Consider the following 499,936-nt stretch of genomic DNA (forward strand, 5'->3'; position numbering starts at 1 on the left):
AAATGAATAATGTGCATGACTTTTGTTTTCAATCATAAGAATCTTTAAAAAGTAACTGCAAAAAACAGTATCTTATAAATCTATCCTGAAAAAAGAGAGGCATAAATGGATTGAAAAGAATGTTTTACCTCTGGTTGAATATTCTTATTATATATATATAATGTTTTCCAGAGACCTATGAGATTTGGCTGTGTCTTCTAATTTTTTTTTCATATTTAGAGAATGTGTAAAAACTGGTTTAATTTCATCAAATCAAACATTCAATGAAAGCTAAGGCGTTAGCTCTGAAATAAGACATCAGTTTTGCAGGGCTATACATCCTTTGAACTTAGATGACATTGTCTCAGAGGACAAGATGTTTGATGAGTTTTATACTTTAAAGCCTCTAGTAGGAAAAATTAGTCTGGAATCTGTTTCTGTAGAATGGGGGGAAATCATTCAGTCTTCAAAAGATCAGGAAAAAAAGTCATTTTCTTTTTCCCTTAAGTATCTTTCTTTCAAATGCTTATATTGGAAGAGGTTCAACAGTCATTAATTTAGGGGCTTATTTTCCCAGTGATTCAGGGGGGATTTATGTGCACCCTGCCTTGAATATTAAGGAGAGGGAAAAAAATCTTTAGAATGGAAAGATAAAGGGATTTATTAAGTTGATCTCATAAAATCACTGCTGACTATTTTTAATCTATTCATATAATATAAAGAACGTAATACCATATTTAAAATTTCAGTAAGCATGTAATACATATGCTAGATCTGATGGGAGGTACTGTTTTGTAGTGAGTGAGCCATAACATTATGAAGCAGTGGTAGACACTGCGTGGTTTTAAGGATTACTTTGCATTCTGGCACATGCAGGAGCACCATTGCAAGGTGCTTCTGCATGTGCATAACAACATGAATATTCACATGCATAAGGTTATGCACGTGCTGAAGTACCTTGATGAACTGGGACCTAAAAGCCCAGTTTTCCCCCAAACTCAAAGTGCTCTATTAAAAAAAGATGGCCTGTCTCCTTTAAGGGTAGTGGGGACCTTCTTCTAAGTCATGGCCCCTTTAAGAACATGTAGCTCTGAGGAAGAGCACCAGACCAAATTAGGAAAGGGGGCCCAGGTGCCTGCGTTGTAACTACTGGCTAAAGTTATAAAGGGGTGCTCTTCGCTCAGTCAAGAAATAGGGAAGGAATGTCTAGAGTTGGGGGGGACCTGCAGGGAGGCTCTCCTTTGGAAGAATAAAAATGACAGTAGGCTGGGGAAGCCTGCCAGGATTCATGCACAGCCCCAAGAAAAAGAGTTATGGAGACCCTGTCCCAAGGAAAGAAGGATTTTGAGTTGAAGTTCTAGGAAGAAATCTTGTGATAGCTCTCTCCAAAGAGGCCTGGGGTCCATGGTGGGACTGACAGAGAGCTCCTTTGCTCTGAGGGACCTGAAAAGCCAATAGAAATGGTGCCTCTAGTCCTGAAATATGGGTAGAGGCCATGAGGGAGGAAGGGTTTGAATCTGGAAGGGCCAAAGGAGCTATCTGTTTATTTTGTGAGGGCTTAATACATTTCATTCCTAGAGAGGGACCGTTATGTTAACACTCCTGGTTGTGGGCATTGACAGGGGATCTGAGGCATGGTGACTGCAGTGCCAAACCATGAAACAGCATGTTCTGGACTGTACCTTTCATCCTCTCTCTTCTCTCCCTGAAAACGTGCTTGCCACCTCTGATCCCACAGTAGTTTGTCTGGAAAGTTTGGTAAAAGTTAGACATGGGTCCAGATCTACTGCTCTGAATGAGGGGCACACAGCACAGGGGAATGAGGATGCTTTAATTTATGGCAACAGCCTCTAGGAAATCAGCATGGTATATAGTCCTGGCCATGTTCCCTATCCTGCCCCCTATACTGGTAGCAGAGAAGGTGTAAGAGCTGCTATCCTGGCTCTTTAACATTAAAAGAACCCCTTACACTGGTGTGATCCTCCCATGACCATTTACACCATCTTTAGGTTCAGAATATGCCAGCAGCATCGTGGCGGTTTGTGATACGTCACTCTAAATTTGACAAGGAAGGGGTTAACTAGGGGCTCGTTAAAAAGGGTTATAAAGGAAGAAACAAGGGGAATGCTGAAGGAGGAGCCCTGATGGGGAAAAGGAAGAAGCAATGTTTTCTTGGCCAGGCCACTGGGTCAGGAAACAAGGAGAAGATGAGAAACTAGAGGACTGTCAAGCTTAAAAGCTGTAAGGTAGGAGCTGTTAGGTTTTTATTTTTCCCTGGTGGAAGCAAGCTTAAGTTATCTGTAGTTTGCTTGGGGGGTTGGACGTGTCTGAAAAGAATATGATTCCCAGTATGTTTGGCCACAGTGAAAAAATGCTCTCTACAACAACAGTTTAATTTAAAGTGGCTGGCTGAATATTTGTGCAGAGCTGTTTTCACGGCTACACAGGGCAAGTTCAAAAATTATTTGTAAATATTTATAAATGTAGATTGACATGGATATGGGGATGTAGGAAATAGGGGCAAATGTAGCAGGGAAGAATTCTGAGAGGGCACATATTGAGGGTGAAGACTAGGATGGCGTGGACTATTGGTTGGGGGTCTGGGTGGCTTGTAGTTGTGCTAGCAGGCCTTTGAATTAAAGTCAATGGAACTATGCCCATTTACTCCAGCCGAGGATCTGGCTCATGGTATTTAGAGGTGTGACACTATGGTCTGCTGTAAAAACAACCATATACTAGGAGAAGTTTTTCCAAACTTCTCTGTATACAAAGGAGACAATAAGGGTGAGGCTAGAATTTGAGAGGAAAGAAGTTCTTTTCTCTTGTGGTTAGGTGATCCTGGCTCAGTTCCACAAGGTCTCTGTGTGATCTTATATGAGCCACTTAATCTCTTCCTCCCCTTTTGTAAACTGGGGATCCTTCTTTTGTCTTGTCTATTTAGACTGTAATTCTTTGGGGCAGGGATGGTCTCTCTTATTATATGTATAGCCTCTAGCACAATGAGGCCCTAATCTCAGTGGTGCCCACATTTTTTACTGTGGTAATGCACAAATAAATAATATTTGTTTTGCTAAAGTAAAAGACCCTTTAGCTCAGACTAGCAGAGATTAGTATATTGGCTTTAATTTCCTTTCTTAGGTTCATTACATTTTGCGGGGAGGGAACAGGTCTCCCCTGACTTCTATCAACTGCTTGTTGGCTTCTCAATATCTTAGTTTCTCTCACTATGGGGGCCTTCTCCACACTGCAGAGGGAACTAAAAATCTTGGGGACACAGCAGGAAGGGAACAGCTTGGGTAATATTATTTTTAATGGAAATGTTAATAGTTTCCACTTAGCAATCATGAAACTATTTCATATGGACCCTCCAAATAAAGGGTAATATTTCTAAAGGTAGTTCTCCAGGGAAGAAGAAAGTATAGACATATCCTTTTATTGTCTGATCAAGTAAAAAAATCACAGAAGATAACGGGGATGGACATCCTGGATCATCTTCTAATCCAACTACCTGCTTCAAGCAGGAAGGACCCTGTATTACTTTTTTTCACAAACTTGGTGCTGAATCCACTAATTAAGTATAATCACAGTCTTTAGCAAGCTGCCCTGTCCTCCTCCTCCTCTTCTCAGTTCAGCTGGAGCAGCACAGCCTCTTCTGGGAGCTGCTCCAGCTTTTGGAAATGAAGAAAGCAAACCACCCTGTCTCCATAGAGAAGTTTCACGTACTCTTTCTTACTTTCCCTTTGTTTCTTTGTCTTTTTCCTGGAGGTGGCATCCAACCAGTTCAGACGCCACGTGTCGTGGTGTGGGCAGGAACAAGGACTACAGAGGGACTACAACATAGGTAAATACTTTACAAGTAATAGCCCCCAAGTGATACAAATAGTTGGCATTGCTGCCAGGTGTGGTATGAACTGCATTAACTCTTTATGTGCCTTGCAGCACAGTGTATCTATACTTATTGGGTCTGTCTATAGCATTTGATACTTTGATCACTCAATATTCCTGTCCTTCAAGAGGCTGCAGGAATAAACAGGAACATCCTGAAACATATCATATCTTTCCTCTCAAAAAGAACCAAGTGGCAACTGGTCCTTATCATTGGAGTCCTACAAGGCTCAGCCTTCTCCCTCATGTTATTCAGCATCCATATGAAGCCATTGAGATAGTGGTAGAAACAGCATGGGCTGAAGTGCCAGAAGTACTATAATTTCTATACTGTCTTTATGTCAAATATAAATGGCAGCATATCCCAGCTTTCTCAACACCTAGCTGCAATGATCACTTGTATGGAGAGTAGCTGGTCACAATTCATCCCAGCTAATGCTGGTAAGAAGAGAAGTGCTTTGAAGAAGGCTTTTAATTGAACCTGGCTGCAACCTTCACTGTGGAGCCATATATTAAAGTATGGTGAAACAATCTGTCTTTTTTTTTTTTTTAAAGTCCTTTACTCTGTGATGTCAAGTTACCTTTTTTTGGACACTCCCGTACTCCTTCTCTAGCACTTTTAGTATACAAAGGTCTAACATCACAGAAATGTTTGCAATGCATTTGAAGTTTGCATGCTGCTAAACCCAGTCAAATAGTCTTTAAATAATGCATCAACATATATTTGTTTTTCCTTTTTTTGTTTTTAGTACAGTTTTACTTATAAAGATGTTTGGTGTCTTTTTGTCTCCTAATTATCAAAGATGTGACACTGACCTTTAAAATATCTGACAGTAGCCCAAAGAAGCTGGGATTAATATAACATTTTATTTTATACACAGGCAAATTTCATTAACGTTGGCTTCATCATTTCTAATATAGGTATATAAAAAGATTAAAAATCAGATTTGTTTGGGCTGGGGAAATATGGAGTGTAAGAATAGTGTAATATACCTTGTAAATAGGTTGAGATTGAGAAGTATACACTGGAGGAAGAGCTGAAATTTATTCTTTACTCTTCTTTATATAACTGAGAGCCAACAAAAGAGACTGATCCAGTAAGATATAAAGTTTTCATATAACTCCGCTCTAAACATCTAGACACTTTGTAAGGTACAGCTGTATCCATAGCTTTTGTCTGATACGGAAATAAGCACCAAGAGATGCTCTAATTTTAGCCCAAGGTAACTTTTCACCAAGAAGGTGAGTGTCACCTCTTACAGTGTACATTTATGACCTTAAGTCACTCCAAAATTTAGATCTTCATTGTGCCATGCATTGAACTGTTGCAACTGCTGTTGAGGAGAGGCATTTTATGCCATACATAATTTCTGAAGAATTAAGATTATTTTTAAACACTTATCACACCTTTTTGCACTTTAAGCTAAAGGTATGATATAAATGGGACTTTGCATGTAATTTTAAGAATATGATGATTTCCTATTGTGAGTCATGCCACAGTTCAGGGCAACTGCACCTGTATTCCCCTTCCTTTGTCCAGCAAAGGCACCCACTCTAGGCTCCTGGCTCCTCTCTTCTGCAGAGGCCCACCTCTCTCTCCTTCCTGACCAGGATTTTTCTAGGCTGCACAGTTCCCTGCCTACACTGAGAGTTCCCCAGTAAGTCAGACTACCTAAGCCGGTCTCTATCTGGGCTTTGCTTTATCATCAGAGGCTATAAATGTCATAATTTCCCACAGTTATAAGTTACCATACAGCCCTTTCTAAGCAAGCACATTTATTCTTATGACGAAAGCATTACAGAGAAAACATTAAAAACATAAAAGAACCTACACACATGCTAACAGGCCTACCAAAGATTCCCCCTCTTCCCCCTCACAAAACCAACAAGGGCCCTGGTAGGTGAACACAGGTTTTTCTGTGATTACAAGTTTCTAACAGTTGTTAGCTTAGAACATGCACCCCCATGCATAGGTTAGCTTTTCCTTTATGCAGCTTATGTCCTTGATCTTCAGAGACCTTTAATAGTTAGTCAATCAGAAAATGGTTCTCTTCTCAGGGCACAGCTTCAGAAGGTTGGGTTCAGAGGTGGGAACTTAATTCAATACAATCACCCAAAGATCCTGGAGGAAATTGACATATCTGTCACAAGTAGCATGCGTTGTTCAGTGGAAATGTAGCTTTTTACATGGACAGCATGCTATGGCTAGCAATAAATTGTTGTGTATATGCATGTAAATACTGGAGACTGCTCTATTTTATGAAGGTCAGCATGGTACAGAGGAATGAACTGCTGACTTGCTGAGTAGCCTTGTGCAGGTCACTTCACTTCTCTGCCTCTGTAAAATGGGGATAATACAGTCCAAGAAGTGTTGCTATAGGGACTAATGAGTTTAAATTTTCACAGCATTTTTAGCATATGAAGCGTCATATGAGCATTAAGTCATAATAGGTATAGTGTAGGCAACATCAGCCAGAGCTTTTCTCCACTACTTGCCATCCCATTGCCTTGGAGGGATAGCTGCTATGGGCAACAGGATGACTTATTTTCCACATTGATACAGTCCTTGGCTTCTCTGCTTTCTAAAGAGTGTTAAAAAATCTGGAAAATGTTAACCAATTTATGATAAATGTGGGCAAAACTTAGCGTTAAATATTGCTTCTTGAATTTCACAAAGTCTTTTAGAAATTATTTTATTTTTTCAGTGAAATTCTTGCAAAGCAAAACCTTGGAGCATTCTCCCTCTCTGTCATCACAAATTTCTTTTAATCTAAAATCAACTGACCATCCGAAAAGTTCTTTTTGGAGCTAGCTGGCTTAGTGTGACATATAACCATTCACCTCTAGGCGTCTGCTTAGCTCCTGCCAAGATTGGGGTGAATGAAAGCTGTTAACTTCCTGACTGATACTCAATTCCCTATGTGAAATTAGTTGTTCCAGTTCCTAATGTTCATATCACAAGTCACACTATACTTAGCATGGCTTCACTTCCTTGTTCGCTGTTTTAGCAGAGACCAAGGACTGAATAGACAAAAAGTCTTAAGTACCTTCTCACCCTTAGAAATTGTCAGCCCATAAGAGGGCTCAGGCAGTGTCCAAAAACATGAGGAATCTTGTGTTCCTGCTGCCTTTGTTTATTACTTGTCATGCAGGCAAATATTAGACTTCAGTTTGTAAGGATACCGATTGCCTGAGAGTTCTTAATAGACTGTTTTTAGTCTATATAGTTTGTAACAATATCTCTTCTGCTTTCAACTGTGGTTTGTGTACATTCAGATACCTACCACCTGGCTCAAACAGCATATGTATAATCAGCAATGGCTGTGGCTATGAAATGAAGACTAACCAAACTGATTTTTCAAACGCCAGGTACTAGAGGTCAGGACAGGAGCAGAACAACATTTGTGTACCCTTGCTTTCACCTGCCTAAATAGTCATACATGAGTAGAGCTCTGAGCAGTGACCTGTTTCAAGTAATGCCTCTGTGTTTTTTGTTTCCTGTTTAGCTTACTTAGGATTTTAGAGCTTTCACATTCTGACTAAACTGGTCTTATGTGCACGTCTAGCATATTTTCAGAGATCACACAGGAAGCTCATACTGCATAAGTTTAAGCGATATGCAAAACTACCATCTTTTTATAGTATTTTGGCAATACTGCCAACTGGATGCTAGGGAAATTAGGAGGAAGTAATGTAGCAAACTGCAATTCTGCCTTTCACTGTACATTTAACATTTTCAAATCATTTTCACTAAAGAATGGCATTTCTTCTGGTTATTTAGGTTTTGGATATGATAGAGTTTACTGAAATTTTTATAAGATTTCTGATACTTGGCTCACATTTTAGTAATAAAGTAAATGTAACTATTCTATTTTTTTAGTCATGCATCATTAGTCCACCGATATGTACTATATAAAGCTGATGAAAATAGCTTCTGTTGTAGAAAAATCTGAGAAAATTCATACAGTTTCATGGGATGTGCCCATGAATATTTTCCTAACATTTTCTAGATATCACAAAATAGTTTAAAAATGTCATTATTCCTAAACCAGCTATCTATAAATTACAAAAGATTAGTGTTTTGCTGCTGAATTTTCAGTCTCTCTCCAATTTTGGGGCATTCACAGGTAAAAAGTTCAGATACTTTATAAGAAACAAATAGAAATCAGTGAGAGCTATAGATTCCTCCTATTTTTCGCTGTGACCCCCATAAAACCCCCCATGTTACCTGTGAGTTTGTACAAAACGTCATATTTTTTGCTAATCAGTTCACCTCCTCAGGGTGAAAATGGTTGAAATTCTTCCCCGGGCAAAATCAAGTGGAGATTCCATCCTCTTGCAGCAAATGCTAGCATTCTGCCTGGAACCCTGCGCGGCACCAATGTAGAGTTATGGAGTGCGACCAGATGGGAATGGCAGTGGGTATTGCAGGGCAGGACAGGAGCAGGATTAAATATAGTCTCACGCAGGGCTCTACTGTTATTCATTGTAACCATAGTAATTTCCTCATCATCACCTTTAAAGCCTTGTGCAGTTCCACTCCTGCCTCCATCTCTGCCCTCGCCTCCTAATACATCTCCACCCAAGCCTTTATGCTTGGCCTTAATGAATACTTCATCACCTCACCATTTTTCATGCTGCCTCATATGCTCAGTACAGCCTCCTTCTTCCAGTGTGACAAGTCACTCAGGGGTGACTTGTCAATAATAATAATAATAATAATAATATTATTATTATTATTATTATAGGGGTGGCTGGTCATTGCAGCCTTGCAGAAAGGTCAAACATCCAGCAGACCTTCAGGGGGTTCCCTTGCAGTTTCTCTTCCTGGGAACTCTGGGCAGCTGTGCCACAGAGTAGACAAACTGTCTCTCCATCTGCTCCCCTGTGACATCCAAGCTGCCAAAGTTCTCTGATGACAAGGCGAAGAGTCTGGAAGAGGGAGGAGGACAGAAAATGAAGACCAGGGTGGGTGACAATGGTTGAAAGGTGGGGATGGCTGGGGAGGGAGAGGATGGGAGGGAGAGACAGAAGAAAGGAGACTAATAGGGATGGTGGATCAATGGGAAGGATGTTCCAGTATCTTGTAACCCATCCCTTGTCCCCCTCCATCCGGTTCCCTCTCCAGGCCACTCCACAAACCCCAGTAACCACACTCTCTTCTCAGGGTGCTCCAGGCTCTCTCCAGCTCTTAAGAGTCCCTGCACTCCTCCAACCCCTCCCCCAGATCTCCCAAACCACCACCACACTTTCTTTTTATCTCCCAACCCCTTACTTGCTTTTGAGGACTTGGGGGTGGGTCCTCTAGAGCAGTGGTTCTCAAAGCCGGTCCGCCGCTTGTTCAGGGAAAGCCCCAGGCGGGCCGGTCCGGTTTGTTTACCTGCTGCATCCGCAGGTTCGGCTGATCGCGGCTCCCACTGGCCGCGATGGAGCAAAGGCCAAGGGATGTGCTGGCCGCCCTTCCCGCAGCCTCCATTGGCCTGGAGCGGCGAACCGCGGCCAGTGGGAGCCACGATCAGCCGAACCTGTGGACACGGCAGGTAAACAAACCGGCCCGGCCCACCAGGGGCTTTCCCTGAACAAGCGGCGGACCGGCTTTGAGAACTACTGCTCTAGACTCCCTCCACCTGTTTCTGATGCACTAGAATTTTACTCACAGTCATCAGGTGATCTTTGAGCATGTGATATGTCAGGAGAATAGCTGGGAGCTAACCTTTCAGTGGCTGAAGCCAAAAAACCACAATATTGTAACCATTCTGCCAGGTGGAGCCAGCAGCAACCAGGGCCAAGTTCAATATCTAGGGGTTCCTTGTCAACAATATGACACAGAACTAGCTTGAGCCCACCCACCCCCCAGTAACCTGGGAAAATTACACATCACCCCGGATGCCTCTGAGAGGTGATACTTCCCCACTCACAAGCACAGAGTCTGAGTGTAGAAAAGAAACGTTTAATGAAAGGAAGGACGTCACCTGACATGAATTAGAGAAAATGCCACAAGCAGGATTCATAAACATAATACTGTGAGCAGGACACCCAGCCCAGAGTGCATGGAGCAGTGTCTTCAGCCTCATGTTCTTGAGTTCCACAACCAAAAGTTCCTTTACTGTGCCCCTCTGACCTCACACCATACCCCACTCTCAGTGGTTGGCCTTGGTCAGTGAGTCCCCAGGGTTCAGACATACAGCTGTGTGAGTTCACCTCCCATCCAGGGAAGAAGGTACCTGGCTTGCTCTGCCATCTGAGCACTTGCTCTGGCTGGTCGCCTGGCCACCCTGCCAGCCGCACCCACTGGCCGCCCATCAGTCACCTTCTGCTGCAACCTGCCTTTCTGCTCTGACCCCTGTAGGTCAGTCTCTCAGTGATCGTCAGCTCTTAGAGCTTTTCAGCTCTTAGCCGGCTGGATAGAAATGCTGTACCACCACAAGTGATCTCAGCTCCTAGTAAATTAGTAAAGGACTTAATGTGACAAAAGACTCCCAGTGTAGCCTATTTAGCTCTATCTTTGAACATTGGGGAGAAACAGGTTAAACCAGACCAGAGACCCTTAGGGAGAGTCTACGTCTCCTGGCTGGGACACCTGTTGCCACCCCTCTTACTTTCATAGGGGTCTGGCATTCAAGTCCCTGGCTGAACAAAGTCCTTTCAGCTAAGGGTGACCTCCTTATTTGGGACAATTTGGTGACCTCCTTATTTGGGACAATTTGGTGACCTCCTTATTTGGGACAGGTTAAGAATAGTTTTGCTCCCCTTTATTCATACAATAAAGACAACAACATTGATAACACCACTTCACTGCCCCTGCATTCAGTACTAAAGTGATTTGTAACCCAGCACCAGCCAAAGCTGATCACTTGGAGCTACACAGCTCCTGTCTACTGGATACCTACGCAGAGTAGGTGTGTTCATGTAAATACAGTTTGCTCCTAAAGTCTCTTCCCCCTCCCCAACTAGCTATCGGGGAGAGTTCATTCAGACCCTACTTACAATATCCTACCAAGAGCATTAATAGAGGGTTTTGCAGGCTGTCCTGCATTGTCTGAAAGGGCCAGACTTTGCAATGATTTTGATGACCTTTTATAGCCAGTCAGCCAGGAAATAAGCATTGATAGCGCAATGGAAGAAGTCTCATCCTTCCCTACTGAACAGAGGAAAGTAATTTGTGATGGAAAGTATGGAAGCTATTTATGGAGGTATAAAGTAGTGAAGTGGGCTTTTGTGGAGCTCTTAAGATATAAATTGTCCAAATTTCAGTTCCTTAGATTCACCCTGTCTGGGTGAGGAAATAGTGTTGAGACTAACTATAGGAAGTAATCCAGACAAGCAGATGTGCTTGCTTAGTTTTCTAAGAACTGGCACATAGGGATATGTTAAAACAGAATATTAAAGAAACAGAAATGTTTATCAATGTGGGTTTAACCTGCCCGAAGTTGAAACAGATGTAACTTCACTAGTAAACCTTCTGAGTACTTACTATGGTTGGAATTATTGTTTTATAGACTCCAAGTAACTGCATGGTAAGCAACATGTTTACTAAACCTCCATTTAAAAAATGCACGAGTAGATTTGTTGCAAGCTTTTTATTTTAGCACTCAAAGCATTTACAGAAGGTAAGAAAAGGGAAGTTGTCTCAGGGCTTAGCAGCACAATTCCTCACAGCATTTCCTCTTAAACCGCATATTTACCTTCTGCAAAAAGTTAATGCTATTCTCTACGTTTATAGTAATTTTAGCTGAAAAATCTGTTTTTGTGCTGCCTGTTATCCAAGACACAAGGTTTTCTTCTATAGACTTAGATGCAAGTGACTTATTGGTACGGTGGTTAGCTCCTGCTTTGCAGGAAGTGGTTTTATTTTACTTTTTTCCCCTTGCTTTCTTTCTCTTTATAAGCTGAGGGAGATTAAACCAATTGCATCCTTTAGACATGTGACCTAGATGGTTTCCGTTTTTAGAAATAGTTAAACAGTTGCAAGTTGATGGCAGTTTGAGATAAGAAGAAGACGTCCATGATTCTGTAGGTAAGGAACCTTACATTAACCTTAATGCAATTCATGAAGCCTGTTGTTAAAGATGCGTGATAAAAGGTACATTTATATATCCTTTCACAGAGACAATTTTAGGCACAAATTTTAATATTGAAATGATAATTTTATTCCTCTTGGCATTATTTGTTAACTTTAGTACTATAAGCATATGGTATAAGCAACTGTGAAGGGTGCACAAAAGTATATAGCCAGTAAAGGGCCAACATCAGCCCTCAGTTACATTCACACAGCTGTGTAATTTAGGGCAGAGTTTGGAACTTTATTGTTTAGGGCTAAACTGTTCCGAAAAGGGAGGAGGGAGAGTATAAATAGCCTTCTCCTCCCTGTGAAAGCTATTGCGCTTATTACATGATGGGGTCATGTAGCTCCATGGACGCCAGGAGCTATTGTTACACTCTTTGTACTGCAGTGCAAGGACGAGAGAAAACTGCAGTCCCTGCAGTCTAATGAGCCAAGTGACTACTCTCTCCTTGTAACACCTCATGCGCAAACCATCCCAAAGGGGATGAGAAAGAGGCAAGGCCATAACTATGGTCTCCCCTGTGCTGGCTGGAAAGGGAGAGAGGAGAACATTGCACCATTACAAGACCACACTAGCGTATTTTAGGAAATCTCCCACTGTTAAATTATCCCCATTGCACCAGCACCTATGATAGCAACAGTGGGAGTGCTAATGCACATGGAAGACAAGTGTTTTTAGGTCTACATAATAGGGTGGTAAAACATTTGTGCCCCATCTGCACTAATGTTCCTATTATTATCATAATAATAGAGCTGCTGTGGGATACTTCCTGGAAGACGCTAATGTAGACAAGGCCGATTGGGTGATGCATTATACACGTTCTTTCTGTACTTTGATCTGCTTAGAGAAGGGCTGTACTTCCTGAATCACAGTCTCTCCCAGAGCTTCCCTTTGGGCAATATTGCTCTTTATTGGCCTTAGCATGGTGCTGTGTATAAATCTCACAATCTGGCCCATAATCTTATTCAGAGAAATAACTAATCAGCAAGAGGTACAAATGACACAATGTTATGTTTTAATGATGGTCAGCATTCTAAGATTTCATGTTGTGGGACAATATAATAAAGGTTTATTTTTGGTTACTTTGCATATTATGCAAAACTCAGTCACGTTTGTAATTGACTGTCTTATCACAAAAAATAGCTTGGTTATTTTCTGGAAATTTGGGTCATAGCTGAGAGAAATCATACATGGTTTGAAGTTCCCTTTTTCAATTTGGATTGCAAACTGTTTTGTGTTTGGAGGGCAGGCTTTTTATTACTGTGATGACAACCCAAAGTTTCTGAACTTTTCAGAGACAAAAGCATTCTGTGTATACTAAAGCACGCAAAGACAAGGAATATCGTTTATATAAAAAGAGTCTGTATTTGTCTGTTTGATACTTTTAATGTTTACTGTTGCAATGTGCTGTTGGTCATTTGAAATTCACTTTTTTGGAGAGTTGCAAAAATTGTCTGAATTCACAAACTTCTTTTTTTCTTTCTTTCTTTCCCCTGTAATTTAACCCACTTTTCCCAAAGGTAATTCAACTTAAAAACATGGGGGTTTTTTTTCAGAAAAAAAGAGGTCTGTGCTCGGTTTTCCAGATGGAGGGTCCCCATCCACCCAATTACACCCTAACCCTATGCTGGTACATCTGGGTGCTTATATGATACGTTATAGATCATTCTCTGCCACGTGTATAAACAGTATCCACATTATCTTCCTATACTTAGAAGCTACTACCGTACCGTGATCGCTAAAGTGTGGCAAATGTTGAGTTTGTGATGGTGTCTTCTGCGTATCTTAACACAGGGCAAAATCATAGCCTCTGTGAGGCTGCTACTCCGCTTGCACTCAGGTGAATGGAGAATGGGTGGGTAAGTGGGAACTGACAGGTACCTTTGTCTGTGCCCCACTCTTTCCCCACAGTGCTGGCCAATGCAGGTAAACTGGTGTGAGGAGAGAAGTAACCAAGTAATGAGCTGGTGTAGATTATTTCCACTCTGGAGCAAAAAAGGAAGTAGGAGCCAAATTGTGATTCTGGCCTTCTCCTAGATAAGCATTATTATGAGTTACCCCCTACTTAGCACAACAGCCACAATCTAACCCACATTGATTTTATACAGTTATACAGAAGAGCTATGTCTGATGCCAAGATTTGTTACTTGTCCCCAGCTATGAATACTAGAGAGAGAGAGAGAGAGAGAGCTCCCAGCCAAACTTTCAGGCAGTATGCAGCCTGATAAATTCACAGCGCCTCACCCCTTTACTAGTTCTTCCAAATGATGTGTTGGGTACACTCTGCATAGATTTTGGAGTTTGATTCAGAGGTGGGGAAGGCCTCTGGATTATTGGAATCACAGGCACCTGATGGACTATCTCCTGTTGGCTGGTCGAATGCAATGTCCTCTGGGTTCTTTGAGGCTGACCACTTGCAATTCTGATCTTTTCCCATCTTTCTATAAGCAAGTGTTATGGCTGTGCCTCAGCCAGGGAAGACTGCTAACTGTTCTTAAACTTGCAGAGGTCTATCCCCTCCTCCAGAAACCTTCTCTTGATGCTGGAGTGCTTGGCTCCAGTCATGCACAGAAGAAAGCAGACAATCTGTGAGAATGGACATATATGTTATCAATGAGAGATTTGAAATGTGGCACCTCTTAAGCTCTCTTGGCTATTCAGCATATATATAATGCCTTTTGGGGTGATCATTTAAAAAGACAATTTTGTTAGAATGCTGGTGTAATTATGGAGGCACTGGTTGCAGTTCCTTTAAGGCTGTGTTCCTGTTTGCACTTAAATGGCTTTCTTTTGTATGGAAAGTACAGTGTATTCTCCCCAAACTTACAGGACTTATTCTTTGAGTTGAGAACGTAGAGTTGTGTATCTCTCAGCCTGGTCTCAGTAGTGCATTCTCTTCACTGCTGGTATCATTTCCTGGATGCATCAGAACCTACAATTTTGTTACTGGTGGAAGTTGTCTATATGAAGCAGCTTTGGTCTTCTTTAAGGTTTTTCTTCTTAAGGAGGGTTAGTTCAGAGGCAGTAAGCCAGGTTAAGGATCTCAGCCTAACTTCTGGCCATGCTTCTTCCATGGTATGCCAACTGCCCTACATAGTACAAAAGTGATTTTTCTAGTTGCATAATTTGCCCAAATCTGTGCCCTTATTTGTCCTGTGATGACCTTGCAACAGCAGCAGATGCTGTTGTGACTATGAGGCCTAATTATAGTAATACCCTCTTAGCGAGGCTCACAGCAGGGGTCTCCATTACTTCCAGCTTGTTTAGAATGCAGCATCACATATGCTCTTTGTCTGAGCAATTGTGAACATGTTATAGCTGCCTTGACTTCTTTAAGTTAGGGGCAGGTTGACTCCAAGTTGACACTGCCAGCTTTGAATGCCCTTATCAATATAGCCCCGGGCTATACTGGGGAGCTCCCTGAACCTCAGTTTGATAGATATCTACATTCACAAAATATCCACTTTTTAGAGATGCCACTATCATGTATTAGGTCAACAGGTGATTGTGCCTTTGCTGCATTGGGCACTAGAGTGTGGAACTTGCGCTCTCCCCCACACACACCTTGAAGCCCATCTTGGTCCATCTCTCCCTGATTTTGACAAGCATCTCAATGGTTTTTTTTCCAAAGGTGTAAATATTCTTTTCCCAATGGTGTATTTTAGAATGAACACTGTTAGTCTCCCATTTCTCTCCCCAACCCTCATTATTATATTAGACCCTCTCATTTGCTAGTCGATTTGAATTTTAAGAATGTGGTTTTTAAATATGTTTTAGTGTCATGTAGGCCCAAATTGTCAATGCATCTCCTGTTCCAATTAAAGTCAATAGAGACTGCAAGTGCCCAGAACATCTGACTCAGGTCAGCAACCCAAATTAGTATTCTTTGGAAAATGTAGATTTTTAGCCTGTCTGTATCAGTTTTCCCACTTTTACAGCAGGCTTTACTCAGCTGGGTTGTTGTTAAAATTAAAGGGCTACATAACAGATATTGGTATTATCTAACTGACCTTCTAAGATTTTTTTAGGCTCACAAATTACTAGGCAAAATATTAACTAAGGGAGCATATAGGTCCTTTAAAAAGACTTTAAAAAAAAAAACACCTTAAGCAAGCTCAGGTCATTTGAGATTTTAGAGAAAGTGATTAATGGTTAGTTAAGACATTGACTTATTGTGGTAAAGTAATACAATTTTCCCAACAGAATGGTCTCCCATTTGAGATGGAAGGGTATTAAATACCTGAGCTTTTTATAGTGTTACTTGCAGATACCCTAAATATATCTGAAAATATTTTATTTTTATTGTGGTGGTTCCCAGGGGCTTATGTCAAACTCAGCATCTTATTGTACTAACTAGGCACTTAACAAATGTATAAGATGACACTGTCCCTGTCCCATAGACCTTAAAGTACTCCTGGAGTTGGGCCTGGCTCTGGTCTAACATATCTGTTTTCAGCACTACTGCAATATCATAAGAAGAAAAAAAGATATAAGGCAGACAAACGAAAAGAGAGCAAGCCGAAAAATGCATTTTAAGTCTGTGCTTGCTCTTGTTCTTGTAATTTCCTTCCCCACCCCACCCGAAGCAAAGCTTTGACATGTGGTGCATTCTGTTGCTGAATCAGATATCTCACACACAAATTTGTCGTCATGTTGCACACAGACACTTAGCACCTATAGCTGTTTGCCAGCTAGCCAGCCTGCTGCTAAACTCTTTCTTTCTCGGCAGCGGAGAGGGAACTATCACCCATAGTTATAGTGAAAAGAGTGGTCCATGACTATTGCCGCTAATAATAATAATCCCAAACAACACAATCAGTACTTGAATCAAAGCCATTATTCTGTCTCTGGCACTAGTAAAATAATAATTCCATATAGTAGACTGAGTGTTTGAGCCAAAACCACCATTCTTATGGCTCCTCTTGACTGTGAGTAACTCTCACGTGGGCCACCTGTTTTTTTGGATCTGGGTGAGAGGTTGTTTGAGCTTGAATTAGGCCAGCCTTCCATCAGCAGATGTTATATTTTAGTTATTTTGAAAGAAAAAGAGGAGGAAGTGACAATACTCTTATGACTGCTCTTCTTACAATGTCAGGCAGCACTGACCCTATGGCTGTTCAGAGCCAGCCCAAAGGATCTGGGAACAGTACAACTATTAGTACATAGCACCCCCTTCCTTGTGGTAGTCCCTTGGCCTCAATCAAGTAAGATGTGGGAAGGGTGAGGAAGGTAACTGGTCCCCTCCTTCAGTTGATTCTTGCTTTTATCTGAGTTTCTCTAGTGCTCCAGTGATACTGGTTTGAGTAGCATGCAGGGATGTTAGTTGAAGAACCAGAAGGTCCCGCAGAGATAGAAGTCAATAAGAGTGGACGACTTTCTCCCTGATTTTTATAATCCTTTGGATCTTTGTAACACAGTCACTTCCTGAAGGGCAGCAGGATGAGGAGGTGGCATTTCACTAAGGCTATGTCTACACTATCGCAGTAAGTCAACCTATGCTACACAACTCCACGTAGCTGGAGTCAACATAGCGGTCGAGTTACTGCAGGGTCTAAACCATGGGTGGTCGATGGGAGAAACTCTCCTGTCGACTTACCTTACTCTTCTCATTGGGGGTAGAGTACAGGGGTCGACTGGAGAGCGATCTGCTGTCGATTTGGCGGGTCTTCACTAGACCCACTAAATCAACCGCCGGTGGATCAATCTCAGAGTGTCAATCCCGGCTGCAGTGTAGATGTAGCCTAAGATGTGGAATACAAAATAATACATTAATCGAAGTGAAAATAATACATAAATACAAAGTGATTAAAAAAATGAAAAGGTTTCTTACACTAGCTATATTATGTGTTGTGGTGTAGATACTCAGTGATATGCTGTTACATACAAACGGGAAGTTGTTTTATTGTTCTTGGCAAATATGGTGTCTTTGGATATGCCTGTAACAGTAAAGTAGGACTGTGTATGCATTATGGTCCAGTGATTAGGATGCTAACCTGAGACTTGAGAGACACAAGTTCCATTCCTTAGTCTGCCACAGACTTCCTGTGTTGTCTTGGGCAAGTTTCTTAGTCTCTCTGTGCCTCAGTTCCCCATCTGTAAAATGGAGGTAATAAAAACTTCATCCTCACAGGGATGTTTTGAGGATAAATAAATTAAGACTGAAGTGCTGTAAGATCTACTGATGGAAAGCACTATATAAGAATGAGGTGTTATTATTTCTTGGGTTCTTCACTTTGTGCTAAGCATGCACACGATTAAAGAATATTTAATATTTTAAACATAATCCTCCTTTAAAAATAACTTAAGGTACCACAGGTATTTCTCCCTTATTGACAACCAGGTGCTTAAGTCATAGCTAGTGATGTCAGGTAAATCGAGGCAAAAGAGACTAAACCTCACCAATTAAATCCCCTCCGTTGGACAAATCCCCTTTGGGGCAGATGCCTTTCTTTTCTGACCTTCTCTCCAGCAGCATAATGGAGAGAAGTTCAAGGGGTGGGGGAGAAGAGTGCTGTGAGGGAAGAAAGGGCTGCCAGCTTGTAGCCCATTCAGTGCATCATTAGAATGTAATCTGGGGATGGCTGGCAGTGCCCAGTTCCTTCACTGTGGCAGATCCATGGAGTGCAGAAGAGACAGGGACAGGGCTGGCTCAGCTTTTTTGCCGCCCCAAGCGGTGAAGGAAAAATAAAAAGGAAAAAGTTGATCGGCGGCACTTCGGCGGCAGCTCAATCGTGCCGCTTCATTCTTCTGCGGCAATTCAGCGGCAGCTCAAAGAGGAAGAGAGGGACTGAGGGACCTGCCGCCGAATTGCCGCCAAAGACCTGGACGTCCCTTTCCATTGGCCGCCCCAAGCACCTGCTTCCTTCACTGGTGCCTAAAGCCGGCCCTGGACAGGGAGAGACCAGAGGGGCTTGCTGGCTTCTACCAATAAGGCTGCCTTTACAGTTGCTTCTGGGGCTTAAAAAAGTTTGCCCCGAAGAGTGAAAAGGTGCAGCCCCATTGCAGAGTACTGCCCTCACTTCAGGAACCACACCAGAGGCCCAATGGGGAAAAGCTGAAGCAGGATTGAGGAGCTGGCCAGCTTGTGATTTCAAGGAAACAGTAGGCAGGGGACTGTAACTGGAAAAAAGGGAAGCAGGAGAAGGCTGTGACCAGGCAAGGAGTGAGGAATGTAGGAAATACATCAGTTAGACTACTGTTGCTTTTTTCAGGTGGGAAGTGGGAGGCAGGGAGCCTGCTCATTTTCAAGAGGAGTAGGAGAGCTGTTCTAGGAGTTATGACATAGGAGCTATTGTAGGCAAGGTGGGGTAGGAAGAACTCCAGGTGGGTTAGTTGATTGGTGTATTTTATTTGAGAGATCAAAAATAATTTTCTGTGTGCATAGGGGGGATATTTGGGGTGTATCTAGCTGGCCAAATCCCTACCATTTATTCTGGACACCAACTGCAACTGGTCATCGCATCAGAAAGAAAAAGCCTTTGGTTGCATAACCATTTTAAACATTTTTATCACGTTTTTAAATACTTGGGAAAGTTTGTTCTTTTGCCTTTCCCGTTCAATAAACTTGGAGCCACCAATCTTACAGACCTTGTCTTCACCGGGAAAATGAGTTTTTAACTTGATTTAACTAACCTGCTTTGAAGACAGGGCAGTTACAGTTATGGTTTTAACCTGTGTTAAACCTCCCCCCTTTGGCTTTTCCTCACCCAGTTAACAGGTGAAAACTACAGTTGCCTTGTATTCACTTGGATTTTAACAGGGATTAGTTTAACATGGGTTAAAAATACACCCTTTTATCTAGTGAGGGCACAGCTATAGTCAAAATGAAAGTGAAATTTGTGCTAGCACAGTTGTGAAGTCAGAACTTGTATGACACAGGATGGTCTTCTTGAGTCAATGGAATAAGTTTTTCAGGCTTTTTCAAATTCTTTAACGGAAGGCTCAGTCTGTTGCATAATTCTGACTGCTTCACTCATTTGAAGTGCTTTGGTGCTAGATGTAGAATTGTGCCAAAATTCTCATAATCAGGTGCCTGGTTCATGTAAGTATCTATAGTTTGGGTGCTTATCTGAATCTTGCCCAGATAAGTTTTGCAAAATGGGGCTGGAAATATTTCAAACCGGTTTTCTGTGAGATTTCTAGCACTTCTGCTTCTTGTTGCCACTGAAAATGTTGCAAAAACAACCTTTCTCATGGTATTTCATTGGCTCTGATCAGGTCTGGTAGCATGAAGGAAACAACACTTTTTTGAACAATTTAGAATCTCAAAAAAGGTACAGTTCAACCTGGGTCTAAAAACTGGTGAAAATTCAGGATTTTTCGTAGTGAAAACGTTTCTTATACACAATGAAAAATTCTCATTTTGCAGTATTCTGGAACAACATTAATAAGCATTATATCCATGAGTTAGAGTGAAACTTTTGTATTTAGATTTAGTCAGTCTTATATACGCTGGTTAGAATTTCGTAATTTTATTTTTGTATTGATAGAGGGTTTTTCTTTCCCTTTGCTACACATAGCTGGGAATATAGTTGGCCTGTAGTAAGTAGCTCAAACGCTATTGCCCAAGTTGAGCAGTGATAGGAACACATCGATCAGCTTTTCTCTAGCTCTGTCTGGTCTAGCATTAAACTAATTGGATCAATGTGATCCTAGCTCTGCTGCTGACAGCAATTGTTACTGTCACCAGCATAATGGACAAACAATTTCTAGTTTGTTGAACATCAGCTGATATTTTTCCAGCTGTTTTTTGGCACTGAAAGAGAGTCAATATTCAACATATCTGGAGTATACTTTATGTAGTTTACGCAACCTAATAATGGAAATCACCTTGGTTATGAGTCAATTATATTAAGGTAAGACATTAAATATGTTGCAAACAGGAAGGACTGTAAGTAGCAGTTTGCATGGGGAGGGTTCTTTTTTTGCAATAGTTCATATTCACTTGGATTCTTTCTATTGCTTGTTATGTTTTTGTAACCTAGGTAAGCCACAAAAGTAATGTAACCCATATAGTACACTTTGAGCTTTGTGTTCTGTTTAAAAAACTGAAATATTAAGACCACACATCCCATAGACCATTTTCAGTAAACGGGGAAAAAAGTAAAGCCTCAATGATTTTGTCACATAACGTGTTTTTGGACATTAGAAAAACTGTAAAACGCCTGATGCTTTAAAATAACCCTCATATGATGCAACTCAGAACCAAGTGACATGTGTGCACTGATTTATGCAGTAGTCACTTATAGACATTAAAGTTCTCTCTGACCCCATACTCTATAATGTTCCCTTTGTGCTATATACTAGTCCTCTCCCCACTAAGCAAGTGTTATGCAGTCCCACAGGGATTGGTGGGGAGGGAAATGGAATCTTTACTTGCCAGGTCACAGAATGCCAGAAAAGAGCCTGAAGTCAATAAAAGTATGTTTGTGGGGTTGAACATTAGATCTGCTTAATTATTGGACTATTTGCGCATCACTGAGTCAACCACAGTTGGCTTGGTCCCTCAAACATTTTCCATGCTATTGTGGAAGAAGCATCATAGAGCACAGCTCTGTGGAAGGCACAGCATAGACCCTTCCTAATGAGTCTGTCTCTCTGAGTATGTCTACACTGCAGCTGGGAGCAGGCCTTCTAGCCAGGGTACACAGAGTTGCGCTCTGTCTGCTCCAGGTAGCATGTTAACAATAGCAGTGTGGACACTGTGGCATGGGTGGCAGCTCGAGCTAGCCATGTGAGCTTGAATCCAAGGGTCACGTTGGCTTAGACTTGAGAGATTAGTCCAAGCTGCTGCCCTTGCCGTAATGTCCACATTGCTATTTTTAGCATGCTAGCTGGAGCAGATCTAGCATGACTCTGTGTAGCTGGGCTGGTAGGCATGTTTCCAACTGCAGTGTAGAAATACACTCTGTGGCTTGCTCCCCTGATTCTGCTTCTTTTAGGGGCCTATGCGCACATACATGAGGCAGGCTTTAGAGTTTTGTAGCTGCTACTGCAGTCATAATACAGGCAAGATTCCAGAGTAGCACAAAGCTGCCCTAATGCAGGACAAGATCTGGGCCTTAGTCCTCTATTTACACCTAGCAAGGGCAGCTAGCACCAACATCCTATTATAGGACTACTGTTCACATCTCTCACCCTGTCCACAGTGTACCCTCTCTATTTCTCTTCCTTCACATCTCCTTTCACCTAATCTGGAGACAAACTGAACTACAGCTTTTGTAAATACACAGATCTTTTACTGAATTTTCATATTTTTATCAAAACATGTAACAAGAATAAAAAAGGTGGGCACATGCCACCTACCTATCTTTGTCTAAATGTAAAGCAAAGGACAGCAACAAAGCAGTCATTTGGTTTATTGTTCTTTTGTCTTAATTTTCTGGCCTCTTAAGATACTGTAAATGAACCACTAAAACAAATATGTGAATAACAAGCTACAACCAAACTATTCCGGGCAACAAACCACACCTAACATATTTTTAATACTATTGTTACCACACAGGAAATCACTGAATTGAAGAATAACAGTTTGCAAATTATATTTTTGTGTACATTTTAAAATATAGAGTATGTTGGCACCTACTCTGTGGAACCATAGAAAAGGCGTGGATGTAAGCTATGTTCCAGATTGGTGCTACAAGTCTCAAGTATGTAGGATGAAATATTGTGCTTCTCTTAAACTTTAGTACATATAAATAGAATTGTAGATGGTAGAGTTGGAAGTAGAAAAGAAGCAGACCAAAATCTTACTCAAAATACTGTAACAGGCAGATAGTTTGACAATGATAGATATATGCACATATGACATTGCCATCTTTGTCTTCGTAGCCTTGTGGAGGAATGGATGGTTTGTTTTTTCTCTCAAGAAATGTGGTGAGTCAGTGCTTAAGTCTGATCTAACTTCACCGCAGTTGTCTGCTATTGTAACTCCATTGACTTAGGTGGATTCAGTGGTGAGATCAGAATCAAGAAAAGGGTACTTGACTTCTGTAGTCATAATGTATTTTGAACAGATTATAAGGAAATTGTTAAATGGCAACAGAATCCCATAAGAACTACAATGTTTTTATTCCAAGTGTGAACCATTAAGGATTTTTCCTGTACTTGCTTATCATGATTGAAAATTTGTATATTTACTTGCCTTGGTCTAACTAGTCTTTATCCTGAAAAAATATATAATGTTTAAAAACTGCAAGAGAGAGAGAATGAAAGAAGTTGAAAATAGCCTTCCTATATACTAGATCAGTTCAGAACCTCACAGAATACAGGATTTGGTAGTTTGGGATCTTAAGGCTGCTTAAGGAGAGTGTGGTATGAAAACATTTTATTATTTGTATTACAGTAGTGACTATGGGCCACCAGTCAGGATTGGGGCCTCATTGTGCTAGGAACTGTGTAAATATATTCTAAAACATGGTCCCTACCATATTCTGCATGGATTTGTTCTTGGCCCAATGCTGTTCAATATCTTTAAGAGTAATCTGGAAGAAAATATAAAATTATTGCTTTTAAAAGTTGCAGATGATTCACATTGATGGAGTAGTAAATAACTATGGGAACAGATCAATTATACAGATCCAGCTGTATTGCCTGGCAGGCTGGGCTCATTTGAACAACATATGTTTTAATATAGTTACATTTTAATATGGCTAAATGTCAGTCACACTTACGAGATGGGAGACCGTATTCTAGAATGCACTGGCACAGAAAAGGGCTACCCGTTGAATATGAATTCCCAGTGTGATACTGTAACAAAAAGGGCAAATGTGATTCTTGTATAAACAGGAGAATATCAAGAGGAGTCAGGAGGTAATATTACATCTGTATATACCAACAGGGAGACCATTACTGGAATATTCTGTCCAGTTGTGGTGTCAAAACTTCAAAAAGGATGTTGGCAAATTAGAAAGAGGTCAGAAAAGAACTACAATGATGTTTCAAGGTCTGGAAAAGATAATGAGAGACTAAAGAAGCTCAATCTATATAGTTTATCCAAGAGAAAGTCAAGAGGTCACTTGATCATGATCTACAAATACCTATATGGAAAAAAAAGATGGGTGATAGATGGCTCTTTAATCTGGCATAAAAAGACATAAAGAGATCCAATTGTTGGAAGCTGAAGAAAGACCAATTAAAACGAGAAGGAAGGCATATATTTTAACAGTGGGGGTCATTAATTGTTGGAACAAATTGTGAGTTTATAATAAAAAAGGGAAAAACAAGACAAACTTTAGATTATTACTTTCTCTAGTTTTCCCAGTGCATCCTGTCAGCTCATTATCATTTCTTAGATAGTAAGCTCCTTAGGGCAAGAACTATATTTAGCTGTGTCTTTGTAAGAGATATAAGGCTAGTTTCTGAACACTTTAATGAATTTGTCTCCACCTGTAGCAGACTATAAAAAACAAACTTGACTGCTGATTTGCATAAACAAGGTGCTAGAGTGGCTGCTGTTTTCTGATTTTACTACTTTTTGGTTTTAATTTTAAAGGGTTTTTATACAGGTTGTTTTTCTTTAGTTTGACCTGGGCTTTGTATTTGGTGGAATGTGTTATTGCCTGTTGGTCAACCTAACTTTAAAAGGAATGGAAGAAGACAGAGTCCTTCAAGTGACCAGTAAAGAAGACAGTCCTATGAGGAGGATTGATGCTGATTTTCTTTGCTCACAATATTGGAAGAAAACTGCTTGGCAAAGAAGATATGGTAATCCATAACTTGGTGTATCCCAGGAGGAGCCAGACGATACTACAGATAAAATTTTCAAAAGGGCCTAAGCGACTTACGAACCTACGTTCTATTGAAAGTGATTGGAACTTAGGCTCTTAATCACTTAGGTAATTTTACCGTACATCTATCTGGAGTGAAGGTACTTTGTTGGCAAAACTTTTGTCATTCAGGGTGTTAAAAAAACACACCCCGAATGACAAAAGTTTTACTGACAAAAAGCGCCAATGTGAACAGCGCTTTGTCGGCAGGAGCACTCTCCTGCCGACAAAGCTGCTGCTGCTCATTGGGGGTGGAAGTTTTTTGTCGGCGGGAGACCTCTCTCCCGCCGACAAACGGCAGCTACACTGTGCGCCTTTTAGCGGCACGGCAGTAGCGGCACAACTGTGTCAGTAAAAGCTGGGTAGTGTAGACAAAGCCTAAGTTATGGCAAGCTGCCTATGGATTGCAACGCTGCCCAGAGTCTCTTCAGGGCTGCCTTGCAACATAGCAACATTTGCTTCTCCCACCCACAGCCTCTCCTTACCCCTGAGCTTGTGAGGGAGTCCCCAGAAGAGAGAGTTATGGCTGTCTTCCACTAAGCCTATGCTGGAGGAATCGTCCCTTGGGTGGATAGGGGGCCTTTACACCACTCTGGACCTTTTCTTTTTCATACAGGGGTTAGAGCAAGGATGAGAATCTCACCCAGAAGCACTGTGTAGAGTAGTTCTTGATCATAGTTCCTGATCTGTTGTGGCTGACGTGCTCAGCGTGACTCAGGGGAGGGCTTAAATGCTCCTCTAAATTAAACTGGCTGCAAATGATCCCAGGCCACAATGGCATTCCTTTCCCTCTGCACTAGGAAAACAAGAATTCCATTTTGAAAAAAGTCGGAGGTTTTAAAACTTATTTCCCTTCCTCGTTGTAACAAAAATCATACCTTTCAGAATTTTGTTTTTTAAAAGTCACACTCCTGATGTTAGGACACTCACCTGGGATGGGGTTAAGGCCCTGTTCTGAATCAGACAAAGCAAAGACCTGGTTTCCTACATCCCAGATGAGTGCTATGACCCATGGGCTACTGGCTGTTCTGGGGGGTACCATACGTGCTCTCTTTAGGGTGACCAGATAGCAAGTGTAAAAAGTCAGGATGGGGTGGAGGGTAATAGGTGCCTATATAAGAAAAAGCCCCCAAAATCGGGACTGTCCCTATAAAATACAGTCCCGATTTTGGGGGCATCTGGTCACCCTAGCTCTCTTTCTCTGGTTTTGGTCAGAAATTCCAACTTGGACCTGAGAAACAAAACAGATATGTTTCTGTGAAAAGCTTTGGTTTAAACAAATTGGCTTTTCTGACCAAAATACCCAAAGTTGTGTTTTATAAGATATATTGGTGTAAGGACAGTTTTGGCTGCCAGCATGGCACACAACGTCCCCAAGACAGCTGAGAATCGGGGCCATAATATTTTTACATTGCCTCTGCAATTGGTGTGGTTCAAATATATTTGTCTTGCTCTAAATATTTGTGAGAGTGTATCCATGTATTTCCACAGTGACTTCAAGATAGAAATAATTGCTGTTTTGGGGTAATTGGGCAGAGGTGATGCATGGGGGTGGGGATTCAGGATCATGTGCCCCCCAAGTTTTCTGTCAGGGTTTATATTTTGATTTTTATTTCTTTTGCGGACAGGGGGTTCAAAATATGTGCTCCCTCACTATCAACAGTTACATGTTGTCTCTGTAATTGGGCCACCAATGCCGTCTGCTCTCTCATAACATGTTGCAACATGAGCTGTCACCTTCCAGGAGGGAAAATATCTACCAGAGTTGTGCTCCACTTCTTGGTTTAGGGGGGATGGGGCAAGTGACTACAGGGAACAGGAGAGGCCATATGAGCCCTGTTCCCCAGCAAGCCTCTGACCTTCAAACACCATTAGTCAGATGCTATTAATATGGCCTCCCTATGACTTGCTGTTTCTGTCCATCTCTTCAGCTCTCTAGCTGAGCTTCAATCTCTGCTGTGGAAGAAGGTCATGTTTGGGTAGTCATGATAGAACAGGCTGATAGGGGAGCCTAGCCAAAGTGAAAGAAGGAGGGGAGGGCAGGTGAGAGGTACTCCGGACAGTGAAAAAGTAACTGGATGTGTGCCTCCTATCCCTTCAGTCATTTAATTTGTATTTGGTTTGTCTATCTTATCCACTCATTGTAAGCTCCAAGGAGCAGAGTGTGTCATCCTATGTGTTTGCTCAGCACCCAGCATGCTTTGAGTCCTACTTTAATACAAATAATATTAACAGTAATCTTGTACAGCATGGAGGACACTGAGAGCACAAAACTGAAAATAACCAGCAAAAATGTCAGAACAGGTCTATGAATCAACGTCCTTCTCCTTTTTCTAGAATAGATGACTCTGAGCCATTGAGTTATGTGTTGTTTTGTTTTGCTTTTCCTGTGGAGTTGACTAGGGCAGGCAGGATTTTGTAATTCTCATTTCCTGTACAGATAGCACCTTCAACTTTTATAGTTTGTTTTTTGTCTCAGTCACAGGCCTTGGCTTTTGTTTTGGTTGGTTTAATGGTGAATGTGGGATAATGAAAGGAGTGTTTGACCTTTTTAGTTCTGTAATACTTGGTCAAGGTAATACTTGGTACACTGTTGATGTACAATATCCCATTAACCCTGGAGACAGAGTAGCAGATGAAGATCTGAACCTGTGAAAACTGTGACAAGGTCCATTTCCCCCCCCTTTGCAATGTCTCAATTTTCTTATATTTGGCATTTTCATGGCCGCTATTCATTATCCTTTCTATTTACGGAAGTAGTCTGGGGAAATTAGACTTAATAGAGGTGCAAAAATCACAAGGAGGAAAGAAGAGAAAAGTACGTTGGAAGGAAACTAAAATTAAAAGGTTATTTTGGTAACTGACACCTACAATTAGAGTGCAAGATAATTGTCATCTTGTCATGAAAAATAAACACAAATGGCAATGGTCCTTGAGTTACCACAGCCACAATTTTTTTTCCAGTGGGAGAAATGACTTACAATACCACAACTCGCTGCATATTCTTGCTATGAGATAGTGATGAATTATGTCTGCACTGTATATTGTGTTGTCATATGATCAAATAAAATGCATGCAAACCAAAGTTTAGAAATTATGCTATCCTCCCCTCAGAATCATCTTTCTGCTTTGTGGTAAGGCTGTGGCCTGACTTTATGGAATCAATGCAAGTAGTTATAAATAATGTATGAAAACTCCTACAAATTAAAAGTACCAGCACAGCACCATATAACAGAGAAAACATTGTGGTATTGTGTACTGCTCTGTAGAAAAATGCATAAATGGATTAACCCAGGTAGACCTTGGTGCCTGAGTAGAGCCCCAGTGGCAGTCTTTCTGAGACATAATCACAGTTAAACCAAAATGTAATGATGGTAATGGGTAGAGCTGGGCAAAAAAATAACTTTCATGAAAAAATTAAATATTTAAAATTAAAATTAAATTAATTAAAGAGAATTAATTTTTTTGTTTGATTTCAGTGGGGGAAAACCCCACTTTCTCTCACTTCTCTCCATCCTTTTTCCCCATTGCTGGAGATTTAAAAGAATGAAAGTGGGAGTTTTCCAACCACAAGTAAATGAGAAATTATGCCAAATGCATCATTTTGAATTTTCATCAAACAGGGAATTTCCAAGAAATCAAAAGGCTTTGTGTGAGACACTATGATTCAATTGAAACACCATTTTTGGATAATTTTTTGTTTGGTTAAAAGTGTTTTGTGTTTGGTTGAATAGTGGGACAGCAGGCAGGATTGGTCTGACTTTGTGGGACAGCAGGCAGGATTGAGGACAAAACCTTGATTTTTTTCAGTACAGCTTCTGTGTTCCAGAGGGTCCTTCTATAATTGTTTTGCCTGGTGTGGCTGTGAGAACCCTCTGTTTCTGGATGAGCTCAGCAACATGCCTCTCTGATGCTTTTAAATGTGAACAGCTTTGGACATGAAATTACCTGTGTTCGTTTTCCACCCAGAGTTCCAAAGACAGATTCTTACCTCCTGCAGTTCCCGAGTGCATGTTCCGAAGTTAGGGTTGGGAAAATGCAGCCTCTGCCAAGTGTCATGCCTTTGTCACATGAAGGTACAGAAAGTTTCCCTTGCCCATTGCTGCAGCCCCTTCAGGTATTCAGCAGGGCTCTGGGAATGCCCTGGGGTTTGGGCTGCTGTGTTTTGAACCTGGTTCTCCCACATCCTGGGAAAGTGCTCTTGTGATGGGGAGAGGCACCTCATTTTTATTTATTTATTTATTGTGAGAAAAGGGTTGGTCTGATGTATGCACCTAATTCCAGCAGAGGTTTCACACCTATGAATCCCAAGTGCAGACGGGTACCTGGCTTTTATGGTTCCCATTCTTAGCACCTAACAGTCCCCATACATTGTATAGGACCCTGAGCCTGCTGAATGGGCAGCCAGGCATCCTCTCTGCCCCCCTTCTTTGGGGGCTGTCTGCTCCTATTGCCATTCCCAGATGTGTGGATGGAACTGCAGAGAGGTGGCTGTGATGGAGGTCAGCACCCAAGCAGGGAAGATGAGGGACTGTGGATAAAGAAAACCAGGGGCTGGTGGGGTAGACAACAGTTGTGTTGGGAGTGAGGGAGGGAAAGAAGCTACTGGAAGGAACTAAAAAGGAGCAGGAGCTAAGGGAGGAGCAAGAGATATGAAAACGGGGTATGGAAAATGACAGGATTAATAGAAGGACTGGGTGATGCAACCCATAGCAACCTCCTCCATCCTCCAGTTTCTTTCCTGTCCAACAATGCCCCCCACAACACTCCTGTAGCTGCCCCTAACTCCCTCCATGCTGCTTCTGGCTCCCCGCAAGTCCTTAGCCCTCTCCAGAGAGATTTGGGCAATAAGGTCTTGCCTCTCTATGCCTGTTCCCATTGCTCTAGGGAATGCTGTAAGGCAAATTCAGACTCAATTCAACGCCTTTCACCAGCACTAAATCCATGCAGAGTCTTCAAATGTGATATTTATTTGTAAATATGCAAATTAGTTAATTAAATCATTAGCATAAAATGCCCCACCTGGGTTTGGACAAAATATCTTGCCAGCCTTAGAAAATGAGGCCTCAACTTGATCTTAGGCATTACCAGTAACTCTTGCTAAGTCTGGATGCATCCAAACAAAGGTGTGAGTTTCCCACATTGGCCTTTGCAATCTTCTCTTTCCTGGTTCCAAAGAAGAGAACTGCTACAGAATTCATGTATAAAAGGGGCATATGCCTTTACACTGTGCATGTAGGTAATATAAAGTGAGTAAACTTCTGGCATACAAAAATATGTAGTATTGTTTGAAAATTTACAAGCATAATAAAATTATTGTTATGCATTGCAAAAGGCTTCCTGACTGCAGCACTTTAAAGTAGCAACTGCAGTAGAATACTTGGTTTCCTTGAGATTCTGCAAGTTCTCACTATGCTGTAATGGTACCTTTTTTTAAAAGTATTATCTGACCTCTTTTCTGTGGCGCTGATTACTGTATCTCAGTCCCTCACAAACATTACTGAATAACATCTCTCTGAGACAGCAGAGTATTATTATTTCAATTTTACAAGGGGGAACTAAGGCACAAGGAGACCAAGGCCAAAATCTGTATTAACTTTGTGCATCTCAAGTGTTTGTGCTCCAACCTTATGTACCTGACCTGATTTTCTCATAGTATGTAGCATTTTTATAGCAGTTTGTGTTCAAATAACACATTATCTGATTAGTCCTCCCAACACCTGTGATGTAGGTGAGTGAGTATGGGTATTCCCATTTTGCAGATGGATGCATGTAGACGGAAAGCCAGTGACTTGTCCAAGGTCAGACAATTACTTAGTCATTCAGGCACCAGAAACTAGATCCACAAAGGAAACTAAGGCTTAGTGTTGCAAAGGCTAACTTTAGGCATCCTGTCGCCTTGTGGAATCCAAAGCCCCAAATCAGGTGTTCAGGGTCCTATACAATGTATGGGGACAGTTAGGTGCTAGGAATGGGAACCACAGAAGTCAAGTACCAGTGTCCACTTGGGATTCATAGGTGTGAAACCTTTGCTGGAGTTAGGTGCATACATCAGACCATTCCTTTTCTCTAAATAAATAAGAGGTGCCCCTCATAGCAAGAGAACTTGCCCAGAATATGGGAGGACCTGGTTCAAAGCCCCATTGTACCTGAGAGGAGCAGGAGTTGAACTCAGGTCTTGTGTGTCCTAGATGAGTGCACTAGCTACTTGGCTCCAGGGTTGTGGTACTAGGGGGGCACTGTGACTCTCAGCTTCGCCTGTTAAAGCTGTTCCACTCTGTATAAAATATTCATGGGGTCAAAGCGCAACCAAGAATGATTCTCTATCTCAGTGGTTAGTGCACTCTCCTGGGATGGGGGAGAGTCAAGTTGCACAGGCGACCTCCAATCTGGCATTTCCTAGCTTTTGAATGCCTGACTTTGCAATCTGAATAATATTTTTTCGACATAGTTTTTGTATGTAACTTCCTATATTTTTTTAAAGAAAAACTAATTCTACTATATACCAACCTCCCATGATGCATCAAGATCTGTATTTGAACCTTGGATCTTCACCACTGAAACAGACTTTTACCACTTGAACTAACAGACTAGCTGTCATGAGGAGAGGGCTGTTAGGCTCTGTGGACAAGCCCCTTAAGAAGGGCACTTAACAAACTGTTCTTCTGTCACCTTCAAGTGCTCTGTGTTCTGTAATATCTGCATACTGTGTGTTAACCCCTTCTCCCAACTTTGTGTCCCCTTGTTCCTCCCATGCTCTGTCTCTCTCTGGGGGTTCTGTATCTGTTTTCCCCATACCTATGCTTTCGCCCATGTTGCTGTGCCCCCCACTGTTCTGTGAGCTGTTGTAACCCCTCCTCTGTGTTCTGCATCCTCCAGATCATCTGTTTTCTCTGTGTCTTATAGAAGGTTCAGCTCTTTGTGGAATTCTTTAGTGAGGCTTGTGGGCAGGGCATATGTGCAGACATTATGTGTAGCCTTATGATTAGTTTGGGTGCAAAATGCACTTGTTACTAATAGCAGGTTCCCCATGCACTGCAGTTAAGGAACTCTGGCCAAATAAAGAGTTAGACAGTTTATCACAAGATGTATATTGCTAAATCTTCTGACCACGACTAATGCTAACTTTTATTAGACCTAATGTGTCCTTATGCTCACTATTATTACTACTAGGCCTCAAGGTAAATACTAGGTTTTAGGCTTACTGCAAAGCCCATTTTAAAATTATCATTTTCCTTTGCTTATCCCTACCTATATTATAGTTTGTTTCATTTGCACTAATTTAGCAAGATATAAATGGTTATTTACCTGATCGTCTGAGCTCAAGTTATGGGTCAAAGATCAACAGAAGCTTCAGGGTTTTTGGGGGTGCTGTCAGAAAAAGCTTTGTTCCCTGAAAACACACGCAGGAATTGGTGACTTTCAGCCAAATCTTAATGACTTTACATGTCTCTGGCCCCAAAGTAATCTATCTGTCTGATTTCAACGAACTACTGCAAACAGTGATGGTGGTGGTGGAGCTATTAACAAAAAAAAGGTGTCAATGAAAAGTATTAAGCAACTAAATATGTGGATTGCTACCACCCCCTCCTTCTGCTCCCCAGTATAACATATCACTTCACCCAATTTTGAAATATACGACTTGTGGGTGGAAATACAGCAAGTGTTTAATGGGAAGTTTAGCACAGGAAATGCAAAGTATCTAACCAATGGAAAATGTATGAGGAATTTAGACAGAATATAATGACTAGAATTCCATTGTGACCAGGACACTAAGTTTAGTACCCATTCTATTGGATGATCCATGGGAATTTTTTCATAACTGCAAGGCCAGAAGGGACCATTCTGATCACCTAGTATGTCCTCCAGCATCACCTAGTATGTCCTCCTGCGTAACCATAGAGCTTCCCCAGAATATTTCTCGAGCATAGCTTTTAGAAGAACATCCAGTCTTGATTTTTTACTTTACATAACAAGAAGTCAGAACCATGGCTTCGTATTTCATTTAAAAGATGGCCCCTCCATAGTCACAGTGCCCCTTAGCATCATAGAGGTGCACATGTAAGTTATTTATACCACATCATTAGTACTACTTCCTGCAGGACTTGTGCATTCCATATAGGTTTCCCACCAAAGTACTAACCAGGCCTGACCCTCCTTAGTGTATGGGATCTCATGTGCTCAGGCTATAGATGAAATGATTGAAGCTAAGAAAGGTTCAACAGATCTGTGCTTGAGAAGACCATGCTAACAGGGCTCCAGCATAGTTTTCTAACGTGCCTGTAACGTGGATTTTAAAGTACTGTAGTGTAGAAGTCAGACAGGTTAATTACTTTCAAACCATGTCACTTTCCTTCATGTGGTCTAAAAATGTATAGCGTGAACAGGGCCAAAGACAAAGTTTGATGGCTGCCAGTTGGATGTGATAGAAGGTTACAGAGAGATTACACCATAGAGGAGAATGGCATTTGAGATAAGGATAATCTTTTACATAAACTTAACTCTTCCAAGAGACAAGATGGGTGAGATAATATCTTTTATTGGATGGACTTCTTGAAGTTGGTCCAATAAAATATATTACCTCACTTGCCTTGTCTCTGTATTATCCTGGGACTGACATGGCTACAAAAACACTGCATTAACTCTTCCAAGTCAGTTTGGATGTATGAGTGATTAGTACAGTAATCAACTGCTGGTTACCCGAGTGTTCAAAGATCACCATGATTTCCTGAACTGGTTCAGCCTGTGTCTGCTACTGACGGCAGTGAAATACAATATGCACTGATATGTTTTTAGTAAAGAGCACATGTATCTAGAATAACTTTACTGTTCTGTGTTTTTCAGGACAACACAGTAACCATGCAAGGACTTCCAGCTTCTGATACCTCCTCTGAAAAACTGAATCCCACCCACCAAAATATAGGAGCTGTTCAAATGAGGATCAAAAATGCCAACAGCCACCATGACAGGCATAGCCAAAGTAAATCAATGATCCTTTCTGAGACTGTGAAGGTCAAAGAACCTGTAAGTAAAATTCCACGAGTGTTTCCTGGTCTGATTTTTGTAAAACCAAATTATTATCTTCAGGCTTATTATTAATTCTTCTAGAAACCCTTGCAAGTAGGAACCCATACAGGCAGTAAGAAATGTCACTTTTTTCAAATAGCATCACCAGTTATTAAAGTAAAACTGTTTAATCCAAAGAAATATCGTGGATTTGGTGCTAGCACCTTTAATGACTAATCAGGATCTCCACTCTCATGCTTCAGCGTAATAAAAAATGAAGCTGTGCAGGTGTATAGTGCTTACGTTTCCTAACATTTTTTTTATCACTTCTAAAAGCCAGAGGCTAAAATCAGACAAAAGGAGTAAAACAGACATTAAAACTCTTTGAACAAAGGGAAACTTTGCAACCCACACACCTAAAATAGTCTTGCTGTAGGAATCACTGTTTTGCAGAGCTCTGATACTGAACTTATCTTAATATGTTAACTGTGAACAGAGTTGAGACATTTTTATCCATTAAAATGATTTAAAATAAAATAGTTAGTGATGAACTTTATTGCCAATTATGTCCCTGCCCCTGTACTCATTCTGAGCTACTAAACAGACTGATTGGTATGAGTCTCCCCTGGTTAATTTTCTTCTGTAATGGTGGCAACTTGCAGCTGAGGCCATATGATGTTACAAAATTATTTATGCAATGTTAGCTACTTTTTTGGACTCCAGATCCATTTTGTTCTCAGTGAATGCGAACGAGTTAGGTTAGCTGGGGACAGACCCCCAAGACTCAGTCAGTCTTCACAGCCATTCATTGCTGTTCTGTTAGAGAGCTGAATATTTCATAGGAATCCATTATACTAACCGAGTTATTAAATGGAATAAGCTTGCTATAGAAATTGTATTTTTCCTGCATTATTCACCCCGAGTTCAAAGGCAAAATTAACCCACAACACTTTCATCAAGGTAGTTTGAAAAGTATATGATTTTAATCATTCTTTTTATTTATTTACTTACATGAATTTAGCTCAGGGAAGCAAATCATCATATTTCTGTACTGAAAACATTGCTTTAGATCATGGCAACTGATGAGAGATTCATTTCTGTATGTTTACTTTCCAATTTAAAAGTATCATTTGCCTCAGACACATTGCACATATTGCTTTGTTTTTATCCTAAGTGAAATGTTCCTCAGTTATGAACTTGAAACAGTGTTTACAGTAATTTATTGGAAATACTATAATGCATTATCAGTAAGAACTGTACCTTTGAAAAAGTTTAAAAGTTAAGTATATTTAATGATGCCTAACATATTTTATTGGCTGTGTTTAACAAACGGCACTAGGCTGCAGTTGTTTTTGACAAGCATGAAAACATCACAGCATGAGACTGCAAAAGGAATTATGTAGAGAAATTACAAGTGATCCATCTCTCAATGAATTATCCACCTCAATAGCCTGCAGAACTCAGCTACCAATTAACACCTACTTTATTACATGTTGGGATGTACTTAATAACTTTCATGTGTTTATGCACTATTACCTTGACTGATGCCTCTTGTACAATTAGGCATAATTGGCATATCAATATGCAAAAGTTAAAAGGATTAACCCTCTTAAAACTAATGAGCATTTCTGTATCCAGCTGCTAAATGAGACAAAATTAGCATTTTTCACTTTTGGGCAGGATTTTATCATGCAGTTTCTCATTGTTGATATTACCTTGTTACATAACTTTAGTTTTGGGGGTAGTATGCTGGACTGTTACAGAGCAAGGGTTCTAAAAAGTTAAATTAGACATAAATATTCACTGCTGCATTCCCATAACCATAGCAGGTAGAATGTATGTTCATTAGTAGGGAGCTGAAAAGTTGCTTTGTGTTACATTTGTTTAGTAGCTAATTATAAGAAGTGGTATTTTGCTCAGTATATGTCATTTTACCAAGCAAACTTGGCTCCAATATCATAGATTGAAAGCTTTTCATGCTACTGATTTCCTTTCTGTTTCTCTTTTTGCCACGCAGAATTTTCTGACTAGATATTGACATACTGAAAAGTATTTTGGCATATTTACTCATATAAGCCTGTTAAAGTCGTTTGCTAAAGCCAAACTAAAACCACAATTCTTAAACAAGAATTATTGAAATATATTTTTAAAGTGTAGTGTTATTTTAATGTAAAAAATTTACCAAAATATGTGTATCACTTTCATGTTGACATATCAGATCCTCCATGCCTGATTAGTAAAGGATTTTGGGGGAGGACATGAAAGGGAGAAGATATAACCTTTGTCTGTGAAGTGCCTTGAAAAAGTGAAGAGTTCTTTATTCTGGTTGTTTTGAGTAATGTATTCTTGTTTTGTAGTTTCTGGGCACTTAAGTAAACAACCTTCAGTTTTTCATCCAAAGGAGTATAGATCAGAGCTTAAAGGTACATATACCAACATATCAATTGAATCTTATTACACTGTGTTGCAGGGCAAAAAAGGACTTATGCTGTTTTATATCAGTTGAGAATCTGATTCTCTGTTAAGATACTTGGTGTGTGTGGGTGTGTATGTCATTGGTTGGGCTTATCAAATGTTTGGAAACATTTTGTATTGGTTTCACATAAACTGTATTTCTTTGTTTTCAAATGTTAGTTTGAACTCATAAGAAGCTCCATGTTACTAAATTACTTCAATTATGGAAATGCATTAGGAATATCTACTGATCTCTGATCTGTTAATAAATACATTTCTCTTTCTATTGATCCTGGGCCAAATCTTCCTTGCCTAACTCATGCAAAACCCATTCACTTCAGCTGGAGTTTTGTGTAAGTTGAGGCAATTCAGGATTTGGTGCATTTTGAACAGTTAGAAAATTATTACTAAAATATGTTTGGAAAAAAATAAAACACATTTATGAAGGACCTCTAGTAGTGATTTGTAGCGAAGAGACTACATAATTTTGTCTAAGTGATTTGTGGCATTCTACAGTATTCAGTGCTGTGTTGTGTGCACACCTTGGGCTCTCCTTTTGAAGATGAACAGATTATTTTCTATAGTGTGACAATGGAGGATATGCAGCGTACGTCAGTAAGGCCATATGAACTGTGCATTTTGTAGTAGTAAAGATGTTGAATGTGTAATAGAGAAGCTAGCTGATGCGAAAGCTTAGATGCTCATGTCTTTTAGTTTGCGATATTTACAATGGAAATGCTCGAGTATTCTACAGAGGTTGGAACTGATATTAATGTAGAATTTAAAGAGCACAAATCTTGAAGCTGGACACAGACTGTAGTACACAAGAGCTCTTTCAGTGTTTAATATTAGTATCTCAACCACCAATGTACATCAGTATTTCTATCTTTTAAACCCAGATAAATGCATTTTGTTTCATTCAGAGCAAATTCACCAATGAAATGTCTTTTTTTATTGGTGTTTAGATTAAGAATTAGCGTCTATCTTAGACATTCCAAAATGCTAATGTATTAGAGTTCTTTTTGATTAAACAGACTTTGTTGGTTTATTTAGCTCTCTGATACATTATCAGGGAAGCAGGAAGCAATTTTCTTTTGTTTCTTACTCCAGTCCTGTGATCATAGAATACTTGCCAAAGTTATGACTAGCCAAAAAAACAGAAATAAAATAGCTAAAAATACAAGCCTTCTGTTTAGCAGAGTTTTTGAGCCATGTTATGAGATTGCAGGGCTTCTATATGTTTATTTCAAATCAATCTTATAGTCAAGTTTGAGGCTTTGTATAGATTGTCCTGAAGTAGATCCTGATATTTAATTAAAATGACACTAAATCACATTGAATTGATAAGACTTGGCATCTCAAACAAAGGTAATTGCCCGTATTGGTTTTGTACAAAAATAGAGCTGCTTGGAAAATGTGCAGCCAACACAGACTGTCAACTCCATTTATAGATCAATATGTGAAAACCATTGATCAGGCAGGCATGTGTAACAGTAACACTTTGCATTTATTTGTTGTTTTTATAGCATGTTAAGACTTACAGGATTATCGGCTTCCAAAATATTTTGACTTCCTCATAAATATGTTATCTGTTTAATGTTCATTAAAAGACAGACTGCATCCTTTCTAAAAATGTTTTTAGTTTCATGATATTTCTCTTGTTGCTGTAGGAAGTTTTAGCTGAAAATGGATTATTTCCTTCTCTGTAAGATCATTGGCGCTCATTTTTAAAATAGTATATTAGTGGAAGTTTTTGAAGATTTGTTTTTCCTTGTACTTTCTTCTTTTTTTTTCCTGGAGAAGAACAGGCATTGACAAAAATGTTCTCTCAACAAGTAATTGCTTAATTCATTAAGACATTCTCCTCATTCACAATACTATAAATTATAAAAAATAAAATCTATTTATTTTGTTCTAAAAAGGTCTGTTCACACTTGACTCTCTTCAGACTTATGTCTCATAGATATCTATCTATCTATCTATAAAGAGAGAGAGAGAGAGAGAGAGAGAAATATCTACATCAATATTGATATATACACATACACACCTAAAGATATACATAGACATTTTTTTCTTTGGCTATCAATAAAAAATATGGTAAACACCATTAAAAGGGAACGGTTTTGACTCCTGAGTATCTGAGGTAATTCAGTTGTTGCGTGTTCAAAAAATAGTACTAGAATATTAGGGATAGAAATATGAATGTACCTCAGATGACACAATGTGATAACTGTTAGTAAATGCTTACTTTTTAATGGCAACCACTTTAATTTCACCAAGCATGTAAGTATTATATATAAAATAAGTAGATTTGCGTTAAAGCAGTGACTTGTATGAAAGTAATTCCAGTCCTGTTTCTCCAGCAAGATTGTTCGTGGAATCATAGAAGTTAGAAATGGAAAAGATATGTTATATAACCCATTCTTTTTCCTACCATTGAAGGAAAATAAAACAGAATTTTCAGATACCTCATCTCTATGTTCTACTCTGTGTAGTTCAAATATATTTTATGTCATCAAATCAAAATGGCATTTTACCTCTATTCTCTGTTGTACAGTAGAATATTGTACATATAAAATGTTCACAAATTATAAGTAAAGTCATAATTCCTTAGGCTCCAATTCTTCAACTACTTTTACATATGTTAACTTTAAGTATGTGACTAGTCAACTGAAGTCAATAAGCATTTGTAGGAGTAGGACCTAAGGCCTGATCTACACTGGGGGGGGGGGGGATCGATCTAAGTTATGCAACTTCAGCTACGTGAATAACGTAGCTGAAGTTGACGTACTTAGATCTACTTACCGTGGTGTCTTCACTGCGGTAAGTTGTCGGCTGACGCTCTCCCGTCAACTTCGCCTGCGCCTCTCGCCCGGGTGGAGTACCAGAGTCGACGGGAGAGTGTTCGGTGGTCGATTTATCATGTCTAGACTCAATCGCTGCCCGTCGATCCAGCAGGTAATGTAGACAAGCCCTGAGTCTTTACTTCAGCAAAATTGCATTGAAACCAACTGCACTTCATAGTGCTGGACTGGGCCCACATATTGGTTTAGAAGGAAAAACTAAGGTTTTGAGAAATTAGAGTCAAGATTAAAAGGTAGATTGAACAATATAATTTTCTCTACTGCCATTTTAGATGACCCACTGATTTTTTATCAAACTATTTTTTGTCAGTTATATTTTCATTTTTTTTCACATGTGGAAAGCAAGGCTTAGGAAGGCACCTTTGTTTTCTAAAATAGAATTTTTGAATGTCTTTTGTTTGTGTATTTTGTTACTGTGTGTGTGTGTGTGTTGTCTGTATATGTGTATTTTATATTTATATTGTAGGTACCAGAACTGAATTGATCTTGGCTAAAAAGGTGCATGTTAATTTTATTGTTAAAATCTCCATCTGTCTATATTCAAAGCAATTTCAGTATAACATTTCAGCTGCATAACTTGAGAGACAACATCATAAGATCTTGCAGAAAAAGAAATAAGCAGTACCTATTTCTTTTTGAAAAACGGACTAAATTCATTTCAGCTCTGCTGCGGAAGTGGTGAATGTAACCAGTTTGTGGTGTTTGCTAAATCAAACTGAAGTTCAGACAAGATATTATATGAATTGGAATTGCTGATTTTTGACTTTTACTCATTGTGACACATGGATAGGAAAAAGGTTCAGAAACCTCCAGTGTGGTTGGTTTTTTCCTTCAATCATACATTGTCTCATGCTGTGAAAATCTTCACCCTATTTACTATGTACAAATTGGTCTTGCCAAAGGTTCTGAAAGTTTACTACTTCCGTTTAGATACTAACACTTCAAAGAAAGATGCAACTCTACAAATTAGTGTATGTGTATAGACTATTTTAACCTGAACCTAAATAAATTCATTTATACTTTACTACTGATTGAAAAGTGCCATAAAGGTACATTGGATACATTTTTTTAAAAGTTAGTGCTCTGATTACTAATTTGAATCAAAAATGCTAACCTTGTTAGCATCTGGACTTATTTCCATAATAACAACCCCTTCAGAACCTACAAAGTAATGAATAATTGACAACAAATGAAATGTTTTGATAGTTGTCGGCACAAAGCATGTTTAATGTTTTGTGTTGCTTCCTAGCTAATTATGTAGATGACACATTTGTCAGACCTTGACTGCCATTAGAAACGTGTTTCCAGAGGGGAGAAAAACAGGCTATTCATAGAGTAATTAACTAGAATGCTCAATGACCTGTGAGAGATTCAAATGGCTGCCAGTTCAGACATTGTTTTGTTACAGAAGCAGAGGGGTAATTAAAATTCCAAATTACAGTGCTATGATGAAGCATTTGTTTGTTGACAGTATACTCTTACTCTAGTTTGTTAATTCTTTTTTAAATTGCTTCTAATCCATTTTATAGCTTTAGGAGTTCCGTCTTTGAATTTACTGACAACTAATATTATGGTAAATTGTTCTTCAGTGGAGTACTGCAGGCTTGGCAGTTTCATGGGAGCACAAGGTGGGTGGGATAGAATAGCTTTTCTTTCTCTAAACTGACATACCATGTGCTGTCATTGAAACGAACTAACACAGCACATCTTGTGAAATGATATGTTCATAATTCTACATTAAGAAAGATGTCTAGTTATAGGAGGAAATGATTCAGATAAAGTAATAATAATCAAACAAATTGACTAAGGTGTCCTAAAACATTACAGCAGAGCTCTAATATTCTTTAAATGACGATGATCATTTAAGCAAACATTTTGGGAAGCTGAGATCTAGTTGAAAACAGAGGATCATAAGGCAATGGTCTGCATGAAGAAACCTAACACATAGCATGAAGAATGGTATATGTCATAAGAGAAGATTATATCTTTGCCAACAACCTTCCTAGGCAATAATGGATATGACAGCATGAGATGTCTTTTTAGTAAATATGAGGATTGTTTGCAAATCCAAAGTGGTAAAGTTTGCTAAACAATGAATTAAATGCAAGCCCAAGTGAAATATGTATTTACTTTGCCAAAAGTGAGAATATGGCTTTGTTAAAAAGATCTGACAGAAGTAACATGGTGTTTGATGCAGGGGAGCTGACAGCGGCATGGAGTGAGCGCTGATTATCCTGAAGACACTGTCAGCTAGGATTGATTTCCACTTTCTCCGTTTATGTAACGGTTCCTGTAATACAGCTGACCCCGAATCACGTTACCTTGTCATTTCTCTGCATGGATCAAGAAGAGATGAGCTGAAAATAGCTAGGCACTGACCTTGAACTTGCTAGAAAAGTGAGAAGTGACAGTGGTGGTTTTTGTGTGTGTAGTTCATGTACAAAGATTAAGCTCAACTGTTATTCAGTTGAGTTCACTGCAGCAGCACAAGGGGGCAGAGCAGTACTAGAGATTACAGGTAAAGTAGATACTTTAGTTGCATTTGATTTTTACAGAAGTTCAAGTCTGTGCCAAACAGCTCTCTTGTTTTTAAATTTGGGAGATGCTCTAAAGAAGAATAATTGATTAATCAAAATCCTTATATTTCCATAATCTGTAATTTTAAAGCATAATTAATTATAAGGGTTACTGAATACTGATATACCTTTTTAATGAATAATTTAAAAAGTTTTCCATCACAGTATGTTCCACATAAAGATTTCCCCTCCAGTTCCTCCAATATTTAGTGAGAGAATAAGGTGTTTGTACTGCTATAGTAGTAGATCCATCTTAGCCTTTTGGAACATTTATCAAATGTGAATTTATTCCTCAAAAAATATACAAGTCATCTATGGTTTCAAAGGAAACAATTTAGCTGAAATATGTTCATTACAAAAGTACAAGTTGGTAGAAGGCACACAAATAAGGAGGACATGTAGTTGAGTGGGGCGGTGGTGTCCCAGGTATGATTGTTCTTGCTTTGTGTATCTGCTGGACTTAACCATGCCTTAGGGGAAAAAATTGAAAAGTAGGTTATAAATATTATCAGCATCTACCAAAATGACTGTGTAAAAACAAAAACAAACCCTTCACTTATTTTGTTTTACGTTTTCTTTGTTTAATTCTTATCAACTTCTTTGCACTAGTACCCAGGCCCTAACCTATGGAGTTCCATGTGTGGAATGCTGTTTCAGAATTCCCCACCGTGGAAAATATTCAGGAGCTGACACTTGTAAAAGGATCTGTCTGTTGTTGGTTCTCTTACTTCGGTCACTAGAGCTTCAGGCAGGAAAACACACACACCACATAAGATGTCTGGCTGCAGTTCCCCTCTTGATTTGGTGAGCAGGCTTTTGGCAACATCAAGGCATACATGCCTGCTGAAAAGTCTGTGACCCCCAGTCATCATCTAAATCCTTAAATCCTATTCTGAGGCATTGGCTTGAGCATACATGCTCTGGGCTTGACACACATGCCTTCTGACTTACAGCTCCTGAGGACTCACATGGTTTCTCTCAAGTACTACTTTGTTCTTCTCCTTATCAATTTTGGGGTGGAGCTACAGCACTCTGGACCTTAAAGCACAAAGATTTCCCTAAAGGGATTATTAGATACCACTCTGGAGGTACAACCTGGTTCAAAGGTGTTGGCTGCAGAAATCCTTCCCCAGAGTTTTTCCTCCTTTGATCGTGCAATGCTTTTAATAAGGGACCCTATTCCCTGACATCCCAAAATTCATTTTATTCTTACCATCTATTTAATTGCCCTCTCAGGTTTCTGTAGCGAAACAGGGAAGTGTTTTATCCTTCCTTAGAATCCCTCACTTATTTGAGAGTGGGTAAAGTATACATCAGTTTTCAAAGAGTATATTAAAAATTGACAAACAGCAGCATCTCTGAACAGTAAAACTCATGGAAAAACATTATTTTTGAGATTAATGCTAGTTGTTCAAGATTAGGAAATGTAGTGCTGCACTAGCAAGTTAACAATATTCATGCATTACCCCCTCTTAAATTATTGAATTTTGCTATTACATATAATTAAATGGTGCCTTGCAAAATTTCCATTATGGGAGTAGGTGCATAGGATATGCACGAGGGTCATATTGACTAAATTTGTCCCAGGTAAGATTATGGAATAGTTACTGTTTAATCATTTTGTTGTAGGTGACCTATGGTTAGAGCTGTACAACCTGTGTGTGATGAATCCACAACTCCATTAAACTTGTCTATTTTCATTACAAACTCAAAACTCAGACCAGGTTTATTGAAAGACTCTGTAAGGGTTGCAAATCTTTCAAATAAACCCAGTCCCAGTTTTGAGTGAAAAAGGCTGATTTATGGCTTTCTGTGAAAATTCTGTAAAATTTGTGTTTTTGATGTGAAACCAGGTGAAGTTTAACTGTTCCAGCTGAGTTTCTCTTTTCTCAAACCTAAACAATCTAAAACTCAGGAGGGGTCAATGCAAATGCAGGAAGCTCAGAACCTGCTTAACATAAACCTTTGCAAAGTGAAGTCATTCAGCTGTCACAGTTAAGAAACGGAATAGTCTGAGAGATTAAACCTAAGATTTTAAATAAATAGTAAACCTCTAATTATATTATTTCTTGTAGTTTAATATCTAACTCAAATTGAAATGGTGCCAGTGCTTTTGTGTCAACTTCACTGCTTAATAGGCCATTTGAAACAGCACATGCTTTGTGTGTGTGTGTGAGAGAGAGAGAGAGAGAGAGAGAGAGAGAGAAGTTTTTCTGCATCTGTTGTGAATATGCTGCTCTTTAAATATTCATTTTTTGTTCTCTGTCATGTGCTGGCTCCCAGCTAGCATGTATGGAGACATACTACTGGCACTGCATTCTGTATGCTGGAACTAAAATGTTACCAAGAAATACAAAACTAAAGCTTTTGGCCCCATTGCTGGAATGGGGATGTAAAGAAACAACATATCTGGCATTAGAGAGTGCACTTAATATTACATAAGTAGTATTTCAGTTGGATTCTATGCTCTTCATTTCTCCTCCTCTGGTGTGGCCTAGTAAAGAGGGCACTGGGCTAGCACTCGGGGGTCCTGGATTTTGTTCCTGGCTTTGCCACTGGCCTGATAGGTGAATTGGGGCAAGTCTCTTCACCTCGCTCTGTCTCAATTTTCCTATCTGTCAGATTGGGATGATGATGCTGTAAAGTGCTTTGAAATTTTCAGATGGAAAGCACTATATAGGAGCTAGATGCAATCTTACCCTTCAACCATGCTCACTCTCATAATGGTAAGTACATTAATGTAAAGTGGAATTACTCTACATTTACATTGGTATGTCTTGGAGTAGAATTTTGACCCATGTCTTTAAGTTGCCTTCATGTGCTGTTCTCCTATATCAGTATTTCACTACTCCAGATTTTTTTTTTTTTTTTTTTTTTAGTAAAAAAGAAAGGGTTTTGCTTTCTTTCCATCCACTTGACTTCAGTGCAAATGGGCCTTCCAGCTGTATCACTTTTTCCCCATGGCTTTCCACTTTCATAGTATATATTTGGAAATTATACTCCAACAATAATTTTATTTACAAGAGTTTTCCTTTGCAATATGTTAAAATAGATGCAAGGAGTGCAAATGACATGGAATGATTTTCCTTCCGCATTATTTTTGCTTAATCATTTACTGCAGCTAAATTGTGGTATCTAATACACTTCCTTTCAAAATGCCATTAGATTAGAAATACATAGGTACTGAAACTGAGATAATTATGTCAAACTTCCTACAGCTAGTTGTGGGCACCTGACCTGCTTTGTTTCCCACAGGGGAAAAGTAATCTCTGTTTCTTTAAATTTCCAATGAGAAGGGACATGTGTCTTCTTGCATTGAGTTACATTACATCACACCATGTGATACAAAGTGACCCAACACAACATGACAGGAGAGGTAAAGAAACAGTTTTGTTTTTTTATACTACAGTAGTGAAATAATTGTAATACTGAAATAATGAAACAATATTGAATTATTCTGGTCTGTCTTCAATATATGCACAACAAAGAGACACAGCTACCAGATGTTATTATTTAATATACAGAGAAAAGATTTAAAAACAGAAATTAGAATGCCCTTGTTAGACAAACAAATAACAGGAGAATCCTTCTGTCCTAAATCAGACAAAATTCCTTCTGAAGTCAGTGTCTTTTTTGCCTGAGTAAGAAGTGCAGGCCCAGGCCTAATAATATTAACATGATTTATAATATTTTTCATGATATTTGATGATCCTTTGTCCACTCATTAAGTGCTGAAAGAAATCCTTAGTCATCTGTGACTACACAGTTGTTACTGCGCTACACACTATGGTTCCTTTCCATTTCACATCCTGGGGTAGGGAGAGTGGAATTCAGATCCTCCTGTTCAAAGAACCCAGGCCTCCTACAAATGGAGTTGAAGGAGAATCTGAATTGTTAACAGTATAGAGCCTATGATACACATCTGAATAATTTTCTTCTATCTAGCAGAGGGCAGTGCTACATGTACACACTAGCTACTTCATGACAGTGCGGAGTATGGCTAAGATTTGGTGACAATTACCTCTAATTTTTTCATGATGAATGGTTACCTGACATATTTTGATATGAATTTGATGTGAATTTTGATTCAGTTAAGGTTCAAATAAACAGTTCTGTTATCCTTAAAAGCTCATTGTTCTTTGTGGTGAAGTCAGATTTCTACTTTATAATCTCACTGAAAAAAAAAAGTTTAAGAATTCAAGTGCCAGGTGGTTATTCTTTTCAGTAGCTGCTTCAACTTTGAGTTTTCCATTTTTATCAGCAAAAGATAAATTGGAAGTTCCTAGTGTTCCCAGTTTAGATCTTTTTTTAAATGAAAATGTAAATCTTGAATGGCTACCTGTAAACACTAGAACCTGAAGACATTTGGACATGAGTTAAACAAATGTTTAAAATGCAACCTGGTTGTAAAAGATCCAAAATAAGAGGTTATTCATTCCTGATTAAAAAAAAAAAATCCAGCAGTTGGGGTGGGGGAGAATAAGTGGCAGCTGGTTGTGGTAGACCAGTGGTTCTCAACCTATTTACCATTGTGGCCCACGTCCAATACTACCAGTATGACCCTGAGGATGTCACATGGGCCGCAGCTGTGTGCTGATTGGGCCACAGGTTGAGAACCACTGTGGTAGACTGATGAAGGGGAGAAAAGGTGAATAAGTGTTAGGGTAGGGTGCAGTGTAGGAAAGGTAGGCAAAGGAGTGATTTGGTAGGCAGATGGATCCAAAGAAGCTGTGTAGGAATAGGCCAGTTAGCTGCACAGGGGAACTGCAGCTATGTGTAGTTGAGAGGCTGTCTCACAGCTGGTGGAGAGGCTGAAGAGGCAGAATACAGGCATCTGGAAGGGCTAAAGACTTGGCTCAGGAGAGCTGGCTCTTCTGTACAAAGGTTCACATCAAGCTGGGAATGTTGAAACCCTTAGGGATTTTACACCAGTTATGTAAATTAAAGTAGCTCCTTATCTGCTCTAGCTTAGGTAGCCACCAGGTAGGTGCATCTGGCTCCCTGACACACCCTACCCCTCCTGTACCAAACAGCTCTTTGCCTTAAGGAAGATGCTACTCCTACATATATAATGATTTATACCATATCTACAACAGGACAGCACCTGTCCCAGGCTCCGGGCATCATTGATGATCTTAAATGAAATAAACTTACCAGTATATAGGTATATGTGTGAATGAAATACATCTACATGCATGTGTGCACGCACACACACATGCTGTTAGTTCATTAGAAGCTGTAATCAGTTTTCAGGAATCTGTTTTGTTTTTATTTGTCTTGGTGTATTTCTTGCATGACTGTATGGCGGATGAGCCTTGGTGCATTGAAATCTACCTTTAAAACACTTCTCATTTATCACACAGTTCCTCTACCTAGAAATTCCCAGTGCAACTACTGCTAATGTTTGATAAGATTTGTACCTGGTAGATTCTAAATTACATTAATGCATAAAGCCAGCAATGCCAGGCTCCCTATTGTTACAGTTATTAAAGCTGTAACTGAAATGATATCTTTCATATTGATCTTCACCGAGCAGCTCTTATCCACAAGCTTTGTTTCACATTAAAGACACTAATGACTGTCTCCACAAAATGAGCTGCTTAATAGTCAGAAAAAGTTAAATGGGGAAAAAAAAAAACTTTGATAGCCACCTTTGATAGCTCTTCATTCCAACATCTCTCATAGCCACAAAGTGCAAGCTAAGCTAAGTTGCACCTTTTAATAAAATGTCTTAAAAGGAATCAATGGGATTTCTCACAAAGCTTAATTTCCAGCGAGATATATTATTTAAATGTTTGTATTCCTTTCCTTGAGAGCTGATGTCCTTGTGTCACAGCCAATGTTTTCCTGTAATTTTCAAGATACCTTTTTTCCTTCTGTTTTTAAAGCCCTAGTTTGGTTTATTACAATATTGGAATGTATATTAAAAATATGGGTCTGTTTCTCTTCTTATGTTTGACCTGGTTTCCTCTGGCACAACCCGGGCTGTAGTTACCAGAAGTGGGTGTCCAATGGCACCATTGTATTCTGTATGTGGACAGAACACCAACCAACACTCTCCCAATAGTAGATGGGGAGGGACAGACCAGTTGGAAAATGCACCTCTTCAAGGCAAGCTTTTGCCACTGAGATTATTATGAAGCCATGGATAGATTTTAAAATGTCCTCATCATTGGAACCCTTGTGGGAGAGTGGCTGCCTGGCCTTTCATGTGTGGATATCCCCTACTAATACAAGTGGCCTCCCCAGATGCAGAATTTGGCAAATGCATCTGAAGGCCTACATCTTTACACTAGCTTTTGAGAAGGTAAGCCTCTGACAAGGGCCAAGGTTTGTGGGGGGGTTGGACTTGGTTTTATTATGATTGGGGTTTGGGATTTTTGTTAGTTTGCTGGTTGGATTTTTTGTTTTGTTTTTGGGGTGGAAAGCAGTTTCTGGCTTTCCTTCTGGATTTGATTATTTGTTTTTTAATTTTTGCAAAGGCACCTAGAAACCAAGATGAGTATATTCATTACAAAACTAACAAACTAAACTTCTTTGTTTTACCTGAACCAGCCTACTGTAAGACATTTGACATATGATATCTATTTAAAGAACAGGATAACAAAAATGCAAACAAATTCTCAGGCTGGCCAATAGCAGATTCTCATGGAAAAAGTAGACCATTAAGTTTTAATGACTCCTTTATACATACAAAATGTTCAGTTCATAGGAAAGAAAGTAATGATATTTTGGAATAGATCAAGCTACTTCATATTAGATATAAAATCGTAAGAACATAAGAACAGCCATACTGGGTTAGACCAATGGTCCATCAAGTTCAGTATCCTGTCTTCTGACAGTGGCCAATAATTGATTATTATTCATTCTACTGCAAACTATAATAATGCAATAGAAACTTCTCCTACATGACCAGTTCAGAAGATGGGTCCCGGCAGGAGGAAGGAGACTAGTAGGTAAAGGCAGGGAGAAGAAGAGGAATTCATATTGACAGAGAAGCAGGGGAGAGCCCTGGGGGCAGGAGGCAGTGCAGAGATATAGGCATGGTCTACACTACAGAGTTAGGTCGAAGGAAGCCACCTTAAGTTGACCTGTTAATGTATGTGTCTACACTACCGGGTCCTTTACTCCGACCTAAGTCACCTCTAATGTCGACTTCTGTAATTCACCTCTGCGAGAGCCGAAGCGCTTAATTTATTTTCATGGGTCGACTGCGAGGTAGTGCAGATACATTATGCAATTTGACTTAATTGGCCTCCAGGTGGTGTCCCACAATGCTCATCTGTGACCGCTCTGGAGATCATTCTCAACTCTGCAGCACTGCAGCCAGGTACACAGGAAATAGTCCTTCCCCTGCTAAAGATCCAGGAATTTTTGATTTCCCATTTCCTGTTTGATCAGAATTGGAAGTGTGCCAGCTTGAGCACAGCTGATCATGGAGACTACACGCCCCAAACATGCTCCAGTCTGGTCTGCACAGGAGTGGTGGATCTCATCCTGTGTGGGGAGAAGAGTCTGTGCAGGCAGAGCTCCGATCCAGCAGAAGAAACGCTGACATCTATGCAAATTCACTCGTGGAATGGGGGAGAAGGGCTACACGAGGGACACACAGCAGTGCCATGTGAAAATAAAAGAACTTCGCCGAGCATACCAGAAGGCAAGGCTGAACCCCACACATGCCGGTTCTACAATGAGTTGCATGTGATTCTCGGGGGTGACCCTACCAGTACCCCCACAACCAACGTGGACACCTCACAGGTGTGTGAGTCTAGGAACAACAGGGAGAACAATATGGTGGATGAGGAAGAGGAGGAGGAGGAGAATGGGAGACAGGCAAGTAGTGGATCCATTCTCCCTGAGAGCTAGGAAATATTTTTAACCCTGGAGCTCTGAGGTTCACAGGACATCATCGTGGCCAACTGTGATGCCAGGGAAGGCACCTCTGGTGAGTATACAGTTACAATCAAAGTCCAGCTAAACTTTAGCGGGCACACACATTTGGTGGTATTGCATGTTTACTGTGAAGAAAAAGCAAGGTGCCGTGGCTCTCTGCTTACAAGAGGCTGCTCCAGATACGCAGAGGATGGCCTCTGGAAAAGAGTGTTTATGTATTGGGATAGCCCGGAAATCCTCCATGGATATTTCTAGGAAACTTTCATGGAGGTACTCTGCAATCCTTTGCAGACATTTTCTTGGCAGGGCAGTCTTATTTCTTCCATCATTGTAGGACACTTTCCCACACAACTCCTGAATTAATTCTGCTGGCATCATTGCAGTACAAAGCATAGCAGCATAAGGACCAGATCTGTTCCCAGACGATTGCAGCATCTCCTTCCTTTCTGCCTCTGTTGCCCTCAGGAGACTGATATCACATAAGGTCACCTAGAGGAAAGGGGGAAGTTCTCATTAAAAGTGCTCTTACAAGGGGAAAAAAAGAGCATGTAGCAGCCACTAATGTGCCTTTACTGTGCTCGGCATGGCTTGGCAAGTAGTTTAAGTGGCTGATAGGGGACTGGGGCCCCACATGTGAGATTCTGCAATTTGGGAGTGAAAACATCCCCTTCCCCCCCCCCCGCCACCCCATCCATAAACAGCTTCCCGTGGTGCTACGGGGAGGGGCGGTTGTTCGACTAGCTACCTCTGCTCCCAACATGAGTCTGCCATAAACTTAATTAAAAGTGTGGTCACCCATGACTCGGGGGGTGCGAGGGTAGGGTAATCACCATGGCTGGAACAGCAAAATGGTGCAATGAACGGTTATGGATTCTGATTGTTATGGCTTGCACCTAGTGTAATAAGAGTTGTTTTTTTTTGTTTTTTGTTTTTATGAAAACAGCCTTGCTATGGAAATATTTTATGCATGTACAATGGTCCCTTTCTTTTTATCCATGACTGACAGCTGGAAAAGTGTCTTTCGGTGTGTCATCAACACCTGAAAGCAGACTTTCGCTGATTAGAAGGAGGAGAAAGAGAATGCAGGAGGACATGTTCACCGAGATAATGAACGCCTCCTGGACAGCTTTGCAGGCAGCTATAACCATGGGGATGTTCCCTTCACTAAAGTCCAACCTTGTCAGTAAACTTCTCCAGCGCCCTTTTAAACAACCAAAGACACATTCAATCACCATTCTGCACTTGCTGAGCCCATAGTTGAGCCGTTCCTTACTGCTGTCCAGACAACCGGTGTATGGCTTCATGAGCCATGGGTGCAACGGGTAGGCTGGGTCACCCAGGATACCTATAGGCATCTCAACATTGTCAATCTTCATTTTGTGGTCTGGAAAGAAAGTCACGGATTTCAGCTTTTAGAACAGACCCGAGTTCCTAAAGATGCATGCGTCATGAACCTTTCATGACCATCCTACACTGATGATCCACCAGCACTTGCAACACCATTGAAAAGTATCCCTTTCGTTTATGTACTCTTTGGCAAGGTGGTCTGGTACCAAGATGGGGATATGCGTGCAATCTATCACCCCACTGCAATTAGGGAATCCCATCGTGGCAAAAACATCCACTATGTCCTGCACATTTCCCAGACTCACTACCCTTCATAGCAGAAGTCGATTAATGGCCCTGCACACTTGGAGCACAGCAGCTCCCACGGTTGATTTATCTACTCCAAATTGATTCCCCACTGACCGGTAACTGTCTGGCATTGGAAGCTTCCAAATAGCAATCGCCACTTGCTTCTCCACCGTCAAAGCAACTCTCATTTTTGTGTTGCTGAATTGCAGGGCACGGGAAAGCTCTTCACAAAGTTCCTGGAAGGTGGCCTTCCCCATTTGAAAGTTCTGCAGCCACTGCTCGTCATCCCATGCCCGCAAAATGATGCGGTCCCACCAGTCAGTGCTTAGGACCAGAAACGGCTCTCAACAGAGTGCAGCTGCTCTGTGACTGTCAGCAGCAACTGTGAATTGTTTTTTTCAATGGCTTGCAGGAGGGCTGCTTGCAGGACATCACTATGTTCCATGCAGTGGACCCTACTTCGGCTCTGGAAATACTGCAGAAGAAGGTGCGAGGTGTTTGAGATGCTCACAGCAAGAGTGCACAAGTGAGCAGGCTCCATGCTTCTGGGGTTATGGAGTACGCATGGCAGGTTTAAGGCATGAAAACCACTGGGTTGTTTGCTGTTGATATGAGGGAGGGAGGACAGTGCATCATGGGATGCCGACGCAATGTTCCCATTCTCCCCTGCGACAATGTTTTGTTCCCATGAGGCATTGCACAAACTTCCCAAAACACACTGCGGCAAGTTGCACTTTGGGATAGTTACCCATGATGCACTGCTTTGTGCATTGATCCAGGCACTACTAGTGAGGACACACTCTATCGAGACAATGAGCATGGTGTGGCCACGCACAATTGACTTAATTAATTTGGTGGCTCGAAGTTGAATTAGATAAAGTCAACTTAATTTTGTAGTGTAGACAAGCCCATAGTCACCATGTAGCCTTTGCCCCATTTCCCAAGATCCACACGGATCTTACTTCTGCCATTTGAGCAAACTCCAATGGAAGGAGTTGGATGAAAGTCTGTGAAGGGATATGTTCTGGCTGCTCATTATTTATTACAGTTTTAGTTTTAGGTTTCAGAAACAATAAAGGAAACTGCTAAATATGAAAATAACCTTAATTAACAAGTAATTAGAATTATCTGCTTCACATTATTCAAAACACAAATTGTGTTGACACTTGTACCCAGAAATGATAACTTAATAAACAAAGTCAAGATGCCTCATAAATAAAATGCTGCTCTTTGCTGGTTATATTCATTCAGTCTGAGCTACTCACACCAGAGACATCAAGGAAATTATCTTTATTAAACTCACAGTTACAACAGAAAGACTAGGTCCCAAATCTCCAGTGAATGATGCATTCCAAACAACAAAAATGTAGGAGAATTAAAGTGGTGAAATATCTGATCAAAAAACACTCCTAGTAGCAAAAAAAGTCAATATATAAGGTTACCAAACTGATTTCCAATAATCCCAGATCAGCTCTTTAATGAGATTTTATTACTCAGGAACGATGGCCTCAGGTTGCACAAAGTACTGTATTATCTCATAAATTAATGCAAAATAACCCAAATAGATCACCTACCAACTCACTGTTAGTCAAGTATCTGGGATCGAGCCAAATCACTAATGGCACCCATGCAAATATCTGTCATATAAGTGTTCTTATATTTTCTAGGGAGCTACCAGTTTTTGAGAGGTACAGGAGGAGGATTATACCTGATTGTTGGAGGGAGATTCATATGGGAAAGAGACCTTGAAGATCATGGGGCACAATCTAGTGCACAGCGATTATATATGATGATGATATTTAAAACAGATTGGGCCTGTGTTTACTGATCATCACTGTCTGTTTTCCAGGACTCTTGCCTTCTTAAAAACCATACACATTCCCCACTGTTCCCAAAAGGCTCATATCACTAGGTAAATAAGTGTCAACAGCTATAGAGTTAGTATTAAATCCAAGGCCTTGATTTTATGCAATTAAAGTCAATACCTTTGCCATTGACTTCAGTGAGCATAGGATCGAGCCCTACATGCAGTGGCTTTTTTAAACATAGGCTGAAAATGTCTTAAATTGTTTACAAAAATAAAAATATTCTTAACAGAAAGTCATTCAAGAAAATTACTTTATAAAGAAAAGTAAAGGGTAACATTTTCAAAAGCACCTAAATGACTTCTGAACCTAATGACTATTTTCAAAAGAGATGTAGGTACTTAAAGATGATTGCCAATCCCTACTGATAGGGATGTTTTGTTGTGGACCTTAATGGAGCCAGGATTTCACGCTAAGAGTCTACGACCATGTCTACACTAGGCACTTTTGCCACTGTAGCTATATTGGTTAGGGGTATGGATTTTTTACAACATTTTTATACTGGGAAAAAAAGCTCTAGTGTAGATGCAGTTATATCAGCTAAACAAGTGCTTTTGATGGTATAGTTATTTTGTTCAGGTGGCAAGTATAAGTTATACCAGCAAAATCACTCTTTTGATAATATAAACTGTTTCCACATTAGGAGGGTTTGCTGGTATAGACTAGGCATGTCACTTTTTAAACAGGGACTAAGTGTTAATCACTTAGGCACTTTTGAAAATCTTAACCTAAACCTTACACAATAAGGTGTTAAGGAAAGGGAGGGAGAAAGGTGGGAGAGGGCACCCCTGTATCAGCACTAGTGCTAATGATGCAGGTAACACAGGACCATTTTCTACTGTTGTTTCTCTTTCAAAGTGCAACTTTACTGCTATCAAAATGTAGCTTTTCTTTTTAACTGAACTTTCTTTTAACATCAATGTTATGTCTTTTCAGCCTTAGCTCCAGGTGATTGTTTGCTGCTTTAGTTATACTCAGTTGGCCAGAGTTTCAAAAAAGCTCAGCAGAAAACTGTTCCCACTGAGAACAGTACGTGTGTTTAATCTAATTTCCCTATTCTGGATTGTCTGGAATATTTTCCAAATGACATGTAAGCAGGACTGTAATGCATACTACAAGGTCTGCAGCGCTCATCATCTCTAGGGTAGCTCCTCATTTTTAAATTTCAGTGGATGTAGAAAGTACAAGCCGTCTTTGCACGTGTATAACTGTCCTGTTCACTTTGGCAGACAGCACCAACACAGACCACAACATTTACCTCAGAGATGCTGTCATTCTTCTCTAATTCGTGTTGTGTTGATGAGCTGCAGAAACTTGCAAAATCAATAAAAATAGAAACTTCAGAATAGAGTTTGTAACCATTAACTTCTCTTGTGTGATTTTTTCCCCTCCGTTTTCACTCTTTGACATTGAGACTGAGCTTTGTGCCTGACTTTTAGCCCTTGGCAGTATAGTGTGGAGTTGAGATATCACTGAGATGTAGAGCACACATCATAAGAGAAAATGTGTAAAAACTGAAATGACATGGCAGCTGAAGTAGCTTGTTGCTCAGCTTGGTTGCATGTTTGAGTAGGGAATGAGAGGAAAATTGTGATATGTAAGAGAATAACACTCGACAGGATGTATGGTTGTAAGGTATACGGATGCTCAATCATGTTGTGAGGCAGAAGGCTAAAGGACAAATGCCTTCAGTGTCCTCACAGCCTAAATATATCCACCATCAAAGCAGATAGTGTTAGACCCCATACAAAAATCACTTATAAAGCATATGTAAGCAATTTTAAGACTAGAAGAGAGTCCAAAGTATAATCAGAATGCTTTTAGTACCTATTATACTTTCAAACATTATTTTAAATGTAACAACATACATTTTCAGAAAAGCACACACAAATTGTGCACCTGTTTTGCATGCACACGTACCATAGATATATTCATTCTCGTGGGTTGAATACAAAATAACCAGGGGGCGAGAAGCAGGGGGGTCGGATAGGGGGCGGGGTGGGGCCGGGCCACGCCTGGCTGTTTGGGGAGGCATCGCCTCCCCTAACCGGCCCTCCATACAATTTCCAAAACCTGATGTGGCCCTCGGGCCAAAAATTTTGCCCACCCCGATCTAAACTGTGGCTGAAATGGCCCTTTGAATACCCCACAGAAACGCATTTTTAAAAAATGTATTCAGAGATCTATTTAACTTTGATAATTAGTTCCATGTAGAAAATAGTTTTGGAGGCACTTTCTATTGCAATGTATAGTAAATCACTGAAGGAATTAGGATCCATTGAGCCTTAAGTCTTCCATTGTTTTCAAATGGGTTTAAGTATATAAGATTAGAGAGATGACACAGTGGGCCTGATTCTCCACTACTGTGCTACTTATGTTGTGTTTGCCCGTACAAAGTGACTGTAAAATGCTGCTTGTCTGATTTGACAGCATTTTGCACATCTGTAAATGACCATATGAGGTGCAAGGCTTTGGAAAAATCAGGCTCTTTAATTTTTTCCATGCTGTTTTCTTTACTTTTTAAATAAAACAGGTATATTGAAATAGCAGTTCTGTATCTTACTGATATAGAGTATGACACAACATAGTTCAGAACAGTTATACTTTACTGCTGAGGAGAAGTCAATGGTCAGTAAAATGCTTGACCACAGTGGTTTTATATATACGATGAAGCTTGCCAGACTCAAGCTTTGATGAACTCTCAGTGCAAGAGTCCAGATTCATGGGCCTGCCATCCACCCTTTCTCTAATCCTGAAGAATTCAGCCTCAGCAACATGTAGGAAGATCAGACCAGCAAATTGTAACTGTCTTGATGGGAAGTAGAAGATAGGTGATCTCTCAAATAACTAGGACCTAGACATTTTAAGGCATTGTAGGTTCTAACTGATACCTTGAATTGAGGTCAGAAGCAAATAGCTAACCAATGCAGAGCATAGCACGTTGGTGAGATATGCTCATTGTGGCTTGCCCAACTCAAAAGATTGGTCACCCCAGATGAAGCTCCTTTTTGCTTTTCAAAGGTTACCACAAGGGAAGTTCATTGCATTAATCTACCTTTAAGATTATGAAGGTATTGATTACCATTGTGAGGTCTTTATCAGGGAGGAACCGTCACAGACTGGGCCAGCTATCAGTCAGAAAAAGACACTTCATCTCATTGCTGTCATCTGGATTTTAAGTGTGGCAATAGATCAATGTGACTGTAACTCCAAGCAGAGGTTGGACATACACCTCTAATAGAAGGCCTGCTCCTAGACCAAGTACAATCCATTAGATATTTCTCCATTTCTATTCTGTGCCATATAATACTGTGCCATTCTGCTCTCATTCATGTTGCTCTCTCATTCTGCTCTCATTCATTCAATAAAGATTGGAAAAACAAGGAGAAAACTGTATCAAGATGCTGTTTTGAAGCCTTCATTGGACATGAGAGAGACATCAACACACTTGTAAATAACCAGTTTCTCATACAAGTTTTGTCCCCTCCCACAAATATGTATCTATACTTCTTGTGACTTTGCTGTCAATGCAATGGCAGTGTACTGAAATGTGTTCGAAGTACTGTATTGCATTTATACACTGCAGAATTTTCTAACAGCAACAGATGTTTCTTTATTTTTTTATTACTTGTAAGTTGGTTGACTTTTCTATCATCGCAGTGTAAAGAAAATCAAATCAGTGGCAATTTCCAGTCTGTTTAGATGCTTCAGAAGTTTCAAACAGAATAATTCCATTTCTTCTTTTCTTTATCTACTATATTAAGGATATGTGCCTTTTACTGTCAGTGTCATGCAGCAAGCAGAAAATCAGATGAGTCCAAACAGTTTATATGCATGGACTACTTTTCTGGAATCAGGACATTAAACAGAATGTATTGTATATTTTGAAACATATTCTTATTTGCTTACCTAACTTAGCACAAATAGTGCACAAAGACAACACAAGTGTTTTGCAGTCATGCCTCTCAGCCTTTCAAATAACAAACAGGAGACAGTGGCCTCTTTAACATGTAAGACAGAGACACAAAATAAAGGACACTAAATAGCTGGCAAATTGCTTGAAATAATTTTGTGACTTTTTAAAGCATTTTTCTAAATTCCATTTCATTATTTAGCATTTAGGTTGTGCATTTATGCCATGTTGCAGCCTTTCCACGGCCAGGAAACAGCCCATCTGTTCAAAGGCAATGTCTTTCACCTTCAAGGTGTGCTCATAAGTATAGTACCAGGGGTCTCAGTTTGTTTATTGTTTTTGGTAGGAATTTCTGCACCTCTTGGGCATCGAACCTCACACCTAGACTTCTGACCACCCTAGTACAACAATCAGGCAAAGAGAGTCAATCGGGTCCTGGAGCAGTACTTACGCTGATTCCTAAATTACCACCAGGACAATTGGCTGGTGCTCATTCCCCATACAGAATGCTCCTAAAATAAGTCCATACATGCCACCAACCAGTAGAACTCTTTCTTCGTGAATTATGGTTTCCACCCTTAGTATCACCCCAAAATCCCCCTTGACTCGCCAGTGCCCATCATTACTAACTGTTGTGACTGCACACATCCACCAAGTATGTCAAGAACTCAAGCACCAGTTAGAAGAGGCTAAAACAGCATACATATGTCATGCCAACCGATACCATCAGCTGACCCCCAATCTCAACTTAGGGGATAAGGTTGGGCTCTTTGAGGAGGGCATCTTGGGTGGAAAAAAAAACACTGGAAAGGGTGACCCTAAGGTTGTGTTGGCCTGGTGTCAACAAGGAATTGTAGGACTATTGTGCTTCATGCCCTGAATCTCAACGGATGAGCCTGAGGAAGATTCCTAAGGTCCTGCTAGATTCCCTCCCTCTGCTAGGGATGGATTTAATAGGCCAGCTTGAAAAAAACATAGCACAGACCCAATATATCTTAGTGATCATGTACTATGCCACATGCTACCCCAAGGGGGTACCCCTTTGCTCCACAAATGCTGCAGTCATCACCACCAAATTGATGAAAATATTTACCCGGGTAAGGATCCCTAAAGAGATAATCACTGACCAGTGAACAAATTTTATTTCACAGCTAATGAAGGTGATGGGCAACTCGCTAAAGATGAAAGATCTAACATCCGTCTGTCACCCACAGACCGATGGGTTGGTTTGGCAGACAACCCCAGGGAATGTTAGATCTGATTCATGAAACTTGGGAGGGACAGGAGTTAAGATCCACCAGCGATGATGGATTAGCCCCTGGGCAAAAAAGGTCTGTGCCCATGGGCCCGGCCAGTTGGGGGGCCCTGGAAAAATGGGCACCCTCATTCCTGACCCCGCTCCCCCATGACGGCCCTGTGCTCCTTCTAGGGAGTGGGGTTGGGGCACAGGGGCTTGCCCCATTCTGGCCACTTGCCCGGTGCTCCTGCCAGGCAGTGGGGGAAGCCCTGCTCCCCAACAGGAGCACCGGACAGCCCCATTTCTCCATCAGGAGTGCTGGGGGAGGGGGGGGGGACTGCAGGTGGAAGGGGAAGGGAGGGGCCCACACTTGCTCTGGCCCAGGGCCCCAAAACACTGTAATCCACCTCTGCCCACCAGCTCAGTACAGTATATATTACTACTAAAAGAAAATCTAAAGTCCATGGGAACATTTGCAAAGGAGAACTTACTGAAGGCGCAACAAGACCAAGCAACAAGGTGCCTGTGTCTGAGAATTACAACAGGGAACCAAGTGTTACTCTTGCTACCTACATCCGAATCCAAGCTGTTGACATGTTGGAAAGGGGCCCTTTGAAATAGTGAGATGGGTTGACACGGTAAATTCTGAAGCTTGCCAACCCAAGAAGAAAAGAGCCACCCAAATATATCATGTCAACCTACGGAAAGCATGGAAAGACTGCATCACTCCATTCCTCGTGAGCCCAAACCCAGCCCCTTTGCTACAACAGCTCCCTATCCGAAGACAATGTCAGTTGGGAAAAGACTTACAGCCCAAACAGGAACAGAAGATACACAGGCTCATCAGTGCATTCCTCTCTACGTTTTCAGTGACCCCAGGCCAGACTCACCTAGTGTTCCACTGTATAGAGACCGAACCTGGACAGAAAGTGTGAGACCACTATCCTGAAAATGAGAGACTGTGCAGCAAGAGCTACATGTTAACCATGTGGGTCATCAAAGAGCCACACAATGAGTGGCAGAGTCCAATAATACTTGTGCCCAAACCAGATGGCTCAACACAGTTCTGCACAGACTTTCAAAAAGTTTATGCAGTTTCCAAATTCGATGCCAATCCTAAGCCATGAATCGAAGAATTGCTGAAGAGGCTGGGGGCTGCCAGGTACATATCCATCCTTGACCTAACCAAGGAATATTGGCAGATTCCCCCTCACCCCTGAATATAGACTGAAGATGGCCTTCTATACATGCTTAGGCTCATTTCAGTTTAGAACCATGCCATTTGGTCTGAATAGGACCACCACAATGTTTCAGCAGTTAGTGAACAAGATATTGTGCCCATATAGTCAACACGCAGCTACTCACACTGATGATATTGTCATCTAGAACAGGACCTGGGACAACCACGTAAAACAGCTCACAGCATATTTACAGGTATTTCAGGAAGCTGGGCTGACAGTCAATACATCTAGATGTCGATTAGTCAACTGGAAAGTGAACTACGTGGGATACACTGTGAGAGCGCAATGGTTACACCGATTAGTAGAACAGGTAAAGGCCTTGTCAGAATGCCTGATCCCCGCTACAAAGAAACAGGTACACTGCTTGCTGGGGCTACCAGACTACTGTAGGTGGTTCATCCCTGACTTGGCCACAATAGCTAGCCCCTTAACAGACCTAGAAAAGAATGACTCACCCAGGATGATCTGCTGGACCAAGACCTGCAGTAAGGCCTTCCAGGCACTAAAAACACTAAAAAACTGTTTTATTTCACACTAACTTTCAAAACTTTTTCTTTTACAAATATGTGTGGGGCACCAACTCAGAGTCATACTGGAGCAAGAAGTAGAGGGAGAGCATCCTGTCCTATATCTTAGCAAGAAGCTGTTTCCTCAATGTAAGTGGGGGAATGGTCCCACTATTGTGGGGAACTTTCCTGGCTTATACATTACCCCAGTAGAATGGGCTAGCGAAAGGATCTGAGTCCTCGCTCCCACTCTCTTTACTCAGCGGCCCTACTCTCCTTTGTGGCAGAGTCCTCGTAACCCCGACAAGGCTGGGTCAAGGATTCCTGGGGGGCTCAACCCCCAATCTTGTTGTGGTCACTTAGGACAGGGGCTAAGGAGTCTCCACTCTGGAATACTCTCTCCTCAATGGATGCTTCCCTGATCCATAGGGTTGCCAGGCATCTGGTTTTTGACCAGGACGCCTGGTCGAAAAGGGACCCTGGCTGACCAGGCCTTTAAAAGTTCAGTCGATGGCGCAACGGGGCTAAGGCAGGCTTCCTTGGCGCCGTGCAGCTCCCGGAAGTGGCCGGCAAGTCCCTGTGGCCCCTAGGCACAGGGGCAATCAGGGAAGCTCTGTGTGCTGGCCTCACCCCCAGCGCTGGCTCTGCAGCCACCTTTGGCCAGGAACCACAGCCAATGGGAGCTGTGGGGCCAGCACCTGCAGGTGCAGGCACCGCGCAGAACCACCTGGCCACGCCTTTGCCTAGGGACCGGACATGCTGGCTGTTTCCGGGAGCAGCGCCTTAGCCCCGTTGCGCCACCGACTGGGAGCTGCCTGAGGTAAGTGCCACCTGGCAAGAGCCAACGCCACAACCCCCCTGCCCCAGGTCGGAACCCCCACCCCACACCCAAACTGCCTCACAGAACCCGCACCCCACCCACACATCAACCCCTTGCCCCAGGTCAGAGCCCCATCCAGCATCCAAATTCCCTCCCAGAGCCTGCACCCCGCACTCCCTCCCACACTGCCATCCCCTTCCTCAGCCCTGATCCCCCTCCTGCACTCCAAACCCCTCATCCCTAGCTCCATCCCAGAGCCTGCACCCCCAGCCGAAGCCCTCCCCTTCACCCCCTCCCACACTCCAAACCCCTGCCCCAGCCCAGTGAAAGTGAGTGAGGGTGGGGGAGGGGGAGCGATGGAGGGAGGGGGACTGGCGGGAGGGAGGGGCCTCAGAGAAGGGGCCGGGCAGCTGTCAGGCCTCGGGGAAGGGGTGGGACAGGGGGTGGGGCAAGGGTGTTCAGTTTTGTGCAATTAGAAAGTTGGCAACCGTACTGATCCACTAATTACATATAGTTCAAAGCAAATATAATTTATTAAACAGCAACCAATTAAAAAAATAAGGAAAAAATGGGAAAAGCTAAAGGAAAACATGTAACCGCACTCTGTGGTCATGAGGAAACCACAAACAGCAGTTTCTGGAATGTAAAGTTCACAGTCTGTTCCTCACATGTCCTAGGCTTCTTTCCAGGCCCTGGCTGTGCTGCAGGATACAGCAGGTTGGACATGTGCTCTGGTGGTGGCCACATGCCCTCAGGCTCTAGGTGGCAGGACCCTTCTTCCAAGCATCAGCCCTCCCATCGGGGTTATGATTCCCCTCCAAGTCCAGCCTGCAAGACGTCTTGGCTGGGGGCGTCTCCCTGCGCTGGGCTCTCTGTCCAGGGCTCCCTCGCTCTCTCTAGCTGCTCAGCGCTGCTGCTGCTCTGCCTCCAGCTCAGCTCCCTGGGCTCTCTGGCCCCAGTGGTTCTGACTGCTGTGGCTCTGCTCAGCAGTTCAGGCTGCGTCTCTGGTACTCTCTGGCTCTGGCTGGCGCAGTTCTGCTCCCCAGCTCAGGAATAGACTGCTGGCTTGTAAAGTCTCTCTGCTAATTTCCAAAAGATTGGAAGGTCCTCAGTCCATAGTTCAAGATGCTCCTTTTGGTTGCAAATCCACAGTCCAGGGAATCAGAGCAGGAAAGAGGCAACATGGAGATGTTTCAGGTGTCTTTTTATATCCTTGCCATGTGCATGGAAATTTACTGTCACAAACAAAGCCCACAGTCCCTGTCTGTGGAAAGTTACTGGCCCAGATGGAGTCCAGGGTCACATGAGAATATCACATGCCCCTACATATTTTGCTGAATCACCGTGGGTGGCCACTAACTCCTTGCTTTCTGAGGCATCCTCAGGAATTGCTATCTGGACAGGATGAGTTTCTTCAATGGCCCATAGTGAGAGTGGAGTGTCCATGATAGGCCATCAACACATAGCTGTCTAGCCCTAATGTAAATTCTATCTGATGTGTTGTATTCTGGGTGACACCCAGGTTTAAGATACAAGTACATAGCCAACATTCATAATTCAGATACAAAGATGATACATGCATATAAACAGGGTAATCATACTTAGTAAATCATAACTTTTCCATTGACACCTTACATGATATGCTTTGTACAAGATTTATGGTACTTGTATAACAGAGGTAATATCAATTATATAAATAGTCATCTTTAATCAAACTGCATGGCAGTAATATCCCAGTGTAGGCCAGCCCTAAGTTAGCCACAGTCTTCCACTGCTTTCTGACTGCATCTAGAGTCCCAGTCCAGGATGCAGATCCAGCCATGACTGTATTTCTTATGTCTCTGTTCCATCTGCCAACAAGCATTTGTAATCTTTGGAACTGGTGATTGGTGCATAGTGCAAAAAATATTCACAAACACTAATTAGAATCAATACGTGAATATGCTATCATGATATTTGCAATCCATTTAATTGTTTTTCCATTTATTATTGTGTGTGATATTTTGTTTTCAAGAATGCTGTCTGAAAGCAAGAGTCTTAGAATATTCATTTGAAAATATCCTCCTTTTGAAATCACTTCCTCCTGTTTTTTAAAAGTTTCAGTCATCTAGTCAGGGAACAGAAAAAATACAATGTGACTTTGGTGACTAATCTTGCACAACAAATAACAATTAGGTGAAAATATAGTTGTTGTGAATATTTGCAAATCGGCCCTGGGCTGAAATATATTTGCATAAAGTGTTTGCTATTGAAATTATTTGACTAATATATTTGTAAAAAATTAAAGTCTGTGTGGATAATTCACAAACAGGAAAAGGTTTTATTTGCCAAATAAACTATTTGCTACATTAAAGTCATAAACTCCTACTACGTGTTAATCTATTATAAACGAACGTCTGTCTTTGAGAAGAAAATTATGTTTTATTGTTAATAGTATTGCTTTTTACTATAACATCTACAGTCAGGTTTTTTCTCAGCCCTAAAGAACATGGACAAAATCCCTTGCTATGTGTTGCCCTTGTAAAAGGACAACACACAGTTTGTTATTTATTAGGGTTTATTTGGGTTTATTCTATTGCTGCAGGTTTTTGACTTTGCAAAGAAGTAGGTGCAATTTAAAATGCAAGCTCTATTGAACTGGCTTCTTTACTGGTCACTTTTATTAGTACCATTGTTTTCTGTGAGACTGCTTTTTTTGCAGTACAGTAAAATTGGCTATGTACCTGTGTTAAAAATCTTTTGACAGTCCCAATGCAGTTGGATAGCCAAGGTAGTGGTTTCAGCACAACCTGTCAATCTCTGAGAAGAGTCTTTGTGATCTCTCTGCATCTTCCTGTCTTTTCCTTTTTCAGTAGCCCTTGTTATGTTTTTTTGGCACATAAATGTCCACAGGTGTGATTAAGCGTAGGGTAGCATGTGGTATCCATGCTGCAGTGCTATAACAGAGGAAGGACTTCCTACAGGGAAAAAAAAAAGATCACTTGCAGTATTTTTCAGGCTGCCCATCTAAGCCCATCATTGCCTGGCACCTACACACTAAGGGCAAGGATCCAGCGAACTTGTGAATGGGCACCATGCCATCTGAACAGATGGGCATGGAAGTAGGCAGCCAGTAGACCATGTATGTGCATCGACTGTGGGTGTTGAGGGCAAGATTCCCAGTGGAGAATGTCCAAACAGCTGTCTGGCCTGAGCCAACATGCCTACGACCAAGGAAAAGTGCCATCCCTAAATCCTGCTGAGTTGGATTAACCTTCAAAAATAAAAATTGCTTCTGCAGTAGCATAAGGTGAGCTTTTGGCTTGTCTAACTCTGGGAGAATGAATTAGGTGGGCAAGATAAAGAGATACATTAACAAAGCATCTACTAGAAAGGTGTATGTTTGTAGGTCTTGTATTAAGAATCCTTCTTATACAGAGATATATATGAGTATATAGTACTTGCAGATCTATAGCACTGTGACATTATTATTAACTGTTTTTCTTCCAATAAGGCGATGCTTACAGAAATTACATTAAAGCACTATTGTAATGCATTCAGTTTGTAGTGCAACTGTTATGTAATTGGTTTTTGTACATGTAGCTTTCAATTTTTAAGGACTCTGTCTGCCCATCTGCCTTGAGGCTACCATTTTGGAGAGCAACTTCAGTTTAGAATAGCTGATATAATGAATTAAACATATTGGGTTCTTTCATGGAGACCATACATTTCTTCTTTTTCTACTTTGTTGTTTTAATTCAAATAAAGTATACAGGAAGTATACAATTGCTTTTTGTTTTTAACAACTCACGTGAGCTGCTGCTCTTATGGAAATAACATCAAGAAATGCAGAGCTACACACGTGACAGGTGAAGGCAAGGTGTATCAAACTACTGTGAGGACTCTATTCCCTTGGTGATTCTCCTGTTGCTTCTGTTTCATATCCAGTTTCACTAAAGTACCATCCAACCCAAAACACCTGCAATATTTAAGAACAGCATGGTATCTCCTACTACTGCAGTACTAACCAAAGGTATTAGGGATGTTATGAACAATAGAAAGGCAAGCTGAAGAGGGCTGATTTATGGATACATGTGTATTATTAATGTATTTTGACTTGTTTTCACTAGAGGAATATAATTTATTGACGTGTATAAAGATTACAGTATATAATACAGGGAAAAAATGGATATCAAAACATAAAAAGCCCCCCTTACCTCTCAGGTCACTTATTGGTTCACTGATTGAAATGGTCACCTGTGCAACCAACTTGTATTATATTTAATGTAGATTTAGATCTTGACCTTTGGGTCCACTTGAGAGGCACAGGGTGAAGAAAATAGGGGACAGCGGGAAATATGGCTGTACCATCTATATGCTTCTTCAACCCCCGGGGCTGACAGGAGCCAAAATAGCCCTGACATAAATTAGAGCAGCCTTAGGGGTTCTCTACCTTACATGGACTGGTAACAGCCCTTGGGGACTGTGCCTTCTTCACCATGCATGATCTGGACATGGTTCCTAAACCAGAGGGGGCTAGAAAAGCGTGAATTAAATGGGGAGATGGGGACTCCCTCGGGGCAGGGAAATTGTCACTTTCCCAACTGGGCCAGCTTTAACCTTTGCACTGCCAGAGAGGTGCAAAAGGATCATAGTCTGGGCTGGGATTTGAATAATGCCTGATATAGGAAGAAGAGGAGTTCTTGAAATAATTCTAAGAGACAAAAATATCAATTAGATAGTCCAGCAAGAACTTTGGGGAGAAATATGGCACAGTTTCAGTGAACCCCATGTTTTGGAATAGAACCCATAATTACTGCTCTTATTGTCATCCAGTACACCTTAAGGATTGACCCAAATTTAACCTAGGATCTGAACATTTTTGTATTCTTACTCCTGTTGACCAAAGCAGCTGAATAAATGTGGTTACATTAGGAGTAAATTAACTGTTAGGATGCTTATCCAGACTAAGCCCTGATCCTGTAGAGTACTTTCTTTTCTATTATATTGCCTTGATATAAAATACGTACCTTTATAAACCTGAATATGAAGGAGGACCCTCTCAGTGTGGAAAAGGTTTATAGGACTCTGATTTATAAGTAATCAAGAGGTCAAGGGAAACAAAATCATTATCATCTTAGTCACTTCCATGGCACCGTACCTCTACTTCCTATGAATCCTGTGCAGCCTCTTTCGTGGGAGAGGGGAAGGCTAGAAACAGCATGGGGAGAGGTGAGGGCAAGATTCAGGTGACATATATCATTCTTCCCTCTTCCCGTGAATCCACATGGAAAAGGCAGGACGAAAAGTTAATCCAGCCTTATGTTGCATTTTGATTTCCATCACCCTCTCTACCTGGGGGAAGTCCCCTCTCCTTTTTACAGGGAGACCCTAGAGCAGCAAGTGCTGGGGATAGTCCTGACAGGGTGACTCCAATGGAGTTCTCTTGGAGTTATGCTATGAGGAAATCTGGCAGTGCTACAAGGGCTATGGAGCTGGTGCTGAAGTTATCAGACCCTGGGGACTTGCTGATTCTGGGGAGAGTGCAGGAGCCATCTCTTAATAGTGTGGGTCATCCTCATCTGATGGAATGATTAGGGATGGAATCCTGCTGAAATGTTCCAGATGACTACGAGGGGGCAGAAAATGCCATAAAGGATCCCTTCACAGAGGTGGTGGTTTGTCCCATAACCCCTAAGAATGGGTCTTAAATGTTAAAAATATATTTTATTTGGAACCCAGTAGTAAATTTAAATGCTACAGTGTTTAACATTTGTCCACAGATGGTGCTATTAAGAAATTGACTGTAAATTACCGTACCTCCCTGTCTAGGATCTGCCCATCTCTGTGGTATCTGAGTGACTGGAGATGAAATGAATACACACATCATTGAATCAGTATTACCTGCCCTTCCTTTGTTCTATGAAGGGAATTACAGAAGTTTATGTGGCTAGTTTTGTATTTGTACAGCAAATATAAGCTGCAGCTGGAAAGCTCAATCCTGCAATGCACTGAACGTTCTGACCCTGATCCAGCAAAGCACTTAAGCACATGCCTATGTGCGTTCCTGGATCAGGGCCAGAGAGCTTACCAAGTGCAGTCTCCAATTTGAGGTGTTTACAAGGGATTCTCCATTATGGAAGTTACAATTTTAGTTTGATGCAGTAAAATAATAGACATACCCCTGGAGAAGTCCCTTAAAAGGGAGGTCAAAACTTGGAGAGAGTGAAAATATCCTTGCAGAAAACTTACTAAAACATCCATAAACATTTTTCTTGGTGGTGTGAGACAAGCATTTTTGAGGAAATTATAGAGGCAAATCATCTTAACTCTGTTAACCAAATCAGCATTTTATACTTGGGAAATCCTAGCGGTCTGCAGGCTGAGATTCTGGCAGTATGCTACAAGGTAGAGCTTGTTGGGTGAATAATTCACAGTGAATAATTTATTCAACAAATGTAATCTCTTTTTCTGTTTGTGAATTATCCACAAACCTCTTGCCATTATCTGGAATTTGCTTGTTCATAATTATTCAGCAGATAATTCCAGGTAATAATTCTTTGTAGATTGTGCTTGAGCAGTTTGTTAGGAGGAGTCCATATTTGAAATCCCTGCTGTCTTGGTTAGTTTTGGTTAGACACAAAAATCAGAGTATGTTTCTGTTCATTGCCAAGATGAGTCATTAGAATCAGATTTCTAGTGTGAATGCTGAGTCCCAAGGTCCTTTTTTAGGATCTGGGTCCTGCTGTGATAAGAGAATAACTAGCAACGAGCTGCATTTTGCTAGGATTGGTTTATCGGCACACAGTCAGAGTGAACCCCCAAAGCTAAGCATATTATTTTTAGAAAACATCTTGAGAACAAATGGGAGCACAGAAGGAAATTAAATTAGAGATCAAGTCATTGTAAAAGTTCACAGGTATTTTATTTACATTAAATTAATTATGTTAAAATAGTAGTTGTAAGGGAGTTATCAGTTCCTCCTGGGATAGCAGGCATATTTTACGGAGGCTTTGTGTGTTTGCAGAAAGTATGACACTGGATCAGTTCTTGGATGCTAGAATAACTCCAGTAGTAGAGGGATACCCTTTAGCTAACTGGGGGGAGGAGGGGAGAAGAAGTTGCTGAGGCTGAATTTAACAAAACCAGACTTGCCCACGGACTTGCGGGCGCTCTCTGAGTGGATTTTTAATGCTGCAGGTGACATTGTTGCTGACTGAAGAATGTTCATCAAATCAGAAAACTGCTGATAAGATGACTTTCCTTGAGATTCCTTTTTAGAACTACTCTTATAAATCTCTGCCTTTCATAACACACTATGGGATGAGATAGAGGTGTTATGACAGATACTATTTAGGTTCAGTTTGACTTTATTAAGATAATGGGGTGCGTGGTATTGGGATGGTGAAATCCTAAATCATGCCCCTTATTGTTTACCTATAAAACAAGAATATCTTGGAACCAAATTAATGGAGTGAATCCTTCTCTAGGTGCATGTGCACAACTCTTATAATATGCCCCATACAGTTGTTAGTAATCACCTAGATTTTCAGTATTTTACATAAAGCAAAATTGGGGATTTATTTGTAAATTTTGTTTCCAAAGCAGCCCTGTGTCAATCAAGCGGTCCTGTTTAGAACAGATTCCTACTGACTATAAGTATATTTGGGAAGCAGCGCTGTAATGTGACCAATAAACTGCTTTAATAGATGGGATATTTACAAAATATAAATATTTATGTTCTGATGAGTTTTTAGACAAATCTCCACAGTATGCCTTTACTTCTGTTGGGAGTTTCTGTCAAGATGCTTTGATTCAATTTATGGAGATCTGAATGAAAGGATGTCACTATCCCTAAACCAAATGCTCACTATGAATTACAAAGAATAGAAAAAACTTTGTTTAAAGTTTTCTTTCATTTCATTTGAGAGCCAGATGTTTGGGGAGATTTCTAATGAAAGTGTTGGTTTGTCTTGATTCACTGTAGAGATAGGCCACAGGTTCAAAGTCTAGATCTAGATTCAGTTTTGGGGGCTGAAGGAGGTTTTTGTCTGAGTTACATTGGAATCCACCATTAGTGCTTGACATGATTTCATATTTTCTACTTTTACAGAAACTTGGGTATCATTTCCACAAAACTACTAATATATCAATCATTTAATAAATAACTAGTAAGAGTCCTGTTCTCTCTCAACACACATGCTGTTTCCATTAATGTTTCTGGTGCTGCATGCACAATGAAGATTTTTAATGAATATAAAAATGGGACAAGGGAGTCATCTATATCTGGAATTGGTAATTGTTGTGTTGCTTTCTGGAAATCTTTTGAATGCAGTATCTTCTGTCAGTCTGTTTGCCTGTCTTCACTGCAGAGAATGTGTGGGAGATACCCACATCAGAGCTATCCTTTTGGGCGACAAATCTGAAGTACTATCCCATATTGATGTATCAGTAGAAGAGGTTTTAGAACAAATTGATAAATGTAATAGTAATAAGTCACCAGGATTAGATGGTACTCACCAAGTTCTGAAGGAACTCAAATATGAAATAGCAAGACTACTAACTATAGTATGTAACCTGCTGCTGAAAAAAGCCTCTGTACCAGATGACTGGAGGGTAGATAGACTGAAAAATACAATGCCATACCTTGTGTGCAGTTCTTGTCACTCCATCTCAAAAAGGATAGAGTGGAATTGGAAAAGGTTCAGAGAAGTGTAACAAAGAAGATCAATGCTATGGAATGGCTTCCATACAAGGAGAGACTAAAAACATCAGTGCTGTTTGGCTTAGAAAAGAGTGGACTAAGCGGGGATATGATAGAGGTCTATACAATCATGAATGATGTGAAAAAAGTTAATAAGGAAGTATTATTTACTCCTTCACATAACACAAGAACCTGAGGTCACCTGATGAAATGAATAGGCAGCATGTTTAATACAAACAAGAGAGAGTACTTTTTGACACAATGCACAATTAGCCTGTGTAACTCATTGTCATGGTGACAGGTTTCAGAGTGGTAGCCATGTTAGTCTGTATCAGCAAAAACGAGGAGTCCTTGTGGCATCTTAGAGACTAACAAATTTATTTGGGCATAAGCTTTCATGGGCTAAAACCCACTTCATCAGATGCATGGAGTGAAAAAAAACAATAAGTAGAATACATATTATAGCAAATGAAAAGATGGGAGTTCATCTGCACATCTACCAATGTGATATATGCCATCATGTGCCAGCAATGCCCCTCTGCCATGTACATTGGCCAAACCGGACAGTCTCCATGTAAAAGAATAAATGGACACAAATCAGACATCAAGAATTGTAACATTCAAAAACCAATAGGAGAACACTTCAATCTCTCTGGACACTCAATAACAGACTTAAAAGTGGCATTCTTCAACAAAAAAACTTCAAAAACAGATTCCAACGAGAAACTGCAGAACTTGAATTAATTTACAAACTGGACAACATCAAATTAGGCCTGAATAAAGACTGGGAGTGGATGGGTCACTACAAAAAGTAATTTTCCCTCTGCTCATACTCACACCTAAATTTCAACTGTTGGAAATGGGCCACCTCGACTGCATTGGCCTTGTTAGCACTACAAAAGTAATTTTCCCTCCCTTGGTATTCACCCCTTCTTGTCAACTGTTGAGAATAGGCCACTTCTACCTTAATTGAATTGGCTCGTTAGCACTGACCCCCACTTGGTAAAGCAACTACCATCTTTTCACATGCTACAATATATATTCTGCTTACTGTTTTTTTCACTCCATGCATCTAATGATGTGGGTTTTAGCCCACAAAAGCTTATGCCCAAATAAATGTGTTAGTCTCTAAGATGCCACAAGGACTCCTTGTTGTTTTTTCATTGTCATGGGATGTTGTGAAGACCAAAAATATAACTAGGTTCAAAAAAGAACTGGATGAGTTCATGGAGAAATTCATCAATGGCTATTAGCCAAGCTGGTCACGGACCCAATCTCATGCTTAGTGCGACCCTAAGCCTCTGCCTGTCAGAAGCCAGAAGAGGAATGATGGGATGAATCACTCAAACTGCTCTGTTCTGTCCACTCCCCTTGAAGCTCTAGTATGAGCCATTGTTGGAGACAGGTGTGTAGATGGGCAATTAGTCTGACCCACCATGGCAGTTCTTATGTTCTTTCTCTCTCCTTCCCACATCCCATTCCCCACATGCCAATCATGGCTTATGGGAAGAAACTGAAGGACGCTTCTCCCCTCTCTTTCTCTGTCCATTCATTCTTCCTTATTTCTGGCTGCTTCAAGGTATATCAGAGTGGATCTTGTCCATTCTCTTTAGAGTGTGTCAGGCAGCATAGAGAGCATTCCCCTTATCATTGCTCTGGCCATAGTTCCCAAGTCCAGAGCAAAAGAAGGTTTCAGATCAGTCCAGTGGATGTCCCAAGAGTGGTATGCAGGGCCACAAAAAGCCACATTTTGATTCTTGAGCCACCCATTGAATATTGCTTAGCTATAAAATAGACCTTAGGGAATAGCAGTGTGTCATTTTATGTAATTTGGCCAAGAGAAAATAATATTTTAAAAAACATCATTTAGCAATATGCCTTGTTATATGTAAAAAAAATAATTAGGTGTGGAGGTCTGTAAGAGAGAATTATATGATCTAGACCTGAATAGTTTAGTTATATCTCTTGTGCAGTATATCGTCTCCAGATTTGTAATGCTGAAGATAAGAAAAAAAGATAAATTGAATTAATTTATTTTGAATTTATACACTTGCCTCTGTTTGCATTAATATTAAGTTCAATCCAAAATCTAAATAGAAAGAACACAGTCTTAGAAGTTCTCTCAATAGCATCAGCAAATCATTCTTGTTTACCCTACATGCTAATAAAACAGGAACATGACACTCCTGAAAACAAGATTGCAAAATACAGAAAATGTGGTCTGACATATTTTTCTCCCCAAAGGAGCGACTGCCACTAACTAAAGTATTTCTTATGAAGGCTCGATTGCTTAAGATGCAGAATATTAAGAGAGAAAAACACTTTAGGACACAGCCATGTCACCAGCGGTTACTCACCCCTAATGAAATTGTTAAGTGATATTCTTTATAAATAGGTCAGAGAAACTTTTGAATTGTGAAGAATGTTTATCTCTTTATCTGAAATGTTTGTATTAAATTTATAACTGGTAATTCATTAAACTCATTAGCTCTGACTAGGACAGCAGAGCTCTATCTAGGATATAGATTTCAGGGCTTAAAATGTTAGTGGTTACATATAAACATGAAGGCAAAGTGTGCAGAAATATATGGGATCATAATATGGTTAACTGTTTTTTAAGGGAGGCCCTACGGATTAATTAAGAACAGTTGGTAGATTCAGATATTTAAATGTAAACACAATACATTATGGCTTTTTGTTAACTGTGTTTTAGTAGGTAATAAGAGAATGGATTATGGGGAGTAAAATTCAGTCCAAATTAGATTTTTTTTCTTGTTTTGGTTCCAACTCCCAACTGTAAATCACCCTCTTTTGTGTTTAAAACTCAATTAAAGCACAACCAACTTTTACAAAAAGACCTGGCATATCTTTGGGTAATCTGCCTGAGTTTCAGGTTTGTAGGAAAACCTGAATGCAGGTGAGTTTTAGGTTCATTGTGAAAGATTCATGTAGCTCTGATAATTTCCTAGGGTCATGTGTAATGCTTGTGTCAATTACAGTTTTGTACACTTTTCTCCTGGAAAAAAGAGGGGACTGAAAGAAATTACGGCCCCAATCCGAGCAGCAGAATCAGGACCAAAATATTTAGGTAGCCTTCTAGTCATGGAAGGTTTGGGGATAGCCATTACAATTTCTGGAACATAATAGATACATTAGGTTCTTTTCCCAGTTCTAGTCTATCTCCTATTTCTCTCACTGACTTGCAATGTGGCCTTGGGCTCATCATTAACTTCTCTGTGCTTCAATTTCCCTATCTGTAAAATGGGGATAATACTACCCATCTTTTAAAACTGCTTTGAGATCCTGTGAATGAAATGTTCTAGATAAGCTCAGAAGGCTTATTTATATGCCAGTTGATTTTAGCTTAATTTGCCAGAGTTGCATTGCAAACATTAGGATTAGGAATGATCCTAAAGTCTGTTCATGCTCAGTGGGAACCAGGTTTTCAAAAACTTCATTTTTATTTAATATATAAAGTACACATATACATATACACACACTGCACATGTCCTGTCAACAGATTGTTTCCGTCTATCCTTACATGTAAACCTTGTTTGATTTGGTACAATTATATCAAGCTGATTCTAAGTTGTAAATGAATATATTTTCAGATATCTCGTCATAGAAGGAATCATTCCCAACATAACTTAATACTCACAGACATCATTAGCCCAAAGGAACAAACGGTAAGCAATCCTATTACAGAATCTATGTATTGCTTTGCTTATTTACTTTAAATGTTTTTAATGGAAATATAGTATGTGTTGTATTAAAGATGAACACTTGACGCTCTGGATGCTTTAATATGTTAAGGGGGTAGAAAGAAGTAAAGATGTGTGGAAAGTTTGTTACTTAATGGAAATTATAATGTTAGAAACGACAAAGCATTTTAGTTAATGATATACAATTTGAATTTGCTATTGAATCAGTAGCACTAGGCTGACATTTCAGCAATACTAATAGTTGGATGTTAATTAACTGCTTATATTTCTTTTCCAAAAATTATTAGTTTGGATTTGCAGAATAAGCAAAATTAAGGGAACATACTAGGTGTGAATTTGTTTTTAGTAATGTTTGAGATTTAGTGAAGAGAAAAATATATATTGAGAAGAGTGAAGCCAGTTTTCTGCCTTTGCCCATGCTACTGTGTTTTAATTTAATTTTTTGTACATAATTAGTTACCTGTAGAATTTTACTGGAGAAAAGTGGGGGCAAATTAAAAGATTATATTTTTTAAAAGAACATTAACATGAAAATTCAGAATCTAGATAATGACATTGACTTCAAGGAGACTTTTGTCTGATTAAAGTCTTCAGAATTTGGCCCAGTTCCCGTATATAATTCAGTTCAGGAAAGCTATAGAAACCATAGCTGAGATAGTATTAATTATATTTTCTGATACTATTTTCCAATAACACTAGCAGATCACCTCACTCTTTCATATATTAATACACACAAATATGTGAGTGTACATCCCTGTCTGTGATAGCTACACACAATTATACACACTACACAGACACACACAAGTGTATATATATAATTTTCATATTTAATACTTTCTTTAAGTACAGAAAGAAGCAGTCCTAGGCTTCCAGTATCTTATTTTTATGCTAATTCTTTCAGGGTATTTTAGATTATTCTCTCAACCTTTCCTCAGCTGGAAAGGTGCAGGAAGGTCAACAACTCGAAAACAAATGATGGCTATTCACCGAGGCAGAAAGAAAAGAGAGTACTATAAGGACATTGCATGATTTTGTAACCCCATGTCATCCATCAGATGAAGGACTGGAAGAATAAACTGAATTGTCCTAGAAGGATTTCTGTGAAATCACATAAGACAAGAAAAGGGACATTAGCAGATGTACTGTGCAATACATGTGCATATATTGCTTTATATAGTATATGTACATAGAAAGAGTGGTACCTTTAAAACCTTTTCAATTGCCTTGGTAACTAAAAAATGTTACTGCAGTATTCCCTTGGTATTCCCTGTACTAATTATGGGGAATATCAATGAATACTGGGATAACATCAAGTTATCAAAGACAACTGTAACATTTTTAAAGGCAATCATTGTACTTATTAAATCAGAATAATATATAAGCAACTACCATATATCGAAATAAGGAGCCTTCTGAATATTACCTGGAGGATTTCTAGTGCCAGGATAAACCATGAGATTGGAATACTAGTTTTTGAAATATCTAAGATAGAACTAGACATCTAAGTTAAAACAAGAGATGGGTTTCAGCTGTGCAGTTTGGATTTGAATTCCCTAGATCCCTCAGTTTTGGTGGTGTATTCATTTGCTGTTCCAGTTCAGGATTGTTATAGAGAGGGGTCTGAGCAGCAACTTTCTAATCTGGAAATGAATCTTAAATCCCCCAAATTTCAGGATAGGGATTGTTCAGACTGAGTATTGAAATTCAACGTTGCTTCTATTTGTGTTTGAATATAATACCAATCTAGATATAGTGATGGGCAAACCTTGAAATGATCAAAATTTGGATCTGGTTTGGAGAAGGGATCAACAACTTGTTGATTAGTAAAAGCTCCTCCCAACTGCCATTTCCAGGTGGATGGAAAATTTGGAGAATAACCTTCTCATCTGACATTTAACACCTCTGGCCCTGACTACACACCAGAAGTATAAAGCAACAAAAATTGAAGGATGAGAAGGGATGGAAAATGATCCAAGGGGTTGTTAAAAGTAGGTTGAAAAGTAGGAGGATATTGGGGTTAGTTCTTTATCTGAAATTATTCCCCCTTCTCTAGCTAGATGGAGCGATGATATGATTCTGGCGAACAATGCCTGTGGTCCTAAATGTTTTTTTCTCTACACTCCATGTTGACACCCAGGGATTCGCATGGAACATCTGACAAGGGCTGTGGTGAATTTTTAAATCAATATTGGATGTTTTTCTAAAATACATGCTCTAGGAATTATTTTGGGGAAGTTCTATGGCCTGTGCTATACAGAAGGTCAGGCCAGGTGATCCCAATGGACCCTTCTGGCCTTGGCATCTATGAATGGAATTAGTGCAAGTTGTAGAAAAGGCACACACACATTCCTATATGTTCAGATGAGGATGTCACCCAAAATGTTGTCTGTAAGCGTACAGATTTTCAGTATGCATGTACAAACATGTATGTATATGAAGTGTACACAGTATTGTATATTCCAAACTAAAACTCTCATGAGAAACTGAAGTACCCTTTGGGTACATCTATATAAACACCATTCTGTTTATATAGTCATATTTGTGTAGAGTAAGAACAGACTTGTATATTTGATTATATAATCCTCCCCTATATATAAAGCAAGTTTTCTATTGCTATATATAACCCCGCAGAAGGCTAACACCTATGACAGTTTTTAGGAAATCATCTGCTCCACCCTGAGCTGTGATGACTCAGCAGAGACTATATGAAGTTACCAGCATCCTCCTGGGACATTAGTTCATAAATGACTGAAGTGAAGACAGTCATCTTCTAAATCACCAGTCTCCCTTCCTGCACCATTTAGGTGTTCCTTTAATGCTCTTTTCCAAGTACACCTCTACCCCGATATAATGCTGTCCTCGGGAGCCAAAAAATCTTACCGCGTTTTAGGTGAAACCGTGTTGTATCGAACTTGCTTTGATCCACCGGAGTGCACAGCCCCGCCCCCCCCCCCCCCCCCGGAGCACTGCTTTACCGCGTTATATCTGAATTCGTGTTATATCGGGTCGCGTTATATTGGAGTAGAGGTGTACTAACCTGATTTGATCCTGTTTAGCTAATGCAATCTGATGGGTTCACAGGTCATGGTGATTTAGCTGAAGGCCAAAATAAAAGTTTCTTCAACATACACTAAAACAATGCCCAACTCCTTCAATAAGGTGTGGTTACTTTTTGTTGCACTGCCATCATAATCTGGCCATAAAGTTGGTGAAACCAACCCCTCAATTTCCCGAGTATAAGGACGATCATCTAGTGCCATTGATCTGACATAGGAATTCTTACGCTACTGAATTTCCTTGCTGCTGGTTTAACAAATAAAAGAGTGTGTGTGGGGGGGGGGGGGGAGGGGGGTTCAAAGAAAGGAGTGAGCCAGGATACCCCTGTGCTCTGCCAATCCTCAACTGCAATTTTGGCCCCCTTTGAGTGTTGCAGCCTACTATAATTTAGAGCAATCCTTAGACTGCTTTAACACTGCACAGGGAGAACTGGCTTTCACAGAGCAGCACTAGGATTGGGGAACTACAAAGGTGAGGTTCAAATCACATCTACACACACACACACACACACACACACACACACACACACACATTTGTGCTCTGGCCAGTTTGGCCTCACCAGATGTTCTGGCCCAGGTTTGGTAGATACACACAAGTTGTGGTGTTTTCATTTGTAATTCCAACTCAAGATTGTGGTGGCAGCGATGAGCTACTCACAGTGTGCTTTCCCTAGGTTATATCACTAGAACATTTTGGTGCAATTGTAAATTTAAGGACAAATGCTGCCCTCATATGAACATAAACAATTCCCATTTGAGTGTGACCTTTTAATGGCTGCAAGAGGTGAGGGCCTTTGTATTACATCTCATCGGAAAGACAGTACCACTAAAAGCATAATGCCTTTTTGCACCTTACAACGGTCTTGATTTAGTACTGACTCAAAGGGAAAAGTGCCACCTATAGATGTGCACCTACATTAGATAATCTTTGGAGGTCTGTCATTTATATACCTGACCCTAGGTAGCTTATAAGAGCTAAAAATTTCACAGCAGAGGGTGCTATGGCTCTAGGATAATATATGTTCTACATAGCTTATAAGCAAACATAAAACTCCTATAGACATTTCATATAACTGAAGATGTATTAGTGAACCAATATGATACATTTTAGCCAATGTTTCACTCATAACCAGAAACTTTACTTGCACTTAAACAGGTTTTTTTCAGATGTAATGTTCAGAGTTTCTTTTCCATTTCATTACTATATATTTGATTGACATTAAAGATAATTTGCCAGCACTTGAAAGGAACTGACCATAGATAACTAAAATAAGAATAAGTGATAAAGTGCTATGACACTAGACATTCCTATATACAGAGTCTTGTAGCATGTACTAAATAAATTGGTTCATATTAATAAAAGCTAGGGTTATGATATAAATATTCTTTCTTGCAGGTAGTGGAAAAAGAAGGATATCTTCTAAAAGCTAAAATTGCAGATGGAGGCAAGAAGTTAAGGTATTGTGCATTTTATGTTGTGTCAATGATATAAAATTTAATCAGAAGTCATATGGGCCATATCATGAATATCAGAAGTGGCCAATGTCTGGCGTATGAACCAAATGCAATCCACAGTTTTACTATTCTGCACATGGGTGCTCTCATGTTTAATATGTTGTTGTAGCTTGCTGAGGCTACAGCTCTCAGAATATAGTTGATATGAGCTGCCAGGCTATATCATATGATATGACCATGAGCCCTGCTTCCATATTAAAAATGGGGACAGCTGCAATTCTGTTCCATTTTATGCACATTAGGTGCAGCCTTTGGGCTCCAGGCAAATAGATAATGCAGCTTTCAGCTGGACAACGTTTGGGCACAGCTGGTGTGGACTTCAGGGGTATGATCTGGACACCTGTATAATTGCTGCTTCCATATAGGCACCTAGGGTAAGACTTTTAAAAGCTGTCAGAGCTGACCAGTCTCTGCTGCTGTTGAAGTCAAAGGGAGTTTCACTATTGATTTCAGTGGGTGCAGAGTTAGGATTTTCCTCGGCTCTCAGTATTTACCGATCTCTATAGGTACCTGAATGGCAGCAGAACTGACACAATTCATTCTACCTTAAGAATTACTGACTAATTGATATGATATATTATAAAATTCTATCTGAAGAAAGATCTACATTTTAAAGTTCCTAACTGTCTACATAGTAATAAACCACGTGGGTCTTTTGGGTCAGTGACCCAGGGTGTTTGAAAGCAAATACTCTTTTGCCCTTATATATTGCCAAGATCATGTTGTATGACCCCTCATCATCTCTGAGGCATTATATTTTTTCTGGTAGCAAAATCCTATATACAAAGTAAATTTAATCAAAAAACAAATTGCTATACAGAAATTATCAGAACTGACCAAAACAGAGACATTCACAAGTAAACCGAAGGTCTCATTGAGCTTTCCCTTAAAGCTTTATAAAGATGGAGTAAGACCACTGAAGTGTCTGTCTTTGTCATTCTCTGTTGTCACTCCTTGGTTTTGGTTTTTGACTGAAGACTTTTGCAAAATGTAGAGTCTCAGTAATGAGCTCTAGAAAGGGCCAAACTTGGGCTAAGTCTTATCTTCTCCAGTGGCTGTTTCACAAGGGGGGTTCCTCAATAGAGCATGCCTTACCTCCCTTCTATAAGCTTGTCAGAGACATTGTTCTGTGGGCTGTCTTGTTAGGTTGAGAATGAAGAGTGGGGTGTGATGTAGCTAGTACCCAACCCATAGAGGGCCTAAGGGATGAAAACCACAGCCTTGAATTGACACCAAAAGCAAACTGGGAGCCCTGGAAAGTGCAGATATTGCTCAGGATGGCGCTGATGTTTTAATAACTGGACTTGTTGTATCTTTTCTTCCTTCAACACCAGATATGGTGTTACAGTAGTCCAATCTGGAGATGACAAACACATGGCTAGATCCTAGTTTGAGAAGCAGCAGCATAGTTTCCTGGCAAACTTGGACTGGAAGAATGCATTCATTTCTTGCAACTGTTATGCAGTATTAGTGATGAGTTGAGTCAGCCTCAAGGTCTCATTCTGTGTTGATGACCTAAGTTCAAAGGAGTATCAGTTGAAACTTTGAATTAATTTGCTTTTTTGGGATTTTCTATCAGACATTTAACATTACTTAAACAAAGGGTATGTATGAGTAAGAAGTGGGGCTTTGCATGTGTTAATGCCATGTAGTATTCAGAACAGAAAAGCATGCAGAATATGTTTGTTTCCAACTCATATGGTTACACATGGAACATTCAGAATATTATTATTGCATTTATAAACATGGCATTGTCCATTCAGATTTTAAAAGCACTACTGTATTAAGAGACGGAGCAATTGTGAACAGTGTTGGTGTTATAATGTGCTGCCATCAGGTGTCCATTTGATAGAATGCAAATACTGCTGCTGCTGCAAGGCTGATGTATTAAGTGTATTGCTTCATTTTACAATATGAAAATGTCAGATTTCACACTTTGGTGACTCTGCCACCATTTTTTAAACTTTATATAAAACAATTTTATTGATTCAAAAAGATGATTTTATGCAATATACTTTTTGGTTTTCATTTTGGATCTTTCTGCATGCTGATATTGAGGGCTATCTGTCTCTCTTTGTGGATGAAAAACAGACAAAGATAACTTTTTTTTTTTTGGTCTACGTATACTTTATCCATCTTCTCCCTCTCTTTATTTAGCCCTTACTGCTCATTCACTGGGAGTGAATTTTTCAAAGCTATGGAATATGCATCTGGAAAAGCCTACAGTCACTGCTGAATTGACTTTCCCAAAGGGCTTGAAAACCTTGCCCACACTTTTACATGTCCAGTGAAATTCTATATATGAATGTCCATCTGTAGAAAAACCAGTCAACCCCCAAAACTATATTGGACCTTATTAAGGTCTGTCTAAGCACTTCATAAACAAAAACTGCTTTTGTGAACTAAAAATTAAAGGTAAATAAGTAGAAACCATGAAGTTTTGATTTAAAGATAATTTTGAATTTAAGGAGAATGGTAGGGAAAAAACCCATCTTGTCCTGAAGCCATACTCAAATATGATATAGTCATTGTCTTGTCAGATTCTGATTCTGCTACACAGTATCCTGCAAGAACACTCTGAATCTTCATGTGTCATAAGGGGTTGAATCAACCTTTTCCCCTAAAAAAGAGAATTCAAAGTTCACTAACACTGCTTGTTGCCACATGGCACTAAAGTCTTGATGCAGAATGCTTTGAAATTACTGTATCTGAGACATGGTCTCACCTCAGTATTCCATAACACTAACAATCCATGCTTACATGCAATATATAGATGCAGTGATTGTTAGCTAACCGCATACATGCATCATCAGGAACATACCTCCAATTACAGTTCTTGTGAAGCTTAGTTCTTTCACTTCTCAAGGGATCCTTCAAAATTATTTTTCAGTTTTCCTCTGTTTTTCTTCCACACTGTGGCAGGGTGACGACTCACTGGCGTGGCGCCTCCTGCTGTCCATCTCGGGAATTAGCTCTTTCCAGCCCAGTGTGCCCTCTACAGGCCGGTGTCTCACACACCGCTGGCCCCCCATGTCTCTTCTGGGCCCCGGTGCCCCTCTACTTCAGGGTTCTGCCCCCAGCAGCAACCCACTGTCTCTGGGTCTCCCCTCCCAGGGGAGCCCCCAACCCTCTATCCCCACCTTGCCTCAGTGGCTACTGCCAGTCATCATCTAGCCCCCACTCCCTGGGGCGGACTGCAGTCGGTAAACCACTCATCATCGGCAAGGGGGTTAGGACCTGCTGCCTTTGCTTATCTCTGGGCTGCCTCCCTGCAGCCCCTTTCGTAGGTCCTTTACCAAGGCCTGCAGCCTGGGATTTTGCTAAGCTGGAACTCCTCAGCTTCCTCTGCTCTTGTCCAGCACTGTTTACCCTAACAAGGCCTGCAGCCTAGGGTTTTGCTAGGCTGGAGCTCCCCAGCTCCCTCTGCCCTTCCCCAGCACTGCTCCACCCTAAGTACCCTTCTCAGCTCCCAGGCAGCCAGGTCCTTGTCTCTCAAAAAACTAGAGAGAGAATTTTTTCCAGTCTCTGGCCCTCAGCCCTCTTATAGGGCCAGCTGTGGCCTGATTGGGGCATGGCCCCACCTGTGGCTGCTTTCCCCCAATCAGCCTAGCTTTTCCCCCACCCCAGCCCTCTCCCAGGGCTGTTTTAAGCCCTTCAGGGCATGAGCGGGGTGACCATCCCGCTACACACACCCTTTAGCTTCACCCTGGATTTCAGGATGAGATGAACCCTAAAACTCAAAGTGAAACTCAGGGTGCGTCTGGACTTCAATCACAGAGTCAGACAGTTGCTCATGTAGACATACCTGAGCTAGCTTTAATCTAGCTAGCTTGGGTAACAGAGCAGTGATTCTGCAGCAGCACAGACTTCGGTGTGGGCTAGCCCTGCCAGTAATTACCCACAGGCTTCAGGGTTCAGCCCACCCTGAAGCCCGTGCTGCCTTGGCTTTGCTGATATAGTACCTGATTAAAGCTAGCTCCAGTAGGACTACACAAGCTGCAACCCCACTCTGTGATTGCAGAGTAGACATACGCTCAGTCAAAACAACAGTCTTACGTGGCTTTGTGCAAAAGCAAATTTCACATCTTCAGTGCAAAATTGTAAATAGCTCCAGGTTCTCTTGAAGCTGGGCCCAAGTTAACAGGAAAGGTTGCACACCTTAGGGAACCTTCTGATGAATCTGATCTGAGTTCTGAGTTTGTAAGGAGACTTGAAATTCAGTAGGTTTTGAGTATCGTTTGAGTATGTCTTTTCTTGTGACTCCCAGCACCCACAACACAGGTTTTATGTTGATGAATCAAATAAAACCAATTTATGTACTCTTGAGCAAGTCTGATTATATGTCTACTAGAGGGGGGGCTCTGGTACACATGTATGCAAATCTCTTGCATACTGGCCCCTATCTTAGTTCTCCACTAGCTTTGCCTGAGTAGACTAGGGCCAGCAAGTGCTTTCAACTTGAGGTCTACTGCTAATTTATGTGTGGATTAATTATGAAACACATACTGGATTGACACAGGCTAGGTCAAATAACCCGCCCGGTATTGCCTCAGATGTCCTTGCTGGGAATGTAAAATACTAGGGACGTCAACCAAAATCATTGATCATTGCACACTGGTCTGATAGCAGGGGCAGTAGAAAGGACACTCTCACTGAAGAGCCTTCAGAAAAAAAGGAACTGCAGGTAAGGTTTGGCTGGAGAACCCTTTCCCTTGGTTTTTACTGGTAGCCATTTTTGAAACCCAGATAATAACAGATAGTTATAATACTACCTCATAAGGATATTGTGAGGATTAGTTAGCAGAGCTGGTTGAAGTGTTTATTGCAAATAATGGTCCGTATCTTCAGCTATTGTGAATCAGCATAGTTTATATCAGCTGAGGATCTGGCCCAGTTATTCACTGTGAATTTGAGAGGGAGTCTCCTAAATCAAAGTTCTATTGACTTTCAGTGGAACCTGTGTTACTTGGGTACTTTGGAAAATCCCACCCTTAGCCTTCTTTTTTGGTTAGCAAGTCTTCACAAATGGATCCACATTTTCTTCAAATGTGTTTGCTTTTGGTAAATATTCACCAAATAAACTGGGTGAATAATTTTCAGCTTCTGGGTTGTTCATGGATTGTTGCCTTCAGATATTTGGTTTTGCTGCTCATTATTTATTTAGGCTGGGTGGTCACTAATATGCCTGAGGTCAAATCCTGGCCGCGTTAATGTCAGTCAGAGTTTTGTCTTTGATTTCAATGGGGCCAGGATTTCACCCAAGGTATTATTTCTGCTCCTTGATAGAATGACTGAAATATATTAAATAGGAGAGTAATCAATAGTGAATTGTGATTAATTATCACTTCTGGTGCACGTTTTGGAATGAATAATGGTTTCTGCAAAAATTTACAACACTTTTAGGATTTGCAGTATTTTTGTCTGTGGTGTGTCTAAATTCTTGGGGATGACAATTTGACCCCATAAATCACAGAGAATGAAACTTAAAATTTTTATTTGCAAATATATTTTTTCCTGTGTGACTAGTTCTGTTAATTAGGTAATGATAGTGCCATGCTTTTGAACAAGCGTCCATTAGAGTGATGAATATTATAATCTACTGTGTGGTTTGTAATTACCTTTTTTTTGTGGTTCTCTCCAGTGTGCTGCTAGCAACCTTGAAAGCATGTTTTTGTCTCTTCTATACCTCTCCACAGAAGTTGTTTCTGTTTGTGTTTGACAAATTAAGAACTTCTATATGTCGTTACACTTTCTTGTAACTTACATAAAATACTACTACTGTGTACCTTGATCTCCTGGAAACCTCTCTTGTTTGATTCTGTTTTTTTTATTATGGACAGGGAGAAAATGTATTGATCTTTAAATATAGGTTCTATGCACAGCTCAGTATGCCTCACACTGATATTATGACATCTTTGCTATTCCTGTCCTGGGCCTATCTTAAATATCGATCTCCAAATGGTGCCCAATCATACAGACCCTGATGTAGTAAAATATTTAAGCACATGTGAACTTCAAGAATGTGAATAGTGCCATTGATTTCAATTGGACTCTTCATTTGGTTAAAGTTGTGCATGTGCTTAAGTGCTTTGATGGATAAGAGCGATGCTGGGCTTTAAATGTGAATTCAGGGAATTGGCCCATCAAACCCATGGAGCAAAACTCAGACATGGTGTGAACAGGTGCAACTCCGTTAACATCAACAATAGTGCACTTGTTGACACAGAGTGTGAATTTGGACCATTTTCATTTCTGAAAAAGGGTTGGAACCCAGGTCTTCAAATATGAAGTGTTATTGGCTTAATCCATGGTATTATCTTCCTCAACCAAGATAGCTCATGCTTACTTGATCCATTAATTTTATTTTATTTTATTTTTTTAAGGAAAAACTGGTCTACTTCTTGGATCGTTCTTGCTGGTGGGAAAATAGAATTCTACAAAGAATCCAAACAGCCAGCATTGGCCAATCTGGTAGGCAGTTATCTATCTTGTGCTCATCTTTTCAGAAAGAATGTTACTAAATAGAAAGTTTGGCATCATCAAAATAAATAAATAAATACAATCAAACTAAGTACACAACCATAAGACATCTGAGAACAGCTGTAAGAAAATGATTCAAACTTTTAATCAGGTGGAGGGTGGGGGAAGGAATACAACTTAACGTGTCTTTTATTAAGAGGTGCATTTTGAGAATAATTGCAAAGTGAGATGGATGGTGAACGACTATCCGGTAATGTGAAGGTAACACTTTAAATGAAGGTGCCAGTTACAAATGCTTTATTCTTATTTATGAAATGATCACTAAATGCAGCTACTTCCTCAAATAATGTATTATAAAGCATGTTATAAAATGCATTAGTAATAAATGCTTAACAGATGATGCGATGAGAATCTGTTGCAAAGGATATTATAAGACGTAAATTGTATTAAACCAAGTGTGTGCATCTTTAATACATGAATTTTAGTTGTTATCCAGCATGCTATAAAGTGGCTTATGCATTAATAAATAATAATTAACTATTTATAAATGGCACCTTAATAAAGGGTGTTACCAAAGGGAAAAACACTGCAAGTTAGCAAAGTGATTTTTCATCTTAGTATAGATGTGACACCTACCATATCCAGCTAACCTTCCAGAACATTTCTTATGACTCCTTCTAATACAGTTAATGCAATTTCTGAAGCTGTAGTTACTACAAAGTGAAATTTGCGGTACCTTTTTATTGTGCCCCAAGGAGAGGCCACTGATCTTAGTTTTCAGAGATGTGACAGTTACACTGCACAAGCAATAGTGGCATGTATCCCTTCAGTGCTAGTTAGTGTGGAGTCTGAGCCTACAAACCTTCGTATGGGCTCCAGAAAGAGAAGTCAGTAAGTGTATGACACTGTGGACAGAACAGGAATGGTTTGACAGAGCCCTATTGTGAAAGGTTCCCAAGGCTTCATCAAACCTGCCATACCTTATTGAAGTGATGGGTGGCCAAGAAGGTGCATTTTTTGGCAGGAGTCACAAACAATAAACTAATTTATATGTGGCAGGTGATGAAAAGTTTTTTAGTTCTATGCTCTTAAACCACCAATATTGTTTGCCATAACCTCTTCTCTAAATGGGTACCCTTCCCTGGCCCTCCTTGCCCCCATGTGCAAAGGGTTGTTTGTTAAAAAAAAATAGTAAAAAAGGCTATTTTTGATCATTTCAATATCTTTTTATACTGAAATGGCTGGATGATGTCATGTTTCAGAAGCTATGCAGACAAACATTATGTATAAATTAAAATTGATTTGGAATTCTGTGTATAGAATCATGTTGAGTTATAGGCTAGAAAATTATATTGGCTTAATTAAAGTGATCTGATTTAAAAATGTATTCTGTTAGCATGTGCTTTTGGGCTGGTATCTCAGACCTGCACCTGTTGGATAACTGTCCATATCAATCCCACAACTAGCACCAACTGATACCCTTCATAGGAATCTCAACAGAGTGGTCAAAGACTAAATGAGCAGCTGTCTCACACCTGCAGATCATCCCTCCATGTCACAGTTACAACTCCCTGTGCTGGACCAGATAGTGGCTGTCAGCTTGATACCTTTCACAAGCAATACAATCTCCTAAAATAACTTGATATAAAATAAATAATAGAGAACCTAAGGCAAATCCAGGTTTAAAGATCAAAAGCCACCAGTTCCCGTTGGGAACCTCAGCTTCTGATGGTTCCACCACAACTTCATATGGACCTGCTAACCCAGAGCCTCCTTATATTGGCTCTGTCAGTATGAGCAGACAGAACCCTGAGCACTCCAGGGAGAATAAAGAGATACATCTTTGTTCCACCAGAGAACATCTTTTGTTCCCCCAAGTCTGTATTCTCCTCTGTTGACAGGACCATCCCTTACTAGGGTGATGTATCCCCTGGTGGGGTCAAAAGGCTACAGGATAAGTCTCTTCCATCCTGTCTACTAGCTGCAACTTTTTTCCCACAGAGCTATTGGCACCACCGATTGAACCGGATCTGGTCTTTTTTGTCATCAGGAGACTCAGAGCTACTGGAGGAACTGTCATTACCTCCTCCAAGAGAGATCCATCCAGACAGGACATTGAGAACCTCCTGAAACCAACCTGCACCCAGAATGTCCCCTTGGGACTGACTGTACCCATGCCTTGGGGACCTCCGCAACCCAACTTCAAACACTCCTACTGGCCCTACTGAGGCCCATGGGACCCATACATATGATTCCCAGGGTCAGTGCTATCTAACATGGAGTCATTCCACCCCTCCCCTCTAAGACAGCAACCAGAGCTTCCTCCTGACCCTGCAGAGTAGGAAAACTATGAACTGGATCTGGCGGTTCCACCGGCACCTGCAACACTATCTTCCTCATCTCTGAATGAAGCAGTCACTCCAGCTGTGCCGTCCCCTATGGATGACTGTAGTGAGGCCGAGTGGCCGCCATCTGAGCGGGAGAGTGCGGGGCCATTACACTCCCCTTGGTGGGCAGAGCCTAGTCTGCCTCGCCCCCCTCGCCAGAAGTGCCAGGGCGGGGCCGGAAGTATAAGAGGAAGGCCCTGCAGCCTGGTTGGGGTGGAATCCCCGGAGGAGAAGACGCTCCTGCTGTACTGCCGTGCCCAGGAGGGGAACCTACCCCCGGCTGTCCAATAGCCACAGAAGTGGGAGACCCCGACGAGGAGTGGCCTGGACTACCAGCCGTGGTGTACCCTGAGGAGCCTGAGGAGCCCTGAAATCGAGAGGTACCAAACCCCAGGGAAGCAGGAAGTGGCCCAAGAGCAGCCACGGAGCAGCCGGCTGTGGAGCCAGGTGTGGCTCAGTTGGTATGTTGCGGCTGGATCCCCGCCGACGCAGGGGCAGCCAATCCTGCCTCTGCCAGGGCCCTGGGCTGGGATGCGGTGGAGTGGGGTGAGCCCACATCCCCCTGCCCCCTTACCCCGGAGTGGCCAGCTCCCTACACTGTGCAGGGAAGCTCCCACCCTCAAGAAGGAGCCTCCCTTACCAGCTCCCTTATAGACTGTTGCTTTGCTGGCTGCCTGAGCCCCGCCCCAGCTAAAGTCACCCTTGAGGCTGTTTGTTTGCTGGCAGCCTGAACCTCTTCAAGCAGAGGCCTGCACCAGCTCCATGGACTGTGATTGTCTTGCTGGCAGCTGGAGCCCCGCCCCAGATGAAGCCAGCCCCCTGTAGCCAGTATTTAATTGCTGGCAGCTTGAGCCTCCCCAACCCTAAGCTAAAGCCCGGCCATGACTGTCTGATGCCCAACCCTATTGTGGGGCTGGGAACTAGAGGACATGGGGGGGCCTTGCTCCACCTCGGGGGGAGACAAGGGCCCTAGACTGTTCTGCAGCTTCATGCCTTGGCCAGACAAGCCTGAAGGCAACCTGAACAAGTGGTCTCCCTTCGAGTGGGAGAGCGAGGGTCCACTGCAATGACCACAGCAATTTCAAGAACTGCCACACAGGGTGTTGAAAGAGCTCCACATCTCCCTAGAGGAGGCCCAGGATACACAACACAAGCTTTTAGATATCCTGCAACCCATAGGGTCCAGCCAGATAATACTCCTGGTGAAGGAAGCCATACTGGAAACAGCAAGAGCCTTACGGCATACACCAGCAACATGTGCCCTTACCCCCAAGAGGGATGAGAAATGTTACTTTGTCCTGACTAAGGGAATGGAGTTTCTTTCTGTTCACCATCCTGCACCAAACTCCCTAGTTGTTCAGGCTGCTGTTGTCTATGTCTGATTTTCTGAATTATTCAAAATTTTTAGATTTTAAAGAAAAATTAGCTCAGCAAGACAGAGGTCAATTTCTGGCACTTAGCGATGAAGGCAAACTCTTGGCCAGACCTGCATTACAATCTGCAATTGATGTGACAGACGCTACTACGAGGGCAGTGGCAACTGCATTATGTTGCACCCTTACCCAGTTCCAAGACTCAGGGCAACCCTTACCCAGTTCCTTGGGCTCATGGTGTAATCTTCTGTGGGTTTGGAGGGCCTTTTACCAGTGAAAGAGCCTTACACGGTAATATCCTTAACCTCTATTTATTAACAGGTGCCAAAACAGAATACACACGCTAAGCCAGGGGTCGGCAACCTCTGGCACGTGGCTCGCCAGGGTAAGCACCCTGGCGGGCTGGGCCAGTTTGTTTACCTGCCGCGTCGGCAGGTTCGGCCGATCGCGACTCCCACTGGCCGCGGTTCGCCGTCCCAGGCCAATGGGGGTGGCGGGAAGCCACGGCCAGCACATCCCTCGCCTGTGCCGTTTACCGCCGCCCCCATTGGCCTGGGACGGCGAACTGCGGCCAGTGGGAGCTGCGATTGGCCGAACCTGCCGACGCGGCAGGTAAGCAAACTGGCCCGGCCCGCCAGGGAGCTTACCCTGGTGAGCCGCGTGCCAAAGGTTGCCGACTCCTGCGCTGAGCATACAATGCTCACCTCTCCCAATAACTGTTCTTGATGGCCAGTCAAGATTAGATCATCTGGGGCTCCAGCTTCTGCACAGTGAGGTCGGCACGATGTTGAGGTCTGGCAGCTCTGATCTTGGTCTGTGACCTGAAGTTAGATTCCAAAGGACTTCCTTTTGAACCCCAGATTATATAGTTAAACTTGAGTCCTGATTAGCTATACCTTAACCAATAATTTTAAAATAACATACTACAATACAGTATCTTTCACCAATTCTAGCCCATTATGAACAATTCTTTAACCAATCATACCTCACCACCTTAATTGATTTAAATCTTGCAAAATTAGTTATGCAACAGACAGAAACCATCCAGATAAACAATAGAGAAGTAGAGACCGTAAAGGCAAAACAATAAAGAAGTATACATTTCACAATCACAACTGTTGATAAGTGATTCCTTGCCAGATAGAATGCCATCAAACAAAGTTTTCTTTAAAGGTCTTAAGATCTGTTTCTTTATCTGGTAATGGTGGGTCCTATTAGGACAGAAGTGCCTCCTAAACAGCCCTATATTACATTGTTTTGATGCAGAAAAAGGCCTCAGACCGCAAAGCAGGTCACTTGGGAATTATCCACCACTGTTGGTGTCACCTTCACCCAATCCTCACATACCTATTGGGGGCCCTCTAGCACTCTTTACCCACAATCGGACTGCAATAAGGCCTGGTTTTGCTCTGCACCAATTCAGTGTTTTTATTCTCAAACTAAAATTATGTGATGTTAAATTGGCCTCAATAATACCATCCCTGGAAAAGAACACATGGTCCACAGCTCTCGATATCAAAGATGGATACTTTCACATGGACAATCACTTTGTCCACAGAAAATTCCCTTAGTATTATGGTGGGTCCAGACCACTATCAATACAGGTGCTTCCATTTGGTCTAGCAACTGCACCCACAATCTTCACCAAAGTGTTTCTAGTAGTAGCAGCACAGTTCAGATGAAGTGGCTTCACAGTCTTTCCATACTTAGACAACTGACTTCTCATTATCAGGACACATCTAGAAGCCCTTGCATCAGCTTAATCACTGCTTCAGCTTCTTTCAGACCTAGGAGTCTGTGTGAATTTGGAAAAGTCTATTCTAACCGTGATGCAAACTACAGAATTCATAGGAGGGACCTTAGACTCAGTCAGGTTGAGGGCTTATCTCCTCATGGAGAGATTTCACACCATGAGCAACTTGATAGACCAAATTATGTACAACCCTCAAACATCTTTCCAGTCTTGCCTTTCTCTCTTGGAGCACATCGCGTCATGTACTTACCTCATTCCATTCATCAGACTCCACCTCCAAACCTCCAATGAATGGCATCCCATCCGCCAATTAGCATCTTGTCCTTTCTCAATCTCTTGATTCAGCAGTATGGTAGAGTCAAGAACCCCAGCCATGAAGCACTTGGTCTCGTGGCTTGGTATTTGGATGGGCATCAAGCCTAGAATGTTCTTGATCTAAAGCTCTGCAAACAATTCTTAATAATAGCAGAAAGGATTCCATCAGAAATTGTTACCTAGCCAAGTTGAAACATTTCTCTATCTGGGTGCAGAAAAAACATATATCTCCAGAGGCAGCAGATGTTTCTTACTCTCAAGACAACAGCTCTTTCCCTTAGCTCGCTACAGATTTGCCTGGCGGCAATCAGTGCATGTAAGCCACTATTGGACAGTTACTCGATCTTTATTCACCCAGTAACCACCAGATTCTTGAAAATTCTTGAAAGGTCTGATCAGAAAATTTCCACCAGTAAAGAAACCTACTCCTCCCTGGAACCTTAACTTAGTATTTTCGGCACTCACTCAGTCACCTGTTAAACCGTTAACTACATGTTCCACGTCTCAGCCATCAATAAAGGCTACCTTCCTCGTTGCCAACACCTCACCCAGAAAGGTAGGTGAACTCAGGGCACTAATGACTGATCTGCCATATACAATATTCCATAAGGACAAAGTCTCTATGAGTACACCCGAAATTCACTCGTATGATAGTTTTAAAATATCACATAAACTAGTCAATTCACTTACCTTTTTTTTTTTTCCAAAGCCCATGTTCTGGTGAAGAGAGGAGACTCCATTCCCTTGATGTAAGATGAGCATTGGCATTTTACCTGCAGAGAATAAAACTGATCAGAAAGGCAGCTAGACTGTTTATTGCCATAGCAGAACAACTCTGAAGTCAAGCTATAGCCTCTCAGAGGATCTATAAGTGGATCACTGGCTGAATCCTACTCTATCAGTTGACACAGCTCCCTGCCCCACATGGATAAGGACTTACCCTACAAGGGTATTGAGGATGCTCAGCTGCTTGCAGGAAGGACTCCACACCTTGTAGATTCAGGTTCCAAATACTTAATCTTGCACTCACTCTAGTTAAAATTCCATTGAATTAATTTGGTACAGGGTCAGGCCTGAAATCCCAAAGGGGAAAATTCATCTTTGGGTTTGCCAGGCATGTAAAACTAGACCAGAAAAGTTCACCTGTTAGTTGTGGATTCCATGAAGGTCATGAGCTGCACTGAACCCACACATGGCACAGCTTAGGCAGGGGAAGGAAAGGTGGCTGTATGCTGCCTTTTCATCTTCCAGGATGTGAGGCCAGACAGGGTGCTAAGCCAGCCCTAGCAAAATGTAGAGCCCCCCCCCGAGGGCTACTCTAACTTGCACTAGGAGTGAGGACCATTCCACCAGCTGAGGTTTGTTAGGCTACGGCTTCACTACAGGGGGGGGGTCGATTTAAGATACGCAAATTCAGCTACGCGAATAGCGTAGCTGAATTCGACGTATCACAGCCGACTTACCTCGCTGTAAGGACGGTGGCAAAATCGACCTCCGCAGCTTCCTGTCGACGGCTCTTACTCCCACCTTCGCTGGTGGAGTAAGAGCGTCGATTCGGGGATCGATTGTCGCGTCCCGACGGGACGCGATAAATCGATCCCCAAGAGGTCGATTTCTACCCGCCAATTCAGGCGGGTAGTGTAGACCTAGCCTTAGAGTGTGATATATATACTCCAAACCCAGCCCCACTTTCTCCAATCCCTGTCACATCTCCTCCAGGCCCTCTGCAGTCTTCTTGCCTCCCTGTATGACAGGAGACTTAGAGGCTTGAGTAAAAGCAACATAGTCTGGTTTATGTCAGTCGAAGATTCCCCCACACTGGAAGAATTTTCATCAGCCCCTTTAGGACTGGTTTAATGAGTGGTGCAAATGGGCCTTACCAGAGAATAAGGATATGGTCCAAATCTAAATCTAACTCTGTTTAAACGTGAAATAAGTAAGTACATGTTATGAAACAGCAGTTCATTCCAAGCCAACATCCTGCCCTGAAAATGCACTTCTTCAGCAGTGCTCAGGGTCAGTGAAATAATATTCACATCCTTGTATCTTTATCTTACTTTTTTTTTTTTAATAAAAGGTCAAATTTAGCAGAACAACCATTATGTGCACATGATTAAACTGAGAAACCATTTGCAGTAACTTTCGAGGTCCTGGCCCAATCCTCTCCTTTCTCTTTGCTGGCCTTCCTCATTTTGTCACATCTCATGTCATGACACATAGACTGCACATTTCAGCGTTTGTTCCCTCTGATCTGACCATAGCCCCATACACCTCCCCTCACTCAGATTAGCCTTCCTCTCCCAGAAATGTTCTTTTAGGTGGTGGGGCTATGGCAGCAGTATCTACCTGAAACAAAATTACAGGCATGAATTAATGTTGCTGTATGTTTGTGTATTTTGGGGACAAAACAAAAATGAGCTAGACTTTGGCTTTTGGGGTATTAGTCTGAAAGTTCAGAAATAAATCAAAAATTGGGACTGCAGGTTTGAACTTTTTTTTTTTTTCTTTTTGCTATATTGTCAAATATTTTACATAAAACATGAAGAAACTGTAGATGACTATCACTGCTAATTATGTCATAATCCAACATGTCAAACCCAAACCTAACGCATCAGAGAAGTTCCTGCTCAAACTAGCTAAATCCAGGCAAGTTGATTCTATCTGATGCATCTAATGCAATGTTTGTTTGTTTTTTTAAACCCATTCACCCTGCTATAATTTTGATAGCTGAAAAGGAATAATATAATAAACTTCATTAAGAATCATTTGTTTACTGATTTTTTTTTTCAAATATTGTTTATTTCGGCAAAGGGGGAACTCAACCATTAATTAAATAATGCAATAAAGTCAATGTTCATTCATTGTAGTATGAATTTAATAACAGCAATTTTATTTATAACAGGAAAATGATGTGATTTAACAAAAAGATAAATACTGCTTTGGATTATAAGGTTATTAATTCATTAATTCTTAAGTACTGTATATAAAGTGAAAATTTAAAATAACGATGAATCATTATAAAAAGAACAATACTTCACTGTAAAGTCACTCAGGCAACATGAGGGCGGAAATGAAATCACATACACATAATCCCTCTCTTATTGCTGAAGAAGTAATGTTTATTGGCGATTTAAATATATATTTACCATAGTTTTTAATAATATTCTAATACACAGAATTGATTATACCTATAGCCACACAGTTTACTGTGTTATTCCTTGTTTTTGTATCCCTATTGTAGATATAGGACCTGATCCCAGATAAGCTAGTAATAAAATTGTTGTTGACTTCAATGAGAGAAGGATCAGGCCCATAATTCTTTTCAGCTTAGCACTGCCATGTGGCCTCATCATTAGTATTAATTAGAAAAAATGTTACTGTAAAGCATAGAAGGAGAGCTTGAGAGATGTTTGCTTAAAAAACTGTTAAAATATTAATAAAATTACAAAGGAAATGTAATGGTTTGATGAATTTGTATTTTTTGCTCCTGGTTTGATCATTCCTAGTCAAAAATCTGTATTTCATACCACTTTATAGAAGTCACAAAACCTGTTGAACTCCTATTTTTTTTGTATTTTAAATTGATAACATGATCAAAAAGGATCATAGTTCCATTCCTAGCTTCTGCTTGTATCGGGCTGTCAAGAATTCCCTACGTAAAATTCTGTTTTCAAAGATTTGTAATTTTGACCAAGAGAAGGATGAGTGCAGTTTTTTCTGGAGAGTTTATTGAACAGAGGATATTTAACACATATTCAAACTGCCTTGTAAATGCCTCCTAAATCCATATTCATGCAGAGGAAGATTTCATTGTAACAGACACTTATATCATTTTACAGTATAACCCCCACCAACAACACTGATATAAGATAAATGGTCTGACTGAAAAGCACAAAGCAAGGACATTAAGTATTAGGTCTCTCATGGTAGCCTTAACTCATCAATTATAGGATGTGTTAGTTATGCCTACATGCTTATGAAGCAGATTGTGGATCGTACAGCACGTAGGACAACACAAGGCCATGTTGTACTTTCAGATATGTTCATGGACTTCCTGTAGATTTAAATAGGGGCCACATGTGTACACCGGAGATCCATTTTGGTAATAATGATACCTAGCTCTGATATAGTGAATTTCATGCAGAGATCTCAAAGCACTTTTCAGAGGAGGTCAGTATCATTGTTTCCATTTTACAGGTGGGAAAACTGAGGCACTGTGGGATGTGGAAACTGATGGGATGGGGAAACTGAGGGAGCACTGTGTCCAATTCTGGGTCCCATACTTAGGAAAGATGTGGCCAAATAGGACAGAGTCCACCAGAGAGCAACAAAAGTGAGAAAAGGTTTAGTAAACCTGACCTATGAGGAAAGGTTAAAAAAACTAGGCATAATTAGACTTGAGAAAAGAAGACCGAGGGGGGACCTAATAACAGGCTTCAAGTATATTAAAGTATATAAAGAGGATAGTGATCAGTTGTTCTCCATGTCCACTGGAGGTAGGATAAGAAGTAAATGTGCTTAATCTGCAGCAAGGAAGTGTTATGTCAGATATTAGGGAAAACTTTCTAACTATCAGGGTAGTTAAGCTTTGGCATAGGCTTGCAAGGGAGGTTGTGGAAACCCTATCTTTGGAGGATTTTAAGAACAGATCTACATTTACATGGTTCTGCCTCAGTGCAGGGGAGTGTACTTGATGACCTTTTTAGGTCGCTTCCAGCCCTACGTATCTCTGATTCTGTGATCTCACTGTCAAGGCACTTTATCCTGATCTCATCCTAAATTTTACTTTCTTCCTTTTTTTCTTATGTTCTTCCAAGATTTTCTCTCCTTTATTGGTGTTTACACCTTCCAAATTTTGGTTGAGTGGGTAGTCTTTTCCTTCACCCCAGGTGTGTAAGTATTTGCAGGCACAGCCAATAACTTTGTGATTTTACCAAAGAGAGGAAGCAATCAAATTTGTCTGACAAAATCTGCACCAGTCCCCCAGGGAACTGCACATGGCTATTCTGTGGGAGTGCAAACCCCACTTCTTGATAGAGCATTGTGGATGGAATCCTTGACAGGTGCTTCATAGATATTCCTGTCTCTGAGCCCCTGCTATAGATTTTACAATTGGAGTGATTGATCTGTCCCATGAATATGGTGCATATATATAAAAAGTTGTGCAGTACTGAATTTTGTAACTTGTACATTTCTATTAAAATATTTTGCTTGTAATAATAACACTGCTCTACAGCCAAAATGCTTCTGAAATAAATGTAGTCAAACTTTACTAATTCTGGGTCACTGAGAACGAAAATGATGCTTAAAATTGTTGATTGGCTCTAGTTTTCAAGATATGCTATTGGGTCAGTATATACGACCCTTGACTTGGGAATGGCGGAGGATAAGTGAGTTATAAAGGGAAGGGATCTCAATTTAAACCAGAAATGACTAAAATACATCTTTGACTGGATCTATGAATAAATCTATGACTGGGTTTGGACAGTACTTGCTTTTTAGGCAAAACAATGAATGATGCAATCTGAAGCTGGTATTGCATCATACATGATATGAATTGCATCATGTTATTCCTAGAAGTCATGGATGATGCAATCATAATGAAGCTTACATCACTCTGCTGAACAAATTGCCCTATATCAGCTCTAGAAATCATACAGTGTTGTGCTCTCTTATTTGTCAGTGTTTGATTTTGCAAAGGGACACATTTCTGTTTAGCCAAAGTGAGCAGAGATGCCTCGTACTTGTGTGAACAGTGCAGATAACTTCTGCTATGTTTGTGGTGAAGTGACTTTTGCATCACAAAAGCGCAGTATAAGCACTATGGTTAAGAAAGCCTATCACCTTTCTTTTGGCTGCAAAATTGGAGATCAGGACAAGAGGTGGGCCCCACACATATGCTGCAAAACTTGTGCAACAAATCTTCGCCAGTGGTTGAACAGGAAAAGGAAATCTATGCCTTTTGCAGTGCCAATGATTTGGAAAGAGCCAACAGATCATACCAGCAATTGTTACTTCTGCATGGTGCCTCCAGTTGGGAAAGGTGTGTCAAAGAAGAAAAAGTGGACTGTGCATTATCCAAACATTCCATCAGCTATACGCCCAGTACCCCACGGAGAAGGACTGCCGGTTCCTGATGCACCAGAATCATTCTCACTTGAGTCAGACGAGGAAGAGGAAGAGGATGAAACTTCTGGTCCTGAACCACAAATGTCACAGGACCCACATTTTCTCCCATCCTCCTCCTCTGAACCACACCTCATAACACAAGGTGAACTGAATGACCTTGTCAGGGATTTGGAACTACCCAAGAGTAAGGCAGAGCTGTTGGGCTCCAGACTACAGCAGTGGAATCTCCTGGCAGGTGATGTTAGGGTTTCCATGTTCCGTGACCGTCAAATGGATCTTGTCCCATTCTTCTTCATGGAAGGTGATCTTGTAGCCTGCAACAACATTGATGGTGTGATGGCAGCCCTCAACATCGTTCACGATCCAGATGAGTGGAGACTGTTCATTGATTCATCGAAGACGACTCTTAAAGCTGTTTTACTGCATAATGGCAATGTTTTGCCATCAATTCCAGTTGGTCATGCAGTCCATATGAAGGAAACCTATGACAACATGAAACAACTTTTGAGGTGCATAAACTATGACCAACATCAGTGGCAGCTTTGTGGCGATTTGAAGGTTGTTGCTCTCTTGCTTGGTCTGCAGACTGGATACACAAAGTACTGCTGTTTTCTCTGCGAATGGGATAGCCGTGCAAGAGATTCCCACTACATCAAGAAAGATTGGCCACTCCGACAGTCATTGGAGCCTGGGAGGAAAAGTGTTCAGCATCCACCACTTGTTGAATCAAGGAAGATTTTGTTACAACCCTTACACATCAAGCTGGGTCTGATGAAGAACTTTGTCAAGGCCATTGACAAAACACAAGCAGCTTTCAAGTACCTCCGTGGAAAATTTCCAAGGTTAAGTGAAGCTAAGATAAAGGAAGGTGTCTTTGTTGGTCCTCAGATTCGTGAACTTCTTTGAGATGATGCATTTGACCATGCACTGCGTGGCAAGGAAAAGACGGCATGGAAAGCCTTCCAGTTAGTGGCAATAAATTTTCTCGAAACAACAAGGCAGACAACTACAGGTTATTGGTGGAAAACCTCCTCAAGGCATACAAAAGCCTTGGTTGCAACATGTGACTAAAGATACATTTTTGGCACTCTCATCTAGATTTTTTTCCACCGAACTGCAGAGCAGTGAGCGACGAGCACGGCGAGCGATTTCACCAGGACATTGCAACAATGGAGAAACGCTATCAGGGCAAATGGAGCCCATCAATGCTTGCAGATTATTGCTGGACAGTGACAAGAGATGCTCCATTGAATGAATACAAGAGACAAGCCAAGAAGCGCCGAGTAGACACTGAATAGGACTAAACTATGTACAGAATAGTTTTTTGCCTTTTGTTTCATAATAAATTTTATTTATATAACCCTTTTGCTGATTTTTAAAGTGTTACATAAACAGGACAGGTGAAATATTATCATGTAAAGCAACCATAAACACATGAAAAGACCTAGGTTTACAATTTATGATTAAAACTCTACTATCTACACAATATACATAGACATAAAATGTAAAAACTTAAATATCTTAGCAACAGTAGCCAATCAGTTGTTTTAATGGTCATATTTGAATTCAGCACATCAAAATACATAATAAATAGCACATTTTATCTCTGAAGCAGACGACTTCTCAAAAATTGTAGACCAGTGTAATTTGCCCTTCAAAATCTTCTATCTGGAGATCTCAAAGTGCTTAAAAAAATTAATTAAGCTTCACAACATCCTTGTGAAATTAAGTATCAATATTACCATTTTGCAGATGGAGAAATTGAGGTTTAGGGAGGTTAAGCTGCTTGTCAAAAGCTAAACAGGAAGTCTGTGGCAGAGTTAGATATGGAACCTGTTAATTTCATAGCATACACACTGAGAAATTAGATAAACACATAAATACTCATACTGGAAAGTTGCAACGTAACACTGCTTTATTTTTAGAATCCAGAATTTTAACAAACAAGAACCCAAAAACAGAGAAAGAGAAAACAGGCTACTCCTTATGGCAGACAGGCACAACTCAACCCACATTGCTTTTATGCTGGCTTTTGCAGAGTGAATGTGAGTGCACTGCACAAATTCCTGCAGAGCCCCTGAGCCTGCAAGCAGAACCAGGAACCCTCCCTTCCACACTCTTAAAGTGACAATCCTCAATACCCCACAGAATGCACCTGTTTCTTCCAGCCTAGTGCTTTAGTTGCAAGAACATCCTTCTCTTTTGAATAACATATCTTTTATTTCCATTTGGAAACAAGGAACAAAGACCTATTATAGAGCCTGTTACTGCCAAGGGTCCTGAGACACGGAGGTATTGTGGTTTGGCAAATTAGGAGTATAGTTATAACTCCAGTCCTGAGAAATGCTAGGTTCCATGACTGCAAAGCTTTTGACTAGGATTTTTTACTGTGGTTCTCTCAACACAAATTGATCCTTTTTTTTTTTTTTTTACTCAATTCAAAGCAACTCTGTAAATACATGGGTTTTAGCCATTAATAACATCAGAGAAATTTAGTGAGCATTTTTAGGAAACCGAAAAGTGTGATTGTGCTGGAATCGCCATGGTGTCTGCTGGTGTCTTTACAACCAATGTCACCCTTAAAGTTAGAGTGGTTTAAAGTAGCCGTATGGCCTAGTGGATAGAGGACTCAGGAGACCCGAGTTGTATTCCCATTTATGTCTCTTCCCCGCTCCATGCCTCAGTTTCCCCATCTGAAAGGGCAAAATTATACTGTCCTCGTTTGTGAAGTGCTTTGCGATCAACTGATGACAAACATTATATAACTAGTTGTAGTAGTAGTAAAAATGAGGGACAAAAAAGATGAGTCAAGGTGATATTAACATCACTCAGCTATTGCCCCGATGAAACGCAAAAGGAACTTTATGGAACTAATTTGTTTTAAATATTATTGTCTGGGATGTGTAGTGGCCTGTAAGGCATTGAGTAGCTCCTGAGAGATACTTAGTGCATCCCAAACCTGTTGACTTTGGTGGAACTCACGGATGTGGGCATCTCATGGGATTGAGACCCTGGTAACTTGGTCAGATAAAAAGATGGCCTACCGTAGAGCTGAGGTACACCTTCTTCTACAGTCTCAGTTCTCTCCAGCTGTATCAGTCAGAACTAATCTATTCTGCACAAGCATTTTTCAGGTTCAGTGGTGCAAAGTAAGCATTAAAAAAAACAGGAAATATTTAGTCATTTTTTTTCTTTTGCTTTAATTAGGAAATAGCCTAATGAATTTTTAAAATAACACGCACACGCACACACACACGTAATTCCCACGGAGATCCCTGAAAAAGGGATATATACTGTATTAAAGGGAGGATTAATAGGCCCTTCAGAGTGGTGCTAGCAACAATGCTAGAATAATCTGCCAGTTGAACTTGATCCACTCTCTTTTTATCTGGCAACTGTCCCCATTTCTGTACGTTCAATTTATACTTCCTTTTTAATTTTTATTTGTAGAAAGCAGGATATAAACCAGAATGGGTGGATTTGTGTGGAGCTAACATTGAATGGACTACAGAGAAATCTAGTAGAAAGAATGTCTTTCAGGTAAGAGACAATTTGTTCATTCCATTCTCCCTTTAAGCCTTTAAGGTTAAGATCTAGGTTTTAGTTCCATGTTTAGATATTTTAGTAATTACAGATTGATCTAATACTACACTTGTTTCTTAAACAAATTTAAAAGCATAACATTTTATCCAGCCTCAGTTTACTATTTTTTTCTAGGCTAAAGAGTCCTGATGATTGAATCTACTAAAAACACTTGAGAACCTGTTGATTTATTGATTAATGTTCCAACATTCAATTTGTTTTTAAAACTTAGCAGGTAATTGCTTTGGGTTTAAGCCTGGAATCCTTGACCTAAAGAACTTCCATAAACAGAACTTTCTCAAATTGCTTACTTAAGCTCTGATCCAACTGAGTGTGGTTACTCTGTTTATTTGTATTGCTGCTCACGGCTGTGATGACCCAGGTTCATTCCTGAGTGGAGAGGGCTGGAAGGAGAAGAACCTGGCAGCCATCAGAGCCAATTCAGAAGTTTATATATTTCTCATGTGCTGATCATTTTATTTCATCGAAAACAATGTCACTTAATTTTTTTTCATCCACATGCCATTTAATTGAATGGCAAGATAAATGCCTTTCAAGGATGAGAAAGGCATTATTCTAGGGTTGAAATTCCAGGATCTGGATGCTAAAAAAAGGTTGTTACAACACTTCCACTATAGGGGCCCAGTCCAACACCCATTGAAATCAATGTCATTGAAAGGCTTTTGTTGATGTCATGGGAGTTGAATCAAGCGCTATAATGAGATGTTTTCTATCCGAGGATTTGGAATTTTATATAGGGCTTCAGTAGTGAGGATCTAACAATGAGAACTTTCCTTTCTTCAACTGTTATTTATATATTAAATTGATTGATTTTAGTAAGGCGACTAGTGTACCTCTAGTTCATACCCTGGTTTTACAGTAAGGTAAAGTTTATACAGTGTGAGTTTGGTAAATATGGGAGTCAGTTAACATTAGCCTTACAAAAGAGATGACTGTATATTTAGCTGGTAAGAGGGTATAAAATTGTGCTTAATAGTATTTTATTTCACCAAATTGATCACTATCTGAACCTGAAACTTAGATCTTGTCTACACACCAAAGGCACTCATGACTTTTTTGCCATGTTTTCCCATTTATGCTTCTGGAGTGGGGGAAGAACAAGCAGAGAGGGGAGCAAAGAGTAGTAGAAGAAGAGAAATGTAACAAAATTATTTCAACTCTCAAAATAAGGTCTGAATTTTGGGTAAGGACTTAGGTCTTATTGTCATCAAACTTATTCACCCTTCCTTGTTCTCTTACTTAGAGGTTCATTATCCCTTCAGTCATCTCCCCTGGATCTCTGTCCTGCTCCTCATGTCATCCATGCAGAGCTGTATGTGCTGGATTTGTGCCCCACAACATCTAGGACAGAAGAGGAGGGGAGGGTGTATTTTCAGGACATATAACTCCTGCCAGATAGAGTAAAAAATGGGCATGTCAATTAACCAGGTTGCACGTGGCATCACTAGCAGTTACTGAATTGCTTCCAAGGCAGGAGCAGGTATGGATTACATGCTGGGGAGAAGTAAGAGTAAACACTGCTTAATATGCTGATGCCAAGACCTTTGAAGACTGGACTATATTGGAATTTAGATCTTTACAACAGTGAAGCAGTGATGCCTCCACAGGTCCGCTCCAAAGCAGTGATGCTTCCATAGGTGAGCCTCAATGATCTCTACTGGATTAGAATCATCTCAAGAAATGGGCCATTCTGCTTCTAGCCCTGCCCTGTAGGCGAGGCCCTTTTTTAGAACTGGTGTAGTAGGCTCCATGCCATCTATCCTACAGCTACTAGTGTGACAGAATATCGAGTGGGGCTGGGACATGGCTGGCATGTGCTGAGCTCTGGGTATCTTCAGCTGGTTCAAATTTCCTTAGGGACTGTTGCCAGGTTGAAAGTGTTAGAGTAGTCACCAGGCGGCTTTTACATGCAGCGGTGACTGGGGTGAGACAAAGAATCAGGGACTGTAACTGTCTTCCTGAAAGGGCTCATCCCTTACCTGCCAACTGTTGGTGCAACAGATAACTTGGACCCATTTGATCTAAAAATATAAGGGGAATATTTTTTTAAAGCACCTAAAGGATTTAAGACCATTGAAAATCAATAGGACATGTGCATCTAACTCCCTTAGGTGCTTTTGCAACTATCCTCTTAAAATCTGACAGTGATTTATAAAATATGAGGTTTGACAATTCTTGGGTAATCCGTAGAGCATATTGGTAGGGTGAACAACTCAGTTTTGCTCCCATTCTTCGGTTTTGTCTCCCTAAAAGTCATAAAATATAACTTTAGCTAAATTCCGCAAACCCTTACACATTAGCAGAGCTAATGGAGATCACTGAACTATTTGAGTCTGAGTATAGAGAAGAATTAGGCTCAGTTCTCTTCCCAAACCATTAAATCATTTGTTCATAAGACTAATAACTGAGTGGGAGAGAAATCAGAGATATAAACCTAAAAGGGTGGAGCAGTGTTTAGATGGATCATGGAGATATATTAGAAGTCTGTGCCAGATGGTAAGAATTGTTTGGTACCAACAGTGGTGGCATTTTGGGAAAGGACTGAAAGGAAGGATTGATGCTAGATGAATGGAAACAGTAGGAAGGGGAGTAAAGCGAGAGTCCAGGCAGAGTTTTAAAACCAAGGAAGGTGGCTTATACTTGGATACTGAATGTGCTGGAAACACTCTTGATGTTTTATTTACTTATTTATTTAGCCATCCTTTGACTATCTACCTATTCATAGTTCTGTTGGAATGGAAAGAATCCGAAAGGCTTTGCTGGAAAACTAAATCTAGATGACTTGCATTGCTATCTGATTAGCTACATTAGCTGGCCTAACTCTGAAATTATCAGAATAAATATGATTGTATGTTCAAAGCACGGCAACAAAGCATGATCGGTGGATTTTTGTTTCATTACAAACTGAATAATAAAGCATTCATTCTTGAGTAAAACAGAGCAATGTTGGTTTCCGTTCATGCGTTGTATCAGAACTGGCTACAGAATTCTGAGTTTGATTTACCCTGGATACTCAGTCTGAGACCAAGAATTATAGTTTACAAATAGAAAATGACTATTGAGATTTTGTGTTAAAGAAAATCGAACAGCCAAAGTTGCAGGAAATGTGGAATTTGAGTTCTAACTAAGACCGGTACATGGCTTAGTAAATGCATGCCAACAAAGAGATGGACTATACATAATTAATTAATATGGAATATATTATTTGGGTGGAAAAATATATAAAACTACAGCAAATGAAATTCAGGCAGGAAGGTTTGGGGTTGGATTCTGATCTTGCACATGTTTAACTTCACTGTTTTTAATGGAGTTATTCCTTTTCTAAACTAAGGTATGTCTGATCAGAACAAGCTCTAATTAATTTAAAATGTGCGCACATTATCTATTTCTGTGCATTTTAAACACTCCAGTTTCATCAAATAGTGCATAGCAGTGTCCTGCAGCATGACTTACCTTTGTTTATTCTGTTGATGATATAGCGCCAGTAAACAGAACTACTTTGAAGCAGTTTCAACAAAATCTGAGCAAACAGAGCAATTTGCAGTGAGATACTGTAGTGTTCTCTATGGCTAACTGATGTGATGCACTAGGTCTTCATCAGAGACGTGGTGAATAAAAGAAGATTTATGTTCAAATCACATGCTTTAAACATTTCTGCTAAGTGCTAGTTTGCTCTTTGGTATTTAGCCTGAAATTTAAAGCACTGAGGATTAAAAGGATTACAACATAATCTTAAATAATCCTAAGTGTCATTTACAGAGAGATGGTTGTAATAACTAAATAAAACCATGTTAAGGGATGGCGGTATTGTCAATCAGCAACTGGAACAGAAAGAGTGCCTCTGTCATCCCGTCTTTCTCCTTTCTCTCTTTTACTTAGTTCACTTTTGCATCAGATAGGTACATCTTGATGTGAGCTATAGCTGAAGAAAATAACAACATGATGGAATGCTTTGCAGCCAGCACTAATATGGTAACTGAGGCATTAGTAACTAGATTAGTTGAAAAATGTTCTCGATGCTCAATGTTGTGTGCTTGTGGAGAACTTTTCAGAATAGGGTTTATCCACGTCTCCTGCTTCGCTCATGCTCTTCCTCCTCATGTGTAAGCCAAACCACCCTTTGTGAGTTTAAAATTATGACAAGACTCTTGGGAGGAAGTTGCAGTGTTCATTTGACCTTAATATACCTGTGGCTCCACAATGCTAAGGTTTCATTAATACGAAATCCTGCAGCAATGGAATGACTTGTAGGGAGGTTTCTTTTTGGTTCATTAAAAAAAAAAGTCAGTGTTAAAAAGTCGCTATTCAGCATATGCATGAATTAGTAAGCAGCTTCATTCCCCTAATAGCTTCATTCATTTAACAAACAGAGTCATTATTTTATTTCATTGGTGTTTCTGTTCATTTTCCAAGTTCATTTGTTTATAAAGGTTTTGTTACATAAATTACAGAGACTGATACACAGGCTTTTGCCACAGCCTTAATGTGATATTGACTTTAATTTCAAAAGGCTGCAGCTCTGTCAGTTTACTCATATTCATAAAATTCTAACATGTAAAAGCCTAGAAAACAAGGCAAGAAATGTAGTGAAATTACTAGAAAGTTCTGTATTTTGGTTGAAAATATAGTTGCACCTAGACCCTATGTAAAAGAGATTGTCCTACAGCTAGTAAGCGTATAACATGCCTGATTCTGATCTCAGTTATACTGGTGTAAATCCAGAGCAACTTCATTATCTTCAGTGGAGTTATTCCAGATTTACACCAAGATCAGAATCTGACCCATACATTTTCTGTTCTCTTCTGTACAATACAGGTTCTTAAATAGCCCTCATCACCATAATACCTGAGCATCTTCCAGTAGTGCATTAAGTGACATGACTGACGTCTGTCACATGTGGTTTATTTTCTCTCCCTCATACTCTCTCCGGGGCGAGAATTGTGTGCATGGTATAATGTTTTCTTTTGGTAGAGTTTGGGAGCTTGGTTTTGTTTGTTTTAAATGTATGCACTGCTGTGTGTTTGTTTTAGAGAAGGCAGGTCAAAGATTGCACTTGGAAATGTAGATGGTGAGGTTTGTGATGATCCTTGGTTCCTTTCGGAGTTTGTTCCACAGTCTCTGATGGGCCCACAAGAAAGCTCGGTCTTCTGCATTAACTTTAGATCCACAGAAAGCTTTTGTCTGTAACACATATGGTCAGTGTACTAACTTTTCCTGGCATTATGTTTTATAAATAGTGGATGGATCTGGCCCTGTTTTAGATACCTTTATGTTAATGTATCCACGTGTGGAAGTTGCATTTATTTTTTGTGGGTTTAACTGATATCCCAGAGATCTGAATTTATCCTAATCTAATTTCATATCTTTAAATAATTGGCTACATATATAATGTTATGACAATGTCAGTAGTTTAATAACCTGCAATTATTATCTAGAAAGTAATAGGAAATTGGATCAAAAGAAAAAGGCTTGAACAGGGGCTGGTAGAGAGGATTCCTGAGGTGTTTTTTCCCCCTCCCACCCAGGAATGATATAAATAACTCCCATTGAAGTCAGTGAGAGTTACTTGTATGTTGCAGTGGGAGAAGAGGGCTGCTGGATTGTATTTCTAGTTGTCCCATTGACTTTAATATATGGAGATATCCTATCTCCTAAAACTGGAAGGGACCCTGAAAGGTCATTGAGTCCAGCCCCCTGCCTTCACTAGCAGGACCAAGTACTGATTTTGCCCTAGATCCCTAAGTGGCCCCCTCAAGGATTGAACTCACAACCCTGTGTTTAGCAGGCCAAGGCTCAAGCCACTGAGCTATTCCTCCCCCTGGGATTTGCTACCTAACACTACTGGGTGAGTCGCATAGACTCGGATTTTTAAAGACGTACATGCAAAAGTGTACACAGAACATCTACGGGATATGGGAAAGCTGGGATGGGCACCTGGGAAATTATGTGCCTGTGCAAATTCCTGCTTCATGAACACATCAGGCACTTTGCTTGTGCAATTTGGGTGCAAGGCAGAAGTGCACACACTCTATTGTGGGGGACTTAATCTCTGTGGGGTTTATTTTTCCATTTCTAAAATTAGTATAATACTGTATCTTACAGAGATGTGGATGTAAAATACAGTGAGAACTTTGGATAGCAGGTGCTTTATAAGTACAAATTCTGATATCAGAATTAATGGAGCTGATTCTCCTCTCTTACCACTTTTACACTGGTGCAATTCCATTGACATCACTGGAGTTACTCTTGATTTACCCCGAATTGAGAATTATTTATTAATCATTTCTTAATTATGTTATTATCTTTTTACTTAAAGTAGCATTAAAAATAAGCCCATGCTTTTACCAGTTTTCTGCCTCACTCTTTTGATACCTGCAGTTACCATAAGCATCAAAGGCAGAAAATTCAGACACACATTACATCTCAACTTTTGCTTTAGAAATTTTAGATCTCAACTTTTGCTTTAGAAAGTACTGCTACAGTAGAACACTGTGTCACACAAAACCAGACGGAAGCATATGCAAGTAATGCCAGGTAGAGCTGTGTTTTCACTGTGTGCATGGCTGCAGAATATTTTAACAATGAAAAGCAGGAAAGCTAGTAACTGTGGTTATATAGCTGGTTTTAGGAGAACTGAACACATTTGTACAGAATGTGTAACTGTGTGTGTGTGTGTGTGTGTGTGTGTGTGTGTGTGTGTGTGTGTAATGCACACTGCAAACATTATAAGGTTGAAAAGTCAACTCCATTCTAAGGGCTAATGCCTGTCTGAGCGAGGGCCATGCTGGGAGACAAGAGAAGCACTTCCTGAACTGGGGCCTTTGGGTGTAAGGTGGAGGAACTGTCATAATGCCCTGGTGGCGTATGGAGCAGGGTGTGAGGCATTCGTTGTGCCCGCTCTCCCCTGGAAAAAGGATACCAGAGACATGGACAGTGAGAAGGCAGGTTCATTGCCTTTTTGCCTCAGCCAGTGAATGGAGTGTGGACAACACAATCTGCTCCATCCATTCATAGGTGCTGGAACTAGGGGTGCTGCCGCACCATTTGGCTTGAAGTTGTTTCCATCATATACAGGGTTTACAGTTTGGTTCAATGGCTCTCAGGACCCCCACTATACAAATTGTTCCAGCCCCCCTGCATCCATTACCTCCCCTGCAGATTGTGGCAGAACTCTCTGGGGCTCCTCCCGAAGTAGCACAGCTCATTACTGCCCCCTACCTAGGACAGTGACACAAATGCCACTGACTGTCTTTATTTCATGACTTAAAAACAGCCCAACAATGCTTATTTTACCAGACTATCGGACAGTCTTAGGAAATCAGTGAGTTTCACTGGGCTAGTGAGGATCCAGTTTAGCCCTATGTTTGTTGTGCTTACCAGAAAGGGACAATTTTGGCCAGAAGTTTGTGCGGTATACATGACATGTATGACCAGCAAATGGTTTCATATTGTCCACCTTGCCCATCGGGCTACCACTACGAGAAAATGAAATAAAACTCAGGTTGCTTTTGATAGACTAGGCTCACAGGCTGATAAATGATTGATGAAATTCAGTTTTGAGAGATGCAAGGTAATGAGACTGGGGCAAGAAAAAAAAGGAAAGGGAATATATGCTCAGTGGTTCTGTGATACAAATCAGTGATCAGAATACGGGGGTAGTGGTGGATAAAACTCTCAAATCTTTTTCTCTCTGCTTAATGGCAGGAAAAAGAAAACAAGGCCTTGAATTGCATACATAAGAGCAATAAAGAGAAGTTGAAATTATACAGGTACTTTATAGAGACTGAGAGAGAGCCCCTGTACTGTGCACAGTATTCATCATGTTATTTCAAACAGTATATGGAAAAACAGAGAAGATCTGGTAGAGAGAAGCTGGATTGAGGCCGAGACTTGAGGATTTTATATATATAAAGAGTTTGGGAAACAAAGTCATAGAATCGTAGAACTTTTCTTTCAACTTTTCTTTATCCTTTCTAAAAGAGAAGGTTGAAGGAGCATCTACTTGTTCATGAGCTGGCAATGTAAGCAGATGATGAAACAGTTGCTACAAAAGTTTAGGCAGAATTTCTTCCCCTTATTCGTCTATTGAAGTTTTTACATTTAGTGTCCGAGCATCTACCTGGAGCCTGATTCTGTAGCCATGCCACATACAGAACATAAAGAACTCTCATTGGGTTCAAGGGAGGTTTGCATGTTTCATGACTACAAATTTGGGACTGTAGAGAGCCTTTAACTCTCTGCCAGTAGTGACTTGCTTTTCTTTTCGCTAAAAAAATCCAAACCCCCAAGTTATTGATAGTGGGAAACCTACACTAACAGCCACCTCCAGTAGGCAATCTCCTGGAATTATAGAATCATAGAAGATTAGGGTTGGAAGAGACCTCAGGAGGTCATCTAGTCCAACCCCCTGCTCAAAGCAGGACCAACCCCAACTAAATCATCCCAGCCAGGGCTTTGTCAAGCTGGGCCTTAAAAACCTCTAAGGATGGAGATTCCACCACTTGCTTAGGTAACCCATTCCAGTGCTTCACCACCCTCCTAGTGAAATAGTTTTTCCTAATATCCAACCTAGACCTCCAACACTGCAACTTGAGATCATTGCTCCTTGTTCTGTTATCTGCCACCATTGAGAACAGCCTAGCTCCATCCTCTTTGGAACTCCCCTTCAGGTAGTTGAAGGCGGCTATCAAATCACCCCTCACTCTTCTCTTCTGCAGACTAAATAAGCCCAGTTCCCTCACCCTCTCCTCATAAGTCATGTGCTCCAGCCCCCAATCATTTTTGTTGCCCTCCGCTGGACTCTCTCCAATTTGTCCCAATTCTTTCTGTAGTGGGGGGGCCCCCAAAACTGGACGCAATATTCCAGATGTGACCTCACCAGTGCCGAATAGAGGCGAATAATCACTTCCCTCGATCTGCTGGCAATGCTCCTACTAATGCAGCTCAATATGCTGTTAGCCTTCTTGGCAACAAGGGCACACTGTTGAGTCATATCCAGCTTCTCGTCCACTGTAATCCCCAGGTCCTTTTCTGCAGAACTGCTGCTTAGCCAGTCGGTCCCCAGCCTGTAGCAGTCCTTGTTGAACCTCATCAGATTTCTTTTGGCCCAATCCTCCAATTTTTCTAGGTCACTCTGGACTCTATCCCTACCCTCCAGTGTATCTACCTCTCCCCCCAGCTTAGTGTCATCCATGAACTTGCTGAGTGTGCAGTCCATCCCATCATCCAGATCCTTAATGAAGATGTTGAACAAAACCACTCTAAGTGGCCACTCTAAAATATACCCAACGTTTCCGGTGCAAATGCGGTAGATTTTTAGTAACAGCTTCTCGGATGGACAGTCCCCTTTTTCTAGTCCACTGAAGATGGCTTTCACTGTGTCTGGAATAACCTCTTGAGAACTGCAGTTCCCACACACTACTTTAAAAGGAGATAGATAAGGCTATGGAGGAAGATTATTTTGTTGGTGTGTGAGGGGGTGATACTGACAGGAAAGGCTGAAAGGCTTCTTGCCTCCTTCCTTTTTTTTTTTTTTTTTTTTTAAATGGAGATATCCTATCTCCTAGAACTGGAAGGGACCTTGAAAGGTCATCGAGTCCAGCCCCCTGCCTTCACTAGCAGGACCAAGTACTGATTTTTGCCCCAGATCCCTAAGTGGCCCCCTCAAGGATTGAACTCACAACCCTGGGTTTAGGAGGCCAATGCTCATTCCTTGCTAGGCCATGTGATGGGCAAATAGCCCTTACCTCTTTCCTGGCTGTTTCACCTTGTCACAGTGGGCACAGCTGCTAACTGAAATATGGGGACAGGACTGTGAACCTCCTGGTCTTTTTGTGTACTGAAATCTCCTATGTTTACACACGGTGAGCCAGAAACAGCCTGGCCTAAATGGACATAGTTCCACTGAAGACCGCGAGTGGAATTCTGCTCTCATTTGTAAGGGTGTATATCTGATTCCAATGAAGCCAGTGTGTGAATGAGAGACGGATTTGCCTCCCTGGGCTTGATCCTCCTCTGTGTTGCCCCTTAGGAAAATCATTTACATGTGTGGAAAGTGCATGTAAAATGCTACAAGTGGAAATGGTGTCATTTTACACTCACTGAGCCAAATCCTCAGTTTGTGTAACCCAACATAGCTCCGTCTGGCTCACTGTATACAGATATAAATGAGTATGTCAGGTACAGAAGCAGTGGATAATCAAGTCTCATATTATTGCCCGCACTTACACTGGGGCTGAATTTGGCCCTATGTGATTTAGTAAATCCTTGCTACTCACAAATGAAAATCTAGTCAAAGGTTGCTGTGAAGAATGATTTGACTGATTTTTTTTTTAAACTATAACTTTAACCAGACAATAGACATTTAATTTCAGTCGGCTGAAATGATGATGATAATAAAAAGAATTGCTTGAAAGTAGTTTTTAAGTGACCCTATCTAGGTAGGGATGTAACTTTTGATATGTCTCTATCTGCAAAGGGGGTGGGTATAGATACACGTGTGCTTCTCAAGAAATTATGTGACTCACTTAGCTTTTGACAGCTACACTGCAGCTTTCATAACTGCAGATGTTATTTGTCCATCAGAAAGAAAAATATTTATTTCAAGCCACGGGCATTTTCTGTGTTACAAGAATAAAATGTAACATCAGTTAATGCTTAATGTGCATGTGAAGTAATTTTGGTGGAGCAGAACAACTGAAGAACGTAAGGGCCCAAATAGATGGTTACAGAGTAGGGAAAGCAATAGCAGCATTGATTTCCACTATATACAGTGAAAGAGCAATCTCAGCTAGTCAGCCATAACCAACTTTATGAATGCAAAGCTGTTTATTTTTCTTTACTTTTTGGCTGAATTCATTTTGGTTTGTTCATATCTAAAGAAGTAACTATTGTTTTATAATTTAAATGTGAAATGGAAGTGCACAATGTTACTGCATTATTCATAAAACACATTGCTGCCATCCGGTGGACAGTATGTGTATCAACACTGGCTTGATTTTATTGTTGCTAGGTTAACAGTTAAAATGTGGAATGCTTTCTAAGAGAGGGGTTTTGTATGATGTTGTTGTTCCAGTGAAACAACTTACAGAGACATAAAATAATTTTATCTGATCTTGTACTTTCATTGACATTCTTGGGTCATCTCGCATGGATTAGACTGTTAATTGATCTTTGAACAGGAGGGATTTTTTTTTCCAAAGGGAATGTTTTACAGGTGTAACAAATAGTAGTCATTTGCAACTGATATTTGAAGCAAGTTTTAAAATTCTTACCAAGGAAATAGTTTCTTACCGGTCCTGCTCTTTCAAGCTGATTATTAAATGAGGTAATGTCTTATTTAGAAGGAAATATTGCTATTACAAACCTGTAATAACTAGTTTATACGTGCAAAAATATTTTTATATTTTAAAACAGTGAATGACTATGGAGCATTTGATCAGCCGTAGTAAAACTGGGTGGACACTTTGTAGTGGTAAATAACTTATACAGGATGATGTCTTGGTTAAAGCACAGGGTAAGGAAGGATATCCTGCATGTGACCTTGGAAAAGTCACTGAAACTCTCTAGGATCTGGCCCTGCTTCAGTTTGTCCAGCTGTGAAGTGGGGATATTATTAATATTTTTTCAGCCTCAGAGGGAACTTGTGAGACTTGATTCAGTGTTGTTTTTACAGCATTTTGAGATCAGCAGGCGAAAGGCACTGAAGAAGTGGAAAGTATGTAAATGTTTCTAAGGGCAGACTTCGGTATGTCATTTAAATGGTTTGGGATCCTTCTGAACAAAAGCTGCTAAATTAATGTAAGTTTGTGCTAAAAAAATTAATGAATATAATATATATATATTTGTCTTTATATGTACCCAAACATTGCACATTTCTTTAATGTATCAAACTTATGCAAAGCAGAGACATGAATCGCAAATGAACTCACTCAGAGATAATCAAATCTGACTTGTTTACATGTTTGGAGCTGGTATTTCTGTATTCAGCCACTACATTTTCTAAAAACTTGGCTAAGTCACTTTACTCCATTTTTCTGTTTCTCTTTAATGAGTGAGGCAGATATTTTGATGTTGGCTGTGCAAGCAGAGCCTTGGCTCTCCTCTCTTTGAAAGACAGCACCTCACATTTGCACACAAATGTGTGCCAGATTATGGTAGAGAGTCACATATTTTCTGTGTGAGTGGTTTACATAGCAAAAATCCTGTTGGGGAAAGACAGTCCTGGTAGGTGTTTCAAAAGGATGCATGGGGCAGTAGAGGGCAATTTGGTTTTAACAGTCACACAAGTAACACCCTCCATACCTCTTAGAAAATGTACCTCTCCATTTCATGTAGAGCAGTAGTTTTCAAATTGTGATTCACAGACCTCTAGTGGACTGCAGAGCCTTGTTTGGTGTCATAATGCAATAACTGTAGTCAGCAGAAGTGCTTGAGCTAGAGTATCTCTTGGCAGAAAACAAGCTGGAGCTGCCAGTGAGACACTTTCCATATGGGGTCCTCAATTATGGAGCCAACTCCCTGAGTTTCTTGACCTTAAAGATGCACTTCAAAATCATCTCATTTACCTTGTCTGTTGCGGGGGAAAGGGGCTTCTTATAGGCTTGTATTTGTGTGTAAAGCCGAACTACACAGGGGCATCAGCAGCAGGGATCAAAGCTGAGACCTCTGGAGCTAAAGGTATGAGCCTCTACTGCATGAACTAAAAGACATGTCTCTTAGCCAAGGCTGTAGTAGGTTCAACAATCTCTAGTTGGTCTAGCCACCACTAGAGGAGGACAGAGTGCCATGTCAAGCCAGCCTGGGTTACATGTGGATGGGGATATTGATTGAGTTTGGATTCTATTTCTTGTCTGTTATTTTTCTGTTTTGGAGTGAAGAGCAGCTGCTTTAAGTTTCTGATGTGGTTGTATTTTTAACTGATGACATAAAGGGCTAGAACCCCCGGTAGAAGCCTTTTAATATATATTATACAATGAAATAAATAAAAGTAAATAAATAAATGATTATTTAAATTTATTGATAAAAAAGAAGCAATAGCTGTAAGAAAACGGCTGATACAAGGACAGTGTGGACACAGGAATAGTATTTTGATGCAGATTAGGAGGAATCATGAGCAGACCTTTTCCTTCACAAGTTGTTCCAAAGAAGTGATATGCCCTCCCTCCTCCTTCTCTTACCTCATCTCACAAAAAGTGCAGTATACATTAACATCTCTTTAATTTAGTTAACACCGTAAAAATGTTTACAAAAGTGTGAAGTCGCCATGATATACATATGCAACAACAACTTAAGTTACTAGATGATTTTATCACTGTGGTCCCCAGTCCTCTTAATCAGCCTATCCCTTGTCTGACCTTTTTATTCTTAAACCCCAACCCTGCAAACTTAACTTTATTTACAGATTCATGCTTAACTTCCAGTATGTGTGTAGTGTCACAGGTCATAGTCTGCAGGTTTATGATTTAGATTGGCAGTTCTTCAGGACAGGAACCATACATTTTTTATAGATATGGGAGGCAGCTAGCACATATTTAGATTCTATGCAATAAGAGACAGTAATCCTCTTTCTTGCTATCTGTATAAATTTACCATGAGCTGGAGATGGAGCTTAAATATTCTAGGGAGCATGTCATCTAAGAGAGGCAGCGTTGGAAGTGACTTAATATTGCATAGCTCCTTGAAGAGCAGAGAAATGTTTAACTTGTCACTTGAATGATCAGAAATAACCTATTTTGCCACAGACTTTGTGTCAGAGTTCCCAGGTGGCCGGTAGAGACAGGAGCAGATGCAGACTGGAATAGGTGCTCGCTAGCATGTAAACAGGCATGACTGGAGCACCTATTGAGTTCTGGTAGCGGGTGGGTGCAAGCCCACCTGTGTCTAAAGGCTCTTCCACCAGCCTATGTGGAGGAACTACTGAGCCTAGAGTTCAAATGAGATTAGGGGACACCAAATGAAAAAAAGCAGAAACCAGTATGAGGGTCACAGGATCATAAGTAGGAAACCAGAGAAGGACACCAAGCAGAGAACACCGGACAGCACCCACTGCTCCTCAAATATCTCTAGGGAGACATAGGCCAGAGGAACTCTGCCCAGATGCGTGATTGGAGGTAGGACCAGAAATAGGCCCCATAGTCACAGAGAACCTCCCAGTCCGGCATCCTCCTCCTGGTATGATGGATGGCCATTTTGGCCAGTGCCAGGAGGAGATTGACAAGGAGGTCTCGCAACTTAGTGGGATCGTGGATAGGGTGTATAAACCAGGAGGTGTGTGGAAAAGTGCAGCCAGAACCTTAGGAGAAGGTTCTGAAGGAGCCAGAAAAGGTGACTTGTATGGTGTGGGGCCTGTCACTGGAGATAAATGTGTGCCAGGGTCTCATGCTGTAAAAAGGGCAGGTGAGGGGGATGGGGGTGAACCACGCCAGGTACATGCCTGTGCTTACGGCTCCATGAAGGAGCCATCAACTGATATCCCTGGCGGGCCGTGGGACCAAGGTGGAATACAGACTGGCCCACCGGAATTCCTCACCCTTCTCAGATGGCAGAAGGTCCCGCCGCTTGGTGTCAGGGTGGGACATGAGGGTGAGGAAATGAAAAGTATGGAGCATGAGCATGTACAGATGTGTCCTTGGCGTGGTTCAGAAATGAACTGGCTCCAGGTCATGCAGCTATCTCAGGTTATGCAGGGGAAAGGACGGGGGTGGGGGAGGGGGGACTCATGTAGCAGGGCCTGATGAGAAGGTCCAGAGGGCCAGGGATGAGGGGCAGGCAGGAAGCACCCTCCTGCAGGACCTGCTCAAGGAAGGCCGAGAGGCAGGCAGTAAGGCTGCCCTCACCACCTGGAGTACATGCCGGGTGGTATGAAGGGTGGAGAGCCCCATGCACTAGCCAAGTGCCAGGGGATCCACCCAGTCCTCCCAGTCATAGTCCAAGAGGTCTCCGATTCAGGTGGTTCTTGCCAGGGCCAGCCTCTTGTGCATTAAGGGGCACCTTGCCACCAAGTTGAGAGTTGTGTAGCAGGGGGTCCGCGAGGAGATCTGCCCCTTTTGTGGTCTCCATGGATCTGGTTGCCAAAACCAGCTTCCAGGTCCAGCGAAGGTCCTGGTAGGCATGGCTGGAGCAGGAGCAATGGCAGTCTGTTGAAATTATTGGCAATGGGAATGCTCCCAGCCAGGTAGTGACACTGAACAGACTAGAGAGACTGCTTCCCTTAAGAGATCTTGGTCCTCTCCTGTGGATTGTCCAAACCCTGGTCGTATGGTGTGGGGCCTATCACAAGACCTGCAGATAATTGCCTCTGATGACTCATTAGATTCTCTCGCTCAGGGATGACTCGTCAGGCTTAAGCAGGCTGAGGCTCAGAGGTAATTCAAGCTGAGGCAGGCTCAGAGGTGACTCCTCATACTTCAGGACTCCCAACTCAAATAAACAAATACAATACTCATGCCTCAGCCACTCTTAATGCATTAAAAGGCTCTGAATAACTTGCACAAATACGTCTGATATTCTCTAGTAGATCGTATTGCGTCCTCCATTTATTTTTTCATGTTTAAGAACAATGCCATAGTTCATGGTTGGTAGGCTAAGAGGAGCAATAAAGCAAGTGTCCTGGAACATCCCAGAGAGGTGTGCCTCAGTCTAATTTAGCACAGTATATTACCCTGTATTAAATCAATTAAGAATGGGTTTATATTGTAGCTTGCTTTTATGTTTCATTTTGCATTGAGGTATCCTCTTCTGTGCATAGTCCACATTTGCATTCCTGTGTGTTGTGCAGCTATGTGTGGTAGACAGTAGGGGGTATATTCTCAGCTAGTGCAATTTGACTTAACTCCATTAAGTCAGTTGAGCTATTTCAATTTACACCAGCTGAAGATTTGTCCCACTAGTCTATTTATATATTGTGCAGCACGTATGCTTCCCAGAGAAAGTGCCTTATAGTGTATCTAGGTTGATTAAAGGCAGAGAAAAGTTTTTAGTGTAAAGGAATATGTAGAAAAATATATACTTTATTCAGAAAAATGTTTCCCAGTCTTTCTGGGTGAGGCACAGACTATGGGCCAGGTTCTGTGCTGAGTGTCCTGAGAAGGGTAGGGACATGACAAAGTTGATATTGAGCCACCTTTGTGCATCACAGATTCTGGGTTGTTCTTGGGACTGGTGTGGCCATTGTACAGCAGCCTCCTCACATTCATCAAGGGCTGCTTCTTAGCTCAGAATTACCAGAGTGCTCTGGCCACTCCCCCTCCCATTTGGGGTATGCCCCTCCTAGCACTCTCTTTGGTCCTAGCTAGTATGCCCTCACTCTTAGGGTCTACATAGCAGCTGGGAGCCTGCTTTCCAGCGCATGTAGGCAGACATAAGCTAGCTCTGCTCAAGCGGTTAAAGGCAGTGTCTCAGGCTAGCCACCCAAGTCCAAGCTTGCATGACACCCTGGGTCCAAGGTTGGGCGGCTAGCCCGAGCCCCTCCCCATGCTGTTACGGACACACTGCTATTTTTAGCATACAGCTTGAGCATAGCTAGTGCATGTCTGTCTACCTGGTGGGGAAGCATGCTCCCTAAGGGCAGTGTAGGACAACATATGCTGGCCTAGGTACCCCTGCCCTAGGAGTGTTCCTCGTTTTACTCCCTTTATGGCCTGTGTACAGCTGGAATGGCGAAAGGGGCTGTAGTGAAGCTGGAAGTTTGTCTCTGCATTTTTTAAATGATTTGGGATCATATTTTCAAAGATTGTATTCACAAGCTGAAGTTACAGGATATTGTGTAGTGCTAACAGAATCAACAGCTAGTGTCCAAGAAAGAGGACTAGCAATTCTGCAGCATGTAGAAATAATCTTATCAATGTTTCCATGTGCACGGGTTATAGTTTTGTCTTGACTCACAAGATGTTAATTCTCAGTTCTGATTTTTCTGTTTTCAAGTGAGTTGGCTTTTGTGGAAATAAGGCTGTTGAACAACAGTCCCAGCAATCCAAGCCGCTGTTACCGCCTACTTATGGGAAATTCTGTAGTGGTATGTTACTGGCATTTGAAAAATTCACACCTTCTGAGAAAAGGCAGGAAAATTCTGTCAAACAGTTAAACTGATGGGAATTCCCAGGTTTGGAAAAACAAGTCCTCTGTTGGAAAAGAATGACAGTGAGGTATATATAAGGATGTGAGTGGGAGTAAAGAAAAGACTGTACTTTTGACCTTGTGTAGTTCTATTTTCCTTTCCCCTTGGTTTTTGGAAACAAATATGGTACTTAGCATGAAGTTGCAAACTAAGGAATAAGAGTTAATAAGTTGAATGTATTGGACCATAACATAGGATGGACATTAGGCTTTATTAGTTACAGAAAAAAACCCTGGAGGAAGATGGTAAAATAGAATGTAAACAAGGAAACGAGGATATGAACAGGGAAGAGCGTGAAGAATTGTGTGCAGGTCATAGAAAGAACAATGAAATAATAGTGGATCAAAGGGATGGAAGCCAGTTTTTTCAAATATAAGGATAATAACTTAGTTGCAGTAAGGGAAAGGATCAGAGAAGAGGGTCAGAATTATCAGAGATGGGAAAGGGGAACATAGAGAAAGGAGGGTAAGAGATTTTTTTAAGGCTCAATTTTCCCATCTCTTGATATTTTGAGACTCTTTTATAACTATTATTATTATTATTACTATTGAGCACATGCTCTCTTCCCTCCCCCCTCCCCACCAGCACTTTTCCACTTGCACAGATTTGAGGGAGTAGTACTGTCTCAGGGATTCTCCATAAGATGTTAGTTTCCCACTGCAGAAAGTGGCGTTGCCAGGATTCTTTAGGGGTCTCTGCCAGTTATCCTTAGAATCTCTAAGAGGAGTGGGAGAAGATTTGCATACTTCCGACATAAGGCCGGATTCTGACCTCCTTGTCATGCTCAGTAGTATCTAACTGAGCAAATAATACCACTGAAAATAATGGAGCTTCTTGCAGAGTAAGATGCTATTCATTATCTCAAAGTATCAGAATTGGGCCTTTTCACTCCAGCTTTTTCATGATGCTACTTTTTCCATTCAAATGAGATTTTGTTCCTACCTAGATCTTTCCTTCTAATCTTGCCTGTCCCTACTCTTGCTCCATTTTTCATTACTCTGTATTTACACTTTTGTATTTTAATAACATTTAAAAAAAATCGTTTTTCTCTTGTTTGCTGTGTGACGACAACATGTCCTGATGGAAAGATAATAATGCCCAAGGAGATTTTCTTTTATGATTTCTGCTAGTGGTACTTTCACATGCACAAATATATCATCTTGATTTCTAGCTGTGGGTCATTTCATTGCTCTTGTATGTCTTGCTAGGAGATGTTTCCTGTAATTAAAAGATTAGGTTAAATAGATTATTTGTGCTGCCCTGTCTACATAAATGTTCTGTTTCTATGCTCGGAGACACTAGCGTTTGTGTTTTAAGGCATTGCCATGTTATATTGAGTTGCATTCTGTCTCCTTTGTCTTTAAAATGCTGACTTATTGGTAACACAACAAACAAGTTAGACATTTACTGCCTTAGTTCTGTGGGGTCAATGAATAAACAGATGCCAATAACACAAGTTTTAAATAAGTCTTTTAACTGCTTTTAAACTATTTAATTAATGGAGTTGTATGTGGAGTGGTGACTGAGCAGAGACATGATATTTTTAAATGTTTCTTAAAAGTTTTATTAGGAATGTACCTAGGGAACTCATTCTCATTTTCATTTAAAGTGTTTGCTTGTGTAAAGCGAGAGATGGAGTCAAAAGACCTAGTCGGATGTTAATCAGTGATGGGCTGAGATCTAAGAGTATGTCTACACTGCACTGTAAACCTGGGTCTGTGGGACCTGGGCTTATTGACTCAGTGTTTCCAAGCGCACGCTTGAGCGTCCACACTGTATTGTGAACATGGGCTTACAATTGTAGGACCTGGGTGTCTCAGGCATGCTAACGTGTCATATTGCACTATGCAGATCTTGTGAGTCAGGTCTGCAGCAGAGCTGCATCCACACTGCACAATGACAGGACTTGGACCTGTCCTATACCCCTAGCATGCTCAGATGCCTCCCCAGCATGGTCCTAGGTCCTGAGTGCATGCTGACCCACATCGGACTGATTTGTGTGTGGACAGAAGGGGATCTTGGGCTCAAACCTGAGTCCGAACCCAGGCTCAGTGTGCAATGCAGACAAACCCAAAGGATGCGTTTACACTGCAGTGCAAGACCCATGGCACAGCTGTGGCTGGGCCAGGTCAGCTAACTTGGGCTCGAAGGGTTGGGGTTGCAGGGCTCAGGCTATTTTAGTCAGTTGCCCTATGCTCTGAGACTCGCTGCCATGGGTTTTTTATTGAATTCTAGATGTACCCTAAGGGTCCAGGGTGTGGATGCCTATGCAAAGCTTACATATGCCTACTGTGCTGTTCTTGCCCTCATGCCCTGTATTGTTTAGTAAGCATTCCTGGGTCAGGTTTATCAGGAGAGATGGCAGAGCACTTTTTATTAACTGCACAAATGCACAGCTCACTTCAAGTCTGCCCAAATTTCTAAAAATATTTAGTTCCCACTCAACATGCTTACAGGCTTAACAATAATATAACCATATCATACTAATATTGCATAATCCATTATTCTCTACTAGCCGCTGATCACGAGACACTTCTTAGTCTGTGGACTTTTGCTTCACACCTGAGGACTTATTCCTTTAGCTCAAGTGTTAGAGGTCCATGTGTTTAGACCCTGATCTAGCAAAGGACCTAAGCACATGCTTAACTTTAAGCACTTGATTTCAATAAGATTACTTACATGCTTAAAGTTATGCATGTGCTTAGATACTCTGATGGATCAGGCCTTAGTGATGAAGGTCCTGGATTCAAACTCCATTGTTGGCCTGGGCAACATCAGCTACAGTTGCATCATTTCCTTTGAATGTTGTACCTGTCCTTACAATCTCTATCTACTTATTCCCCTCCCAATATAGATATGCCGTGTTCCTTCCAGGTCAACAAAATTCTTCCACAAAATCCATGCTCCCTTCCTGTCAGTCCTATCAATCCTTGATCCTCCCTGTAAAAATAAAATAATAATAATAATTAATAATAACAACAATAATAAATCTGTTCTGTACGTTCTGGCCCTGTTAATTCCATTTTTTATTCCTCCTATGCCACTTTTTCTTCCAGTACCTCTCTTTTCTTCTCTCCCTTTTTGAGAAGATCACAGCTCTCTCATTGGATATACAAAACTTACCTGAGTGGATCAGAACTTTACAAAACATTTGCCTTTGGGACGAGTTTCAGGCTTACCTGTTATTTATTAAACTAATTCACTTAACGTCCCTGCTGTTACCTGCAAGAGTGCCAATGGATGTATACTTTACATGCCTGTTATATACAAGTCCTGTGGATTGGAGACTGTTTCCTTGCTGTTCTGTAGGCAGCACTATTGAAATTAATAAAAGCAGAGTACTGGACTTGTGCAAGGAACAAAAGGAGTTCAGGGTGAAAAATCAGTAAGATTGGTAAGGCTCATTCAGTTTTTAGTAAACTACATATTTCCTTCGGTTTCTCCCAATTCTCCTTAGTTAGCTGTGACTAAGTAAGTTATCTCAGCCCTGACTATCTTTAAAGACCGAAGTGTTAAAGTGCAAAGCTGTCTTCAATAACTGGTTCGTTTCCCCAGCCAGGAGAGTGCTACATTAATTTTCATTGTTGCAGTAGGACTGGCTGTTCCATGGCACCACTCATCTGTATTTCATTAAGCCACATTCTGTGGTGTAATGTTCCAAGTTTGGAAATACAGAAACAGTTCAAGAAATTGATTCTATTTGTTGTTTCAGTTCAATAGACCTTTGATCTGAAATGTTCAAATGTGCCAGACTGTTCCACTTGAGCCACTTTTTGCCATTGTTAGCATAGTAATAACCTTGTTATCAAGTTATATGAATTAATTCCATCACATTAGGAGGAGGAAGTCACAATATCGCAATACCAAGAAACACAATATTAACTGCCTTGGATAACTTGCCAGTGGATTCACTAACCATACTACATTCAAACTATTCAAACTGCATGATTTTGTTATTTCATAATGTTGCTTTCACTTCAAAATGGCATAATAATAGAATAGTAAAAATGTATTTAGATGGTGCCCAGGCCTGCGGGCCTCTTGGCGCCTCACAAAATATAACTAAAAACATTGCCCAGTAAATTCCTGATTTAACAAATGGAAAGACGGGGGAACCCCCCTCGCCCCTCCAACTTATAGTGAGTAAAATAGCAACCCACAACCTAAAAAGGAAACAAAATGTTTGCTTTCATCTAGTTATCTCTGTGTGATTTAAGAAAGCAAAACATGTACAGATTGATCCTATATTAGTTAAAGTATTACCTATATAGTAGACAGTGGAGATAGCACAGTCGAGTAACAGAGAGTGCAAGATATATAGCAGATAAAGAACTGAACTCCTTGTAGAAGTACATTAGACCATATGAGGTTCTCACTTCTGCCCCACTTTTCAATCTCTGACTTAATTTCACCTATTTTTATTCCCTTTCCCTTTCTCAAATTTTGGATTAGGACTCCGTTATGTATCCAGTTTGGGTCCTCTCTACGGAGGAAGGATGGTTTTATGATTAATGCACTAGATTGGGGTTGAAGTGACCTATATTCTGTCTCCAGTTGTACCACAATTGTAGAAAGTTATTACAGTCAGTCAAGGCGAGTGATTTGGAAATGGAACTAATAACATAGACATGATGAATGTAGTTTGTGCATAATAATTGTGTTTTTTCTGCTTAGCAGTGTGAGTGTGTACCAGCACTGTAGTGTATAGCAGCACTTGGTTTGGAGCTGATAATATAGAGATACTGCAAATGTGAATTTAAATACTTACTGCATACTTTAAAATACACATCTACCTATTTAAAATGAAGTTTGGGGGGTTTCTAAAAGACAATAACTGTAGCAATTTGAGTTAGTTATGTACTACCTTAGTTTGGATTAATTCTCATTTTGCTATTTTTTGTTGATAAATGCAGTTAACAAGTTTATTTGTACTTCTTTGAATGTTAATTGATGTAAACAAAGTTTGCATTATATCTAATCCCACTGAAGCTTGTTAAAATTAGAGATGTGCCAAATTATTCCAAAGCAGGTTGAAAACTAAGTGAACCATTGGATCCACTGGTTCATAAATAGCACAGACAATGTGTGATCTGTTTGTTTGTTTTTCAGGATTTGTTTGTGACAGAACTTTCAAATAGCAGTTTTTGAATATTTAATATATTATTCTGTTAACATCTGCAGTTAAAAGTATTTTACAAGCAACAGGGTTGAGAATAGGGTTGAAAGTGTTTCTGGAAATATACAGTAATATGCCTACAATTTTACCTCAGCGTCCACTTACTACATTTTATATTTAACAACTTCTTTTCAGAGAGATCAGATTTTATAGGTACATACTTTCTCTTTGCAAGCATTGTGTTTTGAAAAAAATAGTTATTGTGTCACTTTCCAATGTGTTATGTTGTTAATCTCAATAATCTAATTGATAGAGTACCACTCCGCCTTCTGGCAAAGCACTTGAGGCACTGAACACATAACGTTTAAGATTCATATTATATGAAGACACAATCAAATACTAAAGAACCAAAGTTCTGCCATTAAAAAAGACCTATACAATGGCATAAAGCTCAGAACCAACACTTCATCCTCATTCTCCTTGACCTGTCAGCTGCCTTTAACATTGTCAACTATGCTTCTCTTGAAATTTTACCCTCCCTTGGCTTCCATGATTCTGTCCTTCCCTGGTTCTTCTCCCACCTTTCTAATAATTCATTACAGGTGTCTTTCGGAGGGTCTTTCTCCAACATTCTTTGGGGGTTCAACTGACAGTGTCCTGGGTCCCCATTTCTTCTCCCTCTATATCTTATCTCTGTGAGTTCAAGTGACATAGCAACTAGCAACTCACTGGAGGCACTACCAAGTAGCTTTATTCTTCAGAACACCAGGAGGAGTCGGGCACCTACCTGGTTTGGTTCCTGCCTCTGACCCAGACTTCCTTCTTGGGCAAGTCACTTAGTCTCTCTTTGCCTCAGTTCTCCCTCTGTAAAATGGGTATAATTGTACTTCTCTACCTTACAGAGGTGTTGTGAGTACAAAACAGATGAAAGATTGTGAGGTGCTTAGATACTGTGATGATAAGTACCTGAGCTGGGTGGAATCAGAATTATTCATATGTGTGTCACAGGCCATTTAATGTTAACAACTAAAGGAGATATTCCTTTTGTTTAATGGATAGGGTCTTTTCTTTCAGTTAACGAGTAGGGTGAGCCACCATATTATCTGGAGGACTTTGGATGCTGTGCTGATGGATGTTATAAGAAACAGTATCTATATATACAGATCAATCTCTTTCTTTTATCTTTATTTCTCTGTTTCTCTAGCTCCTATCACCAGAGGATCTAATCTCTCTAGCAAACAGGTGGCTCTTTCGGCATGCTCTTAAAATCAGTCAGACTTTGGCTCAGTCTAATTTGCTTAATCATATTAATTAATGACTTTTGTAAATGTCAGAAAAGATCAGTGCACATTTTACTATCCTACAGATTTTCCATTGAAGAGCTCTTTGGTAAATATATAACTTTTTAAAATCTTCAGTATTCTAACATAAACTTCAGAACAGAACCAATCGAACTATTCATTTCAAATAAATTATCTGACTTCTTAGGTCCTTTTTGCTCTTTGTTATTTGTATGTGACTAGACTTTGATTTTTATGAATGTATTTGCTATTGCTCAATCATTTGAGACCAATGAATTTCAAACTATGCCTTTTTTGAGAACTATTCTCATCAGTTATCTATTAGTCATGGCCTGTGATTGGATACCTACATCATAGATGGTTTTTTTCGAGTCCCTGATTGGAGGATTAAAACATTTTAAGTAGGAGAATGGTGGATAGGAAATAAAGAATAGGCGTATTCTTGTTCATGCATAAATCCCTTGTTTGTTGGTGGATATTGGTATTTGAATGAAGAACGATCATTCCCCAAACATTAATGTCCACAACACCCCATTTGTGCATAGTGAATAAAAACGGGTAAGAGCATAGCTGAAGTGGAATTCAGATTGATGTTTGTGAGCACTGGTTTTGCTGAATTTGGCCAGCTTTGCTGCAGAAGGCAGTACTCACTGACCAAAATGGTGATTTCACCCTTGACCTAATTAACAAGCTTTGTGGGAAGATGCGAACATTCACAATACATAGAATGATAGCTTCCCACAGCTCTGCTTTTCTGTCCTCCTGGTGAGACTGTGTGTGTTTAATTTGCAGTTGTCTAGTAAGGAGTTGGGAGAGGGGTCAATGTTTTGGAAGTGGCTGAAATGACTGTGCTTCCAAAAATGAAAGCAATGGGAATTTGAAGAACTCCACCCTGACCATTTTGTAGTCAGGGCCAGGTGCAGGGAAGAAGAACGAATGTTCTGAAGCCTTGGGGCTACAAATAAAGAATAATTGACTAACAAATCTACAAATGGTGCATTGCCTTATTTATGACCATTTTGTGTGCTTATGCACACATTACGATTTCTTCCCAGTAACACTTTTTTTTTTTTCTGACTAATGACATCTGATGTCCTCAACCTGCACAGCACATCAGGGTTTAGGCAGAGTGCTCCAGATGTACACTGTAAGATCACTATTCTGCAGCACAAAGTCCTTCTGTTCCTATCTGTAATAATATTTAATTTTTAACAGACCGGTACTCATTGCTCTGAATTTATTTATATCTTCTCTGATCTTTAACATTAGTAGTGAAGTGTAAAACTCCCACAAAATAATTTGAGAAGCTGGCAAAATGTGTTTTATATGTTTTCAATATGATGACATATTGCAGTTCATTTTGTTTTTAATTCCCCACCTATTTCAGAATCAAACTGATAGCAAGTAGCTGATATACATAAAATGCTTCTCACCCTTAAATATCTCTTATATGTTACCATGGAATGTGTCCTGCCACTGAAAACAATATGACCTAGCTCTGATGCATGCTGTACATTTAAAGAAAAACAATATTTATTCCAGTTTGGTACACATTGTTAACAAGTCAATGTTTAACAGTCACATGGTAACAAATATCTGGTAGCAAAGAATTGGGAGTGTGGAATGGAGTTAATTTATATTGTTAACTATATATTTTTCTTTTTTGATTGTTGGGGTCACTGTGTGGCACTGTGACAGTGAAACAAAAGAAGGTGAAACCTAGAAGTTGTCCAGGTTCACTTTAATGTTCACTGAGTTTTGCCAACTTTTCAGTGAACCTGGGCTAAGTTTTAAATGATGACATGCCAGATAAACTAGGGCTGATGTTGTGAGGTCCTGGGCCAGATGATGGTTTTGGGCAGGAACTCTATAAAACACAGTGGTTTTGCCTGTTTTCCATGTGAAGCTAGTTATAACTTGACAGTTCACTAAATTGCCCTTTGATATTTTGGGTCTGTTGGAACCGAAACTCAGAGCAGATTCAATGCATGCAGACCCACGTGACCCAAAACTGAAGAATATTCTTCACATGCAGCCCTGCAAGCTCAAGCTCCTGAATTTCATAACGTTCTGATGTTAGTCTTATTCCTCCAACACTTTTGGAATATGTGTTATGATTACAATGGATGTACTCATGTAAACTAGTTATTTTAATAATCTTTTCAACTGGAATACAATTACTCACTCCAATTAGCTTTTTAAAATGTTGACTAAAGGGAATATGACATCCTGACCCCTCACAAGGTTATGGTCAAAAGTTACAAGTTTATCAGAGAGGCAAGATGTATGCAGATGAAATAGAGTGTAAACAAAGGCTATGAATACTCCATCTACATCAATAATATTTGAAAAAATGTAATCAGCATAATACTTCTCAACATAGAACAGTGCAAGCTGAACTTCTACTTTCAACTCAACAATATAATGGCAATTTAAAGAAATTGGACTTATCATCTGATCATACTTGATTGTCCTTACAAGCTGCAAAGGACATTATTCAGACATGAGGAAACGAGGAAGGAAAAAGTAATCTAACAATGTATACGACTGATCAGAACTTCCCAGCCAAGCCAATAGAGCTACCAGCATAAAAGTGAATATGCTTTGCTGGCTGTAGTTGCATCAAGCAACTGACCAGGGACCTGATGCAAAACCCATTGAAGTCAATGCAGAGACTCCCATGGAATGCAATGGGCTTTGGATCGGGCCCTAACTGCATTACTTTTGTTTTTATGGTGCTGCCTGGAAATATTATTAGTTCTTTGTTTTTTCACACTATGGTGAATTCTTTGGAATGGGTCTGTTCCACAATATGATGCTGTTTGCTTTCTCTGGAAACCAATATTTTAATAGATCGCAATTGGAAACTGTGTAGGAAGACTTTCAGAATTCTCCTGACTGCTGTATCAGTATGTATGGACACATTATTTAGTTAGGTTAGTATAATCCAGACTAATGAGGAAAGTTAGTTTCTTTCTAGAAATTAAGTGGAAAAAATGACTTATTGAGCTAATATTACAGCTTGAGTTCATAACATATCACACCTGCAAAGGACAAATAACTAATGGAATTTAAGAAATCTTTTAAGTGTGAGAACCATTTACAGTGGAATTCTCTAATAGGGCCAAATTTCAACCTTGTTTTACATGTAACATTAGTCCCTTTATTATTGTGCATGCCACTCTGCTCCAGCCTGGCCAGTCCTCAGGCCAATGTGGAAGGGGTAGCTACAGAGGTGTTTTGCACCTGTTCTGTGCTGGGGCCTGCAGAGCTGCTGCAGGGATAGGACCTCATAAGTACATTTCTCTCACCATTGTGTAATTATTTTGGGTGGTGTGTATAGCTGGATAGTGTTCTGAAGTGTAAGAGTCTACTGTCTGCTGAATGGAGATCCGATTTTGTGTTCAGCACAGGTGTAGACAGGAAACACACTGTAATTTATTATGGGGACCTTACCTTGTTCTTTCTTGTTTTGTTGCTTTCCCTTAATCTAAAATTAATGTAATCTAGAGTAATTTAGTATTTTTTTAGATTATTTCAAATGCTTTTTTTCATATGAAAAACTTATCTTCAGGCATTTATAATAGTTCTTACCCCAAAGATATGGTATGCAAAATTTTGCAGTGTAAATCAATGGCTTAGGTAAATCAAAAGTGTCAGCAATATTTTCAGAGCAAAAATATTTTAGACAAAGAGGGGAGAAAAAGAGAATAAAAGTAGGACCCCTAAAGATGTGAATTAGTCAGGAGTCTGATAAGTTTTTTGCTAATCTAAATAACGACTAAATATCTTGGCAATCCTTATATTCTTTTCTATATGTATCCAGTCATTCCTACTTAAACACCAATGATAAATAGCCATTACAAAAAGATGCCTTGTTCACACATTTCATTTGAAAAGACTTTCTGGGAAATAATTTTAAAATAAGGTCTTTAGACAGAAGCAGAAGATTCACATTTCAGGTGGCAAAGAACCAGCAATTCCTCCCCCGGAAGATAAAACCCATATAGGGAGCCATTTTAAGAGAGACTGTAATAGGAAGAGAGGCAGAATGAGAGAGCGAGGTTTGGCTCAGTCTTAGACACAAACCATACACTACAGGTACTGTTCTGCTCTGACAGTAACACACCTGGCTTTTATGGTATTTAGACTGAACATCTCCCGCTGCATTTAATTAGCTGCCAGCTTGTAGTGTCTTCCTGGGGTGCCTTTGAACACTGGATGAATATTAACTTCTGAAACCCAGGGTTTTGGCTGGCTTGGGGTGTCCTTTTTACTATCCATTGTAATAGGGCAGGGTGTAGCAGGGCTTCACAGTCTTAGAAATGTACTTGGCTAGAGTTGTTCTCAGCTCTCTTTGAATATACTGATATTTTAATAAGATTTCTGCTCAGCACATCCCACTTGTCCCTGGGCAGACTATATTGCTTCCTCCAGCCTTGTCATCTTCTGGTAGATCCTGCAAACAAAATATTAAAATCCTTTCTCTGTAATCCTAGTCTTTTCCCAAGGCCCAAATACAGCACTGTGACTTTAACACAGAATCCAGTCAGAAAAGGCAGTGAGCCCCAGGAAGCATACACTTGTTTAATCACAAAAAGCTTCAGTAATTTGCAAATATGTGGCCACAGTCTGGCAGACATTGTGTATCAGTGTATGCCAGAACCCCCATGTTGTTACAAAAAAAAAAAAAAAAACATGTGGAAAGGCCAAAACATCAACAAGCCTTCCACAAAAGGAACATGGAGAGCATTCTGGGGTAGGTCCTAGGGATCTGGGATAATGGTCCACATGGATTTGCATGTATGCCCAGTGCACTAAGCAATGGCCCATGGACAGCCTCTCCCATCACACAGCACATTTGTGCTTCTGGCAGGAATAATTTGTCCCAGGGACAGTATTGACTAAGCATGCAGCTGCTGCCAGAATCTGGGGGCACGATGTTACTTTTCTACTGATGGCCAGTCTCCACCATTCCAGATTTTGGTGCATCATGAGAACAAACATGTCAAAAGCAAAATTATATATTTGTAAACTGATCTGCATACAGTTTTCTATAGTATGAAAGTTGTTTTTGACATTTTAACCATTCTCCATGACCATAATTTCAGAGGAATTAACACATCTCTATAGTTTAAACAACATGTATTAACATTCGTCTTATGTTTAGGTTTATAGCTTATACTCTGGTAAAAGATAGGTACTAACATGTACTACCTTTCATCCAAGTATACTTTGCAGTCATTCCTGGTATTCAGGGCAGCAACCAACCAGTAAATTGAACATTCACAGCAGTGTTGGGGGAGAGGGAATCATGACAAGTGACATCATGGCAAACCCTAAAGTGTCATGAAGTTTTTATTAATGAGACAACACCAACAGCTCATCATTTTTATTAAGTAAATACAGTGAAATGCAATTCCCTCCCAAAATGTGTGCTTTTCAATGTATTGACCTTTGAAAGACAAAGGCCTGTCATGACCCTCTAAGAATTTCAACCTATCATTCTAGGGAGTCCAAATAATTTAAACCTGACCTTAGATTTCTTCCAGCTACCTAGTACTGTGTCTGTCTAGCATGTTAGCTTTAAAATTATTTTATTGCTTCCTACTGCTATGCTACTAGACCCTTTGGAATCATGCTTACGCTACACATTCCTTCACACTTCATAAGGCTCTGTACTATCATTAATTAGAAGACATTTCCTCCTGAAAGTCCCCTCTGCTGGCACATGAAGAGCTATATCTACTCCACACCAAATTACTCATTACTTCACATTGGTGATTAAAAGCGTGGAACAATGAAATCTGTCCTGATGCCTTGGAATATGGTAAAGTACTGTGCACTTACACTGACTGCATTGTGCCCTCCTGTGCACTGTCTGAGTTTAGTTCAGGTGCAGTGTATGTGCTCAGCCAAACCCTGGCTTCGTACTACTACCAATCTCTGTAACACTCCCTGTTTCATTCTGAGCCAACCGTAATAGCTACACTCATGGTTATGTATAATAAATCCATGACAGCAGCCAATAAAGCATATTTATATTTTTAAATGATTAATCCAAGTTCTTATTTTTTCAGATTTAACTTCATGTGGTACAAACAACACTGGATGATTTACATGATTAAGACTTTCTTTCGCAGTTTGGAAAAAGATGCCGGGACTAAGGGTTATGCTCATGTAAAACCCTCACCTTTCTCTTTCTAAACCTTGGAGACATTTATCTATGTTATCTATATTTGGACCCAAAGGGATCCTTTCTTCTATTTCTCCCTCTGGACATTATGGGACAATTTTCTATGTATGTCTTAGTACGATTGTTCAGGATTGTCCATTCCAGCTACCTTCGACTTCACCTGAAAGGCAAAATCCCTAAGGTCTTGATACAATACTGATAAATACGTGGAATTATTAAAGTTGCCATCTCAGCAGAAAAGAATTGCTGCTGCCTTTGTTCTCATGGGAATACATATTTCACCCACTAGCAAGACACCCAACTATTGCTACAATCAGAACTCTCTGAAATGCCTTTAAGCTAATCATCTTTGAACATAAGCCTTTGTTCTTGAATCAGGGACCTTCTAGATGCAAGGCATAGAAACCTTTTTTTGTTTTTTATCCACCTTGCACAAAACAGCTTTAAGCCTGTCACTGCTGACAGTAAGGTTCAGTGATCTGTCAACATTCACCCCTGATAAAGACAGTGAGAGAAATCCATGGCTCTGGAGAGTTCAGTAGAGACCAAACTGTATGTTTGCAAAAGAGCATTTTTATATGTTTTCTTGTGACAGCACTAGTTTAACAGAAAATAGTTGGAGTGTGCAAAAAAAAAAAAAAAAAAAAGTAGTAGTAAGTTAGGCTAGCATGACATGATGGATCTGGGCTATGACAAACAGAATTGGAAAAAAACTTCCCTGGGGACCAACTATACCAGGTTTGCTGAATTGTATTTCTTGATTTCTTACTGTGCAACAGTGCTTTTTAGTGTTAGATTGACTAGGCTTCAGAATATTTTTAAAATTGTACAAATCAAAATCCATGTAGCTTAAAAATGAAAGATGTAAAAGGTTTAGGAGTTTGATGTATTGAAAGGCATTCTGTATTCCCTCATGTGAGTATTAAATGTACACTTTGTCTGTCTGATGAATTTTAAATCTTTGTTGAATGCAACATGCACTACAGCAGTTTAGGGGGCATAAAGCCTGGGTCTGAAGCAGAGTTTATAAGCTGCGCAATGTTCAGATTTAAGGCTAAAGCCACTCTTTATCCACCCAGTTGAGCCTAGGTGTTGCAACACACACAGATTCTAAAATTGCATAGCTTTTAGAGTGCTAGTCATGATGGCCAGGAGGGGGTGTTCCTGAAAATGTTTGCCTTAAGCCACCTAAAAAGAGGCCATATCAATGTAGAGGGTTTTTTTTTTTTTTTTTTGGCTAGATTTTGTTCTTTTGTATGCAATGCTATGTGAAAAAGCAAGGAAACAAAATATAAGAAGGGGTGAAAGGAAAGAAAAAATTGCCAATGGGATACATGGCTTATTCAGACCTACTATCATGTCAAATAAGGGTCTAACTCAGTAACAAAACAGCATGAGGACAGGATGCTTCAGGGGGTTTGAGTAATAGGATTAGATGACATTCATCTCAAGATTGCTGGTCTCTAGGTAACTTAACAACTGAGCATGTTGAGATGGCAGGCTGGGATAGCAAGCAGTGTTTCCAGCATAGCTAGTCAGTCCTGGTAAACAACCCAATTTGGCCCTGTCTTCCAGTGACCAAAATGCCTGCCTCCTCCAGTTCCCTACAACAGCCCTATATTAAAACACCCTCAGATACCAGGTGATAGGCATGATACAAAAATCCTAAACAAAATATGTTGCCAGTGTTAATGGCTATGGTGTATATTTAAATGCAGCCGAGAAAGAAGTGTCAATCGTTAGGGATAAATCAGTATCAATCAGATGAAAAACCAGTATGACCTTTCTTCCGAAGGTTGGGACTGGTTCAGATAAGTACTCCTCTCCTTTTCATTCACCCCCAAAGCTCCCCTCTCTGCTTCTATATTGAAACATTTGTCCCAAGGTCTGAGCAGAGCTGTTTTTTTGAACCCTCTGGGCAGGGAGAGGTGTTAGGGGAGTCATCAGGCAAAACCCATGAGCTTAGAGAGAGCTGAGTATGTGAGAGGAAGGGAGCACAGCTGAGAATCAAGTAAGGAGAATCAGGGAGAAGGAGAAGGATTAACTGTAAAGGCAAAGGAACTAGCTGGGTGAGGAGAAGAGAAGGAAATTGGTGAAATAAGGATATGTTGAGGTAGGGCACAACAGAGAGCGCCCCTGCCAAATGAAATAATTAAAAACAGTCATACACTAATATAATGCTTTTCATCTCAAAGTGCAATTATAAACATTAACTGATTAATCCTCGCAGCAGCCATCTGAGGTAGAAAGCTTTCTATCTTCTTTTACACTTGGAGAAACAGAAACTGACATTAAGGCCCAAATTTTCACAACTAGTCTCAAAATTTGTGTGTCTCGATTTTGGGGTGCCCAGCTTTAGACACCAAAGATCTAATTTTTTCGGAGGTTCTCATTACTTGCATCTCCAGGTGAAGTCAGTGGGAGTTATGGCTGCACAACACCTCTGAAAATAAAGCCCTAAACTTGGCACCCACTAATTTAGGCACCAAAAATTAGAACCGCTTTTGAAAATTTGCTCTCTAAATCATTTGTCCACGGCCCCAAATAAAGTAAGTGTTAGAGCTGGTTTTATTTCTCAAAAGTTCCTGCCCCCAGTGCTGTTTTCAGACAACAAGACTACATCTTTCTCTAAGCAGTTAGACTTTTGTAGGCTTATTCCAAAATGTCTAAGACTTATCTGCACTAATAAAAGGGTGATATACAACTCACGAGCAGTGACTTACAATCTCTCAGGTGTCCTTTGATGACTTATGCTGGCAGGTAATTAAAGGGAATAGAACTTTACATTGCTTATAAGTAAATTCTGAACTCTGGGAGGGCGCATAGCTGTGCTGCCAATTGCTTTGACTTGCATTGTCCGTCATGGTGCTGCCAATCACTGTGCTGATGCTTGTCAGATTTCTGTTTCTGCCAAGCATAGTGTGAAATTAATAAGGAATGTCTCTGTGACTATCAGTGCTGTAAGGCACCCTCTGCCTTTTTGGTGCAGCAGACACCTGTGGGTCCCAGGGACAAAAAACATATCTCAAACACTCAAACACTGCTTACATGTCATGGTTTTTTTTTTGTTTTTTTTAAACACACACGAATACATGGCGGTACTCACCCACATACTTTGATCCTAATGATAAAATTAATATTTTCCCAGATAGAGGTAATGTCCAGTGGTTGAGTAGTGCTTGTCACTGGTAGGTGAAATAAAATTAAAACAGGGCCAGATTTTTATAACAGCGGTAGAAACTTTTAGTTCAGTATTCCAAGGAGTTTTTGTTTTTGTCTTTACCTTATCAGAATATAGCTAGCATACAGATTGTTTTATTATATTAACTTGACATTGTGGGCTAGATTTCAGCGGGCTACAAGATGTGCTTATCCACCTGTTCCCATGTATACTCATTTGTGTGTACAAAATGAACAGCCCAAATTGGTTAGCCCTTTTCCACAGGGCCAGAGAGGAACAGAGGTCTCCCTTTCTTGCAGTCTTTCAGCACACTGGGCTCAGCCAACCCAATCTCCTGTCTCTTTCTTATGCCCCTTAGCTGATGGGCTCATTGGTTCATGAGCCCTCACAGCCTTTTCAGCTAATTAGCTTACACATCCCCAGTATGCTCAGTGGCCTCCTGGAATCCATGAGATGCTCCTTGGTCACCGAGGACACACTCTTGATCTCGGTCAAAGGCAAGATCACAATGCATGTCAGTGACCCCTAATTCCCAGGTCATAACTTCATGGAATGACAGAGCTTGGCAGAGCAAATTTAAGTTCACTCCTAAGGATAAGGATTCTAAGAGGATGGACTTGATGAGTAGAAATATCTACATCTCCTCTTACCTGAAAATGCAGATTGTGAGCTAGCAGGCATTGTTGTCCAAATATGACTTTGTGAATTGGACAGCTATGTCTAAATTTGTAAGCCAGCTGCCTGAAGCTTCCAGGGTGGAATTTCGAGCATTCATCACGAAGGCTGCTTGGCGGCTAGGACATTGTTACAGTCCATGCTGGATGTTGCGGACACTTCGGCCAGAGTGATGGCCTCAGCAGTGCCCAAGAGAAGAGTGTCCTGACAGCAGGATTTGGGCATTGCTCCAAATGTGTAGCATGCTATAGAGGATTTTCCCTTCAGTGGCTGGGTGCTCTTTTCAGATGAAACGGATGAGACTCTGCACTCCTTCAAGGATTCTAGGGCTACCCTGCATTCCTTGGGGGTGTATACCCCATCACTGCAAAGCTGTCATTATGGTGGTCAATAACTGCAGCAGCAACAATACCACCTGCAACACACCTTTGGCAGCCTTTCCTTCCCCTGAGACAGTAGGATTACTGAGAAAGGGGCATAGGTCCCAGAGAAGGAGGCATTTGGATCTGAGGTTCAGCCAGTTGACACATTCACCCCAAAGAAACCAGTCTCTTTGCCCCTTGGGCAGATTGGTCCCTCTCCTTCAACTGGTCCTGGACTCCTTGCAGTGATGAATGCTTCACGAGAATGTATGTCAGAGTATTCCCGTCACCCATCCCTCACCAACCAGGTCTTTTGTCACCAATGCCTCCCGGATGGGCATTTGGGGCCACTGAAACTTCAGGGGCTGTGACTGGGACAGGAACCCTCACTCCATATCAATGTGCTGAAGCTTCGGGCCTTTCTGGAATGCACTGGGGTTCAGTGGTTTACATAATTGCTGACTATACCACCACAATGTCTTATGTGAACAGGCAAGGGGGAATACACTCCCAATAAGCAATCCGTTTGTGATACTTTTTTCCAATGCCATGGTAGCAAAATCTACTTGAAGAAGAAGAAACAGTTACTGTAACTGTGGTTCTTTGAGATGTGATGCAAACATGTATTCCACAACCCACTCTCTGTCCCCTCTGTATCAGAGTCAGCAGCGGCTCCAGGCACCAGCACTCCAAGTGTGTGCCTGGGGCGGCAAGCCGCAGGGGGCGCCCTGCCGGTCCCTGCGAGGGCGGCAGTCAGGCTGCCTTCGGCAGCTTGCCTGCGGGAGGTCCACCGGTCCCGTGGATTCGGCGGCAATTCGGCGGCAGGTACGCCGAAGCCGCGGGACCAGCGGACCTCCCACAGGCATGCCGCCAAAGGCAGCCTGCCTGCCGTGCTTGGGGAGGCAAAAAAGCTAGAGCCGCCCCGATCAGAGTCTAGTCACTGGATGTTCAGTGCAAATCGTGGGAGGATGAGGAGGTGCTGCCTCATATAGCCAGGGGAGGGGCTATGAGCCTGAGGTGCATTCACTGCCTCCTATGGGTACTGCTGGGCAAAATTCTCCAGCTCTGGTGCACTGCACACACAGACACCTAAGTGGAATACATGGCTGCATCAGATCTCAAAGAACCACAGTTGCAGTAAGAAACCTTTTCTTCTCTGGCTCTCCTACTTCGAACCCTTTCTCTAGCTTCCTCAGTGGCTCAATTCTTATCTGCTCTGGACCCCGAATGCCAGCTTTCTTCCCATATAAGAAGGTTCTCCAGTCTATCCCTAACACCACTGGATGGGGCAACCTATCCATAATCCAGAGCTGGCTCCAGGCACCAGCGAAGGAAGTAGGTGGTTGGGGCGGCCAATGGAAAGGAGCGGCACGTCCGGGTCTTCAGCGGCAATTCGGCGGCGGGTCCTTCAGTTCCTCTCGGAAGAATGAAGCGGTGCGGTAGAGCTGCTGCCGAAGTGCTGCCGATCACAGCTTTATCTTTTTTTTTTTTTTTTTTTTTTTCCCCCCCCCTGCTTCGCCACTTGAGGCGGCAAAAAAGCTGGAGCCGGCCCTGCCATAACCCTAGACCATTTCCACCCGAACTTTCCTTGGACCTCTAGGAGTATCTTGGCCATTGGGCAGAGTTTTCTTACCCATAGATACACGCCTCTGGCAGGAGACAGTGTGGCGTTATCACATCTTTACTAGCCAGTGAATACTCTTTCTCCCATTTCTTCCCTGCTTTGTCAGGGATTGGGGCCTGCAGCAGCATCAGTCTCCTGGCAACCCAATAAGCACAGCTGGTCTGCACCAGGCTAACTGATGGACTGCACCACCAGATTGGTCAGGAAGGGCTGCTAGCTTCTCAGTGTGTACCATGTCTGCAGCTGTGCTTGCTCTAGTCCCTGCTTCAGCTCTGTTTCAGGCCCGGATTTTCTGTTACTGATCCTCAGCTCTGCCTCTGGCTTATGACTTTGGTTACCCTCTGGCTCTGGCATTCAGCTTCTGTCCTTTCAGTACTGACGCTTGGCTCACTCCTGAACTCTGCCCACCCTGGACTCAGCTCTAATTGGTAGGCCAAACTCTTGCTTTAACTAGACAAGACCACCCACAACCCAGTTTCTAATGCACTTTTAAAGCAATAGGTGGCATTTTTCTCCACCACAACCCCAAGTTCTCAGCCCAACTGCAAAATTCAGCCAGCCAACAGTTCATATAGGGACTGTCAGTTCTTATGTCCCAGTCTCCCATGTTGGTAGCAGGTAATTTCCTGACTCGTCAAAGGAGTTCCTCTGGACACATCCCTTTTCTTCTCTGAAGGCTTTATCCCTGCCAATTCTCTAATCTTCTTTCCCAGCTCTGAACTGTTAAATAGACGCACCCCATTTTGGGGGAAATTAGCTTCCTCATACTCCTCTGTGAGTATGGCCACCACTTCCCATTGTGTGGGTTGATGCCTCCTAATTCATACATGGGTGTTCTCAGGGAGGCCTTGTAGAAATTGCTCCAGAATTATGGAGTCCATAATTTCCACCACTCTGTGTATCCGGCTTTAATCAGTCGGTAGTGCTACTTGTTAATCTTCAGGCAAATGCCCTTCGCCATACATCTCCAGCCCATCTAGCAGCCCAAAACTGCTGCTGGTACTTGCCAGTGGACAGGCACATTTATTCTGATATGCCTGCCTTCACAATATCATAGTCACAGGCCTGTTTGTCACTCAGGGTCATATAGGCTGCTTAAGTCACCCCCACTAAATAGGGTGCTAACTGGAGGGTCCACATTCCACTGCCCCAGCCAGTTCCAACCACTACCCTTTCAAATGTAAATAGAAAAGCATCAGGGTCATCTGCAGGCCCCATTTTACACAGGCCAACCCCCTGTGTCCGATTGTTGTTCCCTGTATGGGGACTCACCAGTTTCTGAAGGAACTGCTGCCCACTCACGCTTGCTCCCTGGTAAATTCCTGCAGGCTCTTCTGCTGTTCCGCCTGGCATGCCAGCAGGGATTGGCTTTCCAGTTGGTGTGACTGTTGGAAGGACTGCATAATCTTTTTGTAGCTCCTTCTGCTGCTCCATCACCCAGAGGCCGAATCCTCACAGTGGCTTAATTTGTCTAGTTTCTCTATCACTGTAGCTGGGGGAGTCAGATCCCAGACAAGCCCCCATGTGTAATGGGTCATGCTCCATCCCTTTCCTCAAGTGCCTCAGGAACCTTTCAGAATCTGTCCAGTAAGTAGCATGTTCATGTGATTTATTTACATTCCCATCACCAACACAGTTCCATGCAGCAAATTACTTACAGTGCTTCTCCACCTTTAGCCCTTTCCCACAAGGCCAGAGAGGAACGGAGGTCTCCCTTCTTTGAGATCTCTCAACTGGCCAAGTCCTGTCTCCTCCACTTGCTTCCTGTCTCTTTCTTATAGCCTTCAGCTGATGGGCTAATCAGTTCATCAGCCCGCCCAGCCCGATCGGCTCATTAGCTTGCATATCCCCAGTCATTCTTCTCTGGGGGAGCTGATTGATGCTTAAATGACCAGAATGCTGGCTCACTTGCTAGCTCTCAGCACTCAGTCACAGCCCAAAATCACTTTGACATTGTAAGCTGACACCATATCTTCTATAGAAAAGAGAAGTCTCATAAATGCATGGAAGCAGAGTCAATAGCTTGTGTTGCTGTGCAGAATTATATCATTAAATATGGAAGCTTTTGAGGAAGCTATAAATATGAGGTTAATATATCAGACTAATAAATTCTATATAATTGAGATTCCCAAATATAGAAACTATAGAATATGATTCTAAATACACCACAGTGACATCAATTTATTTAATCTTAACATTGTTACATTGTCTTATGAACTTCCACTGGTGTCACTGTGAGATTATTGTGACAGCGCCATTAAACCCCATTCAAAGGAATGGGGAATTAGTGTCATTAAGGAAACCGCTGCAGCTAATAGCTACTCTCCATGATCTGTAGTTATTTTTTAAAAGTTTAATATTTTGCTATTCAAATACATAGATTTTCCTACATATATAGTTATAGAATTCTGTGTATTGACCCATTATTCATTATCAGGCAACGTGATAGAAAAACAAAAGCTGAAGCAAATGCCCAAATAATTTGTCCAACAAATCCAAACAGATTTCTAGCCTCCCAGCTCTGCTAATAATAACTTCCCAGCAGGATACAAAGTTAAATCAGACAGGTGTGTCACCAACTCCTAAAGACTGCCACTTGGTAGCTTGCAAGAAGGGAGAGAATTCCAGAATCAAAGTCCTCCATTCAGACAGTCCTGGCATCCCCATCTTCCTCAGATGACAGATGCTAGAAGTATTTCAGTCAGTCACAGCAGCCATGACAGGGCACAGAAGCGTGGGAGGAGATCATATTGGTGACATATAAATTGACACTAATGACTATGCGTCCAGTATTCTGAGTTCCCCCTGGAGGCGCTGAATGCCCCCAACTGCCATCGTTGACCTTAAAACACCCCTTTCCCACCCCACCCATGTTATAGCAATACTCAGTTGGATTAGCATTTCCATTTTAAATACTGATTTCCCAGCATTACGTATCACTCAGTTGCCAAGAATATTGGACTGAAGTATGCAATAATTAGTTCAAATGGTCATAATATATGTTTTCCTTACACTTATATATAGATTTATATGTCTAAATAAATGTAAAGAAAACATGAAAATACAAAGAATATATATATATTAGAGCACCAGAGTATGTCATTCACAGTTTAAAATGTGAGGGTCTCAGCACATTACAGGATCCGTCCTTAACTCTATAGAAAGTTTAATTCATCAAGCTTTATAAAGGCATATTGTAACTAATATTTTTGTGTTTCAGTCCAATACCATATGATTGGAAAGAGTGGGATTCTAATGTTGAAAGCAATAGGACGAGTTGTCGGGGAGTGATTGTTTTGCAATCCATATTGTTTTGCTGTACGGTTGCAAGTAACTTCTTGAGGGAAGCCACACACGTATGGATTTTTTTATGGCATTTAGGACGAATAATTGTTTTTTGTGCCCAACAAAGATTTCAGCTGTTACAAAAGAGTTGGATTCAGTTGCTACTGTAAATAGGTTCTGAGTTTGCCTTCAGGGAATCAAAACATTATAATGGTATAGTAAAATGACAAGAAATAGTTATACTGTAAAACATTTTTTTCCATTGTCCAAGTGGCATAACCTGTCATTCATCACCTGCACATATCCTTTCTCACAGACTCTAACCTGCTACAACATTTCTGAGACCTGAACTTCAGATAGTTCGGATTGTTGAAACTTGGGAGGTCAATCCATTCATTACTGCTGTTTCTTTTGGCATTTTAATGGTCGCTGTGCTCCTAGGAGAAAAACAGTAATGTGAGACATACAGTAATATCCTTGAGCCTTTGGGAACAACGGCTCTTCTGTACAAATGGAACGGAGCAACTGTTGTAAACAAATTAAGTACAGTTTTAAAAAATACAAATATTACTAAGTGCCAAGATTATGCCAATCAAACAGAACCAGTTGGTGCTATAATGTACAGTACAATATATGTTCTAAATAGGTACATGGTGCATCTCATATAAATATTCTTTGATGAAAAGGCAGTTTGTTGGGGATACCTAGATTGAATTTCTTCTAGGGCAGCTGTTTTGGGGGATATAAGATATTTTTTCAACCACCTGTTTCCTTTTATTGTCTCAGTGTTCAAGTTTGTAGGGCCAGCCCATGAGAAGAGATAAGGCAGGATTTCTATATTCTGTTTATAAGGGCATTCTTGTTCATGCACTTTAATATTAGTTATAGGCCTTCAGTGTGGTAACCCCAAATGGATTGGACGAAGCAGCTGCTTTTGTTGTGAACTTCAGCTCCTTGTGTTTTTTGTGTCTTAGCACACTGCTGTAATCTTTCCTTGCTTTGCCATAAGAAAAGAGTTAAATTAATTCTTCGTCCTCAAACAGCTGCATGTCGAGATACAGCTAAAAACACTAAAAATAATATAGGAATATTGAGCTACAGTCGTCTAGTTACACCATTAACCTTACAAAGAGCAAGGACCTGATTTTCCATTGCCTCATAACTCGTAGTCACTTGCACCAGTGTAATATGGGTGTAAATTACTATTATTCTGATTTTGTAGCAGTTTAACCCCACCTTGCAGTGGTGCAAATGATTACACATAGTGCATAACAAGAGAGAAGCAAGGGCCAAATATCGAATGATGACTCTAAGAGTGCGCAGAGATATTATTTTTGGGCATTGAACCCATGAGGATCCAAAATAGAATGCGATGTAAAAGAGGTTCAAATATTTGTTTAGTTGTAAGTAGCATTTGTTATGTTTAATCAATTTAAACTTATTTATAAATGTCAGGCTTTGAGAATTAGCACAAGATTGTGTGGCAAAGAAGTAATTAAACATTATCTCTTTTCTTTATACAAATATTAAGAATATATCATAGGTGAAATGTGCAATCATGACTTCTCAGGGAAGGGATTGCTAGCAATAAAATAATGGGCCGACTCCAGTAAAAATGGCCCTACATATTTACAGTGTTTACACATAAGGAAAATTAAATGTTAGCTATTTGTTAATATGTCACTCTTCCAAATTTACCAAAAATGATGGTGTATTGGAAATCAGGTGTATAAAGTTTTAAAGCTTCAGCTTCATCATGTTTGCCTTTACAATGATATAATTGGTCTCTGGCATCATTACTGTCTATTGACATAGCTAGCGATGGCTTCAGGACAGATTCATTTTCACTACCTATCTTTTAGAAAAAACAGTATTTTTTCTGTCAAGCCATTTTTAATGCTTCAAACAAATCCCGTGCTCACTTTATTGCTTATGATTCTTGATAAAATCATGCAAACCCAGCCAGTTTGATGATGTTTTTTTGTTTACAGTAATGCTATGTTGTTTTGGTTAACAGAATGAAAAACAGCATAGTTAGTCAACAAGTAAAAATGTTTTATTCTTAGTTTGTTTCATCAATAAAAGCTGACATTTTTGCAAGAAAGATGTTATACTATTGGAATTAACTCTTAGTCAATTGTAAATAATTGTATTATATTGGTATGTTATCATGAAGATTAGAAATCATTTTCTACAGAATCATGTTCTTGCTTTCTCAGCACTGTTTCAATTGAAAGGAATTTGAATGAAGTGCATCTCATTACTAATATAAAGTAGATGGAGCTTGAATAATTTTTATATTTATTTTCCATAGATGGCTATTACATTTCTTATCCTATCTATCCAAATTTTATAAAATAAATTGTTTTAATCCATTCTTTGGAGAGAAGCAATGAATTTGTTTTTGCAAAAGCAATGCATCTGAATATATTGTAATATGCATAAAAATCTGTTAACACAGTTATTTATACAAAAAGTGTAGCTGCCTTACCTTTGATTTAATTTACATACTTTATTTTCCTTCTGACAAGTTCTTCTCTTGCCTTTTTTTATTTACGTGCCAAAAATATGTCTTTTCAGATAAGTCAACTAAAACTTTAATGTATTGTATATTTTTAAAACTACATAAAATGTTTTATGTTTTCACTAGGTTTTTTTTCCCCCCACAAGCATTTGTTAAAGGTGATGCTATATCAAGATTAGACAAGTTTTACCACTGATAACAGCATAATGACATTGTATTTCTTAAACATTATGATGTGTTCTATTTTAAAGGCTAATCTGACATTTAGGCTGAATTATCAAGCATAAAATACAGAATCTTTATGACTAGAAGGTTAAAAGTTTGGCAGTCTTTGTTTCTTAAAGGTAGACATCCAGGCCCACACCCTGAGAAAGAATCTGATGCATTAATTTTAAGTATGTAAAAGATGTGAGCAACATAATTATTTTTCCATTCAAATGTGGAAAACAGTAAAAGTTTCCCGTATGTAGTTCATAGGTTGCACCTCATATCACTCATCAGTAAAGTAATAAACAATAGTCTACAAAGGAGTCAACTCCGAAGATGTCAATTTAACCCTTGCCTTCCTTTTTCTGCACTTTGCTACTGTAAACACAATATGAATTTAGATAACCCACTATTCATATTCTTGTGAGTTCACAATATAAATAATGCAGGAAAATCTCATTTACTTCTCCCAATTATGCTAGTCATTATAGATGATTCATATAAGTATTAATCTCTTAGATGTGGCACAAAAATAAGGTGACAAAACTACGTATCATATCCTTTGCAGTTAAGAATATGCTGCATATCTTTAAGCTTTATTTAAAGTGCTTATAGTAATGGGGTATGGGTGGTTTAGCTCTGCTAAAGCCAAACAGCAATATGGGCTTCTATGGGGCTTTTTGCTTTGTTTTTTAATGTGACAGAAAATAAAATCTGTGAAATCTGCTAAAGTCACAAGACTCCTTCAGTCATAACCCAGACCTGCTGCTTGGAAATAGCAGCATGAGTTCTCTATAGTATTACGAGGTTGAGGGAATGTGTGTGTCCACCTGTTTCACTACACTTAAGGCCTGGTCTACACTAGGAGTTTATATCGAATTTAGCGCCGTTACATCGAATTAACCCCGCACCCGTCCACACCACGAAGCTATTTAATTCGACATAGAGCTGTCTTAAATTCGACTTCTGTACTCCTCGAAAACGAGAGGAGTAGCGCTAAATTCGAAATGGCAATATCGAATTAGGCTAGGTGTGGATGGAAATCGACGGTAATAGCTCCGGGAGCTATCCCACAGTGCACCACTCTGTTGACGCTCTGGACAGCACTTCGAGCTCGGATGCTCTGACCAGCCACACAGGAAAAGCCCCGGGAAAATTTGAATTCCTTTTCCTGTCTGGGCAGTTTGAATCTCATTTTCTGTTTGGACAGCGTGGAGAGCTCAGCAGCACTGGCAACGATGCAGAGCTCTCCAGCAGAGATGGCCGTGCAATCTAATAGAAAGAGGGCCCCAGCATGGACTGATCGGGAAGTCTTGGATCTCATCGCTGTGTGGGGCGATGAGTCCGTGCTTTCAGAGCTGCGCTCCAAAAGAAGGAATGCAAAGATCTACGAGAAGATCTCTAAAGCCATGGCAGAGAGAGGATACAGCCGGGATGCAACGCAGTGCCGCGTGAAAATCAAGGAGCTGAGACAAGGCTACCAAAAAACCAAAGAGGCAAACCGACGCTCCGGATCCCAGCCCCACACATCACGTTTCTACGAGGCACTGCATTCCATCCTAGGTGCGGCCGCCACCACTACCCCACCAGTGACCGTGGACTCAGAGGATGGGATACTGTCCACGGCCGGTTCCTCGTCGGAAATGTTAGCGGACGGGGAAGATGAGGAAGGAGATGAGGAGGACGAGGCAGTCGACAGCGCTTGCACCACTGATTTCCGCGACAGCCAGGAGCTCTTCATCACCCTTACCGAGATCCCCTACCAACCATCCACAGCCGTTACCCCGGACACCGAATCAGGGGAAGGATCAAGCAGTGAGTGCTTTAAACATCTAAACATGTAATTTTAACATAACTGGTCCACCGTGGTAACACACGTTCCCACGCCATGAGTCCAGTAAGTAGTCTGGGATCATGGCACGGCACAGCATGGCGGCATACGGCCCTGGCCTCTGCATGGTCTCCCGAAGCATTCTTCCCCTCTCGCTCTCCGAGATCCTCATTAGAGTTATATCGCACATGACGCCCTGCTTTAAATTAGGGAGGGGAATGTTAGTATTGGGACTGCTTTACAGCCACGCGGTGGAGGCGGCAGAGGGGCAGCATACAGTGATCTTTCCCGGGGACAGCCGCGAGGTGGTGGGACAGGGGCAGAGCTCATGCTTCCCTGATTGCTGCCAGCAGAGAGTGGCCTTGCATTCAGTGCGAAAGGAGCCCAGTGCTACTATTACATTTTTAAGCTGCCACAAGTCTACGGCTTACCATGTTTTCCTGCAACAAAAGTAGAGGTGTCCTGCCACGCTTCTCTGATCGCAACTGCAAGACCCCAGGCACTGAAGGCGAGGGCCGAAAATTCGACCTTGTCCTGTGTGCGCATGTGAAAGGTCCAGTGCATGGTGTTGTTCACAGAGAAAGACTATGTTCTTTGTTAGCAACTTCATTTATCTGTCTCAGGAATTTACTCCCTTTTTCCCATTCCCACAGACACATCTGCGACTGTCTCCCAACCCAGCCTGGCATCACACTCCCAGAGGCTAGCGCAGATTAGGAGAAGGAAGAGAAAGACGCGTGAAGACATGTTTTATGAACTTATGGAGTGCTCACGAGAGCAGGCAGCCCAGACGACACAGTGGAGGGAGAACTTGTCACAAATGCACAGAGCAGTCATGGAACGGGAGGAGAGGTGGCGCCAGGAGGACCAGCAGGCTACTCGAACCCTGCTTGGACTAATGAGGGAGCAAACGGAGACGCTCCGGCGCCTAGTGGATGTTCTGCAAGACCGGAGGCAGGAGGACAGAGCCCTGCTGCTGTCTATCTCTAACCGCCCTCCCCCGCCACCAAGTCCCACACCCCCCTCACCAAAAGTCCAAAGAAGGAGGGGCGGCAAGGGCCGTTAAAACTTTCAGTCGGCCCCTGCACACTGCTGCAGCAATGGAAGGCTCTCGTTCCAAAGTTTGAAAAGCCCTTTCCTACCCATCTCACAATAGCCCACGTCCAAGTTTCCTCCCCCCCTTTTCATGTGCGGTTCATAATAAAACATCTGTTTCTGTTAAGTACTGTTTCCGAGAGTGTCTTTTAGAGGGGATTCTGTCTGAAGGGGGGGAAGGGGTTTGTTACTTGGACAGGACAGTCACCTGTAGCAGGCTACAGAGGCGGGGGCAGGTCCAGCATCAGGACACATACACAGTACAGTCACCAGTTACCCTGGTCAGTCTGGGAGGCGGTTTTCATGTTCTGGGGTGCGAGGGGGTTGATCTGTGACTTTGTGGCGGGGGAGGGCAGTTACAGATCTTCTGCCGCGGTCCTTATCCTGGATCACAGAGCCACGCAGCAGGGGATCTGTTACCCTCCGCCCCCTGCCAGAAAGTCACTTGGCCGACACATACATGCAGTCCCGCCCAGGACTGCTGGCAGGCTGCGTTGAAACAACCAATCCAGCACTGCGGAGCCTGTCATTCCCGGAGTTTAGAAGCATCATTTGCATCAAAACAATAAACCAGCCCCCCGCCACAGTCTGCGTCCCCGGTTTAAAACATTCCCGCGAAAACAGTAAGAAAGAGAACCTTGTTCAGTAACAAAACGGAACAGATTTTATTTGTTGGGAAGGTGGGGAAGGGGGTATGTAACTTGGAAGGATAGTCAACAGTAACTGGGTAAAGAAACGGGGGCAGGTTCAGTATCTGTGTCCACAAAGTGAACAGTCACTGGAGACCCTGCTCAGTCAGGAACCTGGCTTTCAAAGCCTCCCTGATGCACAGCGCGTCCCGCTGGGATCTTCTAATCGCCCGGCTGTCTGGCTGGACGTAATCAGAAGCCAGGCTATTTGCCTCAAGCTCCCACCCCGCCATAAAGGTCTCCCCCTTGCTCTCACACAAATTGTGGAGCACACAGCAAGCAGCTATCACAATGGGGATATTGGTCTCGCTGAGATCACAGCGAGTGAGTAGGCTTCTCCATCTCCCCTTGAGACGGCCAAAAGCACACTCCACCACCATTCTGCACTTGCTGAGCCGGTAGTTGAATAGTTCTTTCCCTGAGTCCAGTGCGCCAGTGTAGGGCTTCATGAGCCAGGGCATTAGCGGGTATGCAGGGTCCCCGAGGATGACTGTAGGCATCTCCACATCCCCAACAGTTACTTTGTGGTCCGGGAAGTAAAGACCTTCCTGCAGCCGTCTATACAGACCAGAGTTCCTGAACACCCTAGCGTCATGAACCTTGCCAGGCCATCCAACGTAGATATTGGTAAAACGTCCCCGATGGTCCACCAGTGCTTGCAGCACCATGGAAAAGTACCCCTTTCTGTTGATGTACTGGCTGGCCTGTTGGTCCGGTGCCAGGATAGGGATGTGAGTCCCATCTATAGCCCCACCGCAGTTTGGGAATCCCATCTCGGCAAAGCCATCTCTGATGAGCTCCACGTTTCCCAGGGTCACTACCTTAGATAGCAGTAGCTTGACGATTGCCCTGGCTACTTGCATAACAGCAACCCCCACGGTAGACTTGCCCACACCAAAGTGGTTAGCGACGGACCGGTAGCTGTCTGGCGTTGCGAGCTTCCAGAGGGCTATGGCCACTCGCTTCTGGACAGTCAGGGCTGCCCGCATCCGGGTGTCCTTTCGCTTCAGGGCAGGGGACAGCAACTCACACAGTTCGAGGAAAGTCCCCTTCCGCATGCGAAAGTTGCGCAGCCACTGGGATTCATCCCAGACCTGCAGCACTATGTGGTCCCACCATTCTGTGCTTGTTTCACGGGCCCAGAATCGCCGTTCAACAGTATCAACAAGACCCAGTGACAGCGAGATGTCCTGGGCGCTGGGTCTCATGTTCTCAGAGAGGTCGGAGCTAGTGTCCGACTTCATGCCGTCACGGTGGTGCCGTAGCCTCCTCTCATGATTGATCTGCAGCTGCCTCTGGTACAGGTGGAGGAGAAGCTGCGAGGCGTTGAGAACTGCCACAACTGCAGCGATGGTCGCAGCGGGATCCATGCTCGCACTGCTGTGGCGTCCGCGCTGTCAGTAATCAGAAAAGCGCGCGAACTGATTCCCACCGGCGCTTTCAGGGAGGGAGGGAGGGAGGGCGTGAGTGACGGACGGATGACGACAGGCGCCCAAAAGCACCCTCGACACATTTTTTTACCCAGAAGGCATTTGGGGCTCGACCCAGAATTCCAATGGGCAGCGGGGACTGCGGGAACTGTGGGATAGCTGCCCACAGTGCACCGCTTCCAATGTCGACGCTTGCCCCGTTAGTGTGGACTCACAAAGTCTCACAAAGTCGAATTACTGTCCTTAGTGTGGACACACACGTTCGACTTAGTAATATCGATTCCACATAGTCGAATTAACTAAAATCGAAGTACTCTCGTAGTGTAGACAAGGCCTTAGTCACTTTTCCATTTCCTCTCTTCAGAAGAGCTTATTAGTTGCACCAGGGTAGAGTGATGAGGGGGTGGATTTCAAATCGGTCGAACAGTGCTGAATCACTGAATCCTATAAGGATTCTAATGTAAAAGCTATTGCAACTGTCAGGAGGCCGAGCTTAGGAGTGCTGGTTAGTACGTACCTTATCTAGATATTAATCTATCTAAACACCTATGCAAAAGAGACTCAAAGGCTGTAGTGATTAGATTCTGAACACATTATAATTGGTAGGAAATACATCAGTGGGTTCACTACTGAAACCTGAGCAGTTTCTATACCATTCCAAAACTTCACTCTGCTGTCTCACTCACCCGTTTCTCCTTTCACACATACTCGGTCCTCTCCTGACCTTTCTGCATACCTCCCAGCCGAAGACGGACTGGAAACAAAATGCTGGCTCTAAAACACCTTTGACTTTAGGTAAATTCGGATCTTTATCCGAACTTCACAGGTCATGCCCATCTCTACTCTGAGTCTCCTTGTGCTCCTGGACATAGGCATCCTCGCAGTGAGGAATAACAAAGGAGACTGTCTATGGAAATAATCAACCCAATGAAGGACCTTCTTTTTCTTACTTTGATATCCCCTTCTGCTCTCTCCCTTTCCTTAATCTCCTTCCATCCACCTCCCTGCTCCCATCTTTCTTCAGATGAACTAGCTTCCTCACTTGCAGCAGTAGGTCTCTTCTAGGCAGTCCCAGGAATCTTTTCTGTGGGAAGAATTTCACAGAAAGTATCACTCAGTCAGCTGGTGGTGAGTGTGTGGACAGCCCCAGGTTGGGTAAATTCTTCTAGCTCTATGGAAGGAAGAGTATGAGGTGACTGAGATGACCATAGCGGTGGTAGGAGCTGTGGGTTAAGGCCACTCATTGACATTGCTGGGGAGGGTTCTTGTAGCCACATTAGACCCATGATAAGAGAGACAAGGCAGGTGAAGTAACATCTTTTATTAGACCAGTGATTCCTAAACTTGTTCCGCCACTTGTGCAGGGAAAGCCCCTGGTAGGCCGGCCCGGTTTGTTTACCTGCTACATCCGCAGGTTCGGCCGATCGCGGCTCCCAGTGGCTGCGGTTCGCTGCTCCAGGCCAATCGGAGCTGCTGGAAGCGGCGGCCAGTACGTCCCTCGGCCCACGCCGCTTCCAGCAGCCCCCATTGGCCTGGAGCAACAAACCGCAGCCACTGGGAGCCGCGATCGGCTGAACCTGCGGACGCGGCAGGTAAACAAACCAGCCTTGCCCGCCAGGGCTTTCCCTGCATAAGCGGCGGAACAAGTTTGGGAACCACTGTATTAGACCAACTTCTGTTGGTGGAAGGGACAAGCTTTTGAGCTTCACAGTGTTGAGGAAGAGATCGAAAGCCTATCCCTTCCACCAACCAAAGTTCCAATAAAAGATATTACCTCCCCTACCTTGTCTCTCACATGGTTAGGGAGACTACACCAGATGGCAGAGGAAGAGATGCCTATAAAGCTGACTCTGGAGTTGGAGTATGAGGAGCAGGCAGCCAGCTCAGGAATTTGTTAACAGGAGAACATATACAAATAGCCAGGTGACTGGTAAGAAGCAGAGCTTATGTGGAACAGTGTAGAGCTGTGGTTCCCATACTTGTTCCGCCACTTGTGCAGGGAAAGCAATTCAAAGCACAAGACCATTGGAGAAGGGGACCTTTTATGTAGGCAATGCATTGCAGCCATGAACTACATACACTAGGGGTCAGACTTTTACATCTGACATTCATTAATAGTTGATGATACTGTACTACAAAGTTAAAAGGGGATTCTGGTGGGTAATCTACTCCCAAAATTTAGATTTTAAAAATTAGGTACTATTTTTTTGAAAAATCGGTTTGTTTTCTGTCTTACTGTCCTATACAAAGTCTTACAGTGGCATACAAGCTACTTGCCTCCTAGGTATTAACAGGGATGTAGGATGCCTGAGAAATATGATAGTTGCCATTTAAAAAAAAAACAGTAATTTCTCAGTTATCTCACAATCGTTTCTATGGTAAAGATTATATCCTGTTCTGTTTCAAACAGTGTGTGTGTTAACTGGGGAAATGTTTACTTCTAGCTAAAGAAGAAAGAACAGGAAAGTGTGTGTGTGGGGGGGACTATTTCCAAAAATAAATCTGTCATACATATTTCTGTGGATAGCCTCATAAATATTCAGGCCTATGAGTAAGATGGATAGTTTGTAGTCTGTGCCACCACTTACAAAAGAGACCCATGACATATCCATTGCTCCAAGTACATGTTATAGTTCAGATGGTCCACAGGTTTTATAGACTCTCTTCAGACTGACATAAGAACTGAGCATTTAAATGCCCACATCCTGAATGTAAAAGCATTTGGATATGCCTTTAATGTAAAAGTAGAGTAAAGGTACTAGTATTCATTTTTAATCAAGCCATTTGAAAGCATTTTCTTGTAACATATTCAGATTTTGGTTTTAAAGTTCTGTAATTTAATTGCAAGAGGGTTGTAGCTCAATTTTCTGGATTGTGTGGCACTCTGCACTATGAAGTTCTAAAAGATACAAAAGAAAAAAATCTTGTTCAAATGTAAAAGTTATTTTTGCAGTAACGTATGTCATGATTTTTAAACATTCAGGCCTTTAAACTTTTTTTTTTATAGTGTATGTTCTTGCCAATCCCAGCAGAGTTCTACAAAGTAAAATATTTGGCAGTGAATTCATATTAACAGATGGAACAAGAAATTAACACGTTTTTGCTTTGCTAATTCACAGTTCTTTTAATACGCTAATTCTAAATCACCTGTTCTGACTTTGACAGGCTACAGACACCTGTTTGGGGTAATATTCCACAGCTAATTATTACATGAGAAATTCAGTTTCCAACAAAAGGGTTTCTGTGTGAAATTGTCATAGTTAACAAATTAGTAATATCAGGTTTATACAAAAATAGCTTGCAGTTTTAATGTAAATGTATTTAATCTTACCTAGAGAAATAGAAATGGTGAGATTCCATTTTATGGGCAGCACTCTGGACTATGTGATGGAATGCCTGTGTTCACTAGACAGTTTAATGGTGAAGTTCCTGGTGTAAGTCTTGTACCTACTGGACGAGTCAGTGTTTTCTTTGTAGTATCAAAAGTTTTTACAGTGCTGTACTTGGAAAGCCAAGGAAGATGAAACAAAAGTTTCTTCTAGTAACCCCAGCTGGACAGATTCAGTTCTGAAGAATTCTGTTAATGCAGTTCAGAGGCATGCAATAAAGAAATTCAAAAAGGGACAACATCTTTCCTAAATAATGACCATACTGCAACCCAAAGGAGTCACATTCATGCTACAGGTATACATGTTTTTTGTTTTTCCTGTGTGCTTCTGCACACCATACTTAGCAATTCAGTGGTGAACTTCTATGCAGCATGTTTAAATATTGCCCCAGAAGCTGATAGTAAAATAGTCTCATCATACATTATTGAGAGCATTTAACTTTATATTTTATGTCTCCCTGTCCATTGCAAAAAATACATGTTTTGTGGTTGTTTTTATTACACTTCTGTCACTACGTTCATGATATGAGCCATGACCTGCCCAGCACCCCCTTTGGGGTGCTGCACAGCCCCAGGGAAGTTGGGAGGGAGCAGTCACTGTGTTTCTGCGAATTGAGGCACTGGAATCCTGCTTGGCTTTAATGTGTGCTATGCAGGGATTGAAGTAAAGTTCCTTGCCCTCTCCCTTAGCTGTGAACCCACCTCTGTACACCCACCTCCCAGCCTCGTGTTAGTGAGGCTCATGTTAGCATGCTAAAAATAGCTGCATGGACGTTGGCGCACTGACAGAGGCTTGGGCTAACCACCAGAGCTTAAGCCCACTGTACCAGCCTCTGCCAGTGCCACGACATCCATACAGCTATTTTTAGTGTGCTAGCTTGAGCCTGCTAGCACAAGTCTGTCTACCTGGGTTGGGAGGCTCCCTCACAGGTGCAGTGTAGACATACCCAAACAGACTCTGAACCTGACTCTGAAACAAATGTGTTTTCAAGGTGAAAGAAGTATATCTAGAAATGATTCCTGAGGAGGGATTTAAAGAAGAGTGAGTTTTCTTGGCACACAGGATTAGTAATAATATTCTAGATGTGAGTGGTGGCATGGGTAGAGGCTGGAGAAGAACTTGTCAAGAACAAATCATGTCAAACCAACCTAATAGCCTTTTTGGACAGGGTAACCAGCCTTGTGGCTGGGAGGAAGCAGTAGATATGGTATATCTTGACTTTAGTAAGGCTTTTGATACTGTCTCGCATGACCTTCAATTAAACTAGGGAAATACAACCTAGATGGAGCTACTATAAGGTGGGTGCATAACTGGTTGGAAAACCATTCCCGGAGAGTAATTATCAGTGGTCCACAGTCATGCTGGAAGGGTTTATCGAGTGGGGTCCCGCAGGGATCAGTTCTGGGTCTGGTTCTGTTCAATATCTTCATCAATGATTTAGGTAATGACAGAGAGAGTACACTTATAAAGTGTGTGGATGATAGCAAGTTGGGAGGGGTTGCAAGTGCTTTGGAGGGTAGAATTAAAATTCAAAATGATCTGGACAAACTGGAGAAATGGTCTGAATTAAATAGGATGAAATTCAATAAGGACAAATGCAAAGTACTCCACTTAGAAAGGAATAATCAGTTGCACACATTGGGGGGATAATCGATCTAAGTTACGCAACTTCAGCTATGTGAATATTGTAGCTGAAGTTGACGTACTTAGATCTACTCACTGCGTTGTCTTCACTGCGGTGAGTTGACTGCTGCCGCTCCCCCGTTGACTCTGCCTGCGTCTCTCGTGGCGGTGGAGTACAGGAGTCAATGGGAGAGCGCTCAGGGGTTGATTTATCGTGTCTAGACTAGACTTGATAAATCGACCCCCGCTGCATCGATCGCTGCCCGCCTATCTGGTGGGTAGTATATACATACCCTATGCAAAATGGGAAATGACTGCCTAGAAAAAGGATCTGGGGTCATAGTGGATCACAGACTAAATAAGAGTCAGCAGTGTAACACTGTTCCCAGAATGATGTTTACTTTTTTTGGATGTATTAGCAGGAGTGTTGTAAGCAAGACATGAGATATAATTATTCCTCTCTACTCTGTGCTGATTAGGCATCAACTGGAGTATTGTATCCAGTTCTGGGTGCCACATTTTAGGAATTGGAGGAAGTCCAGAGAAGAGCAACAGAAACGATTATAGGTCTAGAAAACATGACCTATAAGGGAAGATTGAAAAAATTGGGTTTGTTTAGTCTGGAGAAGAGAAGACTGAGAGTTTCAAGTACATTAAAGGTTGTTACAAGAAGGAGGGAGAAAAATTTAATCTCTGAGGATAGGACAAGAAGCAAGGTGCTTAAACTGCAGCAAGGGAGGTTTAGGTTGGACATTAGAAAAAACATCTTAACTGTCAGGGTAATTAAGCACTGGAATAAATTGCCTAGGGAGGTTGTGGAATCTCGATCATTGGAGATTTTTAAGAGCAGGTTAGACAAACACCTGTCAGGGATGATCTAGATAATATTTACGCCTGCCTTGAGTGCATGGGACTGTACTAGATGACCTCTCAAGGTCTCTCACTTCCAGTCCTAGAATTCTGTGATTCTATTTTAGTAATAAAAAAATTATTTCAAGCTACAGCAGCTTTCAACCCATTCCTGGAATAGCATGATATGTGCTGCTCTGCTCTTTCTCATTAGTTCTGACCCATCTCTTCTTCAGTCCTTTTTTCTTCCTTTTTTGCTCATTCTCTAACTCTTGTCTTATGAACAGCTCAGTGATGGTGGTGATATTTTTCTTAGTTGAGTTTTCAAGGAAAAAATCAATTACCCATTCCTTTGGTTTCCTCCACGTTTGACTCCTCCGCACTTATCTCCTTTTTTATCTTTTCCTTCCACCTTTTGCCCTCTTTCCTCCTACAGTTCTTAAAATTTGTCCATCTTCTTCTTTTTTTAATTTATAAAGTACCGTGTTCCAGATAATTTTGTTAACATGCTTATCTAACATAAACTGTAATTCAGATCACATCACTCTACCAAATACGATCACAACTATAGATGTAATGAAAATTATATGGGAAGCTTCTGAGATGTTGCGTGATCACTAGCTAGCTCCTATGAACCAGATATGTTATCTTCAGGAATTTCTGCAGGCCAAAGATGGACAAGGTCAGTCTCAACACAGAAAATATTTGAACAGACAGCAAATTCATGAATAGAAGAATATTTCACTGCCTACACAGGCTGAGGAGAGGCTTCTTTTCACTTCCCCTTATATTTTTGCCTTGAGTAGCATGGGTATATAGCACTCTCTCTTTTCCCCAAAAATTTCCTGAAGTCATTTTTGTCCTCTTTTACGGAGGTTGTTCACAAGGGATGCAGATTCATTTGATGATTGATGAGCCAAGGAAGGGAAAGAACTTCTTGTGTGTCAAAGTCATGCACTTTGATCAGACATGCAAAATCTCTCAACTTTCTTATGTGGGAGTATTTGAACTATCTAACACCTAACTTCTTAATAGCCTGAATGGCAGCCAGAGAGGTGATGACGCTTACAGCCAAAGAACCTCTGATATGGATAGACCCTGGAGCCCAAAACAGAAGTCTGCATAGATTCAGGGGTTCTCAAACTGTGGGTGGGACAGCAAAATGAGTTGCAACCCTGTTTTAATGGGATTGCCAGGGCTGGCTTAGACTTGCTGGAGCCAGGGGCTAAAGCCAAAGCCCAAGCCCCACGGCCTGGGACTGAAGCCCAAGCCCCACGGTCTGGGACTGAAGCCCAAGCCCTGGGCAGTGGGGCTCAGGTTACAGGCCCTCTGCCTGGGGCTGAAGACTTTTGGCTTCGGCTTTGGATCCCACCACCACCAGGGGCAATGGGGCTCAGGCTTTGGCTTTGGACCCCTCTGTCAGAAGGGGGTCAAGGTGCAATGAAGTTTGAGAACCTCTGGATTACATGATTCTTACACCTGGCATGAATGGAGAAGGGTATATCTCAACTGATAACCAAAACTTCCCCAGTGGCCCAAGTGCAGCTGGAAGATCCCTCCTCTTCTGTCAAGTCCCCCCCCCAACCCCCCCACGGAACACAGCTGTGATTAAAAGCAAAAGTTCAGCTGCTAATGTCTCTTTTTGCCCTCATACTCAAAGATGAAGCAATTCCAGCTCTTATCTCTAAAACAATCAGAAAGGTTTGCCTGCCACTTAGATTTTCTCCAAAAAACATTTTCCTACTGCTATGGGAATAGTTAAGGGACTATTGAGAGGAACACCTTCAGTCAGCTCCTTGGCCAAAGTGACTTACTCTGCTCAGACCAGTGTTTAGTTTGTCCCCATCACTCTTGTTCTTTAGAGCCTTGTTTTGAATAGAGCCTCCTGTTAAACTGGACTATGCATATATTTTATACTGATATAGTTATTTCAGTTAGAGGGGTGATTTTATACCAAACTAGCTATTCCTAATATTCTTTTCCAGTACAATTCATAATATGGACTAGCATAAAGGTGCCTTATACTGATATAGCTTGTTCCCCTTCCCATACAGGAATAGCTATAAAAGTGATATAACTTTTGTGTTTAGAAAAGCTCTGAGAATCTTTACCTGTAGGCTAAATGCATTGTTGCATAGTGTTTGTCACCCCTGGACTCCATAAAGGAAATTCCTTTAAAGTTTTTAACACGTTAACACTTTAAATACTTTGTTTTTGGTAGCAGTTTTCTCCTTGTTTGCCTGCTATCTGAGATGGTAGCCCTAGTTTACAACCTCTCCTTCCAATTTTCCATAAGGAAAAAGCTGTCCTACTTACTGTGCCATTCTTTGTCATAAGACCTGTCCAATTTTCAGCAGAATCAAGAGATAGTCCTTCCTTATGTTTTATTGCTTGTTACTGGTAAGTGATTCTCAATCAGGGGTACATGTATCACTGGAGATACACAGATGTCTTCCAGGAGGTACATTATCTCATCTAGATATTTGCATAGTTCAGTGTTTCTCAACCTGGGAGTCACAGTCCCCAGGGGGGTCACGCGACGGGTTATGGGGAGTCACAAGTGCAGGGCCACCATTAGAGGGTGGCAAGCAGGGCAATTGCTAAGTTCCATGCTTCAGTCTTGGGTGGTGAGGCTCGGATTTTGGCTTCAGCTCGGGCTTCAGGTACACTGACATGTAAGTACAATATTTATATTCCAATCAATTTATTTTATAAGTATATGGTAAAAATGAGAAAGTAAGCAGTTTTTCAGAAATAGTGTGTGGTATTTTTATGACTGATTTTGTAAGCAAGTAGTTTTTAAGTGAGGTGAAACTTGGGGTACACAAGACAAATCAGACTCTTGAAAGGGGTACAGTAGTCTGGGAAGATTGAGAAACACTGTGTTAATGTATTTATTTGTCTAGCACCAACAATGTGCTTGGTTCTGTACAAATGGAGATATCAGGACTAAACCTGCACCGAGGAACTTTCGTTTTTTTTAATTTAGCATTACTAGTGTTGTTTGCTTACTAATGCCCTTGTTCTGAAATGTATTTCTTGAGGATAGGCTCTGACAGTGGTTTATAGTTTGTACTTTCTGGATAAATGTTTTTCACTTTAAACTTTAATAAGATTCCTTCATTTTCTTTAACCAATTTTATTCCAGCCAAATGTCTCAGATCCTCAACATGTATATCTCTTTATAGTAAGCATTATGGCATTCATGCTGGGTAAGCTAACGGGAGTCTCAGAATAATATGATTTGGTATTGGGGCTCAGACGTCTCTGAATTTTCGTTGGTGCACATGAATGTTCATGTCTTTCTCTTTTCTTGGGTTATTCATGCCTGACTTAAGCAAACCTAATCTAGTTAGAGCCTGGTAAGAGAAACTGTCTCTTCTGTTTACAGTCGATTTCACAGGTATTCTCATAAATGACAACCAACAAATCTTACCTGCTGTTGCCTCCTTACCTCTACTTGATTAGGAAGCACTGTGTTTCATATAAGAAATTAAACAGAAAAAACTGAGTTGCAATGAGCAGCAGTACTTAAATGCTTCTTTTACCTGCTGTGTCTGGGAAAGAGCTACCAAGGTGATTATTACACACAATATCACACAAAGATTGATAACCTTTCCATTTATTGATGTATGATAGATAGTGAAAATAACATTAAAACATTGAAGAAATGATTTTAATTGGAAGATTTTCAGCAGATGTCTTATTAGTTGGAAACCACCAATAGTACGTGCATTTATAGGTATGCCATCTGAACCGTTTGACTTGCCAGATGCATGTTGTTTAACAGCATTTTGTACCTCATTTAAAGAAAATAGTTCAGGAATATTTGCTTTTAGTATGTGCTGTTCCATTTTTTGAAACATTTTTTCTTATTGTTAGGTTGTCTGTTGAGGACACTGCTCAGATATTAGGCTCAGCATCTGAGAATAATTTTTCAGTCAGTGAAAGTACTAGTCATGCAGTTTGATCACTGGGTAAAACAGAAAATCTGTGGGATATTGGCCCATAAACCTCTTCAGTGGTACAGAAGAAGGTTGTAATGTTGTACTGTTTTACTTGCTACTATTCCCTTTTTCAGCATCTGCTACCACTTGTTATGAATTTATCTCTGTTTTCATTGTACAATATTTCTCCTTTTGTATTGTTCTTTTTGATTGGCAATTTTCTGTTTTTTTATTTATAAATGGTGCTTTATTTGATAACATGTTTTAATTATTGTTAGTTTGTTATCTTCAACATTGCCATACCTTTTTAGAGTGTTTACTTTATCTACAGTGTTTCAATCCTCTCCATTTGACTATTAGGATATTTTGAGCATTTTGTTGTTCATCTTCACTTATGGTGTAATATGGACCTATGAAAGCCTATCTGACAAGATAAGTGATATCTTATTTTGTATAATTAACTCAGACCATGATATTTTCCAATTAATATAGGATTTATTGAAGTCAAGTACAGCTACACATTAATTAATGATGATACTAGAATTTTTACTTTGCTGATTTTACTTTGATTGGCCATGGACATCTTTATTGAGTGACATAATACATGAGGTCATCTAGTGTTACATGTGACTGAAATCAAGTATACTTCCAGTATTCATGGTGTATCATTCACAGTATATCATGGTGTCATATAGCCATGCTTTTTCTGCCATTAGAAAATATATTTTGAATGCCAGTTCATGTGCAATTGTCTTGTTGAACAAGAAAAAAGAGCACCTAGTTTTGGCAAATGAGGCTTATGTCTGGGATTCATCTTATTTGGTTTTGACTACCAGCCAACACACTAAACCATGGGTATGTGCAAAAGTATTAATCAGAGCCTTAAAAGATGCTTAATAAAGACCTTAGATGCTTAAATACTTAATAAAGACCAACTAAGTCATCCATATTTAGGAAGAAGCTGATATAGGAGCAGATGTAAATTATAAAAAATGACTTTCAGATGAGACAGTTTAACAAAAGGGAGGTTCCCCATTGGTTCACCTGAGGAAACTATTGTCTATGAACCACAAAAGTCCAGTTTGAGTCTCAGATATAATATTCTGCAGGGCACACATTCTGCAATTCCTGCCACCAGATGATAGATTCTGCTTATTGGTAAAGTCTGCTCTGGTGTCTGGTCACCAGTTGGCAGAAACAGTAAAATTACATCGCCTCAGAAACACGAAGCACCCTATTAATCATATGAGATTTTATATAAGTACACACCTTAACACATAATTTCTATTTAAAAAGAATCCCTGTCAATATTACACATCTATAATATCCTGAAATATAGGTTAAGAAGGAAAGTATGTATTTTATTAAACTGCCTATTATGTAACTGGGAATTAGCAAGAGCCAGTTGGTGTAAAAATGAATGAACTAGAGTTTCAGAGCTTCAGTGCTCCAACCTGCCTTACGTTACCAATAAAATTCATTTGGGAACCTGAACATAGTCCTTTGGAGGCATTTGTCCACCTCACCAGATGATCACACAATTGAACACATTCTAGCAACAGTGCCATTATTTTCTGTATTTTGCATTTTCATTTAATTGAGCAGAAACAAAACAAACTGATAAAAAGTGATTGTTTACGTTTATAGTGTGCACTCTATTCAAAGTTGCTAAGATTCTGTATGTGTGTTTGTGCGTGTGTGTATGTGCGTACCCACACAGATGTTTGTTTCAGCAGATTTCCAAAAGTTTAAAATAGTCATTGCAGAATAATTAGACCAGTTCTGAATGACTTTGTATCTATTAAGGTAGGAAACATAAAAGACAGCTGAAAGCTTAAAGCTTTGCTAAAAAAGAGGAAAAGCATCTGTCAGAAATACTTTGCACAGATTACATTCAGTCCACTTACTAATTAAGTAGTCTAACATTGTTACTTTCAATAAAATGGAGCGTATGTTATTCATACTCCAACCAGAGGTACATATTTCCACCTGTGCAAAGTGGCTGTACACCATGTTCTTATTGTGAAGGCTAGGAGCCAAAGAATGTTCATGCACATTGGCATGGTACTTACTGAGCCACAAAAATTAAGTTTTAAGGTCATGGCCACTGGGATTTTACTTTACCCAACAAGGAAAACCAAACTCTGCCATTAGAAATTAACCTATTCAGTTGTCTCTGACAGAGTGCTAGCTCTAGCACCCTGCACACTTAGGTAATATCCTAACAGAGAAGATTATGGGATTAATTGGAATTAATTACATGGTTTTGGTGGGGACTGTTGACACTTGGGAGCAATGGTTGGGCTAATGAGGTAATCATCTCAATAAGGGGAAGATGTATAATTGACAGGACTAGGAAATAAGTGGGGATTGCAGAGAGTGAGTTGGATGTGATGGAGAACGCTATGTGGAAGACACCTCCCAATACATGCTTGTGCTATATTTTTGCAATGGTTGGAATCTAAAGATTAAAGGTATATGTGGGGAAAAGAAATGGACAGTTGTGTATGTTGTGAATAAGAGACCATGCGAATGGGCCTGGCAGCATGGCTCACCAGCTAGCTGAGGGAGTACCTGTGACAGTCTCCAATTCAAATGCCAACTAGGAATTATTTCAACATTATTGGTTAGTGGCAGTACTGCCAATATATATGAGGCTGAATTAGTAAATTTGGTCATACTGATGTACAATGGAAGCTTCTTATAGCTGTCTTTATTTACACTGAAGGTGCAATTCACTATAATTAGAATTTCAATTTGCATATATCACTCTAAATGGACTTTTGTTATATCCAGGTTCATCATAAAGTGGTTACATGACATCTTGTTTGTAGTGTTGTTGTAGCTGTGTTGGTCCCAGGATCTGAGATACACAAAGTGAGTGGGGTAATATCTCTTATTAGACCACCTACTGTTAGTGGAAGGGACAAAAGGTGGCTGGGCTCTGAAGTGGGGGGAAGGAGAAGAGAATGGAAAATGGGGAAGAATATCAACTGTCACAAAATAATCACCAATGTCATTTAAGTCAAAGGGATCCTATCCACTGATTTCACTAGGCTTCAGAGCAGGCCCCAATTGCCAAAGTGACACCAGCCTGTATGCCCTTCTGGCTGGTAATGTATTCAGATGGGAACTATCTAGTGGAATGCTTTTGGCTTCTACGAGGAAGATTGTGACCCTTCACACACAATATATAAATGGGTGACTGAAAGCCAGGGAAACTCACTCACTGTATGCTATATTATTTCTCAGATTAGGAGTGGATCTCCTTTATTTCCCCATTCTCACCCACATCCAACTGAGGATGAGGGCTTGACACAGCTCACTGTGGTTCCCCCTGACATTGCTTTGAGCCTTATGAAGTATTGTTTGCCTCCCCTACCTTCATCCACCTGGCTTAAAGACCAACATGGGAACAATTTGCTGCCAGCTGACCGTATTTGGACTATTTTTTCTTAGTGAATTAGTTTTTGGTTATGGTCTTTTTTGGTTTTTGTTTTTGTTTTGAGTGAATATTAGTACTCATTAATTTATATAATGAACTGATAGTACTTGCAACTAACAGGCTTAGCTGTAGGCAAGCTTCCTTATGACTTTGCCAATAGAACTTGTTTCTGGCTTTCAGTAACCCCCTGTTATATCTCATACAGAATTGTGCTATTTTGTATGGTAGTTTATTTATATGGACATATTAGATCTATCAGCAGGCCAAAGGCTGAAAGTGCCAAATATAAATTCCTGATAAATCAGCGATGGAGAAGCCTTGAAAGATTTGAAAGTTTGGGGCCTGAGTCAAGGCCTTTAGTTTAGTCCCTTGTTTTAGAGAAATAACATACCAAACTTCAGGAAATCTTATGAGAAAAAAACCTTTGTGGGTTCTGGTACTTTCTCCTGCAGTCGGGGTAAACTACCTTGATAATGGTCTTTCTTGTGATAAATTGCCTTTTCTGTATTTTCTTAAGGATTTTTCCATTCTGTTGGGCAGAATCACATGAAACTGAACAACATATATGTTTGAAGTTAATTGAAAAAAATATATAATTTAATTTGGGTTTTTGTTGGTCAGTCCTTATTTTGGCTAAATTGTCATATTCATGTCTAGGATTAAATCCAGATTTGATCCATGTCTCAAGATGTGTAAAGCTGGGTTATAATAAATGTATATGGGCAGGAAGTGGGTAGAGATTTGGTTTCGTCCGCCACAATGTACTGACAAGTGCAGTTGAACAAGTACGTAGAGGAAGTAACCTGCCAGGAATAGGGCCAGTGCAATTTACTTACCCCTGGGCCAAATGGGGAAACCAGAGGCCACATTACGACTCTGAGACACAGTATAGTCCATGGTGTGCTCCTATGTGCTGCCCTTTATTCAGAACTTGAGATAAAACTGCAATTTCGCCATTAGGCCCCAATCTTGCAATGACCCCTGCACGTGCACAGAGCTCATTTGTGCAGCCTGTTCCTTGTGAGTGTGGACTCTTACCCCCAATAAAACTCCTACAGACATCAATAGGGCTCAATATGTGTGCAAGGTAAGTTGCATATGGCAGCTTGCAGGATCAGAGGCTTACTCTCCTTGTTGTTGTAGGTGTTTTAGGACACTTAAACTTTGATTTTATACCTATTTCAGACAAGAAATATGCTAGAATAATTTATCTCTATTATTTGATCCAACTATATTAAATTATACATTTTGATATATTCCATTCAAAACAAAATATATGGATATAACATTTGTATTCGTTAAAAATATAACAGCTCCACAAGATGATGAGGGTGATAGAAATGGAATAGGAAACTGAGAATAGAAAAGGTAACAAGCAAATTTATTGATTTATCTGGCGCATCCTCTTGCACTTTTTTTCCCAATTCAAATTATATGGATCCCTAAGATACATTCATACAGTATCCTGATTCTCCTTTTAGTGTATGTACCGATACATTGTATAAACATGAGACTTAAAGCCATTTAGTGCTCCACCAGAGTAGCAGGGCATTAGGTTTTCATTCATCCATCTGAAAATAATTAGGAGAAAATGCCACTTATCTTAAATAGTATTTGTCAGAATTTCTTCATCAAACTTGGTAAATACAGATCTTCTGACATTTTGATGTATTATCATCAATCTGTGGTAAACGTAAGTGACTGGGCTTTGGCCCGTGAATGGCTTTTGTTTCTCTGTGACATTAAAATGTTTTTTTAAACCCATGATAATAATGAATATTCAAAATTAGAGTCATTCTCCAGCATACTTACGGTAGGTCAGATGTCATAAGATCATGAGACTATTTACTGTGTAACCTAGAGGTTTTATAACTGCCTCTGAATCAAATTTTGCACATGGTATATTCTGTGGCACTAGTGTGCCTGAAAATCATCATTTAATTCATGCCAAAGTCTGCTTAAATAGACAAATAATTAAAAACTGGGTATATTTCAGTAGTTCTATACTGTCTTTGGTCAAAGATTCTTGACTTTCACATCCCCAAGCCAAATGAAAATCAGTCAAAAAGATTCATCTTGGGTCAGAACATTTTCTTGAAATCTTCCTACATTTGACATTGGTTCCAACAGAATTACAGTTCTTCAAGTCTAAATCTTTTGTATACTCTAGAGTCCAGTCTTAAATAAAACATTAAATTTTACCGCTAAGAAATATGTGTCCATCACTAAATGAGGATAATAAATGAAATATTATTTGGACTATTATTTATCAGTTTTGGTCTTCCAAAACACAAAGTACATTCCCAGAGACTTCTCTCTAGTGGCTTTATTTGTAGTATCTAACAAGGGTTAGAAGAAATCTAGGAGATGAGTTTCCCGCAGTATCTTACATTGATTTTTATGGTAGTCTGTTTTGCAATTCTTTTTTTCTGATCTGATTCGATAATGTGTCTGTGGTTTTGTGAGACCAGCCCATGGAAAGTGGAATCTGTAATGCGACTTTCCTGTTCAGGTGGTTTCAACCTTCCAACAACTATGTTCTAATACCTTAAAACAACAGTGGGACCACCTCAGTTTAAACTAAGGGAGAAAAAGTATAGAAAAAAATGTGTGGTGAGCAAAACCATATGTGCTATTTTGAAAGTATGTTAAATAAAAAGGTGAAATTTTTTGAAACGCAAGTGTTATTTTGGTGCTTCCAAAGAATAACATCCACAATATTTAATTATTTGTAGATGTGAGATTATTTTTGGCATTTTTTTTTTGTATCCTTACCTCTTCTTTCTTCCTTCCCCCACATTGGCAAATTCTGTCTCACTTTCACCCTGTGCAACCCATTGTGGGCTACACAGGGTATAAAATAAGAATTTTGCCCCCCAAAGTGTTTTTGATGTTCATTTCTTCCTGTCTCAGGTCCTCTCTTCCTCCCTGTCTCCTAGTAGCCACAGTGCCCTTAGTTTCACGTCACATGCTCATACAAATGTCTACCCTTGGAAGATTATGACGGTTTTACTTCTCTTTCCAGAAACTTTGCTGTGTCTTTTAAAATTTATATTTCATACTGGCAGGATAGCTACTTTTTAAAAAAACACCTTCCTTTTGAAGTAACAGTTCATTGCCAGTTAATATAGGTATGGAAATTATGAAGTCTTGAATTTTAATTCTGCTCTTACATTGACTTTCTTTTGGACTTTGGCCAAGTCTCTCAAGCTCTCTGTTCCAGTCTCTGTATCTGTAGAATGTGGATAGTTCTACTTACTTACCTGAATAAATAGTGTGAAGAGGACTATTTATTTAATGGGTTTCATTCATCTCTGCCAGAAGAGTGTTTTTCAGACTGAACACCTTGCACTAGCAGAGCCATTCACTCATGACTATTTGAACTACTGCCATCTGTGGGATTCCATTTTGGGGAAAGGAGCTTTCATTTGCAGCTGGAGCTCCATAGGAGCCCTGCTGGAGGAGGCTTCCAGTGCATGCACTGAAATAAGGCATCCCTCAGTGTCCTGGCCCCACACAACCCATCTCCAGCCAGCAGCCCTGAGTTTCTCAGGCTCCTCTGGGTGTCTGTTTTCCTTCAGTGCTACAGTGCCCTCCAAGCAGATTTTCTATTGGTGCATACCATGGATTGATTCAGACCCAGTGTTTGTGAAGTGCACTGCACATGAAAAGTATTATAAACATGCTAAGCCTTATTATTGTTGTTATTACTATTATTACTACCGAGCAAATAACAGAGAATGTTCACATGTTAAGGGTCCGTTCACCTGAATAAATTGGCAAAGTGGATATTTAATGCAACTCTATCTAAAGTTGGAAACTCCAAGCTAAATTCCCTCAATGTTTTTCTGTAGTTTAGTTTGTATTACGTAAGTGTTGTGCAAAGGAGTCATTTGTGTAGCCCTGTAGTTAAATATACAATTGAAAACTAAGTGTTTTTTTTTTTTTTTTTAATCTGTAGTAATGATACTGGATGCAAACAGAATAAGAGCAGGAAGGGTTTAAGGGCCTGATCCCACATTCTTTACTTGGGCACAACTGGCAGTGAATTCAGTGAGAGTTCTGCTTGAATAGGTGTTTCAGGATCATACCTCAGGTTTGTGGCAGCAATGGTAAATATTGCCAACTGTAATAATGGTGGGAGCTCCAGATTTGCTGATGGCAAAGGGATTAATATAGTTTCTGGAATCTGACCTCAGGTTTAAATTGTGATTCTAATGTTAATCATTATGAGACATAGCTTCACACCTCATAAATTCAAAGTCAGCCTATTTCTACCATCCAGTGCAGTGTTTAAATAAAGAGCAGCTTCACACAAGCATACATCACTATAGATTCCCTTTTTGCACTTCTTTTTTCAAATTATATTGCTGGTTTATACAAACCACCTTTCATGAGCTGTCTGCCAGAAAGCTCTAAAAATAATAGCACAGACGCTTGCATCAACAAATTGGCTACCTCACTTTCGATGAATCTAATGTTCAAATGAAAAGGTTTCTGCTTCCAAGTATTTGAGGCATACCTTGAATATGCTATCAGGCTAATAGGCACTGCTCATAAAGAAATGGAAGATAAAGGATTTGTTTACATGCATTACAGTTTCTGCTTTTTAAAATAAGAGATACTGAAACAAGTGAAGGGTAAAGAGGAAAAAAGAAGTAGTAATAATTTGACATTGTTAGCTATCTCCAATAGCTATAGCCTGCAAAAAAGGGTAGATGTTCCTATTGTCTTGATCATGAGATGTAAATCTGCTGCTGTGAAATGTTATTATATGTGAATTTGTATTTAGCAATCTTATTTGAGAAAATATTTAGTTGTTCTATATTGCAGTCTGGTATTTTATACTTTATACTAATAAGCTCATGCAGAAATTTAAAACCAGATTGTGCAACCTGGACTTATGTAGGTGATTGCTTACTCACACAAGTAGCCCCAGTGAAGTCAAACATTTGTGTTAGTAAATGCTCACCAATACAAATATTGCCGAATATGGCCCCTGGAGAATCTGAGCAAAAAAATGAACATCTTTTCATAAATACTTTTTTTGTTTTCAGATGATCTGTCCAAACTTATGAAAGCATCCAAGTTCATATGGCTTTTTTTTTTACTTATGGATAGTTCATTCAGATATCAAATACCTTCAAGTGGGATATGACAACACAGGTATTCATGAGATCATTTTTCATAATCTTTTCACCTATGCTTACAAGTTATACAGCTTGCTTTCCTCTGGGATGTTAAAAAAGACCAGCAGAGGAGTAATCCCAACTATACAACCTTTTTTAAATATCCATTTCTTAAACTGAATTCGTATAGTTTCATCCAAACTTCCTGGGGCAGTTTCTTCCCACTCTTCATAACATAAGTGATAAATGCAAATGTCAAACACTATTAGTTCTGTAGTACATGTACTAATTTTTGTTTCTGCTATGCAGTATATATGGGAAGATCTGGAACATTTCCAGTCATCTTCACTATCATTTAGTCCTTAAAACCCAGAACAGACATTTAAACTGGAAAACATTATATCTCGTCTGCAGATGCACATGCAGTACCATCAGAAGATGAATAGTTGTAGTCTTGAACTGGCGTCTCTATCAGATAGACTCTGTATAATTAAATAAGAAAGCATTTTAACAAAAAATTACAACATCTTGGGCATTCCTTTGTGAATAAAGGAGCAAGCTACAGAGAGAGAGAGAAAAGTCCACAAGTGATTAGCGGTTGATTTTCATGAGAAATTTCCAACACCTCTAATTTGATTTTTTTATCTTTAATGAATACTTTCCTCAGTGATGTTGTTTGTTGTTTTAGATGCAGCTCAGCATCATTTTTAATGTCATTACCATATGCAGGCTCTGCAGTTTGGCGAACTTAAAATACCAAACAGCTCATAAAAAAACTGTGGTTCTTATGGCACCGCAGATAGCAGCTTCTTATTAGATCTGTGCTACTTTAATGCCATCCTTTCTGTATCTCAAGGCTGTTTCATGCAAATGTTGAAGCTAGGTATTCCCACAAACAAGCAGCCATAACATTTTCAGTAACTTTCTTTTAAAAGAGAGACTTTTGAACATGCAGGAAATATTAGTACATCAAACAAAGTGAAAGACAAGGTAGTTTAACTTGTTGGTTTGTTTGCTGAAACTCTAAAGTAAATATACTGTAGCTAAAAGTGTTCCATTTTTATCTGCCTGCTGCAGTAATGGCTGTGTTACTTCAGGGCTTACACTTCAATAATTGATCAGGGTTTGTATAGCACCGGCTAAGAGCAAAAATAAGAGTGTTGCTTTGAACAAACTGCTGCAGTGTTATAGCATTAGGCACAGAAACAAGATTCTGGAAATATAGATATATAAAAAACAGGAAAAGATGGATAAGTTGGAGTGGTAAATACTGCTTCAGGCTAGAAAGTAATGAGAATTTTTCCATAGAGAGTTTTGACCTGCTATTCAAAAATTGTTTCTTGTCTTAATAAATCCTAAAAGTGTAATTTACTTGCAAAAGGGAAAGAACAAAGGCACCAAAATTCTTTTGATAACAACACTTGTTAAAGTTGATAAGTTGGGTTTCAAATGTGTGAAGAAAAATGTGTGACAGTTTGTTTTAAGGTGACAACCTAAGTGTTCAGATACTTCCATCTTATGCTGTTTTATAAAGCTGTACACTACTAAAGGGTTTACACATGTACACTAGAAATGGAAACCTTAGATAACATATCTTCCCATCAAATTTTACAAACTCATTTGTATCTGTTTACAAGATTGGAAAATTGTGTCTGCCCATTAAAAAGTTACAAATAAGATATGGATTGTTTCTTAATGTCCCACAACAAATGTTAGAAATAATCCTTTCTTGACAAATCACACGAGCTTTTGAAAATTATATCTAATACTTTTTTCTCCTCTGTTTTGATTATTTTTGTGGTCACCCCTTTACAACTCTCAGAGCATTTTCATAGTAATTTCATAATTATTGTTTCAGCTACTTAACTGATGCGTCTCCTTTCCGTCACATAAAACAAGAATTGAAAATAATGTTAAAATTAATATCAGACCAACAAAACACAAACAATTCTCAATAAAAGCTGCATTACCATCATTAACACCCTCAGTTCTTGCAGTAGGGTTTGCAGGAGCCTCCAGACAGGGGGAGATTTTATATAACATATGTGCTGTGCTACCTAGTAAAAATGTGGATTAAATATATAGTTTAAATTTCATATCTAAGTGTGATTATAAATAAGATCCTTAGTATTATGTTAGTATATTTCATTTAGATATGGGATGATTTCAGTTCTCAAACTGTGGCTAACTCTGACTAAATGCATGGGCTTTGTACATATATACACAAAATTCAGATGTCACAGAATCTCATAGGCAAAAGCCATGAGCTTTTGTGCTGCCATTTTGTACAGTAGTTGAAATCCACAAATTAGTTTCCAGGGCACTCCCAAATAAATCATGTTGCAGTAATCTAATGCATATATTTCTCAAGGTAAGGAGAAGGGAACAGTGTGGTTACAAACTCCTCCTTCTCCCTACATGTATCAAGCAGTAAATCAGAAGCTATTAACTGGTTTCCAAACAGTATAGACAGGGCTGCATGACATATGGCAGTTTGTTGTTTTTGAGTAACTTACAATATTAGATGGATATCAGCTTGAAACTGCTGCCATGTACCAAAAAAATATATAGTTCATGAATTTGTTGTTGTCTGTCCACAGTAATTCATTGGTGTGACATCCCATTGGGGAGATTTTCAGGCAGTGGTGCCTTAAACTGAAGTCACTGCAGTGCCATGTTAAAAACCAAACCAAACAAAACCTTCTCTAGTGTTGTTTTGAAGTGAAGCCACTTCAGTGGCATTTAGCAAAAAACCTGCTCAGATGGCAAGGAAGTTGCTCCAGCGGAATTTGGTAAAAAGCCAGCCAACTATACAGTATTAAGCCACATTCCTATTGAGAACGTGTGTTGAAAATATATTACTTTTTAAAAGAATACTTTTTTACCAAAAAATCCCAGAGGAACTTAATCCGAGTATTCAGATTTTTATTCAACACCAATTTCTATCACTTTCTGTCTGAATGTATTTGAAATTGCTTATCTTCACCTAATTTTTCTATCCTTGTTCATCTAATGAAATAGTCAGTCTAGGCACATTTTAAGCCGTGTTGTGTTTAAAAACTAAAATTCCTTGAAAAAATTGAGGCTTGATCCTTGTTCTGTGGCTCTGTGCAATATCTTGTTGAGTCTGCTACTGTGCTGCTGCCCTGAGAGTAATTGTATCCTCTCTAACATTACACGGTATATATGGTTACAAACAGGGAAGGATCCAATGTGAAAGATTCAGATCCAGATTCAAGTGCAGATGTAAAGTACAGCCAAATTTCAAAATATTTGGATCCAAGTTTTTGGTTTGGACCCATTTCTATTTATATTCAGGTTATCTTTTTTAATAGTGTCAGGGCTCAAACTGGGCCAGGAGCCAAGCTTCACCTCCTGGAGATGCCAAAATGAGATGACACCACTTGCAACAGACAATGCAGATATTCAAAATATGATCACATGTGCTCTTCTGGCCTTCTCAGGCTTGGCTCACTCTGTGAGGTTCAGATAACCTATATGCACAATAGGTACATGCCTAGGGCATCAGCTCCCAGAATCATGTGATGGTGTCATAATCTCAGCTTTCTAGCCTTCATGGTTGTGAAGAAAAGCTTGAAAACACGAACTGAGTGTAAGTGACGTGATTATGTCTACTTGAGTTTGCAGAAAGCCTGCAGCAGAGGGAAGAGCAGCAGCCATTAGAGCCAGGGAGGAAGCTGCCCAACATCTACCCCCAGTGCAGACCTGGTTCTCACTGGTTGGTACAGAGATGAGGGCGCTGTCTGGTCAGTAGGACTCGGATGCTCTTTTGGGCCCCAATAGAAAGAAACAGTGTTATCTTCCATATACCACTCGCTCATGTCATCAAAACGAGATGCTACTCATAGTAAATTGTACACAGTAGATCCTCCATCTCCTTTTTTAATTGCTATGATGCTAGACAAATAGTTAATAATTTTGGCATTTAAATAATCATCATTGGACATCTAAGTTGCCCATCATAGGACATGAAGAGGAATGGAGCACTTGGCACCTCTCAGAGCTATTGTTTCAGGGTCTCTCTAGACTCAGGTAGATATTGCACCATTGGTTGATGCATGTTTCTCATTTTCAAAGTTTTCTTCACAATCATAACGGTTAGAAACTTTTTTTATTTTAATGAAAGATGCTGAGATTCTACAGAACAAGATGGCAGCCATAAAATAGTGCTGCATCACTGACCTGGGCCAATTTGAGACCTAAAAATTATCTTCAATAAAAGTCACTGTTTATTTACTGCTTCTGGCATCATACCTAAAACTCAAGGTCCTATAAAAGCCTGTATTATATTAGGCTGCATTAATAGATGCATTAATAGATTAATAATAGCCACATAATAGATCTCTCTCTCTCTCAAACTATATAACATTTATAAGGCATACATACACATCAGATAGAGTACACAAGCGTTTATGTACAATGCAATATTCAATACTATATAATATGTTTTGACATTTAATTTTGAGGCCAGAAGAAGATGAAGTTAAACTTTTGATTTCACATAGTAAAGATAAGGGATCTGATTGCATAATACAATTTGACTATATTTTTTCAATCTGCTGTTAAAACTTTATAGAATTAGAACAAAACATAAGACTAGAAACTATGATTAATACTGCAAACATCCATAACTGAAGTGTTTTGCTTTTGCTGTGATCCATTACACTCACAGCTACGTTGTACAGCATGTGAGCAAAGCATGAGGAGCAGGTGGTAAATGTTGCAAATGGCAAGTAATGTTTTTAAATGGACTCTCTTAGAACAACATACTGTAAGCTATCAATTAAAAAAGGTAAATTGACCAAATGATACTACTCTCCTACTGTCTCAATAGCTATCATAGCTAAATTAGTCAGGGGGAGGGGTACGGGGGGAGAGGTCTTGTCATAAAAGCACAGAGCACATAGCTAATACTTTCATATACAATATATGCAGCAAATACAAATAAAGTGATTATTGTTACTATGTATTTGTTTATATGGTAATAGCAGCCAAGATATACTAGGCACTTCCTAAACACATATACGGAGACCAGAGTCATTCTCTGCCCTGAAGAGGTTACATACCGTCTTCAATGGTAGGGGTGGAGGAACTAGGCCGGCAAAGGGTAAGGGAAATGAAATACACATAAAAGAAAATGAAAGGGAAAAGTCATATTAGTTACAAGTTTTTTGGTTTTATTTATCTTTGTTATAGAGTACAGGTAAGGCAAGGGAAATGGACAAAGGTGGTAAGTTAACAGGAAGAAAGGAAAAGGAAAGAAGGGGAATAGAGACATTGTAAGGGAGGAGAAAAAGGGAGATGTTACCTCAAAACATGATGTAGAGATAATACTTTTAGACACCCTTAATACTTCTAGACATCCTTATTCTTGGAGCAGCTAGTCCAGGAACCCACAAGGGGAGAGGTGAGTCTTGATTTAGTCCTAACTGGTGTACTGGATCTCATCCAAGAGGTGAATATAGCTAAACCACTTGGTAATAGTGACCATAATGTAATTAACTTTAACATTTGGGGAGAGGGGAGGTACCAAAGAAACCCAGCATAGTAGCACATTTAACTTCAAAAAATGAAACCACACAAAAACGAGAAGGCTAGTTAAACGAAAATTAAAAGGAACAGTCACAAGAGTGATATGCCTTCAAATTGCATGGAAACTTTTTAAAAACACTATCAGAGAGGCTCAGACTCTATGTATACCTCAAATTAAAAAAAAAAACACTAAGAGGACCAAAAAATGCCACCATGGCTAAAGAGTATAAAAAAAGATGGTTAAAGACAAAAAGTCATCCTTTAAATATTGGAAATATGAGGAAAATCAAAAGGAGCATAAAGTCTGGCAACTTAAGTGTAAAAGTTTAATAAGGCAGGCCAAAAAGGAATCTAAAGAGCAACTAGCAAAAGACACAAACACTAGAAGCAATTTTTTTAAGTACATCAGAAGCAGGAAACCTGCAAAAGAATGAGTGGGATGATCAAGGTGCTAAAGAAGCATTCAAGGAAGACAAAGCCATTGCAGAGAAGCTAAATGAACTCTTTGCATTGCTCTTCACTGCAGAGGATGTGAGGGAGATTGCCACATCTGAGCCATTCTTTTTAGGTGACAAATCTGAGGAACTGTCCCAGTCTGAGGTGTGAATAGAAGAGGTTTTAGAACAAACTGATAAATTAAACAAAATAAACCAGGACCAGATGGTATTCACCCAAGAGTTCTGACAGAACTCAAATATGAAATTGCAGACCTACTAACTGTGGTATGTAACTTATTACTTAAATCAGCTTCTGTACCAGATGACTGATGGATAGCTAATGTGATGCCAATTTTTAAAAAAAGGCCCCAGAGTCAATCTTGGCAATTACTGGCCACTAAGCCTAACTTCAGTACCAGGCAAATTGCTTGAAACTGTAGTAAAAACAGAATTACCAGATACATAGATGAACATGACATTTTGGATGAGAGTCAACGTGGCTCATAAGCAAAGTAAGGAGTCATGGGATACAAGGGGTTAGTAACTGCTTAAAAGCTAGGAAACAAAGGGTAGGAATAAACAGTCAGTTTTCACAGTGGAGAGAGGGACATAGTGGGGTCCCCCAAGGATCTGAACTGGGACTAGTGCTGTTAACATATTCGTAAATGATCTGAAAAAAGGGGTAAACAGTCAGGTGGCAAAGTTTTCAGATGATACAAAATTACTCAAGATAGAGAAGTCTAAAGCAGACTTCAAAGAGTTGCAAAGGGATCTCACAAAACTGGGTGACTGAATGACAAAATGGCAGATGAAATTCAATGTTGATAAATGTAAAGTAATGCACCTTGGAAGACATAATCCCAACTATACTTATAAAATGAAGAACATAAGAATGGCCGTACTGGGTCAGACCAAATGTCCATCCAGCCCAGTATCCTGTCTGCCGACAGTGGCCAATGACAGGTGCCCCAGAGGGAGTGAACCTAACAGGTAATCAAGTGATCTCTCTCCTGCCATCCATCTCCACCCTCTGACAAACAGAGGCTAGGGACTCCATTCCTTACCCATCCTGGCTAATAGCCATTAATGGACTTAACCTCCATGAATTTATCTAGTTCTCTTTTAAACCCTGTTATAGTCCTAGCCTTCACAACCTCCCCAGGCAAGAAGTTCCACTGGTTGACTGTACACTGTGGGAAGAAAAAGATGAGGTCTAAATTAGTTGTTGCCACTCAAGAAATCTTGGACTAATCGTGGATAGTTCTCTGAAAACATCTGCTCAGTGTGCAGTGACACTCAAAAAAGCTAACAGAAAGTAAGGAACCATTAGGAAAAGGATAGAAAATAAGGCAGAAATTATCATAATACCACTAGATAAATCTATGGTATGCCCACACCTTGAATGATGCCTGCAGTTCTGGTTGCTCCTTCTCAAAAAAGATGTATTAGAATTGGAAAAAGTACAGAGAAGGGCCACAAAAGTGATTAGGGGTATGGAAAAGCTTTCATATGAGGAGACATAAAAAGACTGGGACTGTTTGGCTTTGAACAGAGATGACCAAGGGGGATATGATAGACATGTATAAAATTGTGAAAGGTGTGGAGAAAGTGGATAAGGAAGTGTTATTTACCCCTTCACATAACACACAAAACAGGGATCGTCCAATGAAATTAATAGGCAGCAGGTTTAAAAGAAACATAAGGAAGTGCTTCTTCACACAATGTACAGTCATTGCCAGGGGATGTTGTGAAGGCCAAAATATAACTGGGTTCAAAAAAGAATTACCTATATTCATGGAGGATAGGTCCATCAATGGCTATTAGCCAAGATGGTCATGGACACAACCCCATGCTCTGGGTGTCCCTAAGCCTGTGACTGCTTGAAGCTGGGACTGGACAACTGGGGATAGATCACTCAATAGATCGACCTGTTCTCATCACTCCCTCTGAAGCATATGGCTTTGTCCACTGTCATAAGACAAAATACTTGGCTAGATGGACTTTTGACCTGATCCACTATGGCCATTCTTATGATCTTCTAACTTTAGCAGACTTCAACTATTTGGGCTGGTATTTTCCATGCCAGGTGTCAGCCTCAGGCTGAATTCTTCTGGAAAATTTCAGCCAAAATAGTTCATACATTTCTGAGAATGAAACTAGGGGAAAATATGTTGTTTTGCCTATGTCAAAACATTCTTGAAACTTTTCTTGGAACAGCTCTATTGCCTGTATACTTTGGAGCAAGGACTTGAAATGTGGCAAGGGGTGGCTTTTGTGTCAGAGATGTGCTTTTTGCTGTCCCTGTGGAAATCCACCCAAATTCGCTGAAACTATAAGTCTTGGAAAAATTGCAGTTTGCACATACTCAGTAGAGACTTCTTCAATTTGAATAGTTAAAATATCGAAAGATTCCATCTTTACTGAGCATGTGCAAGTCTCCCTCAGCTTGTAGTGCTGACCATACTGCACATGCACCATCCATTCAGAGGCTGGGACTGGGAGCCAGGAGTGAGACTGCGAGCTGGTGAAGGAAACTGGAAGGGGGACGGGGAGCCAGTTGACTGGGGGGGGAAACACTTTGTTTGGACAAGGAGTTGGGAGAATTGGGACGGGGGTAGACTGGGATTGGACAAGGAGTTTGGGACTAGGAATTAGTATGAAACACAGTGAGTGGGAGGAGAGAGAGAACTGAAAAAGAGCTAAGGGATAGGGATTGAACTGAGACTGGCTTGGCAAAGATATAAGGATAGAATTGGATAGAATCCATTTCTGCAGGGCAGCATGCAAGAGCCTTAACCATGAGCCCATCCTTTTTCTTCTTACAGTTTCCTGCCTCATTCTACTCTAACAAATGAGGCAAGGGTCTGGCAGGCTGCTGCCTTTTCTGCATAGCCTTGGTTTATCCTCAGAGCAGGTCCACCTTGTGCACAGAATAAGACAGGAATCCTGTGGAAAAAATAGTATGTGATCACATAATTAGAGACTGCATCATAATGCATATGCACAAGGAGAGCAGATTAAGTTGCATAGGCAACCATAATTCCAGGGCCGCCCAGAGGATTCAGGGGGCTTCGGCGGCGGGGCCCGGTGCGGAAGGACCCCCCGTCGCAGGTTTTCAGGGCACTTCGGCGGCGGGGGTCCCAGGGCGGAAGGACCCCCCTGCTGCCGAATTGCCGCCGAAGACCTGGAGCGGAAGAAGCTCCGGGGGCCCGGGCCCCACGAGAGTTTTCCGGGGCCCCCGGAGCGAGTGAAGGACCCCGCTCCAGGGGCCCTGAAAAACTCTCGTGGGGGCCCCTGCGGGGCCCGGGGCCTGGGGCAAATTGCCCCACTTGCCCCCCCCCCTCTGGGCAGCCCTGCATAATTCTGGCATTTCCTAACATTTGAGTGCTTGAATTTGTAACCTCAAAAATGTTCTTTTAATGTAGTTTGTGTATGTGTGATTTATATTATAGTATAATTATAGTAATTATTAAGCACACATTCCTGCTCGAGTTTTTTGGTGGTAGGGATGTGAAGGGAATTTGGAATTTCTACACTTAGTTACCACAAATTTGTTTAGGCCTTTTCTACTCTTTTTGCATCAGTGTAGCTGCACCAGTATAGCTACACCGGTGTAGCAGCATCCATGTAAATTCGTAGTATAGATTTACTGCACTAGTGTGAAAAGTGACATGCTGTAGTTTAAATCTGTGGTGAGGTGCAAGCCACTGTTTACACTGGTGCAGAATGTCTATATTAGGGCTATCCATCAGTGCAACTACATCAGTTTAGCTCTACTGGTGCAAATGTCCCACATTTTTTAGTTTTAAAAAGAAAATACAATTATGAATATGTCATATTTGGGAGAAGGGAAGTAATAATGGGGAGTTGTAATACATCAGTTTCCTGGCTTACAGTTTCCTGGCTTCCTGGCTTACCAGTTTCAGGGCTTACCACCAAAAACTCTATGCAATGTATCAAGTACATATTGTAAAAACCTGGCCTTTTCTTTTGCTTTGTAAATAATTATGGACACAATTATGTATAACTATCTGGCTGTGCTCACAGATCAGTTAGTTAGTTATCTAGATCACTATTTGCACCTGCAAGTCATTGTGTTTGGGAAAATTATGACTACATCTAGCTGTGGGCACAAACGGGAAGTTGGGTCAAAGCTGCTTTAAAACTCAAGCCCTTTATATAAAATAAGTATAAAAATACTTTGCATCACCTGCATTCAAAACCTCATCATGAAAGGGGGTAAAGTAACTCCTGGACTCCCGAAGTGGTTGCTAGCATGTAGAATACCTCCACCCAAACCTCCTTCTCTATTTTGTGTGCTCTGTAGATAGAAGCTGGTAGGAGGAGGAAGGGGACAAGCACAGAATAACCCTGTATATCTCTGGGCTGGATTGGGTCCTAAGTGTAATGTTAATTTTGAGTATTTCCTGTCACAATTTTAGCACTGTGTTGCTGTTGGGAAAAGCAGCAAAAAAGAAGTGTCTGCTTTTTGACTGAACAATGCTCCCTGAGAATTGTGCATGTTCATCGTGCGAGAGACCCTTCTTTGAGTGGAAAGAGAGCATTGACTCAGATCCCAAGCATTTATTCTTGCCTAAGCCTCATCCCTGTACCTTGGGCATTTTCCTTTTCAATCATGCTTGTGAAATCTGTTTCCCATTCTAGCATAAAAATGTGGAAATAGAGCAAGCTAACTTTGAGCAAGCTGCATTTTTCATGAATCAGGTTTTAAAGTTCACTGCCACAGAGGAGACATGTTTTTGTAAAATTCAGGATTTAAAAGAAAACGTTATCTTAAGATGGATAGAATGAGATGTCAGACTTACAATTATATTTTCCTGTTAACATAAAAGGGTTAGAAATATCATTCTGAACTGTTCAAAATACTTTTTAAATAGCCAACAAGAAATGATATTTACCATTTTATAAACACTATAAATACTTCATTGTCTGAGTAACTTCCATGCACTCCAGTAAATTTAAATTGGATATTTGCTGTCCAAACTGTGCGTGATTAAGCCCAAAATAAGAGCAGTATCCTTTAAATTTTAGTGGTCATGTTATATTGCCAACATTATGTTATGTTGCATCAGGGCAGTCACCACAGACCACAGTTTTGATAGATATAAAGCAGATCAAAATGGGTATAGTGATTTTGAAGTTAGGACTATCTGTTTGTGACAATAGAGCCTTCAATATTTGCATGTCTACTAAAGAGACTTTGCATTATTTTAGATAGACAAGGTGGGTGAGGTAATATCTTTTATTGGACCAACGTCTGTTAGTGAAAGAGACGATCTTTCAAGCAAAACTGGTCTGGGAAAGGTTTGCATTATTTTGTCAGTTTGTTTCAATTGAAGGGGTATTCAAAATTGATATTCATTCTTTGATATAAGCGTTAAATTGTACAATTTAAGAAAACTGTCTGAAAAAGATAAATTAAATGGGTAGAAATATTTTCAAATCAAAGAACAACTGACATATATAAAAATGATGTATGTTTCTTACATAGTCCATAGGGAGAATTCTGCAGGCTTGCTATGATCTCTACAATTTGCCTCCGGGCAAACGAGGCTTTGGGATATTCTATTATCCCTTTGGTCTATTTATCATGGAAACTGATGTACAAATCGAAGGTTCTTTTGGACCCTTCCTTTATATTTTCTAGAACCGATAAGAATGCACTTATCACCTGCCCTCACCTCCAGTGAAGTGCTTTGGAGAAGGTTCAGTGACCAATAATCAATTATTATTGAGAAGCAATCAATTGCTAATCTCCATAATTATGCACATCTAAACACTATGAACAAGAAAGAGAAACAAAGCTGCACTCCAAGCATTGCCTTGTTAGCAGTATTTTGTTAACACAGGCTCTAAAAAAAGCTGCCGCAGCTGGTACCACAAATGTGTTTCCAGTATTCAGGCCATCAACGTGATTCGTCGCTAAATGTATAGAATCAGCTTCTTGCTAAAAACTACAATTACAGGTGATATACAGATTGAAATCACAGGGCTGGTTTGTCGAAGAAAATTGTCCTAATGATGGGTTTTCGGATCGGGAATGCAGCTCTTTTCTTCCTCTGTGATGGGTACTGAAGGCAGCTGCACCTGCCTCTGTGCTGTATTCTGCCGCACTTAATGATATCTGATGATATCATTAGGCAAAGTGTTCATAAACAGATGTTGAGCCTGTGCCTAAATGCTGTCAGATGAGCGGTTGCTGGCCTGAAACAGTATTATTTATATAGAACATTTACGTTTGTTATGTTAATAACCCCACTATTAGCTCTCTGGATGTTGCGATAGGAATGTAAATGTAGTTAATATGAATAACAACCTCTTTACTCTTTGTGCTGCAGTTGAGTATAACTTTTAGGCTTTTAGAGAGAAACAAAGATCCCCCCACCAAGTCCTTTTGACTTCATGATTTTTTTTGGCACCATTTGAATTTTTGATCAGCAGATAAATGGTAAGAATCCGTAGGACAGATGTTAAAGACTGGAATTTGTTTCTCTTAACACTTAATGTTTTAAAGAAATTCTAGTATTTATGTGTTTTCTTGTAATTCCCGGACCCAGTTCATTACCCTAATATGTCAGAGTTGTGATCGTAGACACCAAATTAAGAATAAAAATAAAAAGTACTATAGCAACTGCAGAATTGTGATCCGTATTTCTAAAGATTATCTTCTATCAATTTATTTCCACACAATAACTAAATGTTGGGAAGCTCACCCCGCACAACATTCATTTTTTGGTCGGTGGTTTGGTCTTCTATTATTCTAGCAATGCCTGAAATACTGCTTTACAATTGCTGTGGGTTTATTTAGCCAAAGTTGCATTTTATACCTCATACTTAATTCATGTAGAGTAAGTTATGTAAATTTTGACAGTCATCAAAATGTGCAGTGTTTCTCTGAAATACAGCTTACTAGCAATAGCTGTTATAAAAAATATCATCAGTGCCTTTATAATTTTATTTGATATTTTAACTCTTTCTGAATACAATTTGGGAGTGGAGATGGATATTGTAAATGGATTTTTCTTGTTTGTTTAAAATAGCTGAGGATATAAAGCATTATTAGCCTATGTCACTGTAACTATACATAGGGACTATAGTGGTTTTTGAAATGTTAAACTCATCTGCATTAATAATTTTACAAGATTTCTTATGGATGAAAATGTTAAAGATAGCAGTGTAAATGCATGTCTGTAGCATGAGGGAAATTTGTTTTTTCCTCTGGGTCCTCTTATGTCAAGGTTAAGCTTCCTTTGTAATTTGTGATGTTCTGAGGAATGGTGGTGGTAGGTCTTATTGGAGAAGAGGCCCTGTGACCGACTACCATCTTCTCCTCATCCAACATCTGATCTTCTCTTCCAGGGACAACCACGTGTCTGATTGCCCCCACAAGACAAAATAGATGGAGAAGGCCTAATGGTATGCCACCTGGTAGTGTCAATGAAAAGGGCAGGCAAACCCAAATGGATTAAGGGGAGTAGGCTGCCAGGAAAACTCTTGAAGACATTTGGGGATGGATGTGAGGGTGTGGTGGAAGCAGCTACTTGATTGTCCCAAACAAGAAGGCGTGGGAACTAGACTGAAGTAGTATGCCACCAGATCTTCCCCCATAAGTGCCCTGCCACCAGATCAGAGGACAGTAGAGAGGGCATTTGGCACCCTCTTATCTCCCCCTGGGATGGAAAGGAAACACTTCCAATCTGAACATTTCAGAACCTTAATAAAAGGTTCAGATTTGAATGGTGAAGGGTCAGGGGTTCTTATTTTTTCCCGAACTGCTTTTTATTAGGTCTACAACAAGATGAACAACACAACCTTCCTCTGGCAAACAATCCCGTCTAAAAACACCAGCTGTGAAAGGGCTAAATCCTGCCTCATCTACTTACTGCAGTTGGGAGTAACTCAGATCTTACTGTGATGAGTGTGGGATAAATTAATAAGTAAATAAAAAAGGACAAGGAACAGTGCCAGGCCAACCACGTGACATTTACCAGAGCTACAGTACTATTTTGGGCAGGATTGCTCAAGAATGGCTTGGGGAGGAACTCTGTGGGGTCAACTTGCTGTTCCTTTAAAATGGCTTATTTTGCTAGGGTGTTAATGAGAATCAAAAGGACTAAATCAAGCCCATATTTGCTGAACTGTGTGCATGAGCTAAGATTTATCAGGAAGGGAGAGAATATAGACATAGCCCCGGTTCCTGCTGTTCTCATGCACACTCCCAACTAGTCAATGGGAGTTGAGAGTGAATATTAAGATTCAAGAATCACACACTTTAAAAAAGATGAATCATATAATAGTTTTACATTATAATTTGTGATTAATCAGCAATCCAAGAGTAAGACTTAGAACGCACAATAGATATTTAATTGCATCTTTTTTCCTGTAGAGATTTAATATTATAAGTTGTATTATTGTTGATGTGACCTTAGTAAGAAAGCCTTAAAACTGTCAAAACAGGAAATCAACATCTTTACTTTTTATCTTCTCTAGTTTATCAAATTGTATGTAGGTTTGGCCTTGATTGGGATGCCAAAGCTGAATTTCCTTGGATTTTGTAGAACTTCAGATCTGGATTTGGATCTGAAATTTGTGGCTTAGGCTAGGTCTACACTACAGCGGGGGGTCGACCTAAGATACGCAACTTCAGCTACGTGAATAGCGTAGCTGAAGTGGCGTATTTTAGGTCGACTTACCTGGCTGTGAGGACGGCGGCAAGTCGACCGCTGCTGCGCCGCCGTCGACTCCGCTACCGCCTCTTGCCGCGGTGGATTTCCGAAGTCAACGGCAGAGCCATCAGGGATCGATTTTATCGCGTCTTCACTAGACGCGATAAGTCGATCCCCGATAGACCGATTGCTACCCGCCGATCCGGCGGGTAGTGAAGACGTGCCCTTAGACTTAATTTCAGTTGACAAATAGGATGTGGTAAAACACTATAAAAAGGCTGTTTTAACACATTCAAATATTTGGGGTCTATAGAAGAGACATGGTTGTGTTGCGAAGGTACATCTTTATACAGACCCCAAACATCTGGGTGCCTGGAGAAAGGTTGTCTATATAAAGAAAGAAAAGTATAGTGCTGGCATGCATTAATTATGATGTTAATATGTCACACTATGAGTTCTTGCAGTGATGAAAACTGTTATGAGATCTTGGCAGAAATCACATATCATGTCACAAAATGTGCAAGATTACAGAGGTCGGCAGCTTATTTTTGAACAATTTGTAGTTTTCTCCATTTTATTTTTGAAGGCTTGGAAACCCTCTGAGTATTTTGGGTTTTTTTTGTTTTTTGTTGTGTTCGATTTTTCATCTCTACCACACAGCAACCAGCAGAGATTGCACTGTACTGTCTGTATTCTCTATGGACAATGCAGAGATTTTTCATTTTGTACATCATTCTAAACTTGCTGCAGTGGTTACAAAAGAACACATAACTTCATTGGACACTCATATTAATAAAATATATGTATGTTCTTTTTTGTTGTAAATTTTAAGGTCCAATAATTTTAGGTATATAAAGTGAATATATTGATTACAAACTTTTTGATACATTGGGCCAAATCCATTATTGAACACTGGTGTAAAACCAGTGCAATTCTATTGACTACAAAGGAGTTTTATCAGTGAAAATAAGGGTGGAGATGGACCATTACAAGAAATCTACAACGGTGTAATCTTGTTCTCCTTTTTCATAGGGCACCACTGTTTATCCAGTATACTATATGATTACACAGTGTAATAGACAGGAATTTCATTTCTTTACCAACACAACTATGTCATTGCAATTTGCATACTTGGTGGTATGACATCTCCAGTTTGAAGCACACCTGAGTGACATCTCCAGTTTGAAGCACACTACTTTGAGCAACAAGTTTACCACAATATAGAAGGTTAAACTATAAACATGAAAATTAATAGCTGGAGAGGCTGCTAGGGGTCCCACAGCTATACACAAGTTTCTGTGACATCAACCATTAAAGCACAAATGAAGTTTCTGACATTGTATATGCCTCTACTGTTGCTTCTTTGCTAATAGGAAACAGTTCAACAAAATAGCACTTCCTGAAGTCAGTGCTCCGTTTCAGCATAAAAGAACAGTGATATTATTAATTAACACCTATAGCCCAATTTCAGTTTTGCCTCTTCCACTGAACAAACCATAAATGGCTACAGTTTGTTTGCAGTGATTAATAATATTAATAACAAATTATAGCATGTGTTAGACCTGGAAATTCTAATTCAGTCCTCATGTAAGCAGATACAATTCCCATTGGAGTCAATAGGAGTTACTATCATTCCTGGACTCAGGTTTGTCCGGACACTAAGCAAATAAATGTAGAGCATCTGATAATGAATCATTGTTGGATATGTGTGATTGTAGTGTCTTTAGTTCAAGCAGTGAGCTTATTAGAGAGGGTTTATATCAGAAATGTAGAAAAAATATTCTTTCTTTCTGTCTCTGGGTCATTGACTTCTCTCTTCATATTTGAAATGGCCTGGAGCTTAATTTCCTATAGAGAAAGAGCAGAGGTGGCTTCTTTTATGTTCTCCACCCTTCATATGCCTGTTTCTCTCCTCCATAGCTGCTGCAGTGAAATTGGGCTTTGTACATCTGGGAGAAGGAAGGATAAAAACTGTGGAAAACAGCTACCTAGCTTGGTGGTTGTTTGGCCATCAAGCTAGTGGACTGCTGGCTATTTGCATCACAGGTCTGTACAAGATGGATGGGCACAGAAGAAGAGGCTATGATAAGAGGGAAAATTTGTGCAGAGGCTGAGATAAGTGAGCTGCACCCATAGTATTAAAGCACATCTGCAGCCTACACTGGAAATCCTGGGCACAATCCCTCCTGCTTGATACAGCTGTTGGGAAGCTGATACCTAGTGGGCAAAATGATGGATGACTGGTTCTTAAGGAGACATATTTCTGAAGCAATCTTGGCTCCCTTCTTTATTGTTTTGAGCATGAAGGGGGTTACGCTGTTCTGTTTCTGCAACACCTATGGTTTACCAAACCAAACTTGACTCCTGATGACTAACCAGCAAATACAAATGAAATATTCCTGTGCTGCATATGCAGCTCTCATATTGATCCACATGGAGAGCACACTACATGAGTTTCTTTACTAAAAGGGTTTTGAGAAGATAATAATTAGAAGCCTAGGCAATTGGTGATTACGGTTAGAAGGGTTTCAACACCTCTCCCCTCCTCCCCCCATGACAAATCTTTCAATGCCTTAGGGACATAGCCAAGGGTGTGCGAATTAGCAGGCAGGCCCATGCAAGTCAGAGCACCAGGCACAATGCTTTCAGTAAGGGGCTGTGACAGGAAGTTGCAGCTCCAGAAAAAAACTCTTTGCATTAGGTTGCTGAGGGGCACAGCCTTTTAGTAAAGCTGCTGCTGACTCATACTGCTCTTCACAGGCTCTGACTCCATCCCATACTACCCAGTTCCAGTTACTGTGTCGCCATTGGCTGATTGTTTGGAAGGTGAGAGCCAATCAGGTGCTGATCAGCAGGTAAGGCTAAGGTACACCCTCACCAGCTGGGAGGCAGTAACCAGAACAGTGCCCCGTCCCTGCTAGCCTGACGGAGGGGTGACTGGGCCAGATTTGAGTGGCGCTGCAACCCCCACATAGGGGCTTCTGCTTCCAGTCTTGGGCTCCTCCCCATATACGTCCATGGGGGATGCAGAGACTGGGAACAGCAGAACCCCTAGTACCAGGTCACAAGATGGCTCAAATTTGGTCCAGCCACTCCTCCATCATCCCAGCAGGGAAGGGGCTCTGCTGTTACACCTCCCAGCTCTGGTTATTGCTTTCCCATTGACAGATGCACCCTGACCCACCCAGGTTTGGGGGAAGGGGCTGGCTACACTCAGATTGGCTGTGGGATCTTTGAGCCAATGGAAAGGCAGTAACCAGAGCTGGGTGGCATGGGACAGAGCCCCTCCCCTGTGTGAGCGACGGCAAGGTGGTTGGGTCAATGACTGGTATTGTGATGTAGTCCATGGGCTCCTGCTTCCAGTCCTGGGCTCTGCTCCACTCCCCATTGACAAAGGCCATGTCTGCACTTGAGCTAGGAGGTGTGATTCCCAGCTCGCAGAGTCATACCTATGCTAGCTGAAGCAGAGCTAGTGCATTAAAAATAGCAGTGTAGCCAGAATAGCACAGGTGGCAGCTCGGGCTAGCCACTCAAGTATGTATTCTGGGAATACGGGCAGTTACATATTTGGAGAGCTAGCCTGAGTCATCAGCCAGGCTACCCTGACTGAACTGCTATTTTTAATGTGCTAGCTCAAGCAGAGCTAGCATGGGTAGCTCAAATGTAGAAGTAGCCACAGGCTCTGGCTCAGTCCCATGCCACCCAGCTCTGATAACTTCATCCCCACTGGCAAAGGTGTGCCTTGCCCCTGTCCACTGCTGGCAGGTGAGGGATTGTCCGAAACCTGATTGGCTCTCACATAGGCACTGAGTTTTACTTTTCCCCAGGGGGTGCTCCACCCCCGCTCTGCATTGAGGCCCCACTCCCACTCCACCCTTCCCCATGCCCCGCCCTCACTCTGCCTCTTCCTGCCCCACTCGGCCCCTTTCCCCAAGGCCCCACCCTTGCTTTGCCTCTTCCCACCCCCACTCCGCCCCCCTCCCTGAAGCCCCCGCCATGCACTGCTCTCTGCTCTCCCCCAAGCCCCTCCCCAAGCTGCCGATCAGCTGATTGGGGGCACCACCAAACAGCTGTGGTGATGGCTGCTGAGCACCCACTATTTTTTTTCCATGGGTGCTCCAGGGGTGTGGTGCACCCACAGTGTTGGCGCCTATGGGCTCTTAGTTCCTAACCAATCAGCTAATGGGGTGGCAGTATCAGGAGCTGGATAGAGTGGGGCAGAGTTGTAGCCTGTGTTGATGGGGAAGCAGAGCCCAGTGAAGTGGTACGAGGCAGCAGCAGCTTTGCTAAAAAATACTGGTTCAATCTTAATTTTTTTCCTGGGGCCGCATCCCGCCACTCCCCTCACTTTAAGCACTGTGCCTGGTGCTCAGATTTCGGTGGGCCTTGGTGTTAATTGGGTGGGCCATGGCCCAGCCATGGCTACACCCCTGCTCGACCTCTCCAAAGATTATTTTCACCAGCTGCCTATGGTAAGAAGTCAAATGCACAGTCCAGTATATTCTTAAGTAACAATGTGAAATGACTGCTTTGATTGGATCTGATCCTGTAGTGCTCATGTTGGCAGAACTCTCATTGGTTGAGTGGGAGTGTGTTATCACATATACTGCAGGATCAGTAATTCCTAAGGGTTTTCTTTAAGCCTTTTCCCAGACTACAATTCCTGGGCTTATGTCAGTGTTTCCAAAAATTGTGAACATTGATCTTTGAAGAAGTATTGTAGTACATTCAGGGGGCTTTTCCTAAGCTTTCCCACCTTTAATGTGTATTCTAGTAGGGGGGAATTTATGGTATGTTTATATTTATTAATTGGAATTACATTTCCAGATCCCTATTTTATAAAAAGTAAGACAAGTGAATTATGTACCATAATACTGCAAGTATCCCACATACTATATTCAGAGTTAGTAACATTTTTGGATAGTGTCCTAACATGTCACCATTTTATTACATTTGCCCTCTCTATTTTCTCTTATTTCATTTTGAAATGCCATGTTTTAGTCAAATAAAATGAAATTTTAAAACATCCACTTGGATACCGTATGTGCAGCCTTATGTGAGTTTTAAAACGTGCTATACTACCAATTGAGTTATAGAGTATTTTATTTTAGAGATATTGGCGGAAGGAAGGGTCTTAGAAGGGTAGACAGTTTCCTTAGTCATAATTATGGTGCCACATGTTTTTGAGCTGAAAATCTTGGTCACGTTGTTATTATGTTCAGATTTAGTGATCAAATATTAAAATAATTCTTTCAGGCTTTTAAATAAGGATGACTTCAGAAAAAAATTGTTTTGAAAACACCAAATGAATCATCATTCCCTTTTGTGAACAAAATGGCTTCTTAAAATATTGTTTTTTAATTAGAAAGCTAAGGCTGCCCAACTGATGATATATGGTGTTTAGATATGCCCATAATAATAATGCCCATAGTGTCACAGGTGGTAATAGGATATTTAACAAGAAAATCACCTTTGTTAAGGTAGAAATTTGTGTGCTCTAGTGTTTTCCTCTTTAAATGTCCTCAGTGCCTCCAAAATTCTAAATGATAAACAAAATCACAAGAGAGAGGGAAAGGCCTGTAGGTGATGATGCAGTCTAGGGTGGGGCTTTTTAACGCCATGTAAGCAAGACAATATTTTGTCATCAATTCATTCAGTCTAGTTCTATGTAAAACAAATGATGCAGGATACAGCCCTCAAGCCATTGTCACAAACTGAGCCTGAATCCAATTTAATATCAAATCAAGGGGACAAATGTAGGCTTTCCATGGATATGCCTTAAAATGGGCACAGATTGATGCTGCAGAAAGCAGTATTAAAATGTGCTTGCATTCTGATAGCAAGCCTCCCCCCATACTGATTTTGACTGAATAATTTGCGTGTGGCCATTCCTACAGCAGGGGTGAATGTGCAAAAGCAAGTTGACCATTCTCCCTCACTCTGAGGCTTCATTCTGTAAATGGCTTCTTGTATGCTTCCTGTTTGCTGAAAGGCTACTCAAGGGGTTTTGGGGGAGGCATGATTAGGGCCAAAAACCTGTAGGGCCCGTGATTCACCTATTCAATATAGATTCTGTGGCTTTTTTCTCTGCCTAGACCCTTGCAAAGATATAGTCTAAGATACCAAAAAGCATCTGAAGGCAGGTATAGGACACTGATGATAGTGAGCAAAGACTGAATCTATAACTAACTGTCATGTATAATTCTGTCCCCTTCTCTCATTTAGATCTGAATCTTGCATTTGTTACACAGTTCTTATGTAGACAAAACTCCTAACAACATTGATTATATTTTTTGCCTGCATAAGGGTGGCAGAGCGACTGGAGGATTTCCTGGTTACTGACCTAGATGCTGATCTAGACTATTTATATCAATATCACATCTATGAAGGTATACACATATAAAAATACGAAAAAGTATTTTTGCTCCATGTTCACCACTAAGAACATATAAACTGAGGAATTCCCTTAACTGATTTTGTAACAGGAAATTGTTGATGATTGCAGGTTTTTACCTAACAGCGGGAGAGATTTAATAGCTAAATAGACATAACTTTAATTATTGAGTTCTCAGTTCATGAGGTCTTACACACCTCTGTTGACTGACTAGAAAGGATGAAAGATTCTTAGTATTGTGTTGCTATCCTCTAGAATTAACTGAAGGCTGGACTGAAATTATAGCCAATCAGTTCTTAAGTATTGATACTAAAAATGATCATGGGATTTTCATCACTTAAAAATCTGCCAGCCCTTTAAGGATGGTTATGTATTACTTCACTGATTTAAAAAGAAGAGAACCAAACAATTACAGTAGATTAAAGATGGCAAATGAAGTTCTGTGCAGTTAAACTGAAGTGATGTACCCATCTGTCTTATCAATATTTTCCTCAAACCAAAATAACTGGTTTGCCTGACCTGCTATAGAATATGTTAACCTGTTTACAGTCCTCCAGGCCTGATTGCTTAGCAGTGGTGCCCCACCAGAAGTTACAGTTCTCCACAGGAATTCAATGCAAGTTTGAATTTCTTTATACTGAAAGGCAGAGCTGGAGGGCAGAGCAGGCTTTCTACTAAGTACTTGGAGTGCTAAACCAGCCACCTCCCCTGAGCCCTTGATCTGTCTTTTCCTTCCTTATAGGGGGAACACTACGGCCTGCAACACAAGAATAGATATATCAGTAGAAACAAGTTGCTAGTTGAAAACAACACCACAAAATCAATGCCATAGAAATTACCCCCTCCCAAAAATACAATTAAAAGTCATATTGACAAAATGGGCTAGATCCTCAACTGGTGTAAATCAGTGTAGCTCCATTGATTTTAAGGGAACTATACTCATTTACATCGGTTGAAAATCTGTCCCATAATTCCTGAAGAAAAATAAATGTTTAACTCTTTAGTAGGCATTCAGAGATCACAGAAATGGGTGTGGGTTGAGAACCTGAATAGAATGGAATAGAGTAGTAATAACAGGTGTACTAGCAAACAGTAAACAAAACATGCCTCAACTGGTTTAGTAATCCTGGAATCTGAAGGCACCAGTTTAATGAGATCTCTTCATCCTGAAATTAAAGTGCAAGAGAACAGGATTCAGTAACAAAATATTAAATGATAAACACAGATTGCTTAAAATCAGATGGACCATTTTAAGAAAAAGCATTTTAGCTCATCATGATATGTAGCACCTTATTTAAATTAGGAGGTGTTAATTCTTAGCTTGAATAATATATTAATATAATATGTAAAGTGAATGGCATTGTTAATCACAGTCGCGCCTGGAACGACTTTGCTTCTGTGCACTGAATGTTAATTTTGCAAAACATTAATTTCAAAGATTTTGCAGCAGTGCTTTTGTAATTAAATATTAATGTCACATGTTATTGCAGTAGCATGTTTATGAAAGCCGGCAACACTTCAAGTCAACTCATTTGTTTTTATATTTATTCTTGTACATCTGCAATCCTTTCCATTTCACAATTTCAAAGTGAAGGCCATTTTGAATAGTCAATATGTGAACATTTGTCATTGTAAGCGTTTTTTAACATCCAACAGGGTAAATATTTAATGTTGTGTTTTTAGCTAGTATAATTTTTCAGAAAATTGGCTATAACTTTTAACAACTCAAAGGTACCTAAACTGTCTACATTTTTGGCTTAAGTGATCTGAAAATAAAATAGCAATAAATGAGATGAAGCTGTGCAAAAATATTTAAAAATTAGAAGCCTCTTTATGAAAGTTTGAGTTCCAGAACTTGTAATTTTCTACCTAAGTGCATTCACACAGTCATGATTTTGTTTCCTGCAGTGTTGTGACTTGGCATTCACTTATGTCATTTTTAGCAGGTATAGGATTGACTTTTGATTAACTTTTTTCAAGTTATATAATTGCTTTTGTGCTGGAGAATTCTTGTTCTGCAGTGTTTTGCTTAATGATTGTTACTAAATATTTTAAAGTAGACATTTTCTGTTCATGCCCTAAGCAATGTCTGATGTCGCGGGGACAATTCAAATTCAGACATTTTCTGGTGGGAACAAGTGCCTTTGTAAGGATGAATAAGTTTAATGTCAGCCCCCCTTAACTGACGTATATACTATATATATGTCACCGTATTGGTTTGCCCATAACTGTTTTGACCAAATTACTACATTTGACAGTCTTGCCCTTGGCACTTCAAACCTGTGAATTACATTAGTCTAAAAAGAAAGTAATTTCCATTTTAGCATGTTGGCAATAAGAAATCCGTTTGAGGTATCACATTTTAAACCCTTCCCCTCCTCCCAATGTCTTTTAGTAAAGACCTCCATTATATGGCAAAACAATTTAGCAGAGCAAATTGTGAATTATCAAATACATTATTTATTCTACCACAAAATATATGAACAATCAAGATGCATTGTGTTTGGTTATGGGCACATTTAATAGTTAAAAATTATATCTGCACCTGATGTTGCATGTTAACAGCTAATACCATTTGACAGTGATGAAATTAAAGGATGAAGAAGAGATACAAACTACATTTTACAAGCATGATGGGTCTCCAACAATGCCATTTAAATATTATTTGTCACTATTTAAAATGAACCTTTCCCCTTTAAGCTATGCCATTATGCTCATTTGTCCTGTCACTGCTGACAGGCTCTATGACTCACACACAAAAATGGTCATTAGGTACTGCATCTTCATCTTATTTAAAAAAATAGAAAGCATTCTGATGCCTCTAAAAGCCTGTAATTATTTTCATCCGAGGAGATAGTGTTGCTTGGAAGGTAATTTAATAACCTTTTGCCTGTACCTGGGGAATGCCTCTCTAGGGAACCAAGGTGCCGACATGCCATTCAGTCGTCAAAACATGACCTTTAATGGTTGCTTGGAGAGAAGTTAGCATGGAATGTTGTACACAGTGCAATGCTAATTCTGCTTTCTAATGTATGCAAAATTTAGTTCTTGAGCAATGATCTTTGTAAGATGAATTAATATAGGTACTGCTCCAGGAAACAAAAGAAATTGTTATATAAGAGCTTTTCCCCCACCATCATCCTCATTTTGAAGTAGCTTACAATCTACATGATTTGAGGGAGACAACAACAGCAACAAAACAGAACAAAAAACAAGCAAACAAAAAAACTACCCAACAGTATTTCCCATAATTTATATTTTCCACACCTTGTTTTATGATGCATGCACTGTGTTTCTCACTTGGAAATCTAGACTATAATCATGTGGATTTATGTTAGATTTGGATGGTAATACTATAAGATACTTTAAAACTACACTCAGAAAGTAAAATAAAAGCTTATATTTAAATAATCCTTCCTCATATTACAACACACTGAAGAATGGCTTTGGAAAATTACTAATGCAGTTATGGGGTTAAAAGAGAAAGTGAGGATTTTTGTGTTGCAATACAATATGCCAAGCTCCTGCAGGATGTACTAAATGAGGCACAGAGTGTGTCCTGTGACATCAAGGTCCAGAAACTCTTTATTTTGGTACACTGATATTAGATCCCACCCTAGTTAGAAATGCTGGGATTTCAACTCATACTCTGACATGCCATCCGTCAATTTATTAGCACGCTGGTGCAGTAAGCCACTGAACAGGCTATATCAATTCGTTTAGGTTTTTTTTTTTTTCTTTAAAATGTCTGTAATCCTCAGCTCTGCTCTCTCAACCGGCCAACATTAAAGATTTATGTTGCACTTTTTTTTTTTCATTGCCACACCTGAATATGGATTACTTAAATGGGCTGTAAATAATTCATATCTGGGAATAAGTTTCCATTACAGACCAATGTTGTAATTTAATATACTGTATTATGGGTTATACAATTTTAGATTGTTTTCTGTGTGCATTCAGCAGTTGGGCAGACAACAGTTTAACTAAAAAGGGTAAGATGTTTATTCAGCTTATTTTCATGTTCAGTGCTGAGCTGCAGAGAGCAAAAAAGCTAGTTACAACTGCCTTTTTTGGAGCTGTACATGAAGATAAAAATCTTGACCTGAATCAACATAAAGAAAATTGAATAAATATGGGAAATAGTGTTAATCTAGTTTTACGTTCACCAGGCAGATGTCAAGATTTTAATGTACAATACAGATTTTTTTTATTCAACAAGACAAAACCTTTACCAACAATTTGTTTTTGTTTTTAATATAGCACTGGTGGCTTTCCCATGTGGTGCCTGGTTATTCTGTCTAAGGTACCTCTAATAGAAAAGAACATATCTGATAAGAAGTTTTTGAATAATGTTATGAACTACAAACAGAAATGCTCCAAATGTTAAAGAGCAGAGTATTTCTAAAAGCTGTCCATGTACCAGTGTTTAAACTTAACAGAGATTTAAACAATTTAAGGTTAAGTTGAATATAGTAAAAAATTAATAATAGATTAATACATGAAAATCTATGAAGACACATAAGATAATGATTTAAAAGGGAATAATTTAAAAAGATGAATTAAAAAGTAGAATCAGAAAAGAAGGCCAACATAAACTAGGGAAAAACATGCTGTGAATAAAGTCTGTTAGATCTTGAAATGGGAGAACTGCTAAATAATGCATAGTTTTATTTTTCTATAATTTGCATAAACCTTAAGAGAGTATTTATTTGTGTAAAACTTGATGTATCGAGTAAGGAGAATAAAAAAATGGCATTCATTTTGTTTTCATTTTGGTATTTAGGAAAAATATTCTGTTACATATGGACTACTTAGACGTAATCATCTGACTGAATGTGATGTGTTTCTTGAGCCAGGTTGGAAAGGGCTGGATTGAGAACAGTGCCCTGGTCTTGCTGCAGGCTATGCAGGTTGGCCCAAACTCTGCTGGGGAGCAGATGGTGAGCCAATGCTTGTAGTCACACTTACCTTCCTTGATAAATCCATAATCCCTCACTGGACACGCAGCCAAGGCAGGCTTTGGAGGCAGAAAGGAGGTTACAATCTGGACTTGGGTATTGACTGCCAGAACTGAGAAAACAGCTCAGAAATTTCAAATGCTTAACAAGTTATCTGTCTTGTCCCTAAGCCAGAGCAGCATTTTTAAAAGTAATTAAGACATGATTGAAAATGTGTATGCCATCTAAATACAAAAATCTTCAAAAATAATCAAAACCAATAATTAAAAGCCACATTTAATATACTAGTTTGAAAAAAAGACTTATTTTAAATGAACTTTCATTTGTTTTGATTGCAAGATGTAGATTTTTTTTTTAAAGGCTGCTTACATTTCATGTTGGGAAAGAAAATAGCTTTCTTTTTATAAGCTCCTGTATGTAAGGCGATTTTATATATTTATATAGACTTTTAGCTCATAGCATGATTATGATTAATTTAATGAATCACTTAATTAACTTCAAACTGAGTGAACATTAGTCTTACTACTATATATTAAAAGGTATATATATATATAATGTTCAAATACAGAAAAAATAATCATTGCATATAATAAACACAGCATGACCCATCTCTCTCTCTTGCTAAATATCTGGTCTATTCTAAACCAAGATATTGTACCTCCAAAGCATATAATCTCAAAAAATACTGTGCAAACATCCAAATCCTCTTCAGCTATAATAAAGGGGAAATGGATGTTCCATCTGTTTAATGCAAATATCTGATATAAAAGGCTGCCACACATAAAAAGTTACAGCAATATAGTGATTGTGTATTAAGGGGGGGGGGGGTGAGAGAGAGAGAGAGCAAAGCATTCAAGCATTTACTTAACTTTACATATATGCATAGTTCCACTGAACTACAGCACCTTGAAAGACTAGAGACTGTGCATTTTCTTATTTTGAAAATAAAAAATATATATATATTTAAATATCATTTAAGGTTGCATCAGGTCTTATTTATCAGATCACATAGAAATCTAAAATAATAAAATAAAAGAAATGAATGGTTAAGGACATAATAAATTTTACAATCTGCACATAATAAAATATGTTATCAAGTATAAAGAAATTCATATTTTATGATAACATTACAACCTTAACTCTGGCCCATGGGCTATAGGGCTTTTGTTATAAAGTATTTTTGCTATTTTTAAATCAGTATCTAAATATATTCTTCTAAGGGATACTGTTAAGTGGGAAATGTCAATTAATATATTAATTGCATAGTTAAAATTGCTTAATTTTGAGCATAATGTTTAATATATCGGTTAGTAATGGACGTATATACTATTGCTGATTTACAATATAGTAAAATTGTGTATATATGTGGATTAATGTCGGAGATTGGTCTGTCTGTGTCACTAATGGCTATACACATGATTTTAAAATTTCTTTTTCAAAAGGGATTTCTACTGTGGGATATGAAATTATTGATACAGAATAGGGCAGAGTTAAGACAGTTGTATTTTAATGAGCCAATGTGTATATTAATAAAAAAGTGGGCCAGATTCTCAGCTGGTGTGAATTAGTATAGTAGGTGTTTATGTAAGATTTATGAATGTCCTTTAAGTGCTTAGGTTTGTTAATGATACAATAACAATTATATTATTTTAATTTAGCTCCTTAACTAGTTTATGAAACGAAGGCTTTTTGTTTTAGAATTTTCCAAGTTTTTCTTTTGAAATGTTTTATTTCTTTGAAGATGAAGGAAGATATTGTTTTTGAATATTTGTAATAAATGGATGAACAGTGCTAACTAAACCCTGCTTGCCTTTCTGTGTGAGTAATCCCATTAAGAATAATGTGACTACTTGAAAACGGTAGGCATGATTTGATCCTTCTTCACCCATCTCTTACTTTCAGTGTTTGCTGAAGGCAAATTTGCTTGTCTGTAGTTTCCTGGGAGTTTCATAGATCTATGCTTAAATGTATAATAGCCACTCTTATGTTTATCTTTCTCCAGGCCATTGGTAACTCTGATGTTTCCAAAAGACTCTGTAGTGGCTAATGTTAATTGCTTCCCATTATGGGTTAATTTCTTCCCTTAGATGCATTCAAGTAGCTCCCCTTCACTCAGTGGGAACTGTCCATGCACATAAGTGTTCAGAATTTGGCCCTATATCTTTATTTGAATTTTCCTTTCCAAAAAGCCTTTTAAGCATATCCTAAGAAAGCTTTTATTTTTATGCACCACTGTCTTCAGAAACCTGTCTTTCTCATAGTGTTATCAGCCTATAGACAATCACCTATTATATAGTGATCTTAATTTCCTTCATTGTGTCATTTTCTTCCCTTGGGAAATGGACAATATGTCTGTTTCTGCTGTGTTGCCCCCAAACTACTTTGTGAACAGTAAGGGAAGTATTCAATTTTTGTTATCAATGTCTACCTCTGCTGCCAATGAATTACCATGCCATCTCTTAGAGGATCTTCTGTCTCCTTCACTGACCTCTTGGACTATACGTACTTGAAAAATGTATTTTTATTTATCTTTATCATCTTGAGCAATCTTCCTTTCATTCTCCACCTTTGCTTTTCTTATCATTTTTTACACTTGTGACTTCATTCTGTCATCTTTCCATTCCCTTCTGTATCTGATATTATATACCTCACATACGTCTCTCTTGATCATTCTGCACATCCTTGCTCATCCTAATTGGCCTCCTTTAACTGCTGGTATATTCATTACTGGATGGATAGAACACATTGTCTTTATTTGTATCTTAATTTATCTTTGAGAAGACTTTCCTTTTGTCCTCCACATCCTTTCCCTCCATTTCTTTAGCTCATTCAGACCCACTGATGGGGGGGGGGGGCAAAGGGGACAATTGCCAAGGAGCCTGGGCAATTTAAAAGGGCCCTTTTAAATCATCTGGGCGGGCCACAGGGCGCCTAAGCATGTGATACCACTCAGGGCCCCGCGCTTTGGGGTGCCCTGCAGGCTGGCGTGGGTGGTCCCAGAAGTGACAGATTCATCATTTCTGCCCTGGGCCCCGCTCCCCCAGGGACGGCCCTGGCCCTGGGGCCCAGAATTTCTGTTGGCGGGCCTGAGCTCATTCATTCCTATTCTACATTTCCAGTGTTTTTCCAAAAATGCAATGATTGTGTTTTCTTTGTTGAGATCTCATTTTGTTAGTTGCAAGCCCAATTGTGTGATGGTCACTGTTTTATCCTAGTGGCTATAGGCTCCCATCTTGACTACTATGCCCTTTGCGTTACTCAAAAGAAAGGGTAAAATTTGAGGTCTGATTCTCCTGTCACTTATACCAGTGTAAACACCAACTATGGAGAAGTTAAACTATGTGAGTCCCAGGAGGCTTTCTACATCAAAATGTCCAGGGGATTCCTTTGTGTAAATTCTCCCACACCATCACAATAGAGCCACAGAAAAGTTTTCAGCACATATCCTTAAACCTGCTAGCTCCCCAGGGATCTGTGGGATTCTAGGTCCATCTGTAGAGTGACCCTGTGTGTCTCCATGCACCCCCCTTTAGTGCTGTCTGTAGCAATACAGCCAGGCTAAGAGAGACTTCTGTCAGCAGTGGTCCCTGGGATCCATGAGGGACTACATGGAAAAGGTCATGGGATGAAATTGAGAAAAGGAAATTTTAGGCTGAGAAAACATCCCAACAGTGAGATTTAGTGGGCTGTGCGAGAATCAGATAATTATATCCTTGCTATAGAATTCTACGGCAGTAGTTCTCAACCAGGGGTATGCATACTCCTGGGGGTACGCAGAGATCTTCCAGGGGGTACATCAACTCATCTAGATATTTGCCTAGTTTTACAACAGGCTACATAAAAACACTTGCAAAGTCAGTACAAACTAAAATTTCATACAGACAATGACTTGTTTATACTGCTCTATATACTGAAATGTAAGTACCGTATTCAAATTTGAATTTATATTCAAATTGACTTATTTTATAATTATATGGTAAAAATGAGAAAGTAAGCAATATTTCAGTTCTGGTGCCCTGTGACACTTTTGTGTTTTTATGTCTGATTTTGTAAGCAAGTAATTTTTAAGTGAGGTGAAACTTGGAGGTACGAAAGACAAATCAGACCCTTGAAAGGGGTACAGTAGTCTGGAAAGGCTGAGAACCACTGTTCTACAGAATGGTTAAAACCTCCAAACTGTTAAAAGATATCCATTCTCTGTTAAATGTATAGACTCTTGGAATTCTATAATATTTCTATAGCACCCTATGGGTTTCATCCCTCTTAAATTCTATAGGACTTTCCCATAGTCAAGCAGTGTGGGAATCAATACATTGGTCTCTAACTGGAGTCAGGGTTTGATCACTTTATTCTCTTCTTCCTGGCTGTCATTGGGATGAAGTACTTTCTTCTCTCCTTTCTCTTTTCCCCAGAGGAGAGAGAGCCTGAGTGTTCAGCTGACTCTTATACGTATAAGAGTATACTCTCTATATGTGGGTGTGGGTGTGGGGGTGAGTGAGGAGAACAGCTAACATTCTCAGTAATATATGCATCCCTGTGAAGCCCATCTTAACCTGAACCTTACTGCTGCCACAGGTTTTCCAGCTTATCAGAAGGGCCCTGCCTTTCCAGCTGCCTTATATAAAGAGGTAATCCTACATTTCACGTCAAAGAATAGATCCCTTTACTTATAACATAAATATAGCGAGTCCCAGTTTTTACCTCCCTTTGCCAGTTAGTTTGTAGTTCCCTCAATTCCCTCAATCGTGATGTTTAAAGTTGTTTTGATAAATACCTACTTTATCCTCTTTCATCATGACATTATCCCAACAATTCCTCCAAGGTAGCTTGCTCCTGTTCTTTTTTTTTTTTTCAAATCTTCTTTCTTATTATATAAAAGTGTTCTCTGACAACTTCTCTTACCTGCCTTCTTTCTAAAGGACCTATATCTCATTGCTTTTCCCGTGCTGTACCTAAATCTGTTTTGATTACACCTATGATGTCATAATTGTTTATGTACACAACATAATCAATCCAAATGGTACTGGGAATGGTTAACCAGTTCCTTACAGTGGGAATGTCTCTTCTAAAACCAACAGCCCTTTGTGTGGATTACAGTTACTAAGGATTACTAGAGAATAATGCAATCTACATCTCTCTACATGTGTTGAGAACTATACCTTTGTGATGTGCACAAAATCCCCAGTTGTCTAAAGTAAAAATATCCAATGGTTAGATTTGGCTTGAAGTCAAGTTATTGGGTTATACAGCAGGCTCCATTTACTTATCTGCTATTTCTATGTTTTAAAACATTTTGGCATGATTTGCATATTGTGATTCTTGCATACCACACAGGCTTTGATTCCCCCTGAAGAGATGTAAGAAGAGGTCTTGTTCAATCTTGGAAGTTGAGTTTTTGTCTGATTGTTCTTTTGTAAAAGAGTGGGAGAAAGTTTGGGAAGGATTTTTAAGTTTGATTGACATAGTGAGTTCCTAAAAGTGAGATATCAGCACAAGACTCAGTAAACCAGGACACGTGCTGCTAACAAAGAAATGGTTTTATATATTATTCACCAATCTCCAGGGGTTCCATGCCACTCAGAGTTGGCATACTTCCCATATATATTATTTAATGTTTTACAGTTCAACATGCATACAAAGGGAGTATGTGATGTGATACATACATTTCTGACTATACATATGTAATAACTTAAAATTTAACTATTCAGAGACAGTGTAGCACATCGGTCCTATATAGATACACACACAAACACACACACAGATAGATAGAGCTTGTTGAGATCAGACAAGAATACAGGTTATTAGAAATCCAATCTCAACCCTTGATTAACTTTTCCTAGAGGCTTTCCCTTTACCAGGTATAAATACATTTTCTGGTAACACTAAAACCTGGCTGTGTTAATAAAGTTCAGCATACCTCTTGTAGTAAAATAAATAAATCCAAGAGAATACAGGAAAGTGACAAATATTCAAAAGACCTGCTCATTTGTTTTTGAGGTTTATACCCTTTATTGAATTTTAAGTCCAATAAAAGTATATAGATACTTCCTTTTTTTTATTGGGGTCTTCAGCTTAGGATACAGGATCTCTGAAAGGTCCTAATCCTGTTCAAACTGATGATGATAGGAATTTTGACAACAAGATCAATCCCATAGTCTATAAAAAATTTGGTTAGTAGTGCAGCATTATTTAACATCAGTTTACTCTACCTTATGAAAATGATAGCAAATTGGTACATATTGGAAAACTACGAAGGTCACCACTTGTTTCATTTTTAGTTGAATGCTATTTTTTGTTTTTGTTTGTTTGCTGACAGTGTATGACAGAAAAAGTAGATCTGCAAATCAGAAAATGTTATATAATGCCAGTTTTACTGTCAAGGCACTTTATAAGTTTTAGGTCTTCCTGAAATGAGGGCAGATATTGAACCTTTTTACATTACAATACAAGAGAAAAGAATCTATGTCTGGTGGTAGGTTGGAAAGGATGTGTGTAATTTTTGTATTTCGTGTAACTCCCTGGATTGCTCTCTGAAGTACTTTTGAATTGGCCACTGACAGGTAGCTTTTTTTGAGTTTTTTTATAAGTCCAAACAGATATCAATTCCAGAGGTTACATATGGGGAAGGGGATGGTGAGAAAAATGATCCAATTAATGACATTGAGTGATATTTCTTCACATTCAGTTAGCAAAGAGTGTGATGCAAAATAATGACATAATGCAATATAATCGATTAAATGCAATCCAGTGCCTATAAAGGAACAAACATGTATAAAAAGGGCACTTATATTTACCTATTTTCAAATGAGAATATTGCTACAAAAATCTGAAAAGTAAGGCAGATTTTTTTCAGTGATAAAAGTAAGAATATCGCTTTTAATTTAAAAATGAATTTGTATTTATAAAACAAAATATACAAACATTAAAATGTCAGTTAAATCAATGTATTTGTAGCATCTAATGATAAATATATTGCAGGTTGTGCCTTGCAATACTAAGTGGATAGTGATATTTACGGCAGTTTACTATTACTTACGCTGTTCCTCTCAATGCTTTTGTTTTAGGAATATAGAGTTCACCGTGCTGGCCTTTGGTCTCTCTGCTCTCCTTATTCACTAAGTAAACAATCTAACAAACACAGACATCTTAATTTTAATGGCAATGGGATTACTCACATGCTTAAAATTGTACACATGATTGTATTTGCATTCTCAGGGCCTTTGGTAGGTATATAATCTATTCCAATATTTGCCACTCTGTCTACCTTCTCACGTTTTAATCCAAATAAAGTTTCAACCCTGCAATGGGGTTCATATTGGTGGATCCTGATTTTAGTGGGAGTCCATATGGTTGAGTTTGCCCATTCTGATCCCATTGCAGAATCAGGGTCTCTCTCTCCCTGCAATTTAATGTCGACTGTGTACATAAAACCCGCCTTCTTCCTACCCCACTTTAACATTGTGGACATTGTGGGATTGGCCCATATAATATATTTTCTAAATTTCCTTTTCTGAGAGTTTCCAATAGTATCGAATGTCTTTTTTATGTATATTATCAAAAAAATATGAGTACATTTAATGTAATGTAAAACGTTTTTTAGGAGAAGAGTGATGTAATCACATAAAATATCCTCATTAGGGATCCCTTACTGACATGAATAGGGCCATTGACTATCTGAGCAAAGATTAGTCACATTAGTAAGATTATCAGGAATGGACCCTCACATGACCATATTTGAGACTCTGTTATTGTCATTTAACAGATTAAATATACTGATTTTTTAAAACAGCCATAATTGTGCTGAAATATTTCTTTGTAGTATTGGACTACGCCAATATCTTTTCTAACATGCTTGTGGAATCAATTCACTTGAAGTCTACACCTTGAGCTCTCTTATGCTTCAAAGTTTTATCTATTTGATTTATTTTGATTTATAGGTCATTGATAAAGCACTTATCCCATGATATAGGTATATATTTTATAGCATTACATAGAATATAATGGATATACAAATTCAGCAGCTTAGCACTCCCTTCCCTCCCACAACTCAACAAAATAATCAACCAACCAATTTAAGTAAAAATGTCCCATTTTCCCCGAGCATACAAACCCTCCCTCCCTCCCCAAATCCTTTGAAAATAGTTGAGCCTTGCCATATGCCCTTAAAGTCAACACATTTGTACTATTTCAGACTAGAAGCGGAGTGAACTCCAAACCGGAGGAAGCTCCAGTTCATGCGCCTCCACTGGTCACAACGGAGACAGATTTCAAACCATTTAGGGTTTTTTAGGTCAAAACCAGCACACTGATTCCACCTGGAAACCAGCTGGGACCCAGGGAAGACCATGGGATGCAGTTGTAATATGATTATGGTGGGATACACCCTTTAAGTAGCAGAATATGCTTCAGTAGCCTTGTGTTCAGGTGACAGAGGCGTAGAATGGAACATAGTGGCAAAGTCTATATCCAAAAGACTCAGTGACAATATCCTGCCTTGAGGCAAATTATAAAATGCTATCTAGGTTGTAGTAACAGTAGCCACTTTGTTCAGTGGATACCTCCCAGGTGATGGTGTGTAACCACCTCTAATACCCCTGACATATGTCAAATGATTTAACCCAGGGAATAAAGGTCAGTCTCTTACCAGAACTCCTGTATTTCCTCCTTTTATTACATCCTCGGCTGCTACCTGATCACTCAGCAGCAGCTATGGATCCAATTACACCCTCTTCCCCTCAATCAAATGGGCAGATATAATCTTTGTTGTATATGTTGTATCTTCTGATTGCTTTACCCAGCCCATCAACATCACTTCATTCTTACCCAGACTGTCATAGCTAGTTAGCTCTCTAATCTCTGCCCTCCACATGCTCTGAATCAGGCCCTAAAATGCAATGGAAACACCACCAGGAGACTAGTCAGTGGATTCTCTATGCCACAGAGTGCCATAATGCTGAACTCTGCAGCAGCTGTGTGCTGCTCTGTATGAATAGATTTGGGGGAAGTTATGGATCATGGCTAACGAGCCTATGAATAACATCTATTCGCTGGGCAAAACAGCATACCCTATGTGATGAGGAGGAGCAGTAGGCTATGACCACCATCCCCCACATTCATATTCAGCAGTAGTGTAGCAGCTGTGGTCTGACTGTGGGATACCAAGATCCCTACTTAACAACTGGGCATGAAGGAATCTGTTACCCGCATCTTCCATGTTGTTCTCGTGGGCAAAATGGGTATACTAGAGTTGGCCTTTGCCCATTTGACCTGGCTTAAGCCCCATGACAATAACATAAATAATTCAAAGTAAGTTGCAGTACTGGCACGACGATTGATAATGCTGCTGTTGATGGATGTCACTTTCTCTAACTACAAACTTCATACTCCTTGTATGTGACCAGGAAATACATTAAAGTATTTTACTCTATCTGCACATAAAACATTGTAAAGGTTTTATGTCTTGGCTTATGTATAGTTTAAAAGTACAATCAATGTAAAAGCATTGTGTGTAGTAGGTCTGGAAGGGTGGAAGGCAGCTTTGTGTTACTTAATGAATCCCACACAGAACTAATAAACTTACCAAGATTTTGTAAAGAATAAGTGAGTATGGACTATTTATAGAGTTTCATTCTAGATATAAAGACAGCACAAATAAGCATGCACAAATTAAATGTTATATTGATTTTAAGCAAATGAATTTTGTGCTTCAAGTTAAAATATGTTTTTTTAGCTGTTCAGCAGAAAATGTACTGTGTTTTACCAAAAAATGATCATTCCAGCCAGTTATCCCAACTAATGATAGGTACCAAACCTTGTTTGCATCCCTCAGGCAGCCTGAAATGGAGTTTTAAAAAATTGGATAACGACTCTCTGAATAAATGTATTACCGGAAGAACATTTCTTATAGAAAGTGAAGCAAAGAGGTGGAAACCCGTTAGAAAATACAAAGTAGTTTTAAGGTACTTTCTTTTCTATCTGGGATTAAAAAAAAGAACAGACAGGAGCACACCAAGGAGAACAGCAGAGTGACACCAGTAACACAAAAGACAGATTTTGTTTGCAGTCTTGACTTGAAAAAATAATTTGGAAACCCTAGCTCATGATGCATAAAGAAACTGGCATGACCTAGAAATGAGCACCAAAGAGATGTGACACTTAGGTGTTGCTTAAGCAGTAAGACACAATACGGCTGGGAGATCCATATGGAGCATGCATCATGAAGCAAAAGATAGACCCAAGTGCCTTCCTCTGCTTTAAGTATACTTTGATTATAATATGACGGGGGACTGAATGTTTATTGTAATACTAAACTATATTAGCTTTTAAAGAGTTCAGCGATTGCAATTTTTACTAACCTAGCTATTAGTTGAGCACCTTGGGACAGTTTGACCTTTGTCCTAGCAAGGAATTTCAAGGAGCATCCCCTCCCCATGCAGACCCGTGGATAATTGAAGTCACTATGCTCGGGGGAACGCACACTCCCTACATGTGCCTGTAGGAGTGCAAATAGCCCCAAAAGGTAAGGAGGGCCCAGAAGGAGGCCGGGGTGTAGCAATGATGCATTTTACACACTGGTGGATTCAAGAAGGGATTGTGTCTCCCTCCCTGAGTTTGCAACAATGGCTTTGCATCACCTCCTCTCCTGTAGGGCTGTGGCTATATGCCAAAGATCAGTCTGTTATTTTCAATGGAGTGGCAGCATGTGCATTAGTAACATACACAGGATTATTTTAATGTATGTATGTTCCATTTGTGGTGATATCCTTAAGAGATTAAAACTCTGTATCCTCTAGTTTTAGCAGGATTTTCAGAAAAGTTTCAGTGCATGTTCTCAACATGTTTTTTCCTCTCTGTTTCCTTGCCTTTCCCTTAATCATATTGGCCAGTTGGTGTCTTTTATTAAATTGTCTTGATCCTGATTTTTCCACCTGTAGTTGGTTTCTCAGTTGGTTTTGATTCCTGTGCACCTCAATGGACATTTGTGTGGCAAATGAGCAAAGAAGTTGGCAGTTCTTGTCAGGGTTAACGTAGAAAAATAATTCTCAAGTACTGCCAATGTGGATTTACTTCTTACTCTTAATAGCACCAACAGATGCTTGCGGAATCCTACACTTCCTGAACACTTCCATTTTTACAGCTGGCGTTGCTTGACTAGTTCTTGACTTTGGGGGAAGTGTTCATGTGTTGTATATTTACACTTTGATTTACGGACACCTCTGTCTCTCTGGACTGGGACTGTCCCCGCCCCTCTATCTACAGCCATCTGCAACATCCTAACCATTCCCCCTTCTGTCCTCAAATGATTCTTTGTGTCTACACTTAAGATCCAGCGCAAAGGCCCCCAGCCTTTTTTTTTTCCAGAGCATAGAAACCATCTTAATGTATTGTCTTGTGCACTACTTGCGCTCCCATTTGCTTTTGTGTGGATCACCTCCTCTCACACTGGCAATCCAAATCACATAATTAGCAACAGCAGTTACTACATGAAAAGTTAATATTAGGAAGGCCTGTAATATAGCTACCTTTCAATGAAAGTTAGCAGGTGAAAGGAGGAGAAGCCGGCACCATGTGATCAACTAGTTGTCTGTGCACCACCAGCAAAGCTATATGAGTCAGTCATGGGCCACAGCTGACATTTTCTGAACCATTGATAAAGAAAATCTTTCCATTTCTGTGGCAGGACCTTTGCCTTATTTTACTTTCCACTTTGGTGAGAGAATTTTCTTTTTTTCCAGGGAATCCATTCACTCATAGCTACATTTTAGAAGCCTACTGCTCTGGAGAATGGTGGCTTTGTGTCTTGTTTTGTTTTTAGGAGTAGCCCTCAGTGGCACTAGATATAACAACTAACAACAGCATGCTCCTCACACCTGATACTTCAGGCAATGGTGACAGCTTTTAGCAATTTGGAATATCCCATGGGACCCAGAGTGCCACTGGCTGCTGTCTTCTTTGTTTGCATTTTACTTTTCTGCATTGTCAACTTGTTCTGTGAGTTGTAATAGAAAAGAGAAAAAGAGATCCAGACTTAACCAAAGATAAAAAGTAATGCCCCACTTACACTCTTTAAAAGAATCTCCTCTGCAAGAAACCTTTTAACTGATAAAATCTTTAACAAAATATATGTTTGAAACTATGGAATTAAAAGTAAAGAAAGGAAGATGGCGATAACCAGTATTGCTTGGAAGAAATAAGAACATCAGAATGGCCATACTGGGTCAGACCAAAGGTCCATCTAGCCCAGTATGCTGTCTTCCGACAGTGGCCAATGCTAGGTGCCCCGGAGGGAATGAACAGAACAGATAATCATCAAGTGATCCATTCTCTGTCTCCTATTCCCAGCTTCTGGCAAACAGAGGCAAGGGACACCATCCCTGCCCGTCCTGGCTAATAGCCATTGATAGACCTATCCTTCATGAATGTATCTGATTCTTTTTTGAACCCTGTTATAGTCTTGGCCTTCACAACATCCTCTGGCAAGGAGTTCCACAGGTTGACTGTGCATTGTGTTAAAATGAACCAGGTAACACAGTCACTCAAAAATATTTTGTCCCTTCCTTTTAACTTAGAGTGCTGAAGGCACCGTTCAAGGGCTTCAAAAGGAAGTTGTTATGCGTCTCTCACACATGCTCTTCAACAGCCTCTTTACAACTATCTACCTACCTAACTACAATAAGCTTTCCCCATACCTTATGCTATCTTGTTTAAGGGCCTGTCATAATCACAATCCTTGCACTTATCTGTATAAGGTCTGCACATGTTAAGCTGTGTGATCCATGGTAAAAGAGGGAAGGAGGCAGCACTATGGACCTGCCTTCTCCACATGGGCCAGCAGAGCTGGCTAGCCACAGAAGTGGATATATATTGTGCCCCTCTAGAGGAAATGTTGGGGGCATTGTGTACCACCCCCTACATAGGGTAGCGCCTAAAAGGCGTGGCAGAGCCCACACTATTGCAAGTTATCTACAGGGTTTTTTTAGGATATTCGTCTTCTGATGAACTGAGTGTTAAATCTAATGTTAATTTAACCCTTCTGCCAGGTGAAGCCAGCAGCAACCAGGGTCGGGTTCAATATCTAGGGGGTCCTGTCCATCAACACAACACAAAACTGGCTTGAGCCCCCACCCAGTAACGTGGGAAAATTACACACCATCCCTGGGCACCTCTGAGAGACAATACTTCCTCACTTGCAAGCACAGAGTTTGAGTGTAGAAAATAAACTTTTAATGAAAGAAGGGAAGTCACCCTACATTAATTAGAGAAAATGCCACAAGAGGGATTCATAATCATAAAACTGTGAGCAGGACACCCACCCCAGAATGTGTGTGGCAGTGCCTTCTGCCTCATGTTCTTGAGTTCCACATCCAGAAGTTCCATTTCTGTGCCCCTTTCTGCTCCCTCCTCATGCCCCACTCACAGTGGTTGTCCTTGGTCAGAGAGGACCCAGGGTTCAGAGGCATATCTGTGTGAGTTCACCTCCAACCTGGGGAAGAAGGCACCTTGCTTGCTCCTACATCTGAGCACTTGCTTTGGCTGGCCTCCCAGCCAGCCGCTTCTCCTTTCTGCTGGCCTCCCAGCCAGCTGCTGCTCCTCTTTGCTGGCCATCCCGCCAGCTGCTGCTCCAATGCGCTGTGTGTCCAGCCAGCCACTCATTCGCCAGCTGACTATCAGTCACCTTCTGCTACCACCTGCCTCTCTGCTGTGACCTCTGCACATCAGTCTCAGTAATTTTCAGCTCTTTGCAGGCTGGGCAGAAACACTAACCCACCACAACTGATTTTAACTCTGATTCAGCGTTTAAAATAACAAAGAGGCTGCTAATGAAGCCTATTTAGCTCTTTCTTTGAACACTGGGGAGGAACAAGTTAAACCAGTCTGAGGAGAACCCTTGGGGAGAGTCCACACCTCCTGGCTGAAACACCTGTGCCCACCCCTCTTACTTTCACAGGGCTCTGGCATTCAAGCCCCTGGCTTAACAAGGTCCTTTCAGCCCTCATTTGGGCCAGGTTAAGCACAGTTCTGCTCCCCTTTATTCATACAATAATGACAACATTGCTAACAGCATTTCACTACCCCTGCATTCAGTACTAAAGTGATTTGTAACCCAACAGCAGCCAAAGTTGATTAATTTGAGCAACACACCACTCTATCTGCTGGATATCTAAGCAGAGTAGGTGTGTTCATGTAAATACAGTTTGCTCTTGAAGTCTCTCCCCATCCCAGCTAGCTGTCAGGGAAGAATTTATTCAGACCCTGCTTACATTAAGAAATGTAAAATAATTAGTTTATGATGAAGACAGAACCTAAGAACTAGAGAGACAGGGCCAGATCCTGAAACCCTTACAAGAATAGTCTTTGGGCTAGTTCCATGGATTGTTCTCCTCAGTTCTCCCAGCCAGTTCTGTGGTTTGGTGCAGAGGGGTCTGAGATATGGCCTTGCCTATTCCCTACTCCTCCCTGTGGGACATTGTACACACAAAGGGGTAAATAAGGAAAAGGTCCATCTTCTGTCCCAAGTGCAAGGCCTACAATGGCTAGAGCCCCTGGCACCCCATGCAGTGGATTGGTTAGGTCCTTATGTGCCCCCACTCCTATGGACTCATGTAATGACCAGTCACAACATAGCTCTTAAAGGGATTGCAGCCTGAAAAAAGCTTTATCTGGCAGAACTCTGAGAGGATGTTGCCAGCCAGTGGGATGAAAGGCAGCTATAGTACAATACACTGAAGTTCTAGCTGGGGAAAGACACAGCTATGTCCCAGTTAAGTACAGAGTGTTGGTCCACCTCCAAGAAGTGGAAGACTTGTTAGGAGGATCTCTAGTCTAGGACTAGAAAACCCTGGGCTGTTTGCCCTGGGTGGCAGCTTCCAGGCATAGAGAGTTGCCAAGTGTGGGAGGTGAGGATGTTATGTGCCCAATCTCTCCTCTTCCTTAGCAGCTATGCAGTTTCCTACCCTGGAGCTGGAAGACTTGGATTTTGTTTTCCCTTCTGCTGCAGGCTGACCTTTTCCACTAGATAAATCTCTGAGAACTTAAAAAAGAGATAGGGAGAAAAAAACCCACATGCAAATGGTCTAAGTTAGAACTGCATGTCCCATCTGCTTAGTTCATTTTTAGAATACGGTTTTCATACCTTGTACTTTTAAAAATTGTTGTTCTATAATGCAACATTGTAACATTGGCGAGCTCAGTGCTATAGACAAACTAAATGAACTATCCTGAGAATAGGAAAGCTAAAATTTTAACAGGTAAAGGAAACAAATTTAATTCTGCCAGAAAGGTCTTTTTGTCTCAGTGTTTGAATGATGCTGATAATAAATAATCATAGAACTGTAGGACCGGAAGGGACCTGAAGAGGTCATCTAGTCCACGCCCCTGTGCTGAGATATGATTAAGTATATCTAGGGCAGGGGTCAGCAACCTGCGTCACGCGAGCTGATTTTTAGTGGCACTCTGCTGCCAGCCGGGGTCCCGGCCCCGCTCAGCCCGCTGCCGGCCTGGATGGACAGAACCCTGGGCTGGCAGCGTGTTGAGCGGGGCGGCAACCGGAACCCCAGCTGGCAGCGGGGGGGCGGCCGGAACCCCAGACCGACAGCGAGCTGTGCGGCTCAGCCTGCTGATGGCCTGGGGTCCCGGCCGCTGGCCCCTGTAAATATTAAATGTATTACTGGCATGCGAAACCTTAAATTACAGTAAATAAATGAAGACTTGGCACAGCACTTCTCAAAGGTTGCCGACCCCTGATCTACGGTTTCTAAACGTCCTGTCCTAAAATGTTGTGTAAGAGAGCTGTTCATTATTATACAGTTGGAGAGGCTTGCCACAGAGGTAGGTAGGTGTACTGGACACTATATATAGTTTTACTGTCCAGTTTATAATTTATACAATCAGTTAATAAAATTTGTTCATCATAGGGGGATTCATCCCTGATTACAGGTATTGTGTAAAGGATTGTTACCGTTATTTCAAATTAATTCATACATTACTTATACAGTAGCAGCCATTCTAGTGGATAGCTAGCTGGATTATTAATCATACATTTCAAATTCTGATGTTAATCATGTCAAGCTAATTTGGCTGAAAGTTGGTATATAGTTTGTTACCTTAATGGGACTATCTCAGAACAACTTCTATTGTTTTAGCCACAATGAGGTTTTTCATTAGTTCCCTTGACAGAGCAGCTGCCTCTGGGAAAGGATCTCATCTTGAGTGTTAAGTGAAATGGTGTGCACTTGCACTGAATAAAATCAGGTTCTGGGTTAATATATGCAACAGTTGGTATTGTGGGTAAGAGAGGCTCCTTCATGCAGTCCTGAAAAGGGCAGGATAGAAGGTAAAATAATCTTCCAGCTGAAGAAAAGGTTCAGTACAGCCAGAAGGAGGCCCTTATATCAATACTAGGTGTTGTGTAGTACTTTTTCTTTCTGAGCCCTCCCCGCCCCCCCAACATGCTATAAAAACTCCACAGTCCACCTGTACCGCAAGAACTGGTTTTCTGCATATAAAAGCCAGGCCTAGTGTTAGGGGGTAGCAAGCAGGGCAGTTGCCTGGGTCCTCATGCCACAGGGGCCCCCAGGAAGCTACATTGCCCAGGCTTCAGCTTCAGCCCCGGATGGCAGGGCTCAGGGACCTGGGCTTCAGCCCCATGCGGTGATGCTTCGGCTTTCTGCCCTGGGCCCCAATGAGTCTAATGCTGGCCCCGCTTGGAGGCCCCCCTGAAGCCTGCTCTGGGCCCCTAGGGGACCCCGGACACCTGGTTGAAAACTACTGGTGTAGTAAACACAATTGGACTGAGTTAAAGATGGTATTGTAGCGCTAATTCCAGAATTTCTTTTTGTTATGGGTTTTTGGGTATCAAACATCAAATATTTTAGCAACTTGTTTTATCTAACAATAGTAAATTTTCTTAATAAACTAAGGAATCAGTCAAAATTAGCCTTTGGTATTTGAGATAGATAGTATATGCCCTTATTACAGCATATTTTTATAAAAAAGCTTACTATGTTTGATTACAAACAATTACCTGAATGTATTCATGATGAGTCTCCATGGTTTTTCTGGGGAGTGGAGTTTTAGTGGGGTTTTTTCATGTTGAAGTCACAGGATTCTCAGCACTAGAGTTACCGTCACTGTGTGAGGAAAAATAGGTGCACGGTCATGTGATAACTTCAAAACTGTGAGATTCTCAAACTTCAGTAATAGAGCTGAGAAGCTAGTGTGCTTTTAATTCTTCAGCCAGAGCCAATTATTTGTAGCAGGTATAACGAACTAATCAAGCAAACTGTTTTTGGCCTGGGGACTATAAAAGTCCTCATGCAAATACTGAGCTGTATTTTATATACACACACACACACACACACAATCTCATCCTTTCAATATCTCTGTTAATGCTAATAGACCTGCAGTCAGGATCAGTATAAAGAATCAATTCAGTAGCAAACAGAACCCCTGCATACATCTTTGACAGTTTAACACAATCTTAGTGCTTTGAGCCACATAAGTATATATTTCCTGCCCATTCATTTCTTGGACTCCTTAATGCTTTTGTTTAGCTAAGCTCATTTTCATAGTCCAGTTTATAACTTAGCATAAAAATAAATGGTTTCCTTAAAACATACAAGCTGTAATTCACATCATCGATGAAGAGATGAGTTATACTTGAGCTGCATTTCATTCGCTAAAAAAAGGTCTTTGGAACCACTGAGCTCCCTGTATGTGGGTTGAAGCTACATCTGAGCATTGACATGCTAGACAGTTTTAAATCGAAACAAGATGAAGTTTAGTATATTTGAGTTTAAATTTCTCTTTTTCTGCATAGAATATTACAAATTAATTCATACATTTTTTGTAAAAAATCTGTATTAATTCTGGCTTCAATAAAATAATATGATACAAACACTTTCTCTTAGGGAATTCCAATAATAAACAGCTTTCTGGTTACTTCTTGCTATGTAGTTGGCAGCATGAAATACAATGAAACGAAGTGCAAGGTCCAGATTTTTCATACCCAGGAGCAACTTTTGTGCCTGATGCAGAGTAAAATAAGCCATAGGCTTGTGTAGCATAGTTATTATACTAAGATAAAAAGGCAATGTTGCTGAGGAAGGAGCAATTCTCTGAATGTTACTGTGACAAGATTCAGACAGATGATGGAGGGCTGAAAGGGTCAAGACAAGAACAGACAGAGACTTGTCTTTGGCCATTTTAATGCTTAACTTTTGCCTTTTTTCAGAAAGGGTAGCAGGGAAAGCTAAACACTGCAAATTTTGCAGTTGGTGAACTGGCAAGTTTTTTTATTATTGTTTTTCACATGATGATAAAATTATTCTACTAGTTTATTGTAATTCTCACTTTGTAAACTTGTAGCTTGTAAGCTCTTCAGGACAGGGACAACATCTCTTTGTGTATTTGTGAGGTCTGAGCTTTTTAAAGCTACCACAATACAGATAATAAATAATAGTAATTTGTGCACACATAACCCTCCTAAAGAGCTTCAAAATGATTGAGGGGTCTCATCAGTGGTTGGAGCAGTAGGGCTCCTAGGTTCTCCCATCATTCTGGCCATTGTGAAATCTTTAAAAGTGAATTGGGCCCAGACATTCAAAAGTGCTCAGCATGCAGTAGCTCCTATTCAGACACCTAAATAAGTGGCCAGGTTTTCAAAAGAACTCAGTGCCCAGCAGGTTTTCAATAGGAGCTACTGGAACAGAGCATTTCTGAAAATCCAGCCTTTAACGTCTCTGTGCCTCAGTTAATCTATCTATAAAATGGGTATGTTGATAATCACCTACCACACAGGAGTACTGTGTAATAAATGAGTTATGTTTGTCCTTTGATAATGAACACTGGTAAATATGTTCTCTTTCTTAAGTGCTGAGATTCAGCTAGGTAACTGACATAAACACTAATGAATATTAGACAAGTAATTCCCAACATGTCTTCAAGAGAACAGACCCTTCTATATAGCCCACATATCATCTTATGCCCAGAGTTTGACAGGAACATGCAGAAACCTCTTTGAGCTCTCCCTGGAATACAATAAGAAGGAACATGAAGGGAATATGTGATGCAATAACCAGTGAGGGAAACTGAGGGAACACAAATGAGGCAAAATTGTACATCATGTCAATGCTTTTATTAGGTTTTGGAGTCTTTCACCTCTAGTTCACCAGTTTGAATTTAGCCTGTTTTACTGATGCTCAAAAGTCATGACCATTTGACCCCTATTAAATGACAAGCTGGTTTCACTTCAGTTTCCAGTGGACAGGTGTCCACATAATGAAAGTCATCATTACAATTGGCACCCTTGTTTGCAGTCTTAATACAGAGACCAAGGATCCAGTGTGATGGCGACAGAATTAACCTCTCAACCTTATAGGTGATCTCTCTAGGTCAGAGTTGAGGCACTTTGTAGAGTAGTATGGGGAAGCTTGCACTGTCACTGCCTTTTCTGTACTTTATTTAATGGATAAACAGAGGAATTTAGTCTACAAGGGTGTCAGTCTAGGACTGTATTTGAATACTGCTTTTTTACATGCATTAACTGATTTGCGATTTTAATTTTAACTTTTTTTAAATGTAAAGCCATGTTTTACAATCTTTCTAAAAAAGCAAAGTGCATTTTACTATTTTTCATTTTGCCTTGTAAAATATTTCTTCAGAATTCATAGTAACTTCAATCACACTCCATCACTCTGTTTAGTTGTTCCTTTTAGATGAGCACATGTTACTGTATCCAAGTGCATTACTAACAAGCCACAGGTCGGCACCAGATGGGCAGGTGAAAATGTGATTCTGAGGTGTGTGATGACGGTTCTGTATCCATAATACATTCATCCCAAGGTTCACTTGTGCATCTGTTATGTATGCAGTTTTTCTTTTTTTATTAGTACCCTTTAGAGATATTTAAGCAGGTGATTTTCTATAACTAAAAGACTATAAAAGAGGAAAAAGTGAACAGGGGTCTTTAAGGTGGCACCACAAAGAGAGTGAGACATGCACATTGCTAGTAAATGTCTCTGTCTCATATAACATTCAGAAGAATATAACAGTATAATTATTCTCTTTAGTCCATTTTGGATTGATATTTGTTTGCATATTAATACTGATTACGAAGTCTTGTATTTATGAGGTTATAGCTAAACTAGCTGTTGCTGTATGTAGAAAGACATGAGATGGGGAGCACGACCTTGCTTTCTCACTAGTTTACAAAAGACTCAGAGGGCTAGCAAGCCCAGACCCGATCCAGGTGTTTGAATTCCCTAAATATTCATTTGTGCCTAAACTTTCAAATGTCATGGGTGTGGAAAGGACATTTAACTCCTCAAACCAGACATTGTTCAGGTTTTTAAACAGAAATATTTTTGATTTAAAACGTTGCCATTAAACTGTTCCCAACCAGCAGTTTTATGTAAGTTTCCTTTTGTTATTTTCCTATATCTGTTGTTTTTCTATTATTATAAAAAAAACAAGTTTTCAAAATCTTTTGTGCTCCCTTTGTTTAGTGCCATTGCAAAAGGGGTTTAATGCAATTGAAATCATTTTCATTTTAAAACAGGAAGATTATATATGCAAATTCTTTATTGAAAATAGAAAAAAGCAGTAAGGTATCCTTGGTTAACTTTTTAGTTATTTAAAAGTAGCCTGTTGGAGATTGAATATTTCTATGTTTCACCAGAGCCTTTAAATATAAAAGAGATATGAGACTATATCTGACACCATCAGGCATATTATATTAAAATTTATGAACAACTTCATCAAAAACCACTTTCCCTCTCCTGCATAGAGACAGATTTGTTCTGACATAAACGTTACATGGCTGGTTGCAGCCTCAGATTAATGCGAAGACCCTGGCGATTCCTTTTAGACGTTATTTTATGAAATAATACCTGTCAGCTGCTGCCTGATCCCAGAAAAGGGGGCAGGTTTTCCAGGTCATCCTGCCATCTGTCAACTAAAGCTCATCTGTCCCTCCACATTACCACCTGATCTGTGCTAACAGGCCTCACAGGGAGGCCTGCTTCATTGGCCCAGTGGGAGCCAGGCAAAGAGACTATGTGAGGACATCACCTGTGATTCCGAGATTTAATTATCACTGAAGTGATGAAGATGTGCACACAGATTGAAATGCTTTTGAATAAATTCATGGCTCTGGATAGGCTTCTCCCCCCCTCTTCCACCCAGTTTGCTTTACCAGTTCCAACAAAAGCCTTCTGATTCCATCCTATTTGGGTTCTACTAAAAGCACTGTAAAAAAATCCAAATTGGTGTGTTTAATAATCAAAGTCAATGTAAATGTTACTACAACTGGGGTGCATACACTCCCAGGAAAATTACCTCTGTCTCATACATGGCCTTTTACAGAAAACATTATTATTTTCTGTAAAGGTTCCTTGTTAGCAAATTCCTAAGCTGTACTGATTGTTGCTAGCTGAAAAATCAGGTTTCATTGTAATTCCAGCCTTTTACCTATGGTTTTATACACAGCCTATGTTAGCAGTAGTGCAGAGTTACCTGGAATATCCTGTGGAGAGTTAATATGAGGGTTCATAGTAGTGTTAGAAGTGCTACAGAATGTAAGAGGTAAAGGAGGGCATAGAAATCCACTGGAAACCCCAATGACTGCAGGCTCTCTCTCTCTCCCTGAATCAATATACTGTACAAAAGTTATTACAGGTCTAGGCCTTTTTACTTCAAAGCTGCTTAGGCAGTATGTGGCATTAATTCCCTCCTGTACAAAAATGTAGTTGATAATCACCAGGCTGAGGAAAGGATTTAGGACTAGAACAGCAGATTTCCTCACAGATTACAGACTAAAACCTAGTTTCTTGGGATAAATCAGGATAATTAACTGTAGTGAAATATGTTACCCTTGTTGATTCATACCCTTCTGATACTTTTCTTAGGTGCAACTGCAGAGAAACATTTATGCCATTATGTGAGGGAAGATCTTATTTCCTCCTGGTGCCATAGCATGCTACGTTTCACAAAACAGATTTCTTTATCTTGGTTGTCAAATGTGTGCCTTCAGTTTCACAGTAAATTACAGTATCGGGCAAGCATTCAGCAGGTATTGAAACCTTTAGTCTTGTGGCTGCAACTATAAAGGCATAAATGAAAATGGTATGTTAGCCACATAGAGACCACCCTTGCTACAAAAATGTATTTGACAGTCAATACTCTCCTAGAGTTGGCTGTGTTCACCTATAATTCCAGTGCTGTGTGGGCAACATTATTATCAGAAACCACATAAGCATTGTATTAAATTAATTCTTTAAAAAATCTTTTTAGTTATGGATCCAGGACTCTTGTTTTTGCCAGTATGTTCCTGTCACTAAAATCTTGTTCTTATGTTACTTCATGTTGGGAATAAATGAGAATGCTGAATTTCTCTTCACATTCAATCCATAACCACCAAGCAGATTCCTGGAGTGAATGTGTGATCTTTCCTTTTTTTTTTTTTTACATTAGTGACAGGACTGTGGCCTTGTCTACACCCAGCTGCTAGTTCGGCGGCTGGGAATCGAAGTTCCGGGTTCGATTTATCGCGTCTGGTCTGGACGTGATAAATCGATCCCGGAAGCGCTCGCCGTCGATTGCGGTACTCCAGCTCGGCGAGAGGAGTACCGCGGAGTCGACGGGGAGCCTGCCTGCCGCGTGTGGACCGCGTCTGAACCGCGGTAAGTTCGAACTAAGGTATGTCGACTTCAGCTACGTTATTCACGTAGCTGAAGTTGCGTACCTTAGTTCGAAGTTGGGGGTTAGTGTAGACCAGGCCTGTGTTAGGACTCAGTTTAGAAAGAAGCCCCAGTTAATTGAAACTAGATCTTTGAACAATCAGTTCAAAGATCTTTAAAGAATAGAATAAAGTGTGGTATGATGTAGTGATCAAAGCACAGAACTGGGAGCCAGGATCTCCTCTGTCCTAATCTTGGCTCTGCCACTGACTCATTTGACCTGGGGCAAAAAATTTGGGACTGGACTGTGGCTGACCCCTGTATGGTCACACAAACATAAAGGAGTGCAAAGCGCTTCACTCGTCATAGAGGGACCAGTCAAAAATATAGTTCTTGTGCTCTTCTGAGTTCAAGGACTGTTCCTGAATAACTCCCTCAATAGGGACAAGGATAAGGTGGGGTCATTGTCTCATTCGACTCTTATCAGCCAGAAAAAACTGGCCAGCCACAGAAGGGACTGCATGTGTAACTCCCATAGGTGTTGTGCAGCAGCCATGCTTTCCCTGCAGTACTGGAGTTCTTCTGGTGGTGCAGCTCCATACCTCCCATCATGCTAGGCTGTGGCTTAATGCCACAGTTTAGATCATAACATATCAGCCTCAGTTTCCCCAACTGTGAAATGGTGTTAATAATACTTATCTACCTCCCTTGGATGCTCTGAGGATTAGTCAGTGTTTGTCTAGAGCCCTGAAGATGAAAAGCAATTTATATCATTTTCAAAGGGAGAAGAGTTACAGCATATTGTGAAATCGTACGCGCAGTTGCAATGTGCTTTGGAAAGACAACTTTTCATTGTTGTTGTTCAAGAGGTTGCCTCCTGTTCTCCGAGAGATGGTGTAGATATTTATGAGGCTGCCATTTTGCTCTAATCCCAAAGTAAAGTTCACATACCAACACAGAAAATGTACTTGCCCGGAACTCCAGATGTCTTTGTGTCAACCAATCCTCTGTTCCCCACAGAGATAGCATTCTATTGATGCCCTTTTATTTGCAGTAGTAAGGAGGGTTTATTTATTTATTTATTTTTGAACTATATTAATTTTAAAATAATGGAGCCATAATATGGGACCTTTTAGTTTTGCACTTATTTACTTCAAAACAAATGGAGAAAGCCAGTTTGTTTATTTCCAACAAACTGATATTTGATTATAAAATAATGTGGAATTTGAAGTTCACAATATGTTTTAACATGTATACTTCAAGAAGTGTTTTATGGTGTCAGGGTAGAGATGGGATAAGCAGAGGCAATCTGGGTTCTGGAGTTTCTTGTGTTTAGGTCTGAATACTAATTTAGATTAGTACACAAATTTTATGCTTGGTGGTTTTACTTGCTCACATCTCAAAACCACAATCTACTGCTCTTCAGCATCGGCTTGTACAAACCCAGGGACATGATATTTAGGTTGTTGGAGGTCATAGTTAAGGGTCCTTGACATCTGCCATTGTTCTATTTGGTGTTAGCCATGCCTAACAGATGTCTGGGTCATAAGAACTAAAAATTGTCAATCTTAGCATGTTTATCATAAAAAATAACAGAAAAGTCTGCAGTGAATCATAGGCATGCCAGGATAGAGGAGACTGATAGAGAGTCCCTTTGATAGCTCCGTGATCTTTTTATCTGGTTATTTGTTTGTGTGTCATTGCTTTTGTGTGTGGTGGTGGGAGGGGTTCCATAAACTTCTGTGCTGATCCTCTCCTAGCTACATGTGTTCCCTGAACCGATTGTCATTTCCATGCCTATTGGGCTCCTTTACTCTGTTGATTGCCAGTTCACAGCTATTATCAAATTGACTGATTACTGCTTGCACATTGATCTGCTTTCACCACATTGATTGTCATTTACCTGTTTGTTGATCTGTTTTACCTTATTGAGTTACTATATTGAAAGAAATACTGTCTTCCATTGTATTGGATATATTGTATATTGTATATTGATCTGCTGTTGCCGTATTGACTGACATTTTTCTATACATTGTTTTGCCATAACAGTTCCACCAAATTACTGATCTTATTACTATATTGAGTGCCATCTATTTGCTTATTGATTTATTTCTATCATATTCTTTTTTATTTATCGTCATAATTCACCTACTGTTACTGTGTTGATTGCTATATTTCTATTTGCCTTAAGACTGACTCCTATTGCTTTGATTGTTTCATGTTTTCTGTCACCCATTTTAACTGCTGAATATTTATTCATCTCAGTTTTTCTCCTCTCCTCCCACCTGCCTCTTACTCATTTTTTCCCCTCTCTTATGCTTGCACTTTTTGCAGCTGTTTTACCTCCCCCTTAGCATTTTAGGAAATACTCAGATACATGGTGATGAGTGCATACTGCATAGAAAACTGGACAAATAGAAGTACCTTCCTTGCCAACATACATGTAGTGCTCACTTTCACTTCCTTCTCTTTCTCCCCATCCCTGCAGTTGGTGGCACCTTCCTAATCAAATCCCCCTCTTCACTACCACGATGTTCTTTATTCCTTTCCTTGTGCCAATCTAACATCTTTTTAAGCCCTCATTTTACTTGATCTATCTACTCCTTTAATGCCATTGATTATCCCCTCCACCCTTCCCCCCGCCCTGAATTCCCATCATTGTGTACTCTACTGGTTCTAATGTTGTACAACTAACTATGTCTTCATTTTCTTTTCTATGGATTCCTCTTCCTCTACTTTGCCTCTTTGTTAGAATCCCCCTGGGCTTTATTCTGGTGTACCCTTTCTATCCCCTCCCTAGTTATCTCATTTGTTAACATGGGTTGAGCAATCATTTCAATTTGGAAGTTTCCCAAATCTGTCTTTTCAGCCTCCCACCTTCATCCCTGTCTTTCTGATTTCCCTTCTTGGATGTCTCACTATCATTTCAAGCTGAAAATATCTAAAACTGGTCTTCCTGGTTTCCCCATAAACCTTCTCTATTACCTTCTTGTGTTATTGCTGTTGCCTACCCCAGTGGTGGCTCACATAGACTGCAAAAAACTGGGGTTGGAGGGGGCAGCAGGTTGGGAAGAAACCATCAGAAGACACAATTATGCCAGTAGAAATTTGCCACTGCAGCTAGTCACTCCAACACTGGAGGTCGAGCAAGGCATGGTGCGGAGCAGCCCAGGCACTGCTGCACTTTCAGCAGATGGAAAAGGGAAGCAATGAGATGAGCGGCTCAGGCAACTCTTGGGATGAGAAGTAGCAGGGACTAGAACACTTCAGACACTTTATTTTATTTTTTTTAGAATGGGAGGGAAGATGAAGCTGAGTGGTCGGAGCTGCTACACACATTACAGGACAGGTAGAGGGAGCTGGAAATAAGGTGCCTCCGAGGCTACATCTACACTACAGCACTTACAGCAGTGCAGCTACGCCTCTGTAGCGCTTGTGGTGGAGACACTCTAAGCCGACAGGGGTGAGCTCTCCTGAGAGGCAGTAGCTACGTCCATGAGAGGCAGTAGCTACGTCTGCGGAAGAAGCTTTCTCACCAACATAGCACTATCTACACCTAGGTCGGTATAATTTATATCTGTCAAGTATGTGGATTATTTAAACCTGCTGCTCCTTTCATAGGAAGGACTGTGGTGTGAGGAACAGAGGCCCTAGAGAGGGACCGGGTTTAGTGATGAACATTCATTTCATAAAGAGATCTGCTTTAGTAAATGGCTTACTTATTATACTGACATTTCTTTTTCATCTCTCTTTGTCTTTCCCGTTTTCACCTTGTGTGACTCTTAGGCCATATCCGCTGGGTGTATGCTTGTGTGAAGCTGAAGTGTAATCAGTATTAAAAGCTTGCATTTACTTGAAGCTCTGGCATTTCACACCCTTTTCTGAATAAAGACTACAGATCAGCTATATTCAGACACATTTGTGACTCAATCCCTAAGAATCTAGTAATTTAACCCTTGATGTGACTTCCTGGGATCCATTCCCTTGTACAGGAGAACCACACCAGTTCTACTACCTTGTGGATTTCCATGGTTGTGATGGTGAGAGCTTGATTTGCCACTTAGTGCACAAAGTAGATGACAGGATCTTTGGCTGCTTGTGGTACAAAATACATTTTTATCACAATAATATTGTAATATTTGTGTTTCTACAAACCAAGTTTGAGGCACCACAGACTGCTATAAAACCCACTTTGTATTATAGTAGGTAGCTGACTGATACTGGGAATTTGGGATGTGCACAGCCAATTCAGTTTATATTTCACGATATGGAAAGAAAATCTGGGTTGCTGAATTTTTCTGGTTCATAAAAATGCAAAATAGCAAAACTAATAAGTTGGGGTTTATGTGTAGTTTGGCCATGAAACAAACTTTTCTGAGATATTTAATGAAAAGTGACATCACTCTCATCACTATCCTGTTTTAAATTTAAACTGTTCTGCCTTGCATAATCAATTACTGACAGAAAATTGTAAAACCCTTAAAATTCTGAAATGGTTTCTGATGTTTAATTATATAAGATTTTTGACCTGGCTAGGCAGATAATGTTAACACAGCTTTAATACTAAACAAGACTGAACATGTGTGTGCTTGACTTTTATTAAACTCCTACTGAAGAAACAGATTAATTGGAGGCTGATTCACTGATGAACAGGCGTTAAAGACAGAAGGACCTTCTCACATTTTGTTCTGTTACCCAGGCTTATGCCATCTCAGGTTGGCAAGGAGATCCCAACTGTAGTGTTTTGAAATGTAACTGAAAGAAATTTTAGAATAACAGGTGCAAAAAAAAAAAAAAAAAAAAAAGCAGCGAGCCATTTACAAAATGTTGATCTGATTCCTTTTTATTCTCTCTTGCCAATTGACCACCTGACACTTTATTGACACAGGTACTGCCCAGATAGGGTTTCACATAATAACGTTAAAGTGTAAATAGGATCATGGGAACCAGCATCTGTCATAATGACTTCTTACACGATTATTACTTCTGCCCCCCCCCATAACAATTTTTAAGAAGATGTGTACAAGCTGTGATTAAACCACTTCAGATTAAACTCAGAGTAAATTGGAAAAAGTCCTTCTTAAAGCTCTAATTTAACAGTGCTTTACATCCATCTGTAAAAGCAGAGCTTTGCTTCAAACATTCTTTGAATAGCCCACTTCCCACAAGGTAACAGAGGTTAAAAATACAAATAAAATAGAGAGAAATCCAGGCCAAAGCATGTGTGAGATTAAAAGGGTGAAAGTACTGTAGTGGATAACTGTTTTCTTCTGTCTGAGCTTCTCATTCTGTTACACGGCACTGGAATAACTAAATCTAACATTGACACTTTTGTGCAAATCAATATGTTATATATAACCATGTTCAAATCCTAATTTAGTTCTTTTTCCTTTCAATTATTTACTTCTATTCAGTTATTACTCTAGTTTCTTATCAGAATGGCCAGTGAAGCTATTGTTTGTAAATATATTTTGGCTTAACTAGAGTTGTGTGAAATGTTCACAACAAAACCCAAAATTATGTACAGTTTGCTTGCTTTTGAGTTGTATTTGTAGGAACTCGACGTTCAGATCAGGTCTACTGAAAGATTTAGCAGTGCTTACCAACCCATTTGAGCAAATGTTGGTCCAGTTTCAGGGGAAGATGGGTTGATGTGTAGGCGTGTATTCAGACCATGAGAAATTCATAGTTTTGTCTGGTTCTTGTGTGAAACTAGGAGTAACCATTTTAACACTGCATTTTTTATTTCATTCAGACCTGAAAATCAAAGTCAAAATTGGTATGTGTGGGTGTGGAAGTAGAGAATGGGGAATGAAATCATGCAGATGAAAAACAAGGAAAATGTTTTCAAAAACAATGAAAACTGAAATCTCTGAGTTTCCTAATGCTCAAAGTTTTAAATCATACAATCTTAGGTCTTCCTTTCATTGAATGTTAAAATTAGTGGGCCAAAGTTCATCCCTGCTGCAATATACGTAGAGTTGCATACACCATACATGGCCCATTTTATGTTATGATTTGGCCCATTTTATTTTCTGATTATTTAAAACCCCAAACATTAGAAATTAATATCATAATTGAAATCATGAGCTAATTACATTTTCTTTTATATTTAATTATGATTTTCTGCTTATTACTGTTCAAAAATAGCAAATAATATTGGAATTATTGTTACAGTTGTGCCCAGGATTAGGGGTACAGTACCTGATTTTCACAAATCAGTTACTAGCTCTTTATTGTTGGCATTTTTCAGGTAAAAAAAAAAAAAAAAAACCACCAACCCCTGAATTGTGCAGGAGAGCTTCTGACCTTCTGAAAAAGAAAAATTACAATCAAAGGAAATAATTTAAAATAAGAATCTTATCAAATTTTTATGTCCTGACATACTTTCTGTCTTGCTAAATTTAAATTATGAACTGACTGTCCAGGTGTGCACACTTAACCCCTGAACAAGATTACAAGAATTTAACATAAAATACAATATATGCACAGAGAGTTTTTAAAAAGTATTTCAATAGGTATATAATATAGTAAACTTTCTGCCTGTGTTTGCAGCAGCTGATTGCTGATTTACTAATGCAGAACGAAAGTACAAGAGCTGAAAGGTGAACTTTTTTATATTTCCACATTCCAAGCCTGGAAAAACTGTTCCGCTTGCTACATGATGTTATAAATATCAAGATTAGTTTCTTCTAAAATTACCAGTGCCAGCTGCATTCCTTTTCCCATGTAATATAGTATTCTGTTACCAATGTTCACAGTTTAACAAGAAGGGTTTTTTTCAATAAAATTGATAACAAAAATTAAATTTTAAAAATGTTTATATATATATATATATATATATATATATATATATATATATATATATATATATATATATATATATATATAAATAGGGATTAGTTGACTGAGTTAAGCAAATGGGTATATAATATAATATAATTATAATAATAAACCCATTTGCTTAGTCAGTTGAGTAGTCCCATTATTATCACTGGACCTCGTGGTGTAAGTAAAAGGAGCAAAATTTAGCTCAAGGTGCTATCAGTAGTCACTTTAATTCCTTTTCTAGTCCTGATTGTTAGAGATGCTGAGCACCTACAATATTTCAGCAGCCTGTGAAATGCCTTTAAGCATTACCTGTGTGTGTGTGTGTCAGTGTGTGTGTGTGTCACACACCCACACAAGTGTACACACACACACTATGCACACAGATATATAGAATCTATTGTACTGCATTTTAACTTCAGTGGTACTGCTCACATTTTTAAAGTTATGTGTGTGCTTAAGTACCTTGTTGAATCAGGGCCTTTATTAGTACTGTACCAGAAAGCAGCAATTTCTACACCCATGAAGTCCTTGTAAAATCTTGCTTTGAACCCATGTATATAGGTTTTTCTACTGGAATCATTTCAGTTTGGGAATATGACATACGGCCACTAATCCAGGATTAATTGGAACTTATGTGCAGTACAAAACATTCTTTATATATTGACAAATATTTCTAAAAAATGGATTGGTATTTTTGTTGTTAATTGTTTCATTACTGACCTTTACCTCTGTAGACATATGCAGTTTTCATTTTTTTGGGTGAGACTTTCAAAATATTTTTTTTTAAAGTGTCCAATGCTCAATGTTAGCAGTGACATTTTTACAGTGTGTTTAGAGGCTTATACTTCACTATTTTGTATTCCATTTCTTTCTATTTATTTAAACCAACTCAGCATTTAAAATTCTGCAGATTTAAATGACAGTGATGATGTACAATATGCATAACATGAGCTAGTCCGTACCCATGGTGTGTATTGCTAAAGACTCCATTGCAATATTTACAGTTAAACTAAACTTTTTTAGATGAAGCAAAATTGCATTTGTTTTGCAGATTTGCTCATCATTAAATGTGAAACATTTCACATTTGTCTTTTTGAGTAATTGGCTTTTTAAAATGATAAGGTGCTCTGAACACTTGTTATGTGGATAGGTCTGACGTTGTATCCCAGAAATCCATATGCCATACAGACAGAACAGAAGAAAGATATTCACAAGCATGTCACAGATTGGACTAAAGCAAGCCAAAAACCAAAGTGCCATGGCATTAACAATAGCACCAGATTTACTGTCACGATTGCAATCTGTGCTGTATCACAGACAGAAGGAGAACTTTTGATAGGTAACACCTCAGTGTTTTTTAAATCTTTTTGGCAAATTATCATTTTCATTATATTTTTGCCTGCCATATAATATTATTATAATGCTATTAAAAAAACCATATACACACACACAAAATAAGTTTCCTAAGGCCCCCAACAAAAGGGCTGGTTTGTGAGACATGCTAAGTAGTCAACAATAAAAAATAAGATATTTTCTTGTTTCCATGGAGGTTAATATACATTTTAAGAAACCAGCTCTGAAAGTAACAATGGTTTGTAGCATTTATTAGGTTAATCAAATCATTGTCTTAGTAATACATGTAAAGCGATAAAACAATGAGCACAATACAAGAGTTGAAAGCTCTGAAGTTTCCAAACTTCAGATCCCTTTATAGGCATGGTATTAAAGGGAGGTATCTTTGTCCTGGGTTCAATCATAACTGACTATATTTTCCAATTGAAATTATGTAGACATTTCTTTTTTGACCATAAAATTATACATTTTCTTTTAGTGTAAAAAAAGCTGCATACAGCAGATTTGGCAATACCATAATTCATGTTGAGCTCTGATAAGTGCTGAAAAAGATTTACAAACTCACAGCTTGACACTGAGCCCGCATGTTGGGCAGAATGAAGGAAAAGCTCTATCAATACTACATAGAGATTCCTGGCAGCAAATAGAGAAACATCAGTCAATTGTTTTTCTTAATTGAAGGCTACCTTGGGACCTTGATGAAAATAACGTATCTGCCTATCTTTTTTGCTGTTTAAATTACCTGGCTACAGGAGTTGTCCAGGGGCCATCCTCAAATGGGCTTCTTTGTCAGAAGAAAAATACTGAAATTAACAGTTTTTCCTTATAGAAACTAAAGATGTAAAACTGTAGTATTACAGCTAAGAAATGAGAATGATGACAACAAAGAAAAACCTGACTAAGCAAGATCCTGGAATTCCTTAGCTTCATGACTGGAAAACATTTCCTCTATTTCTACGGAATACCAATTACACAAGTAATCCTTGATGTCCTGAAATTAATGGGACTTCTCAAATGAGTAATGATTATTTGCATAAAAAAAATCTTTCTGCATCAGACTCAAAATTAAAATAGTACACAGTATTCTTCAGTAATGATTCAAACCACTACAGTTTTCAGTTATGTTGTTGGTGCGTTGTATTGTAGTATTGTTGGAAATATTTAATTGAAATATCACCAAAAAGGCTTCTCTTATAGCAATCCACTCCCGTGAAAACCAGGAATTACTGGACATTTTTTGCCCACGGCAAGCCAGACAATACCCCCGCCTTCCCTCCCACTTGAGGTGTGGTGCAGTCATTTGTAGAAGTCATTTGACTTTTTTTTTTAAGTCAAGCAAAGACTCTAGTCCTTAGCAAGGTCTAGGTCTACACCAAGTTTCCTGCTTCAAGCAACTGGTAATTTTTGTATAATACCTTTGTCTTATAAAATGTGGTTAGAAATTTTTAAAATAGGAAAAGTACATTTTCCCCATTCTTGGCAAATTCAAGTAGGCTGAAGGGATTTTCCTCATTTTTTTCTTTCAGAAACAAAACTAGAAATCATCTTCTTGCAGTGATCAAGCAATGAATGATTTCAGCACAGAAGTTGAAAGTTTCTGATATTTAGGAGCATGGGAAAGGGGTTTATGCTCAAAAATTTTTTCAACCTTCACCATATGAGGTTCTATTACTATAAATGTGGGAACATAGAAATACATCTAGATAAATAAAGCAATCCAATTGTGTACAGCAGTGTAAAGAAAATACCATGCAAGAAGATTAAAACTTGTATCCCTATATGTTCTATACTGTAGCTCAGAGTGTAAGTAGTAGTCTGCTTCACTGAGTAAGATATACTGATTGCCATTTAACACTGCAGCTTTTCACAGTGGCTCAGCACAAAGTTATTTAGCACAGGTGTTTTTGTAATTCTGATACATTGGGAAAATTCTCAAGGTTGAATGGCTTCTTAACGCACGTTGCCACCAGTGAACCTGGAATTGTGGTGTAATAATTTACTGTTCCTATACTGGTCTGTAATACAAAAGAGAACCTATAGGAAATTAGATGGTCCCCAAATTAACTTACTTGTATTTAACTAATTAATTCATTAACTTATTTGTTTATTTTACAACTATTGTTAATTTATCTAGATTTATTTCCTTGTTTCTAAATTGTTATATAACACATTGTAATATGGAAAAAATCAGAATCACAGATGTGAATGACAGCATGATCAAATAGAAGCAATGTAAACTCTGGAATCTGCTGTCTTTTGGATGAGATGTAAAACTGGGTTCCTGTTCTCTTGTAATATTTAAAAGATCGCCTGGCATCTTGTCAGCCCTGGCATCTTGGCTAAATAGTGACTTTGGTAATTACTATTTGCATACCTTAATGTCTCCACAGTTTGAGTTAGATAAGGTATTTGTTATATATTTTGTTAATGTGGTTCAGCCCAGATGTAGCTGCATTTCAGTGGTAGCTGAAGTGATACATTTGTTAATTTCAAAATGGGCTCCAGTCACACCCATGCCGAGACAGCAGCAAAGATTATATTTATTTTGACCCCCACAATATGTCACTCAATTATTTCATTTTTCTAGGGGCTGTCATACCATGTCCTCGAGATATTTTCACTGATCCACTTAACTAGTTTCCCCTCTCATAAGGCCAGGTGCAAAGGAAAGCAACCTCTTCTCCTCTCAGATATGAGCAAGTGTCTTGTAGAGCTAGTCAGAATATTTTGTTAAACACAAAATTTCCTTGAAAACTATTTGCTATTTTTCCCTCCAGTTCTCTAACAGATCTAGTAGTTTGTGTTTCGACTCTGGCTCATCTTATCCAAAGCTAGAGGGAAACTACATTAATTTTCCATTTCAGTGGTCTGCAAGTGGACAGAGTGTTAGGTTGTTTGAGTTTTCTCACATAAGTGAAGTCACGTGATAGCTTTTCTGTTTTTCTAGTGAGCTAACCTCACTCCATAGTCTCAGAAGGGTTATCAGAGACTGTTGTCACTTGCTTTCCTAGGGATGTACGGTAGAATAAAACCCAAACCCAAATCATCTTGCCTCATCCTGTCTCTAGTTTGTTGTATTTGGCTACTTCTTTACTCAAAATAATAATCTACACAAGAATGGGTAGGAGTGACCTCAAATGCTTTCAGTTCTTATTTCTTTAGTTTTATATAGTGTACCTACGATCTGTCACTGAAATGTGCTTTATTCTCTAATATCTGTGGTACCCTTCTGTTTCAACAAGGTCAGCGTTGCTGCTATTGCTGCTCCTGCCTCATAATACTAAATGTTTTATTTGCTAATCTTAAGTCTTGCCGCTGAAGACAATGGGACTGCTCATGCACTGAAAGTTATGAATGTGCTTAAGGGCCTTGCTGCATCAGGGCCAACACCAGGAAGATGAAAGAAGAACAAATAAGATGATGTATTGGCAGGGTCTACTTTGAAAGTTTTCCCTTTAATTCAAGGTTTCAGCTTATTAGCAATAGTGGGACATGATTTTGCAGAGCAAACAATTTTTAGCATTATTGTGAAGCTGATCAAAATGTTAATTTCATTGGTATTGTTTACAGTGCAAAATCGTTCACATATCTCCAGTCTTGAGCACATCTCCAATCATCCGCATGATTAAAGGGAGAGAATCAGCTTTTCCAGCTCTTGTCCTATAAGCCAGTATCCCACATCAACAGGAAGTAACTTCTCAATTTAACTTGTCTGCCTCAAGAATCCGTTAACATACCTAATTATTTTAGTGGCAAGGAAACAAAAATTCAGGATTTAGGGCATGGGTGGGATTGTAATGTGGTGTAACATAAAACCTTAGCAAGTAAGCTCAAAAATTCCAGTTTTCTTAAGAGTTTTTGTTTTGTTTGGCAGTTTTTAAGGTTTAAAATATATCTGTCTGACCTGATGTTGCTTTCTAGTGTCACTCACTACTTTATGATATCTGTAATAGTGTGATAGGAATGAGGGGATGTGAGAGTCAGGGGTCCATAAAATAGTGCTCTGGTAATGGACATTCTATCTTTGTAGTTTGTGTTGTGGGATAAGTCTGGGTCTCCAGTCACCTAAATTGTACTTGAATAAATATGCATTGTAACATCATTGGAAGAAGAGGCCATAACAATTTTCATATGCTTTATTTGTTCTCCCATTGTATGTACTGTATGTTTGCTAATGACAGGAAACGGAGTGACTGTCATGGAGCTATAAAATCCAACTAAAATCTCATAGCTAATGAACTAAAAAGCTAAATAGCTTGCCATTTCCAATTTTTTATTTTCAGATTCTCATGTTTTGTCTCTTAAGTGATTGCAGGAAATGCCACCCCAAAACCATGTAGAAACACTGCCTCATCCCAACTCTTCCTTTAGTAATGTACAAAGAATATTAAGCTTTAAGACACATCATATTTAGAAAAGAGGGAGAGCCTGCCAAATCCAAGGAACCACTTCCTAATTCTACTCATAAATAGCAGGAAATTACTTATCAGTCAGTAATTCAACCACAAAAGTTATTGATTACCCAACCTCAGTCATCAGTGTTGATGGCCAAATATTTTGCAAGCGTTCTCTGTTTAAAACTAGGAGATGTGATTTCATTTCTGGGAACCAGAGTTTTTCAAATTTTTTGCATGCTATATCACATTGTGGCACATCCCTGCAGATTGTCCAGTTACTGTGAATTGTGTGAGAGTCTGAAACTTGACTGACAGTGTTTTGTAAGGAAACTATAGTATTTCAAAATTTCAGACACTAGTAGGGTTGCCAATTCTGGTTGGACATATTCCTGGAGGTTTCATCACATGACATAATCTTTAATTAAAGGTTAATCTATATGTGTGAGTACTTGCTCACTAATCTGAGTAAGGGTTTCGCAATTTGGCCCATAAATAGTAGCTTTTCACAGCCAAATATCACTTTAGTTATGTTCCTGCATTCTAATTTTTAGCTCCATCTGAAACCAAAAATTATTATAATTTCTCACTTGTCCCAGACAACAGTGTCACTGAGAATGAGTTGATAAATTTCAACCCACTGAAGTATCTTGGATTTCAATTTGGTTGGAAACTGTGGGAAAATTTCCATTAATCTCCATCCTATGATTGCACCTTATGCTAATCATAACCATATCACTGTTATTGTGTGCTCCCCTCATCTGTTTGTGGTACCCACCAGTTATCTTTTCTCTTATATTCAAATAGCGAGCTCTTTGCGATCGGAGCCCTCTCTTCACTGTGTGTGTGTGTGTGTGTGTGTGCGTGCGTGCGTGCAGTGCCTAGCATAATGGGACCCCAGTGCTGAGTGGGCCTTCTCGGTGCTACCACACTACAAATTATAATAATTCATTTCTGAGTCCATTCTCATCACCTTGAGAGAAGTCACTAAAAGACAATCATCATGTCTTGTTTAATGGTGGTATCCCATGTGTTCTTTCTTTAACTGGACTGGCTAGAGTTTAAGAGAATAGTCTGCCTGGTTCATTAAAATTCTCCATTTTCAGACTTTCAACTTTAATCAATGTTTCCACTTGTCCAACACAATATTCTGAATTTTTTTTTGTATGGGGGGTGGTCAGGAAAGTAGTTCGAGTTCTGGTTAGAGTTAATACTTGCAGAGCCTGTATCATTCTTTTTCAATCATATTTTGTGACAGGTTGGTCTGTTCTACATCTCTAATGTACATAAAGCAAATAACATCATGACATGGTTTCAGAAAGTTGTGAGGGTGATTTCTCAATATGTCTCCTATACAACCTGAGGTGAGGTTAACTCACTCAGTAAATCCTGGCTCACCGGGGAACTTGGTGGCCCCATGGATATGTCAGGAGTTTTAAAAGCTGCACTTTTAGGATGAAATTCACTGGAGGCATGGAGGCCTTGCACAAAACATCAAAGTAGTGCTGCACTGACAGATACAGCACCATGAAAGGGATCTCTACAGATGGCCTCTCCGTTCTGGCTCTGAATAGGCTGAGGCATAGGGAGGGTATGTCAAGGTCTGGACCACTGAATCTACATTTATTAGCTCCAGTAGCCCCAAACCCTGCTATAATTTGCAGGACAGTGGAAGATGTTGGGGAGGGGGGCCTGCAGTGCAGGTTTGTGGGTGGTTTATGGCTGGTAGGAGGTATTGAAATTAATTTCTCACAACTCCCATAAAGATTGCTGAAGTTTTGTAAAGGGTGAATTTCAGCATTAGTGCATTTATAATGAGTTACATGTTGTTTTCTGCCTTTCCCTATAAGAGCTACCCTGAGACACCTATTTTCAAATGACAGAAATTTTGATTGTTTGATATTGTGAAATAATATTTTGGGCTATTAAGTTATGGCATTGCTACACTACTACTTAGAATGCCATGTGTATTGTAGCAAACCCAGGGCAAACAGCTACGGGGGGGGGGGGTAGTAATCAGTCCCAGGGGGTTAAAAAGGCCTCTCCCAAGCCACTGAGGAGAGAGAACCATGGGGAAATAAGGTTCAGCTGGACAAGGGGTTACCAGGGAACTAATTAGGTTCAGCTGGCTCCAACTGCTTGGGACCTTTTTAAACCCTCCCCGGCGTGGAAGGGCGGGGAGAGAGGGAGAGAACCAGGGAAGCTGCCAGTAAGTTAGGAGCAGCAAGGTTCTGAACCCTTCCTGCAAGGAAGGCCGCACTCTGTCCCCAGAAGGGAAGCTAACCAAGCACAAGGGGCTGACTGAGAAAAGGAATAGCCAAACCCTGTGCTACCTGTGAGGTTTTGCCTTGCCCAAGCCTGTGTCTCCAAGGCTAAAATGGACTGAGCCTGCTGAGGAGAAGAAGGTACTTTGCCACATGTGGTGTCAGTAGTGGGATGGAGTGAGGCGTTGTGGCAAGCCATCTCAGGGCAAGGTAAATCGCACACACACACACACACACACACACACACACAAAAATGGAGGACGTAGTGAAGGCGTTGATTCAGGCCACTGCGGCCCAACAAGAGGCTACCAGAGTACAGATGACAGCCCAGCAAGAGTCAGTACGTGTCCAACAGGAGACAAACCAATTGCTGATGAACCAGGCGGCCCAAGATCGAGTAACCCTGAATGAAGTAGTGAACCAGTTGAAAGCCCTGACCACGCTGACGCACGGGCCCCAGGGGACCCGGCCGCTACGCGCAAGCAACTATTTACAGAAGATGACAACGGATGACGATATAGAGGCGTATCTCCTTGCATTCGAGAGGACGGCACTGCGGGAGGCTTGGCCCCAAGATCAGTGGGCAGGCCTCCTGGCTCCATTTCTGTGTGGGGAGGCTCAGAAGGCCTATTTCGATATGACCATAGAAGCAGCTATGGATTACCCCCAGCTGAAGGCGGAAATCCTGGCGAGGTCAGGGGTGACGCCGGCCATAAGGGCCCAGCGCTTCCACGAGTGGAAGTACTGGGACGACAAAGCGCCGAGGTCCCAGCTATTTGACTTGATCCACCTCGCCCGGAAGTGGCTCTGCCCTGAGACCCATGGGCCAGAGAAGGTGGTGGAAATCCTGGTGTTGGACAGGTACATGAGGGGGTTGCCGCTGGGCGTATGAGGGTGGGTCCGCCAAAATGATCCCTCCTCGTATGATGAACTAGTTGCCCTCGTAGAGAGACACTTAGCAGCCCAAGAACTTTCTCGGACCCCCGGGGACGGAAGGCACCAGAATCGGAGACCAGTCTCTGCACCGAGGCCCTGGTTTGCCCTAGCGCCAGGCCGGACAATGGAGGGGAGGAAGGAGGCAGAAGAGCAGCCAGTGGTCCCGGAGAGACTTGAGGACTGGGGGAGAAAGACTCGAGAGATAAAGCCCAGCAGCCCGAAAAATAGGGGGCTGCCCCGAGCGGGGTACCGATGTTATGCCTGTGGCGAAATGGGGCATATCGCTGCCCAATGCCCGAATCTAGGAGAGCCTATGCAATGCGAACTGGGAGATATAGGGGGACCATATGATCTAATAAGTCTAGTCGGGGTTGCGATGGTCCCTCATAGATACTCTAGGCCAGTTAAGATGAATGGTATAAAGACCACAGCCTTAGTAGACTCGGGAAGTGCAATCACGTTAGTCTCGGGGAAGCTGGTCGGGCAAGACCAACTATCCCGGGCCAAACGCTCGGGGATATCCTGTGTGCATGGGGATGTCAACTATTATCCAACCATCCCCGTAAAAATAGAAGTTCTCAGAAACCCCACTAGGTTGACGGTGGGAGTAGTTCCAAAACTCCCCTACCCTGTCCTTATCGGACGAGACTTCCCAGGGTTTGATAGCCTACTCCCCGGGGAGGAGGTGGAAGAAAATAATGACCCTGGGACCCAGGGTGTGGTCCAGATCATTAACCCTCCCCCGGCCTTCCATGAATTTAGTCAGGATTTGTTCTCCCCGCTGGGGAAGTCCAGGAAGACTAGGAGGGAACGGAGGGCGGAGAAAAGGAGGGGGGATGGGGGTCCTGTCCCAGGGCCAGAAGTCTACCCTTGTAGGGGAAAGAAGGGGCTCGACTGACAGTGGGACTGGGTCGGCGATCAACAACCCTATCGCCGGACCTGGTTCCCCAGGGGCTTTCCCCGAGGGGGAGACGGAGGTAGACCCCCCCCCCCGAGTTTAGACAAATGGGGACCGCACGCGGGAATTTTGGTCAGGATCAGGCCAATGATCCCATATACCACAATATTCTCAAAGAAGTAGTCGAGGTAAATGGGGTACCCGTGGAGGGGAGAGTTAAGGGCGTGGGGCCATATTATATGATTAAGAATGGCCTGCTATGCAGAGTAGTCCGGGTCCAAGAGCAAGTCATACAACAACTCTTGGTGCCACGGAAGCATCAAAGAGCCGTAATGGAGCTGGCCCACAGCCATCTGTTCAGGGGCCATCTAGGGGTAGATAAGACCCTGGATCGAATTCTACAGAGGTTTTTTTGGCCTGGCGTTTATGCAGCGGTCCGGCGATATTGCACATCCTGTCCGGAATGCCAGATACATGGGCCCCGACCACACTTAAGGGCCCCTCTGGTACCTCTGCCAATTGTTGAGGTCCCATTTGAGCGTAAAGCTATGGACATAGTAGGGCCATTGGAAAAGTCAGCCCGGGGCCATCAATACATTCTGGTAGTACTAGATTATGCCACCCGGTACCCCGAGGCCGTACCCCTACGGAATACCACATCCAAGACCATAGCCAAAGAACTAGTCCAGATTTTTTCCAGAGTAGGAATACCTAAGGAGATCCTGACGGACCAAGGGACCCCCTTTGTGTCTAAGCTGATGAAGGACCTGTGTACAGTGCTCCACATATGGACCTTTAGAACATCGGTCTACCATCCCCAGACCGATGGCCTGGTCGAACGCTTTAATAGGACATTGAAGAACCTGTTACGGAAAGTGGTTAGTCGTGACGGGAAAGACTGGGACGCCCTGCTGCCTTACTTGCTGTTTGCCGTACGGGAGGTTCCTCAGGCTTCCACTGGATTCTCCCCCTTTGAGCTGTTATACGGTCGCCACCCCAGGGGCATACTGGACCTGGCTAAAGAAGACTGGGAAGAACAGCCGAACCCTGGGAGAAACGTTGTTGAACATGTGTTGCAGATGAAAGACAGAATAGCCCAAGTTGCCCCCCTTGTGCGCGAACACATGGAGAAGGCCCAAGGGGTGCAACGGACAAACTATGATCGCCGAGCAACGACCCGGAAGTTCCAGGTGGGGGACCGGGTGATGGTGCTCATACCCACGGCTGAGAGCAAGCTCCTGCCCAGGTGGCAGGGGCCGTACGAGGTAAAAGAAGCGATAGGAGAAGTCGACTATAAGGTCCGACAGCCGGGCCGCCGGAAGCTGGAGCAGATCTACCATATAAATCTGCTGAAACCTTGGCAGGATAGAGAAGCTCCGGTGGCTGCACTGGGGGCGCCATCCCCTAAAACCAACCAGCCCGACCGGGTGGGGATATCCCCGGAGTTGACTCCGGAACAACGATCAGAAGTGATCAGCCTGATCAAACGCAACCAGGATGTGTTCTCCAAAAAGCAGGGCAGGACTACGGAGATTCACCATCACATCCTCACGGAGCCTGGAGTGAAGGTGAGCGTTAAGCCATACCGGATCCCAGAGGCCAAGAGAGAAGAGATTAGGACGGAGGTCAGGAAAATGCTGGCCTTAGGAGTCATTGAAGAATCTCATAGCCAATGGTCCAGTCCCATGGTTTTAGTGCCTAAGCCGAACGGCAGTATGAGGTTCTGCAATGACTTCCGCAAACTCAATGAGGTGTCCCAATTTGATGCCTACCCTATACCAGGATAGATGAGCTGATTGACAGATTGGGAAAGGCACAGTTTATGTCTACCCTTGACCTTACCAAGGGCTATTGGCAGATCCCCCTGGCCAAGGCCGACAAGGAGAAGACAGCCTTTGCAACTCCAGAAGGTCTATATCAGTACACTGTTCTCCCCTTTGGGTTGCATGGGGCCCCCGCTACTTTCCAACGGCTAATGGACAAGCTGTTGCGACCCCATGGAAAGTAAGCGGCAGCCTATCTCGATGACGTCATCATATATAGCCCCGACTGGGAGACCCACGTGGAGAAGGTGGAAGCAGTCCTGGACACCCTGAGGAAGGCAGGGCTGACTGCCAATCCCTCCAAATGTTCGATTGGGTTAGCTGAGGCCAAGTACCTTGGGTATATAGTGGGGAGGGGCGTGGTGAAGCCCCAGCTCAACAAGTTAGAAGCTATACAGAAGTGGCCCCGACCACTCCGGAAGAAACAGGTCAGAGCATTCCTGGGACTAGTGGGGTACTATAGGCGGTTCATTCCCCACTTCGCCACCAGGGCATGCCCATTAACGGACCTAACAAAAGCTCGGGGCCCTGACATAGTAAAATGGTCTGCTGCAGCCGAGGGCGCTTTTGTGGATCTGAGGACGGCCCTCTGCACAGACCCCGTACTAGTAGCCCCAGACTGGGGGAAGGAGTTTATCCTACAAACCGACGCCTCTGAAGTAGGGCTGGGAGCGGTGTTTTCCCAAATGGTCGGAGATGATGAACACCCTGTCCTCTTCCTCAGTAGGAAGCTCCTACCTAGGGAACGGAAATACGCCGTGGTGGAGAAGGAATGCCTGGCGGTGAAATGGGCCACAGAGAGCCTCCACTACTATCTACTTGGACGGAGGTTTACCCTTGTCACAGACCATGCCCCTTTGCAGTGGATGCACCAAAACAAGGACAAAAACGCGAGAGTAACAAGATGGTTCCTGTCGCTTCAACCCTTCCACTTCACAGTACGTCATAGGTCTGGGACCCAACATGGCAATGCGGATGGCCTGTCGAGAGTGCACTGCTTTCCGACCCAAGTAGCCCAACCCTGTAGTGTTGAGCAGGGCGGGGGGATATGTAGCAAACCCAGGGCAAACAGCTACAAAGGGGAGGGTAGTAATCAGTCCCGGGGGTTAAAAAGGCCTCTCCCAAGCCACTGAGGAGAGAGAACCATGGGGAAATAAGATTCAGCTGGACAAGGGGTTACCAGGGAACTAATTAGGTTCAGCTGGCTCCAACTGCTTGGGACCTTTTTAAACCCTCCCCGGCGTGGAAGGAGGGGGGAGAGAGAGTGAGAGAACCAGGGAAGCTGCCAGTAAGCTAGGAGCAGCAAGGCTCTGAACCCTTCCTGCAAGGAAGGCTGCACTCTGTCCCCAGAAGGAAAGCTAACCAAGCACAAGGGACTGACTGAGAAGAGGAATAGCCAAACCCTGCGCTACCTGTGAGGTTTTGCCTTGCCCAAGCCTGTGTCTCCAAGGCTAAAAAGGACTGAGCCTGCTGAGGAGAAGAAGGTACTTTGCCACAGTATGTATGGGCCAATGCTAGTCCACAGCTCTCAATGCGGTTCCAGAGTCAAGAAAAAGTAGAATCCTATGATCCTCTAATTGTTTCCAATCTTGAAATCTAGGGATTGCAACATCACCAGTCCTGGGATTTTGAGATGCAAAAGTCCATTCTGTGGATCCCTAGACTAGCAAATTTACATACCGAATGGCAGCTGGTGTTCTTTGAAAGAAACCCATGCTCCAGATTATTCAGTGATCCTGAATTTCTTATCAAGTAACATTGATTCCAGATCCTCAGGATTGAATAATTGTTCCAGGATCGTGTCCCCTCATTTAGTGTCTTTGGTCTTTATGAAGTACAGCATGGATATCTGTGCCCTTGGATACCTACTAGATGTAGTATAAATATCATTACTTGTGTGCGTATTGTCTAGCAAAATAGTTAATCTTTAAACTACACAGCTCATTTAGATCCTAACAATATAATTACATTTTTAGTAAATATCAACAACATAATTTTAAATTTAAAATGTTAAATAACTAAATACAAACATTTTGATGAATATATTTTGCAGTTAATGGAAAGAAAATACAACTTTACAGGAAATATTTTCCTAAATGAATGAATGAAGCAGTCTTATTTCACACAATCTATAGTCAGCTGTAACTTTTCTTAGTATTTATGTGCTGATGAGGATGGAAAGGCGAAGACGAAAGCACAGATTTTGTGTATATGTTGCCCAGTTGCTCTGTGCAAGAAAAATAAAGATAACCATCATACATTCCTGCCTGCTAAGCTTAAGAACTTGACACAGCTGGCGCAATACATGTTCCTATCATGGACCAGCTTTGATGTTTCGTACCATTGTTAAATAGAGTCCCAAAAGCCAGCTAGCCTGGTTCTGGAGTGGCACAATGTTACACTATCATTCAGCAGACCTGGTTTGAGGGAAGAGACCTTTTGCTTCCCTTGCCCTTGGCCAGATGAGAAAAGTTCCATAGCAGAGAATGGTGCTTGGGTCTCTAGCTTTAGAAGGATTCTTGAATTTTTCTATTGCATTGTCTAATGACAAATGAATAAAGTAGCGTGAACAACTCTTTTGGAGGACTGACTACACATGCTCCATTTCCATTATGTGGAAGGAGTCTCATTAGAGAAAAAGGAGAAAAACACTTCATGCAAAGGAGGCAGCAAAAATAAGAATGAGAAAAATACATATTCAGTACCACTATTTCATCCTTATGAACTACCTCTCTCAGCAGTGGGTACTTCTCCCCACAAGTAAGAAATACACATCTGCTATCAGTACTTTTCAGGTACACCTTTGTTCACTGCTAACAGAATTAGCGTCACTATTATAATTCAGCAGATTTCTGTTTTTCACTCAAACCTGGATTAGCACTGACTTGGGCTGGAGGGCATTCAAGCTGCTGTTCCTCTTTTAGCTATATTTCTCTGTAAACATCTAATTGTTTCAAAAGCAATGTATAGTGTGCAAAAACCTGAATTCAATGCAAATAAGTCTGTGCAGCTCTAAAGTTAACAGGTGTTCTCATTAGTATAAGTAGACAAGGAACGATTCTTGAATGTTTTATAAACACTTATAATCATGGCCAAATACGTTACTATAAGTATAAAGATACTTATAGCAATGTCTCTTTTTCCTGTTGTGTAATCTCAGAACTTATTAATAGGAGATGTGTGTGAGTAAATGAAATACCCACAGCAGTACCTGCTTTTGTCTTCAAGCAGTGTAGTTGTAAAAATTCTCTGCTACAGTTGAATAAATCTACAGTGTCAACAAAACAAAATCTACACGCATGTAGTATTTAAAACAAACAAACAAACATGTACATCCTTTAGACCGATTGTACTGAAAACATAGCACACATCATCCTTTTGATGTTGTTTGGTACAGTGACTTATCATGTTGAGTTTCATTCGCATATATCATAATGTGTGATAACGTGCATATAAAATTGGACAGCAGGACTATTAATCACAATGTCTTGTCCCGCTGGTAAAGCTAAGAAAGATGGGGTTTCTCAAAGAAACCACTGCCAATAAGTGTGGTGTATGTGTAATATATAGATACAGATTGTGAAGGCAATAGCAGGAAAATATTGCCCCAAGGGAAAAAGTATCTTGTAGAAGGTTGTGTTATATTACCCTCTGTCTTAAATCTTTGAACAATATGCACAATTTTCTTTGCCCTTGATTCCCCATTTAGTCAAACAGTATTGTTAAATTGTGTCTTGATTGTTATCTCTCTTGCTTCTCCTTCTTGAATAATTTGTTGTGTGTGTCTCTATCTTCCTTCCTACTTCCCTTGTCTTTGTCTCCCTCTCCCCCTTCTTATCTTCCTAATGCTTTCTGCTTTGAAACCATTATGCCTTGATGGTTGCCATCCCCAGCTCCCTTGCCTGAATGACTGACAGAAGTCTAATGTGCCCCACTCCATTACATCATTTGTAGCTGGGAGAGCCAGAAGTGTTTCATCAGTTCCACTGTCAGGGGCAAGCACCAGCAACCCAGCTCAATGGTTAGAACCAGGCTGAGGGGGGCAGGAAGTGTAACAGGGGGCCAAGAGGTGCTCAATCCTAACATGCACTAACTAGCTCTTTTGGGGAGTGCATCACTGGTGCTTGATGCTGGGTCTTAGTAGTGATGGGCAGGGTTGGCTGCTGTTTGCAAGAGAGCACGTTCAATGTCGTGACGTCCAGCATGGTCTGTTTCTGTGTTCATTGTACATTTCCATCTTCCCTGAAGGAAGAGAAGAAGAAGAGAGAGAGAGAGAGAAAGAAAACGTATTATACTTGTCAGTGGAAAAACACAATTTCAATGGCCAAGACATGATCATGTCATTAAAAATAGTTTGACAATACTGACATCCAAGCTGGCCAGTAGTGTTTTGCTGAGAAAAAGACTGGCCAGACATTGACTGAACAGGATTTCTGGAGTTAATCATTTGTGCTCTATGGGAGTAAAATGTGGCATTGATTGGATAATAGTGCTCTCAGCTTGTAACTTTGGGCCTTATTTATAATCCTCCATCAGTTACTTCTTCAATCAGAAGAGCAATAATATTTTTTAATTGAAGACTATCATGGAAAACTGTTGCTTGTGAGCTGAAAAAAAATGACTAGAAATAATTATAACTTAAATTATAATGGTGAAAATTCAACTTTATTCAATTTGATATGCAATGGGCGGATTGTCTATCTCAAATTACAGTCTGGATTTACTAACCTGTAACAGTCCTTTTATTTCAAACACAAATCCCGTTCTCAGCTCCCAATCTGAGTAGCCAAGCTTGGCATTAAGGTGTTCTGCACAATCTAAGGGGGAGGAGTCCTCTATACCTACAGTTCTCTGCATGTTAGCCTCTAAGACAGGCTATGAGAGCTTTCTCATCTCTGGCTATTCTCACACAGGGGACAATAGCTGACTTATTCATGGAGCATAGGATCTACAGCTCCAGCCCATTTCTTCCGTGCCTTTCTGCCTGTGCTCCTGCTGCTCAGGAGGTCTGTTTCCCCTTCAGGAGTTTCCCAAATACCATCCATCTGCCTTGGAATTGGAATCAGATCCAATCTACTGCCTCAGGGATCCTTCATAGACCAGGAAGAAGGGAAAGAATTTGTCCTGTAATGCAGATAGAGGACCCGATTCTCTCCTCAGTAATGCTGGTGTTATTCAGGAGTAACTGGTGCAATTAACTGGTAAGGGGTAAGTGAAAGAGAAAATAATTAGACCCAGAGACAGATCTTCTCTTTTGAACAATCCAAACTTTGAGTATATATGATTTTATTATGCTGAACAAGTGTCTGTTCTAAGAACTCGCAGGGCAAAATTGTTTGGGGGTATCAAAGAGACATCTCAATTTCAATTAAGAAAGCACTCTTCCTTGTAAGTTTGACCTCAAACCAGTAGAACTTTGTATCCACTTGAAAACCACTCTTTTTTGTAGCCCAAACATTTGTTTTTTCCCCCCATTAAATAACAAATTACTTACTTGAGCAGTTTGTTTTGCTCTGATGACGCTACTGATGTTTCCACCAAATGTACATGCAAATCAATCATACCCAAACACACTGAAAACATATCCCATAAACTTCTGGAATAAAACGGGCTCACAATTGTTAACACTGGGGAAGTTGTAAAAATGCAGGAGTTTTTTGTTGCCTCTTTTATTTAGCAATGTTTGGATTTAGTAACAATTTTTTGAAGAGTCAAAAGAATCAGGGTAATTATAACATAAGGTTCAACATTGTTAGATATGTAGAACATTTGCTGTTGCTCAAAACAAATATTCCCAAAGAAAGTATAAAACATTTTTTTGACTTGCAAAGTTTTTGCAGTCTATCATTTAAATTACTTAAATAAAGGGAGCTTTACTACTCCCAAAAGCTGAGAATATAACACCCTCCATGCATATTAGCTTGATCTTTTTGACAGACCAGAAAAGTGTTTGTGTGTGCCAATTAAAACAAAAATGGATCCCCAGTGGCTTGTTCCTCACACAACTTCTGAAGACTGCCATCATTGTTTGCTGGGGTAACCTTGGATAAGGCGGCTATCCAAAGTAAACAAACTTTTTTAAACTTTCATGACAGATGGGGGTTACAAATGAATTTGAATAAGAGAGTTGTCAAAGTAACTTTTTTGCAATCAGTATATATTTACTTAACATCTAGCAACATTGGGAACACAAGACAAATACTTTCTCACAAAATGTTTTAACAAGAAACATTTTTTTGGAGCACTGGTAGAAGACCTTTTTCTTCAAATTGATATTTCACCCTCATTTTTATATTAACTTTGCTTGACATGTCAGAAGGACTATTAGAGGTTAGTCAAGCCAGACTGTAATTTGAGATAGACAATCTGCCTGATAATGTAATTTCCGTGGTGGTCATAAACACCTTTGAGTCCACTAAGTAATTTAACTATTAGCATAACCATGACAATGTTAGCTTGATAGGCGATATCATAGCATGAGTCTGTGATGCAAGGTGAATGAAATGCAGTAGAATACTGATTGTTTGTTTGCTTTTGTTCGTTTTGTTCATTGTTGCATACTTACCTCATTATAGTGGAGCACAAGTAAGTATTTTATATATTCTTCTTTTTACTGCTTACTCATTCAGCACAAACATAGCAAGAGACTGGATTATCAAAGAGAAAATAATTTAGATCAACTTCTAGCAGTGAAATACACTTTTGACGTGTTTTAAAGAACTACAGATCTCTGTTTCTGTTTAATTTAATTCAAACACAATTCATACCAGATTAATTAAACCACTAAGAAGTGCCAAATGTCTCCAAACTTTATTTTAATTAAATTCTACTTCTGCGTAGTTTGGGTGTGGATAAACCCATGAATATCTACTGCATTCTGTACCAAAGTTATGCTATACTCTAATGATAAATGTAAAGAAAAGGGGGGGGGACCTAAAAAAAAATTTACTTTTTTTTCCTGGGTGAAATTCAGGCATTTGCAGGCCCAGACATGTGTCAATGGGGCAGTGCACTGCTGTATAATTACATGAGGAGAAAATCATAACCCCCAGATCTGTGCATGGAGGGAACCCTCTGCACAGGGATAGCCGCTCTCCCATGTGAAAAGGTGGGAGGTCAGCCACCTCCAAGCACCATTTCTTTCCCAAGCATGGTGACTGGCTGGGCTGGAGATGGAGAATCTGGTGGCGCTATGTGGGGCAGAGGGACTCCATGCTTGGCTCTCCAAAATGTCTGAGGAAAATAAACAGCATGGGGCTTTGTTATCTTTTCGGTGCCCCCTCTCCATGATAGGAATCAGGATGGCTAGCAATGACTGAAGGGCAGCCTTGGAAACATGGTACAATAGACACACATTTCCAGACATCAAGGGTTGGGGAGCATGTAAATTGGGTCAGAACTGTTTCAGAGACACAGGATCTCCCACCACCTATCTCACAGGGGAGTAAACCCTATGCCCTAGGTCAGTGTTTCCCAAACTTGGGACGCTGCTTGTGTAGGGAAAGCCTCTGGCGGACCAGACTGGTTTGTTTACCTGCCATGGTTCGCTGCTCCAGGCCAATGGGAGCTGCTGGAAGCGGCGCGGGCCGAGGGACGTACTAGCCGCTGCTTCCAGCAGCTCCCAGTGGCCTGAAGCAGCGAACCGCGGCCAGTGGGAGCCGCGATCGGCCAGACCTGCGGATGTGGCAGGTACACAAACTGGCCCGGCCCGCCAGGGGCTTTACCTACACAAGTGGCATCCCAAGTTTGGGAAACACTGACCTATGGCAATGATCTCATATCTTGTGCATATTGTGATTGGAAGGATGCTTTTGTGACTTAAGCTCAGGCCTGGGTTCTGGACTTAGGTTTTATTCTTGGCTATGAATTTGGGGAAGTCACTTAATGTTGCGGTGCCTCAATTTCACAACCTGTACATTGGGGTTAATATTACCTGTCTCTCAGGATTGCTGTCAGGCTTAATTCATTCATGTTTGTAAAGTGCTTTGAGATCCTCAGAATTGAAAGTGCTATATAAGGGCAAATTACCTTCCCTTGATGGGGGACAGCTTTGTGTTCTACTGAGAGCTCCAGAGAAATGGTGATAGCTGCAGCAAGGATTCATTGAATGGCCACATTCCCCATGGGCCCTGGTCATATCACCAACTATCACATTGATTTCTGGGCTGCTCCTTCCAGCCTCTCCAGTTTCTGATGAGAGGTTGATCCATCTTTTGCTGCCACTTCTTCCCACCATTCACCCCCAGTGGACTTTTCACTTCACTGCTGGGTGCCTTGTATCAAGGTTTGCTCTACACTGTCTGAAATTAGCCTATCACTAAAAACAGGCCTTAAATATGTAAGAGATGAACATGTGCACTTTGATATAAGTGCACTTATAAGTTTTTGTCTTTTTGTTCTCTCATATGAATTTCTCTCCTAACCTCCCTGGAGTTTCCAAGGCTCTTATATATATTGTATGTCAATAGCATCTTTAAAATTGCTTCTACCTTATTAAATGTGGCTAAAGCAAATGTAGGAAGTAAAGCAATCTGCGTATAGAAATGTGTATGCGTATAGAAATACAGATATTTCAAGGAATATCTTGGAGGTCATGTAAAAATGCCTTTGTGGATGTCTTGAACTAGTACAATGGTTACCAAACTAAGGTCCAGACCTGTGGAAAGCTGGTTAATAATACCATGCTGGCTCCTCCCCTTTGATTCCACCTTCAAAATTGCACTAAAGATAGTTAAGAATAATTTCCACGTAAGCAATTGATGCAGTTGCCACAAGAATGTTACTCAATGACCAATGGAAGTGAAGGTGGTCTATGGGATACTCTCTTCAGCTGTGATCCATGCTCTGAAAAGGTTTGGGAAGCCCTGAAGTGGTGCATTCGTACACACTGCATAACTTGTGCAAGTAATACAAGTCAGGTAAAATACTATTAGAAGGGGGTACTGCTGGAGTGTAGTGCATTCATTCTAGGGAGCACCTATGCATTGGTATCATTGTAATGGTAGTCATAATTAGCCTCCTCACATGGCTTTACAGGGCAGCACCTAATAGCAATCCCTAAGCAGCCCAGGACTAACATGTAGGAGTGTTCCATACCCTTGTTTTCCTACTGTGCTGGCATCATGAAGGGTATGTTAACTCTAGTCCTTATGTTAGGATGATCCTCACTTGGCTAGTTAAACTGACTTTATAGCCAGACTATGCTGGTGTGAAATGCAAAACAGCCACACGACACAAGAGGATCTTGTACTTTGTGATTTTCCCACGGTGACATAGCAAGTCAATTACAGAGCCAGAAAGAGAACCCAGGAGTCCTGATTCCTAGTCATCTGTTCTAACCACTGGATGACACTCACTCCCCAAACAACAGAGCGCTATACAAGTTATTTATTCCTTTTAGGTTTCTAGTACGTATTGACAATATCAGCAATTTTTTAAAGGTACATCAACACATAGTTGCCAGAATACATGCCTTGAAAACATGATATGCAGAGAGAAGGGATTTCAGGAGATATTTAAATTAGTGGAGTAATAGGCAAAATGGAGTCTGGCAGCTCTAGCTAGAGCTCTTCGTACTTTTGCAGAGTTGTTTCATTTTTGTCTAGTCCCTATATTTATTTCAGCTATGCCCGATACAGAGATGGCATGTTAGCATGCCTTAATATTGAACCATTTACACTTGTTAGTTATACAGCATTTAGGGCAGTGATCATAAATTGTTCAATCACAAGGTTTAGTCAAAGCTAGCATTCTTTACTGATGTCTTGTCCCTAGGGTGTTGGAAATTCGATTGTTCAAAGTGCAAGTATGGTTTAGCAATCCTTTCCAAGAACCATTTATCAGAAATCCTAAGGAGGTAATATATAAAAGTGGGATAGGAAACCTACACATTAAATGGGATTTACCAGCCAAAGCCTTTGGAACTGCTTTCCTGTGAATGACTGGAATGGAGCAGAACAAAGTCAATTACTGACTGTAATTAAGAAGTGGATGCATTTAAACTGTAGAGAGCAGTAGCAGTCTTCTTGAAATTGCCTAGTTACTCTGAAGATTAGTATGAAGAAAGAGAGAAACGGACTTGAACAATATCTTATAGAGAGTATATTTTGAATGAAATCTCTTCCTGCAATTCTGTGATCTATTTTACTGATTTATTCATAAATCACTGTTTATATATGATTATTACAATAACACATTCAGACACAGAAACTTTCAAACTGTATTTTGCTTTTGTCTTGTTAGCAATGAAGTATCTCTTTTGCATATCATATGGTACAATGTTTATGCAATGCAGAAATACTTGTATTTTAATAAAGCCTGAAGTTACTGAACGGAAGACTGAACTATGTTGTGTCCTTCTTAAGCCTTCAAAATACAGTAAATCTAATAATGTATGTTGCTCTTACTTTGAAAATGTTATTTCTTTTTATAATTTTAATAATGATTTGTTTATACTGAAAGAGATGTATTAGATTAGATCGTCCTCTGTGTTTGGCCTAATTCATTTCTGCACGTGTATGTTAATAAATTGTGATGTTATGTAATACATTTATAACCCAAAAGCTTTCAGTGTAAACCAGGGAAAGAATCAGAGATCTGGTTACCTTAAGTTGGATTTTGAATTTGTACTGTTGCTAAAAAAAGAGAGGGTTTTTTTTACCTTTTTAGTTCACAAGCAGGATAACAACACTGGCTTTGGAAATCAAGTATATGAGATTTACACAATAGTGATTATGCTAGGGGTTAATATAATCAGCTATGGGCTGATTGGCTCCTTTATGGAAGGGGCTCGGAATTTTCCCCAGTCATTCTGAAAGTCTGTCGTCTTCTTCCTGCTCACAATGGAATGGGTATCACGTCCACCACTTCCAGTGCCCAGGAATCCCAGTGGATCTGCAGGAATCTGCAGGTGTACACCTGCACAGAAGCCCTGTGATTTGAAGCTAGGTCCTGGACCTTGTCCCACCTTCCCTAGCTCTCTGACAGGATGACTTCATGGAGCTATGCTGCCAGGAGTCTCCTTTAGCTGCTGCTGATTCTGGAACCACTTCTCAGAGGGGTTTCCTCAAATCAGAGAGAGTCACAGAACAGTTAGTAAAGCCTTAGGCCGCATTTCCTTTTGCCACCTTTTCTGGTGTCATGGCAGGGAAGAAGAGATGGGGAAATGATGTGTGCTGATATCAGTGGGACTTGTGGTCATAAGGGTCCATGCTTGTGGATATCACTCCAGGATGAGGGTTTGACTAGCAATTAAGCACTCCAAGGTGTGGTCAAATTAATAGCATAGCAGCTTAGGTGGTAATGACACTTGGCCTTTGCACCTTGATGCCTTAAAATGAATTCCAGGTGTAGTGAGACTAGACAGTAACCCCACACCATATCATGTCTCTCTGTTTAAATGAACATCAAAGTCCAAATCTTGCCAACCTTACATTTGTCCTCATTACTTTCTTGGACAAAAATTTCAGTGAGATTCTTGCTTGCAAAAGACCTGAGTAAGAGCCTCAGGATCTGATCCCCAGTTATAAAGTTTGGAGCACGTCTGAATGAATGGCCAAATTTATAGACACTTGTACATCCCCTATACTCTGAATCTTTCATGCACAGTCCCTCTATGTGAAGACATGGGCATTCTCTGTTTCTCTTTCTCCAAATATGAATAATTCCTATAACACTTCAGAAAAAAGTTCAGACTGAGAGAAAGAAAATGTGTGCATATTTACACCAAATATTGCCAGCTACATTAGACTGTGGAGCTGCATGTCAGGGGAATTAATATTCTTTTGGTAAATATTCCCAGTGTGGGGGTCAAAAATGTAAATTGACTTGTATTCAAATAGACTATTTTTCTTGGTAAATGGGCTCCTAATGACTTTGCTATAGATATATCTGTATTTAAAAAAAAAAAAAAAGAACACTAATGTTAATTTGACTGAAGTGTTTAGAAAGAGGCATGCTGGGGTCTTAGGTAAATATATTTATAACCTCCAATATAGAGAAATCAAATGTAAAAAAAAAAATGCTAGCAGAGTTGAAACAGAAACCTAAAATGATAGGAAATTCACAATTAATTCTAACACACGCATGTGCATTTTTTTCCAGAGTGGCTTGACTTAGATTTGAACCGTCTGTCTTAACTCTGAATTCCCTGGCTTTTCTTAGCTTGTGTCACATTAACATTATTTAAGTATTCTTTGTATTTAATAGTTATATTACTGAGACAATAAGTCATTTGTTGTGACATAGACTAACAGTTTTCAGAGAGAGGTTCAAAACTGCTTGGTAACTCCCAGTTCTCTAAGAGATAATTACTGGCACAAAAAGAAAGCATTTTAGTGTGTGAGAGAGTATATATTACTAAAATAAAATAAAATAAAATGATCTATCTTGTGTGGTTTGCTTACCTGTCATTTCTTCCCCCCTTCCCCCAACCAGATCACAACGATATCAGGAAATGAGTTCCTCCTTCAGTCAGATATTGACTTCATCATATTGGATTGGTTCCACGCTATCAAAAATGCAATTGACAGATTGGTATGTATTTGTTTTGGCTGTTACCTTTATTAATTAAGATGTAGTAATTTAAACTTCATTTGCTTAGCCATCTATAGAGGTTTTAGACAGGCAGAAAGCTAGCTAACTAGAGAGACTTTCCTTTATTTGAAGGATATATAAATATGTATGTATGTATATCTTGTAAAAAAAAAATTCAGATAAACAAGGTTGTTGAACTAAAAAGTCATTTGATTCCTGTCTTAAAACAGAATGCTGCATTTATTTCTCTGGAATAACAAGGGCATTGGTTTACTGTGGGTTGTAAAAGCACACAAGCGCTTAATAACTAATGAATTTTTACATTTTCTGTTTATGCAGCCTACAGTATATAATCTTCAATAGAACTATTAATACATTTGAGCCTTTTATGCATTTTCATATTACTTATTCACAAGAATAGCACTAGCAAATAATATTCCTTTGTAACTGATTGCTGTTATTCTCCCAGGAAGGCTGGGGTTTTTCTTCTAGAAATAAGCAGGGCTGTATTTTCTGAAAACCATTTTTAATTACCCAACCCAATTCAGCCATCGTTTTTTTTTCTTTTTGCTATATTCAGTATAAATCCCAAATCCCTTTTTTCTATCTATGCCTGATCCAAGAACAGATTTATTTTTATAGGACATTGACCCCTCTTGATTACTGCAAAATGTAGTAAGAAAAGTTATCTCTATTTGCTGAATTTTCCAGGGGATTTTGCTGAAACTGAGTTGATAGCACCTGAAACTGGTATCTGTGAACGTGGTCTATGTGACATGTCCAAAAGGGTTAATTTGTATATGGCTACAGCTTCTTTAAAGAGCTATAAGCAATGCAATACTTGCAAGCTATAATCAGCCAAGGGAAGTTTGATCTGAGGATGTATGTCTTCATACATTGTATTTCATTGGTCAAATGTACTGTCACTTGATATCCTACTGGAGAGTTTTGGGTGGAGTTTCTGTGGAAGCTCTTTCTTGCTTATGTTGTTCAGATAAGCTCCCATAAATTCAGTTGCTGTTTTTGTTTGTTTGTTTGTTTGTTTGTTTTGTTTGTTTGTTTGTTTGTTTGTTTGTTTGTTTGTTTGTTTGTTTTTAACGTGCCTCTAAGGGTGAAATCCTGGCTTTAAGGGGCTGAACCTCTTTGGAGGGGAGTACAAAGAAACACAAAAAGGTAGATGCTCAGCTGATGTAAATTATCATCATCAGTGGAGATATGACAGTTTATACCAGATGAGTGTCTGCCCTATGTTATCCATGCAGGACAGTGGCATGTGCATGTTATCAAGTCAGTGTGGACTGGGAATTATACACATATGCAGCAATTGCTATAACTATCATCTTCTTAGTGTATGTGCAATGTACCTCAGGTGGCACATGACCAGGATTCATCACCAAATTTGGTCTGCTGGTTAGATCATTAGCTTCCCTAGTTTGGGCCGGGTACTGACGGGGAGGGCAACGTGAACGCTGATCCGTGCCCCCCATTATAACTATGAAAAGGTTTAACATGCGTTTCTCTTTAAAAATTCATCTGAGCTTGTGGGCACCAGAGTGATTACATGTCCATTTTGCCTGGTCATACCCAGCTACAGTAGTACTGCCCCTCTTGTTGTAAGAGACCAGTCCCGTTCTGGTTGCCTTCCATGTGGATGAAGTAGGACAAGAGGGAATCGTTGAGTCCTCTCCTTCTCTCCAGCTCCAAAATGCATTCAAACTGAATCCAATCCCACATTAGTGGTACTTGAAACTCAACGATTACTGTAATTTCCAAGATAGGAAGCCAGACTATTTTAAACAAACTTCCTCTTTGCAATAATTCAGAAACACCCTTTGGACACACATGCAGTGGGGAAATCATTTCAGTCACCAACGTAAAAAATTAGGCCTTTTGTTTTTCAATTTAGCATCTGAAATTTATTTGAGAAATTAAAACCAACTGTAAGGGTTATAAAACAGCAGTCTTATGGTGAACAGGTTTTGTATTACACTTTCCTTAACTTAAATATTCATTATATCATCTGGTAAAAGTGTCTATCCGTTTCTGATTCTATGAATGTTCTGTAATTTTGTACTTCATTGTTCCATATAATATATATATTTTTTTAAATCATTATTTCCAGCCAAAAGAACAGAGTTGTACACCAAGAAATCTGGAGTTCAAACTTCAAAGATCCTCTAGCAGTGAATTACTGAGCAGCTTAAGTACTGAGTCCAAAGAACCAAAGTCTGAACACAGAAAATCTCTAAGTAAGTTTTTTAAACTAAATAACTGTTTGTATAAGATAATTTGTATATGTATAAAATGTAATGAAACTAGGAACTTAATATTAGGCCCTATTTTTGCCCTTGTTGGATAAATAACTTACATCTAAGCAAAGGACAATTTTTATCTGCAAGTATCTGAGTTGGGGGGACATTGTCTTCTAACCTAAATAAATTCCACAGGAAGCAAAGACATGTATCCAAGGTGTTTATTTCAAAAGTAAGAGACCTGGATCCGATCCTAACATTTTATTATAATGACTTTTTTTCTATTTCAGAAAAATAACTAATTTTGATAGAGTAATTTTATCTGATAGATGTTTGTGCTCTTGAGTTGTGTACAGGAAAAGGCAGATCTTTTGCTTCAGACAACCAGAAACATTACTATAATTTTATGAAAAAAACTAAATTCCAAAAGTCTGAAGTTTTACTTTATTAGCCTAGGATGATTATAACAGAAAATTCTCTGAAACCATTAATGATTTATTCTACTCCAGATAATCTTTCTTTTTGAAATTGTGTTGAGATGTTGAAGATTTTGTGAGGACAAAAGGCAGAGAACTTTTTCATGGCTTCCTGATGCCATACACACCATTAAAATTAGAATTGTTTCCCCTTTTCGATATGAGATGCACTTACTGATTCTAGGATAAACTCAGCTTCCCATGTGCCTTGAAATGCACACAAGTCGGGGAGCTCTGTGCAGGCAAAGGGAATTTGCCTATGCACAACTCTCTGAAGGATCGGGGTATTAAATACTAAGGTGATACAAGCCTTAGAAATACCACAGCTAGATGGATGGATGATTTATTCTCATTGATAAATGGATGTAAGTATAGGTAACAACAGTGAGAACTACATATGTAAATACAAAAGTAAATTCAGTGAACTCCCTCATTTTGAAACCTATAGCCATATTTGGTTTCTGTAGCTTGTCCAGTTGAATAGATTTGTTTTTCTCTTTTTAATAGCCTGTAAAGCAGTTTTGATTGTAGCATGTAAAAAATGTTCTTATATATCTTTGTATTGTGTTATTACATTGTATTTTTTGCTATATATTTTAAAAAAAGCTCAACAAGCGGTGAAACAGTCTAAGGGCCTGATTCTGTTTCAAGTAAAATTAATGGCAAAGTGCCTTGCAACTGTCTCACCGTTTGCTGACCTTTTTTGTTTTCATGGTATCATAATTCTTATATTTCACTCAACAATGATTTAGGAGACAGAACAGAAGAAACTGATCACCACCAATGACATAAACTTAGTCTACATTTCTTCTTTAGACCTTAGAGAGCTGTGAGTGGCCTCTTTCTTGTTAGAGGATGTTTAAACACGTTAAAAATTTGAAAGTTTCGGGTGTGAAATCTCACCAAACTGAAGCTTATATTTAAATACTGTAGATTGTATTGCTTAAAAATATGTATCTGGATTTTTTTTGCCCCATGAGATTAAGTAATTATGTGGAATTAGAAAAATCATAGTATTCACTTACTTATTAGCAGTCCAAGCACAAACTGTATTGTCAGTTTTCTGCCTTTGGCTTTCTGTGCCCTTAATGTTCACACAAGTATCGTCGCCAGAATTATTGGCAGCTAGAGCCAAAATTGCTTTAAAAAGGCATGAGAACTGATAATGACACATTGTTAGCAGTTAACAGGTGGTCGTTTCATTGTCCAGTTTGACTGCAGAGCACAGAGAAGATATGTGCAGTATCTGCAGTAAGTGCACTTATAAAGTTATTATAAAATTTAAACAATCATCTTTCTGTTACTTCCATTTTATTGATGACTGTCAGCAAAGCCAATTTTTTAAAAAAAAGGGATTTTTAAAGTATGTTTATTTCTCAGCCTGACAGAAACCAAGAAAGTCAAAGCTTAGGCAGACTTTTTGTGGGGAAGAAAGGCAACTGGTGTGAGTTAAAGAGCTACTGATACCTCCTGGAAAACTTTAATTACTATTCAGAGACAGTTCATATTAATCTGTAATTTTTTCTTTACATTTTAAATGTAATGCTGGTAAAAAAGTGTCAAAGGTCTGGCACAAGATATTGAAAGTTTCTGCTTATTGATTGAGCAAGTATCGTGGGGACAACACCTATCCCAGGTTTCAGCCCAAACTGTCCCACCAGCGTATGCCTCAGTTCAGACCTGAGGAGACCTCTAGGTGACGAGGAGTGAGAGTTAGGTTTCTATGCTCATTTAATCCTTAGTGCCTCTGCGGAAATTCCCAGAAATGATGGCAATTAGCACCACTAGTGATGATGGTTTTTGAGACAATTTGGAAAACCAGCAAACTCAGTTTATACAGGCCCCAGAACATCGATCAGCTCAATCATACAAACTTTCAGTCACCACTGACCTGGTCTGGATTAAATCCAATGAACTAGTATCTACTTTTCTTCTTAAATTGATAGTTTGCAAAGTTTCCCTGTGTTGGTATGGTTGTATTGATTAGAATGACCAGATGTCCTGTTTTTAAAGGGACAGTCCCGTATTTAGGTTCTCCTGCAGGTGTTCCGACTTTTTCTTAAAAATGGGCAGATTGTCCCGTATTTTCTGTCTCTCCCCCCCACACACACACAACATCAGGACTGGCGGGTCCTGCTGCTGGCTGGATTCCTGCTTGCCAGCCACCTGCCCACCAGCAGCGAGAGGGTGTGTGCAGTGGCTGCCGATGGCGGTGGGTGTGCAAGGGCTGGTGGCGGGGCGAAGATGCAGCGTGCGGGTCCGGCCACACACACACCCCCCGCTCCTCTGTCAGTGCAGCCCCTGCTGCGTGCCGGCTCTCAGCCAGCAGGGTCCAAGCCCCCGTCCCGTTTCCAGCTGGCGCTGGCTGCAAGCTGCGGTGGCTGATGATTGTGGACAGGTGCCAGGCGGTGGCCGGTTATGTGTCGCCTCTGCTGCCCACCCATTGGCCCTTTATGTGCTCCCCCTCTCACTGTCCTCTCCCTGCTTTGCCCCTTCACCTCCCCAGCTCCACTGCTCCTCCATATCCCCCTGGCGGGGCATGTCCCACTCCCAGCGCTGTGCGGAGAACCAGCCCCTGGTCGGAGTCCTCAGCTCACCAGCAGATTGGCTGGCAGGATCCTTCCTTCCCCGACTGCCTCTGGCTGGGCCAGCGCCCTGGGAAAGCCAAGACCCTGTGGCCCGGGGCGCGGGCCAGGAGGATCTGAGCCCTGCATGTGCCAAAGCTGCACACAGCACAGGCATGTGGAAGCCTCTCCGCCCCTCAGCTAAGCTCTGGAATGGTGGTGGTTGGGGAAGCAATTTCCAGCCTGTTCATGCCCTGAAACTTCAGGCTCCACAGCAGCCCCAAGGGTGGGGCTTAGCACCCTCTTCACCCGACCCCCAACCCTAGGTCCTGCCCCTGGGAGCGTGGGGCTGCTCTGTCCCCTAGGCACCCTCCCCTGCTGAGCCACCTCTCTGACTGGTTCGCTAAAGCCCCTGCAGTCAGGTTCCCTGGGCCCTGGTGCACAATGCATCCTTAGGGCTTAACCCCTTCCTGCCTGCACTGTAGCTGAGGGACAGGAGGTGGCTGGGTTATGTCAGTGGCCAGCAGCAGCCTGGAGGTGTTAGCTGCCTTTTGACACTGTGGGGGCAGGAAAGGACAAGCTGCTTCCAGCCACATAGGGGGTGGGGGGTGGGAGAGTAGAGAAGTGATGAGTTCTGCAAAGACACTGGCCAGGTCATCTCCCCCCCACCCCACCCGCCACCCCTGCAGCTGGAAGCAGCTCCCATCCCTTCCCTCTTGCATAGTGCCAAAAGGCTGCTGCTGGACATATTCTGGTGTGAACCCTGGCAGAAATCTGGAAAGTAGGGGCATGAGATCCTGTGCCCCACCCCCCATGTGTTGCCTTGGGAAGATGCAGCGCCAGGTACTAGGAGAGGCTGGTCCGTCAGGCATGGAGGGCGGAGAGCACCAGACAGGGAGTGTCGTGTTGGTCAGTCACTCTCTCTATGTGAGAGAGGTGTACGGGAGTGTGTGTGTGTGGGGCGGGGGGTAGAGTTGTGTGTCATGTGAACCCTAAAGCCTCAAATATAAGAAGGTAAATAAAAATAATCCAGCTACGCAGTATTTCTTTTTAACAGGGGCTCAGTCAACTTGATTTTAATTTGAATGTTTGTACTGCATAGTTCTGCTTGATTGCTGTTGAACTCGCTTGAATACGAGTAATTTTACCAGGTGTCCCATATTCAGCATAGGGAAATATGGTCACCCTAGTATTCATAAACATTATCATTACAATCTAAGACCTCAGTCCTGCCCTCAGATATGCAGGGATCCATTACCTTGTATTTTACAACAGTAGCCACTGCACAGCTTTAATTTATACAGCTACTACTTATGCGGTAGGGTAGCCTCTTGTCCTGTGTCAATGGTGCTCAGCCCAGTTGGAACACTTTTTGCATTAAAACAGAATCGTGCACTCTGGGAGCCTGTACCTTTGGTGCAAGAAATTTGGCTAGCAACACCAGCACTCTTCAGTCAACGGCCCAGGTACAAACCCAGCCAGATTTTTTTTTTAAATTAATGGGAATATTTCATAATCTGTACATGATCATTCAGACCTTAGCCTTTTTCCTGAGACTGCCAACAGTTGTGCTAATTAGTGCCAGCTATAATGGTGCTTTCTGTGGTGTAGACACCTGTTCACTGAGGAAATGGCCTGTGATCAGCAGGTTCATTTTACACTGGCACTGAACAGCCGTTTTATGGTAACCATTTAAATTCACCACTAATCTGGGTTGGATTTGAACTGCTGATGCTTTAGATACCCCTATAGATAGATCTATAGATAGATACCCCTATAGATAAATACCCCTATAGATAGATCTATAACTCATTACTATTCTCCTAAATAATCAAGTTCTCTAGAAAGTAGACTTTGTTTTGTGTGTTGTCAATTATAAATACTAACTTTTTGTCCACAGCCAAAAATCAAACTTTTTGCTCTGTAATAGGTTTAACATTTTTTGTGTTGCATATGGAGGTGGTGATTTTTGCATTTTGATCCTTATCTCATGCTTTTTTCCCCCCACTCATTAGTGACCTCTTGTGAATGAGACAGGGCTGGAGTAGCTAGACGCTTCTCTATTGATTGTAGGCTGGAATCCATTTTTTCTTCCCTTTTCCAAATGGAAACAAACGGCTTCTCAGTAGGAAGAGTGCCCTTTGGCTACTCTATCAATCTGAGGGCTGCTCTTGTCAAAATGCACAGTCACAAGCTTGATAATGCAGTACATTCCAAAAGCACTATATTTCCAACCTGTTCTCCATCATTTCCTTATGGCGTCACATTTACTCAGTTCATCACATACTTATTAATATTTTACATTTCCTTGAAAGTGATGGAACTCTATTTTTATTACAAAAGCAACAAGAATAAATACTAATTGTTGTCAGTTATTTCCTTATGCAGTGGGAACAGTAATCTGTTCCTCAGTTTTAGGTTGCCAAGGCAAAATAATTAAATATTTTAGAAATTAAAAAAAACCCTGTGATATGAGAAAAACCCAATTTGATCTCCTTGTTTGCTGTATACTGTATACAAGCTAGAGCTGACTGAAATGACTGCATTATGTTTATTGTTTCTACTTGTAATTTTCCCTTATCTTTAAAAATGTCCTTTTTCTGTAAAGCATCCTGTACCTTCCTTAAAATCTAGGAGTTACTCATGCAATCACTCTGGATATTTAACATTTTCCTCTATATATGGGTGTTATATTTGGAAGCCAATCCCACTTATAAAGGCATACAAGTTCCAAAGGAGTTGTAAAAATGAAAGTCAAGAAGATTGCTGGTGCATTATTATTAGTATTGTTATTTATTATTACTGTCATGCAAATGTGTAGGGCCATTAATCATCTCCTCCTGTGCAGGCCATAGTGGATGGATTTGCAGCAATGGGGTACTCAAATTGCAGTGGGGTAATAGATAGTAGTCATATCCATATTTTGGTACCAGCCCACCTTGCCATTGGCAATATTGAAATGTAATAGTGATTCTGGGGGATGTAGCCTACTCCTTGCTCCCCTGGCTCATGAAGCTGTACACTGGCCATTTTGACATCTCCAGGAAAAGATTAATCTATCAGCTCAGAAAGTGCAGAATGATTGCTAAATGTGCTTTTGGCAGATTGAAGGGATGATGGCGGTGTTTACTCACTAAATTGGATCTCAGTGAGAAACATATCGGTGTTTATGTTGTTTCCTGCATAGTATGTGTGAGACAAAGGGAGAAAAGTAGTTGCCAGAGTGCAGGACAGAGGGGGAGTAACTATCTGCTGATTTTGAGCAGCCAGACTCAAGGACTATTATAAGAGCCTAATATGGAGCTATGTGGTTGAGGGACGCTTTGAAAGAACACTTTAACAGTCATCCATCCAGTAGTGTTCTGTTCTGGAATGTTCTCTGGTCCTGCAGCTTTGGATGCTGCTAGGAATTGTTGCTGTTCATTTATAAATAAGTCTGGATGTTTTCCTGAACCTATGTGCTTGGTGTACGTTTACAAGTATTGTTTGCTTTGATTACCACTATGCAGTCTGCAGAATTTATCCTGAACTAATACATTTTATTCTCCAAAACGAGAAATTTATTGAGCAGGGGAAAAAAATGCAGAAATTCAATGTGCAAAAACCTCACAGGCAATGTTATACAAATTTTTAACATAACTTAATGGGGGTAATTTAAAAGTAGAAGGATGTAAATATTTCTGTCTATTTGAATGTAGTCCTTTGTGGGTATATCTATACCCACTGTCATTCTCACAAGTCAGTGTATGTGAAGCTGTGGTTCTCCTTGCAGAGTGGTAGGGGTAACGATGCGCCCTGTGATGCCATGTAGTATGTTGTGGGGTTTGAGAACAGCTATCATGGAATTCTCCAAGGTCTGCAGTATTTTGGTTTGCTGCCTGAGAAGACCCATTATGTCCTGGTTAATTTCCTGCTCATTGTCCTGCTGGGAGTCCTGGATCTTTTTCCTGTCCTCTGTCTTTCTCCATGATGTCAGTCATGTTGGCCTGCAGGATCTTGCTGAACTTATCCTCCCTAGTCCACTTCTTTTTCCTCCTCCTCTGGGTCAGGACTTCTGCATCCGTGGAGGAGGCACCCTTCAAAGGACGCCATGCCAAAAACTGATGATAAAGACAAACAGATGTATCATTGGTTTACAGACACAAGGGAGAGAGAAAGATAAGTTTCAAAACTCCCTTCTCTTATTCTCTTAAATATTTTTAATAAGAAATACTTATTGGCACTTCAGCTTGGGAGTGCCTCAGCCAAGCACCACTCTCCAGTCCCAGCCATGGTAAATATCACGCAAATAGGGACGGTGGGGAAGAATTTTTTTGTTGATTGGAGTGATACAATTTCAATCCCTATTCCATCAGTATGAGTACAGGGCAATGACACTGAATATTGACACTATTTTCCACAGGTAGTGGTGATATTAGCTGATATCTTGCTCCTGAGGGTCACAAAGGCACAGTGAGCACAACTGCTACTTGTGTCCCACCCGGGCCTGTGTACCGCTAGGCCGTTTACTGCAATGGTGCCAGCCAAATTCATCACCGAATGGTGTGGAAAAGTGTCCTACTGCAGAAGAAGAAATAAGGCAGCCATCCCTGGAAACCTTCAGGAGAGAATTGCAAAGTATCTCCATGAAAGTTTTGTCACAATATCTCAGTAGGATAAAAGGGGCATCCCTATGAATATAAACAAACTGCTCCAGATGGTTCCCCCCGACCCAGCTGCCACCTAACCCGATGGCTCTACTTCTGTTTGTTGTACCTTTAACTCTTCTTGTATGAGTAAAACAATAAAAAGTTGATACTTTTTGCTTGGCGATGGGCCTTGCACCATCTTTACATTTAAGGATTACAAGGAAAAATCTATGCACACACTTAACCGGAGTCCCTTCCCCTTCATCATCTCATCGGTGCTCTGCTGGTGGGAATGGCTAGACTATGGTGGAGTCTCAAATAGGTCTTGGCTTATGACATGGCTGGAGTCCCCTGCCAAGTCTCCCCTCTTGTCCTTGTCCTCATCTTCCTCTTTACTATTCATAACAGAGGTCTTTTTCCTCAGCTTCACCAAGGTATCCACCGTGGTCTGCAGAGTGCTTTTGCAGTCTCCACCAACTATGGCATGCAGTGCTTGTAAAAGTGCCAGGTCTGCAGCATAGCACCACATCTATTGTTGGCCTCCCCAGGCTTGCGGTATCTCTGGCAATGTTTCTTTGTTTTCACACATCACTGCTGTTGATCTCTGCCGTACCCCTTTGCCTGCAGCCCCCATGCAATCTGCTCATACATGTCCACATTTCTGTGGTTAGTCTGCAGCTGTGTTTGCACAACTTATTCTCCACACAGGCCCAGGAGATCCAATATTTCCTGTTTACTCCAAGCAGGAGCATGTCTAGTGCATGGAGCTGGCATGGGCAGTTGGGCAGTTGCACAGAACAAGGGAGAGTTGCTAGGTGTGTTTGCAAGGTGGGCAAGCAGGAAAAGGTGTTTCAAAAACACGTTTGGCAGGGGAGATTAAAGGGGTGCATGGTTTCTGGTCTCTGTGAAGCCAGAGCAGTGAAGTTTAACAGTCATACATCACTGATTACTGACCTCTGACCAGATTTGACTGTGGTCTGAGGATCTGTACTTTGCTGATGAGGCTGCTGCAAATTGGGTTGGCAAGCTCCACATCTGATAAGAAGAAATGGAATTTAAAATAGTGACAAGTGCAGTCACTATTTCAGGGAATGGGGCATTGTGGGACAACTGTTGGAGGACTCTCAGAGTCGACACAAGTCATGCAGTGTCTACGCTTACTGCGTCAACCTCAGTAGGTCAACCATGGTTCTACTCCATTTTGGGGAGGTGGTTTTACTGTGTTGTTGTCTAAAAGCAATAGATGTTCCTTGAATGAATGTTCTGCTGCTTTTTAATATGTCATTTTATTATTATTATTGCATCAGGTCATTTATTGCATAATGATTTGTATTTACTTTTCTAAATCCTTCCAGAATTTATTATTTGGGTTTAATAGCATATTTTTAAATTGGGCATAACCAACTTCCATGTAAAAGTTTGGCAGAGAATTGCTGCATGTTCACTTAATTCATTTTTATTGAACCAAGTCCAGATTTTAAGTCAGGAAGAAGTTAGATATTAATCATATTTGAACAGGATCATTAAATTTTCCTTTACCTACTAGAACAGCAGGGTCATTATAGAACCATGAAAAGTTAGCTCACTTATTAATCTTTACAATTACATAAAAGTGATGATTTTCATAGTACTTAAGAGTAGCTATTGCCCATTATTTGAAGAGTATGTGGGTATATTACAATATAATATAATATAATATATTATTATAGATGTGACCTGTGACTCATTGGTCTATTCACTGACACACAGCTCACTGTGAAGTTATTTGTTTGAGCTTGGATAATCTTTAATTGTTTCATGCTTCTCATGCTCATTTGTGGGGCATACCAGTGAATAGCAAGATAGTGAGGTATTAATTACCTCATTATTACTTAATTATCATTATTGCATACTTAATTTTATGGAGAATTATAGCATAAAGGAAGACATATTATACTGCCCACTACTTGAATGACAGTGATAGCTAATGTAAGTTAAAGAAAATCAATCAGAAATCTTCACTATAGATTATTATCTGGGGTTTTTCTTCTTCCTTCTCCTGCAACCACTTCTCATATTTGACTTTGAAACCCAACGGTTTAAACTGGGTTCTTGTTTCAGTGGACTAATCCCCTTTCATAAATCATGTTCAAGTGCTGAAATAATTTGCACATCATTTAAAGTGTATTTGCTTTGAAACATTCACCTCAAGCCCTTTTGTATATCCTTTCTCTCTAAAGATTTGTAGTATTTGTTTTGTTCTCTGAGGTATAAAAGACCTGGGTAAACTTTATTCCTGTTGTTTCAAGATTAGTGAAATAAAATACATATTTATTCAACTGGGACTGAAAGAAGCTTTAGTAAAGACGATCATACATATGACCCTTGGGAATGTTATAATATAAAATGTCTGTCTTAAAATCTCTTTAGATTTGTTGAAAACAGTAACGAAAGACTTAAGTTAAAAAAACCAGCCACACATGCATTTTTTACAAACATTTCTTTGTTGCAAAGAAGAGAGCTGCCATATATTTTTGTTAACAAAATAAATTCCTATTGATAGAGGAACAAAATTCATACAAGGGCAAGAAGCTATCAGGCATTGAACAAATAGTCTATCTTTGCATCCACTGAACTAAAATATACACTGTAATGATACTGTTTTTATAGGATGCTACATTTTGAAAAACCTATAGAGCTAATTTAGCATAACTATATAATGTCTCCAGGAGAACCATGAAGAAATTATGAACAACATTTCAGAAATGTAAGTATTAGTAGAGGCAATTATGTTCCAAGACTTTCTATATTCTCAATGAAAGATTACCTTTTTTGTAGCTGGGTAAAAGTATTTGCTTCTACTAGACTGCTTTCAAACCCCATTATCAAACATTGGTTGCTCCAACTTGGTGCAGTCTTTGCATGCCTCACAAAGTGAACTCTGATGCATTTTCCAAGGTGGACCTTGATTTCTTTTTGCATACTATGGTGGATCATAATATTTTGTGGTACCTTCCAGAAACACTTCATCCCTCTCAGCCATACATCGTCACTTGTATCATTTTCTATTTCCATTCCCCAGAATGAAAGAACATATTTTCATTCTTTTACTTGTAGGTGCTAAAATGAGCCATGAATTTTCACTACTACCAGAGATATCTTCCACTACTGAAACTTTGTCTTCCCCACCCATTCAGTCACAACTGAGAAAACTGAGAGCTGGAATGAAAGGATGTGACTTATTGAACTTTGTTTTGTGAAAAGGCACCAGTAATGGTAGTCTGTCACCACTTCTGTTTGCAGTAATTCTGAAATCTCTTGTAATGATTATTAAAATGACTATCCCAATGGCAATGCCAGCAAAACTGATTCTCAGAAGGCATTGTATTCAGAGGTTTCTCTGCTATTTATAACTAATCCAAATGCAATCCTCCTGATATTTTGGAAGGAATGTAATAGAAATAAGAAGGTTTTTAGGTTATAAAAGTCTAAATTAAACTAAATCAGGGAGACTGTAATTCAGGCTCTCAGATGCAGATAGGGATTACTTACTGGCTAGGTTCACCTTTTTCCCTTCCAGGTTGGAGGATGCATTTCATTTAAATTATGACCCTCCAATCCTAAACATTTAAAGAAGCACTTACTGAATGGAAGCACATTACTGTCTCTTGGATTGGGTGTATTAACACTTTAAAAATGAATGTGCGTCCCAGGATCTCCTATTTGTTCCACCAGCTGCCTGCTGACATGCCAGATAAACAGTTTAAGGACAAGCATATTAAAGAAGCATGTACAGTTGGAGCACTTAAAAACTTACACTAGTCTGAAATACTCCACCAGTCCCAGGAATGTCCCATATCTTTAAATTGGGAATTCCATTAGAACCAATGCAGTCTTTCAAACTGTAAGAGGGTGCCCACTGTATATAATTGTGATTTGTGTAGGTAAAAACTTCAGGGAAAAGCCTTCGTGACAGGAAGATCAAGGGATGGAGAAAGTTAGGTGCTTAATTAAGACCAGACTATGACAGGCCCTTATGTGGATATGCCGAGGGAGGGTATCAAGAGCTTCGCCCCCTGCATGGCTTTCACAAGGGCCTCTCAGAATCACATTCTCTGCACCTGTGAAGACAGCCTGACCTGATCCCTCCATGTGCAGCTGTAGGACCAGTGGAGAGTTGGAGCTATAGCTCAACACTCCACTGCACAAATCCACAGACAAGAGAGTTCCTATGGTGCAGCTTGTACAATCTGCCTGTGCACAGGTGAGATTGTCTCTCCCTGAGCTCCCCAAGGACAAAGTAGCCCTGATTCCTCCTGCTTGGGCAAGGTGCTAAATTCCACAATTTGGCCCTTACTGTGTTCCAGGTTCCCAGGAAATGTGAAATGCAAGGGTTCAGTGAGGTGGCTTTGAATAATGTTTCTTAAAAGATCATTGTAAATCGTGAACAATTTTCATTCCATTATAAACACAAGGGGCGATATCCTGGCTCCATTGACATCAATGGAAGTTTGGCCATTGTCTTCATTGGGGCCAGGATTTTACGCAAGTTGTACTCAACTCTATTATTGTTATTGAAAAGTTGAGCAGGGACAAAAATAAAACACAGTGGCCTTTTATGCATTCTGGGTCCTTTGCATCATTCAAGTGATGCAGTGCATCCCTAAATCTATCTTGACTGGCCAGTTAAGCTGGATTTATATCTCTTTGCATTACTGAAGTTGAAGCTCACTGGTAAATCTGGCCCATGGCTCATTGGAAGTCCAGCTTCTCCAAAAATAAGTGCAAACTCTGCCATTATTCCAATCTACCATATTAAAATAAGTTTCCATCTTCTATTAAAGTTAGTGGATGGAACAATTCAATGTTAAGATTTTAATTATATGCCATTTAAATGATGTGAAAATGCAAGATTCTTAGGAGCTGTGCAACATGGTGGCCAATAACTTTTACCATAATTAAATATCAAAACAGTTTATAATTCTCATGTGTGCTGATGGACTATGCACTCACACAATCATTGGTAGGGAAAAAGGCTTAGGAATAATCATGGGTAACTAATGAAGATGTCTTGTCCACCCCACAGAAGCAGTTTAAAAAGCAAATAGATATGGATCTCTGCTAAGTAAGCCTGTTTACATAACATAATTGCCTTCTACTGAAAGAAGCTTAAGCTACAGAAACAGGAGTCAGACACAGTGATGCCTTAGGAACGTGGGGAGAAGATAACCAAAGGCTGTGGCATTGGAAGTCAATGGGGACTTTTCCATTTACTTCTATATTAACCAAAATTAAAGCAGGGTGCAAAATGGATAGAGAAATGTACTGAAAAAAAAATACATGGTCTTGAGAGGTCCTTCATTTTGATTGGTAAATGCTGTGGTGCTCTCCAGGCACAACATCAAAGAGTGGGAATTCTAATTTCCAGCTGAACACTTGTTATGAATATAGTAGTATGGCAAAAGTGACATCATTGACACATTTAAACCCTACAAACCAACTGAGAATCAGACAGAGAAATACTAAGTCACCTTTTAGAAACTCTCACCTAAGCAATTTGAGATTTTGAGAAGGCGGTAATTAGATTTCTGGATTCAGTCACTGGGAAAATGAAGCTGAGAATCAATAAAATGGTCAGATTCGAGGGGAAAGGAGTGAAATGAGTGGGCAAGCTTAAGGAGCAAAGAGTTGAGAGATAAGGGAAGGGAAATCAGATGAGGGGATGCAGAAGCACATTTGGCTTGCTGTATCATTTTGCCTCCCTCTGGAGAATGGCATTAGATATTCCCACTGGAAGAAGTAGGATGCCAGACTAGATGCATCAATGGTCTCATCTGGTATGACATTTTTTTCTGAGTCATTTAGGAATGGTAAAATGTAGAGTAGGAAAGGGAGCTATCATTGAAGTGCTTTCTATCATTAATGGGAAGGACAGGATACCCAAATGAAAAATGTTCTTTGACACTAACCTTTTCTCCCTCCTGGTTATTAGTACCGAAAACTCAGTTAGAAAGCAAGAAGTGTACTTTTCTGAAACAATTCTTCAATGTTCAATGAATCTGGGATACATAGTTTGTCCCCACCCAAGTTTTAGGTTATTCAAGAAATAGTCACAATATCTTTGAAACACTCAAAGTGGTACTCATAGTACCATGAATTTGGACAGTAAGACTTCAGAAGATTAAGGACTCCGATTTCTGCTTTACTTATTCAGTGTAAGCTTGGAAGGTTTCAGATATCAAGCACATATTGAGTTTTATTGCTTGATAGCCTAATTGCATTTGTATTATCTTTCTCCTTAATAATATTTTCTTTCTCTGTGTTGGATTTCATCCAAGTATTGTACTTCCATGAAGTAGTTTTCTGGAAAATGTTTTGCTTAAACTTTGATGCTTAACTACTTAACATGTGAATGTTGTCATAAGGTGCTGTTTCCTGGTAATAGAATTTCCTTTCTACAGTACTTTGCTTACATATATTAGAGCTCTTGAAATAAGGCCTTTTGTGCACAAGATAAGCTTTGGATAAGCATCTTAAGTTTTGGGTGCTTATCTGAACCATATCCAAACTCTAAAGTTTGTCCTTCATTAGTTGTTTTGCTTCTCACTTTAAAGGTTCAATTATGCCATTAAGTATGTTTTTATATAGGTTAAACCCTGCTTCAGTTTATCAACTGAAGCATTGATTTTAAAGCTAAAACCATTCTCCTTTAGGCCAGGTCTACAGTTGGGATTTGCCCCAGGTTTAGCCATGGTAGGACAGGCATCACTATAACTGCAGCAGTATAAACCCCAAGTGTAGTCAGAGTAAGCCTCTTTAAACTACACTTTGCACCAATTTAGCTTGTCCCTGTTTCAAGGAAGGATAAAATACAGTATGTAAATTGTGGTTTATAGTGATTTACCCATTTGCACTAGCAAGTTACACCAGTTCAGCTATACTGGCAGCTGGGCGCTGAAGGCTGAAAGCCCCAGTGTAGACAAGGTCTTACATTCAGAAATTGCTCCTTCATGCACTAGAGATATGTATAGGGTACAGGAAGCCCTCCACAGCACACTCACAGGGGGTGCCAGGCATGGTAGGAGAATCAGGGGCAGCAAGGGCTACTGGCAATGTTAGTGCTCCCAAAGGGGGTATACTGAGAAAGGTGACAGTTGGATCATGCCTTCCTCCCCTACATCTGTGTACCAACATGGCTTTGTCATGAAAATTCTGTTTACTTCCTTTGAGCAGATAGAGCAAGTAGTGCCCTCCCTGTGCTCCTCTCCTGTGGCTAGAAGCATTGAGCTACATTCTCTGAGCCCGAGTGACACAAAGGGACCAGAATCTGGCTGCAGCTGCCTGTCTGAGAACTGGCATACAGATTTATGTCGACGTAAGGCAATTACGTCGACTAGGGCCGGCTCTAGGTTTTTTGCCGCCCCAAGCAAAAAAACATTTTGGCTGCCCCCCCCGTCCCAGCCCTGGGCTCCTCGCCGCACCCCCCTGCCGCCCCAACCCTCCCCCACCACCCGCACCCCCTGCCCTGGGCTCTCCCCCCCGGACCCGCACCCCCCTGCCGCCCCAGCCCTGGCCTCTCATCCCCCCACCTGCACCCCCCTGCCACCCCAGCCCTGGGCTCCCCCTACCCCCCCACCATTGCCCCACACACACCCCTCCTGCCACCCCAGCCCTGGGCTCTCCCCGCCCCCCGCCCTGCACCCTCCTTCCGCCGCAGCCCTGGGTCAACTGGTAACTCGCTCCCAGGGCAGGTCATTCAGCAGGAATTTTGGGTGTGCACAGAACACAGACAGGAGTGGTTCCCATATGGTTACAGAACTGCAGTAAAGTGGAACAATTTTCAGCTTGTGTGATTGGAGGATATCTGGATGCATATTATAAGACTGTCCTACATAAATGAGGAAAAGTTGAGGTGCCTTTATTATTCTTTTGTTCCACTCTTTCTTTCTATGGGGAATTTGCCAATGCAATATCACTGTCTTCCTTTTAAACAAACAAACAAACAAAAGGCAATGGCTGTTGAAAATAGCAATTCCAGTCCTAATAACCACTGGGAAGCATTTCTTGCTCAATTTTATCCTACTTTTTCTACAGCAAGTTACAGTGGATCAGTATATTTGATTTGGGAGAAATGAAGTAACAGCTGCCCAAACTGAGCTTGAGCACTGCTGAATTTTGAGGTGTTCAAATCTGGAAGGCAGGTGCTGGGGGGGGGCTGTGGCTCCGCAGGGGAGCACGGCAGCATGTATGCAGCAGCATGTCTGGCGCTGCGCGAAGCCAGACACGCTGGTCTGAGTGGCACGGTAAGGGGGCTGGGAGGTTGGAGAAGGGGAAGGGGGTTCCGGGGGGGCAGTCAAGGGACAGGGAGAAGGGGGGGTTAGATGGGTCAGGGGTTCGGGGGGGGGCAGTCAGGGGACAGGCAGCAGTTGGATAGGCATGGGAGTCCCAGGGGTTTGTCAGGGGACAGGTAGGGGGTGGGGTCCTAGGGGGGAAGTTGTGGGGGTCTCAGGAGGGGGCAGTTGGGGACAAGGAGAAGGGAGGCTTAGATAGGGGGTGGGGTCCCGGGAGGGGGCAATCAGGGGACAAGGACCAGTGGGGCTTAGATAGGGGGTGGGGTCCTGCGGGGCAGTTGGGGCAGGGGTCCCGGGAGGGGGTGATCAGAGGACAGGGAGCAGGGGGGTTGGATGGGTTGGGGTTTCTGTGGGGGGCAGTCAGAGGGAGTGGATGGGGGCAGGGTGGGGCTACCCACCCTCCCTCCCCATGGAGTGTCCTATTATTTGAATGTTAAAACATGGAATCCCTACTCACAGTGCAGCTCTCCATTCAAAGCAGGCTGCAGCGTGAGGTCTCAGCTTCCTCACTCCCTCCCCCTCTTTCCTGTTGGTAGTGGCCAAGGGAATGCTGGGAAATGTAGTTCTTTCCCTGCTCCAGGGCTGGCTCTATAGGCAGGGAGCTAACCAAGGAACTACAGCTCCCAGGGCCCCCTGTTGGTTCTCAGCTCCCATGCTGGATCCCTGCCACCCCTGCAAATGGGCTGCCCCAAGCACGTGCTTGCTTTGCTGGTGCCTAGAGCCGCCCCTGACGTCGACCTAACTCTGTAAGCATCTACCCCAAAATGTTGCGACCCTCCAATGTAACTCGCTAGCTATGCCAACTTAATAACTCCACCTCCACGAGAGGCGTAGCTCTTAGATCAACATAGTTAGGTCAATGCGGTGTCAGTGTAGACTCTGCATTGCTTACTTCAACTGTTGCTGCCCCACACTGACAGTTAGATCGGTGCAATCGCTCCTGATGAGGACGCGCACTGCCAACACAAGTAGTGTCGTGTGAACCTGCAAACACGATTTACTTTGGTGGCTGTATGTCGACGTAACTTAGGTTGACATAATATTGTTATGTAGAAATACCTAAGGAACTGTCTTTTTTAAAAAAGGCTGTAATTGTTCGAATGTTTGTACATTCAATTGTATTTTAATCAATACAACATATATAACTTGGATCAGAAAAGTAAAGTGAAGCACGTGGCGGTAAAGATCAGTCTGTCTAGGACCTCTGCAATCTGTGAAAATGAATGTAGGAGACTATTACAAGCAGGGCCGGCTCCAGGCACCAGCTAAAAAAGCAGGTGCTTGGGGCGGCCAATACCAAGGGGCAGCACTCTGGCTGCTATTGGGGCGGCACGTCCAGGTCTTCGGCGGCGGGTTCCTCGGTCCCTTTCGGAGTGAAGGACCTGCTGCCGAATTGCCGCCGAAGAGTGGAGCGGCGCGATCGTGCTGCCGCGGCTTCTTTTTTTTTTCCGCTTGGGGCGGCAGAAAACCTGGAGCTGGCCCTGATTACAAAAGCTTTGGTTAAGGAAAGAAGTAAAATTACTTCTTTAGCACATGAAATTATTCTCTTTAAAAGCACCTTTATTCAGTTACACTAGTAATGATTTACTTGTGGTAGAGATAACTTGATAAAATAGAAAGGACACAAATTTAATAATAATGTTTATATAGAAAATGGAGCTCAGCTCTTTGACTAGCTATTCCTTGACTACCTTCAAGACAATGGGTGTGGGTCTCTTCTTCACAAGAAATTCCATTTGCCTTGTTATGCAAACCCTGCTGCTGACTTCTTATTTAAAAAAACAAACACACATCCTTTGGCATTTGCTGTTTCCTGGTATGCTAACATTTCTTGGTATTCAAATAATAAATTTTAATATGAATAATACCATGTGTCTTTAGCTGTTCATTGGAAGGAAACTGTGACGGGTTGGATCACGGAAACCCCCTTGGGAGCTGCCACCCAATGTACCAAGACTACCCCTGTTCCTGTTTTCCCTGCCAGCTCAGGACTCCAGCACCCTGTCTTGCTGAGCCAGACACTCCCGTCTGCTCCAACACAGACCCAGGGTCTGAATCACTTGCCCCAAAGCTGCAAGTTTACCTGAAAACAGCTCACAGAAGTGTGCTTGTCTTTAGCACTCAGATGCCCAACTCCCAATGGGGTCTAAACCCAGATAAATCCGTTTTACCCTGCATAAAGCTTATGCAGGGTAAACTCATAAATTGTTTGCCCTCTATAACACTGATAGAGAGATATGCACAGTTGTTTGCTCCCCCAGGTATTAATACATACTCTGAGTAAATTACTAAATAAAAAGTGATTTTATTAAATACAGAAAATAGGATTTAAGTGGTTCCAAGTAGTAACAGACAGAACAAAGTAAGTCACCAAGCAAAATAAAATAAAATGCGCAAATCTATGTCTAATCAAACTAAATACAGATAAGTTCCTCACCAGTTCCAGAATGCTCCCTTTTACAGGCTAATCTCCTTTTAGCCTGGGTCCAGCAATCACTCACACCCCCTGTAGTTACTGTCATTTGTTCCAGTTCCCTTCAAGTATCCTGGGGGGGGTGGAGAGGCTCCTTCTTTAGCCAGCTGAAGACAAAATGGAGGGGTCTCCCACGGGTTTAAATAGACTCTCTCTTGTGGGTGGAGACCCCCCTCCTCCCTCCTATGCAAAGTCCAGCTCCAAGATGGAGTTCTGGAGTCACCTGGGCAAGTCACATGCCCCTGCATGACTCAGTCTTTACAGGCCGAAGCCATTGTCCACATGGTATCTTGAATGTCTCCAGGAAGACTTCTTATGTGGATTGGAGCATTCCAAGATGCATTGTTCCCCAAGTGTTTCCTGATCAGGTACTTAACCTGGCGAATTCCTTCCTAAAGAAGCTGACCAAATGCCTCACAAAGCTTACTTAGAAACCAAGCAAGCATACAGCCCATACTCTTAACCTCAAGTAGAAAATGATATATATGTTCAAATAGGATGAATAGATATAGTAGACCATAACCTTTACGGAGATATGTTACATGGCACAGGCAGCACAAAACATATTCCAGTTATATCATACATACATTTATAAACACCCCCCCTCCCCCAATAAAGCCTTATGGGGTACGCTGTCACAGAAACATTATCAACTTGTTGGTTCTTATAACATATGTAGTATAGGTCAAATCCAGTCCTTCACTCTATGGGTTGCACTAAGAAGCTCATTCTGGGTCTAGAAAAAAATAAGGTTATACACATGGTGGTACAACTGGGTGAATAATGGGGAAAATAATGCTATCGATATTCCATCACATTTCTAAATGCATTTAATTCATCCATTTTGTGTTCACTTTGAGCAATGGAGCACTATTGACAAAAATATCAGTGGAGAATGATTTTCATGTGATAATATTCCCTCTCAATGGCCCGAGTTCAGCAGGGTACTTAATCACATGCCTAGCTTCCAGACCTGAAGAAGAGCTCTGTGTAAGCTCAAAAGCTTGTCTCTCTCACCAACAGAAGTTGGTGGAGTTAAAGATATCCCCTCACCCACCTTCTCTCTCTAATACCCTGGGACCAGTAGCGTAGCTGGGGGGGAGCAGGGCAGCGGCTGCTCCCTCACTGAGCACAAGTGGCGCCTTGTCAATTTCTTGGCGCCTTTTTACTCACCCGGTGGTGCTCCGGGTCTTCAGCGGCACTTCGGCGGCGGGACCTTCAGTGCCGCCAAAGACACCCGGAGCGAGTGAAGGGCCCGCCGCCGAAGACCCGGAGCGCTACCGGGTGAGTAAAAGCGCCATAGTGGGTGGCGCCTTTTTTTTTTTATCGCTCCCCCTGTTCCCTCCACCTGGCTACGCCACTGCCTGGGACCAACACGGTTGCAACAACACTGCATGTATCTTTAAGTATCTGAGTAATCCCCTTGAAGTCATGTATGGTAGCTAGATAGATACAAGGAGTACCAAATCTTTCCTGGCCTCTGCAGGTAGTTAGTTTGTGCCCCAAAGCATGAGATCCACTTACCTTTAATAACATAACTTACAGTAAATTACAGATAAGATCCTACAACTGAAAATGCATGGAGGAACTGCAGCATGCATGTGTCACAATTCAGGGCTACTGCACCTGTATTGCCCTTCCGTGGTTCAGCAAGGGCACCCACTTTAGGCTTCCAGCTCCTCAGTCATCACCTCTATTGTGAAGAGATGCACATCTCTCTCCATGCTGAGCTGGGTTTCTCCGGGCTGCATAGTTCCTGGCTTACACTGTGAGTTTCCCAGCAAGCCAGACTGCTTAGACAGGTCAGTGTTTGTACTTTGCTTTCTCCGCAGAGGCTATGAACAGTTGTAATTGCCCATTTATAACCTCTTTCTAAGTGTGCACATTTATTCTTCACATGAAAGCGTTAGAGAAAACATTTTAAAAAGAATAAAAGAAAATGCATACATGCCAATAAGTTTATCATAGACCATCCCAACTCCAACAAGGACCCTGATAGGTGATCAGTCCTTCAATCACACAGAGTTTTTTCTGTGGTCACAAGTTCATCACTGCTTTAGCTCAGGACAAGAATCTTCATTCTTGACTTTATACAGCATGGGCCTTTGTTTTTTGTCCTCAAGTAACAGGCGATCAGTAGACAATGGTTCTCTCCCCAGTGTATAGCTTTGAAAGGTGAGAATTTGCATTCCTCACGCCCCAGGTATTCCCTAGAAAACTCACTTAACTTTTGTTGTCCCAAAAGTACCTCCTTGTCTGGCATATTGTTTAAAATAGACATTTGAAGCTCATAACTTGCCAAAGTTTGTTTGGCTCATGTGTCCACCCCAGAGAAGTTACATGAGATCCCACAATTACACATAAACTTTGTGTTTAATACACTAGACTCCAAAGATACTTAAACTTAATTCAATATTTTTTTTCCAAGGATATTGCAGGAAATTGCCCTATCTAGACCATGCACAGCCCCGTTAAAGTCTGTGTGATCGCAGCAGTCCATCTGTGTATTGCCATTGAATACGGACCCATGTAATTTATCAGACCATTCAATTGAGCAATTTAATTTAAATTATGAATAGTCACAATCTATCCATAGAGCAAAAAAATCGAAAAGATATTTATTAAGTGAATTCATACAACAGCTGCATCAATATCTGCTCACACCTATTCTACAAGCAGGAAAAAAACCAGGCTAAATTATTTCAATACATTTTTTGTTGTGAATTATCTTCTCAACTCTGTGATAATGTTAGACAGTTCCTGGTTCTCTTCTCTGCTCTTTTTTGGGGAGGCATGTCCATGCTTGTTACTACTTGACAATTCTACATGCAACAAATTCTTATTCAAATCATTTTCACATTCTGCACTTAAGATATTCATAGATTATAAGGGCAGAGGGGACCATTGTGATCATCTAGTCTCATCTCCTGTATAACACAGGTGATGGGTCTTCCCTGTATTAATTTCTCTATGAACTAGAGCATATCTTTTAGAAAAAAATCCCAATCTTGATTTAAAAATTGCCGGTGATGCCTTTGCTACCTTGTTCCAATGGTTTATTACCCTCACTGTTAAAAATTTGCTACAGGTTAACTTTGAAAAACATATTTTGGTCAAATACTACTTAGCTTTTCCTCTGCAGACATTAAGGTGCTTTACAAAGGCATTTTATAGATGGGAAAAAGGAGGCACAGAGACTGAAATTGACTTGGGTGAGGCCACCCAGCAGGCTAGTGGCAGAACCAATAATAGACTTCTCGTCTCTTAAATCCAACTCCAGTGAAGTTGTTGGATGTTTGTTTCTGTTTTTCTGGGAATTTTATATGCTGCTCTGTTGCTTTTACGATAGAGAAGTGCACTGAAGGAAAAAAATGTACTCCATTGTGTTTCTGAATTTTGTGATAGTTTATTGCAAGCGCATTCTTTACCAGAAGAAATACGGTTTGAATGCTCATTGCTGTTATGTGCTGAAAAAGATGCTTTTCAGGGTATTATTGTATCTTATTCATCAAGGGTCAAAGACAAAATTTAAGCCACGTGCTGTGGTGGCTGTGCAGGTGTTCTGTTGCTGGAGGGACCACATAGGAGCAGCTGCATACCTCATATGTGAGACAGAAATAAGCTATCTCAGAAGGCCGCAATAAGGGCAGACCAAGGGAGTGGCCATACAGCCATGTTTCTGCAAGTCCGGTGACCTCTCTCTGTCAGTGGCACAAAGAGGATGCAACCTCTATTTGAGCCCATAGACCATTATAGATGCTGTGGTCAGACAGCGCAGGAGTCCTGCACCCTGGCACTGGCATGGAGGAACCGATATCACCTGCCCAACTGTTCCAAGCTCCACCTACATGGAGCCTGAATACTCTGACGTTGTATGAATGGAGCGAGTTTCACCCCAGTGACATATTTTTCACATTACATTAACATAAGCCAGTCACACTATATCAGTGTTTCCCAAACTTGGGACGCTGCTTGTGTAGGGAAAGCCCCTGGCGGGCCGGGCTGGTTTATTTACCTGCCCCATCCGCAGGTTCGACCGATCACCGCTCCCACTGGCCGCGGTTCGCTGCTCCGGGCCAATGGGAGCTGCGGAAAATGCGGCCAGCACATCCCTCAGCCTGCGTCGCTTCCAGCAGCTCCCATTGGCCTGGAGCAGCGAACCGCGGCCAGTGGGAGCCGCGATCGGCCGGACCTGCGGACGGGGTAGGTAAACAAACCAGCCTGGCCCGCCAGGGACTTTCCCTGAACAAGCGGTGTCCCAAGTTTGGGAAACACTGCACTATATGAATAAAACAGATTCACTGATTTCTGGAATTGTGATTTGTATATTTAAAATAAATGTAATGTATACATAACATAATGGCATTGTTAGGATGGTGACAATAACAACATGCAATCAGCTTTCAGAAATACTACATTATTTTTCCTCCATATAAAAGCTACAAACAACTAATGCAAAAATCTATGAGTGCACCTTCAGTTCGTAATGTAAACTTACAGTGAAACTAATACGTACCAACAATTTATTTCCATTTATTTTAGTAGATTGGACAAACACAAACATTTTAGAAGCATAAGAGTTTGATGCAGAAATATGAATTATATAGTTATTTCACTGCATCTTTACTGCTAATGCACATGGATTTCATGAAGTATAAGGACAGTATTGGGCACTTAAGTTGTAAGGCTGTCATATTACAGCAAAATTACATGTGCTACATAATCATTGTTTTCTTTGTCCTATTTATTTCTGAGTTTGTTGCATAAATATTTACTGTTACAAATCTAATTGGTTGTTTCAAACACCTGTTTTAAAGACAATTTAAACACACTGAATGTAATTTAAGTTCATGCATTTAGGCCTATGATGGCCTTAAATAGTAGAAATATCTTCAAGAAATCCCTCTAGCCTCTTCTGGCTATCATCTGCTGCTGCACAGTTTTCAGATCCATGCAACCTGTTCACAAAACCCACAACTCTAAGGTCTAAGGTAAGAGGAGGGGATTAGGGGTCAGGACTCCTGCTTTCTATCTTTTCCTCTGTCACTGGCTTGCTGGGTTCCTGTAAAGCAGACCACTTATCTTCTCAGTGCCTTAATTTACCCATTTGCAAACAGGATATAATAATAGCAACTACTTATTTCATAGGAATTGTGGGAGGCTGAAATAATCAGATGAAGGGAACTATACAACCATGAAGGGTGAGACTGTACCCGTTACTTTAGTGAGTACATAAATTAAGGAGACTCAAAAGATTTTGCATCCCTTGTGGAAGGAACAGGTAAAGTGCTGCCTTGCCCGAAGTGTTATAAATTCCAACACAATGCACTGCAAATCTATGCAGTGATTATACAGTACTGTATCACTGTTAGACTCACATTTCCAGTATCCAAGGGATTATGGGACACTTTCTCTATGCTCACATTTAGTATCTCACATTCAGCACAGTCCTGCAAGGTGCTAAGCATGCTGGCCCTGATTCTGCAAAGCACTTTAGCAAGTGATTAGCTTGAAGCATATGAATATTCCTAGTGAAGCCAATGGATCTACTCAAACTGTTAAAGTTAAGCACATGCTTAATTGTTTTTTAGGATTGGGACCAAAGTGCTCAGTACCTTGAAGGATTACGCTTGTGGCTCTTATTAGTGAAATAATGGCCCGCGTAAGTGTATTGGGAAGAAGTTAGTGAAATATTGACCTGTATAAGTATTGCTCTCATAGCACAAAACAGCTTCACCTTATAGGAAATGTTCAAGATTATTAAAGAAAGCACAGCACACACTGTTGTATTGTTTTAACTTCAGCAATAAATCTCAATGAAAGAGAACTAGCAATGCTAAAGTATTTGCATTGTTTAGTGCTTTAACTTCTCCCACTGGTGCTGTTCATTCCTTCTGAACCCTTTCTTTTTGAATGCATTACATGCAATAATTTTGGGAGTTATGATAAACAGATAGGCACTGTTATAATGTATTACAGTTGGGAAGAGGCACTTGAAAGAAATTGGTTTTGCTATACACATGATGTGAAACAATCAATAGTGCTTTAGTCTGACAAGTACTGTCAATATCCATTGTCACAGTCCAGAAAGTCGTTAATGGATAGTTCTTCAAAAACCAGTGCTTTCAACACAGGTTCAAAGTACTCAAATATACCATATTTGGCAGGAATTAATCATAGGTAAACCCTTGGGATTTTGTATAAATGTTTTGTAAATTGAGAGTGAAATAAAAATCTTGGGAGGAAGGTAGGATAGTATTGTATAGTGTGGGGATGTAGGGGTAAACCATGTCAATAAAATCATTCAGCCATATAGGGAAATTTAGAAAATGTTAAACCTGTTCCTTTCTGGGTCATTTAGGCCTTGTCCAAAGCATTGCTCCTCAAAAATTAGACTGCAGGAGATGTACTGTCTGGTTGCAGGGTTTGTATTTAATATTCTTTCACCACATTCACACAAAGTAATCACACATGCAATCATGGTCCTAATTCTGAAAGGATCAGAATCTTTTCTGGTTCATTTAACTGCATCTGCACCATGTTTCTGGAGAAAAGTTTTGGAAACCTTTCCCCGCTGCAATTTCAAGCCTGATCCAGCATACTTACATGATGCCTAATCTGTAAACTACGAAAACAGACCAGACGGCCACTCTTGGTGGCTCTGTTTTTTGGGAGACTCCCATATACTGTCCAAGTGTAAGATCTGTCTTTAAAGGCAGATCTCAAAAATAGAGAAATAAAGTTTAAATTGTTGATGAAGGAGCAAGCCCAAAGGCCAGCCTCCAGTCCCGGCTTAGAGAACCCTGCGTACATTGGCCTCCAAGCACACTTACATTATGTCTGTATTACACCCACTGGCAGCGGCCTATAGAGCATATGCACACACTGTAATGAAAAGCAAGTTGTGTCCGCACTGTAGCATGTAACTACATGTATCAGTGAAAAGCTCTGTTGGGGGGAAGCTGTGGGGAAATCTCCACTGCTTCTCCCCGCCAGAGACTTTTCCTACTTCCAAAGTCTTTCCCTGCTGCAGGGAAAGGCTCTAGCAATGGGCAGCTTGCATAATCTGCTGTGAGAAAACGCTTCAGCAACAGAGATCTAGTAGAGCCTTTCTCTGCTACCACTGTCTCCCTATATTGGTAGTCTGAGTCTGGACATACTCATTCAAAGCGTTCAGTATCCGCAGCACTGGTACATTCTGTATGGGTTCCTATCTTGGTACCGATGATGGTCTCCACAGAATCACATTCAACTTCTGCTCATGTACCATCAGTACTGCAGGAGTTTAGACATTCTAGGGATCATTTTGTTTCAGACAAGCTGGAGTCTCCATTACTTACCAGTACCATTCACTTGTCCATCCCGAGATCTTCCGGGTCACCAAATTGCATTTCTCATCAAGACCTCCTACTATTCAGGGTGAACAATTATCACCTCCCCTGAAAGTTGTTGAGGATGATTCTTCTGACTCATGTATTTCCGTTCAGGGATCCCCTGTCTGCTCTACTAGACACTACTCTTTATACTGAGAGAAAGGCAGTTGGGGACAGACAACTTTGACTCCCATCCAGTTAGTGTGACCAATGATAGATCCCTCCTCCTATGCTCTATGTGCCCCCACAGTGCCCTTCTTGGCATTCCTGGGCTCTATATAATCAGCCATTGGTAAGGGTCCTGAGTGTCTCTTCTAGGGACCCTAGTCATTCTCCTGAACCATCACTCCCCTCTCATCAACCTAACAAAGAGGTAACACTCTATACAAACATTTCTTCATTATCACTAGATAAGGCTGTAATGCCTATAGCACCCTCCAGGGCAGATGGTTTTAGATAGTTTCAGCAGCTAATGAAGCACATAGATGTGCTTCAAATTCCTTTAGAGGATATCCAGGCCTCTCAGCATAACTCCTGGACATTTTATATACTACAGCTTCTGCGTGTGTGGCCTTTTCTGTGACTGAGGCTTCATTGGAGCCTGCTAAGGCTATCTGGCAGACTCCAGTTAAGCACCTTCCACCTGTATATTATGTTCCAGCCAAATACTCAGAATTTCTGTTTTCACACCTGTCACAGAATTCCTTTCTAATAAACCTGGTAGACAATCCCATACAAAGTCTACCCCTTTCAACAAAGTTCAGAAATGACTCCATCTATCCAATCACAAGAATTACTCCTCAGTGACTTTACAATTCAGAATTGCTAATTAACAGTGCTAATGTCAAGGTATAACTTTGTTAATTACAGTAAGCTTAACAGCTTTATTAAACATTTACCAGAGAAGCACCACAAGCAGTTTAAGGCCTTTATAACTGTAGGTCAACTTTGAGCAAGAACATCATTGCAGGCCTCCTTACATGAAGCCGATGGTGTAGCCAGGTCCGTGATTTGTGATGCAACGACCATCTCGTCTCCTGTTGTCAGGCTTCCCTAAAGATGTATAGAGTGCAGTTAAGATCCTTAAGTGACAGCCTTAACATGGAGCCCTGGCCACCCCAAGTCCCAGCTGCCCTAGCTCCAGCCTCAGCCCCAGCAGGCTTCCTGAAAGAGGAGCAGCCCTGCCTGGGCTGAGGCCAACTAGAGGTAAGCAGGAGTTATAGTCTTAGGTTTCAAAAGATGATAGAAGCTGCTGTAATATGCAAGCTCTCCATGTCCTCAAGGGCTAACCCTGACTAAGCAGCTGTGAATCCCTTGCTTGTGCTTGGACTTTGAAAGGGCAAGATTTCTAAGCAGCATAGAGATCCATTTTCTTCTTGTCAGGGATTTTTTATTCCCTTCCAACGGAGTTCAAGCTGATGGGATGAGTCCACATGAACGTCTCCTCTTCATGGGTGTGGAGGGGGAGAAATTAACAAAGTCTTTGTTTTTTGATATTTCACAATGGCTCGCTTGCTTTCAATGAACCTCCTTGGTGGACAGGACAGATCTTCTGTATGAAGCCATCATTTTACATTACTTAATCCTTTCCTGTTTGATGGCTTACACAGTTACAGAGGTTTATGATTAGGGCTGTCAATTAATCACGGTTAACTCACATGATTAACTCAAAAAAAGTAATCACGATTAAAAAATTAATCGTGATTCATCACAGTTTTAATTGCACTGTTAAACAATAGAATACCAATTGAAATTTGTTAACTATTTTTGGATGTTTTTTATATTTTCAAATATACTGATTTAAATTACAACACAGAATACAAAGTGTACAGTGCTCACTTAATATTATTTTTTATTACAAATATTTGCACTGTAAAAATGATAAACAAAATTCACCTCATACAAATACCATAATGCAGTCTCTTTATAGTGAAAGTACAACTTACAAATGTAGATTTCTTTTGTTACATAACTGCACTCAAAAACAAAACAATGTAAAACTTTAGAGCCCATAAGTCCACTTAGTTCTACTCCTTATTCAGCCAATCGCTAAGACAAACAAGTTTCTTTACATACACGGGAGATAATGCTGCCGGCTTCTTATTTACAATGTCACCTGAAAGTGAGAACAGGCATTCACATGGCACGTTTGTAGCCAGCGTTGCAAGGTATTTACATGCCAGATATGCTAAACATTCTTATGCCCCTTCATGCTTCAGCCACCATTCCAGAGGACATGCTTCCATGCTGATGACATTCATTAAAAAAATAATGCATTAATTAAATTTTGACTGAACTCCTTGAGGGAGAATAGTATGTCTCCGGCTGTGTTTTACCTGCATTCTGCCATGTATTTCATATTCTAGCAGTCTCGGATGATGACCCAGCATGTGTTCATTTTAAGAACACTTTCACTGCAGATTTGACAAAACACAAAAGAAGATACCAATGTGAGATTTCTAAAGATAGCTACAGCACTCAACCCAAGGTTTAAGAATCTGAAGTGCCTTCCAAAATCTGAGAGGGATAAGGTGTGGAGCATGCTTTCAGAAGTCTTAAAAGAGCAACACTCCAATGCGGAAACTACTGAACCCGAACTACCAAAAAAGAAAATCAGTTTTCTGCTGGTGGCATCTGACTCAGATGATGAAAGTGAAAATGAGTTGGTCTGCACTGCTTTGCATTGTTATCGAGCAGAACCCGTCAACAACATGGACGCATGTCCTCCGGAATGGTGGTTGAAGATGAAGGGATATATGAATCTTTAGCTCATCTGGAACATAAATATCTTGAAACGCCGTCTATAACAGTGCCATGCGAATGTCTGTTCTCACTTTCAGGTGACATTGTAAACAAGAAGCAGGCAGCGTTATCTCCTGCAAATGTAAAATAACTTGTTTGTCTGAGTGACTGGCTGAACAAGAAGTAGTACTGAGTGGCCTTGTAGGCTCTAAAGTTTTACATTATTTTATTTTGGAATGCAGTTATTTTTTGTACATAATTCTACATTTGTAAGTTCAACTTTCATGATAAGGAGATTGCACTACAGGACTTGTTGTAGGTGAATTGAAAAATACTATTTCTTTTTTTTTACAGCACAAATATTTGTAATAAAAAATAAATATAAAATGGGCACTGTACACTTTGTATTCTGTGTTGTAATTGAAATCAATATATTTGAAAATGTTGAAAACATCCACAAATATTTAAATAAATGGTATTCTATTATTGTTTAACAGTGAGATTAATCGCAATTATTTTTTTTAATTGCTTGAAAGCCCTATTTATAATGTAAATGCTCAATACAACCTTATAACATGGGATACCCATGTTATAATTGAGATTACTACATGCAGCATCCTCTAAGCATTTTGTAAACATTAAACACATTTTTTAACAAATCTAAAACCTGTTTTAATAATATTAACACACAGGTGAACCAGATTGGTTTCCCGCTATGCATTCATCAATGTTCAGTGGGGGCCTAAGAGACACGGCATGAGCTGGCACCTAGTCTGCCAGTGTCACAACTGTCTTTTCCATTTCCAACCTGCATGGGAGAGAATGATATCCAACAAATGGGTTTTGAAAGTTGTAACCTCAGTTATTCAATCCATTTAATCCCCATCCCTTTTCAGGGACCCATTTCGTGATCACTTGCTGAGACAGGAAGTCACCTCTCTTCTGTGCTTAGGGGATAGAAGCAGTTCCAGTCCAGCACAGGGGCAAGGGTCTCTATTCCAAGTACTTTATGGTCCCCAAAAAGAACATGGGATGGAGGCATATATTACATCTCACACATCTAAATAACTGTGAAACCACAGAAATTTAGCATGGTGTGACTCTTGCTGGTATAATTCTTTGGTTAGATTCCAGCGATTCATTACTAATGCTCAACCTTCAGACTGCATATTCACCCTTCTCACAAGAGGTTTCTTCATTTTACAATCAACCAGGATCACTTCCATTATTGTGTGCTTCCATTCATACTCTCCTCTGCCCTCAGGATATTCTCAAAGATCATGGTGGTCGTAGCCACCCTCCTGCATTGATTGGGAATAATTGTCTTCCCTTAACTTGACAATTGGCTACTCGGGCTGATCTTACCATGAGGTTCTATCTCCAGTACGAACAACAAGATCTCTGTTCTACAGTTTAAGCCTTCAATTCAACCTTTAAAAGTCTGCTTTGACCCCGGTACAACAGATAGATTTCACAGGAGCTTCTCTGGATGCCGTGTCAGCCAGGGCCCATCTATCTGTGGATGGGTTCATGACCTTGAAAAATCTTATTTCAAATGTTCAACTAAGTCATCTAACCTTGGCAAAAAATTGTCTCCAACTATTAAGATATATGGCAGCTTGTACCTTTGTAACTCAATATGCCACGTTACATCTTCAGTGCTTCCAGGGATGGCTCAGGATAGTTTTTCTACTGAACAAGCACATTCTGGACAAGCAAGTGTCTGTTTTTCATCAGGTTCTGGATCCATTCAGTTGGTAGAAGTCTGTGCAAGAGTCCCTTTCGTTCAATCTCTACCTACCATTGTTATAACATCAAATGCATCCCTCTTGGGATAGGGAGCACATCTAGTGTCACACACCATGCACAGCAAATGGCCTTCTCCAACAACATCTTCTTCATAGCAACTTTTTAAAATTGAGGGCAGTCAGAAATGCTTGCACTCATTTCCTTCCACTTACCAGAGCCGAATCTGTCAAGGCCATAGCAGATAATGTGTCCTGGACTCGAAAACATATTTTCTCCAAACACTGTGCTTTGGTTCATGCCTCTAGATCAGATGCTGTAGTTGGCAATGCAGCTCTGTCTTCAGTATTAGATTCTGCTCTCAAGTTCTCTGCTCCCTTTGGGAATATATATGGGAGGTCATCCAAAGTGGATCACTCACAGGGACACTATTCAAAGAAGGAGAGGTTACTCACCTTGTGTAGTAACTGGAGTTCTTTGAAACATGTCTCTGTGGGTGCTCCAGGATCTGCTTTCTTTCTCCTCTGCTTCAGTTTCCTTTCATGGAACTTCACGGTAGAGAAGAAACAGTGTGGTTCACTTATACAGCTCTAAATATCTTTGGTACAGGGCACAAGGATGTCTGGAGTGCATACATGGGCCGAAATGGCACTGCTACTGAAAATCTCTGATTAAAGGTATCCCTGAAATGGAGCACATATAGGGCACACATCTCAAAGAACTCTAGTTACTGAACAAGATGAGTAACCTCTCCTTATCCTTTTGCTGCTGGAATGTAGTGTCCTGCTCTCATTTTTGGCAAGGGAAAACTTTGAATGATATTTTGCCTTCTGTAGTTTTCACCTACACATTCTGTAAAGCTTTCCTGGCCCAGCACAGACAACCATGCATTCCCCTTTCATCTCTCACAAACTATTTGTGTTTCCAGTGGGAATAATCTGTGCAGGGAGAGAGGGGCAATGATACTCACATGGGTCTTTACTGGTTGGAGCATGCTGTTTTTGAAGCATGTATGTGTAGTGCACTTTAAACAGTGCTCCAGAATTTGTTCCATCATATGTCAGAATAGCCAATATAATGGTACCAACTGAAATGCCTATTTATAATGAAAATGTTGGAGGTGTAAAGGAATGCTAAACTGTATTATACTGTTTAGCCACTAGGTGGCACTGTGTATAAAAGACCTTATAAAAGAGCTTCAGCTATACCTGGAAGAGCACTGAAGGATCTTATGCTGAACATATCTGGTGTGTGAGCAGGCTCTGTGACTAGTCCATATCTGGTACGCAAGATCATGCCGTGGTATCAGGAGTAAACTAAAAATAGAAACAGAAGGAACATAGCAACTAAGATTGGAAACAGAAGGAACATAGCAACTAATGTTGAAGACAGAAGGAACAGCAATAAAGCTTGCAGACATAGGGAGTAAAGCAACAAAGGTTGCAGGATCTCATCAACTTGCCACTCTTCAAAGCCCAGAGAACTCCAGCTTTGACACACCTTCACAATGGACAGACTGGAAACAATATTTTGCAAGATTTCACATTGCAAATAAATTCCACAAAGAAAGTGGAGATATACCGGTATCTTCTTTAATATATGCTGTATGGAAGCAAGCAGAGCATACGTTTAAATCCTTTGACTTTCCTGAAGACAGTCACAAAGATTACTATAAAAGGCTGTTTGATGCATACTTTATACCCCCAGAGAACTGTGGTTTATGAAAAAGCATGCTGTCACCAGAGAATTCAAGAACGAGGGGGAAATGTTGACTGTTTCATAAGAGCTCTGCAAACATTGGCTGAAAACTGACTTGGGGAATGCAAAAAGAGAAAATCAGACAGACTGGTTATTGGATTAACAGACAAAAACCTTTCACAGCAGCTACAGTTGCAGAGAGAGATTTAACCATATATACAGATAGCTATACGGATAGCAAAGACATCAGAATTAGTCAAACAATAGAACAAAAGGGAGGAGCAACTTGAAAAATCTGAAACTAGCTTAGAAGCTACAAACAGAAACTTGAGTGTTAAAAGTCATTATCATAAAATCCCAAAGGAAGGAGAGAGAACTCCTAGGCTAAGGGCTTGTCTTCACTATTGAGCTAAATTGGCGCTGTAGCCATCAATGAAGTGGCATCAATTTAGCGGGTCTGGTGAAGACACAGTAAAGTTGATGGGAGACTGCTCTCCCATCAACTTCAGTACGCCACCTCAATGAGTGTCTCCTGTTGACATAACGACATAGAGCAGTGTAGACGCCACTTTAAGTTGATGTAAGTTACGGAGACTTAAGTTACATAACATTAGATCGGCTTGCAGTGATAGTGTAGACAATGCCTAAGAGGGACAAGTTCCAGTCTACATGCGCAAGGTGTGAAAAAAGTAACATCCCAAGATAAGATGTATGTCCAGGCTGAGGCACATGGTGTAATGAATGCATGAAATATGGACATTTTGCAGCTGTTTGCCTCACCAAAGCAGTCAGGCAGTTGACTCATATTACAGACAATCAAGAGCCATTGTTTCTGGGTTCTATCACTTGTGATGACATAGAACCTGCCTGGAGACTGAAATTGAATATTCACAGCAAGACTATTGACTTTAAAATAAACTCAGGAGCTGCTATCACAGTCATCTCAGGAGGCACTTACAATCACCTTCAATTCATCCCAGAGCTGAAGTCACGACACAGCTCTGACTAGCCCTGCAGGTATTTTGAACTGCATGGGCCACTTCACCATAGAAACAACTTAGAAAGACAAAGCTATGCATTCAGAGTTCATGTGAACAAAGGATCAAAGGCCAAGAGCTTCTCAACTGCAGCACAGTAGACATGCTGGGCTTAGTGAGAAAGGTGGAGGAACTCTGTGGAGGATTTGATAATATTGGATTTTTGAAAGGAGATCCAATACAAACCAACTTCAGAGATGATGCTGAACAATACGGTGTAAAAACACCTCTACCAGACTAGCTGCAAATTTATACCAATTCAGAGGACATAATTAACTGGTTGTAACGGACTATTTTTCCAGTTATACAGAAATATAGTGTATTTGAAGTAGCTAACATGTTGTAGTGTTATCAAGAAACTGAAGTGCACTTTTGCTGACATCGGTATTCCAGAACAACTAGTGAAGGACAATGGACCATAATTCACTGCAGCAGAATTTAAGTCATTCATAATGAAATATGATTTTGATCATATTACTATCAGTCCACAAGTGAATGGAGAGGCTGAGATAGCTATATAGACAGCCAAGAAAATCTTACAGCAGGAAGATCCATTCATCACTCTTCTGAGTTACAGATCAACACCAGCAGCTACTGGATGTAGTCCAGCACAACTCCTGTTGGGAAGACAATCAGAACTTCTGTTCCAACTTTGGAAAATAACCTATCTCCAAAGTGGCCAAACATAGAGAGAGTAGCTAAATTGGATAAAAAGGGTAAACGAGCTTATGAACACTTTTACAACAGATGTCAGTCAGTTAGAGAACTGCCAGGTCTAGAACCTGATGATTGTGTTCTCGTCATATTGGGTGGAGAAAAAGGATGGACAACTCCAGCTGCCATAAAGAAAAAGAATTCAGGACCCAGATTATATGTAAGTGAGAATGACCATGAGGAGTTCAACAGAAACTGTTGACATCTACAGTTTGTTTCTTAGTAAGAACAATCAACAGAGCAGCCTCTACAGATGGCAGATGCAGAACAAGAAGACGACGACTCAAGGATTCCAAACTGAGTGCAGCCAGTCATTTTAACTAATGGACAGCTAGATGGCCAAGTTGTTACATGCAGTTGGTAGTTAATCTGTTTGAGTTTGCTAACTTCCATTAATGGAAGAGCTTCACTAGTCACACCCGTAGTCTGCAATTTGAAAAAGTAAAGTACTATAGAAAACTGTTTGTTATAATCTTTCTGTTGTATAACTACATTTTTCCATTTGGAAACAACATCTAGCTCTCTTTGCATTTCCAAATATAAAACAAAGCCATTATTACATGGGGATACCACGAGAGCAGCGGTTTGGCAGGAAAAAAAGATATTTCTAAACAAGATCCCAGCAAGAGTATTTCTAGCCAGTGCTCAATTCTGGATCATATTATCCAAACCCTTGAATTTCTGGGAGGTTTCCCTCTGGTGACTTGCATGTGCTTACCAGCATAATATAAGAAACTCATCAAAATTGGCTTTGCTGATGTTTTTCTCCATGCTATATATAATCTAACATGGAATATACAAAAAGTGTCTATGACAATAATGATTCCTACCTCTAGATGTAGTTTTAACACCATAGTTGCTGTATCAGGTATAAAACTGCACAGCTGGAATAAAACACCTTTCTGTGCATAAGTATTATTTACCCCACACATTGAATTGTAGATCCCCTATCTAACTGTTCTTCAATGTGAACTACATTGGGATCTATTAAATCATCTTAACAAATTTGGTGTTATAGCTAGAGCTAATACTGAAGTGACAGCAGGCATTATGTGAATTAGAATTTATAAGTATTTCAGAATCCTGCAGACTGAGAAATGTGTCAGGCATAAAGTAACTGAATGGTTTTACTTGTGCCATATTTGAAATGGGGAGGCTGCACCCTGGGAGCAAGGAAAGAAAAATTGAACTACTATGGGGAGAATTAACTTAAGCCACATACCCACAGTCAGAAAACTAAATACAATTCACTTTACTGTTTCAAAGTACCCTTAAGATGCAGTACTAGAAACATCCATTTGTTATTCTTTTTATAGCAAGGCTGAGTGACTTGGAATTTTAGCCCATCCTTGCCAAGGATTGCCTAACTTTGAACAAAAAGTTCTAAAATCCAAAGTGAACAAAAGAGTCAACTATCAATTGAACACTAATCTTTATATTCTATGATGCATCACTCTAAGAATGCTACCATTAAAAATGTGAAGTCTATTTTTCATAAATGATGGATTATTGTACCAAGCTGTGTATTTTCCAATAAAGTGTTGTTTTATTTGTCCTGTGTGATTACTAGTTTGTGGAAGTATGTGTGGGGTCATTTTAGTGCTGTGGGAAAATTGAACACTCTTCTGTTAAAATCAGTAGTGAAATCAGAAGCAAACTATGCTCTGATTATCATAGGCATGTGTTTAAACGTTGCTTTCCTTAATTGGTTATGGTTATATTTACTTAAAATGAACAATTTGGCAAGTTTTGCTCCCTTGACAACAGCAAAGCGTAAACCATTTTATAAGGTTGGCTGTTAAAATCAGAATTGTAATATAAACCACATTATTCCAGGATTTTGTACTGTTCTTTAAGAGGACCCTTTAAATCATCACTATTTTATAATTGTGCACCTTTTAGCATTCTGTTTTTATTTATAACTAATGTGAAACTGCTTGCTACAAAACCCAGCGTAATCTAGATAATGATTTCCCTCTATAATGTTTTTCTCAGATACTTCTAGTGAGGACTGCTGCATCTTGGGGGAGATTTCATGTGGGGGGAGGATATGTACGTCTATAACCACGCTGCCATAGAAGTTATGAAAGGAGAGGGGCCCTGAATGTTCCATAGAAGCCCTGCCACTGAAGGGCTGAATCATCCCTCTTAGCGGACCACCGAGGGAACGGTAAATTTGTGGATCTCCTCTTCTCCATGAAGAATTGGGGATCAGCTACCTTTCTGGTGAGCAATTCTGTGAGGAAGTGCTCTCTGCAGTCCAAGGTCCATGAAAAGGAATGAGCTGGAGACTGAGTGGGCCAAGAAACAGATATCATTCCCCTTCAGCCCTGGAGATCTTACTGGAAAAGATTGTACAGCATCTTGCTATATAACCTTTGGTTCACAGCCCTCTAGGTGTCTTAGGGACTGCCAGAGCCAGGGCATAGGGAAACTGGAAAAGCCTTATGAGGGGCAAAAAATGGATATCTCTGGCCTCCCACAGATGTCTTAGGATGTGTGAGGTTGGGGAATCCTCACAGCGATTTTCTCACATAGAATCCCTACTCGCTACTTTAAACACAGGATGGAACAATATAGACATGGAGACGTGCTGAACGCTGAAGTAGGGAATATTTTGGGGTCCTGGGTATGCCTCTTGCCATCAGTATTGCCAATTTAGGGGGCTGTGACAGTTCTCTGTGAACACCCCAGCAGACAAGAAGTTATAGCTGACTTGCATCATCACGGTTTGCTCCTGTGGACTCTCAGGAAATGGGTCCCACATCTTGCTGGCATAAACCACGAGAGAACTTAGCCCAAAGGTTTCTCAGCGCAGTAAATACCTAAATATAATAAAATGAAATATTTAGAATTGGAACACTTTTTCTTCCATAAATTAATGCATCATGCATATGTTTCTTGTCAATAAACCATGCTTTCTACAATTGTATTAACAATAATGGGATGCCTAATCTGACTTGGCAAGGGGATTCAGACCATCACCAGTGCTCAGTCAACCCACCCCTTCTCATAAAAACAGTATCCCACTAACAATGCTCTACAGCCAAAATGCTTCTGAAATAAATGTAGTCAAACTTTACTAATTCTGGGTCACTGAGAACGAAAATGATGCTTAAAATTGTTGATTGGCTCTAGTTTTCAAGATATGCTATTGGGTCAGTATATATGACCCTTGACTTGGGAATAGCGGAGGATAAGTGAGTTATAAAGGGAAGGGATCTCAATTTAAACCAGAAATGACTAAAATACATCTTTGACTGGATCTATGAATAAATCTATGACTGGGTTTGGACAGTACTTGCTTTTTAGGCAAAACAATGAATGGTGCAATCTGAAGCTGGTATTGCGTCATACATGATATGAATTGCATCATGTTATTCCTAGAAGTCATGGATGATGCAATCATAACGAAGCTTACATCACTCTGCTGAACAAATTGCCCTATATCAGCTCTAGAAATCATACAGTGTCGTGCTCTCTTATTTGTCAGTGTTTGATTTTGCAAAGGGACACATTTCTGTTTAGCCAAAGTGAGCAGAGATGCCTCGTACTTGTGTCAACAGTGCGGATAACTTTTGCTATGTTTGTGGTGAAGTGACTTTTGCATCACAAAAGCGCAGTATAACCACTATGGTTAAGAAAGCCTATCACCTTTATTTTGGCTGCAAAATTGGATATCAGGACCAGAGGTGGGCCCCACACATATGCTGCAACACTTGTGCAACAAATCTTCGCCAGTGGTTGAACAGGAAAAGGAAATCTATGCCTTTTGCAGTGCCAATGATTTGGAGAGAGCCAACAGATCATACCAGCAATTGTTACTTCTGCATGGTGCCTCCAGTTGGGAAAGGTGTGTCAAAGAAGAAAAAGTGGACTGTGCATTATCCAAACATTCCATCAGCTATACGCCCAGTACCCCACGGAGAAGGACTGCCGGTTCCTGCTGCACCAGAATCATTCTCACTTGAGTCAGACGAGGAAGAGGAAGAGGATGAAACTTCTGGTCCTGAACCATCAATGTCACAGGACCCACATTTTCTCCCATCCTCCTCCTCTGAACCACACCTCATAACACAAGGTGAACTGAATGACCTTGTCAGGGATTTCGAACTACCCAAGAGTAAGGCAGAGCTGTTGGGCTCCAGACTACAGCAGTGGAATCTCCTGTCAGGTGATGTTAGGGTTTCAATGTTCCGTGACCGTCAAAAGGATCTTGTCCCATTCTTCTTCATGGAAGGTGATCTTGTAGCCTGCAACAACATCGATGGTGTGATGGCAGCCCTCAACATCGTTCACGATCCAGATGAGTGGAGACTGTTCATTGATTCATCGAAGACGAGTCTTAAAGCTGTTTTACTGCATAATGGCAATGTTTTGCCATCAATTCCAGTTGGTCATGCAGTCCATATGAAGGAAACCTATGACAACATGAAACAACTTTTGAGGTATATAAACTATGACCAACATCAGTGGCAGCTTTGTGGCGATTTGAAGGTTGTTGTTCTCTTGCTTGGTCTGCAGACTGGATACACAAAGTACTGCTGTTTTCTCTGCGAATGGGATAGTCGTGCAAGAGATTCCCACTACATCAGGAAAGAGTGGCCACTCCGACAGTCATTGGAGCCTGGGAGGAAAAGTGTTCAGCATCCACCACTTGTTGAATCAAGGAAGATTTTGTTACCACCCTTACACATCAGGCTGGGTCTGATGAAGAACTTTGTCAAAGCCATTGACAAAACACAAGCAGCTTTCAAGTACCTCCGTGGAAAATTTCCAAGGTTAAGTGAAGCTAAGATAAAGGAAGGTGTCTTTGTTGGTCCTCAGATTCGTGAACTTCTTTGAGATGATGCATTTGACCATGCACTGCATGGCAAGGAAAAGACGGCATGGAAAGCCTTCCAGTTAGTGGCAATAAATTTTCTCGGAAACAACAAGGCAGACAACTACAGGTTGTTGGTGGAAAACCTCCTCAAGGCATACAAAAGCCTTGGTTGCAACATGTCACTAAAGTTACATTTTTTGCACTCTCATCTAGATTTTTTTCCACTGAACTGCGGAGCAGTGAGCGACGAGCACGGCGAGCGATTTCACCAGGACATTGCAACAATGGAGAAACGCTATCAGAGCAAATGGAGCCCATCAATGCTTGCAGACTATTGCTGGACAGTGACAAGAGATGCTCCATTTAATGAATACAAGAGACAAGCCAAGAAGCGCCGAGTAGACACTGAATAGGACTAAACTATGTACAGAATAGTTTTTTGCCTTTTGTTTCATAATAAATTTTATTTATATAACCCCTTTTGCTGATTTTGAAAGTGTTACATAAACAGGACAGGTGAAATATTATCATGTAAAGCAACCATAAACACATGAAAAGACCTAGGTTTACAATTTATGATTAAAACTCTACTATCTACACAATATACATAGACATAAAATGTAAAAACTTAAATATCTTAGAAACAGTAGCCAATCAGTTGTTTTAATTGTCATATTTGAATTCAGCACATCAAAATACATAATAAATAGCACATTTTATCTCTGAAGCAGACGACTTCTCAAAAATTGTAGACCAGTGTAACATATAGTACACTTCCAATTGGAACTTTCAGCTGAATAATCATCCATGTGAAACTCTTGGGATTTATGAATGTTTCACAAGTAAACTGGTGGCCATCCAAATATTTATGAACAATAAATAATATGACTCCATGAATAATATTGAGTGAATGCATCATGTTTTTTCACACAAATATTAATTAAACTCTTTGTACTATCCCACCAGCTATACTGCTGACCTACTGTTTGATTTCTCAAGGGTGGACATGGCCATTGTTTTCCAAGAAAATTTGCACAAAGTACTACTAGTTTTAAAAATGTAGCTTTACTAGAAATATAGATTTTCTTTTCTTTTTTCTCCAGTTTTCAGACTGAACTACAGTGCCTCTGATACAAATGACAGAAATCGAGTCAAAAGCAGATTAAAGAAGTTTATCAACCGAAGACCCTCACTGAAAACGTTGCAAGAAAAAGGACTTATTAAAGGTGTGTTTTCTCTTATCTATTTTTCTGATTAAAAACTGAAAGCTCATTAATGAGTGTTCTTATTTCACAATATTTTCACTCCTGTCACCAATTAAATGCATAGGACTATTTGGATTTTTCAGGTATTTCTTGCTAGATATTTTTTCTGCTGTGTATCAGAGAACTCATTCAGTTTTGTAAGAGTTTAGCTTTTCTGACTAAAAAAAATGTAGTTAAATGTATCTCTGTATTGCTTGGCTTCTTCTGATGCTATTTTGGTGTGCATGTTCTAGAAACCTCACATTTCACACAATTGTACACCATCTACATTGTAAAGAAGCTTGCTATACACCAGGGGTCGGCAACCTTTGGCACGCGGCTCGCCAGGGTAAGCACCCTGGCGGGCCGGGCCAGTTTGTTTACCTGCCGCTTCTGCAGGTTCGGCCGATTGCAGCTCCCACTGGCCGCGGTTCGCTGCTCCAGGCCAATGGGGGCGGCGGGAAGCCGTGGCCAGCACATCCTTCGGCCCGCACCGCTTCCTGCAGCCCCCATTGGCCTGGAGCAGCGAACCGCGGCCAGTGGGAGCCACGACCGGCCGAACCTGCAGATGCAGCAGGTAAACAAACCGGCCTGGCCCGCCAGGGTGCTTACCCTGGCGAGCCGCATGCCAAAGGTTGCCAACCCCTGCTATACACCTTCATTGTCTAACCCATATATCTAGTTCTTTGTAAGATAAAATTATAAATATATATATATAGAGAGAGAGAGAGTGTGTGTGTGTATTAGAAGTTATATATATATATATAAAATAATAGAGAAAAAACATTGTTACCTTTTGTTGGTTGATCTCAGGAATGCAGTTTTCCAAAGTGTAGGTACTGTTATCTTATAACTGGTGGTATTCTGACCACCAGTGGTCAAGCAAGACCATATATTCAAATATCTTCTGGAATTGTGCTTGAAAAATTTGAACACTCACCAATTAGTATGTGCAAAAACTACAACTGTATATGCAAACTGGCTAGATATGGGTTCTTTGCCACAAGGCTTTGGCACCTCTTGGGTACCAGCAATTCTGAGCCAACAGCAGTCAGTTAGCAGTCAACAGCTTTAGGGTTTAAACCTACCACCTTTGCCCAGGATCAAGGTGGTGGCAGAAAGCTGCCTTCACCCAGCCCCACACAGTGCACAGAGCAATGCTTGGGATCACCTCAGGATCTGACCCTTAATATCTAAAATATTATGGGGCAGATTTTCACAGTTAGGCACACACAAACATGTGCACATAAATTCTTGATTATTTTTGGAGAGATTTTTAAAAGTGCCTAAAGAATTGAAGAGCACAACTTGCACTGAAAGTCAATGAGACTTGTGATTCTAGATCCCTTAGGCACTTTTGAAAATATTCCCCCACAAATACATCAGGTATTTGCAAACATAAATTAGTCACATGCACATTTATGTGTGCAGTTGTGTGCCTAACTTTCAGAATCTGTCCCTAATCAACTATTGTATCTCAGTATAATATGTAAGGGGTTTGGATGCCATTTTAAAAAGCACAATTTGGGTTGAGGGTGGGATTTGAGTGCATCATTTTAGTTTTTCAGTTATTACAGTATCAGAGCAGAAGCTTGTGTTGTAATTTATAGTCTTTTAATTTCTGTATTTAAGGGTGGTTTTTTTCAGTTTAATAAAGTGTAGCTGATGAATCTCCTGTGGTGTTACACAGGGATCAGATGTGATCCCTACTAACAAATCCAGATTCATTAGCATAACTCAAATCCATCCTCTAATGTATCTCTGTAGGAAAACCAGATGCATTTGTTTTCAGATATAGTTGCATTAGACTCCTGATTCACTAACATAGCCTGGTTCTAATTGGGATGTTCTTGTATGGAAAACCCAGATGCATTATGTTCTGCCATAGAGAGTCAGGATCTGCATTCCCTAGCAGAGTTTTAATAATAAACTAATGTAACTGTACAGAAAGCATGTTAGTTTTCTTCCAAGAAGATTCATTAGGATTAGGTTCTGGCCATGCAAATGAGTCAGGATTCGTTAGCAGGGCTTAATTCCAATCTACAGTAAGTCTATGTGAAATGCTCATTTGATAAGGTTCCTTCATTGTCTTCAGTGGAGTTTATCCCTTAATCTGTTATAATGTTATGAAAATGCAGTTGCAGTGCTTACACACAGACCACTTTTAAATGTTAATTTTTAGGCTTATATTACAATATTTTAAATAGCAAATTGCAACTATCCAGATTAAAAATAAAGGGCTTACAAATTTCATGTTTTAAAATGCATCTATTTTTTTCCCCTATAGGTGATTTAAATGGCTTCAGAAACATCACAAAACTATTTCCCCTATTCTTGGGGGGGGTGGGGGGAAGGGAATGTTGACCAATTTTTACAAGAAATTCCTCCAACTCTGAGGACATACATACTAACTTTAATCCCAGAGGGGAATACTTCTGTCAGAATTATAAATCCCTTAAAATAATTAATACTTTCAATAAAAGTACATCTGTAGCCTTGCAGGATATCACAGTGCCAAACTTATAACAAAAGCTGTTCTATGGGCTAGTGAAGAATTGATATAAATATCTGTGAAGCATGTGGTGATAATTACACCAAAGCAGTGGCACTGTAGGTGCTATGAAAACCTTCACTTTTCATCAAGTGCCATTCATATTTGCCAGGGGCACTAGAAAGCTCTCAAATCTGTATTGATTTTTTACTTTGTGTGTCACACTGGAACCAAACTCCAATAAATTTAACACGTAAATTATAGGCAAGAGTGAATACATTTTAAGGTGGTAAGTTCACTTAAATGCAGTCCTCTTCTCTGTTTGTCACTGATGTGTGCACTCTTGGCCAGAGGACTCAACACATTTCTCAACTTGGGATATATATGCTTCAAAATTAAATTGTAGTTTTTTCTCCTGGGGTACTTTGATCCATCAATACAGTTATTAGAAAATCTGGAAATTATATAATTGTCACTTAACCCTTAACAAAACTTTGTTTTAAAGAAACATAAGTACTGCATGAAGGAGAGTGGCAGATTCAAATGGAAATGTGATTTGCACATGTATTTTAAATATAAGGTTCATCAGACTCTGAAATGTGCAAGGTTATTTTTCTTGCTTTGCACTATCCCACTTACTTTCAGTGCCATCTAATTATTTGGGCACTAAGGTCCAGATTTTTAAATGTATTTAGGTCCATGAAGATGCAGATAAGCGTTTAATGGGATTTTCAAAAGCACCTAGGCGACTGACTCAGTGGAACATAGGCATCTAGACACTTTTGAAAACCGCTCTAGGCCTCTAGCTGTATCTTTTGGCACCTAATAACTTTTGAAAAACTGGGCCTACATATCCTTCTGTGCAGAAGTATATAAACCTCTTCCCCGATATAACGCGACCCGATATAACACTAATTCTGATATAACGCGGTAAAGCAGTGTTCCGGGGGGGGGGGGGGGGGGCTGCACACTCTGGCGGATCAAAGCAAGTTCGCTATAACACGGTTTCACCTATAACGCGGTAAGATTTTTTGGCTCCCAAGGACAGTGTTATATCGAGATAGAGATGTAATTTCTTATGGAAACCTTAAACAATTAATGCCATTAAAATTATATGGACCCCGATCCTATATACATGAATTACATTCCTAATGTGAGTCGTTAGTGTTTGTAATACTAGACCATAATGATTTAATTATGCTGGAAGGTTGCAATATAACACTACTTTATTTCTTGGCATTCAGAATGATAACACACAAGAACCCAAATCACAAAGAATGAAAGCAGGGTGTGCCCTAAGGCAGAGAGGCACAACCCACCCCACCTTGCACTAGGCTTGCTCTTTGCAGATTGACTGCAGAAGACCCAGATCATACACTTCCCTAAAGAGCCTCAGAGTCTGCAAGCAGGACCAGGAATCGCCTCACACTTAAGTGATGGCTTGTAATTTCAACACAGCTTCCACTACAACACACCCTGCCCTTCACGTATACTGAATACATAGAAACTGCTTTTCCAATGCCCCCCAAAACCCAGTAATTGTAAAATTGCTGTTTTGATGCTCATTTCAGTCTCTCTCCCTCTCTTTACCGCTATCTTCCCCTCAACATTTAAGAGGGTGGAGAGCAGATAAATTTCTCAATTTAGGCTATGATAAAAATTTTTAGCAATCCAACTCTCCAAATTAAGTTGTAGCAGGGATAGATCAGCATATATTTGCCTTTGGAATGCACTGCACTGCATCTCATTCAAAGCTTTGTCTTCCCAAAAACCTGTGGGGGTGGTAATACCAGGCCGCCTACTCTTTTTTCCAGAATTAGAACAGTGATGTTCCATTTTTCCAATGGCACTAATATTTTTTCCAATGGTGTACTTGTGCTTTTATTTTAATAAAAACATCAAAGAAATAGATACCGTAAGAGTTCTGTGAGAACTTGGCCATATTGCATACATACACACCAAAAATAATGAAGCAGTAACATTCTGAATGCGGCTGTGACTTCTGTGATCTTGTTTTAAATGTTCATTTTACAGCAGTATTGTCTCCCATTTTCTTGGTTTCTGCAGCTTAGAGTCAATAGCTCAGACTTTGGGCTGCACAAGCTGCATGTGAAGAGTATGTCTGTCAGGCTCCTGGCAGTGAGCAATTAATAGCAATTAATAGCAGCTGTAGTTATCGTTTTATATCTTACAATTTTGTTAGTATCCATGCCATCCCCTTTTGGTGTCTCATTTCATATCAGCATACAACGCTGTCACAGACACCACCATCTTGAATAGAAAGTTTAATGCGTAGATATCAAGGATGTGTAATGCAAACCATACTGCCAAACATATTATGAATATATTGCTCTTCTTAAAAATGCTTGTTGGTTTTTCATTCTACGGTATTGACTAACTGTCTGTGTTTGATGCATGGTTTACCAGCCTGATGTAGACTTATGGTTAGAGCTTAACTTGTTAGTTCTGCTTTTGCAGCCAATTCAGAATAACTACAGATGCCCCAAATATTAAAATTGACTGCTCAAATGGACTCAGTGTGGGAGTTTCATTGGTTTTAAATTGATAACAGCTGAAAGAGTGAGTGATTAAAGCTGAATATAGGCATACTATGCAGCTCCTTTGTTCAAGTTCTTGTGAACAGAGTCCACTGTGTGAGAATTTCCTTTGTTACAATAAAGGATACTTCTGAATAATCATTAGTTAAAAATTTTAAATGATGAAGAAGAGAATTTTAGGCGCTTATAGAGGGAATAATTCCTGAGATGCTGGAATAAACTTTGAGAAGATGAAGTAGGTTTCTATTCAGAGGGGAGCATTTAAATTTAAGTAGCATTCCATAAGGTGGTAATTGTGTCTATTTCCCAGGCATTTGAGTTAACTAAGCTGGATAGGAAACAAAAACTGTCATAACAAGAGGTTAGAAGTGTTGTGTACATCTTTTTTTTTTCAAGTCATAAAAAGTTCTGAAATGCCCTAATATAGATAAATCAAACAAAACCCTCTTTTGCTTCCTTTATCTATTGGGAACAGTTATTGTTTTCATTATATGAAAAGATGTTCTAGTTACTTTCTTCTTTTACAGTGATTTAAAATATTAATAGATATTAAAGAAGAACATTTTAAAGAGCAATAATTTATTTTTTCAATAAGTGAGTTAAAAAAGAAAATAAATATCAAATTGTTGCCTACAAAAATTAATTCTTAGCACTTGTATAAATGCTTGTTTTCAAAATACTGTACAAGAATAAATATATTGTACAAGCATATGAGTTATAAGAATATACATATTGTGATGTAAGAATTAGTATCTCCATCTTATAGACAAGGAAATGGAAACTCAGAGAAATTAAGTGACTTGGATCAAAGTCATACAATGTCAGGGGCAGAACTTGGTTTTGACCTTAGGAGTTCTTGGCCTCCAGCTGCATATTCAGTCACTAAATAATCTTGCTTTTCTAAAATAATACTTTTTAGAAGGAAGTAGATTGGTTTAAATGTTTACTGTAGCCTTTTTCATTGCTTAGAACTATAACAGTGGTGTGACAACTAGCCTCATGTCGCCCCATTTGTCTATATGGTTCTTCAGTTGAAGACAATAATAATACTTAGCACCTGTTATCTAAGAAGGATGACAAAGTGTGTTTCAAAACATTAACTATAACATAAGTAAATATTCATTTTTATAGGTAGATAAACTGAGGTTAAGCAGTTTGCAGATTCAAGAATAAAATCCAAAGGTGAAATCCTGGCCGCACTGAAATCTATGGGAGTTCTGACATTGACATCAGTGGAGCCAGGATTTCACCTCTGGAATTCCGACTTCTCTGTTCCTCGCTCGAACCACCATTCACTAAACCAATGTGTTTTTTTCCCCAAAGTATAACACTTGGCTTCCTATTACTGGAAATGGTGAAAGTAACTTGAGATTCCTGGATGCCAGACATGATGTACTTATAGTAGTTACGGTAACTTGCTGAACCGTAAAGCATTAATTGTTCCTCAGTCGTTGATATGTTGACTATCTATAGACAATGCAGTCTATTGCCCCTGTCACTTCTGACCTATCATTTTACAAACACCCTAGCCCCTCAAATGAGATACAGTTTTACATCTTTTTAATGTAATTAGCATCAGAGAACATTCCATCTCATGTGAAGAATTTGACAGGTCTTCACTGAAATTTTTAAAACAATTAAGATGTCAAAGGAGGAAGTACTAGAACATTTTAATCATAAATCTCTGTCTACATAATTACCACTGGCGGAAACTATAAATGTTTCATGAAGAAAACGTAACCTGTCCATTCTTTGTCACAAACATAACCCCAAAACATGTAACAGATCACTAACTTATATGTAATTGCCACACATGCACACGACCTTCTAGAGTGTATTTCTGTAACCCCCAACCCTGCATTCCTTGTGTTCCCAGAAGTTTGACTAACTCAATGAACTTTTGGGTTGTAAAAAAATGCAGTGTCAGACTGCAGAATACATATATTTGGATGAGTTGGAATGGACCTTCCTTCATATTTTGACTCAGGAAATTCAGAACTCCTTTCCCTGTATCATAGGGCAAGCAGATTCAGTAGGCTGCAATAATTTGGAGAAACAGGTGGTCACTGCCTAGTTCTTATTTCCAGTTCTATTCCTTTGGGGGTAAAATATTGCACATCATTGCTCCAAACTCCCTATTTAAAATGCACACTTTGAAAATCTAGTTCTTAGTAACTATGGCTTCAGACTCCTGGAGTTAGGCACCTAAATACCTTTGAGGATCTGGTTCTGTGTATCTGAGATGGTTTATATATTGGCTTGGAAGGATTACATTTTTATCAGCAACGTCACCGTGCACACACAAATGGATGAAAAATATTTCCATCAATAATAATAGACATTTACAGATAGGCAAAGTAAGAGAAAAGCTGCTTGAGAACTTATCACAGTCAAAATCCAGTGATGTAGGCTTTTGAATTGGCTTGTTACAAATGGACTAGTGAATGAATAGTAAAATCAGGTATGATATGTTGATTCAAGGATATTTACTTCATATATTTTGACATGTGATGTTGATTTTTATGTTTTAACGGTTTATAAAGCTTTAACTTTTTGAATCTCAGTGTCTACTGTCATTACATAATTGTCTAACCCTCCCATAATTTCCTGCAACATTCAAAATTTAAATCGATAAAATTATTTTAAAAATAGAAATAAACATATATTATCTGTCAAAATTATTAAAAAGTGAAAATAAAGTATATCCATTCTATTTATATAACTCTCAGTACATTTTCCAAACACACAATTCATTCTAAAACTGTTCTGAGAATAAACACACAGATACACACACACACACGGGGAAAAAATTATAATGATGTTTATTAATAATTATCTAGTGCAAAAATGTGCTTTATAAAAAATGAGGCCTGCGCTTCAGTTTACAATCTAAGTCTAAAAATTACTCAGATGATAAAAGTTTCCTTCTTACATGAGAAGGTCTGGGATTTTTTTTTAATTTAAGTACTCCTATTTGAAAAATTTGAAATTAATAGTTAAAAAATACATACATAATAACATGTGTACATCACCAGGACCTGTCTATTTGCCAGGGATATTGAAAACCACTGACCCAGGGAGAAGGGAGGCTTTCTGGCTATTTGAAGACATGGCAGAGTGGAATTCTTGGCAGAAACAAGTTTTGGTTCTGACTCTTCAGTGCTGGGGACCATTTTCCCGCCCAGGCCTGTACTCCCAGCATGTCTTTCTTTGCTTCCCTGCTCCCCTTTCCCAACTTGTTCCTCGGGCCGATGACCATAAGCAGAGAAAAGACAATTATATTGCAAGGGTGAGAGTTGAACAGCAAGGAGGCAAGAGCTGGTGACCCTGTAAGGCAAACATATGTGTTGGAACTAGGGGCACTGGGGTGCTACTGCACCTCCTGACTTGAAGTGGTTTCCATGATATACAGGGTTCACAGCTTCATTCAATGGCTCTCAGCACCCCCACTATAAAAATTGTTCCAGCACCCCTGAAAACAAATGACAAACATGAAGCTTTTGGCCTGCTTTGAAGAAGGGCAGGACAAGTTGTGGACTTTTTTATGGGAGGGGTGCAACTGAATTTTGGGTGAGTGTGGATATAGTTTTGGGGGAGCGAGACAATGCTCCTGTTCTGTGGGAGTGGAAGGAGCTGAGGTACCATAGATGAGTTTGTTTGTCTTTAGTACTGCTGTACAGAAAGTTAAGGATGACTATACTCATCCTTGGTGTTCTGAGAGTTAATATGGTGTGTTATATGTGCGCTCTTAAATTTCAAATTGTACTAAAATCATCTCAAGTACAGAAGTTTTATCAAAGCCCTTTGTACTAATTTTCAAAGTGTAATACACTGTTGAAAAGGTATGCGGAGACTGTCTCTTTGGGTAAATAATGATAATGCAGTCAGATTGTTTGAACATTAAACTGCTCTTATTGAGTGATTTTCCTCATCTGTTTGATTCATTTTGATTCTAGATGACAAAATTCCCATTACTGAGTGCTCTTTTCATACTTTGTCAAAAAATATAGAGTGGAGATGAGGTGGATAAAGCTAATTTGTAATCTGAGATATTTAACCTGGTTATGCTGTGTTTCGAGATGAACATCCTAAGTCGGTCAAAAGTTTAAAAGCATAAAAACTAAAAAGCAGCATTACCTAGTTAAACTCTAATTCAGTATGTAAACAACATGATTTACAAGTCCAGTCACTGAAGCCTATTTGCTATTCTCATCAAAAGTACATCTTTTTTAAATACAAAAGTACAGAAAATGGGTTTTCGCCAACTGCCTTCCACACAAAAAAGAATACTAAGAGGAACAGAGGTGCAATTGACACTGGGAGTCAAAGCCATAACTACTAACAGTGTATTCCTACATCCCCCAGATACACTAGACAAGAAAAATTATCAAAATAGTTTCTTTACAAGGACAACAAATAAAAAAGGCAAATGTAAGAAGAAAATATAACTTTGTTTAGTGTAAAGTTGTTGCCCTTAAAAGCTTTCAGATGTTGCTGTTAGAATTACTTAACGTCACTATTGTAGTTCTTAAACTTTCCTGAACTTCACATAGGACATAGTTAGGGTGCACTGTAAATACTGAAGTATTTGATTATCTCAGGCAACTGAAAAGTTTTTCGGAGCAACCACTTATATACCCAACTTGTGGAATTCACTGCTGCAGGAAATGATGCAATCAAATACTGTTGTTGGACTTTTTAAAAGGCCGGATAATTTTATGACCAGTAATTACAGTAGAGATGGGATTAGGCATTGATTCTACAAGCTAGTATGTCACTCGAACCCATGCACCAACATGGAGCTCCATTATGAGCAATGGGGCTCCATGTGGGTAGAGGGGTCTACTCATGTGTGAGCTTTCAGGATCAGGGACATCATGATTTACTTTTGGATGTTTCAAATTTGAACCAGACAGAGATCTGGATTTCAGAAATGGCTCTTATCATAATGCTGCACTGAACCAAAATCCCACACCTTAACATTAGACGGTTCAAAATACAAATCACAATTTTGTGACTTGAGTCTTCTCTGTAATTTTCAGCAAATTATGTTTATAAGAGCAATTGTATCCCCACTGGGGCATAAAATAAAAACTGGCAGGAGTCAGGAAGGCTTTGGTACTTCTTTTATCTGTCTAACAACCAAACAGGAGTAGTTGGTTAATGCACAAGCCTTTGAAGAAGCGAAGAGACCATTATTATAATCATTTATTTATTAGTTATTGTTTATCATGTTTTAATATATTTATCTTCTTTACTCTGTTTAGATCAAGTTTTTGGCTCCCATTTGCAGTTAGTGTGTGAGCACGAAAATTCCACAGTCCCCCTATTTGTAAAACGTTGTATAGAAGCTGTTGAAAAAAGAGGTGGGTAACTTAATATTCAACACTATTTTTCATTCCTGCAGCCATATTTACAACTGATGCTCTAACTTAAGAACGCCACTTGTCTTGCCAGAGAAGCCATGCAGTTCAAATTATACTTTAGTGATTCACTCAACTATTACAGATTCTTTTTTCTTTTTCTTTTTTTACAATAGAGATATTAATAAAACAAATTAATGCTAATTATTGTCTCTATATTGTCTGTTTGACATATTCTTGATTCAGTTGCAAACTTTTTGTGTGCAAGCCAACGCTAAAACATTCATAAAATGTCAATAATTACAGTGCTAGAACTCTCATAACATTCATACTAAGATCCCTTGTGGTTGTTATGCCATTACATTTTTTGGTAAGTCCCCAATGTTACCTAACCAAAACAAATGCCAGTCTAACTTGTAAGTAGTTTTAGAGTCTCTCTTACATTTTTTTCCTCTTCTGCATTTGGGTTCCTGTTTTTATTGATGTTATTCAAAGCTATAGTGCTGTCCCAAGGTTATGATGCACTTTCATTTGTATTTTAAGAGTTTTTCTTTCATTATAAATAATGACAGCAAAATAAAATATAATTACGACATTTGATCTTTCTTCTTCTGTCATTGAAGGTCATTTTCATTGGAAGTAGATACAGAATCCTAAAAATGTATTGTGTAAAAATGTGAGGCTTAATCACCATTTCTTACAAGTTTACAACTTGTTCCAGGGGTCATGGGAAAAGTATATCTTGCAAAAGATAGTTTTCAAAATAAAGATGGGACAGCCCAGTGCTGTTGTTGTCTAGAATCTGAATAAAAAAGAGAACCAACGGAAAAAAAAAGATCTTTAGACAGTTTTAGAGTAGGAGAAAGCAATTTTAATTTAATGATTGTTAGCTGGGTTTATGTGAAGGGTGCAATGAAATTGGCCTAGAGATTCAAACTCCTAGAAATTCATGACTTAATTATGTAGAAAGGACTGCACTGGAAATACTGTTATTCCCAGAGGGGTAGGTAGACAGGAAGTGCCAGAATAACAGAGCGGAGGTATTGTGCAGGGGGAGATAGTAGCAGTGGTTTTTGGAAGAAAGGAGCACAGCCATCCGACAGGGGATGGGACAGGGAGAGAAATATAGAAGGGAGGAGTGAGAAAGTTTTACAGGGGGAGGAGGAGAGAAAAAGAGAAGCAGATTGCAAAAGGGGAAAATGGAGATTAGAGAGAGAATCAATTTTATTTTTCAAAATTAGCATTATGAAAACCCCAAACCTTGCCTAGTTTCGTGTTCCAATCTCAACTCAGGTTCATCGAAAGGTGCACCTAGTGTTTGCAGATGTTTTGAGTAGCCTGGGAGTAACCCAGGAGGAGGGAGGCCAAAGGTGCCTTTACACACCTTTGTACCTCCCAAAATCCAGGCTACGGGGGTAGGGGGCGGAGGGGAGGGGTAGTACAGCCCCCAATATAAGCCTCCCAGGGCATCTATAACTTATGGCATCCTTACCTAGGCTGCCTATGGGCTGTTCTTCAGCCTAAAATAGCCAGAGTGCAGAGCACTCCAGCCATGAACCCTCCAACACTGACCATCCCTCCCTTACCTCTAAACCTTGATTGAAGAGTGACATAGGGCTGCTTACACTGGCTCCATATTTCTGCACTTGAGGATTTTCCCTAGAACCACAGCAGCCCCTTTACAGCCCCTTTACAACCACATAGTGACATAAAGGGGGCTGCAGCTGGAGACAGAATCCTACCCAAAGATTTATACCATGATACTGGCTCTTGACGAATAAATAATAATTAAAATAGATGTATTTTACATATGCCTACAGGTGTCTGTCCTGTATCTTATTATACCAGACACCTGGTCCTGTATCCCATTTATTGCAACAGTGTGTGTGTGTATGCATGTAAACGGTCCCCAAAATGAGACCCCACTCTTGTGCAAACAAAATAAAAAGAGCTAAAAGTTAAAAAGAAAAAAGAAAGCTGGTGTAAATCATTTGTGTGTTTCAGGTTCTCGCTATCCTAGTGTCCATTGTTAATGCTAAATTATAACAGAAAAATCCAAAGTATGTAAGATATCTGTATGGATATCAAATTAATTCATAAGGATTAATAGGAAAATGTGTGTCACTGTTTCTATAGAGCAATTGATCCTTTAAAGCATTGCATTATTGTTCTTTGGTTCATGTGCTTTTTTCATAATTGCTGTAACTTTAAGCTAGTATATCATTTTAGTTAGTACAGTATGTAAATAAAAACTAATCTCAGTGGTATGAGATAAAATTTCATTGTGCTGTATTTACGAGTTTGTACTTGATATACATTTTTCTATTATCATTTTCTTGGATTAAGATCCTTGGATTTACTCATATTCTATTTACTCTAAGTGTTGTTTTTACTAAGTTCTGGCATAAACTATCTCAGAACAGCAGTAATTTATGTGAAGCTAAGTCCAATGTTTATGCAAGCTTCTGATGACATTTTATACTGGGGTTGGTATTAGGAAGCAGTATGTGGAGGTGCCAAGTCTCCCGGCATGGCTGAGACTCAACAGATCTAAAGCCCTCCTCCTAATGGCCAGATATGCCTCCAGCCAAGACACTCAACTGCAGAGTCATGGGAAATACTTATGTACCAATTATGGGAAAGGCACATTTAATGAAAACTTTATGTTTACTTTCATAGTCTTAGTAAGATGGCCTAAATACTCAGAACAGCTGGCACATTCGCTGTTTTGGAAAATATTTTTTCCCCTTGTAGTTACTTTTTCTTTTTAGAAAATATATAATCTATATACTGTACTGTATCAAGAAATGTTGCTTATATACTTCATTTAAAAAAAAATCCAAAAAACAGATCTTATGAGTCTAGCCCTATATGTTGCCTATTTGAAACAGAAAGAACAAGACATTCATGCTTTGCTGGACAACTGTGCTGTTTACAAGGTGATCTTAACCATCATGTTATGAAGGTGCTTATATGTCATATACTGTGCCCAATAAAACATTGTTTACGTTTTTCAATTTTAGCATATTGTGGCCACACATTGGAAAGAAAGCCTAATAGTGAGCTAAGTAAAACATACCATCTAGTATGTTTCATTATCTTTATGGTTTCACATTATACTGTCAAACCACAAGAGGATTTTCCAATACACTGACACCATAGGGTAGGTAACTTGCTATTGGCCAGTTTTTTATCTTAGTTACACTAAGGGTATCCAGAATACCTCCATTAAATCAATGGAGTTACTCTGGAATCAGAGTGTAACTGAGATCAGAGACTGGTCCGCTGACTCAGTTGGATGTTGTTTGCCTCTTAGCCAGTCATTTAATATATACGGAAAGGACAGGAGTTCTTTGTGTCCAGTAAACTTCTCTTCTCAGACCATAATGCAGCTCTAACTAGTTCACAAGCATTTGTTTATAAGTAGTGAACTCCAACTTTGTAATCTCTCATTTACTATTTCTAACTGTGGAAATGGAACTGGGTGCAGAGTGTCTCTCTTCATGAGCCATATTTCAGGGTTGTCAAGATAGTTTATCATAAATATTAAAATAAAATATTAGGCCCAGTTCTGCAAACCCTACATGAGTGGTCCATTGACTTAAAGTTTTCAGGAGCATGCTCATTATATTTTTCCTATCCATTTTACTTGTTCCTTCTTCAATATTTGGTGAAATGCTGGCCCTAAAATTATGAGGAGCCCAACCCTGATCCTTTTCAGTCAATAGGACCTTTGCTAACTGGGGGAAAGAGTGGACTCTTGGTGTCCAGTATAGTAGTCCCTACACAGAAAGCTTCTATTATTTCCTTAAGGCTAGATGGTAACTGAACATTCTGCCTCGAGTAAGGTTGGTGTATACCTGATGGGTACACTGAGGGAAAAATTGTGAGTGACGGAGTCACAATTCTTCTCTTGCTCCCACTTTCTCTCTGAGTGGGAAGAATCATAGAATCATAAAATCATAGGATTGGAAGGGACCTCGAGAAGTCATCTACTCCAGTCCCCTGCACTCACGGCAAGACAAGTATTATCTAGACCATCCCTGACAGATGTTTGTCTAACCTGCTCTTAAAAATTGCCAACGATGGAGATTCCACAACCTCCCTAGGCAAATTATTCCAGTGCTTACCTACCCCACCAGCTAGGAAGCTGGGGGGAGGGATAGCTCAGTGGTTTGAGCATTGGTCTGCTAAACCCACAGTTGTGAGTTCAATCTTTGAGGGGGCCGTTTAGGGCTCTGGGGCAAAAAAACAACTTTCAGGGACAGTACTTGGTCCTGCTAGTGAAGGCAGGGGACTGGACTGGACTCAATGACCTTTCAAGGTCCCTTCCAGTTCTATGAGATAGGTATATCTCCATATATTATAAGTTTTTCCTAATGTCCAACCTAAAACACGCTTGCTGCAGTTTAGCCCATTGCTTCTTGTTCTATCCTCAGGGGTTAAGGAGAACAATTTTTCTACCTCCTCCTTGTAGCAACCTTTTATGTACTTGAAAACTGATATCTCAGTCTTCTCTTCTCCAGACTAAACAAACCCATTTTTTTCAGTCTTCCCTCATAGGTCATTTTTTCTAGACCTTTAATCATTTTTGTTGCTCTTCTCTGGACTTTCTCCAATTTGTCCACATCTTTCCTGAAATATTGCACCCAGAACTGGACACAATACTCCCATTGAGGCCTAATCAGCGCAGAGAAGAGAGAAATAATTACTTCTTGTCCCTTGCTTACAACACTCCTGAGAACGTTTGCTTTTTTTCATCAGTGTTACACAGTTGACTCACATTTAGCTTGTGATCCATTATGACCCCCAGATCCCTTTCCGCAGTACTCCTTCCTGGGCAGTTATTTCCCATTTTGTATGTGTTCAACTGATTGTTCCTTCCTAAGTGGAGTACTTTGCATTTGTTCTTATTGAATTTCATCCTATTTACTTCAGACCATTTCTCTAATTTGTTCAGATCATTTTGAATTTTAATCCTATCCTCCAAAGCACTAGCAACCCCTCCTAAATTTGTATCAACCATAAACTTTATAATTATACTCTCTTTGCGATTATCTAAATCATTTATGAAGATATTGAACAGAACTGGACCCAGTAGTGATCCCTGCGGGACTCCACTAAATATACTCTTCCATCATGACTGTGACCACTGATAACTACTCTCTGGGAACAGTTGTCCAACCAGTAATGCAACAACCTTATAGTAGCTCCAACAAGGTTGTATTTCCCTAGTTTGTTTATGAGAAGGTCATGCAAGACGGGTATCAAAAGCCTTACTAAAGTCAAGATATACCACATCTACTGCTCCCCCCATCCACAAGGCATGTTACCCTGTCAAAGAAAGCTATTAGGTTGGTTTGACACAATTTGTTCCTGACAAATCCATGATGACTGTTACTTATCACTTTATTATCTTCTAGGTGTTTGCAAATTGATTGCTTAATTATTTGCTCCATTATCTTTCCAAATACTGAAGTTAAGCTGACTGGTCTATAATTCCCCAGGTTCTCCTTATTTCCCTTTTTATAGATTGGCACTATATATGCGCTTTTCCAGTCCTCTGGAATCTCTCCCTCTTCCATGACTTTTCGAAGATAATCGCTCAGATATCTCCTAAGCCAGCTCCTTGAGTATTTTAGGATATATTTCATCAGGCCCTGGTGACTTGAAGACATCTAACTAAATTCCTTTGCTTCTCTTCATGGAGCAGTTTACTTAGTTACAGATTAACTAGGATGAGGCCAGAGCTCCCTACCCATTTCTGCTTGTTCCCAGCAGGGAATATTGGGTGAGTAGCTGGAAACACAATCTGAGCAGGGCCAAGCATTGGAGTGAGGGAAGCTTGTGACAATCTAACCCTCAGCTTATACAGTAATTCACAGACTGTGCAGTCTTGCCAAGGGTGGGGCTCTCATCTCAAGTTTTTATGTCTCTATGCCAGGTATTATTTCCAGTCATTTCTTGAATCGTTTGTTTATTTTGTTATTTGTGGACCCTTTAAAGTTCCACTGGCTGTTTTTAAGTAAAACTCATTTTAAAAAATTAGAAACATCACTCTGTAGTACCTAAACAAAATGCCAACCAGTACCTTTTCATAGCAAAACTTTATCACGTGGAAGTGATCTGATATTAAAATATTTTCCAGGGATGATAATTTCTCTGTGTCACAATAAACTAACAGATCGAATACTTTACTACCCTAAACATGTTGTTGTGCAAACAGTATATTTTAGGTTTGTGAAGGAATGGGCTAGTTTTCCAGAGAAATTTGATTTCATTTATCTTGGCATCCATCTATTGAAACATGGTTTTGACAATTCATTCTTCCCCTACATTTCCAAATCCAACTTACTCTGCCCAAATCAATTTAAATGACTTTAAAATGATACCATCAACTCCACAGTTGACGATTACAGGTATAGGTTTTATTATGAAGTGAACATTGCAGACATTGTTTTTTCTCTCTTTTTTTGGAGCACAATATGCTGTGACAGGAATGATACATAAAATTGCATATTTGACTCAGTGCCGAAAAGCCACCCTGGGATCCATAACCTTGCCTAAAGATTTAAGAAAGACCTTTAGTCTACTTCTGAGAAGGTTCTTAGCTCAGAAAACTTTATCTCTCAACTTTGCTTCTTAGCAGCTGTTATGTTTTTTGCTGTCATTTGTTTGACAGGATCCAGTTATAGGTTCCGATGTCTGTTTAAAGAAACAGGGAGGTTGTTGGCTTTAAAATTCCCTTACTGCTTGTGTGTTCAACATTTTCCCAGGCTTTTCTACATAGTTTGCCAAGCAAAGGGACTGACCTTTTGTAGCAAACACTTTTTCATTTCTAAATGCTCACTTTGATTTTTGTCCCATTTTATGCTCATTCCAAACTGTTTACAACCCACTAAAAATGACTGTGAATTATATGTTTGTGTAATGGATTCCTTTTGTGGTTGGAGTAGAATGTTTACTTTGAACAATTAGTTATCTTTGGGTAGATTATAGTGACCTGAAAAAAAAGAGTGGCTAAAATTATTATGGTACCTTAACTATTTCCTTTTGTTATCTTCTATGTTAGTCTAACATGTTATTTACCGAGCTTCATTGCTCTGAGCTTACAGTGAGAAAATCACATTGAACAGGAGCTGTGACAAAACCTCTACTAGTAGTTCTGCTCAGATTTGTTGGGAATTCTATTAGGTTATGGCTAGACATATATTTCAGAAGTAACTAATAATTTTGAGTACCTCCATTTTGAGGTGCCCAACCTTAAAAGAGCCTGATTTTCAGGAATTTTTGAGCAGCTGCCCTCTGAAAATCAGACCTCGTAAAGTTGTTTCAAGTTGGGCACCCCAAAATCACTAGTCACTTTTGAAAATGTTGGCCTGATTGTCCAAAACTGCATTCTGATTGGCTGGGATATCATCACGTAAACACAAATAAAAATCCCTATTTCACTATGTTCAGTGATTGACGGAGAAGATTTATTGGTAGGGACAAAAATAAGGTACCTTGTGGGATGGTAGTGAAGCGATGCAGTCATCTCCACCAAGAATTTAGGACCATCACAAACCACACCCCTTTCTGCTCCAAGTGCAAGGCACATTTCTTTGACCTTGCCTTCTCTAACACATAGCAGCAAGTATTTATATTAAACATACACACACACACACTACTAAAACAGGACTCTCCACTCCACCTGCTTCTCCCTCTAGGAAGAGGATGAGAAAACAAACAAGATATGAGAGATGTGTCGTCATGTGCTTGATGGACAACTGGAAGTTGTTCCAATATTACAGTGGTGAGCACAGTATAAGAACATAGATATAATAGAATGTAATACACTAGAATGGATCCTGAGGGAGAGAAGCGATGAAGGTGAAAAATGGCAGTTTAAACTACCCTGCCCCACAAATTACCAAGATGCCATTTTGGCAGCAGCTTGTGGCCTTTTCATCTGCTTTTAACTCACATTCTAAAGGAGAAACTGGGAGTCCAAATTGCTGGGGGATTTTTTTATAAAAGAAAGTGAGACAAAAGTAGCTGTTGGGTCATAAATTGCTCCTGAAAGGACAGCTGCATTTGTGGGGGACAAATTAAGCACCTAAGAGTCCAAATAGTCTATGGAATTGAATAAACGGAGAAAGTTAAAAATAATTGCAAACAATAAAGGTGACTATGTTCTTCCTATTTTATCCTTTTCCTAGGAACTAATTTTTATAGTGGAAGGATACATTTAGCAAGACTTTAATTTTTATTTTTTACAAAAATGTAAAATTAATTAGCCATATCTAATAATGGCCAGCCATTAGTAGACACTTTTGGGGTAGTTGACGACACAAAGCCAGGGCAGCCAAAGTATGTACGAATAGCTTACTCATTCACAACTTTTCATAGTTTACCAGTGTATATAGTAATATGCTATTGTTATTAGATTTGTACTAAATGACCTGTTGACCCCATGGGGCATTGGGTTAAGGAAAGATGTTAGGCCAGTTCCTGAGCAGGAGCGAAGAAGAAGTGCACAGGGCAGTTCAAGAAGAGCTGCGTGAATCCACCTTTGTGCTCCCCCAGTCCTGGGTCTGTCCAGATGCCAGCTAGTCCCAGACATAAATTAGAGTAGCAGCATCTGACAGTTGTCCCAATGGGGCATTTTGGAAGCTGGGAATCAGGGGGAATCCTTTAGTGGTCAGTTACACTGTCTTTAGGGCAGTTTTACACCACTGTCAGAGTGCAAATTTGCTCTAAGGCACCGCAGGACATGGGCCATGAATTACAGTTTAGAAGTTACTTTGTGCCTTGTTTCCCCTTGTATATCTTTTATTGTTGCAGGCTTTTCTGTCATAAACACAGGATTTCATCCATGAATAACAAGCAGTTCATTTTCTATGATTTCATTCATTTATTTGGAATACATTTATTTACTTTTTCTTTCTATTAACATTTTTTTCTATCTTTGCCCCTGCTTCCAGGCCTACAGTTGCTTGCTTGCTTACTTTGATATAATTTTACATACTGCTTCCAGTTGCCTTAGAATTCAGTACCCTGAAAGTGCAGAGATCATATTGCTCCACTAAACTATCTGAGTTCCTAGTTCTGCTAATTTTTTTTACTGTTCATTCTTTCCCACTTTGGGATAATCTATTATAGTTGGATCCAGGCACACACTAAAAGCTAATACTTCCGTAAAGAATGTGCAATTTGTACTGTTTAGCTTGTGATGAGATTCTTGAAGTCTTTTTATGATTCTATCTTGTTCCAAGGAGACTTCTCTCCCTACTTTTATAAGCACTGAGTGTGTGTGGGGGGGGGGAAAGAGGGAGAGGGGGAACAGAATCAAAACAAACTGATAACAAAAATTATATGCTGGGGAAAAAAATCCAACAGTTCAGCAGATAAACCCTTTTTCCAGGGAATATTTGTGGACTGAACAAAAATGTTTCTGAGGGCAATGAACTATGTTTACTTTAAAGTGGCCATCAACCATAATCTTAAATGTACAGATGAATGCAATGTGAAACAACTGAACAAAGTTCAGAGAAAACTCCTTGCAAGTTTGTGATTTAAAATGTTGTATTTTTACTTCTGAGTAGAAATTAACAGCAGTTTAGTTTTGTGCAAATGTATTGGCAAGGATTCCTCAACCAGTTCTATGTTCAGACTCATGCAATCCCACTATAGCCACCTTTCTTAGAGCATGAGCCAGTTAATAGTGTTGTGCAAGGTCCAAGATAGAATTGGCTCTGTAGGGGTATTCACTCTGGGGCCTCTGTGTCTGCTAGAAAGCCACATTCTGAGTTTGAAAAAAAATCGTGTCAACAGGAAACATCAAGCAATGGCAAATTGGGGAAAAGAGGGAAACAGCAGAATAAAAAAACTGAGCTTTCACAGTACAGAATGGAAGAAAAAATGTATTTTAAAATTCCAGAAGTATATAATGTAAGCTAGACAAAAGAAGTTAAACATGAACACGGTACTGGAAAAAAGACAAAGCTTTTGAACCAGTTGACATCTTTGTCATAGTTACCTGATGCCTGCTTCATTGACTAATCTGTTCCAGAGAAATGTATCCTCCTTGCCCCCTTGCCAGTATCAACAAGCAGACACTGAGTGCACCACAGTAACAGTTGCAGTGCCTGGGCCAAATTCATCTCTGCTGTAAATGCAATGCTTTCACTGGTGTTAGACCAGGAATGAAATTGAGCTTTTGCCTTTTTCTAACATGGTATAATTGATCGCGGTGTAACCTTTTATAAGGAGATGGAGATTTTATGTTCAGAATTTTCCATGAAACCTTTCTCAAAAAGTAAACCCACTTAACTTTTGAAAATAAAACTGAGTACCATACAAAGGCATCTAAAAATTAAAACAATTTCAAAATACATTATAAATGAAATACGTGATATTGACACATGTTAGAGCCAAGACTATGGAGAAAATAAAACCAAATAAAACCATTTTCTCATTGGCTTACTCTACGTCAATGAGAAAATGAAGGCCCTGACATACCTCTAGTCAGAGCCATATGAAGGGAAGCTCATTCTTGAGAATATCCACCTCCCAGCCACAAAAAATATTAAAGAATAAACAATATTCTCCCTTCCTCCTCAAAATCCAGCATGTGAGACACAGTGCTGTAGCTTAGAAGCAGCATTTATACCATCAAGCTATGTGTTTCCACTGTAAGCCCCTATATTAAGAACTTAATAGCTCAACCATAAAAACACACTTTGGGCTAAATCTTGGCATGATGAGTCCTCCCTGGAAGGAAATGTTTACAAAATGGTGGTTTCCGATTCTTTTTCTGCCCCTGTTCCTCAGAAATGGCTTAATGATTTTTAAATAAATTATATATGCAATTATTCCTTAATGTAGACTAATTGCTTTTTGTATTTTGGAAAAATAAATATTATAGTACCTGGGTTGATATTTTTTTAAACGGAAGTGCTACTGCAATAAAAGGAATTAAATAAAAATTTTAGTATGTCCATATAGCACACTATGGGGTGGATTTCAAAAATGTTTAGCCTGCAACTTGTAGGAACAACTAATTGTTGTTGTAGTTTTATTACTGCAGTTATTTACTAGAGCAGTTTACGTCATATCAATGGCTAACCATGTGATTTGAGAGGATAATCAGATTGATGCCTAAATGAGAATTGATCTCACAAATAATTTCAGGGGCAAAGAGGCCAGGTTAAAAATCAGGCCCTATGGTTGTTTCTGTAACTCAATTTACACCCAGTGGATTTATGAAATTTACATTGCATGGAGTTAATAATCTGGTAACTAAGAAATCCCCAAATAGGCTATTACATGTTAAGCCATTATGTGCTATTGAATTAGTGTTTCTTTTAAAGATCCCCAAATTAGACATTAACCTAATAGACTGCTCTAGCTCAATCAGGATCCTAACAGATTATTGGTCCAAGAAGAGTTTTTAAGAATCCACATTGTAATTATATATACCAAATTCTGCTTGGTTACATGCAAACAACCTCATTGGTTTGAATGGAGTTCTACACAGAATATTTCCTTGTCATTTCATAATAAACCACAAATATATCATTTAGAGAGTGAATTGACCTATTTGATCATCTAATCCATCTGTCAATGAAAGATTACTCCACGCAGCATATTTTCTGGTGCCTTCTCCTGTCCAGTTTTAAATAACCAAAGTGATGTTTTTTCCTCCACATACTTGGGAGACTATTCCATAGTCTAATAGATCTTACTATTAGAAAATATTTCCTGATGTTCATCCTACATTTTGATTGGCTACATTTAATTTCTTTCTACTACTCCTAGTTGAACTAACATAGGACCCAATCCAGCAAAGAAATTAAGTAGATGCTTAACTTTAAGCACATGAGTAGTCCCATTACAGTAAATGGAAGTATTCACTTTCTTAAAGTTAAGCAAATGCTTAAGCGCTCTGTTGAATTGAGGCTTTATGATGCCCTGAACAATTCATAAATCCAGACCAGAAATTTTAAGATTCCAGGTTTTTCTCAGGGCAAAAGACATGTAAATCAGTTGTCCAGATCGTGGCCAGCCCATATGCACAGGTACCAAGGAAATACAAATATTCCTCTGCACCTCCAGAATCCAAAAGAGCACAGGGATTGATGCAGCAGGTTGATTGATTTAACACCAAATGGAAAGCCTTGATGTAAATAATCAATTGTAATCAACTTTTCCATTTGGACTTCAGTTATTTTTTAAAGAAAGGTGCATTTTGATTGGTTGATATACCCATTAAAACATGTTGTTTTACAACTAAATAGAGCCTTTACACTAGATTTGGTACATCCTTTTGCTACCAAGGAGGTTATACTATGACTATATACATTTATCTAAGCAATTATGTCCCTTCATATTTTCAGCTTCTTATTAATTGTACATTTTAGTATATTAAAATGATTAATGATAAATGGTTTACTAGATAATTAACTTTTTGCTCATGATTTGTGTCAAGCTGCATTAGGACAATAACTGGAATTTCTTCTTTGAGTAGTGTCCCTATGGGTGCTCCACTTCAGGGGAAAACCTCTCAAGCTCGTGATTGCAGATTTTTCATTAGCACTGTCCGTTTGGCTTGGGTGTGTGCTCTATATAACCTCATGCAGTGCTCTGAGGGTATATAAAGCTTTGTGGGCAAACCAACCTCAGTTCCTTCTCTATTGCTTCAGCCTGTCTGCCTTGGATGTGCCTCAGCATGTTTTTCAGTTGTATTAGTTAGGTTAGTGTTTCTAGTTAGTGTTAGTTGTTGTTAGTATAGAATTAATTAGATAGTTGTGGGAGGTTTCAGTTTTTCCTCTCCCCCTTTTTTCTCCTCCATTTTTTTCTGGGGAATTTGGCTTGGCTTGGCTTGGCTTGGCTAGGCATACCTGGCTCACCAGGTTTCAAATGCTGCCTATCCCAGTCTAAGTGTATCTATTGCTTAGGAGACTCCCTTAGGAGGGCCACACTGAGGTTATACTTCTACAAACAAGAGGAGAATTAGCAGGTCTCAAACTGCCCAGAGATCGTGCTTGGCTCAGATCTCTGGTTTTCACAGAACTGCCAAATCCGCTAGAAAAAGACAGAGATTCCAGAGGAAAAGAGCTTCCCACCCTCCTTCAGCTAGTACCACTTTACCATCAAAACAGCAATTTTGATGAGTTAGTCGAGGGCTTGATTCCTCCCTCACCTCTAGTTTGCAAGCTACAACACTTTGCACTTTTGGACAGTGCCTTTCCCATTTCCAATGAACCAGGAAGCATATTATAACAGACATGTGGCTCATGGAGGTTATAATATTGGGCTACTCTATTCACTTTACATACCCTCTTCCCCATCCCTCTTCAGGGATGCTGCTCATGAAACTATACTATAAGTCAAGAATTAGGCCTGGTCTACACTACACCTTTAATTCGGATTTAGTGGCTTTAATTCGAATTAACTCTGGAACCGTCCACACAACGAAGCCATTTAATTCGAATTAAAGGGCCCTTTAATTCGATTTCTGTACTCCACCCCGACGAGCGGAGTAGCGCCAAAATCGAATTTGTCAATTCGAATTAGCGTTAGTGTGGCCGCAATTCGATGTTATTGGCCTCCAGGAGCTATCCCACAGTGCACCATTGTGACCGCTCTGGCCAGCAATCTGAACTCGCATGCACTGGCCAGGTGGACAGGAAAAGCCCCGGGAACATTTGAATTTCATTTCCTGTTTGCACAGCGTGGAGAGCACAGGTGACCACAGAGAGCTCATCAGCACAGGTAACCATGCAGGCTGATAATCGAAAAAGAGCACCAGCATGGACCGTACAGGAGGTACTGGATTTGATCTCTATATGGGGAGAGGATTCAGTGCTAGCTGAACTGCGTTCGAAAAGACGAAATGCCAAAACTTATGAAAAAATTTCCAAGGGCATGATGGAGAGAGGCCACAATAGGGACACAGATCAGTGCCGCGTGAAAGTCAAGGAGCTCAGACAAGCCTATCAAAAAGCAAAGGAGGCAAACGGTCGCTCCGGGTCAGAGCCGCGGACATGCCGCTTCTACGCTGAGCTAAATGCATTTCTAGGGGGGGCCGCCACCACTACCCCACCTCTGACTGTGGATTCCGAGCTGGGGATAATCTCATCAGGGACACCTGATGATTCCGCGGAAGGGGAAGAGGAGGAGGAGGAGGACGAGCTGGCAGAGAGCACCCAGCTCTCCGTTCTCCCCAACAGCCAGGAACTGTTTCTCACCCTGACTGAAGTACCCTCCCAAGCCTCCCAAGCCAGCACCCAAGACCATGACCCCATGGAAGGGACCTCAGGTGAGTTTACCTTTTAAAATATAAAACATGGTTTAAAAGCAAGCATTTTTAATGATTAATTTGCCCTGAGCACTTGGGATGCATTCGCAGCCAGTACAGCTACTGGAAAAGTCTGTTAACATGTCTGGGGATGGAGCGGAAATCCTCCAGGGACATCTCCATGAAGCTCTCCTGGAGGTACTCCAAAAGCCTTGCCACAAGGTTTCTGGGCAGTGCAGCCTTATTCCGTCCTCCATGGTAGGACACTTGACCACGCCATGCTAGTAGCAAGTAATCTGGTATCATTGCCTGACAGAGCCTGGCAGCGTATGGTCCCGGTGTTTGCTGGCATTCAAGCAACATCCGTTCTTTATCTTGCTGTGTAATCCTCAGGAGAGTGATATCGCTTAGGGTAACCTGGTTGAAATAAGGGAATTTAATTAAGGGGACTGAGGTGGCCGTTCCTACTGGGCTGTTTGCCTGTGGCTGAAAAGAAATCCTTCCCTGCATTTAGCCAAGTGCAAGGGGGGGGGGAGGATTGGCCCAGAGCTTTTCGCGTTTTGCTAGCAGGGATCTTCCCTGATACCAGCCAGGCGGTGGGGGGAGGGATAAAGCACTCATCCCAGAGAATTCATGGCGGGTGGGGGGGGGGTGTTAGTTTGGTTCCTGCAGGGATCTTCCCTGATACCAGCCACGCGGTGGGGGGAGGGAGAAAGCACTCATCCCAGAGAATTCATGGCGGGTGGGGGGGGGGGGGTGTTAGTTTGGTTCCTGCAGGGATGTTCCCTGATACCAGCCACGCGGTGGGGGGAGGGATAAAGCACTCATCCCAGAGAATTCATGGCGGGTGGGGGGGGGGGTGTTAGTTTGGTTCCTGCAGGGATCTTCCCTGATACCAGCCACGCGGTGGGGGGAGGGATAAAGCACTCATCCCAGAGAATTCATGGCGGGTGGGGGGGGGGTGTTAGTTTGGTTCCTGCTGGGATCTTCCCTGATACCAGCCAGGCGGTGGGGGGAGGGATAAAGCACTCATCCCAGAGAATTCATGGCGGGTGGGGGGGGGGTGTTAGTTTGGTTCCTGCAGGGATCTTCCCTGATACCAGCCAGGCGGTGGGGGGAGGGATAAAGCACTCATCCCAGAGAATTGGATGGGGGGGGGGGGTGTTAACCTTCAGCAGCAGAAAACAAGCTAACAGGAAAACTGCAGCACAACGGGCTTTGCTTGGTATGTGGGAAAGCAGGGCGCAGAAGCCTAAAGACAGTGGCTTACCATGGCAGCATGCAAGGTGAATTCTGTTGCCCCGACCTGCGTCTGTGATCTCTAGCAGCAAAGCCACAGGCACTCAATATTAAGAGGCAAAATGCGACCTTGCACAGAAATCACATGTGCTATGTAATGTGAATAGTATACACCGTGAAAGAGTATAAGCATTGTTCTGAAAAATGTATCTTTTAAAAAAATTCTCTCCTTTTTTCACTCCCTCCAGCAGGTGCAAATGTTTCAAGCCTCCCTCCTCCTTCCCGAAGGCTATCCCAGATAAGGCGTCGTAAAAAAAAAACGAGAGAAGAGATGTTTTCCGAAATCATGCAATCCACCAGGAATGAAAGAGCTCATCTGAATGAGTGGAAGGAGACGGTTTGCAAGTATAGGAAAGAAGCCAGTGACCGTGAGGACAGGAGGGACCAACGTGAGGACATGAGGGACCAACGTGAGGACATGAGGGACCAACGTGAGGACAGAAGGGACCAACGTGAGGAGAGGAGAGACGCTCGAGATGAGAGGTGGCGGCAGGAAGATCAGAGGAGTCGGGAAGCAACGCTGGGGCTGCTGCGTGAGCAAACAGACATGCTCCGGCGTCTGGTGGAGCTTCAGGAACGGCTGCTGGAGAACCGAGTGCCGCTACAGCCCCTGTATAACCCCCCTACCTCCTCACCATGTTCCATAGCCTCCACACCCAGACGTGTAAGAACACGGGGGGGGAGGCTCCGTACACCCTCCCATTCCACCCCAGTGGACAGCCCAAGCAAAAGGCTGCCATTTTTTTAACCTTTTTTTACTGGGCTTTTCCTTCCCGCTGATCCTCCTCCCAAACCCCACTCAGGTTCTGTGCCGCTACAGCCCCTGTATAACCCCCCTACCTCCTCACCATTTTCCATAGCCTCCCCGCCCAGATGTGTAAGAACACGGGGGGGGAGGCTCCGTACACCCTCCCATTCCACCCCAGTGGACAGCCCAAGCAAAAGGCTGCCATTTTCTTAACCTTTTTTTACTGGGCTTTTCCTTCCCGCTGATCCTCCTCCCAAACCCCACTCAGGTTCTCTCCCTCTTTTTATAATCAATTCATAAAGAATAAATGATTTTTAAACAATGGTGACTTTATTTCCTTTGAAAGCAAGCTGGGGGAAGGGGGAGGGTGGGTTCCTTACAGAGAATGAGTCAATAAAGGGGGCGGGTTTTCAGGAAGGATAAACAAACATAAATTTCACACTGTAGCCTGGCCAGTCATGAAACTGGTTTTCAAAGCTTCCCTAATGCGCAGCGCTTCATCGTGTGCTCTTCTAATCGCCCTGGTGTCTGGCTGCGAGTAATCAGCAGCCAGGCGATTTGCCTCAGCCTCCCACCCTGCCATAAAGGTCTCCCCCTTGCTCTCACAGAGATTGTGAAGCACACAGCAAGCAGTAATAACAATGGGGATATTGGTTTGGCTGAGGTCTGAGCGAGTCAATAAGGATCGCCAGCGACCTTTTAAACGGCCAAATGCACATTCTACCACCATTCTGCACTTGCTCAGCCTGTAGTTGAACAACTCCTGACTCCTGTCCAGGCTGCCTGTGTATGGCTTCATGAGCCATGGCATTAAGGGGTAGGCTGGGTCCCCAAGAATAACAATTGGCATTTCAACATCCCCCACGGTTATTTTCTGGTCCGGAAAGTAAGTCCCTTGCTGCAGCCGTTTAAACAGATTGGTGTTCCTGAAGACGCGAGCGTCATGAACCCTTCCCGGCCAGCCCACATGGATGTTGGTGAAACGTCCCTTGTGATCCACAAGTGCTTGCAGCACCATTGAGAAGTACCCCTTGCGGTTTATGTACTGGGTACCCTGGTGCTCCGGTGCCAAGATAGGAATATGGGTTCCATCTATTGCCCCACCACAGTTAGGGAATCCCATTGCAGCAAAGCCATCCACTATGACCTGCACATTTCCCAGAGTCACTACCTTTCGTAGCAGCACCTCCGTGATTGCTTTGGCTACTTGCATCACAGCAGCCCCCACAGTAGATTTGCCCACTCCAAATTGATTCCCGACTGACCGGTAGCTGTCTGGCGTTGCAAGCTTCCACAGGGCTATCGCCACTCGCTTCTCAACTGTGAGGGCTGCTCTCATCTTGGTATTCTGGCGCTTCAGGGCAGGGGAAAGCAAGTCACAAAGTTCCATGAAAGTGCCCTTACGCATGCGAAAGTTTCTCAGCCACTGGGAATCGTCCCACACCTGCAACACTATGCGGTCCCACCAGTCTGTGCTTGTTTCCCGGGCCCAGAATCGGCGTTCAAAGCCTATAACCTGGCCCATTAACATCATAATCTCCAAAGCACCGGGGCCCGCGGTCTCAGAGAATTCTGTGTCCGTGTCCATGTCCTCATCACGCTGGTCGCTGCGCTGCAATCGCCGCCTCCTCCTCCTCCTCGCCTCTTTTTTCTGGTCCTGTGTAAGCATAAACTCCACGAGAAAGCGCGAGGTGTTTATAATGTTCAAGACTGCGTTCTGGAGCACAACGGGATCCATGCTTGATGCAGAATGGAGTCTGCAGAGTTCACTCAGGAAAAAAGGCGCGAAATGGTTGTCTGCCGTTGCTTTCAGGGAGGGAGGGGGAGGCTGTACCCAGAACTACCTGCGACAATGTTTTTTGCCCCATCATGCACTGGGGTCTCAACCCAGAATTCCAAGGGGGGTGGAGACTGCGGGAACTATGGGATAGCTATGTAAAAGCTACCCACAATGCAACGCTCTGGAAATCGATGCTACTATGGTAGCTTGGACGCACACCACCGAATTAATGGTGCCTAGTGTGGCCGAATACATTCGAATTTATAAAATCGGTTTCCTAAATTCGAATTATATAAATTCGAATTAATCCTGTAGTGTAGACATACCCTTACACTCTCTTCTTTGTTTAGGAGCAGTAGAACCAGTCCCATTCCCTCACCGGGGGAAAGAGTTTTATTCAAAGTATTTTCTTATGCCAAAGGAAGACAGAGGGTGGAGACCAATCTTAGATCTAAGACAACTGAACATATTTGTAAAGTCTCAAAAGTTCTGGATGGTGACTCTGGCTGCTATAAACCCTTTTCTAGAGGCAAGAGTTTGGTTTTTGACCCTCACTCTATAGGACACCTATTTCCATATAGCGACACATCTTGCACACGGGAAATAGCCACACTTTACCATTGTCCAGGATCATTTTCAATACTAAGTATTTTCCTTCAGCCTCTCTTCAGCCCCCAGGGTGTTGTCGAATATTTAAAGGTAGTGGCTGCTTACCTTCAGCGAGAAGCAATTTAGTCTTCCTATATCTTGACAACTGGCTACTCAAGGGCCAATCTTATGAAGCAGTACTAACTTTCACCCAGATAGATCTCTCCCTCTTCTGGGACTTGGGTCTCCAGCTAAAATTAAAGAAGTCCAAGTTAGTCCTTGTAGGGAGAATTCAATTCAAAGGGGCATATTTGGATTACTTGGCAGTGTGGGCCTTCCTTACCACAGACAGATACCTAACTTTATTGAATTTGGTCAGGACAATTCAAGGAAGCCTGCTGTTTGCAACTTCTGAGTCATATGGCATCTTGCACCTTCATGACCAAGCATGTAAGATTACAACTCTGCAGCTTTCAGGGCTAGTTTGGGAGGACCTATTCCTCAATCAGAGATAGCTTGGACAAACAGGTTTGCCCTTGAGTAGTCAGTAATCGAGATATGGGAAGACTAAAATTGCTTCTCGCTGAAGGTGAGCAGCCTCCAGGTGAGGATTGGTGGAAAGATCAATGCAATGTCTGCACAGGCGTCCCTTTCATCTTCCCAACTCCAACAATAGCTGTGACAATGCATCACGGTTAGGGTAGGAAGCACACTTCAACACACTTGGGGCAGATGGATACATCAGGAAACCATCTTCATATCCAATTGTTGGAACTCAGGGCAGTCAGGAACGCCTGCCTTCAGTTACTACCCCTCATCAAGGGCAAATCAATCAGAATCATGATAGACAATGTGACTTGCATGTTCTTTATGAACAAACAGAGAGGAGCAAAATCCCTTTCCCTGTGCACCGAAGCTACAAAGTCATGGAACTGGTGTATATCCCATCAGATTCAGACCTGGAGTCCAGAACTTGCACACCAGAAATTGTTCATAATCGTTCTTACTAAGCATTTACATGTTATGCCAGGCATTAAATGTATATTGAAATACTGAAAATGACATTGATTTCAAGGGAAGATTGTGTAGGAAAGTTTTCAGCAACATTAGATAGCTCCAAAGGAGACATTATCAAGTAATGATAGCTAAATGTATTCTGAAACCTCCACTGGAGAGGGGATAGTGCATGAAAAATACTGTATGCCACCTTCTGCTGCTCAAGTCCCCTAAAACACTGCAGAACTCCTTCTCTGTGAGCCTTAGCAAAATTCCAGCTGAGCTCAGAATGGCCACTCTTCTACATGCTTCTACTTCATTCCATGACCCAAACAGGAATTAAACCTGAATAGGGTCTTCAATACTTGCATAAGCAAAGGGGATGATCCAATTAAAAATTATACCTGTAACTCCACTCTGACTCTTACTATAATTTGACATCGTTGTGCAATATTCCCTGCATTTATTTTACTTCCAAATCAGATAACAAATATTCAGTGCACATTGCTGTATATAAAGGAGGCAGGTAGACTATTTCTTCTCAAAAGTCACTGTTTGCTTCATGTCTCTATTGTGTTGCAGTTACACTATCTGTGTTTCAACTTAAATGTTTTTGTATCTGAATATGGTATATGTGGAAGGTGATTTGTTCTGTTTAAAACTGTTGTAATACTCAAAAACACTCTGTTTTGACATATAGTACCAGAGCAATTCCTAATCTAAAGTATGTGTTATTTTAATGTAATACAGTGTAATAGTGCTTCTCAAACTGTGGCCTGGAATACATTTCCAATGGTCCGCGGAGTTGCTTCTGTCAAAACAGTGAAGCTGTCTGCCAGTTTCCAAACAGAAGCACTTTCTGATATTTGTAACCAAATTCAGGACTCTCTAAAAGTTTGTATAGGCATTTGTGACTTTGTTCAGTGTCTTTTAACATGTGTTTCTTTGGTGGAAATTCATCCACAAACAATTTTGGCCAAAATTATAGGCGTGGCAAACACAGGAAGACAGAACCAAATTGCCAAGTGACTTGGAGTGATTAGAGCAGTGGAGGTAGTTGGCAATGAGAGGAAAGACAGTGCTAATAGCTGCAAATCCTACACACGGGGAGAGGAAGAAAACTACATTTGGTAGATGCAAAAGCAACTCCCCCATTATATTAAAATGTATATGTTTTCATATTATCTTATTACTATCCTAATATAACTTTTTAATGTAACCAAGTGTTATACTTGCTCCAGGCAAGGTGAGGGATCAGAATTGGATGGAAAATAATCCATGAGAAGATTTTTATTTAAGAATTTTAATATATATATTTATCACTTTATACATCCAGAATTTTATAATGTGGGCACACATTAAAATAACATAACATGCCAATTAAAGCAAAGTTAAAAACTGATATTAGACATATAATCTGGGTATCAGTTGGGATGTTCAAGCTCAAGATGAGACTAAATAACTTACAAGCGTTAAAAAAAAGTATGATTTTTGTCACCACTACAATATATACAATGTATACTAGATATACTAGTCCTGTATAGTAAATAAATATAACATCATATGAATATGTACCCTTGTTTGTCATCACATTTATATAATAGCCAGACATACAATTCTAAGAACTAGATATGTTGATGTATATTACTCCTGGGGGCATTCTGTGCCAAAAAAATTAAAAATTCTGCACACAATATTTTAAAATTCTGCAGATTTTATTTGTCAAAATAACACTACATAATCACGCCAGTTTTAATTATTTTGGTAATTTATTTCAAAATACCTGTCAGCAAGTATTCCTGTAACAATACAGACACACAAAACAATTCCCCCAGGAGTAGAGAGTTAAAGAAACCCCTATGACAACCCAGGTCCTGTTTCTCTGCCCCCTTCCACCTCCCAGAGCCCAGCCAGGGGGTCAGATACTCACAACCCATCCTTCCAGAGCCCAGCCGTGGGGGCCTCCCCAGCCAATATACCTAAACCTTCTTGTCCCGCACCACCCGAGCCCAGCCACAGGGTCCCCCTTTGCCCAGATACTTGCGCACTTTCCTCCCCAGAGATCCAGAGGGAGAAACAGCCTGAAGCTTGGTCCCAGGCTAGCACAGAGTTTCCTTCCCTCAGGGCATGCTGGGAACTGCAGCTGACAGGAACCCTCTAGCTCCATCCTCTTCTCCCTCCCCCCAGCCTTGTATTCTATGTGAGAGCTGGGCTCTGCTGGGTCCAGCAGCCCCTAGTAGCGGCCAGCAGCTCTGCAACCCATTTCTGTGGGAGAAAGGAAATTCCGCACGCACATTAATTTCTGCAAAATTCTGCATTGCGCAGTGGTGCAGAATTCCCCCAGGAGTAGTACATGTCTGCATATTTTGTAAAATGAGGGTCAAGTCTCGCTCACCCACGCATTGTAGCTGATTTTTACAAGGTACATACTGTTGCACTCACATTTATCTGACAACAGTGCTTAGATTTAAGGGCCTGACTTTTAAAACAGCCCTCCCATTTTGCAAACACAATTGTGAAAGAATATAAATACTCCTATATAGACATCTAACTACTTTAATGTACTTAAAAATCAGACACACATTTATATATGCAAAAATATGCCCTCATTTCATATTGTGTGAAATATGGAAATTGAAGGTAAATGTCTTTTGAAAAAAACAGGTCCTAAATCTCCATTTTAAGGGCCCAGTTCTGCCATTACAGTTTTTCTCACAAACTACAACATTTGGAATTAACTGTGATGGTCTGTTCTTTTCTCACTGTATGGGCCAAACACAGCTCCTTGGATGTGAAAGGCTATTTGAATCCCATCAGGTGGCCACTTAAGATTCTATACCCAGTGGCAGAGTTATAGTCTCTCTCCCAGCCTGCAGTACTGGGAAATGATGTCAGAAGTGTACACATGGTGTACAGTACACAGTACCCATCCCTGAAGTCAAAGGTGGTTTCCTTCCAGATAACTGTGGGCATCTGAAAATTCCTTAAAGGAACACCATTCCCCAGGGACATATCCAAAATGGCAGTGTCAGATGGAGAAAAGAGGAGTGGGCCTAACTGGATTTTTCACGCATACCCAAGCAGCCCAAAGATAGGGAAGTCAGAGATCTTCCTAGTGACTCTCATATCCTAGATATAACATAGTTCCAGTCACTGTTCTTCTGCAGTTACCTCTGTGGGCCAAGAGTTGGGAATGGGGGTACCAAAATCCAGGGAATATAAGCTCCCCACCAACCCTTGCTCAAGCAGATTCATGACACCCAACGGCAGAGTGCTTCCCCTTCATCAAATCAGAGCCAAATCATCAGCAGCATTGGTCAGCCTGGTGACGAGACAGCATACACAGCAGTAAGGAGTTAACTTGACTCTTGTTGTTAAAGACAGGGTCAGGATTTGTCCCTATTGTGGACTAGATTATTTCTACTATCAGTAAGAGGAATTGGGGTGCCTAAAGAGCTATATCTGCCCTTCAGTTTGCACCCACAGCCCCCATTGAAATTAATGAGACTTACTCAGGGCAGTGTATAGCCCTGAGTTAAGAGTTTAGACCCCCCAAGTACAGCATTCATTATTATTCTGCTGTTGCTCAGAAAATGCAGGCCTAATGTTTATGATGATGGATCCCCAAATGGGGCATGGTTTAATGAAAGTAGGAGGATTTAGCAAAGTGCATAAATTCTTTGTATGCTACTGTCTGAAACAGACTGATCCTGAGCCAGTCTAGTGAGCATAAGTTACAGCTGGCTTTTGCTGGAATAGTTTATGCTCTTGACCCTCCTCAGTTGTGTAGCCAGTAGGGAGTTGTCAGGCTACATGTGTTTTTAAACTTCTTTCAGCTAAACCAGAGATCCAAAGGCAAAATATACCACTCAAGGATATCATGTGGAGTTGTGATACTCCCTGGAGGGCTTGGGTCCATAAACTAATGAATGGATTACATTGAGTCATAAATGTAGTATTTTCATCCATGACAGATATAATCTTGAGCCTGTATTTTTCATGTTACTTAACTCTTTGAGGACATAATGTGTGACAGAACAGATACAGATAGAAATTTTGTATAAAGCATATTGCAATAAATATCAGCCAAGTACGCTTTATTCCTCGACTGTACATGTTTTGAGAAGTTAACAGGCACAGCTGGGATATAAGAAATGGAAATGTTGTACATATTTCTTGGTCATAGATATACCCTTTCTCCCTTCTCCCCACCCCCATTCATTAGATTCCCAGCTACTCTTTTGTGATCATCTCTTAGAAATAGCCAAGTTGCCTGTTTCCATCTGCACCTGGCCAGTGGTGGCAACCTTCTTTTTTCTGATACAGACTTTTCTTGTGGACTTCACGATTATTATCCACACCATTAGCACATCAATATTACACTACTGCAATGTGTGCTATATGGGGGCACACGAGCAGAAACAGTAGCAGGTAGAAAGCAGTAACCTGCTGAATAATCATTGTATCTGACAGGAAATACATGGTGGCCATTCTCTGGAATCTCTATTGGCTACCTATTGCTTTTCACACAAATTTTAATTTTTTACCTATAAAACCCTAAATGGCCTGGGACTTGCCTACCTGAAAAATCAGTTTTCATACCCGTGGTGCTGTACTGCCAGAATAGCAATTACCAGAGGTGTTCAAGTTCAGCTCAGAGGGGCTGGAGACCCCTATGCGTAAAAGAGAAGGAAATGGTAGCAGGGCACTCGCTGTCAGGACTCCCTCAACTTTGGAACATATGTCCTCTCTTGGTGTGGAATAGCCTGGATCTGTTGACTTTTAGCATGTGCTGCACAGACCAGCCGCTTGCTAGGGCTCTTGGGGAGGTCTGAGGGTATGGGTAGGATGGGCATTGGGATAGACTGGGCGGCTTCGAATTACTGGCTAGTTGAGTTGATTTAATTTTGTTTGTGGGCGGGAGAAAGATTTTGCTACTGGATTATTCCTATGGCAATTATCATTCTAAACAGTTGTCTGGATCCTAACACTGTAGATCGTGTCTTTTTCATATTTGACTAGGTGCTGTTGTTTCCTATGAGGAGGAGGTGGAGATGTAGCTGTTTTGTGAAGGAGATGGAACTGGTGCTCCAGTGCTGTCAGCTCTACTTTAACTCCTGGAAACGCATTTGGTTTGGATTGGACAGCTAATGAGGCACATGCCATAAACTGAAGTACTTTGTCCATGCTTAGCCATATGGATTAAACACTAGCCACATTGGGCCTGGCTAGCCTAAACTTCAAAGATATTAACACTGCCCACAACCAGATCCAGCAAAAGAGAGGAGAATGAAAGTTCTCTAGAAAGCATTCAGAGATAGACAAAATCTTCCAATTGAGCACTTATATTTTAAGGGCAAAATTTGGTCTTTAGAGCATTTTAAATGGTTTTAAGGGGGAAAACTGCATTGTAGTTATTTCAGATATTAAATTGTGTTCCATAAAGTAGAGTAATGTTATTTTTTAAAATGCCGTTCCAGTTAAATCAAAGAGCTGGCATGTGTACACGAGGTCTGTGTTTGGTAGTTTTTTCCCTTTGTCATAAACCTTGTTGATTTAAAAAGTGAACAAAGATGAATCAGGTGGTAAATATATTCATGCAATCATTTTCATTAATAAGACATTATAAATAATAGAGGGAAGGTTTTAAGTGTATAATTTTCTGTAACACAATTGAGATTTTTCCACATCTTCAGCAGTAAGTTAATTAGAATCACCTGCATTTTCTTGGGCGGACACCAAATGGATTGCAAACAAAAACAGATTAAAATAGCTGTAGCTCATGGCATACAGATGACAAGATTCACAAAGAGGACAATCAGGCAATGAAAACCTCCTTTCTTTCAAACATCTTTAAAGGAAATTCAGCTCCTGTGATTCCTCTGTAAAAAGACGTTTGTAAGTGTTTCACTGAAAGACTAGAATGGCTTTGTTTCTGATCCCATGATGAGTGAAAGAAATGTTTAAGAAAGATCACTTTACAGAGAGATTCAGAATGAAATGTGATGACTGTGATTCAAGCCAAGCCAAAAATTACAGCTCAGAATTAAAGGGGATGGACGTGGCTTGGGAATCTATTTTCCCACATTCCTCAATCTCAATCATCCCAGCCAATGTTTAAGAGAAAATGCAGTGGAAAACAATGAGGTCACTTTGTTTAGCTACAAAAAAACGAGGATAAAAAGATGGCAAGAATATGTATTAGTGGCAACTGCATTTTTACAGTCAACATACTGCATGCTTGATGGAACTTTGATGACACATTCTAAACAAATATCTTCAAAGTTTAGTTTTCTTGTTTGTCACAGTGAACCTTCTGAATAAGTCTTGCTGTTCCTGTACTAAAATGACAAACTTCTTGGACATTAAAAACAGTGCTATACAATTGAGGGTAAGATTAAGCAAACTTGATTTAGGTATTTAACTGTAATGCTGTATGATGCTGAGCTGAGTACTAGTTAAACAGCACTCATATTTTGTACTGTTGTTGATCTTATTCCATTGTACAAATATGTCTAAGTAAACAATCTGCCACCAAGTGATATGAAAAGGAACAAAGTAAATTACATGACAATGTTATGGGCTGAAACACAAAAATACATCAGTTCAAAGGAAAAGAATATTGACAAGATTACTGAAATGGTATAGATTGCATACAAACTCTTCATTACTTAATTCAGGTGTTGCAATCATTCCCATTAGAGGATGTTCATTTATTGGGTTTCCTACCTTGATTTTTAAACATGAAGTAAGAGATTTGGCTGGCACTGTTGGTAGTGAGCAAGGAGTCTATAAAGAGAGGAGGAGAAGGGAGAATTATCTAGAACCAGAAAGTGAAAGCTTTCAAAAGTTCAAAGTTTATTAAATGTTTCAAAAGTATATGTGCTAGTGTGTGCATGGTGGGAAGAGAGGAGGCACAAGCTAAAAACGATTAAAATCCAGATCCAGACACCTGAGTTTTCCATTGTGGATAAGTCAAAGTTTTGGAACAATTTCTCCAGTGTCTAAAATACAAAGAGTTCTCAATCAGATTTCCATCTCCTTTTGTTGCACCTTTTATTTATCACTGCAAGGAAAATCTGACTCTCTCTTCATGTTGGAATGCTACTATATGTCTCTGATCATGTCAGACAACATTGATAAAATACAAAATCACGTTCCACACTTGTATGTCTTTCAAGCAGAGTGACAAAGGCTTGTCTTGTTTCCTGAAGTGTTTCACCAAACCCTCACACCAAGATCAACCTTTGGGATGCCTGGATGGCCAGTTGTTGTTGGGTTATTTGGGGTTGTTGTTTTTTTGTTTGGTTGGGGTTTTTTTTGTTTTATATTTTTTAATGTGAAATTTTCCTGAAGCATGCAGGATTGGGCCTATAAGATAGCCCTATGCAGGCACAAAGGGGCTGTAAAACAGTATGACCACTCCACTCCCCAAGAAAGTCCCCTTGCAGAAAGAGTCCCTGGTCAGTTTGGTCCTATACAGAGAATCAGAAGGCTGCTATGAAGTAGGGAAGCTCAGGAAAATGTAGAATTTGAAATTCAACAACTGAACATCTTTATTCAAAAGTCAAAATTCAGGATGGTTACACTATAATCAATATTCCCCTGCTTACAGAAGGAAATGTGGTTCGTGGCGCTCAACATGAAGGATGCCTATTTTCATGTAGATACTCATCTTCCCCACAGAAAGTTTCCTCAGTTCCTGGTAGGTCAGGAACACGGCCAGTTCAGAGTCCTTCCCTTTGGACTGGCAACAACATCCAGGGTATTCACAAAGGTTTTCTATGTGATGGTAGCCGTAATGAGATGTCATGGCTACACAGTCTTCCCATACTTGGATGACTAGCTCCTAACAGGTTGTTCCAACCACAAGGTCAGGTCAGCAACTTTGTTCCTGCTCCATCTTTTAACAGTGTAGGGTATCAATGTGAACAAAGAAAAATCCATTTTGAGCCCCACACGGATGATAAATTTTATCAAAGCAACATTGGACTGAATTTCAGCAAGACCTTTCCTCGCCACAGAAAGATTTCAATCAATGAGCAATCTGAGGACACAGGTTTCTCGCAAACCAAAAATTATAGTCAAAGTACACCTTTCTCTACTAGGCCACATGATCTCATGTACTTATGTGACATCATTCACCACACTTCATCTACCCTGCTGACAGGCCTGGCTTCGGTCTGTTTACACACCAGACAGGAGCCACATGAACAGCGAAGTGACTGTTCCCACCAAGGTCATTGCCTCTCTCACATGGTGGTTGAACCCATAACGAGTGGGATTGGGAGTATGCTTCAACACTCCAAGCCCTAGTGTCACCATAACAGACGCATTCCTTCTGGGATGGGGTGACCACTTCAATGACCACACCATATATGGCTTTTGGATCCCATGGAAGGAGAGGCTGCAAATCAACCTGCTGGAAGTGAGAGTGGTCCACCTGGCCTGCAGGGCGATCTCCCACTCATACAACTTATCCAAATAATGTTAGATAATATCACCACTGTCTTTTAGATAAACAGGGTAGAACAAGATCCTTTCCGCTCTGCCTGGAAGCAGTCAGGCTTCGGAACTGGTGCATCAGAAACTACTTCACTATCCAAGCCACATACCTATCAGGTGTTCAGAACTCTCTAGTGGACAACCAAAGCAGGCACTTCTCTGCAGACCATGAATGGGAAATACACAACTTAGTCCTGAGCGAAATATTCACTCAGTAGAGAACACACTAGTGGGATCTCTTCAAGTCCAAAATGAACAGGAAACTTCCCCTGTACTGCTCCAGAGCAGTGTTGGGCCACAACTCCCAGGGTAATGCTCTCCTGTTATCATGATCCCACCAACTCACTTATACAAAGTAGTTCATATAACTTTGATGATGTTTATGTATCTGACTCCAACCTGTATTCTGTTCCCTTTTAGATTTGCCCTTTACTAATACCAGTGTATCCTAACCTATAACATATAACTGTTTTTAACAGGAGCATTGTTATACTCTGTCCATATTCTAGTAGCTAAATGAGTAAACTCTGGAGTCAGACCTTATCCAATTTTTTTTTCTGGAAAGCTTATAAGATTTATGGTGGGAATAGCTTGGGACAGCTGTATTCTTTCCACTGAGTTTTGACCACTATTTGTTCTGATAATACCTAATTGTGTGCCCATCCTATTCTAAGCTTCTTTAAAAAATGCTTGTTACCCACTGGGAAAAAGACCACTTATTTTTCTCAATGATAAACACCATTTCAAAACACAAGAAAGTCAGCACATGATGAACAAATAGTCTGACTTTAATACAATTAATATTTTTTTCTGAATTGTTCTTTACCAGGACACTTTAATGCCAGCACCAGATAGGACACTTTGAAAATACTTTTGTTTCATCTTGTTCCCTAAGTATTTATAGCCTGCCGTGAAGAAACACTGACAGCAGAGCAGTGATGTTTTTATTCTTGATAAAGGTGCCCTTAAAAGTGATTTTCTTTGAAAACTTCTTCACAGAATCAGAACACAAGAACCTTCTCTTTAAAAAAAAAATTGCACTTGGCCTAATTGGATTTCCAAAATAAGTAATTTCCAATCCAGCTAGGATAATGTGGTAATGGAAAGGATGTCCAAATACATCAATTTACATTGGTTTGGTTTAGTTTAACCTTTAAAGTTCTCGGAGCAGAAAGTTGATGACATGTGAACACTATAATTGGTGTAATAGTCTCAGGTTTTTCTCTGTCTGCCATATTGTGTGTCCAAATGAAATTCTAATCAGACCTACTTTCTGGACCCAAGTAAATTTATAACAATAATAATTTATTTCTATGTTCCAGATCATTTTGCAAGATGTAATATCCTCCAGTTCACTACAGAGGTTGTCATTTTCACTTGATTCAGATAATTTAAATAGCATGATACCAAGGGAGCTAAGCTCTTCCAAACCGGTGCTGCTAATGTGAGAGATTATCATCACATACAGAGCTCTATATGTGGCTTTCACATGCTCTTATTCCATATCCAGAAGGCTTGAGAACTGAGTCATGCTAGATTCAAATGGAAGTTAATGTTTCTTTGTTTTTTTCCTTTACATTCTGGTTTAGATCAACTCACTACGCAATTTAGTGTGATGCAATTCTCAATCTATGACCACAAGAGTTCCACATTCTTAAACTGGGGACTAACTACTCTGTTTGTCTTACTCCCCCACTTCCAAGAAGAGAGTGAGATTGTTGAGTTTTAAGATAGAGCTGCATTACTTAAACATTTTAGTAACTTCCATTTGTTCGTATGTTATGTATCCTGTACATGGATAGTTTCCAAGTGTTCTTGATTACCGAATCCTTTTTGATTTCTCTTAGATAAACTTTCTCTTTAGCCCTCTATAACCAAAGGAGATCTTCCTGACATGAATCATCATTTTCAGTATTAGATTGCAGAGCTCCCACTGATGAAGGGTAGACAATGAAATGGACTGATAAAAGGCATAGATAACCGATATATATTATGGAATTATTATTTATTTTTCAAATAAATTGTTCAAGATAAACTGAAGCAAGATGTGTCTGCAGCAATATTTAAAACAAACAAACAAACATGTAAGCAACTCAACTCAGTTAAGTTACCAAAGGTTATGCCCCTTACTGAATAGGGAGCATGAGAGTAACCTTCAATTATCAAATCAGTATGTAACCTGGATATAAAGCATCCCAAAGCACCTTTCAGAAATAATAAAAATTCAATTGTACGAGACTGATATAACTGGAACAGCTTCAGACAGCTCTTGTTTTGCTTAGGAAATCTCTGTCACAATATGCCTGTTATACTTCAGTTCTCAAAAATACATTGAATTTGTGTATCAATGTATAAGGAACTTTGGAGATAGAGACGGGTTCAGAATGTCTACAATGTGTGTGAGTTTACATGTGAGCAAGGCTTGAAAAATATGAAGGATGTTGAAGGTAATGTCATTTTACCTTTGGCATTCGTCGTATGCTTGTATGATTATTATTAATATTATAGTAATATATGGTTAGTAATATTAAATATGTATATACAGTTTGTTGCTGTGACAATATTTATGATGTTAAATATTAAATGATGGGATGAGTACTGCTGCCAACCCCTGAAAACTTTTTCTGCCTTTCTAAACAAACCATAGTCAAATCTTTTGGAAGTTTGAGAAAAATCAGTTAAAGATTCTTACCAACACTACTGCCCAATTTCCCTCAACACACAGAAGGCATCAGCAGAGCACTTCTTCCTTTCCACCATTCTCGGTTACTCATTTCTTACATGCATAGACAAGTCTTTTTGAACGGGACTGAGGCCCAATGACCTGTTATCCATTTGCAATCTCAAGGGTGAAATTCTGCCGCCTTTGAAGCCAATGGGAGTTTTGCTAGTGACTTCTGTGGGGACATTTCTCCCCAAAATCTCAATTTCAAGGGCCCAGGCCTAAAATACACTCACATTATCTGGAGTAAACAAGCTGACCGTTCTCCATTTGGCAGCAGTAGGATTCCCCATAATCGCTCCTCTGCGTCTTGTTGACCTGTTATTTTTTAATTTCAAATCGCATCTGAATTTCAGTTCGTCCTGCAGTGTAGTATATAAGTTATAAGTTGCAATATGAGCTGGGGTTTTTTACTTTCAAAAGATAGCTTTCAAAGCAGAATTTAGTTTACTACATAGGAGGAATGCTGAGCCTGTCTTGGGCTGTACCACATGCTAATTAATTTAGGCTTTTTCTGCAGAAAAAGTCAGCCTTCTTATAAAACAATGTGGGTAAGATTTAGGTTCCAAGTGACTAATAACTTCTACAACTCCATCATGGAGCATTGGGTCGCCAGTAAACACCCTCTGCATCATGCTGATCTGCTACTTTTACATTTCAAGTGGCACTATACAGTTTAGTGTTTTAAATTTTGGAGCATGCAGATTTCTTCCTCTGTTCTCATGAGATTGGCAGTTCTCACGGGAATGGAGAGGTGGGTTCTTGTATGCTTTAGCATGTTCCCACAATGTGCATTGGGATGTAAGTTTAAGAGTGGCTTTTTTAATTTTAAAAGGGTATATCAGCAGACTCTGCTGTAGGAGATAGTTTCCTCCAAAAGATGATACCTGATCAGATTTAAGGGTGAAATGAGACTCCCAAGATGTCCTTGAAAACACTCTTCATTATTTGCAATAAAACCTCCAGGGCATTAAATCATCAAACTCAATCAACTTGGTACAAAACAGAGCCATAGTAAAACACTTTGTAAATAACATAAACATCTCTCTAACATGCATACATAGTCTTACATGTCATGGTTACATGGCAATAATCTCACTGAATACATGCATTACCAGAAATGCAATTCACAACCTTCAGCTCAAAAAGTCTGTGTCTCTACCGGCGAAGTTCTGTTAGCCCAGCTAGTATAAGTAGTTAATATACACTTACACAAATTTGATTTTACATCTTGTAGAGGGTATTTGTACATGAAAACACAAGTTGATTCTTATACTTATGCTACTCTTTTCCAAGCTAATTGAAATATCTCTACCTTTACTGTAAACCTGTGAGAGAATTACTACAACATTATAATAAAGTATTTGGGGTTCAATTGAGTTAACCTACAATTTTGTTTCTCTGTGTTGCTTTAATTGGGCAGGAGGTATCATATAATTCTGGTCTTTGGCAGGTGGTTTATTATCTAGTAGTTCACTGTACTATTCTTCCCTATATTTGTTAGGACATTTATGTTTTCTTGACTGTCATCTTAAATAAAATACTCTCAAGAGCCAATATGAAATATGTTTTTCTTTTTTAGGTCTGGATGTTGATGGAATATACAGAGTTAGCGGCAATCTGGCAACAATACAGAAGTTACGATTTGTTGTCAATCAGGGTAAGTGATTCCTTCACCCTGGTAATATTTTGTTTAGTACATAACTGTCTCAGATGACAATATTTCAGAATCTGCTATACAATAATGGCACAGAATGATGAGTTGCATTTTGGGGAATGATAGGAAAGGTGGAGAGATACAACAAACCACCAAAGAAGTAGGTAGAGATACAACAAGAAAGAAAAATAAACCACAGAAAAAAAGGGAAAAGTAGTAGGGAGAAGGGAGATGAGAAGGAGAATGAAAGAGAAAATGACAGAAAGAAAAGAAGAAATTAAACAAAATGACAAGAATGAGGCAAACATGGAAATCAGAGAAACAGAGTAAGCAAAGGGATAAAAAAGGAAGAGTGAAAGTAAACTGAATATTGAATGTGAAACAAAAGAAGTAGTGCAAGAATAAAAAAAATCATGAAACAAAGAAAGATCAGAGGAATACATAAAACACAGGTGCTGAAAAAGAAGAAAAACAGAAACATAAGAACTGGGGATAAATTCTGGTTCCGTTGAAGTCAATGGGAGGTTTGCTATTGACTTCAATGGGATCAGAATTTCACCCTGCAAAATATGGGATGATGAACAGTAAAATGAGCAAATGAGAACCATAATACAGTCAATATTCAAATTAAATTTTATATTAAAATTGTATTGTTTTTTTTCACAAATATTATCCAAACCAATCCCACATCCATCAATAGATAACATGTTACAGGTGTGGAAGCCAGTATAGGCAGCTAGTTAACAAATACATCCCAAAGCCACTCACAGTGTTGAACACTTTACTGTTCTTGGCAAGGGTTAAGCATACAGCATCACCATTATATAAAGGAATTGATAAACATCACTGACAATGAGTCTCCAGGCAATGTATGGGAAACTGAGCTAAAATAAAGCACCTCAAGTATGAAGTAAAATCTCATACATTAAAATATATTAAGGATTCCAAAAGAGGTGTATTATTAAATTAACCAGTTCTAAATTCTAAGCTGCTATAACTCTTCCTTCTTTTGATTGCTTTTGTTGAACAAAATTGCCTAAAGACTGTTGTTAGAACAGCAACATGTTTTTAAGGAATCAGATGATGTTCACACTCTGCAGAGTTGTGCTGAAGAGATGGCTTCCTGGAACTCTAGTTTGGGGAGCTAAGCAACAAGTAGACTTGGAATCCTTCTTCTTGACCTTGAAGAAAGTGGTTCTGTCCTACAGAGTTGTAGGAGAGGGTTGTGAGTTAACAGCTCGGACTGCTGAGCACTCCCTTTGCTGCTTACAATCCAATAGGGCAAAATACATTGAGGGGAGTGAATGCTGCTGGCCAACAGTTCATGAAGAACACTGTGTCCCACATCTGCATTGGGCCAATGAGCAGGTGGCTGAGATATTGTTGTTAAAGAATCCTCAGACACATTTCTGTGTTATTGAGCTAAGCTGTATCTCCTGGTTCGCAGTAGGAGTTACTGAAAATCATGAAAATGGCCTGCACACATGCATTTTGAGGCCACTAGATTGCACTTAAGCAGCTATAATCAGGCTAAATCCTATTTTGGACCCATCATGCCTACTTTTCCCCTGTTCCCCAGTGCTTGGTGTATTGCTGGCATAGAATTTTCCTCACATTGCTGAGCACTGTACATGTTTCTCCACACTGTGCTGAATCCTCTCTGCTCAGGCCCTGAGCATCAGGGCCAGATTTGGGGGCAGGCAACCCAGGCAACCGTGTAGGGTGCTGGGCTTAGAGGTGCGCTGGGCTCGGGGTGCTGTTTTTGTTAGCAACAAAATGGAAAATAGAATGTTTGAAGTAAAATGTTTCAGGTATTCTGTATGTGGATTCATTTTTCACTAACCTCCTAGAATTGTTTGGACCTTTGTAGAATCTCATGGAACCTTCCAGACTTTCTGAGAACTACATTTTCCTTAAACCTCCTAGAATGTTGTCAGCCATGCCCTCACGGGTTATAAAGGTGTGTTGGGGGGGGGGGGGTAGTCAGTCAGTCTTATATGACAGGGATAAATCATGCATGCAAATCGTGCATCAAAGTCGTTAAATGGGCTACAAATGCAATAAAAATAAGTATTCAAAAGTTTAACAAATGGGAGGGGGGTGCTGAAGACGCTCCTTGCCTGGGGCACCATTTGGTCTAAGGCCGGCCCTGCTAAGCACTGAACTCTAGCATTTTGAATTTCCACATTTTTTTTCAGCATAGCTTACCAGCCTGCAGGACTGAGCTCCTCTATATCTGCCCTCAGCCCCTAAGAGTATAGTTGAGCCTTATCCTGTGAGGTTCTGAGTGCCTTGCAGTGCCACTGGAGTCTTGGCTTTATAGACATCAATGAGAAAACTCCCACTGATTCTGACAGGGCCAGGATTTCACCCAATGAAGGGTGTGGGCACTCTGCACTTTGTAGGAGTGGACCAAAGAGCTTTCACAATAGTAAAGATATTTTATCATAAAGGAAATCGCCCACAGTTCCCAACAGTTGTTGGCCTGTTAGCTCTAGCTTAGTGTTCAATGCCTTTAAAAAGTTTTTATTGTTATTCTTAATTTAGGGTAGTAATAGGAACAAATTTAACAAATATTTAACAAATAGGGAGGAACTTGTTGAGAATTTGAAAGTAGAAGGCAGCCTGGGTGAAAGTGATCATGAAATCATAGAGTTTGCAATTCTAAGGAAGGGTAGAAGGGAGAACAGCAAAATAGAGACAATGGATTTCAGGAAGGCAGATTTTGGTAAGCTCAGAGAGCTGATAGGTAAGGTCCCATGGGAATCAAGACTGAGGGGAAAAACAACTGAGGAGAGTTGGCAGTTTTTCAAAGGGACACTATTAAGGGCCCAAAAGCAAGCTATTCCGCTGGTTAGGAAAGATAGAAAATGTGGCAAAAGACCACCTTGGCTTAACCACGAGATCTTGCATGATCTAAAAAATAAAAAGGAGTCATATAAAAAATGGAAACTAGGACAGATTACAAAGGATGAATATAGGCAAACAACACAGGAATGCAGGGGCAAGATTAGAAAGGCAAAGGCACAAAATGAGCTCAAACTAGCTACAGGAATAAAGGGAAACAAGAAAACTTTTTATCAATACATTAGAAGCAAGAGGAAGACCAAAGACAGGGTAGGCCCACTGCTTAGTGAAGAGGGAGAAACAGTAACAGGAAACTTGGAAATGGCAGAGATGCTTAATGACTTCTTTGTTTCGGTCTTCACCAAGAAGTCTGAAGGAATGCCTAACATAGTGAATGCTAATGGGAAGGGGGTAGGTTTAGCAGATCAAATAAAAAAAGAACAAGTTAAAAACCACTTAGAAAAGTTAGATGCCTGCAAGTCACCAGGGCCTGATGAAATGCATCCTAGAATACTCAAGGAGCTAATAGAGGAGGTATCTGAGCCTCTAGCTATTATCTTTGGAAAATCATGGGAGACGGGAGAGATTCCAGAAGACTGGAAAAGGGCAAATATTGTGCCCATCTATAAAAAGGGAAATAAAAACAACCCAGGAAACTACAGACCAGTTAGTTTAACTTCTGTGCCAGGGAAGATAATGGAGCAAGTAATTAAGGAAATCATCTGCAAACACTTGGAAGGTGGTAAGGTGATAGGGAACAGCCAGCATGGATTTGTAAAGAACAAATCATGTCAAACCAATCTGATAGCTTTCTTTGATAGGATAACGAGCCTTGTGGATAAGGGTGAAGCTGTGGATGTGGTATACCTAGACTTTAGTAAGGCATTTGATACGGTCTCGCATGATATTCTTATCGATAAACTAGGCAAATACAATTTAGATGGGGCTACTATAAGGTGGGTGCATAACTGGCTGGATAACCGTACTCAGAGAGTTGTTATTAATGGTTCCCAATCCTGCTGGAAAGGCATAACGAGTGGGGTACCGCAGGGGTCTGTTTTGGGACCGGCTCTGTTCAATATCTTCATCAACGACTTAGATATTGGCATAGAAAGTACGCTTATTAAGTTTGCGGATGATACCAAACTGGGAGGGATTGCAACTGCTTTGGAGGACAGGTTCATAATTCAAAATGATCTGGACAAATTGGAGAAATGGTCTGAGTTAAACAGGATGAAGTTTAACAAAGACAAATGCAAAGTGCTCCACTTAGGAAGAAAAAATCAGTTTCACACATACAGAATGGTAAGAGACTGTCTAGGAAGGAGTACGGCAGAAAGGGATCTACGGGTTATAATGGACCACAAGCTAAATATGAGTCAACAGAGTGATGCTGTTGCAAAAAAAGCAAACATGATTCTGGGATGTATTAACAGGTGTGTTGTGAGCAAGTCACGAGAAGTCATTCTTCCGCTCTACTCTGCTCTGGTTAGGCCTCAGCTGGAGTATTGTGTCCAGTTCTGGGCACCGCATTTCAAGAAAGATGTGGAGAAATTGGAAAGGGTCCAGAGAAGAGCAACAAGAATGATTAAAGGTCTTGAGAACATGACCTATGAAGGAAGGCTGAAAGAATTGGGTTTGTTTAGTTTGGAAAAGAGAAGACTGAGAGGGGACATGATAGCAGTTTTCAGGTATTTAAAAGGGTGTCATAAGGAGGAGGGAGAAAACTTGTTCACCTTAGCCTCTAAGGATAGAACAAGAAGCAATGGGTTTAAACTGCAGCAAGGGAGGTCTAGGTTGGTCATTAGGATAAAGTTCCTAACTGTCAGGGTGGTTAAACACTGGAATACATTCCTAAGGAGGTTGTGGAATCTCCATCTCTGGAGATATTTAAGAGTAGGTTAGATAAATGTTGGTCCTGCCATGCGGGCAGGGGACTGGACTTGATGACCTCTCGAGGTCCCTTCCAGTCCTAGAATCTATGAATCTATGAAAGAGTTTTACTTTATTATTGTATTTTGAAGTATTTTGAGACAGAATAGAAAAGATCCTTGTTTTTCTTGAACTATTCAGGGCCACAGGTTGGATTTGACTCATATAAATGGAGGGTAGAAAGTTTTTTCTTATGTTATTTCATGTTTACACTTAACTTTGAAAATGTGAAATGCTATAAATGCTCTCATATAAGTGCTTGGTATTATTAATATATTTCTGTTTCCCCCATCCCTAATTTTGGTACATGTTCACTCTCCTGTCATTCACCATGGATTCTAATAATTTTGAGGCTCTGTAGCATGGCATATTTGTTTCTAAAGGATACGTTAGAAATTCTTTATGATTGTGAATGCAACTACATGCCATTATTTTTGAAAACTATATGGACCAAATTCATCCCTGATGTAATTCCATTCAATTCAATCTAAAAACATTTCTGTGAACTTTTAATCATATCTAAGTGAAGGATGTCAGCACTTTGAAAGTGATGGAATTTCACCAGGGATGAATTTAGCCCAGTATCTTTAGATAAAACTGAACTGCCAAATTCATCCTAAACCAAGTTACGGCAGAGCTTTGTATGTATGTGTGTGTGTGTGTCAGAGTTTTCAAATCACATATTTTACTGTGCAAGCTCTAGTCAGATAGCAGTTCAATTTCTCCCATTTCTGGAGTAGTTTCAGCTTTTCATTCCCTGGTCTTTCTTCTAGCATAAAGTACTGTGAGAGATAAAGAGCCTCTTTTTTTCTTTCCAATCATGGCTCTAAATTGCACTTTTTATTTTTTTTTGGTGGGCACTCTTGCACATGCAAATCAAGTAATTAGATGCACAATTATCTAAGTTACATATGCAGATTGAGGCTTTTCTCTATTTCAAAGGCTGCCCATGCAAAATTTGCTAGTTTGAAAATGTGGTCTATAGCATCCCAAGGCAAAAATCTTTATTGTTTGTTTTTTGTTTATTTAGAAATTTATTTTGGTGCCTATTGGCAAGTGTCTGGATGTTTTACATTTATGAAAACAATCGATAGTTTCTGTATTAAAGCACTCAAGACTGGCTGGACTTGCAGCATTTATTATCTTAAATTTTCTAAAGACACAGTGTCAATTTCCAGGTATTTTATCTGCCTTGAACTTGTTTTGCACTTTCCCAAGCTATAAGTAGTGGCTATATGACTGGCAACTGGGCATAAAATCCATCAGAACCCAGTGTGTGAATGTCTGGAATGTGTAGACATAAGCAATGTAGTGTGACTTTGTGGAATTTTACAGAATTCATTCAAATGCAAATTTGACTGTGGAGAGGAAGGATGTTTGCCCAACAAGGGAGGGATACCAAGCATAGTAGTCCACATGGAAGATAGCACAAAGATGGGAATGAGTCAAAGTGAAAGTCTGGCTTAAAGGGAGGGTTAAAGTAATGTGAGAGGCAGCAAACGAAAATGGGAGAAAAAATGTGTAGTGAAAGCCTTATGGGTGAGGATATAGAGCTTGAATTTGTTATGGAAGCCAAATGAAACTCAGTGGTTCAATCTGAGCGTTATTGTTCATTTGAAAAGGTACAAACTCCTGCAGATTCTAATCAGTTAACTTGTGACTTCGCAGTGTGAAGCAAAACTAGATCCTTCATGCAGGGCTGGTGCAACCTATTAGGCGACCTAGGCGGTCGCCTAGGGCACTAGCATTTGGGGGGGGGGGGGTGGCATTTTCTTCAGCGGCGACCACGGCGGCCGGATCTTCGGCCACACCGGTCGTCGTCGGCATTTAGGCAGAGGGAGCTGGGGCAGGGGGGCGCAGGGAGGGCCACCTGCAGCAAGTAAGAGGGGGGGCGGCACGCAGGGGAACTCCCCGCCCCAGCTCACCTCTGCTCCGCCTCCTCCCCTGAGCACGCCGCCCCGCTCTGCTTCTCTCCCTCCCAGGCTTGCGGCACCAAACAGCTGATTGGCGCCGCAAGCCTGGGAGGCGGGAGAAGTGGAGCAGCGACGGCGTGCTCAGGGAGGAGGCAGAGCAGAGGTGAGCTGGGGTGGGGAAATGCCGCTCGGCTCCCCAGGCGGGGGGGGGAGCTGCCACGGGGGAGGCGCCTCAGGGCGGGGGGGGGGAGCTGCCGCAGGGCTAGGGGAGGGGGCGGAGCAGAGGTGAGCTGGGGTGGGGAGCTGCCGCACGGCTCCCCGGGCTGGGGGGGGGCAGGGAGCTGCTGTGGGGGGGGGGGGGCGCCTCAGGACAGGGAGGGTGGGGAGCTGCCGCAGGGCTCCGGGAGGGGGGAGGGCACAAGGTGCCTAGGGCGCAACACATCCTTGCACCGGCCCTGCCTTCATGTAATGGGTGCATATCACTGCCAGGCAGCAAGATGGCAGAAAGAAGAACACACAAAGATATATTGAAGGACTGGAAATAAAATGGATCAGCTTGAAGTATGAATTCTTTGTTGAACTGTAGGTTAATACTGATGTCATCCCTTCTATTTCTCCAGAGACACGCTTCCTGATTCTCCCCCTCTCCCACCCACCCCCCCGCATTTACAACTATATTACACTGGTGTGAGTGGATAATCAGGCCAATAGTTTTCAGATCATTATAGTTTGGTTGTGTAACATATTTCTCCTGGAAACAGAGGGGCAGAACCAGTAACAGGAATAAGAGCATTCCCTATCTTTATTCACTTCCTAAAATCTTTGCTCGACACTATCAGAAGAATGGAAAAATAAATCTTCCATAAAAATATTAGATATGTCTATCCAAACATTAGCTTACTCAAAGCTACATTACTGCTCAAGTTTCCATCTAAAGTAGAAGGGTTGATGCTGTGAAGTAGGTCAGAAAGCTAAAGCACTTCGCTCATATTTGGTAGCATAGAAATACCAGGAGGCCTTTCCTCTGGTTTATGCCACTGTCAAATCTGAATACTCAAAGGTGCAACATTAGGACCATTTTGACATTGTCTATCGAGGGCATACTCAGGAAACCTAACTTTTTATTAAGTGGTCAAAGGAAATTCAAAGAAAAACGGTATCTCTAGATTACTGACAACATGTTTTATCTTTTCATCTATTTGTTGCATTTCAAAGCCTTTGTTGATACAGTTGCATCATCCTAGAGGTACAGATTGAGATTTTCAAAGCTACCTAAGGAACTTGGATGCCCAGTTCCCATTAGAACAGCTTTGAAAGTATCAGCCATAGGCCTGTTTAGGCCAGATCATGTTAGCCCTTACGCAGGTGCACGCATGGGGATGTGTCAGGGAATCTTTTCCACAGTCCTTTAGTAAGGGTTTCAAACCCTGCTGGCTCTCTTAATAGTGTGTGCCATGAACTCAAAGAGTCTCTGATATCTCTCTTTAAAGAATCAGTATTTTTGGTTTGGACACCTAGGAAATGATTCAGACATAAGGAATTGCTTTCAAGGAGCAGGCTGCAACTTTATGAATTTAAGTGACAAGAACCCTTCTCTGGTGTAGGGGACGAAGAGGCAGACAGCAGTGCATTAGTCTGCATGAGACTTAAGTCAGTTGTCATCCTGACACTACACTGGGTTGCTGCCAGTGGCCTCCTGGGGTACTGTGCTTGGGTTTACCCCAAGAGCTAGCTCATGATAGACTCCCTGAATTGGACACTATCCACACAGCACAACACTATTTTATTTTTAATTTTAGCATCCTGCTAACTTACTTCTGACTAATGAGCCCAACCTCTAGGCTGCTATGTGGAAGGTAAAAAACCCGCCAGACGTTGGCCAGTCTAGTCCAATGGGTAAGTCCCTTCCCCACTCCAAAAAGACCAGGCCCACAATATACCCGGGACCCCAACAGGCAACTCAGAACAAATAAAGAGGGGAATGTGAGTACACTCATCACAAGTTGACTGTTTACAGTGTAAAGATGAAAACTCACCCCACAGAATGAGCACTGTGGTAGCTAATCAGCTTCCCCAGCCTCCCTCAATAGAGCCAGTCGCTACCCCAGAAGTGGCTTAGTTCCACTTCCTGTGCACACTTTCCATATGCATATGAAAAGGTATGGAGGGTGGCAGTGTGATTTGTGTGTCATGTGCTGGAGTGGAGCCCCACCCCTGAGGTAACAAAGACCATTAAAAGTGTTCATCCCCTGCCAATCGATCAAAATCACACCCTGATGCTGACACGAGATGAGGAGAGGGAATGGGCACACTTTGCCTACATGTTTCAGGGATTGATTCATATCTCCTCATGCCCTGCTCATTTACAAATCGTGAAAGTGCTAGAAGAGGGTGATATTCAGTAATATACTTGACAGGGTTGTAGTGGTTGTTTTTTGTTTGCTTTTTGTTAATCCCTCTGTCTTCATTTTTTTTACTTAGTCTAAACCAGACAAATAGTATTTTAAATTACTTTTTATTTTATTTCATTTCTCTTCTGTAAGTATTTTGTTTCTGTGAAAATTTATTCAACTATAAGTACTAATCAACACTGCCCCCGAGGGCCATTTAAATTCCAAAAGTTGAACATGTGTTCAATCCTTATACACATGTATGCTTGGGGGGTTATTTCTCGACGCCCAGTTGATTTTGGCATTCCCCTCCCCCCCCCAAAAAAAATCTGTATTGTTCATCTTTATTAAATAGTAGACTTTTCTGGTTTTAAAACAGATGGAATCTGTACTTGCCAGTGCAAATTCATTATCATAGAAAAAATTCCAGGCCGCCTACTGTACTTTAAGTGTTTTAAATAGAATGAACTCAAGAGCAAACCAGAACTCTGGTCCCTGTCTTTGTACTGTTAACATTTCAGTATCAAAAACTGGATGAAAGAAAAAATAGAGTGGGTGGGGAAGGTAGAAAAAGCAAGCAATCTCATAATTGACTATTTCATTATTAAATAAGGAATAGGAAGAAAGGGGAAAAGATCAGAAGAGGATTTTCAAATTCTATGGGTGTATTTTTTTTATAAAAACAGACGCCCCACATCCAGTCCATTAATTTTTTCATTCACTGAATTTATTTTTCTTTTATTATTGTTCCTTAAAGTTAGGTAATTCCTAAATCTGTTTGTTTTTGCCAACAATAACAACAACAGAACAAACTACTTTATTTGTTTTGCCCATTGCATGGGGGTTTCTTTTTGTATGGAAAGCTATTGATATTGCATCTTTTTTTGCTTTGTGTGACAAGATTATCTTTTACCAATGATGTATTTTTCCCACTAAAAGCTGAAAAGATCACTTGATCATAAACAGGCCAGATTATAACATCTTTCAGTACTTTGGAAACTTTCTGAGTCATCATTTTTCAGCATCATTGATTCAAGGAGCTAGAAGTTGCAAAGACTATTGGTGATATAAAGATAGTCATAATTTTTCTTATTTTAGAAATGTTTTACGAATAGCGCTTCTGGAGAGTAAGTTAACAGTAATCTGAGAACTGTGGCCTAGACAATTGGTTGCTGTTCTAATGGCTTCAACCTTAGCATGAGGAACTCATCAGGGATGTCCATTCTTCCTGCTACTTTTCATGTTGCCAGTTGAATTTCTGGCAGTGAAAATTTGGAAGCATCCAGACCATGTGGGGATAGCCCAGTGGACTGTAGTAAGCAGGAGCACTAACTGGCAGTATACTGGTGACGTTATGATCATTCTGAAGGATCCAGCCAACAAAGGTACTACATGTTTTTGATGATCCTTATATTGGTTTTCTGGGTAAAGATAAACTGGAATAAGTCATACTGTAGGTGATGCCCATGTGCAGATGAGAGCAACATAAACAAATGTACGAACTCATAGCTGTTAGAATCCAGTCAAACCAGCTGAAATTGCTGACATGATTCAGAATATTCTTTAATTTCACTGTCGACCCTATGAAAAATGAGACCTCTGCTTTCAACAGATATGCTAATCTATGTGAAATCTGTGCTGATCCCAGTTTAGTTATGGCATATAAGTGTCCACCTCACAGAAAGCATCACTACAGTTGGAAGTCATTGGCACCCTTGTTTCCACGCCCATTTAGTGTTGCAAGGAATGAATATATTATCTTGGAGACTGAATTACCCTCCCCAATATAGGGTTAATATACATTGGTGTGCTCATAGGACGAAGCTTACTCTGCCACACTTCCTACGCTGTACCTATTTTGTGGCTAGAGAGGAATTCAGTTTCTGGAACTGTCAGAGAACCAGTTTTCATAAGCACTAAATTAACAAAAAATACAGCTATAAAGGGTTCATAATACCTCAAGGAAGCACTATAATCCTATGCAATTGCATGTATGTTCAGGGAAACTAACCATAGAAATACAAATTTCAGTCTTTACTGGTTCATTCAGCAAACAAGGCAGCTCCTAATTTTCTTTATATACAATCCTTTGTTTGCAAAATGCTTGCTACTTGCAGTTCAGGTGACCTTTGGATGCCATTATTTCATTTGCAATACCTTGTGTTAACTGTAAAACACAACTTACCATTCAAATATCAGTTACTGTGTTTTTAGTTCTCATGTACTATTTAAAGAAGAAAAAGAAATATGACTTTTTATGGAGTTTAAATATTGATGCAGAAAGCAGCATGTTTGTGGTATGTATAAGAGAAATGCCAAAGATATTGGAATTAGTAAAGTGAGCTAGATTAGAAAAGGTACATTTATTATTAAAACTATCATCTCAAGTTAACAGATATTATTTTGGTAAAAAAATTAAAATACTTCTCTTGTGATCCTGCTACAAGAAAATACTCAAATATAGGTTCCAGAATAAAAAAAATCAAAATTTTAAACTACAAATATGTTAGTCAATTGTGAATATTTATTAACTAAATAATTTAATAATAAAGAAAATGCCTACTTGATTAATTGTTACAGAGTAAAAATTACAATAAAACTGTCTTGATCAGTGCTTTGCAGAAGCACCATTACTGTCTGTGCAGTTGTTTAACAAGGATTTAATTGGAAAGATAAGTGAATGCACATTTAAAAGTATTGTTAATTTGCTTTATAATCACCCCATCCTTCACAGTATTGACAGCACCAGGCACAAACCCCTTTCTCTTTTACAAGTATTATTTTCCATATGTGCACAATAAATTCTGAAGCCGTAATTGGAATTTTTACGGATTCCAACATACCTAGTATATTGAGTTTATAGGTGCAATATTCCCTTTCTAAAGGTAACTCACTAGTGACATTATTAGTAAAATCACTGAACTTTTATTCACATATGTTTTTTTTAGGAATATCTGGCTCCCATTTATATTTTGCTGCAGTTTGAAAAGACCAATAAAAAACCTCACTATCCTTTTCTTTTCCATGTGACACAATAATGCCAGTCTTGGAAGTCAGACAGCTTGAAGCTTATTGTTTTTCCTTTGTGTTGATATTTATTGTTCTACAATGGTTTGGACAAGAGCAAGAATCTAATTGGCAAGTGAGGGTTTTGAACCATATGAGCATCTAGACCACCTTCAAACATCAGGACTCCTCAGCTGTATTACCATATCAGTTATCAAGAAGCCTGTGAGAGGAAGAAAACAAGTGGAAAAGTTCTGAAGATATTTTCTCTGCTATTTTTGATCATGTTATTATACTATTAAAATAGTACAGATTTTAGGAACCTGTTGGAGCCTAATGTCTGGAGCTGCTCTTATCAAGAAAAGAGAAGCCTGCATTGATTCAGCTCTGCCTCGGTTGGCAGAGCCTTTGTAACTGACGGAGGATTGAAGTTGCCTTTGAAACTGGCTCATCAGGTCAGCACAAATGGGTTGGGTGTTTTTAAAGCAAGCATTTAGAAGACGAAGAAGAAGCTACTTTTCACAGCTTTATTTTTTTTTAAATAAGAAAAAATAAGGTTCCGCTCAAAAACACCCAACTGTTTCCACTGACCCAACATATCCATTTCAAAGGCAGCCAGCAGCTTCAGTCCTCTGTCAGTTAACAAAGGCTCTGCGGGCAGAGGCAGAGTGGCTTCAGTACAAGCTGCCAACTTCCAGATAGCAGCTACAAACTTAAAGGTCCAATGGGATCCAAATGTCTGCAGTGTTTTAACAGTGTGGTAAGAATGATTAAAAATGCAAAAGTGGAGAAGGAAAAATCCTCTTCCAAATAGTTTTCTTCTTTTGTTATGTATTTTCCTTCTATTTTAGAAACATATATGGCAGGTAGTGTGGCCAGTAAGTTTCAGCTCATATAAGTATAGTGAAACAGATTAGATTCCTCCTTTTATCCAATTCATGCATTTTAAGACAGCTTTTATGAAGTAACTGATTACACCTTTCTCCTTTTTATCTAAACCTGGATTCTAAATTTAGAACTCAACCACATGCACAAACAACTTATTTTCAGATGAACCCATGAGCCAACCTGCATTACTGAATATGGACCTGATTGTGAATCTCTTACTTGCTTTAGTGAGCATTTACTCACATAAGTAGTCCTTCTGGAAGTCAAGAGGTTTGAAGCCATTGTGTGTGTGCTAAAGTTTACTTTTGAAACATCAGGCTCTGCTTGATTTTTTGCTAGATGAAGAACCAAAATGTCTTGAAAGCATCAAAAAATAGTTATTCTTTTCTTTCACATTGCTCAGGCAAGAAAAGAAAAATAAAACAGACTGAAGTAATTCTCAGGAATAATTATAAAACAATTTGTACTTGGGTTAAGACCTGCATATGCCAAGTTGCAGCCAAGAACATCATTCTTCTATTTTTGCCAAGTTATAAAATCCTGAGAACAGAGGAATACAATGGAAAGGACAAATTGACCGTTAACTTCAACAGCACAGAAGTGATGTCTTAATGCCCTTGGTGTGCATATGTTATTGATTAAGCCTTTAAATGCTTCAGTAGGAGGAGCTTTCCTTTTCTCTTTCTGAAAGGAAAAGGGGAAGGGTGTTTAAATGATCTATCCTAAGGTTCAGACCTTTCATTTTCATTTGGAAGTGGGTCATTTAAGTAAAGGATATGCACGTTACTCTCTTCTTTTGAGGAGGAAGAAGAAATAGGTACAATACCACCAACATATCCATTTTGGAAATGGGAACCAGATTTCCAGACCTGATGAGGATAATAGTCTGTTTATATTTCACTGCACCCCGTTTTTGTATTTTTATTGTTTGCTCATTTGAAATTTTTAAAAATAACCGTATAACAGTAATTGTTTTTCTCACTCAGCTAACCTTGTTCTTGGTGCGTAAGGACCAAGGACTCAGAAATATTGGCATACGTAGCTTTCCAGTCTTCAATCTTAGAACCAATATTTTATGCTACAAAATGTATTATCATACAGTTTCCTTTTTAACCCATTCAGTGAGTAAGTCAATAAAATGAGGAAGAAGAGGTAATAAGCTAGGTCAGCGTGAGCAGCCGCAATCGTACCATGAATTTTATGGCATGCATTGTTTGGCCATGCCCATAAGACATGCCTTTTATTTCCTTTCTATTCCACAGAACTATTTACATCATAATAGGTGTTTTGTTTATTAGCACTTCAAAAAGTTCAATTTGAAAGGGCCCTGCTTTTGAAGACTTTACAAAATTGTGGGAGGTAGCCACATATTGGGATGCTGTCAGTCCTTGGGGGTAATTTCTTCTTTCATGAATTGTGTTGCTCTGATATGTCAGTATTGAAGAGTCCAAAAACAAGAATCAAGGTAAATTATTTAGAATGACACAATGAGAGTCAGGGTAAAATTAAGCAAATGAAAATGTACTAGGAACATTTATAAGTGGATTGTACAAAGTTTGGGGAAATGTTCCGTACAGTATAATCTAAGGGCCCCATCTTGTGAGTTGTAGAGCCCTTAATAAGAGATGGTGACATTCAGTCTCATGTAGGATGAGGCCCAACATGACCTAATAGATTTTTCCCCCCTATAGCTAATGTCTGTAATTCTATGATTAAGATGTAATAGTGGCAAACAAATAGGAGCTTGCAATATGCGCCTGCAACAGAAAAAAGCAATATTATGCATGGGTGTACATTATGTTATATTGTGCTGGGTGGTATTAGAAAAAGAAATCAACATTTACCACGCTGTGGAATTTGACTTTATCATGGTGTGTGTGGTATTCTTTATACGTAGAATGGGCAAAAGCACAAATGCCATGTAAATGTTGCTACTGTAGGTGGCAAGTGCTGATTTTTTGTAGTATATTCCACTGTAGAGATACTTCATGTAAGAGTAGTGACAAGGTAACAAGATTCAAAGTGTCAGTAGGGCCTAACCTGGAGTACTGTTGACAATTTTGGGAATTTCACTTTCAAAACAATAAAACAGCAAGACTACAAAGAATACTAATAAATTTGTAAAGAGTTGGAAAGTAGTAAAAGAAGAAAGATTAAAAATACTTTATTATGGTCTCAGAAAGTATAATTAGGGTGCAGGAATAAGATTGTTCTGTATATATATATATATATATATATATATATATACAGAGTGAGGGTGATGACATAGTCACAGCTGATCACAGCTATATTACAAGAAGAACTAGTTTGATGCTAAAGATTTACAAGTACAGTAACAGTAAGATAAATTGGACAATGTGGCAACTGCTATGAGCTGTCCCAGAGACACCTTCAATGGAAATGGTTGAAAAGGGGTTATATAATACTCAGAAAAGTGGCAAAGGAGGGTGTGGACGTGAAGACCTCTGATGTAGCTTCCAGCCTTAATTTCTATGGGGCAGATTATCCACTGATGTAAATTATCATAGGCCCATTGTAGTGATAATTTACTTCCCCATAAATATATGACATAAAGAGCTTTATAAAGAGGAGTTCTCTTTGAAAGGTTTTGACATCACCAGAGGGGTGTGCTCTTTTCCAAGACTTTTTACTTCACAGATTCAATGTGTCTTAGGAAAATCTTCATGCTGAAAAAGAATTGCCCTTCTTAAGAAATTTTCAAATCACTCATGCCACTTTTTATATTTTCATAATATTGTAAATTACTGTTTTCAGTAAAATCACTTCTTATTCCTCATGACCTGAGTAGAATTATCTCATTAGCTAATTGCCCCATTTCTGAGAAGTGTGTTCCCTTAAAGTATTCTGTGGACATTTAAAGGGCCCATTTAAATGTTCACATCATTACTATTTCCCTGAAATACTCTTCCCTATATGTATTTTCTTCTCCCCCTCCTCCATTCCACCCCAAAATCTTCTCCTTAGGAATACCACTAAAAGGATATTATTATTCTGTAATATTCCTTCTTGACTGTGCTGCTCTAAACAAAGAAAAAAAAACCATAAAAACTCTTAATGTTTGAAGTTATGCCTGGTACCTGATTCTTGGAAGTGAGTGCACAGCTGCGATATCCTGAATTTCAGCACTATGTAATCTCTAATGTTATATCTTTTATCAGTGAAAGTCACCATAAGACTATGTCTAGACATCTTGAGGTCAAAGGGACCATTTCCTAACTCTGACTCAAAACCTTGGATCTGGCCAATGATTTCAGGGAGATTGTGGATGTTCTGATTTACTGAAAATCAGGCCATAAGTGTGTGAACCTGCACTTAACATGTCTTCTCCTTATATATGTATTCTCCTTCTCCTTATTTATATAGCACTGTAATTGCATATAACATTTTGGAACCATTAAAATATATTCAACTGAAGATTCTCTATCATGTTTAAGCATCTTTGCTATGGTCTGATGGCACAGAAGGGCCAAAAATCTTCCATATCTCCTTAGCTAAGAATTTCCCCACTAAACGGGGCAAAATGTTATGCATAAGAGTGATTTCAGTACAGGTATATAGAATACCTGTTTAAAATGCTAGTACCTTACTTACTGTTAAAATGAAAGCTTTTGTCCAGCATTGGGAGTGGGACTAGATGAGGGGGTTGCACTAGATGACCTCCTGAGGTCTCTTCCAACCCTAATCTTCTATGATTCTATGATCTCCAGCCCTTTTGGAGCCCTCAGGCAGCACAAAGGAGCCAGATTCTGACCATTCTGACCCCTGATATTTCCCCCCCACTGGGTGAGTGTAAATCTGGGGAGCTGGCTCCTCCATCAGCTGCACTCCATACTGACAAAGAGGACATATCTGGGACAGGAGGTGTTGTGTAGACATCAGGGCAGAGCTATGCTGTGCTATACAGATCTACAGCAGGCATAAGTATGAGCAGCCCTTAAACTGCTCTAATTCATGCCAAAGTCAGTGTAAGTCAGGCCACAGAACCAGGGATGCATAAATGGCTCCTAGATGCCCCCTATCCTCACACTCTGGGGCACTGAACAGAGCCCAGCTGTGGAGAGAATCTACTCTTTTAACTTAAGCCCAGTATAAAACCCATGTGAATAAGATTTAATCTTACTGTAGGTCCACTGTACTTAGGCATTGCAGCGCATACGTTTTTTCTCATTCAAATTTGGGATGACTACTTGGAAAAAATTGATATAATCAATTTATGTTTAATGTGTCCATGACACATGTATTTTGAGATATAGTCATCCCTCAGATGCACATACCCTACTCCTGCTGAAATCATTGGTAGTTGCGAACACATAACCAAGTTCATAATTTGGTCCTTTGTTTATGCCTTGTAATATGTAGTATTTTTCAGGGTATCAAGTTTCCCCAGTAAGAGCTGTATTGTTGTTGTTATGTTGCTCTTTCTCTGTTTACCATAACACAGATCTAAGGGGTAATAGGTTGGACTGTTGGGGTATGTCACTGCAATTAGACACCTGCGGCTGGCTCATGCCAGCTGACTCAGGCTTGCAGGGCTCAGGCTAAGGGGATGTTTAATTGCAGTGTTGACGTCATGAAGTTTTGGGATACCTGGAAAAAAAGCGAACTTCGCCCTGTTTGTTGCATTTTTACTTGCCACCAGTGAGATATAGTTTTCCAAAGTAATTAGTTTTTAAAAATGGGAGGCTTCAGAACACCTTTGCAAAGCCCAAGATTGTGTGCTTATAATACAGAAGATTTGAGAATGGCTGAATTAATGAGATATCAGGTCTGGAGACACAGTGAATGTGAGAATGAAATAAAGAGATGTATAGGTGCTGGTGATAGTGTCTTTTAGAGATTACACAAACTTTTCTGGAGATAGTGTGCAAGATGGGAATGGAAAAGGACAACATGTGAGGTCAAAGTCTAGTTTGTGTAGTGCTGAAACAGGGTCCTTAATAAAGCAAAGGTTAGATGCTTTTAAAATGTGTTATTCAAGGACAATGCTGACATCAGCTGAGAAGTTAGAATAACTGACAATAAAATGAGTAGGACTTTGGGTGCAGAAACAAAGCATGTTATGGCATGAAAATAACTATGGGTAAAAACTACATAATGCCTGACTTGAGATCTATATGCTGGGAACAAGATGGAATTGGTTATGCACAGGAAAAATAATACACTTAGAAGGTCAAAATAGAGATATGGAGCTCTGTATTGAGAGGCCTAAGTTAAACAGTGATAACAAGCAGACATCTGTAGTAGCTGGCAGAGGAATATTGAGGACTTCACTATTTCTAGTCAGTCTTGGTATGACAGATGATTCACTTAATTTAGGGGTGGGGGGAAGGAATATTTTTGGTCTTTGCAAGTTTAAAGCATTTGTGTAAATGAAAATGCCTTTATAAAAGGAGATTTGTATTTTTATTTTTTGAATCAAAGACACATGACAAAGCATTCAAACATAATGCAAATAATTGCAAACTGATGTATCCAGCAGTTCAAAAAATGAATAAATAATTCAGCTTTTACACATGGGCAATCCTTGCTAAAAATTGCAAATCAGAACTCCTCTGTTTGAATGTATTTTATTTTGTTAATGGATGCACTAATATGAAAGGCATCTAATTGTATAATGTATTATTAGTCATTTTCTTTGGCATCCTATTAACTTTAAATAATGCTAATATTTAACATTTTATAACATGCACAACAAAATTCTTCCTTTTCCAGCAGAAGAGAAAAACGTGCATTAATAATAAATTTTTCCAAACTATCTCTACTGTGCATTTTCTGTTACATATTTTTGATCAAAAATATTGAAAATTCAGCATTCAAATCATGTAAGTTGATATTTTATAAAACATCTATTGTAATTTTTGTATAAATGCAAGATATAGAGTGTAATCTGGTTTAATTAACTCATTTGAATATTGAGCAGTATATAAAGCATGATAGGACATAGCTAAATGCATCCACTAAATATCTTTTTAGTGATGGTTGAATCAAAGTACATAAAGTAGTGGTTAATTCCTATTAATGGCAAGGGTCTCCACCACAAGTTGTGAACACTACAGTTGTGGCTGAGTATAATAACCACTCACACACAAACACATGCACTAATATTATCCTGTGGTTATCTAACAATTCCAAAACTCTTCTTGTGCTAGAAATAAGATGATTTGCTGGACACAGCTGCTGCATCACATGAGAAATCTTTGTGAGGAGGCTTTTCTTTGTTTATTTTTAATGGGCCAAATCCTGCTCCCATGTTATCTGAGTGTAAGGGAAATGGAATCTCCTTAACCCACATAGCTTTCTCTACACTAATCTGTCTGATGCTAATGATAGTCAGGCCAGTGCTAACAGGAGCAAGGGAAGGCCTCCACATATATTGTGTTGTAGACCCCTCAGCTCAATGCTGATAATATTAATAAATAATAGTTAGCATGTGCAATGCACTTGTCATCTATAGATCTCAGTTTGCAAAGGTAGATCTGCACAATTCTCTTTATTTTCCAGATAAGGAAATTGAGGTATAGGGAAGTTAAGTGATTTGCCCAAGGTCCCACAGAAAGTCAGGTCTGCTCTACCTGGGGACATTCAGGAAAGTTAATCCAATTTAAATAAAGGTGTGAATTTAAAGCTGTGTGGAGGCTCTCATTCCCAATTAGAATGGCCTTAATTTGGTTTATCTTAATTCACTCCTAAGGTGAACACCCAAAGGTTTTTTATTATTTTCTATATATTTCTATGTATTATTTATTGTCTATTTAATATTTATTGTTATCATTATTAATTTGTAGTAATTTCTGTGAAGCTCATCACTATAGCATCCTCATCATCTGAGCATTCACATCCATTAATAGATTTATGCTAACACTGCTGTGAGGTATGGAAGTAGTAATATCCCCATTTTACAGGTAGAGTGAATAAGAGACTTCCCAAGGATCACGTGGGAAGTTTGCAGGAGAGTCAGGAATAGAACCCAAATCTCCTGGGTCCCAATCTTTTGCCTTAGCCATGAGATCATCCTCTTCCACCTCTTCAAGTTTTTCAGGTGGCATTTTGCAGGCCAAATTCAGGCTGAGTCACGGAGAACTGGCTATGCACACATTCTAGTCTAACATTAGGATTTAGCAAATATGGTTTAGGTCAGTGTTTCTTAAAATCTTTTCAGATTGGCAAGTCCTTATGCGGAATCAAACATTTTCAAACCCCCCTTATATTTACTGTAAAAGTAAGAGTAAAAAATGAATCATTGATGACAATGATAAGCCATATAATTTACTTGTGTGTGAGTTTCAAAAGGTTGAGCGAGAACACTTGACCTAGATATAGATATAGGTGTGTGAGAAATGGGGAAATGAGATTTTCTTTGCTTTTGATTGTAATAAAATTGTCAACACCTTGAGACCCCACCCCTCCCCCGGTGTCATAAGGAGTTGTGTCACAGTAATTGAGAAACTCTGGCTCAAGTGATTAACAAACAAATACTGGCCTTTCTGTTCTGGGTTGCTGGTTAAAATATAACCCAGGAGATTGAGTTTTGCCCATTTTGTGGTCTACACCAGCCAGTTCTGAGCTCATCAGCTCAGAACTGTTGCTGCAGTTCTCCTCCAGACAGGCTTCTCCCCATGGGGAGCTTGCATTGCGGCGGCGGCTGCAAGCACAATCTAGGGGGTGAATCAAGCCCAATGGTGGTAGTGACTGAAATTAGTTGAAAGTTCATGGCTGTTCATTGGCCAATGTAAAAAGTGTTGTTAGATGCAGCCCTCATGGACAGGTTTAGCACCCAGCTAGATTGTCATCACAGCTTGCACCAGATGGTATCCTTGATGGCAATTTCAGCAGAAGTGCCAGTGACTAAATAGGCAATGGAACCTGTACTAGCCTCTCTTTCACCTCTAAAAGGGATCTCTCTGAACAGATTTCAGAGACTTTGGGCAATGGGTGCATAGTGAAGCTAGCACTGCTATGTCATTTGATGCATCTGTCCTTTTGACGATAGAGAGCTTTGGTCAGTCTTTGTATAAAACAGAGAAAATAAGATTAACAGCTTTATTTATAGCCTCCTTGTGTGTTTAAAAGTGCCATTTGGAAAAGAAAATGAAAAAGAAAGAAACAAAAGTGTATTGGATCATTTCTCTTTAAATAAATATAGTGCCAGTGAAAGATTGACAGCAGTGGAAACTGGAGTCCTCCATTTATCCACACTTCATTTCTATCCATTTATCCACACTTCATTTTTAATATCTGGCTTCAACAGCAGATTGTAACCATAGAAAGTCTATAGATTTTGGGTGAAATGGCACTCCCTTTTGGATTCAGTTTTATAAAAGAAAACAATTATACACAGAATGCATGTCTTTATTCTTTATTGTACATTTCAGAGTCTCCATGAATACTCATTTGCATGTGTCAGTTAATGCTGCATCTTGTGTTGGCCAGTAAGAGGCATGATTGCTCTAAATTGGAAGCAGCAGGCACAGGGTTTCTTTTAAGAATGGGGGTGGGGGTAGCCATCCACTCATTCTGCTCTCAAGTCTTCAGTCAACATGATTTCAGAACAGTTGCAAGTCTAGTTACAGGGATAATAAATCCCAAATTAACTGGATACGCAGATTTCACTTCCATTAGGTTCCACTTTTTAAAATGACATTCCCTTCACTTTATCTTTTTCAATGACCTTAACATTTAGAGCAAATGAAATCTGGATTATTAGCAATACTAAACTTGTACTTCAGGAGTGAATAATTAGAACACAAATAGTTTCCAAGATGACATACTTATTCTTATTTCTTATTTTCTTTGTATGTAATAGATTGAAATAAACACAGTCTTTCACTTTACGTAGTCACTGAGCTGATTTTGTAATACAAATGAAATATTTGGTAGCAGGATTGAGGCATTGCAGAAATTCTGTTGTCGCTGATGCTAATAATAAAGTCTATGCACGCAGAAAATAATATGGAAACCTTTTCACACCCCTTTTTTAATGTATGCAGTTTAGTCTCAGAGAAGCTGGAAGACGTGGAGATAAATGTTTCTATGTAATCCTTTTTGAAAAGTATCTACAATCTAAACGGGACAAAAGCAGCTCCTTGAAAACTACCCCCAAAGTCTTTCTTTTCTTATTGTAATGTTTTCCATTAGAAGAAGAGTGTAAAAGCTACCCATTCCTATGAGAATGATGAGAAGATTAACAAAAATACCTCTAAGAGGCTTGTTAATGTACATACTGTATGATGATAACTTCTTTCCAAAAAGTTAAAATAGAAAACTGCCTTTCACCCATTTTCTCAAGTGCTACAGACCTTCCATGCTCTTCATTAGGAAGAAAAAACCCTATAAATAACATATTAACTGTATAATTCTAAAAACATTAGAAAGTTTTACATGCATTCAGTTTTACAACTAAATTACCTGCAGTACAATTTTTGTTTTCAGTAAGCAAAGGAAGAAGTATGTAAGAGCCATTGCATTCCAGTAACAGACAGGACTTACTTTGTAAGATGGATTTCAAAAGATCTGGAGACTGCTGTTCCTTATAAAAGTATGCCAAAGACTATTTAAGTGGCCAGTAATATAAACATTATGCTACTAACACTGAACAGTTTATCACATAAATATAATTGTCTTCTTTTAGAAGAATAATAAAAGCTGAATCCATATGTTACACATTATTTAAAATTGTTTTCTGCAAGATGTATTAATCCCAGCGAAGAAGCAATTCTTCCACCATAGCAGTACAACAGCAGTTTTATTTTATTACATTGTCATTGTTTAATTTGTTTGTTCCCAGTAGTAGTTTCGCAGATTTTTATGAACTGTTACTTTTACGGAAAGTCAAGTCACAAATGATGGACGCTATTTGCTTTCAGAAAAAAAAAAAGGTCATAAAGGTAGATAATATACATATTTATTTACTTGCTGTGCTCAACTTAAAAAAAAAAACACCCTGAATTCTTACAAAGGCTAAAATAACTTGTGGTTTTTAGACCCACGAGGCACATATTTTGATATTGCTCTTCAGCAACATTGCTAGCTCTGCAGCTTATTCAAATTTGAGTAAAATTTAAAGCTCGGACAAAACAGCATTTTGGATAGCAATGACTTACAGTATATCCTCAGAAGAAATATGATCATTTAGCCAAGTTGCTAGTTTTTCCTTATACATTTGAATCGTACGCTGTCAATAATATATATTTATTAAAAAGCAAATACAATTCCACTTTTGACAAACTTATTTCCCACTATTCTAGAAATCCCTTTTGTTTTCCTTCTTTAATGCAAGATTGGAAATAAACTGTATCTGTTCTGGAAATTCAAATTATTAATTTCCCTATGTGAAGTTGGAAATTCTAGATTACTCATAAATGAGAGGAAGAGATTTTAAATAACCCTGGGATAAATACTAATTCTCAAAAATTAACTAAGTATTTAAAAACAACACAGAGAAAGGGTTTAAACTGCTGAAATATTTTGGGCATATTCAAATCTTTAAACTATTTTAAAATATCTGACCTATTTAATTCTATAATATAAAATGTAATTATTTTTACAACAATCTCCTTTTAAAACAAAAGAAGTCTCTGCCAGACACCATACAAAGTAAATGTATGAGAGAGGATATCATTACAGCACTTTAGGCAGTATTTGAAAAATAACTGAAATATGATAATATGCCCTTTTGCTTTTAAATTCCTGATAGTTAAGTTATTGTTATCTAATATGCAGAATACCAGAAAGGTTTCACTCTACATGGAACATGTTAATATGTGATTTCAAAGAGCTGATATAGAAATTTCCTTCCATCGTGCAGTACAAAATACTGTCAATAATGCATAGAGTCTGCCTTCCCGAAAACCAGAGTCTTCCTCAATAGGAGTCACATTGACTCTCCTGCTTACTCTTTTTATGCCAACAGTCGTTTCGTTGCTGATTTATGTCGAGCCCATGGGCCTGATCCTGAAAATACCTTTGCACGTGAATTACTTTACTCTCCATTGATCTTAGTTTGACTGTTTACAAGAGTAAAGATACTCACCCGCATAAGTGTTTGGAGGACTGAGCTCCACATTTGCATTGTACTGTGATGTTGTTAATCTATCCAGTTTTGATTAAAACATATTTTATGTAAGGAAAATATTAATGCAAGTAACTTTTATTTTTTTATCTTATGTTTTATTTGTAAGAAAAAAAAATTATATTTTTGAAAAGACACCGCACCTTTAAGCGGATGCGGGACGGGGGGATTTGTCTGGCTGGGTGTGAGAGAGAGATCCAACTGCTGCAAAAGGGGGCAAGGGACCAGCGTGGCAACACTGAATTATCCCTTGGAAACCGGTTGGGCAGAAGGGTTTAAAAAGGAAATCCCTGTGCGGTAAATCCCCCTTTTACACAGGGCAGGCTGAGGCAGCACCCACCTCCCCTGCTCTTTAGTTGGTGAAATACTAGGTTTGGTCAAGACCTGTCTCCTGTCCTTCTTTCAGTATAGCTGGACAACTAGTAGTTATGACTGTGACTCAGGAGGCCTATGGTTTGTTCATGGCTCTATCACTGACCTATTTTGTCACCTTTAGCAAGTCACTTCATCTCTCACCTTCAACTCTTTAATTTTTTTTTTTGTCTTATCTACTTAGACTGTAAGCTCTTTGGCCAAAGTCTCTTACAAAGTGTTTATATAGCACCTAGCACAATGATGACCTGCTCTCAGTTAGAGCCTCTAGGCACTACAGGAATACAAATTAACAATGACAACAATACATAAATGAATAATAATAACAAAAATAATATTGTCAAGTCTCAATCATGCAACCTTTGTTATTCAAATAAAACTATTGAAGTCAATGAGAGTTTTAACTGACTACTTTTCAATATCTATTTTGATTTTATATGGAAATTTCAATTTTAAATGTTTGACATAATTTTAGAGCTAACATTAATTTAGAACTAAAAGTAAACTATTATTAATCATATTTCAATATGGCCATACAGCATCTAACCATCATATGTCTGGTTGTGAACTCCATCTTGTATTGTAACCTCCATTTTGGATTAGGGCATCCATTTTGTGTTAGGTATTGAATTGATGTCTAACCTCACCCAAGCCATGATTATTATGATGTATTCCAAGCAGCTGTCCTGCCACAGAAAGGTGCTTGACACCTCATTAGAGGACAGTCTCTGATAAGGCGTCAAGACAACAATCTAGGGCCATTGACTCTGTCTCTCAACGACCAGCCTTTGCTAAACCTGTGTTCTTTGCCTAACTGCCACATGGTCCCTAAAGTGGTTAAGACAGAAGCCAGAGTACGCACAGCAAGATGGAAGTCTGGGTGAACAGCTACAGGGTTTGGGAGGCCTGAAGCACTCCAGGGTTGGGAGCAGCTGGACTGCAGAGTCCCATATTCCAAGACAGACCCAGACAACCAGAGAGGGTGCCCTAGAGACACAGAGCTGGGAACAGTGACTATACTCAGCCCAGACCCATTAGGCTTAGAGAAGCACAAGGGACCCAGCGGCTGGGTCCACTTACAACAGACTGGTAATTGTCCAAAAGGGAACTGAGCCAGATTGTAATAGTCTGTAAAAAAGCAACATGCTGTATTTGAAAACTCTCAGATTGATCCATTACTAAACCTTGTTAAGATAAAAAGATTTAACATATAATAAATACTGATGAGCAACCCTCACAAAATTCAGAGTTCAGATTTAGTTAAAACAAGATTCCAAAAGGCTAGATGTTTCTCTGAACTATCTGAACCTCTTCTACGGTGCAAAACAGGAATAAACACTTTGTAAGAACAACCTTTCTCAAGATATTTTCTGCATCTTCACTTCCTGTCCTGCCAGGAGATACCAGGAGAACAATCTTTCTTGCATTATTTTGGTCTGGACCAATCCTGGAAGTGAAGGTAAGAGATTGGAATCCAAATACTTCAGACTTATTTGGCTCAGTTTTGGTTTTACAAATAGACAATGTTTTGGTGGGAACACTGGATGGTTCTTTCTTTTTCCAAACTGGTTTGCCTACGTTTAATGAACTCCATTGAAAAAATATCCCATGGGTCACCTTCTGAAAAGTTCTTAGAACTCACATCTCCCATTAAAGTCAATAGGAATTTAGGACACACTGAAGTTCATATGAAATACGAAGCATCTAATAGGATCCAATGCTTTGTTCTCTCAGCAGAAGATTAAATTATTACACACAGGGCCGGCTCTAGGATTTTTGCCGCCCCAAGCAGAAACAATTTTGGCGCCCCCCCCCCCCCCGTTTTTTTCTTACCCCACCCCCGGCCCCGCCTCAGCTCCGCCCCTTCCCCAAATCCCCAGCCCTGCCTCCTCCCCCCAGGCTCTCAAGCCTAGGAGGGAGGGGGAGAAGCGGTGCGCGCGCCGCGGCCACTCGGAGTCTCCCCCTCCCTCCCAGGCTCTCAAACCTGGGAGGGAGGGGGAGCAGCGGCGCGCGAATCAGCTGTTTCACGCGCCGCGGCCGCTCGGGATCTCCCCCTCCCTCCCAGGTTTGAGAGCCTGGGAGGGAGGGCAAGCAGCGGCGTGCGAATCAGACGGCGCGCGAGCGGCAGCAGCGGAGGTGAGCTAGGGCGGCCGGGGCACATTGTTAGGGGCAGCATTCTGGCGCCGGCCATGCCGCCCCTAAAAATGTGCCGCCCCAAGCACCAGCTTGTTTTGCTGGTGCCTAGAGCCGGCCCTGATTACACAGTGACATTAATCTTGAAATTGTTCTTTTTTCATGGCACCAGGGGTAGGATGACCAGACAGCAAGTGTGAAAAATCAAGACATGGGCTAGGGGGTAATAAGCACCTATAGAAGAAAAAGCCCCAAATATCGGGACTGTCCCTATAAAATAGGGACATCTGGTCACCTTAACCAGGGAAGTCAGTAGGTTTGCATGTACTGCAGTTCAACCCCACCTTCAAAATTCTTAATGGATCATCTTGATTGCACACATAGGCACCGACTCCATGGGTGTTCCAGGGCTGGAGCACCCATGGAAAAAAAAATAGCGGGAGCTTAGCACCCACCAACCGTCAAGCTCCTCTCCCTCCCCCCAGCACCTCCCGTCCACCAGCAGGCCCACTGACCAACTCCTCCTCCTCCCTCCCCGCGCCTCCCGCCTGCTGCTGATCAGCTCTTCCATGGCGTGCAGGGGGAAGAAAAGGGCAGGCAGAGGTGGGGAAGGAGCAGAGGTGGAGTGGGGATGGGAAGAGGCGAGGTGGGGGTGGGGCCTTGGGTGGAGCGGGGGTGAAGCTTGGGTGGAGCAGGGGTAGGAAGAGGTGAGGTGGGAGCTTGGGGAAAGGGGTAGAGTGGGGGTGGGATTCTGGGGCTGAGCGGGTATTGAGCATCCCCAGGGAAAGTTGGAAGCTGGAACCTGTGGTTGCACATCCCAATAACCAAATCACTCTATGGCAGCATGAAAGTAGTGTAACATCAATCGTCTCTCACAGGGTGTATGTATGTCTATCATATCTCTACTTTCTCTGAGACATAAGTGATTTAAAAAGCGTGGAGGTCCCTAGAACATAGCTCCACTTTTTCTACAAAAAATGTAGAAAGCACAATGCTGCTTCTCTTCCAAAGGCAGTGCAACTTGATATATTTCCCAGAAGGCAAAGCATGCCTGTTTATCTCTGCATCACTTGACGATGTTGCATTGTGATGTTGTGATGCTGGTTGGGAATAGGATTTTCTGATTCAACATCGCCATGTTATAGCACCAAAAAGTCTTACTTGCTTCTCCAATTGTCTCTCCAGAATATATGTCATTAAATATTTGTGAGCTCACTCAACTTCCTCCATGGTAGTTATGCCACTGATATCTATAGGGACAAAATTTCACTTATCTTTTTTGTCATACTTTAACCCCTTCTTCTCAAGTGATGCTGAAACCACATACTGCAGAACACCAGACCATTCCTGTTGCAAATTCAGTCAGTCTGTCTCCTCTTTCATACCCTTATGCCTAATGCTTGGTCATCTGTAATATGTGGTTTCAGCATCACCTGAGAAGATTATATACATGGAGAAGCCCTGGGGACAAACCATAACATACTATAAGGCATCAAATAGATTACATTTTAATATCAGAAAGATTTTAATGCAGTTTCAGATGCTAGAATATTCCTATCAGCACACTGCAGAAGTGATCATAATCTGCTTGCCGTGAAGTTGAGACTAAAGCTTAGCACACTACCTAAACAACCTACAAGGCACAAAAGACCACAGATTGATGTGAATGGACTCGAACAACAACAAAAATGCATAGAATACAATTAGAAAGTCAACCAAACCCTTGATGTCTCCCATGAATACAACACTGCAGAGGAAAATTGGAAAAAGTTTAAGACGGGAGTGCGTACAGTCACTATGTTGGTAACGGGACAGAAATGATGTGATGCTAAGCAATCATGGATGACTGAGGAAATTGTCAACCTAATAAATTTAAGAAGAGAACGCAAAGATAGGAGAAGTGAAGAATACCGCAAGATACACAAATTTAAAAGCATGCAAAAAGACAAAGAAAAATGGCTAGAACAAGATGCGATGAAATCAAAGAATATGAAACCAGACACAATCACAAAGAGATTTGTCACACTGGAAAAGAATTATGAGACAAAAAGGTAAAGAAAAGGAATTAGCTACATTAAAGCTAAGGAAGATAGAGTATGCTATGAAACCAACAGCATCCTGGAGAGATGAACGGAATATGTGAAGGAACTTCTTAACAATCCTGAAAATCTGGCAGATATAGACATTGAAAGAGGAGAAGGAAAAGTGTTGTATATTACAATGTAGGAACTAGAAAAAAAATGCAAAAAAAGTATAAAGCAAGGAAAAGCAAACTGGGGAAGGATAGTATTGTGGTTGAAATGCCAAAATCCCTAAATGAAGATTTAAAAATGTACCTGCTAATACTTTTCAGTGAGATATACACACAAGGAGAATTTCTGGAGGACTTTAGGCAGTCAGTCTTCATTCCCCTACTGAAATTTAAGAATGCTAGAGAATGTGAACAAAATTGAATTATAAACCTGATAAGCCACACACTCAACGTTTGACTGAAATGCATCAGCACCATCCACATCTTGAGACAAGAATTAGCGGAAGTCAGTTTTGTTTTTGCTCAGGAGTAGGCACAAGGGAGGCATCTTTGGCTTGAGAAGCTTATGTAAGTGTGCAATAGAAGTGCAAAAGGAAATTTATATATGCTTTGTGGATTTTGAGAAGGCATTTGATAAAATCCAACACAACAAGATGATACAGAGTCTTAAAAAATGTAATATTGACTCTCAGGATCTACAATTAATAAAAACTCTGTATTGGGGACAGAAAACAGCAATCCGAATGAACTATGAAATATCTGTGTATTGTGGCATCAAGAAAGGTGTATACCAACACTGCATTCTATCTCTACAACTATTCAGTATATACATAGAAAGTATAATGAGGGAAAGTTTAAAAGACACCAACCAGGTCAATTTTGCATATATCAACAACATAAGATATGCCAATGACCTACTTTGCATCACTTTGACTAAGAAAGAATGTTAGAATATACTCACTGCTGTGAACAATGCCAGCAACAAATACAGAATGACTTTTAACATTAGGAAGACAACAAGTATGATGATAAGTAAATACAGTAATGCACAGGTAGGCAACACTTGTACATGTATGGTCAAGTGGTGGAATAAATGAATAGTTTCCCCTATTTAGGGAGTCTAATCATATCAGGCAGATGGTACAATGAAGAAATCATGAGGATAGAGCTTGCAAAATTGTTTTCAATAACTTCCAAAGACTTCTAACTGTGTTGTCTAAAGTTAAAATTTCACATCCACATTAGATTGCTGTAGTGCTACATATCGTCAACCCTCCTGTACAGATATGAGAGCTGTGTTCTTAAAAAGGACACTGAGAACATTCGAGTTTTGGTGCTACAAAAGAATGCTAAAAAATAGCTGGATAACAAAAACTAAAAATGATGAGGTGATGAGAATGGTGAATTTTTAAAAAGCACAATTACTGGAGACTGTAGGTAAAAGAATAACATCCGTCTGCGAACACATTGCTCACTGATCACAGAACAATTTGATTCCAGCATTCATGTAATCAGGGAAGATCACAGGAAAACCAGGAAGAGGCAGAAGAAAGCCAGCTACATCAGAAATATTACCAAATGGAATGGTATCTAAAGGAGAGTGAAAGATTTACAACTCTATTACAATTGTGAAAGATGGACAGTGGTGTCGACAACCTCTGGATCAGAGATGTCATTTGAAGAGAGAAAGAACACCTTCAAACTTACCATGCAATTTAGTAAACTTGAGCAGTGTCTTACTGGGGCTTGTGCTGTTATTATTGGAAGTATCTAACAATGTCTTTCTGTATTCTTTCTTTGATACTGGTATTTATTTTATAGACATTTTTATGCATACTGCACTAATTGCTGTATCATATAATTCTGTGTAATCAAATGGATGAAGACATTTGCTGCATTTTTCTCTCTCCGCCTCTTCTTTCTTTATCTTTCCCTGAGTCACATCATTGGCAACAGTTAAGTAAATCAAAGTTTTTAAGACCAGGAAAAAATAGTAGTATGTTGCACACAAAACCAAGCTCGTGCTTTGCAAAGTTTTGGTTGAAGTAACAATATCAAAGAGCCTCTGTCATGTGGGAATCTCTCTTTCTCCCACAGGTATGCTATATACTATTAAAATCTCCAGTAAATGAGGTGCAGTGAACTCAAAGTGCCAGTTTAAGATTGGTAAAAAAAAACAAAAACAGAAATACACCAAAACAATCTTTTCTATGTATTTGCTTTTCTTTTCTGTCCTTTGTGGTCTCTTCTGCATCACTACCAAGCAAGTTGAAAAAACAAAAATCTTTCAGAGAGAAGAGAAACATTTTTACCCTCTGGTTTTCATCTTCTCCAGTCAGTGTTCCATAGTGCTAACACTATCCACCAGATCTGCCCTTGATATTAGTACTTCAGGTTGACCATTGTAGCTAATGGTAACCAGGGCAACTTTTTGGAGAAGTGGGAAGAAACTTACACTTCCATGGAGAAAAATCATGTGTTTTCACAAGTTAATAAAAAAGGAAAACTTCTGGTGTTGTGTTTGTTGATGTTCTTTCTTTCTTTCTTTCTTTCTTTCTTTTTCTTTCTTTCTTTCTTTCTTTCCAAAAGGAAAGGCATTTATTGCTTTCAAAACTGCCTTTTATTTCCTACCTGGTCAGTATATCATGTTAGGTCCCAATCTAGTAAATCTCCTCTGGAATTATAAAACACCTTTAATTTGAGAAACTCAAAGCACGTAAGAAATATCAAGCATCACAATGTTCCTGTGGAGCAAGTTAGTATTAAGAACCTATTTTAAAGACAGTTAATTTTTTTTTAAAAATGAGATAATGGCAGAGCTAGATATTAACCTCAGGAATCCTGACGCCCAATTCCCTGCTCTAATCACTACACCACACTTCCTTCAATCTACCCTGAAGAATATCCGGGGGAAAAACACTCTTCAGAGACTCCTACCCCCCTCAAACATGATCACCACAGGGGTCAGGAAGGCCATGTATAGCATTGCACAGATGTGTTAGATTTCACAGAGGCAAGGTTTCGTGGGAGCCTTCTTTTGAAGCATTAGCTATTGACCACTGCAGAGGCTGGACCAGACTTTGTGGACCAGTAGCCTGATTTGGTATCATCCATCCTCTGCATCATTGCTATTCAGCAGCATATTTACTATTAAAATTCATTATTATCAGTCCCATACTGTTTTTCTATAATTTGGTTTTGCTTCTCTACACTGTATTATGCTCTAATGGAGTGTGCTCTAATACCTTAGAGCCGAGTCCTTCAAACACTCATACACACGAGCCACTATACTAAAGTAAAGATTACAAAATCTTTGTGAGATCAAGTCCATAGAGGACTATATATTATTCAGGACTGAACTGAGGAGCCTTTACCACATGAGTAATCCATGGGACTACTCACAAAAGTGCCCCTCAAAGGCTGTAATTATTCAAGCCCTTAATCTTGACGCATTTATTGTGTTTATTTATTTTCTTGTATGTTTATTGCTTATTTTCTTTGAAGTAAAGTGATTACCTAAATTTTAAATGGAAAATTCTAGAGAAAAATAATGCAAACCTTGATGAGGTAGCTTGTTAGAATCAGATGTCTAGTCTATGAATACTACTGGCCTCAAGAAATAGGAATATTATCACCTTGGTAAGTCTCCAGTCAAAATTGCACCTTTTACCAATATCTGGTTTGATTTAATGGTGGAAAAGGAATGTAAGCGTTTTAGGTTTTCAGTTATTCTTTCTGATATATTTTACTTTCATTGTATCATTTCATAAGAAGTCTTGACAAGTAAATTTTTCCACACAGAACCCTCTTGTTAGAGACCTGTGAGACTACTATAATTTCCTTCCCATTACTTTCAATGAATTCCATGCCTGTGGATGGGAAAATGGGTATTGGAGGCTGAGTTCCCATTGTGTAGGTACACGGAGGAGGAGGGAGACATAATACAGGCTTCCATACATTGCTCCTCTGCTACACATTAGCCTTAATCCTCCTCTGAGCAAATACAGGCAGTAGTGTCAAATACAGAAGGGATTAACCCTTTGGAGAGTGCACACTATGGACTTGATTCTTCTTTCACTTGCTCTGGTGTAAATATATATATATATTTTTAAATGATGCAGTGTATGTGTGTGTGTGTGTATATACACACACCTATTTTACTGGTGGAGTGCCAGTGATTTTACTTAGGTTATTCTCAGTTTACACCAAGGCAATGTATGTATTCCAGCCATTAATTTTTTTTTTTAACAACTTACAGTTAAGGTTTGTCAAGGCCAGTTTCCTTGATCAACACAACTACTGAAAGGAAAATCACCAGATAAACCAACATTTAATATCCACACCAAAATCAACTCATGTGCCTTATCATCCAACCATCACAATACCTAGAATATGCAACTCTACAACAAAGCACCTTTCTACTCCAACATATAAACAACCATAATACACACATCCATTTCCTCACAGTTGGAAGCACAGACTGAACTGAATGTTTTAAGATACATTCCTTCTAGAGGTATATATAGTTTTAAATACAAGTTTGATATCATGTTAATTTTACAAGAAAAAGTGGGTGATCTACATTAAGTTTGTGCATTTGAGAATGTTTGTGAGGAGTTATATGTTTGCATTTTGGTTGCTTCGATTTTGGAACTGAAAGGAAAATGGCAGCAACAGGGTGTATGGCGGAAAAGGGGGAGAACCCCAGCCCAAAGTTGCCTGAGAAGCACAGGTTGCAACTCTCTTACAGAAAGAGTTGTTCCATCTGGCAAACTTTCTGTGATTCACCAGAGAGGAGGCCCATTCTGACAAACAGTACTAGTTACTCCAGACTGGAGCTCCCTGTGCACATAGACTGCAGAGTGGGTCAGGCAGGAAAGCCAGGGAGTGAGTGGGGAGCCCTACTGCCCAGCCCATCTCTCAAATCCTGTGCCTGATTACAGGGGTGAAAGTAGTTTAAAGGACTTACTGGTACGCCGGAGTCCTGAGCGGGGGCGAGGCCTCAACCGGAAGAGGCATGGCCTCGACCGGAAGAGGCGGGGCCTTTTGAGATTTAAAGGCCCTGGGGCTCCAGCTGTGGCTGGGAGCCCCAGGGCCTTTCAATCACCCCAGAGCTACCAGCTGCACAGGCGGCTGGGAGCCCCAGGGCTCAGGGGCAAATTAAAGGGCCCGGGGCTCCGGCCGCTGAAGAGCTCCGGGCCCTTTAAATAACCTTGGGAGCCCTGCCGCTGCTACCCCAGAGTGGCAGGGCTCCAGCGGGGATTTAAAGGGCCCGGGGCTTCGGGGAGCCATAGGGGCCAGAGCCTCTGGCCCTTTAAATCCGAGCCCGGCTGCCGGAGCTCCGGCAGTGATTTAAAGGGCCCAGGGCTCCCCGCAGTGGGTGGAGCCCTGGGCCCTTTAAATCAGCGCCGGAGAAGCCGGTCCAGTCCGGCACGGCGTACCGGCTCTTGCCGGTACGCCGAACGGGACCGTACCGGCTTACTTTCACCTCTGCCTGATTCCTTGCACAGCCTGCCTCCCTGCACCTAGAAACCTAGTCCCCTCCATGGCCAAACCCTCTGGCTATCCTTCACTCTAGCTTTCTGTAAGCTACCTCCACTATCCATACTTTCCCCCACTCAGCATTCCACAGGCTGGGTATACTACAGCACAGGGAATCACAGTCTTTAGTGAAGCTGTAAGCTGTACCTCTGAGGTACCTGTTGTTGAAACTTCCCCTTTCTTTGTATCCCTCCTTGCCTCCTTGTTGATGGTAGTGGCCAGGGCCTGATGAGGAAACCATGTTCAGGGGTAAACTTGTATTGAAAGCTGCCTGAGAAGCAGACTGTGAAATTGCTCTGCAGCAGCAGCATCTTCATCTGGTGAAATGCAAGGTAAATTGGGCAAGAATATGTATGGGTGTAGCCAGGAACCAGGGATGGAGGACTAGTGAGTCAGGGATGTAACAGTGGAGAACAGAGGCAGCTAGCAGAGTTTGACATCTCCAGAGGCTTTTCTTTTGGGAGGTAAACTAGATTATGGCAAATAAGTGGATAATTCATTTTGTGTTTAAGTTAAACATTTTAAAAGTGTCTAAAGTTTTGAGTTTGTGATAACTGTGGACCTCCCCAAAAATGAGATTCTCAGGGAACTTTTGCCATAAGGGAATCAATTTTAAATGTTTCCTCTGCAAATACTAGCAAATATTTTACCAAAGAAATATTGTGGAAAATTCAGCTGTCCTCGGAGGAGTTATTTTGTTACATCTGGAGATTAAATTCAATAGCAAAGTGTGAAATAGTGGGATTTTAGCCCAGTTTAAGTTCAAATTCAAAGGATTTTTGTGTATGGAGTCACTAATGCTGCCTCCAGGGTGTGTGTGTGTGTGTGTGTGTGTGTGTGTGTGTGTGTGTGTGTGTGTGTGTGTGTGTGAGAGAGAGAGAGAGAGAGAGAGATGCACTCCTATGCACATATTTGGCTGGCACACTGGAAAATGATTAACACAGTAAATGTGGGGTGTCATTTTTTTGTAGTGGAGAATGTGGGCCAGAAGAACTGAACTGTAACCACTAAATATTTGCTTAAAATAATTTTAACCATCTGGACTCTTTTTTCCCTCCTCTCCTTTTGAGATGGGGGTGGGAAGGGAATGTTTTAGTAAAGACTGATTTGCAGTTGCAGAATGAATTTGGTTAATTTGGTTACCACCACCGTTTATATGAATGTTACAAATAGTCTGTAAGGTCTGAAGTTTTAAGGAACAAGCAAATTTTGCTCTGTTAAGCTTCAAAAGCTGGAAATGAACCTAGAAAAGACAATAAAATTGCTCCCAATGGAATAAATACTTTGCTTATTGTTCCTCTTGACAGTAACACTGATGTATGCTACTAAAGGAAGAACTGAAGAGTGGTAGGGTAGATGCCTCTGCTAGGCAAAATTTTCCACTTTAGTGCTGGAGTCAGGTTCCCTAGTTGTAGGGTAGTGAGAATGACATGCTTAAATTCCATGAGGACACAACACCTGCTGGCCATTTCATACAGCCGTGTTATTGTGCGTTCTTTATGGCGCCTTCTGAATACAGCTCAGCCAAAAAAAAAAGGGATACATGTTGGAAGAAACTCGAGAGTAACTTGCAAACATGTATATCTTGAAGATAGCACGTTTCTAGCCTTATCAAAGTTTATGTTTCAGGGAGGTGGTCCCTGAGAACGTAGTTCTTGACTAGAGTGAGAAGAGAGGTCTCTTGTTAAAAGTCGGGCTCAATATATGAGTCCTTGCTTCTCTAATGCTAAAAAGAGTGAGTTTTTACTTTAATGTTTGTGCTGTTTAGGAACATTTTGTTTTTAAAATTCAGAGGCCAGTGACTGGTTTTCTGGTTAAAAGTTTTCCTAATGTCAAAGGTAGTTAGTAAATGTAAATGTTCTTAAACTTTCTCCAACTTACCCTAGCATATTAAATGAATATTGTATTGGTTTTGCTATAAATAAATGTTATGAGGTTTTAATAATACTTAAGAATACCAGATTTGTACAGTTTTCTTTGTACGTTAATGAGGTACTAGCAATCACAAACAGGAGAAAAAAATAATCTATGAAAAAAATAGATAATGTATTGTAACATCCACATTTTAGTAGCTCGTGGAGAGACCTTTCTTCTGGTTTATCATATATGGCAGCACTGGTTATATCCAATCTATTGTACATTAGGAACAATTTAGTATCACTTCATTTAAAATATGCAAGCTTTCCACTGAGAGCAAAATGTGTAGCCACAAGGTAAAAGTAAATAAGTATATATATATATATATATATATATATATATATATATATATATATAAATCTCATCATTAAAAAAAAAAGCCTCTAAAGTTACCATTAACCATTATGTCAGGTAACAAATATCTTCTCAATGTAACTCCAGACATTAAATCTGTCAAGAGGCATGCAGTAAAATAAATGTCTGGGATACCTTCATAAACAAAAATCTTATTTCCATAATTCATACAGCTGGCTGGCATTTATTGGCACGTCAGGTGCAATGGGGACATTTCAGGAACATTAACATGTACAGCATCATTTGTCAACAAAGCAACAATGTAAGCAAATCGTTCAGAACTCATACAGATTTACAGCTTTCTCTGCCAGCTGCTAATTACGGTGTGCTCTGCCTATTTGGTATGGTCTTTTTTATTGGAAAATGACAAAGAGGTTATGGTATCCCAGTTTGGAATATAGATGTGGCTTTCAGTAATAATATGAGTGGTAACATGACCATACAGCTTAGAATTTTGATCTAGTTTCACAAGTCTTATAATTGATCAGTTTTGATTGATGAAGAACAAAGTGGTATTTAGTTACTGATGTAAGTAACCTCTACAAACAAAGAAGTAATAAAATATCATAGAGCATAGAGAAGTATTCTTTTTAAATGTTTTTTCTATTGAACATGACAGAGAATATTCACTTCTCACAGAAAATCTGATCCGTCGATTGAGCAATTTTTACAATATTGTATACATTACAATTGACAAATATATTCTGAACGATGGTGAAGCCCACTCGGTGAATAATAAAGATTAAAAACTACAGCATTAAAAACAATATGAAGATACTGAGACAAGCTGACAAAAGCCAAGCCTGTCAGATGTAGGGACCAAGATGTAAGTGTTGAATCTTTGCCTTCATCGATCATTATTTAAAAAGATGTGTGTGTGTGTGTATTTATATATATACACTTGCATTTTATATATATATATATATATATATATATATATAAAAACAGGGCAAATTAATGATGGAAAATCAGCTTTACTTAGCAATTTCAGGCTTTGCTCAGTTTGCATTTCAATTTTAGAAAAATAACATTAATAGAGGCCTCTACTTCTAATTTATAAATGAAATATGCACTCACAATTATAGTACCTGATATTCAACCAAAGGTAAAAGGATTCCATTAGCTAAATACATGTTTAGAAACATAAAATCTGTATACAATTCTATTTCTTAATTTCAGTGCATGAACAGTAACTACTATCGAAGTTAAGATCTTGACCATTTAATTTTTTAAAGAAAAAAATATAATTAGACCACATTATGGATTAATCCCTTGCCAGTTTTCATTTTTTAAATCAAAGTAATTTTAGACTTTGGAACCACATAATGTTATGTAAAGTATGTTTTTGCCAACCTTATTAAAATCTTTAAGGGCCATATTTTCTATAGGCTTCCAAAAATGCTCCCACAAAAATGTGTGGGTGCATCCATCTGTGCACATGGATTGGATAGTTAGGAGCATAATTACCTGATTTTGTATGTGTAAATGTAGGTGTTTGAGTACAAGTAAAGTGAACCATACATTTTGCAGTGCATTTTTAATGTGCATTCAAAATGTTCCCCTATAACTTGAAAATAGCTTGAAAATTAGATTTCCCAATTTTACATCCTTTGCAACTTTGCTTAAGTATGAGAATAATCTCTCTAATATACCTGAAATAGCTCTTTGAGGTAGGTGCCAGCTTTCTGTTCTATGCTTGTACAGTGTCTAACACAAAGGGGTCCTGGTCCTTGGGGCTCCTAGTGCAACAATATTATGATTGTAATTATAATTATTATTGCATAAAAATAATAGTAATTTAAGTTGGTCTGATGTATCAGTATCAATGAGGCGTACCACAGAACACAGTGGTTCAGGCGTCATCTCAGGCACTGTATGAGTCTTGCCTTGATACTTTCCATGTAATAAACCCCATTGGCTCCAATTCCAGAGGAGATTATTTGCCTGTTCTGCTAACTGATGTGGCTGAATTAGTGCATTAGGTTTGTAAAAAGGGGCTCTTAATAAAGATGTGTGCATGAATCCATAATCACCTGCAAATAAAAGTAGTCATTCCTTGTAAGTCAATTTACTCTTCTCTAAAGATACAATATAGACTAGATTCCTGCTCTGGAAGACTGAAAAGCTTGACATCAGGCTCCACAAAATGATGAATTCCCTACCATGTAAAGGAACAGTGTTGTATATTTCAGAGAATCATGGTGACTTCTCAAAACCCCTTCTACCGAAAAGGCATTGGAAGAGCAGCCCCGTCATCCAGAAATCCCCAGCTGCCCTAAATTAGACCACAGAGCCGTCCAGCACAGCATTGACACCAGGCTCAGGGAGCCAATAACAACTCTTATGTACACCCCTTTCTCAGCTGTGCCCACTCCTGCTTGGGCACAGTGCAGGAACTGCACTCATAATCTTGTGTGGGTTTACTGTTTAATTCCTCACATTGAAATACATGGGCAGAATTAAATATCAAATAAGTAGAGTTCAGTCCAGCAATTCTTTCACTTTCAAGGTCCCTTTAAATGGAATGGGAAGTCTACATGAGGAACAACAGCAGAATTGGGCCCATAGAGTTATGCTTATTTAATTTCTGCCATGTATTTCAGCGTGGAGGTGGGCTGGGGGTTTCAATACCAAAACCCACAGCAATTAATTACACCATAGGACAGTAAAAATATATACTCAGCAACTGATTTTTAAAACATTTAGTAACATCTTGCAAAACCACTATAGATGTAGTATACAGTATAGCAATTTACACAGATCTCTCTGCTATTGTAACGGAGTCATCCTATGGTACCAAAAGCCTTACTAAAATATATTAAAATTAGACTTTATATTGCAATTTTTGGATGCTCAACTTTATTTAATTTTGGTGGGTTTTTATTCTTTTCTCTTTGTTCATTTGTTGGTTTATTTGAAGGGGAAGAGCTTGTTCGCTATCCCTTGATCTTATATGGTTACTTTTCTTCTTGCCCCATTTATATTCACTTGCCTAATAATAAGAGGCATTATCTTATATCCATATTTAATTTTATTATGTCACCACTATTACAAGAAAATGATGTTCTTTTCAAACATTTTAATGCATTTAGTATTTCAGTAGTCATCAGTTAAACCATTTTTTCTCTTTATTGGATCTGAATTATAAATCAAGTAGTCTTTGTATAGGATACTGTATATGAATGTACAGTATATCATTATGATGTATCCTATAATAATGTATCTTAGACATGAAAACTAAAGATGGTGGTTTAAAGTGCTGAGGGAGAGAAAAAATTGGAAACATCTGTTAGTCAGAACTAGAGAAGACTTTTCATTAAAGTTTGTCATGTGTGTTTGATAGAAAGACCACACAGGGCCATATTCTGCTCTCATTTACATCCATCCATGATAATGGGTCATGGCTCATTATTTCTATCTTGAATGGAAAAGTCACTGTTGATAAAGATACTAAAAAGCCAGCTTAGCACTGTGTGTCTGGCATAACAACAGCGCTTCAGGAAACCTGAATCCTGGAATGGAGTTGGGATTCACACTTTTTGGGTAAGCAGAGACTGAATGCATTATAAAAGTGACACGCTTAGTCCCTGGAATGATGCTAACAGGTATATTACACATACTATGATTCCTGCTGGCATATCCATGTGGGGGGACTGGTACAGGTTTTGGAGAAAATCGCTCCACTTAGTACAAAGGGGTCAAAGTGTTGGAAATCAAAAGAAATAAGCCAGTGTTGAAGTGATTGGAGTGAAAATTCCCATTACCTACTACCACGGAGTTGGGAGGCACACAAAACAGATTTCCTTATCCAGCGTACTGTGGCAAAGATGGGAGAGATCTGTCTCAATGACAGTCACATACAAACATCATTAGAAACATTGAAAGCAATTTGTTTTAACGTGACTGTACTGAAACACATTAAAGTGGCAAAATTACGTAAGAAACTGCACCTTAAATGATCTAGGTATAATTTTATCAACAAGAGGCATTTTGTATACACACAGAGAGAGCACTTTTCCTAGGGCCTGTCTATATTACGAAATTGGTAGTTGTGTAGCTACACAGACGTAGCTGCATCAGTGTAACTGTCCGATTGCAGACATGCTGATAATGTAGCTTTTCCCAGTGTGAAACAGTCCTGTTGAGACACTTAAATACCCTTGCATATATATAGTGCCTATTGAAAGGGTGTTTTATATATACATAAAAGCTAAAAAGGTAAGTAAGTACAGATCTCATGAGAAGCATCCATGATGCTAGCTATCCTTTCATGGGTGTGTGTGTCCTTACTTCATCTTTATACCAACTTGTAAAGCTGGTTGGGCCCACAGTGAAATAAATTCTGATTGGGTGGCAGAACTACAGCAAGCAGTTCCTCAAGGGGGTCCACCTGTGGTACAGACCCACCAGACCCCTTCCAGCATGAATTATGGTTAAAAGCCAGTATCTGGCCTGGAACATGCAGTCTTTACACATTCCCTTCTGTTACAGAGCTGTCTCTAAGACCTATTGTATGCATGATAATGTCCAACATTATACAATCAAATATATCAATCACAGGGGCCAAAGTGATTTACCTTTGAGTCAATGGAAAACAGAATATTGCTTATTGATTTTGTTTAGTCTGTTGTCATTGTCGATGGAGTACAAGCTGATACAAATAGAATGAATCAACTACAAGCTGACTGTGTGCCTCAGTGAGTCATGTGAAGTAGGTTTCTGATATCCTTTATCTTCATGCACAGCCAGTGAGACAAGAGTGCTACTGTCTTCTGCTGGCGCAGGGAGTTACCTCGGGCTATGCTGGAAAATGCTTTTTTCTTATTTTTAGACCTGAATCAGTCCATGCCACTAAATGTATTCTTGTGAATACAGATACCACTTTGTTGTAGTACTCATGGGAAGGCAATAGTGTAACCTGTTTGGATGCAGCTGCAGACCACCTGTAGAGAAAGTCAAATTAGGGAGAGACCCCACTGTTCTCTGCATTAATGCTTTCTGTATTGTTGTTTCTCCCCTTCCCCCACCCCATCTCCTCTTCTATGTATCTTTCTCAACTGGGGCGTTAGGGAGCACATTTTAAGGCCTTCTGTCCCTTTAAGGCATGTAGTGATTGAAAGAACTCTAGGATTTGAAAGACTTTAAAAACTCCCCAGTCACAAATGAATGATGTTGATGCAGAGAATCTTAAAACTGTTAAAATGAGTTTTCATCATGGCTTTCTTGCAGTTTTTGTTTATTTGGTGAACTTTGAGCATCTGCACTTAAAAAACACATTTAAATCTATCCAAAGTGATTGCATTTTAAAGGGATCTGCCTTTAATGGAAAAGTGGTTGTCAAGAACCAAAGCCCATCTTGCTGCAGTTGTTTCATCATCTCTAAAAGGAAAAAAAAAAAAAACCTCATCAAACAAAAGAATGTAGAGCTGCTCTAAATTAAATGACTACACACTCTTTTCATATGAAAATGAATGAACATGTAAATATGAACTAACTGATCTTAATGACACTGGACTATCCTTTAAATATGAACTGGTCTGAGTTTAGGGCGGATGGATAGCTAGACAGATAGACTGATCTGGGGGCTTTATGAGCCCTTGTGTGTAAGAGATAGTTGAAGTTTGTGTTGTATTATTTTCTGAGTCTGATCTGACTCAGACTCACAACATTCAATAAACTAAGCTTTTCACTGTTTACCAAACTGCAATATTATCATGCAAAATGATGCACCATTCTACCTTTTGTCATTTAGAAGGTGGCAGACCTGAAAATATCATTGGAATATATTTTGTCACCCCCTTTTTTTTATCGGGAGTCCAAATGTAGCATTATTCATTGCTGTCCTGGGTAAAGCATGAAGTGGTTCCTCGTTATGAATTTCTTTGGTATCAGCATTCATTGCAATGGTGCTGATGATACTGAATTTAATTGATACTAATGTGCAGGGTCATGTGTACTTTCCTCGAAGTTTCTGTGTAACTTTTCACTGATTGAAATTAGACTGAAGTGTTGCTGTGTACACTGCAAGTTAATGGTGACAACGTTGAGCCAGCTTCGAAGCTCAGATGCATGGCACGCATCCCAAGAAATCTGCTACGATGCTCCCACATACATCTATGCATATTTTTATGGTACAAGAGACATAAGGTGTGGAAAAGGAGCAGTCTCTCTAAGGGGGATGCAGCAACCCTATCTGCCAGTCATCCTGCCTCTGCTGTTCTATTCCTTTTACAGCCATTCTTCCTTTCCGGTATCTGTATCTTTTATTAAATTCTTTAGGAAGGTGAAGAACAAAAGATTAATGAACTAATTTGCCTAGTTCTTTGATTGTTGTGGAAATGCCTCATGTCTGATTTAGGTAGGGGTGTACTTACTGATGAGTGGCCATCTTATATACTAAATTTTTTAGTGCATGACCAACTTGTTCACTGAGCCCTTTTTGCAAATCAGTAGTGAAATTAACCATCTGATTTAAGGGCCTAATGCTGCTTTTTTTTGGTACATGGAACTCTCATTGGAGACAAGGGGAGTTTTGTTTGTACATTGGAGGCAGGATGAGGGAAGTAAGTACTCTCCATGACAGTACATTCATAAGAAATTTTTTTAAGGACAGAATGCGTACTAGTAAATTATTTTATGTGGCTACTGGAAAGGTGTTTTGACAATACACACCTGAATTAATAACTGTTTATAGAAATGTAATGCATGATAATCAATGTCCTTGAACATTCTGCTCGTTCTTCTAGGTGACTTTTAAAAATTATTAGTTTTCACTTTGTAAAATTGATTAAATCTGTTTTTACCATAAAATTGTCTAGATATTAAACATAAGAGTGCTTTAAAAACAACAGATTATTAATTACATGAATCAATCAAATACAATACCATATAGGTACAATAACAAAGTCAAAGTTAAAACCACAAAATATTAACAAAGCCCCAAAATCTAACTATTTTGTATTGTATGATGTTTTAATGACTGTGATTTAAAAATATGCATAATTCCAAAGAGATTGCATGTTTCACATAAAAATTGCTATGATATAAAATATATATTTCCTTAAAATGTACTTGTTATATCAAAAGGACTGTGAAGTATTAGCCTTTTAATACATATTTATCTGTTTGTACAGATGATTACTTTTTCATTTTAATTGCTCACATTTCCTGTTCTGATCTTAAGGTTTTATAGTAGGCAAGCCGTGACACAAAGAAAAAAGATTTTATTTGTTTGTTAACAGTCTTCAGAAGTCCTAATTTGGCCAATGTGTTCTGCTGCAAAGTCTTGGAATGTTGTCTTGCAGTTTCAACAGTGATCTTATTTGGCTTCCCAGAAACTATGGTGCCTGGAGGATGCTATGAGAACAAGGACTGCCTTGTTAACAAGTAGAAAACTCTCAAAAACAAGATAGAATCCTGATATAAATCATAATTTAGATGCACAGAGCTATGTTCACAACCACACTAACGTAATTCATTTACTTCTAGTTATTACTTATCTCCACCAGAACTACTAAGTTCAGGAATGCAGCTGCCTTGTGCCTTGTGACTCCTGGGGTTATGGAAGAATGACATCACTAAATTTAAGCACATTACCATGCTGACATAGTGGCACCTTGTTTTCCCTTCCGCAGATAGAGCTAGGATTGTGTTCTACCCCCCGTTCTTCCAAAGAATACCTTTTTTCCCCCTTTCAAGCAGCTGCTATATGAAGGGTTGCAAATGTCACTTCAACTAATGATGAATGATGCTTGACCTCTGGACCTGTTACTCTGAATTTTATGCAATGCTAAATTAATATGAAAGATCTCAACTAGAAAGACTTTAGCTATTATGCATGCAGCAGAAATTATATCATGTTAACCAATCTGCATTTTTTTTCTGACCATGGTAAAATGTAGAGCTGTGCTAAGATTTTAATGTGTATTTCCACTCAAGATTAATATCTTTTAGTTCTAAAAATATTTTTGGAAAGCAAATCGGTTTGTTACAAACATTGTCAAAAGGGCAGCTAGCCCACATGTCTTTGTTGTTTGTGTTTGAATATAATTAATTATGTAAAGCAATAGTTAGTGAGAGATTAACAATTAGAAGAATCTGTCAAGTAGTCACATGGAAATTACTAACTAATTGAACTACTGGTCTTTTATTGTTTCAGGAAGCAGCATTGAGTGTCATTCTTTTTATCTCATAACTTTGTTGTTATCACACATCTCATTTTTTAAGAAAGGTATGCTTCATAGTAGACTAATACATAAATAACCCTGCTGGTAATTTCACAGTGTGCAAAAGTGTTTGAAATAAAAACACCTGTTTTAATTAGTATTCAGATTTGCTCAGTTAAAAATGATAATTCTGTTCCAGTTATAAGACATTTTAAAGCTTTGAATTTCCATCTGTATCTTATATTATGATGTTCCAGGATTGTTGTGAGTTAATTATGTTAACTTAGGAAACATTGCTTGCATTTAGAATGAAAAACTTCAGCTTGAATAGACAGAAAAGCAGATGCTATCTTTCTTGTCAATTGCTTTGTTGTGTGCGGCCTTGAAACTTTTCATATAATTTTGTATCCAAAAGGAAGTATGAATTTTTGAATGTCACTGTAAGCTACCCAATATTTTAATATATCTCTTGGGGGAACAGGGTGTGTGGGCACCCGTGTATCTCTAGGTATATCTATACACTAAAGGTATGAAAAAATTCTACTTTATACTTAAATTGTCAAGTTATGCTCATCTGTTCTCAAAATTAATTTTAGGAGAAACAGCTAGTAAAATGTGTCCAAAGTTTTTGAATAGTCTCACCCTTCTGGGTTTTTTTCATCATGCCAGGAATTATAATTGCAACAAGAGGAACTAAAAGATTAGGGGTTTAACTAAAGTTCACAATGGGGAAGAACTGTGTAAACCAGAAATATGGATGCAAACATACACAGCTAAAGCAGCATGGATGAACATGCAGTTCCTGTCTTAGAACATGATGAACATTTCCATATGTGTAAAGGTTGGGGGGAAAGGCATGACTTTAATAACTACTCCCAACTACACAAAGGGCCATGTCTCCTATTTTCACCTGAAACTATGAGGAATATGTAGAAAACTGAAGGAAAATTGTTCATGCGGCATTAATCATCTTCATTTCATTGGGCTAGTTCTTTGCCAAAGAAGAACTTGTGACAAAGTTCCTCCTCTATCTTGGTGGGTCCTGCGCTTATTGGTGGATTTTCTTGCCTCAGAGATTCACCATGTGGGTTGGGGAACAGCCCAGAGACCTTCCCCTCTGGAAGAACCCACAGTCCAGGTCAATTGGGAGGTTTGGGGGGAACCCGGGCCCGCCCTCTACTCCGGGTTCCAGCCCAGGGCCCTGTGGACTGCACTGTCTATAGTGCCTCCTGTAACAGCTGCATGACAGCTACAACTCCCTGGGCTACTTCCCCATGGCCTCCTCCAAACACCTTCCTTATTCTCACCACAGGACCTTCCTCCTGGTGTCTGATAATGCTTGTGCTCCTCAGTTCTCCAGCAGCACACCCTCTCACTCTCAGCTCCTTGCGCCTCTTGCTCCCAGCTCCTCACACTCGCACCACAAACTGAAGTGAGCTCCTTTTTAAAACCCAGGTGCCCTGATTAGCCTGCCTTAATTGATTCTAGAAGCTTCTTCTTAATTGGCTCCAGGTGTCCTAATTAGCCTGCCTGCCTTAACTGGTTCCAGCAGGTTCCTGATTACTCTAGTACAGCCCCTGCTCTGGAACAGAAAACTACTCATCCAGTGACCAGTATATTTGCCCTCTACCAGACTCCTGTACCCCACTGGTCTGGGTCTGTCACAAACTGTAAAACTTATTGATGTACTTACATGTGCCCCTCATGTAGTTTATTTCCATGTAAGGTTAAATAAGCAAGGGTGCACACAGAATAACACATGGTGTTTTGGCAGGGTAAGCAGAGCCATGTTTTCAAGCATGCCATGCCATCTTTGTCCTGTCTACCCCAACTCAACCTTTTTGCTATTAAGCATGACCCAAGCAAATCATGCCACAGAGTTTTGTGGGGGAAGAGGTACAAAGATTCTTCATGTGTAATTTCTTCCTCCACATTTCCTATAGACACATCTACATGTGAATACAAATTTGGTCCTTAAGGCACGGTTTTCTTATTTTTAAGAGCTCAATATTCATTTAACATGGGTACAGTAGGTGCCATTAAAAAGTCAACATTTGCAAGCAATTAGTCTACATTAATATCTGAATATGCCACTTCACCTTATGGCTAGATCAAGAAATAAATATGGCATGCCTAACATCAGAATGTGATAACTGCAGGCAAATGTTATTTTTTTTAAATGATAACCACTGCAGCACCACATTTATGTCCATGATCATACAAAGAACTACATGCATCTATTTCAGTTTTAGACCCTCAGCTGCTAGAAATCAATGTAGCTCCAATGAAGTTGGTGGAACTATGCCAATTTACACCTGCTGAGCATCTGATCAGCTGAGTAGGGTTATTTGACTCTCACATTGCATATGAGTATTTGAGTGTGTGAAGGCTTAGCCATTGAATTATACATAGTAATAAATTATTAAAGAGAAAGACTCATTTTGAAAACTTTTACACTATTCTGTAACTTTAAAACATATATTTTAAAGATAAACTTTGAAAATCAATAACATCAGTGAGGACCAGACCCTTTTCACATTAAAGAAACAGAGCAATTCAAGATGATAATTATGATAATTAGACTTCATTATTAATATTAGAAAACCTACCAATGCATGTGAACAGGATATTTTTTCATGAAGTTATAAAGTCTTCCCCCTTGAAAGTTTTATTTTATGCATGTAAAATGATCATCTCATGTCCTGATTCAGTTAAGTTTAAGCACATATCAAACTTTAAATATGTAGGTAGTCCCATTCAAGTCAAGCCTTAGCTGCAAGCAAGCTAAACAATTTTTTGTTATATGAAGCATGTAAAATAAGTTAAGTGGTGGGGGTTATTTGTTTACTTTAAATAAATGAAAAGTTTTCCAAAACAGAGTGGACCAAATATCCACCTGTATCCTTCATAAAAAGAAAGGTGATGGGAAGTTGATAACTCAGGAGACTGATAATGGGTAGAAGATCCTGTTCCCTCTAAGTCACCAGTTATGGGGTTTCTCTTCACCCAAAAGTTTTACCATTTATACCCATATAGTTATACTGGTATAGTCAAACCAGTATATCTCTCTGTGTGGACATTCTTATTCTGAAATAAAAATGACCTTTTTTCAGTATAGTTTATATCCCACATAAAGTAACCTGAAAAAGCCACTCTTATTCCAGCCACTCTGGAATAAGTGTGTCTACACAGGGGGCTACAGCGATATATTTATAGCTATTTAAATTAATACCTTAGTATATATCAGTATAACTTTCCATATAGACAAGCCCTAAATCTAGCCCAGGACAGTAGCAAGTGAACACTGTTGCTATCTGGTTGCTGATAAGTGGCCCATCTGACATGAGTTTAGTAGGTTCAGTCAAGTTCCTAGCTCTATGTAGCATAACTGAAAAGAATTGTTACCTTAGGTGGCATTTTCAACAAAGATGTCAAGTGTTGAGTGTGGGGGGAGGAAGACTGACCTAGCCTTTTATCTCAAAAGAGGACCTTCCAGAACAGGTTTGAAGCACGTTGATGAGGAAGAATAGGGAAATTTCTATTACATGGATAAAGAGACTTTGGTTTCCTGGGCAGTCTGATCTGCATTTTTCAAGAGTACTCAATTCCCTACAAATAAATCAGTTAAATAATATAAAAAGAAAAGGTCAGGTATAAGTGTTATAAACAGCCAATTAAAATAATGAAGGGAATTTCCTTTTAGTTTGAGTAACTTGAATAAAGTGCTTAAAATGACCTCTTCCAAGCCAGAGGACAGGACAAAGAAAAAAATAAGCCTTATTCATAAGTTAGAGTGCAAATCCCATGGTTGATTAGCGATATGGTCTGTTTGAAATAGTTACAGTTTCAGACTTCCTCTTCTACAATCAGCGGGTGGAGACCAACATAATCCAATTAATTGTAATTCCCTTTTGTGGCACTGGTAAAGTGGTGAATGATACTGTAAGTCCATTGAAGTCTTATCTTTGGTCAGATAATCCAAATGGATTCACATTATGAAACTAGTAACAGCTCTTTATGAAGTTCTGATGAACAGAATTGTTTTGGGCTTTACTGAACAAAAGATAAATTCTATACAAAATAAAAGGTTCTGTCCTTGACTTTTGTACATGGAATATACAAATACCTGATCACTGTGTCAGAACACCTCTTTCTGTTGGCTTGTGTCATAAATCAATTTCATAAAGCTCACATATATGAAGCTGTGTTCCTGACTTTCTGCAAACCTGGGTCTGAATCCTGCAAAGGCTTACTCATACAAATAATCCTTACTCCTGTGAGAAGCCCCAGGTAAATCAATGGAACTACTCATGTGAGTTAAATTTTGTAGGATCAAGCTCCTAATTTTATTTTCTCCTAATAACTTAAAGTAAACCAATGATCCATACGTAAAATATTCTATGCACCAATACGTATGTGAGGTGTTTCTTTAAAGTACTGTAGCTGGAAAAGAGGAATTGCTTAACTTTAATTCAAGTATCAATCTGTCACGAGTTTGTTGATCATCCATTACCCATGGAAGAAGTTATAATGATCTTTACTGTTTTGTTAATGACCTCCTTTGATTATCAAAACTCATTAATCAAGGAATAAACAGATTGTTTCTGGAGTCAGGAAGGAATTTCCTCCCCATGCCTAATCCTAGTAATATAATTGACTATGTGCACCAAGTAGCTTATGGTTTGGATATTTGTTTGTTTTTTGTCTTCTTATGAAACATTAGAGATTAACAACATCTAGAGATAGGATACTGGACTTAATGGGCAAGTGTTTTGATCCAGTGTAGCACATCTTGTGTTTCTTGATTCCTTTAAGTATGTGTGACCCCTAGTTATGACAGGATAGTTATAACAGATAGTTTTCACATCTAGCCTATTGAAGTTGCTTGTGGAATGAATAAATGTAACATAATTTTTGTGGGAAAACAGTAAACCATTTGTTGAGTTTAAATCTTAGCAATGTAGCTAGAAAAAATTATTTTGCCTTTTTTTCTTTAATCAAATTATTACAATTTAATCCCAAGAATTTTTTACCCTTTGGGGTACATTATGTGTGAAGTAATTTATGACCCTTGGATCACAAGCAGACAGTGAATTACATTTTGAATAAGTCTGCCAAATATTGCAAAACATTGTGTATAGATTTTTAAGCTATAAATGGCCTTTGACAAGCTGGAAATAGAAGCAGTGAAAAGGGGAAGGAATTAAAGAACTATATGTCAGAATCCAAAAAAACTCTGCTTTAACAGTACAATCCATTTAAAAATCACACAGAATATGGAGATTTTTTTAAGCATGGAGTTGAACAAAGAGACACTGTCTCACCCTCAATCTTCACTTCCTCTTTGTACAAGATCTCAAAAAACTTTCAATAAGGACAATGTAGAGTATTTGAGCCACTTCTGATTTGTGATAGCATTGTCATCTATGCTGAAGTACCTAAAGAAATTATTAAAGACCTGAACATAAAAGGGTGAGAGTATGAACTCTAAATTTATATCACAGTTGTGTCTACTGCACAATTACAGAAACCAAAAAGATGGCAATGGATTGGAAGCTGGAAAGGGGGATATTTACCCTGGCTAATTTATACTATACTAAATCAGAATGATCAGGTGAAGAGAAGAAATAAAGCTGTACAGAAAGCCTTCAGATGGTAACATATATAATGAAAAGCAAGCTCCCTATATAAGAAATAATTTGACACCTGTATCCTAGAATCCAGGATGTATGGAGTACTGTTGTTAGCATTTACCAAGAAAATTGAATGAAATCAAATAGCTGAGATTTAGGAATAAGGAATACATATGTTTGGTGCAGAATAATGGAGACAATTGGGAGAACAAACAAAAAGAGCAAAGCAACAAAGCAACTGTGAAATTAAAGTTGCTATGTCACAAAAAAGAAATGTCCACTTGCAAGAAGACATTTTCTTCCCAGCTGCATGAGAACAAATATAATCATTTCTCATGCCTCTTATTTGTGTGGGCTATATAAAGTCTGTGATCCAGGTTCTGCCTTACATCTGAGCTTTGTTTAATGCAGGGAAGGGTTATAGTCATCAGGATTCTGTAATCTGGTATGTGCTGGCCCTGGCATAAGTACAGCAGCCTCATAGCTATGCTAACTTATACCATTGGGGTATATTCTCCAAGACAGCAGTTCTCAACCTGTTGTCCGTGGACCCCAAGGGTGCTGCAGTGGTGCTGGAGTGGAAGCAAGAATCTGGCCCTGTGGGCTTAGTATACTCAGGTTATAGAACTAACAGACTGGATATAGGTTATTATGTCTCATCCTACTTGTGGTTAATTTATAGTAGTATGTTTTATGATAATTCTTAAGATATTTTAATTGTATTTTTGAGGACAAATATTTGATGACATATAAAACCACTATTCTTCCAGTATATAATAGTTGATTCAGTTTATTTTTCTGATTTTCTAAGTATTTGTAAATATAATGCAATTTATTACTGTAATTATTATTTCAAATCATTAGTGGTTGTGCTGCAACAAATAGCACCAGCATCTAACCCTTAAAATGGTATTTGGAGAGAAGGACAGAGAAGAATATGGTAATGATAAAGCTTGTTTTTGCATACCAATTTCAGTCTTCATTTAGTGTGTCTGTATATTTTTATGCTTCCAGTTATTTACAGAAACTGATAAAGTGGTAACATATTTGATGTAGTGGAATCACCAGCTGACCATGTCTCAAAACTTTTGAACTACTTTTAATGTTTTCATGGTGTACTATTTCTGAGCTGCTTGTAATTTTTTTGGCTATATTGGATCTCTGTCCTCAGAAACAATGAGCAGTTCATCCCCGTGTGACTCCATGGACTTCTGTGAAGTTACTCTGAGGATGAATATGGTCCAGTGTGTCCAAGTATAGAAATCCTATTTCTTTCTGGCACACATTATGATTTAAGTTAGCAGCACTGGGTTGTTCCAACTTGCCCTCAGGTCAGTGAATTGTCATTTCAGAGAACTGGAATAAACAACACCATTAACACACATTAAAAATGTTTTGCTTTTTAGTTACAGTTGCTCAGTAATTTGCACCTAAGGACCATGATAATGGGCATACTAGTAATACATAGATACATACGTAAGTTATTTGCTTGTCCTTTTATCCATATATCATCTATTTACGTCAAATGCTGTAAAGTAAAGGCTTCAATTTTCCATTAAGAGGCCCTTCTTTTGAACTGGTGGAGACTTACACAGTAGGGTAGTAAATGCTGTTTTTGTTTTACTGATTGGATCCATGAAGATCTGTCAACAATAAAGTTTGGTGAATTAAGCAAAAAGCTATTTATGAATATTTTACATCCTTCCTGCGGCCCTGTGGGCACCCAGGGCGGAAACTATATACATGAACATATTACCAATAAAACCCAGTGATTCACTTAACTGGTATTTCCCACTTCTTTTATCAGCTTGAAAGGTCCTGGAAGAGAAAGATAAGATAGGACTGTGCAAATCTAAACAATAGGCCACTTTGAGCCTAGAGAGGGGGAGAGGAGAGAGAATCATGCAGGTTGGACAGAAGTGTCACAAAGGAGGAGAGGACTTTGTCGGTCTGCATGGGATGGGTGTTCCATACAGTGTGTTCTAAGGTTCAGTGTTAGTTCAGATGAATGTCTGAACTTTTGGATGCTTATTTAAATTGAAACTCCAAAGCTTTTGATATTTCCTATCACTACTTTAAAATACGTCATCACTTTAAAAAGGCAGACAGCTGGTTGCTTCCTTATTCCTGACAGCGTTGATGAGATTCTATCATTACAGGGGTTTTACCAAAGGCAGCTTCATCTTTGATTGGGCAAGTTTTTGTCATTTTTAACATGCATTTATGTTGTCAATCAAGCTAAAACAAATTAAAATAAAACAAGCCTCCTACCAATCCTGAGGATGTTCAGACCCAATGTGAAAAGGAATAGCAGGGCCTTGCACCTAGTCCATGGTTAGGTGATACAGCATTGCTTTGTGGTCAGGGATCTCATGCAGCTTACCCCAGACTAAGCTGTCCTGTGTAGATCCTTTGTTATGCTGCTGTTGAGTGAGTGATCAGAGAAGTGTCTCCAAAAGAACCTGTCCACACAAAAATGGTGGAAAGGGTATTAAGGGGGAGGCCATTTGATGGAAGAACTGTCCTTTCTCCCCTTCCCCGTTGCCATGGGAGAGGGCTTTATTTTGGAGTTCTCAGCTGGAAGATATCTATTGGGTCATGTTGGCCCACAGTTTCCCCGGCTTTTAGTCAGCTGGGGAGGAACCCACAAACGACATGGAATGGGTAAGGCATTTCACTTCCTCAGCATCCAGAAAACGGAGGGACTGTGGGCCCTTGTAAATGTGACAGTGCAAGGCTTTCCCTGAGGGGAAATGGTAAAAATAATATAAGTATTTAATATCAAAAGGAGCCATTTCAAGATGACAAGCTGTAGTGTCCTCCTTTTGAGAAGATATTTTTGAAAACAGCTTTGAACACGAGCTGAAGTTCTGCTCTTGTTCTTTCTTTACGTACAGAATAATTCCAGTTATCCAATTTCCAGATATCCGAAAATCCTAGTTATTTGAATCTACAGTGTGTCCCCCATGTACCCCTATGTTAATTAATAGCACTTCCAGTTATCCAAGTGCCGGTTGTCCGAAAGTTTCAGATTTCCCCCAGACCAGTCAGATAAATGGTAATGTACTGTATTGGTGTTGGTGGTGTTGGTGGTTGTTTTGTTGTTTTGGTATTTTGTTTCCCACAAAAATAAACAAATGGCCATTTTGAATGCCCCCAATTAGCCTAATAAAAAGAGATGCTATCTTGGAAATGGTTTGGAATAAGATTTTCCAGCTCCCGAGGAACCTCTGTCCACACTCCAACACACCTTTCTCAGTATTCCATTGCTGCAGTGTAGAACAATGATCCCCAATGCACCATGAGAAACCGACCTGACCCCTAACTGTGAGACATTAATTTTATCCCATTCTGTCTCTGTTCCTCACCTTTGTCCCTGTCACTTCCCACCGCCATCTTATGTATTTGTCCTTGATCCTTTCTCCTTACCTCTCTTTAGTTTCTTTCTCCCTAACTTGTTCCTTTCCCCTTCTACCCATAGTTCTATTCCCCATTCTTCTCCATGTTTTCTCTTGGTCTTTTTGTCCTCCACTTTGCTCCCCACTCTCTCCTATCTCAACCAATTCCAGGTCTCCTGTTTTTAAATTGTGATCCATACTCCTTTCCCTTCTGCTTTAACACATAACAGATCACCAGTCAGCAGGGGGCATGGAACTATTGCACTGATTAGACTAAATGAGGTGGATTCATTGGCATAAGACCCTCATGAAGGGTACACATACACTATGGGCTAGATTCTGATATCTGTATTCACATTGGACAGTCCCTTTCTCTGGGAGTGATCCCAGTGAAATGAATGGGACAATTTGCAGAATGAACTACAGCCTAATGTGGCCCTTTGGGATTTACTGGCAATGTGGCATGACAGCAAGATATGCCCAGTAAAATGGTCTTAAAACAAAGGATCCTTCACAAAATAAAGAACACTTGAGAGGAGTTCAAAGGATCACTACTCTTTTCCAGAGACAGATCCGTATGCAAGATAGTACATCCTCTAAAGGAATCTGATCCTCTTTAAAACTTAGGTCTTGGTACAGTCCTGGTTATTTTGTTTAATTTTTTAATTGATCTTTCCATGGATTATTTTTTTCCTTTTTGAGGAGGAGACTCTTATGGTGCACATCAGCCACCCACACGTGAACACATATTTGTTTGCACTGGAACTAGTACAAGAAAAAAAAATTAAATGATATACTACTGAAAAAGTTGATTTAAAAATAATAACGAAATCGTTAAAGCCCACACTCCCTTCATGAATGTAAAACAAATGTAATATTTTTTCCCCCTAAGAGTCTTGGTGGGGCCCCTCTAACTTTCTTCTTTTCACTTTGTCACTTCTCATTCTTAGAATTCTATTAGCATAATATGTTTGTGAGGCTCCTTAGATGTGATTATGTCCGTATCTGAGATAAAATGATATCATCCGGCAATTAGTGGGGAAATAATCAAATGCTTTTTAAAAGCAGCAATTTTAGGGCCTGATCATATGAGGTGTTAAGCATCCTCCACTCCCAAGGAAATCAGTTACCAGATTTATGTACTCTGGATCCAAATCTTTACTTAGGCAAAACACTCACTGACTCCACTAGGAGTTGTGTTTGAGTAAACTCTATAAGATCAGGCCCTTTGTTTAAATTGAAATGCATTTGAAATGTATATAGCTTCTGAATATCACCATCTCCACAGTATGTGAGTGACTCCAACCAGTAGGAACAGAATTAAAATGTTACATAGAATGGACTGGTATTTTCTTTTTAATTTGTTTTTTACTGTGTAATATTTTTACTTGACATTTGTCCCTTCTAGCAAACATTTTTTTTTTTAATCTCTTATTGCTAGAGGGTAAAGTGACACCCTTTGCTTTCAAGAGGATACATTCCTAACACGTTTCCTTGAGGAGCTGGAAATGGTGCAAAAATCTGGGAAGATAAGTCTCTGTAAAGCCTTAGAAGCAGAGGATTTCACATTAGACATTTTAAGACAAATGCATGGTAAAAACAAAGGTTTTTTTTAAGGTTTCTACTTAAAGTTCTGTGCCAGAGCTACAGTACTTATACATTTTCTAAATGTGTTTTAAGCAATAAGTTGTACAACATTTTTAGAACATGTGTTAAGCTATTTCTCTAAGAATGAAGCTCTTAACAAAACATAAGCACTCTGCATGAGATCTTAGCAGCAAAGTGCTTAAAAGATAAAGTAAGAATTGGTACCATGGGAAGAACACCAGCTGTAGAGCACACAGGTCCATTATGAGAAGTATGGTAGTGGGTAGGGAGAAAATGATTTAATCAGGAGTAAAACCAATTTTATTATAAGGACACGCAGGGGGTGTGGCACCATAGTGAGAGGGACATTTCAAAATATCTGACAGATTTCAACAATGTGAAAACCCACCCTGTTCTTTAAAGTGACAGTAAACCCCATTAGGTCTCTTTTTTTGATGCTATTGTGAACAGTTGACTGTTTAAAGCTGGCCTGCTAAGACGCTGTCGATCTATTTCAATAGTGTGTGACAAAATAAAAGGCTAATTGTTGAAATACGATCAATCAAATATGATCTTGTGGTCTAACCAAGGTCCCTTCTGCTAATTCATTTCAGATCAAATCATTATTTTTATGGTCTAGGTAAGAATTTGAATTTAAAAAAAAAAAACAGAGAAAAAACCCATGTGATAAGCACAAGTTCACTGTTTCAACTTCATTGACACATATTACTATAAATTGAGGCATGGGTGCATTAACTTATTTATTTGCAGACACCTTCTGAGTCCAATATTTCATAAAACATTTATTAGCATTTATAGAGAAACACAAAGAAATTTGCATCCTGAAGTTGAACTTCTTCCCAAAAGCAAATTCTCTATAGAGAAAAACCACCAGAAGAACTGAAATTAATGGTGTCCAGGTTTTTCCATTATTTTGTATAAAGAATGGAATGATAAAAATGATGTTAAAGTTGGGTAAACAGGATGGACTTGAGTCCAACTGAACTGCTAAACACCCAATTTCAATGAGCTTTGGTCTAGCTTGCCAGGATTATGTTGTTTTGATTTTGTTTCATCGTTTTCATGGTTGTCTCTAGATTTGCACAAAGACTAAAACTTGTCTAAAAGTTAAAGTCACACTACACATTTTAAAAGCCAAATCCATTTTTGGGATAGCAGAATTTCCAGAGAGTATGTATCCTTTTAATTGTAAGGGGTATTTACACTTTCACAGAGTTTTATATGGATTATGATTCAGTTGTTTATTGTGTTCTAACAACACCAGACTTTTCTAACAAGAAGACAAAAATAGAATAATAATCACCCAATCTTGCTTTGTTTTTATTAGAAACTTTATTTTAGCATTTAGTTTCTTTTATATTTAAATTCCTCAGCTCAGTCAAGCTTCAAAAGAAAACATTTTTGTTGTTTGCAAAAACAGTTTTGTAAGCACTTGTGGTTTGTCTTTAGTGTGTTATCATTTTTGACAGCTTTGCATAGCCTAGGTAGGCCAACAGGGGTCTGTCTAATATTGTTGCTGGGCAAATCTTCCTCCCAGAGATGAAAACCAAACAAAATATTTTTTTAAGCAGTAAGAAGGAATTAATATCCTTTCTCTCGCAGTACTCTATTCCTTGCTGACATTGCATTCAGGCAAAAAAGGAGAAAAGTGTTACCCATTATTCCCTTGTACATAGCAAGGCTAACACATGTAAAGCAATAACTCATTTTCTATTGCCATGTTTAGCATATGTCTCCTGTTGGCTCAGCAAGGCCTTTAGGCCGGTCCCTTGAGCCGGCCATCATTGGCAACTCTTAGCCCCTCGGCCTCAAAACCAAATAGCTTTGAATCATGTTGAGCTGTGATGCTAATTTTCATACTGAAGCATTATGGGAATAAATGTATCTGACATACTGTGTCAATGGTACTGTCTCTTTGTGTCTCTTGTTTTTTGTCAGCTGCATTCCTACAGATGGTATTCCATTCAGAATGTGCTCTTCCTACCAAAAAAACACACACACGCACACACACACATGCACAGCACCAAACCTCTAGGTGCAGAAGGCTGTTAACGGTTGCTGATGATAGTAGGCAAACATTAACATAATAATTAGTGTCTTGTAATTGTTTCATTAAAACCAGTTGTTCCATTTCTCCTCGTGTTTTCCCAGAAGAGAAGCTGAATTTGGACGACAGCCAGTGGGAGGACATCCACGTTGTCACCGGAGCACTCAAGATGTTTTTCAGAGAGCTGCCTGAGCCACTGTTCCCATACTGCTTCTTTGAACAGTTTTTGGAGGCAATAAGTAAGTACATCACATACAGTAGCAGCTAGTGAAATAGCCTATCAGTTAAAAATAATCAACCAAAAAACAAAAACAAAAAGGAAGTACAGAGGCATCTCTGACATGATATACCTTCCATTAACCCTGATCCTGTCTTTTTATTGGTTTTGATTGTCTTTTATATCTTAAAACATTTTATTATCAAACAGGAAAAATTACTATATTGTCTATGTGCAAATTTTAAATATGCAATTTATCTTAAGCGGGTAAGAGAGATTGAGGAAAGGAATAAAATGCTTCTATTTTGTCTCATTTCACTGGAGACATTCTAGACTGATAATTTGTGTACCTCCCACCACAATACTTTAGTGCAGGACTAATATTTGTGAATTACAAGAGCATCTACTCATGTTTTGAGGGGAAAGTTCAGCAGTATGTATCCAGAATGAGATGCATATCTCAGGTTGCACAAGGTTGCATACTGTGTCTTACAATGACCATAGGTATAATGCAACAATATTCGTGATATTTTCTTTTTCATACCTATTATTAATTTTGTTTAAAAAATTACTGCAAGCGGAACCAGTATTTTCAAAACACAAAGCAACGTCTGGTACATATAGCTCAGGGTTTTATGCTACCAACACTTCTCTAAATTTAATATCTTAGGGTTCACTTTGTAGACTGTGACAGCTTGGGGGGAAAAACTGCCTGCCAAACAATCTGAGTTTGGGCTTTTTTTTCTCTCTCTCTCTTTTCTTCCCCTTTAAAAAAAGCTTGCAAGCCTAACAGGAGCTTAAATAAAGCCCAATAAAGAAAAATCTCCAGGAAAAACAATACAGCACTTAGGGATCTGTTCTCCGAATGACGCTCACGCATAACTGCCATTACCGTTAATGAGAGTTGTGTGCGCGCGCACATCAGTCAGAGAATATGGAAACCTTAATGTGCTGTTTAATTTGATTTTATGTTCATAAGAGTGTTTAGGTTCAACTAAAGCTCTTCATGACTAGCATCAGATATAATGAAGTTGAATAAATCTCTCAAGATCCTTCTCTTCCCCTCTCGGCTACTTAAAGATATCCTGTAGTTAAATACACAATGCAAAGAAAATGCATCTTGTAAAAGTTCACTTTCGGAGGCTCAATCCATGGCCCCCCATCATCTTCTTTCATAGCACAAGAAAAATAGGAGTAAAGATTGTCTTCTGGGGTTTGAGCCACATCTCACAGTCTCTGTAATGCTCAAAGAGGAAAAAAAAAAAGTATACCCATTTCCTTACTGTGTTCAGCTTCAGCTTCTGTGCTGCATTGGAATGAAGAGATGTTCCTTTGAAGTACTGACTTTCCAACATTCACTTCAAGTGGTGCCCCATCTACCCGCTATGTCCTCTTGATGTGCTGGATCTTTGGTGTTTCAAGAGGATATAGTAGGTACATGGGGCACTACCTGATGTGCATTTTGCTTCACATCCCATTTACTTTATTCCACAGTCAAATATTTAATACATATTCTCTGCCTTTAATCTCTTTCTCTTTCTGATGTGCAGACTCCCCCTCATAATACTACTCTTTTGGGGCTAAATCTAGGCTTTCTTCACCCTTATTACTACCCCTTGCAGTCCTTTGTGTTTGTGCTTCAGCTGAGCCAGAAGAAAACAAAATCACATTATCATGATTCCATGATATCATCCTTCATGTTAATGTATGGTCTCACCCTCTGTGTTAGCCTTCACATGCAAAATATTCTGCTGGCTCATTTTCTCCATCTCTTATTGATGAAAATAACAGATAACTAGCAATAAATGTGTGCATTAATATTTGAAAGCTTGTCACAAACACACCCTACTAGCACAGTTGCCGACTTTCACACGGGTAAATAAGCAATAAGCCACAATAAGCCAAAAATCAAGCTAATCACATTTCAAAACAAGGCCAAACCAAGCCAGTCCCTAAGAACCCCAACACTCTATGTGACTAGATCCCCCCAGCGTGCAGTCTGGGGCTGTGGTGGGCCCGCTGTGCACCCCTGACTTTCTTCCCACCTTGCCCCTGCTTGCCCCTTCCCCTGCTTGCCCCCCGCTTACCCCTGCTTGCTGGGAGCCGATAAAAAAAAAAAGAAGCAACAAGCTACAACAAGCTACAAGCCAAAAACTAGCCAACAAGCAACTCACAAGCCAATTAAGCCAAAAACAAGCCCAATTTCTGCGGGGGGGGTTTGCGGGTTTGGCATGTCTGCCTACTAGTGCATTAATATTTATCTATGAGAAATTAATGTTTCTGCTCTTTTAACTATTATTAATTCTTGTTATGATTCTGAAAGCTGTTATACACATTGATAGACTAATGAACAGATGTTTTTGAAGGGGTTTTAAGACAGTTTAATTCTAAGAATAAAATACTAGCAGTCTGATAAAAACATTATTTGCTGCTATTTGTAATCCTTGGTCCTCGTTGCTTCCTTTGTTACACCTCAGGATGATTTCTAGCTAATCCACCCATCTAATGTAATCTATCAGATCTATTCAATCAACCTATATATCTGGCCCCTACAACCATAGTATCTGTCCCTCCATATGCTTTCGATTAGCTAGAAATTACCTTAACGATTTGCAAAACAACCTGCATGGAACCTTTTTATTGCTTTTAGACATAGAGTCAGGTATGTATATGGTGTGAGCGGAGGGGTGTTGTTTTTTGTTGTTCTTTTAATAATCCATTTGGTAATATAGGGGCCCTTTCATGATCCCACTGAAATCAATTACAAAACTCTCATTGACTTCAGTGAGAATGACGTGAGACCAGACCCTTGCCACTGCCCCTGTCTGGCTAGTTTGCATTGCTCAGTAAACACTAAGCATTTATAAAGCTGCCTTAAGTGGGTATTGTGGGATTCCCCTGTTGTAGATGAGTCTCCTGGGTGCTGTAAAGATGAGCTAGTTGGGTCTATGTCTCTGATGCCTAGTTTCTATCAGGGGGTATTGCCAAAGTGCAGCGCACTCTGGTGATCCTGGACCAGCAAAGCAGCCATAAGGGCCCTTACTAAGGCCTTGTCTACACTGCTACTTTACAGCACTGCAACTTTCTCGCTCAGGGGTGTGAAAAAACACCCCCCTGAGCGCTGCAACGTGGCAGTGTAGACAGTACACCAGCACTGGGAGCTGCGCTCCCAGCTCTGGGAGCTATTCCCCTCGTGGAGATGGGTTTTTTAGAGTGCTGGGAGAGCTCTTTCCCAGCACTGGTGCCATGACTACACAGCCATGTTAAAGCGCTGCCACGCGCTGTGAAGACATGCCCCAAGTTACAGAAGAGGACAAAACAATCCTAGGATTAAAGGAGAAAAGGTAACTTAGAGCTGCCCCACCCCACCATCAAACCTTGGGTTCTGCACTGAGCACTAAGATCCATGTATTTGGTGAGGAAGATGAAATAGTCTAAAATCCTGCTATTTGTAATAGTTGGGAATAATCAAGAAGCAGGGCATTTCCTGAGAATTTAGCCTGCTAGGTAGGAGAAGTTAATTCCCAGGAACTTTCATGCTATCCTTATGCTAATGCTATTTTAAGCATTAAATGAAAAGTAACTTACACAGTAAGCCTATGGATATTTTTCCCCCCTGGATGATGCAGTTTCATTTGGCTTCAGTTGGTATGTACATAGCTCCAGAAAATTACTACACTGTATTAGTCAGTCAGATTGCTTGAATCTCTCAACATTCCATTCCCCCATATAAACAAACTTAGATATGGCCATAACATTAGAATTTATTTCAGGGAAATCATACAGTTTTGCTTGGCCTGGTGAATGTGCGTAATCACTACCCCTATGAAGTATGTTTGAAGATTTACAAACAGTAAGGAGTGGAAGATCACAAGGCCTCTGGCCAATGAATACTCTACTTTATCAGGTCCTGGGCATTAGATACACAAATTTTTCTGGAACTCCACCTACACATCACAAGCATGTCACTATGGGTACACATGTATATCTGTGATGTGGGTACAACAATGCTAATATAAGGTTAGGTTCTGCCACATTTACATTAAGTAGCACCTTAATCCATGAGTAGCCCCATAGCTTTTAATAGGATTGATGCAAAGTAAAATTCTGCTTAACATGAGCAGGGATGACAGAATCTGGACCAAAGTCTGAATGTTTAATCACCTCTGTCACTGGATCTCATTTGTATTGCCTTCTGCCATTCCACTCTAGCCACTGACAGTGCAAAATAAATCCACTTAAGGGTTAAGCTATTTGCTAGCAGCACACAGATTTTTAGTGGGTAGTTAACTTGCCCTGTGTAAAGGTAAAAGGGAGAGGACATGGAAAAGTGTATTTTGTCTTTTGCCTTTGGTTATGTGGTATAATGATTCCCCTTCATTGTATAGCCCAAAAGAATGAGTTTAAATCTAGAAATATTTGTTATCATGCCTACTGCCTGGTATCATTTCAGGTGACGAATACTATACTCAGATCCTTATGAGAGGAGGAAAGCTGCATGGACATTAATGTGTCAAAATGTAGCTATGTAGTTTAATCAGTATCTATGTGGGGGAGGATGGTCCAGTGATTAGGCCACTAGCCTAGAACTTAGTAGACCTGAATGCAAGCTCTGTGGGGCCAGAAGGAAAGAATGAATCTATAACCTAGAGATTAGTGCACTCATCTGGAAGACTCAGGTTCCAGTCTCTGCTCCAATAGCTATTTAAATATTTCATACAAAATGGCATAGCTTCAACAGGAGTGATTGAGAGACACACCCTCTAGCCCACCCACTAAGAGGTGGGAGACCTGGTTTCAAACAGTCCTCTTCCAATTAGGCAGAGGGAGGATTAAAACCTGGGGCTCCTGCATCCTGGATGAACGTTTTGGGTGCGGGGACAGTAGAGAGCACCACCACCTCTTTGCTTTGTGTTGGTTAGGCATGCTCTGACCTTACCTGGCAGATGAGACACTGCAAATGAGATAGGAGGGAGAACACCCAGTTAGTGAATCCAGCCAGACTTATGCACCAAGCAGCTCAGTAATGTCAGGTCTTAGATGGCTGTGTGCGTACCTACTGGCAGAAATGTAGGCACCTAGAGAAGTTAGGCAGAGCGAAGCAAAGGTTTTGAAGATTTAAGTTTTGGATTTGGGCTCCTAAAGTGGCAGCTAGGAACCTAAATCTGTTTGTGGATCTAGCCTGTAGTCTCTCTGTGCATCTGCTCCCCAGCTGTAAAAGGAGGAAAATAACTTCACAACACCTCTATGAGGTGGGGAAGAGAAGTGTATTAAATATTGTGATGCACTCAGATACTTTGGGAATGGAGGACATAAAAGTATCATAGATGTGAGTTATTTTTAAGAATCATATCACAGCTCTTTTTTATTAAAATAAAATAGTTGTAGTTGTCAAAGCCTTTAAAAAGAACAATTTTTGCCAATGTCACTATCTATTTAATCTTTGTCTAGCTTTTCTTCAAAATATTTCCATCTAGTTACCTATTATGGTTTTATTAATTCTTGATGACATCAAATCAAATTTTTATTTAGTTTTTCTTGTTTTCAGTTTTTCTGCATCTTCAGCATTTTTCATTCTTCTCTCTTCATCTGTTCTTATTTTCAAGTCTGCTTTAATTTCATTACAAAGAATAGTTGTGGTCTTGAGCCACAACCATGTTACAGATTTAAATTTGAAATATGCATAATAAAAAGGACAGCTCTGTAACCAATGCCATCTCAGATTTACTAAGGTTTTAGACGTTCAGAGTCTCGGCTATGAAGTGGACCAACCCAATAAGCACGAAAATCAGCCAGGTTCTCAGAAGCTATTTCTTCCTTTTATGTGAGTTCAGGACTGTGATGCATTTCATGGAGAGGAGTGACAGAGATCTTTGCATCAGATTCACCTGGAAATTTAAATAGCATTCTGCCAAAGAAGCTTTTTTGGAAAGCAGAGTTAATCTAGGCACACACTAGATGGTATGTTAAGTATCTCTGGATGACTATGGAATTTTGATCTGCTCTTTCTTTCCCAAACAATTCTCTGAATGAAATGGTAATATCCTATTGCTGTGGGCTTCCCACCTAAAGTCCCTTAGTGTGTTTTCGCCCTTTGGCCTTGGTTGCTCCTATGGACCATTAACACTCTCTTCAAGTGACTTCACACATGTCCTGTCAATTAACCAGTAATAAGACACCACCTCATATCTATGAGCGTCTTTTTGTGCAAGCTAAGTGGAATTCAGAATGTCATTACTATTGACCCTACAGTGTTTGGCATAGTCCTATTATATATGAACATTTAAGAAGATGGATACTTAGGATTTTGAACATGATATATTATTGTCAACTCTTTTAGTTAATAAAGGAAGTTAGATTTTAGTTTAGTACAGTTTTGGCCAGATGGAGAATTGATGTCCCTTGGTCCTATGTGACAATCTCAAAGTCCATAAAGTCATGTTCTTTTAAAACACAGAAACAATACAATACAGAAGCAAGCTGTATTACCGGAATGAAAACAAATGTATTACATTGTTTGCAAAAGTACGCAATACTTTAACATTGCTTTTGGTCTTAAAACAACAAGGGTGAAATTCTAGCTTCAGTGAAGTCAGTGGGAGTTTTGTTGTTGACTTCAATGGGGCCATGATTTCACCCAAGATATAGAATAGTGCTGTGGGTTAAAGTGATCTTTTTTCACTGGGACTTGAGACTTGTTTCAAAATCTGGGTAAGGTACCAGTGACATAATGTGTTCTCTGTCCCCTCCATGTCAGACTGTCTTCAAAGTGGGTGTTCCTCATCTCTATGGCAACTAGAGGCAGACCAGATCTTTGCTCTGAGTCTGGGTGTAGGATCGCCCCTCAGGATGAGCTCTCCAGAATTATCTGCCTCCAAATGGCACACATGGCAGACTTCCGGGGTCCCCTTTGGAGTAGAGCTTGCACAAGATTTTTAAAAGAGTATTAACTAAATGCCTCTCAGTGGCTTCATTGGCTTTGAAGTTTTTTGTCTCAAAACTGTTAAAGTAAAAAAAAAAAAACTTTTGGATTTCTGAGGAGGGTTGAGGGACAGCACCTTTCCTCCCCTTACCCTGCTGAAATGGCAGACAGAAACCAGGCCACGTGGAAGCTCCTTCACTTAAATCAAGCCAGAACAAGTAGCATGTAAGGGGGTAAGTTTTTGCAAAGCCCCTCTCCCCTAAGCATGGGACCCCTATTACTCTCAGGAGAAGACAAGGCCCCCTGTAGCAACCAAGAGGAAGGAATTCCTGCTCCCAACCAGCATGTAGGCAAGGCCTGTGCAGAGCTGGTTAAGAAGGCTGCAGACCATACCTCCTTCCCACAAGCTGTTTTGTATGCAAACCTCAGCTTGCATGAAAGATGCCAGCTCCTGCAACCTTTCTGATACTAGAGAGACATTTGTGTCCAGTGGCTGCAGCTCACTCCTCATTGTGTACAATTGGTCTTTCTTCGGCTCAAATCCAGGTAGCATGGGAATGAAATTGTTCAGATCCCCTTCCCTAGGAGATAGACCTCCCACTTATCCCCTTCCAGCCTCTAGGATTACAACAGGAGACCACGAAGTGGCTATTATTGTCCTCAGGGAGACATTCAGGGAGTTCCAAAAGAACTCAAATGTGAAACTGCAGAACTACTAACTGGGATATGTAATCTATCACTTAAATCAGCCTCTGGACCAGATAACTGGAGGGTAGCTAATCTAATGCCTATTTTTTTAAAAAGCTCCAGAGGTGATCCTGACAATTACAAGCTGGTAAGCCTAAACTTAGTACCAGGCAAACTACAGTAAAGAACAATATTTTCAGATATATAGATAAACAAGATATGTTAGGGAAGACTCAACACGGCTTTTGTAAAGGGAAATCATGTCTCACCAATCTTTGGAATTCTTTGAAAGTATCAACAAGCCTTTGGACAAGGTAGGAGTGCCAGAATGGGGGAAGTAGGGGGCCATGGTCCTCCCACTTTTTACTAGCTATAAGGGCAAGCAATGGGGGGAGGGTGCGAAGAGGAGTGAGCAGGTGGCAGGGTCTTTGTGGAAAGAGGCAGCGCGGGAGTGGAGCCTCAGAGAAAGGGGCACCATGGGGGCAGGGCCACGGTTTGGGCGCCAGTAGCCACACCACTTTTAGGGACCTTCCGGCGCTCCTGGGACAAGGGTGATCCAGTTGATATAATGTACTTGGACTTGCAGAATGCCTTTGACAAGGTCGCTTACCATAGGCTACTAAGCAAACTAAGTAGTCATGGAATAAGAGGGAAGGTCCTCTCATGGCTCAGTAACTGGTTAAAAGCCAAGAAACAAAGGTTAGAATGAAAAAGTCACAGGTAATTTTTCCTTTCTTGCACACAGAGGGCTTGCACGATCACATATATGTTTGGTGAGAAATGAAAAAAAGGTGCTGCAGAACAGGACTGATATCTGTTGCACAGAGTCATTATAAGCAGTAAGCTTGCAAAATACTTGTCCAAACTAAAACTGGCTTTGGATGTTTGTTTTGTTTTGTTTTTTCTTGTGAGCATGAAAATCCACCTTTAAAAAGAGATCTTTTGCAGTATTTTGCTACTTCCTTTCTTTTGGTAGCACAAAGCAATGCTGCAAATATAGCAAAGGTAAGATTTTTGAGAAAATCTCAGTCCAACATCTTTGTTTTCTTTTCTGTGGACTTTATGCTGCCCCTTAATCAAACTTTTTTTTGAGGCATCATGTAATGGGTTATGTTGCTCTTCAAAGAGAAGGGGGAGGAAAACAAAGTTCCTGAGACACTTGACAGACAATGGTTGTTGAATGTAAAAAGCTGATGGTAACAAATTGCCTTAAAAATTAGAGGAACAAAAAAAAAATTCTAAAAAAATTGTGCTTACAGTAACCAGAACTCTAAACATAGGGCAGACTTTTAAGATATCCTCTGCTGCACTGTATCAAGGCAACTAACATTTTAAAAGAAATTATATTTAGCATAGATTTTGGGTTTTTTTTATATGTTTGCACAGCAGGGACATATTCTTACCAATATCTTGCATATTTTGTTGTTGTATTTGGGAGTTGTTGTTTTTTTCTTAGCATACTGGAAATTTTATTGCTCGTGCCTGTCTCTTAACTCATGCTAATTATATTCATAATTAAATGTTAAACAAGAATGACTACAGCCAACTGGCTTGCACAGGTGTCTTTGTTATGAATGGTTTATTGCTTAGACAATAAATCACTGGACCCCAATCTGCGGTAATCTGTTCAATGAGAACCCCTTTAAATGTAGAGATTCACGGTGTGCCATAAGGGCAGGATAGCGTTTTGAAACCGGTAGTTGTGGGTAGGTGCTAATAGAATGGATTGTGCTGAAGCATGCCTTGTCTCCAAAATCCCTAGACTGCATATTCTTTTATAGGATCTTATTCAGCTTTAATCCTGTCTTTATCTTTCTCTTTGTTTTAACCATCTGACAATCCATTAAGTTTGTCTACACTTTTATACATTAGTGAAACTAAATGCTTTTTCCATTCTCCTACACTCCATGGAACTGCTGTACTTAGAGCATTCCATATCTGTGGAGGAGAGGAAACAGCCACTGGCTCTTTAGAAGGAATGTCATTTGGTCCAAAAATACCCATATGAAAAGTGTGTCTCAATTCCATTTGAAAAAAGTGTGTTTCTAATTTACAACCAGATTCAGTCCTGGTGCGCCAGTGATTCTTCATTGGTGTTACACGGTGTAAGAGCTCAGCGAATATCAAGGAGAATATTTACAAATGTTGCCGTGAATTAAAAACCAGATTGCATATTGCACACCTGTTGTACTCACTTTTCACAAATATTCAGCAGAGTGAAATGTTGTCCATACAAACAGTCATAGCAAATGGATTTTGGTTTTGTAGCCTAAATTTGATTTCTGATTAAGAAAAAATTTGGGAGGGGACAAAGGAAGCAACGAAGCAACTCACTTAGAATTTCATCTGTGGGGTTAGTAGAGGAGGAGGGAGAGAATGGAGGAGAAAAGAGGGAGAAAAGTTTGAGGCTGTCCATTTTGGAGGGAAAGAGAAACAAAAAAGGATGAGGAAACACTTATCACCTATGATGAAATTCCTGTGAAAGACAGGTGAACTGAAGGTCTGATGAGGGCAGGTTGGACACTTCAGCCCTGTGGGATCATGTGGAGGCTCTGCTGGGGAAAGGTGTTTCTCTTCATTGTCAGCAATGGGTGCAGCTTCCACCTCGAGGGAGCAATGTTCGTGTTAGGAGGAGTAATGGCTTGAGGGAAAGCAGCTAAATACAGCCTCACCTTCAGAATCCTATAATTGCAACATTGAACCTCTCTTGGAGACTTCTGTACATTCAGACACAGCCTGGTTATGGAGAAGATGACAGAGCCCTTGATAAGGAGAAGAGGACCTGAGAGGAAAGGAAAAAGGAACTTACTATGAGAGAAAAAAATGACTTAGATGAGAGGTGTTGGTTTGTCTCCCACGCTGTGCCCTTCTCTTCTGTCTGTATACCTCCCTGCCATGTAGGAGATCCTGCTGTCCCAGTCCCAGCACACTATATGTGAAATACTGTTGTATATGGGACACTGCTTAGCAACACAGAAGAAGGTGACTATTTTGTTCCTCAGCCTCTGGCCAGAATTCTGACATGGAAGCTGTCTTGGGGATCAGACCTAGGAATGCACATTTGCATCTGCACCAAAATTACTAATTTAATATTTACTGTGGTGAATGATGATGGGTCACTGAAAATTGAAGACCAGTAAATTAAACACTCATGATCCTTTGGTCTAGCCGAGTTGTGCTAAGTGCAGTGCCTGAGGTTAGGAGGGAAAGGTGCTACATCTGTGTTTCCTTATTACCCCAGACCACTTTGGTTTCTGGCATGAATGAGAGCAGAATCTGGGTTGCATTCATTTACACCAGCTGTAAGAGGATATGTGACTGCAGCCTTCACAGCAAGGACCATGCCAGTCCCCTTGGCTACAGACCTGGTAAAATGGCAGTTAAACAAACAAGGTAGGGCTCTGGCAATACCTTTAGTAGCTGGGACCATGTAGGCATGTGTCAACCTCAATTACTTTGTGCAAGAGTGATAGGAGAAATTAATTTTAAATCAATAAACCATTACAGCAGCCTAATTTTTCTAGAAGTGATATCTCTGAGGAGGCCTGATTCAAGTGGCTGATAAAGGTGTGGGGGGGGGTGGGGAGTTTAAATGTTTTCAAAATTCCACCAACTAGTCCCACTCTCTCCCTGAGAGAATCAAACGTCAAGTGACTTAGCCAGAACCTGCTCATTTATTACAGCAGCACATACCCAGTCAGGGAAAAGAAATAATACCATGTTGTTAGGGTGGGCAATCACATGATAATACAAGTACTACAGAGACTACATACAGTGAACACAGTTTGAAATGTGGTTGCATGAAACATTTGTCAAATCGTACTAGTGTTTAAGTATGAGGGCAGGTTCTGTGTTCCTACCAAGAGTGGGACAGAGTTCAGTCAAAGTTAATGTGGTTTATACTGTCTCTTGAGGGACACAAATTGTGGAAACCTGCTGCTGGAAAACCTGACAATCTGGCCATGGAAAAGCATCCTTGGCAACTGTACGTGCACCTGCTGTACTGGATGACAGCTGAAAAGAGGAGACGAGTAAGAAAAAGTGAGGGAATGGAAGAAATAAGTAATGCCACGAGTCTGCCTCCCTTTTAAAGTGATGGCAGTGAATAGGCAGTAAGTACAAAGGCAACCTGTTCGGCACAAATCCATTGCACTTCTCTTTTATTTTTCTTCTGTTAAATGGGATTTCCGTAAGATGGCTCCACTGTATATACAGCACAAGTATTAAAGTTTAAATATCCATGATCTTAAAAAACTGAATAAAATAACACGTTTCTTCCCAAAAAGTCAAACAGTTGCTGTTCGATTCTCTTAGATATGAAAATATAAGTCTGTTAACTTGGCTCATGTAGGCTATGTCTATAGTAGGTCCAGACTGAAAAAACCTTTACTCACCTTGATGAGCAGTTACTCACACAAGTGATTTCACGGACATCAGTAACTCTGCCTGTATGATTAACTGTTCATTAATGTAACTAAGGGGTTCACAATCTGGCCCTTATCAAATAAAACAATGTATGCAAGTAGTGCTGCCCTGAAAATCACCATAAAATTTACCCGCCCAGGCACAAAATCGGCATGCCTACACTTACCATTATAATGTTGCTTAAAATCAAATTGCATTTTACTCAGCCATAAAAAGAAAATGACCTTAGCCAAGTGGGCATGCAGACTTTTGCAAGATTTTAGTGGCCTAAAAGATAGCGGATAACTAATAGTGTTTAGATGCAAGTGCATGTCTGCATAAATCCTTGTGGAGCTCACTGATCTTTCATAACCAATAATAACAGGAATCTTGACTCCAAAGCAAAAAGAAAACGTCTTCCAAAGTGATATGACCCACTCTGGTTAGCGTCGTGAGCTAATGGAGAGAAATATCCTGATAGTGCACATGGCAGTAAGGCAGTGTCAGGCATAACACTGCTAGTAAAAGGCAGAAGGTCTGGAGTTAGCGCATAGTCAAGGTGTCATGTAAGGAATGGCTGTTACGGGTGCAGAAGGAGCGTGGGGTGAACGGTGAAAAGAGCTAAAATCTCCAACCAAAATGTCCTGTCCACCATCACTAACTGCTGCAGCTGCTGTTAAGAGGAAAGGGGGACTGGGAGAAAAACACTTGGGTGCCTACAATACTAAAGTGAGTGCTGAGGGCAAGTGAGGGAAGCATGCAAGCTTCAGCAGTTCTTTTTGTTTATTTAAAAAAAAAAAAAAAGGAGAGAGAGGCAGAGAGGGCTTGCCCAGCAGGCAATTTTGTACACGCTTCTGCAGTTCCAACCCTTGGCTACCAAGTGCCACTTTTAGAATGGTGTTTTCTCTGCTCATGTTTGATTTGCATCTGTAGCTCCACATTCACCCAGAACTAACCCACATGCTCTGCAGCTGAGTTCTTTGCTCATTTTTCTTCATACTGTAGATTGGGAGCACCTCATGCACTCAGACTCCAGCATGCAAGTTTAAGTGTATTACCATAAAAAAAAACCTGGCCCACTGTGCGAATACAAATCCTCTGCAGAGAGCTATCAAAACTGTGGAGACAGTAACCACCGAATGAAATGTTAGTAGGATTTGATCCAAGATAAGTGTTTTCTCTTTTAAGCTGTAGCTGTCCCTTATTTTAGATGGTATTTCTGAATCACGCCCTCAAAATGGGGTCTTTTGGCATATGCTGTAGGCTGATGACAGGCAAAATGAGGAAATTCTGTCTCAGAAATCTCCAAAAATAATCTTAGGCTTGACATAACTCACCATGTCATAAAGTGATATAAGCACATAAACACAAAGGGTTTAAAATTTAAAGGAGAATAATCCTATTTTGAGATGAGATACTTTCCATCAATTTGGATAACAAATATCTGATCCAGAATATAGGCACTAGGCTTTTAATGCTGAGAATTCTTAATGCTTTCCATTCCCATTAGTTAGCAACTGTGGCAGTTTGCTGACTACCGCCATTATCTGATAGTGGATCAGCATACCTCTAACATTATACACATAACACAAGATTTCTACCTGGAAATAAATATCTCCTCTATTGTCTTTAACCCCTCAGTGCCAGTGATCCAGAGCTCCCATTGCCAAACACTGATGCAAAATGCATTAATGCTTAGCATTCGGAAATCCCAACTCCTAGTGCCAAAAGGTTCATAAATATAGTAATGAAACCCCTTGACTCAAAGTGAGCACTATTTAACAGAACAAGCATGAACAGCCTTTAGGAGATTTTGCAGCTGGATTTGTTCCACTGTGTCAAAGCTCAACCACTGAGATAGTAGTTTTAAAAACTGTGCAAGTCTAAAAAAAAAAAAAAAACCTCTCAAGAAATGTGAAGAAACTCATGAAAAGAGGAAGTAATTTACACCACTGCAACCTACATGAGAAAGTAGACACCAGGAACAATGAAGTATGAATTCAGTGGCAGATGTCAAGGTCTCCGGGAACTGTCCACCAAGCTTTATTTTGCACATGTTCCTGAAAAACTAAACTGAGTGCTTTGTGAGATAATTTACAAGCAAATCAGTGTCAATAAATCAGAATTGTGTAAGCAGTCATGTTTATTATATTCCTGTTGCTTAATATTCATGATAGTAATTTATTTTTATAGTACAGTTTCACTGTTATCTCCTCCGATGCTGTAACTTTGAGTCAAGCAAGCTGCAGAAGGAGAAGGTCAGATAACCCTTTAAAGACTGTAAAAGTTCATTCACTCAGTGAAATGTGCTCAACTGCATGTTTCTTTGAAAATACTGCACAAAATTGTTGAAGTTGTTCCGTAAAATATAAATATGTGGCTTTTATTATTCTTTAAAGCATTTTAGCGTTATTCAGTTACCAAAACATCATTACAAAACAGGAAGCACAAAATTGCTGTGCATGGATACCAACTTTGGAAAATAATGCTCCTTAAAGTACCAGAATTACAAAGTTGAATCAACATCAGATGGATTTTAGTGTCAAAGCTTTAATTAGGGTAGTGCTTTCCCCCCTAAAATATAGCTTCAGAATAGTTATTTAAAACCTTGAGATATTTGTTCTGAAATAACACAACAGGCTAGTTTCACAAAAGGACTTAGGTGCCTAATTGCCACTTTAGATGCCTAAATCCCAGAATCTGGCCCCACTGGGATTCACTAAGCCCCTGCTCAGCTGCCCCCTATCTTTGTAGGTACCTAAACTCACTTGGCACCTACATTTTTTCAGTAAAAGTTCCCTCAGCTTTGTTTCTGCCTCTGAACATGTGTACAGCAGCTCATGCCAGGTGTCTACATGCCCAAGCCCCAGAGCGATTCACAAACCATAGAGAGATAAGCATTCCTCTGCCTAACTCGCCTGCAGGGCCTGATCTAGTAGGTGTGTCCAGAACTTGCCTACTGGATCGGGCCCTTATAAACGCATTTACACAAAACTGCCAGGGAGGAGCAGAAGGAGGACTTCCCTCATAACTTTTAGTTCAGTGGCTAGGGGACTCACCTGGAATATTGGAGACCCAAGATCCTGTCCCACTATTACACTGATTTTTTTTAATTATATGTCCACAGTGGAATACCTTCAATAGGAGAGACTGAGAGCACCCCACATCAGAATATCCTATAGATTAGTGGCTAGAGCACTCATCTAAGAGAGGGAAGAGCCATGTTCAAATCCTTTTGCCCACTTTGGTGAAGGAGAGACTTGAACTGGGTATTTCCCACATCCCAGGTGAGTACCCTAAGTTCTGGACTAAAAGTTATGAGGAAAGTTGTCCTCTTCCTGCCCCCCGGGCTTCTTGCTAAAATACAGTAGGCACCTAACCCCAAAAGAGGGTTTGCGGCTGAAAATCCCAATCAAAGGGAGGCACCTCCCTGCAGTCCAGATTTAGGTGCCTATCTCCAAGACACACCACTTGGCTTGACATCTCCCATTGGGTAGTCTCCTACTGTGTTGGCTTTTGCAAATCCCATTCTCAGGCACCTATTTCTCATCATTCATTGTATGTGGAGCCAAAGTGCTGAACTCAGGCTTTGTGAATGCCAGTGATTTTCTAGGTGCCTTAAAGTTAGGTGTGGCAGCACTCAGTGTCACCATGCCTAAGTTCCTTTGTCTCAAAGTTCCTAGCTCAACGAGGAAACATTAAGCTGATGACTTTTTAATTTTTTTAAAACGTCAATGGCCTGATTCTCATTTACACCAAATCCCATTTACACTGCTCAGAGTGGCTTTAAAGTAGAAGTGAATGTAATTTCCATTTTATAGCCCCTTTTTACACTTCAAGAGCAATATAAAGGGGCCTTTGTGTATATGTGAAAATCAGGTGCAAACATGTGAATGTAGTTCTTGATCAAGATGCCAGGTTAACAGCTCTAGAGATTGTGGTTCCTTATACACTGGACAGGTGCAGCAAAACAGCTCACTTTCACCAAGGCACCTCAGTCCTGATCTGCAGGGATCACTTGTAGGCATTGCTAGGTGTCTATGGCTGTTTTAGTCCCAGCCTCTAGTGAGAGTGCTAATTAGTGATCATTATGGTGGTGGATACTAGATTGTTCTGAATTAATAACTAAAACTACTTATCTTTTTAATGATAGCACTTCTTAAGTTAATACGTGGATATACTTCAGGTAGGTTGAACATAGGAAAAAGAAAATACATTGTTTCCTTCCTCAGGACTGTTTCTCACGTGTGCTTTTAGAAAGACAAACAGTTCTCTATAAATTAGTTTAGCTACTTTGATTTTATGGTCCATACCTTTTTTAAATACAATCTTATGGTAGGTTCACGTCTGTAAAACATAACTGTGTTTATTTAGTGTAATGACAAAAGGTACAAAGCAAAAGCAAGGATGGGGGCAATCTCAGGTACTGGGGTGGGAAAAGGCAGGGTGGGGCGGGGACTTTGGGGAAAGGGTGGCATGGGGGTAGGGTGAGGGCGGTGCAGGGGGAGGTCGAGCACCCACCAGGCAGAGGGGAAGTCGGTGCCTATATTCTTCCCAGCAAGTTAAAGAAGTATGGGCTGGATGAATGGACTATAAAGTGGATAGAAAGCTGGCTCAACAGGTAGTGATCAATGGCTCCATGTCTAGTTGGCAGCCAGTATCAAGCAGAGTGCCCCAAGGGTCAGTCTTGGGGCCGGTTTTGTTCAATATCTTCATTAATGATCTGGAGGATGGCGTGGATTGCACCCTCAGCAAGTTTGCAGATGACATTAAACTGGGAAGAGTGGTAGATACGCTGGAGGGTAAGGATAGGATACAGAGGGACCTAGACAAATTAGAGGATTGGGCCAAAAGAAATCTGATGAGGTTCAGCAAGGACAAGTGCAGAGTCCTGCACTTAGGAAGAAAAATCCCATGCACTATTACAGACTAGGGACCGAGCAGCTAGGCAGCAGTTCTGCAGAAAAGGACCTACGGGTTACAGTGGACAAGAAGCTGGATATGAGTCAACAGTGTGCCCTTGTTGCCAAGAAGGCTAACAGCATTTTGGGCTGTATAAGTAGGAGCATTGCCAGCAGATCAAGGGACGTGATCATTCCCCTCTATTCGGCATTGGTGAGGCCTCCTCTGGAGTACTGTGTCCAGTTTTGGGCCCCACAATACAAGAAGGATGTGGAAAAATTGGAAAGAGTCCAGCAGAGGGCAAGAAAAATGATTAGGGGGCTAGAGCACATGACTTATGAGGAGAGGCTGAGGGAACTGGGATTATTTAGTCTGCAGAAGAGAGGAATGAGGGGGGATTTGATAGCTGCTTTGAATTACCTGAAAGGGGGTTCCAAAGAAGATGGATTTAGACTGTTCTCAGTGGTACCAGATGACAGAACGAGGAGTAATGGTCTCAAGTTGCAGTCGGGGAGGTTTAGGAAAAACTTTTTTACTAGGAGGGTGGTGAAGCACTGGAATGGGTTACCTAGGGAGGTGGTGGAATCTCCTTTCATAGAGATTTTTAAGGTCAGGCTTGACAAAGCCCTGGCTGGGATGATTTAGTTGGGGATTGGTCCTGCTTTGAGCAGGGGGTTGGACTAGATGACCTCCTGAGGTCGCTTCCAACCCTGGTATTCTATGATTCTATGTAGGTGGCCATGTAGGTATTCTGGGGAGCACCACCCATGATTTAGTAGGTAGCTCTCTATGTATCTTTGGCATTGTATTAGAGGGTACTGCTGGTTGAAGTTTCTTTCTTTTGGGTGAGATCTGGTCATTAAAGATCCCATAGGATATTTTTTTTTTTTTTTTTGTGTGCAAAGTCAGGAGTGTTGACAGCATTGTCCTGGGCATATTTCAGCTCCAGTAATTGCATTCTGCCTACTAAAATTTCCCCTTCAGTTTCCATAGGGTGTGGTATTCTTCATTTTCTATCTGTTTACTGTGATGTAGCATTTTTCTATGGTATTGAACAGTTGTAGCCTTTCACCTCAGAGGCTACAGCATTTCAATGGTAGAAGTAGTATTCAGTTTCTAAAGTGCTTGGGGATAAAAGGCACTGTATAACTATACAGTGACCATATTGGTCGGTGCCAGTGGTTTTCTTTTAAGGAAGAGACTTTTGGTGAAGCTGAACTGAGTATTGTAAATAATCAATTGGTTTTCATCTATGTACATTTTTTTCATTAGAAAGTAAGCTGGGACTACAAAAAATTGCTGATGGGATGAACAGAATGTAAACTCACCTCATCACACAGATATCTTAACAAAGATTTTGAGGTTTTTTTATGACAGAAAGAATGCCTGTGATTCAAGAAATGGGAAAGATAAGCAGACTGAAAACATTTTTTTTCTATGTGTAGACTATCATTAAATGTATTTAGATTTATACCCTATAATTATTATGATTGTAGCAATTAATCAATCAACTGATTAACATGTAGGGTCAGTAGGACCTAGTGCTCTTATCTTGAAACTTGAATTAATTACTTATCTCTTACCAACATTATGATTTTCTACTTGTGTATCCAGTTTGTATAAAGTGTCCCTATTGACAAAATAGATACCAGTTTTTCTACTTATTGAGTTAGGCATGTGAAGCTACTGATGTACCTTTACTAATTTGCTGACAGAATTTTAAATGAGTTAAAATATTTTAAGCTTTGCATAATTTTTAACTCCATGTTATATTCTAATTATCCAGGTTCAAATGATTTGTTTTCAGTGTAGCAACTTAAGAGCTCTTATCTGTTCAAGAGGAGTCGATTCAACTGGTGTATACTGTTTTAGTGATATAATTCTGTGTTAATTATATTACAAGACAGTGCAGTCTTTATACTCAGGGTATGTATATAGACTGTGGGTGGGTGCAGATTTTTTTCTTCCGCAGCCCAATAGATCTCACTGTTTGGAAGCTTTTCCTGATATTCCCTTTTTTTATTTCATAGGATTACTTCTAGCTAATACCACCTTTATTATGCTTAATAATTCTTCTCACTCCTTGGGGTAAAATTCTGGCCCCATTTAAGTCAATAGCAAAACTTCCATTGACTTCAATGGGGATATGAAGGAAAGTGTAGGTCCGCTACTTAGTGGGGAAGTAGCGCTATTAACTGATGACATCAAGAAGGCTGAGGTGTTTAATGCCTATTTTGCTCCACTCTTCACTAAAAAGGTTAATGGTGACCAGTTACTCAACACATTAATATTAACAGCAAGGGAGAAGGAATGCAAGCAACAGTAGGGAAAGATCAGGTTAAAAAAATATGTGGACAAGTTAGATGTATTCAAGTCAGCAGGGTTTGATGTAATTCATCCTAGAATACTTAAGGAACTAGCTGAAGCAATCCCGGAACTATTAGCAATTATCTTTGAGAACTTCTGGAGGATAGTTGAGGTCTCAGAAGACTGGAGAAAGGCAAACATAGCACCAGGGCCGCCCCTACCTATTCTGGTAGGGGGGGAAAAGCCTCAGGGGGGGCTGACTTAGGGGGTAAGGGGAAACCACCCCCCAGCACTCACCTCCCTGCACTTCCCGCCGCCAGTGACTGCAGACCCAGCCCTGCTGCACTCCTCAGGGGCGGGAAGAGGCAGGGCCGGGGCGGAGCAGGGGTGGGAAGAGGTGGGGCAGGGGCTGGAGCAGCATGCAGCTGCGCAGGGCACCAGGAAATTTGGTGCCCCAAGTTTCCTGGTGCCCTACGCAGCTGCGTACTTTGCGTATGGGTAAGGACAGCCCTGCATAGAACCTATCTTTAAAAAGGGGAACAAAGAAGACCTGGGGAATTACAGATAACTCAGCCTATCTTTGATATCTGGAAAGATACTGGAACAAATTATTAAGCAATCAGTTTATTAGCACATTAGGATTATGAAGAAGCACTATAGGGTTATAAAGAATAGCCAACATGGATTTGTCAACAACAAATCATGCCAGACCAACCTAATTTCTTTCTTTGACAAGGTTACTGGCCTAGTGGATGGGGGAAAGGAGTAGACATGATATATCTTGATTTTAGTAAGGCTTTTGACATGGTCCCACATGACATTCTCATAAGCAAAGCAGGGAAATATGGTCTAGATGAAACTACCGTGAGGTGGGTGCACAACTAGTTGAAAGACCATACTCAAAGAGTAGCTATCAATGGCTCACTATCAAACTCAGAGGGCATATGTAATGCAGGGGCGGATTAACACAAGGGCTCACGGCCAATTTGGGGGCCCCTGCAGGAGTGCTGGAACCCATATAGAAGAGGGGGGGCCACCGGTGGCAGAACTGTGGCCCCTCCCCCTGTTCCTACTCTTCCCCCTGAGGCCCCACCCTCTGGCCAGGTCAGAATCCAGAGCTGGGCTGTGGTAAGAGCTGCCCAGAGAACCCAGGCCACTGTGGGGAGCCCTGGGCCCTCCACCTGCCCTGGACGACGCACCCTGGGGGAAGGAGACACAAGCCGGGGGGTGCTTTCAGAGCCCCAGTATCCTGCCCAGGGCAGGTGGAGGGTCCAGATCTCCCCACAGAGATCCAGGATCCCTGGATGGCTCTTGACACAGCCAGGTGCCCATACATTATGTTTTGGCTGGGACAGTCCCCTTTTTTAAGCCCTGCCCTGGACATCCCAACTTTTTTTGACATAAAGGGGCTCAGGGGGGTGAGTGACGGTGCTAGGGTCAGCCCTACACAGGGGGAGGAGGTGGGCTTAAGCGAGTGGCTTGGACCAGTCCAGTTCCGCTCAGCAGCAGAGGGAAGAGGTACTTTGGTCAGCTCCACACGAGAGGGGGAGGGAGGCTTGGGTCAGCTCCGCACACGTGAGACCGGGGTGGAACAGCTTCAGTGAGGAGAGACTGAGGAAGTGCCACGTCAGAACATCCCATAGCCCAGTGCCAAGGGCATTCACTTGAGAGGTGGCAAATCCTTTTCCCTGATTGGGTAGAGAGGGGACTTGAACTTGGGGTCTCCCACATCCTAGATAAGTATCCTGACTGCTCAGGTAAAAGTTATAAGGGAGGTTGTCCTCCTGTGTGCACATGCTGGTCTTCTTGCTAAAATTGTGTAGGCACCTAACCACAAGACAGAATTTTCAGGTGTGAATCCCGAGCAGAGAGAGGTGCCTCCCTGCAGCCCAGACTTAGGCACCCATCTCTAAGAGAGGGATGGGCCTTAGCACACACGCCTCAATTTGGCATCTCCCTAAGCGAGACCATGTAGCATCTTGGCTTTTGTGAATCCCATTCTGAGGTGCCTATCTTTCCCCATTCATTATATAGGGAGCCTAGTCACCTAACTCAGACTCTGTGAATCCCAGTCATTTTCTAGGCACCTGGAGTTAGACAGGGTGACACTCAGCATCACCACACCGAAGTTCTTTTGTGAATCTCGTCTTAAGTGACTATTTCCTCTTCACCTGAGAGGTGGTACCTCTATGAATACAGCCCACATTTTTAGTGGCCTTTTTCCCCTTGACATATCACATTGTCAATGTGTGTCTAATTTACTATTTCTTATCAGCCCTAGGTCTCATTTCACATTACTGGTTTCTCCCTCCTTTTGAAAATTTGTGATTTGGATGATTTTCCGTATATATTTTCCTATTATTTTAAGTTCATAGTTGACAGCTTAAAGCCAGCCTGATAAGCCCTGACAGTTTTGAACCTAGAAATAGGCTTCCTGTCTGCTCAAATTGAGCCCACCTAACCGATTAGTCACCCCTCATCCCAGAAAGCATTCAGATGAATCCAGAGCCCTGTTTTCTACACCACTGGCACATCCATTAGTTGGTCTCCAGGCTTCTTTCCCTCACTTATGCTTGGCAGCAGAACGATATCTCAGAGGTTCATCTGCATCTATTCCATTTTATGTTCTCTTCCCAACCCCATGAACTCATTATTGAGTGTCTCAACTCTTCCTTTACAGCTGCTGTTTTCTCTCATATGGATTTCAAGACGTAGGAATTCCCGGCATAATTTCAGACATCCCTCATTCTTCATATTGCCATTAGTGCTGAGCCACCTTATTACTGTACTTCTGAAGGGGCTCTTATGGGTCCCTTTGACTCTGAAGAGTCTTTTGCTTTTTCCTTTCTTGTCTTGTCTTTTCCCTTTTCATGAAAATACTAGGAGTATCACTGGGCCCAGAAGCTTCCTCCACCCTACCACCTCATTGAAATATTTGATTCGACAGGCTCTTTTATCAAAGCAGATAGCAACAGCTACACCTGAGAGTGCAGGAGGCCATCTAGCTGCCCAAGTTCTCACACCAGATCCAGTAAAACCTAGGCCCAGTGGCCTCTCTTTACACTTCCCACATGGAGAACAGAAGCAGCAGCTGGAAGCAACCTTCACATCATCATTTACTTGACTTTGAAACTTGGATGCTGGATTTATTCCCCCATTTTCTCATTTGATAGTTGGTCCATCATCATCTCACTCATCTCTTACTTCTGCCTAAGCTCACTTTCTATGTCATATTCTTTCTCAACTCCCTGCTTCCAGGTAGTTTTCCCCTCATTTTACCCACTCCTTCTTTTACCCTAACAATCTCTAAATCTCCCTCACTTCCCAGTTCTCTCCATGTCTTCCAATGTGTTTGTACAGCACCTACCACAATGAGGCCCTGATCCTGATTATGGCCTTTGGGGGCTACTATAATATAAATAAATAATAACAACTGCTAAAGAGCAAGCTGTGCTTTCTTCAGCCATGTTGCCAGAGTTCTTATTCTAGAATTTTTATTGAAAGTGATGATGCACACAGTAGTTTTATTGAAATTTTTATTGAAAGTGATGATGCACACAGCAGTTTTATTTTCAGGTCCTAGGTGGAACTGGCAGTAGAAGCAGTTTGCAAGTTCTTGCTCTGAAGTATAAACTTAGCAAAATCAGGCATGGAAATCATTGATGGAGTATACATATGGAACTACAAAAATGCCACTTTTATCCATTCACTTTCCTGACCATAAGCACGTTTTCACACTGTCAGCACTTCCATTATAAACTCTTTTTTTTGTCAGAGGTTTATAACGAGAATGTAAAGATTTGCTATGGGCTAAATCTCTATCCAAGAGCAAATGTTTATACCAATTTTGAAAACAATCAGCTTGCCCATTTGTAGTTATGCATGTGTTCATCATCTGTTATTGCTTGTCCAATGCTCTGCAACTTCTGGAAAGAAAAAGAGACATCTGGAGGGGGGGGGGAAATTGCTATCCTGCAGATACAGTGTATGTTCTCCTGAGCTGTTGAATAAGGTACCATGTAAATGCCTGTTTTTCAATTTATACTAATATTTTGCTGTACCAGGTTGAATTATCTCTTAAGAATAATTTAGACTTTTTCTGCTTTTGAATTATTTGCACTATGGTTGAATCTAGAGATGAACATAGCCTTTTTATGTTTGTGCATTATTGTCAAACAGGTGATAATTCTTACTATTTTGTTAATTATTTTAATTGTTCTGCAAATACATCCTGTGAACACGTTTCAGCCTGTGATTTGGTCCTGAAGTGGTGGCTATCATTTTTCCCTCTGTTATTTGCACTGTATAATTTAGTCATTTAAGTAACATGGCATTGTTCATGTTCCTGACTGGATTACCTCAATTTAATGGCTAATCTACACATAGTTTTTGTGCTGCTTTAACTATATTGGGTTAGAAATCAATGTAGTTACATTTGTGCAATCCCACAGTGTGGACAAGGATATAACAACCTTTATAAGGTCCAGATATAAGGACCTGGTATAGCTGTGTCCACACTAGGGGATTGCACCAGTTTCTAAACTGATACAGGCCTGGTCTACACTACGAGTTTAGGTCAACTTTAGCCGCGTTAATTCGAATTTAGCCTGGACACGTTCACACGACGAAGCCCTTTCTTTCGACTTAAAGGGCCCTTTAAACCGGTTTCTTTACACCACCTCCGACGAGGGGATTAGCGATAAAATCGGCCTTAGGGGGTCGGAATTGGGTTAGTGTGGACGGAATTCGACGTTATTGGCCTCCGGTAGCTATCCCACAGTGCTTCATTGTGACCGCTCTGGACAGCACTCTCAACTCAGATGCACTGGCCAGGTAGACAGGAAAAGCCCCGTGAACGTTTGAATTTCATTTCCTGTTTGCTGAGCGTGGAGAGCACAGGTGACCACGCAGAGCTCATCAGCACAGTTAACCGTGATGGAGTCCCAGGATCGCAAAAGAGCTCCAGCATGGACAGAACGGGAGGTACGGGATCTGCTCGCCATATGGGGAGATGAATCAGTGCTGGCTGAACTCCGAAGCAGTAAACGAAATGGCAAAATATTAGAAAAGGTCTCCAAGGCCATGAAGGACAGAGGCCATAACAGGGACGCACAGCAGTGCCGTGTGAAAATTAAAGAGCTAAGGCAAGCCTACCACAAATCCAGAGAAGCAAACGGAAGGTCCGGGGCTGAGCCGCAAACATGCCGCTTCTACGCGGAGCTGCATGCTATTCTAGGGGGTGCAGCCACCACTACCCCAACCGTGTGCTATGAGTCCCTCACTGGAGAAACACACAGGGAAGCGGGTTCGGGGTACGAGGAAGATGAGGATGAAGATAATGTAAATAGCTCACAGCAGCAAGGAAGCAGAGAAACCGGTTTCCCCAACAGCCAGGATATGTTTATCATCCTGGACCTGGAACCAGTAACCCCCGAACTCACCCAAGACCCTGTGGGCACACAGGGGACCTCTGGTGAGTGTACCTTTGTAAATATTACACATGGTTTAAAAGCAAGCGTGTTTAATGATTAATGATTAATTTGCCCTGGCAATTGCGGCCAGTACAGCTACTGGAAAAGTCTGTTAACGTGTATGGGGATGGAGCGGAAATCCTCCAGGGACATCTCCAGAAAGCTCTCCTTCATGTACTCCCAAAGCCTTTGCAAAAGGTTTCTGGGGAGGGCTGCCTTATCCCGTCTGCCAGGGTAGGACACTTTACCATGCCAGGCCAGTAGCACGTAGTCTGGAATCATTGCATAACAAAGCATGGCAGCGTATGGTCCCGGTGTTTGCTGGCTGGCATGCAGACAACATCCATTCCTTATCGCTCTTTGTTATCCTCAGCAGAGTGATATCATTCACGGTCACCTGGTTGAAATGGGGCAATTTTATTAAGGGGACATTCAGAGGTGCCCCTTCCTGCTCTGCTGAACAGAAATATTCCCCGCTGTTAGCCACGCGGTGGGGGGGAGGGGTGAAGTGATCATCCCAGAGAATTGGGTGTGTGGGGGAGGGGAATTAGTTGGGTTTGTGCTGCACATTAACCCTGAAACCGCAGCCCCTCCTTTTACATTGCAAACCCATTTTAAATGGCCAACCCAACGGGTGCTTGGTATGGTTAATGAGAGCAGTACTGTTTTAAACCATCCCCACATGTTAACAAGGTTAAAAAAGCCAAAAGACTGTGTCTTACCATGGCTGCCTGCAAGCTGAAATCTGTGGCCTGGCACTGCGTGAGTGATCTCTCACACCAAACCGGCAGGCCCTCAATATAAGAGGAAAAATGCGACCTTGTAATGAAAGCACATGTGCTGTGTGATGTGAACAGCAAAATTTAACGTGAAAGAGTGTACCCATTGTTCTCTAAAATGTATCTTTTTTAACCACCTCTCCCTTCTCCTCCACCAGCTGCAAATGTTTCTCCTTCACAGAGGCTAGTGAATATTCGAAAGCGGAAGCGAAGGACGCGTGATGAAATGTTTACTGAACTACAGACTGCCTCCCACGCTGACAGAGCACAGCAGAATGCGTGGAGGCAGTCAATGACTGATTATAGAAAGGCCCAATATGAACGAGAGGAGAGGTGGCATGCTGAATCGCGGGCTGAAGAACAGAGGTTGCATGCTGAATCGTGGGCTGAAGAGGAGAGGTGGCGTCAGCTTGCACACAGAAGGCAAGAGTCGATGCTATGGCTGCTGGAGCATCAAACTGATATGCTCCTGCGTATGGTTGAGCTGCAGGAAAGGCAGCAGGAGCAGAGACCGCCGCTACAGCCCCTGTGTAACCAACAGCCCTCCTCCCCAAGTCCCATTGCCTCCTCACCCAGACGCCCAAGAACACGGTGGGGGGGCCTCCGGCCACCCAGTCACTCCACCCTAGATGATTTCCCGAGCAATAAGTGTTAAAGTTTTAAAGTTTTAAACTGCAGTGTGTCCTTTTCCTTCCCTCCTCCCCCACCCATCCCGGGCTACCTTTGCAATTATCCCCCTAGTTGTGTGATGAATTAATAAAGAATGCATGAATGTGAAGTAGCAATGACTTTATTGCCTCTGCAAGTGGTGCTTGAAGGGGGGAGGGTAGGGGAGGGTGGGGTGGTTGGTTTACAGGGAAGTAGAGTTAACCGGGTGGGTGGGGGGGCGGAGATTTCATCAAGGAGAAACAAACAGAAGTTTCACACCGTAGCCTGGCCAGTCACAAAACTAGTTTTCAAAGCTTCTCTGATGCGCACCGCGCCCTGCTGTGCTCCTCTAACCGACCTGGTATCTGGCTGCGCGTAATCAGCGGCCAGGCGATTTGCCTCTACCTCCCACCCCACCATAAATGTCTCCCCCTTACTCTCACAGATATTGTGGAGCGCACAGCAAGCAGCAATAACAATGGGGATATTCTTTTCGCTAAGGTCTGAGCGAGTCAGTAAGCTGCGCCAGCGCGCTTTTAAACGCCCAAATGCACATTCCACCACCATTCGGCACTTGCTCAGCCTGTAGTTGAACAGGTCCTGACTCCTGTCCAGGCTGCCTGTGTATGGCTTCATGAGCCATGGCATTAAGGGGTAGGCTGGGTCCCCAAGGATCACGATAGGCATTTCAACATCCCCAACGGTTATTTTCTGGTCCGGGAAGAAAGTCCCTTCCTCCAGCTTTCGAAACAGAACAGAGTGCCTGAAGACGCGAGCATCATGTACCCTTCCCGGCCAGTCCACGTTGATGTCGGTGAAACGTCCCTTGTGATCCACCAGGGCTTGCAGCAGCATTGAAAAGTACCCCTTGCGGTTTATGTACTCGGTGGCTTGGTGCTCCGGTGCCAAGATAGGGATATGGGTTCCGTCTATCGCCCCACCACAGTTTGGGAATCCCATTGCAGCAAAGCCATCCACTATGTCCTGCACGTTTCCCAGAGTCACTACCCTTGATATCACCAGGTCTCTCATTGCCCTGGCAACTTGGATCACAGCAGCCCCCACAGTAGATTTGCCCACTCCAAATTGATTCCCGACTGACCGGTAGCTGTCTGGCGTTGCAAGCTTCCACAGGGCTATCGCCACTCGCTTCTCAACTGTGAGGGCTGCTCTCATCCTGGTATTCTGGCGCTTCAGGGCAGGGGAAAGCAAGTCACAAAGTTCCATGAAAGTGCCCTTACGCATGCGAAAGTTTCGCAGCCACTGGGAATCGTCCCACACCTGCAGCACGATGCGGTCCCACCAGTCTGTGCTTGTTTCCCGGGCCCAGAATCGGCGTTCCACGGCATCAACCTGCCCCAGGAACACCATGATTTCCACATTGCTGGGGCCTGTGACTTGGTCTAGGTCCATGTCCATTTCCTCATCACTCTCGTCGCCGCGCTGCAATCGCCTCCTCCTCGGCTGGTCCTGGTTTTGCTTTGGCATGTCCTGGCTCTGCATATACTCCAGGACAATGCGCGTGGTGTTCATAGTGCTCATAATTGCCGCGGTGATCTGAGCGGGCTCCATGATCCCAGTGCTAGCTATGGCGTCTGGTCTGAAAAAAGGCGCGAAACTAGTATCTGAAGGACCAGGGGAAGGAGGGAGGGAGGGGCGAGTGACGACATGGCGTACAGGTACAGGGAATTAAAATCAAGAAAGGTGGCTGTGCATCAGGGAGAAATACAAACAACTGTCACACAGAATGCCCCCCCCCCCAGAGATTGAACTCCTAAGCCTGGGTTTAGCGGGCCGTTGATTTGACGGAGGGAGGGGGGAAGGAAATGAATACAGAACAAATCTATTTTTTACATCTTAAGACGACGGTGCAGCATGACTGATAGCCCTCGGCATTTTCTGGGTGCTTGGCAGCAAATACTGGGCGCTTGGCAGTATGATGATGATGGATACCAGTCATAATATACTATCTACTGCCAAAAGGCAAGGGGTTGCTGCTGTGTAGCAATGTAGCCCCACGTCTGCCAGCCCCATGTCTGCCAGCACCCAGATCGCCCTCGGCCTCTTCTGGGTGCTTAGCAGAAAATACTGGGCGCTTGGCAGAAAATAGTATACTACGACTGATAGCCATCATTGTCAAGACAGTTCGATAGGACAGAGCATGTCTGCCCAGGTGCCAATGATTGATAGCCACTGCTGTACGACGAGAACGGTTACCAGTCGTAATAAACCATCTACTGCCAAAAGGCAAAAGGTAAGGGGCTGGTGCAATGCAGCCCTACGGCTGCCAGCCCCACAGCTACCAGCATCCAGATCGCCGATGAAGGCTACCAGTCATGCTGCACCGTCTACCGCCAAAAGGCAGTTAGCTGCTGCTGCTGTGTAGCAATGCAGTCCCACGTCTGCCGGCACCCGGATGACATATGGTGACGGTGAGCTGAGCTGAGCGGGCTCCATGCTTGCCGTGGTATGTTGTCTGCACAGGTAACCCAGGTAAAAAGGCGCGAATCTATTGTCTGCCGTTGCTGTGACGGAGGGGGAGGGGCCTGATGCAATGTACCCAGAACCCCCCGCGGCACTGTTTTGCATCATTCGGGCATTGCGATCTCAACCCATAATTCCAATGGGCGCCGGAGACTGCGGGAACTGTGGGATAGCTACCCATAGTGCAATGCGCCGGAAGTCGACGCTAGCCTCGGTACTGTGGACGCGGTCCGCCGACGTAATGCACTTAGAGCATTTTATGTGGGGACACACACAAACAGCTGTATACAACCGATTTCTATAAAACCGGCTTCTATAAATTCGACCTAGTTTCGTAGTGTAGACATACCCACAGTTAAAGCAGTACAAAAACTGTATAGATACCAGCCCTTAGAAACTTTTCTTTTGGCAAATAGTTTATTAAGCATTTCATAACTAGTTGACAAATCATTGTGCCAATAATAGAAAGGGTTTTCAAAATGGCCTTGAGAAAACATCTGGTATGAATACTCTCAGATATATTTACCCATCCTGGTATTCACAGTGATTGTGTCTTCGAGAATAAAAGTGCTCACCTGACTGTTCATGAATACACAAACATCGGCAAAGTAAGTCAGCAGGTTTGATTTGCAAGAACATCCATGGATCTTTTTTTTTTTTTTTTTTTTTAGCTTTTATTCACCCAGCTCTGCTCTCATCTGGGGATCTAAGAATGTTTTAAGATCCTAACTATGAGCTAATTAACTAAGCTTCACAAAATCATTGTGAGGTAAGTAGGTAAGAGAAAGATTGTATACATTTCACAGAGAGTAAACTGGAGCACAGAGAGATTTGCGATTTGCCTGAGGTCACAAGTAAGTCAGGGGCAGAGTCGGGCATAAAACAGTCCTGACTCCCAGTCCCATGCTCTAACCACTTTTACTCTGTTATACCCCCTCTCCAGGTTATACATACATTGAACCTTAATGGATTACAGCTTTAATTTTTTTCCCCACTTATAGAGAGAAGGTAGTAAGAGCAGCAACATGTGAATCACTTGTCATAAGCTTAAAGGCTGCAACATACCAAATTATAAGTATTATTATTTTTGTTGTTATTGTGTATATTAGGGTGGGGCCTAAAAGCCCCTGTCAGAATTGGGGTCCCATGACACTAGGTGCTATGTAAACAGAATAAAACAACATATTTCTACAAGTTTATGCACATATTCTTTTGTGGAGTGTTTACACCGTGACAGCCTGTCAGACTTTTTTACATTGGTGTGGATGTCAATACACCGTGTAAATGATAGCATTTTGATTTTTAATAGCCTGGCGCCCCCCCCCCCCCCCAATGAAAAATGGCAGCTTTTTAGCTTTGTTTATCATGCTTTTTATTTACACTTTGTTAGATGTTTCTGTGAAATTGTATCCTGTGTATTATAGCACACCTCTGTTGGGAGATTATGGACCAAATCATGGGGTCTAACTAAGCACAAGTCCTGGGGAGTTGGACAGGTGGCTTCTAACCACCTTTGCACTACCCTGATCTTGCGGCCACACTCCAGTGGATGATGTGAAGGTGCAAAATGCTGATATAACTTGTACCAACTGCTGATAGCCTCAAGGAGCTAATAGAGCAGCTGTGCATTGCTGGGTCACAGGAATGGACTGGCCATGCCTGTTTGCACTAGCTTGCAGGAAGAGTGCGTGGCATAGGAGCCACCAAGGAAGCTGTAAGAAGTCACTAAAGGATCCTCTATGCTAGACAATCCTTCGGTAGCATTAGAGCAGTTTTGAACTGGTGGAGCCCTATGGTTCTAGTGTGACTTTTGGGGAAAAGTGGTAAGTCAGGCAGCCCGTGTATAAATCTTAAATTGTTGGTGGATTGTGAGCTAACTAGTAACTTCCATTTCATATGGGGGAGTGCAGGTGCTTGAATATCTACAATATCACTGCACGCCACTTTTTCTTTGTAAGATGGGTCTTGAGATATATTTGCAATGGGAACAACAGGTGATGCCAGTGAGTGAATGAGAATGATTCTAGAGCCTGGTGTGTAGGGCACTTACCTTTAATAATTATTTATCCAAAATACAACAGCTTCAACAGAAGAGATTGAAAGAGAGTAGTGAGAGCACTTTCCTCAGTGGTGAGAGACTCTTGTTCAAATCCTTTCTCCCTATCAGCCAGAGAGCTGTACCTGGTTCTCCTACATCTTGGCAGAAAGTTATAAGGTGAGCAGCAGCACCACCATACCACTTCCAGCATTTATTGCAAGAATCGCCTTAGGTGCCTGACTCTAGAAGGTGTTCACAGCCAAGAGTCCCAAGCAGAGATAGGTGCCTCCCTGCAGCCCAGACTTAGGTACCTAACTCTGTGGGTATGTCTATACTGCAGCTGGGAGCTTTCTTCCCAGCTCAGCTAGACAGACACAAACTACCTGCACTCTAGCACCTAAAAATAACAGCACGACTAGTGGTAGCACAGACAGCAGCTTGTGCTAACCATCTGAGCACAAACCCACTCGGACCCCAGGCATGTACTCATAGCTGGCCCAAGCCTCTGTCTGTGCTACCCCTGGCCACATTGCTGCTTTTAGCATGTTGGCATGCATCTGTCTATCCGAGCTGGGAAGCGTGCTCAGAGTCACAATGTAGACGTACTCTTTGAGGGGACAAGGCTTAGGGCACACTCTTCTAGTCAGTATCTCCCATTGGTTAAATTAGGTGCTCCTCGCTCAGTGTGCTAGCTTTTGTGCCCATTCTCAGGCACCTATCTCTCCCCCTTCAATGTATAGTGAGCCTGAGCATCTAAGGGATAGCTCATTGGTTTGAGCATTGACCTGCTAAACCCAGGGTAGTGAGTTCAATCCTTGAGGGGGCCATTTAGGGATCTGGGGCAAAAATCTATCTGGGGATTGGTCCTGCTTTGAGCAGGAGGTTGGACTAGATGACCTCCTGAGGTCCCTTCCAACTCTGATATTCTATGGTCCTGTCTCTATGAACTCAGGGCTGTGATTCACAGTGATTTTCTTGGTGCCTAAAAGTTAGCAGGTACAACACCTAAGTCCCTTTGTGAATCGAGCCCCAAATATACAAACCAAAACTCCAGATGCATTAAGTGTGGCTACGCTCTTCTGGTTCTAATTTTTATTTCAATGTCACTAAACCAAACACAATGTTATTCAGGTACCTTGCACCGAGTCCCTGTCCTCCACTTTTCACAGTCAAGGGCCTTGAAGGCCCCAGGTATATTGATTATCTTACCAAAGAAAAGGGATGCAATCTCATTTAAACCACAAATCCCACACAGCCATGTCTTTTTGAAAACAACCAGGTTCTCAGAAGGGGGACACACATTTATATGCAACACCAATAGCTCCTCCCAGAGTCTCTTCCCACCTACCATGGCCCATTTTAACATAACATTCTGATCCCAGAGTGTGACTATTGGGCCACCCTCCAATTCCAACTCCAACCACCATAGAAATGTTGTCACAGGAACATCAATGATTTGTTAACTACATGCTGCCCCTCATCCCCTTCAACAAAACCTTTATATTCTCCATAAACACATTGACCTCAGCATCTGACCACTGGCCCCAGCTTCTCCATGAACCTCAGGCCTCCCTGATGGAAACCATAAATGTTCTAGCCACCTGACTTATTTCCCTCCTGATGGTGAATTACTATGGCTGAATGTAATGCACTTGTCGGCTCACACCTGCAAATTGGCCTCACCTCATGCTTTTGGCCAGAGGGTCCACTTTTTCAATCTGTTCTCTGACGCCCAAGCCCCCCACTCTGAATCTCTGGCTTACTTGGCCAGCTGCCAGGGTGAGCAGAATCTGTGGATGAGACTTCCTCCTCTCTCTTGGACCCTGACAGCCAGTCAGGCTCTCTTCTTGTCCTTGGTTCCTCTCTGCTCCTCCACCTGAGAGACCCACCAGGTGGTGAAGGAACCCAAGGTAGGAAGCACTGAAAAGCTGTCTCAAGAAGGAGAGGGAGTCACAGTAGCAGCAATGAGAGCTACTCTAGCTACTGCCGAAGGAGTGTAACGCCATCTTGGGTATGTGGGAGAACCAGGGAGAGATGTACTTAAAAGGAAGGAGAGAACTGACAGACTTGAGGGGGAGTGAGACTAGGAAGAAAGGGGTCTAGGTGGAGAATGGGTGACTTGGAGGGGATGATTAATTGACAGACAGGGTAGGGGAAATTAGGAACTGGCTGAGGAGGAGAACTGAGGGACAGAGATGGGGAACAGAGGAACTTGTTGGAGATGTTCATGGGGTGGGAGCAGGCAGTGAGACTAATGGATTTCAGGGCAGAATTAAATCAGTGGAAGAGAAAAAATTAATGGAATGGGGTGGAGGAAAAATTAATGCGCTGAAGGTGGGAGAATTAATGGAATATGGGCAGAAGAGTGATGTATTTGTGTGAAGGCAACTACTGGGGAGAACTGATAGATTTGGGGAGTTGAGTAGTGGATTGCCCAGTTTTGCATCTAAAATTTACATAAATATTGCATATATGAATGTTATGCACATTTTTTTTTCTTTTCTTTTTTTTTGCTGTGCAAATGTAGGCAGAGCTGCAAGATTCCAAACTGCACCAGTGCCGTGTTGGGAAAGTATTGCATGAGCAGCATGAAATCCCATTTGGTTTTCCCTGTACATCAACCCCAGTTCCACACATTGATGAACAACCGAGATCTCTAGACCATTTACATCATAAGCTGGCTTCACAGCAATTTACCATGACATCGCAGAAGTGTCAAACTCCAGTTGCAATCCCAGATCTAGCCTCACAGCAATATTCTGGCCCAGTAGACAAGCCTGTTGTCAAGCTGTCTGGAGTGGCTCAGGAGCATGAGTTCCACCATTAGGGCAGGCTGTTAAGAAACAGGGCACAAAGCCCACACTGGTTGTGAGTTATATGCTTAGAGTTCACCAACCAAGTATCAAGTGTGAATTCCTCAAGCACTATAACAGCCTTAACATGGAGTCACCGACAGTCCCTTTGGGTACCTCGGTCTGTCTTGCCACCCTGTCTTTGTGATAGATGGTCCCTTACACCAAAAACCACAATATTCAGGTTACTCCTAGTCTCAAAAGACCAGTCGCTTACCCCAGGTCAATTGCACCTTAGATCCTATACCAATGACAACTTTTGTAGCCAATCCTATGCTAAATTAACTAAAGATTTATTAACTGAGAAAAAGAAATGAGAGTTATTTACAAGGTTAAAGCAGGTAAACATACACACACACAAATGAGTTATGGTCTTAGGTTCCAAAAGGTAACGGAAGTTGCTGTAATATGCAAGCTCTATATATCCTCTATGGGTAACCAAGGCTAAGCAGCTGGGGATCCCTTGCTTATGTGTAGAAATCTTGCCCTCTCAAAGTCCCAACAGCATAGAGATCCAGTTTCTTCCGGTCAGAGATTTTTATTCCCTTCCCATAGAGTCCTCATGCACGTCTCTTCTTCATGATTATGGGGGGAAGCAATCAACAAAGTCTTTGTCTTTTGATGTTTCAAAATGGCTCATTTGGTTCCAGTGGACCTTCATGTGGGTAGGACCTAATTCCTTCTATAGGAAGCGTGCCTTTACATTAATTAATGTTTCTTTCATCTTTGGTGAGTTACACAGTTACAGAGGTGTACATGCAAACACGTAATATAACCTTAGAACATGCAGTACAGATGTTAAGTGCGATTAACACATGCAGCAAAACCTAATGTCTTATTTAACAATGCTAACAGACAGGTGAGCCAGACTGGTTTCCAGCTATGCATTTGTCAGTGTTCAGCTGGAGTCTAGTGGCTTTGGCATGAACTGGTACCTGGTATGCCAACATCACACCTGTATCCACAGATTCAAGCATTCATGGGACGTCTACTGACAATGACCTCATTTGGGGGGGGGTCCATCTTCTGCTGTTGCTGCTGTTGTTTTTGACACTGTTGCTGAGCGCTTCCTTATTAACTTGGTGAGCAGGATAGATGAACTATCCTTTGGATTATCGGCTTCTTTCACTCACAGGTGGGCCCTGAAGATAGCTTAGTTTATGGACTTATGCTACTCTCAGATCTGCACTGTGAAGGGAAAAGAGCTCCATCAGTCCTTAGCATTTGCCATTCTACTGCGTTGTCAGCCACTAAAGCAGGGATGGTGCAAAGGAGACAAACCAATGATCAGAACTGCCATTTCTTACATACTGTCTGAAATACATAGGTTCAGTGAGGCCTTTTTCTATGGCTCTTACCTGCTCATGCCATTTTACATTGCCTGTAGCAATGGCAGCTGAGCTCTGCTCCATGTTGTGCTCTCTGTGGCTGAGCCCCATTTCCAGCTGCCTATCCTGAACCCCTTCTGCAATGTAGCAAAGTCACATAGGAGATATTATCACTGTTGATGGCAGCTATAAGTTGTCTATTATATTTGCCCTGAGAAGGGAACATATAAAGCAGCTGTTTCTCTACCTCCTCTTCACTACTCCAGGCATACCTTCCTCCAACCTTCACAGCTCTCAGATTTTAGCTGGGGAGGTGACAGAGGCAGCAGCATCCTATGTAACCAGCTCTCCCTTCCACATGCCCAGTGCTCACACATTGGCTACAGAATATATGCGGAGGATCAGTGTAATTGGGACAGCAGTTTATACATTGTTCCAAGGCACTGAAACAGTTTGAGACTTTTCTGCTAGGCCACTACACCTGTGATTTTTCTCTTTCCAAGTTTGCTCTACATGTCCCAGGGTAATATGTATGATAGGTGGGTTACAGCCATGGATCTCACTGGCTTATTCTGTCCTCCAAAAAATGCAAAAAATGGATCTGTATATCTTCCACAGTTACAATGGATATCCAGAAAGGATTGGAGTTTCACCAGAAATGGAGGGAGTAAGCCAAGTGCACATGCCACAGTCAGAAACAGGCAGTGCTGGAACTAATGTTGTAGTGAGCTTAAATTACAGTCAACTGAATGTGGAATTACTTAGGTGTGTGAACTTGTGTAAATGTGTAATTAATAGTGAAGTATCTGCATACAGTTTTTTGGCACGTCCATGTCCCCTCTACTTGCCCAAAGTCATAACGTGTATGAATGGCTTTGTATGGGTAATGATTCTGAATTTTGCAGATAGCTTGTCTCATAGCTCCTCTGTGACATTGCTAGAAAACAGATTAAATCATAGCTCATTTCTCTTTCATTATTCTGACAATGATTTTCATTTGTTCAAAAATCTTCCCTTTTGCCATCAATATCTCATATTCGCTCATATTTTGGGAGCTTTAGGATGTTTCGGTTCTGAGTGCAGAGCAAAAAACATGCCGTGCACCTTAGCCAACTCATTATAAAGAACATCCTCCCTAGATAACAAATATCAGAACAAACATGCATCAGCTTTAGATAACACAATCCCCAGTTCATTTTCTGGGCTATGTTATTTCCAGTGAAGAATTGACTAGGGAGCCCACTTGGTGCCGAGAAGCCAAAATGAGGCTCACTTCAGGGGTGGAAATGCCTTAGTTCAGAGCTATATGGGTCAAAGTATACAAGAAACATTGACCATGTTTGGCAGAAGAACAACTCTGATAAGCTCTGGGCACAACTAGAATTGTGAAGATAAAAGTGCTTGATAGACTAAAACAAACACTGTAACCAGCCACAATACTCTGAAATATATTACAGTCCTTCTCTTATATGTATGTGCAGTGCCTGGCAAGGATTTGGAAAATAGATTATAAAACCCAGATTCTCAAGTGTGTTGCAGCCACTTTGAGACACATCTTTGGTAAAGTCTGTAAACAGGTGTAGCTGGCCACAAGAGGTTCCTCCTTGAGGTGGGGAAATTCTTCAGTGGTGTACAGCCAGCATAACAACTCCTATGTCCTGTCCTCTGCCTTCCACCAACTACTGCTACCATGGATGCTGTAGTGATCACTTGGGGCCATTGGGAGCTGGCTTAATTTAGAGCAGCCTGAAGGCTGCTCTAATATACACCTGGATACTAGCCCAGGATCAGAGCAGCAGGAAAGTACAAAGGGCACTTTTGCACATGCAATCTCTTCCTAAGATGCTCTGTGCACTGTAACTAATGATTGAAAAATTCAGCTAAAATTGGAAAAGTTTATAGTAGGCATGAGCCTTAAAAAATTCTACAGTTTAGAAGACAAGAGTTTTGCAGGACTCAGATTATTTTACCTAACTAATGTTTGTACATAATACTATAGCAGAGAGAGCCAAGATGTTTATTTTTACCCGATAAGCAGTAATATCACGAAGTTTATTAGTTTTGGGCCTGATCCTGCACTTACTGAAGCTATCTGATGTTTTCCCTTTGACTCAATGGGTGCAAAATTAAGCAGTTTGAATATTATAACATTTTTTAAAATGTTGTAATCTTCACATATTTTAAAATGCATTCATGGCTGGGGTTTGAGAATGAGGTTAGAAACGACTAGCTGTGTCCTTTATGACACTTGTTTTCTTCGTGAGAGTGCATATGCATTTGTGTGTGCGTGTGTACACAAGCTTAGTCCTCAGGTGGAACTGTGGTTCCTGGGCTTTCGTTCTCGAAGCTGTTATTCTGGAAGGGAATGGAGGCAGCTGTGTTTACAGCTCAAGTCTTGGCATACATTTACCAGAATCTATTATTCATATCATTCAGTATCAGGGAGAGATCTCAGGCCACCTGTCTATCTGACAAATTCACCCTTTTGTGAGCTTTCTGTTCATAGCAAATTATGTTCACATTGATGAATTGAGTTTTTATGAGCATTACTAACTAACATTCTCACAGAAGGCCAGGGGCAATAGACTGAAAGTGTTTCTGGTCCACAAGTAAATGTTAAAAAGAAAAAAAACCTGCCAGTATTTAAAGACAATTTGCCATGGAGGGATACTTGGAATATTTAGCAATGCCTTAATATTTATACATTCAAGACTATCCATAAATTAATGCAAAGAATATTCTTATTACAAACAGAACCATAGGAAAAATTATTCTGTGTTATCCTCTGTGACAGTAGAATACTTCTTCTTTTCCCTGTGTATTAACAAGCCAATGACCAGTGCAGAGCTTAGTATGACAAAAATATGCCTGTTTGTGAGGCATCTAATAATCTGTTACACAAAAACTTCTTTTAGCCACTCCACCTTTATACAGCTATGAAGTATTAGTTGAAATAATTGAAACTAGAACATGTGTTATGAAAGAAGGTGAATGAGGAAGAAGGATCTTCAGGAGAAAATTAAGGGTGAAAATCCCCCATGAAGTCCGTGGTTCAAAGCCAAGAATTTCAGTAGAAATAGTGACTTATCTGACCCTCAGTGTGGAGATAATCTCTCTCTGGATGAATCCATTGTTCAGTCGGGTTGATGGCAGCTGCTATATTAAGTTCTGGGTCTAAATCTCCATACAACAGGTGATTTGACCACAAGGTGGTGTTTTTCCTAAGTGCAGCACTCTTCTACATCCTGCCATCCAAAATCTGTTTTAAATGAAGTCTATACCAGGCATAGAAACAGCTAAGAATGAATAACTGGTGTGTAAAAGCTACTGCAAACCAAAAGCCATTAGAGAAATGAATGGACCTACCTATAGGTGACAGGTTTCAAAGTGGTAGTCGTATTAGTCTGTATCAGCAAAAACAATGAGGAGTCCTTGTGGCACCTTAGAGACTAACAAATTTATTTGGGCCTAAGCTTTCATGGGTGCCACAAGGACTCCTTGTTGTTTCTACCTATAGGTGTAGCCAGTCACATATATATCTGCTATGATAAAGATCACTAAACAAACATGAACAATCAGGAGGACAATCACTGGAAAATATGTTTTCCAAGAAACCTGCAAAACTGTGGTGACATTCAGACCTACAGGAAACCAATGCTATAGCCATATGTCTTAACATCCAAAGATTAGTTTTTCAACATGAAGACTACCAAATATGTAGTAAAAATTATTTAAAGCACCCCCTTAAAAATTAACACCTTACAGAAGCCACACATGACATTTCCCCATTGCAAACACTGCATATTCTTTCCATATTTTGATACCTGTGACTGCATAGTGAAGTCTGTGGTTGATTATCACAAGAATTGTGCATGTCCCCGAGGGACTGCAGTGAGAGAACATAGAATTAACGTTGCTGATTCTGTTATTGTTCTTCAGCAGAATATGGGGTTCAGAACCTACTGTTTGATAAAGCAACATTATAGGTATGAATAGAATATATGCCCCTCCCACAGCCAGATCTATCATACTCAAATTTGTGGAGCAGGAAAAAGAGGATGTGTAATGTGACCTGCTTGCCTGTTTATGCTCAGAGATCTGCATGCAACAGGAAGTTCTTCTGACAGACCTTCTTAAGAGTTAAGTTTGTATCCACAAAGATATTGCTAAATGTAATAGATTGTATCGAGCTTACATTTTGAATTTGGTCTTTTGTGAGTTCTTTAGTTAGGAATGTTTGGATTGTAATCTTATGTTTCATTCATATAGTCAAGCAATTTATAGATCACCATTTTGTTCACTGGAAGCATCTCATCACTTCTGGGATAGCGGAAAGCCTTTTAAAGTTGGCCATGAATGGCAGAGCATTGTTCTTTTTTCTTTTTTTTTAAACCCATGTGATTGGTATCTTCAACAGTGTCAAACAAATTTGTAGAACTGGTGATTAGTTGCCCAAAGAGCATAATGTATGCATTATTAATTATAGAAGGTAAGTTTGGCTAATTGTCATTTCTATACAGTAGCACTGCACTAAGATACATTTTAACAATCTATAAATAATTGATATTTTTTTCTTTCATCTTCCTTCCTAGTTTGCATAAAACTAATGACTTGGTAAATGTTACTCGCTTCAAAATATTCCACTGTTCCTATGAAAATTAAACTAACACTGTAACCTTAGCAAATAAGGAGATTTTTCTGTTTAATATAGGTTAAAAAGAGAGGAAATATAACACTTGTAACAAAAATCTGATTCTGTGAAATCCAAATGAGAACCATAAATAATATAAAAAGTCAGCAATAAGTGTAGTACCTTAACAAATAGATTTTGACTTTTAAAACAGATCCAAAAATTCAGAAAAGTTGTGATTTTACTTTATTTCTCAAGTCTTCAAAATGGTCAGTAGTGTTATTTGTTCAGCTTTAAACAGGATAAGACTACAACACACACAAAAGAAATAGATCAAGGAAGGTTTCCTTGTGAAGTGGTAATATTTTCAATACTTATGAAATAACTGCATGCATAATCCCATAAATCTGGTTAGCCGAGGACTCAAAATTCTTCTTAAATGAGGTGTTTTGGTATAGTTTCTGGCTTCTTTGTTAATATGATTAGAGTACCTTGCTGGTTCCTTGAAATGAAGGATTTGCTACAATCAAAATACAGTATTCTTCTGACTTCTCTGTTATTTTTACAAATCCACAATCTGTCAGAGTACTATGTTACTGCACTGGGGTTTACTCTCTAATTTTCAATGCAACTGAATACATTCCCAGTTATTGATGGTACTGTGATTTTACATTCATTTGTTTTGGAATATGTTGTCTAAAAAAAATTGAAAAGATCTACAAACTAAGTACTGTCTCCAATTTCCATATGTTGTTGTTTAAACCTACATAGATACTTACATATGCTTCATTATGATTAAAAAAAACAGGTTGTAAGGACTGCTTCTATGACCTTTTTTCTCATTTTAACCCTACTGATATGTCACCCATGGCAACCTTAAACCGATTTTAATAGAGTCTATCCTATTATTCATTTAAATTGAGGTGCAAGAGCACTTAGACCAGAGAAATTTGCATTCAGCAAATGGGGATTTGATGAGCAAAAATGATAAGATATATGTTGTATAACATGCCCTATTTTGCCAGCAAATAAACAGCTCTTGAAATTGATAAACTTCAGAATATTTTATCCTCAAATGTTTATACATAAATGATTAAAATGCATTAGCAATTCTGCTTTTGAAAAAAACATATTGGGAAAACAACACAGTTGTGTTGCTTAAATTTGTAATTAACAAATTTATTACTAATTCTGTTCAGTTCTTTAATATGCTGCATTCCTGAAGAAGAACATTAATACACAATGGCAGAAAGAAGCTAATTTTAAGACTTTGGAGAAATGAATGTCTTTTAATGCTGTGTGTTTCTCTTATCTACATGCCACATTATTGTAATAAGTACATTCAGGAATAATTTCTTTTCAAATATTTTTACAAATCTTGCTCTTATTTGCATGCAAGTAAGTTGTCAGCTTAAACCTTTGAAATGCAAAATATATCTCATTTCTATATTTCATCAAGGAGCCTTTCATGTTTAATAAATTACAACTTAGATCCTCCAAGACTTTGTTTTTTATTAACTAAAAGCAAAAGGATACATTTAAAATCTTAATCACAACCTGCAAGGGTATTTGCATGTTGCTGATATTTGTCTTGATGGGACTTTTAATATTTGCAAACTAATCAGGATAGCAAGGTTATACCAATAATTTCTGCAGACAATAAAAGTTTCTGTGTTTTAATCTTTATTATAACAGAGTGTGCAACTTGGATAAAACTTTAAATGTCTTAATCCTCATGTGATATAACAATCCATCTGGATTTCTTTTCTAAAGAGTATGTCTATGAGAAAGGGCACCATTTCAGAAGTCCTGTAAGAGATGTTCAGAAGATTTTTACATATGGATTCAGTCTGTAGAAATTATTACTGTTTGATTATGTATTGGGCAGAGTTATTAACAAGACCGAGCAAGTAAAGTAAAATCCCTCCTTCCCTTGATACTGAATAAAGACTTGTATCCAGTAGGAATAGATGAGCATCTGTCTCATGTATGATTTGACCCTCAGTTTAGCCTGGAGTTTTACTAAACATCCTAGTTCATCTTGCAAAAGGTCTATTGCTGGTCTTTCTGTAATAAGGTGGGTCATCTCATCTTATCAGAGACAGAAATCCTGACAGCTGGCACCATTTCCTGATCCTGGTGGTCTCTGGGGACAACAGCAGTATGGTGTTACAGAAAAGGCAAACTTTTGCTGAACTTGCTGCTCCAAGACCCTCAGTTAATCTTTTTTCTGTGGAGTCGAAGATCAAAAAAAAAAAAGCTAAAACAGTTCAAAATATGCAACTAATGTTGTGTAGTTAAACTGATGTAACATGCATGTTGTTTTGCAAGCTAACAGGTTAAATATGGCTTTGCTTTAAGATTCCTATCAAATTTTGTTTTTATAGAGAAATCTCTGAAAGCAGAAGGGGTTGAGGGAGGGTGAGGTAAAAAGAAATAAATCATTTAGTCTCAGGAACAGTAATCCTTGTTGAGGATTTTGGCTGATTGATATAAATAACATCGTCCCCGCCATCTGTCCGGAGAGGGACCTTTCCAGTTAGTGTTAAGCTGCAACGGCAGAATAATTAATGAATGGTGTCCTTTGTGCTGGTAATAAAGACAAGACAAATTATGTTATAATCCAACTGCTGCTCATTTGTCATAGCCAAATAAAATGTCAAATAAAAGTGAGGGGGGCACTGTGTTTGTTTAATGGACTGCAAGCTACCTGTTCGTATTGTTGACAGACAACTACAGTGTAAGTTCTGTATGTGGAAGGCAATGAAGTGCTGTGAATCTAATTCAGCATTTCTTTCTTTTTTTTTCCTTTTTCTTTTTTTTTTGGTGGGGGGCGGGGGCTGGCAGGGAGAGGAGGGAATGGTTACCAGGCTAACATTAACACACATTTTAATTAGATAGCTATAATACCACTTTCCCCTTTGAGGAATGTTGGTTTAGATTACAGGGTGCAACGGAAATTACAGAAAATAATAACTTCAAAACAGCTCCAGTATTGCAAATCTGTAAGAATTTGGTAGCGTTCTCATCTTGCATTTTCAGGACAGACACATTCATCCAGTTGCTAGGAAAACCAAATAATGAAAACATAGCTGGGATTTAGTAAGTTCCAGTGGGAATTACCTATGATAGAGGGCAGGGCTGCACTTCCTCAGAACATGCTCCTGCTGTAAAAATTCACAAACCTGGCATTCATACAGGCATCTGTCGCTTGCTCTAATGCCAGTTCATAGTATACATACAAACATCTGCTTCCATGCACAAAGGGATACAGAACGCTTGACAGGTCTGTGTTAGCAGGGTTCGCAATGCCAGTTCTTTATGCAAAAACCCTAATGCTTCCCGTCAAGCCATTAGAAGTGATACAATCAGCCCAGGCCCCATTAAGCCATCAGTGTCCACCTGTGATAAAGATGGCCATTTGTTTTCTTAAAGCCCACTTAATGTCTGCTTAACTCAATTTGTCAGGAAATGTAGAACAATTTCCTCACAGCCTGAAATTTGGTAGTGGTTCAAAGTCAAAAGGCCAGGTCTAGTCTTATTCAAATGATATAATGAACAGTCTTCAAATCTAAATCTCCCTTGGGGAGATACTGTTTACTGTTGTTGGATTTTTTAAAAATAATGTAGATGGGAAAAAGAATAAAATGTGCATATTTCTTTTGTTCCTAAAAATCTTGAAACTTCTAACCCCTAAATATGGCCAGTATTAGCACATAGGAGGAATCGCCCTTCTTAACCTCCTGCAGAATTAGGAGACATCAGACCAAAGGTTATAGTGGAGCAAAATGTTATGGTAATGAGCATTTGAAAAAATATTTTCTGTGCATTTTAAACAGATTTTTTAAAATAATCACAACTTTACATTTTAATCAAATAAAAAATATTTGCGTTTATCATGTATGGATCCAATCCTAAAGTCCTCCCTTAGGACCCAGTCCTGTTCCCACAGAAGGCAGTGGTAATATCCTGTTAATATCAGCAAGTGCAGATTCTTCATTTCCGCTTGCTTCAATAGGAGTTTTGCCCAAGTAAGAATGGATAATATCTTAGAAAAGACTTCAGGATTTGGCCCCATGTTTCCAGCTGTTTTGAAAAGCTTCCTAGTAAGCATCTTAATTTCCAGGCAAGGAGAACAGGGGGGGGGGGGGGGGGGGGGAGAAACAAAAAAACCTGTCTTATCTCATCCCAAATAGATTCCTCAGAATCGTTACTATTTTTTCTTCTTCTTTAACCCACTTCCATTATTCACATTTGTAACACTCCACACAACTCTGGGAAGACTGGAATGCCAATCAAAGTCATTCCTTAACACAGGCTTGGGGAGGGGTCGCTCTTCTGAGCAAACAGAAAGCTCCCTGTGGCTAACTGTGCTGCCTTGTCATGCCTTCCCCTTCCAAAGAGAATAAGATGCTCTGACTCCTGCTAAAATATCAACCTGGCCCTCAAAGAAATATTCTAAATGCAACATTTGTAAAGTAAATAGGGATTTCTGGTTTCAAAAACATCAATAATTCTTTCATGAGAGAGTCTGTTTATGGATACACAGAGGATTGAAAAATAAAATTTGGACCAGGAAAAAAATACATTATGATTTGGGGCCTTTAAAACAATGTTTTTTTAATTTTGGAGATCATTTTTAAAAGGATAAGTAGCTATTTTTGCTTCTCTGGAAAGAAGTATAGGTTAAGTATTGTAGCCCAGAATCTCTGTTGGCTATAACTGCTGTTAGGGAGGTATGTGACGGCCTCGAGTTGTGCATTTGCAGAGAAAATATCACACCATCCAGATGCTCAAGTCTGCTCTTTCTGTACAGAAAACCATGCACAAGGCTGAAACTGAATATGAAATCTATCAGAAAAGAGCTCAGCAATTTTTTTTCACATTTAAATGGAAGCTAGTCATGAAGCACAATCATCTCTACTGGGATCAGACTTTAACTATTAGTTATTAAAGTCCTAAGTCTAATTAACCCTTAAAACTGACTAACAAAGAGCATCCGTCTTTTATAATGCCCAGCTGATTGTATATACTCTGGACATACAGTACCTAAGTCAGATGCTGCTTTGTTATAATTAGGGCAGCAAATTTTGTCTTCCGTTTAGTATTTGCTGTTACATATTGCATGTAATGTATGGCACTGTTAAGGGAAAAAAATTGGAGTCAAAGTGACTGGAAAGTTAGGTCTGGTCTGTAGCACTGTGAGATTGTTGACATCTGCCGAGGTTGGAGAGCTCAGTAAGCAGGAAATGGGGTGTCACTCTGAGTGGTAGTTTACCATTATCCTGGCATCCTAATGAAGTGTCTGCAGTGCACAGAGCTTCTGGATGGCATCTTAACGCACGGCTAAGCAAAAGCACTTCTCTCCTTGTCACTGTCATCCATCTGCCTGCACCCTACTGTAGCCAATGGGATGGAACCATGCTACAATGTGCTATAAGCCATTTAGAGTTGCACATTGCATAATCAGTCCCATCAAATATGTAAAAAATGACTATTATTGGTTATTTCCCTCAAACTCTGGCACCTGGAGTTTGATACATTAAAGTTTAAGTTTTGTAAGTGCTGTTTTTCCCATTAATTCCACATATATTTTTGTTAAATGGGATTGAGTTGCAAACTCATTGTCTTAAGTCTTGCTAATGGATTGCAAGAGTTGTATGAATATTCATTGAAAATTCCACTCTGTATCACATTTGGTGAATTCATCAATTGGATATATAAAAAGGTTTCTTGTAATGTTCATTTTTTGAAACATCTATTTCTGAGGCATGAATAAAAAGTAACCAATTTGTGATCTGAATTGATTTATTCTCCTTATAGCAAACATTAGTTAGTTTGCACATTTCTTATGGATTTTTTTTTAAACGTAGTAGTATTTTACAATGTGTATATGCAATAAGGTTTGCACTGTCTATAGCAGAGATTAAGATTGGGACGTTAATGTTACATAAAATGAAATATCTGTGTTTTTCAAATTATATGAGGAATCAGATTTAAAAAAAAAAACTAACTTCATATTTTTTAATCACAGTGGTCTTTGTTCTGAATACTGAAATCTACTGATTGCAACTGGGGAGGTGGGCACTCAGCACCACTGAAAAATCAAGCCCAATGTGCATTCTGTTTTAAGTACTTTCTCGTATCCTGATAATACAGAGGTAGTTGATAGGATCTGGGGTTAAGTTAAGCACTTGTACTATGGGAGAGCTTCTAAAATGGGCAAGGGCAGGACAAACTGGCCAAATCGGGTGTTTTATTTACATAAACAAGAGAGCATAACATAATTTAGTTTCATCAGGAATTTTTCACAGACATTAAAACTATAGCAAACATAACAGCGGGGATGCTTGCACAGCAACACAGTGGGGAAGCTTGCAGAGCGTCTGCCCACACTATGGCTGGCGGTAGCCAGCACCATAAGTCTCACAATTTCATTAGCACTCAAAAATCCACCTAACCCACTCAGTTCTGATTAAACAAAAAACAAAAACAAAACCTGGCAGTTGAATCAATTGTGAATTGTTGGAAGTAGTCTCGGGTTACAAAATTTGTGACATTTTGAACACAGCATAAAGTTTATCAAAAAAAAAAAGGTGAGAAGTGCAATATAAAAAGCTAGGAGGGAAACACACTTTTTAAAAAATCTTAGCATTGGTGACAGCTCAATAGTTCAATATTTTATGCAGAATCATATAGCACCTTTTCCCCTGCAACACAACACAGTAAGGTTCAACAGGACAAAAAGAAGAGATGATGGCTTGAAATAAAATAAAGCATTAATGTGAGCCATAAATGCCAGTTTAACGTTAAACATGAACAAGTAACTGAAGCTGCTGGTAAAGGGAAATGGGTACTGTAGTAAAACTACACAAAGTAAGTCAGGCATGAATAATGCAGCAGGTCTGAGGAGGGTTCAAAGGTCAGACTCCAGTACCTTACAAAATAATGAATGCATGTCAGGTTAGAGACATACATCCCTTCCTAGAAAATGTGAGTTATTGGAGATAAACCTTGGACTTCCTGTTCTAAAACAAAGTGGTTTGTTGTAAATAGCTACGTCCATTTAAAATTAATGATTAAAAGAAAGATTCAATGGGATTTGTTTAAGTATTCTTTATGGACATAAAAGCTAAAGGTTACTTTCTTTGTTCATTTTCACCCAGCCACTGTTAATGTTACAGGCACATCATGTTTTCTTCCATGTTCAAATGTTTATCCAAAGCTCATTTGCAAAAGATCCTATATAATATTAAATGCTTTGTAGCTTGTTTACTGCATTCTTCGTTTAAATATAAACAAGAGCATCTCCACAATCTTGCTTTCTTAAAGAGAACCTTATTTTTAAATACAGTAACCCAATTTCTAAATATATGTACTAGCAAAATAAAAATTCCTTCTGCAATTCACATGAAACTATCTTAATTTGCTAAAATTGTTACATTCTCTTTCCATATTTCTCCTAAAATACAAAAAAAAGGGGGGGAGGGCTAAATGTTCTCCCTCTTTATTATGTGTGTTGCTTTTCGTTGTTTTTATTCCTATTGAAACAGTTTAGAGAAAAGAAATCAGAACTTTCCAGAAGTTACTGATAATCTTTTAACAAGGATTTTTGTTCCTTTTTGTGATTACAAGTTGTACCTTTGTGCTACTTTAACTTAAAAAAAATAGTCTATTTCATCTTCTGGACTTAGCCTTAGAGTTTCAAAAAACAAGTGTCAGATCTACAAAATGTCTTTTCTTTGTTTGTACTGTAAATTAATGGGCTTCATTAGGCAACAGATAGTTTGGTGATACCTCTTGGATGACTATTTACACAAATCTTCCTGTAGGATTTCCCTCCCCCTTCTTTTTAGTTTGATAAAGAGGCATCCATGGAAAAAAAATCTTCCCAATTAGGAAAATGAAGGGAGAAAATGTTCAGTGGCTTTAAAGTGGAACGCAAGGATTTCAGGCAGAGAAGAAAATGCATAGGTATTTCAAAATCAAGCATAAGGACTTACATCCGATCTACTGTTAAATATTGCATCGACAAGGTCAAAAGCAGAGACAAGTCTGGCCACTAAGATAGAAGCAGGAACAAGGTTTTTAAAAAAGTAGACAGTTTATCAAGTTCAGTTTATAAGGTGGGAGAACAATTTCTTTAACACATACCAAAAAAATCAAGCATATGTAGCATTTAAAAAAACAACATCAAGCATTTTAATGAAAAAGTACCCAATATTTTCATGGAACTGTAAAAGGTAGAGAGAGTAAGCATTGTGGCAAAAAGCCTGGGCTCAGCAGCTTTGTGTGGGAAATGGTGAAATGTGACTGTGATTTATAATGAGAAAAGGTATCTACAACATACAATTTTCTACCTAGCTGCAAATAATAATTCATAGTGATGTCCCTTCCAGATAAAATACCTTTGCTATGTAGGACCCATGTGGTAAAATGATCATGATAAATGTCAGACCAGTGCAGGTAACGGCTTTACAAACCATTAAGATTAGCTGGCTCTTTTTTTTGATGATAACAGTAACCATGCTGTGACTCTATGTGGTAATAATATCTCAGTACTGATAAATGCCAGAGCCAGGCAGAGGTGTTTATCATTCCCTGTTCAGAAATGCTGACTAAAGTTACCACATGTTGCCTGTTTTTCCTCTTTTACAATAGGCTAACAATTAACCAATAGGCTGATTCATAAAATAATTTTATGCACCATTTCTTCTAGGATTTCTGTGCTTTATCAATTGGTTAACTGTCTCTCACCCTATTTTCTACTGGCCATGTCCTTGGTTATGCACTTTAAAAAGGAGGCAGAGTCTGCCTTTAAAAATGAACTGTCCATATTTTCCATTTTCTAAAGGGATTGGGTATTATTAGAATATCACTGTGCATTTATGTAATGCTAAATGTTTTATGAATTATATCCGTATAAGATATATCTTATCTTCCCTGATCTCTGAAATGGAGCCACTTCTGGGATGGAGGGTGGCACCCAGGTAGATATCTATGCAAATCAACATGGGAGTGTGGGACGGGAAAAATATCTCCATTGATGCCCATAATAAATCCTTACTGTACTGCATTTCCCCTGAAGTACTGCACTCAACAATAAGCAAGCATCGGGTGCTTTGATTTGTGTTGTTGAACTTCTTTCATAACTCTGTTTTTTAAAAATCCTAGGCTAGATTCACATCTAAGCTAAGTGGGTGCATCTGTGCTTAAGTCCAGTGAATGCTTTCTGGAAAATAGACTGGAAACTACTGTTGTGTGATATCAGTTGAAAAGTATAACCGCTATAATTTTATACAATTTTGGATAGCGTCTTCAGTTCAATTCTCACAGGACAGGGTGTCCACATGACAAAAATAACCACCACTTTTGGCAGCCTCAGCAAAGAGTCCGAGGACTGACTGAGCATTGAGACTGAACTACCTTCTTCACTGTACAGTTGGGTCCCTAGATATCACGGTCAAAATACAGTGATAGGGCTGTGCATAGAAACCTCTGTCTGTTGTCATCCATGCCTATGTCTGTTCTGTGGATAACTTCATTCTCCAGGGTTGTCAGTCTCACTACTTTCCCTGAAACCATATTCACATGAAAGATTTTGAAAAGAAAAAATAATCTGTACGTTGATTATTCGGGGGTCTACTCTTTTCTCAAAATACATTGAGCTTCCTAGGAAGAGATTGCATAATTAAACTCAATTTAAATGGTGGCTCTGTGGTGCTATAAATTTGCTTCTTAGGCCTGGTCTACACTAGGCGTTTATGTCGAATTTAGTGCCGTTACATCGAATTAACCCTGCACCCGTCCACACCACGAGGCTATTTAGTTCGACATAGAGGTCTCTTAAATTCGACTTCTGTACTCCTCCCCAACGAGGGGAGTAGCGCTAAATTCGACATGGCCATATCGAATTAGGCTTGGTGTGGATGGAAATTGACGCTAATAGCTCCGGGAGCTATCCCACAGTGCACCACTCTGTTGACGCTCTGGACAGCAGTCCGAGCTCGGATGCTCTGACCAGCCACACAGGAAAAGCCCCGGGAAAATTTGAATTCCTTTTCCTGTCTGGGCAGTTTGAATCTCATTTCCTGTTTGGACATCGTGGCGAGCTCAGCAGCACTGGCAACGATGCAGAGCTCTCCAGCAGAGATGGCCGTGCAATCCCAGAATAGAAAGAGGGCCCCAGCATGGACTGATCGGGAAGTCTTGGATCTCATCGCTGTGTGGGGCGATGAGTCCGTGCTTTCCGAGCTGCGCTCCAAAAGACGGAACGCAAAGATCTATGAGAAGATCTCTAAAGCCATGGCAGAGAGAGGATACAGCCGGGATGCAACGCAGTGCTGCGTGAAAATCAAGGAGCTGAGACAAGGCTACCAGAAGACCAAAGAGGCAAACGGACGATCTGGATCCCAGCCCCACACATCCCGTTTCTACGAGGCACTGCATTCCATCCTAGGTGCGGCTGCCACCACTACCCCACCACTGACCGTGGACTCTAAGGATGGGATATTGTCCACGGCCGATTCCTCAGACATGTTAGCGGACGGGGAAGATGAGGAAGGAGATGAGGAGGACGAGGCAGTCGACAGCGCTTACCAAGCTGATTTCCCCGACAGCCAGGAGCTCTTCATCACCCTTACAGAGATCCCCTACCAACCCTCCCCAGCATTTAACCCGGACACAGATTCAGGGGAAGGATCAAGCAGTAAGTGTTTTAAACATCTAAACATTTATTTTTAACAAAACTGTAATATTAAGAATAAGAACAATGTGTTCTTCATGATTTCTTTACCCTGGGCGCTTAAGTATTCAGTTCCAACTATTTTAAAAAAATCTAACAGTGTCCGGTTGTGCATGATTCTGCTGCCCAAGCTGCTCCACTCTTTAGTCCCTGCCACTGCAGCTATATTAAAATGCGGTCTATATGTCCGGGGATAGAGCTGAAATCCTCAACGGACATCTCGAGGAAGCTCTCCTGGAGGTAATGGGAAAGCCTGTTCATCAGGTTCCTGGGGAGAGCGGCCTTATTGGGTCCTCCGAAGTAGGAGACGTTCGCGCGCCAGGAGATCCTCAAGTACTCTGGGATCATTGCCTTGCACAGCATGGCGGCATAGGGCCCTGGTCTTTGCAGGCTTTCCCGAAGCATCCTTTCCTTATCGCTGTCCGAGATCCTCATTATTGTTATGTCGCTCATGATGACCTGCTTTGAATTAGGTAGGGGACTGTTAGTATTGGGACTGCTTGCAAGTTCCTTTACAGAACTGTAACCGCTGGTTTACAGCCACGGTGTGGAGGCGGGAGAGGGGCAGCATACAGGGATCTTTCCCTGGGACATCCGCGAGGGGGTGGGACAGGGCCAGAGTTCATGCTTGGCCGATTGCTGGCAGCAGAGACTGGCATTGCTTTCAATGTGAAAGGAGGCCAGTGGTACTACTAAAGTTTTAAGCAGCCACAAGTCTATGGCTTACCATGTCTGCCTGCTACAGAAATTCCGGTGTCCTGCCCCGCTTCCCAGATCGGCAGTGCAAGACCCCAGGCACTGAAGGCGAGGTCCGAAAATTCTACCTTGTCCTGAGTGCGCATGTGATAGGTGCGATGCATGGGCTTGTTCACAGAGAAAGACTATGTTCTTTGTTCACAACTACATTTATGTTTCGGAGGAATTCACTACCTTTTTCTCATTCCCACAGCCACATCTGCGACTGTCTCCCAACCCAGCCTGGCATCACACTCCCAGAGGCTAGCGCACATTAGGCGGAGGAAGAAGAAGACGCGAGAGGACATGTTCTCAGAACTAATGGGCTGCTCCCGAGCCCAGGCAGCACAGCAGAACCATTGGAGGGAGAATTTGTCCCAAATGCACCGGACACACATTGAACGTGAGGAGAGGTGGCGGCAGGAAGACCAGCAGGCGACTCAAACGCTGCTTGGACTTCTGAGGGAGCAAACGGACATGCTCCGGCGCCTTGTTGATGTTCTGCAGGAACGGAGGCAGGAGGACAGAGCCCCGCTGCAGTCTATCAGTAACCGCACTCCCCCGCCACCAAGTCCCATACCCCCCTCTCCCAAAGTCCAAAGAAGGAGGGGCGGCAGAGTCCATGAAAACTCTCACTCGACCCCTGCAGACTGCTCAAGCACCAGAAGGCTGTCATTCCCCAAAATTTGAAAAGTCCTTTCCTGCCCGCCTCACCCAAGCCCCCGTCCAAGTTTCACCCCCCAGTTTCATGTGTGGTTGTTAATAAAAAATACGTTTCTGTTCATTTCTGTTTCAATCATGTTCTTTTGTGGGAGAGTCTGTCTCAAGGGGGGGAAGGGGCTTGGTAATTGGACAGGACAGTCACCTTTAGCAGGGTACAGAGGCGGGGGCAGGTCCAGAAGCAGGGCACATACACAGTGCAGTGACTAGTTACCCTGGTCAGTCTGGGAGGTGGTTTTCATGTTCTGTGCGTGGGGGGGGGTGTTGCTCTGTGACTTTGTGGCGGGGGAGGGCAGTTACAGATCTTATGCAGCGGTCCTTGTCCTGGATCACAGAGCCACGCAGCAGGGGATCTGTAACCCTCCTCCCCCTGCCATAAAGTCACATAGCCCCCACATACACGCAGTCCCGCTCAGGAGGGCTGGCAGGCTCCGTTGAAACAACCAGTCCGCCACTGCGAATCCTGTCATTCCTGGAGTTTAGAAGGATCATTTGCATCAGTACACTACACCCGCTCCCCACCACAGTCTGCGTCCCAGGTTTAAAACATTCCCGCGAAAACAGTAATCAAGACAACGGTGTTCATTAACAAAATAAAACTGATTTTATTTTTTTTGGAAGGGGGTGGAGGGGGTCTGTAACTGGAGAGAATAGTCAACATTAACTGGGTAAAGAAACGGGGGCAGGTTCAGCTTCTCTGTACAGAAACTTAAAAGTCACTGGTTACCCTGCTCACTGTGGAACCTAGCTTTCAAAGCCTCCCGGATGCACAGCGCGTCCCGCTGGGCTCTTCTAATCGCCCGGCTGTCTGGCTGGGCGTAATCAGATGCCAGGCTATGTGCCTCAACCTCCCACCCCGCCATAAAGGTCTCCCCCTTGCTCTCACAGAGATTGTGGAGCACACAGCAAGCTGCTATAACAATGGGGATATTGGTTTCGCTGAGATCACAGCGAGTCAGTAAGCTTCTCCATCTCCCCTTGAGACGGCCAAAAGCACACTCCACCACCATTCTGCACTTGCTCAGCCGGTAGTTGAAGAGTTCTTTTTCAGTGTCCAGGGTGCCAGTATAGGGCTTCATGAGCCAGGGCATTAGCGGGTAGGCTGGGTCCCCAAGGATCACTGTAGGCATCTCCACATCCCCAAGACTTATTTTGTGGTCCGGGAAGTAAATACCTTCCTGCAGCCGTCTAAACAGACCAGAGTTCCTGAAGACGCGAGCGTCATGAACCTTGCCCGGCCATCCGACGTTGATGTTTGTTAAACGTCCCCGATGGTCCACCAGTGCTTGCAGCACCATTGAAAAGTAGCCCTTTCTGTTAATGTACTGGCTGGCCTGGTGCTCCGGTCCCAGGATAGGGATGTGAGTTCCATCTATAGCCCCACCGCAGTTTGGGAATCCCATCGCGGCAAAGCCATCTATGATGACCTCCACGTTTCCCAGGGTCACTACCTTTGAGAGCAGTACCTTAACGATTGCGTTGGCTACTTGCATCACAACAACCCCCACGGTAGATTTGCCCACGCCAAAGTGGTTCGCGACAGACCGGTAGCTGTCCGGCGTTGCAAGCTTCCAGAGGGCTATAGCCACTCGCTTCTGGACAGTCAGGGCTGCTCGCATCCGGGTGTCATTGCGCTTCAGGGCAGGGGACAGCAACTCACAAAGTTCAAGGAAAGTCCCCTTCCGCATGCGAAAGTTTCGCAGCCACTGGGATTCGTCCCAGACCTGCAGCACTATGCGGTCCCACCAGTCCGTGCTTGTTTCCCGTGCCCAGAATCGCCGTTCCACAACATCCACATGACCCATTGTCACCGTGATGTCCTCGGCGCTGGGTCCCGTGCTTTCTGACAGGCCTGTGCTACTCTCAGACTTCAGGCCCTCACCGCGGTGCCGTAGCCTCCTCGCCTGGTTTATCTGCATCTGCCTCTGGTAAAGGTGGATGATAACCTGCGAGGCGTTGACAACAGCCACAACTGCAGCGATGGTCGCAGCGGGATCCATGCTCGCAGTGCTGTGGCGTCCGCGCTGGCACTGACCGGAAAATTGCGCGAACTGATTTCCCGCCGGCGATTTCAGGGAGGGAGGGAGGGCGGTAGTGACGGACGGATGACGACAATTACCCAAATGCACCCTCGACCCTTTTTTTTTACCCAGAAGGCATTGGTGGCTCGACCCAGAATTCCAATGGGCAGCGGGGACTGCGGGAACTGTGGGATAGCTGCCCACAGTGCACCGCTTCCAATGTCGACGCTTTCCCCGTTAGTGTGGACTCACAAAGTCGAATTACTGTCCTTAGTGTGGACACACAAGTTCGACTTTGCAATATCGATTCCACATATTCGATTTAAGTGAAATCGAAATACCCTCGTAGTGTAGACATACCCTAAGGTGCCACAAGTACTCCTGTTCTTTTTGCTAATAACGGAAGACATTTCTCATGGTGGAAATGCTTACCTCCCAACCAAAACCAACACATTTAACACAAGAATTCCAAATACAAGGAATTTGATGGTTCAACAGGTAGTGTGATATTAGAGCCGTTCGAAAGCTCAACTCCTGCATCACTCAGTAGTGAAGGAAGGCTTTGGCACTTTCAGCAGCACATGTGAAATGAGTTTGGTGGCCCCAGTCCACTATTATTGGAAGAACTGTGGATATGGGTTTGAGAGTGGGAAGTTTTATAGGAGAGGAAGGGGCAGAAGTCAGAGGAACATAACAAGGCTGCATTCACACATACTCTGAGGACACACTGTAAACAAAGGATCATAATTACACAGTATCAATAGGGGAGGGAAAATTTCAGAAAAGCCACATGCACACATACCTCCTCAGAGTGCTGCTGCAGGAAAAGAGTAAGAAATCTCCCACTGCACAATGCCTCCTCTTTGCTGAACTATACACCTTCTAATATAAACCCTCTGGGTCATTATATCACTTCCATTTGTGAAACGGTACTGATACAAGATTGTGGGGACAGAGTGTTATAGGGTTGGCACACACATTTTCTGTGTAATTGTAGTCCTAGCTAATAGCAGAATGCAGCAACTGCCCAGTTTGGAAAGAGTTCCTTTTCATGTCACAACCTAACATAAATGCAAGTAACAATGCATTTCAAGTTACTTCAATATAAATCTGAGGCTGGAGCTTTAATTTAATGCTATTCAATAATGGGGTGATGCACTTCATCTCTTCCCATGCCCCATAATGAATCTGTTAGTGTGGACTCACAAAGTCGAATTACTGTCCTTAGTGTGGACACACACGTTCGACTTTGCAATATCGATTCTACATTTTCGATTTAAGAGAAATCGAACTACCCTCGTAGTGTAGACATACCCTTAGATCATAAAATCTTCAGGGTAGAAACTGTGTATTCATATGTGCTTATGCAGCACCTAACACAAAGAGGGCTCAACTCTGACTGGAGAATCTGGACGCTAGACCAATATAAATATTAAATACTAAAATATACTCAGAATTATAGATGATAATTAAGCCATAGATGATCAGATCAGAAAAGAATTCTCAGGTTATCTAGAACATGCAGCTTGCAAGATGTTTTCTACATCAGGCCTACTGGCACCTTATCTAATCTGTTCCTAAATGAAACCACAGTTGTACATGTCTTTGTTTTAGTAGCAACATCTCATGCAAATATCACAAGCATAAGACATATGCAAAACGTATGTCCTTGAAACCATGAATTACACTAAACTACAATGATTATCCCGACCAAGACAGCAGTAACATTCTTATTCCCATATTCTTTTGTTACCGATTGTATATTGGTAATGGTAATTGTTTCCTACCAAAAAGCAGTTAAAAATGATGGTACCAATACAACCAATTCTAGAAGATAGATAAAAAATGGAATTTTGTGCAGCCAATTGCTGATCGCTAGAAAGCATGAGTTAAATCATAATTTTAAATTAATATCTATAGGTGTGTGGATCAAAAGCATGATATAGAGAGATTAGAGGTAAAGAAAGGGAACCATGCTAATCAATCTGGTCCTTGGAGGAGTGAACAGGAAAAAAAAAGACACTAAAGATTACATGGTTACTCAGTTTAAGGAGGTGTCCAGTGCAGATCTTGGTGCACAGGTGGAATGCAGTTCCAGAGTAGGAAACGCCACTTTATAAGAAGGCTACTTACTATTTGCAGGTAGGCCACCCGTGGAATATTTGCATTTGTACAAATCCAAATGGCCTATTAAAATAAATGCATAGAATACAAAGTCAGTTCTGTGATGAGAAAATGTTTCCTGAACAATTAGAACGATTTTTCCATCCCTTGTAAGTTATTATGTAGGCTCCCCATCAGTATCTCAGATGGTAAAACATTCTAAGATAGCTACGCGTGTAACCACATTAACAGTGGCCTCTAGTTGCTAAGGTGTCTGACATAACTGTATGCAAACAATATCCTAAAGTGACACTCAAATCTTATACTTTTTTCTATTTTTTCCCCATCAGAAAATCCAGACAGCAACACTCGAGTTAAGTCCATAAGGCATCTTGTGCAGAAGCTCCCTAGGCCAAACCGTGACACAATGAAAATCCTCTTTGAACATCTAAAAAAGTAAGTTAAGCTAACAGTACTAAAGGAGTGGGATTTTTAAAGGGGCATAAAGGAGCTAGGTGCCCAAATCCTACCCCAAATATCTAACATTATTAATGCAGTATACTCTTTTTGCAAAACTTAATATGATTAGCAAATATGTACATATATTCTATCCTTACTCACAAGAAGATCTGTACAGCTAGACTTAAATACTCATTGTTTTTTACTAGCAAATGGAACAGTAGTACTTCTCTTCAGATGGGGTAAGATGCTTTGGATTACTGTATACTAGGTTATGTTGACTTATACAATATAGTATTACCCAGAATAATCCAGTATACATATATGCAGTTGGTTTTGTAAGTTATGGGTTAGCAAATTCTCCTTCAGGTTTGTTTCTATTTTTGAGCTATGCACACTATGTCATCAACAAGTTTCTATTCATATAAATAGCCCTTGTGCATGCATAAGTCATAAAAATGACCTACAGTTTACATAGAAAATTAGTTGTTCTACCTTATAGTGAAGTTCAGTGCAGTGCAGAATGCCTACACAAGCTCTTAGGAAAGATTTAAAGTGCCGTCTCCTCTGGAAAAGTTGATGAGATACTACAGATGTTCCATTCAGATACTATGGTGACAGACATGGCTCACAAATCCAGATTTGTAAAAACAGCATTGTTGAGTTCCATGTTTATCGTCTCTTGGCAATTTCCATATTCACTGTGCCCAGTTACAAAAGCAACCTGGAATCTAATGATCAAGCTGGGTTTTCTTTCTTTCTTTTATGGCATCAATGTTAATGAAGTTTCTGAAGGCAGTATTTAAAATTGTCTGAAGAAAGTGAAAGGATCTATCATTTTCTACAGAAATGAGAGAGAGTACATCTGCCTATCCTTCAGCCCCCCGCCCAGCCCATCAGTTCTGCCCCAACATCTGTTCTGACCCAAACCACCACATCAATTCTGCCTCACCTACAGTTCCAGGAGTTCTTCACTCACTCACACGCACACAGAGCAGGGTCCCTCCTGGGGGAGAAGCAGAGAAGCCATCCCAATATTCACAGGAGGAAAAGGGGTGGGGGAGGAGGGAATAATAGGACTGGAAGGGACCTTGAGAGGTCATCTAGTCCAGTCCCCGGCACTCATGGCAGGACTAAGTATCTAGAACATCCCTGACAGGTGTTTGTTTCTAACCTGCTCTTAACAATTTCCAGTGATGGAGATTCCAAAACTTCCCCAGACAATTTATTCCAGGGCTTAACTACCCTGACAGTTAGGAAGTTTTTCCTAATGTCCAACCTAAACCACCCTTGCTGCAATTTAAGCCCATTGCTTCTTGTCCTATCCTCAGAGGTTAAGGAGAACAATTTTTTCCCTCCTCCTTGTAACAATCTTTTATGTTCTTGAAAACTGTTATCATGTCCCCTCTCAGTCTTCTGTTTTCCAGACTAAACAAATCCAGTTTTTTTTCTAATCTTCCCTCATAGGTCACATTTTCTAGACCTTTAATCATGTTTGTTGCTCTTCTCTGGACTATCTCTAATTTGTCCACAGCTTTCCTGAATTGTGGCACCCAGAACTGGACACAATACTCCAGTTGAGGCCTAATCAGCACAGAGTAGAGCGGAAGAATTACTTCTCGTGTCTTGCTTACAACACTTCTGCTAATACATCCCAGAATGATGTTTGCTTTTTTTGCCACAGTGTTACATTGTTGACTGATATTTAGCTTGTGATCTACTGTGACCCCCAAATCCCTTTCTGCAGTACTCCTTTCTAGGCAGTCATTTCCCATTTTGTATTTCTGCAACTGATTGTTCCTACCTACGTTCATTTGTCCTTATTGAATTTCATCCTATTTACTTCAGACCATTTCTCCATTTTGTCCAGATCATTTTGAATTTTAATCCTATCCTCCAAAGCACTTGCAACCTCTCCCAGCTTCGTATTATCTGCAAACTTTATAAGTGTACTTTCTATGCCGTTATCTAAATTGTTGATGAACATATTGAACAGAACCAAACCTCAAACTGGTCCCTATGGGACCCCACTCAGTATGACTTTCCAGCTTGACTGTGAATTGAGGAATGGAGCCACCATCAGGTACTAGGCTCGGGCTGGTCCCCTTTCTCCTCCTGCCCCGTCCGGAGAATGGCTTCAGCTCCTGAGAGGAGGGGGGAGAGTTCTGCCTACAGCAGCTCTGATTGGATGTTTATACCCCAGGAAGAGAGGAATTGATGGAAGCAGCCAATCAAAGGGGTTTACTCCTAGGGAGGGCTGAAATGACACCCGCAACCCAGCTCTAGTTGAAGAAATTATATTTGCTGGTTGTGTGACTCCTTTCGACTAGGCACACTTTAAGCACTGTCTGGAAGCCAAATTATGCCTTCAGTGATGCACCGGAGTTGCATTATTTTCAATGGGATTGGACAGGTGTAACAGATTACAATGTAGTAAACAACAAAGGATAGAATCCAGCTTCTCTCTTAACTGTGCTGGCTCTGTAGAGCTTATGGAAGTAAGGAACTGGGAACAGATCAATGCAGTAAGAAGGTGCCATTTTACATAGTCACTTAGTCTACTCTCAGAGTAGAATTGCTCTTAACATGAGGTGTTTGTATGGCCTCATTCAGGCCCTTGGCACAGGGGTGAAGTTCACCCAGTATAAATAAGAGTGACCCCCACAAAACAGACCAACACCAGCTTTTAATGAATGGTACCTTTATACTTTTCTGATACACTCTATAGCTCACTACATACAACATATGTAAATCATTTTTATGGGTATATGGCTACCCAATAAATGCTGAATTGAGAAAAGAAATCCATCTAGTTGTGTGATGGCCCCATTTAATGAAGCATGGAAAGGTTTAAGCAAGTCCATAAAGAGATTTAAAAAAGTAAATTTGGCCTTCTGGAAAGACCGTTGCCCCAGTCTCCCTGTAATGTACCCTGTGTATATAAGTTGACCTTTAGTGCGTGGCCTAAAGAAAGGGTGTGTGACCTACTACTGTCAATTAGGGAATTATAAGGGAAGCTGTCTGCAAAGAGAGAACCTTAGCTCAAGTAACAGAGGCCTATTTTTTTGTGCCTAAAGGACCAGGGTTCTATCCCCAGCAGCCCAGGTGGGTGCTGTCAGAATAGATATGAATAAGTCTACATATAAAGGCATATTTTACCCTCCAGAAGTGGACCCACCAAGAAGACACCACTGTTACCCAGGCTGTAAGGGAAAATCACATCAGATATGCACAAGGACTATTTAAGACTGAAAGGGTGATCTTGTAGTTAATTCACTGGACTGAGACTCATGAGTCGTGGGTTCAGTTGCTGGCTTGGCCATGGACTTTCTGCATGACCTTGGGTACATCACTTAATCTCTCTGTGCCTTGGTTCTCTATAAAATGGTGAGAATACTTTCTTTGTCTGTCTTGTCTCTTTTGACTGTAATCTCTTCAGGGCAAGAATAGACTCTTACTGTGTGTATATAGAGCACCTGGCAAAGCTGGGCACTACTGAAATACAAATAATTAAATAATGATACTTAGTAGTTGCATATGTCCTCAGTATACGGCCTGATCAGACCTCTGCAGGAGGAAGGAGGGCAGATTTGTTATCTAAATATACACATGTTCTTATTCATCCGACTATGAATAGCTGCATTTCCAATTATCATTGTGGCAAAGCCCAGTGAATCAGCAGGTATAATAGTGGAGTATACTAGCACACCAGCAGTGCAAGATAGGACAGAATGATAAATTGGACCATTTGGGACTATAAGCATTATGGAAGCAATATTCTTAATCTATATGAAGAAAGTCAGCATGTGGTGCTGACTTGTATAAGCACATCCTAATGGAAAGAAGGAACTATTTTATGAGTCTTGGCTCCAGGATATAGAAGCTGGGGTAGAAGGTTATATTGGAAACAAATGGCATCTACAACTGAAGGGGTGGCATAAAGGTCTATGCTGTCTTGTACCACAGCTTATCAATGGGCAAGAAAGGAGCCACTCTGTGAGCCAGGGAGGCCCAATAGATCAGGGTAAATGAAAATATAGACATTTCTCTCTCTATTAACAACAGGGTATTTTAATGTGGTAACTACAGACATTTTATATTTGTTTTGAACTAAAGCAGTTAAAATGAGAACTGTTTGACTTAGGTCCAACAACAGGTGTAATTATTTCGCCTTTAGACTGAGATTGTCTAGCAACATCTTACTAAAGTATAACTATAATACAAGCTACCAACCACTTCCTATACAATGACCCATCTTGCTATCGTTGATCAGAGCTATATGCAGAATCTAATCAGGTATAACTACATACATGATTTTGCTTTGGCTTCATCAACCAAGGGGAGGAAGAAGGTGCAGAAAGAGTGGCCACCCCATTGGTATCTCCTGGTATCCCAGCCCAGTGCAGCAACCTTAATTCTACTTTGCAGCAAAAGCCACAAAAATGGCTACTTGTTTGACTCATTAGCATGCTGTAGGTGACATCCTTGCCCCAGCTATGGTCACTGTACTCCTCCAATTAATTCCCTTACTGACCTCTACACCTATACATATCTGGGTGCAGGCTGCGTCTTCAACTCACCAAACTGAGAATGATGTGGAAATCTCCACACTGTGTTGGTGCAGCCAGCACATCTACTGAGCACATGTGCTTTTGTGCGTGTAGCTCAGCAGTCACATATCTCCCTTGTGCCCTATCTTCCATGCTGGAAGCTTGTTAACATTTCTAGGGGAGCTTTTGTTAAATAGCTATGCTAGCATGTAATCAAAGTCTGTAGGGACTAAAGAAGGAGATTGTTTGCTGGGACTCTGAACAAATGTATGTATGAAACCATCATTAGAATGCTTTCCCTATAGTCGGGGAACAATTCTGTTCTGATTTACACCTGTGCAACCCCACTGATGTAAGCGGATTACACAGACATATATGAAAGCAGAATTGGGTACTGGGATGTTTTCAGTGGCTCTTCTGAAAAACTACAGTCAATGATGCAGCTTCTGTACTGGCTCTCACCTCATGCAGCTCCTTTGCAATCAGTGGAGTTGCACAAGGTGAGTGATGGCAGAACTTTGCTCAATATGCATAAATAGTGTTTACCCCAAATCGTTGTCAGTTTTTGTTTGTTTGTCTGTTTAACTAAACTGGTTTGATTTGAGTCAGGAATGCAATTTCAGAGGGAAAGCCTTTTATCAACTTCACTGCTACAGAGAGCCCTTCAAGTTGTGGACTTAATGTGCTGAAGGTGCACATCCCCTGCACACCGTGAAGCTTAAGTCTATGGGGGAATCTCTGCAGCTGCCACAGGAGGATAGGACAAGAGTAGCTGAAGAATCTACAACTACTAATACCCTCCAATCTTTCCGTGTAGGGGCAAAGGGGGAAGCAAGACCCTAGAGCACGTAGGCTGGAGTATCAGCTGTGGAATTCTTATGTAACGCACAGCTGGGGACTGGTAGAGGAGAGTTGGAGAATTCCATTTGTCCCAGCAGCCGGCACAGTGTCTATGTCTACATTTGGAGCTAAATGTATGATTCCCAGCTCATATAAACATACTTGAGCTAGTTTTCATCAAGCTAGCGCACTAAAAATAGTATACCTATGGTAGCATAGGCAGCAGCAAGCAGCGGCACAGGCTAGCCACCCATGTACAAGCCTGCTCAAACCCCATTGATACGTACTTAGGGCAGCTAGTCCATCTGCCACCCCCAATGTTACCATGGCTACTCCACTGACGACAGCTAAAATATGTCTGTGCAAGCTGGGAATCACATCCTTAGCTCCAAGTGTAGAGGTAGCCAGTGACGTACGCTTGGCACTGGTGAGAGGATTTGGCCTTTATAAGGAAGACGCCTCTTAGCCTAATTGAATACTATCAATCTTGGTGAGAGCAAGGTTGCACAGCAGATTCTATCTATGGCTTTTCAGTTCTGGAGAAGTAGGTTCAGATCAGATGTGAAATGAACTTGAGGAGAAGGGTCTCTCTTTCTAGTCTTTAGAAGTGCATCCAGAATATTTGACACAATCAGTCATTGCTGTGCAAGAGAGGTCTAGTGCTGTAATAGCGGAACAGAACAGTGAGGTACTGACAGAACTGAACTGGAAAGTATGTGTAGTGTCTGCCCACACTAGCAGGCCTGTCTGTTTCACAGAACATCCATAAGATCTAAACTGCACCGAGTTCACTCATGTACAGAACACACATTAAAGAAACCTCAAGTTCTTTTAACGGGAAACAGCTAACATTGCAAATTAAATTGTATTATCACAATGTCATTTATTAAATCCAGAGAGTAGCACCCATTATGGCAAGTGTGGCTCTATTTTACAGTGCAAATGGGATACCAGGTTTTTGGGGCACTTGCTGTTTTAAGCATTTTGCAACAGAAGGGCAAAACCTTGAGTTTCCCATTGATTTTACATGAAATCTGTCCATATAACATGTAAGGTAAAAACACACAGCTCAGGGCTGGTTAGACAGATCATATGGCATATGCCAGTTTAATGCCACATCAAGTGCTTTGCAAGGAATGGTCTTAAAAAAGTAGTTGAATCTTAGAGGCCACTGACATATTCTATAAAAATATAAAACACAAACTGTAGGCCAATTTCTACTATCTTTAATGCAGCAGAACTCCCACTGAAATGCGTGGGACTTTTTCTCTGTAAAAAGGCTGCAGAATATGACCCGTTCTATATTAAGCATATTCTACTAATGCAGCATTGTGTGTGTTCCCCTGCCCCTTTAAATCCTTGTTTCTTTTTTGATGAAAACAGGACTATGACTGCTCAGCATTCTAGCCTTTCTTCCTGTTTTTTCATCAGGAGATAAATTCACCTCTGTGCAGAGGGCCAGCTATTCTAGGAACCACCAAAGTCTACGTAAACCAGTAAATCGCATTTAGGTCCTATTTTGAGGGCTTAAACAGGCCATCAGTGATGCACTGGCCCTCTGCATAAGGGTGAATTTCATCCTAAATGAAGTAACCACCCTCTATTTGTGAAATCACTATCTCCACAGCAACTAATTCACAACCTGAGATTTGTAATCTCAAGTGAGGAATAAACAGCAGCTTCCATCCAGGAATCCCAAAGTGCTTTTTGAACATTAACTAACTAACGCTTCTTGGAAGTAGTTATTATTATAAACATGTTACAGATAGGAAAGCTGAGGCACAGGGAATTTAAGTGACTTACCCAGGGTCAGAGAGTAAGTCAGTGGCGGAGCCAGCAAGCTCAAAGTCATTGCACAGAGTCTGCTGCTGTAGCCACAAGATTTTTCTGCCTCTCTAATCTAATATGCACTAACCTAAAAGAGCTAAAAGTATCAAATGAGCCTTAATTTCATACTTCCCCTCAAAAGCATTATTTACTATATTAATATTATTATATTATATTATTTACTATATTAATAAGTATATTTTGTAATAATTAAACAAAAAGACAGTGACCAGGATGCCTTTTAGCAATCCCTCTCCCCGCTTCTTTAAGTGGAAAGCATCGAACCCAGATGCCCAAGTATGGACGATATTCTTCCAGCAGTAGCATCTGGCTCCTTGGCAAGCACTTCAGGCAAGTTGTCTGGGGAGTTCTGCAGTTGCCTCTTGGTTTATCACGTGGATCAGGTACTGTGGCCTATCTGGCTGCCTTGTCCGTGTGGAAGCCAATTCCTTTTGATTCACCTTTGATTCTGCAAAATTAGTTCACTCTGTTTTTCCTATGCTTTAGGCCACTTGTGTTTTGCTATGCTACATGCATTCACTTCCAATCCAGGCTTTTTTCTCCTTTCAGTCAGAAATGAAATTATCAGAATCCTGGCTCCCATTAAAACCATTAGTTCTTTAATAATAATGACTTGAATCACTAAAAATAAGTCCCTTGTTAAGCAGTAGTGGTGTTGATCGAAAACAACAGCAAATACCCTGTAACCTAATATATTCTCTAACACAAGGCATGAAAGTATTACAGAGGTTTGTCTATTAGTTGATTTAAAAAAAAAAATTGGCTCCCTGCTTCCTTATAGCACCATGAACAGCAGAGCATCCAGTGACTGAAAACAGACAAACAAACACAGCAGTATGGGTCAGTTTTATTGCATTCCAAGGAGCACCGGCTTCTGGAAACTGCATTTAACAAAATAGATTTATTTTTACCTATTTTTTTTTTAAAAAGGAGCCACATGTATGAAGAGCTGAACAATAGCCCACGCAAGAGGCAGGAATGACAATGTGATGACAAGTCCAGCAGCAATACCCAGAATGCCAAGGATAAATCAGAAATTAAAGCTATTGTATGACAACTAGTAATACTTAGCATGGGATGTCTGCAAAATTTTCATATTTATTTTTAGTGGAGGAGAAAAGATGCAAGTTACACATGTGATTTTCATTTATTAAAGTATGTACTATACCAGCAGGTTTAAACAGGCTTAGATAGTAAATCTAGGCTCAGGAAAACTCTCTTTTACATAGCAGAACAAATCACATATACAACTGTGAAACTTTCACAAAGAAACCCAAAATCAGGCAAAATTCATCAGGCTTAGATAATCATTATGAAGCACTCTACGGTGCAGAGAAGTTCAGCAGACCTCAGAGAGATTGCAGGAGGCCTGAAGACAGAGGTGGAGATTTAGGTCTTGATACAGGAAAGCACATAAGCAAACAGCAGTTAAGTGAAATCAACAGAATGTAAGCATGTGTTTAAATGCTTTCCTGAATCAGGGCCTTACTTAAGATCATGAGTCCCCCTCTTAGCTTTGCGCTAAAGGGCCAGGACAGCAACAATGGGAACAAGGACATTTTGAGTCCCACTGCTGCAAAATGGAGCAAGGAAAGCAATGCTGAGAATCTGAAGAGGAGAAAAGAAGCATGATTGTGAATGGATGGTAATACACCTAGTGGCCGGGGACCTACCCTCTTACCCCAAAGGACTTTAATGGCAGTCAAGGATGCTGGACACTTGTAGGTTTAGGATTTTAAGCGTCGTATGAAATTTTCAATACCTTTTTCAGGCACTAAAAGGCTAAATGTAAAGTATATCATGGAGGCACTTTTGTGCACACGACACATGCACTTATTGTTTCATAGAAATGTAGGGCTGGAAGGGACCTCAAAGGTCAGCAAGTCCATCTCCCCCACACTAAAGCAGGACTAAGTATTTCTAGAGCACCCCTGAAAGATGTCTGTCTAACCAGTCCTTAAAAACCTTCAGTGAAGGGGATTCTACAGCAAGCCTGGGTAACCAGTTCCAGGGCTTAACCTTAGAGTTGAACATTTCCCCTTATATCTAACCTAAATTCCCCTTGCTGCAAATAAAGCTTCTTACTTCTTGTCCTGCCTTTGGTGAATATGGAAAACAATTGATCACCATCTCATCTATATAAAAGATTCAAAGAGGAATTCAAACAATGAAAATACTGGGTTTAGCTAAGCGCAGTTTTCCTTTAGGTTACTCAGAAAAGGAGTTGAATCCATTTCTCTCCCATTAAGTACATTTTCTGTATAATTTATTAAACGACTTCTCCCTCCGCCAGTATGTGGCCACTCTCAATACATGAAAAATATGCATCTCAGCAAGTGTGCACTAAGAGAGTAGACTGAAAAGAAAACAAAGTTGTTAGTCAGAAGAGCAACAAAACCAGGTTTCCTGGGTATCTTTACATTGCTATCATTTTAAATGCTAAAGTTTGTATGTATATCATGGAGTCCCCTACGATCACACATAGCAATTCTTAATGTGAATAAAACATTCCTCAAAGATCACTCATTCTTCAGTAACATGTGAACTTGGCAAATTCTCAGTGTTTTAGGGAAAATATAACAGTGCAAGTCATATTTTCCTGTGAGGTTAGATATACTTTCTACCTTTATTGCTGACTTTAAAAAAATCTAATTCTCATAAAGAATCTGGCAAGTGATGACATCTGGTACTTTTTCTATGTGCCACCATTTTGCAAATGTACTGAACTGAAGTTACAGTAAAAACATACAGTGATAAAAATAGTTACATTTTGATTAAAATTTATACTGTGGTAGACCCCAAAGAGCTCCAATCAGGAATGGAGCACCATTGTGTGTATGCAAATACAGGTAGACACAGTCCCTGTCCCAAAGAACTTTATTCACATAGCCATCTTGGATCCAAATAGCTGAATTTGCTTTACAAATATTAATTAAGTCTCACAACTATCCTTTAAGGTAGATGAGTTTTATTATCCTAATTTTACAGCTGGGAAAACTGACACTCAAAAAGTTAGGTAAGTAACTTTCCGAAGCTCATGCAGTATGTCGCAAGTTCTAGGTTCTGCTCCTCGTTTACTGTGAAATAGTCAGGTCCTTGGTCTACCCACACAAGGGTCCTGCTTTTTGGGTTTCACAAGTTCTAGTGAACGTTACTGGTGGGTTTAATTTATGTGGTTTTGCAATCCCTCAGTTTTGCTTTGATTTTAGAGTTCTTTTAAACCCAAATATCTGAGGGTGCTCAGGACACTGGAGAAGGGTCTTTGTATCTTAAAACATTGGGCTCCAATATTTTGGAGTGCAGAACCAAGTCACCAAGGGGTTAATTGCAGTGTTTTTCATTCTTAAAATCTTCACTGGGACTTTATTTTATTTAAAAAAAACCAAAAGACAAATGCCAAAATGTCAGTAATCTGTACAAAATAATTAATTTAACACAATGAGATCTGTTCTACCATCAATTGAAAGAGAATTTATGCAGGTAACTCATTAATGTTAGTGAGAGTTTGGCAAGTAGATCCCCAGCATTTTGATGGGAAAAACAGATCCTGATATTCTTTTTAGAATGATAGATAGAGATATATAAAATACATGCTTGTCAGTGGCAAATATATGAACTCGAAAACAAATTCTGATCAACCAGGCCAATGGATATACCCCACTGAAATCATATTAGATCAGATCATTTTTCACACATTGCAAAACATGCAACAACCGTTTCAATCATCATACTAAGAGAAATCAATAGATTTTTGCTTTCAGAGAGTAGCATTTCACATTTCAGCATCTCCAAATTATCAGCAACATACATCTCTTTTTGTGGTCTACTGCAGTATTTGTACTTCTAACAGGATATTGGCCATTTTCTTGTGAAGATCTACAAATCCTCATAAACAAAGACCAGTTTGAAAAAATTAAGAGCAAATCTGTGGACTGGAATGCACCCTATTTATAATAGGAACAAAAAGCTGGCAATGAAATATAAACCTAAATCACAGCAGAATGACCTACTTTAAGGCTTTTGCCAAAGAGACAGTGTTTTTAGACAGCTCCTCTGAAGTAGCGTCTTTATGTCTATGCCATCTGCAGATTTATTATTATGCCTGAAAAAACGAAAAGACCTACAGTATTCCTGAATGAAACTAAGCTTTGTCTATAGGAAAAACTCCAGTATTGTGGGCACCACACCCACACCTACTGATGTGGTCCAAGTTTTTTTCTTTAGAGCACCTAATTAAGAAACCCTGACTCATTTACATGGATACGTTTGATCTAAATTACACTCCAAACCGCACCAAATTAGGAGCATCTGTGAATGTGAAATGTTTGTTCCCTGTGACTGGTAAAACAGGGCCAGCTCTGGACAGCACATGTTCAAGTGACGAAAAATATTTCAGATGTAACATACTTCTCAGACCCACTTTTCCACTAATAATTCATAGTGAGTTAAACCAGTATCTCTGCTTCCACAATCATTTCAGACAGTGAAAAAGTGTCATCTTTTTTTTTTTAAGTGAGAAAAGAGGTAGACGACCACCTACTTTGTTCGTTGTCACCAATAAAAGGCCTTAGTACACCCACTGGCAGAAATGCAAATCTGCATAGCAATAGAGTGTTGTCACATACATAGTATCTCTTTGCAAGGCATTCAGAAATCCTGACCCGTGGTTGAAAGGGAAGTATTTTATGGATGACTGGCTATTGACCACAGCAAAGGCCTTTTAACTTGAAATAGCTTCTCATATTTGTTAACCAACAGTTTAGTGCTGTCTAAAGGATCTGGTTGAGGACTTGTATGTCAGCTTGGTGAAATTTCACCATGCACACTGGATAAACATTTAGGATTAAAGTCAATAGGCCAGATTCTTGCGTGTGGGTGCAGCCACTTTCTGCTGCATTATTGCTGTAATCTAATCCCACAACTGGAGAGTCTGTTCCCAGGAGGATCACACCAATGCAAAGGGGGAATCCTCCAGTGACAAAAAAGCTTTTACTCCACTCTCCTGGCCACCGCTGCTGGTATAACAGAGAAAAAGGGGCATAGCTGTAGCAAAGGAGACTTTGGCATGACTGTGCTGACCTCTGGTTGCTGTTCTGGCCCCTTAGAGCAGTTAGTAACTGAGAAACTCAACCAGCCCTTATCTTTCTCTAAATTAAGCCAGGGAACCAGCTCTACACATGTGGTCTAGGATCAGGGGCAGGCAAACATGGCTTTACGCCATCTTTGCAACTCCCAGTTCCTGCTGTGTGCAGTTTAGCCAAACCTCAGGATTTGGTCCAGGGTGTTTTGACCTGCAGGGTTTGAAAGAAGGCATCCTTGCATTACAGTCAGCATTGTATTTTTGCTTCTTTCTTGCTCTATAAACAGTGCAAGTCACATAATATCAGTGAAATTTTGTTTATGGGAAATATAATAGCGTGCTATGGTTACATTTGAACTTAAATCCACATTCAGCTAAGGATCCTCTTGCTTTCTAGTATGTTATATATGATGAAGGTTTATGTTCAAGACTTTAAGTAAAAAGGGGAGAAACTATATAAATAACACTTCTTTTGTCTGAAGAGATTTTAATACATTTGTCTGATCTACTGTTTTTGCAGTAGCTAGAATATAATTTGAATATATTAATATTTTCAGCCACTGTGCTCAGGGAGCACAGTTAATAACTTATGCATGGATACATAGATATACTTCAGACAGAGGTAATGTTTTTAGCCCTTATGTTGGTAATACTTAGAAACACACAATGAAAGAGCCTGTTCTTTCCTCCTCTTTGTTGTGGGCATGCATTGTGATGGTATGGAGCCAGTGTTCTTGCTGTTGTCTACACAGCCTGGATTCAATAAGCAGTTATATATGCATATTATGACAATGTGGTCAAGGAAACCAGATTTTTTTACCATACCTTCATGTGCCTGTATAGCATAAAATCTGGTGCTTATTTTTCTTCTCCTCGTTCAATATGTTAACATATTTATAATTTGATACAGGTTATGTTCATTTTATAATTAAAATTATAGAGTTAGATGAAAACCCAGCAAGATGTTACTAAATGGAAAATATTTATCTTTTCATACATTACCCATTATGATGCAATGTAAAGTCATAAATCTGTGGAATGGCTAACCCACAGCTGAGTGTACGATAGATGTATCCTCTCCTGTGTCACAAGTCCCAACAAGTTGCCTGTCTCAGAAGCTGGGATTTTTCCTTTACAGTTCTCACACCCAGCAACTAGAAGGCACTGCTGCTGTTTTGTCAGAAGCTACCTGTCTCCTGCCCAGCACTTCTGTCAGTTGCTCCATTCCCAGCTCTGAGCCCTACAGGAGAGCTGTGGAGAAGGAGAAGAGCAGCCTGGAGAGAAGTACTCATCAGGGCAGTCTGCCCCACTCTGCTACTGCTAGAAACAGCCTCTGTCAGGGTAAAAGAAAAAGGAGGCTCCAGGGGGATAGAGAAAACCAAAAGTTTGGGAGGGAATGATCGAGAGAAGCTCTGCCTTGCATAGATGCTGCAGGCAGGAGTGGAAAGGGTCCTGCTGTTTCAGATAATCGTCTCACCGATAGCATGCTTATTCAGCCTGATTTCATACTCAGAATTTAGATGCTCTCGCCTTGCCCCCTCCCTACCATAGCATGTTGCTACACTGAGGGCTGTAAGACGGGTGGCATACAGCTGTTCTGGAACCTCTACGCCATCTGCAAACCCCTTTATGCTGGATATTCCTGAGCTGCTGGTTTCGTCAGCTATCTGTCCCTTGACACCTCTGGAGTGCCATAAAGGGGCTAAAGCAGAATGCAGAATCTGAGCCCCTGTCTCCAGACAGGATTATGCTCCACATTATATTTACCATACATAAGACTATATGCTATCTAGTTTTACATTTTAGATAGATACTGGGTAATGTTGCACTGTCACAGAACTATGATCCGTACACTCTCCTAGTGACTGAATGGATCATTCTTTTCTGTACACTGGACTCAGATTACACTTGAATTAATATCTACTGTCCCTAAGAAATTTACAGTTATATCTAGCAGCTGGAAATAGTGCAGGGGCTTCCTGTACAAAACACATGCAGTTTGTATTTATCTGGCGACCAGCACAGTCACAGCCTAACTTAATCCTCCTCATTACTGAAATTCCTATTGATATTTCAGAAAAACTCCACATAGCAGGTAAGTAGAGATTTGCAAGTCCAACCAGAGGGTATTGAAAGACAAATAGGAGGAATATAAGGATCCAGAGTTGTCTTTTGGCTGAATTCATCTTTCCTCCAGGTCTGAGCTCAGTGCAAGGACCAAGGGGCGAGTGCAAAGAAAGCTCACTGTTTACAAGGAATTTAGGCCCAGATTTTTAAAGCTATTTAGGCATTGCTGCCCTTGGCATTGCAATGCCTGAGCCTAAAACTCATTTTTTAAAGGAATTTAGGCACTTAGGAGCCAAAATCCAATGAGCTGTTGATGGGATTTTGGCTCCTACGTGCCTAAATTCCTTTAAAAAATGAGTTTTAGGCTCCTAAATCAGTTAGGCACTGCACCACTGAATGTAGTAACGCTTAAATACCTTATCAAATCTGGGCCTTAGAGACTATGAGAATGAACCATTAACCACTTTGGTACTGCCTAAGTACACATTGGGCAAAGCACACCTGTAGTAGTATCCTGTATATCTGGAGTCTCCTCTTTCCACTGCGGACATTCCATTATCAGAGTGCTGCTGCCACACCCTAGCTGCAGCTGAGTACTCATTTAAAGGGTTAATAGAAATGACACAGCAACTCAGATATGGTGCACTTTAAGCCCCCTCGCCTACTACTATTCAAAGGAAATTTACATGAAAGCTGGCAGTGATTTGAGGAGTTTTTTTCAAGTGTATCTGAAGGAGAGGTTACACAGAAACCTGCAACCTTCTAGCCAGCCATTTGACCCTGACCACACTGGAGGCTAAGCTCAGGGCCATGTAGGAATTAACATGGAAGTACCTCACTTTTGCATATCCCCTAATCCAGGGGTTTGCTGGGGAGTAGTTCAGCCCCCAGGCACATGTTAAACTGTTCTGTCTCCTAATTTGCACCCTGGCTGCAACAGTCACTATGGCCATTCTGGCCAGCATGTGGCAATGCCCTTGCCACACCCTCTTCTTGCTTCAGCAGGCCCATGTTATGCCCCCCTTATCCAGGAGCTCCTTTAGCCTATGGCGTAGAGTTGGCATAGCTGACTGTACACTGTCTGCAGCTTCCCCTATGCCAGGAAAACTCACCAGGGAGCTGCACTCCAGTGGCAAATCAGCCAGGTACTGTAGCTTTGGATTATCACAATTAGAAACAAATGTAATGCAAAAATAAGCCTTATTTCTTGATCACCTTCAGTTCTAGACATTCACACAATTACAAACTCGTTGCCTAAACTAGTATTTAATGGGGCTGAGGCAGGAAGCCAGAAATTGTGAGTTTAGCATGACAGAAAATGAACAGTGGACATTTGTAGAGCATCTGAGGCAATTAGGATGGGTTCAGCCACAATCACATGACCCACTGTAACAATCCTGCAGAAAGATGGATAGTTGAACACCCAAGAGGGCCAATGAGCTACCCATATCCCATCTAAAACTGGGAAGACATGGAAACCTACACAACTTGCAGTTCTGCAAAAGGTGCATTCTACGGAGGTAGGATGCATGGAAAATACCCATTCCAGACATTTCATGCATTTAGTGCAATGGGCTACATATGTGCATAAAGAATAAATATCTAGCTAAGGTGAGTGGACAAGACAAAGTGTGAGTGGAAAAGACAATGCTGACATTATAAGTACATTGTTCATGAGGATGTGAAATGTAAATAAGTTTAAATAAATCAAAAACTCTGGGTGGCATGTATTCACTAGTGCATTTAAGAGATACCCTCATTCCATTCATATTTGATATCAGTGCTGAAGCAACTGTGATGCTGAGAGGCACATTAAAGCATCTTTCAAATCTGATACAAATTTGTGGATGTATGTTGCACTACTACAGGGGCGGGCAAACTTTTTGGCCTGAGGGCCGCATTGGGTTTCATAAATTGTATGGAGGGCCGGTTAGAGGAAGGGGTCCTGGCCTGGCCCCCACCTCCTATCTGCCCCGCACAGGACTCCTGCCCCATCCAACCCCCCCGTTCCCTGATCGCCCCTCTGGGACTCCTGCCCCATCCACACACCCCTGCTCCCTGTCCCCTGACTGCCCCCAGACTCCCACCGCCCCATCCAACCCCTCCTCTCATTCCTGACGGCCCCCCCGGAACCCCTACCCCATCCAACCACCCCTTCTCCCTGTCCCCTGACTGCCCCCGGAACCCTTGACCCTGACTGCCCCCCTGCCCCTGACTGCCCCCTGCCAACCCATCCAACCCCCCCTCCTTCCTGACTGCTGCCCCGAGACCCCTGCCCCCATTCAACCCCTTATTCCCCCCCCCAACTGCCCCGACCCCTATCCACACCCCCGCCCCCTGACCACCACCATGAACTCCCCTGCCCTCTATCCAACCGCCCCTGCTCCCTGCCCCCTTACTGTGCTGCCTGGAACACCGGTGGCTGGCAGCGCTACAGCCGCGCTGCCCGGCTGGAGCAGGGCCACGCTGCCACCACCACCACGCAGCACAGAGACTGGGTCAGGCTGGGCTCTGCAGCTGCGCTGCCCCAGGAGCTCACAGCCCCACCGCCCAGAGCATTGCACTGGCAGCGGAGCGAGCGGAGGCTGCGGGGAAGGGGGGACAGCAGAGGAGGAGCCGTAGTTGCACTAGTAGCTTGTAGAGGGTTCACATATCATACTCAATCATTGCTCTTAGGCAGACCGATGTGCATAGACCTTCATCCTATCAACAAGAGAGGGAGACTGTAGGACAAAGATTTAGGGATGGGTCTTGGTTTTATTTTTATTTTTTTGGTGGGGGGAACGACACACATTAGTGGGCCAATACACTGATTTTTTTCAGGTGTTGGAATCACTTTAAATGGCATACCCTATAGAGAACATATATATCTAGCAGTTCACAGAACGGGAAGTGCAGTTGTGCTATGACCATTATGAAGCCATTCGCTGCCAACACTTCTTGATCGCAACTCCAAAGAACATCCCATGCCATATAGAACAGAAACATTTGTTCATGACACTAGATTAAAATTATGATTTATTGGCAGGATAAAGCTAAGTTCATCCTCAGAGATTTCAAGACTCATTGGAACAGATACATTTTCAAACAGGTTGCCTAAAGTTGAGCTTCCCAATGTGAAAATTTCAGCCAAATGACTACATGTGGGCATTAAGTCAGAAACTGGACATTTTAGAAACATATTCTGGGTCCACATCTTTGCCCCCAATAGGATTATTGCAGCTTCAACACAAAAGGACCATGACTGCACACTGCAACAAGCTAAGGAATGGATAGCAATGGGAGTTTTGCAATTGACTTCAATTATAATTATCAGAGGGGTAGCCATGTTAGTCTGTATCCACAAAAACAACGAGGAGTCCAGTGGCACCTTAAAGACTAACAGATTTATTTGGGCATAAACTTTTGTGAGTAAAAAACACACTTCTGAAGAAGTTGTAATTGACTTCAATGGCACTTTCACCCAGGGGCTCGAGAGGTGATATATACAGGGCACTGCGAGGAGTATGGTGATGTGAAAGCAAAGATAAATACTAACCCAATGGTTCCTTGGGATACCTGTAGCCTGGCCAGGTATTCTTTGATGAGACAACACAGCCCTGCTGGGGAAACTACTATATAAAGCTGTGGTAGCGCAGTCAGCACAGGATCTGCAGTAGCAATTAAATCTGTGTGAAAGGGTCACACTACCATTTCTAGTGTTTCTACATCTGGTATTCTGGGAGAAAATATGACTTTCTGAAGTGTAGCAGGGTATCATTTGTTGCTGGCAACTTGAGAAAACTATTGGTAGCTGAACAGCAATGTTCATGGCCACTGAACTGCAAAGGGAAAAAAATGGGCTATATGAGTATTTGTATCAGGCAGTATCATATCCCCCTCTCTATGTATGGCAAATCCATCTTCTTCCCCAGAGTTTGCAGTTGTTGGGAGAAGAGTAGAGCAGCTGAGAGGGTTAGTGATAGCACTGTCTGGCTGAAGCACTAAGCCTGCTATGAAGGATGAGGATTCTATTATTGTACACAATGCCAGGGGTTATAGCCGCTTTTTATTTTTCTCACCAGCATATTTAAAATAAACCATTCCAATGATGTGCAATTGTGTACAACCTTACTAGTTCATTTGCAGGCCCTTGTGCATGCTTTTCACGTTCTGTTTTGAACGTGTTGTCCAAAGGTGGCCATATGTGATGACTAGGAAAATGGACTAGGGGTCAGGAGATCTGGTATTTAGTTTCTGCATAGACTCATTGTGTGATTATGGAAATGTCACTTAGGGCTGGTCTACACTAGGGGGGGGATCGATCCAAGATACGCAACTTCAGCTACGCAAATAGCGTAGCTGAAGTCGAAGTATCTTGGATCGAATTACCTGGGGTCCACACAGCGCAGGATCGATGGCCGCGGCTCCCCCATCGACTGCGCTACCGCCGCTCGCTCTGGTGGAGTTCCGGAGTCGACGGTGAGCGCGTTCAGGGATCGATATATCGCGTCTTAACGAGACGCGATATATCGATCCCGGATAAATCGATTGCTAGATGATAAATCGGATAAATCGATTGCTAGACATACCCTTAGCATCTCAGACACTCAGTTTCCCCATTGTTAAAATGCGGATAATAATGCTAACCCCACCTTTGAGATCTATGGATGGACAGTTCTATACAAGTGCTGTATATTATTATTATTAGAGACAAAGTCCACAGCATAATGAAGAAATGTGTGCATTTTTGCTTGCTGACCTAATTTCTCCCCTCACGTTAAAATCTTCCATTAATTGTAATTAAGCTTAAGCTTAAGCTAAAAGCAAACTCACAAAGCTAGCAAATTTGAGAACTTTTTAAAGTGAATTTGCTTGCTTGTCAAGCTTCCTCAAGCTTTCCCAGCTGTGTTTAAAAGTGTATTTCCAGGACAGATACATGCTGCAATAGTTCTGTTTCTGTAGGAAGCATCTAGTGTGAGTAGTATGTGACATGTGAGCTCAAACTCTACCTTGCTTGACTCACACTAGTACACAGCATTCCTCACAAAACAATCACAGTCCTTTTCTCGTCAATGATAGCCGGAAGCAGTTACAAGGGTGAAGGATATCTATCATGAAAAGTCCAGTGTCAATGTGTTCCCCCAATTTATTTACTGACCTTCAACACAACAGCCATACTCCTGACCCTCATGAGATGGAGCCTAAGGGGAAATGGCACTGAGCACCAATTCCATATCCTGTTGTTCTGTGGTCTAAATTAAGTGCTAATTAATTACCACTGGCATCTTTGGCATTGCTTGTCACATTGGATTTAGGATATCCTTTCACTGTTTAAACAAATAGCCCTATATCTCCGGATAAAATCCCAAGTGTTAAATATTTCCATTTCTTACAAATCTGTATTTAAAAAGTTGACAAATGTGTCTCAGGCCATTGCAGGTAGAATTCAAATAAAAGAAACAGGAATTGGTATTGTCAATTTTGATTAATAGTCCTTCATTAATAAACATCCTGTTATTCAGTTTCCACCTGCAGTTGCTGATGTTGCCTGGAATCAATTAACTCATATAATTTGATTTATTTTACAAAGACATTTTTGGATGTGCTGTGCTGATGATAAAGGTTCTATTTTTGCAGTTCTTGATTCAAGTGAGATTGTTACCGAACTGTTTTTATTTTTTCATGTTTCAAGGAAACGTGGCTTAAGGCATTCTTGAATTACAAAAATTAAACTAATTTAGAAACTTAAAGCCATATTCATATAAAAGTATCTGCTGCCTTCTGGGACATACAGACCCCAAAAGCGTATAGATCCTGGCACCAGGACAGGTTGAGCTATTTACTAGGCTGGTCTGCTGTACAAGTCAATAATAAACTAAAAAATAACAGCTTCCAGAGGCAAAAGTTACAAAGCCAGTCAAGGATGTAGAGAGTAGAGCTATTCATATATTTGAGTCTGAATCTATTCTCTTCTGCATAGGTTCTTATACCACCTCCATCACCGTACTATCCAAGAACTACACCCACAAAGGGACTTAGACACCTAACTGCCACTTTAGGTCCCTGAGTCCATCATTTAGGTGCCACTGAGATCCTCAAAACCCCTGCTCAACTGCCACCTAAACCTGGAGGTGCCTAAATTTCTGCCAGTGGGCATGAACAAAGCTGCCCAAGTCCTGATGGTGCTGTTCAGCTCAGCGCCTGAGCCACAGCAGGATTCTCAAACTAGGGGTTCCCTCACCTGTGGGGGCCTGATCCAGTAGGCATCCTCAGAATATATGCCTAATGTGCACAAAAGGCTGCTCTCTCTGTAATCACTATCCCAATGATTAGAGGGCTCAGCTTGGATGTAGGAGACCTAGGTTTAAATCTCTGTTCTGCCTGATTTGGAGCAGGGACCAGAACCCCGGTCTAAATACTAGACTATGGAGTCATTCTCACTCTGCTCCAATAAATATTTTAGAGACTCACCCCAAAATATCCAACCGTCTGCTGAGAAGGGCATTCACATGGGAGACCTGGGTTCAAGTCAGGCAGAATAGGGATTCCAACCTAGGTCTCCTACAGCACCACCACCAAGTGTAAGCACATAAAGCCAGAAGAAGGCTCAACACTTAGGCTCCCAAGCAGAGAGAAGTGCCTCCCACATGCCTGTGTTAGGTGCCTAGCTCCCTCTGAGGGGCAGGGCTTAGGGCCATCTCCCTCTTTCAGCATTTCCTATTAGCTATCCTAGTCAGTTCCCTGCTCAGTTTCCTGGCTTCTGTGAATCCCATTCTTAGGCACTTAACTCTCCCCATGCATTGTACTGGGAGCCTAGACTCTAAACTCAGGGTTGTGGATTCCACTAGGTGGGAGGGTGCCTAAAAGTTAGGCATTGCAATGTCTTAATTCCTTTTGTGGAGCTAGCCCCAAGTTTCTTCAAGGAGTGTATTAAGCAATGTGTCTAACATCTGTACACATGGTTTGTTCTCTCTCTCATCCTCTCCCCTATGGGGAAAATTGCATTCACAGTGTTTTATTTTACTAGGGTTTTGGTTTGGGGTTTCTAAAGGTACACCCTGCTATTTGTTATGTTAGAGAAGGCAGGTCAAAGATATGCACCTTGCACTTGGAGCAGTAGGTGGTGAGGTTTGGGAGGGTCCTTAATTCGAGGCGGAGTTTGTTCCACAAGCTTGGACCAGCTCCTCAGAAAGCTCTGCCTCCTGCACAGACTAGCTTTACACTAATGGTAGAATGTTCCATTGTGCTAAGATGATTAGCCCAAATGTGTTAGCTGTATCTCCTTCAAATATTAATCAGATCCGCTTTGTGCTCAGTCACAAATAATGAATTAAATACTGTACAAGCCAAATATAATAGATGATGTGCAAGTTTATCACTGGATAAAAATTGCAAGAGGCCCAGACTTAGTATGACTTCCAAGCCAAATCCTCTGGAGTGGGTCATTTCAAACTTAGGTGCCTAGGGAATTTTTCCTTTGAAAAACATAAGCACCGAGTGAGTTTAGGTGCCTACAGGGTTTGGCAGGAGTTTTGTGGATCACAATAGGGAATTGGGTGTCTAAATCTGGGTTTAGTCTCCTAAGTAGCTTTGTGGATTCCACCCTTAGTCTGTCTGGGTACGTGTACACTACAATTTAACACCCATGGCTGGCCCATGCTGGCTGACTCGGGCTCATGGGACTCAGCTAAGGGGCTGTTTAATTGTGGTATAGACGTTTGGGCTCAGCTGGAGCCCTGGCTCTGGTACGCGGTGAGGGGGGAGAGTGAAATTTTGCAATACCTTCCTCTTAAACTCAGGGTAAAGCCAAATGGCCAGAATGAATGTCTTTCTCCAGCTTGCCTCCTGCTTGATCTTTGGGTCAAGTAGGAGCCTCTCCTCAGATTTCATTTAGCCATTGCTTTGATTTCATGGTTCCATTGCAGTTTATCCAAGGAAGAACTCAAACCGTAAGGTAGCTAGGGGGATACCCATTCCCCTTAGTGTCATTATCAGCTGCCCCATTACCATATATGGTAGTTGAATGAGCAGAGCTGAAAGCTATTTTGGAGAAGGAGGCAGCACCAAATTCCATATCTTGTGTCCCAGAGCCTCTGAAGAGAAGGGATTTCCCCAAAGAGTTGTGATTAGCAGCTGCAGCTGCAGAGGGCAGGAAGCTATGACGTTTTTGTAGGCCAGGGAACCACTAAGCCTATTTGCAGCTAAAGCAAACCCTTAAGTATGTTTGAACTATTTCTGACCTCTGTTAGATAGCATATCACACACTACGACTTGGGTTCTCCATTACTGATCTTATATAGTTATTATTTTGACTTCAACATTTTGGAGCAAATAGGAATTTTAAGCACATTAGTATTTCAGGCTGGTGAAAAAAAGCAGTATATAACTATATTAATCATTTTAGGTATTTCCTATAATCTCTGAATTATACATTCAAGCCACCTAGTACATTTTGAAAAGGGCATACGTTGTAATATAATATTTTGGCACTCCACTATAAAGTATAAATCTGAGATACTATGTACATATGCACAGAGAACCCCCCCCAAAACATAGTATATGAAGTTAACAAACAGCAATCTAGAGATTCCCTTGATAGTGTTTGCATTTACTTAGCTTCATCAGCTAGTGAATACCACTGCACTGCACTGAGCAAATCATCCATAAAGTACAAAAATAATGAGGGTTTGTTTGCAATCATAAAATATTGAGAATCCCAATTTATTACTATATTTTAAATTTATCTCCATTGTACTGCAATGAGCTAACAGTTTAAACAAATTGGACTTATGGTATTGGTATCAAGGGCTCTATTATATTGATTACATTGGTAAATCTCTCAAGATGGGTTAAGTGGTGCATAGGCCTCGTACTAGCTGTCTGAACAGAATGAATTTCACCATTTGGGGTGAGTTGGGTCACCCTATAACTGGCGTAGTCCCCTGAGAATGCAGATTATCCCTGAATGATTACTGTTGCCAATGTCTTAAAATGACTCCCAGAATCAAACTCCATACCTTGGTCATCCTTGTAATACCAAATAACACAACAATGGTCATGAAAAATGGGTAACATTGCTGAGTGGAAGTAAGTTTGCAACAGAAAATAACTTTACTATAATATGCTGTATATCAGAAAAGTATGTACCAGAGGCTTTGACTAAAAAGGAAATGTAGTCACAGAAAACCTGATAGGCTATCTGTGCATCATTTGGTACATGTACTTCCTTCTTAATAGTTCACTACTAGGCTGCAAAAGCCCTGTCAAAATGTGCTTATACACACAGACATTATCACTTTGTAGGACGGCACTTTTATTATCAGGTTATTTTCCAGTACATTTGGCACAGTTAAGGTAAGTGTATTAACTTTATTTCCGAATAAAGAAAACAAAGTTGTACTGAATGCCTCAGCCATTGTCAGTGAGTTAAGAACTGACAGGAGGTCCAAGTATTCAACCCTGACTGGTGCACAGTTTTCCCCTGGGACATCTGTTCTGATCCTACAATGCATCTGACTGGCATGGATGTAGAATTACTTTCAATAAAGATTTTATTTCAAGCTTGGATGATTTCTCCCCAAATATCTTGTCACTAAGGCAAAGTATATAATGCAATACCTGTTGTTATTTCTTTTTTTTTTTACTTCTGCAAGTCAGCTTTTGCAGGGGGGAAGGAAAGTGTAAAATGCTCAGCTACGATCAGTGCATCATAAAAATCAAAATTTAATATGTCGACACTGATTAAAAGAAATGCAATATGAACAATCAGGAAACTACTGTGTAAAGCCAACCTAAAAGCCTGCAACTGTAAAGCAAAGAGATCTGTTAACTAATGATATCCTTAATGCCAGCACACTCAGTATAGCAAGCAATTGAACCATTCCCATAACACAGGGGTGGGCAAACTTTTTGGCCAGAGGGCCACATCTGGGAATAGAAATTGTATGGCAGGCCATGAATGCTCACAAAATTGGGGTTGGGGTGCGGAAGGGGGTGAGGGCTCCGGCTGGGGATGCGGGCTCTGGGGTGGGGCTGAGGATGAGGGGCTTGGGGTGCAGGAGAGTGCTCTGGGCTGGGAACAAGGGGTTCGGAGGGCGGGAGGGGGATCAGGGCTGGGGCACAGGGTTGGGGCACAGGAGGAGGCTCAGGGTGCAGGCTCCAGGTGGTGCTTACTTCAAGCGGCTCCCGGAAGCAGTGGCATGTCCCTTCTCCGGCTCCTATGTGGAGGCGCAGCCAGGCGGCTCTGCCCTGTCCACAGGTGCTGCCCCTGCAGCTCCCATTGGCCGTGGTTCCCACTGGGGCAGGGGCAGCGTGCAGAGTGGAGCCCCCTGGCTGCCCCTATACATAGGAGCCGGAGGGGGCCATGCTGCTGCTTCCGGGAGCCGCATGGAGCATCCCCCAACCCTACTCCCCGGCTGGAGCGCCGGAGCAGAGCAAGCCCCGACCCCACTCCCCAGCAGTAGCTCAAGGGCCGGATTAAAATGGATCCGGCCTGCGGGCTGTAGTTTGCCCACCCCTCCCATAACAGGTTACTTCTGAAGCTAAGACGTTCCATTTCCATGTGCCTGACTACGTATAGGAAACAGATATTAGCTAATTTTGGAATATTTACTGGTAGAGTGAATCAATGGAATATGCAGGTTTTGACCCACTAAATGCGGTTATAGGAATTTACATATTGGCTCAGACCAATAGTCCATCTAGTCTAGTGATCTGTATTTGACAGTAGCCAGTACCAGTTTTCAGAAAAGATGCAAGCCACTGCAATGGACAAGTAAAGAATAATGTATCCATAGAGGAAGTTTCTTTCTAACTCCAGGGTTTTAGTGGCTGTCCCCATAAGAATAAGGAAGTATAATCACATATACATTTTTATCCCTCTCATGTAATGGTAGAGTTTTCATTATCCAGATACATCTTTAATCTTTTCTTGAATTCTGCCAAAGTCTTGGTCACAATATCTTGTGTCAGCAAGTTCCATAGGTTAATTATGCATGTGCATAATTCTGTAGGTGAGCTATACTCTGCCTAGCTGAGAGATTACTTTTCTCCTTGTTTACTTTTGCTTACTCCTTGATTACTTTTCTCCACACTTTAGAAGAAGCTGTGATGCTCTTGACAACAATGCCCCCAGAGTAACAGTCTGTACTGGTGTAAATTTGTGTGGCTCCATTGCCTTCAGGGAATAGGGCAGGCATTACACCAGCTGAGGATCTATGTTTCAAAAGTGGAGCCATTTGTTTGTTCTAACTATTCTGATTGGCTTTGTTAATGTTCCATCATGTTGCTCTTTAGTCATATTATATTTTGCCCAGTCACTGCAAGAGTGGCAGAATCAGGCTGTTAAAATTAACTTTTTAATCTAATTTAAAATAAATAGTAAATAACATTGCCAAAATCAGTTTCTCCAAAAGCAGAGACGCCCTCCTCCCTCCAATATTTGAGTCAAGGTACAGGTTTCAGTAGCCATATAGGGCTGATGAAACAAAGTTGAACAGTTCTGATTCCATCTAATACACACTAGCCAACTCACTACAATATATAGTGAATTATCAATACTAAATAATTTCCTTTGGGAAAATGTAAACTGATTTACCTTTCTAGATTTTGGTGTATGTTTCAGTAAGAACACTTTCCCATTTTAATCAGTGTCACCAATCTGAAAGATTTACCTGTTTCTTAGTCACTCACACTAAGTACCCTTCCTAACAGATGGTTTGTTTGAAGGGGTTGTCACACCCACCATGATTCCCAAACTTCAAAATCAATAATCAGCCGGTGTTTGAAAACTGTAAGTTTACATAGAACTGGAGAGCTATGTTCCCTATACAGTAATGACCTTAACTGTATAGTTGTCCTGCAGTCAATTACATCGCTTCCAGCTTCCAGTTACCATGGCAACAGCCAAAGCACACATTTTAAAAAGTATTTTTGCTTATATAGCTGTCCTTGATATTAGAGTTTTCCAATCAGATACTTTACTGTTTTAATACATCACTAATTCTTTTCATTATTAATAATAATGAGGAGATCTGTATTTTCAATATGAGTTTCTTTTGGCTTGTGATCTTAAAGACTATAAAACATTCTTTGAATTAGCAATTCAACTGACTTTTTGGAGGAAAAAAAAAACCTAGCACAGCATAAGGCTCAACAATTTTTTTGACGAGGTTCCAACATCTGTAGCACTGGATTATAGATTGTTTCTAAAATAATCTTAAATGGATGGATCATTGCTCCTTCCATTTGGGCTTGACAAAAAGTAGCTCTGGCATTTCCTTTCCCTTTTTATGTTGTCGGCTGTATATCACGTTTTCTGCTCTTGCCAAAAATGAATTCTTGCCCATTTTACCTTTTTTTTTAATAAACTGAATTTCACTTCACAACTACAGGAGTAATTTACACTGTGGATATAATACAGCAACCATAATTTCATTGATAAATAATTTTTATTTTGAAAAAAAAAAAAGGTATAAAGCCACAAGTCATAATTATTTTCCTCAGATTGTATTGAATTAAATAGCATTTAAAATTGCCTTTCAAATAAGAATTACATTTTTCTCTAGGTCTAGTTTATATCAGACCATTTAAACAATTTATAATTGTTTATAACTCAGACCAGGCTGATAAGTAGTTCGTATTTTTGGTGATGATACTCACAAGTCAGCAATACAGCCACCATAATACAAAAAAGTTTCTACTTCAGATTTTATTATTCATTAATCTTACATTAGTGCCAAGAGGTCCATCTAAAATGAGTGCTGGCCATGCCATGTTCTGTACACAAACATAGTGAGAGACAGGCACTGCCCCAAAGCACATAAGAATGGCTATACTAGATCAGAACAATGGGCCAGCTAGTCCAGTATCCTGTCTTCTGACAGTTGCCAGTGCCAGATGCTTCAGAGGGAATGAATAGAACAGGACCGGACAATAATCCAGTGATTATTAATCCAGTCCAAGCTTCTGGCAGTCAGAGGTTTAGGGACACCCAGATCATGGGGTTGTGTCCCTAGCCATGTTGGGTAATAGCTATTGATGGGACTATCCTCCATGAACTTAGTTAATTCTGTTTTGAACCCGTTAATATTTTTGGCCTTCACAACATCCCCTGGCAATAAATTCCACGAGTTGACTGTGTGTTGCATGAAGCAGGATTTCCTTATGTTTGTTGTAAACCTGCTACCCCAGTTCTTGTGTTATGTGAAGGAGTAAATAACACTTCTCCATTTACTTTCTCCACACCATTCATGATTTTATAGACCTCTATTATATCCCTCTTCTTTGTCTGTTTTTTAAGATGAACAGACCCAGTCTTTTTAATCTCTCCTCAGATGGAAGATGTTCCATACCCATAGTCATTTCTGTTGCCCTTTTCTGTACCTTTTCCGATGCTAATATATCTTTTATGAATTGGGGTGACCAAAACTGCACACAGTATTTCAGGTGTGGGCGTACTATGGCTTTATAAAGTGGCATTATAACATTTTCTTTCTTATTATCTAGCCTTTTCCTAATGGTTCCCAACATTCTGTAGATTTCTTTTATTGCCGCTGCAGACTGAGTGGATATTCTCAGAGAACTATCCACAATGACTGAACTTACAATCTACAGAAGCAAGACAGACAAACCATGGGCAGGGAAAGAGAGATTCAGAGAGGTAAAGTGACTTACCCAAGGTCACACAGCAGGTCTGTGAGAGAGTTTGAAATAAAACTCAAGTTTCCTGACGTGTGGTCCAGTGCCCCTGTCCACCGGACCATAAGATTATGACACCACTAGTTATTTATGTAGGCCTCAAACGGATCTTTGTGTTCGGGGGATGTGGCCCAGGAAGAGCACAGGGAGTCATTCTGCCTTACAGAGACAGTATTCCTTCCTGGGCATTTGGATGCAGCACTTCTGCTACTACACACCTTAAGAGGTTGCAATATACTATCCCCTATGTGGTGGTCTGCAACTGCGGGCTGATGCCATTGGGGACTGAGCCAGGGAGGGAGCGGTACTTAAATATTCAGGGCTAGATAGACAAAAGAGACTGAGGCTCAGCATGGCAATGCATCCTACCGCCAAGTGGAATCCACAACCCCAAGTTAGGTACCCAGGCACCTATGCAATTCATGGGGAGAGTTAGGTGGCTAAGAATGGGATTCACAAAAGCTAGCACCCTGAGCAGGAAACCATCTAAGGTAGCCAATAGCAAATGCCGAGGAGAGGGGTGTGACCTAAGCCTCGCCTGTCAAAGAGACTTAGGCCCCTAAGTCCAGGTCAGAGAGAGATGCCTGTCACCACTCAGGATTCACAGCTGTGAACCCTCTCCTGAAGTCAGATGCCCAAGCCCTTTTTCCCCAAAAAGGGGGATGGGGTGTTTTACCCTTTATATTCTTTAGCCCAGTGGTTAGAGCACTCACTGAGGATGTGGGCGACCTGGGATCAGATTTCCCCTGCCTCCCCTGTCTGTGTTGAACATAGGTCTTCCTTATTACAGGTGAGTGTCTTAGCTTCAGGGTTATAGGGTACCCTGGGGTAGGGCACTTTTGAAGCTGTTCCACTTTGTATGACTAATTAAATATTCATTGGGCCAGAGAAAAAGTAAGAATGACTTTAAAACCCAGTGGTTAGGACACTGCTCTGGGGTTTGAAAGACCCAAGTTCATCTCTCTGTCCAGTGAATTGTTAAGTATTTTATACCATACAGAATAGCTTCAATAGTAGAAGTTCAAAGAGCCCTTCCTATTATATCCTATAGCCCAGTGGTTAGGATACTTGCTTCCCCTGAGGGAAACCTGTCTTCAAGTTGCTGCTCCACATTGGTCAGAGGCTGGGATATGCTGGGTAAGTGGTCTAACCACTGGACAAAAGTTATAAGGGGAGTTCTAGCTCCGTCTCCATCCACACTTGTTGGTGCAAGGTCCAATCTGGTAGGCGGCCTCTGAACATACCTACCGGATTGGGCCCACAGGGAAGAAGGCAGGGCAATGCCTAGTTTAGGGATCCCACTAGGGCTTAGATGTGAGCTAGGCACCCCGCCATCAGAACTTAGCTGGAAGTGCACATGCTCAGTAGGCACCCTGGGGACTATATTAATGGAAATGTAGGCACCAAAGGAATTTAGGTGCTTACAGGATTACCATGGGTTTTGAAGATTTAGGCACCTAAGTAGCAGTTAGGTGCCCAAATCCCTTTTGTGGATCTAGCCCTGAGTTACCTCTCCCAACAACCTACATGTCTATTTAAAGCCCATTGCAAATCAGTGAAAGTCTTTCCAGTGGCTACATTGGGCTTTGGATTAGGCCATAAAGCCCAGGTCCTCAAAAGTATTTGATATCAATTGGAGTTAGGTGCTTAAATACCTTTAAGTGGCTGGGCTTGTGGTCTTCTTCTCTCTTCATGCCATTGTCTTCTCCCTACCATTCTTTCCTCCCAGCCAACTAGATATTTTCTTCAACCCCATTCCTACCTCAGCCCAACTCTCTCTCTCTTCAAATAACTACTCAGTTTCCTTTCTACCTCAAACTTTTTCTCTCCGAACACCATTGGTGATAGTCACATCACGTGGTGATGCCTCATCACTTACCCCTCGCCCGACACTCATCCTCCCATTCATCCCCCCCAGCTCCTCGGCCTGCCCACCACATTTAGCCTCTGTCATTCCACACAACTCACGCACTTCAGTCACCTCACCACCATTGACCCACACTCCACTTATTTGCTGTCACTCTCTGACCCCCTCCCCACCTCATTTATCCTCTCATTCACTCCCTCTTCACTGCTCCACTTCCTATCTCACTGCCTCTCAGTCCAGCCAAAATCATCGTCCTTGCCCATGACTTGGAATGTGTTACTCCCTGCTCAAATCTCTACCCTGGCTACCACTAACCTGTCAAAGCACATGTAAAATTCTTGTCCTTGCTATAGAGACTCTGCACATCTCTATCCCTGCCTAGAACTCTGCTCTTGATTCTTCTCACACCCTACCTCACCCCTTTGCTCCCACAAGGATGGCAGCCTGCCAGAATGGTGCAAAGTAGCCTCCTTAAGGCCAAGGATCTGGCTCTGGCTTTTCATGGCTTACAGCAACAAACAATGTTGGCACTTAAGAAATAATAATTGGCTTAGAAATTTACTAGTTTAGAAGCCAGTATTGTAGCTTGTTCCTTCATGTGAACATTAGCGTTTAGCTTTGCATATTTGGGGGATGATTTCATATTTTAATAATAGGCATAATCTCACTCGATAACCACAGTAAGCGCTAGAATGCTAACCTCTCAAAATATACATCATAGACATATTGCACATGACTTTTTCCTGGGTGAAATGGATCCTCATATCTTTGCCAATATAATGTTGTGTACGCTGAGCTTGCAAAGATTACTTATGCATGTAATTTTTATCATATGAGAAGTCCAGATGAAGTCATTGAGACTATTCATGTGCTTAAAGTTAAGCACATGAACAAATAAATCTTTGTGGGATCAGGGCCTTATTAATCACCTGACAACTGCTTGAGTGGTATTAGGAAAAAATGTTTGTAGCAATAAATAACTAGGATAAAATGTATGACAGTGATCAGATGCTCACACTTACTCAATTGGCACCAAAGCTATTAACAAGTAGTTTTTCTTCCTAACTTCTGAGACATTCTGAACCCCTCCCTGAGAAGAACAATGCTATGTTAACATTGCCATAGTGGAAAATATAATGTATTCTTTTTTCATTTATAATAAAGATGTTATATTTTAAGAAACTAATAAGATGTTCTGATTAGTGCCATATGGAGAGTGCTTTGTGTAATGGACACCACAGCTACACATATGAGACAGAACTACAGTAATGCTTCCTATTTATACATGCGAAAAACCCTAAATGAGTGTTTGTGTTTAGGGAATGTGGTAAACTACAAGATTGGCAGGGTTCCACTACAAAATAGTCTTCACTGCATGACCCACCCACTAACAGGAGAGAAATCTTTCTCTAAGGGATGGAATAGATGATGTCTCATGCAGCTTTTGCCACCGTTAGTATAGCTTACTGTAGCTTCTGCAAAAAGTATTTAGAAACAGAAGAATTTGTGCTTTTTTAATTTTTAGTATTTTTAAAAGATACGTCTGATGAAGAAGGAAAGAGAGAGAATAGTACTTTTTCTCCAAAACGTTCACTCTGATTCTTAAGTCACTTCTCCTTTCAGAATGACAAAAAGTCTTAAAACGACTCTGTTGTAAAGTGTTCATAAATGAAAAGCAGATCAGTGCATATTTAAGTTTTGAAGGTACCTTTAGTCTGCATTCATGGGTAGGGGCTGACTATAATTTATTCTATTAAAAATGCATATATTAGACTCTTTCCACTCCACTACATTTTACATATTTTTAAAGAAAACAGATTTCTATTCACTGGGGTTCTCCAGGAAAGAATATCTGACATGTTGGAGTTTTGCTTTCATAAGGACTGTTCCAAAGCCCACTGAAGTCAATTGGAGTCTTTCCATTAACCTCATTAGGCTTTGGGGCTGACCCCTAGTGTAAGTTACAGTTCTTACGTAGTTCTTTAAAAGACTATTCCACTCTCTGACTAGGCAGTATTTTTCAAGATTATAGGCCAAGTCCCCAAGTGGTGTAAATCCATTGAGTGATGTGGAACTACGCTAATTTGCATCATGTGAGGATCTGGCCCAGTGGGCCAAATGTTCAGAAATGGTGACCTAAACTTTATCCACTAAATCTATGTTGTTCTTAAATCAGACTTCTTGATCCTTAAAGTCTTCTCTGTAGGGATGCATGATTATCAACATTTAATATTAATATTGTAGCCAACAGCTTCATAAATTATATGGAAAACCAATATGTCTAATGCTGTAATCCTGAGCATTATTTTCCAAAGTCTTTAATTAAGATGGAGGGTCTTATTTTCTTTTAGGAAGCCTTATGTCAGGATAGACATGTCACACAGACTGATATATTTTACCCTTCTTCTCAAAGTATCTTTTCATTCCTGCACCCCTTAGGTAACTGGGTTGAGATTGGCAGAAGTGGCAAAGTTTCATGTGGTCTTTCATTTAATTTTTCCATGCACACCAACACTGCACCAGTACAGGAACTTGTGCTAACAGAAGTAGCTAGGTTCCTTCCAGGAGGCCCCCCCCCCCCAACAAATCTGACTGTCTCCCAAGCCTCAGGGCCTGATATTCATTCCCAGTGTCTAAATGCACATAATGGGATAGTGTGCATCCAGCCATGAGTGCACACAAACAAAAAATAAAGGGACTACATAAAGTAGTTGTGTAATTGTGCACTCCTACCCGAGTACTGAAATTCAGGCCCTAGATCTCAACCCAATAAAGGTCTTGCTGTCTACATATAAATTTGCTTTCCATCATTTGTCATGTTGCCAGAAGTTATCAACTCCTGTTCTCGCCCCACTTTTTTTTGGGGGGGGGGATAATTTAACCAAATAAACATTACTGATAGGAGAATCAATAAAATGTGTTTCTCTGCTTCAAATGCAACAGTGCCTCCTTTGACATCCCTCATCTTTAACCAATTCCTTCCTTTTGTCAACAGGATAGCAGCCAAGGAATCCGTGAATCTTATGACAACACAAAGCTTAGGAATTGTATTTGGACCAACACTCCTTAGACCTGAAAAGGAGACAGGGAACATGGCAGTACACATGCTGTACCAAAACCAGATAGTTGAACTTATGTTAAGTGAGTACAATAAGATCTTCAGCTCTGAGGAAGACTGACAGACAGGGCCTGTTATTGAAAATGTTCACATCTGTCTTGATGTCTAATATTTTTACATTTCTGTAAACATATTTCTGAAATATTTCTTTTTCTTTCAAGTGACAGATGCCTCATTTTGTGAAAACTTAATGATGATTTTGTGTTTAATTTTCAAACATTGGAATAAAAAATACTGTCAACATTTGCTATATGTATTCTACATTAACCCTTTGAGAGTTTCATTCTGCTAAAACTCCAGGGCTCATTTTTCATCCCATTATTTTCAAGATGGGTATATCGAATATGGTCAAAAACATAGGAAGTGCTGCTTACCAGCATATACAATGGCACAACAAGATAAACAGTAATGCAGGTTAATGGTTTTAAAAATATATTAAAAGCAATTAAATTGAAACAGACATATTTCATCATTCATAACCAATTTTTGGTGTAAATATAACATACCTTTTCCCTTTGATGTACAGTGAAAGTTATGGAAACATGTTGAATAGTAATTTTTCCCCTAGCAAAAGTGACAGTTCAAAACAGTTTCCAATGAATATGTTTAAAGAGAGAGAAAGAGAGCAAACTGCACTTATTGCAGTATTATAAACATTCTGTCTAAAAAATTAAACACAAAATTAAAGCCTAGACATTTTGTCCTTAAATGCTGTACATGAAATTTAGAAATTGCATGACTGCTCATTTTTAATGTAACATCCATTTTGATTCTTCATCACATTGTACATCTTCCCGCTTTCCCTAGCTATGTCATGTTATGTAGAATTTTTATTATGCTCCTGAGGATGCTTTATTGGTGAACTACATTAAATTCATCTAGAAAGAACTTTAAAAAAGCCTTTTTATATGCCCTTAGGATTACTTGGCTAGACTTGAATCAATTTATGCATTTGATGGTTAGTTTCAGTTGTCATGGATAAACAAAAGGGTAACTGTCTAGAATATATCAAATATTGTTTTATTTTGAAATGTATGTTTCCAGCTATAAACATCTTCTACCCTGTTTTGTAAAAGTATTCTGCTGATAAAATGTACACTTATGTTTGACAGCTTTTTAATCAAGTTCAAAGAGAATAAATAAAACTAATCCAGTGTGGTAAAGAGTCTGTCTGGTTATCGATTTTTCATAAAATGAAAAATAAACCATGTAAATAAAATGTGTGAAACAAAGATCTAGAAGCAAATATTTAAAGCAATTAAAGACCCCAAAACACAGGATTAATGCATAGATCTGCTGTTCATGAGAGATATGTCTCAAGTATCACCCCTAACAGGTCAGGAATTATGCTGGCTTTGTTCAACAGCATTTTACAAAATACCAAGTTGTTAAGCAGAAGAGGTTGCTCCTTAGAGTGATCATCTATGAGAATAAATGTATAATGATGGTGCTGCATCATTAAATAAGCACAGCAACATACCAGGTACTCTTTTATAGGACTGGAAGAATGATGGTCAGAAACTCAGTGTATTCCTTAATAAACACCATTCACATTACAGCCCCATGGGTGTTCACACTCACTGAAGTAATTCCCAGTATTGTCAGCAGTGAAATGTTCATATGTTACTTGGAGCCTGTAAGAGTCAGAAGAAGTTATTCTTAAAAATACAAACAAAAAGCTTTCCCTGGAGCATAGAGGTTTCCCTTAACTGTGTGGATGTGAAGTCTGCACAAGCCTCAATTTGGTGATTCCTGACTTAAAAAGGTAGCACTGTAATGTCTGCAGCGCTATCTGTGTAACTACTCATCTGGGTCCCAACCCTTTAGTATCTGAATGGGGCAGAGTCTGTCCCTTCCTCTTAGACCTTGCCGTGGATCGAAGCAAGGATGCCTTTGTAATCAATGCACTCATATGTGACATTGCACAAGATTCCATTTTTATCCCCCATCCCATTTAACAACCACATGAATCCACTGGGGGAAATTATTGACTCAAATGCCAACCACACTCAAACACTCAGCTCCATAGCCCCATGCCTACTTGAGAGCAGCTCCTCAGGATGAAAAGCTGCTGTCGCTGAAACCAGCAAGACAGAGATAACAGTGGAAAGAGTTGGAAGTCATGACGACAACTCTGACTTCACCCTCTACTGAAGGAGTTTGTTCTCAATTAATCAAGTAAGTTCACAGCTTTGTGGTCCTAAAAGGACTCCTGGATAGATATGGCTACAGCTTCCAAAACACCTTCTTCATCAGTGGCTGGCCAGGAGGCTGGAGCAAATACTGTCATCTTATAATCTGGCCACAATGATCCAGGTCTTCATGTCCTCCAGGCTGGATTACAAATCACTGGGCCTATTTCTCCACTGCTTTGCTCCTTGGGCTGTCATTTAACACTGTGTAAATGGATACAAAGCCCCTCTGATTTGGCAGCATGTGAGATCCACTTTTCACTAACCTTTACTATGACTAAGTAACTACACAAGGTACAAGGAAGTGGCGAACTGGGGATGGTTTTCCAATGCAGCAGCCTGGCCCCTGAATGACCCTGATCACTAGAAGCACAACACTGGTCTCTGTGCCGCACACTGGCTATCAGGTCACGTACAAGATCTCGATTCTGATCTTTTAGACCAGGGGTCAGCAACATTTCAGAAGTGGTGTGCCGGGTCGTCATTTATTCACTCTAATTTAAGGTTTCGCGTGCCAGTAATACATTTTAACGTTTTTAGAAGGTCTCTTTCTATAAGTCTATAATATATAACTAAACTATTGTTGTATGTAAAGTAAATAAGGTTTTTAAAATGTTTAAGAAGCTTCATTTAAAATTAAATTAAAATGCAGAGCCCCCCAGACCGGTGGCCAGGACCCGGGCAGTGTGAGTGCCACTGAAAATCAGCTCGTGTGCCGCCTTCGACACGCGTGCCATAGGTTGCCTACCCCTGTTTTAGACCCTGAGCGAGATGCTATCTACAGACCACTCTCTCTCAGACCACAGACTTCCCCAGGTCTGACTCAAGAGTCAAATTCATGCCTGACAGAGCTTTTTCTGCAGCTGGCCAAAGAGTATGAAACTCTTTCTTCCAGAATGAGCCCATCCACAGAAAAAGGCAGTCAAAAGAACAAGCAGGAGAGTATAATCAGCAGTGTCAAAAGCATCAAAGAAGTGAAGAAGGATAAAGAGCAGAGGCCTTAATATTTCTCCAGGAAGGCTTAGTCAACAGGATTTTTTCTGTACAGAGCATCCTGGGATAGCAAGGCAGCCAAACGCAGCAGCTTTTGTACTGTGACTTCCATGGCTGACAGAAAGATCAGAGAACCCAAGTAAATTTCTAAGAATGAAGATCATGAGTGTCTTTTTTTCCTTTTATAAATACATTTTGTCATTTGTTGTTAAATTTCCTATTAAACTAGCTGCAGAGCAGGCAACATATTCCAGCTGGTCTATATGGGCATTCCATGCTTCAGCAAAGCCAAAGATTCCTTCACAAGAGATATCCTGTTCATTCCAAGGCACTCAGAGGGTTAAGTTTATCAGTTAGTCCACAGCCTATAGACCCTGGGTCATTTACTACATGCCCCCAATTCACCACAAGAGCAGCTGCATCCTGTGCAGACCCTTGTCACAGTAGGCCCCATCGCCGCCCCCACAGGCCCAGCTCCTCACCACTCTGTTAGTGTATCCCGTCAGTCTATTCCGCCTCTTCCTTTTTGCCTGGACAGGAGCAGGAGCAGCACTGAAAGCAAGGGAGAGACAGTCTCCCTGCCCTCAGTTAGTGTAACTGGAACCACTGTGCCCTCCCCCCGCCCGCAACCAGAAAGAGCAGCTGCTCAGCTCTGCAGCCACAGGTTGGAGCTGCCAAATGGTAGAAAGTGTCTACTGAGCATGTGCAAATTGAGATTTTCAGATGCCCATAACGTAGCCAAATTTGGTGGATTTTTCACGGGATGGCAAAAGGCACATCAATGACAACAAGGTATATCTCAAGTCCCTTCTCCAAAGTATGATACGTGCTAACACTTCTCAGTGAACCATGTAAGAACTTTTAAACATGAACAAAACAACATATTTTCCCCTAGCCTCATTCAGAGAAACAGCTGCACCATTTTTGCTAACCTTGTCCAAAAAAAATTCAGCCTGAGGCAGAAACCCAGCATGGAAAATGCCAGCCCAAATGGTTAAAGTTTGGCAAAGTTATAAGCCCCTGAAAACCAGAAAAATGGAAAGTGTGGAGCAACCTTAACTACAGGAGGCACGACCAACTCTGCCTATAAAACTAGAATTATATTTTGCATACTATTAAAAGCCTTATTAGCACTACTGTGGCTAAGTATAGTACACACGCAGAGTGAGTCAGCAGATTCAACGCTAAAGTCATCGGCCATCTCTGCTCCTCCCTTTATTCCTGAAAGTGTTCAGACTGCAGCATTTACAACAAAAGAAGCTAATCTTGTGTCAGATAGGCAGAATCGAAAGCCAGGCTGAGCTGCTGTCACCTCAGACCAGATACCTGTGCATGGAACCCACCTTTCTGCAAGGCTTCCTGGCCACCTACCGCCAAAAAGCTACCAGTGGTCTATAAGGCCTGAGTCTCCACTGTCTTACCCCGTGTGTGTGTCATTTATACCTTTGCAAAGTACCAACTCAGATTGCACACTACCCTTAATAGCAGTTAAAATACTCTTCAATAACCTTTAAGGAAAACTACAGTGTACTCCTTCAGAACAGACACATCTTTATTTAACGTTTATATTCTGGTACTTTCTTGAGGCCAACCAAGTTGAAGGTCTGGCTATGCAAGTGCTGTATGGATACAGGATAAGACTTTTTTCAAAAGCAAACAGGATTGGCCTAACTCTACTCCCATTGAAGTCAGTGGTAAAACTTCCAGGAATTTTACAGTGCAGCATTTCATTCAGCTCCTCTTCTATGCTCTTCCTAAAGTGGATTTCAATTTGAAGGAACTTGATAATTGTGACTTTAATAGGTTTTGCAGCCTGGGAGGAGGGGAGGGGGTGACAGAACTTCCAACCCTCTAAATTCCTTCAAATACTCCATATCGGATCACAAATTAGTTTGCCAAGGGCTTCCCTAATGATAGGTCTGAGTGGTAAAAATCCAGAGAGCCTCTCTACAGAGATTCTCTCCTCGTGCTCAGACTCAATTTATGTTGTTTATGACAAGATGTTTCTGGACAATGGGTGCGTGTGAGGTGCAGAAATGTTTGACTTTTTGCTGAATTATATAGCAGGATTGCCTGCAATAGTAGAGAACTGGACTCAGTGATCCACCTTTCCAGTCCTATGTTCTTATGGTCCTTATAATGGTTTTAAACTGCTATTGAGCATGCTCAGTAGCAACCAAAACATCTGCTACTGGAGTTTCTGGCCCTGTGTAGCTGTGCTCTCTGCTCCTGAAAATATGAATTGCCACCTAGATCAGACCAGTGGTCCCTTTAGTTCAGTAGTCTGTCTCCAACAGCGACCATTATGGTGAGAAGATGCAAGAAACCCCATAATTATGGATAACCTGCCTATAGAGGAGGTTTCTTCCCAACCCAGGCAGTTAGTGGCTTTGATCCCATACACATTTTTATCCTACTGTAACTGTTATTATCCATAGAAGACTATAATACATTTTTTAATCCTACTATGTTCTTTGTCTCTGTGATATGTGGCAAGTTCCGGAGGTTAATTATGCATCCTGTAAGAAAGTATTTTACTTGTATCATAGCAGTTTTAATTTCTTTGGCTTTTAGTTTCACTGTGTGTCCTTCCCCTTGTTCTTGATTCATGGGAAAGACTAAATAGGAGTGACTGACTGAACTCCTCTGTACAATTCATTGTTTTATATACCTCTATCATATCTTCTCTTCTCTAAACTAAATAGTCCTAATCTATTTAATCTCCCCTCATATGGAAGATTTTCCAAGCTGCTAATAATTTTCACTGCCTTTCACTGTACCTGCTCTATTTCCACTATATCTTTTATGAAATGGGGTGAACAAAACCCACAATACTCGAGGTGAGTACATCCCATACATTTATATAATGGCACTGTAATATTTTCAGTATTATGCTCTTTCCTTTTCTTAACGTAACTAAATATCTTCTTGGCTTTTGTCTGCTACTGTGCGTTGAGCTGCCCACAGTGGCCCTTAGGTCTTTATCCTGAGTGGAAACCATTTATTTAGAACATATCAGCATGTATGGTACATTTCAATTCTTCCTTCCACTTTTGGGATTCCCAAAAGAGAACAACAAATCCCTTTTGCCTCCACTCTCCTATTGGTCCTTTCTCTAAAGTTCAAGGGGAAAAAAAGATTTTTCTCGTATAAAACTTCTTAGGTTACACTAGTTTTCTTGACTTTCTACTCAGAAATCATGTCATCAAGGCCCTACACAACACTGCTCCTCACTGCTTAACAGATATAGTCTCATCCCATCACCTCCCTGCTTGCTCTGCTCACTAGTGGTCCCTGGTTCGTCCACTTCTGCCATAACAATCTCAGTGTTTTTTCCATGATGTACCTACACATGGAACACACTTCTTGAGCTGATCCACAAAGCCAATCCTTATCTTCTAAATCCCACCTGCAGATCCACTCCTTCCCTACTCCTTCCACTGTCTTGCCATCCCTCTTGTTATATTATATGTGAAATGAATTTGTAAGCACCATGGGGCAGGCATCATTTTAAAATTAGTAATTAATAATTTGATAATCTACATCCATCTCCAACACTCCTTGTTTGAACATGTAATAATATAAAAGGTTGTAAATAATGCTGTCATGAACTGGCTGGTGCGTGCAAAGAGCTCTGCCCTCTGTAGATGGAATCAATTGTGTGTCTCGTCCTTTCCTGCTAGTATCTAATGGAGATTCTCTGTTAGCTCAAGCAGTAGGGGTCTGTGTTCTACCCCCACGAGCTCTTCCAATGAATTCTGCCCTAATGTGCAGCACAGTGATAGCCATAAACTCTTAGCTTGCCACAGATTTGTTACCATGTAAAGTGTGAGTGACCTGATCTCCTAAAAACGATAGCAAATAATTACCCTTGGATAAGAAAAGCAACCACCCAGTACCCATCTATGACACTTACATGTCACATGGCCCCTTTGCCACGGGCTCTAAGTACCTCACAATCTTTAATGTATTTATCAGGTTCACAACCCCTCTATGAAATACTATTACCCTCCTCTTTACAGAAGTGGAACTGAAGCTACAGATCATCAAAGGTATTTATGTACTTAACTGCCATTGATCTCAATACCTTTTTGGATCTGAGTCTAGGCCTGGTCTACACTATGGGGGTAAGTCGACCTAAGTTACGCAACTCCAGCTATATTATTCATGTAGCTACATTATTCATGTAGCTGCAGTCGATGTAGCTTAGGTCAACTTACTGCGGTGTCTACACCATGTTGCGTCGACGGGAGACACTCTCCAGTCGACTTCTCTTATTCTTCTCGTTCCAGTGGAGTACCAGAGTCGACAGGAGAGTGATCAGTGTCGATTTAGCAGGTCTTCACTAGACCCGCTAAATCAACTGCCGGAGCATCAATCACAGCAGCGTCAATCCCCAGTAAGTGTAGACATGCCTTTTGTGACTAGCCCAAGCTTACGCAGGAAGGCTATTGCTAGACGGGGAATTGAACCCAGGTTTCTTAAGTTCTAGTTTAGTACCCTAACCATCTGTAACCGGGCGCAGACTCACCCGGCGGCTCTTCCTGCTGGTCATCTCGGGGAATTAGCTTCCAGCCTCCGGTGCGCCCCCTGTCGGCTGGTGTCGCGCTACCACTGGCCCCCGTGTCCCTCCCAGACCCCAGGTGACCCTTTCACTGGGTGCTGCCCCCTGGCAGTACCCCCACTGTTTCTCCGGGTCTCCCCACTCGGGGAACCCCCACCCACTACCCCCACCTCGCCTCAGTCGTAGGTTACTGCCAGTCACCAACTCGCCCCCGCGCCCTGGGGCAGACTGCAGTGTAAGCCACTCATCATAGGCAAGGTTGGGTCTGGACCTGCGGCCTCTACCTATTGCTGGGCTGCCCCTTTGTAACCCCAGTACTTGCCTTAGGCCCGCAGCTAGGCCTGCAGCCTGGGGGTTTTCCAGGCTGGAGCTCCCCAGCTCCTCTAGCCTTCCCCCAGCCCTGCTCCACTCCCAGTACCCCGCTCGGCTCCCTAGCAGCCAGGCCCTTCTCTCTCTACAAGCAGAGAGAGAGAGAGTTTGGGCTCCTGGCTCGCAGCCTCTTATAGGAATCAGCTGGGCCTGATTGGGACATGGCTCCAGCTGTTACTGCCTTCCCCAATCAGCCTAGGCTTTGCTTCACAGCCCCAGCCCTCTCCCAGGGCTGGCTTTAACCCTTCCAGGGCTGGAGCGGGTGACCACCCCACTACACCATCCTTCCTCACACCATGACTAGCCTGAGAATGGTGGAACTTTTATGCTGATATAGGTTAGTGCAAAAGAACAACTTACAGTCAGGGTCCAAAATCAAACTGATACACAATAAACTAAAGCAGTGCATTTGCACTTCTTTCTCTGTGAAAGGATAAGAAAAAAAAATCAAAACTGAAGACAAACACCACAGGATTTCTGAATGTTTATATATATATGGTTTACTTTACTATAGACTGAAGACAAAGAACTAAAAAACGTATTTCACAAACTCTGTTATTTTTCAGTTGAGATTCCTATTCATGTTTAAACCATAAGACAAGTGTGGGGCTACAGATGTAGAGCACTTTCTTCCCAAGATCCTCCATTCTACTGAAAGGGTAGAGGTGATCATTATTCCACCTGATAAGAGACGGCAAATTACAACAAACTCATACAGTAATATATGGTAGTGTGGTTTTCTTGGCTTTTAGCCACCGGAGAATGAACTGATGTTCACTAAACACTTAAACGCTTTCCCCTTGAATGCAAATACTGAAAGATAATGTAGATGCTTTAAACATAAATACACTGAGATACATAGTAGAAGCACCTTCACCAGAACTTAAAAACTGTACAGTTTCTCTCACAACATCAATTCTCTTTGAAGCACAGATAGCTGAAGACACTGGAGAATGTTTTCCCTCTGATGATGTAGTTCTGTAGAGTATTTATGCAGTATTGCATACATGTTTTCTTGCACTAGTTTGAAAAAAAATAATCTTATTAAAAATGTAAAAGGATTTCAGGGCTTCTGTGCACACTCAGTGGAAAGAGAGACATCAACAATAAATGAGCTATCTAAACAATAAGGAAGGAGCTCTCCGTCCTGTGGGCATAATATATGTTTTATTAATAACTGGCTTTTATACACTTTTTTCTTATTTCTCTAACAAGGATGTTTTGAAATCAAAACTCTTCCTTGTTCTGAGAGTTCAGTGCAGGCCCTGCAATACTCACCAGTGCAACCATCTGAGCCAATGCAAAATTGAAGCAAAGCTGGCTTTCTGCACACCTATGTCCTGTGGCTACAGTGCACTCCTCAAAGTTCAGGATGTCTCTGACATACGGGACAGGGTAAGGGCACAATTCCCATAGCATTGGTTATGCAGTGGGATGTTTCACCATGTATTGATGTAATAGATAGGGATTTCTTGGGTTTGGAGAGGTCTCCCAAGACTAGACTTGGTGGAGCGCAGAAACTCCTAAAGTTGCTGATTTGAGACTCTCAGTGGCAAAACTATACTGGGGTATTGGTGAAAATGACCTCTGATCACTCTAAGTTAATCATGTACTACAACTACTGCAGAAAGTGGGGGGCAGAACTGGATGGAACACAGAGGCCTTTGCCTTTCTCTTTTATTTTGCTAAGTTTGCACCAATCCTGAAAACACTTATGTGCATAAGTAATTTTACACTCATGAGTAGTCCTGTGTGTATAAAGCTACTCAGGTGCATTAATGTTTTGAGGAGCAGGGCCTTACTGTCTATTATTTTACATACTAGGGAAGAATGATACATTATCCCTCAAATGTGGATGTTTGTTTAAAAACAAGACATATACAGATTTCAAGACCTTGAGCCTAAAAGTTCAAAGTTTTCTTGCCTTAGAATTTATCATTATCATTGCAAATAATTTCTTAGGTACCCATCAGCAAGGTTTCTATTAAATAGGACTTACCTTAGAGCAGGGATCGGCAACCTTTGGCACGCGGCTCGCCAGGGTAAATACCCTGGCAGGCCGGGCCAGTTTGTTTACCTGCCGCGTCTGCAGGTTCGGCCGATCGCAGCTCCCACTGGCCACGGTTCGCCGTCCCAGGTCAATGGGGGCTGCGGGAAGCGGCGCGGGCCGAGGGATGTGCTGGCCGCGGCTTCTTGCAGCCCCCATTGGCCTGGGATGGCGAACCGCGGCCAGTGGGAACCGTGATCGGCCGAACCTGCAGACGTGGCAGGTAAACAAACCGGCCTGGCCCGCCAGGGTGCTTACCCTGGTGAGCCGTGTGCCAAAGGTTGCTGAACCCTGCCTTAGAGTCACCATTTTTTTCCACTGATGGCCACCTGGGGGATTCGGTCAATACTGCCTCTCCCCCATGCTGTCTTTATATGTTTTTCAAACTTTCTTGAAGAAATGAAACACGTGGTATCACAACCAATTATTTCCTATTCAGCCCTCACTCGGCTTTCCTCTGGTCAAAGGGCAGTTCCAAAAATGAATGAAAAGGGGAGAGTGTCTCTACTCCAGCAGACGTCTGTCCACCTGAGCTTCTTTCCAGGCCCTCACTTCTGGATAATAACAAGATGTCAACTCCAGAGAAGGGTAACCATGGGCTTTCTTGACTCACCACGCTCCTCATGAGAATGCCTTTGGACCTGCTACAAAAGACTGTGATCCTGGTACACTCACTTTTTCTATATAGCTTCGTCTCAGAGGCAAAGCCCTGTGCAAACCACCAAATTTCCCTAAAATGGCCCGTTTTCACTTGCTAGGAAAAAGTTATATTGACAAAGTTAAGAAAGGTGACATCTCTAAATCTATGGTATGAGTCCTTATATCCCAAGCCAAACAGCACATATAACAAAAGGCAACATTTCCAGGATCTTACACGTCACTTCACCCACTCATAATCATGAGGACAGTAATGCCATCTTCTGCACAGTTATAGACTAGTATGAAACTAGACAGATAGATAAAGTTTCTGAGACTCAAAAGTCTTATTTACCTGTACAAGACCATAACAGATACAAAGTTCAAATATGCCCTACACAGCAAGGCCTCAGATTTACCATAAAATTCCTTCTCCCTATCTGTATTGTATGGGATTCACAGAAGATACCAGGTCTTTGACCCTAAACTTTCCCTAGCCCAAAGGGGGAATCCATCACACACACGTCAGATTGTGATGTCTTTTCCTCCCTTAATTCAAGTGTGCTTTGAGAGGTTACAGAGTGGTCACTGGTTGCTCTGTTTCTTGCCTTTCTTCTCTATTGTAAGAGCATCTAGAAGAATTTAATGGGTGTAAGGAAAAAGCTCACTAATTAAGAAGCAAGTGTGCATCTGTCTCGGGCCTCTTGTCAAACATAATGTGGTGGAGGGGTAAACCTTATGCTGTTAGAGCCCACTCCTTCCTGCACATGCTCATTTTAGAAATCTTAAAGACAGATGCCTCACAGTCAACTTGAAGGGTTTTCTTTGCTTACCTAACAATAAGTAAGTTGTGGGATTTGCCAGAAGTTCATCAGAGTATAAACAAGCCCAAGGTTATTGAGGTTTAGACAGCTCTAAATACATCCTGGATTTATTTATGTAAATGTATACCATGCCTAAGTGTCTAAACTTAGGTGAATGTACAAAACAACAGATACCAATGGACACCTCCAAGAACCCCTGTACAGATTCTGTAAAATAAAAGCACCATGGTGGCCTGAGTCATTACATGAGGGGGAACCAGGTGAAAATGGATGACCAATTTGTCAGTAAAAAATGGGAAGATGTGTCAGAGTAGGAAACACAGTGTAACTAGTCAGCACATTATAGGACTTCTGGTGCCCTAACCAGGACCACCAGCCTGTGGGAGAAAACCTTGAATTATTTGACTGCAAATGCAGTTGGTGGTAAATCTTCTGACACAATTAAAACGTGTGCCCCAGCCTTCACTGTATATACCCTGGAGTGACCAAAACCAGATAATTTGGCATTCTAGCCAGAACTGCTTCCCTTGTCGTACCCAAATCTTGAATAGGACTCCTTTGGGGACACTAATGTTTTCTTAAATCCCTTACCCTCAAAGTCAGCTGCTAAACTGGCCTGTTTCTTAGCCCTATGTTGGTTTGCCAGTGTATCAGAACTAGCTCTCCTAAGAACTAACGAACCCTGCACGGGGGACAAATACTAAAGGGTGTGAAATGGTCTTCTCTGGAAGAACTTGCAACCTTTGCGATGCTATGGCACAGATGGATAAGCAAGGCCTGATCTACACACATAAGATAACTATTTCAGTTAAGGGCATGATTTTACATCGTTATAATTATGCTGGTACAAGTCCCATTAGGTAGGTATAAAGGTGCTTTATACCAGTATAGTCCATCCCCTTCTTTTGTACCTCTTGAACTATTCTGGTATACTTAAAAAGTGGTTCAACTTTTATATGGCAACAAAGCCCAACATGGAGGAGCCTGCTTTCCTTCCTGTCTAGAAAAAATATATAGATCTATCTCTGGATAAAAGAGCCATGGTCTCTTTCTAATATATGCATGTCCCTGCATGCCTGTCAGAGCCTTTGCCAAAACAAATGCAAACTAAAATACCAAACAAACCCTTAATTTAAGCAGATATGGAACCTGCAGACTTAGATGTATCCACGTATGGGTTAGAAAACTGCACACATGTGACATGTTAACTAACGTTCCAGTGCAGTGCTAGCCAGCATGAAATATATTTTGAGATCTAAATAATAAAGGGCACTATAAAAGATTATGGTATTTTACAAACGATAAAATCAGTTGTTGTGTAAAAGAATAGAAAAGGCTCACTTCCTGGAAACCTGACCCCTTTGGAACCTTTACATGAGGTTTCTCACTTAAACAGAGTAAAAAGTTCATAGTAAACATTCAAAGAAAATGTCTCGTGGAGGGGGTCCACTTTTGCAGATTAACATCTTATTTTAACCATTCACCATTTCAATTACTGTAACTTAATTACAATGCGTACTGTACTGGTGACAGTAAATACTAGTGCTGTGTGCTACAAAACAAATAGTCTATGATGAAAAATTCAAATACTATAGGGTTTTTCATTAGTGCAATAATGGCTTTCTCACACATTAAGCTCATTTTTAACGCAACCTGCTATGGTAAGGAAATGACATACTTGCTTTGAGTAAGGCAGCACACAGAATATAAGTAGGTACATTTTTATGGGTAAAGAAAATGCATTCTGTATTAATCTACTTTTATGCTTTGCACCATCCAACATGCTGATGAATCATTTGAATGCCAAGTTTCATTAGTAAATTGAGAGTGATATTGGTGGCTCTCTGATAAAATAAAAATATATGTAATATGCAAAACCTCTGTTCTAATGAAGAGGTATCTAAATACTACAGTAAATAGAGTATCACAGGGTGTAACTATAAAATCCTAGGACCCTCTTTACAAAGATAATTTTGTGTTCATAAAAATACAGGAGTAATACATTCTGCCCTATAATGTATTGTGTTATCTCTCTATGGATCGTATTTGTCAGTGTCCTGTTAACATCCATTTTATCATACTGTCATAATATTGTATTGAAATAAGAGCTGGCACTTTTGGGGTCCTGTGTAAGATGAAAAAATGGGTCTCCAGCAGTCTTCCTCTTAGATATAATTGAAAAAGAGGCATGCATGAGAGCATGCTGTGACTCACGCTGCCAGACAGTGATCCTGAATCATTCAAATGATGAGAATACAGAGAATGCCATGCACAGAAAGATGGCAATTTGCTGTACTAATGTTTTGAAAATGTAAATTTCTAGCTGTTTTGCAGAGGGGCTTAGTATGAGAGGCAAAAAAAATAATAACTTGCACAGTTAATCCAGATTATTTCAGTTAATTTTTTTAAGTAGATGATGCAGGGTGTACAAGTCAAATGTGGTTTCTAAAGAAAAGTGTAAAATGTATGTGAATGTTGCTTACCTGGATCATGGTATGTACAAAATATATCATGTGTGAGAGGTAGGGTAAGAGCAGGAAAAAGTCCAAGTAAAGTATCTGACCAATCACCAAGTCTGCTACCTATCTGCCTTCACTGATTCTCCAACATTTTAGGTTACTCTAGCAAGACAGTTACAAAGACATCCAAATACTTCTTCCAGAAATTTCCCCATCTCCAAAGGGAAATAGACATTTGCAATGTTAGGCATTTGGAGACACAGTTTTTACTGTCCAGATTGCCATCCATCCACAGTAAGCCTGATGCAACTGAAATAGAGAAGAGAAAATTTGAAGCACCAAATGGAAGTCAGATGAATACATATAACTTAACATTGTGCTCATTGCTGAAGACAACAACAAGAAACACGTGATATAGAACCAGGGTTTACTAGTATACTCTAGATGCTATTGCTACAGAATCCAAGTCCATGAGTGCATTTACACTTCACAACCAACACCAGGAATGAAAGCATCTATGATCTCTCCTCTCCAGCGGTAATCTGTTAGTCATTTATATCTCCTGCTTTCAATCCCATGTATTTTGCTGCAGTCAATTATGCTTTGAAAATGCATAAGTGGAATTTGCAAACATGCAAAGACAAAGTACCCTGACCGATTAAAGACCAATGCATTCTTGGCCTTGTCTTCAATGAGAAACGGCAGCTTCAGGGAAAAGACACAGCATATTGAGAGCAACAGTAGGGTAGGCAGAAGGATAGATGGTTTTTCATGGTGAGTGACAAAAGTGGCATGAGGGAAAAGTGGCAGGCATAGTGAATATTACTCAGGGCAGTGGTGCAATCAAAAAGCCATCAGTAGACTTGCTTGAACTATTAATAATCTCAAACAATTTACGTGCTGAACTTCAACAGGGGGAGGGATAGTTCAGTGGTTTGAGCATTAGCCCACTAAACCCAGGGTTGTGAGTTCAATCCTTGAGGGGGCCATTTAGGGATCGGGGCAAAAAAATGGTCCTGCTAGTGAAGGCAGAGGGCTGGACTCAATGACCTTTCAAGGTCCCTTCCAGTTCTATGAGATAGGTATATCTCCATATTAAAAAAAAAATCTATTTGCAAATTGTTCGTGCACAGGTGTTTTTTTTTCTGAATTAAGTTATTTTAAAATTATTCAAAAGACCCTTTATGAGATTTCATTTCAATCTATTATTCACAAACTGTGTTCATTCAGTGTATTCACCTTTCTTCATTATTTATGATGTCCAGGGTGTTACAACCCTAGTCATATGATATTGTTTCTGTTCCCTGATTGGGGATATGGGATGGGATGATCAAATAATCTGGCATTTGATTGTCTATCACAGAGAAGGTAGAAGCAGTTTGTGACTCTAGGAGGAACTAGGCCATACGTATTAAGGGAAGTATGGGGACATTTAAATATTTTCCTTTCTAGGCCACCTGAGTCAGGCCTTGCTTGATATAGCATTGCTAGAAAAATTAGAGCGATAGGGTGAGGCCAAAATTAAAATGAATATTCAATCACACAAGCACAAAGTAACTGTGTGTGCTGGAGAGGAGGCGGGGTGGTATGTGCAGACCCAGATGCAAAAGTTTCAACCACATCTTCATCTAGTCTATTACATTTATTCTAAAAGAGAGCTCTGGCTTTTGGACTTTTGCATGATCCTAGTTGTGAAAGATGCAGTGACATATTGTTGCTTATCTCATTTAACTGCATAGATGGGCCAAGGATCGAGGCAGGGTTTTGTAAACACTACCCATAATGCTATATAATTGTTAAGCATTATATCACATCCCATATACAGCAACCTTTATACATCTATCTAACTCAGGGGTGGGCAAACTTTTTGGCCTGAGGGCCACATCAGGGAATATAAATTGTATGGCGGGCCATGAATGCTCACAAAATTGTGGTTGGAGTGTGGAAGGAGGTGAGGGCTCTGGTTAGGTGTGCAGGCTCTGGGACGGGGCTAGGGATGAGGAGTTTGGGGTGTAAGAGCATGCTCTGGGCTGGGCCCGAGGGGTTCAGAGGGGGTTCAGGGCTGGGGCAGGGGTGCGGCAAGGGGTGCAGATTCCGGCTGGGGGTGTGGGCTCTGGGGTGGGGCTGAGGATGAGCGGTTTGGGGTGCAGGAGGGTGCTCCATGCTGGGATTGAGGGGTTTGAAGAGCAAGGGGGGGGATCAGGGCTGGGGCAGGGGGTTGGGATGTTGGGAGAGGCTCAGGGTTGCAGGCTCCGAGTGGTGCTTACCTCAAGCAGCTCCCGGAAGCAGTGGCAGTCCCTTCTCCGCTCCTCGGCGTGGAGCAGCCCCCGACCCTCAGAGTGGGGCCATGCCGCGGCTTCCGGGAGCCGTGTGGTGCAGCCCCCAACCCGGCGCCCCGGCTGGAGCACCGGAGCGAGGCCAAGTGCGTGATGCAGCCCCTGACCCGGCATCCCGGCTGGAGCACCGGAGCAGGGCTGAGCCGCTTGGTGCGGCCCCCAACCGGGCCGTAGTTTGCCCACCCCGGTCTAAATCATGCATTTGTTGAATTTACTGCTCTTGAGTTTTATACTGCTCTCAAGTAGCTATTAGCTATTCATCACAATCACTAACACCAGCATATCAGCAATTGTGGTGTGAATGCACAAGCAGAGGCCTAGCAACAAAAATTATAAAAGATTTAGAAAACATGACCTATGAGAAAAAGACTTTTAAAAACCTGGGCATGTTTAGTCTTGAGAAAAGAAGACTGAGAGGACCTGATAGCACTCTTCAAATATGTTAAGGGCTGTTATAAAGAGGACAGTGATCAATTGTTCTCTGTGTCCACTAAAAATATGGCAATAAGTAATCAGATTCATCTGCTGCAAGGGAGATTTAGGTTATATATTAAGAAAAACTCTCTCCTTATAAGGATATATAAGTACTGGAAAAGGTTACCAAGGGAGGCTGTGGAATCCCCATCACTGGAGAATTTAAGAACAGGTTAGATGAATACCTGTCAGGGATGGTTGAGGGATACTTTGGTCCTGCCTCAATAAGTGGGTCGGGGGTGGACTAGATGACCTCTGAAGGCCCCTTTCAGCCCCACATTTCTATGATGAAGAGCGAGATTTGGATACCCTTACTCATGATGAGTAACTTTTTATTCCATGAATAGCCACATTGATTTCAACATGACATCAGACAGGATAAGGCACTACTCAACATGAGTAAAAGTACAAGAGTCTGGCCCACTACGACTATCAGCCCCAAAATTCATTTTCCATGAATATTCATATGAACAAAACTTCACTCCCATGACTATTTGCAAAAAGCAAAAGGGAGGAAAACAGGGCAAATCATTCACATCCATTTTTCTGGAATTGCTTTCTTTCACAGTTTGAAAAACCCCTGTTGCTGAAGCTGGAGGATCAGTTCCTTTAGCAGTAGATCACCCTACCTTTGGTTTAGCTCACACTCTGTGATTAAGCTGGGAAATGTTAGTGAATGCAAAAGCAAAGGCTTGGCTGAGTTTTATGGTAGCATTACTGGTGCAAACTCCTTTTCTTGCTCAAGTACAAAAAGAAAAATGAATAGTATGCAAAAGTTTAGATTAGTGGGCATAATTTTCAAAAATGTGTGATGCAGGACAATGACTTGCACATCCATAGAATAGTTTATACATGTTTAAAAATCTATATCGGGCACCAGACTTTAAAAAGCCTTAAAAATGTGTGGGGTTTTCCACATTGCCTTTATGCAGTTTAAATTGATCTCTCAATCTTCATACAGTCCTTGCCACCTCTTAGATTTCATGGTGGGATTTTTTTGAACATCTTTTCCTGTTTCTTTTTAATGTATCTGCTTTTGCCATCACTAATTAAATTTTTTATATCTCTCCTCTATACTGCAACAGTCAAAGTCTAGCCTCACCAGTCAAAAGAAAAAGCTCCTTTACTTAGGAGAGAATGCAGGAACATATGGCCTTGCTGGGATATGGTGACCTAGAAATGGATGGTTCCTGTGAAATCACTGTTAAGTGCCAAAATGTGCACTTCCCTACATGTGCATCAGCATAGTCAGGTGAATGGAGAACATTTAAGTAAATTCCTATTGAAGCTGAAATTGGGACTGGCTCACCATTTTTATAGCTATCAGTTTTGAGGTCACAGTCACCAGGACTGGAAACTTAAAAATGACTTCAAAAAGGCAAATGCTAACTAGATTTCACAGTAGATTTCATTTTACATGACATTAGAGAAAGAATGCAGGTATTAAATAGACTGTTTCCTGTATACAATAAGGTTAATTAGTAGCTAGGGATGGAAACCAGTGTAGACATAACTCTTTTAGACAGGTATCAAAAATAATCCCCTGATCCCCACAGACCCCAGCTGCATTGAAAGAAGAGCAATATAAAAGATTCTTTAAAAGCAAAATTTTCAAACATTCTCCAGGTGTCCCAGCCATATTTAAATAGGCCCAGGGTCCCATGTGTACTCCTGCTCTTTCTGCTCTACAGTTCCCTTGCTCCAACTTAAATCAGCAAAGTAGTTGCACAGAATTGTGAGGTGCAACATAAAGGCTTTCTGTACAAAGAAACTGGGATTGCAAACTGAGACAGACAGGAGAACAAAAAGAAGAATATATTGTGGACTGAATGGGACTTCCCTAAGCTCCTTATCAATAAGGTTAATAAGGGTCTATGCAATTTACTGATCACTATGATGCAACAACTGTGCTAAAGCTATAAAGAAGCTACACAGACACTGCCTTTTAGTGCTTTTCATGGCCTATCACATTAAAGGCCCTTTACCCTCCCTCTACCGCTCCTCCGCCTGCAAAAGAATAAACTCCAGCCCATGTGATTGGCCTCAATAAAATCCTTGGTTTGCTATTACACGTCTACCTGCCCTAGTTAAGCAGATTAATGGTTATTTCCTAGAATTTGATCCTCCAATCCCTTTGTAATTGAAGGAGTAACGCTCAGATATTTCTAAAAATGTATTTCTGAAAAATACATTTCCTTTTTTCTCTGGTTTAATGTTGTTATCCTCAATCATATGCATGATAGAAAAAAATTCCAAACTTCCATCTCCTCTATAAAATACATGTCATATCAAAAGGTGACAAGAGGGGGAAAAGTAATTAGTGAGTTCACAGAGTTCAGTAGAAAAGTTAAAATAGAGTAACACATTACTTTTTATGTTAAGATTTCACAAGACAAATCTTGCCTGTGTTTTAATTGCATGTGACCCTGGCAGTCCCACTCTGAAATGAAGTGCCGTAAAATTAAAGATGACAGACGCTCAAAACAAGTCTTGTGATCTTGATTAAACTACAAAGACCACACTTTCTCTCTGCTGCAACTCAGATATGATGGGCTGTTTTATTTGGGGAATTGCTTCATTAATGCTTTCTTTGACTAGACATGTTTATTATAAAAAATTCTGAATATGGTGATATCTTGCATAACTAAATAAAGTCTAAAAGGCAAGTTAAAAAATTAGGAATCTTTAAATAACACCAAGACCTAAATACTTCTTTTTATAAATGCCCGTAGCTTTAATCTATGAAGCAGACATATCTGATACATATATTACCTATTTTAAAAGGCCAAGGTTTTATTCACAATTATATCCCTAACATGCAAACCAATTATTCTGTCAATATTACCTAACAGACATTAAAATTTAAAGTTCCCCAGCCCAGAAAAAAAAATTGTAGGAAAAGAAAAGGAAAAAAACCCACAACTTCTTCCCCTGTAAAAGCCCTTTTGAAACCCATTGTTCTGTTCTTTAATTTTCAAAAGTGTAACAATAAATAACTGGATTTATGAGAACTACCAAGATAACATTCTACATGAATTATTTATTACCAAACTTGCTGTATTATCTAACTGCTGAGATTAAAGAAAACACAGAACTATACACATTATTTTAAAACATGATTTTAAAAATAAAAACGTTAATTAAAACTACTATACATTTAACACATTAATACTCTTGGAGGGGTTGGACCATGATATACACCATTATATGTAGCTTATGGTTTTCGCTATTGATTTTCAGTCCACAGAATCCAGAGATACACGTTTTCAGTAAGCGAATCAGTTGAACAATGTTTGGAGAATAGCAGCATCGTAATACTTCATTTATTACCGACACTGTACTGTAGATGTTATGACAACATTCCTTACATTTAAAAAAACCATGATTATAATCCCTTCATGTGCTGAGGCCCCAACTCAGCAAGACAATCATGTGCCTCACTTTAAGCACATAAGCTTTCCCTTTTACTTCAATAGGACTATTCACATGCTTAAAGTTAGACACAAGCGTAAGTAAAGAAAGGATACTTACCAGATTGTAACTGGAGTTCCTTGAGATGTGTGGTCCAGATGGGTATTTCACTGTGAGTTTGCAAGCACAACATGTTCCGGAGACTGGAAAAATTTTCACTAACAGTGTCCATTACTCTACATCTGTGGCTCCCTGTGCTCCAAGCTGAGGGCAAAAGGGGAGGCATGAACTGACTACCTCCCCAGTTCCTTCTCTACACCTTTAGAAAGGATCTGAAGCATAAGAGTAGGACAGATAGTGGAATACTTATAGGGAACACACATCTCAAAGAACTCTAGTTACTTTAATGTAAGTAACCTTCCTTTCTTTTATGAATGGTGGTCACTATGAGTATTCCACTGTAGTTTACTCCCAAGCAGCATTCATGGAGAAGGGGAATGTGAGGAACCATGCTACGCAACAGACCGCAGAATTACTGTATCGAAGAATGTGTCTACTGAAGAATCTTGTACGAGGGTGTAATATCGAGCGTAGGTACGCACAGAGCCTAACATTGCCTCCTTACAGATCTCCAGGAGGGGAACACCCTGAAGAGAAGCCACCAAGGGGAGCCTGCCATTGGTGAAGTAAGCTTACACACTTTGATGGAGAGGAGTTTCCAACCATTCATACAAAGCAGGATGCATTTATAAAGTCAGTGTGAGGAGATTGCTTCCCCCTTCATCCACTCAGCAATAAAAATAAGTGACCCAGAGACTTCCTGAAGTGTTTCATCATTTGCAGGTAGTAAGCTGAGTCTTGATGGACATCCAGGGAATGGAGCTTCCTGTCTTCAGTGGTGAAGTGAGGTTTCAGGTAGAGACAGGAAGGTGTATGACCTGATATGTGGAATTCAGAGGGAACCTTTGGAATGAACTTGGGTGTTACCTCCTTATGGAAGACTGTGAAGGGAAGGTTTGCCATAATGGCCCCAAGCTTTCACATGCAATGAGCCGAGAGATAGGCCTGAATTCTTTTGGGGGAAAAGAGGTAGTCCAAGATGGTCGGGATCTCCAAGTCCTCTGGAGATATCTAGGGATGTTGGCACAACATAGAAAATCTCTTCCATTTTCTCATAGAGATTTTCCTCCTATTACTGAGAATGGATTTCACCACCTCTGAACATGACTTTTCTAAACTCATCATCCATCCAAATATCAGGCTGTTAGATGAAGGGATGCTGGGTTGGGATGACTGGTCTTGCCTTTGTCCTGAGTCAGCAGGGTCAGAAACATCTGGATTCCTATGCATGGATGTGCTGATATCTGAAGCATGCTGGGGAACCAGAACCACCTCAGCTGGCAGGGCACCATTAGAGTTATCAATGCTTTGTCATGCTTGGTTTTCCTCAGGAGTCGAAGAGAAGGATGGGTGGGAAAGCAGACATCAGTGGCTCCAGCGATTAAACTAGGAACATGTCCTCTTGGAATCATGACCCCAAGCTGCTCAGGAATGGTAGGTTTGGCACTTCTTGTTGTCTTTGAACACAAAGAGGTCGCACAGTGTGGGAATCCCCACTGTCGGAAGATATTCTATACCACCAAGTCATACAGTTTCCACTTGTGGTCCCTATAGAAGTGCCTGCTGAGGTTTTCACCAAAATGTTCGTTACTCCTGGGAGGTGCACTGCAGAGAGGGTGAGCTGGTGACGGATACACCTGTTCCACAGCTTGATAACATTTGTGCAAAGTGGGGAGAACCTTGCTCCTCCCTGTTTGCTTATGCAGTATACTGTAGTCATAGTGTCCAACATGACCTGAATGTGTTGGGCATGGATGAAAGGCAGGAATCTTCTGAAGGCTTCTTGTACTGCTCACAATTCAAGGAGATTGATGTGTAGATTGAACTCTTGTTGGGACCATGAACCTTAAGCCATATGATTGTCCAGGTGCACTGCCCAGTGTCTGTAATCAGCCTCTTCATGGGTTGGGGGGAATGGAGGGAACCCCTACACATATGGCTTCTGTATCCTCACTCCAGGTTAAGGATGTCAGGACTCTGAGGGGGATTGAGACTTGTTTGGCCAGGTTGTCACTGCTTGGAGCATAGACTGTCTGTAACCATGCCTGAAGACACTGGTAATGGAGCCTTGAGAAGGGTTTTCATGTAAGCGGAGGAGACCACGTGGCCTAGGAGGACCAGGCAGGATTGAACTCTTGTTTGAGGGCTATGTTGAAGATGAGCAATAAATTCACCTGGAATCAGTCCTCAGGTAAGTATGCTCTGGCTGAAATCAAGTCCAGAGTTGTTCCAATAAACTCTACAATTTGAGTGGGAACTAAAGTGGACTTTTCTAAGTACTTTTTCTCTGTCCTTTGGAGGGTGGGGCATAGATGGCTGAGGTATGCCACACAATCTTGGCCAGCTCCAGTATAGCTTTGTTGATTGGATATGCCATCTTGCTACAGCCTTCCATTTGGAGGATGTCCAGCAACTTGTCAGTGGAGTCCTGGACTTTCTCTAGGGCAATCTGGAGTGATGCCACAATCCTTCTCAAGAGGTCCTGAAAGTGTCTGAAATCATCAGGTGGCAATGGTGAGGTCAATGCCACTGCTTTATCAGGAGTGGCTCCATCTGTTGAAGTTGATCTTCCTCCTCCTAATACTTCCAAGTGGGCTGAGGCCCATCTCTGTGAGGTGACCTCTGTATGAATGTCTGCTCAGAGCCTCTGAAATCAGGAGGTCTGAAATAAGGATCCCAAGAACCCCATTAGGGCCAGTGAGTAGGATTATAAAGTAGAGAAATGGTGTTCAAAGGGGAGAGTACCATGGTCCCAAACCTGGTAATGTGCTCTATGGGAGTGTGAGGGTGTCCAGGAGATTTTAGGATCCCTGTCTGAGCTAACCTCTTGACTTGGAGCAGGAAGAGGAGCCAGTGCCTAAGACTCTGGGTACATCTACACTACCCACCGGATTGGCAGGTAGTGATCGATCTATCGGGGATCGATTTATCGTGTCTAGTGTAGACGCGATAAATTGATCCCCATCACTCTGCCATCGACTCCTGTACTCCACAGCGGCAAGAGGCGGTAGCAGAGTCGATGTGGGAGCGGCGGGAGTCAACCCCGCGCCGTAAGGACGCCAGGTAAATCGACCTAAGATACGTCGACTTCAGCTACGCTATTCTCATAGCTGAAGTTGCGTATCTTAGGTCGACCCCACCCCCAGTGTAGACCAGGCCTCTAGTTCACCAGAGTAC

General features: G+C 40.7%; 1 protein-coding gene across 1 annotated transcript; it reads left to right on the forward strand.

The window, feature by feature from the left end:
* Positions 1-11,849: 11,849 nt before the first annotated feature.
* Positions 11,850-476,395, forward strand: ARHGAP15 (Rho GTPase activating protein 15). Its single transcript, XM_065413739.1, has 14 exons — positions 11,850-11,881; positions 33,542-33,721; positions 73,002-73,076; positions 77,565-77,626; positions 84,067-84,154; positions 99,571-99,660; positions 244,377-244,475; positions 246,598-246,724; positions 286,437-286,559; positions 296,894-296,992; positions 329,494-329,571; positions 386,938-387,072; positions 443,176-443,281; positions 476,212-476,395. The coding sequence occupies exons 2-14, from the start codon at positions 33,557-33,559 to the stop codon at positions 476,393-476,395; spliced, it is 1,431 nt and encodes a 476-aa protein (XP_065269811.1). The 5' UTR covers positions 11,850-11,881; positions 33,542-33,556.
* The last annotated feature ends 23,541 nt before the right edge of the window (positions 476,396-499,936 follow it).

Source organism: Emys orbicularis, chromosome 11 (assembly GCF_028017835.1).
Source record: "Emys orbicularis isolate rEmyOrb1 chromosome 11, rEmyOrb1.hap1, whole genome shotgun sequence".
Lineage (NCBI taxonomy): Eukaryota > Metazoa > Chordata > Testudines > Emydidae > Emys > Emys orbicularis.

Bases quoted from the DNA above. Each gene is read 5' to 3' on its own strand.
- ARHGAP15 (XM_065413739.1), top strand. From the start codon at position 33,557: ATGCAAGGACTTCCAGCTTCTGATACCTCCTCTGAAAAACTGAATCCC. The intron at 73,077-77,564 runs GTAAGCAATCCT...TCTTTCTTGCAG, and splicing joins TTAGCCCAAAGGAACAAACG to GTAGTGGAAAAAGAAGGATA. The intron at 296,993-329,493 runs GTGGGTAACTTA...TTTCTTTTTTAG, and splicing joins AGAAGCTGTTGAAAAAAGAG to GTCTGGATGTTGATGGAATA.